The following is a 576716-nucleotide window of genomic DNA, read 5'->3' as shown; positions in this document are numbered from 1 at the left end:
CAAAGTCTCCTCTGCAGGAAATTTCTTATTTTCACTCCTATGAGTATGATGAACATTGTAAACATTTTTGCTTCATCAGCAGGAATGCTGGTATACCCATCCTCTCCTGAAATAATATGTCATAATAAAGTCAAAAAGTGACCTGATCCTGCTGATACCTCATTACTGACACTTTAAATTGATGATAGCATTATACTTGAATCTCATCGTGATAAATTAATAGGACTTCAAAACCTATTAGTGAAATAAATGAATACAAGAGAATGGATTACATACAGCAGCATTTCAGGGTCTTGTCACATAAATGAAATTTCTATGTGTTTATAATGGAGGGAACATCTCAAAATTATCTTCTGAGGAAAGAAATGTGCTATACTTTGCAAGGCTCACTGTGAAGAAAGAAGCTAATATTTAATGAGATTTGTGAAAGTGGTAGAGTGTTGAAACAATGTGAAGCATATTTATGTGTGTGCTTTTCTGGGTAAATTGTACATATGACACTTTTAAACAGTGCCCACAATAAGAATATACTCTACAGAAAGGAAAATATGACATGAAATTTGTTTTTAATCATCAGACCCAATAATAGAAAAAATTTTATAGTGGACAGATATGTCCATGCTTTTACAATTCTGCATTTGAAAAAATAAATAAGCATCCTGTCATCTGGCCCTGTTCCCAACTTAAAACAGAAAGTTTGACCATGAGATAACAAACGAGCGTGAGTCCCTTCACGCACATTCTGCACAGGGGTGTTAGCTAAGCCACTAAATCGTAAAATTGCAGGAGTCTAGGAGTATGAAACTGTGTAATGGGAAGGATTGACAAAACTGGACCTGAACTAGGCTGAAATTGGGGTGCACTTACCAACAGCAGAAGAATCAGACTCAGGTCCACACATCTTCTCATTTCTGCCACCTCTTTCTAGCCTAAATCCCTGATTAGTGTGACTGCATAACTAACAACCAAATGAGGACACAATCAAGAGTGGAAAGCAGTGCTACTAATAATTATTAGTCCTACTACTAATTAAGATGATGTAAATGAGGAAATGTTCTGAAAACACATGATCTATCATGACCCTGCTAATGAGCAGTTGACAGAGGAAGAAATGGGAAAAAGGAAATAGATTAGTTTGGTTTACAGAATAATTCATACCACATTAGAAAGATAGTTGGGACTGGAACACTGCTACACTGTAAGGAGAACAGGATTGAACACAAGATGCAATCCTATAGAAATATGTCTTCACTTGGTATGTTTGGGAACTGGAGGTTTATCACTTCGCTGGGTAATGATTTGACAGACTAATCAGGAAAAAGGAAAGGAAAAACTACATTGGTAATAGAATTTGAGTTGAGATATGGGCCTCTCAAGACAAGAAAAAAATTACAAAAACAGTTTGACCTCTACGAATGCTGACCTGAGAGCTGCTGTATGGATGACACTCTCAAAATAAGATTATGTAGCAGTCCAGGTGCTTTACTCAATGAAGCTATTTGTAATGTGACCATGACAGTAGCACTAAAGGCAAATGTAGCAAAGGTATTTCCTCATTCAAGATCATTTGGCTGGTGTGTGTGGTCATTTTGCCAAAAGCCAATGCCAGTGTTTCACTTCCAATTTCATTTCTTTCCCTGGGGGGACACATGGGCCACCTGCTGACAGGTTGATTAGCATAGATGCTTCATATCATGGAGGTATATTTATAGACAAATCTTGTTATAATGAAAATCTGTCTCCAAATACCAGTAGCTTATAACAATAATAACAGCAGCACTAATGACTTCTTTATCTCATGGTAGGGGTTAACTTCAAGCTTCTAACTTATCGTGCTAACCAAAACTCAAAGTGAAGGAACCGCTTCAATGCAATCTGTCCTGCATTACTTGAGAGAGAGAAAAAATCAGAAACTACCGAGTCATATTATAAAATAGCCCATAGTCTCTGGTCTGTGTAAAAATGATATGGACTACATTTGCTCATTAGTAATCCTAGCAATCGACTCTACACAGCTCAACAGTGTGTGTGTGTGTGTGTGTGTGTGTGTGTGTGTGTGTGTGTGTACTTGTTAGGAGGTTGAGAAAATCACATAAGCAAGGGAACTAGGGACTGACCCACTTATAAGGAAAAGAACTGATATCATTAACAATAATGCATTCTTCCACAAAATAGAAGAAAATGCTCTCTTCCATATACAAATAGGGACAAATAAACATACCAATATATTTTGAGTATATATTTACCAGCATTACCCTCAATTCTTATGCTAAGGCCAAGTATATAGGAAATTTTTAATTAAATGTCATTGTATTCAATGTAAAATAAAATATGATTAGGAGAAATATATTGCAGCAATGTAAGGATAAAAATGGATTTAAACATGAAGGATTTAATCTTACTACATCTTCTAACACTACAATATATTTTAAAGAATACTGTAAAAAACTGGAGTGTCAGAGATGGGGGAGAATAATGAAAGGAATGACATTGATCAAGATGCTTTCTACTCATAAACTGACATGTTGAATTGAAATCTCTTTGTACAACTTCTTAAGGATAATAAGAAAAAAATTAAAGATAAAATGTATGTATTAAATGCCTTAAGTCATTGTCCAGAATATGATGATACAATTTCTATCATGGATAAAATGCATATGTTTGAAGGGCAAAGAATAGAAATAGAACTGATGTATTTCACTATGAGTAAGTTTAATTTATTTTAATTCATTTTCTCTCTCCATCATCATTATGAAGGGGTTCTCTGGATATTTGGATTTCTGTGCTCAAAAAAGAGATTATTCCAAGACAAAAGAAAAATGGTAAGTCAGGGAATCTCAATCCCCATCCAAAATAAGCAGGAAACCAAGTGCTCAATCAAAGACCTAGAGGAGAGTCTACAAAATGCTTTACAAACTCTGCTGCTAAAAATGATACGTGAAAAGTTTGAAACTCTTCAGACAAGTATTCTGGAGTGTGAGGAGGAAAACCAAAGACTAATACACGAACATGATGAAGTCAACCAAAAACTAATAGAGGAATTCATGGCTTCCACAAACAGAAAGCTAAACAAACACCAACAGAAGGAAAAAGAGAGCTATGAAAGGAGAGGCACTAAGCTGAAAGATTTCAAAGACAGCAATCAGAACCAAATTAATGAAGTAAAGAAGTCCACACAGGACTTAAAAGAAATCTATAGCAGAGAAATGCAAGCCATCAAGAATGACCAATGCCAAGGAATAGAGATAAAATAGACAGCCTAGAGAGCAGAGTGGATGATGCAGAGGATTGAATATCAAGAATTGAGGATAGTCTAGACATTGTGGAGAAAGAACAAAAAAAAAATACAAAACCAATCTCAAAAGCAAGACAGATCACTTCAGGAGATCCAATATACAGTCAGGAAGCCCAACTTAAGGATAATAGGCATTAAGGAGAACCTGGAAAAGGAAGTTAATGGAAAAGGCAATTCGTTTAACAGAAGGCCAGCAGAGAACTTCCAAAATACCCAGAAGGATAGTCCCATCCAAATACAAGAAACCTTTAGAACCCCAAACCCCAGACCAGACCACAATAAGACATTGCATTGGCACATTGTAATCCACACAGGATCAGTAGAGACCAAGGAAACAATCCTTAAAACTGCCAGGGAGAAGAGAGCAATCACATATAAAGGAAAACCAAATCAGAATGATTCCAGATTTCTCAGCAGAGTCCATGAAAGCAAAGAAAGCCCGAAATGAGATAAGCCACATCCTAAAGAAAAGTAATACCAACCAAGAATACTGTATGCAGCTAAACTCTCATTCATAGCCGAAGGTCAAATAAAAAACCTTCCACAGCAAGGAAAAACTGAAACATATCTCCACTGAACCAGCATTACAGAAAATCCTCAAATATGTCCTACAGTGAAAATCCACAAGATCACAACACTGGCAGAGAAAATATCCCTAAATAGAAAACCAGCTTAGTAGAGCAATAATTGGGAAGACATGGCCCTTTGAGTTACATATACTGAAACGAACAAACACCTCTCAGTACTAACTCTCAATATGAATGGAGTTAACTCTCCAATTAAACGACAAAGACTGACAAGTTGGATCAAAAATCAAGATCCATCTTTCTGCTGCCTTCAAGAGACACATCTTTCCAACAAAAGAAAACATATTTTGGAAGAGAAAGGCTAGAATAAAATCTATGAGGCAAATGACCCCCAGAAGCAAGCTGGAATTACAATCTTCATATCAGATAAAATTGACTTCAAATTAAAATCAGTAAGAGACAAAGAAGGGTACTACATACTAATAAGGGAATCACTCCTACAGGAGGATATAACCATCCTAAACATCTACACACCACATGCTGGAACACCTAGCTTCATCTAACGAACACTACTGACTCTATAAACACACATAGATCTAAACACATTGATTGCTGAAGGCTTTAACACACCACTGTCACCTCTGGACAGATCAACATGCCAAAAACGGAGCAAAGAAACTGCAGAACTAAACCATTGCATAGACCAACTAGACATAACCAACATCTACAGAATATTCCATCTAGCAACATCACAATATACATTCTTCTCAGCAGCACATGGAGCATACTCCAAAATTGATCACATTTTAGGGCACAAAGCAAATCTATACTAATTCAGAAACATTGAAATTATTCCCTGAATTCTGTCAGAGTGCAATAGATCCTGCATTTCATGAAGATGTAACAACCCATTGCTGAACCACCAGTGAGTCATCAAAGAAATCAGAACAGATATTCAAATGTTCATGGCATTTAACCAAGATGAGCACAAAACATACCAGCTCCTTTGAGACACAGCAAAGGCAGTACTCAGAGGAAAAGTTATAGCTCTGAATGCCTACATAACAAACTGGAGAAATCTCAATCCAACAATTTAATGAAGCATATTAAGCTTCTTAAATAAGAGCAACAAGCCATACCCCAAGCCAGAAGTCTGAAGCAAGTACTTAAAGTGAAATAAGGATCAAATGACCTAGAATTAAAAAAAATAGAAAGATTCAACAAAACAAAGAGTAGGTTCTTTGAAGAAATTAACAAAACCGACAGTCCCTAGCAAATCTGATCAAATAATGAAGACAGCACACTCACAAAACAAAATAAGAGACGAGATGAAAACATCACCACAGAAAGAACCAAGAATCAGAATATAATAAGGGAATATGTTGCAAACTTATAAGCTAATACATTAGAGAATCTGGAAAAAAAAATGGACAAATTCCGACAAAATTGCATGTGCCCAGAGGTGGAGCTGTGGCTCAAAGCAGCAGAGCACTAACCCTGAGCAAAAGAGTTCAGGAACAGCACCCAGTTCAAGCCCCAGGACATAAAAAACTGGTATGCACAAACTTAACCAAGAAGATTTAAACCTGTTAACAGACTCATGTCAAGCAATGAAATAGAAACTACAATAAGAGATCTCCCATCCACAAAAGCCCAAGTCCAGATCAATTCACAGCAGAATTCCAAAAGCCCTTCAAAACAGAACACATATCAGTACTCCTCAAACTCTTCAACAAAATTGCAAGTTCACTACCAAACACATTCTATGATGCCAGTATAACCCTTATCCCAAAATCAGATGGGGACTCTTCAAAGAAAGAGAACATTAGTCCCATTTCTTTGATGAACATCAATGCAAGACTTCTCTACCAAATTCTGGCTAATCGACTTCAAATTGGATTCCTTCCAGGGCTGCAAAGCTGGTCAATTTACGTAAGTCAATTAATGTAATTCACCACATCAATAGGAGCAAGGTCAGGAATTACATGATTATTTCTTTAGATGCCCAAAAAGCATTTGACAAAATTCAGCATCCATTTATGATGAAAGCTTGGGAGAAACTAAGATTCCAGGGAACATTCCTGAATATAATAAAGGCTAAGACAAACTAGAATTATGCTTAACGGAGAAAAGTCAAAGCCATTTCCCTTAAAATCAGGAGCAAGACAAGGATCTCTGCTCTCTCCGCTCCTCTTCAACATAGTACTAGAATTCCTAGCACACATCTAGGATAATCCTAGCAGAAGATCACAATAGTAAGCAAAATGAACTCCAATTTACGGAAACAGTCATTTATCATTGTTGTTATTTTCAAATGCCATGTGGAATTTTGCCCTTTTTCTTATGTCTTTCTTCCCCCTGGTTTTACCCCGGATGTTAATGTAAACTGAATTTGGTACCCTGGGAAATAACAAAATGGAGACACAACGTATAAAAGACAAACCAATGCAACAGCAATACTTACAAAACTATATGGTGTAATCCAGCTGCACAACTCATGGCAGTGAGGGCAGCAACGAGGGGCCAGGAGGGGGAACAAATGAGGGAGGAGGTCACAAGTTGGCTAAGAAATTTATGCACTGCCTTATGCCTGAAACTGTAACCCCTCTGTCCATCACTGATACAATAAAGAAATAAATTAATTTTTAAAAGATTTGAACTACTTAAAATGTGGACAAAGCATTGTTTCAATAGAAGGTATGGCAAAGAGACAGGCTGCCAGCAGTCTTGTGTGCAGGCTGCTAAGAAGTTGGGTATACAGGCCATAGGATTTGGGGAGGAGGAAAGAGCAGATGAGAGCAGAACAAATAAGAGCTAGAGCATGATTGGTATTGTTTTATGAATGGATAAATATATGAAATATGCACATACACCATTAGCTCCCAGTTTCCTGCATATTCATTGCAGAAAAAATTAAAGTTTGAATTAGACTTAAACGCAGTTCTATTTGGATATGTTTTTAGCGTTCTCCTTTACTCTTCCGATGACTGGGTTCAGAGGTTAAGAGAATGAAGAATCCCTTCCTGTTTCAGCTTGCTTACTCTTGCTTGCATTATTTCTTTCTTTTCTAAGTTTTTGGCAATTCTGAATGGTTTTCAAGTTAATAACAGATCCATTTGTACTTCCATCATTGAATTTGATACATAGATTCTTCCAATTAAATTCCTCTGTTTCTCAAGGATAATATTTCTTGCACAGATGGATAGAGGCATGAAGGGCAGTCCTAGTCAGTCTGATGCCACACTTTTTTTTTTAGCAGAGTACCATGTACATGATAACTAGTACTGTTACTTGAGTATTGGTGAAGAAGTAAATATGAAAATGATCATTTCAACAGCAGTTTGTTAGACTACATAGTCCCTTTCGTCTTATGGTGGTCAGTACCTCTACAGATTGCCTAAGTGACTGATATAAAATAACATTTAGTGCCCACAGAGAATTCTGTTCTCAAAATCCCTGTTAAGGTTAAAACATTTTTCAAAAATACGGCGAGGAACCATAGCATGAAAATTGACTCTTTGTAATCCCTGTTAAAGGAGAAAAAAATGAAAAGACTATTTTACACCCGGGCAGTGAGTGTGACTAAAGAGCAATATGAAAAACTCTCCTGTCGATGCCAACATGGATTTCACACTCCTATGTTAGCTGCCAGTTCTGTTTTCAATTATTGGACTTCTGTTGTTAAAGAAATAGAAGGGATGCACTGTATCATGAATCCTGCAGTTTTATACATTGTTGGGAGTTGAAAAATCCAAGATGTAGTAGAAAATGTCTTTGGCATAGAAATAAGCAGGTAAGATTTGGGGGAAAAGGGATAAATTACATCATTGACTAAAAGTGAGTCAGAGCTAAGGATATAGTGGCCTAGTTTGAGACACTTGACAAACAAATAAACCACCTCCTCATCTTTTGGAATAATCCAGAATAAAAGAACAAGTCTTGTGACCTCTTCCTGGCACATTTTTTGGAAATTTATACTCTTAGTCATCATGAACACAATGTTGGTAAATGAAATGATATCTTCATATAATGTGCAAAATATGGTGAATTTCTCCTCTCTTCAGTTTCTTTCTCTCTCTATATATATATATATTTTTTAATATATGAAGCAATCCAAAATATGTAGAAAATATGACTCAATATCATCCCCCCAATGTTTTCTTTTTGGAAACAGCTAGAGTTGAGTGTTACAAATGACAGGAACACTTGGTCTTTATACTTCTATATTTCACAGAACTTGCTTACTAAATCACACACACATAAGTATCTAAAACTTGGTTTAATTTTAATCAGAATTCTATTCAATTTGTACATTACTTTGGGAGAAAAACAATCAGAACTGAAGATCAAAGAGTAGATATTAAAGCTTGTTTCTTGCAAAGTAGAGACAAAAGCAAGATGGAAGAGAAGAAATTGGAGAATGCTGTCAAAAATTCAATGCATGCCCTTAGTTGGGAGGGAGGAGCAAGATGTTTAAAAGAGGTGGCACTGATCACGATGAATTGTATTCATAAGCTGTGCTGTTGAATGACGTATCCTTTGTGAAACTACTTAAAGATAATACAAATATAAACAAATAAATAAATAGGTAAAATTTTAATGTCATTGTTGAGTTATGCTGATTAATGCAGGTAATTGGGTATAGGATCAAGCCATTGTTTTAACGAACCTAGTTGGATATTTTAAATCAAACAAACTGATATTTTCTTTTGTTGGAAAAAATAATAGTTTTGCCATTTTCTCCATTATTTGCTTATTTGGTTGAAAGTTACAACTTTTATTTCTCTAAAAGTAAATTGATTAATGCTTTAAGCTTGTAAGACTTCTGGGGATGATTCATGCTTTTATATATTTTTCCCCTGAGCCATCCATCTATCATGTCCGAAGTAAAATAGCAATTGGATGTCCATCTTAATTATTTTGGACTTTTAACAGACATTTAATGGCAAACCATTGATATGCTCTTTGCCACGAGGCAAATATTTAACCCATAGAGGCTTATATGCATATGCTTTATCCAAGCAAAAAGACTTCTTTTACAAGAACGCATACATTAAAAAACAAATGTAAGTAATTATTAAAAAAAAAAAAGAAGAAAGCATTACCTCGCTTGCAAAGCCTAAGTGAGGCTGCCTGTTTGACCCTTGGCTGCAGGGTGTGAGGAGAGTGGGGCACTGCTCACATCTGTGTTTCATTACTTGACCTACCCACAATACCTGGGAGCTCATTGCTTCTGTGTAAAAGAAAAAAGAAACTCTGTTACCTGTGTTGTCTAGCTACTATCCGCAGATCCACTTGTTTATTATGTGCTCCTCTTGTGAGATTACTTCTTTTTCATAAGCATGTCGTGTCAAAATGATGGTATGTTGTGCAACAATAGTACAATAACATCGATAAAAGTATTAACTTTTGATGACCAGTTGTATTAATACAACCTTTCAGGAAACCCTTCGAATTATGAGCTGTATTTCTCATCATTTTAACAAAAACATTTAAATTGTTTTGTTAACACATGAGAACATAAATAAGCATAATTAGTGGATACCATGACATGATCAAATACACATATTGTGTAATGTATAACGCAGGAGAAGCATACTTATCTTTAGGTCATTTATTTTTGCTTTATGATAAAAATATCAACATTTCTTTTTTTCTCTTAGCTTTTTGATGCTGGCTTTTTGCTACAGATACTGTACCCTACTTGGTAAGCATTGTGTGATTTACTTCATGAAATCTCTTTCTTTGAGCACATTTCTCCTAAACCTTTGCACTGATACCCCCAGCCCCAAATTCTTCTCTCTGTGTACTCTCCTTTATTTAACAAGAATAAAACTTCCCAACATTATTTACCTACAGTTGTTACCATGCATTTTACCAAAATATCAGAGATGTCCAAGAACAGATTATTTTTTATTTGGGCTACATGTTAGTCTACACATAAACAGGAAGTTCTACTTCATATTAAACTTTCAGCAAATCAATTAACCTTTCACAATCTAGAAAATCATTCACATGATAGAAGGATCATATATTAATACAAGTTTTTCAGTGACACAAAACAAACAGGTATAGATAAAGCTATAGAAGAGAATCAATAATTAAAACAGAGGCTGAAAGGTTCCAGAATCTTCCATTTGCAAGTTGGATGAATAGAAAAATAGATAATGTGGCTCAAAGTCGTCCAAATGTCTGAGAATTTTGGAAACCAGTGGTACAACTATCAATTGGAGACCAAGGGCTTGAAAGGCTGAAGGCTGAGGAAAGGATACTGGTTAAGTTGCAGAGACCTTACACCAGTCTGGTGAACTTATTCATTTCCAAGGGCAAAAAGAGGTGGATGCTCCAATTCTAGAAAAAAAGTGTGGATTTTCGATTTCTCTGCCACAGTGGATTGGATACCTGCTCAAAGTGGTAAGGACAGATGTAACTTAGCGTATTGATTTGGATACTAATTATTTCTGGAAACATCTTTCCAGACTTACCAATAAATAATGCTTTACTAGATGTTTGGCATCATTTATTCCAGTCAATGCCTAAAATTACATGAAAGAAGTTGTATTAAATTGTGCATATATTTGCTTTTAAAGTTCCTGTCTGAAATAAAAAAATATATAATTAATTTTCGCATCTATTTCATCTATGTAAATCTCACAAGCTCACCCATTTGAATTATACTATTTAGAGATGAGAATCTAAAATATTTGGTGGACTAAACTTATGAACATTACAGTCTTGCTATTTTTTACATTCTTCACTTTGGGCTAGAAGTTATTTATACACATTCTTAATATTATTCTTTCTGTTGCTAGAAATTTGGACATCTAAAATTGGCAAATGAGCTCCTTTCTTTAGCCAAACCCAGTTTTCATCCATTTAAAAGCATTTTGCCAACAATGCCCATGATAGAAATTGAACAGCATCAGTTTTTCAAGTCATTTGGCATATTAAATTAGCCCATAACTCTTTGTTTTAGATGTTAACTGGCAAATATTGACATGCAATAAAATATCCTTACATTTTATGTATACTTCCTCAAATCTACTCATGTGTAAATAGACACAGTCCATGTAATTAATGTTTTATAAGGAATAGGGTTGAAAGGAAGGGATAAAATATTGGAAGTGATAAATAAAATTATACAGTAGAATTTATCTTGCTTCCTCTTGGTATATGTTAACACTTCCTTAAGTGAATATTATGCATCCCTCATACAAAAGACAGTTCTCAAACCTATATGGTTTGTGAAATACTAGCTAACATGGAAATTAAAATTCTTAGCATCTTTTAACCTATAAGGCACAACAATTAAAGAATAACTCAATGAAAAAAAACTGAAGTGTTGTACTATCCTTTCATTATACTGCTCAAGGTTGGTCATCACGAGCGTCATCTTCCACTGTCATTTCTTCTCAAAATATTTGTACTGAAAGTTGTTTGAATGTCATTACTGATGTGTTGAAATAACCACGCCTGTAGTCCTACAGGAAGTCACGCTTTGATTCTCCTGTTGAATTTCCCCTCGGTCATTGGTCAAGCTGAGCGAAGGGAATACTTTATGAGCCATAATCCACCTGACTCCTCCTACTGTCTCCTCTTCTCATTGTGCAATAGCATGGCATTATCCTCTTGGAAACCAGGATGAGTCACTTCAGAGAATATAATAAAATTATCTCCATCCTTCGGATACAGATAAATAGGATAAATAGGACAAAGCACAAATTGAACACTGTAGAGTCCCAGCTTTCAACTAAATAGAACCACGTTGGGATTTGGTGGCTGGAATATTCTCTTTTTTTTATTTTTGTTCAATTTCTTATTGCCAAAGTACACAGAAAATGGAGTTAAATATGTAAGGCAGTGAGTATATTTATTATCCAACTTGCTAACTTCTCCCTCATTTATCTCCCACCTTCCTCTCTCCCCATTTCCATCTCCCCATGAGTTGTAGAGTTAGTTTGCATCATAGAGTTTTGTACGTATTGCTGCTGTATTGGTTTATCTCTTTATACTTTGTCTCTCTATTTTTGTATTCACTTTCCCTTCCCTAGTTCCAATACATAGGTATACAACATCCAGGGTACTAAAATCAGTTACACTGATATCAGGGGTAAAACCGGGGGGGGGGGGGGAAGAAAGACATAAAAAAAAGGGCAAAATTTTACATGGTATTTTGAAAATAACAACAATGATAAATGACATGTTTCCATAAGTTGAAGTTCATTTTGCTTACCATCATCTTATGTGCTCATATGTACATAGATATTGAGCTATTGTGATCTTCTGCTAGGATTATTCTAGATGTGTGCTAATTATTCCCTATGAGGGAAACCATGGAGTCCACGTTTCTTTGGGTCTGGCTTACTTCACTTAGGATGATATTTCTAAGTCTTTCCATTTCCTTACAAAGGGGACAAGGTCATTCTTTCTGATAGAGGCATAGAATTCCACTGTGTATATGTACCACATTTTCCTGATCCACTCATCTACTGAGGGACATCTGGATTGGTTCTGTAATTTAGCTATGACAAATTGTGCTGTGATGAACATAGTTGTGCTGGTGGCTTTAGTGTGGTCTTGCTTGTAATCTTTTGGGTAAATGCCCAAAAGTGGGGCTGCTGGGTCATAGGAGCGCTCTATGTTTAGCCTTCTGAGGAACCTCCATACTTATTTCCAGAGTGGTTGAACAAGTTTACATTCCCACCAACAATGGGGTAAGGTTCATTTTTGGTCACATCCCCTCCAACATTCGTTATTATTAGTTTTCCTGATAATGGACATTCTTACTGGGGTGAGGTGGAATCTCAGTGTTGTTTTGATTTGCATTTCTTTTATGGCCAGTGATTAGAGCACTTCATGTGTCTTTTGGCCATTCAATTCATTTCCTCTTCAGAGAAGTTTCTTTTTAGGTCTTTAGCCCATTTGTTGAGGTGGCAGTTGGTTCTTGAGGATTTGCTTTGGAAGAATTTAATTTTTTGACTTCTACATATATTTTACGTATAAGGCCATTGTTGGTTTTATGGCCATGCAGAAGCTCTGCAGTTTGATGCAATCCCATTTTTCCAGCCGTTCTTTTATTTGTTGTGTTGTGGGGCCTTTATAAGAAAGTTTCATCCTGTGCCAAGGAGTCCAAGTGTTTCTTCTATTCCTTCTTTGCTGTGTCCTAAAGGAGCTGGTATTTTGTGTGTTCATCTTGGTTAAATGTCACAAACGTTTGAACTTCCAATCTGATTTCTTTGATGACCCACTGGTTGTTCAGCATGATTTTCTATGGTGTCTTGTTGTGTTGAGCTCTAATTTTATACCATTGTGGTCTGAGAGAATGGAGGGAATGATTTAAATATTTCTGAATTTGTACAGCTTTGCTTTGTGCCCTAAAATGTGATCTATTTTGGAGAATGTTCCAACTTCAAATCTTCATTTTACCTTAGATGATTCTCATCCACTCCTCATTTCATTGGTTACAACTGAGTCCAAATTTTGAGCCACCACTTCAAATATTCTTTCTTCTTTCTTAATTTGATTTCCACCATGATGTGTATTTCTTTTTAGCATACAGTGGAATATATGGTCATTTTACTAGACTCTTAGTACCACAATGAATAGAATTGCTATGTCTTTTATTTAATATTGCATACAAATGTCTTGAATTTTATGTGATTTACATTTGCATTTATTAACTATTTTTAGAAGATTGAATTTTAAAAATTTACCTTCATTTTTCATAGATGTTTATATAGAGAGAGGAGTCTATGGACTTAAAGTAATTTAGAGATTTTTTAATAACATATGATCACAGTTAGAAAAGAGAATCATTAGATCACAAAATGGAAAGTGATTGAATAATCAGAAATGATATAATTCAGATGAAAGAATGCATTAACATTTGAATTTTATATTGTAGCTTGAATTATAGCAAATATCATTAGATTTAAATTTTAACAAATATTTTATATAAATCATAAAATAACTTTAGTATTATCTTTTGTTTGTGCATTTTGGAGAGGGGGGCTGGAACTTGAACTCAGGACCTGGATCCTGTCCTTGGGTTTTTTACTCAATGCTAGCACTCTCCCACTTGAACCACGACTCCACTGGAGAGATTAATTGCAGCTAAGAGTCTCACAGATTTTTCTGCCCAAGTTGGCTATATAGACATACAGACAGATAGACAGAATGGTAAATAGCTAAACTGCTTAAACTCTAAATGGCAGATATCAAGGCACTGAAAAAAAATCATAAAAAGTTATTTCAAGATGGTTGAAAAGTAGGTATAATACTTTCTTTTCCATTGATATATATTTTGAGCGTACCTATTGTTTTCAGAAGTAGAGTTACAAAAAGAGAAGAAAAATCAAATTCATATATGGTAAAGTTCAATACATCACAATAATCAAAAACATAAAAACAGATCAATGTAAGTTTCTCCCTGTACAATCTTCATTTTCCTACTAGCAAAATTTCACTTATAGTATATAAAAATCTGTGTTAATCAACACAATAAAGAGCCAAGAAACCAATAGGTGCTATGTGTTTTGGAATAGTTTACACCTCAATCCTAGCTACTCCTAATCCTAGCTAGGCTGAGATCTGAGTATTGCAGATTGTAGGCAGTCCCAGTCAGGAAAGTATGTGACTTAAGTGATTGAATCCCAACCTTGAGCAAAAAGTCTGAGGGCCAGTGCCAGGCCCTGAGTTCAAGCCCCAGTACTGACACAAAAACAAACAAACAAATAAATAAAAGAGGAGCCAAGAATCAGCTTGCACTGGAGGAGCGGGAGAGCTAATGATTGTGGATAAAGGAGATTCTGAGCCAGAGCGAGCGTTGATCAACTTGAGATCATTCAAGTGAAGTAATTATGTGAAAGTCTATCAAGTTCTATCCAAAAAATATATGTGTACTTATACGCCAACGTTTACAAAATAATAAAGGAGATATCAAATGTTGAATGGTGTGAAGAAATGTTCAATATCCAAAATAAAAAAATAACAACTCTAACTTGCTAATTGGTTGGGTCATGCTCCTCAATTTTTCTAGACAGTTTTTTAGGCAAGGAATTCTGAGCATTTGATGACCTAGATCATTGTTTTAGCTCTCATCGTAATTAAATATAATTTTATCTAATTATGTAGCATCTGCATGCCTCAGGATTTTCCTCAACAAAATAATGGCATTACATTAAATAATCTTGATAACTCTGTTCATCACAAAAAAACTCTTGTGCATGATAATCACTTAATATAATTTGAATTCTTAATGAAATAAAAATATAGAATGGAAGTATATTGTTGAATACATTAATTTAGTTGTAAACAATGTCTTCAATATTTTTCAAAAGGGAAAAAAAGTTTGTCAAGTTCTTTATCTCCTTGGTGGTGTAAGTAGCTAAGGATTTTATTTTTTAAGGTTTTTATTTTTTGTAGATGAAGTCTACTGAAGATCAAAGGAAGTCTCAAACATTGCTTAATGCCAGCAACATTTATGTAGGCTAATGTCTGTCTAAATTTCAATGTGTTTTCATTTTATAAGGTTTAAAATATTTACATAAGGCTCCTGTTTAGGGGAACAATTATCCCATTTTCATTTTTATGATTCTGAAATGCCACATTAACTGCATGCATATTGATTCAGATAATAAAATGACAATCAGTATTCAATGAATTGGATAATTTTCTTATGAACGTGACAGTCTAGTGTCTATCTCCTTTTATCTCCATGTTTTTATTTCAGCTCTCCCAGGATACCTTTCTTTCACAAACCATTAAGTTTCTCAGTGTGCAGAAGCTTTTAGATCATTTAGCTTATCATAATAAAACAGTCCACTCAGTAAGATCTCTAGAAAAGGTAGACCACTTCAGAAACAGTTTTTGTTTCTTCTTTTTATAGCAATAAGATTGTATCTATTATATCAACAACATGTGAGCAAATGTTTCAGAAATGTTTCAGAAAATTTTTCCAGGCCTCATGACTTTTAATTTTTGTTTCTATTCCCAAATAAATAGATTTATATAATGTGAATCTCCTCATTGCAGAAAACAAAACAAAATAATAAAAAAAAAATCCCCATACTGAAACCAGTACATGTCAGTAAAACTGTAAATGTCGTGGAATGGGGACTATTAAAATTTGAAGCAGTCACCCATTATGATTTTGTTCTACTTTTGAATATAGAAACCATCTTTTTAAGTATGGCAATAAGCCTGAGTAAGGTGAGGTGCTAATGACAACTCGTGAGTGATTCAGTCCCATGCTCCTTAGCATGGCTTTATGAATTTCAAAGAGTCCAGATGCATTTGTGGTAGCCATCTACTGGAAATGACTCGAAATCTCATTGTAAACACATTTAAATCGATCTCCCTCAACCATGTTTTCTTCAAATGTACTAAGATCTCAGTTTTGCTAGGCTTACTGTCTATAAGAAAGGACTCAGCTATAGTACCACTTACGCCTAGCAGACAGAAACCTAACCTCCCTAGCTCAGCACATCTAGGTTTTCGCTTCAGTTCTCCTATGAGGTGTGTGCCCGCTATCACCTGTCTTCCCACAATGCACCTCTAAAGATGTATTGTCATCTTATTTCTGCCTAGGACTGAACAGCGAATTTGTCAGTGGTAGAGATGAGAAGCTCATTATGCTGATATGTGTAATCCATGCTTCATATTTATTTACAATAGAGTTAGCATTTTGAATTTCACTCATTCCTATATCAATCTTCTTTTGGGGCAATGAGAGGAGGAGTATTGGGTATATTCAAGTATGTGGATGAGAATCTGTATATAAACATTTACACTTGTATTTTACTGAGAGAAAGTATGTAAGGTATACAATTGAATCGTGTTCTATGTATTCACAAAATTGTTCAGGCATCACCAGTATCTTACTAGAAAACATTTTTATGACCCCTTAAAAGAAATCCAATAGACTTTTCTCTCTGCCTTCACCCCTACATTCAGTCAATTATAAATCTACTAACTCTATGTTTTTATGTATTCTACACAATTCATCTATAAAGAGGATTTATGGCCTTTGAAGTTGAACTTGCTCTCATTTAGCATAATGTTTCCAAGATCCATTCAATATTAACATTACTTCCAGCACTCAGGAAGCTGAAATCGTAGGATTTCAAGTTTGAAGTCGGCCTGTGGGACAGGGCAAGATAAGAGACAAATGTCAAAGGGAAGGCAGGAAGGAAAGCAGAAAGGGAAGGAAGGAAGGAGGGGGGAGGTAGGGGGGAAGGAAGGAGGGCAGGAAAAGGAGAAGAAAGGAAAGAAGGAGGGGAGAAAGAAAAGGGGAGTGAGATGAGAGAAGAAAGAACCAGAGAGAAGGTGGAGGGGGAAGAAATGAGAGTATAAGAGGAAGAAAATAACATTTCATCTATTTTGTGGCATGACTCAGTGTATCATTTTTTATGGCTGACGAGTTCATTGTGATGTACAAACACATCTTGTAATTTATTCAAGAGATGGATATTGATTTACTTTCTTTTTATGGCTTTTATGCACAATAGCACAGTTAATATTTGCATATTCGTTTTTGCACAAAAATGCACTTTATATTATACTCAGAATAGATTTAGATGTAGAAAGCCTTATAAATGTGTGTACAATGTCTTCAGATAACTCTAAACTGTCTTTGAAACTGGACATTCGTACTGACCTTCCCTACCATCCATCTTTTTCAGTATGGTATTTTTGGTGGGTGTGAAATAGACATCTCAACAAGGATTTTCATAAGATTCTTGTAATGATCAATCTATTTAATCGTTTATTAATCGTTATTCTTAAGCAGTTGTACAAAAAAAACTTCAATTCCATAAATCAGGTTATGCCTACGGTGTGTATTGATCATTCTCTCATCATTCTCCCTTATTTCCCTCCCTCCTTTGTGTCTTCTTTTGAAGAGTGACAGCTCAAATCCTGTGCTCATTTTAATTGTGCTATTTTGTTTTAAAACTGTAATTTGTACATTTTGCATTTTAACTATACTATGTACAATTTACCAGTGTCTTCTCCAATTTTGTGTATTTTCATTTTAATAGTAGAATAGAAAATACAGTTTTCTAAAAACTTTTCAAAAAGTGTAATTTGTGTGTATTTCTTTTTTACTTGCTTGTTCTTTTATGGTATATAAACGATTAATTGAAACTACTGCTCTTTTTTTAAAATAATTATTACTTATTTATTGTCAAAGAGCTGTACAGAGGGGTTACAGTTTCATACGTTAGGCCTTAGGTACATTTCTTGTACTGTTTGTTACCTCCTCCCTCATTCCCCCCCTCCCCCGAAACTACTGCTCTTTTTATGATAGTAAACTATTGATTGAAAGAAGGTTACAAAGAGCTACATTTAAGGTTTCTAGTCTCCAATCTCTTACATAACAGTTTTGGCATTTTGAAGTTCATTTGTTGTATTGTATAAAGAAAAGATTATATTCTTATATTTTTATCATTACCAACTTGGAAGGGAACAAGAGCTTTCTTAGTCACCGATCCACTTTAAATTTAATAATTTCAACACAAATTGCTGAAGATTTTAATGTTTTTTTTTCTGAAAATCTAATGACCATGTCTTTTCCTATGAACTACAATGTCTTCCTTTCAAGTTCTTACTGACACCCTTCATGAATATTGATGCTTTACAGAATCTTCAGGAAATTATACAACCAAATTCTACATTTTCAAATGTAATGTGAGTTGAACAAACTTTTTATGAAACAGTATTGTAAAATCTGCACCTTCTCCCAGCTAGAAAACAGAAACACCTTTGAAGTCCATCTGATTCTAATCTAATGTTCTAATGGTTCATTCTTCAGAAAGAAGCAAGACTGATTATTTATAAGCTCACAAGGAATCAATCGCTCCACAGCTTGAAACATTCCAATGACTTCTTGAGAAAATTTAGCTGCTGGATGCTGGTAGCTTTCACCTGTAATCCTGTCTACCCAGGAGGCCAAGATCTGAGAAGTGTGTTTTGAAGCCAGCCTGGACAAGGAAGTCCATGAGAATCTTTTGAAGAATAATTGTTCCTTGGTCTTAAATATACCTAGTTCAATAATATGAATATGTGCAGGACCTGACTTCAAGCCCCAGGCCTGGCACACACACAAACATCACAATCACAAACACACACACATTTTACCTCCAATGGTAACTATAGTAATGTTCCAACATATTGGGGATTGACATACAGGGGCAAGAATGGGTACTGCTATTGGTATCTAGATGTCAGAAGGTACATGTAGGCTAAACAGCCCACAAATTATACCCGACAAATTCTACTGAGAACAAAAACAAAGCTAATCTACAGATTGATACATGAAGCTAAAGAGTTATTATCCATTTTCAATCTTTAAATTGTTGTACAAATGAGTTTCCATCCAACATGCTAATGTATGTGTTCAGTAGCTAGCTTAGTAGAAGAAGTATAGCTTCTCGAAGACATGTTCTCTATAAAATACACAGCCCTTGAGGGACTTAAGACGTGGAGTTCTTATGGGAATGGGTTTTGGTGTGAGGAAGGCTTCTTGCCAGTGTCATTGTAGTGTAGCTGTGTGACAAAGAGCCCAGCCACATAATTTTCCTCTTCTCCTTCTCTCAAACAAGAAAACAGGGTGTAGATTTTTGTTTAATTGCAAGAAAACATCTCCCCTGAGACATCCTTGGGCTCCAGGTGAGGGCTGAATTTGCTAGATAAGTTATCCTCAAGTCCACCCACCTTTCTTAAGCTGCTTTGTTGTGTGTTACTTTCTCTAATACAAATCCCATCAAAATAAAAAGGAAGGATTTGATTAGCAGTTAAAATGTCCATCGGGCCGAAAACTCAGTGGGTGGAAAAGCTTGAGAGGCACTTAGGATTTTTGAAACATTAGCGGACAAAGACAATGAAATCAGCAGACGTTTCTTTTAAGTATCAAGTTGTTTTTGCTCTCTGTCATAAATGCAATGACATGAGAGAAGGTTATTCCAGTATTTGTTGTGCCTAATTCTTTCATGTATGCACAAAACATATGACCCACTGTAGAGGTGATTTGGCTGGTGCACTCTCTCACATCAATTTTTTAAGTCATAAAGCTTTCCATTTTTGTTGCCAGGCATGTGGTCAGCTTCAGATCACTGACAAATTAATATTCTATCAGCACTCACTGAACAATAAGAGCAATGGCTTTGGTGGAATTCACTTATGATCGTAGTAATATTACTTTTCTGGACACAAGGATAATGAGGTTACTCCTGACATAAGGGCTTCCCTTCACTATTACTAGTTGTTTGCAAGCTTTGCTGTAAACTAGATTAGATTCGCACATCTTTCTATCATACAGACAATTGCTTCTGAGCCCTTGAAACCTCTATCAGTAATCCTTTTGTCCCCTCCCTGCATTTTGTGGATTGCCGAGATAGATTCCCTTATCCATGGAAAGTATGTATTTAGCCTTTGGGAGTTACATTTTTAATTCACAAGGCTAAAAGGAAGAGGTTTATCATTACTAACAGCCTTCTCTCTAATCTGCATACAAGACACAGAATTATCAAGACAGATGATGTCATTTTGCAAAAATTAAAGCATGAAAGCTTTTTGAATGGACAAAACACCTTAAGAAACAATACTGTTAGCAAAGACTAGAAAGGATGATAGGTACAAATAATTTTCCCACAGAATGATTTATCTTTTTATTCACTCTCTGATCTATGATTTAGTATAAAATCATATTTCCTATGAGCAGTGTATTAAGAGCTACCTACCTCAGCATAATGTCTCACCTATTTTATTTAGGAATATTTATGTAAAATAGTCTCAAGGCAATTTGGAGAATCTAAGGTATATTGGATTTTAAAAACAATAAAAATATAACAAATAATATTGAAGATTCATATAAAACTTTATATAAGATTTAATAAAACCAAGAGTAGTAAAGACTAATATAAAAGACCCAACCTTCAGCTAACATTATGATTCAGTTAAAAATCAAAGGTCATGGGAGAACTCTTCCCTAAGAGAATTCAGAATGATATGTGCAATTCTTCTAGCTGCTTTGCAAAACCATTTTATACCTAGATAGCTAGTTAAAAACCAGATAAAAGAAATTTAAAGTTCTTGAATTGTGTTTTAGTTTAATGATATATTTGTGAAAATGTAGAATTACAAAAGCACTATTTTCTCTCGGTTTGAAATCATTACTAATCATTAACAGATAATACTGACATGGCATACCAATATTTCAGCGGCTTCTACTAGCATTTGTTATTCGTGCTATGTGAACATTGACAGTTGTCTTGATTTCATTCCTGTCACTATCTGTCCAGGCTGAAAACACATCCATAATCTGAGACAACACAGGTCTCACAGAAAAGAAAGGTACTTGAAAGCCTTATTTCCAAATAATCAGCAATAACCTGGAAGTACCTCAGGTGATAGAGAACCAGCCTAGAGAGAAAAACCCAAGCAAGGGCATAGCACACAGAATTCAACGCATAACACACACACACACACACACACACACACACACACACACACAGAATCTATAGGGAGTAAAATAACTGTAAGTCATAAATCAATCTCCCTTAATATATTAATTTAATCTTTACTTGACACTCTAATCTGATAGAGGCAAGGAATTTGGACAGAGACATTAAGAGGGTCATAGGTTAATTGGTTCTTTATTCTTAACCTACTCTGGCCCATCTCGTAGATAATTAAGTTGTCCTTTTATTTATTGCATCTGCATTCTCTTGAATCCATCATCTCTTGAGCTTATGCATTTTCATTTAACCCAGCACTGTATCTTGTTTATGTCTTCCAGGCAAGGGTGATTTACTGCATTGTTCTCCTCGGGCCATCTGCTACACCTTCTCAGTAAGAACAAGAATCACTTATATTCCACACATACAATGGCTTTCTTTAACTCTATTGATGAAATGCATTTTCCGTAGCAAATATCTAATAATAAATAAGAAAGAGTAGACTTATAGTTGGGAATGGCATTTCATGCCTGTAATCTCAGAAGGTTCTCATTTGAGTCCAGGGACATCGTTGATTCTTGAGTTGTGTCTGAATCAACCTTTTAGAATCCTGGTCTCCGTTCAGTAATTTCGTTTTAAATATGTTTGTGAATCTGCTTTGACCAGGATCATCTACGCTGTAATGGTATGAAATAAAGCCAGTATTATCCTCCATCGTCAATGCTCTTTGGCCTGTGGTAAAGTGCAAGACTATTCTAAAATTGTACAAAGAGGATCTCTACTATAATTAGGTTCACATTTCAGAGCGTAGACTCTGACACGGAAAAGAAGAAAAGGGATAGGCATGGAAGAGCATCTTATTCCGGGGGAACAGATTGAAATGGCTGGCAGATTTACTTCTCTGACAAGTATTTTCAACTTGCCCACTGTTTTGAACTCAATGACCTTCACCTAGGTTTCTCACCTAGGGCAAATCACATTTCCTTAGGAGTCCATCGATTATCTAGCTCATTTCTTCATGGGCACGCTCCACGCTCAGCTCATTTCCGGCAGAGATCAAGCCACAGTCCCACGGCTCCCAAAAACAGTGGACAGCTTTTCTATCCCTATTTACCTCTTGCACAGTTACAGTGCAACCAACTACGACTTTTAATTGTCATGAAACTAGAAGAGGTATCTTATTTACTAATGCGTTTTCGTCACCTTATGTAAACAGCCCCAACTCTGTTGAATTTCTACATTATTTTCCTTTAGAAGATCGAATAACTCAGGGAATATGTAAGTGCCGGTGAGCTCTACTTAATTAAAAACATGTCCTGGGCAAAATCAATATTAAATTGTCCTCCTTGAAGCCCTGAGACACAAGGAGACTTAGCTAGGAGAGTAGCTGCCTAAGACTTATTGCACAGACTTACGTCTGCATGGTAGAACATTGTGGGTATGTATGAAATCAGTGGACAAGCAACATTTCTGTTGGTTGATTTTGTCTGTATCAGTTAGGATACTTGCATTCTGATTACGTAATAAACACAAATGCATTGCTATGCTATTGCTGCATGGAGAGGGAAGTTGACTTTCTCTTCTTTCTCTCTTTTTTTTTATTATCTTTAAGTAGTTTGCAAAGAAAGTGCCATTAACAAAGCAGTTCATCAACACAATATCTCTTGGTGAGTGTCACTCCTTTCAGTATTTTCTTCCCACCATTGACCCAGCCCTTCCCTTACTTTTCATAATTTTGTGCTAAGTGCAATGAATTCATTTTCTTAAAATATTATACACACGTATTATAGCTATTGTACAGTGATGTGCAGAGGGGTTACAGCTACATAAGTCAGGTAATGGATATATTTCTTTTTGAACAGTGTCACTATCGCCCTCATTTTCTCCCAGTTTTTTTCCCTCCAGATCCTCTCCCACCCAAGTTGTATAGTGCATTTTCCCACCGTTTCTAGTGAATACCATTGCTGAATTACTTCAGCCTTTGTCCCACCATTTCCATGCTTCTCCTCACCATCCCCAAATCAAATCAACATGCATACAAGACAAAAGATAACAGTTCATTGCAGCATTGTTTACCATAACAAAGATAGGGAATCAACACAGATGCCCCTCAGTGGATGAATGGATGAAGAAAATGTGGTGCATATACAAAATGGAATTCTATTCCTTCATTAGAAAGAATGATATTGTCGTATTCATTAGCAAATGGAAAGACTTGGAAAAAATTATATTAAATGAAGTAAGCTGGACCCAAAGAAACACAGGTTTCATGGTTTCACTCATTTGTGGTAACTAGATTGTGCCTATAAACACACCGTGTAAACACACTGGATGGTAGAAGAAGAAGAAATACACCGGGACATGATAAATTATACGAGTCTCTAGACAGTCACACAGTGAGACCAGAGGAGACCATTTTTAGTAGAGTATCACAAAAGCTCAGTAGCTATGTACATATGAGCATATAAAATGATGCTTACTGAAATGAGCTTCAAGAAATGAAAACTAGAGTTGCTTTTTGTTGTTGGTTTTTGCTGTTTGCTCGTTTATTTTCGTATTTGGTACCTTTTGTCTTGTTTGGAAGATGATTTCTTTACATTACCATAGATGCAAACAGCCAACTCATTGCACAGGGGCTGTAGCAGTAGAAAACAAGGGGAAGTTCCCACCAGAATGGCAGCCCACCTAATGGCTTCAGTGTGGTGGATAGGGTGAATGTTAGCCTGAAATGTCAACATACATGGCACGACTATGTAATTGCTAATTAAGAGAAGGATGGTGACAGACATTTCCTGTGTTTCAGATTCTGTTATAACTGACCATCTGTCATTTAGTCTTCTCAATCATGTTCTAATTTTCCTTTCACAAATTAGTCCCAACAAGTTTTGACTAACTTGCCCAAGGCCACATAGTCCACTGTGGGAATATGAATTAGGATACCCAGATGTTAGGACCCATGCCCAGATTCATTTCTTAAATTTCCCAGATGTAGAAATGTTTCTACCGTATTCAACACTAACTCAGAAGTCAACGTGAGCTATTTAGAGCATCATATCTCTTTCTACCTGAGTGGGAAAAACAAGTATTTCTGCTGGTTGCAAAATTGTTGAAAGTTTGACAATAAAGACTAACTTTATAAGCACTCAAGTAAAGTTAACCATTGACAGAAATGAGTTACAATGCAAGCGAATGAAATTTCTTTTGTGTGAATGGGTTTTCATAGACTGTAAGGAAGATGAAACAATTATTGCTTACTAGGTGCTAGCTAAAGCTGAATACTTTTCAGTAATAAGGAAAAATACCACATTTGGCAGGCAATGCTGTCAATACACTTTGTGAGACATCTGTACATAGCTTTCACTGTGTTTTGGGAAAGTGATAAAATGTATTTAAATCAATAGAAGTAAACACCAAGCTATGCTTGTGGACCTCAGAATTTCTAAGAATCCAAACATAATTGAATTCTTGTTATTGTATTTTTTCAAATGAAAGGGCCAAGTTACCAAGAGAGGTGTTTGGGTATTGAAGATAAACTTGAAGCTGTGAATTTTGTGCATGAATCATTTTAATAAGCAACCAAAAGTGTTATTGAATCGCAAATCAACAGACAGGGTAACTATTATCAGCTTCATATACGAGGACAGCTTTCACTTTGTTTTTCTTAATAATGTGCTTTTAGTGCTTTCTTGTTGCTATTAGTTTTACCCTTGCTTTCAGGTAAAATATTCTCCTTACGTTATTTCCTCATCTACTTGAAGTTTAATATGTTTCTACATTCGCAATTTACTATTGTCTTTTTTTGGACTTTTATAATCCTTAGCCAGCCCCCACCATCTCAGAGTTTCTTTAAATGATCTTGTTTATTTTAAAATGGATAGGATAACAACCATCATCTCTCCATCTACATTCTGTCCCCAATACTAAGACCATCACTATTGCTGGATGTTTTTGTAAACTTTTATGAAAGGAGTTCTTAAGATTCAAAACCTCTATTTTGATCTCTGTCTCAAGCTATAAATAAACTATGACACTCTTCTCATTTCCCTTTTCCTCCTTTTCACTTAGAAACATTTATGTTAATAATCTTTCTTTTCTACATGCAACATATCTTGACTTTTTAAAATTGTATAATATAAAGATTATTCATGTGGGGCTGGGGATATAGCCTAGTGGCAAGAGTGCCTGCCTCGGATACACGAGGCCCTAGGTTCGATTCCCCAGCACCACATATACAGAAAACGGCCAGAAGCGGCGCTGTGGCTCAAGTGGCAGAGTGCTAGCCTTGAGTGGGAAGAAGCCAGGGACAGTGCTCAGGCCCTGAGTCCAAGGCCCAGGACTGGCCAAAAAAAAAAAAAAAAAAAAAAAAGATTATTCATATATTCTATTTTTATAAATAAATAACTTCCTGGGAGCTGTCTTTCCTATACAATTATATAACATTCCATCACATTTTTTCCTTCTCATTTTTTAGTGTCTGCCCAGAGAAGAAAACGATTACTTTGACTTTTGTTCCACAGCTAAAATTTGTTATTTCATATATTCTTACTTTTTTTAGTCTTTTGTCTGTTGGAGAGCTTGAACTCAGGGCCTGGGCACCGTCCCTGAGCTTCTTTGTGCTCAAAGCTAGTGCTCTACCAATTGAGCCAGAGCTCCACTTCCAGTTTTTTAAGTGAGTAATTTGAGATAAGAGTTTTACAGCGACTTTTGTGTCCAGACCAGCTTTGAACTGCAATCTATAGATCTCAGCCTCCTGAGTAGCTAGGATTACAGGTGTGAGCCACCAGCACTTGGTTTGTTTTTACTTGTAAATGATGATTTTTTTATCTTGCGTTTTCATAAGGTGTATAAAAATTATAGTGTTTATAGCCTCCTGAGATTAACATGTTTTTACTTATAATAATCACTTTCATTATGTATGAGATTCCATCATGAGACTATACCCCATACTGTTTTATGAATATTTTGATGGATACAGTGTTTTTCTGTGTTTTGTTTTCATTTTTTTTCTCTTTGTGAATAATGATACTATGAAATTTTTTAGATAGGTCTCCTGGTAAACATGTTTATATAAGGCTTTTGCCTAGAAGAATAAGTGCTGATTTTCAAAATATGAGACAACTTTAAAAGATAATGCCAAATAATGGATCCAAAATATTTATACAAATTTACCACTCCAACCACCCATATCCAAATGTTCCCCCTCGATTCACATTCCTACTTATACTTGGAATTGCCATTTGTCTTATATTTGCAGTCATTTCTTTTCAGTATGTATCACAAAGGTAATTCTTGAGTCACAACGAAGCTTAAACTTTAACAGGTATTATCAAATAATTTTCCATAGTGTTTCTAGAAGCACTTCCAGCTGCACCATTAGTGCATTTTAACTTACCATTGCTATTTAACACACAAGAATTCTTTCTATGTAACCTACAATTTTGTTTCAAAAAGACCACCTGCATCTACATCCTAAGTCCAAAGCTGGGGGAAGATATTGTTCACTGAGTCCTTCAGGACTTCCCTGCCTTCCAGAGATTTCTCCTGACGTATCACTTAGCACTCTTCCTCTGTATCTTACCTTTCAAATCTGTTGCTATCATAGCATCTCCCATGTTCACATGTATGTCAGTAAATATTAATTTACTTTTTTGCTGCACCTTTATCGAGCTCTAGAAGACAGAATCAGAAAATTGACACATTTTATTCACCAAGTTCATTTCTCTTGAACTTTCTACTTGAACCTCTCCTGAGAGTGGGAGTCAGCATTCATGTGGCTTCATATTGTATGACATTCTGGAAGCTGTAGACCCATTTTCGTCCTTTCTGAGCAAATGCTTAACCCTCCAAAAATCCTTAAGTCATGTGTTTAAGACAGTAATTTATCAAACTTTATAAATCCATGGACATTTTTAATGAACATTAAAAGTACACACACACACACACACACACACACACACACCCCAAGAACGAGCAGCATACTCTTCATTAAAAATCATTGTATTACCTTTAAGTCACAAATGTGTGATTTTTGTTTTCTATGTTTTGAATTGCTACAAACAAGAAAAGAAATACTTGTGTTCACAAAGAGAAAAGTATACTAATGAGTAGCGTACTTCAGCTATAATGAACCAGAAGGCTAGGAACCTGTTTTGAGTAGATAATTTATAGACCTCTAGTTTGGAAAAAACAGAGCAGACCAGCAAAGCAGAAGACCTGGTTTGAGTTGAATCCAACGTTATTTTGTACTATTATAACAAGTTGCTAAAAATCCTCTAAAATTAAACTGATCTGTGAATCACTTGAAAAGATTTGCTTCAATATAAAGTGAGCTTTCTGCCGAGGAAAAATACATGAATATATAGAGAATATTTAATAAGTTTTGGTATTTGTATTAGAAAATTTACTTAGATATGGAATTTTTGGTGAGCAGGGAACAAAATTTTTTCTTCACTACAGAGGTCTCTATGTCATTTCCTGGCTGCCTCTATGTTTATTTGTATGTTTAACAGAATATGGTTCAAGGGTAAGGCACTATCTCACATTTGCACATTTTGGATTTAATTCCCAGCACCAAAAAACTCCATATAAATATTAACTTCATCTCTCAGCCTTTTCAGTGACTTATTTAACAATTTAATATATAATATATATATAATTTAATATATATGTAATTTAATATAATGATTTGACCTATCAGTTTTCCTTGGGCATTTGGTCAACTGGTTTCTAGGAATCATAGTTAATATTTCAGACACAGACATTCCTGATTTGCGTAAATTAGTATGTCTGCTTCACATATTATGTGCATTGTCACTGGAAATTCTGTCTATTGTTTCCTTCTATGACTATCAGACATCTGTAGTAAACATAAGAAAATAAGTTTGTAGTGGTGCTATCTAGATTTTTCCCTCAGCAAACTAGTTGTGTATTTATAGGAAGAATCTCTTTCAAATTATTGCAACATATACCACCATTAATTCTTTTAAGATTTCTTCATTTAAATATTTTATTATCTTTAAGTAGTTGAGCCAATGAGTTGCCATTCACCAAAGCAGTTTATGACCATGGTGCATCTTGATCATCGACACCTCTGTCAGCATTCTCACTCATGCCTCCCAACTTACTCTCCATCCACCCCTTTCCTGATTTTTCTTAATTTTGTGGTATATACAATGAATATTTGATTGTAGTCACTCCTCTTCCACCTTCATTGGTGTATTTTTCTTTCCTTGGCTCCACTCTCCCTCTTGAAAATGCACATTTCCTGGTACTTATTTTATTGGGCTTTGATTTAGTCTTTCTAAAGAATTATACTTTCTGAGTTCTTCATATACTCTATTCTTTTTCTTATTTATTGTCAAAGTGATATACAGAGAGGTTATAGTTTCATATGTTAGGCATTGGATACATTTCTTGTACTGTTTGTTACTTCCTCCCTCATTCCTCCTCCCCCTCCCCTTTTCCTTTTCCCCCATGAGTTGTTGAGCAGATTTACACCAAACAGTTTTGCAAGTATTGCTTTTGTAGCTGTTTGTCTTTTTATCCTGTGCCTCTCGATTTTGGTGTTCCTTTTCACTTTCCTGGTTCTAATACCAGTATATATAGTTTCCAATGTACTCAGATAAGATACAGTGATAGTGCAGGTACAACCACAGGAAGGGGATACAAGAGGATCATCAACAATAGAAGCTACGATTTCACATGTCATGTTGAAAGTAATTACAACAGTGATATAACACTTGCTTCCATAACATGGAGTTCATTTCACTTAGCATTATCTTATGCATTCATAGGGGCACAGCTATTAGGCTCTTGTGATGCTCTGCTGTGACTATCCTAAACCTGTGCTAATTATAGTAAATGGAAGGACTTGGAAAAAATTATACTAAGAGAAGTGAGCCAGACCCAAAGAAACATGGACTCCATATAGTCTATTATACCTCGGTTAACTCATTTGTAGCAGCTTGTATACACCCCAAGGTGTTTACTGATAAAAATTATAGCCACAAATAAGGGAAGACACACAGCATTTGTTTTTCTGTTGTCAAATAAACAATGCAATTTAATAAATGAGCTAAAGACAAAAAGATGTCTCAGAAGAATATGTAAAAATTGCTAATAGACATGAGGAAATGTTCAACATCTCTGACCATGAGGAAAATGCAAACCAAAGCAACACTGATATTCCACCTCAGCACAGTTAGAATGTCCATCAACAAGAAAACAATAACAAATGTGGATGAGGAACTCTATTACATTGCTGGTGGGAATGTAAGCTTGTTCAACAACTCTGGAAAACTGAAAACTAAATATAGAGCTACCCTATGACCCAGCAATTCCACTCTTGGGTGTTTATCCAGTATAGCACAAACAAGGCTAGATTCATTGCAGTACTATTTACCATAACCAAGATACAAAATAAGCCTTGATGCCCTTCAATGGAGGAATAGGTTACATAAGTGTGATATACACAATGGATGTTTAGTCTTCCATTAGAAAGAATGATATTATACAATTCATAAGGCAATGGAAAGACTTGAAAAAATATACTGCGTGAAATAAGATGCTTATTCTTAATTGGCATGTTGAAAACAGGCTTCTGAAAGAAATATCTAATTGAAAATAACGATATAACATACAACCCTGGGGACAAAGAAGAACCGAGGCAACTGGTTAAAAAGGGAGAATCCCTTATGAAGTCTCAGTCCCTCATGTCACCATACCCCTAAGGAAGAAAGGAGCTGTTCCATACAGGATATAGACATTTAATGCCATTAGCCTCATGAAGGCTTGTTCTACACAACATGGAAATGTAGCATCATCATTTAGGATTTATTAGTAAATTTATCTAATTCATGGATTTACTTTCGTTTTCAGTTATTATTTTAGTATATTATTGATACTATGTCCCTTGTGGTGCTATTCTGAGTATCCATAACAGAGAAGATTTTATGTGCTTCAAATTACAATAGAATAGAATGAATAGCATAGATAGGAAGAGCGTATTTCCAAAAGAAATGAAATTAAAAGTAAAATATGTGGAAAAGAACTTGAAAGAAAGTCAATATCACTGAGTGTAGCCAAATAGGGACGCTACTTAATTGTCTATTAACATATAAATACATATTGTGTAAACACACATAATGGAATGTTATTCAGTCTTTAGGAAGTGCACACAGACACACACACACACAGAGAGACACACTTATACACACACTGTAATGCTATTCAGTCTTTAGAAAGGACATTCCAGCCAATATAGATGAACCAAAAGTATTCTATCCTATATTATCTAAGAGGAGTAGGCCAGACGCATAAAGAAAAATATCATGGTATTTCATATCAATACAGATCCTTAAAATCTGAGTTCAGAAACAGAAAAGAATGGAAGATACCAATGGCTGGAGTGAGAGTGGCCCAAGACTAAGGCGACGTTGACCAAAAGGCACAAATTTAAGTTACACAGAAGAAAAAACTCCATTGTACATACTGCTGGCTACAGCTAATAATATATTATGTATCAAACTGCTAACATAGTACATAGCTGTGTTTGTGTGTGTGCATGCACGTATATCTGCATCTGTGTGTCTGTGTTTACTGAGGTGTGAGCTCAGGCCTTGAGCTCTTGCTTGGCTTTTTCGCTGAAGGCTGGTACTCTCCTCCTTGAGCCCTAGCTCCACTTCTGCCTTTCTGCTGTTTAACTGGAGATGAGCCTCGCAGGCTGAACTGCTCAGCCTGGCTTGGAAGCAGGATCCTGAACTCTCAGCCTCCAGAGTATCTAATCTTACACGTGTGAAACATCCTTGGTTGACCAAGTAGTAGATTTCCAATGTTCTCCCCAAGAAGTAATACACATGTGAGTAATGAGTAATTTATAGGTGAATTTGCTTCATATGATAATCAGACAGACAGACAGATGAATAAACAAATAACACCACATTGTACGACCTGGAGACTCACATACATATATGATATTATTTTCTGATTAAATATTAAATTGAAATAAAACTTAAAAATGATTAGACCTTTGCTTCATTCATTTAACATATGTTCAATATGGTATATCCTAGCAATTTTGCCTCAATATTACTGGGTTTAATATTTCATTAATCTAGCTTCTTTTGTTGAGTTCCTACTTTCCTAGTTTCCAGGCAGTTGATATTCATTTTAAGATAAAAAGAACACTGGGCTCGGGTGGCTTATGTCTGTAATTCTATGTATTCAGGAGATCTGAGGATTGTTATTTGAAGCCAGCCCAGGCAGGAAAGTTGATGAAATGCTTATCTCCAATTAAACATCAAAAAAAAAAAAAATGATGCAGCTCAACTGGTAGAGCACTAGCCTTGAGCAAAATAAACACAGAGACAGAGCCCAGGCTCTGAGATCAAGGCCCAGGACCATCACACACACAAAATAATAAAAATTATATTAAACAAAATAATAATTATTATAATGAATAAAACGGAGTGATAAAAATTATTTAAGAACTTCTGAGAATATATTTGCAGCAATAAAGATAAGTTTGGAGAAGTGAAAAATCTATGGGTGAAGTTGATTAGACAATACTGACCTGGAAATATAGGATAATATAAATATTCAGTATAATCAGAATGGCTTTTCATTACCAGCTGCATATCTGGCAATGATTAGGAGAGATGGACCACACGGAGAGTATTCAGAGGATTCAGTGAGTTGGTTGGAGTAATTGCTTTCTGAATAGCGACTCGGTGACAATAAGCCTAAAATAAATGGTTTCTGTAGTCTCTGTTTCTGTTATTTCTTGCTAGAAATCAGCATGTTAGAAATCAATGAAAATAGCCAATATTATTTTTAAACATGCTAATGCATAAACTTCTAAGATTATGCAACACAATAATTTTATTTTGTAGGGGATGTTTTCTCTCATTCGTGGAAGTTAGATCTGAATTTTAAGCAGATATGTAAACATACAGAGAGTCATACGCAAATGCAAGAGAGGATTCCAATGGGGTAACACGTTTGAACAACTAACTCACAGTTTAATGAAGTGCATACCAGGAAGCTAGAACTTCTGCTGTCAGGGAGACAGGTTACGGAGAGGAGTGGATATAGACAAATGGAGAGAGGAAGGTTGAGCAAATAAAGTCATAATATTCAATGTATACATGTAAAAATGGAACCAGAAAATTTGAGGGGAGAAGTAGGGTTGGGAGAAATGATAAAATAAGTGATATTCATCAAAATGCACTGTACTCAGAAACTGACATGTTGAAATAGAATCTCTTAACTATTTGAAGATAATAAAATTATAAATATTTGATCCTACCAAAATAATTTTAAATTTGTCATTTTATCATGTATCTAAATGACCTTCGCAGAAGCTACAGATATCTAATAAACTCATCAGATCTATTGCAATTTTCGCTTCAACACCTTTGATAATTGCATAATTCTTGTCAATGCCTTACTATGCATAATTCATCTATTAAACTATAAACAGCAAGCCTATTCAGTGAAAATTTTGCATATTATAAAAATAATGTTTCAAAATATATATCCCTATTCTTATTGAACCAAACATGTTATCCCAGCTTTCAAAGTGAGACATTTTGTATACTTAAGCTCAGTGAGAAGCATTTTTGACTTATGATATGTTGTTGCTGGAATAAAATATAAAAGCTGATTTGATTTCTTTTCATTCCTGTCCCAAGTACTCTTGTATTATATATCAAGTTTTCTCAAAATGTGGCTGAACCTGAAATTATTGCTCTTTCAACCTCTCCTGAGATATAAAAAAAAAACAGCTTTATGATTTGCAAGTCACTAAAACACACATATTTCTCTACAGAGTAATCAGTATACCAGAAACAGGTTTGAACCCACCAAACGCTTTTTTAAAAGGTGTTAAAGTACTGGTAAGTACAGTCTATGAGGGCACTGCACACAGCAATGAAGTGAAATAAGCCAGGCACAAAAAGACAAGGGCCACATGTTCCACTTATATACGAAGGTCAAAAGACATTGATCTTATAGAAACGGAGTGGGTAGCACTGCTTCTCAGAGCCTGGGAAGGGTGGGATAAAGGGAAGAATGAGGGGACTAAATAGTTAAACGTTCAATGGTTTGTGGATGGAGAAAATAACTTCCAATGTTGAACAGAATAAGACAAGCTTAAATACGGTCTTATCTGATAAAGACAGGTTAAGATACTAATTTAAGTCAATTGGCTTACAGATTTAATAAATAGATATATTATTGTTGATATGTTGATCAATTACTAATAAGCTGGTTAGTTTATAACACAGTTTCTGCCTTTAAAGAGCTCCTAAAACATCTGTGAGGAAAGGAGCTAAAATAAGACATGAGAATATAAGCTGAAACTGGTAACGGGTAGCTGAAAGAGATGCAGGGCACATCGTCAGGAGAGTCGGATTCTTCTTCCTGAGGACCTAGACTTACTGGTAGTGGCCAGGAGGTTGATCCAGAGAACAGTAGCAGGCACAGTAGGGAACAAAGTTGAGAACATGGCTGGAGTGTATTTTAAATTGAGCAACTGGATGAATTTAAAACAGATATATAGGAAAATGAGGCAAAAAGTAGTCATTAAGGCTTTTCCAAGTGATAATAAAGACAAGATTAAAGAAATGGAAGACAGACCAAGGGTCAAATATAAGAAAGGATTAGGAAAGGATATGTTGACTGAGTAGTAAATGTGAAATAAAAGAATAAAAATGACATATTATATGGCTAGCAATAAGATAAAATAAGAATAATTATGAATAACATAGATTCGAGATGAAACAGAAATGGACGAAACAGAGTGGGCTCGTTTTTCACTATTTATTTTGGAAAATGTAAAAACAAGATATGAAGATCATGTGAAATTTAGAAAAGGATGGAACGAGAGAGGAAGGGAGGGAGGGAGAAAGGGAAGGGGAGGGAGGGAGTTAATTTTCAACATATTTTCTTGTGAATATTGCTATTGCAATTGGCTTGTCCTTTATCCTTTGAAGGTTCCCATTCTAGGCTTTTTGGAATGATGACCATGCTAATGATGACTTCAAGGTTAACATAAACAAAGTACTGTAAGAATTACTACAGTTTCTGCCCAGATGATACTATGTAGTGGAACACAATTCTGTGATCATGAATTAGGAAATTTGATCAATTTCCTATGCCACACTTTGCCTGTATGGTGCTGGACAGAGAACACTTGGACCACAAGTTGAAGGAACCTTCTTATCTCCAGAAGTATCTTCAGGTAGGCCATAGAATGAGGTCTTCATCATTCTTCCGTGCTCTTTCTCAAGAGCATGTAATGGACATGAAAATTTCTCCTTACAAAAAAGCTGGTGACTTGATTTTAGATTGCCTAACCTCTACATAATGTGCAATGATGTTTAAGAAAGTCAGTCTGAAAAACAAGTCATTCTATGGTCATGAAAATGATATAATTTTTCAATGACATGAATATTAAAATTCATCCACTGATCATATTCTTTAAAAGCAATTGTAGACTTAATAAAATACTGTTATAGTTTTAGGGACAGGAAGACAATATTAATAAGATTTTGAAAAATATATGGGAAGAAATACAAGGAATAACTACAAACTGTCCTTGATTAACTTCCATAGAATGGGACATATTATTCAATAGATTTTAGTATAAAAATAATGAGAAAAAACTTCTCCCACTTTGTGAGCTTTCTGTTTATCTTGCAAGTTATGTCCTTTGCCCTGCAGAAGCTCTGCAGTTTGACGCAGTCCCATTTGTCCAGCCTTCCTTTGATTTGTAGCCTTTCTGGGCCTTTGTTAAGGAAGTTTCATCCTGTGCTGAGGAGCCCAAGTGTTTCTCCTACTACTTCTTGTAGTGTTTTCAGGGTGTCTGTTTTGATTTTGAGGCCTTTGATCCATATGGAATTGATTTTGGTGCAAGGTTGCCGGGCTAGATTTACCTCCCCTGGTGCGGGGATGCTAAGCTTACTCCCCTATCAGTGCTCCCCTTTCACCCTCTCCCCTGGGCACCTGACCAGCAGGCAGCCAAGGTGGAGCGAAGGGACATGGGCTAGCCTAAGGTGCACGTGGCCGAACGAGATCCCCTTTTCCTCCCTCCTTACCCACCAAGGAAGCCAGGCTTAGACGGATCTCGGAGACGCTTCGGAGAACAATCCAATTTAATCGGGAGGGGCTCACAGTAATGTAGTAATGATGACGAGGATTGAGCAGGAGCTGGCGATAGGCTGGCGAGCTTGTCCATCAAAGAGCGGCTCCCAAGGACCTCCCTCATGGGCTAACGTCACTTCCCATAGTACCACCCTCTGGGCAAAGCCCTGGAAAGGAGAGCACACGTGCTCGCTGGTGCAAGGAGGGGGATGGTCTCAAAGCTACCTCTTCTGGTTCCCGACCCAGAAGGAGATAGGTGTGGCTCACTTCCACACTGCCCCAGGGCTGGGGGAAGGAGGGCATCTCGGGAGCGCTCTCCTCGCCCTTTCCCCCTTAAGGCCAAGATGAATCCCCAACACAAGGTGATATATAAGGATCTAGTTTTAGTTTGTTGCAGGTGGTAAACCAGTTTTTCCAGCACCATTTGTTGAAGAGGCTGTCTTTCTTCCATCCTATTTTTTAGCTCCTTTATTTTTATTTTTTTGTATTTTTTCTTTTTTGGTACTGGGGATCGAATCCAGGACGTTGCAGTTGCTGGGCAAGAGCTTTGCCACTGAGCTACATCCCAGCCCTTTTTATCTCCTTTACCAAAGAATAAGTAGCCATAGGTCTGTGGGTTCATTTCTCGGTCTTCAGTTCTATTCCATTGGTCCTCGAGCCTGTTCTTGTGCTAATACCAAGCTGTTTTAATACAATAGCTTTGTAATACAGCTTGAAGTTTGGTATGGAAATTCCTCCAGCACTGTTCTTTCTACTTAGGATTGTTTTTGCTACTCAGAGTCATTTATTGTTCCAAATTAATTTCTGGATTGCTTCCTCTATTGCATTAAAGAATGGTATTGGGATATTGATGGGTTCTGCATTGAATTTGTAGATAGCCTTTGGCAGTATTGCCCTTTTCACGATGTTAATCCTCCCAATCCAGGAGCATGGGAGGTTTTTCCGTTTCCTTAGTTCTGCCTTAGTTTCCTTTGTAAGGTTTTTAAGTTCTCATCATAGAGGTCTTTCACTTCTTTGGTTAAGTTTATTCCTTAGTATTTTGTGTTTTTTGATACTATTGCAAAAGATGTTACTTTCCTGATTTCAGTCTTGCTCTTCAGGTTGTTGGAGTATAGAAAAGCCATTGATTTTTTTTACATAGGTTTTTTTGTTTGTTTGTTTTTTCCAGAGCTCAGGACCGAACTCAGGGCCTTGCATTCGCCAGCCAGGCACTCTTCTCCTGAGCTAAATTTGCAGCCCCAAGCCATTGATTTTTGAGGATTTATTTTATATCCTGCTACATTGCCAAAGTTTTGAATAAGCTCAAGTAACTTGGGAATAGAGTCTATGGGGTTCTTTAGAAGGAGGATCATGTGTTCTGGAAAGAGAGAAAGCTTAACTTCATCTTTTCCTGTTTGGATCCCTTTTATTGACCTGCCATACAACAAACAAAGGCCTCATATCTAAAATATATGTAGAACTCAGAAAACTAAGTTCCTCCAAAAAAAAAATCCTCAAAGAACCAACTTCCCCCTCAACAAATAGGCTAAAGACCTAAAAAGAGACTTCTCTGGAGAGGAAATTAGGATGGCCAAGAGACACATGAAGAAATGCTCACCATCACCGGCCATAAAAGAAATGCAAATCAAAACAACATTGAGATTCCACCTCACCCCAGTAATAATGTCCATTATCAGGAAGAATAACAATATCAAATGCGGGAGGGGATGTGGCCAAAAGGGAACCCTACTTCATTGTTGGTGGGAATGTAAACTGGTTCAACCAGTCTGGAAAGCGGTATGGAGATTCCTCACAAGGCTAAACATAGAGCTCCTCTATGATCCAGCAGCCCCACTTTTGGGCATCTACCCAAAAGACCACAAACAAGAACACACTAAAGCTACCAGCACAACAATATTCATCACAGCACAATTTGTCATAGCTAGAATTTGGAACCAACCCAGATGTCCCTCAGTAGATGAGTGGATCAGGAAAATGTGGTACATAGACACAATGGAATTCTATGCCTTTATCAGAAAGAATGACACTGCCTTATTGATAAGGCATTGGAATGATTTGGAAAAAATTATACTAAATGAAGTGAGACAGACCCAAAAAACATGAACTGTATGGTTTCCTTCATAGGGAATAATTAGTACATCTCTAGGATATTCATAGAAGAAGACAACAACGGCTCAATAGCTATGTTCATATGAACACATTAGATGATGCTAAGCAAAATGAACTCCAAGTTATGGAAATAAGTGGTATATCATTGCTGTAGTTATTTTCAACATGCCATGTGAAACCGTACCTATTTTTCCTCTGTATTCCCTTCCTGCGGTTTTACCCCTGCTATTACTGTAACTGATCTTAATACCCTGGATACTGTATATATGTGTATTGGAACTAAGGAAGGGAAAGGGAAGAGCAAAATTGAGAGACAAAGGAAAAAAGTCAAATCATTGCAATAGCGATACTTACAAAACAAATTGGTGTAAAGCAACTGTACAACTCATGGGGGGGGGAATGGGGAGGGGAGAGGCAGGGGGAAAATGAGGGAGAAGGTAACAAGTTGGATAAGAAATGTGCTTACCTAACATATGAAACTGTAACTCCTCTGTACATCACTTTGACAATAAAGAAGAAAAAAATAATACATATTTTAAAAAATTATAAAATTCTTTGTTACTATTTCCTTGTTGGTTTACTTAAGTGTACTTTTAGCCAAAGAGAAAGTAGAGATAAAGGAGATTAGCAAGAAGATAAATTGAAGAGGGGATTAGTTAGAAATCCAGTTTTCTTAAGAAGCCAATCAGAAATTTAAATTAAGGGAACATACTCAGATGAGCCACAACTATGACAAACACCTGTTTTACATGAAGGTTGTGCAAATGTTCTACATGCCCAGTAGAAAACAAACTTGGAATTTTGACCTGTGAACTTTCCCTGGGCTGGCTCCATGCCATCCAAAAACTCTTAAAATACTAAACAGAGGCACAGGGCCAGAGCTGTCAGCTGAATTTTCAGCAGGGTGCTGCATTGCAAAGCTATGCTGTTTAGTACATTAGGTGTCTTAAATGCATCTTTACTAAGACTTTTTATTTTCTGTGTGTTTACCAACACCTAAATCCATCACAAGTAAAAGAGCATCTGGAGAGATCTTCACATCAAAGAGAGCAAAAATTCAATTTTCATACTGATATGGAACATAATATTGAGTGGATATTTTAGGTATGTGTAAATGGAGTGGGATTGCAAATATTGGTCACTTTGAAGGGCACTGCACTGTATTTTGTTTTTCTTTCTCAGTGAGAGTAAGATAAACCAATGAAAATGATATTGATGGCAACTGAAGAAGAAGATGTAGGAAAATGAGAAACATTTAGAAAAATAGTCAAGAAGGTGAAGACATCATGATCAGCAGAAGTATTTACCACTTTGATGAAGTATCATTCCAGGCTATTGTAGGTCATGACATTAGGGGTTTTTTATTGTCCCGACAGCACTTATTCTACTAAGTGAACAAGAAGGGAGTGTAGATCATAGCATTGATTCAGAGATTACTTTGAATGGATAAATATGTCCAGAATATATGTATATGTGCATATACATATATACATATGTATATATAGAGGGAAAGAGAGTACTGAAAAAGGTTTTCAGGAACTTGACATGTGATTCAGATATGTTAGAAAAGGAGGAGAAATTAGGAGACTTCTGACAGGTTGCAAGAATAAGATAATGAGGTCTGGGAAGCTTTACTGGGTTAAAGTGAAGGGAATAAGGGACATAGGATATGCACACTATCTTTTAAAGTTAGTTCTGAGTTTTGGCATGGTCAGGTTTGTAACACTTCATAGATTTGACCTTACAAGGAGGCTGTGTGAACATAGACAACCATTCAAGAACGGACCACCATGCTTGGGTTCTTACAGGTGATGCTCCAAGTCAATAGGATTATGAGGAGATACAGGATTATGAAGAGGGTGATTCAGTTGCCACAGCCTGTGGTGGATAGACAGCATTTCCAGAGGATCTGCGCAGCACAAGGCACAAATAAGGAAACCTTAGCATAACTCTCAAAAGAGCAGAAGTGTGCTGTGTGTGGGTTTGCGTGTGGTAGTAAGGAGAGAATTCAGGGCTTCACACATTTGTAGACAGACATCCTCCCTCCCTATCCACACTTCTAACCCCTTGGTAGACTGGATACTTTTGAGTTAGAGCCTCACTCTGATGCCTAGGCTGCTGACGGACCATCCTGGTTGTGTTCTCCGTGTTGCTGAGGAGGACAGGGGCAGCTCCTGTGCCTGTCCTGGTGATCTTCCTGCACCATGGATAACAGACGTGTACCCAGCCATTGCTCGTGATGTACTTTCAACGATTTTTGTTTGTTTGTTTGCCTTGGCTGGACTTCAAACTTTATCTTCTTTTTTCTGCCGCTCCAATAACTAAAAGTATAGGCTTGAGCCAACTGGTCAGCTAGTAGAAGCTCTGACAGCAAGTAGGATCCTGTCTGGGAAGCACTGTAAATCTAAACTTATTTTTAGATTTCAATTATTTGTAAATGGAAAGACTTGAAAGAAAATTATGGAGACCCCCACAACTTAAAAAATTAGGCAGGTATGGTGGTTCACATCTGTAATTCCAACTAAGCAGGAGGCATAGAAGGGACGATCACAGTCTAGTTTGAGATTAGCCTGGGCAAAAAGTGAACTTTCATCTGGAGAATAATTAAAACGAAGATTAGCTTGCTAGGCAAGTGAAAGATTTGAGTTCAAAAGAATTGTTCAGGGCTGGGGATATAGCCTAGTGGCAAGAGTGCCTGCCTCGGATACACGAGGCCCTAGGTTCGATTCCCCAGCACCACATATACAGAAAACGGCCAGAAGCGGCGCTGTGGCTCAAGTGGCAGAGTGCTAGCCTTGAGCGGGAAGAAGCCAGGGACAGTGCTCAGGCCCTGAGTCCAAGGCCCAGGACTGGCCAAAAAAAAAAAAAAAAAAAAAAAGAATTGTTCAATGTAATGATCTCAATGGAAACATTACCCAAAATAGGAATAGGTAGAAGTAATATTTACATTTATTGAAATAAGTAAGTTCATATATTAACAATATGTGAAAAAAATGGAATAGTTTCTAGAATATCTGATGTATGATAATGTAATTAAATCAAATAAGTTCTTCAAATTTTTCTTATAAGACCCTCAGAAATCAATGAACCTGAGATTCCAAAGACTACCAATCTTTTTAGATACTTTCAGTGTGCCCACTACCACGAATCCTTTTCAACATTTAAATTTCATATCTTCAAACTGCAAGGCTGCTTCATGTGGCATACCAGCGATTATTTGATAAAATTTGTCGAAAGATTTTATATCACATTCTTTACAAATTGTCAAAACTCTTAATGAGTCAACAAGCAAGCATCTTAAAATAAAACGAAGCTGTGCACTTTAAATTTGTTGTGTCAATAAAATGCAACATTGCCGGGAGAGGAAAGCAAATATTCCAGATTTAAATAACTAAAGGCAGATGTACACTAATGTTAAGAGCAAAAACATTCAGGTTTCTAAGTAGAAAAACTGTGCAGGAAATCTCCCTTCCTGTAGCAAACTTTCATTTAATTCTTACTCAAGCATCATGTATAAATTAACTATTGTAAATATTGTGAAAATCACAGCCTGAATCACTTTGTGAATAAAACAAAATATTGTTCTGCGTTGGCATAGAAAATGTTAAAACAGTGCCTGCTGTCTGATGTTTACCAAGAGTTTTGTTTTAGAGAATAAACATTAAAAAATGTTTGTTTCATTGGCTGCTTATGTAAAAGCACGCACCGCATGGTTCCAAAGTATGATTTTGCCATACTTCCAACAACAACAATTTTGTTTAATGGCATTTAACGTTTGTTTTCATGGTCTCTTTGTGTCATCTCCATGGAAGAAGGGATACGAACATTGTGAAGCTTTCTAGATTTTTTTTTAATACATATTTAAAAGGTACTGATAAAAATGATTCTGATTTAGTCCAAAGAAACGTGTTATAGCATTCCAAAGGATGCAGCTTTTAGAATAGCAGTGCGAAGAACTCGTTAGGCATCCAGCAAAATCAGAAAATATTTATTCAAAAGAATCTTGGAAATCTTGGGGAAGTCTGTGGTCCCCCTGCCCTAGGTGATGACGGTTAGCTCAGGATGACCTCGTCCCCTCCAGGAAATGGCGCTCATTCCCTTAAAATCCAGATTGTTAGCTGCCTGTCTTCCAAATACCCTGTCCCCGACCACTGGCTGGGCATCTGCAAGCCTCGAGTTATTGTCCTAAACATAAAGGCTTAACTAACCCCCTTTTTCCCTTTGGATTTTGCCTTTTCTTTTCATCAGTCTCTTCTACAAATACCTTAGAAGACTGAAGCAACAATTCTGAGTGATAAACATACAGAGATAAGAGTGGAAACTAATCCCAATCAACAGCCTCTTTCTTTCCAGTGACAATGAGCTACCAAACCACAATTCGTCCTTGGCTCTAACATGGTTCAGCTCAAAGAATTCAGGAAACTATTGGCTTGATATATTTAAATTATTTTATCTATTTTTAACATTCCAAGGTAAGTCTTTCAAAGCCTTATGTGGTGAACAGATTCTACTTCTTAAGGAAATATTTGCTCCCTGTAATTTCCTTCTGTCAACTTGCTTCTTTCCACACAGACAGTTCATTTCCACTTATCTCTGAGTGCTCCTTTGTCTTTAAAGACTCCACATTTTCAAAAGTCAAAAGAGAGAAACCATATGTCACTAATTGATGAAAATGAAGATCAATTTCCTGTGAGACAATTCGCAAGCACAATGTATAGAGAACTGTTGCTCTTTTGGGTAGGGAAGTCGAGACACTAGCTTCCTGCTTTGGAGGAATATGATTCTTAGTGAGTCATGGAGTGTGGAGTGTCTGGAACTGTTTCCCTGTTCACAACTTACATCAGTCACTTTTGAGCATGCAGTGAAAGTGGGTATTAAATCGTCACAACTAAGAAAGGAAACCTTTATTTTCGTTGAAGATGTTCTTTTCAAACTAAAAGAAAACCTTGAAAGAAGCCATAGAAACAAAGTCAAATTGTTACATCAGAGTTGAGAACCAAAATATTAGATATTATCTGTAAATAGTCTAATTACATCATTCAAAAGATAGACGTTCAGAGTTTACTTTTATAAGGAACAGGCAAAATTTTACTTGATACAGCACACTTAAACATCAACAATTTCTAGAACATGGATGCTATTTGAAAGGTAGTTGCTACTGAGAGTTTCTGTTTTATTATTTAAGAAAAGTGTATGTAAACTAAGATTTTGGCTGGATGCAGCATTTATATTTGTTTCTATCCTGAGATGCTAAATTAATCATACATCTAATCTACTGTCCCTCAGTATTACTTTATACAGTATCATTAATCTTCTTTTGCTCCAGCTCATCGGTAATTTGCTTGTTAAAATCACACAGTAGTTCCAATTTTTTGGTTCCACAGAGTTTTACACTACTTCCCTTGTAGAAGAAGTGTTTGGAGAGTGAAAGTTTTCAGTGCCACATTCAAGATGAGCCAAAGAAATCGAACAATCGTTTATGCGCATCTCATTTTTCACTGTATGGTTTGAAAACGTCAAATACTTTCACCACATTTCATTGGGGTGTACATAAGTATTTCCATGCGAGCCTACAATGTGTGGCAGGATTTTCTTCAGTCACGTTGAATGCGGGCTCTACTCAGTAGTTGTCTCTGCCTGGACACAGTGTAACAGAAAACCTAAGAAGCAGAAAAGGCCTAATTACCCTTCCCCTTGTCTCCCAGAGATACTTACAAAATACCCAGGAAGCATCATAGATCCAGGTAAACATAGACATAGAAAGGAAGAGATTGTTTAACAGCTATGGCAATGAGGACTTTCTGGTCACAGAGGCAAGATGCACAAAGACACGGAGCTAAAAATGTAGCAGCCTAGAATTCCCAACCCATTTGTGCTTCATGTTTCACTTCCAGATGTAAACTTTTCCTTCCTTCCTTTTCTTTAGTTATATGTATAATATATGGAATCTTATAGTAAATGTCTGATGAGATAAGGGTGGATTCTCTGGTAAGCATAAAATGTTAGCATAAAACAAAGTTCCTCTGAGGTGATGCAAGGAAGCAAAGACGATTCTAGACCTGGGATGGTGGCAGGTATCTGCAATCTCAAGGATGTGTAGACTGGAAGGTCCTATTTTGAGATACGCATGGGAAAACAAAGGTAGTAAAACTGCACATCAAAGAAAAGGCTGGGTGTGACAGTCATACCTATGGTCGAGCTTTGTGGGAGGTGAAGTAGAAGAAGACATGAGATCAAAAGCTGGAACAAACTAGTAAGACTCCATCTAAAAGATAACTAAAGCACAAAGGGCTGGGTGATTGACTCAAGAGGGAGGGCACAAGAGCACTCGCTTAGTGCAAGTCCCAGAATTCACGCTCTAGTATGAGGGAGGAGAAAGAGGGAAGGAGAAGGAGAAAGAGGGGGAGAGGGAAAGGAAGGAGGAGAATAAAAGGGGGCCTATCGTTTACCTAGCTGGAACGTGAATGAACTCTCCAGTTGATTTTATTAGTATTGTTTCAAGGATATATCTAATATTCGTTTACATGGCATAGAAATTGAAAAGGTCTACTGAAAGCTCCTTTGAAGTATTATTGTAATAAAGCTTGAACATCTATGGAGAACTATGGAGAGGAGGGAGAATGAGCTACACATTTGGGTAAAAATAAACTGAAGTCTGAGGGCTTGGCTGGGCTTGAGGAATGTCCAACTCCTGCCCTCTCTGCTTCCTTACTAGGATGGAGTGGGAAAGATTAGAGAACTAGGCAAGACACGCAGAGAAAAATTATTTCTTTCCAAGCATGACCACATTTTGTTTTATTTTGCAAACAGATTTTTTATAATACACATGGCCCTCTCCTCTGAAAAGATTTGTGTCAAACAATCTCAGTGGTTGCAAATTAATCTTTCCAACTTAAAAGCATCAGTTTTTCTTTTCTCTTTGGAACTGAACATTTGCCCAACCGTTGTCCTGGAGAGCGGTTTGCCAACCTTAGGAAAGGCCCTAATTCCAAGGTAAGAATATGAAATGCAAGTGGTGTTGAACCGATGATGTTGTTTGGAACTCAAGCACTCACAGTCACCTGTAAATTCAAACTACTTCCTGTTCTCCCTTCAACCTTTCTTCTGTTATCTAGACAGATATTCTTTCATCACAATTCAGAATTCACTCACTCATTGTCCTTATTTCCTTCCTGATATCTGACTTCACGTATTTAAATACAGAAAATAATTTATTTACAACTTCACAGTTAAAGGCTGGGCACTGACGGCTCACAAGATGATGTGACCTGAGGATTGAAGTTTGAAGCCAAACCATGGCAGAATAGTCTATGAGACTCATATGTCCAATTACCTTAAAAAAAAATGGGAAGTAGAGCTATAGCTCAAATGACAGAGCAATGCTAACCTTGGGCAAAACCAACCAACCAACAAACAAACAAACCTCAGGGAAAACATTCAGTTCCTGAGTGCAAGCACCAAGTCCAGCACCAGAATAGAAAGATAGAAAGAAAAAAAAATCTCTCTCCTACCACAGCTATCTGACCCCAGCCATTTCCCCTGACTTTTACTATTTGAAACATCCTGTGATACTCTAGACATTCATTTTTGTATAGATTTCCATTCTTTCCCAATATCAATTTTGGCTTAATGAGTGTAAAGAGTAGAGGAATAAGTGATCAGTGCAGGTTATATGGTTTCTCCTTTCATCCTCTTCTCATTCCAGTCATCTTTCCTCGCCTGTGTCCATTCAATGACTTGCCTCTCACAAGATCCTCCCTAGCTTCTGCTTAGGAAGTAGTATCCTTTCGAATCTTACCAACTTCTGCCTTTTCAATGTGTGTGTGACACAGAGAGGCAGAGGCATCAAGGGGAACAAAAGTAGGAAGAGGGAAACACACGCAGACACACACACTCACACACACGTTCATGAGGAAATCCGGTTTAAGTGTGTTTTGCCAATGTTTTGAAACTTAACCCCACTCCCAACAGTGTTGAGTTGGAGATTTTAAGAATGAATTCCCAGAGGTTCTGCCCTCGTGTTTGGATGGATGCCGTTGCTGTATACCAGTAGTACGATCCTGACCATCTCCATAAAAATAGGTGTTTGACCCGTTGCCCTGGCCTTCTCTACCCATGCTCTCTTGCATTCCTGCCTTCCCCCTTGGGGAGATACAGCAGTCTTTCCCCAGCGATGGAACCTCTATGGATCTGAGCATTGCACTTCCCCACCTCCAGAATTATCAGAAATAAATCTCTCTGCTTTACAGATTACCTACTCTCCTGTATTTTGCTACGGTAGCACAAAGTTAACCAAGACACAAACCCATCGGGGAGATTTCCCCTAGCACTAATAGCTAAGACACAGTGAGAAAGGCGTAAGAAACAAGGAAGAATAGGCCCCTCTTTGACCGGGCCACTTGGAGTTTGGGCCATACCTAGTAGTATTACATATAATGACAAGGAGAAGTGTCCGAGTGGTTGGTTTCATAATGAAATTTGCACACTACCCTCTACTGGTGGAGCAGAATTATGATGAGTCAGTTGAGGAACAAATCTATTAATGACATTGTGTATCTTCTCACTGAAAGCCTAATTTCTTGGCAGCCCAAATTTCTGGCCCATTAAGCCTAACTGAAAGGTCCAAGAAGATGCAGATGACCAAAAATGTTCTTCCTTTCTTAGCTATAACAGCTTTTAACTAGACCAAGTAGGAAACTAGTAAACATATGATAAATATAACTTAGGTATTTCTCCTTAGTAGTACTATTTGGTGGCCTAGGAAAATATCCTTGGGGAAAAAAAATCCACATTTCATATGCCATAATTTAAAATACAGCAGTACAAGTATATTAAGCTATGACATTGAGATGTTTAGTTATGGCTTGCCTCTTTTACATGTGACACAATGCATCATTTATGTTACTAAAATAATTTTGTTCTTCTAAGAATTCCCATCTATTTCTAACAATCAGAAGATACCTTCTGCTACATTCAGGGACTTAAATATTTATGATCATTATAGAAGTTACCACTTACAAGGTGATTCTATTTACTAACGAATTGTATGGCAGTATAGTTTGTCTGTCTCTCTCTCTTTTCCTCTTATGTATATATATATATATGCGCATATATATGTGTGTGTATATATATGTGTATATGTGTATAACCATTTGCCAGTACAGTCACACTGTGTGTGTGTGAGTGTATATCCTCAATGATTCTTCCTTTCAATTTTCTGTTCAGTTATTTAAATAAAAGGTGAGTCATACTACCATTTCCTTTGCTTTCCTCTCTGACTTTCAGAATTATCCTTGGGATGCTAACTAAGATATCGTAGTGATGCCAGAAAGCAGAGGTGAACTTGGCTCCAATGTGTCCTTTCTTTCTTCTCCTAGCAGTCGACTACAGCTCTTTCTGAAATTGCAGAAACCTCTCAAGCATATAATTTGTGTCTTCCAATGAGTTTGAACTTCATGCTTGAAGTGATGCACAAATAAGTGATTCCGTTCATGCACCTGTATCTGGATTTCTTCCAGACATAATGAAATGGGTAACTACTTCAGAATTTCCCTAATAAGTATTGCAGGAAGACATCAGAAATGCACTGATTGGCATATCTGGGCAGGAAAAGGAACACTGAGCTTCCAGAAGTGCTGTGATAGGCATCTGGTTTCCGCCCTTGAGAGAGAAATTAAGATTTCCCTAGCTCCCATGGCCAAGCCCTTTGACTTCAATGATGTACAATTTTCTCATTACAAACACTATTGTACCCATAGGAATTCCTGTCAGTGTTCTAATTATTTTCTCAGTTTGAAATAAGACCTTGTCTTTAATAAGGGAGAGAGATTCTGTCATATGACTTTTCAGCATCAATTCAAGAGCACAGAGAAGGAGTGCGGGGGGGGGGGGGGACAGCCACAAGAACTCAAAAAAGGGAAATAAATGCAAATCATTCCCCACTGATTCCCACAATATAATAACTGCAGTGCAGTGAGGTATGGAAGCTTTGCTAGAGAGATCTACAAAGTAAAAATAAGCAAAACATTGCTTTAGCCCTCTCTTTTTGATAAGAATATTTCTATACTGACTTATATTAGGTTACACAATCAATCCCCACACTGTGGAGATTCTTTGGGTTTTGTTGGGGTCTATTATTTGGTTTTGTTTTGTGAGGTTTTTGGTTGTTTTTAGGTTTATGATTAGCTGTTACTTACAAGACATAGACTTTGCAATATTTGAAGACATAGCTGTGGGAAGATGCTTTGTGTTTTGTAAACTTCTGACGTTTATTGTTTATTATTTTTATTTTTTGGTGCTGAGGACCTAACTCAGGGCCTTGCACTTGCTGTTTGCCAGGCAAGCACTCTTCCACTGAGAAAAATACCACCTGCCAAGATTTTTAAGTGACAAGAACAGATTCTGAAATAGAAGGCGCTAGAAAATGTTAGAGTATTCATATAACAAGGAATTTAAAAGAGGGAGGGATTGGGTACAGCACAATGGACAAGGGCTGAACAACTGATGTACAGCCTGAAGGCCATCTCTTTCATTATACCTGAAGAAAAAGACAAACAGATGTGTAGGAATAGAGCTTAATCTGTAGATTCAATGATAGAGCCTTAGACTTGGGGGAATCTTCTATATTTTCCGTATGGTTCCCGAGAGAGTAGAAGAAAGGATAGAAGCGGATACTCCGACGTGTTTCCAGATGGCATTATCTCTTCACCAGCTTTACCTCAGTTCCTCCAGGCTGCTCGTCCATTGGCCCAGATGCATTTCATACAAGGCCTGATCCCAGAAGCTTGTAAAGAACTACTGGTCTAAAATGATATCCCAGAAGAAACTTCAGTTCCTAGTGGATTTCCTTCCATTTGTGTGTTTGGGGAAAATGTATGCTTGGATTAGGATAGAACGTGAAATAAAAGACAAGAATTCATTAGTTTCACATTAAGAGCAACTGGGCCATTTGATTGGATATTTTAAAAAAAACATTGCCACAAGATGTAAATCAGGGGAGGAGGAGGTAAAGATTCTGATTAGGGTGGTCCCCACAATTTTTAGACTTAAAATGTGAACATGCACTGAACCAGTAAACTCAAACAGTAAGATGAAGTGCTGCTGAAACATTTTTAATATACTAATAGTTAACACTTTGTAATTACAGATTTCTTACTTATTACCTCAACTCATGAGTATAGTGTAAAATTGTTCAGCAGAATCAAGCAAAGCTGAAAGGTGGAAAGGAGGGAGGGAGAGAGGAGAGAAGAATGAGCCAGCACATCATTGTATTCAAGGTACCATATGTAAAAACCGGCATAACTTAAGGGTAGTGATGAGAGGAGGAGATGAGTGAAAATAATGAAAAGAGGTGGCATTGCTGGAGATGCGTTGTACTTATAATTTGATCTATGGAACTCAAAACTCTTTGTACAACTATTTAATATTTGGAGAGAGAGAGAGAAAGGAGAATTAACCAGAGCTTAGCATGTTCCTCCTTAATTCTACAATAACTTAAGATTTCTAATGTAAGATATCTAATTTAAGATTTCTCTACTCTTATCAATTTCATAACACAGAAATTTAGGATAAATTATCTAAAAGCCTTATTTCTTTTATTTTTTTTTAAATTCACAGCTCTGGGTCTTGAATTCAGATTAACGATGATGGACTTGCTAACTTGAAGAAATATAGTAATAATTTTGAAAACTTTATTGTCAGCGTTGTGCAGGCTCCAGTGGCTTCAACATTGCTTTTACAATCTTACTGTACCATGACAGAAGTTCTGTCTTCTCTAAGGACTTTGCTGACTATGACGTGCTAAGCTCAGACCAGAACTTGAGCGCATACCCCACCTTCAACGGTGTCTTTCTCAGGCAAACTGTATACAGCAATATGTATAAAACTTTCACTAATCATGATTATTTCTGGAATGATGTCCACATTTAATTACTCTAGTTAACTATAAATTGATTGTTACTATTTGTAAATTTCTTTATAATTGCCACATTCTCAGTGTCCTGTTCCAGAATAATTCTCAGTTGGCTATTTTGGCCATTATGTATAGGGCCTCTAATGAAAATTGTTGCATCTCCAGTTCAGTGTATTTCTCTTGTAAATATTTCTCTGTTAGTCCCCTAAGGAGCCTCCCATTCATAATGGTGTACTTGCAAATTATAATGCTATATAAATTTCCTAATTATTTACTTGTTGCCTTGCAAGATTTAACAAATAAAAATATTACATGAAATATATACAAATGTTATTCATCTGAAATTCAGATTAAAGTTCAAATAAAGTGTTTATATCACACATTATGTGTTTTATCTGTCACACTTAATTACATGACCATTTCCATTAGTATCATGCATGACTTTAATCTTAAGAATCCTTTGTCTGAAGACTTGACTTATGACTCTTTTTAAGTTGCTGGGCCCATCCCTGACAGAGGTATGCCAGAGAGATCTCACGTAGAGAAACATAAGAAGAATGTTTTCTCCATTCTCCAAAGTGAGACAAGTCACACTATTCCTAAGATTTGGTTGTTTACAACAAAATATTTCCCACTACATCTATGAGGATATCCCTGTAGATTTTATCAGGTTCTGACTCATATATGTTAAGGAAATCAACCAGTTAATTCTATTACATGTCCTTTTTGGTAGAAATCATTTTCGTAATATTGACTTTTTTTTTCTATCAAACACATTTATTCATAAAGTGAGAAGCTCCTAGAGGATAGCTAGAAGAAACTGAAATATTTACAGTAGAAAAATTATGGATACTAGTTACAAGCTCAAATACAGTCATAGCTGAGTTACACCAACAGCACTTTTCCAGTATAGAAGATCACACATGTTAAAATTAACTGCATTCTCCTAACATTTCTCAATAGACATGCACAAGATGAATCAAACATTTCAGGAATCTGGTCCTCAGGATCTTAACGAATGGATTTATGCACACGTGAAAAGAATTCACACCCCCCAAAAAATTCACATCCTTTCTCTTTAAATATATATTTTAAAAAAGAACAGCAGCATTTGACTTCCAAGGAAAGTAAAACAACACAAAAACAGGCAACAAAATAGACTGCTCCTTCTATGTGCAAGGTACTGGACTCTGGTATTGAGAATCCTAGTGTCAGTCCTCACTTCAAACACTGCATCAAAAAAGCATGACAGAAAGATGAGTCACCTTCAATATGAAGGATGTGAATTGTGTACACTGACAACACTTTTGAAAGTACAACAGTATTGCAGGAGCAATACTAGTGAATGGACCTTTGTGGAAGGTCAGAAACTCATGCATGATCAGATATTTGGGTTAAACAACAACATTATTTTTTGGTTTAATCAAGGCACTTGGAAAGAACTATCTTTGACATAAATGGATTCCTGGGTGCTGTTAGCCATGGGTGATGGCATAACTAGTTGGCCACAACATTCCATATATACCAAGAACCCAAGTACTATGCCTTGATGGCAAAGTCACTTGTCACATTTAGGATTTCAAATACAGATTCGATTAAACTTGCCCCAAATCATGACTTTTTTTTTAAATAGACCATGGTTAAACAGAAAGGCTTTACTTAAGGTCTTGAGTCTCCAAAATTATATAGTTCATCTTCCCCCAGCATCATCCAATACTCTAAAAGTTGATTTGGCTTTTCTTCACAATACGTAGAACAGACCTCTTTCCTCTCTTCTGAGTTACTTCTCCAGGAGAAAAAGTTGAAAAACCAACTTCAAAACACAAAATAACCTTACATCATTTCACCAACAATTAAATGTTCAGACCTCCACTTCTACTCCAGTTTGAGTCTCAGAGCTATTTGCATAACCCTTTCACACATTCCTCATACCGTTAACACAGCTTTCCATCACCATCAACTGTCCTTCCTCAAGTTGTTCTTGCCCAATGTGAAAGCTAGTGAATTGAGAGGGAAGACAGGAAGGGTACTGGGAGAAAAAATAAAGGATTAAACAGAAATAGTTCCCAGGCTGTTACTTGATCATCTAGAACAAAATGCTCAAGTGGCTCATATTTTTCTGTTGCCAGGCCCCAAAGACTCAAAGCTAAACCTATCCATGGAAAGTAGCAAAGGCTTCCTAATATTGAGCAATACAGACCTAGAATTGCATGGGGACTACAACAGGTCAAGATCAATCAGTAGGTTGCTTAATTCATCGGTAAGAGGCCAAATTCTCTATTCTGCCCCAGCTCTGCCATTCTGGGAACAGGCGACTAGCCAGCCTCGGACTGCCAAAGACTATTGACTCCGACTCAGTCTTAGGAGGCATCTGGTTGAATGCACAGTTCTGGGGTGTCACCTGCCTCTGCACCCCATCCGGTTTCCACTGCACATGAACTCTTCGGTAATTCTGACCCTCGTTGTTGTCCCAGAAGACTTGCCCATTCGCTTGGTAAGAAATGCAGAACTCAATCTTCTCCTCCGTTGGGATGACGGAGGGTAAGTCAATGGTGAAGGAGAAGGTGTCACTATCTGAGCTGCCATACACATTCTTCATGTAGACACAGTCCACATCCCTGTAGCTTCTCCAGGAGTCAAATGTAATGCGGACCTGAACCCTCTTCTCAAAGCTCACATTTTTCACTTTGATTGTCCCACTCACTGTTCGTTCTTGCAAAGAGCAATTTTCCAGACAAACAAAGTTCTTCTGAAAATGATTCCGGAAACTTAATCAGTGGAAGGCTGGGGAAAATCTAAAATCAGGTTTTTCTCCTCATGGAGTCTTAAACCAGAGGCGATATCATTAAGGTCCAAGAGATCAAACTGAAGATCCCATGCAGGTTCTTCTGGAAGGTCAGAGAAGACGTGGACTGCAGTAAGAGAGAGGCCCTTGGAGTCAGCAAATACAACCCGCTTCTGGGCTTGGTTGTGTGAGTGTTTCCATTCTTTCTGTGATTTGGCTTCCTGTTGGAGGCTGAGACATGGTTTCAAAGGCTTCAATTTACTCACAAAATGTTTTCGTTGAAAGTCATCGTAAGGGCCCAGGAAACTCCTCAGAGGTGGCGAATGAGCCAAACAAAACCTCATGGCCATATCCACTGGCATGACTGAGCTTGTCAGAGGACGCGGGTCCAGAACCTGGATCATCCTGGTGCAGCTCATGAGGCTGGGAGGCGGCGGCGCACCGACAGAGCCGGCACCCTCGTAGCAGCAGCGTTCACTAGTAGACTCGTCATATTCACTTTTAAGAAGTCATTTCTTATTCTCTTCTTTAAGTTGAGTAGGAAAGAATAACCTGTATACATGTCTCAACAACAGGAGGAGAAAGCGACACAAGGTACCATAAATTCTAATCACTTTCACTTTTCCAAAGTAAAATGTACCTATCAGAGAAATAAAAGGACCCAGTAATTTATCTAACTATGTTTTATCATGGAGCTACACTGATAAATATTCACTATAATATAACGCATATATCATCTAATATCACAGATATTCTTGTCTACATAATTTTGTATTTGTTTATGTGTTCCCCAAGCCTGTCTGTGATGTGTAAATTCTGCCTAAAGGAGTGAATGAATAAATATATATACACATATATATATAAGAGTACTATATATCACATATAGCAGAATAATATAGAGTAACATATAATATATATTATACATACTTATACTACTATGAGTACAATATATAATAGTATATATAAACATATATACTAACATACATATACAGATACAAACATACATAGGCAGATTCTGTAACATCCATTCTGAAATTGGTGTTTTTATTACACAATTTTACCTTATTCCTACTTTTTAAATTGGTTCGTGTAAATCAATTTAAATTTCTGGCTCCTTAGTAATTTGATATGGTGAAAGTCACACGGGAGAGGGAGATCACCACGAATATCAAGGTAAAGGTGAGACCAACAAACTGAGTGTCCAGCAAGGGAGTGAACACGGAAGGACACTCTGTAAGGAGGGAAAACTATTTCATGTGGCGGCCGTCCAAAGGGGCAAGCACGATGCGGGCACAAGAATGAGGGACAAGGAGATACCAAATGGAAAGAGACAAGGAGTAGGCAAAAGGTCCAGGAATTAATGTGGTAGCAACACCTTCTAGAAATATAAAGTGATAATAAGGCAGGAGTTAGCACATGGATCAAGATCTATTATATTCATAAACTGCTTTGTTAAATAACAACTCCTTGATACAACCAATTAAAGATAATAATAAACAGAAAAGCAAGAAAAAAATTATAATTCATATACCCTGACTCATGTAAATTGTCCCAGTTACATTTCTGGACACAGTTCCAGAATATTCTACTTCTGAATACATTTCAATTTGTTTAAGAACACACTTTGTTGTTGTTGTTGTTGTTTATGTTGTTGTTGGTGGTGGTGGTGGTAGTGCTTGTGGGGCCTGAGCCAGGGCCTGAGCCAGGGCCTGGGCGCTGTCCCTGAGCTCTTTCACTCAAGGCTAGTGCGCTACCACTCTGAGCCTCAGCACCACTTCCAGTTTCCAGGGAGTTAAGTGGAGACGGAAGTCTCACGGACCTTGCTGCCCAGGCTGGCTTCAGACAGAGCTCCTCAGATCTCAGTCTCCTGAGTAGCTAGGATTTCAAGCATGAGCCACTGGCACGCGGCTTACATACACTTTAAAAATTGATTTATTTCTTTTCATTTCTCTTCACCCAGCATAAGTAGTACTTGTAAGTAAAAGTTAGAAATACATGGATTAACATGAATATTTGGATTCTCGCTACATAATATTTTTGCTTTTAGTGATTGTGACAATTTATATTGCAACAAATACTTCACATAAAACCTTTAATATGTTATTTCTGGATTTTGTCTCCATACATAAAATCTACTTGAAAAATACAGAATTGAAAAATCACCTAAGCTAAGCACTGTAAACCAAATATAAACCAATAAACTGATAAAATTTTAAAATAACATATGTTTTTATCTAGAATGGCTCATCTCTATGTTACCTTGATAAATGTTGACATTACTCAAAAGAAGAATTTACAATCCTTTATAAAAATGTTATGCAGCTCAATGAAAATGTCTGTATTACCTAGACGAAATATAATGTGCACGGACTCATTCGGCTGTTTCATAAATGTGGGCAAATCAGGTGATGTGCAAGCAGTATTTAATAAAACGAAGATAGAGATGGATGAGCTTCTGCTGGGCCTGAAATATATTTCATCTCATCAATGATGTTCTTGCTGTTTCTAATTGGACGTGAGTTTTAATTATTGGTTGCAGTTCAAAACATAAAAATCATGAAACGAGAAGAATTTTGAGGTCCTAGGAATTGGATGTTTGACATGCACATGAAACCTGGCTTCATTTGGCAACAGAAAGCCATCAACCGCACGCTGAATGCTGATGGCTCTCGGAAGGCCCCCACAGCCCTCCCTGTTATAAGAGGAAGCATCTGCTCACTTCAGCCGGCAGAAAAGCTTTGGAACTTTGCCATTGACCTATTTATAAACACTTAGGTACATTTGTAAATATATTTATACTCCTCGTAAGAATACGTTGGGTTACACAGGCCATTTGGAAGGAACATAAAGTTTAGGCCAATGGTAAAAGTAAAATTCCTTTCTAAATAGGAAACACTATGCGTTAGGAGAGTCATATGCTGAATAATATTTTTTATTTTACTATCCCCAAATTAACAGTCACAGTATTATTTGTCTTAAAAAAAAACAACTTCTTGATCAGAGTTTCAAGTCAAGATGGAAATAGCGCTTGATTGCATTGTACAAAGAAAGAAATGTTGCAAGAGTAACATAAATAATACTACTGAAGGTGTTGAAGGCAAGGAGCATGGCAGATACAGACTCAACACCTGGTACTGTCAAGTCTGTTTTGTTTTATTGTAAAGGTGATGTACAGAAGGGTTACAGTTGCATACATTTCTTTTTTTTCCTACTGAATATTTTTTTATTTTTATTATCAAACTGATGTACAGAGAGGTTACAGTTTCATACGTTAGGCATTGGATACATTTCTTGTACTGTTTGTTACCTTGTCCCCTCCCCCCTCTCTCCTCCCCCTTTCCCTCCCCCCCCCCAGGTGTTCAGTTCACTTACACCAAACAGTTTTGCAAGTATTGCTTTTGTAGTTGTTTGTCTTTTTTACCCTGTGTCTCTCAAATTTGGTATTCCCTTCCAATTTACTACTTCTAATACCAGTATACACGGTTTCCAATGTACTCAGATAAGATTACAGAGATAGTGTAGGTACAACCACAGGAATGTGATACAAGAACATCATCAATAATAGAAGCTACAGAGTTGCATACATTTCTATTTGAACAGTGTCACTCCTTCCCTCATTTTCTCCCAGTTTTTCCCTCCCAACTCCCCTCCCTCCAAGTTGTATAGTTCACTTCCAACGTAGTGTCTAGTGAGTATTGCTGCTGAATATCACTGCTTTGTCTCACCAAACTGTGCTTTCCCTTCCTTTCCCCGAACAAAAGGATGCAGAAATCAAAACCAGCAACAAAAGGAGGGGAGGGGAGGGGGGAAGAAAGAAGGAAGAAACAAAGAACCACAGAAATTACAATAAAGAAAATCCTCTGGTTTCCATTTCTTGGAGTTCATTTCCATAAGCACCATTTATATGATCATGTGCACACAGCTATTGAATCCTTGTGATCCTCTCCTAAGGATATCCTCCTTTGGTCTCTCTGTGTGAATGTTTAGACTTCTGTTTAATAAATCGTGTCCAAGTGATTTTTTGTCTTTTACTGTCCATTGGGTTTACTTTTATATTTGCAGGCATATCCTAATTATTACAAATGAGGGAAGCCCTGCAATCTATGTTTCTTTTGGGTTTGGCTTACTTGACTGAATTGTTTACCATCATTAAGGTATGGAATTAATCCAGATGCCCCTCAGTGGATAAATGGATCAAGAAAATATGGTATATGGGCAAAATGAAATTCTATGCTCATTTGTAAGGAAATAGAAAGACTTGGAAATGATTATACTAAGCAAAGTAAGCCAGACCCAAAGAAATATAGACTGCATTTTTCCTGTCAAACTTATTTAAGCCTCAAAACAACTATATGAAAATGAGCATTGATAGCCTCATTTTACATATGGGAAAAGCAAGGTTTAAAAAATTCATTGAACTTTCTGGCACTTTCTGGTGCTTTGCAGCAAAACCTAGAGCTGCTCTTTGTTTACGCCCCGCTCCCCCGCCGTAAGCCAGCATCCGTGAACATTAGACATGTGTTGATATCACAGTGAGCATGAGCAGTGCTTAAGCGTTTTTCATTTCTTTTCTCTCAGCTTACCCATGGCGTACATTTACACTAGCAATCGAAAGGATGGTTAAAGACAACGATTTCATCGGCTTTTGGAAGAATAAGCTGGCAGAGCCCATTTTTCATTCACACAATTTTTCTCTAAACTCACTTGTGACACCGGTAATAATCCCCAGATGGAAGTCATTAAAATTTAATTTTATGCATATGTGACATCTTGCTTTTCAAAATCTTTTTGACTTTACTCTTTCGACTACTGAAACTAATTGATATATATGAGAAATAACTAATTAAAATGAATGTAAAGTAGTTTTATCAAATATAAAACATGCTATAAAATGCTAATAAAACCATAAAAGTGTATAGAAAAATCTGTCAATCACAAAAATGATTTCAAGATGGGGAAGTGAATATAATTTATCCTTTGCAAGGTCCAAATAAACGACTTGTTTGGCATCCAAAGTGCCTTTTCTCTTAATATTTAATAAAGTCTCAATAATAATTGTCATTTTACCTTCATAATTCTAGCCAGAATAAAATGTGAAGAGGATCTTTCTGGTGATAAACTAGATTTTTTTTTTAAGAAAAAAGGGCTCCAAATAGCTGTCTTCCAAGACCATAGCTTGGTCATGATTAAATAAACGTACATCACTGCTAGGCTTGCCAAATCCTATGAGAATGGAAGTTTCTTTCTTATCTTTGATGAGGACTGGGAAACAGGTTGTGAGCAAGAGAAAATGCTTTACCATGAATAAATTTAGATAGTATTGAAAGTGCTAGATTGGGGTAAAGAGGAGTCGAGCTCAGGAGCGCCTAATGGGAAAGACCAGAGCATACTAGTTTAGTGTAAACATCAAAGAATTGAGAAATAACTTTTCTTGTTTCTACACATTTCCCATAAGAAAAGATTAAAAGAGTCAGTCCTCATATATTAGAATGAACACTAGATAAAGTGAGTCGAACTATAGATTGGCCTTAGCAAACTTTCTTTCTTGAATTGGTTTTCTAAATTTTTCATTCCATTTTTTACTTACTTTCTCACTCTTCAACAGATGTATTTTGAATGTGTACTTTCTGTCAAACAAATCATTTTTCTTTTACTCCATGAAAAACACCTATCCTTCCGTTGTTTCCTGCTCCTTGTCAAATCCAAGACACTGGTATTTTATGTATAATTCCTTGACTCGGGATTATAGAACAAGAGTGATGAGTTCAAAAGTACACTACCATCCAACTCTGAACTAGAAGCCTTGATCCAGCCTAAAGATCACCGTGAACAGGAGCCAGGAAGTAGTTCCAAAATATTGAACACCCACAGGAATTCTGGTATTTTAGAAGAGTATAATTTTGGAGATCTTCTTAGTGGCCCTAACACATGTATGAAGTAATGTTGCCACAATTCTTCTGGGCTAGTTGTTCTTAGGCAAGATTCCTAGCTGGAAGTTAAAAAAAAAAATGATTACAAAACATCAACTATGTTCTAGTATCAAAACAGGATAATGAACATTGCTAGAGAAGAAAAAATATTCTTGTTTATCCTTGGGATTATGATTCCTGGGCTTGCCTTTGAGAAGAGACCAAATTTTTCTAAAATTCAGACTGAAATCAGTTCTACTGAGTATATTGTTGGGTTCACTGATAGTGGGGTTCAAGGGTCAATGGAAGAGAAGTAAACATGAAAAAAATGTAAAACTATGTGGAATCTGATCAGAGAAACATGATACTCAATTATATCCAGCTTCACTGATAAAGCTAGGAAATGAGAAGAATATGGCTAAAATATAAGCATTTTATGGAAACTCTCACAGATTTTTAAAATATGGAATCAGCATCCGCAAGCTCCCAATAGGACTTCTTTTAAGAGAATTCCATTAATTCTGATAACTGCCAACAAATTTCTTCATTTAAAAAATAGGTCATTCTGTGTTGCTTTCGACAATCATTAAATTGATTTGTTTTGTTTTGGTTTCTTTTGCCAGTCCTGGGGCTTGAACTCAGGGCCTGAGCACTGTCCCTGGCTTCATTTTGCTCAAGGCTAGCACTCTACCACTTGAGCCACAGCGCCACTTCTGGCTTTTTCTAGATATGTGGTGCTGAGGAATCGAACCCATGGTTTCATGCATGCTAGGCAAGCACTCTACCTCTAAGCCGCATTCCCAGCCCCAACCAATTTGTTTTTTAGGTTCACACCAAATCTGGGATTAAAGCACAAATTGGTAAATGCTAAAACTGCATTATCAAATGTCCGGATGAATATTCTATGCATAAGCAAACATTACAAATTAAGGAGAGTCCAAAGTATTTAACGTGGCCTTCATCAAACTTACTTCTCTGGATGAAAAGCAAACAGGAATCATGAAGGAACTGAGTAGAAGAGTGAAATAATGAGTCGAAGACTTTAGCATCATCCAGTGTTTCCTGGTTTTCTTCCTTTATTTATAGTCTCTAAGTATTTGTGCACAAGAGTTGCCATTTGTCAAAGCAGTTTATAAATACACTATATCTGGATCGGTATCATCGTTTTCAACATTCTGACCCTTCCCTTCCCTACTCACCTCTTCTTTCATCTTCTTGACTTTGTAGGACATGCATTGGATTCTTGACTACATTCTCTCTCCATTTTCCTCTTCTAGTACCCATTTCCTGGTGTTGATTTTGCTGTACTCCGAGTTCTCCCTTGAATCTACCATATTTCAATTGATACATTCATATGCACATGCACACTACCCAACATAGTTACTTATACATAAGTTAAATTTACCTTCCATACGTAAGGGAAAACATGCATCCTTTGTCTCTCTGGGCCTAACTTATTTCACTTAGCACATTTTTTCTAGATCTTTCCATACTATTTTTTGTGATGCGTGAGTAAAATTCATATATATATTCATAAATATATACATATATACTCATATATATATATTCCTTATCCATTCATCCTTTGAGGGGCATGTGGGCAGATGCCCTACCTTGGCTATAGTGAATCACGATGAAATAAACATCATTGTGCTGATGGCTTTACTGTATAGTGGTTTGCAATCTTTGGGGCAAATATCTAAGAGTGGAATGTCTGGATCTATGTTAAATTTTTTAGGAATCCCCGCACTGCTTTCCAGCATGCCTGAACAAGTTTACATTCATACATAGTGTATTAGGATCTCACAAAAATTTGTTACTGTTTGTTTTCTTGATAATGGTCATTCTGACTGGGGTGAGGTGGAAACCTGATGTTATTTTAATTTGTACTTTCTTAATGGTCAAATATGTTGAACCTTTCATCATGTATCTATAAGTCATTTCACTTCTTCTGAGAAGGCTCTTTTTAGCTCATCAGCCCACTTATTAATTGGGTTGTTGGCTTTTGAGGATTTATTATTTTTAGTTCTCTGTATATTCTAGATATTAGGCCATACTGGAATAAGGCAAGAGAAAAATACAAAGAGAAAAGCAATAAAAGCAAATAAGGACAGAAGAAGTAAAACTATCCACCCCCTTTATAAAATTTTTCTTGTCAAGTTGATGTACATAGGGGTTACAGTTACATATGTAAGGCAGTGAGTGCATTTCTTATCCATCTTGTTACCTCCTCCCTCATTTTTCTGCCATCTTCCTCCCTCCCCAGCTTCCTCACCACCAACCATGCCCCCCCCCGAGGTATACAGTGGGTTACACCATATTGTCTTATAGATACTGCTGTTGCATTGGTTTGCCTTTTAACCTTTGTATCTCTATTTTAATGTTCCCCTTCCCTTCCTTTGTTCCTTACCAAAATAAAATACAGTGACAACAGGAGCTAAAACGTAGGGAAGATAAACAAAAGAAACAGGCATAATTTCACATAGTACACTGAAAATAACAACAACAATGATAAACCACTTATTTTCATAACTTGGAGTTCATTTTCCTTAATATCATCTTATGTGATCATATGCACATAGCTATTGAGTTATTGTGTTCATCTGCTAGAACTATCCTACACATTTACTAATTATTACCAGTGAGGGAAACTATCAAGTCTATGTTTCTTTGGGTCTGGCTCACTTCACTTAGTATGATTTTTTCCAAGTCTTTCTGGTTCCTTATAAATGAGGCAAAGCCATTCTTTCTGATAGAGGCAAAGAATTCATATATATATATATATATATATATATATATATATATATATCACATTTTTTTATCTATTCACCTACTGAGGGACATCTGGGTTGGTTCCATATTTTATCCATTGTAAATAATGCTGCAATTAATATGGTTGTATTGGTAGCTTTAGTATGACAAAATTACCTCTTTTTGTAGATGATATCATCCTGCACTTAGGCACCAGGTACATTCCTCTACTAAGCTAGCAATTTCAAAACTTTGGTACATTAGCAGGGTATAAAATCCACCCACAAAAATCAGTAGCTTTGTTATACACCAACAAGAAGATTGAGGCAAATCAGAAAAGAAACTACATTCTCAATAGCCTTAAAAAAATAACTCTAGGAATTAACCAACATTGTGAAGGAACTTTACATTGAAAACTTTAAAAATTAAAGAAGGAAATCAAAGAAGCCTTAAGGAAATGAAAGGACCTTCCATGATCCTAGACTGGGAGAAGTAACTTCATAATAATGGCAATGCTGGCCACAGAAATCTCCCAATTCTATGCAAAATGCATCAAAATCTCAGCATCATTCTTCAATGGTTTTAACATTGGACTACAAATGATTTCCTCTTAGTCATTTATTAGCCTCAGATCAGCAGGTAAAGAAGGAGAAAACCTAAATTAGGTTTATGAATGAACTTCATCAGGGAGCTATTAAAAATACAAGCCTTACCTTTTCATTAAGCCCCAATATGGTAAAAATCAAGGATAAAATTTGAATACAGAAGAAAATACTGAAGTGTAGAAATGAAATGTAAAAAATTCTAGTGATTACAGATCAGAAAGTAAATTTTAAACTTTGTCTAAGTTTTAGCAAATAAAAGAATAAGAATTTCGTTAAAACTTTACTTATGCTTTATATAGCTTGTAAATATTTTGTTCACTATACCAATTTTTACTATTCGTTTTGCTAGATGACCTTTCATCTGGTCTATTGGTGCAGCCATAACCATGTATCTTGTCCATAGTCAACCACCTAATCTGCTAGACATAGAACTCTAAGTGGTTTCCACAATTCAAAGAGATATACAAGCTTGCAAGCTTTGAAAATCCAAGGCTCATTTTACTCACAGCCCACAGAGGCCACCTTCAAAAGAAAATTGCTATGTGCTTCCTACTCTCTGTAGATTTCCAAACTGAGTTTAAAAAAAAAAACCAGTGAAATACACTTTATAACCTCAGCTCGATTTCAGTTTCTTTTCTCCAGAAAAGCATCCTTAAAGGAAATTTACCTTAAGCACTAAAATTCATCTTGGGTAAGATGTCTGTAAGATGTCTCAGACCTTTAAAATTAGCTAATTGGGTGGCTGAAGTTGGTAAGATATCCATTCTAGGACAACCCAGGAAGAAAACTTCACAAAATCCTTTCTCTAAAACCGAACAACAAAAACACAAGCAAACAGGAGGATTGGCCCAAGTATATTCCTTGGTACTCTATCTAAAAAATAATCATCCAAAACTAGACACCAATGGCTCACAACTGTAATCCTAGCTTTCTGTGGCTGAGACATGACAATCATTGTTTGAACCTAGTCTAGACAGGAAAGTGCATGAGACTCATATCTCCAATTAACCACCAAAGAACTGGAAGTGGAACTGTAGCTCAGTTAGCTCTTGAGCAGCAAAACCTCATGGGCAGTACTCAAATCTTGAAATACTCCTTGGGTTAGTTTTTTAAGTATTTAACCAGAAGCTAAGTGTTGAATCTCATTTCTTGTCTTCTCTCTGTGAAATACTCTTGTGTATGCTAAAATCATACTCTGTTTGATGGTTCAACCATAGCACAGACTATATGTAGCTTCTAAAACCTTACTTTGGGATATTATTTTGGAAGTAAGGGAAAGGTCTTATCATTTCAGTTTCTACAATGAGTAATGGTTATTGTCACCTATGTGGGACTGTCAATTATTGCTTAGTTCACCTATACCTCTAGACAGAAGAAAGAGGCAGAGACAGGGTACAATGCTTTCTTCACTTGAGCTAATACACTCATCTTCTCCTGCCTAGAAATCCTAGTTTCCACCCTTCAAACTTGGTCCATTCCCCGTCCCACCTTATCAGTCTTTTGAACTCAAACACATGCTTACGTCATCAACTTTCATATAACCTAGAAGATAGCTGATACTGGGATGATTTTTCATTTATAAACAGTATAAGTCCATTCCCTCAATATACTCTGAAAGAAGGCAAATTGGTTTTATAAAAACACAAGACTTGGTTCTGTTTATAGCTTGCTGTCAGCGAAGTAAGATCTTCCTCAAGATCTTTTTTTTTTTTTTTTTTGACCAGTCCTAGGCCTTGGACTCAGGGCCTGAGCACTGTCCCTGGCTTCTTCCCGCTCAAGGCTAGCACTCTGCCACTTGAGCCACAGCGCCGCTTCTGGCCGTTTTCTGTATATGTGGTGCTGGGGAATCGAACCTAGGGCCTCGGGTATACCGAGGCAGGCACTCTTGCCACTAGGCTATATCCCCAGCCCCCCTCAAGATCTTTTTGACCAAACAAGTATTCACTACCCATTTTCTTGGTATGAGATTTTGTAGAGTCAACGATTATTTACTATCAGAGGCTTACATTATAGTAATTGCAGTAAACATATTTCTGCATATCAGTGAAGTCACTACTTTTCCCATTCTGAAGAAGAAGCTAGAGGTAAAGCAGTATAATATTCAATAAATTTAAGATGCTATACACTTTAAATTGACTCATTAATTTTATACTCCAATAAATATCAAACAAAGAAAATGGGTTCACAGTTATATTATGAAACATCATTTATTATTTCACACAACCTAATTAAAAATGTGAAGAAGATGTGCTATGATCAGTGGAATAAACATGCCTTTCTCACAGATCACATTTGTAAGAAAAGTGACTTGCTCAAGGTTAGATATATAGAAAAGGCAAAACCACAGAAATCTCAAATAGAAAATTGTGTAGTATGAGACAAGTTGGAGGACTAGAGTTGGAGATCATGGGTTGTTTTCCAAAACAGATACCTAGAAAAGCTATTTATCTTCCAGAATTTACCATAGTTCTAGGTCTACCATCTGCCATAATAACTCAAAATAGTCATGTTTTATTTTTGGTGTCTCAGAGTTGACTGGCAAGTAGATGCAGATTTATATAATCAAAACACAGAAGAGATTTTCTAGGCCAATTTATTAATTTGTCATGAGAAATGTATCTGCCAAGACTTTCTAATTGAGTGAGCCTGACTAACTTACTTTTTCTCATAAGCAAGCTTTACAGGAAGACAAATTTTCAGAAAGTTACTTGTGCACTTGTCACTTGCGTGTTATGAGAAGATTTGTATCCCATCAAACTTCACATATAAATATCCAGCACTACAGAATGTGAGTATATTTAAGATAGAGCCTATAAAAGGGAGATTGAGAGTTTTAGAGTGGGTCCTTAGGCAATCTGACTAATGCCATTATGAGCAAGAAATTTGTACAGGTAGAGAAATACTAAAGATTGTTCACATTAAACAGGTAAGGAGACAGCCAAAATTCCATCACTTATAAGACCAGAAGGGGCCTCAGAAGAAACAAAGTGCACTATCACTGGCATTTTGGTCTTGAACTTCCAGCTTCCAGACTGCAAGAAAAAATATATTTGCTATTTGAGCAACCCCAGTGTGGAATGCTTTTGTTATAGCAACCCAGCAAACTAATACAGCAAAGAAAAAATGAGGTGATTAAGTGAATGAACCAAAATTGTAATTCCTACAAGCTCTCTGAGTTGGAATCCTCTATGAATGTGTGATTAGGCTGATCCTCAAAACAAAAATGGGATCTTCCTCATTGGAAAGGCGACTGATTACTTCTGGAAGAAATGATCTAAATCGAAGATGCTTTTAAAAAATAGACATAAAACATTAATGATGTTTCCAGAAGGCTAAACCATATGTTCTGCAACTGCACTCACTCCAATCTGTGAACCTTATGAAACTTCCAGTACGGGAATTTTTATTTTTAATGATCCATTATGTCCATTTCCAATATTTCTCTTACACTTTGTTTTACTTTGATGTTTCTTTTCTTATATTCAATCTAATATGAACTCCCTAAAATATAGGTATGAGTCAATACAAGTATCATAAGCTCAATGTATTCATTGTGTCTTCAGAGAGAAAAACTCCTGTTTAAAAGAATCATAAAGCTGGGTGCTGGCTATTCATGCTTATAATTCTAGCTACTCAAGAGGCTGATATCAGACTATCACAGTTCGAGGCCATCCCTGGAAAAAACTAAAAGATTCTATTTCTATTTAACCAGCAAAATAGGTGGACTGGAGGCACTGATTAAGTGGTAGAGAGGCAACAGTGAACAAACAAAAAAGCCAAATGAGAGTGAAAGGACTTGAGCTCAAGCCCTACTAGTAGAAAAAAATAAACAGAAAATCAACCAGTCAATAATAAAAATATTCTCAGAGAATGGTCTTGAAGAAGGAATAAAATTATCATTGCTGGAAATTGGAAGAAAGTTATTTTAAACTGAAGGAAAGTCATAAACATTCAGAAAGCAAAGTAGTAAACATAGTCAAATAACTGAACATAATTTTCCTGAATTCAATGTTATAAATAAATAAGAGTAGAGAAAACAAAGTTTGAGATGCAGACGTGTTTTACAGTTATTGAACTGAAAAGTCTAAATAACAAATAGATGGTTGATCCATAGAGAGACAGATCAATGATAGATAAGCAGACAAATATAAATAAATAATCAACGTCCTTTGGCAGAAAACAAAGGGAAAGAAGAAAATAGAATATTAATATGTCACTCAGAGGAATTCCAGTCTGCTTGCAATAAAAACACACAATGACCGATAAATGCGACAATTTGCATGATTCTCAAAGAAGAAGCCATTCTCAGACAATTGCCTACTGGACAATTCCTTGTAAATGGCATTCTGGGAAAGATAAGCTATAAGGAGCATAAGCCAGTGGTTCTAAGATTTAGAAAAGAAAGGAAGAGACATAAAAAACATCTGGGGGATATTCTAGATACTAAATAAAATGGCATTTCTATAAATTATCACAGTAATATACCTTTATCCATGGTTTTTCTTTCTACATTTTCACTGGTGTGAAATTATGGTCTATAGTATTAAATGAATAATTTCACAAACAATTCATCATTACCACATATTGTTATAACTTCTACTTTTATCTTTTGCCTCTAATCTCCAATTATGTCTAATGTCCAATTTATAAAATATGCCATTTAGGTATTTTGGGTTATACTCTAAGGTTTGCTAAGCTATTACTTAATAGACATTTTCCTTCCACATTTTGGTCTTACAAATTTTAATACATAACTGAAACACGAATTAGAAGGAAACGTTCATAAAAGGAAAATGGATATTGGCTGGGGATATGGCCTAGTGGCAAGAGTGCTTGACTCGTATACATTAGGCCCTAGGTTCGATTCCCCAGCACCACATATACAGAAAATGGCCAGAAGTGGCGCTGTGGCTCAAGTGGCAGAGTGCTAGCCTTGAGCAAAAAGAAGCCAGGGACAGTGCTCAGGCCCTGAGTCCAAGCCCCAGGACTGGCCAAAAAAAAAAGGAAAATGGATATTAATTTTTATAATTCTTATTCATTTACTAGTTCTGTATAGCAAGATTGGAAGAAAGAAAGAAATAAAAGACAAATCAGAAGTTAACCTTGGGACACTGGTAAGTATTTTGGTGCTAGTAGAATAAAGAATAGTGGACTCAAATAGAAGATTTCATTGAGTACATATGGAAGATAACTGCTTTAACATTCCTTCCTATCAGAAAGTGCTCCACCGAGCAGTTAGAACTATGGAGCTAAAATCTAAAAGGGCATTAGAGAGAGAGAGAGAGAGAAAGCACTCATCTAAGGTCATACCACCTGAACACTGATCAATCTCTTCTATAAAAGAGAAGTCAAGTTGACAGACATAGGTATTTGATTCCATCTTCTTAGAAATGCTGATTGTGTCTATCATCTCGAAAAAGGTCACTCAGCAGGGACCATAAATAAACAGAATGATGGAATCCCAGAGGTGAATTTTGTAGTTGAGAAGGATGCTAATGAATCCTCTCTGAAGCCCTAGCCAAACACGGGGTTCCTCTCAAGGATCTTTTAATATTCATTTGACATTAAGTATCACTTTAACACCAGAATAATTTTAAAACACTGCATGCATGCATGTTAAGTTGTATACAGATGTGAACATTTCTGCAGTGTTTGCATCACCCCTACAATGTATAAGATAGTACTAGAAGATATAATGTTGCTATTTCTGCCTGGGCGACAAGCCTGGGTTTTTATTAAATGCTAGGTGTCGGAATGGAACAAATTATCCAGGTTTTCAAGCTGCTTGCTCATTCTTGCAGTGAATAGAGGTGATAAATTGAAGTACAGAGCGAGAGAGGAAAGGATGCAGAGCGTAATGTCTTGTAGATTGGATTTTAGGCAGATGAAACTGTAGATTCTTTTACTACGATACACTATTTTTTTCTCAGAAAATATGTCCAAAACTTCACTAATGTTTCATTACTCTCTTTATAAATAATCCCAAAAAGTGTCTCAATTCTTGTAATAGGATTCTTTTCCCAAATCTTGTTCTTTTCTTTTCTATTTCCCCTTTGCTCTGCTGCATGGGCCTGGCTAGGAAGTCCCACTGAATTATCTGTCCTAACCTATGAGACTTCCAAGAATGGCTCTTTGTCAGCACCCATTCAAACACTGTTTTTTACGTTACATCTTTCTTTTTTTTTTTTGTTTTGTTTTTTGTTTTTTGGCCAGTCCTAGGCCTTGGACTCAGGGCCTGAGCACTGTCCCTGGCTTCTTTTTGCTCAAGGCTAGCACTCTGCCACTTGAGCCACAGCACCACTTCTGGCCATTTTCTGTATATGTCGTGCTGAGGAATCGAACCCAGGGCCTCATGTATATGAGGCAAGCACTCTTGCCACTAGGCCATATTCCCAGCCCCAAGTTATGTCTTTCTTATCAGTGCATTTTTTGTGGGAATCATCAGACAATTGAGGAAAGTCCTTCTCCTCGGGTTGGGAATTCTGATTAAAGACTCAGACATTGCATGTTGAAGACAACTTTGAGACAACATAAACTATAGAAAAACAGTTTTACTAATCACTTTGTGTTCCTGTTTACAGAAACACAATAAACTTTATGACACTGAGCCTCACTTAACTATAAAGGCCCCAAAATCAAAGATTAACTGAGGGGGATTTTTCTAAGTCCCATACATTAAACTATTTATAAGATGCCAGAAATCCGATGGACAGACTCCCCATGGCAATTGCTCTTTCTTTCTTCTTCCTCTCTTTTTGAAAGCAAACACCTGGATTCTGTAGACCGGTTTACTCAACCTTCCTTTTGCCATTCTTCTAACTAAGGAGTATGGAAATCAAAACAAAATGAAAGCAGAACTCAGTTTCCAGAAGCAAGAGTTCTGGAAGCAAATGAGATCTGCCAATCATAGGCATGAGCATGAAATTTGGAAAGCCAAAGTGAGGCAGTAGGCACCTTCCTGTCACTCTGTGTCTACTTCTGCTTGGAAGCACATAGAGGAAATAAACCTTTCTCTGGAGCACTTGAGGAGATTCCTTTCAGGACAGATTGCTCTGTCCTGCCTGTTAGGTAGTCAGTAGCCTTAAGTGGCTAATAAGCACAGGAAATGAGGCTAAGCCAAGTAGAGAGGGCTCTCTGTATGTGTAATACTCGCAGAGGTTTTTATATCTTATCCCTCTACATCCTTCCCACATAAGTTAATCCACTAATTGTATAGGGATTGCATTTTCTTTCTATTTCATTGCTGGTCCTGGGTCTTGAACTCAGGGCCTGGGCTTTGTCCCTGAGCCATGAGCCTCTCAGTGCACCAAGCATTCTACCACTTGAGCCACAGGGCCACTTCAGCCCTTTTCTGTTTATGTGGTTCTAAGGAATTGAACCCAGGACCTCATGGATCTAGACAAGCTCTCCGTCACTAAGCCACATTCCCAGCCCCAGATTGTGTTTTCAAATGCTCTGTTTTTGTAGAATAAAATACCCAGATTCAGTTTACCTCTTTGATCTTACATGTGGCATTTGATATTGAATGACATTTGATATTGCAGAAGTGCCTTGCATTGTGTTGCAAAGCCATGGTGAAGATCAAACCGGCGGCGCAGTTGTGCGGTCGCGCTGTCCATCTTCTTGGTCCCGAGCAGCAGTTTGTTCATGGCTGTTCTGAAGTTGTGGGAGTGGGTTTTGGAGCCTGGCTCCGTTTCCATGGCAACCTCAGAAGTAGCTCTTGTGATGTTCTGATTCTAGCAGTCGGCCCCTGTGGGACCTCCTTCCAGTCCCTTGTTGCAGGCTTTGTCCTTGGGAAATAGCCACTTCTGTGTACTGTATTTATTCTTGAAGATCTTAATGTCTTTTCTGTTGCTGGACATGAATCTTAACTGATAGAAAGAGAAACATCCAAAATAGGTGGAGCAATTTGTGCAATGAAATGCAATACAGTATTTTGGTTTTCATATATTTCACAGGGAAACAAAAACTTTCTTGTAACCACCAGCCCTCTGGCCCCGTGGGAGTGAGCCGGGTATGTGAGCCTAGTGTCCGCACTTACAACATACGTATTTTCATATTCAAAACAGAACCAGTCTTGAAACCCCACAAGTGACCTGTTTAAATACTACCTCTGAAAGTCACACTATTTTTACAAAAACAAAACTTAACGAGAAAGACAGCAGTAAAGGAAGAAGAAAATGAGATGGCCTCCATCTGCGATGGGCCATTCTTTGGTCAAATCTGTTTTCTCTGATAAAGGCCTACAAAATTCCTTGCCATTTTTTCTCCTTTTCTGCTTATCTTAAGGGCATCAAAACTGGCCTTCCTGTGTGCCTATGTTTCAGTTCTGGCAGTGGTTCACCAATCTGTCTGGTGATCATTGGGATTACTTGGTTTTCTATAGAGGTTGTTGCCGATTTCCCAGATGGGCTTCTCCGTGCAGTTCTACCCAGCAGTCAGCGATGGTATCAGAGAATAAGAAAATTACTACCCTCCCAGATGGTGTTGCAGTCATAGGAAATGTATGTGTCATAGCCAGCTGCACAAGGCTGCAGACCTGGATTAATAAGGCTCCAACATCTACTTATCACAGTAGAAAAGCACTCCAGTTGCTAAAAGTGAAATCCAGTACAGTCATCATTCGTGTGCATGCAAGCATGCTCATGCACACATACGGAAGGCATTTCTTTCTTTAAGATGAGTTCATTTTTCACTAAGTTTATGTGTGTTTAACAGTGCACAAAAAGATATTTCAAACAGTATTTGGGAGACAGAGACCAGAGATTGCTGAATAAGACAAACAGGAGTTTGATGCCACTTTACGATTCAGCTACTTACATTTGTTGGCATTGTATCAAGTTCCATAAAGTTGGGATAACGACTAATAGATTCCTTAAACACAGAAAACATCATTGAAGGCCGTCAGGCACCAGTGGGTCATGCCTGTTACCCTAGCTACAAAGGATGCTGATGACCAGAGGACCATAGTTCAAAGCCAGTCTGGGGAGAAAAATCCACTAGACTACACTTCAAAACTAACCATCAGAGATCAGGGCTGGAGGTTGACGTGAGCGATAGTGGAAACCAGCACAAGAAAGCTGAGCGAGACTGAGGCCCAGAGTTCAAGCCCATCAGATGATAGAAACAGACTTTCAGGCTTTCCCGGGATTTTCAGGCCTGAGCTCGGCCTGCATTTAGGCCAGAAAGCTCTTAGTGTAGCTTGATCAATCTAGAGATGTATGCATTTTTTGTATTAAATCTTTTATAAAAATGCAACTGCATCTGAAATAAAAGTGCAATTTGCTTTCAGTTAGGGAAAGAAGGAATGAGGAAAAGGGGAAAATGATGAAATCTAAAAATGGCATGCAGATTAAAAGGAAGGAACATCAAGTAGAAGAGCCAAGAAAGAAAGCAGCAGAGCAAGAGAAGGAAAACAGAATGGAAAATGAAAAAAAAAGGATGGGAAGATATTTGTGAAGAATTAATTTACCATGTATTGCTGATGAGTTGTGTTGCTTTTAGTTATGAATTTGTATGAACTATTAACAAGAGAAGCACTCAAGGGTTTAAGCCTACTTACTGTACCTGTGTGAATCATAGACTATTTACAAGGATGTATGAGAACATGAACTTCATTTCCACCCTGCTTTTCCATGAACTAAACAGAAGCAGTACTGTCAGGTAGAAGCACCCGAACCCGCTGTCTACTGCCTGTGACCGCAGAGCAGGCGCTGAGCTTGGGAGGAATGGGGAGCACAAGGCAGACCTTACAAACTTCAAAAATTCAAATCCAAATTCCCAATTAGCCTAATGTTCTTCGTTTTTTTTTCCCCTAAATCCCTTGGAGTCATAAGGGCTATGAAATATCTTAGATGTAACTCTGGAGACTTTGCCACTCATGTGACTGCCTTGACTGGTTTAATTCTGGGCAGCATTATAATTCCTCTTGGAAATAATTACTTCTATATCCTTCTCTGGTCTCATCCATCATACTTGCCTTTAAAGAAAGAAAAGTGTTAGAATAAATGTACCAGTGTTTTCTCCCAAAGCACTGGGCTTTGCTGGAAAAAAAAAACAACAACAAAACCCCTAATTGCCTGAATTCATAAGTTTCAAGAACATAAAACCTACCCCATTCCAATCTCATTATAGATATAAATTTCACATAAATGCCAATTTATGCCTCCATTTCTTGCCTAAAATGTCACAACCATGCTACGTGCTTTAGAGCCCGCTGATGAGTGTATCTCATGGGCAGGGAGAACGGTCTGGAAAGAGTTCCATCACTGTAGCAGCAACTACTGCATCCAGCAACGCCATTTCCCTGTTCTTAGGGAAGGTCAGACTCTCATCTGGACCTCTACAGTCCACCCCCATTTACCTGTCCTCCTCCCTTAATGTCTCTCACACGAGGTTATTCTTATCAGAGCAGAAATATGCTCCTAAGAACTTTCCTATTCCTTTTTTTTGGTTGATGGTGGGGCTTGAACTCAGGGCCTGGGCGTTCTCCCTGAGCCCTTTTGTGCTCAAGGCTAGTGCTCTACTACTTGAACCACAGCGCCACTTGCAGTTTTTGAGTGACTAACTGGAGAGCAGAGTCTCCCAGGGACTTTGCAGCCTGAGCCAACTTCAAACAGTGATGCTGGGTTCTCAGCCTCTCGAGTAGCCGTGAGGACAGAAATGAGCCACGGGCACCCAGCTTCCTTCTTCATTTTTAAAACAAAACGTAACCAACAGTCTCCTCCGACACCACAGCTCCTCTGGTACTAAGCTGATTCCATTCCTTCAAAACCTCTTGAAGCTCAAGGCTTGCCACTGTTGGGGATTATTATGGCCTGGGAAAGGCTGCCTTTCCACCAGCCTTGGGACAATGGAAGTCCCTCCCACCTTCTGTCCTCCACCCCTTGGGAGGTGAACACTGCGTGCCACCATGATGGGGTTGTCCCGCCCACAAAGGGAAGTTTCGTGAGGTCACTTGATGAACGTGACCCCTAGCCTATGACTGACCCTTTGGCCAGCCCCCTTTCTTTCCCGCCATTACTTCTATATAAGTGCCCTTCCATATTAAAGTCTTTGAGACGCTTCCAACCACCGCAGCGTGTCCCTGATGCCTTCCTTTTCGCCTCCGCCCTCGGTAACATGTGGGGGGACATGTGGGGGGACTGGGGGGAGGGGAAGCTTCAGCAACCCGTCCTCAACTTAGCGCTTGCCCATGTGAGCACGCCTTTGGCCTTCCGCTGGCGGAGGGCCAGGCTGAGTGCTCTTTCATAGAGTTTGTGGTTACCATTCTCCCCGTGGGGGGAGAAAGGGGGTGTCCAGAACCCCAACAGCCACCACACTTGTGTACCAACATCCACGCCAGACAAGCCCTGTCCCTGCCAGAAAAGTTCTTGTAGTTTGTCACCCTGGCTTCTAGCTGAATACCTGTTATAAACGAACCACACCTAACTTACCTCAATTAATTAATAATTCATTCATTGCTCATTAACTCGATTAATAAATAACACCCGGCTGTTTCCTCATCATGTTTCACCCCAGGTGTCTATTGACTCGTGCTGCACCGTTCTACCTCACCTTCACGCATCTGTGGTCCTTAAGGCCCTGCCTGGGTGCTTTCTCCTCCAGCGGTAGATTTTTCTTTGGCGATGCGATGCTTCTCCTTGTCATGGATGGAAGAAGCATCCTCAACACGGTCTACATATGAAAAGTACCTAGGCGATGGAAGGTGCTGGGGATTAAGGTCTGGACAGAGGCTGCATGTGGGAATCAACCAAATGCTGAGGGAAGCCGAGCATGACAGGAGATGCTGAGTCTTCATTTCTTTTTCTTTTGATGACGTGTGTTTCCCACTCTATTCTTAAGATTTTCTAATCATTAAGTAGGGTCACAAACCTATCAGGTATGCATCTTGGTCACTGTCACCCTAGCCGTCGTTTTCCTCCATCGTTCCAAATTCCCTGTCTCCACGCTACCTAGATCCATTTTTGCCTATGAATTTCATCTACCGTTTCCCTCTCCATTCATCTGTGTTCGCCCAACACACACACTCTGCTGGATCTCCCTGATTCTCATCAACATCTATTCCAGAATCCTGGTATTCATTTTGCTGACCTAGGAGCGAGTTCTTTGAACAAGTTATACCATCACGAATCCCTGCTGACTACATCATAGACAATATGTTTATGTATACATGCACATGACTTGATATATGTCTTCATAAATGTTTACAAAGACAGAAGCCCCGCCCGCTATCATTTTCTGAGATGGAGTCAGAATTCAGAAGCAATGATCTCTGCAAGGGAACTCTCGGACCTGTGTTTTCTGCTGCAGCATTTTCTCAGTAGCCCTCATTTCCTTTCTCTCACCCTCTATATTCCAACTATGGTCACCGTGCAATTCTTCCATAAACATTATACAGACAATGCTTGCATCCTTCTACTGCCGCTGCAACTAGTAGGATAGCCTCTCGTGTTGCTATTCATTTCTTTTTCCTTCTTCCAATAAGGTGGTTTTATACAAAGTTTAGATATGGTTATACCTATATTTTTTCCTAACAGTTGTCAGGAAGGTACTTCAGTATTGAGAACAAAATAAAACCCACTTTCCAAAATCAGCAAGTCCTTCCCCATGCTTCCTAAGTGATAGCCCCCACTGCAAGTTGAGCTCAAAATATTTCAGCTCTTTGGTTAAACAAACTTGTTCTGAGTAATGACAATTTTGTATGTTTCTCTCTCCACCACCCCTGCTTTTTTCTGCTCTAAATGCTGAATGTAAAATTAGAGATTTAGGAGTCTAAGGATATAACAATGACCTTGGACAGATAAAAAAAAATGAAATGTTCTAGACTACATATCAAATGATTGGGCTTGGGTAAAAAGGGTCACTTCTGTTGAAGCCTGAAGAACTCTTTCAATAGTGCAGATACTCACAGTTCATTATGTTGATACTACAGTTACCAGAATGATTCCATCTGCTTTTGTCTATCTGTACTGTGAGAAGTAGGGTGTTTGAGCAAGACTAGGAGAGGGACAGTCTTTGAACTAAGAAAAAACAATCTTTGGTGATTATTTTTAACTAATCATTGTTAAATTTGAGCAATTAAGCGAACTAAGCAGTGTTGTTTGTCAAGTTGAAGTTAGTAAATGTGATATAGAATATGCCAGCCAGCCATACATCATGATTTTCCATAGTTCTAGTCAGCTTTTCAGAGACAAATATTGACAAATCCGGTCATCAGCCCCATTGCTAGGCATGAAAGAGAGCTGTAGTCTTTTCTAAGCACAACTTGGTTCCCTCAGTAGCTCTCCCTCCAACCAGGATGTCTGAAAACTTCCTTCTTTGGTGCCCTCTCCTATTCCAGTAAAGCAGAGACACTCAGGACAGAATTCTGTTTCATGTATTTGTCTTCTAAAAACTTTACTCTGTTCTCTATTCCATGCCAGTCACCATCTCCTATGGTAGTGAAATAAATTTTTTCCACAATGTCAAAGAGATATTTCACTGCTTTGTTTGCATGTTGGAATTTTGTAGAAGATTTTTCAAACAACATCATTGGTGGGACAATGTCATTTGTGTGGTCACAGAGGGGTGTGATCATTTTATGCTTATTTTTGCCTTTCGTAGGGGAGGTCTGGAAGTACTGGGATTGAACTCAAGCTTGCTAGCTAAATTCTTCATTGCCTAAAGCATAGCAACAGTAAATTTTGCTTTACATTTGTTTTTCAAGTGGACTTTTATGCCTTTGCCTGGGCCAGATTCCAACCAAGATCCTCCTACCTGTGCCTCCTGAGTAGCTGGAATTGTAGTCATCCACTATACTACATCCAGATAGAATCAGAGTTTTAACAGTACCTCCAGGGAAGTGAGCATAGAGAACTATTATTCAAAAAATTATTATCCCAATAGGGAGTAGCTATATTTAATTACCCTGAGAAAAATTTACAAGACACAGTAGATGACCAGAAAGTTAATGGAAACAAACTGAAATCAAACTCTGTTGATCACAGATGAATATTGCTTATTGCATACCGAAGATGTAGTACATTTAAACAAAGTCACAAATTCGATGATAAAAAGAACTTGTAGTCTCTTCTACATAATCACATAAAATGAAAAACCAATTATAATATGAAGGCCCTCTGGGAGAGAAGAGAAAACCTAAAGTAGAATGAAAATATAAAGAACATTTTTCCAAATGTTTCAATTACTCCATTTTTGTCAGCAAAATGAACATTACCAGTGAAATGGAGAAACCTCCTCCCTAGATATTCTGGGGGGAAAAAAGCACCATGAATGCCCTGGACAGTAGGAAATTCCATGTGTTTTCCTTGTTCTTTGCCACAACAGAGATAAGGTGTATGAACTAACTAGGAAAACAGAGACAACAGTCACAGATATGGTCCACTTTTATGTTGTTCTTCAACTCATATAATTCTTGACAATCATACTCTTGAGTCTTTGTCTTCCCTAATAAATGATATTGTCCAAGTGCTCCTGGTCTTTTCTGCCTCTTCCAGGCAGCCTTCTCACTATTTGTTGTCTCTTTCCCCACTTCCACCTGTAGGATTCAGTGTCTTCTCTGTAGTTTGATTTTCTTTTGTGTGTGTGCATACCAATACAGGGGCTTGAACTCAGGGCCTCTCCTTCCGTTTATTCTTTCACTCGAGACTAGCACTTTACCACTCGAGCACACTTCTCCATTTGAAGACTGACTTTGAACCTCTTTCCTCATCTATCAGATTCCTGCATAGCTAGAATTACAGGCATGAAATTTGGCTGTGCATAATCAGCAGACTTAGGAATGCTCGATGTTTGTCCAGTGTGATACTGAAAAAACAACAGCACATCGCCATGGCTACTAAAACAGTTACATCATATATCAAATGGTAGTTGCATAGGCTGCGTGTGTTTGTGTGTAGTGTGTGTATGTGTATATGTGCTTTGCATTTTGCTTGATTTTTTTCCTTTTTTTTATAATAGTCTAATGTCTGGAAATTACAGCCGCAGTTCCATATGCACCAACATACATAAATGTACTTAAATTCTGAGTATTGTTATTAAGTAAGCTAAACTCATAACTCAGTAATACAGCAGGAGAAAAACAACAGACTAATACCACTCTACCCTCCCAAAATAGAAAAAAACAATGGAGAAAACATTAATGACACCTACAAATTAATCGGGATTCTTCCAAAGTTAAAAGCCAACTCTTTAAAGCAACTAAATAAATTTATACCTACCTATTTTTAATTTAAGCAAGACAAATAAAACAATAAGGATTGCAATAAAGGCATAGCTCAAGACAGACAATACATTTAAAAAGTTATACATTGGACTAAAAGTAGTCTTTTGTCTAATAATCTAGTAAAGAAAAAATATTTTAAATTCGTATAAATTAGAAATAAATTGAAACCTTATTCTAAGAAAGATACATGTAGTGATATTCTGGAGAAAATCCTTAAATAGAAATAACCCCAGAAATGGCAGGGGCTAGCTAATAGGGGCTTAAAAGAACTGTAATGAATGTTTTAGATTTAATTGAAAATATAGATGTGATCAAAAAATGGGGAAAAAAAACAAAAGACTTAACTGATAATTTTTTGAGGGCGTGGGATGCAGGTTCTGTGTCTTGAACTCAAGCCCTGGCTACTATCCCTGAGCTTTTTTTTTCCTTCAAGGCAAGAATTGTATCACTTGAGCTACAGCTCCATTTCTGGCTTTTTGTTGGTTAATTTGAGTGTCATGGACTTTCCTGCCAAGGCTAGCTTTAAATCACAATCCTCAGATCTCATCCTCCTGAGTAGCTAGGATTACAGTTATCAGCCACTGGCAACAGGCTTAATTGATTGTTTCTTTTAGATTGAAAAAGACAGTATTTAAAATGAAAATTTTACTGCCATAGAAATCAATCTAGCCTTTATTTCCATACACTAAAAACTAAAGACATTAGTTTTATTAGTTGACTGATACTTTCTCTGACAAAGTTGATTCCTAACACCAATTATTCTACCTTCATGGCATAGTTTCTACCAGCACACCATCACAAGATTGAATATGAATACGGAGTTCCTAGTTTGAGTGGAGGGCACCAGCACATGCCCTCCGGTGACGTGACCACAGTCTGTCCCCTGAAGGAAGGGCTCATGCTCCCCTCAAGCTCACCCATCCTTCTGTTCAAGTTGCCCAGGTGGCATTTTAGTTAAAAGAGACATTAATTGGAATCTTTTTTACCTAAGGGTCCAGTTGCTTTTAGAAAGATATTTCATCCTGTGGAGGTATTTTTTTTCCCTACTCCCAGAACAGAATCCTGGTAGTTTGTCAGAATCATCACTTGCCATTTCCCTGTTCCAGAGGATTCTATCAAATGTGAGCAGTAGCTTGTGCTGGCTGCATACAGCATAGCAAATGTATTCCACACACTAACCTTTGAACACAATGATCTGTAGAATCTAAATATTGCTTCACGGTGACCATATTAACGTTCTTTTCAGTAATCACAATGCAATCTTAAAAAAACTTTCGTTCACTTATGAAAACAACTGACTAAGAATAACTTATTTTTCTGAATGAAATAAGGTGTAGATATACAAAAATGAACTTGTGGAGTAGAAAGAGATGTGCCTATGTTCTTAGGCAAAGTCTATATCATGAACATACCAAACTGGAACAGAGTGACAGTTTTACTGAACCACATAGGGAAATTCAAAGTACACTAATTATATTTCCCTTTTTAAAAAATCATTTGCCTTGTTCTTATGTGCCATCCATAAGAAGAGAGGGAAGGGGACTATCTTTGCAAGTCCTCAGTCTTTACAAGTCCTAAAACTGAACAAGGAGGAGGAGGAGGAGTGGGAGAAAGAGGAAAAGGAAAAAGGAGGAAGAGGAGAAAGAAAGAGAGAAAGAAGGAAAGGAAGAAGGGAAGGAAGGAAAGAAGGAAGGAAGGAAGGAAGGAAGGAAGGAAGGAAGGAAGGAAGGAAGGAAGGAAGGCAGATAGGAAGGAAGGAAGGAAGGAAGGAAGGAAGGAAGGAAGGAAGGAAGGAAGGAAGGAAGGAAGGAAGGAAGGAAGGCAGATAGGAAGGAAGGAAGGAAGGAAGGAAGGAAGGAAGGAAGGAAGGAAGGAAGGAAGGAAGGAAGGAAAAGCTTCCTGCTTCCTCTTGCTATAAAGGACATTGGAGCACATTAAAAGTATCTGCATAAGATTATGGTCACTGGAAAGTCAGCCTCATAATCCAAACCTGCAAGCACAGAAAAGCAAACCCAAACAAATACAAAACAACAAATTCTTACAAGCTGCCCGTAAAGCAACCATGTGTGGACAGGGCTTTAGCTAAGACAGCAAGCACTGAGAATTTTTGTTCAAGAATTCTCTCTTAATGCATTCTATCTCATATCTTCTAAATGGCATACTAAAGCTTTAAAAGCAATTTTGTTCTAATGGGATAATGGGAGAAAAGTTATTTTGTAAGTATTCCATGAATGCATGTGAATCAGAGTAAGTCCCAATGAAACATTTGCAGAATGAAGAACACAACGTACGTGGCATTTAAAACCTTAAGGAAAAAAAGACAAGAAAATTCTCAATTTCTGAATGCAATTGCTTATTTGTATGTTGATATTTTTGAGATGCTTGCCATATGCAGAAAGACGAAATTATTACTATAACAACCCTGATATTTAGTCCTGTTATATACATCAGGAATTAGAAGTGAGCATTTGAATTTGAGATCGGTCCATTGGGATATACAGTTGGATGGTACTAATTCTGAATATGGAATTGATATGACAACGTTTTCAATAATCTTCCTCACAATGAGAACTCCATCACTAAGTCTTAACAACAATCCACATCCACTCTTACTGTACCCTGCAACGTCACCTCCTGACCCTTCTGCATTTTCAGCGAAGTCTTCTAAATGCACAGGTCTCATTGTATCATTTTCATCTTCACAGCGTATCAATCCATGTACGTTAGCATCAATAATATAATTAGCTCCAATTAGTAGATCGCATTTGTTTATTTATTTACTATTTTTGCAGTACTTGGGTTTGGACTTAGCACGTTAAGCTGTGGAGATGTCTTTTTCATCCGTGCTTAAACCCTTTCTGCCGCCGTTATTTTTCGAGAAGGGCCTTACTTTTCTTGCCCAAGCGCACTTGGACCACGATCCTCTTACTTCTTACCTCTTTTGCAGCTTGGATGACAGGAGAATGTTCCCATGGCCATTTTGCTTTTCACGGTAGTGATGTCTCACTAATTTCGTTGTGTAGGCCACCCTTGAACTGTGGCTCTCCAGATTTACAACTCCCAAATGATTAGGATTACAGGTGTAAATCACCACACCCAGTGGTTCGTAGGTCTTTTTTGCCAGCTAACGTAGATGGATTTTAGCTGCTTTTGTGTCTTAAGTTCTGATTTTTTAAAATAACTGCTGCTTCAAGAAGTACTTTCAAAAGAACTATCAATGTCAAGTAATTTTAATTCTAAACTTGCTTTATCCCTGCCCTGTAGTAAGCTGTGCTTTCTTCTTATTTTATTATTAATCATTGTAGTTGAATCAGTTCTTTTAGGGCATTTTCATTTCAAAGCATGTGTGAAGCAGCCCTGACCTAAATGGTTTTGCGATAAGGTCAACGGGTAGTGGTAACTCTTATGAGATTTTCCCCTGTGGGATTATACTAGGCTAAAAGAGTCTCCAGCTCCTCTTATAAAATATTAAAGCTTTTCAAGGAGCTTGGACATAGGTTGATAAATATCTTCCTTTTGTTCCTGAAATCTATGGGGAGGGCAGAGAGACACATTCTAACCTGCTCTAGCAGGTTGTCTTCTTTGCATTTGTACATCCTGGTAGCAGCCTTTGTGTTCTATAGGGTGAAAAAAACCTTGAACCAATGGTGGCCGGGCAATGTCATCATAGAAGCTCAGTCTTGTGGCAACAAAAGAAGCAGAGTCCTGTGCAAGCCCCTCACAAAGCTAGAGCAGTTTATTATGCATGGAATCTATCATGTTTTTCAGGTTCCAAATTTTGTCTGATACTAAAGTTTAATCACACATTTTGAGTTACTAGAAGATTTTTCTCCAGGAACTTAAACTGATATGTCCTTAAAATGTAAAGTGGTTCCCATAGGTAAGGCAAGCTCTCTCTAGGAGATATTTTCCTGTATCTCAACTCAAACTAATATATACAAGCAAAATACTACCTGTAAACATTCTTTTTACATTGAAATCACTTTGACATAAAAGCAATGACCTGCATTTGACAGGGTTTATGTTGTCCTTAAGTAGAATAAGCCTATACTACATTCTTGTTTTAATAGTCATTCAACTTAAAAAAATTTAAATAGTAATAAAAGTGTATGTTTTGAATAATTTCCCTTTACGTGATGTGTTCCAGTCCTAAACACTAAAAAAGAAAGAAAAATAGGGTTACTTCAAATGTAATTAGTTGAGGTCAATATGACTGGTGCTCTTATAAAGAGAGAAGAGTCACAGAGACATACAGATGTGGAAATATAAACATATAAAGGAAAAAGACCGTAAGACAAGAAATGCTGCTGGGTTCTGGTGGTTCAGGCACATAAACCTAATCCTAATCTTTGAGGTGTTTATCTCAGATTAACCCGCCAGAAAAACGGGAAGCAGAGCTGTGGCTTAAAGTGGTAGAACAATAGCCTTTAGCAAAAGAACTCAGGGACAGCATCCAGGCCCTGAATTCGAGCCCCCAAATCAACAACAACAAAAAAAAAGGAAAAGAAAAGAAAGAAGGAAGGAAGGAAGGAAGGAAGGAAGGAAGGAAGGAAGGAAGGAAGGAAGGAAGGAAAAAGGAAAGGAAAGGAAAGGAAAGGAAAGGAAAGGAAAGGAAAGGAAAGGAAAGGAAAGGAAAGGAAAGGGAAGGGAAGGGAAGGGAAGGGAAGGGAAGGGAAGGGAAACAAAAAGAAAAGAAAAAGAAATCAAGATTGGCATGATGCCTGTAAGCCAAGGTATGACAAAGGTTGTGAACCATGCAACTGGAACTTGAGGAAGCAAAGAAAGAATTTTTCCTGCAAATTACCCAGGGAGAATGGCCTTAATAACATTGCATTTATGGACTTTTAGCCCCTCGAACCACGAAGCAATGAATTCTGAAGCATATTACATAGTCTGTGGAACTATGTTACAGGCACTTAAACAAATTAATTAACTCATTCCATGGCCGTGTCTGGTGGCTTCTCTTCTTTTCTCTAGATTCGTATTTCAACTTGATATGATTTTTCTTTCTGCCTGAAGGATGCCCTTTAAATTTTTTCCTGGTGTTGCTCTACTGATGATGAATCTGTTCCACTTTTGTGGTCCTGGAAAATACCTTTACTTTGTTTCTTTTTTTAAAGTTATTTTTGCTAAGGGTAGAAGTTTAGATTGATAGTTTTGTTTTGTGTTGTTTTTCCGTACTTCAAGGTGCATTCAACTGCTCTCAGCTGCATTTTTGAGCTTCTGAGTTTCAAAAAGCTGGTATATTCTAGCTGGGAACCAGCGGCGCAGGCCTGTAATCCTGAGTACTCAGGAGAATGAGATCTGAGCGTTGAGGTTCAAAGCTAGCCCAGACAAGAAAGTCTATGAGATTCTTGTTTCCAATAAGCAACCAGAAAGCTCAAAGTGGGTTTGTGGCTCAAATGGTAGAGCACCAGCCTTGAGCACAAATGCTCAGGGACAGCGCTGAGGTCCTGAGTTCACATCCCAGCAACAGCACAAACGATCACAACAACACCAAACCTGGCACATACTGCTCCGTTATTATTTCCTTAAAGAATATTCTCATTGTGGATCTGAATTTATTTGATTTTATAGCTCTTCGTACCACTTGCTTTGTTTTCTGGTGCTTGGATTTTTTGAAACTGTTTTTGTGAGTTTATACTTTTCAACAAATTCATGAGAGTTTCAGACATTCAAATACATTTTCTATATACAAATACATTTTCAAATACATTTTCTATATACTATTCTTTTGAGGAATTCAATTTTGTGGGCACAAGACTTGTCTTCTCTATTTATTAAATTATTGTTTCCATTATTATGTCCTCATCTACTGATTTTTTTGTCAAATCACTTTTGCCTTCAATTTTTAATAGATGCTACATATTGTGACTTAATTTATCAAACGGTAGATATTTTTGCATTAAAAATATGATATAAAAATAAAATATTTTACCATTGAAATGAGTATATTTAAGTTATTTGGAAATTTTTAGTAGGTGTGGATATTGTTTTTAATCTTTTGTGTGAATAACTGAGTAGATCTCAACCTAGTGATAATTATTCTTCTCTACTTGGCATTGTAAATATGAAATAAAGAAAACAGGAAGTGGAGCTGTGGCTCAAAGGGGTAGAGCACTAGCTTTGAGCAAAAGGAGCTCAGGGACAGAGCCCAGGCCCTGAGTTCAAGCCTCATGACCAAAAACACACAAACCAACAAACTATAGCAGCCTTATAGAATATATTTTACAGGCATTAGATTTGCAAAACTATGAAAAGGGTAATTTAAGAAAATAAGCAATGAATTCCAAGATGATCAGATTCTATAAATAGCAGATCAAAATAATAATTGATTTGTTTGTTTGTGGTTGGACTGTGTTTTGAAGTCATGGGCTTGAGCCTGCTGATTAAGCAAGTTCTAAGTAAGAGCTTGTAAGCAAGTCAGCACCCAGGAGCAAGCACTAAATTATACCACTTGGACCACATTCCATATTCCTTTTTGCCTAGTTTCTTTTTCATATACAGTCTCTCTTTTTGCCTCGGACTGGACTAAAATCACTATTCCCTACAAAGCTGGTATAGATTTCATACATCACCATTTTCAGCTTCTATATTTAAGGTTTTGTAACGTTTTGCCCTACATTCCTAACTTTTTGAGGATCTGAGCTCAAATCTCAGTATTTTAAAAAATAAAATAAGGGCTCAAGGAAATGTGGGAAAATGGTTACAAATGTACCCACTGCCTTATGTATGAAACTGTACACCAGTTTGACAATAAATAAATAAATGTAAAAAAAAAAACCTAATAGGGATTTTCTCAGGGGTATCCTTGTAGAAAGGAAATAGGGTTGTAGCCTAGTAATACGCAGATCTCTTGGGATTTCCAGTATTATCTGGGAACATAAGGTTTTGCCAAGAAAACTGATCCATAAACTAGGCATGGCTACATGCAAATGTAATTCCAGCATTCTGCAGATAGAACCAAGAGGATTGTGAGTTTCAGAACAGACTGGGTCACAAAACAAGACCTTGCCTCAGATTAATTAATCGATTACTTAACAGGGCCATTGTGTATTTCATGCTATTATATACTACTGTGTTGTCCAGCTATTTATAATGCCTTACAATCAATTAAAAATATGGTCACATATTTGCTTAACATTGTAATGACTAAAATATTTCTTTCAAAATATGAAATAGAGAATTTGTGGTGGGGGGGCGTGTTACATGAGAGAGAGAGAGAGAGAGAGAGAGAGAGAGAGAGAGAGAGAGAGAGAGTTCCGAGGTTGAACTGCAGGCATGAGCACTATGCCTGAGCTTTTGTGCTAAAGGCTGCCGCTCTACCACTTGAGCCACAGCTTCATTTGCAGGTTTTTGAATGGTTTATTGGAGATTAGACTGTCAAGGACTGTCCTGCTTTGGCTGGCTTTGAATTTCAATGCTCAGGTCTCAGCCTCCTGAGTAGCCAGAATTACAGATGTTAGCCTCTGACTCCTGACAGTAGACAGACTTTTGACCAATGAATTATTGCATTTCACATATTCTTAAAGTACAAATACCTTCAAATAGAAGATTGGGATAATTCTAAAACTTTTATAAATGGGATTGCAACCAATCTAACAAATATGTCACCTCAGATAAGGGTTCAACATAAGATCGAGTCCCAGGATGTAAGCAGAAAACTGCCTGCTCTTTGTCATGACAAAAATGGAATCCAATAAGAATGTCTCTCCCTCCCTCCATTTTGGCTAGCTCTGCTCTATGGAGTCCCTCTGTATGTCTCATTTGTGGATAGTACTGTCTTTGTTTTGCTTTCCTATCAGTGTAGCCTGAGTGTCTCAAAGGTTTCTTTATGAATCTCATACGGTAATGTTCTACAGTCCGTAAAAATAAATAAAATATAATAGTATTTAAATTTTGATTTGGTTATATGTCATGTCATTCATTTCTAATGTTACTAGAGTTTATAAACATCTGCTGGATAAAGTATCCTCTCGGTGGGTCATGGTAGTCTGTGTCAGTTATAGTCTGGATTGATGCTTTTAATACAGATACATTTATTTTTTTTTTTACCAAAAGGGTCAGGGTTAAATCAAAATAATAAGTTGTCTTTTTGTAGAATGTAAGATGCATGATTGTATTCATCTGTGATAAGCTTATAGAAGGGAAGTTAGGAAACACAGATCTCTGGATATGTTTGGTTTTTCATGTTTACGTTATCTTTAAGTTGTTGTACAGAGGTTTCGTTTCCCACGCCGGGTTAGGGGCGCAAAACATCGCGATTGGCGTCGGCTTTGCTATCATCCTTTCCCGTCTCCCGTCCGGCCCATCGAGTTACCAGTTCCATTGTCACACCCGTGCCTTGATTGAATGCTATGATTGGATTCTCCCACCTTTCCTCTAACCATGTGTCTTCTTCTTCCATTGGACTCACCCCCACCCTGGACAGAGCATGTTTCAGGCTCATTCGTCTGGAAGAATATTGTCATTTACTGGGAAACGGATGAATGGGGTGGGGGGTGGATATGTGATATGTGCCCTGAAGTAAATGAGTCTGAGGGAGACAAAGGATGCAAGCTTCCCCTCATGCCTGGGGCTTAGACATAAGCTTCATACTTGCATAGAAACGTACAGGGCCAGATGCATAGGCACCCAGGAAGAGTGACCCGCGCGTGGTATAGGCAGGAAGGATCCCAGCAGTGCAGTCCCTTAGAACGACTAGTTGACGGTTTCACAGCAGGAATACAGAAAGCAGGAATGGTTTCCGTCCAGAGCACAGAGAAGGGAGCTTGCACAGTGAGAACACGTCGGTGACTCCGTGGGAACGCACGCGGGGTAGGAAGGGTGAGGCGGGAAAGGCTTGCAGCCGGGGGACACCCGTGGCAGGTGTCCTGACACACCCGTGGCGGGCAGGACGGGAATCACAGGGGCTTAGGATGGGCAGAGGACGGGGGAAGAGACCACAGCCGTCCACTTCACCCCGCAGCACCCTGAGTGCAAGAGGAAAACCATCAAATAAGTTGAGATCACTAAATAATCTTTTTTTTAATTTTTTTATTATAAAACTGATGTACAGAGAGGTTACAGTTTCATACATTAGGCATTGGATACATTTCTTGTTCTGTTTGTTACCTTGTCCCTCATACCCCCTCCCCCCTCCCCCTTTCCCTTCCCCCCCTGAGGTGTTCAGTTCGCTTACACCATACAGTTTTGCAAGTATTGCTTTTGTTGTTGTTTCTCTTAATTTACCCTTTGTCTCTCAATTTTGGTATTCCCTCTCAATTTCCTAATTCTAATACCAGTATACATGGTTTCCAATATACTCAGATAAGATTACAGAGATAGTGTAGGTACAACCCAAGAAGGTGATACAAGAACATCATCAACAGTATAAACTACAGATACACATGGGATGTTGAAAGTAGATACAACTGTGATATAACAATCATTTCCATAAAATGGAGTTCATTTCACTTAGCATCATCTTTTGTGATCATAAGGGCATAGCTATTGGGCTCTTGTGATCCTCTGCTGTGGCTTGCCTAATCCTGTGCTAATTATTCCCAATAAGGGAGACCATAGAGTCCATGTTTCTTTGGGTCTGGCTCACTTCACTTAGTATAATTTTTTCCAATCTTAACGGGCTGTTCGCTTTCGCTTTGTTTTCCCTTTTAGGACTGTTCCGTGCCGTGTGCTGGTGAGTCTCATCTTTAATCCGAGCTACTCGGGAGGCTGAGGCCTGAGAATCACAATTCAAAGCCAGTGGTGAGGGAAAGTCCACGAGACTCTCATCACTAAGACTCTTATCACCACCAGAAAACCCAAGTGGTGGGCTGGGGATATAGCCTAGTGGCAAGAGTGCCTGCCTCGGATACACGAGGCCCTAGGTTCGATTCCCCAGCACCACATATACAGAAAACGGCCAGAAGCCGCGCTGTGGCTCAAGTGGTAGAGTGCTAGCCTTGAGCAGGAAGAAGCCAGGGACAGTGCTCAGGCCCTGAGTCCAAGGCCCAGGACTGGCCAAAAAAAAAAAAAAAAAAAAGAAAAAAAGAAAACCCAAGTGGTGCTGTGGCTCAAGGTAGTAGAGCTCCAGCCTTGAGCACAAGAGCTCAGGGACAGCGCCCAGGCCCAGAGTTCAAGCCCCATGTCCGACAGTTTTTTTTTTGAAATGTGGATAGGAAGCTGAAGGCAGAGAAGCTTGAGAAAAGGCTATTATGTTAAACATGGAGAATATAATAGAATTATAAGACAATAATAGTATTGTTCACACCAAACTGTGCAGCAAATATAACATAAATTATAAAATGGAAAATAGGTTGTAGAACATTCAATAAATAGACTGTGGGATTCTGTGACACACATGTTAATTTTCAGGCCCTGTGGTGCACATAAATAGATCATAGAACATATGGGTGATAATTCAGAATATAGAAGATTTGTTAACCTATCCCAGATGTTGACTCCTCCACACTTAACATAAACACCCAGTTGAGCATAGAAGTACATATTATAATCTATTTTTCTCTAAATCTCTATTGCAAAGGTTCAGTCACTCACTGACGTGTCATTATTTCACTGTCTTTGGCAGCTCACACTCTCTCTGAACTCACTAAGTAAACTGAACTCAGGACTGCTTGATCCATTGTAACATTTTTCCTTTGGTAGTAGAGATTTCTTTTCCTATACTTTGGTAATGTTCTTGAACACTCTCTCATTTTTCGAATAAAGAAGAACGTTCTCATTCAATAACTTATTTAGACAGGCTAAAAAAAATCAGAGTGAGGGTATTGGAATTTAACAGCCTGAAATGTCAGATGCCCTTGATAAAAGATGAAGCTAACATCCCTTTGGTAGTTCTTTAGGAAAATGATAACCGTTTGAGATAGCAAGATTACTTAATGCATTGCTAATGTACTTAACTGATAGGAAACTGATACCATTTCTTTAATATACCTCTTCTGTCACTCAGCATCCCAGTATTAGGAAAACCTCAGCAAAGATGAAACATTTTACTCTGAGAAGCTCTTGATATCCTAACAAGTTAATTTGATGATGACTGAGTGGATCATTTTAGTGGAGCCCACTCACCGTATCATATGTCTTTAACTGGCATATGCCTTTGGATCTCTAAACTACCTGACGATCACCATGTCCTTTGCCTTCCTGGGATACAGACTGCATCAGACCCAGATTGTTCTGATGAGTTTTTAAATCCTTTTATAACCTGGCCCTACTCAGAGATAGATTTACCATGACGGTGTAAAGATAATTACTCTTGACATTCAGGGTTCCTCACTAGCACAGCTCTTTGCAAAAGCCTAAGGAAGGCCCTACAATTTTGTTTACACTTCATGGATGTGTATAAGTTTCACATTAAAAATGGAGAGAGAGAGAGAGTATATAAAATTAGAAACGAGAAACAGAGAGAGAGAGAGTAATAAGTAAATGGTGATATTTTCTGCATGGTTAGAGTCATTATCCTTCCATTCTTCTTCCCATCTCTCTTCCCACTTTGTTATTCTTACTTTTTTTCATTTCTTTATTGTCAAAGTGATGTACAGAGGGGTTACAGTTTCATACGTAAGGCAGTGAGTACATTTCCTATCCAACTTGTTACCTCCTCCCTCATTTCCTGCCTTCCCCCTCCCCTTCCCTCCCCATGAGTTGTACAGTTTAAGTATTGCTGTTGCATTGGTCCGTGTTTTTATCCTTTGTCTCTCGATTTTGGTATTCCCCTCCCTTACCCTAGTTCCAATACATGTACATACAATATCCAGGGTGCCAAAATCAGTTACAGTGACATCAGGGGTAAAACCATGGAAAGGAAAGACAAAAGAAAAAAGGCATAAGTTCACATGGTATGTTGAAAATAACAACGATAAACTACTTGTTTCCATAACTTTGAGTTCATTTCGCTTAGCATCATTTTATGTGTCCATATGAACATAGCTATTGAGCTATTATGAATTTCTGCTAAGATTATCCTAGAGATGTACTAATTGTTACCAAGAGGGAAACCCTAGAGTCCATGTTTCTTTGGCTCTGGCTCACTTCACTTGGTATGTGATTCTTACTCTTGTGTTGAAATGATTGCAGTGACGTGGAGAGTCTCACTTAAGGGTAGATGTTGGATCTGTGCTTCGCAAGGCCCATTTGTGAAGTTCAGTCAGTATCACACATAGGTAAGTTACTGCCAGCCACCTGATGTGGAAATCACTGACAGGAAACTGCTTCTGCTCACCATGCCCAGGCACCCCCAGTAGAGCAGAGCGTTCTTCCATCAGAGACCCCCATGTCAATCACAGTACAAACACAGCGGAGATGACATGAGGTTTGAAACACATAGCAGAAGTTTTAGAGAAGGATTTTACACTCCTGAAAATAAACTGATAACCAGATAACTTATTTCTAATGATCCCTTAGTCTAATTTATCAATAAGGATATATATATTTCTCTGTGTGTGTGGTAGAGATGTAGCTTTCCTTTCTATGCATATGAATACTTAAATTCTATAATCTTATCACCGATTATAATGTATGTACCAAAAGCATATAGGGGAAAATGTGTCATGGAGGTGTGCCTAGTGCTATTATATAATTGTATATGTATATGTATATGTATATGTATGTATATATGGATGGTTAAATTGATCCTGCAATATTTTTTTCAAATTTTTATTATCAAACTGATGTACAGAGAGGTTACAGTTTCATATGTTAGGCATTGGATACATTTCTTGTACTGCTTGTTACCTCGTCCCTCATTCCCCCCTCTCTCCTCCCCCTTTCCCTTTCCCCCCCTGAGGTGTTCAGTTCACTTACACCAAACAGTTTTGCAAGTATTGCTTTTGTAGTTGTTTGTCTTTTTTTACCCTGTGTCTCTCGATTTTGGTATTCCCTTTCAATTTCCTACTTCTAATACCAGTATACACGGTTTCCAATATATTCAGATAATATTACAGAGATAGTGTAGGTACAACCACAGGAAGGTGATACAAGAACATCATCAATAATAGAAGCTACAGATACACATGGGACTTTGAAAGTAGTTACAACTGTGATATAACAATTGTCTCCGTAACATGGAGTTCATTTCACTTAGCATCATCTTAAGTGTTCATAAGGGTATAGCTATTAGGCCTTGTGATCCTCTGCTGTGACTTGCCTAAACCTGTGCTAATTATTCCCAATAAGGGAGACCATAGATTCCATGTTTCTTTGGGTCTGGCTCACGTCACTTAGTATAATTTTTTCCAAGTCCTTCCATTTCCTTACAAATGGGACAATGTCATTCTTTCTGATAGAGGCATAAAATTCCATTGTGTATATGTACCACATTTTCCTGATTCATTCGTCTATGGAGGGGCATCTGGGTTGGTTCCAGATTCTCGCTATGACAAATTGTGCTGCGATGAACATTGTTGTGCTGGTGGCATTACAAAGAGACTTCTCTGATGAGGAAATGAGAATGGCCAGGAGACATATGAAAAAATGCTCTACATCACTGGCCATAAAAGAAATGCAAATCAAAACAACATTGAGATTCCATCTCACCCCAGTAAGAATGTCATATATCAAGAAAACTAACAATAACAATTGTTGGAGGGGATGTGGCCAAAAGGGAACCCTACTTCATTGTTGGTGGGAATGTAAACTGGTTCAGCCACTCTGGCAAGCAGTATGGAGATTCCTCAAAAGGCTAAATATAGAACTCCCCTATGACCCAGCAGCCCCACTTTGGGGTATCTATCCAAAAGACCACAAACAATATTCTGCAATATTTTCTGGCAAGTACATACAATGCAAGTTTACCTCATAAATGGGTTGCATAAAAAGAGTCTTTTTTTGTATATATTTCCCTTGTCGTGGTTTCTTTTTAATCATATACTTCCAGTGTTTAGATTTTACTGGCTTCTCTGTCCCAACACAAATTGCTTTGGGCTCACAAAAAAAAAAAAAAATGAGACTTATGTCGTGTGAATAGTTTCCATTACTATTTAGTAATAAGCTAATAATTGTTTTCTAATGACTTACCATGAACAAATACTTTAGAGAGCTTACTTATCCAAAACTCAAGATACTTGAGGCTTGAACTCTGCCAAGGCTTTGTTCCAAATGCTCCATTGTGCACTCGAAGGACAAAGTGAGTTTACCTGGGCCATCTTCCTTTGTAAATGTGTCCATGCAAGTTCCTGCTCAGTCCTTCTCCATAATGCAGTATTTTTGTTTTTCTCTGAGTGTCTTTGTGAGTCAGGCCATTGGGACTCCTGGAAGAGGTAGAGAATTGTCATCAAAACTAAAGAGGCCTCCTAGACTTCCAGTGAGTGTGCTCTGGCTGTCAGAGTTTATGAAAAGCTATTTCTCAGGGGGAAGTCCTTAGTTACTTCTGTTCACATGATTCCCTGGAGCTTCACAGACGAAGCCGAGCCTCCACTTCAAGCTGCCTGTCAGCGAGCCTCTGCTCTGCTCCAGAGCCTCCTCTTCTGAGGTATCGGAGATAATCATGTCATCAAGGCAGCACACTCAGTCTCTCCAGTGATTACCAAGCTCAAGTCCTACCTCATTAAGCTGTGGCCATATGGCTGAGAATTCAAATTCCCCGTTTGAAAGTGGTGAATATATGTTGCTGTCCATTCCACAAGACTGCAAATTCTGCTGGCCAGACTCCAAGACTGGGATTGAAGCAAATGTCACATCTAGATGACTAATACCGTTCCAATCCCTCTTAGCTTGTACTTCTGGGGTTGTCTTTATTGTATAGGATATAGCTAAAGCAATTTATGGAATCATTTTATCTAACTCTCTATTATCTGGTATTAACCTTTAAATACTGCCTTTGATAAGTTCCTAAATAAGGCTCTTGAAGGGGAAAGCGAGAAATCAAAACCCTCATATCTGTTTCTTTTTTTTAACTTTTGCTGGTCATTTTTAAATTTATTTTATTAATTTTATGTTTGTGTGGTACCAAGGAATCGTACCCAGGGCCTCGTGCATGCAAAGCCAGCACTCTACCACAAAGTCGCATTTCCCTGCCCTTACATCTGTTTCTTAACGAAAGCAAAAACCCCTTGTTTCTCTCCTGAAATTCTCTGTTGTTTAGATTGTTACTGGGGAAGGCTTGGTTCTAAAGGTTCCTTATCCTTTATCACAATCAATTATAAATGACTAAGATATCCTTCCTATAAACATACCCTAGTTGGACAGAAACACATCTCAAGTTGGTGGTACTCATCGAGAGGATGTAGAGAGGGCACTAACGTTCAGAAATCATAACTTCATCCCCGTCTTGTGTTTTCTTCAACTTCAAATCTAACCTTAGCAGGTTCATTTCCCTGTCATTCAGAGGAAAATCTTCCACTGCAATTACTTTATAAGAGGCACACAAATCCAGAATTCTAAGAAAAGTTTGCTTTCCAATGCCAGACCACCTAACCTAACAGTGAAGTCGGATTCCTTCCAGAGCTAACAGAAGTAGACCAAGACCTCTCGGGCAATCATCTCCAGATTTCTGTGGTTTAACCTTTAATTGAAAGAATAAACTCCTTAGGAACAGATAAACAGCCAATATTTCATAGCTCTCTAAGAAACTAAGAGGGGACTGGGGAAGCGGTTTCCACCATCCATTCCTTTACTCTTTGTGGCTTATTGTCAGTTATATGATCATCCACACGACTTTGCTAATTAAAGCTTGCAAACATTTGGGGATCAGCCAGCAGCTCATATAATGACTTCAACTCAACATCATAAAATATCAACATTGCTCTTGACAATAATTATTCTCCAGGTTTTTCTGACATTTTTCTTTTAAGCATCCTCATGCTTGATGCACTAAAAGTGTCTACTGTAATTACCATAGTTATATGCGCTGGGTCTTCATTTACTTTCGTATATTTGTAGTAACCACATTGAATTCCTTGGTAAGTGAGGTGCTAGCTTTGTCTGTTATGAAGTAGTTACATGGATCTTTCCAGTACTGGAAAGGCTGATCTTATTGCTTTTACTTTTCCTGTTATCTCTTTTATTTTTAGAAGTCTAATGATGAGGAGGAAATCAAAATTTTAATTAGTTTGCTCACTTTCTTGCCATCCCTTTATTCACTGAGCTCTCTCCTCAGATAAAGTTATATTTCCTACAAATTCCATTGAAGACTGCTCGTCAACCACTTTGGCCAAGTCCTTATTATCTTTTTCCCATCCCCTCTTTCTTTTGTCATGTTAACAGTAACTATAATAATTGTCAAACCAACTGTTATTTTTGGTTTTGAAATATAAAGCAGGTCAATGCACCAATCTAAAATAACATGGAAGCTTGTGCTGGCAAAGAGGATCTGAATGTAGAAATTTTTTGCTGTAAATCTTTAATAACTTTAAAAAAAAAAACCAATGAGTCATGAGAGACAGCTAAAGCAGAGGAGGCTTCTGGTCATGCAATGCAAATCCCCACATATGTTCTGGTTAATACATGTGCTCCCTGAGTGTTGGACAAAGAGAACAAAGCAATCTTGTCATTACAATTCCATTTTGTACTCAAAAGGGAAATTAACTTACAACTGCAACTATGTTAATGTACTACTATACATTATCTACTATAGCTATAACAGTTAATATATTTCCCTAGAGTCATGCCTCATAAAGGTATAATTACTATATTTGTTGACCACAAGCAATCCTAGAGAACCAGAGAAGAGCATTCCAGAGATGGTAACTGTCTGGTAGCAAAATGCATTGTTACTCGCCAAGAATTCTATTAGCAAGTTGACAATAGAATTGATGAAGTCACTGGCTTTCTCTCCCAGAAACATCTTTCTGACCTTGAACAAGGACAAAATGAGTAACAGTACTTCTCTTCATTTATTTCCCAAGGTATACATCTACATTTCTCTTAGATTCTTTATCAAAAAAAATTAGTGGCCCCAAATTATCGTTAAAGTTTTTCCCAAAGAGGACGAATCTCTGTTCTCTGCTATCTGCAAGCAGTGAGGGATGCCAGTTGCATTTCCATTATTCTCTTTATACTGCTGCATTTTATCTGATCATCTCCATGCTCCATTGCCAAGTATAGATTTCATCTTGTACTCATATATGTTAGCTTAATTATGCCTGAAGTTGCTGGCTTCTTCCCCTGGGGCAAGTCCCTATACTTTCAGATTTTCATTTTCTTTCTATTACTGATTCAAACATTCTCTCACTTTGCTGTCTCAAGTACAGGTATATTTTCTCTGAAATTTCATTGTTTTTGTAAATTCTTCTAAATGTCATTTGTGACTGAGACATCAATGGAGTGCCTAGAATTTGCTGTGACCTTTTCTAGGCAACTTAGATTGATAACTACATCAGTACTCCAAAACAGCTATCGTTGTGAATAGTGTAGTCACTTGCTCACTGTTACATAGTTAGCAGATGTTACAGTCTAAATTTGTATTTCACTGTGTGTTCTATCAAAGCAAAGTATTCTTCCATGATTCCAGTATGTATGGACTCCAGTTGGTTTTCTGGTTGACTCTGAATGATTAATATAACTGTGTCTTGCTTTTCTACTAAACAATATGCATATTCTTGCAAAGTATCATACATTGTTAAGTTTACTATTCCTCTACACAATGACTAGCTCCCTTTCCCACTGTAAAATTTAGCATTAATATCTGTTGAATACATAGGTGAAATGAATAAAGTATGTAATGAGTATAGGCTTCATTTCCTGCTAATTTTAACTCTGGAATGAGAATGCAGCACAGATGTATCTATGCCAATACTTGATGGCTAATGATTTGTACAAGTTGATATGTTTATTAAAGGTCAGATTATTTCATTAAAAACCAGCAGTCTTTGGATGAAGATAGAAGTTTCATTTCTGTCCTATATAAATTACCAAGCTAACAGGCCATATCTGATCCACTAACTTGTCCAGAGGCCGAAGGCACAGACCTCCGGCCTCACCACAGAGCATACAATCCTGGATGGGGGGTGTGGGTCAGGGTCCCTGCAGACATGGCTATTTCACACCTGCATGTGAAAACACATGCAAAGTTTTACTTTCCATATGCAAAATAGAAGTTGCATACATCAACTTGTTGCACCTTCTTGTCATACCATAGCAGAATGATCACAAGAAAAACTGGAAAAGGCAGCCCCAGGCCCTGTAGGTGATGATGCCATAGAATGACCGTCCTTACATGAAGACGAGGCTAAGGTTGACTATACTGTGGTCAATACGTAACTCTCAGCGGACTCAAAGAATAACATACTGTTGCATTACCGGCATTTCTACCCATTGTGAGCCGCTGTTCATATGTGTTCAATATGTGCACTTTACTCTGAGATTTTGACTACTTCTTAGATCGATGCAAATGCAATGACAGAAGCAGGAGTAAAGATATTTTACATAAACAGTACATATGCACACATGTATGTGTATGTGTATGTGTGTGTGTGTGTATGTGTGACTCCTACAGCCTAAAAGGGAATTTATTACCAAGCAAAAGTTTTAGACAGAACATTTTCATCAAAGAGGTGTCGACCAACAGGACACCAGAAGTACATGACTCATTGGACTAAGAATATAGAAAGCTGCCAGCATTCCAGGAGTGGAAGCCATGTTTACCACACTCGTTAGTGAAGTAGTAAAGGATGAACTTTGCTTATACAAAACATGTATCAATGCTGGCCTATCAGCCTGAAGACTATTCACTAAGGGACAAATCTCCCCATGACAAACCACATTGCTTAGATAGATTGACTTAATATTCAAGTCAGTCGTGAGTCTTTATTGACCTAAATCAGTCAACGTAATGTTATCCACCTAATCATAGTGATGGATTTAGAAATATGTATGTAACCTAAATTAGTCTAGTTAACATAACATGTGGAATTTTAATTTTAAAGTTGGAGGGGGGGAGAAAATGTGTCCAAGTGAAAAAGAAAAAGTTTTATAAGGAATCACTCACATATGAAAACTGTATTTTGGACATTGTTCAGTTAATAAGTTAATTAAATCATACTTGAATTTTTATTGTTTAATATAACTAATACAAGATATTCAGCTACTTGCAAAGATCATAAATCATCACTTTTGTCAATTAAGACTTTAGAACACCTGCTTTGGGATGATCACAAGAAATCAAGGGTTTAGGGTTTGTCTTAGAAACTCGGTTGAAAAGAACTTGATGACATACGCAAGTCACCTACTGTTGACCTGTGGGTCTGTGCTTGCCAACTTTTCCACCAGAGCTAGCTGCCTCTGGCAATGGCAGAAGAAAATCTTTGATGCCCTTAGGATCATCAGAGACCATGACAGTAAAAGAAAGAAAAACCTAGGGGGGAGAAAAGGAACTTGAAAAGTTCCAGAGGACCGCCAGCTCCTCAGTGAATTCTGTCCTGCAGCACACACAGAAAGGTAAGAAAAACCTACCAAGGTAACCAACTTGATAAGTGGTAGGCATCCAGCACTTCTTTTTGTTAATGACTTTCAGATTGGGTTGAAGATTTAGAGAAGCAAAGTTGCCAAGGAAAGATGCTAAGGATCAGGGAACACCACACTTCAATTCTAAGAACTGATGGTAAGTTGAGGAAGGGTTTTGTACTTTGTAGGCATGATGAAGTCTGGAAGAAAAGGTTAGACACTTCAAGAAATAAAATCCTCAAAATAAGTCGAGATGACATTGCACATTAAACTTACCTAAGTAGTGTGATTTTACTTCTGGCATATCCTCTCACAGAACCAATGTACAAAGGCAGAAACTTTCCACTTGTCCCTCAGAGGAGCACTGGCAGTGATCATTCACGAAGCTAAACACATCTTCAGTGTGTACACATTGGTTAGAAGACATGGTCCAATAAGTATGCTTCAAATGAGCCAGGCCTAGAGTCAACAATTTTAAACTCTACTCCACATGTTCTGATAATTAGCAGAGAGAGACTGGCTAAAGTCTTACATGGGAGGGCCTCGTATTTGATTGCCTTTGGCTCTATGCATGGATGAAAAGAAAGAAGTAATGAATTTAAAATATTAACTCATTCCTTTAATATTTATCCTTACTACTTAATATTTATTCCTTTAATATTTACCTAATATCTGCTCTAGTTACCCTGCTAGCCTGTGATAACACATTAGTATGTATTTGTATACGGTTCTCAAACTTTCAAAATCCCTTCTGACATGCTAAATTTACTTATAAATTTCCTATACAGTACTATTACAAGTGCACATGATGATCATGTCACTCGGAGTGAAAAGACACGATAAAGGTTGATGCTGTCCGATGCTGTATAATCAGTAAATGAATTATTAAAAATTAGGACATACGGTTCTTTATATTGTAACTTAGGATATTTGGACTGTGTGTGTAGGTAACACAGCTCCAAACAATTAAATTTTATAAAGAATAAAATAAATTTTGTAAAGAACATGATAAGTGGCAGAGAAAATAAATACCTTAATTCATCAAAACGGAGACGTTCTGAAGAAGCAAAAGATGCTTGGGAGGAAAATAATGGCATGCGGATGGACAAGCTTGCAGCACATACACACTGGCATTTTCATGCAGGAATAATATCCCAGCTCTGACTAAAGGAAAGCGCAGTCATAAATTACAGTGCCTGAACTTCAGTGAGTTTTAAAAAATACATCACCAACCAAGATTGATCCCCCAAGTCTCACAAGCACCGAGTCGAGAGACGAATGGCCCGAGACGGGAGGCCCTTGAAGGTGAAGAGCCGCGCCCGGGGACCGGTGCCCCGGGAATCGATGGGAAGACCTCTGCGGCGCTTTGCCTCCCTTCCTTTCTTTTTTTTTTAATTTCCCGGGCTGGAACAGGAGCAAACCATAAAAGCAATGATGCTTATAAATGCCAGGGGGCACAAAGAGGAAGATTATAAAGGGAAACAACTGAATTCAGGATAACATTGGGAGAGCTGGAGTCCAGAGAAACCGTTTACTAACCAACACAACCCAGGCAGATTAACGTGAAATAATAAGACTAGAAATTAAAAGTGGGATGACAAGTAAGGCACAGCAATGGTGAGCAGAATCTGCACCTTCTCCAGGTGCTACGGCATCCGTCTGCCCATGCGGGCCCTGGATTCCTGCCCACAGGGAGAGGCACCAAGCACCCGGCTTTAGTCTCTGGGGTGAAGAATGAAAGGCAGGTGTTGTTCTGCCACGTTTGCATATTCCACAAATTCTTCCCTTTTTTTTTTTTTGGGGGGGCCTGGTTTTTATTTTCTCCTTCATTTCCTTGTTCAATGCACTTCTATCTTCTTTAGTTACATAATTTTATGAGTTTATTTAATCCTCTTTCACACATTAAATAGCATTTTTGCCTTTCTACCAGTCAACCTAAGGGAAATACATCCTGCTGGGCTCAACAGCTTGGTCTCAGAGATGATGATGTGGGTATCCATTTTCTATAAATCTAGAGGATGGATTGTATAGTCTCTCCGGCCGTATCAAGCTCTGAAACTTTTGAGAATCTGACTGTCATTCTGCACACAGTATTGTGACTCTAACCTAGTCCAGCCAGACGTTCACAAGGGAGCATTAACCAAGGATGACCAATCCGTTGTATAATGGGTGGTACTCGAGTTCTCGCAGCCCTGTCAGAAACTGAGAGGAGCAGTTGGAATGGGAGGAGCATTCATGACGGCGCACTGTTTCAAGGTCTTAGTTGTGCTCACCTGCTCCGGGCTAAACATCTTGGTGGCAGGAGGGTGTGGTGCAGCCAAAGGGATCACCACAGGGCTGTCAGGAAGCAGATGAAAAGGCCCAGGACAAAGTCCACCCTCGACAGCAGTCACAGCTCCACGCCACCCCCCCAAAAGAGTGCGACCAGCCGCAGACCCTGGCTTCAGTCCTTGAGCCTGTGAAGGACATGTCATACCAGACCATCACACCTGCATCCTTACATTTATCCCGAATGTCCATGATGTAAATGCTGTATGTCCACATTGCTTAGCTCTAATGAATACTATTTTTACACTTGTACTCGATAAGTGAAATTAACATTTCAACCTGAATTAGAAATGGTAGATTTAATAGCTTCCCTAGGATTTTACTGCTTGCTATAACTCCGAAATTCCCTTACAATTTACCCTGGGACTCATTATCATCACTCTAGAGCTAATCTCAGCTCTGTGCCAAAGTCACTTCTGCTTTAAAAAAAAAAAAATCGCATGTGTCCCTTATAATGAGGACAGTGAGACCAGGAGAGGCCAGGACAGGAGCAGGAATTCCAAAGCTCGGGGACGGGGAAGGCCCTGGTTCATCTCGTGGAGCAGTGGCATCTCTGCAGATGACACACTAGGTGGAAGGAGGAAGTGGAGGAGCTTAAGTTAAGGGGTTCACAGAACAGGCCCTGCTGGAAGTCTCAGGAAAAGAGCAGTGTAGCTGAATATGCGTGGCTTCCACTTTCTCCCTTCCTTCCCACCTCAAAACCATTCCCTCCAGGGGTGCTATATGTCTAGCCAGTTCCGGACCACTCCGGTGAGCCAGAGAAAGCCAGCCATGTCCAAAAGACCACAACTCAGCTCACATTGCCAAGAGCGCACGGGACCAAACCATGGCCTTCCTTCTTCCAAGGAAACCTCCAAATATAAAGACTATGCAGAGCACTGGATTCTTAGAACCTGGACAATTAAGTAACTTCTATTTTTTTTTGGCCAGTCCTGGGCCTTGGACTCCGGGCCTGAGCACTGTCCCTGGCTTCTTCCCGCTCAAGGCTAGCACTCTGCCACTTGAGCCACAGCGCCGCTTCTGGCCGTTTTCTGTATATGTGGTGCTGGGGAATCGAACCTAGGGCCTCGTGTATCCGAGGCAGGCACTCTTGCCACTAGGCTATATCCCCAGCCCCAGTAACTTCTATTTTTAAAATATTGTATTGACCACTGAAAATCTATCTGCAGGTCATCTGCATCTATGTCAGCTAACTGTAAATCTGTGTCGAGGTCAAATTCTAACTTGTAATATAAACTCACACCTATTCCACAAACATCTCATGATGATTGTATATTCTGTGGTGTTTCGTAGAATATACCGTTTCTCAAAAATATTCGATAAGAAAAGCAAATGGAGTCACTGGAATTTGTCAAAAGATGGGCAGGAGACTTTGAACCACAGGCTGATAGACAGCTAATTTCATTTTAACCTCTTCAAAAATTTTGAAAAATAGGATTCCTATTAACAGTGATTATAATATTCTATAAGTGTGCTCAATCTCAAAACAAAATATTGGCTATTATAGCTATCAACCTGTCAAAATGAAATCAAGATATATGACATCAAGAACATATAAATAAGTAATTATTCAGAAAAAAGAATATACAAGTTACGTGTTAATAGTGGCACAATAATTGCATTGTCAGTAGTAATCTCAAAAAAGTAATAATCAAGTAAAAATAATGATTTAAAGGTATTGCTCTTGCTACCCCAGAAAGTATAGGCCTTGAAGTGAACAAAATTTCTGTGACTTCATTGTAAATATTAAGTTTGTGACCTTAGTTGTGATGATTAATTTGGGGGTCTGAAATATTGCTCAATTAATCAGTGTATGAGTAAGAATCATCTTAATGAGGAGCAGATTTTTGTTTATCGTGTTCTCTTATTTTTAAGCCTTCTATATTCATGTTTAGATGCTCAGTAAGTCAAAGAGAAATATTTAGACATACATTGTTTGTTTGGCTATAAAATGTGGACCATTAAAAAATAGGCCAAGAAAAATTAGTTTAAAGAATAAGAAAAAGAATCACAATAACTCTTTTCAGTATCAAACTTTAAATACTACCAATTATTATCACCAAGATATAGACTGCAAATTTACAATTCAAATGAAATTAGTTTGGATTAAGTGAAATCCATGTTTGTATATTTTTTTCTATGTGTCAGTCCTGAGGCTTGAATTCAGGACCTGGTTGCTTTCCCTAAAAATTTTTCTCAAGGATAGCACTCTACCATCTGGGCCACAGCTCTCCTTCTGGCTATTTTGCTGGCTAATTAGAGAAAAGAGTCTCATGGACTTCCCTGCCCAGACTGGCTTCAAATCATGATCCTCAGATGTCAGCCTTCTTAATAGGCAGGATTACAGGTGTAAGCCACTCACTTCCAGGTGGAAAATCAAGTTTTAAGACACAAAAGTCACAATGTCATCCCATGTACCTGGGAGATTGGCATTGGAAGAATCAGTTTTAGGCCAACCCAAGAAAAATCTATTTTTAGAACCCCATGTCAACCAATAAACACTTCATAGTAATGTGCACTTATCAGCCTAGCTGTACAGGAAGTATAAATAGCAGGATAGTGGACTCTCCTGCCCTGGGCAGAGAAGCAAGAGCCTATTCAAAATAAAATCAAAAAGAATGAGATGTGGCGTAAGCAGTACAGTATCTGCCTAGCAAGCGAAAGGCCTGAATTTAAAGTCTAACCTTCCCAAAAAATAACAAAAAGAAAACTAGAAAATAAAGCTTTGAACTCAATATTATAATGAAAACATACACCTTTCAAGATAAACACAAGTTCTCTAGATACTACTGATCTTACTATGTAACTTTTATGTCATTGGGATGAAGAGGCAGAGAGAAATAGTAATAGTAGATTGTGTTTTGTGTCTAATTCCTTCCTTTTCATTTACAGAAAAAAAGAAAACTTCTCCACCTGAACCTGTTTTATTCATGGTGTCATTACTCTGAATAAAGGCTGGTGTGACGCTGTGCCCAGCTTCATGTCGTAGCGGGTGGCCCGTCATTTGGGCTCTGTGTTCTAGGATTACTCCCGTTTCTGAACATCTCGAGTGATGAGTGACTTTTCCAAGTCATTCTTAGGTTATGAGCTCTTCCTGTCACTTATGCCACATACGCAAAACCGGTCAAATAACGAGATTACTCAATTCAGTGTAATAGCTAAAACTTGGGAAGTTCACTGAAACATGTGGTCTATTTATGAAATAGGGAAAGAGGATATACTCAGCTTTTTGCTTCCCTGACTTCCTCAGATTTTATGGATGAGGAGAGGGGTAAGGAAGACCAGAGAAAAATGATGGATGATGAGCTACCCCAATGCTAAGCTCACTTGAAGCCCCTTGTAATGTGTTTGCATCTCCTAACTGATCAAGTCACACACACCTTCCCAAATCCTGGATATATATATCTGCTAAGAACTTTGTTCCTCTAAGCTCTGCTCTTGTACATAAAGCAAGGCAAGCACACTCCATGGATTTCACACTGGCTCTTATGTCTCTTTCACATGGACCTTTTCCAGGACTTAGAGCTACTACTGCACACTCTGCTCTGAAAGTTCTGCATTGGCAGGTAACTCACGTTTCCCACTCTGCCATCAGCAAAACCAACCAGTCTCCCTGTCTCATCCAATTGGATTTGTGAAGCCTGAACCCTACCTCCGCTCACTCGTGTCCTGCAGAGTCCATGGGCTACACATCAAACTTTCTGAGTGGCCTCAACCTCCCTTCCTATAAAAGGTCTGAAACTCGGCATCCTTACATTTCCCCAAAGGTTTTCGCATACTTCCATTCTTTCCTCCAGTCTGGTCTGCAAGCTGTCAGTGTTCAACCAGGATGACAAAGAGGGTTTGGAAATTTTCCTTTGAAGTTATGTGGGGGTCTGTGTGTCTTATCTTAAAATGAAGCAGCAAATGCCTGGAGACAGAGCTGAAGTCCAGACCAAAGCTGCTCTGGCTTATTGTTCCTTCATGCAAGTAGCTTCTTTCCTTCTATTTCTCCTATTAGTGTGGTAATTCTCTCCGTTCAGTATACTCTGTTGCTTAGACTTTCACAGCAATGAGACATGTGCTTCAATGGGTACTAAGCAAGAGAGAGAGTCCAATACCCCGCACAGAAAACTCTGCTTCTAATATACTGGCTCCGATTTTTATTACAAATTGCATTCACATTTTTGAGTGTGTGTGTCTGTGTGTGTGTGTGTGTGTGTGTGTGTGCACACAGGCGGGCACGAGTGCTAGTACTGGGAGTTGAAATCAGGGCCTCAGAGCTGTCCCTGAGCTTTTGTGCTCAAGGACTTTCCTGCCTGGTCTGGCTTCAAACCTCGGTCTTCAGATCTCAGCCTCTTGAGTAGCGAAGATTACAGAAGTGAGCCATGAGCACTTTGGACCATGATATTTCCCACAAAAATAACATTATTTGTATACATACATGTACATACCTATGTAGCTGTAAGTATGAACACACGTATTTGTATGTATATGTAGAATGTATATATACTATAATGTATACAAATGTACATGTACATATATAGTATATACATACATACACATGGTGTGTGTTTGGGTGTGTGCTGGTGCTGAGGCTTGACCTCAGGTCCTCTTACTCCTGCTTGTCTTTTCACTCAAGGCTGGTGCTCTATCATTTGAGCCTTCTATTCCTTGTATTTGTAATTTTGACTAGTGTAAAATAGTCAAAATCATTTGGAAATATAAGCCATGCAAAAGCTACACAGTAGAAACATACTGTAGGGAAGAGACTCTAGTTGATTCCTAATACAGAATTCTTTACTTCCCTCTGGTGGTCATTGCATTGGTATAAAATTGCTAAAGGAAACAAGTGCAAAAAATATACTTAATGATCTAAATGAAAAGTTTATATCATAATCTTTCAAAAATTCTTATTGGACAGCCTGTATTAACAATCAGAGGAATTATGAGGAACAGGTAATTATATCTTTCCCCTTGATTATGAGAAACTAAATCAAACTAAATTAAATGACTGTCACAAAATATTTTTTTGCTTATAATAATAATCATCTAGGAATGTTTTGTGTGCTGGGGCTGGGAACTCAGTGCCTGGGAACTGTTACAGAGCTTCCATGCTTACAGATAGCACTTAAGCCATAGATCCACTTCTAGATTTTTAGTGGTTCATTGGAGATAAAAGTCTCGAGACTTTCCTGTGCAGGCTGGCTTCAAACCACAACTCTCAGATCTTAGCCTCCTGAGTAGCTAAGATTACAGGCAAGAGCCACAGGCACCCAGTTTAGGAATATATATATATATATATTAATTAAGGAATTGGAGACTTTCACATCGTGCTGTTGTTCTAGGACTTTCCTGATTGATTTTTGGAGGAATACTAGCACAGATCAATGTTTTTTCAGCTTGCTTTATACATCTGACCAAAGTTATATGACTGTTTTTGAGGCTCTGTAAGATAACGTTACTTTTTCATTTTCCCTCAGGTTTATCTCTAGTCCAAAATCTAAAACTACAGGGATTCTAAAGTTTTCACAATATTTTAAGGTAATTTCAGTATACAAACGAACACTTGACATCAAGTTCTTTGGAAGTCTGAGGATAAGTTAGACAAAGAGAGCTGTCTGACATCACCCTACTGAAATACCGTAAGATTCTGTTTCAGGTTGAAAATCACCTTAATGTCTTTCAAAGTTTTGCTCACATACAAGTACAATAATTCCTCCATACAGTCTCTTATGTTCTTCTCTGATTTACTTTGTGATCCGCACCAGTTTTGCCTGGAAGAATCTAGTCTATGATGAATTAATGGGAAGGTTACCATGCACACACCAACCTGTATATCTATGCTGAAATATTAGGTGTGGCTGGCTACTCAACTCTCACCATTGGAAACACAAGATGGTTTCTGTGTGATGATCATTTGCTGATGCACATTTCGCTTGTAGGATCGTTAAAGCAGCTCCACAACGCTTTTAGCCACTCGTTCTCTTAAGAATCAAGGTGACTACTGGCTCCCTTTGAACGGGAGCTGTCCTCACCGAGTTATGCATAATTCATGGTGGGCAGCAGAAGTGACATGGCATGACTTCCAAAGCTGAATTATTTTTTACAAGGTTTGGTTTCTGCTGGCTCACTAGAGCACTCGGGCTTGGCTCCATGCGTCACAAAGGAGAGCTTCCTCACACACTATTTGGAGAGAAATGCAGTACACCCAAGGAAGATGGGAGGTCCCATCAAAGCTGCCTTGAGCTCTATTTCCTTTAGACTCCAGGGCTTTTCTCTAGGTCACGATGGCCCTCACTGTGAGACATCATTAGGGAATGTGTACGAGATAACAAACTCAGCATTTATTTCAGTGTATTTTCTGAGATTTTTTTAAATCAAGAAGTATAGTTGAAAACACATTTCCCATATTAGCAATTCCTTATCAACTACAGCAACAACAAAACTCTGGCATAAAACACGGGTCAGAGACTTTTTACACATTCCAGAAGAAAACGCCAGAAATGTAAACAAAAACGGTTTAAAAGTTGGCATTCCTTCTTGTAGTTTATTTAATGCTAAATGTATCTTTATCTAGAAAAGATTAGAGACTGCAGGGATAGATTTTGCTTGATACTTTTGGACATGCATTATTAGTTTAGTCATTCGCTCTTTTATGTGTTTAGCAAATAACAAAAGCAAGCTTATTTGGAGAATTACTGTAACAGAACATCTGTTACATGTTTTTTTTTCTTAAGGTGAATGGAGAGAATTTCAAGCGAAGTATCAGAACCATTCCCTCTTCTGATAGCCCACTCTAGAACGAGGAAGTTGAAACAGAGAAGTTAATCTGAAAAAAAAATACCATGCCAATTTTTTAAATTATATTTTTATTATCATTAAGTAGTTGCACGGAGAAGTTACCTACCATCCAACAACTTCGTTTACAAGTACAGTGCAGCTTGGTTAACGTTCCCCTTTTCCTCATTCTCTCCCATGCCAGCACACCAAGCCTTCCTCTCAGCTTCTCACTTACGTAGGATAGGCATCAAATACTATGACTGCATTCTCCACTTCTTCCTCTCTTCATCCTCCTGCCATCCTCCACGTGCACAACCATGGGCAGTGCTGTACTACCCATCATGGCCAAAGTATGAAGCCAGCCCCTTATTAGAGGAATAGATTAAGAAAATGTAGACTGGGTATGCAATGGAATTTTACTCGTCCGTGAGAAAGTATGATTTGTTGGACCTGGTGGGGCGGAGGGAGGGAATGTGGAGTGAAGTTGGGCCCAGAGAGACAAAGGCTGTAGGTTCTCTCCCATAGGTGAACTAACTTATGAATGTGCAAATAAACACATATGGGATTGTGTGCAAGTACACACAAATACATTAACCAAGGCATGGTATTTGCAAGTGTTCAAATGGTGTAACTCCATAGAAAAATGAACTCACAGTCCAACAAAATGAATGCCAATTTGGCTTCGTACCTTATAAGAAGGGAATTCGGGGACATACAAACTCTTGGTGCCCTTAAGTTATGAAAAAAATATTCTGAACCAAGTTTGAGAGTTGATCCAGTGATTCCAAGTGCCAAGCATTAAGATTACATGTATTCTTCCCTTCCTTTGGAAATGCATATTATCACTCACTTCATTAAGATTATGTTCCTTCTATCTTTCTTGCACCAATGAACAAGAATAAAGTAAACACAATTATTCATCTTGAAGTAGAGTATCCACTGGTCGGTTATAATTGAAAACATCTTTCTCCTGTCTAACCAAATACTTTATTGTTTTTATCATCCAAACAACAAGCAAACCTTTCTTTAAGATATATGTTTGTTGCCATCATAAGCTTGTGTCAGGCATTAATATAAAGGCCTCTGTAACAAATCTGGCTCATAAAAATAGTACTTCTTTGGAGGTTGGTGTAAACAGCTTTACAATAGAACCACAAATTTCTTGCACACTGCTGAGAGAGCAGAGACTGACAGGTTCAACAGAGTGCCTTCACACGGAGCCAATCAATACACAAAGCCACAGGATGCAAGCATAGGTTGTGTGTGAGTGTGTGTATGTGTGTGTGTGTGTATGTGTAGAAATGCATTAGTCCAGTCCTTCACATTTCCATTTAGTGTATTGTTACATTGTTACTGGCCCACTATGAATGTAATCATGCAAATCAAACATTTCTAATATTTGAATGTTCTTAAGCAGAAGTACACAAATCAGATAAATACACAGACTAACAACTGTTTTACTTAGTGCCACCTCTATGTTGTATCAATTCTGAGTTCACTGCTTTAGATAAAGCCCAGTCAATTCTGAAAGAGCTCTGTCTTGTAGCTGAGGCCTACGGAAATGATAAGTGGTTTGCCCTTGGTCATGCCCTTGGTCATGTGTCAGTGCGGTGATTCAACGCAGGCGAGGCATTGTCCCTGGGCCTTTCAGAACTCTATGCCAGGTTCACTTACAAGATGATTTCACAGAGTAAAACTTTCCTTCCCATCAACAAAGCTGTGGCAAGAAATCTTTGAAGAGTCCTTGAAATGCTATATTTTTAATTTAAATGGTTTTACTTTAACATTGTTATTTTATTTAAATACATTTTACTTAAAAGGATTTATTTCATATTTTAATATTTCATAACTTATTTCATTTTTTATTCCATTTTTATATGAAGCCTAGCTTAATTCCTCTCTTTAAAATGTCAACAATCTGTAGAGTCTATACTAAAACCAATGATAAGCTTAATAGCCTAGATTGGGATGTTTAGTAATAATACAGATAATAGATGATGATGAAGACAGATACATAGATGTGTGTATGTATATACATACCTATTTTATATTCTTTGAAAACATTGTATGTCTGCCATCCCATGTTAAAGAAATATTCAAAATTAACATCCATCAAAAGTGTTTTGTAATGGACTATGTATGAAAAATGAAAGGACTTCTTTACATAAATGAACATCTTATGAAATAGAATCAGTAGTTCATGTTCTCCCACTTTCAAATATAAATAAAGCAGCATAGAAATTTTAAGTAACTAGATGAATAAGTGCGTGGAGAATCTTCTCAGACAAACTGCTGCATAATACGTAACTCTTACTTTGAAGAACTGACATTTTCCCCCAAATCACATGGTTACACTGTATTATACCTTGCGAAGTAACTCTGTGTATAAAGTTTAGATCGGTATCTTTCTCACCTTAATTTCCATAGTCACTAGTATTCTTAATTATTAATTGCTACTTTATGCTATTTTTCATACTCAATCACTTCCATTAATTCACTAATTTTCTTTGTATTTAGAAAATCTGCCTATCTTACTCACTTCTGATATACAAGAAAAATTCCACATCATCCCTTTAAATTTTCTCTCTCCAATTTTGTCAACTTTCTTGCCCCATTAGACTTCTCTCACTCCATTTCACAAACATGCATCCTGTCTAAATCTAGTTGACTCACTTGTCTACTTCACCAATGGAAGAGCTACTAAATATATCCCCACTCCCAGGCATATTTGTGCTTCAATAAGTATGTAGTCACTTTTCTCACTGAAAAACATGAAACCAGCAAAGTTAGTCCGAGAAGGAGACATGATGACAGAAGTAAGGCCAGAAGACACAAAGTGAGAACACAATCTCTGGCTTCTGATTTTAAAGATGGAGGACAGAGGCCAGGAGCCACCGAATCTGGGTGACTTGGAAAAACTCAGGTTCAGTGAAGTGAGCCAGACCCAGAGAAACATAGATTCCCATTGGTCATGATTAGTACAAGTCTAGGATAGTCCTAGCAGAAGATCAAAATAGCTCACTAACTGTGTCCATATGATCACATAAGGTGACGCTAAGTGAAATGAACTCCAGGATATGGGTGGTTTCGAGAACAGAGCTACAAAAAGCAGGGGTGGGGGGGGGGGAAGGATTATCCAGAATTATTTCAGAATCATATTTTAATTTATATTTGATGATTGGATGGTACACTTGGTTTGTTTTGCTCCTGTGACAAACTTCCATGTATCTAGTGGCCTGGAATAAGAAAACTTTATTCTCTTTGAGTTCTGAAGGCCAGAATTCTGGCACAAGACTCAGGGGACTAAAGTAGAAGGATCTACAGCAGGACTGCATTCCTCTCTAGAGGTTGTATGGGAGAAGCCATTATGATTACACTCGAATCACCTGAACAACCTCTCACTGAAAGAGCCCTGGTCACACCTGGACACCTTTAGGAACATGATTCTGCCACTCCCGGGTTTCCTTCTCTTTTTTTGTATTTCTTACAAAAACAGAATTCTCAAGACACAAAAGCCCAAACATCCACCAAATATCTCTGAATAAGCACCTCGCATGTGTCTAAGGAACTAGTTATGAGGTTTGTAGAAGCATAATGCAAAATATAAAGCACCTCAGGGTCCGGTAGCATGGTGGCTCTCATTTGTAATTTTAGCTACTCAGGAAAATGAAGATCAGAAGGATTGTAGCTCAAAGTCAGCCTAGGCAAAATGTTCACAAGATGGCAACTCAACCAGTAAAAAAGCTGGGCCTGTAGGAGATTTTGTCATCTCAGTTTTGCGGGGAGTATAAACGGGGGGGTTGTGGTCCAGTTTAGCCCAGTGATAAATTGAAGACCCTATGTATGGGGCTGGGAATATGGCCTAGTGGTAGACTGCTTGCCTCCTATACGTGAAGCCCTGGGTTCGATTCCCCAGCACCACATATACAGAAAATGGCCAGAAGTGGTGCTGTGGCTCAAGTGGCAGAGTGCTAGCCTTGAGCAAAAAAGAAACCAGGGACAGTGCTCAGGCCCTGAGTCCAAGCCCCAGGACTGGCAAAAAAAAAAAAAAAAAGACCCTATGTAAAGAAAACCAAAAGCAAAAAGGATTGGGAACATGGCTCCCGTGTTAGAGCACATGTTTAATAAGTACAAAGCTGAGTTCAAATCCCAGGACCAAACAAGAACCAAAAGAACAAAAGGTTTGACTGTCTCCTATCAACAACAACAACAGAAAATAAAGCATGTTGCCTTCATAGAATGAGCTCTAGAGAAATACAGTAAACAAGGCCAGTGGTGGCTCACACCTATAATTCTAGTTTCTCAAGAGGCTGCGATGGGAAGATACAGGTTCAAAGCCAGTTCAGGCAGGAAAAGCCATGAGGCGCTTATCTCCAATTAATTACCCAAAAGTGTAGAATGGAGCTGTAGCTCAAAGTAATAAAGCACTAGGCTTAAGCACAAAAGCTCAGGGACAGTGCCGAGGCCCTGAGTTCAAGTCCCAAGACTGGCATAAAAACAAACGAACAAATTAATGTTCTTTTAAATATCTTTATTTATAGTAACTTCTTTTAATTATATTTTGTCTGAAACTAGCAAGTACAGAATTTTAATAATTGTTGCTTTGAGTGATATAATTCTCCATTCTTTTATTATTTTTAAAGCTAACTTTATTGCCAAGATGTACAGAGGCGTTACACTTACATAGGTAAGGTAGTGATTACATTTCTTTTTTTCTTTTTCTTTTGCCAGTCCTGGGGCTTGGACTCAGGGCCTGAGCACTGTCCATGGCTTCTTTTTGCTCAAGGCTAGCACTCTGCCACTTGAGCCACAGCGCCACCTCTGGCCGTTTTCTATATATGTGGTGCTGGGGAATCGAACCCAGGGCTTCATGTATACGAGGCAAGCGCTCTACCACTAGGCCACATTCCCAGCCCCAATGAGTACATTTCTTGTCATACTTGTTGCCCCATCCCTCATTCTTCTCATTTTGAACTATAAATGCCTTTGTTATCTACAACAAAGTCAAATCTTAATGTTCTATCCAGTCACACCATCTCTGCCTTTTCATCAGAATTGTTTGTATCATTCTTATTTAATATTATCCATGATATGTTTATAGTTACATCTGCTACACTTGTTTCTTATGTCTTATTCACTCTGTTTATGCACCACCTTTTATTTTAGCAAATAAACATTGATATTAATATTAGAAGCTTAACGATTGTTTTTCATTTTTTAACTTATTTGTTCATTAACTTCTCTATGCCTTGCAATCGACATCTTAACTTAGAATCGACTTTAGGTTTGTACAAGATCCATTCAACTTAAATAGAGAAATATTATTCTTTTAGAGCTTGATTCTTTTCCATAGGCACCTCTATGGTGTGGTTATATGTATCATATTTAAATATGATACAAAACCAAATCGATGGGTATAATTATTGACACACGGTACTCTTTCTCAAAGAAGCAAAAAAGAGAGGCAAATATGTATACCTAGCATTTATTCATTACTTGTTGATTTAATTCCCCTTCTAAGGAACCCTATCTGGTTATTCTTATTGTCCCTGGGGATCTGAGGTAAAGCCTGCGATCAGAACTCTTGTGAAATTTTGTAGCTAGCCATTCCCTTTGTGCTATTAATAAGAAGCATAGCACATTTCTGTATGTTACAGACCAAATAATTCAATTATACAAATTGCTCTATGCCACTTATTTTTTAATCAGTGAAGAGAGGAAATAATCTCTTTAAAAACTTCTATTTCTCTAATCTTCGCAACCTACATTATTGTCTTCATAAACCTCAAACCATGAATCTATGTGACTTAGTAATGAGGACGTCATACTTTAGAAGTAATTAATGAGATAAAGACTCACAAGAATAGACACCAGAGTTCCATCCATTTTTCCTCAAAGCACAAAATTGTTACCAATTGAATTTATTAATGAGTTCATGAATCATGCCCACTAATAACAATGCTTGCAAAACAACTCCTAGGTTCTGAAATCTTAACAAATTTTAGTATGCTTAAAAGCCACATTCATAAGTTAACAATATTGTACTAGTAGATTGTAATGTCACAGAATCACTAAGAAAGATTTCCCACCCAGCCCCTTGGCTTCTTTAACAATAAACTTATTAGCATGGAAGGGATGAGCAAAAAACTAGTTAACTTATTGTACCATTCTGCTATGAACTCTGTGATCACAATCTCACAAAGATTATGACACTTTCTCCTTAGTTTTACTCTTTTTTAAAACTGAAATGTAAAAATCACATAGTTTGTCTCAAAGAACAAGGCATTTATGGAAAGGTTAAAAAGAACTTTTCTCTGAAATAAGCATAACTTTTCATTTTACAACCATGATATCAAAAGAGACTTACACCCTGACCTTGCATTAGAAAGAAGGTGGTAAGCAGTGTGATTTAAAAAAAATAAAAAGCCATTGATGGATTTAGCAGACTTGTAGGTTTGGGAGCTAGGGTCCAAAGGTAAAGATGCAAAGGCAAAAGTTTAAAAATAAAACAAAATCCCTGTCAAGTCACAATGACTCCTTCCCTCTGGCAAAACCACTGCCTCCCAGAAATAAAATGTCACCCATCTTTTCAAGTGAGACACTCTGAAGTTTCCTTGCCAAGACCCTGGGGCCAGACCCAAAGCTATCATGTTCTTAATCATTTCACCCCACCTAAGGGGTGAAATATAAGCTAAGCTTAGAAGAGTAGGAGGAGCATACACAGGCAGGCTTCAAAACGAAGATATAAAGACGAAAGAGAGAAATACACAATTGATATGCTGGAAAAAATAATAAAATGAATTCCCTTTACTCTTGACATTTTCTCATCTAAATCTGAAAGAAATCTGAGTTCGTCTAATTCAACCTTCCCGTCCTAGAAAAAAATGAATACTTTTCTAAATATAGTGTTTTAAAAATGTCCATCTATATTTCTGTGGAACAATGAACTAAGGAAAAGAAAAAATATGGACAGGAAGAGCTAAAACAGTTGAAAGAATGGAGACCAAATTTTAAGTAAAGCAAATATATTAAAAATGAAAGGCTAAGTTTAAATATATCTTACTTTTTGAATGTATCCCCATGTGTTGAAAAAAAAAGTACCATTTTTAGGTCTTAATTTTTGCTTATAAAACCATTTGTGGATTAGGAAAAAAGAAGTCATACTATTTTGGTAAGGGCTAATTGAGAGATGTAAAATATATTGCACTATGTTTATGACATGGCAATTTTGTGGAGTGTCAGAATATTTCCTGAGAGAAAGAAGGAATAATTGTCAATGTCTCTAGAAAAGTGGGCAATGGTGAATATTTATCTCTGACTTGAAAATGAAGAGGGTTGACAAAGGACTTGAACAATCTAAATGGCATGCAGCCATATTCACTACAAAGGAGATTATTCAGCTTAAATAAAGAAAAAAAGAGACTTCAAATGCATAAAGAGGTTTACACAGAGGAAAAATGAGTGGATTCTTTATTATCCAGGACAACAACCAATAGGCATTTACAAGGGAATGAAAAACATAAAGGATTTCTCAGAAGTATTTCTTCAAAGACTCACTTTCTCTACCTCCCATCATTAGTACATTCTGGGAATCTAAATATAAAACGCTTCCCATGAGCTGCTACACTCACGTAAGCAGGAGTATTATATTACCATTTACCCTTATAAAACCTACATGTCCAAATATTACCTACCCCTGCATATAACTAAAATCTGATTGCAATTACTTTTCCAGAATTCTCACTAGCATATAATAATTATAATTAAATCAGGGAGAAGTGAAGACAGAAAGGGAAAAAATTTTTAAATGTGACGTTAGTACCTGCAGGTAAGTAAATTTGTCTGCCTACAGTTGGCTCTTGAAATTATTTTCATTTAGAAAAAATCAATAAGAACTTACATCTTCAAAATCTAATCTGGCAAGGCCTACAACATCTTAGATGTTCGATAAATATTAAATGAAGTCTGGGATGAGGCAGGGTTTATTTCTTGTTTTGAATGTATATTCAAAGGCAGCATTAGCTACAAAGACTCTGGAAATATTGTGGTCCTAGCTACTCATTAAGATTTCTAATAAAAACAGATTGGTTAGAGAATAAGGAGACATTGAATACTCGGGAGATGGCTAGCATTCTCTGATGTACCCCTTGATGTGTAAACAATGGGACAGTAAGGTGCCAACTTCCTCATTAGCTCACAGGATCAAGCCTGTGTGTGTGTGTGTGTGTGTGTGTGTGTGTGTGTGTGTGTGTGTGTGCGTGTGTGTGTGTGTGTGGTGTGTACCTGTACTGGAGCTTGAATACAGGGGGCCTGGGCTTATTCACTGGAGGATGGGACTCTACCACCTGAGCCACACCTCTACTTCTGGCTTTTTGCCTGTTGTTGATTTTCCTGCATGGACTGGCTTCAAACTTCAGGCCGGCGATCTCAGCTCCCTGAGTAGCAAGAATTACAGGCGTGAGCCACCAGTGCCTTATCTTGGGTTTGTTTGGATACTTTGTTTTAACATTTTCATTTTTAAATTATTGTTATTTATATCAAGTCAAGCCTACTTTTCTCTTTTTCAAAATTATATGTTTATGTGCATTTAATATAATCTACATGACTGCAATGAATAATACTGGCTTTTGATTAACTTTTGAGAACAAAATCAGCAATCTCTCTATGCCCAGCATAGACCAGAGGCTCTACGACCAGTGGGTTCTGAAACTATGAAGTTAGAATGCCCTGCCATTTAAGCAGTTCTCTCTGATTGGCCTGAAGAAAAAATGGACTAGGGATGTAAGAAACTAGGGATAGTTGCTTGATTTGTTCATAATTACTTATGGTAATTTAATCCCACTTTTGCAAACACAACACTAAAAATCATCATTGTTGATCATGATAATGTATATGCTTGTATTCAGTTCTAAATGAATATAGAGTGATTCTTCCTGTAATGGTGGTTTGCTAACGAGCCACTAGATTCCCAAAGCTTCATTTTCAGTGTTTGCAAGAGTTATGATCTGGGATTATCTTCAAGTAGTATACTCATAGGCCTGGACACTTGACCTTGCTTCTGAATGACTGGCGCTCATGCTCATGCTATGTGAGTTGTTAAGTACTACGAAAAATCCTGTGATTTCTACATGAAAGGATTTCTGAGGGATTACACAGATTATCTTTAATAATTTAATTTAGTTATAATCTACTATCAATAATTTCTTCCTTCAATTTACCATCATTAGGAAGTATATAAGTGTAAGTTATCAATGTACTTCCAAAGGCAAGTTGAACATGCTTTAATATAGGGATATTAAAAGAAGACATATTCCTGTGAGTACTTTAAAGCAATAAGTATTCTCTTCCTTGCATGTAACATTGATCATTAAGAAGTCAACATTCTAAGTGGTCACTACTTAATAAATAAATGGCATTCAATATGGACTTTGCTGGGGGAAAAGGAAAAATTGATTCTTTTTTGTTAAACTTTTTTCTTTATTGTCAAAGTGTGGTACAGAGGGGTTACAGATTCATATGTAAGGCAGTGAATACATTTATTGTTCAACTTGTTACGTCTCCCTCTTTCCCTCTCCCCCCAAGACTTGTGCAGTTGATTTACACCAAATGGTTTTGTAAGTATTGCTTTTGGAATGGTTTGTCTTTTTTTTCCTTTTGTCTTTTGATATTCCCTTTCCCTTCCCCAGTTCTAATACCGGTATAAACAGTATCCAGGGTATTCGTATGAGATACAGTGGTAGCGGAGGTATAACCAAACAAAACTAAACAAAACAAACAAACAACCAGACAAGAAAAAAACAATAAAAATACAAAAGGTATGAGTTCACAGGGCATATTACAACAGTGGTATAACTCTTATTTCCTTAACATAGAGTTCATTTCACTTGGCATCATCTTATGTGATCATATAGGTGTAGCTATTGGGGTATTTTGATCTTTTACCATGACTAGCCTGATCATGTACTAATTATTCTCTGTGAGGGACACCATAGGGTTTATGTTCCTTTGGGTCTGGGTCACTTCACTGAATATGATTTTTTTCCAAGTCCTTCCATTTCCTTATGAATGGGGCAGTGTCATTCCTTCTGATGGAGGCATAGAATTATACTGTGTATATGTACCACATTTTCCTGATCCACTTGTCTACTGAGGGGCATCTGGATTGGTTCCATATTTTAACAATGACAAATTGTCCTGCAATGAACAGAGTTGTGCTGGTGGCTTTAGTATGGTCTTGCTTGTAGTCTTTTGGGTAGATGCCCAAAAGTGGGGCTTCTGGGTCATAGGGGAGCTCTATGTTTAGCCTTGTGGAGGTTCCTAAGAAGGCTAAGTTGATTCTCTTATACTCCAAATATGATATCCTTTAATTGCATATGAAAAATCACAGTGGAAATTTAACAACTATATCTTGCAAATGCAATTGATTTAATACTAACCTATTACACGTACTTATTTCTAGTTTTCAAAATCTTTTATATAGAAAATCTTAAATGACTACATGTACAATTTAAGAATTCAGTCATACTGCAAAATAGTAGTAGACAGATAACTATAAATTATTACCAGATTTTTTTTAACTTAGACCAGACTGGTGGTAATCCCAGCATTGAGGAGATTGAAGAAGGAGGCTTTTCATGAGTTTATGATAACAAAATAGTAACAACAAAAGGATGTGAAGTATTTTGCAAAGAAAGCAATGGACGAATACATGCAGAATGATTTAGTTCATAATTTAGTGTTTGACTGCCACCTACAGGAGCCTTCAGTCTTTTTCTCTTCTATTTCCAAATGAGCAGCAGAGCTAAATTTCCTTTAATTGGATAAAATTTGAAAAAAAAAAAAAAAGGACCTTGTTAATATATTCATCTGTTTCAACTTAAGGCTTGCTTTTAAGAATAGTTAGATGATCACTATTTAGTATTTGTGTGTGTCTTTGGTGAACTTTTATTTAGTCCCTGTAAAACTAAGGGATAATAATTTGCCTTTACATGGGAAGATACTTAGTAACTCCTTTTTGGGCTAAGGTACATTTAAAAAGATCATAATGTAATGTTTTATTCTTGCCAATGCTCAAAAGTTAATTTTAATAAAATTCCTGAATGTTTTAATGAGATACTAAATGACAGTGAATGAAGCAAATACATGGTGTACATCAATGATCTGAAGGTGAATGAGAAAACATTTTCTTAGAAATATAATAATGTTTTTGGAAACCTGAAGGTTGAAATGAGTTTTTAGTAAACCTGGTCTATTCTACAAATTACTTCTCTGACCAAATGTAGTCATCATCTTCCAATTCTAATGTAGGTAACAGCCATTTCTCTATAATTCCAGCTGTAAGGTATTTCTCTTGTCTTCTTTGCTTCCAGATAAGATTTATTAAGATAGTCATAGATTTACCCAGCTTACCAACAACATTCAGCCAAAAGCAAAAAGTAAGTTTAGCAAAAACTGTTTCAAAGTACTTATTATACATATATGCATGCAAGTAAAAATTATATTCATATCTTAATTATCATAATTTGAAAGTGGTTTTTCTTTCCTTAAAAAATGTTCCTTATCTTGGAAAATTCTCCTTCCCTAGTTATATGGTTATAGGTCTCTGCTACAAATGAAACACATATTTTTACTTTCCATGATAGTGTCAACAAAACCCTGTAAAGTTAGTATGAAATGGTTCCAGTTATGGATAATAATGGGAAAGCAATGATGCATTTTCAAAAATTCCTACTAAAAGCAATTGACATATTCATTATTCTCATCTATACATTTCATCTTTCTCCATTAGTTGAAATATAGATTTTAACTTAGCATTCCATATGCACTATGAAATAAACATCATTCAATAAATTCAAGGGCGGCTGGCCCAGACACAGATTTAGAGTGAAGTAAAAATCAGATTCAGAGGCAGCTTAAAACTTAACAGAATTTTATATAAAATTGTAAACATTAAACAAAGACCATAGAAAAATGGAGCTAATACCCAGAATGTCTGGTTTAACATGCAGTAACATACTAAAATGTACCCACTGCCTTACGTTTGAAACTGTAACCCCTTTGCACATCACTTTGACAATACATAAGTAATTATCCAGAAATAAAGGCATTTAAGTGAGCAATGACTCAGAGAAGACTCAGATAGCAACTCAGATAGCTTTCTGAGTTGGATTTCTGGTAGTGAAGCTCATGAGCCACACTGAAAAACATCACTTACCAGTACTGTCAAAAATCCCATTAAGGCTCTATGGTGTTCCTCATTGGTAATAATTAGTATACCTTTAGGATAGTAACAACAGATAATCACAACAGCACAATAGCTATGTACATATGATCACATAAGATGATGCTAAGCGAAATGAACTCCAAGTTATAGAAATAAGTGGTTTACCATTGTTGTTGTTATGTTCAACATACCATGTGAGATGATGCCTTTTCTTTTGTCTTTCTTCCCAATGGTTTTCCCTCTGTTGTCACTGTAACTGACTTTGGTACCCTGGGTATTGTATATATGGTTATTGGAGCTAGGGAAGGAAAGGGGAATATCACAATGGAGAGACAAAGGGTAAAAGGCGAACCAATGCAACAGCAATACTTACAAGACAATATGCTGTAAGCCAACTGTACAACTCAGAGGAAGGAAGGCCTATGGAATTGGGGAGAAAGGGAGGTGAGAGAAAAATGGAGGAGGTAACAAGTTGGATAAGAAATGTACTCACTGCCTTATGTATGAAATTGTGACCCCTCTGTATATCACTTTGACAAAAGATGATAGATAGGTAGATAGATAGATAGATAGATAGATAGATAGATAGATAGATAGATAGATAGAGAGATAGATAGATAGATAGATAGATAGATAGATAGATAGATAGATAGATAGATAGATGACAGATAGATAGATAGGTAGATAGATAGATAGATAGATAGATAGATAGATAGATAGATAGATAATCCCATTAAGCAAGACACATGGGCTCTCACACCAGTAATCTTAGCTACTCAGGAGATTGAGATCTGAGAATTGTAGCCCAAAGCCATCTGGACAGGAACGTCTATGAGACTTATCTCCAATTATCCAACAAAAAGCTGGAATTAGAGCTGTGGCTCAAGTGGTAGAACACTAGCTTTAAGCCAGAAAGCTCAAAGACAGTGTCCAGGACCAGAGTTCAAGCCCCAGAGGACTGGCACCCATACACTTAAACACACACACACACACACACACACACACACACACACACACACTATATACACATCCCTTTAATAACACAAAGCCTAAAGAAGTATGTTATCCTACAAGTTTCCATTTCAGTTGAAATCCAAAACAATAAACAAAAAAACCACCCCACAATGGCATATAAAAGGCAGAAGAAGACTAATCATGTGTAAAAAAGAAAATAGCCTCAAGAACATGCCCATAACTGATCAATTCTTAACAAGATGAGAAATACAAACCAGAGTCAGAGAAGAGTTTATGTGAAGGAAGATACGATGAGACTTTGAAGAACTGGATACCATCAATATCTCTTACACACAATCACCTCTTTTCCAATCTTTTCTCCCCAACCTCTGTTGAGATAGAAGAGAGATTGTATCAAAACGAAAGCTTTAGGAACGTCAAGAGCATTGTTTGGAAAATCTTGAAGCTGAAATATACAGCAGATTGGTGTGTATTAATATCTGAGGGGAGAGGACACGAGATGTTCAACACTTGGACTGACCCTTGAAGCCGAGGTCATTCGGCTCTCTTAAAATGCACTGGTGTAGTGAACGTGTAATGTGTCAAGTTGTCATGCTATAGGCCTACTGCAGAGGAGAGAGATGTAACTGACCAATGTCTCCTGTCCAGACTTCAGGAGCTAGGAGACCTTGTTTAATACAAAGTATTTGGGTCAGCTCCTTCATGACCAGCATTGAGGATCACAATGAAAACTGCCTCGCTGTGTTTACACAGGTGAAGAAAATAAGTTAAAGGGACCTGCTCAGGGGCGGTGATAGCTACACCGAGCCTTTATAAAAGCAAAGAAACAGAGAAAAGTGGAACCATCTTCTGTGGTTTGTAGTTTCACAGGTACAAGCCTAACTCATGCACTCATTCCTTCCTACATGTATACATTCGTTTATTTGCTTAACCATTTTAATAGATTACTTACTGTTTTCAACTCTCAAAGTGACATATGGTACTAAGTACATAGGTCTTGAGCTAGAATTCATTTTTGATAGGCTCTTTCTTCTTAGCTCTGATTTCTATCTGTCAAACAGCAATCCGAAGTTGGCACCTTGGGTCCGGAAGGGAGTCTGAGAAGAGTGAATGAAAATGGTAAGCTTTCCTTACCCAGGTAATGAAAAAACCCCTTTTGTGTCTTTTTCACACTCAACAGTTGCAAAATGTAGCTAACGACAGCATTGCTTTGTGTCAGAAAACTGCAATTTCCTTACCCATTATGTGAATTGAACTCTGTCCCCCTAAATTCAGGTGTCCTAGTAACACGTGACCTTATTTAAAAATAGATTTGTTACACAAGTAATTAGTTAAAATGATGTAATAGTGCAGTAAACTAGGCCCATAATCAATATGACTTGTGTCCTTGATATTTTTTAATTGTATAAGAAAATACATGAAACTATCAGGAAAATAAAACAGTACGTGAACATGACCACAGACACCATGGAAATATATCTACAAGAAAGGCAATATATCTACAAGAAAGGGAATACGAGGGGTTGCCAGCAAGAGTCTGATGGAACAGAACCCCCTCCTCGCTGCCAGAGGAAATCCATGCTGCCGATGCTACCACCTTGACCTGGGACTTCTGTCATCCAGCACTATAAGATAATAATTTTCTGCTTCCTATGATACTCAATTTGCAGTGTGCTGTTATGGCAGCCATTATCCACACCACTGTACCCAGAGATCTTCCCCATTTGCCTTAATCCATCGGGGGCTACCTGATAGGGGAGAAAGTAAGCGTGAAGCAAGATTAGAGAACTTTACATTTACCTACTTGTGGAGTTCGCTATAGATTGGATCTAGAATATTTTTATAGGCTGTTATGATAGTCCTGGCCCTCTATTGAAGCTGGAGGAAACCTAAGGAGGAAAGCCCTAGTCAAAGATTTTTAGATCTGGAAGCCAGCGACTCCTACCTGTAATTCTAGTTACTCAAGAGTTTAAGATCTGAAGATCACAGTTCAAAACCAGCCCTGACAGGAAGGTCGGTGAGACTTTTATCTCTGATAAACTATCAAAAAAACAAAACAAAACAAAACAAAACAACAAACAAAAAAAAACCCTGGAACTGGAGCTGTGAGTCAAGTGGTAGAGATCTAGCTTTGAGCAACAAAAGCTCAAGGACTGTGCTCCGGCCCTAAGTTCAAGTCCCCAGACCACCACAGAGACAGAGACAGAGACAGAGACAGAGACAGAGAGGGAGGGAGAGATTTTAAGTGACGGGGGGGACATGACCTTGAAGATGAGTCCGAGTGTGTCACTCGAGTCCCTTCCCCTTCCACTGTCCATCCTCATCCTTGCCCGTGAGTGGCATAGTTTCTTCATCCCCACTCTTCCCAGCGTGACATGCTGTCTCGCCACAGCCTCAACGCTGGGCTCACTTTGTGGCCATAACGGGAATCTAACAAGATGTAGGATGAGCCGGATGTGTTCAGTACTAACTTTATACCAAGGCTGCCTGTCGGAAGTGACCCATGTTCTTAGGCAAAAGCAAGGTCCTTTCCTAATCCGAAGTTTTCACTAGCAGAAACTCATCTCACTAGGGAAAGTGCTAAGAAACAGCCAGAGGCAAAGCATGAAGTGATAAGGTGATCACAATCACACAAGTAGTGTCATGTAGGATCCATGCATCCAGGAGACAAGCATTGTGTTCACACTGGAAAGGGATTTCATGTAGTGCAAGCGGTCCTCTCAACACACCACATTATTAGCTAGTATTTTTAAAAATTAGAATATTTCCATTTTTCTTATTCAGTATATTCCCCAGCATCTTCTTCCTGGGGATTTCTCTCTTGCCCATTTTGAATGATTCTGCTATAATTGTTTACTGGATTAATCTGTCACTGTGGGAGGTTTTTGCAAAAATAGATAAAAATTGTTCATCTCCCTATATACCATTATGTGCAATGTGACCTTTTAGTTCTGCAGATGAGAAGCAGAGCTTTTTTTTAAATTTTTTAATCTCCCCACCTATAAGCATCAACTGGCTTGGTGACGGGTTTCAACCAATAGAATGTGCTAGAAAACACTTCCAGTCCCAAGCCTAGGACTCAACATGAATTTCTCTCTTGGAATTGGGCCTTCGTGGTAGGGTTAAGCCCTGATGCAGGGTTTGTTAAAGACCATGAACCAGGAAGACAGCCATTATGCAAACTGACACCACAAGAAGTCTCTTTATGAGCAGAACAATCTCTACCAGAAACATTCAACCCCAAATTCCAATTTTCAGGCCTGTGAAATAAGTGAAATAAGCCAATAAATTCTTGATGATGTATTCCCTAATGAAGTTATCAAGTCTCCAAACTTTGCAGCCAGTTTCTATCTTATGATGTTTATAATTTTACTTTGGCCAATGTCATGATCTATGAACTTCATAGAGTGTGTCATCTTTCCGTTTAGAGGTTGTTACTGGTGAATGGAATGCGTATTCCATCTCCATTCCTTGGCCTTGTACTTAATGAACACATCGAAAAGCACAAATAACAGGCTTTCTCGGCAATAAGAATAACTCCAGAAATTATTTAGGTAGTAAAAGTAAATGGGCAATTAGTCAAGTCATTTGCAGTATTTTTATTTTCATTTGATTGCTCAAAAGACAGTCATTCCTTGTTTCCTTTAGATAAAGTACAGTGACTTCCCCATGTCATATTTGTTGGAATGGTACTTTAACTTGTAAGTAGAAGTGAATATGTTATAAATATTAGTAAATAGAACGACATACTGATAATATTACAGAACTTTTATTCTCAAAAGTGTCTGTTAATCTGTCAAGCTACATTTCCAAATTCTTTACACTTTTGACACATAATATTTACAACCATGCTAAGAGTAACTCGCAGCAGCTCCCACGACCCACTGTGCAATGAGGACAGAACCAAGTGCCAGGTGGAAATGATAATTCCTCACTGCTACGCGCGCGGCAGATGGCGGTGACTCAAGATGGGAAACGGTGGAGTAAACAACCAGGGACTCTGAAACCTCCTCTCTTGGGATCAGATTCACACTCACCAAAGCGTGATGTGATTGTTCCACCAACGAAGTTTAACCCTTGCACTCATCCCTACTGAGACTTCAATTCCTGCTTCCACAGGCAATACCGTTCCTTTCATCCAGGTGACGGCTTTGCTCCCGACTAAATCAAAAGCAGCAGCATCGTCCTCAACACCATCCCCACCAATCACCATCATTATCGCTGTCATCAGAAAGGGTCTGGAAAGTCTCGACGACATCACATTGAATATCTTCTACCTGTGCACAACACCTTTTCCTTGTCCTTTATTAATACGAGTGGACACTTCTCCAAACCTGACTCCTGTAGCTACCCCTGTGTGTCTCTAGTCTCCATGCGAATGTCCTTAAGAATGTTTTTCTTTGTCTAGATCTGCACCTTCAAATGTTTCTATATAAGAACAGAGGGGGAAAAAAAATTGATAGGTCATGGTTCCAGAGTACTACGAATCCAACTGTAACCCACAGATCAATAGCAGCTTTCTAGGGAGGCAAAGTCTCAGGTCCTGCGCCTGGCCAAAGAATCAAAACTTCCCTAGCAATGTGCATCCAGTTTCCATCTCTCCAGCAGCAAGTGCTTTCTCTCTCCCTCCCTCCCTCGCCCCCCTCTCTCTCTTCTTGCCTATTAGTATATGCTTGTGTTTTATTCTTTCCTATCCTTTCATTAAATAGAGCCTGTCTTGGTCCCATATAATTCTTTTTCTATAGCACCATGAACTTTTGTACTTTTCCTAGAACAATTTTCTTAAAATTATTACTTATGCGTATAATGCGATTTTTAATTCAGTTCTACTAAATTCAATCCACTAAGGATTCTGTCCACCTCCATGAGATGAAATTACACTGAACATGAAAGCCAACAACCACTGTGTGACTTCAGTTAGTATAATATGCAAAGTCCTTATCGGCTGGGCCACAGCAAGATTCAACCCAACCGTACGTGCTTCCTCATTGAAACATTCTTCCCGACTTCGTTCACAAGACACCTCTTCTCATTTTGTCATATCTCAAAGCTATAGTATCTCTCTTTAAACACATAATTGCTTCCAAGTGATCCTACTGGATTTACAAGTTTTGAATAATAGTTTTAAAATTGGTCAATATCAAAACATTGATTTAGTAAATTAAATGTGGGGAAAGCAGTGGCACTCACAGGAGACTGTGCTGAAAATGTAGTATACAACTTGCAGCGGAGACAGGAAGGAAAAACTGGGAGAGAGCAAAGGAAACAGTGACATTAGCCAAACAGAAGTGTACTCATTGATGGACGGACGAAACTTTAACCCCTCTGTACATCACCTTCATAATGACAAAAACAAAAGAGGAAAAAATGGTGAATACACTGTGTAACATTCATTGGAAAAAACTGAGTGTATGATATCATCATAAAAATAGAAAAAATGTGATGGCACATTTGAATTCTCTAAAGGAACATTTCTTCACATTTTAGAAGAGAAATGTGTTTCCTAAAGATCTTCCAAATTTATCCTTAGTTATCTCCTAGAAGAGTTTAGTAATATTGTGCTGGACATCAGTGGCTTATGCTTGTAATCCTAACTACTCAAATAGCTTAAATCCAGAAAATGATGATTCAAACCTAAGCCTGGGCAGAAAAAGAAACGTCCTAGAGATTCCATCTCCAACAAGTATTCAGCAAACTGGAGTCTGACTGGAGTCATCACTCACGTGGCAGAGTACCAAGTAAGCAAGAAAGCTGAGCAACTGCAAAGCCTGAGTTCAAGCCCAATTATTGCCAAAAATAAAAATAATAAATGGAATGTTTTGCATTCAATTTTAATTAATATATAAAATTCCTCATCAAAAATATAAATTATGAAAGAAAAAATAAATAAGTTATGTCTGCAGGTTTAATTTCTGGAGCAAGATGTTGCCACTTACAACCAATATATTGGTTCCTCTTGAAACATTTTCCATTGAGCTCTAAATTCATTTTAATTATATTTTCGACAGAGCTCAAGAACTTAATTAACTGGTGGAAAAGAGGAATTAATCCTTATTAAATGAAGCAAGTTTTCTGAAGTTCACGAGCGTTATGCTAAGGATTTCCAAAATGAACATTTTGTTCCTTATCTCTTCCAAGGTGGTAGTTTTGCTTCTATGAGTAAAATCTGATGTAACGTTTGGGGGAAAAGTCAAAGTATTAGGCTTTTTATAAGATACTAACAATGTGTCCATCCTTGTGACTAGGTGCATTGTTTAAATATTACCCACAATGCATTCTCTGAAAGTTTCAATAAACATAAGAAGCACATGAAAGAAATTAATGAGTCTATAAATTGTTGATGATTGACAGAAAGTGGGAACTCTGCAGGAAAATACAAAAATGTAGGTTTCCTGTTTCTAGAAATTTATCAGCAAAGTTAACAAAACTATTTCCAGAATCGGAACTATTTTTATTAAAAAAGAATGCAGACTTACCCCCGGTGTATGTGCCTCCTATTAGAAGAAATAACTTTGATCTGTCAGAATTAGTATGGAATTCCCTCATGAAATCTAGAGTTAAGATACAGAGAAAATAACAACTCCTTTAAAGATAATTTAACAAAAGATACAGAGACTCAGGAAATGCTTCCTTACTGTGAGAATGAGAAAAATCCCAGGTGCATTTCACAGATCATCGTGACTTTGACAAGTCTTTAGCATTTCAAGGCAGAGGACTAGAGCTGCAAGCCTTGCAATGAGGTTGGTTTCTGGCAGTCTCAGAACTTTATTTTCTCTTTCTACTGGTCTCTCAGCATTGCATTTATGAGGCTCTTCCTGAAGAAGCTTTAGGGGGGGGGAGGATGGGGGGGCAAAGAACACTGCAAGAATAGAAAAGAAACTTCTATTTCTTCGGTTAAAGAATTCAAGTGGTAACAAATTCATTATCACAGCTCTTAAACCTGCAGTAATATCCCAATGGGGGCCAAGCATCTCATTCCACAAGCTCCACGTGTGTGAGGATAGACACAAAACCCTGTAGTAGGATTACATAGATTTCTCCAAGGAGCCTATTTATTTCATTTTTATTTTGATTTCATTGTAAAGGTGTTGTGCAGAGGGGTTACAGCCAAGTAAGTCAGGCAATGGGTATATTTTTCTTTGAATGGTGTCAACCCACTGCTTTATTTTCTCCCACTTTTCCACTCCAGATCTCTTTCCCCTGTTCAAGTTGTATGGTCATTTCCAACATGGTGACTAACGGATATCGCTGCTGAATTGTTTCACCCTGTGTCCCACCGTTTCTCTGCTTCCCCTGCCCCTCTCCAAATCAGATAAACTTACCCACAGGACAAAAGGTACACTAAGAACATGTACTTTCCCTCATTTGTAATCATTAGAATGTGCCTATCAATCTACAATTCAACCCGAGACAGTAAAAGGCCAAAAAAAAAATTACACTTGGAGATGATAAATTACAGAACTGTAATCATTCTCACAGTGAGACCAAAGGAGGATATTCTGGAGAGGATCAGAAGGGCTCAATAGCTATGCGCACATGATCGTATAAAACGATGCTTACGGAAATGAAACCCAAGAGATGGAAACAAGAGGTTTTTTTATTGTATTGTTTGTGGGATTTTTTTCCTATTTTTTTCTACTTTTGTAGCTGTTTTTTTAATTTCAAATGAGTCTTTAAAAATAACCGGAGTTTGTTGCACTCCAGTGTTATGGGCCAGAGCAGCCCTGAAGATCGGAAGAAAGAATATCTCAAGAAAGGAGAGGGCTGGGGATATGGCCTAGTGGCAAGAGTGCCTGCCTCGGATACACGAGGCCCTAGGTTCGATTCCCCAGCACCACATATACAGAAAACGGCCAGAAGCGGCGCTGTGGCTCAAGTGGCAGAGTGCTAGCCTTGAGCGGGAAGAAGCCAGGGACAGTGCTCAGGCCCTGAGTCCAAGGCCCAGGACTGGCAAAAAAAAAGAAAGGAGAGAAACATGCCCAACAAGCAAAGGCACGTTTTAAGACAGATATGCTTGAGAAAAAGAATACGAATCAGACAGAAATTCTAGACATTCATTACAATAAAATTTAAGTTGTTCCAGAGAGAGGATATTGAGGTGGATGTTATGATATAGGATCATTTTAGAGAACATTCTTGAGGCCAGAATTAGTCTGGGAAGAAAGAAGGACACCATCTTGGAAAGAGAAAGACCCAGAACGACCAGCAGGACAAGCCACGGTGCCCTGGAGAAATCCTGACTCGCGTTTCTGTCAGCCCTGGTCTGAGTAGTGTGCCTGACAGCTCACGATAATCCGTTGAAAGCATTCCCAGAAGTGAGGACAGCAAATTTGTCCTGTATTTCAGATCTGCAAAACACATTACCATGTCCATTACTCTATACCTGAAACTCTTAGCAAGTCTTTGCCCGCCCCCCCCCACACACACAGAACACATCTCGAACATGAACAGAAAAATGGAGGCATTTTACATGGGTATGAATGCATGTTTCCTGGATTCTAAGAGTGAGAAGATTCACTGTAGTACAGAAGAGCGCTCTCTCTCTCTCTCCCCCCCACCCCATCAGTTATTCCCTCTAATGTCACCATAGGGTGATTGACACTACAACCTCCAAAACACAAGTTGCTGTCTTGAAAGGCCAACAAGGAGATGACTAGAGAGAAAGTAGAGGCGAGGTGCGATCACCGAGGATGGTTGTGGAAAGGACACATCACACTGAACTAAGAGCAATGGTGAATGTGTGTGTGAACCCTCTGCACTCATGTTCACCAGCTAGGCATTTGATGATTTTATTCTGAGCATGACCTTATTATATAAATGATATCTTTAAAAATAAATCTCCCAGTGGTATAAAAGATGGATTGAAGTGGACAGAAGGAAGGCAGAGGAACTGTTAGGATGTCAGAGCAGGATTCACAGCCTTGATGAGAAAGACGATGACAGACCAGAAGGCGTGCCGGGATGAATTAGGCAGAATGACCTTTAGTGAAGGAGTGCAAGAAAGGGAGGCGAAGTCAAAGGGAATCTAGATTTTCAAACCAACAGAGGGAAGGACGAGAGGAACACCCATTCCCAAGGAATGATCTACGTTCTGTGGCTATTTTCAGACACACAGTGATTTGAGTGAGCTATCACTTCAAATGTTAACTTGGCATCAAAGAGGATGCTGGAGAGAACGAGGCTTTCTGAGATATTTTAACACAATCATATTGAAAGAGTGCAATGTTTTAAGGGATATTTCTAGTTATTTGATTTTGCTAGTTCATACTTTTAAAAAGGATAAACGGACCCTGAAGATAGCAATATGAAATAACACTATTTTTCTGTTGCCTGTGCTCGAATTTGAAGGCTTCAGTTTGTTTTTGGCTTTTGGATTGATGACTGTGTTTAAGTAGTTGTACAAAGAGGTTTCAATTCAACTTGCTTGTTTATGAGTCCAGTGCATCTTGATCAATATTACCCCAACTATGATTCACTTCATCTCTCCAAAAACCATCCTTACCCAAAGAACCTTCCATTTGTTCACCTACCACTTGAGTCACACCTCTGGCCTTGCTTTCTTTTACTTACTTTAGAGAGAGTGTTTCATAAAGCTTCCTGCCCTAACTGGCTTTGAGCTGCAATCCTACGGATCTCAGCCTCCTGAATGGCAAGAATAACAGGTGCAAGCCACCAGCACCTTACAAGAATAACACTTTTATGAAAAGGTCTGTACCCAAGCTATTTCTAACCTTTCACTCTGTAAATTTCAACTAGCATTATTTTAATTAATTTCGTTAATCTTTACTTCACATTCATATTGGAAATAGGAAACATGGAACATTCAGAAATAATAATTTTTAAAAAGACAATGATGAGCAGGCCAGTCCTTGAGCATATGCCAAGACAGTTGTGGGAAGAAATCAGACGCTGCTCGTAGAAAATGTTCCGGGCAAAATAAAACCAAATCCACTACCTTCCCAGCCCAGCACTGCACGGAAACGGGATTCAGTACCCATCGCAGTGCAAGCCACAACCTTTCTCTTTTTTGGGGCCCAATACACATAGCCTCCTATAGACACAACTACGTGAAGCAGAAATAGAAGTCCGTTTCCATCTCCATGAAATGAAATCCTAAAATGAAGTAAGGAAATCCTGGTTCTGTGCACAGACGTCTTCCTGTCTGTATGGAGAGTGTGCTTCACTTTGCTTTATGTGTGCTAGAAAGAGGAAACCCCACAAAAGGGTAGATGCTTTTCTGGTTAGAGCAAAGTGCTCAAAGATGTAATTTTCCCAGGAAATTATTCTCAGTCTCTATAATTGTCTTAATTCTCTAATGGGTAAAAATAACCCCACCTCAAGTGGGAGGACATTTAATCACCGCTGGTAGCTTTACAATAAATGGAGTTTTATTCAGTTCAGGACAACATATACTCTCCAAAATCAGAGGTACTTTCTAAATTTTAAATGCCTTTTAGCTCATTAATTAGATTGTATTACTTTTGGAACTATTTAATATTTGTTTAGTCTTACCCACATCTTATCAATTGTCTTGGTGGCCATTCTTGCTTCTCAGATTGGCCAATAGGTATCATTTTCTTTCTTAACCACATCCTTTAAAAGGGTTTCATAGATATTCTGTTAGTAATAAACTTTACTGTGTTTTCTCTGTCTGCTACTATCTTTACTTCACTCTTGTTCTTCAAATAGTTTTGCTTTTCCTACCATTTTAGATTGACAGCTCTTTTCTCTCTATTGTAAGCCTATCATTTCCCAGTATTCTTGTTTCCTCCATAGTTCTTAAGAAAAGCATCAATCTACCTGTCATTCATTTGTGTACAAACCATCTTTCACTCTGACAACCTTTAAGACCTTTCAGTTTTATTTGGGTCTTTATTCTAATAAAGATCATGTAAACATGAAATTTAGGTTCATTTACCTACTGTAATCATGCTGCTCCCCATCTGGATTACATACACCATAATCTCCTATCAGTTGTAGATATTCATCCGTGTTCGTGTGCTTATGTGGTCGGTATTTTATATAACATTTCTCACTTTCTATAGTAGTTTTCATTTTATCGTTCTCTCAGAGAATTCAGATTATAATGTATTAGACTGCCTCTGTCATCTATTTTCCATTATACCGATAGAAAGTAAGGAATCAGATTATCAAGCACTAATTAGAAAAATTGATATCAGTTAAAGGCTGAACAGGACTAGAGATGTGGCTTAGTGATAGAATGCTTACTTAGTATATAAAAAGACATTCTCAGCACGACAATATGAATGGATGAAATAGTTGATGGATGGATAGATAGATGGGTGGATGATTAGACTGTTTTTTAAAATCAGTGCAAAATACAAGAAAGGGGGAAGAATAGGTAAAGCAAGTCTGTTACTTGAATAGGAACCGTAAGTGAGCATGTATGGGAAGGGATACTAAGGAAAGGGTTTGATTTGCATCAGATTCCAGGATGCATGTACAACATCTGAAAAGCAGTGAAAAAGAATCAGCTGGAAATTAAACAGTACACTAAGTCATGGCTAGACTGTGGAGATTCCAAGCACTTCAGTACCTCCATGTACGATGGCTACGTTGGGACTGGCTAGACCACACCTACCCCCACCTTACTCTTTCTTCTTCCATTTCCACGAACTATGTAGGCAATAATTACTGACTTTCACACACAATCTGTTATGGTCAGATGAAAACAGTGCCTAACAATGACACCCAAGTGGAAAACTCTGGAAATGTTCAAGCAAATTCTTCACTTCCTGTGAAGAGAGCAAATGGAAGTGACAGAGGTAACTTTCTACCTTCAGTTTCCATCTTAACATGAGAGAACTAGAATGAAGATGGTAATTCTACAGAGAAAAAAGAAGAGAACACCTTAATGTGTTTTAAGTTGCCGGTCCAATCACGGCACGTGTGGCTCACTCCTATAGTCCTAGTTACTCAGAAGACTGAGATCTGAGAATCTTGGTTTGAAGCCAGCCCAGGCAGAAAAGTCCGCGAGACTCTGGACCACCAGAAAGCCAGAAGTGGAGCTGTAACTCAAGTGGTAGTGCACCAATCTTGACAGCTAATTGACAATACCCAGAACCTGAGTTCATGCCCCAATCCCGACAAGTTATTAGATCCTTCCCAGATGGTACGGAGGCACCAAATATTTTAAAGAGAATAAATAGCATTTTTAGGATAATTAATTCAGTCATAGCAAAGGCATGAATGACAAAGTCTGGCTTCTTCTGTTTAGAGTAAAAAAATAAGAGTGTTTACAAGTGAATAGCCTAAAATAATGTTGCAAATACATGTTTCTATTGAAATCAATGAAATTTGTTAACTGCATACAAACGGTATACCAAACAATCATTACAGTTGGCTGTGAAACTTTCAGAACTCCTCAAAGTTTATGCTACAAGTGAAAGGATGAGCCATAGATGGGTGTTTCATAAACGTCCTGCTTCTCAGCTCTGTTTTGTTATAGATAGATAGATAGATAGATAGATAGAAAGATAGATAGATAGATAGTTAGATAGATGTGCTAATATGGAGAGATTTCAAAATAAATATATGAATCCAAAGAAGGCAGACCAAAAGAATGCACCCTGCGTGAGCCCATTTATGTGTAAAGTTCTACTCAACAGAAGCAGAGAAGAACATATCAACTATTTTGCCTGAGGCACTGGGAGAGGCCATGAAGAAACTGGACAGATAACGGGTGGAAATGGGGGCCATGGGTATGGTCGAAACCTTGACAGTAACAATGATTTCGTGAGCGCGTACGTGTCCCAATTTATCAAGGTGCATATAGAAAAGGGGCAATGTAGTGTCACTTCCTCAACATGAGTTTATATTTGTGTTAAAAATACAACCTGAGCAGTATTTTTATAATCACCTTAATTCCTTAACACATTTCCAGTAAGACCCCAGCCATCACTTAAATCAATGTTTCGCAGGAATTTCCTGCTCTTTGGGGTTTGTTCCCTGGTGCAAACATGGGAGTTGACCCAGTTCCTGCTCTATTTTTTCTTATGGCCTCTTTTACGCCCTTCCGTTCCAAGTTCATTTGATTTTTCCATGTCTCAGCAAGAAGAAAAAGGAGAATTAATAAAACTTGGTGAAAATGCAAGTCATTGGGTTAGCAGTCATGCCTAAATCGAGTTCCCTGGACTGGTCACCCAGGTGGCCATTAGAATGTCACCGTGAAGGACCCAGACCTGCAGCAAGGGATATTAATCATCCAGTTAATGTATGGCCCTGTTTTGCACGTAAGTAGTGAAGGTAGGAAAATACACAGTGTTAGGACGATTATAACAATTGTTTAGAAAAATGCATAAATAAAATAAGAAGGCTTTGGTCAAGTAAAAGAATACCTGGAATATCCTAGTCTCTCTTAATGCTTAGATGTAATTATTCTGGCAATTCTCTCTGTTATCAGGAAGGTCATTCAGAAAAGTATTATTATTATTATGTATTACTTAAATTGCCTTATTATGTAAGGCGATCTGACAGCTTTTGGAGATGTATACATGCCAGTCTTCAAGAATACATATATAACTCCTCCCTCCCTCTCTCTCCTGTCTCTCTCTTTGTCCTTCTCTCTTTCTTTTTCCCCTCCCATATACACAATCTTGCAAACCAATTAAAGAATATTTCTTATGGGCTTTAGGTTCTATAAGCCTTAAACCTACATTTAAAGAGAGATAGAGTTATCTTCTTTGTGCATATAAGGAATTGAGGCACCTAGACACTAAGCAATTTTTCCAAAGGTCACTAGCAAAACCTTCCACTGTGAGTTATTTACTAGAATTACAACAAAGAGGTCTCATCATGTCAAAAGTAAGCATGTAATCTGAGGGAACCAAAGGCCAGACTACTTAATATTAAATTTTTACTGGGAAGTTTAAGAAAGGTATTCTACTAAAACCACTAGAATCAAGTCAACAGAAGTATTATAAAAAGAAATACAGACAAAAAATCATCCAGGTACCAAAAAAAATGCATCTCGCTGGGTGCCAGTGAATCACGTCTGTAATCCCAGCTACTCAGGAGGCTGAGGTCTGAGGATAATGATCTGAAGCCAGCCCTGCCTGGAAAGTCCATGGGACTCTTATCTCCACTTAACCCCCAGACAACTGGGAGTGTTGCTGTGGCTCAAAGTGCTAGTTTGCTAACAGGGACAGTGCCCAGGCCCTGAGTTCAAGCCCAACGACTGATAAAACAAGATCTGCTAACATAAACATCAAATATGAGAAAATATAAAAGTAACACAAAAGGCTCCAAAATTCCACTCTCCATAAAAATCCCACTGGACATTTAAAAGTAAAATGAAGTCATAAAGTCATAGATGCACAAATTAGAAATTCAACCAACATATACATTCACCTTCATATCAATCATATAAGCATAATAGATATTTAACCATCAAGGTAAACACTGTTAAGCCACTAAAATGTCACCAACTACCTGTTGGTATCAGTCCCTGAGACAAAGTACCTGACATAGGCCATTTGAAGAATAAAAGCTTTGTTTTAGCTTACAGTTGCAGAGGTTCCAGGGCATAGCTGCTCAGCCCCGTGAGTGGAGGCAGAGCCGCAGGGAGGGGAGAGTTAGGTGGAGGGAGAACTTCTTTTTCTTGTGGCTTTGGGTAGCAGAGGTGAACTAGGAAGGGGCCAGGGACAAGACACTCCTAAGACCCTGGCCCAGGACCGTCCTCCCCCGGTGCATCCCCAGAGCTAAAGATTCCACCATCTCAGACAAAACTTTCAATACGCTTAATAGGTGTTCATGCCTGTAATCCTATCTATTCAGAAGGCTGAGATCAGAGGATTGTGGTTCAGAGCCAGCCCGGGCAGAAAAGTCCATTCGACTCTTATCTCCACTTAATCACCAAAAAGCTGGAAGTGGAGCTGTAGCCCAAGTGGTAGAGTTCTAGTTTTGAGTAATAAAACTCAGGCACAGCACACAAGCCCTGAGTTCAAGCTCCAGGACACACACACACACACACACACACACACACACACACACACACACTACCTTTCAATATTTTAGTTCTCTTGAAGAGACACTTCACATTCAAAAACATAACAATACACACTATCTATAAGACGTGTGCATGTGCATACGTTTTCGTACATGTTTTAGATTTTAATGACACCAGGGGCACACTAATACGCACGTCTGTATTTCTTAATTCTCCGGTGCTTTTGATAAGTCCTAGACTCGGTTTCACTTTAGAGCTATTTCGTTGCATGAGTATATCATAATAAGTGCAGGAAAATAACCACTGTTTCCAGTGGCAATTGATTAACAGGTCACTAATTTGTATTGATTTTATATTGATTTAGTAACTCACAAGGTTTCAGTCATGTTTGTTCACGTTTCTTCGGCTCTGAAACGACGCTTTTGTTTTTAGTGACAATCTACAGCATACCCAGCAGATGGCGACGTAACAACATGCCCAGAAACCACATGGAAAAACTCCATGCTGACCTGTCCAGGAAAGAGAAGAAATGTACTCACTACCTCACTCACGTAACTGGAATCCCCTGTTCATCGCGTTCACAATAATTTTTTTAAAAAAAGAAAGGAACGAGGGAAAATTAAAAACGATTTCAGAAAGCCCATTCTTTCAGGATTTATGGATAATTTCAGCCAAAGTCGCCTAAGTGTATATGCGCTTCAGGAGCTGAAACATTATCCAGTAACAGTTTTCAAAAGCTTAGGACTAGTGACGAGCCACTTCCACCTACAGTATCCCAGCTCCTCCTCCCAGTGACCCTAGGAGGTAAGGCAGGCGAAATCACCCCCTCTCCGTGCACAAAAATTAAGTTCTCGTGCTTTGCAGAGCTTTAGGTTAGACGGGCTCAAATACAGGTATTCTGGCTCCCAAATAGTGATCTCTCCTTAACTCACTGCGATGCATTACATCAGGCAAACTAGTAGCACACTCTTTATTTGCTGGTGAAGAAAACAACTTTTCTGGCATCCTTGGACCAGCCAGAATTAGACGACGCAGCTATTGAATGAGCATGATTGTATTGAGGTTGACCCTTGTCGAATGGAGTGGAGACTCCACGGCTCCCAGAAAGGCTCCAGGCCATTGTCATGTGAAGACATGACATCACCTCCTCCATCATTCCACCTGAGGAGGAACCGTCACTGCCCAGAACCCCCAAGACTCGCAGAGAGCTGGCAAGAGCCGATAGCTAAGTCAGACAACTGATGCAAGGTTAATATCAACTCAAATGGACCAGAAATCATATAGAAAGCTAAATAGAGACACCAATAACACACCAACATGAGGAAGGAATGGGAGGCACTATCCTTACATAACCACAAAACAACCCAGAATGATTGTGACACAAGCTTAAAACAGAGACTTTTCAACTGTAGCAATATCCTCCTCAATATTATCTCTAGAAATAATATATCTTGAGGCATCTTACTTGAGAATAAAAGCCATAACTAACTAATGTCAACCCTTCTATAAGAAAGGAAAAGCTATCCCTATGTAAAGGCCAGAATGCTCATCTGTGTAAGAGGAGATGAGACGGAGCTTCTTTCCTAACTAATTTTATTGAGCTTTAGAGAAAAAAAAATCTGAGATGCTTTAATAGATGAGGAAATCACTGCGTAAGTGGGTTTTTATAACCGTTCAAGAAGAATGCCATGACCTGGGATAGAAAAGGCCGAGCAATTGGGTAAAGTATAGATCTCAATGGTCATTCTCCTCACTACCCCAGGCCTTTTCCTAGATAAATCCATTTATATGTTTAGCATTTCAAATAGTAGCTAAGGCACAGAGCTAAAACGAATCAGCTCTACCACCTTCCCTCCACCCTGAAAAATACTGATACATTATGAGGCACAGATGTTTTTCTTGCTCAGAAAGTAGAGGGGTTCTTAATGCTTAATTTATGACTGACTGCAACACTGGACTTCCTTCTTTTGTCTTTGGCACAGTGTTGTTGTATTTGTGTGGGAATTATGTCTACAAATTTCAAAACTGTGCAACGGTTAAAATGCAATCTCGAAGTTTCCACAAGACGGCATTGTTCTTTAGCATTAACCTCTAAAAGAAATCTCCATTATTATGAAATGTGTTAGACTTCCAAACTTATGCTCGTATTCCATATACCCAATAACTGTGTATGCTTCAGATACTGACAGGTTATTTGGTTCATTTTTAAGTGAACAAAAATTTTATTTTACCACAAGTTCCAATTTATGCTGCTCATAGAAATGATGTTCCTGAGAAGAGTTGTTTCTGAGTATGGAACACATTGGTTAAGAAAGCCCCTTCGAGGAGAAAGCACGGGTCCTGGAATAGAATGACTTAGGTTTGAATCCCAGCTTAATAAACTTATCCCTGAATAATCTGGACACTTGCAAATGCTAACATCTAGTAAATGATCATCACTACGCAATCCTCATGCAGTTGCTCTGATGATTAACGTCAATGGTGTACATAAACACTAAGTGTAATAAGATTTTAAATAGATATGCCCTCAGGCTTAGATACATCCCTAAGTGCCAATACACAAGTAATACCCATTTCATAATTATTTTGATTTGTTCTCTGAAATAATGTTTCTGTAAGGAACTAACCTCTGTAGACCCTTTTGTTTGGATAATGAAATAACTGAAAATGTTATCTAAACTTAGAAACTTAATGAAAATCTGTATCATATTTATGTTACTTATCGAATGCCAGTTATATAACAAGCATCTGCATTACAGAAACTTAAGAAGGAATAGAAAACAGTAGAGAACAATGTCTACTTTGACAGCAACCACAATTACATCGTGATATCTAATGAGCTGATGTATGGTGGCCCAGAAGGATTTGTAAGAGGCCGTCTTTATATTAAAGCCTAAATTAAAGCCTAAATGTTGCAGAAAAGACAGCCTTGCTGTGAGTCTGACCATGTACTTCTCCTGACTCGGCTGAAAACCATTAAGGAAAGCTGGAGAGAAAAGCACTAACAGTGCAGTGAAAGAAATAAGACCACGCCATGTAGGGCAATGTGAAGATTCTGCAAGCAGCTTAGGATTTCTTGCCAGATGAGCGGTCTACGGCGGGGGGTGGAGATGAAGAATGGCTTAATTGTGATATTTCGTGTGTGTTTCAGATTGCTAAAGATAACATAAACAATAAGTGATGGATAGCTTTCCTTAATTATATTGCTTAATAATTCCCAAACCAGAGCTTGTTCATAGCCAAGGACATTCTACTTTCTGAACATGTAAGAATAAACATTTGATCTTGTGGTTTCAACAAAATTTGAGAGTTACTTATAAGGGAATCATCTCCAGAACACAACAAAAACACAGAAATTATTCCCCAATATAATACATTATTCTTTCATATATTTTTTCTCTTTTAATGTAAATTTTGTTGCAACGGAGACGTACAGGGACGTTGCAGTTACGTAAGTCGGGTAATGAGCACATTTCTTTTTCCACAGTGTTACCCCTCCCTCGTTTTCTTCCACTTTTTCTCTCCTCCCCCCTCCCCACTAAATTGTAAACTTCATTTTGAACTTATGATCTTCTGGAGAGCACTGTTGCCTTGGTTCACTCATTGTCCTTTCTTTCACCATTTTGTTGTTCCCCTTCCATTCCCCAATTCAACCCCTCGGGAACATCACCTTGAAAATTAAATTAAATTTTAAAACATCAATAAAGAAAGTTGTGAGAGACTCAAGTACAAGTCAAATACCTTCTAGGAAAAGGGTTTTGTATTTTTTAATAAGTAGATCCAAATGTATTTGTAATTACACACAAATGTAACTCAGGCAAATAAAAATACGGTTAAAATTCTTAGGTCACTGCCTAAGCCATAGGAATATTCAGTACAATTTGGGTATTACAGGAATTGTTTTAATACAGAGTTCAGAAAGAAAAGGTGATAACTACTGTAATCCAAAGACATTCTAGAAATAGCAATGAGCAAGTAGGCCAGAAATGCAAGTTGCATATGCTTGGTAATTTTCTTATAACTACAATTCATGCGCTTTTCATCGTACTCGTGCTGGAATTTTGAACTAGGATTAAAATTTTACATTTAATAATTCTAAATAGAAATGGCCTTGCCCCATTCATAAGGAAAATATTTTTTCTATGTAACTGTTATTTTATCTTTTATTGTCAGCGTGAAGTACAGAGGGGTCACAGATTCATATGTAAGGCAGTGAGTACATTTCTTGTTAACTGGAAAAAGGAATATGTTTTCTTTCCCTCCTGTCTCAAAGGCGGAACTGGTCTTGGCAGGTACATCCCGTCCCTTCCAGAAGGAGGAGCTGTTGCTCAGCGGCTTTCTATCAAGAGTCAGGCCACAAAGGGCTTCCCCTTAGATGTGAACCAGAGGAACGGTTGTCTCTGAGCCTGGGCCATTAGGAAGGGAGTGAGTTTTCACCATCACCTTTTCCTCCTTTCTTCTATTGGAAAACAAAAGGCTGCTAGGCTAAAGGGGAGACCACAAGATGGAAGAGGTCAGCTGCCCCCAGTAGAGGGCAAAAGCAAGGAGCTCACCAAACCCCCACCCCTGGGCTTGCTGCTCCCTGGTTCCTCACTTACTGCCTTTAACACTATGGGATCTCACAGACCCTGGACTTACCTAACAGACAAGAGCTCTCCACTAGTGGTCTAATGGGTAAGAAAGAAATGCACGGAGGAAAGCACAAGTAAGACACTGGGCTAGAAAGCCGTTCGGCTGAGATTCATAGAACCAGAGATGGTAAGATTCGTGGGGATCTCTGTCCCCAGGTCCAGTGCCAGGCTGGGCAGCCTGGCTGGCGTAAGGCAGAGGCTGAGCACCTGAATGTGGTCTGAGGGCCTGGAGGAGGAGATGACCCCGGAATAAATCAAAGCTGACAGCTCCAATTCTCTACTTAGAAACTTGTCAAGGACAGGAGGATGAAACGATTCAGATTCAACTCATGATCCTTCCTCCTATTATCACCTCCATAATAGCTTCTAGAACACAACCCATCAGGAAATCATTGGAAAATACACCATCAATGTTTGTCTTTGTTGGTTTTTTTTTTTTTTAATCCATTAGTCTAATGTATTGTGCCTTGGAAGGCAAAACAAGTCAGAAAGTGAAGACAACTAATTTTTTTTAATTGTGGGTTTGTAATTAGAACATTTTAAATATGTTTACAACTTTTTGTTAATAGTGAATTTACCGTTATTGCAAAAGTGACTGGCAGTTTGCTGGTGTATATTAATTACAATATTCATTTACTTTATTATCTGACTCCCAATCTTGGGGAACAGTACTGGTAGGTCAGCTTCTCAGACGAACACTAGATGGCAGCAGCTCATTAAAATAACTGAAGGCTTCCGAAAATTCCCTTGGCAGAAGCCTGTGCCCAGTAAATGGTGCAGAATTCACATGACAGACGTATAATCTCTACTTGGACTTCTTTTGTTTTTGTAATGATACTGGGGTTTGCATACTTAAATTCTTGGGCTTGATAGGCAGGTACTCTGCCTCTTGTGCACCAGCCCTATCATCTGCATTTAAATGAGAAGACAAATGGTTTCGTCCTGGCCAGCAGGGTTGCTTGGAACCCCTTCCACCGCCTGTGAATGGTTTATCTAAATTCAGCAGGTGTTGGATCTAAATGTTCTCAGGCTCACCCAGTGCTGAGTTCAGTGTTCTCTGTGTTATCTTCACAATGGAAGCTGTATGTCCAGCCAGCCCCTCCTGGGAAGTCGAGGCAGGAAGGATGGCACATTAGAGACCAGTTTAGACCACACCGTGAGCTGAAGGCCAGCCTGGGCTACGAGGGACAGGCTCCGTTATCACCTCGTTCTATTTCTCCTCAGCTGCACAGAACAATTTGAAGTTTTCTGAGAATCTAAAAATGTTGTAGTGGAATTTACTTATCACGAGAGACAGGACAAATGGATTGTGAGCCAGCTACTTAACCTGAGCTAGGCTTTCTCATTCCTAAGAGGGGATAGTCTCGACATTGAAACCGTGGTGGTGAAAACCACACGCAAAGCAATTCCGTCTGACTCAGGAGAAGTGAGATGGCAGCCGATCCTTTGTCCCCGATTCTCAGCGTGAGTCCTGCCAAGGGGCCACCCAAGAATTCATCTTAACTAGGAGAGCCTCTCCCAGCCAGCCTGTCATTCACCTGTTCAACTGCAATCTCTATTCATTCTTCAGGAAGCTCTTCTCTGAAAGAATTCCTCGAGTCCCATGAACAAATCGCATTGTCCACGTTCCTTGCTCTAGCCAAACCCTGAAGAAATTTCTTCCAAGGTTACTGTTGTATTCTTGCTTTTTCTGCACACTTCACTTTCAATAGACTTTTTTCTTTGCATGAAGTGTCATTTGGTCAGCTCTGGCTTCCCAGGGGCGTGGCACAGAGTCGGCTGCTGGCAAGAGTTAGGAGCTGTGCAGGTCTGGATGTGATGCCCTCAACCTTCACCACGTTCCCCCTGCCTGCTTCCCACCGCCGTTTCTAAGCAGATTGCGAAACCAACCCCCTCTGCTCTGCCTTGCCAGCCCCACGGGAGGAGCTGCTGTTCCAGGCCTTCGATGTGGGGCCAGAAGGAATGACCACTAGGACGATCGCCCTTCTGCCCAAAGGAAACCTTTTCCTCTATTTTCTTATTTCCCTTTGCAAACTCGCTGGGCCTATCAGGCTAAGGAGGACGGAAGCCTTGTTTCTGTGCTCCTTCAGTGCTCTTCCCAAAGACAAAGAAGACACAAAACCAGAAATACCCTTGCTAGATCTCTGATATTTTGGCTAGTTAGAATGTTTTATAATTTTTATTAAGATTTTACAGATAAATAAGAGAAGTGTCTGGTTGATGAAAAATCCTACAACTTGAATAGGGCTATTTTTTCCATTTAGAAAAAAAAATCTGATCGATGCTTATAAAATAAAGCTAATAAAAACATAGACGTTGGGCTGGGGATATGGCCTAGTGGCAAGAGTGCTCGCCTTGTATACATAAAGCCCTGGGTTCGATTCCCCAGCACCGCATATACGGAAAATGGCCAGAAGGGGCACTGTGGCTCAAGTGGCAGAGTGCTAGCCTTGAGCAAAAAGAAGCCAGGGACAGTGCTCAGGCCCTGAGTCCAAGCCCCAGGACTGGCCAGAAAAAAAAATATATATATATATATATATATATATATATATATATAATATATATATATATATATATATATATATATATGTTGGGTGGCACTTTGGATTCCAAAGAACATAAGTTGACTGTTGTATCTTGTTTGGGGTTTTGCTTTTTCAATTTTTTAAAAAAGTTGTTGTGGAAGTTTTGTGTTTTTCCTGATAAATTTAATAATTTACCTAATAAATAAATATACTTGTAATTTTCCTGTGTTTAAGCAAGATCTTTAATCATTCTTTTCAGTAGTGATTGCAATATCACTGAACTCCTCAGCCTCATTTCTGTGCTGAGTTATTAGCCCTTATTTGCTGAAATGTAGTACATTTGGCCAAAATTTAACAATGGCTTGGAATACTGGATAAGATTCATAGTAATCTTATATCTAAAAGGTTTGAAAAACAATTCATGAAGGGAATTTTTTAATGGGATGATTAAATATAATAATAAAATAAAATAGTAAAGCATAATACATTACACTCAGTATATATAAAGTACTATTATTCTACAGAAAATTTTTGACAAGATGTTTTCCTTTCTGCAGAGAAGGGAGTAGAGTAACAAAGTCCAGTCAAAAATCCAAGTATCAGCTCTGTGTAGAAAAGTTGAAAGTATGCTCATTATCCCTAATGAGTAATTGTTTAGCCCTTTAAAAATTGATTTCTAAACTCAAAAACTAGGTATCAAGTATTTGGGGAACACATCACCATTAACCCACGTATGATGAGGCTAGCACATTCTGTTACTCATTACAGTCATATGTATTTTGCATGGAGAAGATTTTATATTATACAGGACCAACTTCATCTTCAAATGTAGGCTGAAGTTCTGGAAGATTCTCTGGAACATCCAGATTTCTTCTTTGATTGAAGCAGATAAGCACCGTGTTATCTTTCCCTCTCTCCTCTTTCTTTCTGCCTCCTTCTCTCTTCTCAATAGATGTCTCTCCTTTTATGTCTCTTATGACAAGGTTACAAGTATATAATCATGTAGAAAAAGCAACCTATTCCATGGTAATTGGCTCTAATTGGTATTACTCCAAATTACACTGCTCTGTAATACACAAGGACTGTAATTTGTTAGAACTTAACTGAAAGAGACACAAAGAAATGAAGTCAATAAATGTCAGTCCCAGTTAGTTTCCTAGAATACTCCCTGCCTCAGCCATCTGGTGTTTATGTGACACTCACACATGTTATGATCATTCACTATTCTATGTAATAAAAATGGCATATGCTAAACATGCTAAAAGAAATGGAAAGGATTATTTAACAGAAAGTGTCCTTGAATAAACCTGACAAGTATCCATTTATACAGGGAGCAGTAATTACTCATTAAGAAAATCACGTGAGATTTTCACAATATAATTTTTTTACAGAGGGTCAAAAATGGAAATGGACGTGTCAAAGAGAAAATCATGGAGGTCACGTTAGAAGCAATTTGTGACAGAGGATGACTTGATGGATTCCCACAGCAAGTTAATCAAAAGCAGTTTCAAATATTTCATCAACAAGAAGTGTTTCAAATGCCTAGAAACGTAATCAAAAGGAAAAACTTAATAAAAGTGATTTTTCATTAAAAAGTAAATATCTCTAGTCAGAATCTTCATGTTCCTTCTCTTGGCCCTTCAGAGATGTAGAAGTTTCTGGAAACATGACCTTCAAGCTCATGTTTCCACAGTTGGAAGCCATGAACACTAATACTAGCTAAGGAACAAGAGTGTGCCAATGTCGTTTGTGCAATATTAGTGTTCTAGAATGATGAACTTGCCAATGATATTATCCTACTGGTATGAGTAATCTTGAACGATTAAGATCAAATCATTTCAATTTTCATACAACATGGTTCCAACTAAAAATCATTCAGATGATAATGGATAATCTGACATTGAGATATGGGAATAAATCAATTGATTATTAAACTTAATTTATAGCCATTATATAATTTACCACTCACAATTATTGAGTATCTTTCATATACAGTTCATTGAAACCTCATAATACTGAACAATTATCTGATGGTAACAGAGAACAGATTATGTTCAGATCTTGTGCCATTTAAGGAACATGTGATATCTATTACTGCTTGGCTCATTACTTCCATAATTCTTCCAATTTTTTAAAAACTGAAATTGTTTAGTGAGCAAGATGAGGCCACATTGTATAATCAAAGTTTCCAGTGCACAATAATAAAAATCAGTGATGTAATTGTATAAATATTTCTATTGCTTAGCAATGAGAAAGAGCATGCAAACCAGATAAATATCAACCAAAACACACTCCAAAAAATTATCGCAATTTTAAACCAAGTATAAATCCATGGCTTTTTTTCATCAAAGATTTATAATACCACTTCTACACATTTTTCATGATGTCATACTTTGTACTATATCCTCATTAGTCAATATTACTGGGAAATTGTTGGATTGTTACATTAGGAACTATAATTTATAACAATCAAAATATTGACACATTATATTTTTTAAATTCCATTGATAATTAGCAGTAAAATAACAAGTTTTGACATTATGCTTACCTATGATATACATGAAACAGACATAGAATTTCTTTGTCTTATTGTAAAGGTGATGTACAGAAGCAATACAGTTATGTAAATAAGGTAATGAGTACACTTATTGCTGAATACTGTTATCCCCTCCCTCACTTTCTCCTGATTTCCCTCCCCTCACTACCCTTCCCCCAAGCTTTAAAGTTCATTTCCAACATAGTGTCTAGTATCACTGTTGTATTGGTTCACTCTTTGTCTTCCATTTCTGTGGCTCCTCTTTCCTTCACAAACCAGATAAATGTTTATACAAGACAAAGTGTACCAGGCTGTGAATGGCAGAGCACTTGCCTAGCATGCATGAAGCCCTGGGTTCGATTCCTAAGCACCACATACACAGAAAAAGCCAGAAATGGCGTTGTGGCTCAAGTGGTAGAGTGTTAGCTTTGAGCAAAAAGAAGCTCAGAGACAGTGCTAGGTCCTGAGTTCAAGGCCCAGGACTGGCGCGTGCGCGTGCGCGCGCGCACACACACACACACACACACACACACACACGGAAAAAAAAAAAAAAAAGGTGCCGAAATCAGAAACAGAGAGATCACAGGGAATAAAAAAGAGGAGAAAAAAAAAGAAACAAAAGACAAAAGAAATAACTGCAAACAGACAGATAGGTATCTTGCTTATTTCCGTATCTTGGAATTCATTTTGTTTAGCATCATTTTATGTGGTCATATGCACATAGCTATTGAGCTACTGTGATCCTCTGCTAGGACTGTCCTAGACATCGTCTAGTTATTAAAGAATGAGAGAAACCATGTGGCTTATGTTTTTTGGGTCTGGCTTACTTGACTTAATATGTTTATTTCCAAGTTTTTCCATTTCCTTAGGAATGGGGCAGTGACATTCTTTCTAGAAGCATAGAATTCCACTATGTATATATACTGTGTTTTCTTGATCCATCCATCTACTAAGGGCCATCTGGGTTGATTCTATAGCTTAACTATGGTAAATAATGCTGCAGTGAACATAGTTGTGCTGGTAGCTTTAGTGTAGCCTTGTTCGTGGGCAAATGCCCAAGAGTGGGATTGCTGGATCATAGGGGAACTCTGTTTCATCTTTTGAGGAACCTCCATACTGCTTTCCAGAGTGATTGAATCAGTTTACAACATAGTAACAGAAGTTTTGCCTTTTGGCAACATTCTCACCAGCTTCTGTTATTTGCTTGCTTAATAATGGCCATTCCAACTGGGGTGAGGTGGATAGTTTTTATTTTCATTTCTTTTATGGGCATTGATGATGAACATTTCTTCATGTGTCTATTGGCCATTCCTATTTCCTCTTCAGAAAAGTCTTTTGTTGGGGCTGGGGATATAGCCTAATAGCAAGAGTGCCTGCCTCGTATACATGAGGCCCTGGGTTCGATTCCCCAGCACCACATATACAGAAAATGGCCAGAAGTGGTGCTGTGGCTTAAGTGGCAGAGTGCTAGCCTTGAGCAAAAAGAAGCCAGGGACAGTGCTCAGGCCCTGAGTCCAAGCCCAGGACTGGCCAAAAAAAAAAAAAAAAAACCAGAAAAGTCTTTTGTTTATCCCACTTTGCAATGGGGTGTTAGTTTCTTTGAGGGTTTCTTATTGGGGAATTTACGTTTTTGAGCTGTGGATATATTTTAGATATGGTGCCCTTGTCTGATGTATGGCTCTCCCGATCTGTGGGCTCTCTATTTATCTTGGTGGCTATGTCTTTTGCCCTGCAGAAGCTCTGCAGTTTAATGCAATCCCATTTACCCAGGCATTCTTTGATTTGTTGTGTTTCTGAATCTTTACTTAGGAAGGTTCCACCTGTGTCAAGGAGCCTTGGTGTTTCCCCTAACCCTTCCTGTAATATTTTCAGGGTATCTGATCTTACAATAAGGTCTTTGATCCATTTGGAATTGATTCTGGTGCAGGGTGATACATAAGGATCTAACTTCAGTTTCCCCCTCCTGTATGGCCAGTTCTGCAGCACCATTGTTGAAGAGGCTGTCTTTCTTCCATCCAGTGTTTTTGGCACCCTTATCAAAGACTAGGTGTCCCTAGCTCTGTGGGTTCATTTCTAGGTCCTCAATTCTTTTCCATTGGTTGTTAGGCCTGCTCACACACATAAGATTTCAAAACACACTTTCTGGAAAGAATTTAAGACAGCCAGGCTCCAGTGGCTCGGGCCTGGAATCTTCGCTCCTCTGGAGACTGGGTTTGAGGATGGAACTGCAAAGCCAGCCAGGGCAGACAAGTCCCCAGGAGACTCTACCTGGAAGTAGTTCTGTGGTGGCTCCAGGGGTAGAGGGCTCAGGATCAGAGACAGCCCCCAGGCCCTGAGTTCAAGCCCCACAACCAACAATAAAAAGAATTTAAGATAACAATAATTATTTTCCTGATCTCTACTTTGCTCCATTCTGTTGTCAGAGGGAAAAAGAAATCCAGGCTCTAAATTCGTCTAGTAGAGATCTGTTCTTTTTAAAAATCATATTTCCACTTATTAATTGTAGAAAGAATTTATGGATAGGTCATCTGATAGAGAGAATTTATTTACTTAAGCGACAGTTGTAGTGCTCTTTCCCTGTAACAGTTATTTTGTTGCTTGCAGATGTATTCCTGATAACTGTGGTAAATTTATTTAATGGATTTAAACCACATATTTGGGTTCCATTAATGATGGTATCTCTTTACTCCTTGCCAAAGGCGAATACAAGTTCTACTCCTTATGTATCTGCCTGCTTTTGGGTTTATTATTTCATCATTAGAGTTGAAAATAGTTATGTCTGTTTTTCCCAGTTAATTTCTGGTATGCATCAATTGGTAAGACTAACAAATAATAATCAAATATGTTACTGTAGCTAACAGCGTTCACTCCAGATCCGTCTACAAAGGCCTGCTTTCGAGCCCTCTATGTCCTGCAAGAGCAAAGAGACTTTCCTCTCACTAAGCTCGATTTCTCTCTACTTTATACTTCAGAATTTCCAGATTTTCTTTTTTGGGCACTCTAGACTTGTTGAATAACTGTCCATCTAGTATGCCTACTTAGCACAACTTTGGATTTGATATAATGTTTCTTGAATTTCATGTCTTTCTCTTGTTTTGTTAAAAGTTTTCACATAAGTTCAGAAACATCATATATGGAATGCAAATTTTCTGATTGTACACCTTTCTGAAAATGCTTTTTTTCTACTTTCAAAACCGATTCAAATTTCGGCTGGGTATAGAAATCTAGGCTGGAAATAGTTTTCCACTCGATTTTAAATGATTACTGTCACTTAATAGTTGCTATTACTGAAGAGAAAACTGATAGTGCTAATTTGTGTTCCTTTCAACTATATGTACCTCTTCACTCAGGAAACTTAATACAGCACTGTTTAACTGTTCTTTACTTTTTTTTTCAGAATTATTAATGCAGTTGTGTAGCACTTATCTGAAATGTTTGGGGTTAGAGATTTCAGATTTTGAGTTTTTAAATACTAGAATTAAAATTTTGCATTTTCATAATGAAAAATCTCAGGAAAACAAAGTCTAAATACAAAATATGTTTACATCTTCTGTATATCTAGTTGAGAAGCCTGAAGATGATTTGGAAACCCTATTTTAATGTGTGTGTTTGGGCTATTAAACATCCTATAACGTTCATTGTGGAATTTTGCAATTGTGACATCATGTAGATGTTCATAAAGGTTTGGATTTTATTTCAGATTTTCACATTAGGGATACTCAACCCATAGTTTGAAATTGTTCTAACTTAAAATTTTGTGTCCCCCTAAATTGACATGTTGTATTCGTAACTGCTCAGATGATAGTATTAGGAGGTGGGAATTTGGGGATACAGAGAACTGTTAAAAATAAACATTGCTTTTGATATCTAGTCTATGGTATTCTGTCACAGAAGACGGAAGTCAGGAGTCTCCCATCTTTCCTGTCCATAGTTTTCACCCACTGCTTTGTCCTGAAGGCCATGCACCGTCTTTGTTATATTTCCAAAACATTTCTCTTATTCTGCAAATTGTATTTTGGTTATCCAAGAGCTCCTTTTTGTTTCCTGGCTATGAATTGCCCCACAAAAAATTAACAAAAGTGCATATATAAATTAAAATGCACTTAATGTAAAATATATATGCACTTGATTATGTAATGTCTCATTTAATTATACATCAACAAAGCTGATTTTTACAGTTAAAACCATCTACTTACTATCTACACTCTTAATAATTCACTTTATCCTTAATCTGAACTATTTTTCATAGTGATATGTTTGCTTCTATCCCAATCAATCTGAAATTATTCTAGCACTCAAGAATAAACAGCCTTCAGTACAGGAATCAAATCATATAAACTTGCTCCTGATCCTAGACTAGGATTTGAACACCATGGCATAGAACAACTGTTTATTGTCTTTGAAGTTTTTTGTTGTTGTTTTGGTCTTGAGGCTCGAACTCAGGACCTCAGGGCTATCCTTGGGCTTTTCTGCTCAAAGTAGGCACTCTACCACTTGAGCCACAGCTCCCCTTTTGACTTTGTGTTGTTAAGTTGGACACAGGCGTCTCCTGGCCTTACTCCTCAGAACGTCCTGATTAGCTGGGGCTCACAGGTATGAGCCATCAGCACCTGCCTTTGCAGGTTAAAAAAAAACATGCCAAGCTTTCTCCTGCCTTGAGTCTTTCTATTCCCTCTTCCTGGAACATGTCTCTTTCCCATCTGGTCTACTACTTCTTCAGTTTATTATCCCATCTCTTCCAAGAGTCCTTACCGTACCTTACAACCCAATGAAGAAATCTCTAGATACTGAAGCTCCTTTCCTTTATAGCTCTGAAATCACTGTGTTCAATAATCTCGTTTTGTTTTCCAGCTCCTCAAAGCAGAAGAGAGCTTCTGGATTTGCAGCATTGTCTTTTTTGACCCTTCTGTAATAGTTTGTAACACGCTGTGTGTCTCTATTTCTTCCACTTCCACCCCAATATTATCCATATTAAACAATGGATTAAGTAATTATGATCATGAAAAGGGGCACAGGAATGGAGGGAGGAATGTTGAGCAAATGGAGTCATTTAATTTGAGGTACATCATGTAGAAATTCAACTACGTAAATCAAAGGTAGGGACAGGAGGTGGGTGGCGTTGGTCAAGATTCATTGCACTTTGCAACCTGATTCCTGGAATTGAAACTCCTTTGTACAACTTAATAAAAATGAATAAAAGAAAGAACAAAAAGTAAAATAAAGTAAAACAAAACCTAGATAGCACATGAGTCGTTTTGGAGCTGGAAAACATTTTTGGAGAATCTGTGCGTCACCACGTCCTTTGTGATCGCTGCTGGATTAGCCTTTCAGCTTCGGTAGTCCCTTTGGCAAAAGGAAGATTCAATATTGGCTGTAGAAGAGATGATTTGACAAAACGAGGCAATTGCTTTCTCGAATGCAAGCATGGAAAGCGTTCAGTGTTTTAAATTTTCTTTCTTATCTTCCTGTCTTCACTTATTTACTCCAAGAATATTAGGACAGGTGCTTCGTTCTGCTGGATGCTTAGCTTTTCTCCATTTTTGAACACTTGGGCTCAGCACCTCGCACTTACGTGGCTTCCTCGTTCCTAGCCGGCATTCTCACACTTGAACCCTATCTCCAGCCCTGCTTTTGGCTGGTTAACTGGAAACAGAGTGCCAGACTTTTCTGCCTAGATGTCTTCAAGCCAGAGTCGTCCAGGTGTCGGGCTGGTGAGTAGCTAGGATTACAGATGTGAGCTCAACCGTTCCAAACCCCCACGGGTCCTCGGGTCCTCGCGGTGCGGGAAACCAGTGCTTCTCCAGGAACCTCCAGGCCCCTTTGAGTCCACACTGTGGGGGGGATGCTTTGGTCTGTGACAACAGGGTGTTTGTCCCCGGGGTTTTCACAGGTTCAGCCATATGGCAGCCTGATGGCAATGTCCAGTCTCTTGGACGTCTGTGCCGCGTTCTACCCCCATTTGTGGCGCGCCTTCCCCATAGGGCACAGCTGCTACTTTCTGGGTGAGTTCCTGTCTGTCATCTTTCCAAGTTGTGTTTATTGCACAGAACGTCACAACATTCCCCGAGTGTCTTCACACTTGTTCCACAGAGTGGAACAGCACTGTCATCTCCTGGATTTCTTTCACTCATCATTCTATTAACTTCCATTTTTTTCGAATGGCATCATATGAAGTCACGTTGAAGCGTTCAGATCTTACCACATGCTCAAATAATGTCATGTTGCTATTGCAAGTTTATGTGATTCTTAGCACATGTCACACACAAAAAAAAGAGAGACATTTTACTAACATATCATGCTAGGTACTTTCTCATGATTTTACATGTGAAATCACGTTAATAGTAGAGAATATTTACAACTCTCCTCCACCAATTTGAATAATACTGGATGCTAACTGTCGTGCAATGCATGCTTACATTCCTCCCCGCTCATTAGAAATGAAGTTTTCAAAATGTTAACATCTGGGCTCTATGAGTGTACGTATACTTGTACTCTGATGAATGTTATTTCCTTGTGGGACAAAAGGATTACATAATATTCTAGGAAGGCACGTTTGGCACACACAGCCACAAATCTACAACAAAATGAAAGGAACAAATTGGTCAGCTAATTCCAAATCTGTATGTTTTAGCACGTAAGTAACAAACAAAGTAAGAATAATATGTGTGTAACCACTGAGACAAATCTAAGCCTAACTCTTAAGTGCAATCATATTCTACTCTCATTAACACATTCATATTTTGGCAGTGTGGTTCATGTATTTTGACCATACTGAAAATTCAGAGTATTCATTTATTGAAATAATGTTATGTTCCAAGTAGATTCCTCTCATTCAATGTCTTAGAGGACAATATTTTTGCAAAAGGTGTTTGTCTCATGTCTTGTGAGGATAGGAGCACTGTGTTGTTCAGTTTTTCACAGAATCAGATTTATTATGCTAATTAGCGTGTACAGATTGAACTCACCTTCCTAATATTTGGGGATTTTTATTCTCCACTCCCTCCCATCAAGTATTCATAGATAAAGCCTTCAGAATGTGTTTACATAAAACTTACTTGGAAGCCTTTGGAAAGTAAACGCATTGAATTTTGAAATGCGCTTAACCTTGATGGTTCTGAAATCCATAACACATGGCACTGTCCCTCACGGTGCTTTGGTTTTCCTCTGCTATTCCTGCTCTACCTCACTTTCCCTTCCCATGATGCAGCCAAGGCCTTAACCAGTCTCCAAAGAATATGAATGGGAGGGTTGCCTGGATACAAATTCCGTCTGTTCTTTCAGCCCTCAGGCAAAAACAAAACCAATGAAATGGGCTTGCACTTAGACCATGAGTGTGACCCACGAGTGTTCACACCCGTGTGACTGTCCCCTCCCGCCGCATAGTGCAAAGTGAACGTGGCCAACTTGTAAGTGACCTGTTTCAAAAAGCACAAGGGGGGGGGGGGAACGGGGACGGATCCATTCCTACGCCTCCTCTAGGCAGAGTCCTCTCTACCTGGAGAACTACTGAAGGCTTCGTGTGAGATCATGTTTTCCCCTTGTACTTTGTACGATTCCTCATTTGTTGATGTTTTATCAATGAGTGTTATCGTAGCCAGCACAGAAGGAAGAAGAGTTCTTAAGGCTTTTAAAAAATCTTTCTTTTCTTTTCTTTTTTCTTATTTATTGTCAAAGTGATGTACAGAGAGGTTACAGTTCCATACCTTAGGCATTGGATACATTTCTTGTACTGTTTGTTACCTCCTCCCTCATTCCCCCCTCCCCCTCCCCCTTTCCCTCTCCCCCCATGAGTTGTTCAGTTGGTTTACACCAAATGGTTTTTTAAGTATTGCTTTTGTAGTCATTTGTCTTTTTATCCTGTGTCTCTCGATTTTGTTATTCCCTTTCACTTTCCTAGTTCTAATACCAGTATATACAGTATCCAGGGTACTCAGATGAGATACAGTGATAGTTCTTCTCATCATTTTTGCAAACATTGTTTCTATGCCATCTACATGAGGGTGAAAGAATTTGGAAGACAGATTACAAAGGCAGATAGAGATAGATAGATAGATAGATAGATAGACAGATAGATAGATAGATAGATGATGTATTTGTCATAATTCTTGGTGGGATACTTTGTTATATTTCTCTAGAGAAACTTGACTAAACGACATCCAAAATAATAACCAGTTACATACATTTGTAGTTGCATAAAAATAACTTAATCATAAAACTAAAGAGTAGAAAAGGATTTGTTAATGTTTCCAGATATAAAGAAGGAATTACATACGTTTTTCCAGTAACTTAACATGAGGAAATAAATAGCTCAAAGTCCAAACAATGTAAGTTTTTAAATGTTCACACTTGTCACACAAACACTTAGATCCAGCGGTTTCAAATGGACCTTACAAACCCCCAAACAAACAAAAAAAAACATTATAAATATCCCTTGTGTTGCATCAGAAAAAAATAACTTTCTTATGCAAGAGAGAACTGAAAAACAGTTCACTGAGGATTTCGTAGAGGACTTAACTCATCGGTCTTGTGCTTTCCCCAATAAATTTATGGTTCAAAAATACACTAAAACATTAAGGAAGTTCTTTTACATAACATAAAACAGACATACACCAATTCATGAATAAACCATGAGATTCTGTCTGTGGTGGATTTCCGTAGTGACTCCTGCTTTCTTTGCTGGTAGAATGTCCTAACGAGGAAAACGTAATCTGGGCAACTGTGGCTCATTCCAATGACACTAGCTACTTGGGAAGCAGAAACTGAGAAGATCATGGTTCAAAGCCACTCCAGTCATAACAGTAGAAAGATACCTCCTGTGTCCGCAGCTGGGCAGAGTGGCGGAATCTCATCCCCAATGAGGAAACATCGAATACAGGTGGACTGGGGGCCTGTGAAGCATGAGGGCCTGGATTAAATCTCAACACCACAAAGACAATGTACGAGGAGAGTTCTGGGGAAAAAAAATCCTGGCAATGCTTCCTTAGGGAAATGATTGATTGTGCTATGGTTTGAACCCAGGGCTTTCCACCTTTGCTCAGCCTGTTCACAACTGGCACTCAAGACTCAAGCAACATCTCCAGTCTTGCACTTTGCTGGCTAACTGAGATAGGAGTTTCCTGGATTCTGCACCAGGCTGGCTTTGAACTGTGATCATCCATGTTTCCGACTCTGGTGACAGGTGGACCACAGGCACCTGATTATTTAGGAGAAATTTTTGTTGCCAATACCTCAGAAAAAAAAAGTTTCTTTATGTGGAGTCCAGGACTATCAAGCTTCACATCTTAATATCTGGGATATGAAAGGTTTCCTGCAATGCCTCTGTCTTCAGACACCTCCTTCGGAAAGTTCTGACTCGGTGGATCACAGTCAGGCGTGGTTTGGGCACGCAGCATGCACTACAGGGTTTCACTAGACCAGGCGGAAGGGTTAATGCTTTGAGAAAACCAGTCCTATTCCCTTTTCTGCCTGCTTTATGACACATGTTCCTACCTCGCTGCAGCATTTCATTCACGCCATGGAACAAAACACAAACATCCCAGTGTCCTATAAAAGCAAGCGTGTGCTGCTGACAGCTGAAAGCAGCCAGCATGCTGTGTGCCGCCCTGAGTGAGGCAGGCATCGCCTGGGTGTCCGCAGAGCCGGCCGCCCTGTGCCTGCGGCCTGGGACATCTCGCATCCTTCAGCAGGAGCTCCCTCTGAGTTGCCATGGTGATGGCGGAGATGCTGAGAGGCAAGAGGCAACCTGGGAACACCAGGGGTCTCTAGAGCCCTAGGCTGGGGACAGACATGCTGTCCTTTCTAACTAACCCCATTGGGAAAGCAAACCAGAGTGGAACCCCAGCGTTAAAGGCTAAACGCTCTCTGCTCCTTCAGTGGAAGGAACTGCAGAGTAAACAGCCAAGAGCTTGGACACGGAGAGAGGCTAATAACTATCTTCCTTTAAACATTGGAAAGTGATGGCGTTAAGTCAGCCTGGTTTTGTTTCATTGGTGGGATTCTTACATGATAAAAAATAGCCAATCGGTGTTTATTTTAACAAATAAATGATGTCAATTTTCTAAGCATCTATGCATATGATATGTACATATTTCACAGAAATCACTCCTGAAACAGACATGAATCCGTTGTGGAAGTCACTATTCTCAATGTCAACGCAGAGAGTGAGCAGATGGATCATTGTGAGGGCCCTGTGCTGGAAGAACACAGAGGAACTCGCTAGAATAAATACACGACTCTTTCATAGACTCACACCCTCTCAGACATCTGCGACAACAGAAACTACTGTTGATAAACACTCCGACTTGGAATGCCGGAGAGACATCCTGCCTGAAATGTCTTCTTCCCAAACCCTTACGAAACCCTAATGTTTAAGGATGTTACAGAGGGATAGCTTCAGAAACGCTGATGGGACGGAGGTGCTGAAAATAATGGTAGTCCCCTTAACCACATGTTCATGGCTGCTGAGAATAAAGTATCCTGAGCTCATTAGAACAATTACTACCATGCTCATACTTTTATTACTATTAACACCATCAGTGTTTCAACCTGGCTAGAGTTTAGGCCAAAGGAAACAGAGCACGCCAGCTCACAGCTGTACCCCAAATATTTAGGAGGCAGACATCGGATTACAGTTTGGGGTCAGCCTGTGCGAAATATTAACAAGACTCTAGCTCAACCACTAAGCTGGGAATGGTGGCAATTGCTTGTCATCCAACTATGTAAGATGGCAAAAAGCAGGGCCCTACTTGAAAAATACCTAAAGAATGAATGTCTATACGCCCGGTTCAGAGGTAGAGTACCTATCTCAGAAGCACCAAGTCCTAGAGTTCAAGTCTCAGTACTGGGGGGCGGGGGAGACAAAGGTATATTTTGGGGTGCCTATTTTCTAAGTTAATTTTATATTATAGACTCAGCCACTTGAAACAAAATGAGCAGTGGTAGAAAGGTTCTTTCCACATTTAATGATGAATTAGATGAGGCATGTCTTTTAACCCAAACTGAAAACCACAAACTACTTGTCCAATCATCATATTTTTTTCCTTTCTTATGATTTTGAAAGGTTTATAAATTGTTACTTTTTATTTTTGTTATGAGTATGCTAAGATCAGATATTAAGACTTTCAAGTTCTGTTTTAGATTTGCTAGTTGATGGATTCTTTTATTTATCTCACTTAATTGTGGATTGTATTTTATTCATACAGATTTTACAGTTGTAGTAAATGCTTGACTTCCAGAAATGGTTACTTTTTGAGATGTTCTGTTCATTCCAGAAGTATTGTATGCCTTCTTACAGTTATTTTTGTGGGATAGCAGTTAATACTGGAGTACAAGACGGACTACAGGTTGGGAAGAAAGAAAGGCCGCAAGGGCTGGAGTGCGTTCATCGGACGGCTTCTGTGATTTGATTCTTCAGTGTCCCCCACAGACGCATGAGTGAGAAGCTTAGTTCTGGCGTTGGCTTATTGGGAGGGTAGTAAATTTCGTAGGTGTGAGCTGGTGGTAAACCTCTGGTCATGGCGAGTGTGTCCTTGAAGGCGTGTTGGCCACTGCAGCCCCCGGGCTTCTGTTTTCCTCTTTGTCCTTCCCCAGCCCTGAGGTTAACAGGGCGCTGCTCCGCCTGGTGCTCCTGTCGTGACGGATTGTTCAGAGTCACAGGCCAGGCTGGCCATGGACTGAAGCCTTCCAAGCTGCCAGCCACAAAGAAAGGTAAAAAAAAAAAAAACCTTCTCACGTTATAACCTGACATTGCTAACATTTGCTAGAGTTACAGAAAGCTAATAGAAGCACAAAGAAGAGAGACATGACACCGTCAAACACAGTCTTTTCCTACATCCAGGACCAACTTTATTTTTAAGAAGGCAGAATATGTCAGGCCATTTTTGCTATTTGTTAGGCCCTGGCCCTGGATATCCTGAGCTGAAATGAGCACGAGAATGTCAGCACTGCTGCCAAGCCACGCACAGTGAGTTCCGGGAGAGTGGGAGAGCTTCCTGCTCTCCACGTCCACAGAACCCAGCCCCCCCTTCGGCACATAACTTGGGCACAAGACACAATTGGAGAAGCCAATTTAAATTTTCAGATACATTTTTTAAAAATTCTCTGTAAGGAAAGGAGCTTCCGAGGCTCCCTTTACACAGCTGGAGTTCTCATTTAGATGCGCCCTTGGATTCCATTCGGATTGACTAGAGGTGAGGACTGACGCTCTTTTAGCGACAGGGTTTGTGTTGAATCCAGACAACAGTGAAGGTATACTCCTAATCTGGCCTCGACTTCATCAAATCTTGTTTTTAAACTATGTTAGACAATGACTGGTCAAAAAACAATCAAAGCAATCGCTTATTAAGCATACCCTGTCACTGATGGCTCATTACAGCAATGTTAAGCACATCGTAAGTGCTGACTGTCCGCAGAACATGCTCACAAATACAGGGTAAGACAGAAGGCAACTGTACTAAAAATTCCTTTGTCTTTCTACAGGACACCTCAAATCAACACTCCCTGCTACAACGGCTGGGACCTCAAAGTAGAATCTCCTTGCACTCTTGCTTTGCCCTCAATTCATCAGCCTAAGGTCAAAAATTTCCTTTTCCCTCCCCTCTGTCCTGAAGGGCCCTGGAGCACCACAGGGCTAAGGGAATCAGGGCCCTGGAGCACCACGGTGCTAAGGGAATGGATGGCCTGCGAAGTCTCAGGAGCCTTCTTCGATTTCTATGCCCCACTTCTTTCTGAACGATAAGCAAGTCCATAAAAGTTGGGATTTACTATCAACTATGGTTTTTCAAGTATGAGAAGAAAAAGCAGAAAAATTCCTTAGAAAGAATTTATATCTAAGTCACTCCAAACCCAATATGTTTTTTACCAAGGCAACACATACATTTCAATTCATTAACCTTAATGAATTAATCAACCTTAGTTAACATATTAACTTATTAAGATTTAAAAAATTAAACGGAATGCAACCGTGATTCCTTTGCACAACTCTGACATGATTTTTAATGGAAAAAAATTGCTGGAAAACACGCTGGAATTATCTTCATGTTAAGACAGTGGTGAGCCATTTTTAATTTGCTTGTTTCTTTAACAACAAAAAATCTGTAATGATTTAGGTAGGGAATTTGATCCATGGAGGAAACATACAAAGATGATCAGGGAAAACGGAGCCAGGCACGTGGATAGGCAAAATCTAGAAAATCTGTACTGTGGGAAAACTAACAAGCAAAGGAAAACACATGCTCCAAATATTTTGCGTATTTAACAGTCAGTTGTTGACTGTAAAAGAACTCAGTCCTGGTACACTTCCAAGCTTCTCTGCTTGCCATTTCTTCAGATTTAAAAAAAAAGCGATGGATGAATGTTTTAAACTCGAATGCTATGTGTTTTCCTATCATGTGGAATCACAATCTTTTCCTTAACTCTTCAGCACCCGAATCGGAATTGACAGACAACTAAAATCACTTCGCTTCTCTAGAGCATTTCTCCGTGTTCACGTCCTTGGGCCTTTCTAGCCAGTGTCTTTTTTTTTTTTTTTTTTTTTTTTTTTTGGCCAGTCCTGGGCCTTGGACTCAGGGCCTGAGCACCGTCCCTGGCTTCTTCCCGCTCAAGGCTAGCACTCTGCCACTTGAGCCACAGCGCCGCTTCTGGCCGTTTTCTGTATATGTGGTGCTGGGGAATCGAACCTAGGGCCTCGTATATCCGAGGCAGGCACTCTTGCCACTAGGCTATATCCCCAGCCCCTCTAGCCAGTGTCTTAAGTTGCAATGTGTTTATGTTTTCATTGTCATGGGAGTTTCTTGTGGGTTTTTTTTTTGGGTTTTTTTTTTTTTTTTTACCAGTCCTGGGGCTTGGACTCAGGGCCTGAGCACTGTCCCTGGCTTCTTTTTGCTCAAGGCTAGCACTCTGCCACTTGAGCCACAGCACCACTTCTGGCCATTTTCTGTATATATGGTGCTGAGGAATTGAACCCAGGGCTTCATGCCACTAGGCCACGTTCCCAGCCCCTCTTGTGGTTTCTCACATGCTCAGTTCTTTACTTGGGAGAGCTAACTGATGCGGTTCATTTTGTGTGGACACATACGACTGTCTTTGCAGAGGGGAGAGACAGGAGCACAAGTCCATCGAGGGCATTCACCAGCAGATCTGGACCTTGTTTGTTCCCCGAGATCCGCCATCTCTTGTCCTTCACTCTGCATGGCTACACCAAAGGGCCCTTTGCTTTCCTGTTTCAGTTTATCTCGGTGGAGACCACCGGTGCTGAGGCCCAGTGTCAATCTCCTGCTTCCCTCTCCGGAGGTTGGCTTTGCACATTGCTTACATCCTGCAAGCAATGAGTTCATACCTCATGTCCCCCACATTGCACCTCTTCTCTTATTGGGTGTCTGTCACTTTGGTTTCTTTGTCTCCATCAGAGTCTCTCTAAATGACTCTAAGAATAATCTCGAAAGCCTTAGGATCCTGGTGTCATCTCCTTTAGTGTCCTGACATCTGCCTTGTACCTTTGAAAAGGGTCTTTTGCTAACCTGGCCTTTGGCTCCTCCGCTTGAGTAAGTGATGTCCTTCCCGCCACAATTCTCATGGACACGCGCACCTCTCTCCAGCTCCTCCCCGCCACCATTCACCTCGCTGGAGCAATCAGCATGGCACCGTCTTAGATAATCTGTTTGTGATGTGCACATCCGCCACGTTAATAGAATACGTATTCTACTTTGCATGCACACAGCTTGTAACACATAGGTAGCACCAAAACAATTTTTAAAACATTTCTGAAGTCGAGCCTATTGTGCAATCCTAAGTAGAAAGAGTTCCTGCTGAGAGGACCCTTCCGTCACTGGCAGAGGGAAAAGGTAGAATAATAGAATTCTCCAATGGCATTTTAAAAGCACGCATGTTCTTTTGGGAAGTGTTAATACTGTGGACTGATTTTCACCTGACTATTTTTTTAGAGCCCATCCATTTGAACCATTGTCACTGATAAATGTGCTTATTGGTGTATTAGAATAGAACAAAAAAAACTGCTGTATTTTCTGCTTTTTGTAATCCAAAGGAGTGAGCAAATCTTCTTTTCAACTCAAATGACCTAATTGCGAAAAGGAGCTAAACATTTTACTTTTAAACATTCCTTGACAATCAGAATTATGTATGAAGACACTGGAATAAACATGAGATGTTATTTTAGATTCTTTTCTTTTACAAATCCTTTAACAGATTTTAATAACTTTTTGGAGGGTGGGGTAGGAGGAAGGGAAGGCCAGGACACCTTCACCTTATGTTAGGTTCTAATTGTGCCCAGAACTAGTTGAACAACATCGGTTATTTCTTCCCCAGATCTAGGCCTTAGTCACTGCCATGTAAACAAACAAGCAAATCCATCTTCCTGGTTTACTTCACTGTCTGCAATCATTTGAAAAGAAATGATTATGACACAAAAAGGCATAAATAGTCATGTACATAGCCACGAACTCTAATGTGACGAATACATTGTTAGAAACCCTCTGTGCAGTTTTTCGACATCCATTCTCCATCTCCTTCGTGGACTTACCCTGTCATGACTCAGTGGAGTCGTTTCTTATCACTGCCATAAGTTGCTTTGTCCTTTAGCACGTATGTTTCCCAAACTCTATGTGGTAGATGCCTGAATGCTAACTACTAAACTTTGTGTGAGTCATAATGTATGGGGCATTCCTAGAAAACTTACTGACTCCTTCTCACCATAAAGTCTGTGATACTCATACGGGCATCTACATTCCTGGCTCATCTTACACGGATACTATTTACCTTTGGGTAGTTAAGCTTCTGTCAAAAGCATTTCATTTTCCATTTGACAGCTATAACATACCATGCTTCTCTTTCTGAAGCCCAAATCTAGATGATGGATACATTTATGGTAAGCAGTGAAATTTGCTAGGACAAATCTTATGTGCATCTTGAATCTGCCAAGTACTTAACAACCTGTTTGGCACTGCAGTTCAAACCATTTCTATTTCCTGACTGGAGAAGGGAGATTGTGCTGTTCTGGACCCTGACTTGCATTCGCTATTGTTGAATGGTTCAGGTTCTTCTCAGTTTAAAGTTGAGAAATGGAATGTATTTGGATTTATTTGTGTTGAACAATTTTTCATGTGTTTATTGGCCGTTTGGGTTTCTTCTGTGAACTGCCTTTTTATATCTTTTTTTTTCTGCTTTTTCTACTAGGTTCTTTTCTTTACTATTTGTAGCTTGAAATTTTTATTTGGCACACTGACTCATTTAATTTTTGCATACCAAAAAACTCCCACAGACTAGCCTGTCTTTTTACATATTATTGTTGTTGGTCACATAGACAATTTTAGCTTTAACTTAGTCAAATGTGTTAATCAGTTCCTTTAGCTTATGCACTTTGTCAAGAAATCCTTCTCCTCATCCCAAATATCTAAGTATTATCTTTCTGAAAATTCTAAATGAATAAATTTTCTTTTTCAATTTTTTACAATTATATATTATTGTTATTTATAGAGGTGATGTACAGAGAGGTTACACTTATATAGGTCAGTTCATGAGCGTATTCTTTTTTATTTAACTTTGTTGTCCAAGTGATGTACAGAGGGGGTACCGTTTCATACATAAGGTAGTGAGAACATTTCTTGTCAAATTGTTACCCCCGGCCTCATTTTTATCCCCCTTTCCCTCCACTCCACCCCCCCACAAGTTGTACAGTTCATTTCCAACATACTGTCTTGTGATTTTTCACTGGTGCATTGCTTCACCCTTTGCCCCTTGAAACAAAAGACAAAGCACCTTTCATTTTCAACCGTGTTACCCCTTCCCTCATCCTCTCCCAGTTTTTCCTCCCAACCCATCCATAGATTGTCTAGTTCTAGTGTTTAGTGAGCACCACTGCTGTACCCCAAAGAAACATAGGTGGCATGGTTCCCTTCATATGTGACAACTAGAATGCGCCTACAAATCTGCAAGTAAACACACTGGGTGTTAAAAACAAATATACTAGGACATAAATGATAAGGCCTCCAGACAGTGTCATAATGAGAGCCAAGAAGGATATTCATCGGAGCGGATCACAATGGCTCAACCGCGATGTGCGCATGATCGTGTAAGATAATGTTGTACAAAATGAACTCCAGGAAATGGAAAAAAGAGACTACATTTTCTTATTCCTTTATTTGCAAGCTTTTTGTTTGTTTCTTGTCAACACTAACTTGGTCACCTATCAGTTCCCTACATGTATGTAAATCAAATTCCTGGACTCACTCTCTGTGCACGGGCATATTGTCTGTTTCTTTGTTCCTTACTGTCTTGTTAAATAAACGTTTTAAAATTTTTAACAGCCGATAGGACGAATGTAATCACTTACATCTTCTTTTTCAGAATTATTTTGCTTTTTGAGGAGTATCTACGGTCTTTTATATGCGTTTGTTCAGATCAGCCCATGATTACAAATCAAACTCCATCAATGTTTTTACTTCTGCTCACTTTTTTGGTTAAGTTTGCCTTCAAACATTAATTATATAGTGAAGAAGACAGCTTGGAGGGAGGGATAATGGCAGTTTGGGGTGGTTACTAAGACTGAATGGACACACTCCTTTTTCTCCTTCTTCCTGTCTGTAGCAATGATCAGACTGGAGCAGTTCTCTGAAACATGTTCTACTCAGCTTCTGCTGATGAAGTTGCTCAAGCATCTTCTTACCAAACAGATTCTCTACAGCCAAAATAATGTGCCCTGCCACTATCTCAACCATGTTAAGTTGAAAACAAGGTGAAATAACTTTATATCATTCTCTGAGAAATCCTCCCTCCATAGAGCAACCTCCCTAGTTTTCCTTCTCAGCTTTCTGCTTGAGTTTGAGAGCTGAGTTTACAGCAGTAAGGACACAAGCAGAGAAAGTCAGATGACCACTTCAATTTCAAGTCCCCTTCCATGGTATATAATTATTTGGTAAGTAGCTCCCATTTGTATCTCAGTGAGACCTATGTCTACTTCTTACCGGTGAGAAAGGGTGAGTGTGATTGTATATATGCATGTATATTTACATATATGTACACATATATTCTATACCATATGTGAATGCATGTATATACATATATATGTATACATACATATATCCTATTCCACATGTGAATTAGTTATTCGCATTAACTTTGCCCAGAGTCCTCAATAGGATTGCTATTCAAAATAGTGGTAACTAGAGTCAATTTCATTATTTTAAGTGGTACTTCAAGTGCTTTTACGTCTTCAACCATTTATTATCTTCAGGCATTAAGGGAAGCTTGTGCTAGTGTGTGTGTGTTTTTAATAAATGTTTTCAAAAGTGAAAGATATGTGTGAAATTAGCTTTATAATATCTGATCCAATAATATTATTGTATTTTTAAGTGTCTAGAAAAAGACTAATTTCTTCATTAGATAAACACATAAAAACTTTTTCAATTATCTTAGCTTTATTCCATAATGCGAATTTGATCTGATTTTTTTAAAAAGACAATTTCTCAAAACTGATAACCTAGTATATAGTAAGATACAGCCCATTCCTCTGGTAATATCTAATAATTTACAAAGGAGCAAGTGAGCTTTCTCCAATCCTGGCGAGGGTGACAGCGGACGCGGTACCTCGCAGGATTCTGGAGAAGCTGATTCTCTCTTCCTCGTGTTACCGTGTCCAGATCAGACACTTGTCGTCCTATCCGGTATGGATTACAGAGTCAGAATAAATATCCAAAGCACTGATTCCTATGCAACTTGTAAAGGAACTTACAAATGTGGAGCCTAGGAGAGCTGCTTAGACATAATGTTCTAAGGGGTAGTGGCTCAAGCCTGTCATCCTAGACAGCTGGGCGGTGGCCACGACTGAGCAGAGGTAATCCTATAAACAGGGAGCTCCACCACTGTGGTCCATCCAGCACTGGCCATCGCTGGCCGGACATCACTGCCCCAGGTCCTTCCTCCTTATTGCTGGAGAGAAGCAGGCATCCCTCTACCTCCAGCCGATGAGTCAGGAGTGGTGCCAACCAATTCTAGGTGTTTCATTCACCTTGCGAAGTTGTGAAGGCTAAGCCAGGTGGGCTCAATGGAGCATCTGGAAAAACTTCAGCTCTCCTAATGTAGCCGTAATTCATGGAGGTGCTGCAGTTATAGTACAAGAATACCAGTAAAATGCAAGGAGAATGGGGAAGAGTATCTTAAAGGTGCTTGCTAGAATCTCTTAATCCTGCTGAGCTCTTCTTAGTCAGAAATGGTTGAATCAAATGAACTTAAGGCACCAGTCCTAATTATATACCCTAGAGGTTTTTTTGATGTTAATGTTTTTGTTTTTAATTTTTGTCTTATTTGTTCATTGATCTATTTGGGGGAGTGTAAAGGGAAGCACAGAAATGGAAGGACAAAGGGCAAACAAACACATCAAAGATACTCACTAGACACGGTGTTGAAAATGAACTCTACAAGTTGTGGGTGGAGACTGGAGGGAAAAACTGGGAGAGAGCAAGGGAAGGACTGGCAGTGTCCAAAAACAAGTGTACTCATGACCTGACTTACGAATCTGTGACCACTCTGTACCTCACCCTCCCACCACATTTTAAAGAAAAGGAAGAAATGTTCAGAATATGAAATTCAGAACAAACATGTATTAGCATATTTAGTTATATGGTATATGTTTAATAAGTTTAATCTGATGATTTAATAGTTCAAATAAATGATACCTTTTGTGAGGGCTTTTTTTGTTGTATTTTCAGTAACTAAAAAAAAATCCAAGTTAAAAAGCAAAATGTTTCATTCATTTATCTTGGGCTGAGCTTTCTAAACATGGCCTTCAAAAGACTTAATAAATGAAATTTAGGTTCTTTTCACAGATAATGGCTCCATTCTGCTGGTGACATTCAAACCAATACATATGTCATTTGTTCCTTTTTTTCTCTACACAGATTAGCCCCCTTTGCCTGAGGAAGCCAGAGAGCATGAAGAATGAAATGATAAATGGATGTCCAGCAAAGAAGAGAGGGGGATTTTTAAGACACAGGGAGCAGCAATTGACATGATGTAGAAAACACTAGGATGGCGTTAACTCTAAATTCAATAACTTTTCATGTGATTATCCTGTGGTTTCACCCAGAAGATTTAGAGAGGATCGCTAGACCAGCATGCTTTCTTCCAACGTTTTGACTCAGAGGGAGTCCAGCAACTCTGTACCAAACAGAAAATTTTCCAGTGGCCTCCCTCACTGACAAAAGCCAAAGACAAAATAACAGGTTTATTATACTGGACACTCTTTAGAACAAGGGTTTTGTGTGGTACTGTCATCTCTGCCTTCCTAATGCGGAGAAGATGATCTGGTTTCAGACCTCCCAAAATGATTATTTACCAGATAGAAAATGATATTCTTTCAGACGTGCTGATGACTGCAGTTTGTATTCTGGGATACTCTCCGTTATAAAATCATGTGATTTTTCTATCACACTGTATATTGCATCCTAAATTACAATGACAGCTGGTAGCTGTGCAAAAAGGTTTTCCATTTTCAACAAGAAAAAGGATTATTTTAACCCACATACAAAATAGAATAACATAATCTCATTAACATCTAACCCTTCCTTGGCCACTAATGGTAATGGGCATAATACTGCCTAACTGGAGTCAAATACAGAAAATGTTGTGGCCAGCTTAAACCTTCCTAAAGGAACAATAAGACAATGTATGCATGTAATCCATTTATAGGAAGAAAAATGACCTAGGGGCAGTAATGTTATTTTCTATTAAGGTAATCTTGAAAGTGGATGGAAACCAGTTAGACAGTAATTTAATATGAACACAACACAGAACTCACAAATGAACAAATCTATCCCCATACTGAAGAAGAGTTCATTGGTACCTTAAGCTTGATCTAAGAAAGTGATTTCCAATGTCTGGAATATTCTAATCTCATAAACACTACTTCAAAGGATATTGAGAAGCGATTTTCCAAACAAGATAAATGACATAGCTCTTTAGTCAGCACAAAAGTTCTTAGAAAGTCGTAATTTTTTTATAAAATAAAGAGATTAAGGAAACTTTAATCAAACATTGGCATGTCCTAATGATATTTAAGATTCTAGATATGCTCCAAATAGTTTTCTTTTTAATTTTTATATTATTACATAAATACTTATTGTTTTGTCACAAAACAAATAGGTTGTCCTTATCGATGTGATGCCTAAAAAACAGCTCATTCATTTATTTGTGAAATGTTTTTTGATGTTCAAAGGGTCTTCTAAGCCTATATTCTAGACAGATGACCTAATCTGGTATGTCAACTGTCTGAATCCCATTCCAGTTTTTCCATTTGTAGCTCAGCATAGGAAGAATGGACAGAAAGAGCAGCAAGCAAGGAGACTGGAGAATAAAATGCATAAGAAAACTAGTCAAATGCTTGTGAGAAGATTATTAACACTGGTCTGCAGAGATCCAAATTGACCCACAAATTGGAATCCACCCTAGGTCTCTTCATTTTAGATATTTTTCAGATACAATCTCGTGCAGCATGAAATATACATTTTAATAGTGGCTTTATAAAATGAAAGAGCTCATTAGATATCTAAGATTAACCAATCAAAAATACCTTTGTCTAGGCCAGTGGCTCCAGCCTATAACCCTAGCCACTCAGGAGGCTGAGATCTGAGAATCACAGTTCGAATCCAGCCCAGGTTAAAAAAAAATTGTTAAGACTCTTATTTACAATTAACTATTCAAAATAAAAAAGTCCGACATGGAGCTGTGGCTCAAGTGGTAGAGCGCTAGCCTTAAGCACAACAGCTCAGAGACAGTGTCCAGGCCCTGATTTTACACCCTAGCACAAAACAAAACAAATAGTTTCTACTTTCCTTAATAAAGGCATTCCATCTGCCTTAGTAACTGAACATTTTCAAGTACCTGTGTGTCATGCGTGTCTTAAGTGTCCACAAAGCCCTGTGTTTACAGGCTCGATCCCTAGTGTGTGAGGATTGGGAGGTAGTGGTCCCTGAAGACACGGGATTTAGGCAGAGGCATAAATATATTTTTGTAATACATGATTCAAGTCAGGGAGATATTGGTGTAGTCAGATATGAGACTTGTAGGGCATCTCACAATTGTACTTTTCTCTTCTAAAAAGGTTTGCTGTTTGTCTCTGCTGCTTCTGTCACTGGCATGTGCTAGAAACTTTCCACCTATATATTAATGTCTTATGTCAGTAGTGGATCACAATATAATCTGTTTAAAAACAATTTATATTACAACCGGTGCTCTACATTTAAGTTTAAACCGCATGATACCACCACTTGTGATGTAAGACTAAATGTGCACATTACTGAAAACTACAAGCCCTGTGATCCTCTCTTCCTACTAGCTGACATCTTTCTTCCAATTGCAATAAACATTTCATAATTCCGCTAAACTTCAACATAACATCTTGGTTTCTACCTTTGTTGTTGTTGTTTGTAGAGCTTGAACTCGGGGCCTGGGCAATGTCCTTGATCTTCCCCCCCACCCCTTCAAGGTCAGCCCTCTACTGCTTTGAGCTACTGCACCACTTCTAGTTTGCTCATGGATAATTGGAAATAAGAGTGCATGGACTTTCCTGCGCCAGCTGGCTTTGAACCGCGATCCTCAGATCTCAGCTGGGTAGGACTACAGGCGAGAGCCACCAGAACCTGGCTGGTTGGTGTCATTTTAGGCTATATTGGAATTGATCAAAGTGCATGTACTTAATTAAGTCTCATAGCTGTTGTGCTTAAGAAAATTTGGGAGTTAAGTAATGCGTGTGAGTTCTGAAAGTGAGAGCCAGAACTTGAACTGTGTTCTTGTTTAACTGCAAATTCCGCTTTGTTTCCTTCTCTCTGAAGCTATCTTTTGGCATTGATCCAGGTGTCGTGTGCTTCTATATTTGAAGCTTTTCCTTCTTTGTACTTTATCTTGGCAATGTTTAACATCTCTTTCCTAGGTTTGGATTGCCAACCTATTTTTCTAGATTAAATAACCCCAGTGGCTTGCTTTAGTGTGTTCGTTCTTCACTTGCTTGGAATAAATCCACTTTCCACATGCTTTCGTAATGGTACTTCGATCTAATAACTGTGCGAACAGGAGCTGGGTTGTGCCACAGAAATAAACATGGCAGAGTTTGCTCCTGGGAAAATTCACAGTAACAGACTGGGTTTAAAAATAAAGATGGGAAGAGTATAAAGTACCTAATCATTATCTAAATAAACCTTGTAATTACAGACTTCCTATAAAAGAATATAACTATATTCTAGATTTAAGAATAAGAGTTAGTCAGGAAATGAAGACAAGAGTATGCATATTCTTTTCTCTTTTTTTTTTTTTACATTTCTATAGCATTACCATAAACGTTGCTTCAAAAACCTTCCTCTCTGTCCACTTATTTGGACAGGAGCAGATGCTTTGAAAGTGACAAGAACTAAAGTGACTGGAGGCAGGAATGGGATCTCCGGGGTCTTCATAATAAGTAGAGCATATATTCTATAAATCAAAAATTATCGAATGATGCTAGCGTATACTGAGTGTGCTGTGCCAGCCCCTCAAGGTGCACTAGAGATCTAAACTCTGCTATCTGGAGATGGGATCCTTGAGAAGTAGTGAAATTCAAATGAGCTCAGCAGGGTGGACTGCAGCGCAGCATTCTGTCATTAGAGAAAGTGGACGTGTAGAAGCAGACACATGGACAGGGCAATGGATTACATGATCATGGAGCCAAGATCTGCAGCTGGACCGCAAGCCAAGGAATTTCCCAAATTGTCAGGGTCCCAGGAGGCAGGACAGGCCTAGAGGAGATCTTCACCACAATCCTTAGAAGAAATTAACCTCTGTGAATTTCTTCTTCTCGGGTTCCTCAGCCTTAAGAATGACAAGAACACAGATTTCTGCTATCAAAGCCATGCTTTGTTACAGCTGCTAAGCAGAAATGCAAAACAAATTTCTTCTGGAAAATGTAGCTCTCAGACAGATAAATGCGACCAGCGGATTTGGAATCCACACATGAGTCTGTGTACAATTTGAGGGGAAAATACCATGTGCGGATAACCATCAGGTACAGAGCTGACCCACAGAACCGAGCAGTCAGCCAAGCAGTGGCTCTAAACAGGGAGCGCTCCTCTCTTGCCAGGAGGATTTCAAGGCCGAGACGTCTGTCCATCCACACACCTTCCCACGGAAGGGCTTCTTGTTCCCTTTTGGTGGTGGGAGGTCATGGTGTTACTTTTTTTTTTTTTTTTTTTGCTAATCATTTCAGAAAAGGGGAACAAAATTCAGATAAGACAAACACGCCATGGAAAACCTTCAGAGAAGCCAAAGAGCCACATGATGGCTTTCCTATCTCCTGCTCTTCTTCACTCTGTCAACTCCAGTGAAGGACGTGGCGAATCTCCTCTCGATGCATGAATCCACCCCCAGCTGATGGCAAATGCAGAGCCTGGGTCCCCACGTGGAGAATGGATTCATTGTCTGTCAACAGCACTCTCGGATTGGACAGCGGCTCTTGGGGACTCATTCCAAGTCCCCGCCCTGTGACACTGCTGTCTGAACCCTCTGATTGCCACAGGAGACAGTGCTCCGCTTCAAGCCCACGCCAGGGGTGCACCAGGTAAAAACGCTTCTCATCTGCCTTTTATGTAGCTGCATGCAGTATCATAACTCTATGGGAGACACTTGCATGTTGAAGTGTTTCTGGAGACAGTTGTTTTATGTGTGAAATTTATTCTAGAAAGAGACTGTCTATACAATTATGTGTGTATGTATATATACATGCATATAAATGTCTGTGTACACACACACATATACGGTCGTAGTGTCACCGTCTGACATTGCTCACTTAAACATGTGTGATACTTCCTCACGAAAATGGTATTTTTGATGATTAGTCTTCGAAATGCTCTCGTCAAATAATTGCTTGGGAAGATGAGTTTTGTTTACGATTCCCATGAAAATATTTGGTTCCATTTAAAACAGATGATACAACTGGGAGTTTTCATTTGTCTCTCTCACCATTATTTATTAAATAATTCCAGTTCACATGCTGTAAGATATATTACTCACTCTGGACTAGTCTTGATGTATGTTTACAGTTATAGCAACCTAAAAAATAATTTTATATGGTATTTTCTGTCATAAACATTTTCCTTAGATAGGATAAAAATTCAGTGCGTAGGCCATCTGGCAATTAACTAACGTAATTTTTCTGACAATTAACTAATGTACTAAACAGACTCAAGCAATCTCAGAGAAATATGTTACTAAGGCTACCTAAATATATTGCTTTCTTACAATTCAGAATTAGTTAAGCAAGGTGACAAAATGATTGGTTTCCTTAGAGGATGTTTTTTAATTGAATTAATAGACAGTGTGTTTTTTCATTATAGCAACCTATAACACTAATGGATAAGCTAATGTTTTCTTCCTTAAAGTAATTGCTCAGATATCTTGATTTAAAATTACTCCAATCTACTCAGCTAGTTGTTTGCAAATGGGACAAAGGTCTTGATCACTTATATTAGGGTGATTTACAATTTCAATATAATGTAGAACACTAGGATTTTTCAGCTTAAGTAATTAAAATTTACTAGTCATCATTTGCTTTTAAAAGTTACATATATATATGAATGTGTATATATTACAGTTTATAAGAGAAGCAATGTTGCTGAAATTAAAAAATCTTATAAACTCTAAAAAAATGTATTGTTTCATTTCTGTTGACTGAGCAACTGTTTCTACATCATGTAAGAAATTATAAATAAAACACTAAAGTAACAATTTAATGATTTATATTAATCAAACTGGCTAAAGCTTCCATTTGAGTTTAAATGAAAGGATATGCTACTACAAACTACTTTCAAGAGACTAATTATTGTATTATTCAGTGGCTTCTCCTCTATTTCTATTTCCTGTAGTAAATTCTAAATGTTAAAAATAAAAATTTAATGGTTCTCATTAATCAACCTGTCTAAAACAGGGAATTATACATATGAGTTATTATTTGACTATAGCCAATACTTACAAAGGATAATGGATATGATGTTAATTTTTATGGATGATAGATGTCATGAATGATGTTGATAAAGGAATAAATGAAAGATGACATGGAAATAGATAACAACTAATAGTACCCCGAGGCTTTGTTGTAAATACAAAACCAAATACAATATTTCCACTAGATTTATTTATTCCTGGAATAGGTCTTATTAATATGTACCTAATTAATACATAAGTTTTAGTTGATCATGCATCAAAAAATTTTCAGAACAAGATGTATTTGCATTTTATTAGACAAGATCCACATTATTTGAAAAACATTTATTTTCTTTAATTATATTAAAATTTACAATTCTCTCTTAAGACAATGTAATGCCACAATTGCTGAAAAAAAAATAAACATCCTGATCTTATCACAACACAAAACATGAAGTATACAACTATCGTCTTGTACATGTCTCTCGTTTAAAAGTTTTATTTCCATTAGAATCTCACATGTTAAACTCTCACAGGCAACTGGATCACTTTTTAAAGATTCTTTTAATGTATAATTTCTCCTGCTACCCTACCTTTTCCCCTTCTGTCATTTTGCTGGGAAGAAAAAAATAAAAGAACTTTGCTTTTGTCTTCCGCAATTACCCTGTCTAGAAGCTTCTGGTTGAAGTACAACAGTGAAATCTAACATGTTCCTCTGCTTTCTGCATATTTTTTTTTCCAAATTGATATTCGGGGCTGGAGAATTGCTTAGATTCAAGTTCTGTTTGGGGCTAGAAGCTTCCAGAGATGGGTCTGTGTTCTGCCGTCAGGAGGCAATGTGTGATCGTTTCCTTTCACCTGATGTCAACAGCCTTGGGAAACTGATGTCATATATTTTCATTTGATACATCAAAACGTAGGTAACTCTGAAAAGCAGTGGGCATATTGGAATAGCACCGGGAAAGTGACAACAAATGAAACCTAAGTACTGTTTCTAGGTTAGTTCACTGGCAAAATAAAAAAAAAAAAAATCACTAAGTTAAGGCATTTTTTCCTTTTGCCTGATTTTTTTCTATAATTTGAAATTATAGCTAGGAAAAAGTAAATGTCCCAGCTTTCTTAGAGAAGGAGCACGCTCGAGTCATTCTTCTGTGCCCTTCCCTCCTCGGTCTCTTCTTGGTCCTGCTATGCTAGCTCCTCCTTGGCTCAGCCACATTGGCCGAGCTCCTGTCTCCTTTCCCAAGGTCACATCGTTCACACAATCATCCCGACAGGTGTCCCCCAATTAAAAATAATGTGGTCTTAACTGGAATGGGTTCCGGAATTTTAAAATAGGATATAGAGTCTTAGGTTATTTTTGTTCCATTTCTAGAAATCTGATAAAGATCACTTTCATGCTAAAATCGTTGTTTTGAAAAGTTCTACTTTTCTTTAGAAGTTCTTTTATTTCCATGATCCAATGAACAGAAGAATAGTCTAGATCCCAACTCTCTCAGTTGGGAACCTGGGCACAAGACAGCGTCTGTTCATGAGGATTTGAGCTTGAAAGTTAATCAGAAATCCAATTATGAGGACTCAGATAAGAGGCCAGGACCTAGCGCAAGGCGGCTTTATTGGTGGACTGACTGAGGATGATAATAGGCCTGCTTGAGACAACTGCCCTTGGAATGGTACTGTGTGGGTGGGAAGGGAGGGCATCGTTCCTGGAGAGATTGGATGAAACCACACACGGACTTTTAAATAAATGTGTATGAGAACTAAAATTCTCATATGGATGTTTGGAAGTTGTGAGTAAGCAAAAAGTAAAAACTAAATAACATTGAAAAGCATTATTTACAAAATGGTGATGGTATGCACTGAGCACACCCCAGGTAGTATAGCTGCTTCAAGCTCTCTAGAGACACAGACAGACAAAGAAAGATCCTTATCATCGGGTGCTTATATATGCACATATCATAGATGTCGTATGAAAACAAGCTGGATGCGAAGGGAGCTTACTTTGGGTATGAGAACTCAATTGGCATATAATAAAATAGGCTTACTATAAATAAAACTAACTCTTTCACCATCTCCTACTTGGAGAACATCAATGTACAGGACAATCGTTGGTATTAGGAATGGTAGTCCTCATCTACAGGGTGACTAGGACAAACTTTCATGTCACCATTTTCATCTGTTCATATCACTGCTTTATATCTATTAGGTTCGTAGTAAATTCTGATGTGGGGGAAAATAACTGCCTGAGAAGGATCCTGACAGTCATTTTCAGAAAATGCAAGAGGTCTTGGTGTCATTTTTAAGTTTCCTAGCAAGATAAGATAAAGTTAAGATTTGAGGATTCAAATGACATGAGTGAATTATATTTCTTTCATAACAATATTGATTACGGAACCTCGCTGAAAATTTTTAATTACACTAGGCCTTAATTTCTCCTAGGAATTCCTGAACTGGTTTCTTATTATTTAATGTTTCAGTCATTTAACTCTATATAATTCATGCCTAGACAGGGTTTATAAATTAAAGCCCATTAGAGAAATATGTAATCTCTTCAGTGCACTAATTCCAATAATTTCATAAAAAAGTAAGTTGGATTATATGGTATAAAGGTCCTTGTCAGAATTTTGGAATTAATTTTATGAGAAGCATACTTTTTCTACTTCTTTCTAATGACAAAGTTTAGGGTTCTTGACATACTGACATCAGTTTAGTTTCTCCAAACAAACCTGGGCAGTATCCCCAATCGTAGGCAGGTCTTGTTTGATAAGAGTGAACAAGAAAAGGATACTTCATTGGACCAGATTTTCCATTAAGCCCATATATGCTTCAAATGCATGCACTGAAAATGTGAGATTCTCTTTTTTCTTGACTATAAGTGATAACTATCGTATAAGGACTTTCACAATGCTTCTCCTTCTGAAGAACTGTCATGGCTCTTCACAGATTTTTGCACTTCGCTATTTATAATCAGCTTGTCAATTCCCACAAAATAGGAAACTGATTTTTTATTCAGGTTATTTTATATAAAAATTTGAATAGATTATTTCTGGTTACAATGGTGAATCTGTTGGTTCTTACACACATATATGCTTCCATTCATTGAGAGCGTTCTTATTGTCTCTAAAATGTTCTGGAAGGTGTGGGATGGAGTCAAGCGGAAAGGAGTAGATGAATGAAAAGGGGAAAATCCAGCCAAGAATTCAATGTATGCCTACAAAACTAAAGAATGAGGGAAGGGGTAGGGTATAGGGAAGAATGACTGAGAATATTGAAAGAAGTGACATTGATCAGGATTCATTGTGTTCATAAACTGTGTTGATACATGGCAACTCCTTCATACAACTACTTAAAGATAGTAAAAAATAAAATAAAATTTAGACAAAATCTGGGAAAATAACTTCTATAATTTCTATGGTTTATTCCTACATTTATCTTCTTACTACATCTTTTCTTCACTCCTATTTCAATAAACATAACAAAAAAAAGCTATTTTAAAACTTAGGACAGGGGCTGGGAATATGGTCTAGTGGTAAAGTAGTTGCCTCATATACATGAAGCCCTGGGTTCGATTCCTCAGCACCACATATATAGAAAAAAGCCGGAAGTGGCACTGTGGCTCAAGAGGTAGAGTGCTAGCCTTGAGCAAAAAGAAGCCAGGGACAGTGCCACCTGTTAGTGTATGTAAGCAGTAGAGTGGATCTAATCTTTACACTTTGAATAGCCCCTGCAGGGAAGGGAAGAGACTGGCTTCTCCCAGCGGTCCTCCCTGCACAAAACAGGGCAGTCCTTGAAAGGGCTGATTGAACAGCAAGCTCCAAATGCAACTTACCTACTTACACAAGTGGCATGAGTGAAAAGGTGCTGCTTTTCTCTTTTAATACATCTCTGAATTCCTTTTATTTCATATTTAACAGCTCTAATTATATATATGTGTGTGCATGTATATATGAATTTAAAATCTCAACCCCAAAACTGGAGTAACTTTTGCTATGAATGAGAAAGGCCAAAGTGTAATGCAGTTCATTTATACAAAAGGCGGGCCACCAGAAGCTGACCAAAATTACTAATTGAACCCTTGGTACTGCTTATCTTTTTCTGGGGAAAATAATTATTTTAACTTATGCAAGTCTGCATTACATAAAACACTGGCTAAATTTACTTGCCTCATGTTTCCTTACTCTATAGATGGTGCAATTTCAAACCTTGCATGTAACAATTCAAAATAAAAATAGAGCAGAATGTGTCTACAACTTTTTGCAATTTACCCAGTCTTATAGGGCTATGAAATGTATTTTGAGTGGGGATATGGACAGAATGAGCTGTTGTCTATGAATAAAATTCTCTTCATTAGATGTCTGTATACTTTATAAGTCAATAATCTATTTTATGTAGACAAATACACATATATATTTATATAAAATATATTATATATAAGCATATATTTATATATTATATAATCTATAAATAGATATATATAGTGGCACACATTTATAAATCTTAGGTACTAAAGAGGCTGAGATTTGAGGCTTGTTGGAAGCCAGCTTGGACTAATAAGTTCAAGAGACTGACCTCCAATCAACCATCAAACACACACACACACACACACACACAGATACACACACACACACACACACACACAGCTGTGTGAGAAAATAAGGCCTGGCGCTTAAGCTCCAATATGTACACTAACTAATCAAACAAATAAGAAGTTTTGACTCTAATATTACCATAAAACAGAATTCAATCAGAGTTCTGATGTTCCTCTGATCCATACACCAGTTCATCTGACACCATGGAATAACTTCCGGATCCTAAAATAAGTTCCTCCCTCAAAATTTGCATTATTGGCTTGGACAAGGATTAGGTAAGAAAGAAGGTTGAGTTTCAAGTTTTTAGCCAACAATGATTTGGGTGAATGTTATACGCCATTATGCTTTGTTCCATGAAGCCAGAGTTTTGAAGGAGTCTGGAAATGCCTAGGAAATTTTATGAAGGAAATAAAACTTCAATTTGAAGGACTCCCATATCTATTCCAACAAGCAATGCCATTCTCTTTTCTGCCTTCTTTCAAAATTCACATATTCTCATTCAAACACAAGCACTCCTGAAACTCCAACTGCTCTTCCAATGATTTCCTAACAAGTTAATTACCTCGTTTGTGGAAGTATTATGTAACTTTAAAAATATCTCTAGGAGGGCTGGGGATATGGCCTAGTGGCAAGAGTGCCTGCCTCATATACATGAGGCCCTGGGTTCGATTCCCCAGCACTACATATACAGAAAATGGCCAGAAGTGGCGCTGTGGCTGAAGTGGCAGAGTGCTAGCCTTGAGCAAAAGGAAGCCAGGGACAGTGCTCAGGCCCTGAGTCTAAGGCCCAGGACTGGCCAAAAAAAAATCTCTAAACTCCTGGGTTCCAGTGGCCCCTGCCTATAATCCCAGCTACTCCAAAAGCTGAGCTATGAGGATGGAGGTTCAAAGCTAACCTGAGCAGACAAACCAAATGGGACTCTTACTTCTAATTAATGAGCAAAAAGCCAAAGGTAGAGGAATGGCTCAAATAGTAGAGCACAAGATCTGGGCGAAAAAGCTGAAGGAGAGCACTAGTTCTTAAGTTCAATCTCCAAGTACACCCCCCCCCCACACACACACAGCCCATGGACACAGAGAGCTCTAGGAACGTATACTTGAAATGTCTGAACAGTCTGAGAGGGGACACAGAGCTACTGGGGGCGAAACTAAGACAAATCACACTGGAGGCTGAGTGTTGAAAAATCACAGGTTCACACAACCTCCAGCAACAAAAGCCTTCCTTCTTTTCTTTAACCACCTCCAAATCCACCATCCTACTAATTCCAGAAAGCAAAGCAGTAATGAAGTAGTCAATATAGAACATGCTTTGCTCTCTTTTCTGTACAGAGAAAAATGTCGTGGCTGACACAGCCACCCAGTAATTGACTAAAGTTACAATACTACTGAAAATAATTTATTATTTTATTTCTGTCTATATCAACATTTAATCTCACTTGAGATGAAATTCAAAGTCGAGCATTAATTGCAGATATATTAAAATAGTTAATTCTATGTATTATTAAACCTATCAAGTGTAACTATAAGAAGATGACTGTATATTTACAAGTAGAGGTAGCATGGATGAAATAGTAGCAATATCTTGATACTTTGTTTTTATTTAGAAATTAAAGTCCAAATGAGATGTGATCATAACTTCCTATAAAATTGATGGAAAAGGCTTTTCTTTAGGTTGAGTTAACATTTGTGAGTCCACCAAAAAATATGTGCTGTTCTATTTAAAGATCTTCTTTATGATACTATGATGTACTAAAATGGGCAATTTTTGGAACAGTGCTAAGGATACATATTTTCACAATTAGTAATCATTCTTTATTTGAGGATATGTTTATGTTTGAATATGCATCTCTAATAGTTACCAGTCTATCTTGTGCCTAGATTTCTTTAACTCAATAAGTCAAAGCTGTTCACTGTATGCTTCTTATTTTTTCCCCTTATTTGCTTATTTATTGATGGTAACTTACTTGTAGCACTTCAAGGTAAAATGTAAACGTTTACGTTTATTTGAAAATCATTGCATGTATGACTAGTATAGTTTTGAACATTTTGATGATTTTTTTCTTATTCAGAATTCCGAGTATAGACACTGAAAGATATTATTATTTCTATTTTCCTAATTATTGTTTCCATTACACAAAGATGCTATCTTCATTGATATTGGTATGATATTTAATATATTTCCATAAAAATGAACAAAGGCAGAACCCTTAGGAGAATTATCATCTGACATGGAGAACACTACTGCTTTTCACAAAAGAACATCCTTGTGATTTGAGTTGGTAAAAACATTAAAGAAATACATTTCGAAGCAACTAAATATGCCTTTGTTTTGGGAAGAGAGGCATGAAGTACCTCTTAGTTTTTTTCTTGGTGACCTTAATACTTCTGACCGTGGTAAAACAATAGTGAATATAACTTGTACATGTGGTTCTAAGTCATTCCGCTCCGATAGAGAAAAATGGCATCAGTAATGTCTCCCACATTTTCCCCACAACAAATGGTTATCGCGGAGATGTGGAGGAGGCCACTTTCCGTGGCCTCTGCCCCTGTGGTTCTCCACATCTGACCTCTCCCTATCTCAGTGCTCAAAGGTCTATGAATCTGTGACCACACGGCTGATTCCAAGTCTCCCACTTCATCTACAGATTTTAAGTGTGTACAAAAATCGCCAAAGGAGACAATGGACAAAACTAGGTCAGGAGAACGTCAGATTTCTCTCCCTTGCCCATTCAGCTAACTCTCTCCTCATTTCTTCCATCTGTCCTAAGTTGTTCAAGTCAAAATCAAGTGTGCTTTTCTTTGGATATCGTAATGTGCGTGTGTGTATACACACAATATATACACATAAATTCTTCTATATACATAAATCCTCTGTGTCCAAAATTTATCCCATATTTTTCAAATAGTTTTAACTTCATTGTTACCATCTATGTTAAAGCTAATAGAGCTTAGAATTCCAGGAAGAATTCCAAGGCCTTAATTCCAGCAACATTTTCCTAGTGATTTTTTCCTTTCAATTAATAAAAAGTCAGTGTGACTAATTCATAAGAGTCCTTTAGGTTATTCTAGATTCCTTTTTAATATCACGCTACGACTTTCTATCACACAGAAGCATTTTACCATGCTATGAGTAGAAATTACAGGTTCTAGAATCCAACCCTATTTCTCTAACATCATTTTGTATGCATCGTTATCCATTAAGTTCTAGCCACATTGACTTGGCTATTTGCCAATATTATTCTCCCTTTCAGTGGTGTGAAAGTGAATGAAATACTGGCAAAGTTTGAAAAAAAAAGCATTTAAAGTATACCATATTTGAATTTAGTAATGCCTTTGTTCAGATTGCTATTTTGAAAAATAAGCATAAGCAAATAAGCATAAACAGAGTTATATTTAGCATTAAATGCCACTTTTATTGATAGAGAGAAAAATTAAATATTCTATGCATGATGCATAGGAGTGAAACACTAGAGCATGTTGAAATAATGGCAGACAAGGTGGGGTGCTATTTTAAACTAAGGAATTATTTTAAAATGAACCTATTTATACTACAAGTCATTGTCCATGACTGTGTTTATATGGATTGACACATATGTGGTTGCCTCTTCATCTAGAGAATTTCTAAGTACAACTCTTCTCCCAAGGATTCTACTTGGTGGAACCTTGGTGATATAGATATACAATGGCTGGAAAGGAGATAAGGACTATTTTATAACTTTTAACATGAAAACACACACATAACTATATATTTACATGTATAGATATATATAAATGTACACTATATGTACATTTATTTGTATATGCATAGGTAAACATACTTACATATTTACATATAAATATATTTATATATTTATGTATTTCTATATTTACAAATATGTAGGTTTATATGTTTACATAAATAAATATATGCACATGCTCTTAGTACATATATATGTGTATATATATATATATATATACACACACATGTGTGTTACATAAAGCTGTTTCCGTCATCCATGGTCCATATATGGCAAATGGTGATTTAATAAGATCATGTCACCAATAGAATCATAGCCATCTTACTTTATGTATGTATGTTTTATAATATTCACCCATTATAACACATTTCTCTCATAATCACATATATGATTAAGTGATGAGCAAACAGACACATCCAAATTTTAAGAACATGTCTCTCAAACCTTAGGAAGTTTTCCATAATATTTCGAAATAATAATGTCCACTGATAAAGCTTTCAAAAGAGCCTAGAAATCCCTAAAGAAATACCACCATAATCCTCCTATGCAAGAATAATAGAATCTCCACGCATTTTGTGTAGTCTGTCACTTTTCTTCAAAACCTATGTTTCTAGTGCAATTTTGGAATTTTAACAGATGTAATTCTTTCATCCTCATTTAAAAAATACTTCATTATTCATCTTAATACACTTCAAACTTGGGTGGAAAAAAAAAAGTATTCAAAGTCTGTTGGAAAAGTAAAAAGCAACCCCAGATGTATATGACGGGCTTCTGAAATCTGTGAAGAAGAAAAAACTAGAACTTTCTACCTCACACTGAGCAGAAAAGATGAACAGAACAATTCACTAAAAAATGAACATATAATAACTACCATGCCAAAAAAATCCACAAAATAACTACAACTAAGCCAGTGCATATTAGGGATAAAAGTCTTTCTCTTGTTCACAGCAATTTCAACCATCTATTGTTTGGGCAGAGGAAGGGTAGGTAATGAAGAATATGGATCATGTGGTGAAAAACGTGGCAAGCACTGGCCGTGGTTTTGACTTCTCGCTGCACCAGCAACCCATAATTGTTATCAGATTCTGTTTTATGTTGAGTGGATGTGGTCCAGAGCTGGGGAAAATATCTGCTCTTCTAGACATTTGAGGGCAATCCGACTTCACCTGTCACCTACTCAGTTTAATGTCTCTGGTTAGCCGGGTGTCTCTCTCATTTCTCAGTTTTCCCTCCCCCAATCTGTACCTAGTCACTAACGAAAATAGCTTCTCTAAACTCGGAGCAAAAGAGGACCGCCGTGTCTCCTAGCTCCCATACTTTTAGTTAGCAACTATCACTTGATCCTGAATTTGAAATCTGTGTCTCCAGTTTCTGTGCAAACAACTGCTGAGATTGTCAAGGTCAATGATACCAGGATTTTTATTTGAACTTTATTATATGTTTTTTGTCATTTTATGGAATGTACTTGAATTTAATTGCTGTTTTAACCAGTAAGATGAAGGAACCAAAATATGTTATGCTGGTAGCCTATATTTTTGTAATAAAGTTAATTTACACTTGGTGATATTATACTGCATGCATGAGACAACTAGGCTTTTCTAGTGACCGTAAAGTTTTTATTTTTGCCATTTCTATCTTTCTCTAGCTCTCAAGTAGTGTGGAATAATATATTTATTTAGTTTCCATACTCAAAATTCACAATAATAACTTCCTCCTCTTTCTGCTGTCATTTCTATTTTCTGAATTCTCTAAGGTAAGCTAGTAGTCAAAGGTATCAGCTTTGCATCATTTTTTTTTCTGTTCCAGAAAGTTGAACGCCAAAGTTGTTGATTCTGTTACTCTCCATTTCTTCCTATCTTTCATCCATGTTCCCCGCTGTTACCCAAATCACTTCCCTCACACCATCAGCTGGGTTGGATGATAAATCCACACAAACGGTCTGCCCTTATTGGAAGAATTGAGATTGGAATCAAAGACTAATTTTAAAACTAAAGTGGACTTACATAACTAAGGTCAAGGTTTTGTTTTATTCTGTAGACTGCGAGAGTAATTTTGGTATGGAGAGCACATCATTATCAAGAATGGAAGAGGAAGTTATTACAATGTGTATGATTGGGCATAATAAGTGTCATGCTGTCGTAGTGTTGAAAGAATGAATCTGAGAGTGAGGTACTGATAGAAACTTAAAAGATCGACCAGGACATGATTTCAGTGGATCAACTGTCTTAAATCAAATAGCAACATTTAATCCAGGACTTCATTTTACTTCCCAAGTAAATAGAAACAATGGTGAGTCAGAATTGCAGTTAACAAAATTGCTGGACCTAAAATATTAATTACCTGTCATTTCACTTCTCAAAACCAAACTTTATTTGTGACATTCAAAACACTATCCCTTCCCTAGCTCTTTCCCAGTTTTTCCCTCTCAGCCTCGCCCACAAATTATACAGTTGATTTTCAACATATTGTCTGTTGAGTATCATTGCTGCATTTTTTCACCTTTATTCCATCATTTCTATGTTCTTCCTTGGCCTCCCAAAGACAGATAAAAGAACAAATGAGATAAAAGAAAAACAAAAACAGCAACAAAGGGGAAAAAAAACTGCTGTTCCCATTTCCTGGAGTTCATGTCAATAAATATTAATTTATATGGTCAGTACACATAGCTATTGCACCCTTGTGAGCCCCTCCTAAGAATACCCTCCTGTGGCCTCCCTCTGTATACTCACAAAACTTTATCGCCTTTAATTAAAGTTGCATCTGTGCATATACATGCACACAGGGAATACGGGCCACCCTGTGTGTGCAAACCTGAGTGTGGATCTGTATAAATTACTTCCTGGAAAGATTGTTCTGTACATGGGATACACAGATTCCTGCTAAACACTCGCTGCTTAAAATCCTATACCATCTCCTCCATGTCTATGCGATGGTACTATTAAGGCACTTGCGAGGAGACAGAGTGTGTGTGTGTGTGTGTGTGTGTGTGTGTGTGTGTGAGAGAGAGAGAGAGAGAGAGAGAGATTTCTGTCCTAGTACCTTAGAGTGACCAAAAACCACATAAAGAGCATTTCTTATCACATGACTCCTTAACACTATCCACAGGCACCGCAAACTCAATAGAACCATTTAATGATAAATCATTTTGCATCTTGGCTGTGCTCATGTCACACTCCTAGTTTTGACATGGTTTTGTGTAGTTTTACAAAACAGCATCATTGAGAGAAAGATGAGACTATGACATTTTTCTGAATTATATATTGCAACTGCATCTGAAAGGACAACAATATATAAATAAACTTTAATCAGAAGTTCTGTTGCTGCTATTATGATGCTTTGCCCCAAGGCCACAAACTTCTTTTAGTTTTAATATCTGTCAATGACACTGGGATGCACTTGAGCAGGAGTTCATTGTCTTCTCCTTGCTGAGCCCTTTTTCAGTCTGATTTACTTATTTTATTTTTTTTAGCATCCTCCACCTCTTACTCTCTTCTTTCCTGCTGTGCCTGCCGGACTTCAGAGCACTTTCTTTCCTTTATGTGAATATATTAAGCTTGCTTGCAAAATGGCTTTCTTGTATCTAGCATTGGTCTTTAATACACTGTATATTGAAAGGCTTTGGCATCACACATTGCCAGAATCCCTACCTAGAACAACTGAGTCAGAATATCGACCACTAAGACCGAAGTACACCAGTGGGCTTCGAAAATCATTCAGATAACCCTGATGACCAGCCATGATTGAGAGTCATTAACTTAAATATTTAACTACAATGGGATTCTAGAGTGATTTCATCAAAGTGAAATACCCGGCATTTCATTCCTCTGCTTTCTTTTCTGCTTTAAGGTTTCAGTTTATTTTCCCCAAAAGAACTTTCAGCACCTCAGAATGTGTACTTAGAAACAAGGTCTTTACAGAGGCAATCACGTTCAAATGAAATCCCTGGGGTAGACTCTACCTAATCGAACAAGATTGGTGAAAACCGAACAGAAACATGAAGACAGGGAGAATACAGTATGCTCTTGAAGGCATACTGATTTCTACTACCCAAAGAATATCAGTGGTTGCCAACAAACCACCAGATGTCAGATGGAGGCATAAAACAGATTCTTGTGATTAGCTGTCCGAGGGAACCAACACTGCCCATACCTTCTTACCTTTATCTCGAATTTGCAGCCTGCAAGACTACAACATGGTACATTCCTATTGTTTGAGCCACCAATTTGTGGCACTTTGTCACAATGGGTCTAGAAGCTAATATACATCCGTGACTTATAAAGTAAAACTTATACTAACCTACTAGCTACCTTATGGTTTCTTCCTAAGCGATGCCTCATTTCTCCATTCTGTATATTCCTGAACATAAAGACTTGGCTCAAGTATCATGTTGCCTTGAATTCTAAAATTCTTTTATACACACTAAGATCTTCAACTACAGGTAGAACATTTTTGTTGCTGCACTGACCACATTGTAGTGTACATATTTATTTATACTTCTGTGTTCAAAAAAGAATTAAGTCCCTTGGAGACAGTGCTAAGTCTTAGTCCTTCAATTCCTAATGTTTATAAAATACTCACTTTGATCATCCCTTTATTGAATGAAAATAATTAATTTCCTGTAGTTTCAAAAAATATTGGACCAATTAGTGGGGGTCTCTGGGAGTCATAGTTGCCCTTGAGAAGCTTCCCGCATGTCATTTGAATGATCCTGACTTTGTCCCTCAGCCATGCTATACTATATATGCTGACAACACATGAAGTTTCCCAATCAGGGGTCCTTGCATCTGTAAAGCATTACTTCTGCATTCTTGAAAGCTAGATCTTCACTCTTTGCCATTTGGAAATGTGTTTTATATTGTCAGAAGTTATTACAATAATCCAAGGAATTCAAATAAGGTCTCAGGTTTCAAGAAGAGCCCACTGAAGGGAAGAGAGTAGGGAAGAAGGAAAGGAAGGAGGGAGGGAGGGAGGGAGGGAGGGAGGGAGGGAGGGAGGGAGGGAGGAGGGAGGGGGGAGGGAGGGAGGGAGGGAGAGAGTGAACTTGAACTTTCTAGGCAGGAAGCTGAAAATTTAGACAAGGAAGATAAAGATGAAAACAGGGAAAGGTCAAGTCATGTCAAGCTTCATCAGGGAAGAGTTTTAAATTATATTCTATATAAGTAGAAGTAACTGAATAGATTTTACTAAAACCTTTGACATACACCACTGAAAGAAAGATTACATTGTATCCCCTTGATAGTGTGAATGAAAGCAAGAAACACTGTTTCAATTGTGATCCAATACTTTACATAAGATTAGAATCATTTCGATTAGATTAGTGACATGGTGGATTAAATGGAGTGGATTACATAAATGTTAGTAGAAAAAAATCCATGGTTAGCAGCCTGGTTGGACATAGAACATCAAATGAAGGAAATCAGTACTTTTTTTTTTTTTTACAAGATTTTTGCCTTGACCCAATAGATGATATGGACAATAACTTTACTTACTGAAATGGTGAAAGCTAGTATAGAAACAGATTTGTAAGGAATAGCAATGATTCTGTTTGGAAGAAATTAACTTTTTAAATGCCTATTTTGAGGCAAAAGGATTTAGTTTCCCCCTAAATGATATCATATATACATTTTACATGTACATACACGCATCTAGAGACATATTTATGGATATGTATGTGTCTCTGTGTATATATGAAAATTGAATCAAAAGAAACTTCAGGATTAAAATGGCCAAAACGTAGAGATGAGGAAGGAGGAAATTTGATGCAAAGTCTTTCTTCTCCTCCTTTTCCCTCATCACGGAAGCTGATTAATGAAAGCCAGAGCACTCCCTTGGCACTAGTAGGAAGTTCAATCTCTGCGTGACTCAGTCAAAGCTGGGGACTCCCCGCCCCCCCCCCCTCATCACATTAAAGGCGAGCTCATCTCCTGACATTTTCAAAGCCCGTCTTCACTTCCCACACAGACGAAGTAGGTTCTAACGATCTTTTATTATCCACTTGGCACATGTAAGAAGGATGTCCATCCTTACTCCGCGGTAGATATAGTTAGTGACCCTCTACTATGAATTTATGCAAGTCCTTCAAGGATTGACATAAATTATATGACCTAGTTAGAGAAGCGGGGTTTGTCCACTGTTTTTCCTTCAGCTTTACTCATCAGTCTTGGCATGTGAACTAAATTTTTCACGGGGCTCTTTCTCAGCTGCAGGATGACAACAGTAATTGGCACAGAATCAGAACATCCAGGCAATAGCCCCCACCACTGGGGGTCTTGCTTCGCTTGCTCTGCCTTGCGAACTGGCTGCGTTCCCTGGCGAGTGTGAGCTCTGCCCTGCACTGCTTTGGGCTGCCTTTGTGCTACAAAGATTTCATCAGAAGCCGATCACTGACATAGGAGTATATGGTTGGGTTCTTTTTAAAGTGGTCCTGGTCAGGTACCTTGGATCACATTTAACCAGGTATATCAGGTGATCAGTCCAAATGGGCTGTGACTGTTGTTAGGCTCTGGGGAATAATTCTGATTGTATGTCCCAACGAAGTACTGTTAGCCAGCACTGTAGAGTGCTCAGGTGAAACACTGATACTCTACGGGCTCCCTGGGTGATGTTGTCACTAAGCACTTGCCTTGGGAGCATGTCAAGGACAATATTAAAAAAACAAATGACAGTTTAAGACTCCATAAAACACTTTTGCTGGTACCGCACAAAAGAATCTGGGCTGCTGTGGCATCATCTTGATCTCTCCAGTTCCTCACATAGAGCTCTTAACATCCTGTATATATATATATATATATATATATATATATATATATATATATATATATACAGGATATATATATATATATATACATATATATAGCGAGAGGCACTGGAAGAATCTTCTGTTTTCGTAAGTAAGCACTGAGTCCTAGTTCATGACCCAGTGTTGCTTAGACATTTCTAATTTCCTGAGTTACAGGAGCACCTCTTGCTCTGATGAGGTGAGTCTTGATAAGCTGCCTACCGGGGAGCTAACCTTGTGATAAATGGCTGGGAACTTTCAGCCCTACCCTCCCACCCACAAGGAGGGAAGCAAGGCCAAAAATGAGCCATTGACTCCCTGAGTAGGCAGAAAGTTATAAGAATGCCAGTATCTTTCAGGCCTTCTAGAAACAGGCAACAAGCTAGTCTTACAAAATCTACTGAAGTTTTCTTTTCTTGTTTTTTTTTTTTTTAAAGTGGTGGCATTCAGCAGTTGGTGAATCGGGCTCTAGAATTTGCTCAGATGGCAGTCCAAGAAGCATTGCATTCCAAGTAATGCCCCTCTCTCACTGTTAAGAGGGGCCTTAGTTATCTCTCTCCCAGCTCCTAAAACCTCCAAAGCATCACAGGGGCCAGAAGTTGCCCCGGATGTGTGAAGTAAGAAACCACGGACCCTGTGGCAACCAATGGCTGGGAACTGAGCGCCTCTAAGAACAGAGGAGCTCACAGGCCCGGGACCTGGGACCCTGCAGGCCGCCATGGGGGTCAAGGAAGCTCAGCACAGCCACAAAACCTCACCCCGAATCAGCAAAGTCCTGTGCAGGGCTGAGTGTGTGACCACGGCGGTTGGTCTCCAGGCCGCGGGCTGGCGGCTTCTTCTGTCTGCAGGCCTTGCACTAAGAAGGTGTTAGAGAAAAATGACGTCTTTCTTGAACCCTTTTACTGCCCGCAGATCCTTAGAGATTGAACAATTATTAAGCACTAGGGGGAATTTCTATGTTGCAGAAACAGTATAAAATCTTACACATGATGGAGCTGTCCTGAGAGTTGTCCTTTTCACCTGTTAATCCAGCATCCTTAATAAAGAACCAGAACCAAAGGTCACCAAATTTGGCTGAACTTTAGGCAGTTGCTTTAGTGCTGGATTCTCTCCTAAAACTGGTTCCATTTCCACATTTTTTTTTGCAGCCCCTTGAGCCAGTGCCAATCTAACCATCTGGTTGCGCCAATGACAGCAATAACAAAATCTCATCCAAGGTTTTTCTCCTCAAGAAAAAGAACTATGGGAATTGCTTTGTTTCACAGATATCCAATATTAATGTTTAGGTTATAAATGTCAGAGAATACATTAGACATAACATAAAGCTTTGCTCTAACTCCTTTGGAGTTTTAAACACTGTTGATATTCACCAAACCATTCATTTCCCATCTCACAGTACTCAGTCTTAAACAAGGTGCTTGGTAAAACTTTCCCTGCCCAAGCTAGTCGGTATCAGGCTATTGACCTCCTTAGGAACCCTGGTGGCACACATAAACACCTTGAAATTTACTTAATTGAAACGTTGTGTCCTTCAGTTATCAGAAAAAAAAAACAGCACATCAAGAATAAAGTGAAATAAGAGTCAAATCCATGTTGGGTGGAGCTTTGGCAGCTGAAAATCCTCAAGCCCCATCTGTCTGCAGAACACCTGGGCTAGTTGACAAGAAGCCCAATTATTCCTTTCTTTGGAATTGAAAGGAGCTTCAAGTCAGGCAAGTCCCAGACCATTGGTGGGAATCCTCACCTCAGCCCTCTCCCTTAATTGCAATAAGCGCCAGGTCAGTGTCTTTCCCTTACTTTTAAGCCAGTTCTGACCTCTCTGAAAGTCTGACCTGTCTCATCATCCTCATCCCTGCCCCCATTCCACGGGTAATAACCTTTTTGTACCCTACCCTCTGAGTGTGCTGTGGTATCATTGATCCTGACATCCCAAACAAATTTTGAATAAGATGACCATATACATTTTCCTAAACCTCAACTAATATGTCGACAAACAGTAGGTTTATCAAAACCAGGCCTTTTGATTACTTAAACTGCTGAACAGAACTTTGCAGTCTTCACTGTCTGCTGTAATTTGGGAAGGTCGTAGATTCTCTATTCCAAAGGTATTATTGACCAAGAATAGGCATTCAGTCAAGTTTTCCTCTTCTTGTTTCTCAGAATTCACTATTTTTGCATGTATCTTGACTGTTCCTTCTACAGCATACAGAGGGAAAGCCCATATTCACAAACCTCCCTGTAACAGTCCTAGCTCTGTGGCTGTAGAGGAAGGGAAGTTACTATATTAGGCTTCGTCATGAAAGAAACCAGCATGCTTTATAAGCTAGAGGTATTTTGAGCTGGGTGTCCCAAACACCCCTGACCAGCTCTGAGACTGGGGCTTGAATAACTCAGATGTTCGGAACAGAGCCTCCTTTTCTCTTCACCTGGCATATCACTTACTTTTGCTTCAAGAGTTTTCTTACTGGATACTAATTGTTGAATGCACAGATTTGCTTCTGAGATTTTACTTTATTTGCTAAGAAATCTAGATATAAAAGCAAAATAAATTCGTATATTACGTAATCATATACTCTCTACAATAGATATTTAAATTCATGTGTATTTCCTGTTTTTAAGCAAATTATACCAAACTATGACTTTTTCATATAACATTGGGAAAAGAGGTTGTTTCCTGGCATGTGATCTGACAGGTTTGCCACAGTTAAAAAGGGTTTAGAGAAAGGATACATATTTCATTTTTTTAAGTTTATATTTAAGTATAAGCATCAAGAGTCTTTAATCCATTACAAAATTTCAGAAAGCCATCGATTATTGGTAAGGCGAACAATTCAGATAACTTTTCTGCCAGTAAATATGGGTTACATCTTGTATTATTAAAAATGAGTACTACTCAGCCACTACTGACTGACATGTGCCATTGTGGCTACTTGGATGGCTGAGATTGGGAGGATTGTGGTTCGAGGCCAGCTGAGGAAGAGAAGTTCAAAGGAACCCTTTTCAATAAATATCTGAACTCAGTGGCTCATGCCTTTCATGCAAGTTATATAAGAGGCAAGAACAGAAGGATTGTGGTACCAGGACAACCTGGGGAGAAAAGAGTGTAAAACCCTATCTTAATAGAAGGACAGGGCATGGTAGTGTGTACTTGACATCACACTTATGGCAGAAAGTAAATAAGAATGATGATGATGATGATGGTGGTGATGATAATAATAATGATAATAAATCACTATCCGTGCATGTACTCAGGAAAGAAAGCAAGATGTATTTCAAAAATAGCTAGTGTGCAAATAAGAGCTGAAGGTGTGACAGAGCAATAGATTATTTGCCTAGGAAGCATAGGCCCTGGTTTCAAACCTCATTGTAGTTTTTTTTTAAAGAGAGAAGTACATATTACTTAGCTGCATACTTCCTGGAAAGATGTATTATAAAAAAGCCTTTATACTTATTTGTTACTAAGAACAAGAATGTAGTACATGTAACTACTAAAAGAAAATCCACCAGTGAAGAGGTGAAGAGAGGAAAAAACTATAAAAAAGTCTATGCAAGAGAAAAACACTTATAGATAAAATACATTAGATAATTTTCTTTTGAAGAGTTTAATATGCTGCATAGCATTGCTTGAAAACCCTATTCTTCCTGAGCACTTAGCACTGTGATATGATACAACACAGACTATCTTTGAGTTGCTCACAATTAGCTAGAAAAAAAGCATAGCAAATTTCAGACAAATATTTGTCTCAATTAGAATTTATAGAGCTTGGAGGCTCTATAATTCTGATTAATCAGTGTTTAAAGGATTTAAGGTTGAGTGCAAAAATGCAAAATCTCAGTGAGTTAAATAGTACACCAAATCACATAATCATCTCCATTAATGAAAAATCTTTCAACAAAATTCAAGATATGTCTGTGAACTAAACAACAAAAGATATTCAGTTGCCACACTAGCTAATATCTGTAATCTCAGCTACTTGGGAGGCAGAAATTTAAAAATCTCAGTTTAGGGGCAACCCAGGATAAATGTTAGAAAGACATAATCTAAAACCAAAACAAAAACAAAAACTCAGGCATAGTATCACATGTCTGCAAGCCCAATTATGCAAAAAGAGGATCCTGGACCTTACCCAGGCCAAGGCTGGACACACCTACTCAAAACATAAATAAATAAACAAGAGGGCTTCAGGGGCATGGCTCAATGGAGGCCCTGGGTTGAAACCCCATCACAAAAATATTCAAAACTAGGTATGATGCATATGTCTGTAATCCAAGCACTTGGAGCTGGAGGCTTACATGGGAAGATCTCCAGTTCAAGTACAGCCTGGGCTACATAGAAAGACCACGTCTCAAAAAAAACAAAAAAAAAAAAAGGAAAAGAAATTCAATAAGATAAGAATTGAACCAAACGTCTTCAACATGAACAACCTATAACTAGCAAACTCAAGGTGAAACATGAAAAACTCTTCTAAGATAAAACAGCCATACTCCACATTTACCTGGAATCTATTGACTGGACAATTAGGCTTGGTCTAGCAAGTAGGAAGCCCTGAGTTCAAACCTCAGCATCACAAAACAACAACAAAAATAGAAAGGGTGGATAAATGCACAAACCTAGTGTGTGCCTGTAGTAAATATTATTTAGTCATGAAATGACTGAGGCCCTATGCAACCACATGAATTAACCTTGAAAACATGTTGCAGTAAAATAAATCCAGATGAAAAAAGGCAAACATCATATGCTTCCAGTTACAAGAAATACTTAGGACAAGTAAATTTATAATAACAGAAAGTATATCAGAGGTTACCACAGACTGAGGCAGGGGAGAGAAGAGAGAGTTATTGCTTAATGGGTTTAGGGTTTCTGTTTGAGGTGATGAAAAGTTCTGGAAACAGTGGTGGCAGTTGCACAACAAAGCTTTACTGAATGGCACTGTTAGCAAGGGTCACAGTGACAATTTTATATTACATATTATCATACCACAAAAAACCAAGGTGAAGAAGACACTTGCGTGAGCTCGTCTTTCATCATTGTGTCTGCATACCTGAAATAACACAACTTGAAAAAAGAAAAATAGTTCATTTTGGCCCACAGTTTTGGAGGTTGATCTATTATTTTGGAGGCTAGGATGGCCCAGGATTTCATGTCTGGATAACTTGATTACAGAGCAGTAGAGAAAGGGCTATGTCCCAATATCCCCTTCAAAATCACACCCTCAATGACCTAACTTCCTCCCACTTGACCCTACCCATTGAGGATTCCATCACCTCTCAAAATCACCAGATTAGCTACTAAGCTTTTCACACAGAGACCTTTGAGGAACACCTACTTACACAACCTATGGCAGTAGTCCATAGTAATCTGCCTTTTGTGTTTGTATTTATAGTGAAAAGCATCAAAATAATATAGAATCTACAGAAAAGAACTATATAGATGGTGTTTTATAGGTAACATTACCAATCAGCCTCTATACAATAATAAAGCTTTACTGGTTAAAGTATATAGAGATAATTCTGTCCTTCCTGGTGAATAATCACTTCCTAATTCCTTGAATTTCCTCCATCTGTCTCTCTCCCCAGAAGAATGTTCCAGCAAGTGTTGAATGAACTATCAAGTGAAAATTTAACTCTGACAAATGATGACTTAGTGCATTTAAGAGCATTTGCACGTGTATAAGCCACAGTGATACACAAGCGAGCTCAAGAAATGGCAAGACCCATCAAAAGGCTTGAATGTGATAGGAAGCCATAAAAGAACTTACCAGAAAAGCAAAGAAACTAAAAAACTTGTAACTAATTCAAATGACCATTTGTGTAAAAACGATAAACCAAATAAGGTTGTTACCTTTTCTCTTATTTTTAAATTGTTTAAGCTTAGCAAATGGTCTTGTTGATGCAAAAACACATTTCTAAGCAAAACTCTTATAAAGTACTTTATAGTTTTTAATGTAGTTTGTGATTTTCATTTATAGTACTAGCTTATAAGTCTTTTTATATAAAAGATTTTTCTTTTTCTTTAATTCTAAGCAGTTGCATAAAAGAATTGTCATTCAACAAAACAGTATATGAATTCAATGAATCTTGACCAATGTTTTAATTTTTATTATATCTAAATAGTTGTACAGCGGGGTTTCGATTCAACACGTCCATTTGTAAGTACAATGCACTTTGTTTTACATTAGCAGAATCACTCGAGCAGTTTCATTTGGGTGAGAACCTTTTACGTGAAAAGGGTCATTTGCTTATTTATAACATCATGTTTGGGCCACACAAAATTATCAATACAGGCAGATGGCCTCGGGCGCCCAACAAGGAGCACAGAAGCCTGCATACCTACCCCATCTTGTACCAAACGGTTCATCAGGCCGTAGAAGGTCCATGTGCCGGGCAGCTCCCATTCCTGTTAAGAGAAACAACTACAATAATGGCACGGAGAGTGGTCTGAAGAGGGAAGAAAGTAGGACTAGGAGGGCAGAGATGATGAGGAGTAAAGAGATGAAAACAATTCCAGTCAGATGTTCAAATGAAGAAAGCTAATGGTCTGGTTGGAAAATAGCCCACGGATGAGTTGGAACAAAGATGACTAAGATTTTCAGCCTGACTGACAGAAAGGGTGGAATCTGACCTTTAGTGGGGGAATTCTAAATGGAAATTTATTTCAAATTTTGATTATATAAAATGTGAATATGTTGAAAGGCCAAGGATTAAAGAATGACATAATGCAGATTTCACATAAAAACGTATTATGCAAATGGTAATCATTTTTCCACTTACTTAGGAATTACATACTAAGAGGAAATTTTATAGGAAAAACATCATCTTTATGTATAAAGAAGGTCTCAACTCCACATTAAAATTAAAATATTACAGACTCATATTATTTTCACAAATTTCTATCTCACTGAAAAAACTTATTTGTGAGACATGTGGCCAAAATGACCTTCAGATAATGTCACAATTTCTAGCACTTCAGCTTTACATAGAGAAAATGATTCCTCTGATACATTTACAATACGTTTCTTCACAAATGTCTTCTCAAAATGCCACAGTATTCTTGAAGGAATGATACTATTTCCTTAAAGTAGGATGAACAAGACGCTCTACAGTATCATCCTGATCTGAAAGGTTTCCTGCCCTCCTCTCCCCCCAGCCCCACAGCTAAACTTTTTAAGGAATAGACTGTATTCAGATTCTTTATTTCTTCTTACTTTAAAATCTTCTCTCAATGTTCTTTATCTTCATTTCTATACGTGGCATTGTTGTCGCCAATCAGTAGCCAATTACTCAACCATTTGTATGTACCCTGTTTCACAGGGATGCTTACAAAAGCCACTGAGGTATTCTTTCTTTGACGGCTATACCATTCCACATCCCTATTTTGTTTTATCTGCGGTTTTCTGTTGTTGTTTTTCTGGTCCTGGGCTTGAACTCCCGGTCTGGGCACTGTCCTGTCCGGGAGCCTTTTTGTGCTCAAGGCTCGTCGTCCTCTACCACTTGAGCCACAGCGCCACTTCCGGCTATTTTGAGTAGTTTATTGGAGGTGAGAATCACAGGGGACTTTTCTGCCCAGGCTGGCTTTGAACCAAAATCCTCAGATCTCGGCCTCCGAGTAGCTAGGTGTAGGCCACTGACGCCAGGCGCGCTCTCCTTTCGTTTGGGGTTTATTTCTTGTGGCAGCACTGGGAATTGAAGGAACGGCATTGTGTTTGCTAGGCAGGTACTGTACCGCTTGAATCATAGTCCCATCTCCTTTACCCACGGGTTACTTGTAAAGCAGGTCACATTTTATACCTGGGCCAGGTCCCTACCACTGCACGGAGCTGAGCTTTTCCCACAGCTGGGTAACAGCGCATGCCCTCAGGCCCAGCCTCAGGTGCGAAGGAGTCATGCCCACTTCTGGGCTTCCAACCGCCATTCTCCAATCTCTGTTCCCAAAATAGCTAGGATTTCAGGCTTGAGACCTAACGCCTGCCCTATGGCACTGCACACGCTTACTATCCTTCTCCTACCCTTTAAGTGTTGGCATTTCTTATCATGAGGTTAACCGGGCTCTTCTCTGTTGGCCTTCTAGAATTGCTCACCACGGACACGGATTTAATTTCCAACTGTGTGCCAGGTGTGGAAAGATTTCCCGCCTGCTTCCTTTCGATTCACTACGCTTTTCCTCGAATCATAAACTCCCAGTGCATGGAGCTTAAATATACCTTAAAACAGTCACATCCAAGCATTACATCGTCGACTGTTCCAATTACGCGTGAGCCCTTTCTAGTGTAGCAATCTTATTTATTTATGTATCTGGAGACAGGCTACCCCGGTGTAATCCAGCCTGGGATTCGGCTATCCGTCCTCTCGCCTCAGTTTCCTCAGTACTGGGGTGGCGTGACTATTTCGTTATAACGGACGGGATTTCGGATCTTAGTGAAATTATCATTCCCCCGGGCACACGAGTCGGAACCTCACCAACACTGTGCACAGACACCTTTATTAAGTCCCGAGGGTCATTTCATCACCAGGATCTGCCGCGCGGTTGGACTTCGCCCCCCGTGTGCGGGCCTCCTTCTAGTCTAGGCCAGCACTCTCACTCTCGTGTGTCCCCGTGTCGCTGACCCTTCATATCCACTCCAGCTGCGACACCGCCTTCTGTCGTCTGAAACACGCCGGGAGAGCCGGGTGGAAGGCTCCCCGCGCCTCCGACCTGCGCGGGAAGGATGGCCAGGTCTCAGGCCGGATGCTCACCACCCACCGGGCACATCGCGGCCGGCGGCCCATCAGCAGCAGCCCCGGGTGAGAAGCGACGGGGAGCTCGGTCTCCCGCGGGCTCGCGGGTCGGGTCGGGTCGGGTCGGGTCGGGCCGGGCGGGGAGGACTCTCCCGGTCAGTCGGCTCCAGATGAGGGCGGGGTGGTCCGAGGGCCGCGGCAGGGCGCGGTGGGCGTCGCGCAGGCGCGTGAGGAGGCCGGTGGCGCGCAGGCGCGCGTCCAGCCGCTCCCGGAGCAGCGGGGTCTCCAGCCGCGTGCGGCTCCGCCGGAGGAAGGCGTCGCGGGCCAGCGCCGCCCTCTGGCTCACGCAGGCCGGGCAGCGGGACGGGTCGTGCGGCCTCGACGCCGGGGCGGCCAGGCGCGCCAGGGCGGCCGCCGTGTGCTTGAGGTGGAGTCTGCTCAGGAGCGCCTCGGGGACGGGGACGGGGACGGGGACGGGGACGGGGGCGGGGCGGCGGCTCCCGGGGCCCCCGGTCCCCGCCCCGGAGGCGGCGCGGCGGCGCAGCAGGCGGACCGCGCGCGTGCAGAACGCCCGGCGGGCGCGCGGCTCTCCGTCCTCCCCCTCCTCCCCCTCCTCCCCCTCCTCCTCGGGCGCGGGGCGGGGCGTCCGCCTCGTCCCCGGCCTCCCTCCGCGACTCCGGCCGTCGAGGCGCCCCGGCCGCCCGTCCCCGCCCCCGTCCTCCTCCCCCGAGCCGGGACTCGGCTCCCCGCTCGCGAGCTCAGAGGCCGTGGGCCCGCCGGGGCCGGGGGAGCCGGGAGCCGCCCCCGCCGGGGCCCCCGAGGCCGGCTCGGGAAGCGGCGCCATGCGGCCGGCTCCGCGCCGGACGCCCCGGGCCGCGGTCACGACGGGCGGCGCGGCTCCGGAAGTCGCCGCCGAGCTCCCGCCCGCCCCGCCCGCTCTTCCGGCCACGCCTTCCGGGGACGCCGTCCGGCCGCCATGGCAACGGCGCGCGCATGCGCAGTGCCCCGGGCCTGCCCCCGCGGCGCGGGCTGGGCTTGGGAACCTTCCAGCATCCACTCACCGTGCCGCCGAGGAGGAGGCGCCCTCCGAGTGAGGGCCGGGCGCACGGAAGGACGGACGGATGAACGAAGGCATGTGTGCGTTATGTCTTTCGTCTATATGTATGTTGAAGTGGGGTTCCCTACCATGAAATGGGGTCCCCCCACAGCTACAAGATGACAAAAAGCCAACAGAGCGGCCTTGGCCGCAGCCCCGGCTCGGGAGCCGGGACTGCTGACCATGTGCGTGCGGCCTTCTAGCCTGGTCATCAGGCCAGCACCACATGGCGGAGGTGGCCGAGGAGGACCCCGCGCTTCAGTCGGCCTCACAGCGTCTGTTTGGCCCACCCTATCATGCTAGTTAGAATTGGCGCGTGGATCTGACGTCAGGGGGACACGCCCACTCTGGAGGGCGCGTGGATCTGACGTCAGGGGGACACGCCCACTCTGGAGGGCGCGTGGATCTGACATTGGGGACACGCCCACTCTGGAGGGCACATGTATCTGTCAGGTGGACACGCCCACTCTGGAGGGCGCGTGGATCTGACGTCAGGGGGACACGCCCACTCTGGAGGGCACATGGATCTGTCAGGTGGACACGCCCACTCTGGAGGGCGCGTGGATCTGGCGTCAGGGGGACACGCCCACTCTGGAGGGCACATGGATCTGTCAGGGGGACACGCCCACTCTGGAGGGCGCGTGGGTCTGACGTCAGGGGGACACGCCCACTCTGGAGGGCGCGTGGATCTGGCGTCAGGGGGACACGCCCACCCATGGCAGGCCTCCGGTTCCCTGGAAGCTCCAGGCCTCAGGGGGTCAATCCACATAACTTATCCTAGTCAGGGGCGCTTCCCTGGGGAGGGTGGGGAGGGCTGAGTGGGGTGGAGTTGGCTTCTGCTCTACTCCGAGCTGGAGTCGGCCGCAGTCCCTCCACAGTTAACGGTGGCGCTGGCCAGATCGGACCTCCCTATTACATAGATAATAAGATAAGTAATATGGGCAGTAGAATTGAGACAGAAAACATAACACATCAATTCTGGACATGGCATTTTTCTGGGTTTTAACAACTCTTCCTCCCTCCCTCCTCCTACTCCTCCTCCTCCCCCCTCCTCCTCCATCTCTTCCTTCCCCCTCCCTCCTCCTCCTCCCTTCTGCTCCCTCCTGCTCCTCCTTTCTCCCTCTCCTCCTTTCTCCTCCTCCTCCCATCTCCCTCCTCCTCCCCTTCGGCCCTCCTCCCCCCCCCCCCCAAGGGGATAAACAGTGTTGACAGCAGGCAGGTGCGTCCTCCCTTCCCGGAGTGTTTCCCCCGCAGGCACTGGGATGTGCAGAGCAGCCTTTCCAGTCCCTCAGCTGCCTGTGGAAGGTGAGACTCCAGCCTCATTTCCCTTTGCCCTGTGCTGTTGCTCCTCTGCGAGGAGGGAGAGGAGGAAGGGGAGCCGGGGCTCAAAGGCAGAGCAAGGGCCTGCAGCAAAAGGACCCTGGATGGCGCCCAGGCCCTGACTGCAAGCCGGGTTTGATTCTTTACTTGAAGATTTTTATTTAAAGAATCCGTAGTGATTGTTAGTAGTGTCAAGTAATCTGTAACAGGCAAGGCTCGAGGTTCCCTCTCAAGACTCATCTTAAAACTCTTGAATACACGCTCACACGTAAGATCTGTCAGTCTGTCGTAACTGTATTTCTCCCATCGTCTTGAACAACAAAACTGTCTTTTAGAGTACATTTATAAATATGCTACATATCTAGAGTTACCTTTCTCTCGTTTCTCTTGATTTAAAGTATATATATATAAAGTATATATATATATATATATATATATATATATCCTAGAAGCCAATAAAGTTTGTGTAGAGAATCGTACAGAGAATCATTTATTTATTTGTAAAAATAAGTAGCGAAACCCAGAAGACAGTTTAATGGTAATAACAGTGTTACCCAAGAAAGAAAGAAAAAGCAGCTCAGCAACCAACAATCATCATCAAGGAGCATTCATGAGCAAAGAATGTCGAAGTCTGACTTTAACCATAGAAAGTATTACTCTTCTTATAAATCATATCCCTTTGACTTTCAGCTCTCTCATGAAGGGAAACTTAAAGATGACTACTTAAAATTTATCTTCTTGGTATTTGTTTTCTCTCTGTGAAAGAAAGACAGTACTTACTATTGTTCTTGTGAGAAAGGTCGTTGGTGTGAGGGAGGGCAGATCAGTCCACATGAACCAATGGCGAAAGCATTGTCTGTTACTTAGAGATGGCTAATAGGACTGTTAAAAGCATAAACTTTCATATTTTTAAATTTTTATGTTTCAAGTAAGAAAAAATAGAAAAGCATAATGGGAGGGGAGAATCATTTCCTATTTAGTCTCAAAATCTTTCTGTAGAATATCGATAGATTAAAAATCACACTTCCCATGCACCATTCTAAAAACAAATCTTACCAAAATTTACACACACAAAAATACAGTATGACATTTTCAACACTGTATGGCTTTCATCAGGAAAAGTCTAATGGACAAAAAATTACTTACATCTTTCCTAGAAAGCTCAATAGCAACCTTTTTGTGTCCTAATGGTTTTGTTACAGATTGATACATCCTTAATTTAGTAATTATCTGTGAATGTGTGGGCGGTTACTGTACAATTATACAAACAACAGTGAATGCACAAAGACAATGCTGCGTGAAAGTCATGGTGTGATCTGCTGAATGTTTCCCTGCCCTTCATTTTTTGTGCAAATTTGCCCTGCCAAAAGCAAAAAAGAAAAGGTAAAAGTAAATGTGCTTGATGAAAATGAAGTTTTGAGATTGTTAAAAGACTGCGTATCTCTAATCAAGCACGCACGGGGCAGCATTGATCTGTGCATCTTGAGCACCTCCTGGTTTTCCTCAGGAGTAGAGTCTTTGAAACCACGTGTGGGTCCACTCTAAATGCACATCCGCCTCTGTGTCCTCCCCAGTTCTCTACAGTTGCCTGTTCTCTAATGAGTATCCCATGTACTCTAATAGTCTGAGGCATCTAATAGCTACTAATCGAAGTAGTATTCTAATAAGAATTATTATTAGAAAGTTTAGTTATGAAATTGGCTTCCTCGGTTATTACTGAGAATGCACACTGAAAAATCAACTAAGAACAAAGAGCAGATCATATGTTGAGTATTTGCTCTATCATTGAGCTGTACCTCTAAACCCTCTTTCTAAGTCTTGTATATCTAGTTGCTTGTTTTCTCTTAATATATGTGGCTAATACCTCTAACAAAGTATCAACTAGCAGTGGAGTTGGTAATCTAACCTTTAAAACTTGGGTGTTTCTCTTTTTTGGGGGGGGGTATTTCTCTTTATCTCATTTGTAGAACAGATGAAGTCTCATACTTTGGAAATGTTTTGAATGTAGAAAAACAAGAAACATCTGTCTGCATTATATAAAATTGCTTTATAAAATTGTATTATTGCAAAGTTCTGCCAGGTAGGTAAGAAGATGGATGGATGGATGGATGGATGGATGGATGGATACATACATACATACATACATACATACATACATACATACATACACAGGAAAGCAGAGGGCATGCTAAAAACTTCATAAATTAAGAGATATAGCTCTCAAATTAAAAGTGTTAAATAAATTATTCATCTATGTTCTTTCAATATTACAAGAGCAACATTCAGTATGGCCTGGTTTGCTTTTTTCTTTCTTTCTGTGTGTGTGTGTGTGCGCGTGTGCGTGTGCGCGCGCGCCTGTCCTGTGACTTAGCGCCTGCACACTGTCACTGAGCTTGTGTGCACAGCTAACACTCTACTGCTTGAGCCACATCTCACTTCTGGCCAGTTTTGCTGGTTAACTGGAGATGAAAGCGTCATGGAGTTTCCTGCCTGGGCTGGCCTCTCACTCAGATCCTCAGAGCTCAGCCTCCTGAGGAGCTGGGATTGCAAGTGTGAGCCCCTGGTGCCTGGCCCAGGTTTACATTAAAAATAAATAAATAAAATAAAATCCAAAACATCTTGAGTCTTCAGGGTTAAATGATTTCTTTGTGATGATTGCTTATTTTTTTCTAAATAATTTTAGACAAATTGCATTTTACATTACATTTTAAAACTTATAAAGTATAACGGTTATAACTATTACAATGTATGTAGCTGCTACAGTACGTACTAGAAACTGGAAGCTGGAATGGAGGCATTCGAAAACCCTCAATTTTAACTCAATATAACTTTTAGAAATAAGAACACTGAACATAATTTCAGTTATCTTTATTTTAGAGGAAATATCACAGAAATCAAGAAATTGTTGGGCTGTTTCTTCTGAAAGCTGTAAGGAAAAGATTCCCACCTAAGTCTTTTTCTTCCACTTGTAGTTGGCTATCTTTCTGAATACATGATCTCCTTCTTTTCAAGGCTAGGTGCAGATTCCTCTTTAAAATAATTATGTAGGACATTAGCCATGTTAGATATATTAGATGAAGACCCGACCTAATGACCTCACTGAAATTTGATTATCCCTTTAAAGACTCTGCCTCCAAATATGGTCACATTCTGAAATGCGGGAGGGTTAGGCCTGAAAGCACAAGAATTTAGACGGAGGCAGAGAATACAATCTAACCCACAAGATGTGGTTTGTACAAAAGCCAGATCGCAGGCTCATTACACAGTCTGCTTCTAGGCTAGACTCTCCGTACGGAAACCACTGGTGATCTGCTCTGTGGGAAGAATAGTCATTGTCCAAGGGGAGCATCTGCGCAGCAAGGAGCAAGGTCTGCCACGGAGGCCCATGCGGACTTCCTGGGGGCAGTTAGGGGCCCCGACCCTCGCACAGATTTAATGACCTAGGCTACAGACTTGATCAGCCCGCGCTCGGGTTTTCATAAATGATTTCAAGAAACCAAATAATTTTTATTTGAAAAGAAGTAAATTTTGCAGATATTTTGACTGATGTATTTCAGGGTTTTTGATCAGTTAAGTCGTAACCAATAATTTCTCATTGTTCCTCGGGAATATCTGGTAAATTCCAAAAGAAGTGTAGGTCCTACTTCTTTAGTTTAAGGGCTTTGCTGATATCTTTTCTTTTTCTTTTCTTTCTTGCACTCTTTCTCCCTCTCCTTAGCTTCCTACTGTCCACCTCTCCTCCTGGAACTCCTTCTCCTCCATCTCTCTCTTCTCTCTTCCTTCTTTCTTCCTCCCTCCCCCTCTCCCTCCCCCTCTCCCTCTCCCTCTCCCTCTCCTTCTCCCTCTCCCCTCCCTTCTCCCCTGGCTCCCTCTCCCTCCTCCTCTCCCCTTTTCTTCCTTTTAAGGCAGCCTCTCACTAAAACCCTTGCTGGCCTTGAACTTGCAATCCTACCACTTGGGCTTACAAGTGGTGAGATTACAGAGGAGGGCCATCACACTCGGTCTGCCCACTTGGTCTACTCTTGAAGCAAATATGCCTAATACGTTTAAGGGCAGCGATGAAATTTAGCAGCAACGTTCAATATGAATTTGATCTGTATGATCACTTTTATAACTTGGTCTTAAAAAAATATAGAATGACAACATAATAACTAGGATTTGTCATGGACCCAGTAAATATCTACCTTATTTATTTTCCTATCTGTGTAGTTCAAATTCAGAATGGTTCTGGCATCTTTACGTAGTGTACAGGTAGCTGGATCTATGAGCCTATGGTAATACTATTGAAGGCTCACTTTCAAATCTAGAAAATTAATATAAATGCTGATCTCAATATCACGGTGATCTAAGTATAATGCATTTCCCATCAGAGCACGGAAGGTACGTAAAATTAGTTTTAATTTGAGTCTTGCATTTGTACGTTTGTGAGGAAGTCTCGTATTCTACAGCTCTATGGAAGTGAATGATAGGTTTGGAATTCACCACGGTTTTCCTGAAAACTGGTATGTGGAATTATTTTTCTACTGCTCAAGACCTTGCGATGCATTTAGCTGTAATGGTTTTACTTACAGAGCAAGCTTTTACTGTAAAATGCATATTCATATGATTGCAGGTTTGAATGACACAGAAATCACACACGATTTCCTTTAAGATGACTCTCTTCTACAATTATTTTATTAAGTTGCTGCCAGCAAATCAGAAAATTGTATGCCCGTGCTTGGGAGCGCAGCTAATTCACAGGCCACCCTTGCTTTATCTCTGTGTGTTAGATAGGCATTTTCCATAAACAAACTGCATCGCTGCTGAAGAATGTCCGGCTGTTTCTTTAGAGCCTCCCATCCTTCACATGAAGGCTGTCAGCCCAGAGGCTGAGACAGAGCAAGATTATGAAGCCTGAGTGAATAGCTCCTTCTTGCCCCCGCCCGGCCTGCCGCGTGTGGCCCGACGCGGAGAGGTAAGCACTGCGATAGCTAATGGGGCACTTCCTTCACATCCGGCTCACACCGCTCTCCTTCGAAGCCCGCACCTTAGCCTGCTGACATCTCACAAGGTCCAGCTTTGTACTCGCGCACACAGGCTGCTGCTTGTTCCTTTGAGGGATACATCCCATGCGTCAGGCTTGGTAGACCCCTTTTTAACAGTGTGGTGCTAAATTATTAAACCAATTTCTGCTGTTTTGTAAATTTATTTTGCTTTGTCTGTCTCTTTTTAATTATAGAAGCCTTTTCCTCCCTCACCCCGATGGGGGGAAGATAAAACAATAACAAGAATATTTAGTTTTTAAAGCTTATTAGAAATGAAAAATTGCATGTCAAATGTACATTACGCACGTATGTATGTGTGGATATCCACACATATATGCATATATGCAAGTATATGTCTATACACACACGTGCCTATACATATATGTGTATATATATATATATATATATATATATATATGCGGTTCTAATGATGACCAAGAAGAATCTTAATCCAGTGAAGAGAATGTCATTAAATGGACAAAATTCAACTACCATACACAATCCCCAATGTTACTCGAGAGTATTACGTGTGACCCATCATGTGTTGGGTGATTAGGCCTTTCCCTCTGCTGATTAGTGTCAGATAATCTGCCCCTGCATGCGTTGATGAACTGGCCTCAGGGACGTTCCCCAGACATTCTCAGGAAGCAATATAAAACACGCACCTCCATGAATCTGAACATACACTTGCAAAGTTTAAATGTCCCTCAAAATGTTGTGAATTCTAAAAGAGATAACATTTTGATCCCACCCTCCTCAGACGTGAGTCGCATCAGCTTCTTCATGTTTAGTAACAGCTGGCAGCAGCATCTCAGGGTACCGTTGAGAATTACGTGAAACATTGCGGCTACAGTTTATCCTACAATACCTGCTGGTTGGGTAGCTGTTGTCATTATTACAATTCCATAGGAGACTTAAATAGGGACCCTGAGCACAGAGATTCTCCTAATACAATGTTTGTTTGTTTGTTTGGGGGAGGAGGAGCTGCAGAAACAGCCCCAAATGGGACGGTACACAGAAAGGTATTTTCACTCTTCATTAGGCTGGGAAGCCGCCATCAAAGCACCAGCACTCAGAGAGCCCACTGTCTGGGTCAGAGAGGGCGCTTTCGCCCTGTGGCCTCTCCTGGTAGGAAAGGCAGCGCCACGGGGCCCTAATGCCTGTGTAACAGGGCACTAATCCCAATAACAAGGCTCCCACCCTCAGGACAAATGCCCCCACCACCAGATACTATCACATGCGGGTAAGGATGTCATATAGAAATGGAGGAAAGATTTAAACACTGGCTGCTCCATTGCAAGTTATTTGTTTTTTGTTTTTTGTGTTTTTTTTTTGGCCAGTCCTGGGCCTTGGACTCAGGGCCTGAGCACTGTCCCTGGCTTCCTTTTGCTCAAGGCTAGCACTCTGCCACCTGAGCCACAGCGCCACTTCTGGCCGTTTTCTGTATATGTGGTGCTGGGGAATCAAACCCAGGGCCTCATGTATACGAGGCAAGCTCTCTTGCCACTAGGCCATATCCCCAGCCCCATTGCAAGTTATTTTATCTTTTTTTTTTTTTTTTTTGCCAGTCCTGGAGCTTGGACTCAGGGCCTGAGCACTGACCCCCTGGATTCTCTTTGCTCAAGGCTAGCATTCTGCCACCTGAGCCACAGCGCCACTTCTGGCCATTTTCTATATATGTGGTGCTGGGGAATCGAACCCAGGGCTTCGTGTATATGAGGCAAGCATGCTTGCCATTAGGCCATATTCCCAGCCCCAAGTTATTTAATCTTTAGTAAGCGTTTACCCTTCTGACTCCTAGGTTTCACATTTATCGCCAATAAAATTTTATATATTATAATCATAATTATAATCATATGTTGCCTTTGTGTCTGATGTATAATATTTCTGATAGATGCTGAATTAACCTCTTACTATATATGATTTTTAAAATATGTCTAATCAAATGTCTAAAATATGATAATGGTTCTCTTCTTTGTCCCTTAATGAATGTTTACTGTGTTGTTTAGAAATATGCTTAAAAAGCAAAATTTAATTTTGGAGGAGAACTGGTTGGAGCGGAAGTTAAAACTAAAACTATGGTCCTGCCGACCTTTGAAAGATTAGACATAGGTCTTATTTTTTCATATTTTTCAACCTGAGAATATTAAAGTATCTCACTATTTTACAGGAAAAAACTGAGGTAAGCATCTACTTAATGCTGAATGGATATCAGAACATAATGATTAATCTAAATAGGGACAAATTCCACGTGAGATTCATGGCACGCTGGTTTGTCGGTGCATTGATCATTCGGGTTTAGTTCTTGACTTTGATCTTGATTAGTCTGTCAGGTTGTACGAATCCTCTCCCCTCCTTGGTGAGCTTGACGGCCTCCTCCACATTCCACAGTGTCGCACACTGCAGTCACGTCTCGTAGGGCCCGTTGACTCACCAACATCCTGTTTTACACTCGGAACAAAAGAACATCAAAAGGATTCTCTAGATTCACTTAAGAGCACTCATTTCACATAAAAGAGTTAACATCTAAACACCGAACTTTTACAAAATAATTTGATCTTCTACTAACTGTTCCTGTTTGTAAGTATAGGAAGACACCCATGCGGTAGAAGCTGAAATGAGTAGTTTTTAAAGTAAATGAGGAGCAGCAGACACTGGGGAATTGGGCTATGTTGAAAATGGTGGTGAAGTAGTAACAGCACCTCCATCCGGAACATCTTCCTCACCATCCACAGCTGGTCAACTCAAGATGCCCACGGGCATTCTACTTCCCCAAAGGACTTGCTTCTCTTAAGCCCTTGCTCAGACCTAGGGTAGGACGCCACCCTCCCTCGTTGGGTCTGATGCATCTGTCTTCAAGGCCTTCTTGCGTTCTTCAATTCCATTCTTTCTTGTCCTCAACTCTTCAGGGGAATTTTCCACACACATCCCAAACAAAAAAAGCCCAACTCAGACTGTGACCCTGCTTCGTGTTTTCTGGTTTTGCTGCTAATCATTTTGTCTGGTCTTAAGCCGCTTCCTGGGTGAGCGCACACACACACGCGCACACACTCACACACACACACACCATCGTCCAGGCTAACACTGTTACTAAAGTTGTATGTGAAAATACTTGAGGGAAAATGAGAGAGGAAATGGTTTAAGCCCCCGGCAATTCCCTTGAGGAACAGACTGACGAGTTGACCTGGACAGCAGCTCTCCCCGCCTTCTGCCTGCTTCTCCCAGCTCAGTCCCCACCCTTCAAGTCCTAACTTACTTGGCACTTCTTCCGAGAAGCCTTTCCTTATTACACCCCTGCCTCTCATACTCTTCTCCTCCGAATATGCACATAACATTAACCACATGATAAGCAATTCACAATCGGGAAATGAGCTGTGTATTCTCTGTCATAACTGGTAGACCCGAAATCTCACGAGGGCTGGGAAGTATCCACCTTCTCCTCTATTACATTAGGTACTTTACTAACATACTGAAGTGCCAATAAAGTTTGAGAGCAAGGAATTAATCAAATGAGTTGTGAGTTGAAAGCAATGACTGGATGAAATGGATTGAAAGTCTAGCTACATCTCTACAACAGAGCAGTAGATCTGTGACAGTGCCCTCCTTCCAAGAAGCAGGCATGCGTTTTCCTAACCTTCCCACTACCATCACAGTGGGGCAGCTCCTACACGCAATGGGCCATCCAGCTGGGCTTCTTTCAGCAAAGCACAGGGCTGGTGGTGCCCAGCTTTGTCTGCGTGGGCCCCGGATCCTGGCTGTAGCTTGGCCTAAGGGTCAACATCCATTGGCATATCCCCGTGACCGTGGACAAAAGCTCCTCAAAAACCTCCTGGAAGCAGGTATTGTGGGAAGGTTCTCCCAAATGATGATGAGCGACACTCTTGGCCTGGAGCCCCGATGCCAGAACTCAAATGTTTCTGTGCAATAGAATCACTGTTAAATTTTTCAGTGGCCCGGTGCTGTACAAACCCAATTACAGTGAAATCATGAGGCACTGGATCCAGACATCATAATGTGTTTTCTCAAATTCTCCTGGTGAGTCCCCACCTCTGGCCAAGTTAGAAATTCTGCACTTGAAGTCTATGTTACTAGGGGTCCAGGACAAAACCTTGGTCCTGTCTCTGGGTCCTTTAACGGGTGTACTTCCAACTGCACTCCGTGCACCTCAATTAGACTTGAAGCACAAAACCTACCCTCAGCTCTTCCTATGCATTTCGAAGCTCGAGAGGCCTTGCTGTAGGACACGTGACAGCGCAGCATTTGACCACCCTACTCCCACCACTGTCTTTCTCGTTTGGCTGGTCTCCCCACACCCCTCGACTATCCCCCTGCTCTACGTTCTTGCCTTTCAGAACTACACTTGCCTGACAGGTCATTCTCTTGCTTTTTTAGTTAACTATATTCTAATATTCTAATACAAATTATTAAAGATTCAGAGGAAAAATGGGACTAGGAACCTATATAACCACAACGAAGATGTAATGAAAATAAACTCATTAACCACTAGGTTCTTGATTACTAAAAAAAAAAAAAAAAAAAAGAAGAAGGCAACCCCTCCCCCCCAAAAAAAACATATTACAAATACGAAAATCGAGGCCACCTGTTTGTTCCAGTCCTGTTTTGTTCTATTCTTTTTCTCCCTATCAGTGCTCATATCCTAACACTGGCATGAATATTGTGTCTCCTTCCCAAAACTGTTTTTTATTCATGAGGAACCCTATAGCAAATAAAGAACTCGATGATACCTCAGTGTGTAGACAGGAAATATGCATAACAAATCAGAAAATTACATTGGAAGATAGCAAGTAACATAGGCAAAAATGGGCCTGCAGAGTACCAGAAAAGAGTGCTATAATGTTAAATACAGAGAAGATCTCTGAAGAATTGACATTGGAAGTAAGATGCAGAGGAAGTGATAAAAATGAGCCAAGAGGATATGAAGGAAAAGTGTTTCGGACTAAGAAGGCAGCAAGTGCAAATGCCTCCGTTAACTGCCTTCCTCGCCTGGATACAGAATCCCACAGGCAGCAGGGAGGGAGACAATTTCAATAAATAATTGTAAGAATTCCTCTGAACTAGAGGATAATAGTACAGAGCTGGTGAGAACCCAAACAGGTAGAGCCTGTGGGCTATTGTAAACTTCTGGATTGTTCTCTAAAGTGAATCAATAGCAATTGGGACCTTGGAACATATGTTATAACAAGCTGTCTGTGTCTTCTCTGGCAGACTTGGGAAATGGGACGAGGGCTAAGCACAACAATAGAAGAAAAAGTCCAAGCAAGAGATAATAGTTTCTTGAGCCAGAATGGCTCAGTGGACTTCATCAGAAATGGTCATATGTTAGCTGCTGGCATGGCTCAAGTGGTAAGGTAATTGTCTAGGAAGCACAAGGCCCTAAGTTCAAAGAAGAAAAAGAAAAGAAATGGTCATATTTTGGAGATGTGAAAAATAACCACTATTTTTATTCATGTGAAGGGCTTTGGTAACCTTCACAAAAGTAGCTTTGAACTTGTAGAGATCAAAGACTGATGGAATTTTACATTAAAAAACAATCAGAAGAGAAAGAAGAGACAGTGAGTATAGCTAACCTAAAAACGTTTGCTGTACAGGGAAGACAAAGTGAAGATATTGCTGGAGAGAAATACGTATCCTCCAAGGGAAAAGACATCTGTGGGTACATTGATGAGAAATGCAATAAAAGGGGAACTTCTAAAGATAGATACAGAGCTGAGACCTGATGACTCCTGAGAGAAGGAAGAAGCAAAGCAGACGTGGAGAGACTGGCCCTTACAGAGGAAGTCAGGAAATACATCTAATGAGAAGAAAGCAGATATATGTGTAGACAAACACGGAACATACGTTGATAATGTAATAACTTTTAAAAGGTCACTTTGTGTGTTAATATTATTTTTATATGTTAGATATGGAAATAATGAGACCAATATTACATAGGCTAGTATAACGACCTTTTACTTTAGCATTCCTATTCTGTGGATAAATAAGAATGTTACATTTCTTAAAATATAATACTTTTCCATAAAAAATAATTTCTTCCAAAATACCAAGTGAAAATAGGATACATTTGACATTAAAGTTTTTATGATCTATTTGTATCAATTATACTTTGAACTCTTTCCAATGAATAGTTATGTTACAATTTTTACAAGCATAAAGGCACATGGTTACACTTTTCTTGTACTTTCAAAATATCACTAAGCAAAATATTTCAAAAGCATTTTCTCTGGTAATTTATTTTGCTTGTTTTTCTCTTGTCCCACTGTTAATATTCTCAAAATCTAATAGTTAACAAACATATTTCAGCTGGTGGTATACAATAGTTTTCTTTAATCATTGGTTTATATAAACTGCTCAACTTTGAAAACAAAAATAAATGCCCATTAATAAAATTTAAGGTTCAAGCTGGTAATTCTATCAAAAGGCTAAAATTGTTCTGAATGCTAGAATTTATAGATTTTCATTGGCTCTCTGACTTAGATGTTCGTATTAAACTATTAAAATGATAAACCCAGCTTATATAATTCACTAAAAACCTGTTAGCCAAGCACTGGCGGCTCACCCCTGTCATCCTAGCTACTCAGGAGGCTGAGCTCTGAGGAGCGAGGTTTGAAGCCAGCCTGGGGAAGGAAAGTTCATGAGGCTCTTATCTCTAATTAACACCAGAGAGCTGGAGGTGGCGCTCTGGCTCAACATGATGGAGCACAGCCTTGAGCAAAAGGAGCTCAGGCTCAGCACCCAGACTCTGAGTTCAAGTCCCATGAACAACAACAACAACAACAAAATTGTCAATAAGGTACTCTACTGGCAAATTCAGTCTTCATTTTTTACTCAATCAAATCCAATAAATGGATCAATATTCCTCCCTTACAGTTATCTTATTCTGAATTCTAATTTGTATATAGGCAAGTATCCAGACAGCTAGGTGTGCACATATGCAATGTGCATTTGCCTTGCCAGGAATTTTTCACTTAAATGAAATAAAATATTAGGACGTCCATAATTTCTTTCTGAAATGTCCCTGGAAACGGAACTCATACTTTCTTTGGCACTTTAGAAATTTCACACTTGGGAACAGTGGACCTTATCTCTAGAAATCCAAACCAACCTTAAGGATCTCAATAAGATCATGCAAAATCCAGACCTCTGGGGTAATAATATCGGTGTATTATTTTGTTGGAGGGATGACCATCTCTTAGGCCAGATTCTAGAGGTTTAAGTGTGAAGATATATCACTTGTTTCTTTAATCTTAGAACCTTCTTGGCATATAGTAAGCACTGTCAGTATTTCCTAAATGAACACAAATACGTCTATCTGTTCATATGTATTGGAATGGCCACTCAGAGAGTCCTCATTGCAAACAATAAGAAAGATAAAAGTAAAGGATAACTCATTGCAAGACTGTCTCTTTAAGCTCAGTGGTTTCTTTACGATCTTTGAAAATCCAAATGTATTACATGTCTGAATTGCTTCTGTCTATTTTGGCAGTAATATATCTGGAGTTCTTTTGGAGATTAGTTTTGTGTGACCTTCCATTCCTGAAACCACTGAGGCCTATTTAAGTCAACCTGTTTATTTCCAGATGTTTTTTCTACCACATCCTTGAACATCATTAAAAATTTTACTTTCTCTGCTATTTAACGTATAAAGCTTTTCTTTTAGGACTAGTTGTGTCACATACATGAGTTATGTGTGTTAGTTACAGGGCGATGTTTCTATGTGATTTCATTAGGATGTTTCATGGAAATTTAGAAGCACAGATGGTGGAAAAGTAGTTGTCGGGTTAAAGCACTTGAGCTTGCTTACCTCATCTAATGTTTTATGAGAGTGTTTTGAAACAATTTTCAACTCAAATGGAAGTACCTTCTGATACCATTTGCGACTCCTTATGAAGGAAGTATTTCTTTCTAAGTATGAAGTTTCTTGCAAAAAAAAATTATCTCACCTGCTGCTCAATGTCCTCTCTCCTTCTCTTGTGAATTTACCACCTCACCAAGACTGATCATTCTGCAGTGTGCATGGCCTCCTCGGTATTTTAGGAGTCCAACTTAAAATCATTTGTACTTAAGATGTTATTTCCTTCCTATGCTATTACTGCTAATTTTTGCCATCCCTAGAGTAAGAAAACAAGTGATCTTTATAAGTGGTAACTCATTTCCTGCTTTTAAACTATAGTTATAACTAAGTCTGAGGAAAGGAGAAAAGTTTAAAAATAACGTAAGTTCCTTCTGCTTTGCAAATTGGAGGAATAAAGTATTTGTTTTAAAAAGAGAAGATGTCTGCACAGATATCCAGTAATAGCCAGGCCCCGATGGTTCCCATCCGTAATCCTCGCTCCTCAGGAGACTGAGATCTGAGGAGTCGCGGTTTGAAGCCAGCGCAGGCAGGAATGCCCCTGAGACTCTTGTCAATAATTAATCACAGAAAAGGCTGGAAGGGGTGCTGTGTCTGATAATTTTCTTTCCATGAGGGGAATGTATATTTATTGTCGATTTCTTTTTTACAGAAGTGACAATATTTATGCATTACCTTGCTATGGTCATTAAGAAGAGCATTTGCTCAACGGATGATCTCGGATTACAGGTTCTACTGTGATATCAATGGCAAAGCCATTCATTTTCTCTTTTAAATGTGTAGTAAAGGTGATTTGTGATGATAGTGGCTTAGTAAGTTTTGAGTTCAAAATAAGAAAGCTTCGCTTACAGAAGTCCCTGTGAATGTCATGCCATATATATATATATATATATATTATATATATTATATATATAATGCTGAGGTGTTTTCGTTTTATTCATAAAGCCATCGGAAGTTAAAATGATTGATAATATAATCAATCTATAATTAGTATTAGCTACTAAGAATCCAAGATTGCAATACTCTGTTTTGTTGTTTACTGTTAAGTTCTAAATTGAAAATGCTTTTATTCCCTAATATATATAACTGCTTATGGCGCAATTCTCTTAGATCACCAGTGTTCTGTCACATATAATTTTACTTATCATTTCATTGAAGCCATCACATGCAATAAGACAATGGATTTTAAGAAATTACATGTCAGGGATATTTAGCATGTGATTATATTTAAGTTAAAAGCATGTTATTTATATACAACTTAATTTGAGAAGAAAGAACTCCAAAGACTTCTTCATTCAAGGATATGCACAATGTATATTTCAGGAAATGTAGAATTATTTTAACAATATACAGCATTCTAGAGACTCTTGCCAAGTTATGACAGAAACCATGATGGATGAGTGAAATATGGAAAATGGAAAGCCTAAGTCTGGGATATACTATCCCAGAGTGACTAGGGCCATTTACTAAAATGTCAGCTCTGTTGCGTGCATGGTCTGTTTTCTAATACGCTTGCTTTCATTATCCAAAGGCAGTAAGGATTGGAAGGGTACTGTGCTGGAAAACTCAGGAGAGGCAAGGGTTATGGAATTTTCTTGCATGAAGACAATGACATATGGGTGAATCATGGATAAACCACAATCTATAAGTGAGACATCTGAAAGGTGATTTCAAGTTGTACCTTAAATATAAATTTGTAGGACTTTGCAGCAAAATAGGCCTTTAAAAATTGAGTCCAATATTAAGGAAGTAATCCAATCCTTCTACGGCTTTTAATGGCGATCCAAAATATTCCATCATTTCAAAATAGCCTTTCAAGACAGACATTCATAAACATTTTACATTGCAACTGATTAAAAGAAAACAAATTCTCAAATTCCTGGTCTATGTTTAATGTTTGGGCATCAAGTTGCAAAATAACTTCAGACCATGAAGTTCCTTGAGTATTCAGAATTTATGATGGTCTGTGACTATTGCTGAAACAAAGATTAATGACCAATATGAGAAAACCATTACATCTGACAAGCTGAGCATGGTCCCTATAAATAGTGTGTGCTTTACAGGATCTTTAAAACTATTTTTGACTTTATAGTAGATAAGAATTCTAAGATATCATAAAGATTGTTTTCTTAATCCCCTTCTTTGTTCTCTTCACCCTGTCTTGAGAGCCAATGCACACATCTAATGACTGCGAACTGTTGTGCTTGGCCGAGATTCCATTGTGCCTTCAAGCAATCAAGCAACTTAAAATAGAAAAAAAAAAGGTTAATTGTTTAATGTACTTAATAAGTTTGTACTATGATATATATAATATCAGATTTTAAATGGCTTGCTATCCAAAGTAATAAAATCACTCTAAAGATTTTTAGCCTTGTAGGTAGATGGTATCAAGTAAATACGTTTTTTGGGGCAAATGTGACTTCATTTACCTTACCATAAGTTTTTCAGCACTATGGATGAATTTTACTCTCCAGATTACAATTTGATATCATATCATTATTAGTAACAATGTTTGTTGATTGCTCGCATATATCTGAGTTGTAAACTAAGCAAAGCCCACCAGTATCAACAGAGAATCCATTGATAATAGACTGTCTTAAGAGCAGAGTATAAGAAAAATAAACCTTGTCCTACAATGCATCATAATCCAATCTTGACCAATTGATATAATACTGAACACACACACACGCACACACACGCACACACACACAGTGGTGAACCCAGGAAGCAATAATACCTTAGGGAAAACATGTTTTTCTTCACGACATTCATGAAGTTGAAGCGTTCTCAGTTCTTTCTTTTATAGATCTACCTGTATTTACTGAATTATTCTGTTTTCACTTAAATATTCTGCTCTCACTTAAATGAGACATCCATAAAGTTTTGTTCCTAAGAACATTTAAAAGGCAACACATTGTCTTCTAAGAACTGACGTACCTTAATTCTAAATCTTGTGGTTTAAATTTAGCTACATAAGCATTGTAATAGTAAAATCACTATTGTCCTGGTACTGAGGATATAACATTCCATCCCCTATGGACAGAGTGTTTTACTCCATCAGAACAGGCAGTGCTACTACTGAGCCTCACATCTGTGTGACCAGCACCCCCTGAACTTGATCTGTGACTCTCATGTAGTAACTGTTCATAAAGAAGTTAACTTTCCAATTTAGGTAGCATCACTGAACAAAGAGAGTTGAATTGTGTTGTCCCAAGCGATTTTTTTCCAGAAGAAATAAGCTCATTTCAAAAATTGACAAGTATATCTTACTATTTTAATGGGAAACTTTCTAAAATGAACTGCACATTTCTATGTCAGGTTCAGCAGAATGCACTTACCAGATTTAACTTATTCTTAATGACTCCATTTCACCATCTTGAACAGAGAGAAATTATTGGGCTGGGCTGAAGTTCTGTGATTATTCTCAAGAGCATGAATCACGCACATAGCACGCAATCACTGAGTTGCTCCAGCTGCTAAGCTTTCAGGTCTTCTGTCTGTTTCTTGTAATCTCTTCCCCCACTGTCTGATTTTAGATACTCCCATCTCTGCACTTACCACCAAGGTTCATTTTCACAAAGTACTGTGTTTAATCTACTATGTAAAAATTATCCATACAGCCACATGTATTATTCAGTGTATGTACACACACACACACACACACACACACACACACACACACACACACGGTCTCAAGATTCATGTCATGCCCCATGACGAGGTCAAATCACTTTTGCTGGCCTCTGCTTTGCAAATTGTTAAGTTTGTCATGTCAATGGAAAATTTAGTAAGTGTTTTCCTATTCATTTGTGTGCATGAAAAGGAAAGAGTCTCATCATTATGGCCAAGTAGAGTTTGTCCACATGGAAATTTAGCTTGTGATTAGAAGAAGGAATGGAATTTGTGATAATAAAAGAAAAATAAGGAAAATATCACTATTTTGTTTATTTGTTTTGTTTTTGTTGCCAGTCCTGGGGCATGGACTCAGGGCCTGAGCACTGTCCCTGGCTTCTTTTTGCTCAAGGCTAGCACTCTACCACTTGAGCCACAGCGCCACTTCTGTTTTTTTTTCTATATATGTGGTGCTGAGGAATCGAGCCCAGGGCTTCATGTATATGAGGCGAGCACTTTACCACTAGGCCATACTCCTAGCCCAATATCACTATTTCATAGACACAAAAATATTTGACCACTATATTGAAATAAACTGCTTTAACAGACCACATACCTAGAGAAAGAAATTTTAAGGAATTAATTAAAAGCTTTTAGAGCACATACATAATTCTATTTCATATTACGTTTTTAACTACAAAATATGTTTCTACAGTTTAGCAGGAAGCATCTGAAATGCTAAGAACCATATCAAAAACTTAAAATATGGATAAGTTTAACAACATTTACACAAAATTTACAAGTAGAAAACTACAAAAACATTACCAGATATCTGACTAGTCTAAATACTCTTAGAGTAACCTCATTTTATTAATCAGAAGGTCCATAATGCTGTAGGATGTTTTCCTGGAAAATTACCTATACACTCAACTCAATCCTAATCAAAATCACACATTTTCTTAAAACAAAAAGATAAACCAGGCTTAACATAGTGATGCATACATTCAATCTGGGGAACGAGTTTCAGGCTAACCTGACCTACATAATGGGAGCCTGTCCTAAAAATATTGAAAGCTATTTTTTAAGTTTTAATATATATATTTATATATGTATACACATATATGTGTATATCCATATATATGTACACACACATATAGCTATATGTGTGTATAATGACCCAAAAAATAGGCAAAACATTTTTGGGAAAATGTCCAAACTGACCAACAGATACTAGAAAAAGTGTACTTGTAAACTAACCGAAGAGAGGACATAGAAATAGATCCATGCTTATAATTTAATGTCAACAAAAATGCTAAATCAGTTGAGTGAAGAAGGGCTTTTCCTTTGAATAACAACTGCCACTGGAAATTTTATATATGCATGTACGAGACCAAGTTTTGACCTTCATACACACTATACACACTAGCTTCCTTTAAAGAGTGCAGAGACCCATTAACCTAAATATAACAGTGCAAGCTATAAGACTTCTAAAAAACTAGGGGAAATGGTTGTGATATTAGATTAGGCAAACATTTACTAGTACAGAAAAATCCCAAAGAGAAGAAAGTAAAACATTAGCTAATCAGGCTTCATCAAATTAAAAGCATTTGGTTGATTAAGAAAGCCCTTGAGAAAGTGAAGGCCATGGGTTACAAGAAAATACTTGCAAAGTGTATATTGATAGAGGACTTATATCCAGATACATTAGTGTTCTTATAACTCAATAAATAAACACAACCCAAGTAAAAATAAATGGGAAGATTCAAGTGACACTTCACTAAAGACTATTCATGCATGTCAAATACAGGAAAAGATTCTCAACATTACCAGGAGTAGGAAATTAAAACCACAATTAGCACTATACATTATCTTGCCACTCACGGTGGGTAGATGTGTGTAAACATAGCTACTAGGAAGGGCAAGGGTAAGAGGATTTCAAGGTTAAATCCAGCCTGTAATTTTGGAGTTCTTTTATTCAAAAACAAAATAAAGATAAATAAGTAAGTAAGTAAAAGACTGGGGGTATGGCCTAAGTGGTAGTGTTGTAGCCTTGAAGCCCTGGCATGAGTTTGGTCTCTACTACTGAAAGCAAAAATAATTCTGATGACACCAACTGCTTTTAAGACGCCATGCAAGCAGACCTTAAGATTATTGTTGAGTATGAAAAATAGAGTCATTCTGGAATCGTTTGACAGTTTCTAATGTAACTAAATACTCACTATATGACTCTGGAATTTCATGTCTAGATATTGACCTCAAGGAAAAAAATCATGTCACACAGAGCCCAGTACCGAACTATCTGTGCTCGATGCATTTGTTATAACCCAAACAAGAAGCAGGTGGAATGTCTACCAGTCGTGAACGCTAACAAATTGTGGCACATCCGTGCAGATGTAGTATTACCCAACAATTAAAAAAAGGTTGAACTACTGCCGCACAAAGTAATTAGGATGGCTATCAAAAACATTATCCTGAATTTACAGAATATCCAAATCCAAAAGAAGACATAATAATTTTATCTATGAGAAATTTGACAAGAGTGGTAAGTACAGGTGACAGAAAAATCAATGGCCACCAGGGTCAAACTTGACGATGACCAACACAGAAGGTTCAAGGGAAAGTTCTGGTGTGATGGTGCTAGAGGAGGACTTTGTCATTGTCACAGTATTTACCTGCTGATCAAGCATCATCCCAAGTTCCAAACTTAAAATTGGTTCCTTTCATTGCATATAAATTCTAAGTTAATAAAGCAAATTGAGACATAGAAAAACCCTGTTAGGTTTTTCACACAACAGCCCATGTGTGCGATCTGTATCTCTCAAAGGAAGTTGTGAAAATCTTTTCTTTGTTGGACTAGCAGGTTGTCATTCATAAAGTATACTTGTTGTCACTGTCCTTCTTGTTTTTAATGTTATTATTAACTACTTGTACACAAAGGCTACGATTTCAATGCATCTTAATTAATGTCAGCGTTTACATCCTTCTCCTCCGATATCCCCTCCCATCCCGACCTTCATGCTCTGCCCTTCAGCTTTTGCGTCCTGTGCATTGAATTCTTCCTCCCTCTACTCCGGTGCCCCTCCATTGCCATCCCCGAAAACATGTTTCCACTTCCCGGGCTTCAGATGGATAAACAGTACATTAGTAGTTCAAAGGCGCTGCTACACTCTGGGATTCCTCTCCTAGGGTGCCATCCTTTAGTCTGTTTGTGTCTATATGCATAAAACACTGTTTATGTTATCATGCATGTTTGTAGTTGACATCCAGATTCCACATGAGAGAAAACATGCGCCATTTGTCTCTCTGAGCCAACTAGACGGGAGAGAGAGAGCTATTTCTTTCATCAGTAGTTTACTTACAGAGAGTCAGGTCACTGTAAATGCAAACTTGCAGACTGTGGCCTGAAAGCGACATTCAATCACCTCTACCACTTATTACCTGAATGACTTTGGACAAGATACAGAAAGCCATTGTCGGGGTCTCAAAGGGCCCCGTGGACAGCATCCTAGCCTGTGCTTTGATAGACAAGTGCTAGAACTCTGGGAAGGTGAGGCCTATTGAAAGGGAGTGAATCCAGATCCCCTGGAAGGGGACCTTGTGCCCGAGTCCCTTTCCGCTTTCTGTGCTTCCCAGCCCCCTTGAAATGGCCAGCCCCCTTTGCCAAGTGATCATGTCATGATACAGCGTGCCAACACAGGCCCAAATGCAGCAGGGCCTTGACCTCCGGGAAACCATGAGCCCAAATACTTCTTTCCACCTCATACACAGATCATTTCAAATACTTTGTCATAGACATACACTACAACTCATAGTGACCCTCAGTACATATTCTAGCTGCTAAATGGGGATATTTGTTTTACTCTGCCCCTGTTTTATTAGGAGGACTATTAATTAGAATAATGACAACACATAGCCATACCTACCAGTATGCTACACATGCACACCATTAAACCCAGCTCCTCATTGATCTAATGACTAGCCAACCGCAAAATGGCTACCCAGAGCAAGAATAGACATCTGATATCCCATTGATTTCAAAGTCCCTATCAAGAGGCACAGGCAAGCAATATGGCCTCCCTACATCTGAAAATCCTAATTTCTTCAGATGCCATTCTCTTTCTAAACTAAGCACCAGTATCATTATTCTGCCTGCACCAAATATAGCTACTTTCCCTCACATAAAGTCTATAAACATAGGCCTTTCTAGGTTCCTGAGCCCACTGGATTTCAGCAAACCCTCCTCCTCAGCTGGGAACATTAATAGACTCAGGTGACCCCAATAATATCTCCGCTCCTACTTTCCAGTATGTAAGAAGGTCCACAGCAACAGAGAAACCCATGAGGCTTCATGAGGATTGAAATGAGTACTCCCACAAAGCTTCATCACAGAGGCACTGAATAGTGACCATCTTATGTCATTGGTTTTTGTGACATTGAAATACAGTCAGTGCTTGCCTGTGCTTTATCCAGGGCTTGGAGCACAGTAAGCATTTGCTCATGAGCTCTTCCTCCCGTCAATGCTAGCACGCTGCTTTTTGTTGGTTTCATCGCTGCTCTGCAACGGTTCTTGGGTAAACTGTGTCTCAGGCTTATAGACTAGGTGAGCTTTTGCACTGACACCTGGACTCGAGAGACGCGAATTCAATGAGAAAAACAAAACACACAAAATGTGTGCTCGTTTTTTGTTTTACAGAGAGGAGCTGGGTAGGCTCTTGGGCTTGCGTTTCAAACGGATTTAGTGCTTGTTGTGCTCCAGAGAATGACAAAAGAACAACTGGGAGATTCCGTGTCACCCTCCATGGACACTTCATATGATGCTCTTAGAATGGTCACGTGTTGCACACACCAGGAGTTCCACACGACCACAGTTTACAGGGAGGTGTTGGAAAAGCAGAACTGTAATACAACTACAACACACGACTACAAAATAGGTTTCTTGATCTGTTAATGGAAAAAACAGCAAGGTTAACTTTCTTGAGTTCATTTTCTTGATCTAAAATTAATTCAGAACTTTTTTAGCCCAAATTTATATTCATCTATTGCAGACTATTGGGTTTTCCCTTGGGTTAATTGGCTGATAATTATTTTTAAACTCTATTGTGCTCAAAATTGAAGCTTAAAAATTCAGAAATATTCAATCTTAAGTTCAGCATTCACAGTTTTTATAGGTCCTGTTGTAATATATTGGCTTCTTTACAAGAAAGATGGTAATAATTTGGGAGTTTTTACAATTCCCAACTGAAAAATCCTCTCATCCTCAACAGTGTATGCTAATAATGTGTTTTCCAAAAATATAGTAACATTTGCAATAGATTCTTGGATGTGGTTGCTGGTTTCTGAAGTTCAGATGGCCTAGCACTATATAGTTACAAAATGTGAAAATGAAGGTGGAAGGTCCTCTAAATACATGATTTATTGCGTCATGTCATATGCTACGCAACATCCTGTTCAAGAAAAAAAGCTGCCGGGACTAGGTCATTGCACAAGGCAGGATTCATGATTCTGAAATCAAAAAGGCCTTGGAGGGCAGTAGAAGTAAAGGAAGCTGACTCCACGTCTCCTTGTCACGCAGCGTCCTGTGCAGGTGAGACTCACGCAACATCTCAAGGCCTCAGGCTCTCCATTTCTTTTTCTTTTTTTATTTATTTTTTGGCCAGTCCTGGGCCTTGAACTCAGGGCCTGAGCACTGTCCCTGGGCTTCCTTTTGCTCAAGGCTAGCACTCTGCCACTTGAGCCACAGCGCCCCTTCTGGCTGTTTTCTCTATATGTGGTGCTGGGGAATCGAACCCAGGGCTTCATGCATACGAGGCAAGCACTCTACCACTAGGCCACATCCCCGGCCCCAGGCTGTCCATTTCTAAAAGAGGAGAGGAGAGCTGGGTAGCAGAGACGCAGCCTGTAATCCTGTAATCCTAGCTACTGGCGAGGCTGAGAGCTGAGGATCAGAAAAGTCCTGGTGAGACTCTTATCTCCAATTGACCACTCAAAAACCAGACATGGTGTTACGGCTCCCGCGGTAGAGCACCAGCCTTGAGCACGAAGAGACTCAGGGACAGCGCCCAGGCCTTGAGTTCAAGCTCCACCACCGATTTAAATAAATAAATAAACAAATAAGCAAGCAAACAAATACATAAAAGGAGATGATCCATTTAAACATCAAGAAGCCTCTTCCTTTAGATTTTCATTAGTCCTTCGTAGTAGCCACTCTTAAAAAGACACATATGTTTTCCCTATAGATCTAAGCCACACTAAAACAAGTCTTTGAGTTCTTTAATTAAGCTCCATGGCTATAATCGTATACTTCTTGATATCTCTACTCTCTCATTCACGTTACCTCACGAGCTTTCATGATGGAGCCTTTATTTGTTCTCTGTGGAAGCAGACTCTCCTTCCATCCAGGAAAGATAACCAAATATACTTCTTATTTATGATTTGTGACCTCCGTCTTATTTAGCTTGACATCATTGATGTACCAGGAGGGATGATGTTTGCCATTCTTTTTCGTTATTCTCACTAGTCGCAAAACAAATTTTCATCAACACTCAACTATAAACTGCCAGAGAGCCAGAGCCACGCTTGTTCCTGTATAAGACAGACTATAGGCAGGCAATGGCGTGGTCCAAGGGCTCACCGTGTTCTTGGTTAACTGCAATGTCATTCTGCACTTTACCCAACGAGCACATGAAGACAGGTTCCACTAGGCTGTACAAGAACTGACTAGAAAAGATACCAAACTACATCAGAGAACACGGTTAGAAACATCCCTCTGTCTAAATCGCAGATGTGACAAGGAAGAAAAAAGGAAAGGAGGCAGCATTAGAATGTTATAAATTTAGCACATAAAATACTTGTAATGAAAAAGGTTTTCTAGTATCACTTTATAAAACATACGATCCTGATTCTTGGTCCTCTCCATTTAGTGCTTATTTCTTCAGCACTCCAGAACTCAACGTCTTCATCCAGAAAAGGTGAAATGATGTGACCTACGTTTCCAGAAAATGGTGAATGAATATAAATAAAAGCTACAACATGCTCTTGGGCAGTTGCAACTGATACGTTACCCTTTCCACTCTTTTTAAAGGGGAAACTGAGGCCTAAAGAAGTTTCTTTTTCTGAAATCACAGAATACCATCAAAGCGTCAAAGTATCTTCACCTTTTCAGGACATACATGTACGAGAGTTGGAATATATTTTGTTTTTCCACGATTGACATATTTTCTGCTTGCTATGGAAAACTTACTAACTGATAGGGAATACTGAGAAATGTCACCAAAACCTTTTCTACCCAAAGACAGTTACATTAGATTTATTTTCCAGCGTTTCCAGAAATTCATTTATTGCGGGCTTGTATTTTTCCTTTGCAATCATTTTATTGCTTTGAGCTTATATTAATTTTTGCTCCGATCTCATCATTATTGATGATACTTTGCATTTCAAGCAGTTGCCTAATCCAAGTCCATGTGACAGCTATTCTACAAGTTGTTTCGATTTCTTTTTAGGCAAAGGTATTTAAATTCTTTATTGTATTACAGTAAAGGGCTTTTAAAAATACTTTTATTGTCAAGGTGATGTTCAGAGGGGTTACAGTTACATACGTGAGGTAGTAAGTCTCCTGTCAAACTTCTTACCCCTTCCCTCGTTTTCCTCCCCCTTTCCTCCCCCCCCCCATTTCCCCAACAACGTTTATATACAGAAATAGCTGAATCTTATGAAATAGATCAGTCCACGGTTCCCACACATCACGTGACATCCTACGTCACCTTTGGCTCTTCTTTGTAGTCAGAGACTATGTAACCTGTCTGTGTTCCACACTCTGAAGATCCACTCAGTGCTTTACTGAGCAGGTCAGGGTCTAAGAGTCCTTTAACCACCTGTTGCACTGGTTCTTCTCTGCACATTTTATTTGTTTATTTATTTTAACAGTTTTGCTGTCTTATCTTTCTTCAATTTTTTGTTGTAATGATGACGTACAGAGGGGTTACAGTTACTTGTCAGGTATTGAGCACATTTCTTTTTGGACAATGTCACCTCCTCCCTTGTTTTCTCCCAGTTTTTTCCCCTCCCAACCCTCCTTCCCCACCCAAGTTGCATGGTTCATTTTCGAGTGAGTATCACTGCTGAATCAGTTTCTCCTTTGTCCCCACTTTCCTGTGCTTCACCTTTCCCTGTGCAAAGGGAAAACTTGCATGCAAGACAAAAGGTACGGAAATCAAAAGCGGTGACCAAAGGGGAAAAACAGGGGGAAAAAAGTCAAATAAAAACCTATTGTTTCCATTTCTTGGAGTTCGTTTTGATAAGCATCATTTTATATGATTGTATGCAGACTGCTGTTCAACTTTTTTGATCCTCTTCTAAGAATATCTGCCTTTGGTCTCACTGTGTGAATGTTTTGAGTCCTATTTAATTTATCATGTCCAAGTGTAACTTTTTGTCTTTTACTGTCCTTTGGGTTTATTTGTAGATTCTAGTTGTTACAAATGAGGAAAACCATGCAGTCTATGTTTCTTTGGATCTGGCTTGCATCGCTTAATATAAGTTTTTTCCGTCTTTCCATTTCCTTATGAATGGGATAATGTCATTCTTTCTGATGGAAGCATAGAATTCCATTGTGTATACAACCACATTTTCTTGATCCACTCTTCTACTGAGGGCATCTCTGTTGATTCTATATCTTAGCTAGGGTAAACAATAGTTCTCTGCACATTTTTACATCCATAAAAATATCAATTGAATCATTGTTACCTCCTCATAATCTCCAAATTGTTTACTTGTAGAAACCCTGTAATTCTTGTTTTAGAGTCCAGGTTTCCTGAAAGGAAAAATTGTATTTTCTTTCTTTGTTTTTATCAGCTCCTCACAATAATTTCTTGTTTGACTCATGTGAGTGGTGCCTTTCATATATTCATTTTTCGATGGCTCTGCAGATGTGTGCCTATCTCCAAATTTTTATATAGACTATGCTATCAGAAAGAGCTTTCTATGTAATTTATAAACAATTGGCACTTCATGGATTTCTTCCTTCTATTCACTTTCATGTTTTGCAGTTGGTGACACTGGAAAATGTCAGGTTAGTGTGCAGGGGAGTTTTGTACATGGTCAAGTTGAGTTGTGTTGCGATGGAAGGATGTCGGTTAACAAGGAGAGAAGCTACCGGCAGCCGCAACACGAGCTGTTTGTGGGGAGCCGAGCTGAATGGATAGCCTCACAGGTTCCTACTGGCCAACACTCACAAGTCAGTTAAGTGCTCTCGGCCTTCATGACTTGTCTTTTCAAAGAGCACATCAATAGATCCTTCCTACTAAGCCTGCTGCCCGAGGTAAGCAGTGGTGTTGTACCTCCACCATTGCCCAGTGCCCACACCGAGACAGGTTGAAACGATGTGCTCTTCCTTTGAGAGTGGAAGCACATGAATAGTTCCGAGGAGAGGGAGCAGATGGCAAGGGACACTTGGGGACAGGATAGCTGGAAACAGCTAGCAAATAGTTGGACAGTTTTTCTGTGGCGGGGGGGGGGGGGGGGGGGGAGAGGGGGGGGAAGGATGAGCACATCTGTGCAGGAACTGGGGCTTGAACTCGGGGCCGATTTGCTCTCCCTGAGCGTTTTTGCTCAAGGTTAGGGCTTTGCCCTGTGATTTGGTGCTAAGTGGAGATGAGTCTTTCTGATTTTCCTGCACTGCTGCTGTCTCACAGCAGGGTCCTTGGTCCCCAGCCACCGGAGTGCTCAGGATGACAAGCTTGCGCTTCCTGCACTCAGCTGAGAATGGCATTCTAGGATTCCCCATCTCCCCCATGGCTCCCTTTTAGCTGCTAATTTCTCCTTCCAATTCTATCCATTCAACAGGGTATTTCAGGGCTCATAGTCTTAGGCAAAGATCTTAAGGGACTGGTAAGAAAGCCTTCCAGGATTTGTGATGAATCCTTTTATAACTCTAGTTAGACCTTAATGAATTCAAAACATTGATTCACATCCTGGGGAAAGTTTTCCTCTTCTTATTCCACCGATTCAATAGGGTATTGGGGTGCTAACAGCCTTAGGCAAAGAGCTGAGAAGACGGGTGAGAAAGCCTTCTGAATTTGTAAAACCTTTTTCAACTCTAATTAGAGTTTAATGAATTCAAAGCATTGATTAGCATCCTAGAGAAAGTAACTTTAGGTAGACTTGGGCTGCTGCCTGAAGAGTGTGTGTGGGGGTGTGTGTGTGTGTGTGTGCACGTGTGTGTGAGCGTGTATGTGTGAGCGCGTGTATGTGTGCGTGTGTGAGCGCGTATGTGTGCGTGTGTGCTTATGTGCTAGTCCTGGTTTGACTGGCGGCCCTGGAGGTGTTCCTTGAGCTTTTCTGCGGAAGGCTAGCACTCTACCTCTCGAGCCTCCGCTCCACCTTATTCACTTCAGCTTTTAGGTGGTTCCTTGGAACAGCTTTCCTCCCTGGCTGACTTCAACCTGCGATGCTCAGATCTTAGCCTCCTGAGTTGCTGGGATTGTAGGATAGAGCCACCAGCACCCAGGTACCTGAGGCTTTTTTTTTTTTTTTTTGTCAGTTGTGGGCCTTGAATTCAGGACCTAGTCATTGCCCCAAAGCTCAGTGCTAACTAACACTCTCCCACTGTGAGCCACAGGTCCACTTCCAGTGTTCTGGTAGTTAACTAGAGAAAAGAGTCTTGGATTTCCTGCCTGGGCTGGCTTTGAATTGTAATCCTCAGGTCTCAGCCTGAGTATACTTGAAACTTTTAAGACTCCTTGAGCTGGAGAAGGGAGCCCCTCCAAGTACATAAGTGACTATACTAATCATATAAGTTTACATTAACTGGATGTATTTTGAAAAGTAGAAATGTGTGTAGCTCAAGTGGGAATGAGCTTGACTATCCAGCATACAATTCACTCCTCTTGGGATTGGGAAAAATGAAAGAAATACAGTGTGTTTTTATTTCTTTTTTGGAATATATGTTAACCTTTCCTACAAATATAAGCATGTACAATGTTTTGATTCATCTTGCTTAGAGATCACTGAGCTGCAAATGACTGATATTTTCATTGTACATAGATAGCATTAATATTTACTAAGAATAAAGAATAAAATTATATTCCCCATTTTATTTGATTCTTCCTCGGTAATTTATTTATTTATCTATCTATCTGTTTGTTTATTTGCCAGGCCTAGGGCTTGAACTCAGGGCCTGGGTTCTATCACTAAGCCTCTCTGTGCTCAAGGCTAGCACTTGAGCCACATCACCACTTCTGACTTTTTCTGAGTAGTTTATTAGAGATATCGACTATCATGGACTTTCCTGCCCAGGCTGGCTTTCAAACTGTGAGCCTCAGATCTCAGCCTCCTAAGTAGCTAGGACTATAGGTGTGAGCCACCAGTGCCTGGCTTCCCCAGGAATTTTACTCATTAAAAAAAAGAAGGGATAATTTATCAAAGTCCCCAATATTACTACTACTCTTTACAGAAATTGAGGTGATCATGTGAAATTTTGCTTTAAACATAACTCAGGGTGAAATGGCATATCCTACAATAGTACTGATTGGATGACTTATGGCATAGACATGTTTCTCACAGTTGCGAAGGTTAGAAAGGTTGATCTCCAAGTGTTGAACAGTTTTGCTCTTGGTAAAGACTCTTCTCCTGACTTGCAACCTGCTATCCTCTTGCTATGCCTTAACATGGTAGAAGAGAGTTCTGAATAGTTCCTCTGGTTTTGAGGACACTAGTCCAATATGAGAACCTCATTTTTCTTGCTTCAGTTATACCTAGTTATCACCAAAGACACTGTCTTTAAACAACATTTCATATTAATTAATACAACAATATATGAATACAACATATGAATTTTTGAGAGGACACAATTCATTCACCGCAAATGGCACAATAATTATATATAAAGTTATTTTAACCAAGTAAACTACATTTTGTGATTCCAACATTTCACATCTACAACTATATTTTGATTTTACTTAAAAAAATCCCAAGAGAATATGCTTTTTCTTCTTATTCAAATATGAGAACTAATGTAAAATTGGAACAATATGTCATCTGATTTACTGCATTTTAGGTCAAGTGCTGAAAGAACTATTCAGACAACCTGCCAGGTTTTGTTAGGTTACACCCAGAGCTTCACAGTTTAAGACAAATGCAGGCTGAAATTTTGACTCATGCACATGTGGTCTGGCTCAAGACTCGGCTTCACATATCTGGAAACACCCACCCACACACTTCACACACACACACACACACACACACACACACACACAGAGAGAGAGACACACACACACACAGAGCCAAGAAACAAAGAAATGCCTTCAAAGAAAGAAAGCAGAAAAGAAAAAATGAAAGGAAGAAATGAAGGAAAGAAGGCAGGCAGGGAGGGAGGAAGGGAGGGAGGGAGGGAGGGAGGGAGGGAGGGAGGGAGGGAGGGAGGGAGGGAGAAAAAGAGAGAGAAAGAAGAGGAAGGAAGGAAGGAAGGAAGGAAGGAAGGAAGGAAGGAAGGAAGGAAAGAAAGAAGGAAGGAAGGAAAATGGCAGGCAGAAAGAAAGAAGCTCAGAAAGAAAGAAGCTGATTAGCTTGTCCTACAAATGTCCTGCATCTCTTGGAGAAGTAACCTGGTATTTCCTTTGTGGTTTTCATTTCAAGGCATTTTTAAATTAAATAGTAAGTTCTTTTTGCATTATCTCATAAGTCTATTTCCTCTTTAAAAAAAAAATGGATGTGTTCATGGATGCAATAAGGAAACCAGAAGTTCAGCAGGCAAGTATCAGACAGGCCTGGAGAAATAATTTGATATGAAAGAGAAAAGTGATATACTGGTGAAGCCACTGATAATGCTGCAGGAATTTCTTTTCAGTTTTTAGCTTTCGCCTTCTATCCCTCACATTTCATCAGATTTCACTTGTGTCCTAAGATTTCCAAAAAATCATTACGGCTTCTCAATTTCTGCACATAGTGGAGCCCTCTGCTCCAAGTGCCATAGCTCGTGCTAATCTACATTCCCATTCCTTCCAGTAAACCTATGGACGTAAAAAGAGCTAATTAAACCAGTACTCAAGTGTCACCAACCGGTCATCTGTCATCCCTCTTATTACAAACTTCTGAGCTGTGTTGTTTAGAAGAGATTTATAAGTCAGATATGACCTTTAACTCATAATGTGAAAGAAAGATGTTTTTCTTTCAACTTAGTAAGCGGGAGACTAGCAAATATTTGTGCTACAAGAAAAACTAGAAATTTTGTTGTACTTATTGATTCATGATTTATTAGTCTCATCTTTTTGGCAAAGTAAGTGGATTTTTTCATATGCATTTGTTTTCTTCTACCTGACACTCTTTAGGTTGCAGGAAACAAGTTTCTGTGTTTCAAGAATGACTTAGGGGGCTGGGGATATAGCCTAGTGGCAAGAGTGCCTGCCTCGGATACACGAGGCCCTAGGTTCGATTCCCCAGCACCACATATACAGAAAACGGCCAGAAGCAGCGCTGTGGCTCAAGTGGCAGAGTGCTAGCCTTGAGCGGGAAGAAGCCAGGGACGGTGCTCAGGCCCTGAGTCCAAGGACCCAGGACTGGCCAAAAAAAAAAAAAAAAGAATGACTTAGGATCCGCTTGTATTCCTTCCCATGCAACAATGCTCTGAAATATAAGAGAATAAAGGAAATAAAGTACTGTATCTCAGTATGAGGTTAGAAGGTATTTACACAAAAGTAGACATGAGGGGATGGGATTTTAGATAACAAGAATTTGGGAACAAATCTTTAAATGAAAATGACCTTTATTTAACATGGAAAATAAAATAATGTCAAATGCCATATAAGTCGAATGTTTACAAAAATGATCAGACTAATGACAGGCACCTGAAATCCTACCTACTCAGGACTCTGAGCTCTAACGATCAAGATTCAAAGCCAGTGATGGCAGAAAAGTTCATGAGACTCTCTCTTTTTTTTTTTTAATTGTAAAGGTGATGTACAGAGGAGTTGCAGTTACATAAGTCAGGTAATGAGAACATCTACCTGTAAACAGTGTCACCTGTAACTAGTGTAAATAGTTTCCCTTGTTTCCTCCAGCTTTCTTCCCTCTTCACCCCGTCCTCCATGTGTTTTATAGTTCATTTTCAACATGGTGTCTAGGGATTATCACTGCTGAATTAGGTCACCCTTTCTCACACATTTCTGTACTTCCTCTTCCCATCTCCAAAGGGTAAATTTACAGACAGGACAAAAGGTACAAAGATAATTTAAAAAAAGAAACAGGGACCAAAGGGAAAAAACAGAAAAAAAAAAACCACCAAAAGCAAATTCAAAAAATAAACCTATTTTTCCATTTCTTGGAGTTCATTTTGATAAACATCATTTTATATGATCATCTGCACACAACTATTGAGTGTTTTGGATCCTTTCCTAAGAATATTCTCCTTTGGTCTCACTATGTGAATGTTTAGAATCCTGTTTAATTTAGCAAGTGTAATTTTTTGTCTTTGTCATCCATTGTGTTTATTGTAGATTTGCAGACACATTCTTATTAGAACAAATGAGAGAAACCATGCAACCTATGTTCCTTTTGGTCTGGCTTACTACATTTACTATTTTTTTTCCCAAGTCTTTCCATGAGACACTGTCATTCTTTCTGATGGAAGCATGGGATTCAATTGTGTATATGTACCACATTTTCTTGATCCATTCATCCACTCAGGAGCATCTGTGTTGATGCCATATCTTGGCTAGGGTAAACAATGCTGCAATGGACATGGTTGTGTTGGTGGCTTTAGTGTGGCCTGGTTTGTGGTCAAATTGATAAATGCCCAGGAGTGGGATGGCTGGGTCATAGAGAAGCATTATGTGTACTCTTTTGAAGAACCTCCATACTGTTTTCCAGGGTGGTTGAACAAGTTTACATTTCCATCAATAATGTAGTAGTGTTCTCTTTTGGCCGCATCTCTGCTAACATTTGTTATTGTTAGTTTTCTTGACAATGGCCATGCCAACTGGAGAGGGGTGGGATCTCAATGTTGTTTTGACTTGCATTTCACTAATTGCTAGAGATACTGAACATTTCTTCATGTGTCTATTGGCCATTCTTACTACTTCTTCTGAGAAATCTCTCTTTAAGTCTTTAGCCCATTTATTAATTGGGTTCTTATTTCTTTGAGAGTTTCTAAGCATATTTTAGGCATGAGAGCCTTGTCTGAAACATAACTAGTAAGGATCTTCTTCAGTTTGATGCAATCCCACTTATGCAGTCTTTCTTTGTCTCTAATTAATCACCAAAAAGCTGGAATTTGAGTGGTAGAGCACTATCTTTGAGCAAAAAAAAAAAAAAATCACTGACAGCATCCAGACTGAGTTCAATACCCAACACAAACACACTCACACACACACACACACACACACACAGAATCAGATTATAAAGTAGTTGTTACAATATTCTTTAGCATCTCTAACAACAATGTTCCTTGTACAACATAGATGCTCAAAGTCATTTGTTACTTATTTTTCTTATTTAGAATTATAGAAAATAGTTTAGATACAAAACTACTTGACTCATTTTATTACTTTTTCTCTAATCTGCTCCATTTATTTCTATAATTTACATATTCCTTGCTGTTGAGAAATAAGTATCATTATCTTCCTTAATATCCTATCCAGAAGAGAAGCCTATTTAGTCATATATTGAAACAATTATGAGCATGCATGGTGGTAACAGCACAATCTTATTTATTTAGGAACTTTAATATCATCTTACTGATTTTACCATTGCTCAGCCCAAGGAAAACAGGCTGAGACTCACCCAAGGAATTCTTGTCTCCACGTTCAATGGCCTATTGCTCAAATTGACTTGACATATTCAGTTGCTTTTGTTCTAAATTTTAAAATCAAATATCTGTGCTTTTGGTAGCTCACACCTTTTATACATGACTCAAAATATTATTTTAACTCATTAAAAAACTTGCAGCTCAGCAAGGTCCCAAATAAAAAGGCTACTGTGTTTCTATGACTCATTTGTCTACATAAAAACTTGGCAACTCTTAGATAATACTCTATTTGGCCTACTAGTAACTAATAGAGCAGAGGAAAGTCTGCTGTATTTTATTCCACAATAGGATTATTTTTATAGTGAAATTCTATCTTTCAACATAAAGATAGTAGAAACTTAATAGGACACATGTTTTACAAACTCTTTCAAACTATTTTTCTAACATTTAAAATCTTGGCAGTTTTTCCAACTTTCTGTCCAATACATTTTTTTCTCCAAATCACAAGAACAAGAGTGACTTCATGAAAATGTGATTTTCAAGTTTTAAGATTTTTATTTTTGGTACTTGATCGTTGAAGTGTTTTATTCTATCCTAGTAAGGAACTATGGCCAAGCAGTAGCAGTCAGACTATATGAATCTCACAGAAAATATACAAAATGATGATAGGGAAGATCATGAGGCCTTGTTGAAAACTACAAACCTAAATTTACAAAAGAAACAAAAGGTATACATTATGCCCAGGAATATGTAGTTTTGAATTTTTAAGATGCTAGTTACCTACCTACTAAGCAATACAAAGTGACACAAGTAGATATCAAAATAACTAAATAATTAGACTAAGAGAAAAAGGGCTGAAAAACAAGACCACACACCCATGTGATTTCATGTCCAAGCATCTGAAGAGAATAGATGCTAATATACAGTGACAGAGAGCAGTGTTGGTAGGAGCATGGGTAGAGACAGGAACAAGAGGGTAAGGTGACAGACAGACATGAAGAAAATATATTTTTTGGTGCTAATGTTATCACAGGTAGATGCCTTTGATAAACTCTAATCAAATTGTTTGTTTTAAACATGTTTAGTTTACTGTCTACTGGTTAGGGTCAATAAAACAATTAAAATAGTATAAGAACTGCCAGAAGTAATCAATGCATGGAAGTATCAAAGAGCAAACTGAGGTAAAAATAAGGAAATTGACAAGAAGATCTATAACTTAAAAAAAATGGAAAAAATGCAGTACTTGCAGATGAGACATGCAGAAGCAGCGTCGTCATTTTTCAAACCTCAAAAGGTGGAAGCTGTCTTCTTTATCCAGCTATACAGGAGGTGGAGTTCTAGAAAGAATCACACAGGGAGGTGCATCTGCAGATCCATTTCTGTTGCTAATCCTTAGGTACTATCTATTTAAAACAATAGCCTCATAGGTACGAATTTTAAATGCATGATTAAGAATAACATCACAGTCCTTGGTTAGGTAAAATACCAGTGGAAAGACATGCTACTGGTGGCCAGCTGAGGTTAGCTGAGTAAAAGTAATTGAATCAGCAAACTTCAGAACCACTGAAGTTCAATGTGTGTGTCATAATCCTTTACCTAAATTCAGTACTTACGGGCTAGCTCCCATCCCATTATTCCTCGTCAAGAAATTGCTCCAGTATTTCTCTCCCTGTTCTCTTTCTTCCAACCTCCTTCACCTCCTATGAAAAACAGTCATTTTAAAAAATGTGCATTCATCCTATATTCTTCCATTCAGTCCCAAGTGGCCACGATCCCATTTATTTACTCTTTTTCCAGTAAACTAGTAGAGGCTTCACTCTACTTGTGTCTCCATTTCCTAGAATTCTATTTTAAGATATGCTAAGCTGACTTTTGCCCATATGATTCTCTGAGCTGTTGTCGTTATCAGCAATGACTTCTCCGTTGTCAAATCCAATGGTCAATTAGCCCTTTGTCCTCCAACTGGCTCTGATTACATTCACTCTCTTGGTGATCTCATCCAGTCTTATGCTTTAAATTCTATGTAGTCATGCTTAAGTCGTCCAAAATATATTTCTTAAGCCAAGATCTGTCTTGTGAATGCACTTCATCCATCCATCCAACACTGTCCTTAGCATTGCTCATGCGCATCTCACAGACCTCCTTAGTGCAGCGCATCCTAAACTAAAATTCTGGACTGTCTCACAGAAGACTCGCTTTACTGTCAGGTTCGTTTTCAGTTTATGGTAATTCCATCCTCTTCCTAATGCTCTCGCTAAATTGGGCCACTATTCTACTCAAAATTAGGTACCCTGGGTATTGTATATATGTTTATCTGAAGTAGGAAAGGGAAGGAACATCAAAATGGTGAGATCGAGGACAAAGAGTGAACCAATGCAACAATGATACCCACAAGACAATGTGCTGTAAACTAACTATACAATGGGGGGGGGGGGGGAATTGGATAGGAGGGAAGGTGGGAGACAAATGAGGAAGGAGGTACCAAGTTTGACAAGAAATGTACTCAGTACCTTATGTATACAACTGTAACCCCTCTGGTCATCACTTTGACAATAAAATTAAACAACAAACAAAAAAAAATCACACAAGGACTCCACTTTTGCAGAATCAAAGTCGAAATGCATAGAAGGCATACCTAATACATTCCTTGTCATCAACCTGAATGTACTTTCTAGATCTCTATGCTTTTTCCATTGCCCTCACACCACTTCTCTTGATATGTCTGGAAAGAACTTCATCTGCAAAGGCTATCCTTGTCCTTACTGAACAAGCAAAGAGATTTTTCAGTTTCGAAAACTGCACGTTCTCTAGTGTCTCTAGTTACATTCATCATTCATCTTTCCCTCTCGTTGAAAATCGTTGCACTGAAAATTGATGTAAATAAAATAAATTTAGCAAACAGGAAAGCGCTTATCTATACACAACACAATGCTTTTCTCACACAAAGTCTTGGATTAGAATAACTTCCAGTGACAAAATATTAACTCAAAATCTTGTCAACTTGCTTTTTATTGCTTTGCCATAGATGTAATAACTAATAAATTATAAGCAAAGCTGTGAAAGTTTTTGGAAGATTAATTTTCATGAACAAGATATTATTTCTGCATCTATTAGAACTTTTAGAACATGCTTTTGAGGCATTATGTTTAGTAGTAATTTCAAGTTTATTACAGAATGGAAATGAAATTATTCCTTCATGAAAATGGGAAGAAAAAGACTTCGATCTCTCACAAAATCACAAATGGTGATTTGAGTTGCTGAGTAAATGATGTTCTATACTCAACTTGAAGAGGAAGAAACCATTGCTTTCCGAAGGGTAGATCTGCTTTGCCTAATCAATGGTTGTATACTAGACTCATTGATGAACTCTGTAGAAGATGTTCAGATTCAAATTTCCTAAAAATGAGTGAGGAGGAACCAGTAGAAAAACTATGATAGCCAACTAGCCAACTAACTACCTTATCATACCAAATATGTAGATCACAGTAAAGAACATTTATCTTTAATTTTAAATCCTTCCTCTACTCGTTTTTCCCCCAAACAACACAAGATGTCACCTCAATGTAACTGTTGTTTCATTGACAGATAGATCAAAATTCTAAACATTTCATTCAAAAGAAAGATTTAAATCAAATAGATATTAACCTAAAAGGTAGACATAATTCTATAGCCACACACTAGTGGCTCATGCCTGTAATCCTAGCTACTCAGGCAGCTAAGAGAATCATGGTTCAAAACCAGCTCAGGCAAGAAAGACTGTGAGACCCTTATCTCCAATTCATCAGCAGAAAGTCAGAAGTGGAGCTGTAGCTCTAGTGGTAGAACACTACTAGCCTTGAGCAAAAAAGCTCAGGGACATTGTCTAAGGCCCTAAATTCAAGCCCTAGGACTGTCACAATAATAAGTCTACCTACCAATGAACACTACCCCTGCCAAAAGATACAAAGGCTTTCCAGGGATCTGCTGCTTTAATTTTGAAAATGTCTAGTTAGAGGCTAAACGTCAACCTTACACAGGTTAAATAACTTTCACAGGGTGACACAATTTGGTTTTGAAGTCAGACTCCTGCACTGGAAACATTTCCTTAACTGCCTCTCTTCCATACTTCATTAGCTGATCTAGCCTCACCTCCTAGACAAACATCTTTAACAGGATGTTTTAGATTTACAAACAGAAAAGAAGAAGAGGACAAATAACTTAAACCCTCTCTCCGTGCCCGACACAAGGTTAAGTATTTGGGATGTTATCTCATTTTAATCTTTATACACATATTTGGTAAGGCCTGAATGAGAATATAAGATCTGAGCTTTGGTGGGAATCTGGCAACTGAAGTTGAAAAAAATAAGTAAGAACGATTAAAGATTTAAGAAGTTGGGCTTCCAGTAAGAACACATGATGTATTTGTTTAGAGAAGAGAAAGTGAAGGGAAAACTTGCCAATGTATTTTATAAATGTATGCGAACAGAAATTTGTCTTGTTTCTTTGGGCCAATGTCAACAGAAACAGAGCCAATTATCTGATGGTAGATGTGCATTGAAGTTCTTGAATGCATGAGCAACCAATTTAACAGGACTATAGACCGAGACAGGAATACGGATATACATACATTATTGTAGATGGTAGTTATATCAATTCTCATTTCATTCTGCTCCAGCATTTTCCTTGGAGAAATCAATATATGAATATAGGTGCCTATTAATTTATTTTTCCCGTCTAATTTATGAGTGATGTACAATCCTCTCTCAAGGATGAACCTCAAACTCGGGGAACTGAAGAAGCCTTTCCGTTTTCACACAGCAATTAAATTAATTCAATTAATAAATTAATGAAAAGACCTTATGGGAAGTGATACCAGAAGGAAAAGGAAAGCAGAAAACATAGAAGAACTGGAGTTGGCTACATTCCATCATTTGACAGAAAATTACCAACTAATATTTTACCTGTAAAAAGACAATGAAAATACATGCAGAAAATACATACATGCAGGCAGGAGACTCTTATCTTCAATTAAATAGCTAAAAATCCAGAAGTGGAGATGTGGTTCAAGTGGTAGAGCACCAGCCTTGAGCAAAAACAGTAAGGGACAGTGACTTGGCCCAGATTTCAGGACTCAGCATTGGCACACACACACACACACACACACACACACACACACATCAAATTACTGGGAACACTACATGGGAATAGTCTAACAACAATTCTTCTTAACCAGCACAGTTGTCACCTAAATTTTTTTATACTGTTTTGTTTCATGTTGGGGGAACTGTTGCTGTCCCATTCTGTTTCGCTTGCTATTTGTTTGTTTGGGTTTTGAAGTCAAGATCTTGCTCAGTAGCCTGGATTGGCCTTGAACCGAATGATGCTTTTGCCTCTGCCTTCCAAGTACTGGAATTTCAGTCACACACTACCATGTGTGCCTTCCCAACAGGTTTTCATTTGAATACCTTACTTATTCAAGCTCATGTGTGACAGTAATTATCCTTACAATTTGACGTGATTCTAAACTCAGGCTTGGAATTAATTTTGAGAGGTGTTAGCTAAAGAGAACCACTAGCTATGATATCATATTTTATTGAATTATCATTTATTATGTTCTCTGAACGCACGTAAACAATAATGATCAGGAAAACAAAGGATCTGCCCATTTTTCTGAAATTTAAAGCTGAGAACAATGACAATACTTACAATTTCAGAAAAGAGAACAGAGTTAGGGAAAACAAGCTTAATAGTTCTCGTACCTTTTTATATGTTATCATTTATCACATGGAAATTATAATTGTTCTTGTACAATTGTTGAAAGTTCTCTAAAAATTTGCAATTCTTACAAAGACCCCTTCCCCAACCCCCCAAAAAATTAGGTTCATCTTATCCTCGATCAGGGAGGGGAAAAAAAAGTGAACAGCAATAAAACACACTGTAAATAAAATAGAAGGGAGCATTCCTGAGCCTTCTCAGCCAAATCATATAATTAAGCTCCGAGAGGCCAGTTTCCCGCTTCCCTGGTGTAAACAATGAGGCTGCCCAGAGCCTCAGCCCCAACCTACATGCCCCAGAGCCTCGCGGCTCTCCCTTCCTTCAACTTTCCCTAAGGAAACTTCTGGGTCATAAAGGAATGAGAGTCGGGATGACTTCTTGAATTCGCTTGGGCTTCCTCTGCCTTTGCGTTTGTGACAGCTTGTTAGAAGACAAGCTAGCATCTATTATTAATTGATGTCCTAATTAAAGCCATGCTTGCAGTTTCCATTAGCTTATTCTCTAACTTCTCCACCGTTGGCTGTCTGGTTTTAATCAAAACCAAATGGGAGTCCAAGTTCCCAGCCCGGAGCAGCTAAGAGGAAGTGAGTCGGAGGAGGCACCAGAAAGCAGCAAAGATAAACAGATGAGAGTTCACAAGATGCGCGTCGGATGAGGGATGCAGACGCGGCCAGCGGCTTGGAGATGGGGTCCAGGGACTGCCGTCGGGCCAGCGCCGGGCCGGTTTGGAGGTGTCTAGGGTCAGCAGGGCTCTAATGTGATCAAGATGGAGCCTGTCTTCTGCTGCTGCAGCTCTGGGTTCGGGAAGCCGGGCGGATTCCGACCCGGAGGAAAGCGGTAGGCGCCGCGGTGGAGGCGGCTGGGACTCCGGTAAGCCGGCTGGGGGTCTGCGGAGAACTCGAGGACCGTGTCCTACCGGCTGGGTTCTGGGGGGGTCGACGCCCGCTTTTCTCAGGCACAGAATGTGAGGCCGCAGCATCTGGAATCTTAAGTTAGAGAAGAAGAAGTAGAACACCCAGCCCGCTCTCCCTGCGGAGCGCCCGCGGCGGCGCGGTCCCGGGCTCCCCCGCCGCCTGGGAGGGATGGGGGGACGGGCGCCCGCTCCCCCGGCCGCCTGGGAGGGATGGGGGACGGGCGCCCGCTCCGCTGGCCGCCTTGGAGGATGGGGGGACGGGCGCCCGCTCCGCTGGCCGCCTTGGAGGGATGGGGGGACGGGCTCCCCCGGCCGCCTTGGAGGGATGGGGGGACGGGCGCCCGCTCCGGCTGCCTTGGAGGGATGGGGGGACGGGCTCCCCCGGCCGCCTTGGAGGGATGGGGGGACGGGCGCCCGCTCCGCTGGCCGCTTTGGAGGATGGGGGGACGAGCGAGCGCCCGCGGCGGCGCTGGGAGCCGTGCGCCCGCGGTCGAGGCCCGCAGAGGCGCCGCGAGGCCCCGCGCTTCGCCCCGGTGTGTTGTCCTGAGCGAAGCCCGGGAGCGGCCGAGTGTCAGGCCGATCACCCGGGAGCCTGGAGGAGCCTGGAGGAGCCGCTCCGCTCACCGGGGCCCGGGCGAGGTCGCAGCCCCTCCGCCGGCGCCCCCCCCCCCCCCACCACCCCGGCTCTGCCTGCCGCTGCTCGGGGCAGGAAACGCTTCCCAGGCAGTCTGGGCCTGGTGGGGGAGGCCCCTCTCCTCCCCTCCCCTCTCCTCTCCTCTCCTCCCCTCCCCTCCCCTCTCCTCTCCTCTCCTCTCCTCTCCTCTCCTCTCCTCTGCAATCCTCTCCTCTGCTCCTCTCTTCTCCTCTCCTCTCCTCTCCTCTCCTCTCCTCTGCTCCTCTCCTCTGCTCCTCTCCTCTGCTCCTCTCCTCTCCTCTCCTCTGCTCCTCTCCTCTGCTCCTCTCCTCTCCTCTCCTCTCCTCTCCTCTCCTCTCCTCTCCTCTCCTCTGCTCCTCTCTTCTCCTCTCCTCTCCTCTCCTCTCCTCTGCTCCTCTCCTCTCCTCTCCTCTCCTCTCCTCTCCTCTCCTCTCCTCTCCTCTGCTCCTCTCCTCTCCTCTCCTCTGCAATCCTCTCCTCTGCTCCTCTCTTCTCCTCTCCTCTCCTCTCCTCTCCTCTCCTCTGCTCCTCTCCTCTGCTCCTCTCCTCTGCTCCTCTCCTCTCCTCTCCTCTCCTCTGCTCCTCTCCTCTCCTCTGCTCTCCTCTCCTCTCCTCTCCTCTCCTCTCCTCTGCTCCTCTCCTCTCCTCTCCTCTGCAATCCTCTCCTCTGCTCCTCAGCTCTCCTCTCCTCTCCCCTCTCCCCCTCTCCCCTCCTCTCCTCCCCCTCCTCTCCTCTCCTCTGCTCCTCTCTTCTCCTCTCCTCTCCTCTCCTCTCCTCTCCTCTCCTCTCCTCTGCTCCTCTCCTCCCCTCCCCTCTCCTCTCCTCTGCAATCCTCTCCTCTGCTCCTCTCTTCTCCTCTCCTCTCCTCTCCTCTCCTCTCCTCTCTCTCTCCTCTGCTCCTCTCCTCTCCTCTCCTCTCCTCTGCTCCTCTCCTCTCCTCTCCTCTGCTCCTCTCCTCTGCTCCTCTCCTCTCCTCTGCAATCCTCTCCTCTGCCCCTGTCCTCTCCTCTCCTCTGCTCCTCTCTCTCCTCTCCTCTCCTCTCCTCACCTCTCCTCTGCTCCTCTCCTCCCCTCCCCCTCTCCTCTCCTCTGCAATCCTCTCCTCTGCTCCTCTCTTCTCCTCTCCTCTCCTCTCCTCCTCCTCTCCTCTGCAATCCTCTCCTCTGCTCCCTCTTCTCCTCTCCTCTCCTCTCCTCCCCTCCCTCTCCTCTCCTCTGCAATCCTCTCCTCTGCTCCTCTCTCTCCTCTCCTCTCCTCTCCTCTCCTCTCCTCTCCTCTGCAATCCTCTCCTCTGCTCCTCTCCTCTCCTCTCCTCTCTGCTCCTCTTCCTCTCCTCTGCTCCTCAGCTCTCCTCTCCTCTCCCCTCTCCCCCTCTCCCCTCCTCTCCTCCCCTCTCCTCTCCTCTCCCCTCCTCTGCTCTCCTCTCCCCTCCCCTCCCCCCTCCTCTCCCCTCCCCTCCCCTTCCCTCCCCTCCTCGACTGTCCAGAGGCCCCGGGCCGGCCTTTGGCGGGGTGGGGTGCGGGGCCGGGCTGCAGATGGTGCTTGGGGTTGGCGCCCACCCCCCGACGGCCGCTGGGGGCGGCCCGGCTCTGCGTGCCCGGCGGGGAGCTGGGGGGGGGGGCGCCCAGCGCGGGCTCCAGGTGAGGCCGCCGGGCCGGCCGGGACCCCGGCGGGGACCCCGGGCTCCTCCGTCCCCCGAGGGGAGCCCCGACCTCGGGGCGGGCGAGAACAGCTCAACAGGGGGCCGTGGCTTCTGCAATGATTCAACGGGATTTCTGCCGGGCTGTGCGCTCCAGAGCGGGTGTGCGTGTGTGCGTGCGCGTGTGCGCGTGTGCGCGCGTGTGCGCGTGTGTGTGTGTGCGTGCGCGTGCGCGTGTGTGCGTGTGTGTGCGTGCGTGCGTGTGCGTGGGGTCGGGTGCGTGTGAGTGTGCGTGTGCGCACGTGTGTGTGCGTGCGTGTGTGTTCGTGCGCGCGTTGCGCGCGTGTGCGATGTCTGAGTGAAGACGCTTGGCGACGTTTGCGCAGCGCGGACCCGCGACGCCCAGCACGCGGCACGGCCTCCTGCACGAGGCGGGGCGCAGGTCGTCCTCGCTCCCAGGCGCGGCGGGCGGGGCGGGCAGCCGATGGTCACCCGCCCGTCCAAACTCGACGCCTCCCCCTGGGTGACGGCCGGGGAGCGGGGCGCGCTGCGGGGTCGCCTGGCGTCAAGCCCGGGCGTCGGGACGCGCGGCGGTGCAGCGCGGGGTGCTCCCTGGGCGCGGCCCGTGCTTGGTTCTGAATGCGCCTCTCAGGCTGACTTGTGTGGACGGATGCGATGTAGTTTCTCGGTAACAACTTCATTAAGAATGAGGAAAGCCGTGTTTGCAGTGTCAAAAACGAGATCCTGGACCCCAGGGGGAGAATTAAAAACCGGGGCGCAGAGCGATCGCCCATCCCACAGGGAGGCCTCGGAGCCAGCGCCCAGGGCCAGCACCGACTCTGGCCTGTGAAGCTGGGGTGCCATAAAACCCGTGTGTGCGACGTGAGAGAAGGAGAGGACAGGGTAGACGGCCTCTCCCGAGCCTGCCTTCAGTGACCAGGAGGGCGGCTGCGGGGGCACACGGGAGGGGGATCCGTGGGGGGGGGGGGGAGCCGCCTCAGGTCTGGCCAAAAAAAAAAAAATTGGTCTTGAAGAGAAGTTACCTGTTTTACATCTCTATATTCAGATGATATTTTAAAAAATGATCCCAATCAGTGACTTTCAGAAAAGCTTTGATAACTCCCACTGGAGCTCCTTCAAGAATCTTAGGGGTCCGTTATCGATTATGAATCTGTTATCTAAACTAAATCTCTGTCGCTGCCTGTTGCCAATTTTGTCTGCATTTGTGTCTGTAAGAAATGTGTAGATGGGCATACGAAAACTTTCTAGACCAAATGAGCCCAGATCGTTTCATCTTCATCTTCAGTTTATGCTTAATCTTCAAGGGGATCTCTCTGAATCTTCTACCAAAATCTTTCAGTTGTAGAATACAGAGCATTTTACAGTGAATCATAAAAAAGGGGTGTTGGCAGAAACATCTGTATTCTAGAGCGTCCCGTGTGCTTCTGTGTACACTGAAACACTGCTTTCTACGCCAGGGCCTTTCTCAGCAGGCTAGTATATTCCATTTTTGATAGCATAGAATTCTTTAGAATGTGTGTCATGATGCTTGGCTTTGTGTTATGTTGTGTTTAGTTCTTGCATTGTCATGGACAGCATTAAATTTCCTGCTGTTATTACCACTTAAAAGATACCCAACACGCTGTAGCTAATCACTACAGTGCCCTGATAGAATGAGGCATGAACACAGTAACGCAATGGCCTGTGTACTTGAGCTCATACTTACTAGAGTAAAGGGGGCATTTCACTTCAGGTTTTCTTGAAGACATTATAATTTTTTTAAAAGAATTCTTTCTATGTCTTTTGTTTGTTTGTTCTTGCCAGTCCTGGGGCTTGGACTCAGGGCCTGAGCACTGTCTCTGGCTTCTTTTTGCTCAAGGCTAGCACTCTGCCGCTTGAGCCATAGTGTCACTTCTTGGCCATTTTCTACAAATGTGGTGCTGGGGAATCAAACCCAGGGTTTCATACTCCCAGGCCCTGCTTTCTATGTCTTTTCAAACTTACCAGTATTGTCTATTTTGCTTCAAGTTCTTAAGGTTCTATTTAACCTTATTTATTGAGGATTAAGTCCTACTAATTCAGTCCTTGGAAGATGAATGAATATTAATTTGTAATGAGAACAACGGGTTAAAGATCTCAGAAGCAAGGATTTTATGATCAGAATCTAGAAATGTCAATGACAGTACATGGAACTGTCTCTTAAAATCTCAGTGCAAGCAAGACAGGTCTACAGATAAGCAAAAAACACACCACTTTGGTGGCTTTTATGTGATATAGAATTTACCGCTTTGATTCTGTTTCAGCATTAAACTGTTGGTTAATTGAGAGTTTTGTGACTATATAGGTGTAGATTTAAGGGAGATCAACAAAAAAATAGTAAGGTGGAACTCTTGAAATCAAATTTTAGACGGCATTGCTGATTTTTGACTCCATGGATTATAATCAATATAAATGAACTTGATTCAGATGTGAAAATATCTATAAGGAAACATACATACAGTGTTATGTATGAATTAGCTGTCTGAGATTGTTGAATGGGAAAGAAAACGACAGTTGTTTGAATGTGTGAATAGATTATGCTCATATAACATTGAAATATCAAAGGGTTTTAAAACAATTCAAACAAAACAAAGAGAAAAATAAGTGCTAGTAAGGGAAATGATATAGAAATAAATAGGAAGACCAAAGATCAATTTAGGATATTTAATTAATGTTTCTTTAAATAAATGTTACAAAAGAGAAAAGAAAGGGAAAGGAAAACAGGGTTGAAGAACGGTATTATGTGGGAGTAAGAATTTTCTTTTCCAGACATCTTGTAATAATAGAATAATAATTGTTTAAGAGGAAGAAAAGAAAGGTTTGGCCAAAGTCATCAGAGGCCAGGGTCAGAGGTTTAAACACTCTGAGAAGATGGCATTGCAGTCCACTAGGAACCAGAAACGTGAGCTTCCAGAAATGGCTTGAAATTCAAAGTTGCAGGAAGCCAGTGGGAACAGAACTCTAGGGGATTCTCTACAATCCATAGGCAGTGATGTACTGAATAACAGCCTGGGCAGAGTTGGAACATTGGCTGTGATTTCATCTGTACCACTGATGCTCCCCTTGGTTTGAATTGCTATACTTTAAAAAAAAAATTGATCTGATCACATGTATGTTGGAATAATCTGGCAGGCAAAGGATAGTTCTAGCTCCTCCTCAGCCATTGATTCTGCAGCTGAGTCAGAGTCAAGATGAGTCAAGGGAGTCCTTCTTATGGTGTCATCCACATCACCACCATCATCATCCCATTTCTATACCCACGATGTCACTTAGTATGCACTGACTATGTAGTGAATGTTTGCAAGGTGCTTTGGACTAAGAGATCTACATATAATGGTAACTCATTTGTACTATGTTACCTCGCTATGATTATTTTCACAATTCTTTTGTTAATTTCATTACAGATATGAGAAAGCTCAGACACACATAGAGTTTAGGCAAACAACTCAAGTTAGCACAAGAAAAATACCTCTTTAGCTGGTCACCGGTGTCTCATACCTATGATCCTAACTACTCCGGAGGCTGAGATCTGAGGATGGTGATTTGCAGCCAGCTTGAGTAGAAATGTAGAAATGTTCTGCCCACCATGCATTTAACACTGCATTGATTGCTTAATCATAACAATCTCTGCCCTGCATTTAACATTGAGTTGATTGCTTAATCCAGTCAACATTTCTCCTTATAAAGTTAGGGCAATGCTAGTACCTGTCTCATAGGGTCATTGTGAGTGTTATTACAAACATAGATATTATAACATACCAAATACAGTACCTGGTGCACTTGCCATGCATAAATGCAAACATCTTGACTATTGCTGTTATCATATCATCCAAAGACTCTAGTGCCCTTCTTAGAACTTGCACATATCGAAAATGCCTATAAATACAAACAAGGTCAAGTACGTAGGTAGATAGTATTACAGACATCAACCATGGAAAACAAAAGTAGACATCAAAGGCCTTGACCCCCGGTAGGACACTGAACCTGAGTTCAATGCTTCCAGTTCCTGATTCCAATGAAAGCTATGCTTACGGAGTGACTAAGAGCTGAGCTCTCTGTTGTCACATTGCCACCCAAGCACCTGTGTTGATGTCACCACGTCTCTTATTTACTTACACTTAGCGATCGCTACTGTGAGGGTGCGCTTAGAAATGATAGCAAAGCTAAAAATAACATCACCACTTAACCGGAGCCACACTGCACTATGAGGGTGATAAAGGAGTGTAACCCATCGCCCGTGTTGGACAGAAATACCCTCTGTATGATGAGGAAAACCCTATTTCTTTTTTTTTTTTTTTTGGCCGGTCCTGGGCCTTGGACTCAGGGCCTGAGCACTGTCCCTGGCTTCTTCCAGCTCAAGGCTAGCACTCTGCCACTTGAGCCACAGCGCCGCTTCTGGCCGTTTTCTGCATATGTGGTGCTGGGGAATCGAACCTAGGGCCTCGTGTATCCGAGGCAGGCACTCTTGCCACTAGGCCATATCCCCAGCCCAGGAAAACCCTATTTCAATATACTACATTGTCATCCAAAAGAGGGAAAACAACTGAAATCTGAATATGAAATTTAACTTAACCCTATTTCCTGTTGCATGAAAAATTCTCACAGAAAGAAATGAAGAAAGAGAATATATTCTGCATTGGCTATCATAATGATTATTCATTTACGGATTTATTTGAATTCTTCTAAAGTACAATGTCCCAAACAATAGGGTAGAATGCTACCATTGAGAAAATAGAAAAAGTAACAGAAAGTACAGGTGTATAGAAAGTACAGTAACAATGACTTGTGTTAATTCAGGAATCCGTTTGGAATAACATATCCCCAGAAATGCCTCCCTGATAGCAGAAAATACACTATTATGAAATGTCCACTGATTTCCTCAAATTACACACGGGGAGCTTAAGAAAACAGTAAGAGGAGCTGCAATATGGACTGCCTTGAACTTTAAAGTGGGTGGTAAGCCAAATACTGCCAGATCTGAACTCTTCCCTACAAGAAAAGTACACAGTATTCAGGAACCAAAAATAGGGCATAACTGGAATAATAGCTTGCAATTTTGCAAAACCCTTCTCTTTCCTAATGAGTAGACTTCTGGGAGCGTGAAAGGGTTAAATCCCAAATCCACCTAATTCCCAGAGTGGCTGTATTCTGGAAATAGGGACTCAGAGAAAGCTTTCTAATTCCAGTGAAACCTGTAAGGTATGTAAGATAGGTTAGCACTCAAAGAATAGTTTTAATTTGGGAATGCTTCACTTTCCTTTTGTAAACTGAAATGGATCAATTTGAATGTGTCCTTCAGAAAAAGTGACAAGCCATACTTATTCTATCTGGTTCATTGTTGTTTCGTTTGTAATTTGTTAACTGTGTGTGTTTCATGTTCCATGGATTCTTGTCAGATTGAAAACTTAGTTCTGAGGCATTTTCTGGGATTTTTTTTTTCATCGAAAACTTTCTCCCCTCAGTTTTCCCTAAATTGTTCTTGAAAACTGCAATTCTCCATGAAGCCCGTTTTTTAAGTTATAAGTAATTCTCTAGGACTTGTTGTGGCTTGCATTATCTTTCTTAGAAATGTTTTCTAGAATAGTAAGAATATGAAAATAGGAAGGAAATAACATTTATTCCATCCAGAAGAAAACCGTACCTAAGGTTCCATTATATTTGGACACTTGAAGAACCAGATAATTTACTACCGAGAATCTGAAATTTTCATTCATAGATTTTTCTCTTCAGGAATGTCTATTTAACGTATCCATGTTTCTAACACTATTTACTAGAAAGGAAGGAAGAAGGGAGGGAGAGAAATAGCGAAGAAAGGAAGAGAAATAGCAAAGGAAGGAAGGGAGGGCGGGGGAGGGAGGGAGGAGGGGAGGGAGGGACGGAGGTAAAGATGCAGGGTACGTTGATAACTCCCCCATTTGGTAGTAAACTTCTCATGATATTGGTACCTCTCAGTGGTCATGATAGGACTTAGCATTTTTGTTAATATGAATTTCTCTCATAAAATTGCTACAATCCAAGTATAATGATAGGCAATATTACTTACCTTTATAATTCTGAAGTTTAGTAGAATATCTTCCACACATTGTATATTTTAATTGCTTGCTTATTTATGATTATGATTTGACTACTGTCTGTTCTATAGTAATACACAATTTTTCAGTCACAGACTTCATTTTTTTTGCCCTTTTCTCCCAAACTGTAGAGTAACAGTAGCAAGTCACCAGTCTCTCTTTTTAAAATTGGCAGGACAAATTATAATGTTTATATTTATTTCAAAAGCAAGTACAAAATAGAATATCATCATTTGATATCTCCTCAGGGTCAGTGATTCTTTGTATTTATTTCTTTGGTCCTGGGCACTGTTCCTGAGCTTTTTTGCCCAAGAATAGTAATCTACCATTTGAATCACAGCTCCACCTTTGTGTTTTTGTTTTGTGGGGGGGGGAGAGGGGGTGATTAATTGGAGATAAGAGTCTTGTGGATATTCTGGCCCAGGTTGGCTTCAAACTGAGATCCTCAGATCTCAGTCTTCTGAGTAGCTAGGATTATAGGTGTGTGAGCGAACTGAGCCCAGCAGAAGTCAATGAACAAAAATGACTCCAATTACTGTGTTTACATGTAATGACATTTTGTGGGGGGTTTTATTAAATTTAAAACTATGTACTCTATGTCATGAAATGCTTACAGTTTTGTGTGATATTACAAAATTAACTTGAAGACTAAATTTGAAGTCACTTTGTGTCTACACATCCTATGTCCTAAAATCAAAGAAGGCAAGTTTGAATATTTCCTAAATACTCCCTAGACCATTGCATGACTAGAAATGCTCACTGTCTCTTGTGATGTTAACACATTGAAGTCTGGACACCTGCCTATTAGAAGGGAAATTTCCCCTTGAAAATTCACTTCATAAAATCAGCACCCTGGAATGGCATGTGGCTTTCCAAATCCTCCATCCAAATCCTAGCAGCTGAGCTCATCTCGAATGAAACTGCATGAAAGGGTTAGGACGTAAATGTAATAAAAATTTAAAAAAAATAAGTGACCAGCCATTTGAAGTATAATTTTAAATGATGAAGACTAGTGAGGAAGTCATAAGAGAAATTCTTTTTAGAGATTTCTTTGTCTCACAGGGTGGATTTGGAGTCAATTCCGGTGATTTAGAAAACAAAGACAGTATGCTTTCATATACTGTCAATAACCCATTGATTTCTTCATGCATGTTTAAACCATGGACCTTCAAATCACAGTTTAAATAGGAAGTATGGCAGGAAAGCTTGTGGAGATAAAATGATTTCATTTTGTTGTTGCTGTTTTCAATCAATTAGACCACAGATTGTGGAATGGGTATTCAAACTGTAATAAAAATGAGGGAATGTTTTGCTTTAAAGAATAAACACAATATGTTCATAAAAATGATTTGGAAAGTTCCAAGGAGCCAAAGTTAGAAATAATGGCCACATGTCAGTGGCTCCCGCCCGTAGTATTAGCTGCTTAGGAAGATGAGAACTGAGGACGCAAGAGAGGCCGGGCAGGACAGTCCTTGAGAGTCTCATCTCCAACTAACAACTGAAAACCCAAAAGGGACCAGTGGTAAAGTGCTGGTATTGAGAAGAACAAAAAAGCAAAAGTGTTCAAGAACAGTGTCCTGGCCCTCAATCAGAGCACAAAAGCAAAAGAAAGAAGGGGGTGGGTAGAAGGGAGATGGGGGGGAGGGGGGAGGGAAGAATGAGGAAGGGAGGAAGGGAGGGAGGGAGGGAGGGAGGGAGGGAGGAAGGAAGGAAGGAAGGAAGGAAGGAAGGAAGGAAGGAAGGAAGGAAGGAAGGAAGGAAGGAAGGAAGGAAGGAAGGAAGGAAGGAAGGAAATTCAACTTCGTGTCTATTTAATTGCAATCAGTTTGTCTTGGAACTTTTTGAACTGTCTTCCTTTGTCATGATGAAAGTACTGACCTACTTGTTAAAGTTGAGTGAAATAAGTTAATATCATTTTAAGCTCTCAAGGACACAATGGTAGATTCTTTTCCTGACGAAGTTAATAAACTTACATTTCTCCTTAGTAAAAGAAATGAAACCAGAATTCAGTCTTAACCTAAATGTAAATGTGGCCTAGGAATGACACAGTAATACTACTTGGCATTTCTTAAGTTAGCTTACTTTTTCTACATTGGATAAAAATAAAGGAAAGAAAGCATCTAAAACAGAACCGCCCTATTATACCCCAGATTTGCCCATGAAAGCAGAAATTTTCTGGCCTGCTCCGATGCGTTTTTTCCACTTTCGGAAACCTCCCACACTATAATGACTTATGCATGGAATTCAGAGACTTTATATTTTCTTTTGAGTGCACACTGAATTCCAAAGTGGAAAATGTGAACACTGGCCATTTTCAAAGATGCTCACAGACCTCTCAGTATCCACAAAGATATTTAGTCAGGCTGGGGTACTAACATTCTAGCACATTCCTTAATGTCTCCAGTCTTTATAGAGTGAGACTATTTACCTTTCAAGCACATGATTAGTCAGAATAGCCTGGCCGTTTTGGGTGAGGACTTAGCGTCCTCTCCAATAGACTGAAGTAATGGCAGTCGGGTAGCCAGTTCCTCTTTCTCACCGCTGGAATCAACTAGCCAATCCACACTGGGTTCTAGCAGCCCCACGCAGACTGAAACCTGAAGGCCCTTGGTGGTCATTTGCTTCCATTGTGCAGTGCCACTTGGCTTAGACAATTCTTGTCAGGCTTAATGTGACTTGTTCCCTTTAACGAAAGATTTGAACAATTCAAGGCTGGAGGAAATTTACCTGGAAAGCATCTACATTCTGACCTTGACCTTACCCCCCACTTGATTTTCCTCATCCACTTAAATGTTTATGGCCAAATTTGAACCCAAGTACACAAAGTGAAGTCTTTAAAAACAAATAGAGAATGAAACTTGAGTGTGTGAAGATTAGCCCTATGTCCTATCATGCTTACATCTGTTTTTGGATGCGCTTGAATTCTTGAATGAGAGGTTTAGAGTTGATGTGCACTAAAGATGTGTGTGGGTGAGGGGATGAAAGTAGACCCTCAAAACTCCACGGAGACCATGGATTTTGTTAGCCCAGGCCTCAGAAACAAGGCAGACTGTGGATACAGACTCACTCCTTAGATATAATACTTTGGAGTAATTTTGTAATGTTTCTTTTAGTCTTTAGCATACTAGCATGCTAACTAGTAGAAATAACAGGAAGTCTGAGCAGGTGTGTCTATCCTAAAGCCTTGCCAAGGGAACTGGTTAAGGCATTCTTATCCATGAATGGTATCCATGTAGCTGAGCTGGGTCATTCCTCGTTTCTTCGTCACTCCCTGGGTTAAACGCATCCTTCTCATGCGGGGTTGATATTACTTCTTTCACACACTAATATACTCACTGTGTCTGCAGCCCAAGTTTTTCATATGCAGTTTCCTCATGGCTTTCATTGCCATTTGAACCAACATCCAGGAGATTTCTTTAATGGTTTGTGTTCATAACAGTAAATCTGGAAAGGGTGTGAGCCGCAGCAACAAGTTACTTGTGATTTTTCTTCAGAATTGCCATCTAAAAATTGTCTTAATGAAGCTCTTTGGTGTTTGTATCATCTATGCCTTCATTCTTTAATGGACCCACCGAACTGCTTTAAAAATACTGCTTTCCATTTTCACCAGAAATATTGAATACAAATTTTTTTCTCTATTAGACTGCTAATTTCCTATATTAGGCTGCTCCTTTAAAATAACAGCACTATTAAAGTAGAAGCTTTCGAAAGTCTCCTCCCTCCGCCTGTATAGTACCGTTTAGATGATCTCTTTTCCAAGATGTATTTTGACCTTAGAACTGTATCCATAATTGTATATTTTGAATCTTTTTAATAGGCGGTGAAATGGCGAAGCTCACGGTGTGAGAATTCGAAGTAGCCGCTCATCGGGACCCATCTCCTCCCGCCCCACGCGGACGGCATCCCTCTGGCTGGGGTTCAACTGCCATGACATGTCTGCAGCTATCAGAAAGAGGAGCTGGGAGGAGCACGTCGGGGGGCAGCCTCCGCGTTCCGGAGATGGTGGCACCGCCTGCCGTCATGGACTCGTAGCCGACGGCGCGCGGGGAGGCATGGAGGGGGGCGCAGCTGCAGATGTGGACGGCACGGAGACGCTGGTCCCCGTCCCTGACGAGGACGCCGATCCTGAGCCGCGCCTTCCAGGTGATGAGCAAATGCTAACGACCGAAGGACCTAACGTACTAAGCCGAGAGGGCGTCCCTGCTAACGCCCGGGGAGCGGCCGGGGAGTCCGGCCCAGCGCCGGGGGAGAGGGCGGGGACAGCGCGACCGTCTACACTGCACGCGAAGGCCCGGGGCTTCGCCATCGAGGGAGCGCAAGCGAGATAAAGCCTGCCGTCGAGGATGCTCCGCACGCGAGAGCTGACCTCCCGGAGGACCAGACGCCCCGACGGGAACCCGATCTCCCCGGGGGTGGACAGGAGCGAGCCCCCCGCCGCCGAGGCCCCGCCGCGTGCTGGGCCGGGCCCGGTGCGGAGCGCGGACGGTCCCCACCGCCGGCCGACCGCGGACGCCCCCTCCCGCCGCCGCCTCCTCCGCCCTCCGGAGCGGGGCCGGCCGCCGACGGCCCGGGGAGGGCTGGCTTCCCCCGACGTCGAAGCCCCGGCCTCGCCGGCGTCGGCGGGGAGGAGGGCGGGCCGTGCCCGCGCTGCGCGAGGCCCTCCCCGGCCGCCCGGGAGCCCGCCCGGAGCCCGTCCGACTGCGCGAGAAGAAGGTAAGGCCCGAGCCCCAGGCGGCGCCCTGCCGCTAGGCCGCATCCCCAGCCCCGGCCCTGGCTCTCCTGACCCGGAGCTGAACGGCCACCAGAAAGCGCATTGGGACGGGCTTCAAGGCCTTCTCCAGAGAGAGCTCTAATTTTTAGAGGAAAATGCCGTGGTGTTTTCAATTCGCTATCCTCTGCTTGACCTGTTTTGTTTTCCCTTTAGTCTACATATTGTATCATAATAAAAGTGATCTAAGCCCGGCCTGCCATGTAAGCTGGCGCCTGCCATCCTAGCTGTTCAGGAGGTTGGGATCTGAGGATCACAGTTCAAAGCCAGCCCCAGCTCAAAGGAACAGGAGATTCTTATCTCCAGTTCACTACTGGAATATCGGAAGTGGAGTTGTGGCTCAAAGTGATTGAGCACTAATCTTGAGTGAAAGAACTCAGGGACAGTGGGCAAGCCCCCTGGGTTCAAGCCCCACAACCAACAATAACAACAAAAACAGATACTAGTCGCTTGTTAAGAGCAACCACTATAAATATCCAAAAGCAACAATACTTCCTCTCTTCAATTTACGATAGCATTACGAAGGCTACCTTGACATATTATCATTACCAGTCTGTTTCTTTCCACAGCATTTCTTTAATATTTGACAAAACAACTGGGGTTCATTTTTACGCCATTCTCCCTTTACTCATTCGGGAGTTTCAATGTCCCTGAAAAACCTTCCACATGAGAGGAGCATACATTGGGACAACACTACCTGAATTGTGATTTACCGACTGAGATCTCTACCAAAATTTTAGAATTTCTTCAAAACTTTTCAAACAATGCATCAATATATAATACTGCTACAATTCCTAGCAAAATTTCTTCTGCTAAGCAACCCAATGGCAGTTGAATTGAGGAAATCCTGCAAGAAATCAGACACTTTGTGCAATAATTAAAACATACTGTTTTGCTTCTCTGGGTATAATCTTAACCCACCATTGTAATTTTACTAAACAAAACACACTTGCACTTAGTTCTTTTTAACTGGAGTTATCCATCTACAATGAAAGAAAATTCTCCAAGTGCCTCTGTGGTGAAAATGTTAGGTTCCATAAACTGTAGATTTGCTAATTGATTGGTAATGCATCATGAGTTAGTTTAAGAGAACTCAAAGACTCAAACTCGATAGTACCGGTGTGTTCTGTGGTTCTGGAAAATGATCTTACTGGTGTCAGTTGTGCTAAAATGTTGATGCTGTGTGGTAATGGAGTGCACAGGTAGTCTTTTCAGACACGTCTAGGCATCCTATCAAATCTATTGGAGAAGTAGCAGTAGTGACATAAGAAAGTATTAATAGAGCTATGACAGAGTGCCCCGGAAATAAGGCAAATATTGTCCAACTGCTAACAAAAACTTTAAACATACCAGAAACATATGCTCACCGCTAGGGCATTTATATCAGTGCTAAGAATTCTGGGAAGAATTTACTCTCAGGCTATGTTACTATAGTAAGGTTCCATTTTGAGAGCTATAATTATATCTCATTTACAAGTTCTAAATTAAATGTTCTATTTCAAGCAGTTTATCATTCTAAAGTGTTGTGGCATTGTCTGGAAGAATATTTACTTTGACTCCAAAACCCATTTGGGATGTCTTGGAATGAACAGATTAAGTGAGAAGGTTTATATTCGTAATATACTCTAAAGTATACTTATTGGAAAATCGCTTGGAATTATAAAGTGTAGTATTTCTGCCTAATTCATTCTTGTATAAACGTGTTAAAAAACAAACCTTTAAATAGGTAGCTGGACCTTTTAAAACTTTACCAAATAATCTTAAAAAACAAACATTTAACAAACATGCAGAGTTGATAGCTCACACTGGTAACTCAAGCTACTCAAGAGACTGAAATCTGAAGAATCACAGTTTGAAATCAGTCATACAGAAAAATCCTTGAGACTCTACCTCCAAAATAATCAGCAAAAAGCCTGACCAGAGCATGGTTCAAGATGTAGAGCACTAGCCAAACAAGCAAACTGAATGAGAGTGCAAGGCTCTGAGATCAAATTCTAGTACTGGAGGGAAAAAAAAAGATACACACAAATATTGATCATTGTATTGCATGTAACTGAAAAGGAAATACCCCAAAGTTCAGTTAGTTATATGTTTAGTTATTTATTTAGTATGGAAGGCTATGCAGCCACTAAAAAGATGTAGTAAGAGAATCATGGGCATATTGAAAGATAATTATGATGTAGTATATCTGGTGGAAACACTGGCAAATTAACCTGCACAGCACATCCAAGCTTTATATGAAAACATTCACATGTATGTGTATACGTTGCTAAAACTATAAACAGGAGACTATAACAGCTCTATGACTGAGTCGTGATATGCAAAATCCTGCCTAAATAAGGGTAGCACTTTGAATGAACATAATTAAAACTGTAGAATGAAGAAATCACTACATTTATCCTATAATTTTTGTATTAAAGGAAATAGAATTATGAGTGAAAACATAATAAAGTATAAAATAATACTGGAAATATGACTAGTTGAGACATTTTCTGCATGCAGAAAACAACCCCTTGTTATTTGATGAAAGTAAAGCGAAGCTTTTAAAATAGCACTAAGAGTTGCAATCAGATATTTGATTTTTAATGTCAGAAAAACGAGTTTAACAAAGGAACGTAGGAGCCACATTTTCATGCCTACGGGGCGTATAGAAAATGGTTTGCTTACTTGTCTGTGTCTTTAAACTGTGTGGGCCATGGTAACAGCTCTTACATGAAAGCTAAAATAGGATTATAAGCTAGTATGATTTCAGCTAAGGAACACAAACCAGCTCATCCACTGATGATCATGTCGGTGAACCAAATTCTTCCTTGAATTTCTCAGTAGGGAATTCTTTTGTCAGGATATAATCAAGGATGCAAGATTTAAAGGAAAATAAAAATAAAACTAAGATAAAGCATCTAATAATCATCTCCGGGACTGCCAGAAATCGTGGGACGTACCTTTAGTATAAGCAATTGGAAAGTAGAAGCAGGAAACCGGTGAGTTCTAGGCTAGCCTGGGTTACATAGCAAGGAAACCTTGCCTCAAAACCCAGTGAACATAATTGAGCCTCAGAATGTATTGAATGTATTAAATAATGTTCAATATGCTAAATGAATGAATGATATCTAGAGAGATAGATGCCATTGAATTTTACATACATACTACCATTCCTTAAAACCCCATACATTTGAAAAGGCATTTGTTGCTGGGAATGACTTATTATTGTCTTGATGTCCAAAAATATTTCTATCAACCCAGACAGATATATATATATATGCATATACATATTATATATATATAATTTTTCAAAATCTTGTTTGGAGAGGACTGTGTCTTTAGTATAGCTTAACCTATGAGCTAATAATTCCTTTAAATGTGATTAACTATGTCATAAAATTGAGGTCACTAAAATCAAAGTAAACCAAATGAATCCCAAGAAGTCATTAATGACTGAACTCTCAGGTCATGACCGTCAGCTCCTGTCACTCTAAGCTGTATGGGAATGACGGGCGCACTCTTACGGCTTTGGCTGTGTCCTCGGCTTGAGACAGCTGCTTAAAAACAATTCTCAGAGAAGGCTTCTAAAAGCGTCCGGAGGAGGAAGACAGTCTAAGAAGTGGTCTCTTTAAACCAAAAGATATGTCAAGATGGAAAATATGTAGGGAAAGACTTGAGGTTAGGCTTCTGAAAGAGCTAGTGTGTTTGTCATTGACGGTGGTTTGCTAATTAAAGAGAGACTGAAATTCAATCTTCTGGAGGCTCTTTCTTTAAATACTCTCCAATTTTTTAAATAACCACAATAATTATAAATACAGAAATATATGTTTACACACATAAAACAAGATATAAACCATATTACAAAGCAAAATAGGCTCAAAAAGATATTGCAAAAATAATACGAACTTGGAAAAGACACTTCATTCCACATGCTTCTCCCCTTTCTTCCTCCCGTGTCCCTCCTTCTCCTCCTACCTCCCTCTCTCTTCTCCTCCCTCTTCTTCTTGAAGTGGTGTTTGAACTCATAAACTCTTGCTTCCAGGAGCCAGGCCTCCTGCCCTTTTTATTTTCATTATTTTTCAAAGAGATCTCACAGGTTTGGACAGGCCAGCCTGAACCCTAATAGCCTGAATCTTCACAATCTCACACTCCAGGTAGCTGGAATTATAGACAGGAGCTACCACAATGATCCTTGCAAAGTTATTTTGTGCCAGGTGCCGGTGGCTCACGCCTGTAATCCTAGCTACTCAGGAGGCTGAGATCAGAGGAACATGGTTCAAAGCCAGCCTGGGCAGGAAAGTCCACAATGACTCTTATCTCCAATTAACCACCAGAAAACCAGAAGTGGCGCTGTGGCTCAAGTGGTGGAGCACGGGCCTTGAGCTGAAGAGCTCGGGGTCAATGTCCAGGTCCAGAGTTCAAGCCACACAACCAACAACAACAAAAAAAATTTATTTTATATATTGAACTTACATTGACCAAATTTCTTATGGAAAAACATTCAGAAATAAAACATTACACTATACACGTCGTGCTTGAAATATCTGGAAAAGGAAATATATGAATCAACTAAGACTGACAACAGTGAAATATTTTCTTCTTATCCTATCTTTAAAACACGTTTAAAGTTGATAAAAGCTTGTCTACCCCACAATGGCAAATGATACACTCTTTCCTGTTTCCTAATTATCTACCTGCATATGAGCTTTGTACCAAGAGAAAGGTAACATTTTATATCAGGTAAAGTAGTAAATTATGCAAAACATAGAATAGACCATGCAGAAGAGTGGCTGCAATACAAAAAAAAATTAAAGCTGAGTAAGAAATAGGACACCAAATAATAGCTAGGCTGAGGCCTAAGCTGATACACAATATAATGTTGAATGAGAACAAGGACTAGGGAAAGAATTAAGAGTTGGGAATAAATCATGTATCACTTGACATAGAAGGAATGAATGGAATGCACAGTTACCTATATATAGCTCCACAGAGAAATTCAGAATAATAGTATGATTTTATACTGAGGCCACACTGGCTTTAAAGACCCAAGTTTGTGGAGCAGACTGTATTTCTTAACCTTATTTATCCTTTAAACATTACTGCCCCTAATTCAAGAATTAGAGTTGGCAACAGAAATGTATTAGTAGGTGAGCAATTGGGCATAGATGGATACCACCTTCCCGTTCCAGTTCTGCACCTGGTTTTGTGTCCCAGGTGAAGCTAATACCTTTGTCTACATAATTTATGTTTGTTGCACCATGCAAAACTGTCAAATGTCTGTAGCCCATTTAAACTAGTTTTGGCCCTAGAAACAACTAGAAAGCCAAAAATCATATTAGACAATAATTGGGAAAAGAATAGTCTACCTCATCACACACACACAATTCTCCTAAAACTAAGTAGGAATGCAAAAACATTTAATTATATGGAAAAGGGAATGGTTAGATGCAATATCTGGTGAAATCAATCTGGATAAACACTGAACTTTTTCTTTTGAGCGTGGTAGTACTGGATGTGAACTCAGGACTTGTGCTTTCTAGGCAATTGCTCTGCCACTTGAACCAGGCCACCAGCACAATTGGTGCCTGGGAGTGACAAAAATATTTTTATTTTTCCTTTTTTAAAGTTCTTATTTATTTATTTTGAGCAAAGCTGGTGAGAAGAATTTTCAATACCCCAAGTTCTATGTACTTGATACACCAGCATGAACGATAGCAAAAGTCCTTACGGTAAGAAACATGTCATTGATTAAATCCCTGTCTATCTACCTAACGCTGCTCCTGTGAGCTGGTACATAGAAGTAAGAGTCATCAGAAACAGGGGGGAAAGCATAGTAGGACAGAAGAAGGAAAAGAAGAGTGAAGAGAATGAAAAAGAAAGAGACACAGAGAAAAGGAAAGGCTAAAATACAACACCAAAAGAAGCATCTGTCGATCGCAAAGGAAAGAGATGAAAGTCTTTGACCAAAGGTAGCTTTATCGCAGGCTGGAATCAGATTCTGTTCCCACATGATGATGACGTGGCGATCGTGAGCAAAAGTGTCACACGGAGACGAGAAAGGTGAACCTGACTCCAACAAGGATAGAGCAGGTATAGATAGATAATGGTCATTGTGCATCAGGTTCTCTGATGGACGAGTAGCAGTCCCTACAGCTCCATGCGTACCAGGGTAAAAACAGAGCTAGAATGAACTCACGCTGAAGCTACCTAACTGGGAAAGGATCTCCTCGCATTTCCTCAGCCAAAATAATTGCATCATACTTTCCACACCCGTGGATGAGGGCAGCTGTTCGTCCAATCTATTGTTTAGAACCTGCAAAGAAATTCTCAGATATCTTTTCATATGAAGAATTTATTTCAAAAAGCAGCCATAGGGGCTGGGAATGGGGCTTAGTGGTAGAGTGCTTGCCTAGCATGCACGAAACCCTGGATCCGACCCCTCGGTACCACGTAAAAAGCGAAAGTCTGAAGTGGCACTGTGGACAAGTGGTAGAGTGCTAGCCTTGGAGCAAAAGAAACTCGGGAATAGTGCCCAGGCCCTGAGCTCAAGCCCCAGGACTGGCACAAAAATAAGCCATAGATGTACAGAGACAAAGTTATCAAGATGCTGAATCATCTGCCAAATACTCTATATTTTATGCAGTGTGTCTCCTCTTTGTTCTTTCTGTGAATTCCATGCTGAAACAGAGCATGACGAGTCAATCTTGGTGTGCACAATCCTTTGTAAAGAATCCTGGATCATTACAACTCTTTGTGCAGAGCAACCAATTAGTTGTGACTGACTAATGCTAGGTCAGTCTGTGAGTTGTAAGTTGTATTCAGATGCACTTCAGCCATTATATCTGAACGTTTCCCGTTAGAGTTATTTTTTTGAGGGGACGGGGAATGGTGATGCTGTAAAACAGGTCTCAGATCCAATCAGCTACTTGGGACCAAAATTGCAAATTTCCGTTAGTCATATTACCAGAATCATTCGTAAGTTTACCTTAATGCAACAGCAGCTTTACTTGGAGCAAGAACGAAGACATTCACGTTAGTTTAAACGAATGGTTATTTCACAGCCAGCATTGCCTTGACGGCTATGTGAACAGTGGAACTGATTTAGTTTCTTCCTCGTGGATTTCTGTTACTATAAACCAAGACCAATTTATTAATCCTTTAATACCAAGGAAACCGCCATTGTTTTTGGCTGCCTCCCTGGAAGAAATGCCAACATCCACAAAAGCTGGAAGCACGTGAAGAACCTGCGCGGCAGAGGCCGGCCCCTGTTATCTGGCACCAGACACCACGGTGCCAACAGGATCTAGCCATTTTCTGGCTCGTGTTCTTAGGAATAACACGCTTCTCCTTTGCTGCCAACAGGATGTCTAATGCACGGATCATTTCCTAACTGTAAAGAAAATGAGAGCGCTCTTTGAGAGATAACCTCACCAGTTTCCAAAGAAATCTAAGCGAATAGAAAACTCCATTCTCACTCTACTTTTTCAGTTCTGTTTCTCTATTGGCCTACAAATAAAAGTGGTGATTAATGAGCCGCTTCAGTTTTGAAGTTCCATTTCTCGAGCCAGAGAAACTTCAAAAGGGTCGGCTGCTTCTGCTTATGTCCATTGAACATTCCCTTCGACGTTTTAAAATGAAAGGTTGAAATAGCATCACTATTTGGTCTAGAAAATGAATAGCTTGTTCTGAGCTGGGGTTTCTTGCCGGGAGATGAAGGAAACAAGTCCACCTCCCCTTGGGGGATGCTATTGCACCAATCTGAGTCGCTCATGTCTTTGGAAGATGGGAGGAGCATCCTAAGCCGGGAACGGAGACAGAAGCTGTGATTAAGGAGAGACATACTATGAACTATAATCATCTCGATTTTCTTTAACCAAAACTTGGATTAAGGACCTGACAGAAAAAGAACATATAAATTGGAAAATTATATCCGAAAATCAGACAGATTCTCGTGGAATCTCTATTTGCAGCATATCTACGCGGCTAGCAAATAACTTGTTCAGCTGGAATGCTCTAGAACAGTGCATGGCCCCAGGGAAGCTTCCGCAATGGCTTTACTGGAGAACGGAACACAGTGATGAAGCCAATGGCCCCCGAGACCAACCCAGCCGGTTTTCAGCCCTGCTTCTCTTGCTTGCAGCTTTGTGGGTGACCTTTTTTGCACCTTACTTCATCTCTGTGTACCTCAGTTTTTCATAATTATAATGAAATTTCTCATCCTTTTATTAAGAAGAGTCATATATATAAAATGATTGTTTCCTGTAATTAAGGATTTGGGGGAATAAAAGGTTATTTGAAGCCTAAGAGATTAAAAAAAGGGAAGAAATCAAGAGACTAACTCCTTGTGTGCTGAACATGCAATTGATTCTGTTGATGATGTTTCTTTCCTACTGTTCTCGCTCCTTGGATGAGTGTATCAGTGGAATGTCTTTTTAGAGTTTTGGAAGAGGCACCAAAGGTATTTTAGTTAACAGTGACATGGACAAGAAATGGACTTTCTAGATAGCTGACAGAAGGCGGATTTTTTCATTTTTATCTTAGCCTATGGGAAGCTGTTTTCCATCGTGAGAGCGGAGTGTGGGGTCCCAGCAAGCATGAACACCTGATGGATTTGAACTCCGAATGGAAGACTTTGTGTGCAGAGAACAGCAATCAGCAGCTGCCATGCTCCTCTTCTGTTGTTAGGGATAAACACTGAATGGGAAGATTAACGCTAAAGCTCAGTATACTGGAGAAGAGCCTTCGTTTAAGCATTGTTATCTCAACTTTATTTAGATCATACGTCAAGCTATGATTTATGAATTTATTTACAAATTTCTGAAGGGGTTTCTTAAGAACGTTATGAAGTTGATGAAACCAAAGCCTTGAGCAGAAATATTAAGGATAAAATAAATACCTAAAAAATGGTAAACATGTAAATCTGGATTCAACTGTTGAATCTGGGGATTCGATATCTGCCTCTTTGGAAAATGGTCCTTTTTGAAACTTGGAATAGAGAAAGTAAGGAAACAGAAGAATGAAGTGGGCTAATTGTTCTATGCAACTATCTTTTTCCGAAGGAGCTGCAGGAACACACGAGAATCTGGCTCGTTTGAGAGCCACAGGCCAGCTCTTCCTTTCAAAGGCACAGGAAAGTGAGGGATTTGGAGTCAACATGGCCAACCAGGCCCAACATGAGAAGGTGAACTGTCCAGCTCCTGAGTTCAGAGTGACCACTTCCTATCATACGCATTTACCATTATGTAGATGGAACTTTAATTTCCCATCCATTCTTTTTTTTTTTTTTTTTGGCCAGTCCTGGGCCTTGGACTCAGGTCTGAGCACTGTCCCTGGCTTCTCTTTGCTCAAGGCTAGCACTCTGCCACCTGAGCCACAGCGCCCCTTCTGGCCGTTTTCCATGTATGTGGTGCTGGGGAATCGAACCGAGAGCTTCACGTGTAGGAGGCAAGCAGTCTTGCCACTAGGCCATGTTCTCAGCCCTCTCATCCTTTCTTGAATAGACCTTTCGTACTGTCTCTTCATTTTTATGAAAGGATAATGTGGCATTTCATGTGTTACTTCCTGGCCAAAATTTGCTCAAGAAACAAGAAACTGCTCATTGACTCAACCATTGCAGGCAGAACCTTGCAAGCTCATAGGAGCTGAAAAGGAATTTGCTGTTCATAGGTTTATGGGATATTCCAGCTGGAAGAAACCTTAAAGATCCTTGTGTTTCACTTTAAGGGGAATAATGTGTGTGTTGACAAGACCACAGAGCTGTAATTTAGAGCATTCGTGGTGGTATGTCATGTAACCGATGTAAAGTTGCTGGTCCACAGAGAAGATGCTGAGTTGCATATTATAGAAAAAGCTATAATTTAAAAGTAATCAGAATGCGTTGGCCACCATCAAAATGTAACACAAACCTAATATTAAGGGGTTTTTTTGAACGATGAAAGGAAATGTTTTATCCCTCAATTTCAGACATTTGTCCACTTCGTGTGTAGGCCACCACTCCTCTTTCTGCTCCCCTTCGCACCAAAATAAAGAGGGGAAAAAAAAAGAGAAAAGAAAACAGCCTTGAGAATTTTACCACCACTTCAGGTATGCGTTGACAACATTTAAAAAACTGGTTAGAGTTTAAAGTGGCATTTATTTTCCTCAGTGTCTCCTGATTTCTGGTTTTGTAATAAAATGTCACTGCCATTGGAGACATGACTTTTCATTCATTTAAGTTAATTATTCTTTACTTCTTCTCAGTGATCAGCATAGGTTTTCATCATAAATATTATCTCTTTCCACTTAGAAGCGACAAAGTGCTTTCTCTCAGATGTCCGCAGTGTTTGGATTGAGGCATGATAAATTTCAAACAAGCTGAAAAGTATTTCAAACAAGGTCTACACTGTGAGCAGACGTTAAGGAAGCACAAGAGAAAGGAAATGAGCCAAGGGATTTCAGGGTAATCGTTACGTGTATCTTTCTTGTGTATACGTCAATGATCACATAAAGCACTGAATTTTTATACTTAGAATTCGGTCTAGACTAGAAACAAAACACATGCTAACAAGCAGAGGACTCTATGCTGGGGAAGCAAAAATAGAAAGGAATCTATTTTTGTCATTCAATACCTTATAGTTATTGTAATCTTAAGTTTCCACTCCTGACCACTGAGACCATTTATTTTCTAACACAGAAGAAATGAACAATCATTGTTTTGCTATCTAGTCAGCTGTTGACGAATTTTCATTTTTAACTGCTACATAAACCTTTCCATTTTTCAGGAGGATCAATCAGATTTTCTCTGGAGTTGCCAGTGGACCAGTCATTATATTGAGGAAAAAAAAGGGTCATTATTAAGGGCTGCTACCCAGTATTTATGTCTCCAGCTTGCTTTCTGAAACAGACAGCTACCAAGCCTTACTCTGCACAGATTGTCACATCAAGCAAAATTTTTTGCACATAGTTATTTGAGATAGAGAACAATTAAGTGGAGCATTACAGACTCAAAGAAAGAACACTGTATGCTATCATTTATTATGAAGCTCTATTGAAGTCATTCTTATGATGAGAATGAAATCAAATAGTGTTGAAACAGCTACACTTTGGTTTCCTTTACAGTGAGAGGACGCAATAAGAAAAGTAAAATCAATCTGTAGGCTGGAGAATATGTGTAATCAGAATGTATGAGTAGAGCCCAGGTACCCCTGCTATTGAGACACTGAAAGTGGTCACAAAGACACGTTTCAAACACCAAAGAGATGTACCCAGCCCACTTAAAGTGAACGATAATCTTGTCTAGGGATGTGTCTTGTTCATCCCTATTTTAAATCCTGGGGATTTGAGAATGCTGCATACAGTATTTTCAAATAGTTGCTAACATTTCAAACGTGTATTAAGTACTTGACTCCTGATTAATTATTAGCACACCAGCAAATATTGACCCTTGCAGTTGTTCAGCAGACCACTTTGGGATTCCTGGGAGTCTTTCTTCTCCGTATTCATCCGTGTGCATGTTCTTGTCATGGTTCCTGGGGACTATTGGTGGTGGTAGGGATTGCTTGTGTTCATGCTGATAGCTTTTCACCTTCTCACTCGTAACCCTTTCATCCCAGAGTGTTCTAAAGCTTTTTGAGGCCATGAGTTATAGCGAATTGACAGTGAATTAATGTCTACGAGCCAAGAGTACACTCAGGTCTCACGCTTAGGAAGGAGTTGAAAAAAAAAAAACAATCCTTTGATTTTGAAACAATATAAACTGAAGTGCATGTGTAGCTCTAAGAGCCAAAGAAAACAGACCAGATACACACAACTTGTTTCAGAAATGCAGAATGTCTGCTAAAGGCTGGAGATGTAGCTTAGTGTTAGAGTGTACTTAGCACCCATGAAGCCCTGTGTCCAAATCCCCCAAACTAATTTTTAAAGTCTATTTAGAATGGCTGTTGACTCACACCAACCTGTAGATAGCCATACATAACTGTGGCAAGTCAAGGTTAGAGAAAGTTCATCTGAAAGACTTAAACTTCTTCTGTACAAACCTCAAGCTGACTGAACAATTGCAATAGCACTAATTCTTAGTCTCCAGTATCTCTTGCACTCTTTCCTGTGTCCCCAAATGTCTTCTTCTTGAGCTTCAGCTCCTGAAGCGCCATCTTCACGACCCTCCCCCGCACTGCAGCCACAGTATCTTCGCGTGGTGGATCTCTGTTCCTCCTCCTTCCACACGAGGGCTTGCACGGCGGCGGGTCACCCAGGGCCCGCTTCTCCCTGCGGCTTCTCTTTGGGGCTTTTCATCTCCTCACATTAGGTCACATTGAACGCTTCCAGTTACCTAAGCTCCTCCCTCTCCCTCTCCCCCATTAAGATTCCCAAACCCCTCTCCATGCCCTGGCCTAACTCAGCTGTGGTCATCCTTCAAGTTCCATCAAGAAGAACAAGTGGGGAAAAAAGGCAGAACCCTTACGAATGAATGTAGGCCTCCTTCTGAGAAATGGACCTTTAGCTTATCCACTACCACATTGAATTGAACTTCTGTTTACTTATCCACTCTCTGGTGATAGAATTGTGCCTCTCGAATAAAAAAGCAAACAACCAAACAAACACAGGAATACGTTTAAAATCCAGCACCTGCAATGTGGCCTTACTTTGAGAAAAAGTCCTGCTAGATGCAAGTAGTACTGGCCAAATTTTCTCCATGCTTTACTATGATTTAATAGATTTGGCTTTCCAGACTCATTTCTTTCCTTGATAAATTCAGCAATGTTCCTTACCTTTTCTGTGATTTAGTATTTCACACTGGAAAACATACGTTACACTGATAGCAGTCTTTCATGAGTAACTTGCTTTTAAACCTCTGGATACTTTTCAGAAACGGGTCAGTGTGGGATTCTCAGACTCATCAGAGGAAGAATAGATTTATTTCTTTTGATTGCAAAGGCTTTCAATCCAAATATATCCTTCAACATATTCCTTTCAACCTTCTTGTTACTTCTCTTGTTTAGGCCCAGAATTATAATAACAGGAAGATGTGAGATTTCCTTGACTCATAGTAGCAAATGAGAATTTGGTCTTCAAGTGTATCCATTGTTTTATTTACAATCCATGAAACTATTTATTGTTGCAGTCATATTGTAACTTACATATTCTTTCTTATTTCTATTTGGTCAATTGAACTTAAATATCCACTAATAGAAACAGTCCCTGCTGCAATGCCAGCCATCCTTCTGGATATGAGTAATTCAAATGAACAGCTTTGCTCCAAAAAGCTTCATTTTTTAGTGCAGGGTCACATCAGTAAGCAAAGGGAAGGATAGAATGTGCATCTGCTTTTACCTGAATAATCTTTTTTTCCCTACAGTAGTATGTTTCCCTGCAGTTAATTCTTCTTAAGACGTGATGGTGGGAAGGGAAAGTGAGAGAAAACAAGGGAAAGGGTAACACCGTTCAAATGTATTCATTACCTTACTTATGTAACTGCAGCCCTCTCTATATGACCTTTACAATAACTTTTTTGTAAAAGTTGATCTTGATTGGTCTTTCTGAGTTAAGACTAAGGAAAATTGCCTGAAAAGGCAATTGGTAATAAATCCTTCCTGAAAATTTTGTGGGAATATATTCTTTAAACATCTCCAGCTCAACTCGTGCCGTTGAGAGGCCACAGTAAACGTTTTGCTAACTTCCTGGATTCAGGATTGTCTCTTTTTCCAGTTTATTCTATAGAGTGTAGTCAGATATTATCTTCCTAAAAACTATCACCACTAGATTATTTCTCTTCATATAGGAAGCATGTACCTCTTGATATTTATAAGAAGTAGATTATTCATCAGCTTACTTAGTTCGCCACATGTAGTCCTGGTTAAAATGTGAAGCACCGCCATCCCTACTGTAAGAGAACCCTGTGAAACGACCTCCCTGTTCTCTGGCTGCCTGTAAGCAACGAGAGACTCCCGGGCAGCATCCGTACAGGCCTCGCTGACGCACCGGGCCTGGGACTGTTGCCGCTCATCCCGCTTGTTAAGTTCCCAAAGCTGCTTTGTCGAGCTTCCTTCCCTGAGGAAGTCCTCACAGGTGAAGTAAGTCAATTTTAAAAAATAGTTATAATTTTTTCTTCTTGTTTGAGGGTGATACAGAGAATCTGATTGGGAGGTGTGATCAGCTCATTAAAGACTGTACTTCCTTGCAAAGTCTCAATAATTCACATGAAGAATAGGAGCTACCTTGCAGATGGACGGGTGGGTGGGTGGAAAGAGAGCTGGATAATGGATAGATCGATAATAATAGAAGGATCAATTCAGAGATGAGTAAGTGAATAAATGAATGACGGATGAAAGAATTAATGGATAGGTAGACTGATGGATAGACAGGTAGATAATGGATACATAGATAAATGGATGGATGCATGGATAGATAGATGGCTAGATAGTGGACAAATAAGTATATGGGTAGATGGATGAACGGGTAATGGATGAATGACTAAACAGATGGGTAGATGGATGGTAAATGGATAAATAATGGATGGATTCCATATTCCTTTGGCCATGATTGACCACAGCAATATCTCTACTTTTAATAAAGTTAGTGATGGAAAAAAAATCCATGATGTTCTTTGTGGTACACCTGTAAAAACTGAGAAAAAGATTCACATATTCTACTTCCCTTGATTCTGGTGTTCTCATCCTTTTCTAAACTTGCACATCTGTGCAGGGATTCATCTGTAATACAATGATCATTAGTCACATAAATATATATAAATATAATCATTCATTCGGCATGTTTTAGCCATCTAACCTCTGACCATTTCTATTCGTTGTTTGTTCAACATTCAAAGATGAACAAATTGCTCTCGTCCTCCTCAAGAAGCCAAAATCACTTGGAAAAGCACTCCTTGCCCTCACCTTTAAGGTAGAGTGGCTACATCCCGGGTCATTCGGACCAATATGCGTGATACTTGCTGTCACCATTTCTTGCCTGGTCATTTCAATACCTCAAACTCTTAAGTTCCCACCTGGATAAGGTGATTTCTGGACATGATGATTTCTATGTGAGCTTTGTTAAAAGTAACTATGTCATGGCTGTGAGTACAAAAATGAAAATCTCTCTTCAAAATTTAAGCTTAGTAGCACAAGGAATGTCTGCTGGAATTATTATAATGCTTTTACTATGTTTTCAATTTTCCTAATAATCTGAAAAAACCCTCAATTTTTGAGAGATTAAACTTCAGATAACTTTATGCCTTTAAACATTATGAAACTAAAGCTATTACATGTTTCTTCCTATTCTTCAAAACCATGGGAAAGCTTATATTCACAGAGCAATAACTAGTACTATTTAGAATTGGAAAGCAATACTAAAATAATAATTCCTTATTCCCTTTCAAGTTCAAAATATGTAAAGTGCTTTTTGTTCTGAAGCAGAACAATTCACCTGTAAGCTTCTTGCTGCCTCAGGAAGAGAACTGATCACACATTAGTGAATCAAGCATGTAGGGAGTATAGAACATTGTGTATTGAAGGACATGATGGGATTCTAGGCTTATTCTGTTTGGGGGACTGAGCAGTTTCATTCATTCTAGTTACTTGTTCATCCCAATTACTTTTTCTATGGTCTCTTTCACATTATGGGGTGTGGGTAAGAGATTGGGGGTTGAACTTAGGGCCTCATCCTTGCTAGACAGGCCGTGGGCCCCATGAGATATCTCCCTAGCCGTTTTTGCTTTGTTATATTTCCAGAAAGGTCTCATACATTTCGCCCAGACCATTCTCAGATGTTCTCCTCTTACAACGCTTCCCACATAGCAGGATCACAAGAGTGAACCTCGATGCCTGACTTATTGGCAGTGATCAACTTTTTTCCTGAACTGGCCGAGAAAGTTGACCCCAAGTTTCTGTTTTCTGAGGAGCAGAGATTACAAGCATACACTACCAGGGCTTGACCACGAATTTAGCTTCTGACACCACTTAGCAAATACTTATTAATTGCCAAGATTGTGCTTGAAACCTCAAATACCTCCTAGTACATTCTTTTAAGCATTTCAGTACCAATCTTGGGTTTATATTCTTCACGCTCACCTCAGAGAAGAAACATTCCAGTCAGTCTACCCCTTCCTGAAAGAGATTTTGTGGTAATGGCTATGCCCTATTATTGTTTAAAATACTTCTTTTCATGGTTGCTACTCACAAGAGAGTCTTTTATTCACTCTCTCCATGGATTCTAGGTCTACACTAAGAATAACAGGAAATTCATTATGTATCCCTTGGGCCTTCAAAATAAGAAGGCTAAAAATTATTAAAGTATCTGTATACCTGAGAAGATATCTTTTTAAAGGATTCTTATTATTTTCAACTTTGGTATAAAACTTGTTTAAAGCAAGAAAGATTTAGAAATAGCTTCCTAGTTTGGATAGCACTGGGATTTGACCGCAGGGACTCTAGGGTTCCAGGCAGACGCTCTACCACTTGAGTCATAGCCTTAGTCCTCTTGCTTTATTTTTTGAATAGTAGATGCCCAAGCTGGTAGGGACTTCAAGCTTCCTGTTTATGTTTCCCCAGTAGGGCAGGTGACAGGCACGTACCCGACTCCCATCACGGAAAGAAAGGGACTCATCAACTTCTGCATGGGGTTGGCATTGATTCACAAGCCTTCTGATCTTCACCTACCAAGTATCCAGGATTATCGCGATGAACCAAAAGGCCTGGCTTTGATTTTTTTTTTTGTCTCAACAATTAGCTTATCATATCACTATTAAACTATGTTCTCATTCAATTATGAATGCTTACATCATGAGTTGGTATGAAATCACAGGAAAGTTAGCGGGCAAATAGAGAAAAAATGATAGAGAATTAATTTCTGTTAAAAGCCATTCATATTGCACAGCTTATCAAGAACAGAAGTTTATTTCTCTCAGTTCTGGTGACTGGGAAGGGAGGGGGCTCAAGATAGAGATAACAGCTGTTCTGGGGTTGAACCAAGGGTGTTGTGCATTCTGAGAAAGAATTCATCCACCGAGCTACATCCCCACTCCTTCCCCCCCTTTCCCAATAGCGACTCGAATGCGGGAGCTCAGCGAATACGTGTTGATTGATATTCTCTACAGTTCTGAGGAAAATAAATGTTTTATCAAAAGCAAAAATCAAGAAGAAAAAGGGAGAAGAAGAGGAGGAAAAGGAGGAAAAAGAGGGAAAAGGAAGTGGAGGAAAGGTGAGGAGGAGAAGAGGGATAAGGAGGGAAAGAGAGAAGGAGGAAGGAAGGAGGGGAAGGAGGGAGACAAGAAGCGGAAAGAGAGAGGCAGAGAGGAGGAGGAAAAGAAGAAAGGAGAAGGAAGAAATAAAACAAAATTAAGGGCTGTCTACTTAGTGCTCTACAGTAATACCCTCTTGAAAACCGTTCAGGATTATAACTCGGAGTAATCATTTAATACTTTCTGTCTTTTTTTATGATTAAGGAACCCCTGCTCCTGGAAGTAACGTTTGAATCGCCCTGATTTGGCAAACAGAGTGGTTTTGTTTAAGATACTAGCATTCCTCGCTGCTTACAGCCAAAGATGGTTTCCCCGATAAAGCCGACTCAGTAGAGCATTCGGGGAGCTGAGCTCTGTCCCGGGGGAGCCCTGGTAACCACTTCCGGGAGCACGGGCCAAGTCTCCCAGTGTGCAAAGAACTCCCCACCATGAACGGTCATTTGTGTAAGATTTAATGAATTTCCCAAGCAAGAATGCGTGCCGATTTCATACCCTTTACGTGAAAGGGAACTAAACATGAGATGCAGGCATCAATATTAATGCATGTTTCCCATCCCCCTTCCCAAAACATGGGGGATCTTTTCCTTCACTCCCCCAGGCACACTCGTGTGCTTGAGTGTACAAGTGTGTGTGTGTGTGTGCTGACATCCATGGAAGTCTAGAGCGAGAAAGCACGAGTTTCCTCAGGAAAGCCAACCGGGATTCCTGAGGTGAAGGACGCTGCTCCTAGTTGCTCAGTCCTTCCCTGGGAAAGTTAAAAATAAGTCCCACTTGTGGGGGGTGGGGTGGGGAATTAGTTGGCATTTGTTATTTGAGAAAATTGCTTTATTCCAGGAACTGCCTCATGGAGCAGAAACTTATTTACCATCTGTGTGGACTTTAAAATTTTTTCCATCTTCACTGATACATCACTGGAATAGAATCAGACTTCGGGGTGCATAGGTTTTCCACCAGCCTCAAGTTGGCAAGAGTGTTGGCTAAGAAGCTTTGGGGATTGCTGTGATTCCCAAAGTGAGAAGGACTCACGAACACCGTTCAGCCTTGAGATGATCCAGGGAAGAGGCTGCTGGGCTGATGTCCTTGTCCCTGGGCGTGGTTCAGGGAGCGGGTGGAAGAGAGCAGGAAGGACTGCCAGGAAAAACCCCAAGGTCTATGCACAGGGACATTCTTCCTCTTCTTCTCTTTCAACCTTATTTTTACAAACAAAAATGCTATAGCTCCAAGGGGCGCTGCAGTGATTTGACATACGTGTCTACTGTGAAATCAAATTAATGTTCCCACCACCTCACATAGCTACTGTACTTTGTAAGATGAAAAGAGCTCTTCTCTTGGCATGTTTCAAGGACACAAGGCACAGTGTCATAAAGCAGGTCTTAGTAGGGTAGTCATCTTGACTAATGAAAGCCTGCTCCATATTTTCTTATTCCTACCCCCCTCCGGTCCTCGATAGCCAGAATTCTACTCCCACGAGTTTGACTAATGTACGCAGCAAGAGCAGTGACATTGGGCAGCACAGTGTTGTCTTTCTGTATGTGGCTTATATCACTCCACATTATTTCTTCTGGCTTTGTTCATACTGTAGCAAAGGCCAAGACCTCCTCCTTTCCAAATGCCAAATCTATTTCTAAATGCGGAATATACGTACATAAATTCAATCTCTGTATCCATAGATGCAACTGAAGACCAAAAGTGAAGTCCAAACTAAAATGGTGCCCCACAATGAACATGCACAGGCCCTGTAACAACTGTTTACACTTTCATTGTGATGAGGTTGTAAGTAATATAGAGATGGTTAAATAGCATTAAAGGATGTGCATAGGTTATATGCAAATTCTATGTCATTGTTAAGAGGAATTTGAACATTCATAGAGTTGGTCTTGGGGCTAGTCTTCCAGAAATACCAAGGATTTATTTCCTTACTTTGGCTATATGAATAATACTGTAGATACTTCTTTGATAAACATCATTTCCTATAGGATTTATACCCAGTCTTAGACTAGCAGAAACACAGGACTGCCCGTTTTACCATTTTAAGGAATCTCCATACTGTTTTCTGTCATGATTGTACTAATTTTCCAACTATGCCAAAGGTTCTCTCTGTCCACACTCAACAATACACATTATTTCCTGTCTCTTCTTTATTTTTGTTTTTTGAACTGGAGTTTGAAATTAAAGCTGTGCACTTGCTGAGTAAGTGCTCTATCACTTGAGCTACACTAGCACCCCCCCCTTTATTTTGGGGGGTTGTGGGGTTTGAACTCGGGGCCTGGGTGCTGTCCCTGAGCTCTTCAGCTCAAGGCTAGCGCTCTGCCACTCGATCCACAGCGCCACTTCTGGTTTTCTCATGGTTACTTGGAGCTTAGAGTGTCATGGACTTTCCTGCCCTGCTGGCTGTGAACCGAGATCCTCAGATCTCAGCCTCTTGAGTTGCTAGGATGACAGGCGTGAGCCGCAAGTGCCCAGTTTACGCTAGCACCTCTTTTTGCTTTATTTGTTTTGCAGGCAGAGGTTAATCTTAAACGTCAGTCCTTTAGATTTCTGCCTCCTGAGTGGGTGGGGTTATAGGTATGAACCACCACACAAGGACTGGGGCTGTCTCCTCTTATTAGGCAGATGGGAGGCAAATATTCCAAGGCTGCCATAGTTAGCTAGCGCATTTTTGCTTAAGAATCAAATGAAATTAATAACCTGTGGGAAATAAATTACATTTTCCCCAAGTGCTTTAACTTCTGCACTCAGATAAGACAAGAATTCCTTTTTTCTTCTCCAGCTGTATCAAAGGATTATTTTATTCCAATGTTTATTAAATTCTTCCACAAGAGGAAGTAACTATGTTCAGTGAAGGTGGAGGAAATGAAGTTGAGTGGGTGGCTGAGCACAAGAGAATTTATTGTTAGGCTGTACTTCATATAAACTTCAGAGAACTCAACAGAAATACAATTGTCATATTTTGTACAAAATAAGCTGCCCCGCCCAGTGCCCCACGAGATTAAGTAAGTTATGACATTATTTGGGAGGATAGAAATCAAGTTTTCTTATTCATTTAATTATCTTAAAAACTGATGTCATTCCTTCAGGAAAGCTCAGAAGCCTTGATATTTGCCTAAACTTTCAAAAACAACAACAAACCAATGTCATATCTCTTTCTGGACATGCATTTTTAAAAACAGAATGTAAGAGATTAAATTATGTAAGTTTCATATTTCAACTATATTTTCTTTTTTATTATTACATTTAAGTAGTTGTACAATGAAGTTTCAATTCAACATATGCACGTTTTTAGCTCAACAATACTTTCAAATCATGGCTTAACGTAAATGTTTATTCTATTTTTAACATTTAAACATAGGTATCAATACAACCTTCATAATATGGATAAATGTAGAACCTATCTACAATTATCCTTTACAAATATTTATAATAATTTCTGTTCTTTGAGCACTAACTCTATGTCAGCACAATGCCTGACTCTTTATGGGCAAATCTCTCATTTAATGGTCATAATGTATACATTGGGTGCAAATTAAGAGATTGAAAAAATTTAAGGTCCTGGAAAGCAAGTAACTTACTCCAGCTCTTAGAAAGACCAACTGTTAGAGGAAATAATAAGAGCTCAGGGACTCAGAGTTCCAAAACCCATTAGTCCGACCATGGAATATAGGAACATATAGAATCGGACTTTAATGTTAGTCAGATGAGACACAGAGGAGACAACTCAACTGAACACCTGAAGTAACAGAAGTACTTTATGACTCACGGACTCTGGAGGAAAGAAGGTAGCACTCTTCCATGGCCAGCATAAGTAGGTATGCAGAATAATCGAGGCTGGTGGTGTAATTCAGCAGCAGAAGTCGACCAGTTGGTGGAGAACAAGAGACCCAGAAAGTGGGTGGCCGAGATAGCTCAGTTGGGAGAGCGTTAGACTGAAGAAGAGACCCAGAAAGCCAGGCCTTGTGGATCCAAAGGCCTTACTAGGGCACAGGGTCTCCCGAAAATATGTCCCTTGGGATGCTCTGATTGACAGGGTAGCAAATGATCATAAGCCATGTTGTGATGGAGAGGTGGCTGTTGTCTTTCAAGTTCACGTAGGGTGTGAGGTCAATGTGATGAGTCAAGTAGGTCGTGTCTGACGAATCTTAAATAGTCACAGACTCTAAAGTCAGACATTCTCATCCCTAACTCTTTATCTCAAATCACTCTTGAGGGGGTTTGTCTGGAGAAGTGTGTAGAATATTCATTACACAAATGCCCCTAACCGTTTAAAACAATCTGGACATAAGGCAAATGATCAAGAGAGCAGACAAATACACTTGGCATATTCCAAGGGTATGGCATAGAGACACACAATGAATGAGGCATTTTCTTCCACTCCTCGATTTTGTAAAAATAAGTGTGTGATACTGAAGCGGAGTTGTTGCGGTAAACAACACAGAGTAGTACTATACACCGGTGGAGTTCAAAACCAGAACTGATGAACCAGTTGAACATCTATTCATCTGAAAGGCAAGGAAAGAAGAAGTTAACATGTTTCTGAGGATGATCCCTCAGTGGTGTGGGAATGGGAGAAGAGAAGACGGTGTCGGTAGACGGAGGACAATGTAGGCATCGGTGCGCTACTTCCCGAGATGGACGGAGGACAATGTAGGCATCGGTGCGCTACTTCCCGAGATGGATGGAGAGGCACGGGGGATTGGTGCAGTGCTGCATTTCATGATTTACACAGTTGAGACATATGCTTCATGTAGCTATTGATGTACACACATTTCAACAAAGACAAATGCTTGCTGTAACAGATGTGACCGTGCTTAACCATAAAGATAGGAAAGAACTTTTATCCCTGTGCTTTACGTTGTTATTTTTGAGATTTGTTTCCCCTAATTAGGTTGTAAACTGCTCATAGGCAAGGGTTATTATTTAGAATTATAAAGCATACTTCGTAAATGTCACTCATGAATGTGGTGTAGGACAAATAAGGGAGAGGATACTGGTTTTTTTTGTTTGTAATGTACTGTTTGTATGTACATTTCACCTCATAGCAAAGCCTAAGGACTCGGGGATTTAGGATATCACTCTGTTTGATTATCCTCAGTGCCCTCCATAAAATCCAACATCAATACTATAAAGTCTCCAAAGGCTTCAACCCCTTTGCAATGTTTACTCACCTGGAGACTAGAACTCAGATCTCCTTTGACTCCGAGAAAACTTCTCCGTATTCAAATTTCCTTTTATGTTGTTTCCCTCTCGTTTTAGTTTTTATTATTTATTTAATCCATGGCGCTGCAAACAAGGAATTAGCTCAGTGGCTGTGTTCTTCTAGCTCCTCTGAGCTCTTTCATGTCCCCACAAATAGAACTGCCACTCCAGGCCCAGATGGTCCACTTTCCCTAATGGATAACTCTCCAGGGAAGGTTGATAATTCCAGTCTTTAAAGACATAGGTCCTGGGAATCCAGCAAAATGTCAGCCTCCTGTTTCCTCATCAGAGAATAATAAGCCAAAAATAATAACTGAGTGTCTATTAGAACAATGTGGCCTCCTTGTGACCATACAACAGTCAGTCCTTACGTGGAGACAATCCAACACCAAGGGCTCTGGAGCTTCTAGTCTTTATCAAGTGCACAGACCCTTTTCCACAGGTTTAACTCAAAGGTAAATACAATTATTGCCCTTTAATAAGTAAGGAAACGTTCGTAGGAATACTACTTCGTAGCTGTAAGCCCAGCACTGAGCGATTAAGTCAGGAGGATGACAAGTTCTGAGGCCAGCCTGAGGTTCAGAGCACGGTCAAGGCTAGCCTACTGAGAACTGGTAGATGAAATGAAACAGATCAAGAGAAAACATCAATAGGAAAATCACCTGGTAAATATCGACTTAGTATGAATATATTTATGCCTGGAATCGATGAAGAAGCTAATCTCTGTCCTAACTGATCATATTTTTGAAATAATTGTTTTCCCTGATGTCTGGTCACTTACAGCAGAAGTCAGAATCAACCAGGTGGCTGGAACCTGAAATGTTGAGTTCCAAGGAAAACCCAAACTCTTTCTTTTAATCATTATCTTTAATGGTGCAAAGAAGTTTCTGTCCCATGTGTCTACTTATGCATCCGTTGCGTCCGGTGCCGCCCCTTTCATCACCCTTTCTCTTCTCTCCCAAACCTACCTGCTTCCCCGAGCTACCCGCTTCCATTTCCACTGTGCACCTCGAGTAGGACGACCGGAATCCTAAAGGTCAGCTTGCGGCTCCCGTAAGGAACCCGATGCACGCTCTGTCGGCCACACTGCGTTCACATCCTCGACAGCAGTCTTCTTTAAATTCTTTGAAGACTGGCAACTAGACAAAGAACAACTTCTGGACTCTTGGTTTTCTAAAACTGCTTGTGAAGTTGTAATTAGGTACTTAAAATATTTAAGTGCAAAGTTGCCAGGTGCATGGGACCTGCGATAACAAAGGGAAAGAAGTTCCTTCTCAGTCAGTACCATTCTTAGCACTACTGTTGCCTATGCCCCCCAATGGCCAATGAGAAGGCCATAAGGTCTTGAGGGCCCCAGAAGCAGCTACAGCAGCTGAGACAGGCCTGTAAATACGCGGGTAGACAGTGAGCGCCAACACCTTACAAACTGGCTCTGACTACAGCCCTGCAAATGTCTCCTACATTCAAATGTAAAGAAGCTAGATGTCAGAAACAAATATTTTTGCAAAGAGGCAAGTAATCAAGAGAAAGGAAAATAAAACCACTTTATTCCTCTCTTGTCCAGGGTAGATTACCAACTAGACAGTGAAAGTGGGGTAGACTTCATGTTTTCCTAATGTTCTTGGCATGTGTGTCATATGTTACTACAGGTTATAGGATGAAAAACAGTGGCTGAATAATTGGTATTTTTAATAATAAAACTCTTCTTGAACACATCTGAGTTGAATCTGTAAGGACCAGGATGAAAGCAGAGCTGCTGAGCTTGAGGAGGTCTACGTGTTGTACAGTCTTATCAGCTAGCAAAAAGCTAGAACCGAACTGCAAATCCCGTGTTGTCCATCTCTCCTTGCAATGTGGCGTTCCCCTTTGCAATGCAGAGTGGTAAACGCAGGAAGGTCTTAGCGTGTATATTCCGCTCCATTACCGCCAAGGCAAAGCAAGCTGGCTGTGCGCAGGGACGCAAAGCTCCCTGGTTTTGTTGCTGCTAAACACACAGAAGCAGGGCTCGGTGATGCGCGGCGTCGCTGGCCATCGACTTAGATATAAACAAGGGAGACCTTGTGCAATGCGAGAACGAGCGCTGGTGTCAGGAAGCGTAACCAGGCTCCTGCCAGCTGGGCCATTCGCCTGTGCAGCTGCTGCCCGGCCTGGGGAGGGGGGACGATGACAGAAGGGTGGACAGGACGGTGCGGGAAATCAGCACGAAAGACAATTCGGCGATGGAGGAAAGCAAGAGCCACTACTGTGTTTATTATTAGAACGGTGCCCACTGAGGGCTGGCAGAGCCCCAGCGCCACAGCACTTGCTTAAGGAAGTCCAAGGCCTCAGTCCAACCCCCAGGGACTCCAGGGGACAATCGGGAATGATCCCTGTCCAACGATCCCATTGTATCCCCACTGGTGACACTGAGCTGATCAGCACCCAAGGAGGAAGCCTGCCCTCCTCAGAGCGGGGCAGCCAGAGGCCAACCACCGTTCATGCTGTTCCAGGGGAAGAGGGGGCAAATTCCTGCTCATTGATCCAGATGTTGAGGTGAGAAGCCTTGTGTGGACTGAGGGCGGAATTTTCACCGAGATTCGGGGAAATCGTCCAGAAGCCCCTACCTGCCTGGGGAGGGGGGAAGGTCTCACTGAATGGTGGTTTGTTGTTACCGTTATTTTTACAAATACATTCAGACCCAAAGGCCTGTGTTTCCTTCCCATAGAAGCTATGAAGTGTAAACTACTGTAATTCCTCTAAATCAAGGCAGCTGGCTTCAGGATTTACCGTGGTTTGGGTTTTGTTTTGTTTTTGTTTTTTTACAATTTTTATTTTATTGTAAAGGTGATGTGTAGAGGGGTTATGGTCACATAGGTAAAGTCATAGTACATTTCTTTCTGAACAGTGTTATCCCCTCCCTCGTGTTCACACATTTCCACCCCACCCCACTCTCCACCCCCCGAGTTGTAAAGTTTATTTCCAATATAGTGTCTGGTAAATATCACTGTTGCACTGGTTCACCCTTTGTCCCGCCGTTCCTGTGATTTCCCTTCCCTTCCCAAACCAGAGCAACTTACACACAATACAAAGGGTACAGAAATCCAAAACAGTAACAACAGGGAATAAACCAAAGGGAGGGAGGAGAGAGAGAGAGAAAAAAAGAAAGTAACAAGAAATAACTGCAAACAGTACACATACACATAAAGAAAAAACCCTCCTGCTTCCATTTCTTAGAGTTCATTTCAATAATCAGCATTTTATATAGTCATTTGCACATAGCTGTACAACTGTTGTGAACCTCTGTTAAGAATATCCAAGACTTCAAAAGACATTTCTCTGAAGAAGAAGAAAGAAGAACGGTCAATAGACACATGAAGAAATGTTCAACATTTCTGTCCATTAAAAAAAAGTAAAACAAAACAACATTGAGATTCCACCTCACCCCAGTTAGGATGTTTAGTCTTTTTAGGAGCCTCCATACTGCTTTCCAGAGTGGGTGAACACGTTTACACGTCCACCAACAGTGTTGCAGCGTTCCCTTCTGGCCACGTCCCCACCAGCTTCTATTATTGTTAGTTTTCATCATAATGCCCATTCTGTCTGGGGTGAGGTGGAATCTCGGTGGTGTTCTTACTTCTTCTGAAAAGTCTCTCTTGAAGGCTTTACCTCATTTATTATAGGGTTGTTGTTTCTTTGAGAGTTTGTTTTGGGGTGGTTTAATTTCTTGAGCTCTAAGTATAGTTTGATATAAGGCCCTATCTGATGCATAGCTAGTAAAAATCTTCTACCATTCTCTGGGATTTCTATTTATCTTGTTAGTTACATCCTATGCTACGCAGAAACTTCCGTTTGAGACAGGGCCATTTAGCCAGTATTTCTTTGATTTCTTGTGATTCTGGATCTTTACTTAGAAAGTTTTGACCTGTGCCAAGGAGTCCTAGTGCTTCCCCTAATTCTTCCTGTAACATTTTCATGGTGTCTGGCCTTAGGTTGAGGTCTTTGACCCATTTAGAACTGATTCTGATGACGGGTGATATGTAAGGATCTAGATTCAGTTTTCTGCATGCAGATAGCCAATTTTGCCAGCCATTTGAGACCAAAGGAAGTTCATATAAGCCCAATAGTAATATGCATCTGGCCATATAAAATAATATTCATTAAAGTGAACTACAGAAAATGGAAACACCAGGACTTCTTTGTTGCTGTTTTTGTTGTTGTTGTTGTTGTTGTTGTTTTCTTTTGTCATTTTTGTTCAATTATCTGTCTTTGGGAGGTAAGGGGGAGGACAGACATGTAGGGACAAAGGTGAACAAATACAGCAATGATATTCACTAAACACTACACTGAAAATTAACTATACAACTTGCGGGTGGATACTAGAGGGGAAAACTTGGAGAGCGTGCAAGAAGGGTAACATGTTTTCAAAAACAAAGACACTCTTTATGTGATTTATCCAACTCTAACCCCTCCATCCATCATTACAATAACGATACATGTTAAGGGAGTTAGGACAGCTCTCAGGGTCTTCCCAGCCCCGAACCTCTGGAGCACTTTACCTTCGGCAGGGAGCACAAGACTCAGCTTCAGAGCAAGGGAATGCAAAGGAACTTTGCCTGGATTGAAAAATGGACAGGTTCCGGAATAGGAACGCATCTGGCCAGTCTTCCTTACACAGGACACCCCAAAGCAAGACTGGGGGAGCAGAGATGGCGCGCCCAGGGCCAGCCTCCTGCTAAACAAGTTATAAAAAGGGCTACGCGCAAAGCTCTTTTTATAGAGTAGGCTCCGTGGTATTCGTGTCCCTTCGGTTTTATTGTGCTTATTCACAGGAAACAGTTTTTTCCATCACATTGCCTTTATTTTTTTTCTAAAATAAAATCAAAGGGGTCACTCTTCAGACCAGATGGGAAAAGGAAATCATCCCATCAACTCTTCAGCAATGTGGCTGAACTCGAGGGCCCGAGGGTCTGCACATAGCACACTGAGGGGAGGGAGGAAGGAGGGAGAGAGGGAGGGGGGAGGGGAAGGAGGGAGGCCTCTGACCTCCCAGCCCCGCCCCCACCCTGGCAGAAGAACACAGTGTAGGTCCAACCACAGGAGAGTGTACTGACTTCTTTCAAACGCTCAGCCATTCGCCTCAAAGGGGACTTTGGTTATAGCGCATCTGTGAGAGAGGGGAATTTACAACTTGTTTATTCACATATTCATAAAAAGAAATCAGGAAGAAATCCAGGGCTTGGAATCATTTTTTGAGAGGTCCACCCTTTAGTCACCCCCTTTAGAATCAGACGGGGGTCATCTCCCCCTGATTCCTGCTCCAGAGTAAGGGAAAAGAAAGGGGAGGCGGGCACAGAAAGAAAGTGGGGGGGAGGAAGGAATCGGAAAAACAGAACTTCATAGAGCTTAGAAATTCCCCAGAGAGAGGAAGAAAGAAAAGAGAATTTGGACAAGAAGCTACTCTTTAGAGAACTTGTAGAACTTTTGGAAACTCAAACGAATGGTGTGTTGGTTTGTTTAAAACTCACATTATAGGAAAGAATCACTAGACCTTAGATGGATACAAGAAGTAGATTGGTATTAGTGATGGAACTGAATTAAAGGCTAACAGCTTTAGCCAGTTAGAGCTAGCCGGGTTTTGTGGAATACTGTGTATCAAAGAAGGATTATTGATATTTTTCCTGTTTTCTTTTCTTTGCTTCGTTTTTTGCTTTTTGAAACAAAGTCTCACTGACTGGCCCGGGCTTGTCTCAATCATCTGATTTTCCTGCTTAACCCTCACAAATGCTGAGATTACAGCCATGGACCACCATGCCCAGTTCAAAGACTGCTCATTTACAATCTATGGAAAATTCGCTCCCAGCATAACAATAAGTGCACTGTTCAAGTAAATTGTTTACCAATAGTTAAAAGCATGCTCTTTTTGTTTTCTGGGTTTTTTGTTCTCCTAATGAAGAATAACTAGAACATGGTGGGGAGGGGACTTCAGCCCATATTTCCAAAGGTCATTCAAAGTACTTTCAACTCTTGACATAGGAAGTATCAGCCACATTTATAACATCAAAACCATGTTTGTGATTTCATATCAGATGACTTTTTCATGTATTGTGCAGTATGGTCTCTGTGTGAAGAGAACAGAGTATTCTTGGAGTTCGTTCAAATGCCCACTTCTCATTCAAAACAAGACAATCCTTTAATGGGCTCATTCTGTGTTAGAACATTTTGTTGACTCTATCTTATCAAGGTTGCAAAAAATGAAAAATTCAATTAATAGAAATAGCAGGGCAATGGAAGTTACAAGTCCTAACTTTTACTTTTTAATTTCCCCAGTTCGGCCCTGGGGAAATCACTGTGTCTTTCTGGACCTCATAGCCCTAATCTGCAATGGAAGAAGGTGAGGTTAGCTGATTGTTAAAAGTTCCATCTTGGAGATATTTGATTTTTTCAGAAATGCTCCATGGTTCTGGGAATATGGCCCAGTGGTAGAGTGCTTGCCTCGTATACATGAAGCCCTGGGTTTGATTCCTTAGCACCACATATATAGGAAAGGCCAGAAGTGTCGCCGTGGCTCAAGTGGTAGAGTGCTAGCCTTGAGCAAAAAGAAGCCAGGGACAGTGCTCAGGCCCTGAGTCCATGCCCCAGGACTGGCAAGAATCAAAAATTGCTCCATGAGGGCTGGGAATGTGGCCTAGTGGCAAGAGCGTTTACCTCGTATACATGAAGCCCTGGGTTCAATTCCCCAGCACCACATATATAGAAAACGGCCAGAAGTGGCGCTGTGGCTCAAGTGGCAGAGTGCTAGCCTTGAGTAAAAAGAAGCCAGGGACAGTGCTCAGGCCCTGAGTCCAAGGCCCAGGACTGGCCAAAAAAAAAAAAAAAAAAAAAAACCAAAACAAAAATTGCTCCATGAAGTCACACAAATAATAATAATAAGCATATTATGCTCAAATTTTAGCTAGATTCAAAAATCTTAACTCTGATAGTATTTAATTACTGGATTTCCAAATATAACTTAAACTTTTTCCGGTGTTTTTTTTTGGTTTTTATTTAGTCACGTTTCTTCTTTGAATGGCTTTGTAATAGTCCTTTTCCCACAGTTAGAAGAATGTTCTAGTGCCTTCTGTCAGCGTTAGGGGCTTGCTCTGAGGACATCTTTCTCATACGCTCTCCCAGTTACCGCAGCTATTACTTCCCTATTCAATATCATAGTCTCTGTTGGTTCTTGAAATTATTTTATACTTGAATACAATATTGTGGAGAAGATAAGAAATTAATGGTTTCAACATTATACTGTAGTAAAGAGGCAAGAAGTAAAGGTTTAGGAAACTGGTAACTTTCTTCCTACTATACAAACAAAAATGTATTACTTTGGGGGGGTAGAAGGGATGTAACTAGTACTAAAATATATCATTAAGCTCTATCATCAATGTATCATTAAACTCTAAAAAACATGTTTTATTGTGTTAATAACTTTAGTATGTCTCATATCAGTTACGTAAGCAAAGTTACTAACTTACTTTCAATCAGTAAATATATTACACTACACTCTTTTTCTCTTATGATATATTTACAAAACATTTTTCTACTTCATCTTATATCTTAACTGCTACCTTTATATCCCTTGATTTCACTTCCAAGAACTTTCTAGTCATTAATACAGTAACATAGAGTGGGGAAATGTGTCATAATGCATAGTAACATGTACTTGAAGGAAGTATACTTTAGATGATGCAACAAAGTAGACATAGGACGTAGATAGAGCTTTCTAAAAAAACTCGTTTTTATCTTTACACAAGTGAACAATACTAGATTCAGGGAAATGTCACAATGCTAAAAGGAGGACAGGCGTATTTTTTTTTAAATCTAAGTAAGACCAAATAGCCATTCACAAAAATAGAAATATATCAAGAGTGAAGATTATGTGTCAATTTTTAAGGTTCATCAAGTTTGTGTATGCACTATTATTATAAAACTGAACATTACTTTCAATGATAACAACTACTAACAAAGTAAGTGGCTCAGCCTTGGAAAGTCACTGACCCAGCTCTGCTGTCTTCGTTGCCTGCACGCAGCCCGGCGCACCGCTGGGTCTGTCTAAGGCCGTCCTGAAGCAGCAACACACTTCTCCTGGGAGCTTGGCTACCATCAGGAGACACTGTGTTTGCAGCTGACGCCAGCTTGCAAACCTGTAGGTCTACAAGGCTCACCACTAATTGGGAGATCTCCTCCTGGTCAAGCACTAAATGAAAGAGCTACAGCCCACAATTCCTGTTTTCGAAGGGAATGTGCACCAGGGAGAACATGGTTGCACATGAATTTATTGACAGGTATATCTCTCAGTGGGATGCTACACATGAAAGGAAAAATGACCTGTGTGGACAGAAATTGCAGAAAACAGCATTAAATAAATATCACTGGATGGAAAACTAAAGTTCAGGGCCTACACATAGATATCCGGAAAAGCTTTTCAAGTTTTCTTTCACCTAGGGCTTGTCTGCGTTCTTCCTGTGTGTTTGGTCGATAACACGGAAACTTTTTAATTTCCGATCAGGTCTGAGAGTCTACCTGGGACAGGCCTCAGACTGACTGTCTTCCCTGAGCCTCCAGGGATGCCGCCACTGCGGGCTCACATCACCAAAATCTAGCTGGGATTTTTCAGAGAAGGCCTCCCTAACTGTTTGCCTTGCGTTGGAGAAGGTCCCCCTAACTGTTTGCCTTGCGTTGGAGAAGGTCCCCCTAACAGCTTGCCTTGCGTTGGAGAAGGTCCCCCTAACTGCTTGCCTTGCGTTGGAGAAGGTCCCCCTAACTGCTTGCCCTCCGTTGCTTTAAACCACAGTCCTTTGGCTCTCTCCCTGCCGGAACACCTAGGATCACAGGTGGAGTCTAAGCAGCTGGTGATGTTACTGTTAAGAAGGCGTTTGCCCATCTTCAGGATGATCTCACATGGGGAGGTGGCTCACCGCAGGTTCTGAGTTCCATCACTCTCGATGCAGAAGTGAGGGGGGAAAAAGATGAGACATGTAGAGTCAAAGAATTTGAACCTGGGGCTGGGAATATGGCCTAGTGGCAAGAGAGCTTGCCTCCCATACATGAAGCCCTGGGTTCGATTCCTCAGCACCACATATATGGAAAAGGCCAGAAGTGGCCACGTTGTGGCTCAAGTGGTAGAGTGGTAGCCTTGAGCAAAAAGAAGCCAGGGACAGTGCTCAGGCCCTGAGTCCAAGCCCCAGGACTGGCCAAAAAAAAAAAAAAGAATTTGAACCTAAATTTGAGGACCGGGATCACGTCACTTTTCTTTGACCATCGGCTTTCTTTGTTTTTCCTTTTCTTTTAATATTTATTGAAAGGTGACGAATGGGGTGGTGGGTTATAGTTACATAGGTAAGGTAATGATTACATTTGCTTTTAAACCATGTTACGCCATCTTTCATTTTCCCCCGCTTACCCAGGCCTACTCCCCTCCGCTGCAAGTTGATAGTCAACAACCTACTGTTAAGTGAGTCTCATGGTTGCGTTAGTTTGTCCTTTGAGCTGCTGTTTCTGTGACTCCCTTTCCCTTCCCCTAGTCGAATAATAGTATATACAAGACACAAGATATAGGAAATTCAGAGAGATGAAAGAAAAGCAAGAATAAAAATAAATGAATAAATAAAACCATCAGCTGTCTTAACAGTGGCAAACTCCCTTCTTTACAAGCTCTGGCTTTCTGAGAGGATTTAGGTGACAGTATGCACCCTTAAAACATGTATGCAATTGCTAGGGGCCTCAAATCTTGGAGACAGTGAATTCTAAATATATCTTTTACAAAAATCAACTGGTCAATGTTACTGATTTTGGTACCCTGGGTATTGTATATATGCTTATTGGAACTAGGGAAGGGAAGGGGAACATCAAAACAGAGAAGTAAAGGATAAAAGATGAACCAATGCAACAGCAACACTAACAAAACTACAGTAAACCAACTGCAAATCTCATGGGGGGAAGGGCGATGGGGAGGGGGGAGGGGGGAGAAAAATGAGGGAGGAGGTAACAAGTTGGATAAGAAATTCACTCACTACCTTACATATGAAACTGTAACCCCTCTGTACTTCACTTTGACAATAAAGAAACATAAAAAGAAAAAAATCTGTAACTCATATATTACTCAATACTGATATCTTTGGAGAACAATTTTAGAACACATTAATACATGTTTTTCAAGTTATTTTGTTGTGTTTTCCTACTGTCATGAAATAGCAATAAAATTACTAAATTGGCATTAAAAAATCAACCAGAGAATTTCTTATAAAACATATTATCCTGGGCCTATCCCTTAGAAATTGTGGTTCCAGATCTTCAGAGAGACCCAGAAATAGACCATTTTTATTAACATCCCCACCCTGGGTGTACAGTAAAGTTTACAGAGATCACACTTTTGTAAATATTAACTTTGAGTATCTAACAAAGCCTATCATCCATCTAACTAAAAGACTTTTCACATAATCCTGAGCAGCCTTAAATGTGTAAGCTCATAGACTCTTTTTCATAGACTGTTTGACTGGCATGTCTCATATATGTAATTATTTTAATTATATAGCCTTTATATTAAAATATAGAAAATATAGTGACTATAAAACAGTCAGAAGAGATCCCTTACAAAATTGTTAGGAATCTGTGAATATAGCATTAAGAAACTCTAATTTAATATTTTAGAGTTAGAGAAAACTGCTGTATTGTTGGAGAAGAAAGAAATGTCAGTTTTAGGCACAATTCTCTCTGTGTATTTTTCTCTCTCCCATCTGCAGACTTGATTGACTTCTGAAGCCATTACCAACTATGTATCACATAGGGGGCAATTATCCCAACACTGCAATTCTACAAATATTAGGAAAATGTTCCTACTCCTCTAATTCACACACGTTAGGCAGTCCTGTTCTAACTCCTCCCTGCTCTACAATTTTACTACATTTGATCATTCGTCTTTGACTTCTCAGGAACTTGGTGGAAACAATCTTAAGAAAATAATGAACTTTGTACATGTCTTTTTACATCCTAAATATATTTTAGGAATATGATAATTTCCTTTTTTAATAGATATTTCAGCCAACAGAATCGAAACTACCCCCAACCATTTCTTGGCTTTCTCAAATTACATGCTAGTTTGCTTTACAAGTTTTTTTTCTAAATACTCATAAAACTCTGACCTTGTATAAGTTTCCCAGGAGACATGGTTCTCAGCATTTTGTTGGACAAACATTTGTTTTCTGTAACTACATGAACAAGCCAAACTGCACGTAGTCCAAAAAAAAAATCATTCTGCCTTTTTCACCACACTCATTTTTTATGTCCTAAGCAAGGAAGTCTAGTGCCCTGGTAATGAAAACATTTTAATTTTAACATTTGTCCATGAGAAGGACTTTGAGATTTGGCATGAACAGTGAAAGAACTTAGCATTCTGAAAATGTATTCACAGTAAGTTCTCATTTTCAACTGCCAATTGAATGGACACAAAGCAGACAATCATGTTCCATAAATTCAGAACATAGTTTTTGCTTAAACTGTTAAGTAAAAATCAATAACTTTCAAACCATAGTATATATTTTAGCAGTTCTTACAGTATATATATATATATATATATATATATATATATATATATATATGGCAGTTCTTTAGCAGTTCTTACGTTTGTGACTATATTCAACTGTGATAATAGTCCTACAATGGTAACTAAGTGTAGTACCACTGAGTTCTGAATTATAAGAAACTGAATAAAAAGACCAAGCAAAACTAGTGCTATTTCTATACATTCTCTTGGAGTTACTCATGAGATTCCCAATGTGATACTGTATCTGTGAGGCAGATAGACAAATTGTTCAGTGGAGTCTAAATTTGGTTGTCATAGAGCTAGAGGCATTGCCCCAATGATAGAGCACTAGCTGTGAGCAAGATTCAGCAAACATCTCCACCTGATCAAAACAAACAAACAAAATACCCTGCACTGTGTTCCCTATTAGAAACCATCTAAGAAATGTCTGCCTTTCCACACTTAGAATAAACAAAATCTGGAATATTTATGAGTGATTTGTTGCCTTACTAACCTTTCTGATAAAATGAATTTTCATTTTTCTAGATGCCGTGTATACTTTATGACATACCTCATTTTCACAAATATTACACATTTTAAAAATACTATATATTTTGATCCTACTAAATGTATTTTGGAACCCATTTTAGCGTGGGCCAGTCACTTACCTACTTCTCATGTCTTCTATAAAATATGGATTACATTGTAACAGAATTATTGTGGAGGGAAAGAGAGGTACACAAGGAGAAAGGGCAAGCTACTATTGTTTCATCAGGATGGCTCATTCCATGGACAGGCTAGTCTGGAAATTATAGTCAGTGTGGAGATAGCTGAGTAAATTCAACCAGGATAGAAGGTCTTAGCACAGAAACCTGCCAGGCCAAGAGGTGTAAAGCATTCACAGGTATGTGTTTAGACTAGCCCTGAGGCTAGAAGCTTCAGCAGATGAGATCAAAGTGGTTTGGGTTGATCCTATACATGATATTATCAGCGCTCTCAGATTTCAATTATCATTTCTTCTAGACATGGGGTACCAGGAAAATACATCTTAGATTGTTCGAGATCGCCATATAAATTCAATTCACCACTTATTTTCTTCTAAAAATTACATGATTGTTAGGTATACCTAATGTCCCAGTAAACATTTGAAAACTAAAATCATTCTGAATTAAGGCAATCAAGTCCCCAGTTTTGCCTGAGGACCTCTGAACAATTTGATCTCAGGTAGAAGCTGCTACTCTCTCTCCTCTCTCTCTTTCTCTCTCCTCTCTCCTCTAGCTTAGGATACTTTACATGAATGGATTGTCATGTATCCTCACTGTGTGATAATCCATTTACGGAACACTTCTGGGTACAGAGGTCAGTCCATTGATCAGAAAGCACCAATAGAACCAAAATTCAACTCGTTTTATAGTTCATTTTTTAAATGAGCTAGCTTAAATTTTAGTACCTACTTATAGCTCCATTTATGAAAAAAAAAAATCTACTTTTCCTTTTTTACCGGGGTTTAAACTGAACTGTGCTTCAGGCTTGTTAGATTGGCATTCGACCACTTGAGCCACCCTTCCAGCCCTTTTGCTCTTCTCATTTTAAGATAGGATCTCACTTTTTGTTCAGGCAAATCTAGACTGCAATCCTCCTTGCTGTGGCAGCTGGATTGTCAAGTGTGATTCACCACGCCCAGCCTTTTCCATTGGAACGGAGCCTCTGTAACTTTTTTTGCCTGTGCTGGCCTCAAACTGAGATCTTCCCAATCAGCCTCCTGAGTAGCTCCTATTACAGGTGTGAGGTGTTTGCTCTCAGCCCCCACTGCTTAAGCTGTCATCCAATGTTGAGTCCTTATCGCGTCATATCACAATCTGTCATTTCCAGCATGCAAAGGGGCAAACACAATTCACTCCCCGTGCGTTAGATTCCTAAGTCTTGCCTTATGTTGAATAGGATACATACAAAGTCTAGCGCACAGTAGACAAAAGTGTGAAAAGTATATTTCTTAGGCATAATAGATCAACATGTGAAAACGGCCCATCTTGGATTAATGACAACGGATATTAACCCCATCTCCTCTAGGAAAGAGCCAGGTATTTCTGGGTAGCCGATGCGGGGTATATCTCCCCGTGAGTTCCAAAATGATTCTTTGTTCTTTCTGTTACAAGGGCAGAGGTCAGCTCTGCTTCTCTCTTCTAACAACATCATTGGAGCAAAGCCAGGAGCCCATAGCCACACGTCCAAAGACTATGATTTACCCCAACCCAAAGGCATACTTATCTTTCTACATAAAAAGAGTCTTTGTCAAGTCCGCTGCACTCTGATTCTAGGTATTTCACAGTGATCACATGCTGGGATGATTTCTCTCTTAATTATTGTATAAGGTTAACCTCTGGAATGGCTGTGGCTTGTGAAGTACAACCTGCCCATTAAATTGACTTCTTTAGTCATTCATGAAATGTCTGCGAACAGGCATCAGTTGACTGAGTTTCTTGAGATCTCTGAATAGGATGCTGAATGTGGCTCATGGGAAGTGAACGCAGTTACGGCAGAACCTCCTGTAGTTAAAAGGACATGACCCAAAAGGGGGGTGGGGGGAGTGATGTTTCCTTTATTTCCAAACCTGCTACTGTTTATTTGTTTATTTGTGGTGTATGAGAAACTGCATTACCTGCAGTACACACGTTCCTGTGTTGCGTTGGGAGACCTGGTACCGGGATTGAATGCTGCTCCTGGGGCGGTCCATTCGCTTTTGAAATTCCGGGCTGGTGCTCTACCACCTGAGCCACCACTCCACTGCTGGCTCTGTGTTGGTTAATATGAAATAAGACTCTGATTTGTCCGCCCTGGTTGACTTCCAAGCTTGAATCTCAGCTATCAGCCTCGTTTGTAGCCAGGAAGGCAGGTGTGAGGCACGGCCCCCGGGCACGGGGCTGAAGATGTTTCTAAGGTAGATTGTTTTGAAGTCCAAAGAGAAGCTTAAACATGGAGTAGTATCACAGAACCAAAGGGAGATTCGACTTCAGAATGATGCTACAGACAGGACTTCTGAAAGAAACGTTAGGGAATAGGAGGCAGAAGCTGCTCTGGGCGTCCTTGCTGGGGAGTCCACTTCTAGGGTTTCATGGTTCATAGCCGTTCTCCCTGCGAGTGGAAGGGGACACTCCCAGTGACCCTCAGGGCTTAGCCCTGCGGGGGCAGCAGCCGCCTGGAGCCGGCCTTCCTTTCCAGCCACCATCGCAAGGCCGCTCACCTCCATCCGTCAACGAGAAGAGAAATGCTTGCTTGCCACGGTGCAGGGCGCTTCAGAAGTTGTCCTTTGCACACCTGGACTCTTCCAGGATCTGTACTGTTAGAACAAACATTGGAAGACACATTCCATACGACGAATTCTAAAACTCGATTCAAATATATGCGTGCCTCTGGAGCAAGATAGTTCCATGTTTGAGATCAGTTTGCCCAGAGGGTGAGGAAAACCAACTTAGTTGGCCAAGAAACAAAGAGATAATAAAAATAAAACCCAAACAAAAGTAACCATAGCTTCCACTTTAGCATGGAAACAAATACTAGACAATGTTTCTGGTATTACCTTTACCTTTACAACTGACCTATTCTCTGCATAATCAAAACTGACAAATCTTGGGGGAGAACTTTGGTTGTTATTTTCATCTCCTAAATAATTGAAGATATAATATCCAGTGTCTAATATCATGTTTTCTTTCTATTGTTTGTTTGCTTTTGTCCTCCCTGGGGCTGGGCGCTCTCCCTGACCTTCTTTGGGCTCCAGGCTAGTGCTCTACTACTTGAGCCACAGCACCGCTTTCAGCTTTCCCTGAGTAGTTTATGGGCGATAAAATTCTCGCAAAATTTCCTGCCATGCTGGCTTCAAACTGCAATTCTTAGATCTCAGCCTCCTGAACAGCTGGAATTACAGGTTCAAGCCACCAGCACCCAGATAGCCTTTGGATTTTCTAAAAGAGTTTTGAGCTATAAGTAAGAGAAAGGGCAATAGAATCAGAGAATCACATCAAAAATCCTGTTTCTGTCACTTAATACCTGGCCATTAACATTAGAGTTCTTGAAAATGGGTGAATAAATTTTTGTAACAGTCACATAATCATTTTAACCAGATCTTTATGCCAAATAGATCTTATTCAATGTCACACAAAGAGTAAATACCATAAATCATACACCTTAATAAGAAAATAATCAAATAAGATTGTACACACCTGTAATCCTAGCTACTCAGGAAACAAGGCAGGAGGATAGAGAGTTTGAAGCCAAGCTAAGCAAAAATAGCCATAAGACCAAGCCCCTGTCCCCAAAACATGATAGGATTCCATCCATAGAACTGAGCAAGGGAAGGAGATGGGGGAGGAGGGGGAGTCAGGAATGAAGGAGGGAAAGGCCTGGAGAAAGGGAATGAGGTAGAGAGGGAAATACAAGGATCTTATGACATTGATATCAAATGCACAAAATAGTGTAGGGGGGAAAAACATGCATTTTACCAATATCAGGAAGGAATAATTCCAAGTTGAGCATTTTAAATGTATAGAAAATGAGCTGTTTTCTTCTAAAGATCAGCTTTGGGGAAATAACCACCCTCTGTAGTTAATTCAGGGACAACTATGGTTTGTTTAATGTAATGAAACTTCAGAAAAGTGGTTTAAGATCACAAGACACATTTAAACTGAATTCTAGATTTTTTTTTCCTTTTTCCTTCTTTTTTCTTAAATATACACAATGCCAAGTGTTTCCAACTCCAGTGTGAGATGATTTAAAACTTAGTCATGATTAAATAACCTACTTAGACTCATGGTCTCCAATATTTTTTTTTCCTATTGAGAGAGATTTGTGGATATGAGGAACCAAAATAAGAAATGAATGGTGTTTTTGTAAGCCTCACAATTTGAAAAGACAAAGAAAGTAAAAGAATCAACTCGTTTAAATTCCCAAAGCAGTACAGGATGTATGAGAGTAAATTTTGTTATAACATTGCCATATTATATTATATATCACGTCTGAGTGACACCTCACAGGAAAATGAGCAAGACGGAAATTTGATTGATCTTCAGGACAAATACTATTTTCTGTCATTGTGTTTATGCTCTTTTCTCCCCAATTGTAGAGCATTGTCTCATATTATTGTTGTGAGGGAACTCAGTCATGAGAAACCCCATGTAGAGAGTTGGAATCCGCAGTCTTTGTTGGAAAGCCAGTGACTACAGGTAGACTTTGTCTACCTGTCTACCTGTAGTCCTGCAGCCCTGTGAATGCACTTAACACCGTTAGGAAACTGAGCCCTGAGAGCAGGAGAGGAAAGAAAGAGTGAACAGGAACAATACCAATGAACCAGAGCAACTGCAGTGGAGAGCTGTGGGGTTCTAGCTACGGTGACCAGAGGAGAGCCAGGCAACGTGGGATGGCGTCACGGTGCCCGGGCTGGACTGGGCCTACCCAGTGTCGGGGCCAGGGGGCAGGGTCACAGACAACTCCAGAGTCTCCCAAGCCCAAGGCGCAGGACTGACAGGTCCAGCCACCTGCCCTCTAGGAATTCAGGCACGCCCATCACCTGGGAGGAGGGACTGCCCCTTCCTCCACCACGAAGACAAGATGGCGTCGGTTACGCCCAATTCCCCATCCACCACAGGCCGAGAGGGCTCTGGTGAGACCCAGCCTCCCCATTTCATCCTTGTTTATTCTGTCCCGAAGCAACCTTTCACTGAACACTGTAAGGCTTATTTACCATTGCCGTTCTTCAATTCTTAAGTTTTAGACAGCATCCCCAATTCTTTTGTTTTGATCAATTCTTAGGACGTGCAGCGGATAGGACATGAATTTTCTTTCCACAGCTCTTCAGGCAGTGCTCATGTTTATGATATTAGGTCAGTAGATCAACCAGTACCTCAGTGCGCAACTATAGGACCACCACCTAAAGACTGCAAGCAACCCTCGCAGTCTCCTGTGAGATGAAGTCTGGTGAATTCGAGTCTGAGACATGCATTACTCTGCCTTCTCTGTAGACAGGCTTACCTAAGTAAGTCCAGCTACTTGGGGAACTTTCAGGTGCTGAGCATGCAAATTCCTTGGATTTCTATGCAACCACTAACCCAGAAAAGAAACTGTCTGGGTTATTTTTGTGTCATTCTCCTCTATTTGACAGCGGTTGCATCTCGAGTAGAAAGATATCACTCAACCAAGAGGCTTCTGGGTCAAGTCTGCAGACACTGGAATATCACAGATGCTAATTCTTCCCCCGCTCATCACTGCGGCTTGTGTGGAATTAGCCAGGTACTCTGCACAGTCTTCCTGTTCTGGTGACACTTTGAGTCGCTGCTGGTTTCTTACTGTGTGTCTGTGTTTGTATCGTGGATCTGAGGGTGGAAGGAACTCAAGCTGATGTTCTTGTCTTTGGTTTGCAAGCCTTAGGAAGTTCTCACCTATAACTAGGTCCGGGTTTTACTTGTTGATGTTCCCCTTATTTTTGTTAGTGTTTTCAGTTTTCTATTCCCTCTGTATTTGCTTTCTTGTCCTTCCTCCAAAAATAATTCTGCCTCCTGTTCTGCTTCTGGCTAAAATGTGATGAATGCAGCAAACTGTGGCAGACGGCCCACTGAGTTTTAGACAGAAATGGAAATAGTACTGAGAGTTTGCAGTAAGATCAAACCACAGAGTGAGCTGTCTCCTCTTTCCCTCTATTTCTCTTTCCCTCTCTCCCTTTGTCTTTTCTTTCTCCTCTGTGCTATCCTTCTCCTGATTCATTCCTTCTTCATCCTTCAGACATGGAGTTCAAAGTAGTTATTGTTCTTCCTGTCTTTGTTCCTTCCTTCCTTCTACAGGTTACGGTATTACTTTGATAGTGTTTTTCATGTAAAATCTCATTCCTGGCATCGCTGCCTTACTGGGCTATTATCATGAATGGCTACTTTGAAATATTCCTAACTTACGTGGAAAAGGAACTGGATGTTTTATCTCAGAAAAAAGAACAGTATTTCTTTCACCAAAGTTCTGAATGCATGAAAGCAGTATTCTCTGCCTGACACAAGTAGTTGTGATTACAGATGTGAGCCACCATGTCCAGTACATAATTTATCTTTTTTTTTGTCAGTGGTTAGACTTGAACTCTGAGCCATGTGCTCTTGAGTGAGGTATCTCATGGACAAGTCCATTCCAGAGGGATCCCTAATAATGAATGGAACTAATGGCAGTTTAAAACCAAACATAAAACAGGTTAATATCAGGCTATAAAAATACTTTTGAATGCACAGCCTTCAAAGAAGCCCTTTAGATAGGGAAGCATACTCAGTTACCATTGTTTATTAAAATCTTCTGGGAAACTTTACAAACTACAGGGAAACAGCCCACAAAGAGATTTTAATCTAAGTCACTGGCATGAGGTGTGAGCATAAGATATTTTGTGTGTTTAAAACTTTCTAGATCTCTCTAACAAGCAACCGAAACTGGAAATCACTGGCTCAGAGAAAAGCATTGAAGTTCAAGTTGCTAGATAACTAATTGTGTGTGAGTATACAAGCAGATCATAATCACTGGATTATATGGGATTAACTCTTCCTGGGTCCTTCATAAAAAAATTTTTTAATCAGTTACCTGGACAGGTTAAAAATTCTATCAGGCACACTTTTTTTTTTTTTTTTTTTTGGCCAGTCCTGGGGCTTGGACTCAGGGCCGAGCACCAACCCTGGCTGCTTTTTGCTCAAGGCTAGCACTCTGCCACTTGAGCCACAGCGCCCCTTCTGGCTTTTTTCTGTGTATGAGGTGCTGAGGAACCGAACCCAGGGCTTCATGCGTGCTAAGCGAGCTCTCTACCACTAAGCCACATTCGCTCCGCTTTGGAGCTGTGCCAGTACCAAAAGGCTGTTAAAGGCCTCAGCCAGCCTGCTAGTACTGTTATTTGAATCGGCTTGTGCTACACTGATAACCTGACGGTGTGTGGTGTCCGGAAATTTCATGGATTGGAGTTTACAGCACATCATCGGCACGCAGCCCATCGGCTGACCGCATCCCGAGGCTCGGATCACGCGGCGGACCCCAGGAGCTAGTTACCAGAGCAGGGAAACAGGATTGTTTGCTCTGCATATGCATTCCGATGGATCTTCTTCTAAGCCTCAAGCATAGCCATCCCATGAGATCATGTGCTGATGTGACGTGTTGAAAGAAACAAGCACAGAGCCCTCTGAGAGAGGGGACTTCATTACTTAATGTAAAAATGATTCACGCGGCTTAAATCACTTCTAAGATAGTGCTCTGTGTTTTAACTGTACAAGCAATGCTGAGAGGATATATTTTGACTGTGAAAAAGGCCCAGTCAATTCAATACTCACTAGCAAGTTCTGGAAATGTAAGAAATCAGCATGGACCCCCCCCCCACCACCCAAAAAAAAAGGCCAGCAGCAGGTCTAGAGTTTTTGCTTTGTTCTTCTTTTTCCATATCCCCTTCACATGGTTTTACCCCCTGATAGCACTCTAAGTGATTTTAATACCTGGGTATTGTATATATGTGTATTAGAATTAGGAAAGGGAAAGGGAGCATCAAAATCGAGAGAAACAGGGTAAAAAAGACAAACCGATGCAACAGAAATACTTACAGAACTTCACTGTGTAAACCAACTGTACAACTCACGGGGGGAGAGGGAGAGTGAAGGGGGAGGGGGAATGAGGGAGGAGGTACGTCCCTCTGTACGGCCATTTGACAATAAAATAAATTTTAAAAAAAGAAAAGAAAACCAGACAGTGCCACCTTTATCTCCACATCCTGTTAGCACTTCACCTTGATGGAAATTGCACCTGTTAAGGTCTCAACTTAAAACCTTGTAAAATGGTAGAAAGGCACAGATAAAGAGCAATAGGACAGTACGGTCCAGGAACGATGTCAATGTCAAGGAAAAGCAAGTTCAATGGGCCATCAGATTTAGGGAAATACTTTGAGAGATAACTGGAAATCAGTATTCACCATGTTTGACCATGGTGAAAGCAATGTATTGGAAGGAAAAATATTTTTGGAAGCAGTTTTCTATTTTCTATCCCTAAAAGAAAAGTAAAAGTGAATTCCAGAAGAGAGACTATATTGCTATGAACTAGACAGGATGTCATACCTAATCTTTTCAAGATGGTCAATTTAAAAATACCCAAGTTGCTCTAGCTAGGGTTGCAGCTCATGGAAGAGCTCTGGCCTTGCTACGTACAAGGCCCTCCTCCGTTCACTGCCCAGTAATTGCAAACAACAAAAAATTAAATTTAAAAGAACAAGAAAAACTGAAACAAAAACTTGTATGTCTTTAAATTAAATTCTAGTCACTTCTATGTTTTTGTATAGAAAACTCTCCGTATTTTTAATCATAAGATTTAGGTCTCTGAACTCTAATTGTACCCCCTAAATGTATAAAGATGTAGAAGAAGTTCCTTTTTTAAAACTGATAAGCATCCAGTAACCAAACACACACACACACACACACACACGCATGCACACACACACACACACACACGCACACACATTATTAATGAATCAATCTAGCATAAAGCATTTTTATATAGTGCTAGTTCTTCAAAGATAAATGCTATAGAACAAAGCACTAGGAAATTACAATTTCTTTCTCTGCCCAGGAGTTTTTTGCATTGTTGAGCTGTGGTGTGTTAAAATATAGGTAAATCTTTTAGTTGCTCTTTAGGAATAAACCTAAATTTCCAAGACAATGGATTTTCATATATACATGTATGTGTATGTTTGTGTATATATATGTATGTAGGTATGTAAACGTGCTATATGAGAGAATCTGGAAAAGTAAAAATAAGTGATGACTGGAACAGATTCTATCCTTTTATGCACTAACACAGAGACTTTCAGGCTTAAGTCTTGATAGGTAGCTGAATGGTGAATGGTGAAAGTTTAGATTTGATGTTATCATCAAGAAAAGTATGAAGACTCCTGGACTAACACAATAGGACAAAGCAAACAGAAGCAACTGTCTGTCTGTGCATTTATTTCTGTGGAACTCAAAAAGGAATCTTTAGATGACCGATAGAATGAAGCATTCTGCCCCCTGTTCTCCGTTCATTATTTGGAGATGGTGGTACTTTTCTTTAATCTCTGTAGTGATAATTAATCATCAAGTAAACGGCACTGAAGCTTTAGAATTCGTTTTCCATCATTGTCTTCTCTCCTTCAAATTCGATATCCTTATGACAACATATCTGTCTTCATGTCCTACGGCTGTTGTACCCAGGTTTCACTCAGTGAGTGGCTTCCAACCACAGAATCTGGTCTCTGACAGTTCTGGAGAGGAAGAACAGCCTCAGGGCACCCAAGGGCCTTGCTCACTGCCCAGGCTCTAGGGAAAAGCTCCCTGCCTCCGCCGCAGATCTACAGTGCCCTGTGGCCTCTCAGGTTGCCATTCCGGCCTGTGTTCCGGCATCACCTGCCCTTCCCCGCTGCGTGTTTCTGTCCAGATTCCCCTCTGCCCTCCGCTGGATTACTCCAGCCCCAGGCCTCCGGGCCGTTAGCCCAAGCTCCCTGCATGTGCCAGGACCTTCCTGACAGCAAGGCCAAATTCACAGCTACACCGGAGCGGATGTTTTTAGGGGAGCAAAATTCACCCAGCGCGGCCTGTCCAGAGCAGGGCCCCCCTTTCCCCTGGGCCCCGAGAGCCGAAGAGGGTGGGCTCTGTCGCAGCCCTTCCTGGACAAGACATGGTGGCCGCTGGGCTCGCCCTGTGCCTTCGTCCTTCTCCTTGGAGTCCCACGCTGCCCCTGTCCCCGGCAGTTCAGAGGGACCCCAGGGCGAGCCAGCGCCCCCGGGTCTGTGGACAGCAGGTGTGTCACGGTGGCCTGTCACCTGACCCCCACACGGCCTGCCCTGGGCACCCCAGAGACCAGTCACGGCCCTGCGAGCGGCCGCTGGGCTCCGTTCTGCATCGGGGGCCTCCTGCCTGCTCCTGACCCTGCGGGGCCATTCAGGGGCCACCACCACGGGGGACAGAGCCCTGACCGTGCCGAGGGCCGGGAGACAGGACGGGGCCACCACCACGGGGGCAGAGACCTGACCGTGCCGAGGGCCGGGAGACAGGACGGGGCCACCACCACGGGGGACAGAGCCCTGACCGTGATGAGGGCCGGGAGACAGGACGGGGCCACCACCACGGGGGACAGAGACCTGACCGTGATGAGGGCTGGGGAGACAGGACGGGGCCACCACCACGGGGGACAGAGACCTGACCGTGCCGAGGGCCGGGAGACAGAGGACGGGGCCACCACCACGGGGGACAGAGCCCTGACCGTGCCGAGGGCCGGGAGACAGGACGGGGCCACCACCACGGGGACAGAGACCTGACCGTGCCGAGGGCCGGGAGACAGGACGGGGCCACCACCACGGGGACAGAGACCTGACCGTGCCGAGGGCCGGGAGACAGGACGGGGCCACCACCACGGGGGACAGAGCCCTGACCGTGCCGAGGGCCGGGAGACAGGACGGGGCCACCACCACGGGGACAGAGCCCTGACCGTGCCGAGGGCCGGGAGACAGGACGGGGCCACCTTGCTGGGGGGACAGAGCCCTGACCGTGCCGAGGGCCGGGAGACAGGACGGGGCCACCTTGCTGGGGGCGTGCTGGCCAGCAGGCCGTCAGTCCAGGTCTGCTCCCCGTGGGAACGTCACCTCCCTGCCCTGTCGTCTCCTGAGCCATCGCCAGCGGCCTGGAGGACCCGGCCAGCCTGGGACAGCACAGCGCAAGGACCGAGCTGTCCTCCGCCCCGGGCCGGGCGCGGGGCGGCTGTCACCACACCCACGCTGCACCCGCCGGGGACGTGGCCAGCGTCCCCCAGCAGCCGCCTCCGACGGCGAGGTGGAAGGCCGTGTTTAGCATGAGATCAGGACGGCGTTCACTCCCCCATCCCCCGGGCACGGCAGTGTGTTGACGCGCACACCCCCAACTTGAAGATCCTAGTGTAAGTGCAAGGAGTGCAGGACCCACGGCTGGCGGGAGCCGGTGGGCACGGGTGGCACGCCTGTCACCTTAGCTAGTCACAGTACCGGAATCTGGGAACTGTGCCCCAAAGCCACCCCCGGGGGAAAATTCGTGAGACCTATCTCCAATTAACCACCACACACACACACACACACACACACACTCAGAAGGAGAGCTGTGGCTCACATGGTAGACAGCCAACCTTGAGCAGTAACAGCTCAGGGACAGCACCCGGGACCTGAGTTCAAGTCCCGGGTCCAGAACAAGAAAAAAAAAAAACAGTTGAATTATAGTCCTTTGCAATTTCAAAATCTCCTTGTGTGTCTCGTGAGTTCCCTTAATTTCCCCACGTTTTCTCATTTGCTGTCCTCCCACCCGTAGTACCTACAAGAGAAAGCTCATTTTGTTTCTTCTTAACCCAGCCTTTGTCCTACACCTCTGTAGAGCTAACTGCATAGGAAAGTTCCTCTATGGAAAGATGACAGCCACCATTTCCAAACAGGGCTCTCTCACAGTGTCCTCCCGGACCATGGCTACCAAACCTTTCTGGGCATCAGAACACCCCATACATTTTCAGCAGCAAAGAGCAAAATCACCAGGGATCAAGTAATCACTTCCAATTCTGGCCCCCACTCCACAAATGTGCAATCTTTTCCTACACTGTTTTCTATCTTAATGAAATCCTCTTTCCTTCAGTGGGTGTGACCTTGGGTGTCCTTCCGTCCACAGCGCTTTCCTGCTCAGTGGCTCCCATCATTGGTCCCAAGTTTCCAAGCTCTCAGTAACTCCTCCCTCTACGCAAGTTTGTGAGATTTGGCCCCTTCATCTTTAAGGAGGGATACAAGGAGAGGCTGAGAGGGGAGGGGGAAAGGAAGGAGAAAGAAGAGGAAGGGGCAGAGAGGAGGAAAACCCACAGTGTTCTCAGACATATTTTGTTCCTCCTCGACTGAACTTCCAGAATGAACACCCAGTCTAATATCAGAGTCTTCGTTTTCTCACCTCTTGTTCACAGATCAGGTGACTCTAACTTCATCTCTACTGGAACTACTGGTAAAAATGCCGGACTCCTCTCTTCATTGCCCAAATTAAAAAAGAGTTGGGTCTTCAGCTCGCTTGCCTTTGCACTGAGACCTTTCACCCTCTTTATCGCCAGTATCACTAGAAGTGAGATTTTTCCTACCCTGAAAAGCAAAATTCGACTTTAAATTTTGTCCCAACCTTTGTCTTCCTAAGTGAAAATAGTTTTAAGTATTTCTTAATAATGTTTCCTAGAACATGAATTACATGACTTTATAGGTAGGTATGAGTTGTAATTTCTGTAACAGTAAAATCAGAATTACAGAGTTTATGTTGAGATGCATTAGAATACATCAGATCATTTAATAATTGTGATTCATTGTATTGTAGTTGTTAATTATTCATTCTTCTTGGGTGTTAGTTTTGTTCCAATACTAGGGTACAATTCCAACGTTTACTACGTTTTTTTAGGTTATCTTCCATCAGCATTTGCTTATGGTCAAGGAAATAGTGATTGCATGTAACAAAGGTCATTAACTATCACACACTTCTGAGGTTATATAAGTATTTGCGTGGAAAATATATTCATTTTGATCAAATGGAGTAGTCTGTGCAAATTGTGTGATTATCGATCTCAAGTTTGGTTTACTCCACCACTTTCAAATGTTGACTAAAGAATGCTTTCTCTTAGGTGGAGGTGTTGTTGTGTTGTATTCAACAAGGAAATGTGATAAGAGCAGAACACCACTGGCTTAACTATGGCTAAATACCAGCGCTGTGATAAAATGTTTAGTCACAAATTTCTAAGCTCAAATAAAAAAAAAAGTTCCTTTCTTTAGGCTTATCTTCTTTACTAACTTCTGTGGGAAACCATTACTCCATTTCAAATTATTTGTTTATCAGCTCTAGTAGGGGTTAGGAGACCATCAAGTCCCATGACTTCCTTTTCTTCTCTCTTCTCCCTCTGTTTTCCACCTGCAATTCCCTCCCCATGAGCTTTGGGTATGGATACATTGTGCCATCCATTCTGAACAGTCAAGCTCCATCCCCATGAGTGCAGTCATCCAAGATTCTTTTCCTCTTACATGCTCACGGTGTGGCTACAACTGCATCACACAGACCCTAGAGGGGTGAATGCTTCGCTGTGGGAAGGAGTCGGGAAAGCCTAGGAATCGTGCAGGAAAACACACAGAGTGACAAGGAGGTCGTCGAAAGCCACATTGAGATGAGCTTTAATAAGCACAGCAAGAATTGTAAGGAATCCTAGAAAGGCAAATGCATATAACTTTTAAAAAGAAGGAGAAAATATTTAAAGAGTTGTGCAATGAAACGATCAACCCCAAATCTTTGTTATGAGATAATTCATGCATGGGGAGGAAGAAGTGGAAGGAGAGCAGATGTGAGAGGTTAGAAAACTGTGTCTAAATCTGTGCTCCCCCGACATGCTCATTGTCCTATCTGTTCACAGACAAGGATGCTATAAATGGAATGAATAATTCTGTCATCCTCAGGAAGCAGACAGCATGGAATGAGAAAATGTAGCAAAGAGAATAAGAACGGCTTCCTTTCAAACACAGCGAGTCCGAGAAATGTGATCTGAGATATAAAAAGAATGTTTTATTAAGTAAAGATGTAAATATTCAGCTAGCTATAAAAGATAATGTCATACAATTATCACCTCAACATAGCTGCTACCATCCCCTTCCTGGGGTTGTGCCCGCAATATCACTGTATCTCATCTGAGTACCCTGGATACTGTATATACTGGTATTAGAACTGGGGAAGGGAAAGGGAATATCAATATCGAGAGACAAAGGATAAAAAGACAACTGACTCCAAAAGCAATACTGGCAAAACCATTTGGTGTCAACCAACTGAACAACTCATGGGGGGAGAGTAAAAGGGGGAGGGGGAGGAGGGGAATGAGGGAGGAGGTAACAAACAGTACAAGAAATGTACCCAAGGCCTTACATATGAAACTGTAACCTCTCTGTACATCACTTTGGCAATAAGTAAGTAATTAATAAAAAAAAATCAGTGCATTCATATATCAGTATGTAATGTAACTTCTGCTACGAGAATACAAGGAAGAAAGACAATGACTTGTTGAGCTGCTACTGCTAGTCAACTTTGGTAGATGATGTTTATACCCATGATGCATTTTATTTCTCTGTAGGAAAAAATGGACTTACTTAGCATCAGTTCGTTAGAATATCATGTATATACAGATTCTTGGTTTGTGTATAATTAGATCTGTCCAGGCCAAAAATTAGATGAGAAAGAAAATAAAAAGAAGGAAGGAGGGAGGGAGGGAGAGCAGGAGGGAAGGAGGGAGGGAGGGAGGGAAGGCGGGAGAGAGAGATGAGAGGAATAAGGTTGAGCTTTCTCTTTGGAGGAAGGATACATTGGTTTTATTTCCTATGCATTTTAAGGTGCAGTCAGTTTGATCATGCTAATATGATATACTGTTATGACAGGACACAACACTTTAATTATTTCAGCAAAAGGCAGCAGTCTCATGTGCCAGGCATGCAAGATACAACAATAAAAGAAGTCTGTGGTTGTGGGTCAATTGTGGAGCATCTAAACACAGTGAACGATACAGACACAATCCCCCAAGTTACAAGCAGACAAGCCAAGCCCTCTGCCTCCCAGGGATTTCTTGAAATGAAACTGGTTGAGAAATGGAACTATTCTGCCACCATGAATGAATCTGAAAATGTCCACTTCAATGTCAGTGGTAGCGTTCCCTCTGCTGTTGGTTCGTCTTCCACCTTTCCCCTTCTGTCGGAATACAACTGCTTAGTCCTGTACACTTTGGGGGTTCTAAATGGCGTTCCCCCTGCCCTCCGCACAGCTCCGTCGGTGTTTCTAACCAGTCTTCTGGGGCTGGCTGGGTCCTGGCAATGTGTCAAGACCAGCATGTGGCTTGACTCTGTAGAGGGTTTCTCTTTTCCTTCCTGTGCTCAAGAGGAGCCTGGGAGTTTGTGGGAAAGCGCCTGAACCAGAGCATCTGTGGGCTGTGGGGCTGGCGGGCCTCCCTGACAGATGGCGGCCCTTCCTCCACTGCACGCTGTGTTTCAGGAACACTGGAAGAGCAGCAGATCCCGAAGACTTAGAGGACTCTTAAAACGTGTTCCCAGAAACACGGGATGCAGAAAACAATCCCAGAATCCTCAGCACCTATCCCCTGTGAGCAATCGTTCTACGTTTTCATATTTATGGCCACTTATAGCCCATATGCGCGAGCTCATTGTGTTACGAAGCGCACAGGTTCTGGTAAACGTATACTTTAAATAGATTAGTTTTAATAACTAGTGTATTACCGCAAGCATTTGAAATATCTACATGAAAAATCTTTAACCATTACTGATAGTCTTTTCTTTCCAGGTAGGACAATGAATGGTTTTGTTGCAATTTTTAAAATTCATGACGACAGTCTGCCAAGACAATACTGCTATGCTTTTATTTTCAGTAATGTAAGGAAATATCCTTTTACAATTCTATTAAATGGAGTAAAGTCATTTCTTATGATTATTTTATTTGCTTTCTATTTTTATAGCTGTAGTAAAGTTCGCATTTGGGTTATATTTTGCTGAACACATAACAGAATCTTAAAAATAATGAGGTCATAATTCTAATTGTCCTCTTGGATGAGTTTTCTAAATCTGCAAAGGATCAACACTTTCAGTCCACAAGGAGGCATTTACTATAAAAATATCCAGTTCTTTCTTTAACTTCCTTTCAGTAGAAGAACATGTACTTCAAATTATTTTCTTAGTAATAGTGACAGGTTCTGCTGAAAGATCTATTTGTTCTCATATGTTTGACCTTTCAGTCATCAGCCAACATCTGTGGCCTAATAAAATTTTATCAAATTAAATAATGGCACTCACCAAAGCGAAAGCTGTTTGGAATTGCCATTTCTGATTCAGTAATCACAGAAGGTTTGGGAAATGCCTAGCAATTTTAATTTAGGTTCATTCTCTCTTCAATACTAGGACAAGGACAGTGAATTGAAACTATCAAGCTAGCACAGGCCTTTGCTCATTGGTTGTTGAAACCTAATTCTGCCAATCACTTCAGTGGTGCATTTAATTCATCTCGAAACAAATAGAATGTCCTGCATTATGGGCCCCATGCAGAGGTGTAATGCGTGAGACAGTAAGGACAGAAGGGAGAGTAGACATTTTTACTGCTCCCCCTTCAACATACTTTTACAAAATGCATACAGGTTCCTTAGAAAAGAAGTGCAAAGAAGAGAAGTATTGTAACAGAAAGGAACCGTTGGTAGGTAATGAGGAAAACAGTAGCGAGGCATGCCATGTTCATATGTGCGGCTGGACAGACCTCTCCGGTCAGCTTACGTCAGCAATTCTTCACGCAGGTCACATAGGCAGATGGTATTCAACGTAGGATGGAGACTTTTTTTCACCAATAAACACATCATAAGTTGGAAAGGCCTTAAACTGAAAGTGCTGTAAGTTAAAAATACATTTAATCTACCTGTTAGGGGTTGGACAAGTTTGTGAATGAAGCTGGTCCCCGGGTGTCCTCATTATTTAGGGAGCAGGGGAAGTTGGGAAGGTGGGGCCCGGCTGGAGGAAGGTGGTGACCGCGAGCGTGTCCTTGGGAGCTGCATCTTGTCCGGGTGCACTCTGGTTCCTGACCACTATCATGGGCGCTCTCCTCCCCTACACCCTGCCCTGACGGATCGAAACCTCTGAAACAGTGAGGCAAAGCAAGTCTTTCCTCCCTGAAGTTGTTCTATCAAATATTGTTTCACAGGAATAAGTGACGTCACCAACACACCAGCTAACCCGCCAAACTTCCTACCATAACCACACAGTATACCATGGAGTCGCTGCTGTTTGCATGTCTGTGAGCACTGCCGCTCAGCTCGAGACTTACCATTCAACACCCGTACAGTGAAGTTGAACCTGGGAATACAGTTCCTAGTGAACATATATATATATTTTTTTTCACACCATTATAAAGTTGAAAAACCATCATAAGTTTGGGGACTGAATCTGTATCTCTCACTGTGTTTTGGTAGTTTACCATGGAGCCATCACAAGAGATTTACACTATCGGTATATCTTGTACTATTAGATCCCCACCGCACCCCCCAGGATGATATGTAGGCTTTCCAATCTTAGTTTTCCAGGCGCAAGTTTAAGTGATGCATTCTCTAGAAAGCTGTGCCATCTGAGCCGTATTATGCTGTCCTTCGTTCCTCTGTTTGTTTTCTGGCTTGTTGGTTTGGTTTTGTCTTAATAGCATTGTAGCATTCCATGTGGTCTTGGTTGGTTGTTGCATATCAGTCTATTGGTTCTAATAAAAACTTTCTTTAAAAGAAGAAAGGATTTGTTTTGTCTCTTCCACACAGCATAGTGTTACTGATATACACGTAATTGCTCCACAAAGAAGGATAAAACGTAAACCACATCTCCCCCTGAAATCTTGCCCAAAGAAAACGAGATGAGCCAAACTTTTCCAAGATTAAAAAGCGCCTATTAAAAAGGAAACATCTAGCCAAGCACCGTGGCTCATGCCTGTAATCCTAACTACTCAGGAGGCTGAGATCTGAGGATCAAGGTTCAAAGCCAGCCCAGGCAAGAAAGTCTGTGAGACTCTTAACTCTAATTAACCACCAGAAAACCAGAAGTGTCTCTGTGGCTCAAGTGGTAGAGTGCTAGACTTGAGTTGAAGAGCTCAGGGACAGCACTTAGGCCCCGAGTTCAAGCCCCACAACTGACAAAAATAAAAATAAAAAGAAGGGACCATCTACTTGTCAACTACTATATATACTAAATACATACACATGGCTTCCTAGGGTGTAATATAAACTCTCTGTTACATTCCTCCTCAGTCAAAACATAGGAAACCAACTTTGCCTTGATATGACTAATCTGAAACCATTTTTTATTTTGAATAAAGAAAGGCTACACAATGTCTCAAGTCTTTTACCATTCGAAATTCCTACTTTGTGGTACACTCTCATTTCACCATGAAAAAAAAGCATTTTGTCATTTAAAAAATACTTAATCTACCACAGGATTCGGAGAAGAGCTATATTGTATAGTTTTAAATTGTATCTCTTGACAATATATAAAGTTATCTTTAGGTGTTGGTTCTACCCCTATTAAACATTATATTTATACACATCACATTGTAATATATAGAAACTTAAATCTCAAGACTCACGCTATTTAGTATTCTTAAGTTCTCTCACTCATATGATTGATGGCCAAAAAAAAAAAAAATACTGTTTCTTGTAGGAAATAGGTACAAGAAAATTTCTCAGGAAACTCCTACGTTAGTTAATTTAAATGGCCAAAAACATGTAAATTAAAAGCCATAGAGGGGCTGGGGATATAGCCTAGTGGCAAGAGTGCCTGCCTCGGATACACGAGGCCCTAGGTTCGATTCCCCAGCACCACATATACAGAAAACGGCCAGAAGCGGCGCTGTGGCTCAAGTGGCGGAGTGCTAGCCTTGAGCGGGAAGAAGCCAGGGACAGTGCTCAGGCCCTAAGTCCAAGGCCCAGGACTGGCCAAAAAAAAAAAAAAAAAAAAAAGCCATAGAAACATGTGGTTTCTTTTCATGGGCACATAGTTTATATGGATAGCAAGCAAGATACAGATCTAGGCAAAGAAAAGTTTCTCTCCTGTGTACTAGAGAAATTCCCCAGGCAAAAAATTCTAGCCAACAGTCATTACTATGTTGGGAAAGAAAAAAGTATTGTTTAGTTTCCTTATGTACAAGAGAAAGGCAAACGAACAGATCCAATGATCTCAGGGAATTGGAGGCTGGATAACCTTAATATTTTGGAAGTAAAAAGGCTGTTTTTTAAATGTCCTTTTCCCTCAAAAATATTATACCACAAAGACGCTTTTTAGTTTTTACTATGTTCTGCAAGGACACAAGCAACAGTGAACCATGCTATTGCCAACATAGTTTCTCATCCACGCATCTGTAAAGTCCTCTTAAGTTAAAAAACAAAAGATGTATTTCTGTAAAAACTCTTATTTTAGAGATTGCATGATAATATATACTCATTCAAGGCTGGAACTTGGACGTATACTCATTTTTAGTCACTCAGAAGTATTTGTGATTCCCACTTTGTGAGCTGACATTGCCGGTGCTTCTGAGGTGGGAGAAGCTTGCATCCATATGGACTTTAAAAGCTGGCCAGCAGGTGATAGATGCAGGCAAAGACGTTTTACTCCCCACACAGCTCTATTGGCTAGTTTGTTTTTATTAGTAATCATCAAAAGGAGATGGCTGAAAGAAGCAATTACATTAAAGGTAAGTGACGTGTATCTTAGAATTCAATTGCCATTGATTTGGGGAAGCTGCAAACTATGTTGTTTTCATGATTAGTAAGTTAAACAAATGGAGAAGAGAAGAGAATGCAGCAAAGAATTCAATATATCCCACAAAATTAAGAAAGTGAGGTAAGAGGCAGGTTGGGAGAGATGGGTGGGAATGTTGAAAGGGTTGACACTGCTCAAGATGCATTGTAGGAACTGCTTGGTTAGATAGAAACTCCCTTGTTCAACGACTCTAAAGAGAGTAAAATGTGTTATAAAGATTCTTTTAACAAGGAATTACCACCATAATATTAAAACATTTAATTTTTAAATCAGAAATATAATTAGTTATCAGTTCATCCTAGAAAGATCTAGCCAGTTTTCTTCGGTAGTCTGTAAGTTTTCAGAAAATATCTGAGTTCAGACTAATGTCAAGAAATGTGTGTATCTAAGCAGGATGCGGCAATCTTTGTACCCTGTGGAGATTAGCAATTCCTATGGTCTGAAATCAATGGTGTTAGGTTACATTTGCCATTCCATTTGTAAAACTGAACTACTTTGTAGGTCAAACATGATCAGATATTGTCAGTTTCTTATGATTCCAAAAACCGTAACTTGTTAGCTTCCTGCTTCCTTCTTTCTTTCTATTGTGAAAATACTGGGCGGTCTTTGGAGGATTATATACTTCAAAGATATTCCAGGATTAATGGAAGGATCCCAGAAGATTAAGATCACGAGAGGCTGGGCAAGATCACGGGGCCAAGCAGGGGTCCAAGCACTAGAATAACAGCAAGTGGTACTGTCTGGTGAGAAGACTCTATCTTCAGTTGGATGACTAGCTGAAGAGCTCATCAAGCCATTTCTTACTGCTCACAAATAAGAAATTCATTTGAGGGATACGCTAACCTTAAGGCAGAGCCTAACTTGTGACACAGTTTTTTTCCAGAGAATTTTTGGAGAAAATATGCAAGAAAGTCGGTATCATTTTATAAGACAGACAAACATACTACTTCCTTACAAAACTCTTTTGTGTATCCATGTATAATATCTATGTATCTATCTATAATTATTACCTGCTATGCAGAGATTAAAATATGAAAAAGTTTTTTTCGGCTCTTGTCAAGTTTTTTAAAGGATGGATATCCAGCCAGATAACTTCTTATACTTCTGTATACGACAGATAGATAGATAGATAGATAGATAGATAGATAGATAGATAGATAGATAGACAGACAGACAGACAGACAGACAGACAGACAGACAGACAGATAGATAGATAGATAGATAGATAGATAGATAGATAGATAGATAGATAGATAGATAGATAGATAGATGGTTTTTGCTTTGGGCATCTATGTCTCTGTGTTTTGTATGTGTTTACTACATAAAGGGTTCTGTGGCATCTAACATTGTCCTTCACCTTCCTCCTCTTCATAAATCCTACTGGGGCACATTCTTTAAGAGTCTTTAGTCCCTGGTTCAGTGGAGCAGATTATGTCCTGCACAAGAACACAAAACTAAAGCAATGAGTTGGGGTTGGTGGGCAATCAATCACTTGTGTTTTAGTCATTAAATACTGAACCCCATTATAGGGGTACATTCACCCAAAAAGACTTTTTTCAACCTACATTGAAACTCTATATATGTCATCCATTGCTGGGTCTGCGTAAATGAACCCGCTCCAGTACCAGAGCCACTATCTAACAGTTGAAGGACTGCTAGCATTAAAACTTGAGTAAACAGATTCCTATTAATAATTGCTTAGGTTATGTCCTGTTCTTCCGCCATTAAAAAAAAAACCCACTTCACAGAATAGTACTAGTTGGACTATTTTTGCATATTCATAAGTAATTTCTGAAGATGGATGTCTGGAATTAGAATTGTCATGTTAACCAAGTTGTACTTTAATTTTAACAGATACTCCCAATCAGGCTCTAAAGAGAAAGTAACTTACATGTTTAATATTGGTAACTTTCCATGTGCTCAGGTGTTTATTTTTTCCATTCTTGACAATCTGGTAGACAAAATCATCGTAATTCTCTTTTTTTAGTTAATTGGTGTGCTTTTGATTACTAATGAGGTTTGAGGACTTAAAATTCTTAGAAATTCTTTTATGAATAGTTTCTTTGTATTCTCTGACCATTTTTATTAGGTAATATCATTTTATAATTTCTTTATTTTTCTGTTATTTAGGCTCTGTGCATGAGTCTAAGCTTGTCTTTTTATCTTCTCATATATTATGGTCTTTTTAATCTGATTGCGTGAGTGAAAGGATATGGGATCTACTATATAGTCCATCTAAAATGCCTTGTTGTTGTCGCCAATAGTAGAACTTGAACTCAGACCCCGTGTTCTCACTGAACTGCTTGCTGCTTGGCAGGTTCTCTGCCACTTGGACCACAACTCAAAGTGAGCAAGCCCAGCAAGTGTAAGGACCTGAGTTCAAACCCCAGAATATTACAATAATATCAGCAATAATAACAACTAATGATATTATAGTAATAATGTTGGTGTCATATTAATAATAATGCCAGTAAAAGTAATCATTATTATTATGTTGGAATCTTCTTCTCTAGAAAAATCCTATCTCTTCCCTTTGCTACCATCTTCTTTTACACCATTTGGTGACATTTTTCTGTTTTCTCATAATTTTTTATGTCTCGTAGTTTGGGGTTTCCATTTTTTTGTTCAGTTGCTTTTTTAGATATCCTCTTTTTTTCACCTAGATATTCTTATAGTCTTTGTTGCTACTCTGGTTTGGAGTGAAGGTCTGTTTTATTTTTTATATAACCAGTAGGAATACACCAAAGTGTTTTTGTGTTTGCATTTCCTAAGCCAATTGATCCACTTTGGTGTAATCCACTGTGAGATTGTCCTACAGGATGGTCAATCTCTTCCTTTGCAACACAACCATCTCCATGTTGCTGCTGCATTGGCCGGGTCCTCGGGGCAATGGTACCTAAATTGCACAATGGTGAGTAGACTCACTTTTCCTTCGTTTTATGCACGTTTTGTGCACTTTATCCCTAATGGCTATTCTCTATACCTGGCATCTTATCAGGTTGAGAATACTGCCTTCCAAGTCTTTATTAGCTTCAAGAATATTTTTAAGTTTATTTTCTCTCCTTTTCATCAATAGCAGGTGATTTTAAAGGGCCTTAAAATGTCATAAATCCGCTGCTTGACACTTATTAGTTGTGTTTTTCCTTTCATCTGTTAGTATGGAGGTTAATGGATTTCTGGGTGAGAATCGAATTCCTGTTGTCTTAATTTTGTCAGAAACTGTCGAAAGAGTTTCTGTGTCATCTGTGACAACACTCCTCAGCCCCAGCCATGCCATGGATACAGCCAAGATCTTTAAAGATCAGAATGGCTTCTCCTTACCTACACTCATGTAGTCAGAAGTTTATCGAGGGAGGCTTAACATGGGGGTGTTTCGAAGCTATTCACGTACACCAGCAATTTGTAACTGCTTGTGTGTGATTCCAAGATTCCCACAGTGGAATCCCCAAGCAGCAGGAGCGATACCAGCATGACCTGCAACGTTATTAAAATGACAAATGTTTCTTCTCATCACAGATCTACTGACTTAGCAGCTCTCAGATGATCTGGTGCACAGCACCTTTTGAAAATCTCTAGTACAGTTACACCAAGGATCAGAAGAAGGGGAGAAAGAAGGAAAGGACAAATAATTACACAGATCATTGTGTTAATTATGATGTTTTCAATATACAGATTAATAACAATAAGATGATCCCTCCGAATAGGGGTCTGCCTATTCTTTTGTGGCCACATGGATTCATTCCATTTCTCCAAGTGCCTGTAGATTATGTGGGAAATATATCCTTTGGATCACCTGTAGATTTGAAGGAAATGCCTTGCTAGCCTAAAAGCGAACATGGTGACTAAATAACAAGAAGTAAAGGAGACATGAAAATTCAAAGTTTGTCTTCTTGGGGGAAAAACATCTTAACTTTCTACAGCAACTTCCTCCTTAGGAAAGAAATGAGAGACTTACAGTGGACAATTTATACTTTTAAAAATGTGAATGTTCTTCCTTCCTATCAAAAAACTCACCAACTTCTCTCTCTCATGAGAAAATATACAAAAGCAACTAACTCGTTCATGGAAGATTTAGTACAAAACATTCATAACATAAGTGATGTTAATATTCTAAAAATGTCACGAGAGCAGCTTTAGGCGTTTTGATTTTTAATTTTGCTCCTCAAGAGAAATCAGAATGGCACCTCTTTTCATCCATGATTATAACACAAGACAAAAAGCTGAAAGGAAAGAAAAAGCAGAGATTTTCATTCACAGAGTTGTAAAACTAACAGGCCAATGAGGAATATTCATTTCAGGAAGCGACCCTGCAGAATCCCTGCCCGTCACAGCAGTGTGCGCTGAGAAGCCAAGAGTTTCCAACCCTTCCCAGACAGGGTGGAGTGTGGTAAAGCCTCAGCTGAGGAGCACTGTCATGTGAATTAACACAGAGTTGCCAGATAAAACACAGCGCCTAGCAACGCGGAGTTCCCAAGAAACAACAAAAAATGTTTTCATATTCCTACGTTCATGGCAAGAGGTGTGACTACTTACACTAATAGATCATTTTAAATAAAACTGACCACCCTGGGATTTCATCTTCTAAAGCATTCTACTTGGAAAAGAAACCGGAAGAAGTTCTCACTCTTACTGCACAGGATGTTTGATAGTTTTAGAGTTACAGTAATATGTGTTAGGTGTATGCCAGGTTGCCCCCATAGGGTATATTGAGTGTATACATATATTATATATAACTCTATAATATTATATAAATGGACAAAACAGTGGTTGAGCTCTGAATCGTTGACATTTGAGGAGCACAGGGAAAAATCAGGAAGAGTGATGGCAGTGACACTAGAAAAGTAGACAGAAGTTAGGTGGTGTAGGATCGTGCTCTCTCCCCCTGTCATACTGGGGCTTGAACTCGGGTGTTGTACTTGTCCGGTGTGTTTACCTCTTTGGTCCTCTGCCACCTGAGCATCCCTTGAGCCCAGCTTTTCCTTAGTTATCTCACAGATGGAATCTTTTTTTTGCAAGTATTGCTTTTTGCAAGTATTGCTTTTGCAAGTATTGCAAGTATTGCTTTTGTAGTTGTTTGTCTTTTTTTTACCCTGTGTCTCTCGATTTTGGTATTCCCTTTCAATTTCCTACTTCTAATACCAGTATACACGGTTTCCAATATACTCAGATAAGATTACAGAGATAGTGGAGGTACAACCACAGGAAGGTGATACAAGAACATCATCAATAATAGAAGCTACAGGGGCTGGGGATATAGCCTAGTGGCAAGAGTGCCTGCCTCGGATACACGAGGCCCTAGGTTCGATTCCCCAGCACCACATATACAGAAAACGGCCAGAAGCGGCGCTGTGGCTCAAGTGGCAGAGTGCTAGCCTTGAGCGGGAAGAAGCCAGGGACAGTGCTCAGGCCCTGAGTCCAAGGCCCAGGACTGGCAAAAAAAAAATAAATAAATAAATAATAGAAGCTACAGATACAGATGGGACGTTGAAAGTAGTTACAACTGTGATATAACAATTGTCTCCATAACATGGAGTTGATTTCACTTAGCATCATCTTATGTGTTCATAAGGGTATAGCTATTGGGCTCTTGTGATCCTCTGTTGTGACTTGCCTAAACCTGTGCTAATTATTCCCAATAAGGGAGACCATAGAGTCCATGTTTCTTTGGGTCTGGCTCACTTCACTTAGTATAATTTTTTCCAAGTCCTTCCATTTCCTTACAAATGGGGCAATGTCATTCTTTCTCATAGAGGCATAAAATTCCATTGTGTATATGTACCACATTTTCCTGATCCATTCGTCTACTGAGGGGCATCTGGGTTGGTTCCGGATTCTAGCTATGACAAATTGTGCTGCGATGAACATTGTTGTGCTGGTGGCATTACTGTGATTTTGTTTGTGGTCTTTTGGGTAGATACCCAAAAGTGGGGCTGCTGGGTCATAGGGGAGTTCTATATTTAGCCTTCTGAGGAATCTCCATACTGCTTGCCAGAGTGGCTGAACCAGTTTACATTCCCACCAACAATGAAGTAGGGTTCCCTTTTGGCCACATCCCCTCCAACAACTGTGATTGTTAGTTTTCTTGATATAGGACATTCTTAGTGGGGTGAGATGGAATCTTAATGTTGTTTTGATTTGCATTTCTTTTATGGCCAGTGATGTAGAGCACTTTTTCATATGTCTCTTGGCCATTCTCAATTCCTCATCAGAGAAGTCTCTTTGTAAGTCTTTAGCCCACTTGATGAGGGGGCTATTGGTTCTTTGCAGTTTTGTTTTGGAGGAAGGTAATTTTTTTAGTTCTGCATATATTTTAGATATGAGGCCTTTGTCCGTTGAATGGCCGGTAAAGATCTTCTCCCAGTCTGTGGGCTTTCTGTTTATCTTGCAAGCTATGTCCTTTGCCGTGCAGAAGCTCTGCAGTTTGATGCAGTCCCATTTGTCCAACCTTTCTTTGATTTGTATCCTTTCTGGGTCTTTGTTAAGGAAGTTCTGTCCTGCGCCAAGGAGCCCAAGTGTTTCTCTTATTCCTTCCTTTAGTGTTTTCAGGGTGTCTGTTTTGATTTCGAGGTCTTTACTCCATTTGGAATTGATTTTGGTGCAGGGTGATATATAAGGATCTAGTTTTAGTTTGTTGCATGTGTTGAGCCAGTTTTGCCAGCACCATTTGTTAAAGAGGCTATCTTTCTTCCAGACTATAGTTTTAACTCCTTTATCAAAGATGAAGTAGGCGTAGCTCTGTGGGTTCATTTCTGGGTCTTCAATTCTGTTCCATTGGTCTTCAGGTCTCACAGACGGAATCTTGTGGGCATTTCTGCCTCCACTGCCTTCAAACGTCAATCCTCCAGATCTCAGCCTCTTGAGTGGTTAGGATTTCACACGAAACTCTGGTGCCAAGATCATAAAGGACTTTATCCCCGCGCACACACCCTTATGTGATATCCTTTCATGCAATAAGTAACTCATGTCTTTCTCTGATGTCCCTGGACAGATCTTCAATATTCTTGAAAATGGTTAATGAGATTAGAATGTAAAATGACATGTCTCACATGTTCAATCCCAGGAAAAAGATCCTGTCTCCTTTAAAACCTGAGCAAAAGCAAAGAGTTACTGAGAGGTGTTTGTAAGAGAGAGAGCGAGCGAGAGAGAGAGAGAGAGAGAGAGAAAGAGAAGATGATGTTGACTTTACATTCTCTAATGTATTTAGTGATCCTGAATGTCAGTCTCGAACTCTAAGCTTTTAAAAAGGAAGGCTGATTTCAGAATGCTTGCAAAAATGATTTAGGCAAAAATCATTTCTGAGGCCAGCAATCGGAGCTTTAAAGTGTACGGAGGCAGTTTGTCCTGGATATCTCTGGGGCTGAGGGCCTGGCTCACTCTTCCCTTCACTATTCCCTCTACGTCTCCCTGCCCCTCCAGAGCACCTGGAAGGATTGGCCAGCCATCTAAATGTCCTTTGAAATGGTTTCGGGGCTGTGCAGGCAGCTTAACAGAAGCTTCAACTAAGCACTGCTCCAGTCAAAGCCTAACTGGTGTTTAAAAATCAAGCGAATGAAAACTCAGTGTTCATCACATGTCTTATAAATGAAGGTAGATTACTAAGTAAAGTGCAATGGCTACTACCCGTAATATTATTCCATGATAACTGGTTATAATTACATCTTAGTTAGAAGATTCTTTGCAGCAATGTTATTGATCTTCTCCATCATCTAATATTATGGTATCAGCACAGGTATTATTAAAGATAAATATAAGAATGCATATAAATATTGTTAAATACAAATATTATTAAGGATTTAGGGGCAATTAAATGTATCTGGCAAATAGGTGATAGTTGCTGGTTTATTTTAGTTCCTCTCAGTATACTGAAGTTTCCCACTGAAAAAGAGCAGACTAAAAATTACGGCTTTCGTATTCAACTTGCCTGGAAATTCTGACATGGAATTACAACATTATCTTCAGCTTCTGACTGTCAATTCAGATGAAAATCTTCCCTGCTTTCTAAAGAAAAAAAAAGTAAAGATTTAATAACCGTGTCGTTCTTTAAACAGGGTATTATTTTAAGAAAGTCTAGGGAGAGGAATTTATTGTCAAATGAAATGTATAACATTAATATGAGATTTCAGACTAGTCCAGCTGGCTGTAGATCAAATGATTGAGGGTGAAACTGAGCCAAGGCCTTTGCTAAAAGGTCCCTTTCTTTCAAGGGTGAGTAAAGAGTATTACCCGCCCAGAATAGCCAGGAAGATGCATTTGGAATTAAAGGCAGTGTTGGGGCCAGAACGTTGAATTAAGGTTCAGGAAGTCTTGGTTCTATTCCTGGCCTAGACTTGAATTTATTATGGCTATCTATGCAGTGCCACAGCTCAGGGACAAGTGGAGCATTCAAGCAATACTGTACGTGCCCGCCCCAAATCCACCGTTTGAAAGCATGTAGTCTTTTCCTGGAGGTTTTGTTCTCTTCCCCATGCTTGCCATTAGAAGAACAAAGCCAGTCTGAGACTAGAAGAGGCATCTTCTCAGTGGACTTCATAATTCTCCAGCCTGAAAAATAACTATGAAATTACATATATATCCCTCGCTTTATGTGTTTGCTAAAAGCAGCCTTTGGAAAAGGAATCACCCTGATGAAAGGAAAGAAGAGCTGCGAAGTCTTAACCAGTTCCGGAGCTTCTTAGTAAATATGGGGCTGGACACCACAGGCTCAGTCCTATAATCGTAGATACTCAGGAGGCTGAGATCTGCTTCTGAAATTAGAGGCTATGAGACTCTTATCTCCAGTGTACCACCAAAAAGCTAGAAGTAGAGCTATAGCTCAAGCCAGAAAGCTAAGGGCCGGCACCCAGGTTCTAAGTTCAAGCCCATGATTGGCACAGACAGACAGACAGACAGACAGAAAACAGGGGCCCAGCAAGCCCTATTTATTATTTATCACTCCGCCCAAATACCGGCATAATCAGACTCTTCATTGCCAAGATTAACTAGCTCTTCAGAGAAAATAAAAACCATCTCTCCTATTTACAAATACTTCAGCCATATTAAGTTTTGGACAACAAATCGAATTCAATAGAAGCGTGTGTCCCTATCTGCGTCGTCTCTGGTGACTTTGCACACCCTAGAACTCTCTTCCACAGCAGCTACGCACATTATCTGCACATTGGCAACGGCTGGTTGCAGTCTCAAGGCCAGAGAACATTTCCATTCTTTCACTTGTCAGGCCCATACACGCTACTCGTGGAAAGGACACACGCATCCCAACGCTGACTGAAGGTCAGCTCACTGCCAACGGAATGCTTTTCTCTCACTCGAAGCACAGATTGTGGCTCCCCCATTCACAGTAATAACCCATATGTTCTTCTAACCTGACACCAGATTCTTAGGCAGCACTGCAAAGGGCACACAGAGCAAGAGAGGGCCTGCCGACTCTGCCCTGCCCAGAGAACACATATGCTCATGTATTTCAGTCTGAATAACAACCACCACTTGAGCCACTGGCAGAATTAGGTCCTATGCAGAGAAAACAGAACTAGTAAGGATTTGAAAGCATGCCACAGGACAGATGATGGAAGGAACTGGCACCATAGGCAAGTGTGTGCTTCGCATGGACACAGTCCTGGGTTTGTTTCTCATTATGAAAAAGAGACTGAGAAACTTCCACCAAAAAGAGAGAAAGAAAGAGAGAGAGAAAAAAATCTAAATAATCATAGCATAGTTGTTCAAATATTTAAAGTTCAGTTTTGTGGGACACATCCTACTTATTTTCTCTAGGCCTGAAAGTTATAGCTGACAAACTAGAGGAATTGGACTTTATAACTTTCAAAAAAATTACAGCTATATAATATGGAATAGGTTTTTTGTTTGTTTGTTTGTTGGTGGGAGAAATAGAAGCTGGTGTACATAGCACATAGTATAACTATACAAATGTACTTTGACTGACTTAGATAAGCATTTAAACAACTGGCTTTCTTACGGCTAATTCTCATTGACCATGGTGGTTCTTGAAATATAGTTCTCTTAGCCAAATGCTGATGGCTTACACACAGCTTTCCAGGAGGCTGAGATCTTATGATCTCGATTTGAAGCCATCCTGGGCAGACAACCTGGAGACATCCTTTTCTCCAATTAACCAGCAAAAAGCTGGACGTGGAGATGTAGTTCAAGGAGTAGAGCACCAGCTTCAAGCAAAAAACAAACAAAAATTCCTCTGTTGACAGAAGAGAAACAAGATTATAAGTGTTGAGCAAGATTGTAAGAGTTGAAGAAAGAAAGAATGATGGTCCCTGTGGGTTTTTTCATTGGAAATGCTAATTACAAGAGGAAAAGAAAAAAAGCAGAGTGCTGGAAAATAACCAGGGCAGGGAGTAAAGGAGCCGGGCAGGCTCTGGTCTAGGACTTGCCAATGGAGGAATGGCTTGGTTAAAAAGGAAAAAGGAAAGAAAAACCTTAGTGGAGTTGAGTTTCCTCAGCTGCAGGCTCAGAGCACTGCACTGGGTAACCACACCACCGCTTCTATCTATATTCCCAAATCCAAGAGAGAAACTGAGTAACTGAAAGAAATCTTTCTGTTGAAGCAAATAATGTATGACTATACAAATGCTTAGTAAGGACCATTACAGAAATAAATGATGAACAACTCAAGGAAAACTGATAAAGGAGCTATGCTAGGGAACAAAAAGAATCCTGCTGAAGCAAGCACACCGAATTTAAATCCATAGGGCACTCACCTGAGCCTGCAACAAAGGCAAATGCTAAGAAAAACTGAATGTACTAGATAAATCACATGCCTTATTTCAGTTTTCCTATATTGACTAAGCCATAATGGCAACTAATAGTTCAATGAACAGTGTCTGTATTCAAGTCAGACTGTAAGCACGAAGCTGCGTCTTACTCTTCTCCTTTGCCCAAATGCACCAGCCTACACGACTCTTAAGAGCCAGCTGTGAACCTCTGCACTCTGCGCTACCTTGTTGGTGGCTAGAAGTCATCCAAGCAAGTGTTACACCATAAAACAAGCAAAGGCAACAAATCAGAACTCTAATTTAATTTAGAAACCCGCTTACTAAACATTTACCAACCTACTCCTCCTGTCTACTCATGCTCTAAGAAATATGTTCACTAAACAGTGCTCTCCGCTTTTCCACTCCAATCTCAAAACATATAGGTCTTTTCTACAAATTTGGTTTTCTTTTTTTTTTCAGAATAGCTATCTGGTACATCTAGCTCAGACTTAGCAAAAAAATACTAGAATTAGAATAATAATCCTAGAATAAAGAGTGTATGGTTGTTATTCTAGATACTAATTAGGTTTAAGGTTCAAAAATTCTTGGTAATAGGTATTTAGAAATCTAGAAGTTTCACAAATACAAATAAATCACTTCTTTTCTTGCAGTCTGCAATGACTGCCATTGTACAAAGAGGAGGATTCTGATTCATATGTATACATAGATGCACTGTACACAGAGATAGACATGTTAAATTAAAAACACTTGCACGACTATTTGAAGATAATAATACAATCTAATAAACACATGATCAAAGAATTAGACTCTTATTATACTAAAGATAACCTTACCAAATGCCAAACAGAATGCAACTATGTAAAGAATAAAAATACAAAAATGTATTCTTTTTTTATTTTAAAAACAGTAAACTTTCCCTCTTAAGAATGGCCTTCAATAGGAGTACAAACTTGTCCAACCACTCTGGAAAGCAGTATGAGGCTCATAAGAAGACTAAATATAGACCTCCCATAAGATCCAGCAACCCCATTTTTGAGCATTTACCCAAGTGACCACAAACAAGGCCAAACTAAAGCTACCACCACAACCATATTTATTGCAGCATTATTTACCATAACCAAGCTAGGGAACCAACCCAGCTGCCCCTCCGCAGATGAATGGAAGAAGATGTGGTCCATATACACAGTGGAGTTCTATGCTTCCATCAGAAAGAATGACAGCGCTCCATCATAAGGAAATGGAAAGACCTGGAAAAATTATATCAAGTGAAGTAAGCCAGACCCAAAGAAAGAGGGTTGCATGATATCCCTCATTTGTAAGAACTAGAATATGTCTATGATATTCTTTTTTTTATTAATTTATTTTTTATTGTCAAGCTAACGTACAGAGCATTTACAGTTTCATACGTTAGGCATTGGATGCATTTCTTGTACTGTTTGTTACCTCCTCCCTTTCCCTTTCCCCCCATGAGTTGTTCAGTAGATTTACACTAAAAAGTTTTGCAAGTATTGCTTTTGTAATCGTTTGTCTTTTTTTACCCTGTGTCTCTCAATTTTGGTATTCCCTTACAGTTTCCTGGTTCTAATACCTGTGTACACAGTTTCCAATATACTCAGATAAGATACAGAGATAGTGAAGGTACGAACACAGGAAGGTGATACAAGAACATCATCAATAATAGAAGCTACAGATACACATGGGACGTTGAAAGTAGTCACATCTGTGATATAACAATCGTTTCCATAACATGGAGTTCATTTCACTTAGCATCATCTTATGTGATCATAAGGGTATAGCTATTGGGCTCTTGTGATCCTCTGCTGTGACTAGCCTAAACCTATGCTAATTAGTCCCTATGAGGGAGACGATAGAGTCCATGTTTCTTTGGGTCTGGCTCACTTCACTTAAAAAGTGTCTATGATATTCTTAACAGGGGATCTTAATAACCCAATTACTTACTGCATAGGGCTATATATAATGAAGCATATCAACATTAACTCCAATATGTGGAAACAAGAGGTTCTAATTTTGTCCTGTATATACTTTTGCTGCTGCTGCTGTTGTTGATTGTTTCTCTTAGTTTTCTGTAACTTGTGTCTTGCATATAAGATTATTTGATATGTGGAAGGGAAAGGAAATCACAGAAACAGCAGGATGAAGTTTGAACCAATCCAACATTGATACTCAACACTATTGTGGGATATGAACCTTACAATTTGGGGGGGGGGAGGGGAATATGGGAAGAAGTAGGAGATAATGAGGGAAGGGGTAAGGGATAACAATGATTAAAAACAAATATATTCATTACCTTACTTATGTAACTGTAACCCTCCCTGCCCAACACCTTTTCAATAAAATTTAAAACTATAAAGAAAAAAAAAAGACTGAGCTTCAAGTCAGAAGCCTTTTTATACAAGTGTTTGCTCCCTCTGCCAGCTCCCCACAATTCCCTTCCTTCCCTTGCCAAATCCACTCACTGAAGTCCATTGGCCAAGTCCACTTCCACCTCAGTCACTGTGTCACCATCTCTCAGTCCAATTAGAATATCGCACATCCAGCTCACCTCCATCCTACCCTTCTTCTCACTCATTCTCTTTATCCTTTCCTCTTCTTCTTCTCTCTCCCGATTGCCCTATATTTTTTGTTGTTATGAGACTTGAACTCAGGTCCTTGAGCTTCTTTTGCTCAAGGCTAGAGCACGTTTAGCCACAGCTCCACTTTTGGTTTTCTGGTGGTTAATTGGAGATAAGAGTCTCACACGGTTGCCTACCTGGGCTGGCTTGCAACCATGATCCTCAGATCTCAGCCTCCTGAGTAGGTAGGATTACAGGCATGAGCCACCGGGGCCCAGATTCCTATGGCCCTATCCTTCCCCCTGTCATCTCCCCATCCTGTCCTCTCTTTGTTATGGTTTGCCTCTTGTTTCTGCTGGAAGCTCTTTCCTGACCCTTGACTCTTGCAGGATACCTTATTTCCTGTTTTCCCTTTTCTCACTGTTCTCATTGGAAGCTATCTTATTCATGAACTTGTTAACGTTCGAGGTCCATCTTGTGGTTGATATCGTTGACTGGATTACTCAGTGAAACAGAAGGTATCCGTATGGATATTTAGTCCCTTTAATCATGCTTGTACCACACAGGCTCACAGAAGCAAATAAGGAAGGAAAGGTGTGAGGGAAAAAAAGTTAGCTCATTCAGCTTGGATGGAGGACGTTTTGTGACTGAAATACTGGCTTCGTGACTACATGATGATGTTTCTCTAAAAGTACTATTTCATGGGCTACAGTGAAACTAAATCTCCACTGTGAAAATCATCCTGGGCAAAGCCTGCAAATACCACTGCTGCGTTCGGACAGGAGCCACTTGCTGGAGCTCAACCATGGGTGTTCCAAAGGCTGGAACTATAAAATACTAAAGCACACTTTGAAAATGAAGGCATTGATCTTTGCCCAAAATGTCAGATTTCTGAGGGTTTTATGAAAGGAAGCAAAGAAGGAAGGGAGGGAGGGAGGCAAGGAGGGAGGAAAGAAGGAAGGGAGGAAGGAAAGAAGGAAGGAAGGGAAGGAGGGAGGGAGGGAGGGAGGGAGGGAGGGAGGGAGGGAGGGAGGGAGGGAGGGAGGAAGGGAAGGAAGGAAGGAAAGGAAGGAAGGAAGGAAGGAAGGAAGGAAGGAAGAAAGAAGGAAGGAAGGAAGGAAGGAAGGAAGGAAGGAAGGAAGGAAGGAAGGAAGGAAGGAGGGGAAAAGAAAGAAGAGAAAGAGGCTTCCTTCTATAAAAGAATTCCATAGAGCAAGACCATATATGCGTGGTTTGGTTTGATCCTTTTGGAAGATCAATGAAATAATTTCGTCCTCAGCCAATGGATTTGGAGATATTTTTATATCACAGTCTCAGCATTCAGGTACCTCACAGACAAATTGTTTCTGAGACTATTTCTGATACATCCAGAATCTCTGTGGGACATACTTCCCTAACCAGCATTAACTTAGTAGCTGAAAACATATCAAGTTATATTTTTTCTGAATAACTACTTATTTATTGTCAAAGTGATGTACAGAGGGGTTACAGTTCCATACATAAGGCAGTGGGTACATTTCTTGTAAAATTGTGGGAACTCTGCTATTGACTTGGTTGCGATTATTCATGAAAATGTACTGTGGGTACAGGGTATAACTTGATTCTATGTGGGACAGGTAGAGAAACATAATCTTATCCCTGAGGACATTATAAATGAAAAATGAGAGACAAGGTCAGAAATGGATTTGGAGAGGCAAAGACCATCATCTTGCCAAATCGCTCTTTGTTTTCAAAGAGAAGGAAATTCCATGGGCAAATATATTGGAAGTGAAATTAAGGAGCCTTACTTAATTTGTCCATTTGGGGAGCATTGACAAGAGAATTACAGGGAATAATCTTAATTATCTCTAGGAATTTATTTTCAGGTTTTAAGATGGATTTTTACTATAAGTAACACTCCTTTAAGAATACGCTGGTGGCTCATACCCGTAATCCTAGCTATTCAGGAGGCTGAGATATGAGGATTTCAGTTCAAAGTCAGCCCAGGCAAGAAAATCGGTGAGATAATCAATAAATCACCAAAAAGTCAGAAACGGTACTGTAGCTCAAAATGGCAGATCACTAGCCTTGAGCACAAAAGTTCAGGGACAGTGCCCGGGCCATGAGTTCAGACAGGACTGGCACGAAGAAAAAAAAAGGAAGGAAAGAAAAAGAATAATGTAACGTTGTGATATTGAGGAATATACTGTATGGAATGGTCCAGATTTGTTTGTTTGTAAATATCATGGAGACAGACTTCTGAGCACAGCGTTACTTTTTGAAAACAAAAGTTCATGACTGTCAGGGATTCATTATTTAGTTCAGACAACAGTGACAATGAGATGTCGTAATAATTGCGTGGTATTCTGAAGGAAGGACATATCAGAAAAATTGTATTTACTGTAGGTTAGTCTGTCTTCGTGGAAAGAGGAGAAACTTTCCATTTGAATTGAGCTATTAAACCAAGTACAAATTCAGCTATAGAAATAATTTATCTCATATTAACTTAAGCAAACGATTCTTTCACCAATATAGTCTGATAAGCCAGTTATTTGATATTTGAAGGAAAATGTCTCCAATATTATCTGTCTGCTCTGTTTGAGGTATAAAGAGCCTTGGATACTTAGATTAGGCCACAAGGTTGTCCTAGTCCTTTTCCTCAGGAGCGCCTCTTCGTGGGGACTGGAGAAATTAAAATAAACGAAAACAAATGCCAAAAAACGAGATGAAAGTCTGACTCGGGCATTTATCACTCTCAGCCTAAGACTGAGGCCCCAAACTGCAACCACTGCATAAATGTATCTTTAAGATTCCATTAGACATGCCTTTTTCCCCCTGAGGACGGCAACTTGGGTCCTTTGAAAGCTGAGTACACTCCAGTGCATACTCCCAGAGAGATGGGAGGCTGGCCGTCTGAGTCACCCACCATGTTTCACCTCAGATCAACTGACTCTGATCCCGTTGCAGCTCTCAATCCGTTCTGCCACCCAAACACTCTACATGTGTTTCCCGTGGTCCTTCATTCTTTCCTCCATCAAATATTCCACTCGTGCTGATCCCTTGCACAACACAGGACATGTTAAAACTTGCCACCATGAATTTGATTTGAACAACAGAAGAGTAAGAGCCGTGTTCAAATAACCCCAACTGATCACTGAGAAACTTCATCTGTCCTCCTATAAGCCCGTGTATTCTCAACAATCTATGTTTAAGGAGCACAGAGTGTTGAGGATAAGTAAGTCTCATCACTTTTATAAATATAATTGTTGCATATGCTTTTCAAAAGAAAAGTGTATGGGAGAAAAAATAAGCTTTGAGAGAAATATGGACAGTGGTATAACTTAGAACAGCTTAAATATATACTCATCAAGGAAAAGAACCCACAGCCCAGACCAACACTGGGTTCATTCTCCCCATAGTGTTGATGTTAATTCAGAAATACTCCAATACAAATGTTTTCTTAGGCACATCCTTAAATGTCTGACCACAGACAACTATTAGTGTCTTGTAAATAAATGAATTTTTAATGGGAAAAATTAATACATAGAATCCCCCAGAAAAACTCACTAGAAAGTATGTTATCAGCGCTCATTGTTAGGATTTTTCCTTCTGAAATACTTAATATTTATGTAAAATGCTTTGTTGGCACTGACCAGTACCTTTCCAAAGAAGAGCTTGTTGATGATACAAAGTAGGACTTCCCTTCCTGCCTAAATAGAAGACTGCTTGTGGTGTATTATCCTTGTCATATTGTCGAACAGGAAACTTTTTATTCTTCCTAACAAATGGTCTTTCAAATTGAGTAACAACGTGTTCTGTTCCTCAGGAAATAAGACACGATCGAGATAAGGCCAGGCTGGACTCCATGGTGCTGCTCATTATGAAACTGGACCAACTTGACCAGGACATTGAAAATGCCCTGAGCGCCAGCTCGACTCCCTCCGGCACCCCCACGAACCTGCGGCGCCTGGCTCCTGTGAGTGCCCCTGCTTTCCTCCCACAGTGCTGTCCCTTCCCCTCGTGCGATCCCTCTCACGAGCCACGCACCCATGCCGCCGGCTCTGGTCACAGGCGAGAGTCCCACGCTGATCATCCAGTCCACACGAGTAGGAAAAGATGCTTCTGGTCTGATCTATCTGCTCTGTTTAATGGAGCGCACCTTGGAGAGTCAATGCACAAAGTTACCCTAGTTCTTCGATACAAGTAAAGTTAATAACTTTGTGATAACTAGTGATTACTCTGGTATCTGATACAATATACTTGAGTGATACAAAAGAAGATATTCACCGGAAATAAGAAGGTTATCTTGGGAAATTAGGCTTTCTATAGTTAAGATTTGTTGTGGATGTTTCCTTAATTGTCAATGGTTTTCAATGAGATGATATGAACTCCATTAGCAAATGCTACATATATCTTCTTTAATAAGTTATTTACACATATATACATTATGCCTAGTTATTTCTAGGACATTCATTTGTATCCTATACATTCATATTACATGAAGAAAATGCTTAATGAGCATTTTCTACATGGATGGATATGCGAATGGATGGATGGATGATGGTTGAACTAACACAGAATTCTACAACAAATAATTTAAACAAGATTAACTTGAGAATATACTAAAATACACTTGTAAAATATAATGAAGAGATCAGTGGGGAGAATTATACTTTATTGTGCATTAATTTTATACAAACAATGCTCATCTAAGATTCTGATACTCAAAGTAAAATATGGAACATATCAATTCCAAGACCAACTGTATATTTTACAGGTTTAATTGTCACTGCATATTAAACAGCTTGGTTTATTAGGATCTGACAAACATAATGATAGAGTAACTCGAACACATTGACTAAACAAAGTTGTGTGTAGCTGAGAGCAAAGAGAGAGAAAGATTACATATTTAAATAGATTAATTTGCATATAAAACTTGAACACCCACTTAAATGTCACTATTCTGTGTCTAGTTCTTTAGTCAGTATTTATTGTTCGGGCATTGGTTTTCAAGTAAATAGATAAGAATAAGAGCTTACTTGAATATGTTAGGGGTACTATTCTAAATGCTTGGCATACGTTTGACTGTATTTCACTGTTTATAATGAGTAAAAAGGAGTAAAAGAATAGAGAAGTTAATAATTACATGTACCAGAGCTAATATAAAGATAACCCCAGAAAGTTTTTCTGTTTTGTTTTGGGTTGTTTTTTTTTTTTTGCCAGTCCTGGGCTTGAACTCAGGGCCTGAGCACTGTCCCTGGCTTCTTTTTGCTCAAGGCTAGCGCTCTGCCACTTGAGCCACAGCGCCACTTCTGGCTTTTTCAGTTTATGTGGTGCTGAGGAATCGAACCCAGGGCTTCATGCATACTAGGCAAGCACTCTACCACTAGGCCACATGCACCCCTTTGTCCCCCCAAAAACTTTAGGCATACTATATTTTCTTCCAAGTTGCTACTTTTCTGAGAGGCTCTAACTAGCTGGCCACTTAGAGAGGAAATCACCTTGGATCCTATTCTTTTCCACTTGAGCATATACACATGCTGTGGTGTCTCTACCATGTACCTATTCAATAAATAAATCCTTCCTCGCTGAAGACTTGTGCATTCATGTGCAAGAGCAAAAGAAGCGGATAATAAGAGAGTCTGTGGCTGTTTTCCATTGAGAAAATTAAAAACAAAGCTTGCTCTGTCTCAATTACAAGGAATACTTCACTTGCTCCTTTCTGGCCCAAACTTTCATTCCCTCTCCACTTAATTGCTGACCACGATTCCACCATTTATGTACCGTTGCCTTCTATCTGACAGACGGCTTGGTAGCTTCACTGTCTTTAACTGTAGCACTGCACAATACTGGGTGTAGACATGTCCTCACTGACTTTTACTACTTCCTCCACTGGTGGTTCCTCTCCTGTTTTTACTTCTTTACCTCCTCAGAAATTACATCCTATGTACGTATGAGATTTCTCTTCCTACAGTTACCCCCTAAATCTTATATGTAGATTCTAACTCAATTCTCCCTTCTGGCTATTTTCCTTGGGAAACATCAGGGCTTCCCTAGCTTCTTCTGAAGGGAATCACTCAAGCTGTCCATTCTTTTGTGCTTCAATTGAGCTGAATAAGCAGTGCTATCACAAGGGATTTTCTGCAATAAGATATGGAAACGACTGTTATATCACTGTTGTAATTACTTTCAACATGCCATTGAAACTGTAGCTTCTATTGTTGATTATCTTCTTGTATCCCCTTCCTGTGATTGTCCCTGCACTATCACTGTATCTCATCTGAGTACTCTGGATACTGTATATACTGGTATTAGAACTAGGGAAGGGAAAGGGAATATTGAAATCGAGAGGCAAAGGATTAAAAAGACAAACGACTCCAAAAGCAATACTTGCAAAACCATTTGGTGTAAACCAACTGAACCACTCATTATGGGGGGTGTTGGGAGAGGGAAAAGGAGAGAGGGAAACGAGGGAGGAGGTAACAAGTTGAACAAGAAATGTACTCACTGCCTTATGTATGAAACTGTAACCCCTCTGTACTTCACTTTGACAATAGATAAGTAATTATTCAGAAAAAAAAAGCCATCTAATGGAACCTAACAGAATGCCAGAGGCCTCCGCCACGCACTTAGAGATCCTTTTCTGGGTGCATTTTTTAAGGGGCTTGGGTCATTGGGCATATGCGATTAGTTTCTCAGCAGGTATTTGTGATCTCCATTGTATGTGAAATGAAAGTGGAATCATATAGGAACCTGAACGGTGGAAGAATAAGAAGCCGAGCCCCGGGTGACATTGTCAAAAAAAAAAATGCACTCTTTACCTGACTTATGTAACTGTAACCCCTCTGTACATCACCTTTATAATAACAATAAATTATTTTAAAAAGAAAAAAGAAAGAATGTCGCTGAAATCTGTATGTTCCCATTGCCTGACACAGTTGGGGAACCAAGTACCAAATGATAGAGCTTTCTGGGAAAAAAATAAAATAAATTGCAAAAAGCAAAGGAGGGTACCAGGGGAAGTACTAGGTATCGGAATAAGGTAATTCAGATATTATTTAGTACTTACTTCGGACATGGGGCAGTGGACAGGTAAACAGGGAATGGGTCTAGATCTAGGCAGAGCTCAGGTGTTACTTCTTACAATGAACAGAGGAAAGAAGAAGAAATGACATTTGTACTAAGCTACACGTGGGTAGCCCTATTCAGTTACTTATTTCGTTGTGGTTTTCGCCCTCTACAAAACAGTGTGCTGGTTATGTTGTGAGGTCAAGCTTTGAAGTCAGAAAGACCTGTCTGTTGTTTGTTTTTAATTGGGAGGGGTGTTTGGGGGCTTTTGGTTTGGGGGGTTGTTTTGGGTTTTTCCACTGATCCTGGAGCTTGAACTCAAAGCCTGGGTGCTGTCCTTGAGCTTCTTTTGTTCAAGGATAGTGCTCTACCACTTGAGCCACAACTCTACTTCTGGCTTTTCTGGTAGATAATTGGAGATAAGAGTCTCACCGCCTCTCCTGCTCCGGGTAGCTTTGAGCTGCGATTCTCAGATCTCAGCCTCCTGGGCCACCAGAGCCCAGCAGAGGTAGATGCGTGAGCTAGAAATACTCCCGTGACCGTGTTTATATGTAATAACGTTCCATTTATTTTTTTTCAATTGAAAACTATGTACTATATGCCATGAAACACTTACACTAAGGTGTGGTGTTATAAATTATACTGGAAGATTGAATTTGTAGCCACTTTGTGTCTACACATGCAGCAAGACCTGTGTTTTCATACCAGTTCTGTCATGTATTGACTTCAGCGTGACTGTGGAATGAGACTTGCCTGAAGTCTTGGATTTATTACTTTATGAGTGATGAGAGTTATTATTTTTCACACAGAGTTGGTGAACATTGAGGAAAACAAAGCTGCCAAGTAAAAAGCAAAAACAATAAATAACATAACAAACGATGGATGTTTTTGGCAGGAGCGGGATTTGAACTTAAAACCTTGCCCTTGCTAACAAAGCAACTTGAACCCCACTACAACTTGAATCCCACTCCCTGTCCTTTATTGATGTTATTATTTTTCACATGGGTTTTTGCTTTCCCAGGGTCAACCTATTTACACAACCAACTTGTGTAAACAATGTGTAAGTAGAAGGACTATAATCCTCTTATTAGCTTGGGTTGGCCACAAACCATGATCCTCCCAATTTTAGTCTCTTGAAAAGCTAGGATTACAAATGTGAATATGCCTGGTTCAGATATTTTTTCTTAATTAATTGTTTTACCTCAGAGCCATTACATAATTAGCAAAATGCAGGGTTACTCTGTTAACTACCTAATCAAAACAAACAGGAAAGGAAAATTAAGATAAAAGATTCCTTATATTAAAAGTCAAACATGAGTAGCTTATAAATTAACTTCTACTTGCCATAATTACTTGCTACCATGCATCTGATATTCATAAATTACCCATTCATTACCATTTTCAATTTAATGCCATTTAGTTTGAAATGTAAATGAATCATGTGTTACTTATAGAACAAATATCTTTTGTCTTTTTATGAGAAAAGGAAGACTTGAGAGCTCTTATGTGAAATCATTCCAAGCAGCAGAAAATCATATTTAGTTTTGTACTTAATACACACACATTGTATATGTCTTTTATGCCATTCCAATACTAAAGATGATTTATAATTTCATAGCAAAAACATAACATTGTAAAGTCTTTCAAAAGAAAGATGTTAATATTTTGCAGTGTATTTGTTATTTCATAAAACATTATTACATAACCATATTCTATATGGAAAACACTATTTTAAGACCTGGAAATATGTCAGTGATAAAAGACAAATGAAGTCCATGAACCTCTGGTACAAACTTCTAATAGAAAGAGAAATAAGGATTATGAAATGAGAGGAATAAGTACATGGGTAGTAGGCTAGGTAGATCAATAGATAGACTGATGGATGGAAGTTATAAATAAGTATACAGTAGATACAATAATAGGACTTTAATATCGAGAATGACATGCTGTAGATATTGAAAGTGGGATATTGGTTTCAGTCAAGGAAATTGCACAGTTTTGCTTTAGAAACGAGGCTGATGTTTAGTACAACTGAAAAACAGGCAGTAGGATCGGAAATAAGAGAAACCTAAAGCATGTTTGGAAAGCTGAAGTACTTGACCATGTAGACCATGGTCAAGCGTAAATAGTCAAAATGTAATGCAGAGAAACATTCACCTCAGTATTGTTTCAAGGTAATATGCCTAGAATTGTGTGTTAGAAGTTAGGTTTAATTCCCAGCACCACCAAAAAAAAAAAAGAGGGTGCCATTGACTCACGCTTCTAATCGTAGCTACCCAGGAGGCTGAGATCTGGGGATCACAGCTCAAAGCCAGCCAGGGACTCTGATCTTCAAATCACTATGAAGAAAGCCAGACATAGAACTGTGGCTCCAGCGGGAGAGTGCTAGCCTTGAGCAAACAATCTTCAGGTCAGCACCAAGGCCCTGAGTTCAAGTCCCAGGACAGGCCAATAAGAAGCAAAGGTGATGTGTCCTTTACTCTTACATCTCTCCTCCATGTAGTCAGGGTCCCTGTAATTCAAAGAGAGCATTTCTTCAATCCATGCACCATCTTTGCAGAGATTATAGGAACTGCACACACTCTTGTCACTTAGGGGTTACTAAGACAATGTGATATTATAACCAATCAACCGGGCATCCGTAGCCCATATTTGTAATCCTAGCTACTCAGAAGGTTGTGATCTGAGGATCACAGTTCAAAGCCAGCCCAGACAGAAAAGTCCATCAAAAGCCAGAAATGGAGCTGTGGCTGAAGTGATAGAGTTCTAGCCTTGAGTGAAAACAGTGAACTCCAGCGCCCAGAGCCCCAGTACCCACCATGTGCATGCACACACACACACACACACACACCATATTTATATCTCACACACATATATAATGATGACTAACATTGAGTAGAAATTACTGTATGCCAACCACATGTACTTTGCATACTATTTGCTTAATATTCATAAAATTCCATTCATGCATATTATTATTACCCTCGTTTTCAAATAAGGGAATGGAGTCACATGTGATCCACCAGAACTCTTGTCTCAGATGGTTGTAGAGTTTATTACACAGAAAGACACTTGAGTTGGATGAGTCAAGGCCACTGTGGTATGTGTGATCACGGAGAGTTCTAGTGGAATGAGAGAAGAGGGAAGTAAGGAGACGTAAAGACGTTCTCTCTATTTGAGGTGCCCGACGCCTGTGAGGAAGTCTGAGAGATCCTTCGTTGCATGTGCGGGGTTAAGCCAGTTACTCCAGGTCACATAATGAAAAAGGATGGCTATCAGCTTCTACTTTCCGACTCTTAGTGCAGTGCCCTCGCTAGCTCCCACCACTGACATTTGTTATTCACATTCACGTGTTCAATGATGAAAGTAATGTATCACGTCTGCCTCAAGTAAGATCCTCAGAAGCAAGTAATTGTGACTAGGAAATAGGCACGGCTATGAACAACAAGTTGACACCAGCCCCTCTCCGGTGTGTCAGTGTGTGTTGACAGAGGAGGCCGCTTCCAGGTGCGGAGGGCAGGGAAGCGGGCTTGCAGGAGGTGATCACAGCTCCTTCCTTCACACCAATGCCTTCACTGTTCACAGGATCTGGAATCAGGATCTGAGAGCGGAGCAGATACTATTTCAGTCAACCAGACCCACGGAAACTTGCCTCCTAATACTGGATCGACTGATACATCACCTGCCACAACAGTGTCCAGTTCTGGAACGAAACCCAAGGCAACGGTAAGTTGCAAACGATAATGGACAGATTCAATGTGTGTGTGTGCTGGAGAAGACCAGGAAAGAGCTGATATCCCAACATGCAATGTGGAAGAGGTACTCTTGGAGTCTTAGCTCTTGGCTTGATGACATTGACTTACACACAGTCCTTCAACACACATGTTGTTTGACGTTTTCTAATGGATTTTGTAAAACCAGGTCATGAATCTAGATGGATGCAAAATAAGGCCTTTAAATTTTGTTACTGAATACTCACAGCTTTGAAAAATACAACTAGAAGAATACAAATCTGAAGATGCCTTTTCTATTACTAACCTGACCATCTTGTTTATTAGTTGAGAAAGGTTTCTAAACTTCCATGATGAAGAGATGATAGAATATAAATAGATGAAGAATTTTAATCCACTGTCATTATTTATATCTACAGTATTTTTATGATAAACATCCTTTGAGCATTTGTTACATGAATGTCTTACACTAAACAAAAAGATTTGGAGAGAAAAAATAACCTAGTCTCTGTCTTTTACTAGCTTGCACTATATTAACGGGAAGGGTACATGTAAACTGGAATTGATAGATGGATAGATAGATAGATGATAGATAGATAGATAGATAGACAGACAGATAGATATTTAATATGTAGAAGATAGATGATAGATCGATAGATAGATAAATAGATAGATATAGATAGACAGACAGATAGTTAATAGGTAGAGGATAAATGATAGATAGATAGATAATAGGTAGAAGATAGATGATAGAGAGAGATAAATGATACATTACGTAAATCTTTGAGGTATTAAATGGCATAGAAATGTACAATGCTCAATGAAATGTTTGTTAGAGAGTAAGTACTGAATAAGTGTAAGCTATTATCACTATTACGATGACCTCTTATAGATATTACAATGCTACCAAAATAAATAAAAAGGAGAGTTATCATGTGGAATAATTTAGCAGGGTGAATTGTGGAAAAAAAGACATTTTCTTTTAACCAAAAAGTGAACTGCAACAGGAAAGTAGTATTTTGACTCTAAAAGGTAACATTTATGGAGGAAGTAATTACTACTTCAAATATCTAAAGTCCAAGCAGTTCCAAAAAACCTTTCCTAGTTTAGTGCAAATCACAGTATCTTATTATTTTTTTTAAGTCCCTGTTAGCTTAACACAGAGAAACAGGTTTGGATTGCTGGTTTGCCTGCTTTTAAAATAAAAGAGTTCTAAAATAGGACTCAAAAGAGAACAGTCTCAATTTAAAACGCAGTGGATCATGGTGACCAAAACAAGAATGAAAACGCATCATTGAAATAATAAATATGACAGATGCTGATATTTACATAGGATTTATTATTTATATCAAGAGCATTTTTGATAACGTCTTTCGAACCCTCGTCTAGTATAAAGTAGACAGAAAAGACTTGAGGAGGAATGAGAGAGATCTCGCCTCTGCTTTGAACCGGCTTACCCTGCAGCAGACGAGGCCACATCTAAACAGTGGAGGAACGCTGTCTGTACTACGGGGGCAATGACTTCTCTTTCTCTGTAATGGTTTTGAACTCAAGGTCTTACACTAGGTAGATAAACATGCTCTGTCACTTTTTTCAGATAGGGGCTCCCACTTCTTGGGGTCATCCTTGAGCCATGGTCTTCCTCCATCCACTTTCCGTGCAGCTTGGATTACAGACATGCACCATTACACAGTCCTCCTCCCCTAAGTTTTATCTTCAATATTTCAAGAGTCACTGGAACATTGACTTTTTAACACTACTGAGGACAAATGAGAAAGTTCCTTTCCTTAAGATCGTTTTGCTTGAATTCTCTTTTGAAAGCACCTGCTAGTTTCCTACAGAGTTCTTTTTAACGTTGGTAGTAACCTCATGTCCATCTTTTCTTTAGAATAATTACCAATGCGTCCAGAAATTTTTCCTTTGGAATATGAAATGTGTGAACAGCTTGTAATTCATTATGATATATGCATCTGTGTGTAAACTTCCCAGAGTCTTTCATTTCTCTCATGTTTATAAACATTTAGTTATGCATTAATGTTATATATGTATAACTATTTTTATAAAGTTTGCGATAAGAAGAACAAAGTTATATTTTCCCAGAACTTTAACCAATTGGAGTAATCCAAGGTTTCCTTGTTCAAATAATTCTCTTTTTTGCCACATCACTTGATCAAATTATTCAGCCATCCATCATAATTAACATACCTTTTAATTACTGAAGATATGAATTACTTTTCATGGCATCTTATCTCTGACAAGGGATGTGAATAGTATTTAGTTGTGCAGGTGTAACGAACAATCTGTTACCAGAGTCCAGCTTCATAATCACACCACAGCTTATTAGTAAGCAAGTAAGAAGAATGTTTCTGCAATTTAAATGGATCCCAAATGCAGTATTCCACTTAATACAACCAAGAACAGCCTCACAAACTTGACTGATGCCAAAGTTAGAGCTAGACATCACGGCATACAACTCTGTCCAGCAACTAGGCTACACTTAAAAATTCTCAGGTAGCCTAGTGCCCAAAAGGGACACTCCACTGCCAAAGGCAGGAGATTTTGAGAAATGTTCTGAAAGAAAATGTGCCATGCATAGGAGAAGTTTTAAAAACAGAAAAATATAGTAACCTACGGAGCTCTACTGTTGTACAGTGCACCTAATTTTCAGTTTTAATATTAAGTAGAATCATGACATTCTAAGACCGCTCATTTAACACTTGTTTCTCTGTGTTGAGCTAGCAATGGCATTAAAATAATAGCATGACACTATGATTAAAATAATAGCATGACACTATGATTTTCAAGAAACATTTAATAATAGTGACTAGCTACCACAAAATGCTTATGCAAGGTTTTTAGATGTTTAAGTGTCTATTTACCACTAGAACTTCTTTTATATTTGCTACTAGAAAGAGATCAATGAATAATCTTCAAATTTCTTACTGTGGACATCAGGTATTGGGATGTTCAAGCTTTGTTCTTTTGCTCAGAATTGTTTTGACTACTCTGGGTCATTTTGAAATTCTATATGGACCTTTTATGATTTTTTTATATTTCCATGAAGAATGTAATTGTTCATTTGATGGGTATTCCTTTGAATCTGTAGATTGCTTTAGATATGACTGCCATTTTAACAATAAATCTTTCAGCCTATAAGCATGTTATGTCTTTCTGTTTTTCTGTGTGTGACCTCTATAATTTCTTCAATTGTTTCATAACTTTCACTTCTTCAATGACATTTATTCCAGAATATTTTGCTTCTATGTGTTTCTATAACTATAGCAAATGGGGTTTCTTTCTCCAGCCATTTTTTTACTGACACATAAAAAAATGCCACTTTGTATGTTGATTCATTCTGCAACATTACTAAATACATTTACCATATTTTTGCTGATACTTTAGAATTTTCTACACAGAAGATCATGCTATCTGAAAAGAAGGATAATTTGACTTTCCTTGTTTTGAACTGGGTGTCCTTTATTTCTCTCTCGACTAGTTGCTCTGGCTAAGATATCTAATACCAGTTGAATAAAAGTGTAAAAGTATCTTAGAGGAAATTCTTTCTACTCTTTCAGCTGAATCAGAGATTTTATTCTTGTTTTTCTTAAGTATAGTTTTAAGGGCCCATAGTCATCTAGTACATTCTACATTTATGAAGAAAGAGACCCATCCTCAGATAACAAGGTAAAGGACATATTTTACTTGTAATGTAGGTAACTAGAGGAACAAGCAATCTACTATTTTACTGCCCACAAGACCTAAAGATATCATCATAAAAGGATGAATTTTTAATTTAGTGGAATCTGCGGCTCTGCTCTACCCCCAGAAACTCCTTTGTTTAATTGGTAATACAGAGAATCCTAATAAGAGTAGTGAAAACTGTAATAACTTGAGCAATTTGGAGCAGCTTTGAGTATGTCCTCAACAACCTAAAAAGACCTTGGAACGCATTGCCATGCATATTAGGATGCATTACCTGCTGCAATTCATAACCTTTTTATCGGAGACATCAATACTTGGCCTTCAATATTTGTAATTGCTCCAGGATGAAAGGTTAGATTCAGAATATACCAACCCAAGGCAACACAATAGGTTCAACTTCACAGATTGAATGTGCTGGTAGGTGTTTGATTGTTATTACTGAAATAGAGCCAACACACATAGAAGAGGAGGGACCATCAACTCAGGAAGTGGCAAGAACCAGGGGCAAACAGATGACACCAGACAGTAGTGCTGATTCCTTTCAACAGCCGTTCAAAACAAATCCAAAGATTCCAGAATGATCCCTTAAAATGTACACCGTTCTAGGCTGGGAATGTGGCTTAGTGGTAGATGTTTGCCTACCATGCATGAAGCCCTGAGTTCAATTCCTCAGCACCACATACACAAAAAAAGCTGGAAGTGGCGCTGTGGCTCAAGTGGTAGAGTGCTAGCCTTGAGAAAAAAGAAGCTTGAGGACAGTGCTCAGGCCCTGAGTCCAAGGCCCAGGACTGGCAAGAAAGAAAAAAAAAAGAAAAGAAAAGAAATGTATCCAGTTCTGTGATTCCAAGATCATTTCTGGGTGATCTGAAAAAATAAATAAATATTACAGTGCCATCAACAATCTAATTGTTTAGCTGATTTTACTGACAATTTCAAAAATCCTCTAATGCTTCTAAGCTATTGTTACTGTTATTATAATCCAGATCTCCCTTGCTTATGTTGAGGTCAATAGATGAGTCCCTTACATATAATCTCTTCATTCCCCTTCAGGCTCTGTCAAGCCTGAAGGAACTTTTCTGCTTTGGAAGGCCTCTGTCAATAATATTTCCTTAAAAGTGCTAAGTACTTCCAGGGGCAGAAAATTAAAGGCTAATGATTGCATAATAATTTTGACAATCCCATATTTTTAATGAATTTTATTTTTAATGAATTTTATTTAATGAATTTTATTAAGTCATTTTAAAGAAATGTCTTAAACTGCACACGCCTATAATCCCAACACTTGGGAGACTGAAACCAGAAGATGAATTTGAAACCAGCCTGGTTATACCAGCCTTAGTTATACCTTGCTTTAAAAACGAAATAGGTAAATAAGTAAAAACAGTACCTTATTTCCTTTTGTTGTTGTTTTCTTTTTTGTTGGTCCTGAGCCTCTTTGTGTTCAAGGCTAGCTCTCTACCACTTTGTGCCACAGCACCACTTCTGGTTTTCTGGCAGTTAATTGGAGAAAAGAGTCTCACAGACTTCCCTGCCTGGGATGGGCGGGGGAGGGGAGAGGGAGGCATTGAATGCAATCCTCAGATCTCAGCCCCCTGAGTAGCTAGGATTACAGGCGTGAGCCACCAGCCCCTGACCTTATTTCCTTTTTTAATTTAAAAAGTAATCTTGCCCAAGATGCATGTTTTTTAAATAACAGATTTATATTTTGGCTCTTTTGCTCGAAAGAATCACACATTGCCATTCCTCTTTCTATGCATCCGTGTGGGCATATTCATTTTGTGTGTATACAATATACATTCCTTGGTGTTATCAAGGGGCTATAAAACTGTTTCTAACCTAAAGTTCATGACTGGATATAGAAGGATCCTTGAACTTTTGCCTTTTAACAATTACACATTTCCAGGAAAGCTGTCCATCGCTTTGTGGGATTCTACCAACATCTCTAAAGAAGCCTACCCTTGAGTTTTTCTGAGTCAGTCACTTACCCAATAAATATGTATCAACATTGCACACCTATCATCTTCGCTACAAATAACAACACCATTCAGATACACGGACAGAGATGGCATCACTTGGGCCTTTTTGTGAATGAAGCTCCCCACTATTCTGCCCCCGCCCTCAGTGCGGCTGTATACTCCCCGCAGATGGGGAAACCAGTTGCATACATTCGCCTTCATTCTCTTTTCCCAGCATACACCTAAAAACAACAGTGACCCAAACCCCAAAAGAACAGCAGCCGGGGACTCCTAGGGATACTGTCCATGGAAACCTGGTTTAGTATTGAATGTATCACGTAAAACACACTTTAAATTCAGTCATAATTATAACTTTTTGATCAGGTTTTTACAAAATGTATCTTGTATTCATGTCTATCCGATACATATTGTAATGCAAGTCGTTATCTCTTATGGTGTCCACGATTTAAAATCAAATAGAGATTGTGCCAAACCCTCGTGTAATCAAGCTGTGGATATTCTACCGTCAGTAGAATCAGCCAATACCTTTCAAAACTAGGGAAGAAATTGTTTTGCAAGCCAGAGGAACACAAGCTGGGCAGAAAGCTGGGTGTAGTGTGAGAGCCGGAGGGCGGGGGGCGGGGGGGGGGGTGGAGAGGAGATGGGGGGCTTACAGAGCCTGAAGCTGGGCTAGCAGTGCAGGGCAGGGGTCCTTTCTAGCGCCTAATACTTGGTACTATCACTGCCACCACTGAGTGAATCTGAAATCCTTCTACATTTTTATTTTACAAAATAGTTATTCTAAAATGAAAAAAAAAACAACCAAACCAAATAGAGGCTTTACTTTCCAAATATCAAATACAAATACCTCTTTTTACTGGAGCCTGGAAGGGAAAATAATAGCAATATTAAAAATTCACTAGAACAGGAAATTTTATAATGTCACATATTATAATATTTGAAAAGAAAATAGGCAGTTATGAATAAGTAGAAAACGACACAGGATTTTTTTTAAAAGCAGATTAGTTAATGTCATCTGAAACATCAAAAAAGTTGAGTAGGACAGTTGATAATGAAACACCTGTAATCCTAGCTGAGATCTCAGTTTGAAGCCAGCCTGGGCAGAAAAGTCCCCGTGAAAGTGAGACTCTTATCCCAAGTAAACACTGCAAGTGGAGCTGAAGATCAACGTTGTAGAGCACTAGCCCTGAGCAAGAGAGCTCAGGGACAGCAGCCAGGCCCTGAGTTCAAGCCCCACAACCAACAAAAACAAAAACAAAAAATCCTTTCAATTTAATGCTTTTCAATGTGACAATTTTGGATTAATATAGCTGCAAAGTAACACTCAGGTAGGTAGATACTTAAAGAAATATTTGCCTTTGTGTTCAGTAAGATCTCCATAGTGTATGAAGAGGAAAAGTAAGGTAAATTTTAAAACTTTTTAAAAGGAAAACAGAGGCAACAAGTTGGATAAGAAATGTACTCACTGCCTTACATATGAAACTGTAACCCCTCTTTCCTTCACTCTGACAATAAAGAAATTAAAATTAATTAATTAATTAATTTAAAAAGGAAAACCGAGGAGTTGAGAATATGGCATAGTGGTAAAGTGCTTGCCTTGTATACATGAAGCCCTGGGTTCGATTCCTCAGCACCACATATATAGAAAAGGCCAGAAGTGGTACAGTGGCTCAAGTGGTAGAGTGCTAGCCTTGAGTAGAAAGAAGCCAGGGACAGTGCTCAGGCCCTGAGTCCAAGGCCCAGGACTGGCAAAAAACAAAAACAAAAAAAATGAAATTCACTCAATGGTTATTAAAATAAGGTTTTTTTTAATCCTTTATTAAAGCATTAAAGGTTCCATTCATGTATTTTAGATTTTGACTTGCATTTCTCTTATGGCCAGTGATGTAGAACACTTCTTCATGTGTCTCTTGGCCATTCTCATGTCCTCTTCAGAGATGTCTTTTTTTAGGACTTTAAATCTATTTGTTAAAGGGACAGTTGGTTCTTTGAGGTTTTATTTTGGGGGACTTTAATTTTTTCAGTTCTGCCTATATTTTAGAAATGAGGCCTTTGTCTGTTGTATGGTCAGTAAAGATCTTTTCCCAATCTGTGGGCTTTCTGTTTATCTTGCGAGCTATGTCCTTTGCCCTGCAGAAGCTCTGCAGTTTGATGCAGTCCCATTTGTCCAACCTTTCTTTGATTTGTTGTGCTTATGGGCCTTTATTAAGAAAGTTTTGTCCTGTGCAGTAATAAATATGCAATTTATTGATTTTGGCTTTGAAAAATAGAAACGTTTCAATATCACTTTGATATTGAAAAAAAATGACAAATTGCCCCTGGTTTTCTGGGGTTTTAGGTATTAACATCAGTTGTGATCCACGTACACGTTTGGTTGTGAAAGTGGTTTGGTTGGCTAGTTGATCTCTAGAGGGGCATCCTCGACTGCGACGTGGGCACTTTCAATTCAGGAACTTCACTGTGTTAAGGAGAATTAACTTATGCCCCTCACACTGATTCTTGGTTCTATGCTGAAGTAGTCGGAGCGTGGCAGGAGAGCGAGCCTTGCTTCCTTTTCTGTGCTTATTGTACAGTGGCCTTGTTAACTCGGTGCCTGGAGCAGGAATCCTAAGAAAAGACGACAAGATCGAAACTCATACAAATGATGGAATACCTTGAACAGTCCATTAAGACAAGAAACAACATTCAAAAAGTGCGTCGACCACCTAAGATTTGGTTGTATGAATCAGTCCTTATATGTTATCCTTATGAGGAAAAAAACTAGCTTTTTCCATGTGCCAATGTGACTCCTCACATCCAGTTCATAGCTTCATCCAAGAGAAATAACGACTTCCAGTTATTTCTGTGCAGTATGAAATGGCCAAGCCAATAACATGCCACATTACAGCAACTGAGAATGTAATTCATAGCACTGAGCTGTCATAATAACCAGGAGAAGCCATTTGCACAATCTTCTCTTTCCTCATTTCAAATCTAGTTCTCCCAAAGCCCTAATTATATATGCAATAGGCTTCCTTGCTTTTCTCTACTTTCCCGCTAACAGATGGGTCATTAATTCTACCCTTGGTTCTGGATGGGTCTGGACTCACTCCTTGAAGTCAGTGAAAGCAAGTTGAAATGTTCAACCAAGGATTCCGTGTGGACAGTCAGAAGCAGTTGACACAGAAGCCCTTCTTCACTATAGCTTGGAGCTGGGTCTACCACATACTAAAACTTGAGGTTGAAAAAAGTATGAATCTCAAACAACCACTTGGGTATTTAGAAAAATCACACATTTGTATTTGGAACCATCATCTCTCTAAAATATGCCGTGCTTGGTAGGTCGTGTATATTTGCTGTGCTCCTTCCTTCTGATCAGCAGCTCATGCTCTGGAGATGGCAGCTGCTAGCGCTACTCCTCAGTGCCTCTCTCCTTTGCCTACTGAGACCAAGTGCCGGGAGCCAGGTGGGTCAGTGGCCGTTCAAAAAATTCTGTTGATGTTCATGAAATCAACACTTCATTATTTCTTGTGTTCTGCGGATTGTTTTATGTCGTTTTATGTCATTTTTGTCTCAGTGCTTCACCAGGAAGGACTATTTCTTTTCATATAAATATAGTAATTTACAGAATAGGCATTTAAGGAATACTATGAAGAAGCAATCATAACCAAACAAATCAACACTATTCACTCTATACACCCAGAAGCGCCTTCTTCTGCCGGGCTTGGCCAGACTTGTTTTATCCCTTGCATATATTGTACAACATAGAGCACAGATTTTATTTAAACCCAGATTTAGGAATTACAAGAGAGAGAAAGCATTGAAGAATTTTTGTTTGAACCCAGACAGCCTCTTGATTTCCAAGGTTGCCCACCCACAGCGCCTTCCTCCACGGCTGGGCCACTGCACGCCTTCTCAAGGCTTCCTCGTCGCTGAGTCTCCAGTCTTGGGGGACAGAGAGTAAAAACATCAGGCTCCAGATATAGAGGAGCTGGACTCAGCCTTGGTCTGGGGCGTCGCTGGCGGCGATGGTCTGGAGGAAATGCCAATCCAATACTTCAAAAGATTGGATGGTAAACCGTGTGATGCATCTGAACTCTGTGTCTCTTCTGTAGAATAAAGTGGGAAATTTAAAGAACTTTTAGTTGGTGAATATTTAGACCTTCGAACTAGCAAAACTTGAACTTGAAAAGTACCTCCCCAGCTAGGGCCAGTGGTTGTTGCCTGTAATCCTAACTACTCATTAGGCTGTGCTCAAAGGATCTTGGTTCAAAGCCAGCTGAGTCTGATAAATCCAAATGACTCTTACTCTGAATTAACCAGCAAAGGGCTGGAAGTGGAGGAGTAGTTCAGGAGTTAGGGCACTAGTCTTGAGCAACAAAGTCAAACAAGAGTGTGAGGTCTTGAGTTTAAGTCCCAGTACACACACACACACACACACACACACACACACACACACACACACACACAATTTCCCAAGAAAATATTAGCCAAGTATTCCATGTGACATATTGGGGATACATCAAAAATGAGCAGTCTTCTACTTATTAAGCATCTGAAGCTTTCCTTTCTGCATTAGACCCAAATTGATATGCATAGATAGATAGATAGATAGATAGATAGATAATAGAGAAAATAGTAGAGGGGAAGTCTGTGTAGATTTTGGTCTGGTGTTCTAATATTTCTCACATAGTGCTATAGAGTAAAATTGCATGTTTATTGAAAGGTAATTTTGTTACTATTAATGCCAAGCTTTTCTTATGCTTATAAGGTAATCAAACATATCTTAATTTAAGGTCATGAATATTATCTGCCATTTATAAGTCTGTTACACTTATCTATTTTTTTTACTAAAGCCTATATTTTTAATTAAACAAAGACATTTTCATTTTTAATGTAACTGAACTCTGATACTATTAGTAATGTGTGACTCCAACCAGGTTTTCCCAATACCATAAAGAAGTTTTGTGAATGTGTGAGTTACTATGCTAGATATTGGAATAGAACTTAAGGGAGGGAGGGAGGAAAGGAGGGAGAGAGAGAGAGAGAGAGAGGAGAATATATATATATACATATACATATATATATACATATATACATATATATGTATAAAACAGTATTAGGATCTCTGGAATCAGACTCCAAGACTAAGAATGGACCAGGATGGTAAAAGTGGTGGACAGAAGATGGCAATAAGACTTTGAATCATGCCCCAAGAGAAGCATGAACAGATGCAAGAAAGGCAGAACTGACAGCAGGCTAGAGTGAAGTAGAACTCTAAGGATTGTTCCAAATTGAACCTTGCCAATAATTGGCCTTTGCCCATAGAAAGTTATGTAACCAAAATCAGTTACAGTGACATCAGGGGTAAAACCACGGGAAAGAAAGACAAAATAAAAAGGACATAATTTTACATGGTAGGTTGAAAATAACAGCAACAATGATAAACCACTGGATTCTATAACTTGGATTTCATTTCACTTATTATCATCTTATATGATCATATGTACATAGCTATTGAGCTATCATGATCTTCTGCTAGTATTATCTTAGACGTGTACTAATTATTTCCAATGACAGAAACCATAGAGTCCATGTTTCTTTGGGTCTGGCTCACTTCACTTAGTATGATTCATTCCAAGTCCTTCCATTTCCTTACGAATGGAGCGATGTTATTCTTTCTGATAGAGGCATAGAATTCCATTGTGTTTATGTACCACATTTTCTTGATCTACTGAGAGGCATCTGGGTTGGAACCTGGACATTGTATGTATGCATATTGGAACTAGGGAAGGGATGGCAAATATCAAAATTGAGAGACAAAGGATAAAAGGACAAACCAATGCAACAGCAATACTTACAAAACTATATGGTGTAAACCAACAGCGCAACTCATGGGGGGGCGGGGAGGAAATGGGGATGGGGGAGGGGAAACGAGGGAGGAGGTAACATGTTGGATAAGATATACATGCACTGCCTTATGTATGAAACTGTAACCCCTCTGTACAGCACTTTGATAATAAAGAAATAAAAAAGGAAGTTATGCAACTTTGACGAAGCAGTTGCTTGTGTTCAAGGACATGTCCCAACACGACAAGTAGCCGCGACCATTGGCAGCCGCTATTCCCAGCAGAGGGAAATCAGCTCACTGGCCCTGAGGTTGGAATCTAGGGGCGAACGCAGCAGTTTCTGGGGCCTTTACTCCCATTGGCTAGCTAGCTGTATATACTGATACAAGTAGCAGGTAGCCAAATGTGTGGTTGTGAATTTGGTATCCAGTGAATACCAAAGTAGGGTTCTTCTCTATAGTCTTAAATGATGACAAAGAATTTCCCAGGTAAAGAGAGAGAAATGTCTGGTACAAATATGTAAGAACACAAAACAGTCTTTTCACAGAATTCTGGTAATTTGAGTAAAATATGGTGCACATAACTCCAACTGGCCAAAAGTATGGCTACACTAACCTTTAGGTCAAGTCTGTGGAGAACCTTCAATGCTCTGACAAAACCAAAAATCTGCTTTCAGGGAAAGGTGAGGATGTCTTTTAAATAAGAAAGTAGAACGACATCCTTTCCTGTCAGTTATGGAACCTGGTTTCCTTGTTTGCTCTACGAAGTGCTAGTGAGCTTTCCTTGCATGCTGGGGCACTTTCTTGGGCGCTGAGCTAGGGAAGGGGTGGATTGACCAGAGAGCGGCCTGGGATCGAGGAGCTTCTCAGCACTTCCTGGGGTGCAGAAGGGTGTATTTCAGGAAAAAGCATTTGTAAGGAGGCTTACATGTTCAGATCAGACAGCAGGGAAGAAAATAAGGTCCGGCTGGCTCTTCCACCAGGCTCTTCTACCAGAGGAGCCACGTGCTTAGAGGCGCTGTATAAATAGTAGGGGCCCCAAGGATAACCATGTACTCATATGCACCACACTGAGGTGGAAAGACATTGTTCTTACAACTTTTTAAGCAGTAGAGTACAGAATGCAATTTTTTTTCTTACAAAATACCTGAAAGGACTTTAGATGTCCTCAAACCAGAAAACAATTACTATGTAGCTGATGGCATTTTAAAGCAGGAAACACAAATTTCAAATTGTTCCAGTATTTTCCATGACTGTCAACACCAAGTATAGAGGACTGTACTCGGCTCTTTTGTTTTGGTTCTTGTTTTTCTTTCAGGATGCTGCCATCTTCTGGTGAAATTTTATCACTGTATACACCCAAGAAAAAGTCACCAGTCGGAGGCAAATTAACATTATACAATGGCCCATTTAAAGCAAGCAAAGGGAGGAAAGAGAGGAAAGGAAGAAGAGAAAGAAATTGTCCTGATTGTTAAAGTTTTCGCTCTGTTTCTGTTAGCTATGAGTCCATAAAAGTCATCACTCCTTCCTAACTCCCTGAACCTATCAGTGCACCTGCCTGCCCCAATTCTTGCCTCTTCTCACCCCTGCTATAGCACGGTGCTGCAACCACATATACTTCATTTCCCTTATTCCAAGGCTGCAGGTGAAGAGTGGGTCGTGGGCCAGGAGAGGAAGGTGTGGCTAGCCGTTCACAAGGCCGGAGGCCAGCCATGTTCTCAAGAAGGAAGCTCGGCAGTAGTGAACCTTGCTCTACCCCCTTACTCTTTCTCCCATCATGAAAAGAAAACAAGTAAACGATGGCACGTTTTATGTTTTCTTGAATTAAGTATTTTACTAAGCCAGTTCTGTTTTGGTTTTTTTTGCCAGTCCTGGGCCTTGGACTCAGGGCCTGAGCACTGTCCCTGGTTTCTTTTTGCTCAAGGCTAGCACTCTGCCACTTGAGCCACAGCGCTGCTTCTGGCCATTTTCTGTATATGTGGTGCTGGGGAATCGAACCCAGGGCTTCATGTATACGAGGCAAGCACTCCAGCCTCTAGGCCGTATTCCCAGCCCCCTAAGCCAGTTTTAAAATACTTCTTTTTGATTAAATAGTTAAAAATTTTTCAAGGGACTCAGAAATTCAGTGAGTGTGCAGAGGTCAACAGGACACTGCCCGCACAGTGAGCCCTCAACCCACGAGAAGAACATTTATACCTTATTAATGCAGTAGACACACTCTTTGAAAGCAACACATAAAATGATTTTGACCAATTGTAGTTTCAACAACACATTTATTTGCATGCTGCTTAACTCCTATGACAAAATTGTTCTTCGTGCTGAATCACATTTCTGGAATTTTCTTTACTACGGAATAATAGGATGAGACAATAAGTCATTGAAAAGGGGACCAGACCAAGACAATTGGGTTAACTGAGAGAATATCACCAAGTGAGAAAGAACATCTTGTCCTGCATGTCATAAACAAGATAAAGAGTGATTTAGAGAGTCAAGTTCTCAGCAAGATGGAAGTATTCCACCTAAGGGGAAACTGAAAGATGAAGGAGTCTTTTGATCATCAGACAAACACCACAACACATGATTATATTCCAAATGACACTAATGAATGAGGTCTTTATCTAGGAAGGCAAGGATTATGAAAAATGATTAATAATTCTGTCACCCGTCCTATCATCCATCCTAATAACTGTCATTTCACTGTGGGCCACAGCTGTCTTTGCAGCTTTCTGTCGCTTTGCCCTGCGCACACCAGTAGTGACTGCCTGAGAAGGGGCTGAATGGGACTTCAGCCATCACAACTCTTTAGACTATTCCAAAGAATATAAATTATCATTTGCAGATACCATTTCTAGAAACTTTTGTCTCTCTGACTCCTCAATAGCCATAAGTCTCTTGCACTTTGAATAAAACAGCTAAAGAGAGTTCGCATGACTATTGCCTTTAAAATGGCGTGTCCTGTGTATAGCTTAGCTCTCCTTTCTATCAATGGGGTATTTCTTTCCACTGGAGAAGATGAAGAAATACTTCAGCACTTAGTCAACATGTGACAGAAAGTTCATGAACTATGCTTTACAGTTTTAGTCCTTCACGTGGCAGCAAGTAAGCCCTAGTGTTCCACCAGGACGGAACACAAACATGTTACGGGGAGGGGGTTCTGCCCCGCCCTGGCACCCTGAAGAAATGATGTCCCCACGTCACTGCAGAGGAATGTGTTTGGACATTTTCTTGGAATGCTGATGAACTGACCACCAACCCTCAAACAATACTGCTGCTTGTGTACAAAATGGTTGTAAACAGGCTTCTCGTGAAAACGATGGTTTATATGGATTGCCGTTTTCTCTATGTTTAATCTCTACTAGCAATTATTAAAGGAAGCACGACTTGAGGTAGCTCTGAGGCTGTAAATCTCCAACAAAGATCAATTCTCTTTATTCAGTCTCACTTTTGCCAGGCAGTTAGCCTTGCTTCTCATTAGCAAAGCCATTTACATACACACATTTTTTTTAAAAGACGTAGCAGGGGCTGGGGTATGGCCTAGTGGCAAGAGTGCCTGCCTCCTATACATGAGGCCCTGGGTTCGATTCCCCAGCACCACATATACAGAAAATGGCCAGAAGTGGTGCTGTGGCTCAAGTGGCAGAGTGCTAGCCTTGAGCAAAAAGAAACCAGGGACAGTGCTCAGCCCCTGAGTCCAAGACCCAAGACTGGCCAAAAAAAAAAAAGAAGTAGCAAATGATAACAGGGTATGGTTCTTTCACACAGATTAACGCAGCAGATCAAAGGAATAATCTCTTAATCTGTTTTAGTGAATTTGGAATTCTACCTATATCAGTCTCTGATCAAAGCATTTTCAAGAGATCTGACTCTTAGAATGTAGCATTACGATGAAGCAGCTTTTGTTTGGTTCATTTATGGTATACTTGCTCGGTCACGATGCTGTCTCTAAGTACCAAATGTTGCCTTTGTGACGTTTGTTGTTGCTTTGGTTTGCTTTCATTTGGGTTTTTCCGGTGGTATTAGAATTTGAACCAAGGGCCTTGGTTGGCTTGACTAGCTGGCGCTCTACTGCTTGAGCCACACCTCCACCCATGCTCTTTTGCTGGCTATTTGGAGACATTCTTACTGGTCCTCCAGACGTCAGTCTCCTGACTATCTATAGTTACAAGTGTGAGCCAATAGCAACAACCTGGTTGCTTTCTGGTTATTTGCATTTCAGTTACTCATTGAATAGTTACTTAATAAGAATCCACTGTGAGCAAAATGCTTAGAAGACATCAGAGGCGCAACAGGCTTCCTCTGTGGGACACAGGGAATCGGAGATCGATGAAGGAATAGCTGTTTTCAGAAAACTTTGTGGGGAAGGGTGGAGAGGGGCAAATAATTGTACTCTTGAATGAAAGGGAAGGTGCTATACAGATGCAAGGGCTTCAGATTCAAAGCCTGGTTAGCGTTCGATCCCGTGTGGCTCCTATTCAGAGAGAGAGAGAGAGAGAGAGAGAGAGAGAGAGAGAGAGGACAATATGTAGACTTGGAGAAAATCTCCTAAATGGGGACAGAATATATGGACTGCTCTAGAGAAAACTGCTTTGGAATCTACTACAGAACAATGACACTTGACCCGAGGGAGTAAGAGTAATACAGAGAAGGTGTACATGGATTCAAGACACACTGAGAAATGAAAAGCAATTTATTGACATAAGAATTAGCAGAGAAAGAACTGAGATCAATGAATACAGAACAGCTAGAAGGTGATGGTTCCAGGATGAGAATAACTTGCACCTTCATTTTCCCTTATTCTGAAATAAATCCCCACGTTTCACCCAAGGCTTCCCTCAAAACGCAACACGACATTCCTATGGTGTATCAGGCCAGCCGCAGAAGCAGAGCACACAACGCATATCAGCGATCCACGCGGAGGACAATCCCCAGGCCGGTGAGGAAAGGGAGCGTCGGCGGCGACGGTGGCCCGGAGGCTGGCAATCTCTGGTCCTCGCGTAATCAAACTACACTTAGGATACCAGGAGTTTGGGGGTAGTCACAAGGACAGCGGTCAACGCTTCTGGACTGGACTCAAGGTGGCAAGGATCTGGGTCTTTCTCTAGGAATATCTAAGGGTATAGGGAAGAATTGAACAGGTGCGTAAAGGAGCAATGACATGAATTTTTTGTCCAACGGAACAAAGCTGACAGTGGCAACAGTAATAATAACAATACGTTTGTTATTTTAGAACCCATTGTTCTCAAGTATTTTGAACAGAAAGCAAAATAAGTGAAGTTCACAGGGGGTTTAACAATAACATGTTCTAGGAAGAATGGGTACAGGATAGACTTGCAGAAAGAAAGGCAAAAGAAGTTGGAGAGTGAATGTTCGAGGGAGATGATACAGTGAGCTGTGTACTCACCTGCCAAAGCACATAGCAGACATGTTGGGGAAGGCTGCAAGAGAGTCACGGAGCTCCGGCGAAATGATAAGGAGGAGGAGCGCCCACACCACCCAAGGCGTTCCCTTCCGTGGCTTCTGAGCGAGACAAGGAGCCAAGACAGGGTTGTAAGTAGACCTACCACCTGATCTCACTTGACTTCCAATGGGCCCCGACTGGGCTGCTGCAGGGAGGAGTCTATAAGCCCAAGGAGTGGGGAGGAGGGTGAGCGGGAGACCAGTATGGAAGGCGGAGAAGATGGGAGTTGGACCGAGGTTAGCAGCAGCAACGACAAAATGTTCAGAATGTAGGAATACTTTAAATAAGTGAAAACAAATTCTAATGGGGAAAATGTGGTGTATAAGCAAAAGGCAAGCAGGTGGTCGGAAGGAGGGGGAGGGAGGGAGAGAAGGAGGGAGGGAGGGAGGGAGGGAGGGAAGGAAGGAAGGAAGGAAGGAAGGAAGGAAGGAAGGAAGGAAGGAAGGAAGGAAGGAAGGAAGGAAGGAAGGAAGGTAGGAAGGAACTTGAATACCCTGAAAGTCATGAAAGCATTGCCTCAGAAAGCAAAAAAAAAAAAGATTCTGAAGAGACATAAATAAGAACTAAAATGTTCCCCTTTGTTTTAAACAAAAACAACCAAAAGAAGCCGTTGATGACTGTGACATGAAAATTGTCATCTTTGTGTACTTACTGATTACCGAGCCAAAGTACTGAGTAGGATACTACACCATGAAGGAACCGGTTCGTGAGCGGAGTTAAAGCAAGGAGGCCGTGTGGGGTGCGTGGGCCTTCCCCCGTCGCCCTGTGCCCGGGCGGCGCTCACCACCCTGCCCAGGCCCGGCGTGGGCTTGGATGGCGAGCGAGGAGGCCTTGCCCCCCCAGCCCCGTCCTCCACGCAGGGCCGCAGGACGGGTGAGAGGGAAGACCGCTGCTGACGCATCGGAAGACACGTCGGCTCACCGTGCACACCCGCATCAGCCCGCCCCTGCCAGCCCCTGCCAGCCGCCGGGATGTGACGAGCTGGCACCCGGCCACCAGGCTTCACACCTGCGGGACTGACGGAGGCTGACGCGCGCACAAGGAGGTACGGACCGCAGGGCCAGCGTTCCCTGCTCAGACCTGAACGCTTTGTAATACTATGTCCCCTACAAGACAGAACTCGCCTTCTAGCTTCTTCACCGGGGTGATAGCCCACAGTCCCGGGTTCACAGGCTTCATGATGTCCCAGAACCCAATAAGAACTTTTCCTCATCATAGGCCTAGAGGAACCCCAAAGTTAACACTTCAGTCAGCCCGAGATCCCCTTCCCACCAAGGAGACAGCGCCAAGAAGAAAGAGACGCCAGGCGGTGGAATGGAAGACACACCCTGCCCGAGAAGGAGGGCTTCCACGGCTCTCCACCATGGGGGACATTAATCTCTGCTCTTTTTAAATTAATTATTTATTTATTGTCAGAGTGATATGCAGAGGGGTTACAGTTTCATACATAAGGCAGTGAGTACATTTCCTCCCTCATCCCCTCCCACTCGCCTTCCACCTTCCCCGTTTTCCTCTCCCCCCCCATGAGTTGCGCAGTTGGTTTACACCATATAGTTTTGTAAGTTTTGCTGTTGCATTGGTTTGTCTTCTATCCTTTGTCTCTCCGTTTTGATATTCCCCTTCCCTTTCCTAGTCCCAATACACGTATAAACAATATCCAGGGTACCAAAATCAGCTACAGTGACATCATGGGTAAAACCACGGGGAAGAAAGACAAAAGAAAAAGGCATAATTTCACATGGTATGTTGAAAATAACAACAACAATGATAAATCACTTGTTTCCGAAACTTGGAGTTCATTTCACTTAGCGTCATCTTATGTGTTCATATGGACACAGCTACTGAGCTATTGTGATCTTCGGCTAGGACTGTCCTAGACATGTACTAATTATTCCAGATGAGGGAAACCATAGAGTCCATGTTTCTTTGGGTCTGGCTCACTTCACTTACAATGATTTTTCTCAAGTCCTTTCATTTCCTGACGTTGGTATCAAAGTCTTATCTTTTTGAAAACTCCTGATTATCTCTTTCAAAAAAAGAGGTCAGTTTCTTTTCCACTTTGAATGATCTATTGCTAGGATGTATTCAGACAAGGCATACCCTTCAAATAGGCTCAAGATTTGGACCTGGCTGTGTTAACACCGAATGGCTTCCATACTAGGAACCATTTCCAACTTCAGATTAGTGGATACTGTTCCAAAGCCCATAGTTTTGATTCTGCCCAGAATTAGGAGAGAATGTGAGCTTCTTTCTTGTAAAAATCCTCTCCAAACTGTTAAACTTCCCGAGGCTCTTGCCCTAATCATATCATCACTTCATCATTCCCACTTGTAAATCTAACTTGAATAGTCTCTTTCTGTGGGTCTTCCCAGATCTCTATTATTTCTTTTTCTTTTTAAAAGTTACATTTAAGTAGCTGCACGAAGGAGTTGCCGTTTAGCAAAGCTGTCGATGAGCGCAGTGGATTTTGATCAATGCCACCCCCTCCAACATTCTCACCCAACTCCTGCTCTTACTCTTCTTAGTTTTGTAGGATATACATTGAATTCTCAACGGCACTCTCGCCTTCTTCTCCTCTTCTTAAAACCTCCTAGCCTGCCTTCTTTGTCTTGGTGCGACAAGATAACCCAAGGCTGTTAGGTGTATCATCATGTTGTCTGGAAAGGGTGAAGAAAAACACAAAAAAAATCAAAGTCAACTTCATTTCCCCTGCAGCCTACATGAACTAAAAATCACAATGTGCCTAGCTTGAGGACCTCGAGAGATAAAGGAACGTGTGCTAGACTGCACAGAACGCACACAATCCTAACAAACTAACGTATAACTGCTTGGGTTTGGTTTGGTCTTATTTTGCTTTGGTTGTTGGCTGTCATGAAGAAATAATGCTGTGCCTTAAACAGTTCATTAGAAGATCCTTGGTAGACAGAAGCTGGTTGTCCGTTCACCCGTCCCTCTCCTGAACACCGCGATGGCAAGCTGATAGGTAGACACTCCTAAAATGGGATCCGAAGGCAATGCAAGCCCCTTCAGCACCGTGTGGGATCGCACCGGTGAGTGCCTGCGCCATGTTTCCTAGCAGGCTCACCGAGGCGCATCCGACATCCTAACTCACAACCACGGCAGGCCGTCTGCCCCGTGTGGGCCTGATCAGACCCAGCCTGGCTCGCCTACACAGGGGACCAAGCCACAACACTGGAGGCCCACAGTAAGAAGAGTGGGAGGAAGGCAGGTAGAAGGAGAAGCACAGAATCAAACGTATCAAAATAATAATAATTTCATTCTGACTCGATTCTACTTTTTAGTAGTAAATGATGCAACCATCTAAACTCGGGGGGCGGGGGGGAGGGAGACGAGAGAAAGAAGAGGAAGCCAGGTTGGAGGCTAGAGGATTGCACAAATAGCCGTGGGCGTGAGAGAGAAGGGACTCCCCCAGGGAAGGAGGAAGGAAGGACCCGGTGCATCGCACCAATGACTGTGACAGCGGCAGGTGCGAGCTGAGGGCGTGGAAAAGGCCCCACCCAGAGGGTGGCTCAGGAGAAAGCTCCTGGGTGCAGTCTCCCAACGGCCCATGGCCCAGAGAAAGAACAGAGTGGAAAGACCCGCCCTGTAGCTGGGCCTGGGCTTCCAGTCTGGACAGGGTCTTGAGAGAGTACCCCAAAAAAGCAGGAGGAGAAATGGTTGCCTCCTCCCTAGATGAAAGACCTCATGCTTTCTCCCAATGCCTGTCTTCTCGTGTGAGCTTGCGTGGAGGGGTACCCCATGGACTCCCCCTCAAGGGCTCGGCTGCCCTCTGAGGTGACTTCCTGTAGGCCTCGCATCTCCCCGCAGCCGGGCTGCCCCTCGGGAGCTTAGCAGCAGCCCCTCCCGGCAGCCCACGGAAGCAGACGACAGGCCCTGCGGGCCGCGTGGGCTCCCTCGGCGCCCAGACGGGCCATGGATGCAGGAGAGGCCCGCAGAGGTGCGGGGCACGGGGGAAAGGGAGACCTGCAGAGTAGCCAAACACTGAGCTGCTCCCACCCGGGCAGTACGGAACCCAGCCGTCCCCAGTTCCCTTTCCATTTCCGGGGTGCCTCCTGGACTGCTAGGTCTACAGCCAGTCTTTTTTTTTTTTTTTTTTTTTTTTTGCCAGTCCTGGGCCTTGGACTCAGGGCCTGAGCACTGTCCCTGGCTTCTTTTTGCTCAAGGCTAGCACTCTGCCACTTGAGCCACAGCACCACTTCTGACCGTTTTCTGTATATGTGGTGCTGGGGAATCGAACCCAGGGCCTCATGTATACGAAGCAAACGCTCTTGCCACTAGGCCATATCCACAGCCCCTACAGCCACTCTTGAAGAGCGAGTTGGAGAACTTGCACAGGTGTGTGCTGTCCGGATCTAGAATGCGACGGCTCCTGTGGCGAGCTGGGGTGCAGGCGTGCATCTGGTTGGGCCGCGTGCACCTTCCTGAAGGACGGCGCTGCCTGCCCCACCTTGTGCTTTAGAGTCGTCTTCTGCAAGCTTCCCTGGCCTGTCCCCCTTGTCTGTGCAGGAGAGGAGAGTGTCTGTCCAGACAGGCCTGCTGGGAGTGACTTCACGGAAATGAGCGCGCCGAGTGGCTTCTGGCCTCCCACATGGGGACTCCTCGTATTTATTTATGTTGAAGAGGAGGGCCAGGAGGTGGACATTTCCATTAACAGTCAAGGGATTTTTTTTTTTAATGCAAACGCTCCTCCTGGGTGAGACATGCCTGGCATTCCGCTCTCGCCACCTCAGGCGGTTATGTGCTGCTAAGGATTGGGGGGGAGGCTGGGGGGGAATGACACATGTCTGGAAACCGTGACGCCAGCCTCACCGCACACAATGGCAGTGTTGTATGCGGTCAACTGAGGTAAAGCAGACTCCAGGACCCCACCCCCACCCCCACCCCGAGAACATAGGTGTCCTTTTATGCACCTGGCATTTGTCCATCCGGTGGATTCCGATGTTCGTACCTCTGAGCACCTGTCCTAGGACGCAGTCACAGAATCCTTCCACTTCCCAGCAGATTCTAGAATATTCTAGAATATATAAGATAGATGGGTAGAGATGTATATAGAAGATAGTATTCTAGACTGTCATCTTATCTTGAAGTCACCTGAGGTCAGTAATTCCCCCTCACAGGGGGCAACTAGAGACAACGGACCAGCTCCTCGTACACAATTTTAAGAAGACGGAGGCCACGAGGGCATTTGGCTGACTGCAATCCACAGCCTGGTACACTTGTATTCCAAAGGGCAAGTGTGAGCCATCTGACTCAATGTTATTTCTCTCAAAAATTTTATCAGCAAAGGAAATCTACAGGGTACTCTCTTGACCTCTGTAAAGAGAAGTAATAGGATAGAGGTTGTGAAATAGAAATTTAAAAGAAAATTGAATCATTAAGGATAGAGAGTAATGGAATACAGATTGGATCGAATATAAATTAAATATCAGAATGGGAAGACATTTGTCCCAATTGAAGAAAGTCTTTGGGCATGGATTTCCTATGTAGTTCCAACGATGCCATGAGTTTAATCCTTGGCAAAATAGAAAGGTTCAGAGACAGGAGAAATATTTTCACTTGACCAACTTATAATTACTTCTTGTTGTTTTAATGATTTACCAGGTAAACAAACAGAAATATGAAACCATTTCGCTTAAAATACAAAGGTGTTTTAATTAGGGGAAAGTGATGATTTGGACTGACACCTGAACGTTTGCAAAGTAGCCTCTTCTATGCAATCATTAAACATTGCCGTGTACAAATAGAGAGTCTGGTTTGCGTGCGGTGGTTTGCACGTCAGTAGCTAGGGCTACCAAACCGAAGGAATATAGGAGTAGCATTTTCCGAAGGCATGGACACTTAAAAATAATGTTTGCCTGTGCTAGGAGCTAACAAGGTAAACGAGCCTGAAAAAGACGCTGGGGTCCTCTGAGAATCCGGCCCACAAATCACCTCACCTTTCCTCGCTTCCCTCCTCATTTCCCTTCCCTCCTCCTGTCTGGGCTCTGGCACTGTCTCGTGCAAGGTATGGATTGGAAGATCCTGAGGAAAGAGGAAGGAATGGAAGTGTAAATGTGATCAACACACACACTAGCACGCCAACGCCCACACACGCACACGCTTCCCACCAGCCTCCAGTCATAAGTCACAAAGAAAGCATTGTAGGCATTCCTTTCATTTTTCAAAGGGATTTCAGAGCACGGAAAAGAGTTAAAGGAGTGTGTACCTTTGTACCTGGTTTCCTTTAGCCAAGTAAAGCAAACGCCACCCAAGCATACAGCTTTGTTCTTGATCAAGTGATCATGGTGGTGCCAAATAGAAAGAGATCCAAATGCAATCCAATTTTGCAATCACCAAATACTGAGAGACGTTTGAACATGGTTGGCAAAGTCGGATTTTACTGGTTCTGCTGCAATGCTGTAGAAAAAAATAAATTGTACATAGTTTTGCATGGTGCTGGAGTGTTTTGTTTTGTGCTTTTCACGGTAAACTTTTGTTTCTTTGTTTGCCAGTCCTGGGGCTTGGACTCAGGGCCTGAGCACTGTCCCTGGCCTCTTTTTGCTCAAGGCTAGCACTCTGCCATTTGAGCCACAGCGCCACTTCTGGCCTTTTCTGTGTTTGTGGTGCTGAGGAATCGAAGCAAGGGCTTCATGCCTGCTAGGCAGGCACTCTACCACTAAGCCCAGCCCTGTGCCTTTCATTTCATAGAGAAGACACGAAAATACTTTCACCAAGGACTGCAGATTCTATATCACAGGAAAAATGTTTTGCATTCATTCATTCATTCTTCACTTCTGCCATGACTTTGGTGATAGGAACAATAGCTTTTAAACTAAAATTAAAATACAGTTTTCACTTCTGTCACCAGTTTGATAATATTGGGCTATCGGATTATGTGAATTTCAGTGTTGTTAATCTCCAATGTAAAACAACTATACATATAGTTCTTGTTGTTGCCATGAAGTTTAGGAGAAAGAGTAAAATTTAAATGCTTAGCATTCTTTTTACTAGATGATATTCCAAGTCCCTACATTGGTTGATGGTTTGAGTAGACAATGAAAAACCAAATAGAAAGCAGGGGCTGCCCCTAGGAAGCAAAGAACCAAGCTACAAAGAAGTCCAAAGTGAAATACTGCACTCCAGGTTCATTCGCTGGGCTGTCATTTGGAGATCTCAGCAGATCAAGACTTTGCCATTGTGCATGTGATTACCGTTTAGGTTTACGGGTGAAGTGAAGGCTGGGAACCCAGCCTTGCCTCGTGCAGACCTGCCATGCAGCAGCATTGAACAGAGGCTCCACAGCCTGTGGATACGAACACAGCAGGGGGATATCGCGGAGAAGTAGATACAAGGCAGGAAGCCCTCTGATAGGACAATCTAGAAAGGCCTCTCTTAGATCCTGGAATGCTTAAGACATGAGAAGAAGCCAGCTTTGCAGATGAAAAGAGCCAGGAAAAGAGAATTCTAGACAGGAAATGGCCAGGGCAAAGGCCCTGAGACAGGAAAGACACTGGAATGCTTATGGAACAGTAGGCAGCCAGTCAGTATGGCCCACCCAGGGTGAGACCCCGCTGGCTTCCACAGCTCCAGAGGCAGAGGTTACAGTAAGAGCTGCATCCTAAAGGTAACCGCGCTCTTTGCACCTCCTTCCACACCTATCTGTGGATGGCTTGCTTTATGCAGCAGTAGTGCCATCCCTTTAAGATGACAGAAAGCATGGGTTGTGAAAACAGAAGTAGAAGACGTGTGAACTAACAGCTACAGAAAAGGCTAACCCAGATCCGAGTGTATTCCTAATCCCTAGCCGGCCCTGGAAGTCATCGCACTACTAAGCATGCGGCTCGGCCCTTGGCAAAGCGGTCAGCAGCAACAGTGCCAGGACCCAGGCTCGCGGCTCGCGGCTGCGCTTGGTGGGTGTCAGGGACATCTTTCCACGTCAGACCTTACCATGCCCTTACACAGGGACATCTTTCCACGTCAGACCTTACCATGCCCTTACACCGGGACATCTTTCCACGTCAGACCTTACCATGCCCTTACACAGGGACATTTTTCCACGTCAGACCTTACCATGCCCTTACACAGGGACATCTTTCCACGTCAGACCTTACCATGCCCTTACACAGGGGCTCTTTCTCCGGTGTCACTGGCTAACTTCCAGAGAGTCCTAGAAGCCTCCCAGCTCCGCTTCCGCATCCCATAAAGGATCATCACGGTTACTGCCTTCTCTGCACGCTTTCTCCCAGCTTCCCAGGCTCTGCCTTGGCTGAGCATTTGCACACGCATCTCTCAGCCTGGCCAGCTGATGCACGCTGTGCAATCGTTTCCTCCTGCAGAGCAGCACGTGAGAAGGGGGTGCTGTCTCCTCACAAGTATGGTGGAGGACGTCTACTGGGTTCAGCCGCTCTGTCTCCGAGGTTAGATGGATTCCTTCGGCTTCAGGAAATTCTCTGCTCCTTCCCTTTTCCTGCCTTGACCATGGCAGAAATCTAGCCCGGCTAGGTCGATCATTCAAACGATTAGCTGTCCCAACACCTAAGCACCCCGTGCCAAGATTTAATGAGAGGAGATCGCTGGTATATGCGCTCCATGAAAGGATTCGGGCAAGAGCATCTTTGCGTCTTTGTCTTGTACACCAAGTTTGATTCTACACTCACCTACTCTACCAGAGGCAACATTCCACTTCGGTAAAGAAAATTTGGCCCAAGGGTCCCTAAATATCTTTTCTCACCCTATCCTCCAAATATACAAAATAATAATACATAAGATGTCTTTCCGAACAAATGCTAATGCTTTAAAATGATACCTGAAATAAAATTATATTGAGAACATGTGCTATAATGTCAAAAAGACGAAAAGGAAAAAAAAAAAAACATGATGTTACTGTAAAATGATTACCAGAGAAATAAGGAAAAAAATCATTGGCATTACATTTATGTTTGAGTTTGGGGATTATAGATTTTTCTTATTATTTATTTTCCTCATGATTTTCTTTTCCTTACACTTTTATTAGTATCAATTTGTTGTACAAGGGGGTTTTATTTTGACATGTCATCTATGTACCAGGTCCACCGGCCAGGCTCACCCCGTCCTATGCAAACCAAATTGTAACAAGCTTCCTTGTTTCAAATGGAAATGTGTACATGTTTACCCAGATAGCTAGCATCTATACATGGCAGGAAACACGTGGCCTTTGATGTGACCTTTGTCCTTCTGAATCTGATTTAGTTCACTCAACCTGATGATCTCTAGTTCCATCCATTTCCTCACAAGTGACATAATGTAATCCCTCTTATGGACGAGCAACACTGAACTGTGTATGTAACATACCATGTTTTCTTGACCCATGCATTAGTTGTAGGCTGTCTGTGCTATACCCATACGTTGGCTATTGTGAAAAAGTGTGGCAATAGATATGTGTGTGCAAGTGCCTATTGTCTCCTGGCTTAAATTTGGATATATACCCAATCATCACTGGATAGTCACCCAAAGTTTGCTAGATCATAGTCAATCTCTTAAGGAAATTCCATTTTTATTTCCACAGTGATAACACACTAGTGTAAACTCTCACCAACAGTGTATATTGGTTCTCTTGTCTCTGTTTGTGGAACAATGCAGAGCAGTGCATAATAAATGTTGTAATATATCGAGGAAAAAATATAATTCTCTTTTCCCTGAATCCTCATCAGCACTTGTTGTTTTGTTCTTGGTAAGGTAAAATGATTTGTGTTTGCATTTAATTTATCATCACGGATATTGATCTTTATGTATCTACTCACCATTTATATTTCTTATTTTGAGAATTGTCTCTTTGGTTACATTTGTCCATTTCTAATTTGGGTTGTTGATTCTATGGGAGTTTGGCATTTTTTGAGTTCCTGGTATATACCATTAGTTCCTTGTCAGATGATAGCTGTAGAAATTATCTCCCGTTCTGTAGGTGGTCTCTTCAGTCAGGTGACTATTTCCTTTTCTATGTAGAAGCTTTTTTGGTTAATGAAATCCCATTTATCAACCTTTGCTCTTATTTGCTGGATTTATAGTCAGGAAGCTACGGCTCATGCAATCTATTCTAGTGCTTTCCCTGTTCTTTGTAGTACTTTCAGCATTTCAGGTCTTATATTACATTTTTTGGTCCATTTGGAATTGATTTGGGTATAGGTTGAGGGATAGAGACTGAGTTTCAGTCTCTTTCATATAGATAACTGATGTACTCTGCACCATTTGTTGAAGAGGCTGTCTTTTTTCTAATGCATAGTTTTTGTTTCTTTGTCAAAAATCACAGGTTATAGATGTGTGGGTTTATGCCTGGGTCCTCATCTGTGTTTCATTGGTCTGAATTTCTGCCTTTGTGCCAGTACCAAGCTGTGTTTGTCACAATAGCTCTGTAGTTTACTTTGAAATCTAATATTGCAATTCATCCAGCTTTGATTTTTTTTTGCTCAAGATTGATTCTGCTCTTCAGATTGTTATGTACTTTCATATGAATAGTAGGATTGATTTTTCCTATTTCCATGAAGAAAGCCCTTGGAATCTTGATGGAAATTGCATTGAATCTATAGATTTCATTTAGTAGTATAGCCATTTTCACAATATTAATTCTTCCCCGTCAGGGAGAGTGGAAGATCTTTACATCTTCTAATGTCATCTTCAATTTCCTTCTTCGGGGTTTTATAGTTCTCAGTGTAGAGATCTTTAACTCATTTGGCTAACTTTATTTCTAGGTATTTTTGAAGCTGTATTGTGAATGAAATTGTTCTCCTGATTTCTTTCCCGGTTTGTTCATTGATGGTGCACAGAAAAGCTACCAATTTTGTACGCTGATTTTATATCCTGCTGTGTTGCCAAAAGTGCTTATTAAATCTAGAAATTTAGGGCTAAATTTTTTAGGGTCCTTTAGGTATAGGATCAATCATCTGCAAATAGGAATTATGTGACTTCTTTCCCTATTTGTATCCCTTTCATTTCTTTCTCTTATTACTCCAGCTTGGAATTCCAGTGTTCTACTGAGTAGGAGTAGATTGGACAACCGTGTATCATTCCTGACCTTCTAGAAAGTGATTTTAATTTTTCCTCATTTACTGTGATGTTTTCTATAGGTTTGTCACCTGTAGCCTTTGTTACATTTAAGTACGTTCCTTGTATTCCTACTTTCTTCAGATCTTTTGTCGTTAAAAAAAAGTGTCATAAAAGACTTTTGTCATGAAAGACTTTTCGGTATCAAATGAGATATTAATATAATTCTTGTCTGTAATTCAGTATGTGTCTACATTATTTAATTCATATATGTTGACTCAACCTCATATATATATATATATAGAATGAAACTAACTTTACAATGGTATACAATCATTTAGATGCATTTGTTGAATTAGCTTGCAAGTATTTTACTGTGAATTTTTTTATGTTCATCAAAGAGATTGGTCTATAATTCTCTTTTGTTGTTGTTGTGATATTTACTAGTTTTGAAATGAGTGTAAGGCTAGCTTCATAGAATGAACTCGATAGTGTTCCTTCTCTATTTTACGGAACATTTTGAGATTCATTAGTGTTAGTTATTATTCAAAGTTTGAAGAATACAGCATGAATCAATGAGATCATAGGAGCCAATTACTGCTTCAATCTCAATGATTTTTAGAGAGTTATTTAAGTGGTTTGTATCTTCTTGGTTCAATTTTGACAGGAGAATCAAGTACATCTAGAAATGTATCTATTTCTTTTAAACTTTTCATGTTATTTGAATGTCAGTTTTTAAAGTATTTTTTTCTTGATCTTCTGGGTTGTACTGATATTTGTTCTGATATCCCCAATTTCATCTCTAATTTTATTTCTATGGATATTTTTAAATTTAATTTTATTGTCAAGGTGATGTACAGCGGGGTTCCAGTTACATACGTAAGGTAGTGAGTACATTTCTTGTCAAACTTGTTACCGCCTCCTTCCTTTGCAGTCCTCTTTTTAGTCAGATTGTCTAAGAGTTTTATGATCTTATTTATCTTTTCAAAGAACTGACATTTTTATTGGTTCTTTGAATAGACTTTTTTCTAGTTATTAATGTTTTGTTGGTTTGTTTCTAGCCTTTGTTTTATTGATTAAGAGCATGGAGTGAATCATTATAAAATATATCTGAGTTTTCTTTCTTTATATAAACACCCATAGTTATCTATTTTCCTCTTAACTGTCACTGCTATATCCTAGCGGTGTTGGAAGGTTGTATTCTTATGTCCATTGCATTCTAGGAACTTTAAGATTTTCCTCTTCATTTCTTGTGGGCAGTGAACAATGTATTGTTCAGTCTTCATTAGTTTGAATATATTTTGTGTCTTTGGTGCTGTTGAGTTCTCATTTTACTCCATTATTGAATATTCCTTCAGTTTTTTGCATTAGCTAAGACGTGACTTATTTCCTAAAATATGATTTAGTTTATAGAAAGTTTTATGATATTTTAAGAAAAATATTTATTGTGTAGCCATTGGAAGAGGTGTAGATGTCTGTTAAGTGCATTTGCTTTTTAGTATCATTTGCTTCTGAAGTTTCTTTGTTGATTGTGTTTTGGTCTGGATGGCCTATAGATGAAAATAGGGTAATGAACTCACAGACTATCATTATGTTGGATCTATCTGCACTGATATTTTCTTCACAGATGTTAGTAGTTGCTGTTGTCTCTTGATGAATTGTTGCCTTTATTAAAAGGCACTGACTTCTGTCTCTCCTGATTCATTTTTATTTGAAGCCTACTTTATAAAATAAATAATTTTCAAGGCATGTCTACTTATGTAATTAGAACACTACTCTATATAAAAGAAAATAAGCCACACTAGTCAACAAAAATCACAGAAAAAAATATTATCCTACTGATTCTCAATGATATCCTTGGACACATTAGAATTTACTGGAAATGTAACATTGCTAGTTCTCAAGACAAACCCTCATCAATACAACCAAGAATGGAAAGCAAGGCTTCAGCATTTTTTTAAATGCTCAAATGATTTTTATGTGCAATCAGGGTTGAGAACTATTGGTACACTATTTAGATCACTATTTCACATGAATCTACCTACAATTAAAATCTCTTGGAAGACTCTAATCAGATCAACACATGGTCCCTAACTCCAGGGACTGGGATTATTAGTTTGGAGTGAATCTTGGCACTAGTGTGTTTTAAATTGTTTCTAAGTGATTCTGATCTATGCACAGTCTATTGAGTATTTAATCTGTGCCAGGTTCTGTGCACAGTATATTATGTGCATTATCTCATTAGTTTTCTAAACAACCCAGGAAGGTGGGTACTATTATGACAAAATAAGAAATTAGGATTTGGGAATAGATTGTTCATGGCAACCCAACTTGTCTAAAATGGACTGTCTCCTGTAGACTTATTTGGAGACAGTTTTCTCCTAGTTTTAAGGGAATTTTTCCTTTTTTTTCATTTCTTTATTGTTAAAATGATGTACAGAGGGGTTACAGTTTCATAATAAGGCAGTGAGTATATTTCTAGTCCAACTTGTTACCTCCTCCCTCATTTTTCCCCCACCTCCCCCCTCCCTACTTCCCCTCCCCCCTCCCATGAGTTGTGCAGTTGGTTTATACCATATAGTGTTGTAAGTATTGCTGTTGCATTGGTTTGTCTTTTTATCCTTTGTCTCTCGATTTTGGTATTCCCTTTCCCTTCCAATGCACATATATACAATATCCAGGTACTAAAATCAGTTACAGTGATATCAGGGGTAAAACCACGGGAAGGAAATATGGAGAAAAAAAGAAAAAGAGAAAGGGCACGGTTTCCCATGGCATGTTGAAAATAACTAGAATAGTGATATACCACTTGTTTCCATAACTTGAAGTTCATTTCACTTAACATCATCTTATGTGTTCATATGGGCAGAGCTATTGAGCTATTGTGATCTTCTGCTAGAACTATCGTAGACGTATACTAATTATTCCCTGTGAGGGACACCATAGAGTCCATGTTTCTTTGGGTCCGTCTTACTTCACCTAGTACAATTTTTTCTAAGTCCTTCCATTTCCTTACAAATGGGGCAATGCCATTCTTTTTGACAGAGACATAGAATTCCATTGTGTCTATGTACCATATTTTCCCGATCCACTCATCTACTGAGGGGCATCTTGGTTGGTTCCATATTTTAGTGATGACAAATTGTGCTCTGATGAACATAGATAGTTGTACTGGTGGCTTTGGTGTGGTCTTGCTTGTAATCTTGTTGGCAGATGCCCAAAAGTAGGGCTGCTGGGTCATAGGAGAGCTCTGTGTTTAGGGAATGTTTTCTAAATACTCTAAAAGACTTTAAATACTCTCTTAAAATATTGATATAGTATCTCTTTATAAATCCATCAATTAGCAATTGTCCTATTCCTGCTAAAGTCCATCTAATATGTATACATCTGAACTATTCCATTTCTTTTTATTCATTCTAAATAATATTAGAGCTTAAATAATTTACAGCTTGTTCAATGTCACCATGGTGTCTTGTTGCTTAATTTTAGGATTCTGTCCACCTTGTCTCCTGGAATTAGACCATAGCTTTTATTTCATCTCATCTTATTTTATTTTATTTACATCATGTTTTCATAATTACTGGTTAAGCATATGTTGAGCAGCCCTGACTGAATTTTGCAGAGGTCTTTGGAAATTTGAGAGAACTCACAGAAACAGCTCTAGGGTTGCTGTTGCGGACATCTTTCAACATCAGTGGATTTGCTGAGGTTCCTCGCTGATCTTTCATTTAGAGGGAGCTGTTGCGCTCAGTGCTAACTTCACCTAATATTCAGCAGTCAGGATTCACACGGACCTCACGCCCAGAGGCAAGGGTGTATTTTCAACAGAGCTAGGTCCTTTTTATTTATAGTTTGAATTCAAAGACTTTGAAGTAAGAATCATTTCCCCACATTTGTGTAGCATTGCTTGAGCGTACCATTACCCAATAATGCCAAATTGAGGGGTTAAAGACACTAAACATGCCAGTTCAATCACCAAGAATTCCAAATCAGCTTGGGAGGCAGGTTTAGTGAGAGAGCAAGGAGAAAACAAAGAACAAATACTTGCAAAAAAGCAATTTGTAACTACTTTGCATAATAAAACAGGAATTACCTTTCAAATAACTTTCCAAATAGATACCTTCCAGCAGGCCTTCACAAAATTACATTGCAATATGTGGCTAATTTTAAAATTTTGCAGTGAGTGTCTACATAAAGAAAGACAATGAAACACAACAATCATCTTAGTGGATGGGAGGGAGTAAGGAAAATCATTCTTCCCACCACTTCTTTGTCATTTCTTTCTCTTGGTTTAGGTCCTCTCTTAGCAGGAAGGATATGTTGTACTTTTTAGGGTAACCATGTAACCCTAGTGCTTTTTGATGACATTATGTGGAAAAAGAAATTAACAGATAAAGTGGAAATATATTTTAACATATATTTTTGTAAATAGCTCATATTCCATTGCTTTCATCTACTCTGGGACAGAAGAAAACATAGAAGGCAATTTATTGCTAGTTACCTGGTTAAATAAGCAAGCAAGAAAGAAAAGACTTAACCAAAATAATCAAGTACTGCTTGGGTTAAGTGAACATGAAATACTGTGCCTTCCTCCCATTCTCCCACGCAGGCTTCAGAACATAAATCTGTACCCTCTGTATTTGCACTAATTTGGAGGTATTAAAAATGGCTAGTTTGAAATCAAAGTCAGACTTGACCTATCAGAGTTCTCCAGTTGTTTATTTACAAATGAAAACATTTACCTAAATGTAGTTTCATACATGTATGGAATGGGAAAAGAAGACTTATTTTGACAGCATTAGGTTAATTTAATTAGTTTGTTCAAAAAAAATTTGGGGTGAATAGGAGAACATTTGCAATTAAAAAAATGTTGCAGCCAGATGAGCCTTTCAAACTTGCTTGACTGTTTTTAGAAAGATCATCTCTTTTAAGATAATAGCTAATTTTAGGGGCTGGGGATATAGCCTAGTGGCAAGAGTGCCTGCCTCGGATACACGAGGCCCTAGGTTCGATTCCCCAGCACCACATATACAGAAAACGGCCAGAAGCGGCGCTGTGGCTCAAGTGGCAGAGTGCTAGCCTTGAGCGGGAAGAAGCCAGGGACAGTGCTCAGGCCCTGAGTCCAAGGCCCAGGACTGGCCAAAAAAAAAAAAGATAATAGCTAATTTTAAAAAATTTTTGTCATTCATTTAAAATCTAAGGTAGAATGGTTTATAGAATATATTGAGCATCCTTAAAAAATATGAATCCAAATGAATGTTATTTTCATCATCATGTAGCATTCTTCTAGATGTTTCTAAATTTCAGATAACAGAGGAATTAGTAAATGCCTAATACGTTATTAATCTTGAGTGTTTAGATAGGATTGATAGCAGTAGGTAGTTTTCACCACTGCAACCTTTTCACAAGAGGTGGACATACCTATTATAAATATACCTCAACTATCACAATTACTGAGAAATTTAATTCTGAAAATGACTAGAATTGGGAAGCGAACCATGCGTGGAGAACGAAACCATTCATTCTCTTGTAACTTTATTCAGGATTTCACAATTCTTGCTAAACCCTGAGCAACGTGCCAAAAGCAATAAAACAGCAGAAACGCAGCAAGAATGTGCCGAGTTCAGAGAACAATTGCCCCAAGCTTACCTTCATGACCTTTAATCTGCTTGGGTCATCAGAGATTTCTCCACGGAGCTCCCAGGACGTGACAGGACTCAGGGCTCACTAGCTCTTGTGCAAGCCTGTGTCATAACAATAGAAGTCAAGCTCAACTTTTGTGTAAATTGACCAGATAACAAACAAACTCGTTTCTCTGGCGTGGTGCATTTCATGCGAGTAGAGGTCAGATCATGAATTTGGTTGGAATCACCAGCCCATAATGGACACGGATGGAGCTTTTCTGATACCTTAATGAATGCTTTCCCTGACAAGATCTTCAAACGCTCTAAAAACCACAGTCAAAAGTGGGATGGGAATAGAAAGAGCACTCATTAGGACGTCAAGAGACATTCAGGTTCCTGTTACTGATGAACCATTTCTTAGCTTCAGAAATGAAGTTTGAAAAAACTCATTGATTAAGGCCTATCATGGGAGTCAACATCAGATAGTATCAAGAGTCCAGTTACTGACTTCAAGCAACTCTGAAATTAATAAAGTAACACAGCTCACTAAAGGATCTGAAAGTGTTATACAAGCATTTGGAAAACTTCTCGGAGGAAAGGAAAAGTTGATCCTATTTGGCAACATGCAGGCCGAAAAGCTTACAGAGGCTCCGGTCGGCACCTTAGGAATCACTGGCATGGCATCTGGAAGGGTGAAAATGTGCCAATGGGAAGGAAAGACAATTTGCTTAATTTCCTTAACACTGAGGCAAATTGTGCAAGGCTTTGAGTATCTTGCTAAGGAATTTGACCAAGTCGGGTGCTTTGGGACTGAATTTCTTCATTTTTTTAACCAAAGAAGTTGGACTAGACAATTTCTGAGTTCATGACTGGGTCTAAAAGTCTAAATACGATTACATTAAAAGTTCAAGGGGAAATGTTTGTATGAAATCTGGCCAGATGATATCAATTCCCATACGGCCAAGACTAGTGGGTATTCTTCCAACTGCAGAAAATTACTTCCTTTGTATTAGCATGAAAGTACCTAAATGACCATTTTAGAATAAAATCCTTAAAACTGATCAATACCACCTTGGTGCCAAAGTGACTGAATTTCAAATGTGGGAGTTCTTAAGATCATGTAAACTCATAGGATGGGCCCCTGATCTGGCTGGATTTAGGTCTGTAGGAAGAGGTATCAGAGTCCACTGACCTGCCTCTGAGCCTATCCTCTTGGTAACACCTGTGAGGACACAGAGAAAGCCACCGAAAAGGCTCTCAAGGGAACTGGGCTTTACAAGATCTTTACCTTAGACTCCCCAGATTCCAGAACGGTGAGCGATCAATTCCTATTATTTAAGGACCTCAGACCAAGCTGATAAACACAAGCAATAAGTAAATGATTATTTGGTGAGAGGTTGAACATTTAAGTCTAGCAAGTTCAAGTATCAAAGTCTATTAAAAATGAAACTATAACCAGATACTGGTGGTTCACAACTATAATCCTAGCTACTCAGGAGGCTAGACTCCCAGGATCAGGGTTCAAAGCCAGCCCAGGCAGGAAAGTTCATGAGACTCTGATCTCCAATTAATCACCAGAAAAATCAGAAGTGGCTGCGGCTCAAAGTGGTAGAGCGCTAGCCTTGAGTGAAAGAGCTCAGGGACAGCGCCCAGGCCCAGAGTTCAAGGCCCACAAGTGGAAAAAAAATAAAATAAAATTATAACCTTCAAAATATTTATGTTATGAGTTCTTTTTTTGTGGCTTTGGAGATCTAGAAAAATAGTACAATAATGTAATAAGTATAAATACAACTCTGCCAGTGATTTGTTATTTCATCTGATATGAGAACATCTGTTGATCTAAAGCGTTTTACTCACCACACACCTGAACTTTGCCAATGAGTTAAGCATTAATGTCATTCAAAAGAAACAAAATAAAACACAAAATGGACTATGACCTTATTGTATAAAAGAATTTCAAACTAAATAAGCTCAACTCTGTTTTTAACTCCTAAGAGGGGTCTGTGTATACTTATTCAAAATAAATTCTCTCTCTCTCTCTTTCTCTCTCTCTCTCTCTCTCTCTCTCTCTCTCTCTCATCCCCTCCCCCCTCCCGGGGCTTGGACTCAGGGCCTGAGCACTATCCTTGGCTTCTTTTTGCTCAAGGCTAGCTCTCTACCTTTTGAGCCACAGCGCCACTTCTGGCTTTTTCTATTTATATGGTGCTGAGGACTCGAACCCAGGGCTTTGTGCATGGTAGGCAAGCACTCTACCACTAAGCCACATTCCCAGCCCCAACATAAACAAATGATGATGATTATTTCATCACCCAGTCAGTGTGCCTCTTTTCAGTTCCTGTATGTTGGTATGTACTGTGCTAGACTCAGGAAATAGACAAAGGCAAGGAAGGAAGGCTCCTTCTCTACTTTCAGTAACATCCAAGTCAAGCCTGCAAGACAACCCAACTATCAAAAGGTTCCGGTGATAAACCACGTTAAAGGCAGCGATAGCAATAGTCTGATGTGGGTCCTAGGACACGAAACTGGGGTGAAGAACGGCTTCCTAGAAAATGTTCTGCTCCAGCAACATTAAAAGGAAGTTGGCGTGTGGAAGGCAGGAGTAACTTTGTCAGATGAAGCAATGATAATCAATAGGAATTAGCCAAGCAAAGACATAAGGAATGAGTTTCCGGCAGTGTAAATAAACACCGTGTTGAAAGCGCCCAGCTGGCTGCAGAAGAGGAGAGCAGTCCAGCGGGCGTGCGGGCTGACAGGTGGAGAAGCTGGGTGGGCAGCCAGCAGGAGGAAGCCCCTAGCCTGCGTCACCCTCAGCCCCCTTGGATGGATCCTGGACTCTGAGCCTCCGACCGCCCGTGCGGAACACCAGGAGGAGGCAGGAGGCCCTGCAGGAAGGTCTCCACCTAAGGAAGCACACGAATTGACACGCGCTCGCTCCTCTGGCTCAGGAGAAAATCCAAGTGCTTAGAGAAAACAAAGGATGTCAAGTGAGCCCATTTGCCGTTCCCGTGACACGCACCTGGAGAGGAGCAGCTTGGAGAAGGAGAGCTTGGTGCAGAGGGGCTGCTGCAACCCTGGCCTTGGCACCTTGGCTGGAGGGGACTGCCAAGAGAGCCCAGGGACTGTGGCCTGGCTGAGGAAGGGGGTCCCAGCCCCCCTCCAGCTGCAGGCCCTGGGCTGGCCCTCCTCCTCACATGGGCTCACCCTGAAGCTCCTGCCGCCCTTCCTGGGGCTGCTCCCCCGGGGAAGGCAGAGCCAGGAAGGAGCGGCAAGGTCAACTGAGACACCCACCTTGATGGAGGCCATCCCTGCAACGTCTGCACCGCCTTTCAACCCATCCCTCCCCTTCTTTTCCTTAACTTTGTGATATACACATATATATGATATATATATAATGTGATATGCATTACTGAGTGAGAATTTTTAATACTAGGCCTAGTCGCTTAAAACAAGCGCCTTCCAATATTGAGGTCGACGTAGGATCTTGAAACCAACCATAGCAGCGACAGTAAGAAAGCCAGGCGCTGGCAATCAGCAAAAGTACAGAGGGTCCCCTCCTCCGCCAGCCTCCTGAGTGCCGAGTCCTGCTCTCCCCAGAACCTTCCAGTCCTTTCCCTGCTCAATCCCTCGCTAGCTTGCACGCCGGCGGCCGCGAAGCCAGGTACAGATGAATTTTTTAAATGGCTACTTTCCATGTAGAACTGGTTGTTGTGTATTTTCATTTTGCTAAAAAAGAGTTCTTGGATAAATCAGGGTGCCGATGGCTCATGATGATAATCCTAGCTGCTCAGCAGGCTGAGAGCTGAGGACAACAATTCGAAGCCAACCCAGGCAGAGAAGTCCAGAAAGCTTTTATCTTCAGTTAACCAGCATAAAGCCAGCAGGGAAAGTGTAGCTCAAGTTGGTAGAGTGCTCGCCCTGAGCAAAAGGGCGGAGTGATAGCATGACACCCGAAATTTAAGCCCCAGTACTGGGACACGCGTGCGTGCGCACACACACACACACACACACACACACACACACACACACACTGGACAAACATCACACTCTGTGTGTAAAACATCACAAAAACTAAGTATAATACATTTATTGATTACTTTCCACGTGCCAAAGACAACACAGATAGGTTAGGAACATTAAGAAATGACCATAAGGGCTGGGGATATAGCCTAGTGGCAAGAGTGCCTGCCTCGGATACACGAGGCCCTAGGTTCGATTCCCCAGCACCACATATACAGAAAACAGCCAGAAGCGGCGCTGTGGCTCAAGTGGCAGAGTGCTAGCCTTGAGCAAAAAGGAAGCCAGGGACAGTGCTCAGGCCCTGAGTCCAAGGCCCAGGACTGGCCAAAAAAAAAATCAAAAAAAAAAAAAAAGAAATGACCATAAGATAATGACAGAGAAGTGTTCATCTTCCTCTAAAGTTCCCTGCATTCTCCTTTTTCCCCCTACAAGTCATATCTGGCATATGTGAATGAGTAGATTTATTCTACTCATGAAAATAAATTGAATTTAAAAGAAGGAAAGTACAATCAAATCACTCTAATGTAAACTATTACAGCCAGTTTTGTTTGACTTTCTCTTGAGAACTGTGGGAGAATATAAACATCTAGGCATTTCTTATTTTTCCATGTCAGGAAACTTTTTCTGTCAAGAATCAAAAAACAACTTCTGCAGAGATTGTAGGACATGGGATCTCTGTTCCAACTATCCGATCCAGCAATTGTAGCGGATGGTATTTAAACATGGAACTGTATTTGGGGAAAGCTTGCATGTTTTCAACTGAACTTCATATAATTTTTGTTTTCATTAGATATTCTTCTTTTCCAAAAATCCTCCTAAAATATGTAAACGTGTGTGTGTGTGTGTGTGTGTGTGTGTGTGTGTGTGTGTATTTCAGTGGGTTGTCCCAATACTGGGGAAGGTGGATTTAGTTTGTCAACATAGTTGCAATGCTTTTCTATAACTATTATCAGAAAAATTAATATTTACTGACAACATCCCATATCATCAGTGGATGATGGATTTGGTACTCAATCCAGAGTCCATGTCTTAGTTTTTACCATCAATTTCTTAAATTCTTTGTGCTTCCATTTGATTACATATTGAAATGGTAGCAGCAGCAGCAGTAGTTGTAGTAGTAGCATCAGTAATAGTAATATCTTCTCCACTAGTGAATTATGGTGACAAACGAATGAATATAGACGAAACACTTTGAATTGGGCTAGGATATAGCAAATACTGCCCATGGGTCTACTAAATAAATGGCCTCATTACGTCAAAGACATTTGAAACCTCTCCTGTACAAAGACTTTAGAAGCCATATTAGTCTGGGTTTTGTTGCTATGACAATACCCGAGAGTAGGTGAATTATAAAAACAGAAGTTTGTTCAGACTTGTAGTTCTGGAGACTGGGAAGTCTAAGAATACGGTGCTGATGTCTGTTTGGCTTCTGGTGACAACCTCTTGCTTTCATTACAGCTCATTGTAAAAGGTGGAAAGGAGTGATAGAGTTTGTGTCTTTGAGCCTTGATTTCCTGGAGAGGTAGTGGGGCCTTTCAGAGGTGGTGCAGTCGTTAGGAGAGGACAATGCCTCTCTCGCAGAACCGAGAGAGCTGCGCTGGCCACTGGATTAGCGATGAAGAACGACAAAATCATTAAAGCCACAGCCTTCCAAGTTCACCAGTCTAACATGGACAGATCTCATTTAGAAAACCTTTCTGGTGTTTTTTAACAGTTACACTTCACTCTACCTAAGCCAACCAATCTTAGAAAGGACATACACTTGTAAACACTTGTTTACATGTGAAAAAATGCAATCGAGTGCAAGTAATGATAAAGGACAAAAGATAAAACTACAGGTACTGTGAGGAAGACTAAGAATTTTAGTTGATGGAGTTAGAAAATCTATCATGTGGGTGCAATTCTAAGGGGAGGCCTGAAGTCCAGGTCTGAAATGTGAAGGAAAGGTACTAGTGCATAGGATTTTTATCTTCTAAGCATCTCTCCCAGAACAGATCCAGCCTCGGGCTATTATTACCAAATACCTAATTTTAGTTTCCGGTCACAAAGTGAAGGATGTAATTGTCACTATGCCTACAGCCAAGGCCCGCAACACAGAAAGGTCCAGATGAGGCAATTAGAGCTGGTCACCCTAAGACCACATCCGCCCTGAAGTTCAAATTTTCCGAAGTACCAAGTACGTTCTGCTTTCCTCTTCATCACTCTTAGCCCCAGACACCTGCTCCTCCCCTATCATCTGCTTCGTATTGCTTAATCTAATCTTTCATAAATTGCCTAAGTGTTGTTCATATTTCTTCCACCTTCCTCACCTCATCAAACACAGTCACTCGCAAATCCAGATGGGTTTACCCCCATTTTTCTGTTTCAGTATTTAGGGAAACTGGGCTTTGAACTCGGGGCGCCTCATACTTACTAGGCAGGCACTCTATCCTGAGCTATGTGTAGAGTCCTGTGTTTTGTTTGTAGGATCAGAATACATGCCCATGGTTGAATGCAGAAAGTAATATGACAGTGCATATGCCAAAATCAGCAGGGTTCCTTCTAGTCCATCCCTTCCCGCTCCTGACTTTGCCCAAGGCAGTCATTTCAAACATTTGACTGCTGCTATTGCTACTCACTTCTGTACTTCTAAACAGCAAGCTTGCTTAATATTTCTTGATTTTTTTCCACCTTTGGTTATTAAGCTATAAAGATATAGTTCTCCTCTCTCTCTCTCACACACATACACACACACACACACACACACACACACACACAGAGTACTATTATCATTAATTACCTTCCTTTACTTGAAACAACCCTTTGCTACCTCCTCTATGGAGAAAAGGGGAAGTATTTTTCTGCATTCCTTTTCACTAATTCATGTCCAAACTTAGCTAGGATTGTGAAAATGTTCAGTACATGGATGCATTCAATCTGATAACCTACCATATTTGTTTTAGCCTTAAATTTGTTTTTCTTGAAGACATATTCACAGAGGATTATTTTGTAGGCATTGAAGCAGGTGATATCTGGCTGTGAAAATTCAAGGAATGTTCAAAGCCTCGCATGATCTTGTTTCTCTTGCTGAAGCTCATCTGTCCTGGGCTCTGCCCACCAGTGTGAGGGTCCAGAGCCATGGAATTAATCTCTCCAGGAAGTAAACACCCTCTGAGGACAGGCCACTGGCTGCCCAGCCTGGGCTTGGGGGTCTGGGAATGTAACTAGTACCAGTGAAATCATCCCCATGTTTCATTCCCATCATCCACGGTAACGGTGTCGCTGCTTCCTGCACACACTCAGATTGTCCTTGCTCATGGACCTGCTTTCCTCTTCCTACGAAGGCTGAGAGTTCAGCTCTCTACAGCCTGTGACGTAGCTAGCAATGCACGGGACAGGTCCATCCACCATTAATAAAGCGTTCTATCCACTGCTTCACCACATAGCATTTATTACCATTACATATAATGTTTTAGAGAAAGTTGTGTGATGAGTGAATGTACTTATCTCGTCATGTTCAACCAGAAGTACCTAAGTACTTTTTTTTCTATCTAAAACTATGTCTCTCATTCATTATTGTCCACATTCTCACAATGGTCTTCGAAGTCTTCATCTTCTTTAAGGACTCTTTCAACAGCCTCCTAAGTGGTTTCCTGTCCAGTCTACCATCCCAAAGTCTACTTCCAACACATTTTCAAGGTCACCCATTCATAATGCACATCTCAATGTCACATTTACTGGAAGCCTATTCGTGCCCACTATCCCAAAGAATAATGTTCAACTTCCTAGATGATAAGAAGACCAGAACACCAAAGGGGAAATGTGGGCAGTGCAGAGTATAGATGACTTTTGGTTTTACACCCCGGCCACAGAGTGAACTTCCAGCCTCAGCATTGTGGAAACACGTATTCCCTGTCTTCATGTGGACGTCTGCTCTCTCCACACGCCTTCCTTGCCTTTTCCCCTCTGTCCAGACTCATCTACCCAGTAGTCGGCAATTAAGGGCTTCCCAATAAAGCATTGTTTTCCTGCTTTCCTCTTCCTGGAGGGCTGGACAGGTCTATTTTGTATTTTTATACTAAGCACTATGTACATGCACAGGTTCCATACTAGAATGAGCTTCTAAGTTTTCTCATCTTTCCTGAATATATTATGTCCTATATCTTCTGAAACTATCCATGGACAATACTTTAGCCACTTCTTTTATTTTTTGTTTTTTTCCTTTTCTCTCCACATTCTGGTACCTGAGTCTAAGTTCTAGCCTTCAAATTAATTTAACTAAGAACCAAATCCACACAGAAAGAGTAGTCTAGTATGGACTACATACAGAGGAGAGATTAAATTCCCAGACGGACCTAGTCCTCATGCCTGCCAAGGGCTCATGCCAAGTGTGTGTGTGTGTGTGTGTGTGTGTGTGTGTGTGTGTGTGTGTGTGTCCAACCTTCAGTTCTACATATCGAAACACTTGTTCAAGGCCAAGCTCCAGAGGTGACTGGCTTACAGCTCTTTGTGCCTGATTTTCCTTAGAAACATAGGCACAGCTTTCCTTATCACCACTCTCATGGAAACATGGTTTTTGTTTTCTCATTAAGCAAGAAAGACAAATGGACCTCAGAGATTTTTTTAATATGTATAGAAAACACTAAAAGTGGTGTATTTTGGTTTTTCATATGTCTTCATGTGTTTTCAACCCTAGCAGAGATAATCATCTTGCGAGAAATATCTTCTTCAGTGGGAAAAGGTAAACACCAGAACTGATCCAGGGGCATAAAACACACAAACAATAATAAAAAAAAAAATCCATGAAAGGAGTGCCAAGTGGCAAATTGCTTTGAGTGGCAACACTAAAGACTAGCCCGGCCTCTCATCGCCCCTCCTGACCATATGTAGCCATGGCCTACATGATAAGAAGACCAGAAAGCTTCCTTACTTAAGAGCGACAGTGCCCAAATGGCAATGTGTTCTTACTGTACCTGTGACTCATGTTATAAAGAACTTGGAAAACTTTAGGGATGTTTGAAAGAGAGTTAGTAAACCAGTTGGCATTCCAGCGGTCATTTGTCTTGTTGTCGATGAGAAAATGATGCCATACACTCATGAGTAGACTTGAAAATGAACTTGTAGGTCACAGATTCAACCAACCCCCGGGATTTGGTGCCTCTCATTGAAAAAATCTTAATCCAGGATTCTGAGCAACTCCTCCAAACCTGCAGACTCGAAATGTGACTCAAAATGGTAGTTGAGTTGAGACAAACCTCTTCTAATACTCTTATGAATCCCTACACATAATGAAATGTAGCCAACTTTTAGAGCTAAATTCTCCAAAAGTAGCACCATAAAACGACAAAGTGCTGAGTTCAAGATACCAATTCTAACACCCAAACTGTTTGAAAAAAATAAAACGATACTATTCCTGAAGCACTTTTGTCATATCTGAGCTTTTTGTACAGGAAAGCCTTTTCCTGTACTGACACATATCCAGCTTACATTGCACGAACCAGAAACTTCTCTGTACAAAAACTCCAAACAATAAATCTGTGTGGTGCTATCGTATTTTCATGAATAACACCTTCATCGCCATCATTAAAGGTTTGCACTGTCCTTTTTTATTGTGTCCTTCACTTTTAATTTATTTTTTAATTTAACTTTATTGTCAAGGTGATGGACAGAGGGGCTACAGTTACATACCTAAGATAGTGAGTACATTTCCTGTCCAACTTGCTACCCCTTCCCTCATTTTTGCACTGTCTTTTTAAGCTAACATTAAAACCTGTTATTGGTACCCTAAATCATCACTGAGTTCAAAGATTTTGAATGAAAGCTTTACTCCATGACAAGTATGAAGGCTCAAGCCTGTGTTCCTACTTACATAGGAGGCGGAGACTGGGGAGGGTCAGAGTTTCGAGTTAGTTTGGGCAAAAAGAAATTCACAAGACTCTGTCACAGGCAACAACTAGGCAGTAGCCTGCGCTAGTTACGGAAGATGTGGGAGACGCACAGTGTTTGACACAATAGCATAAGCCTCTTATCCCCAGTGATACGGGGAAACATGGAGGACGGCAGCCCAGACAAGCCTGGACATAAAGCAAAACACTATCTCCAAAATAACTCGTGCAGGGGCTGGGAACATGGCCTAGTGGCAAGTGCTTGACTCATATACATGAAGCCCTGGGTTCAATTCCCCAGCACCACATAAATAGAAAAAGCCAGAAGTGGCACTGTGGCTCAAGTGGTAGACTGCTAGCCTTGAGCAAAAGGAAGCCAGGGACAGTGCTCAGGCCCTGAGTCCAAGGTCCAGGACTGGCAAAAAATAATAATAATAACTTGTGCAAATAGGGAGTGTTGGAGGCATGGCTCAAGTGGTAGAGTGCGTGTCTAGCGTGTGCAGAGCGCTGAGTTTGATCCCTAGTACCAAGAAAACAAACAAACAAACTTACTTCATCCAGCAGCTCAACCACCTATGTGAATTGTCTCTCCCAAGATGTCTCTCAAGTTGCATTTCCAGCCCTAACTGAGCTGTCTCCTGGACTCTCTCCTTTACAATCGCTCCAAGTCTTTGATTCTCGCTTTTTTACCTCCTTTGCAATGATAACTTTCTATTGCACTCTAAGAAAACTCTTAGTATTACAGTAACTCCCAGCCATTTTAATGACAATCAGTGCATGGCAGTTGGATATTGTCAGGGAAGGGAAAAAAAACGTGCTTACCAGTTAGATTCGTTAGGGATCTCCCTCTCCTCTTAAGTTCTATCCCAAATTTTCCACTAGCTACATATATCAACCTGGGCAAATGTGTTTCTTTGAAGCATATCATTATCCTCATGCTCAAAATAAGTAGGGAGAGGAGACTCTAAAATTCCTTTCCTGCTTCACTTTCAAGTTACCTGATATTCTGCCTTCTCAGCCTAGTAGAATATGTTTAATTATTTCTCACTATCCATTCATTATCCACTTTGGTGAAATCATTAAAAAAGTAGAAGTTGAGTTAACTTGAAGTGTGTGCACATCATCAGTGTCTTTCTTCCACCCCACATAAACCACATCTAATTGCAATGTGAAACTCATTGCTGTGGTTATCATGGTCTTTTGGTCTGGGCCACAGGAAAAAAAGAAAATCTACCTGAATTATTGTCCCCACATATTTCTCTTCTAACAGGCTAATCTATTTTGTTATTATCACTTGGTGTTGATGAAAAATAAAAAAGTACAATGACTAGCCTTACATCATGAATTGTTTTTTTAGTAACCATTTCTACCAGTTTTTCTACCAGCTTTTAACTGTAACTCTTCAGTTAGCATGGCTTTGTGAAACCCTAAGAGGACACATTACTCCATCCTCTGAATGCTACTTTTTTCCCTTAACTTCCTCTCTAGATTGAAGCACTTTAAAGGTAGAACCTAAAGTTAATTAATCTTTGTGTTTTCGTGAGAACAAAACACATTTTTATATAAGTACTGAGCTCATATTGAATGAAAGAGCAGTGATAAAATTAATTATTTGTAGGGTATTAGTATAAGTTCAGAAAATAGCAGACCAAAAGAAATCCTAAAATATTAACTTTCTGTTTTCTGTAAGAAAATGGGCATAATCAGAATACATGATAGCTTACTACTGAAGCAACTAAACATTTTAAATTTGAACCCCTAAGTACCTCAAAAGTATATGACATGTTGAGTTAGATTCACCTAGTATATACTTACCTTGGGCCCAATGTTCAAAAAAAGTATCTCTGTGAAAAATCAGGACAATGCATCCATATAATGAATCAAAAATACTAAAGCTGTGTTGATTGTAAAAGTAACTTCTACTCAGACACCATTTAGAATAGGAAAAGAATGCAAGGCTTGAGTCACATATGACTTACATTTGTTTCTTCATTTACTAACAGCTTGTGTGTGTGTGTGTGTGTGTGTGTGTGTGTGTGTGTGTGTGTGTGTGTAATGGGCCTTGAACTCAGAACTTTGAGCTCTCCCTTAGGTTTTTCATTCTAAGCTAGTGCTCTAACACTTGAGCCATCCCTCCACTTCTGGCTTTTTTTTAATTTATGTTTATTGTCAAGGTGATATACAGAGGGGTTACGGTTACACACATGAGGTAGTGAGTATATTTCTTGTCATACTTGTTACGGCTTCCTTCATTTTCCCCCACCTTCCCTGTTCCCAGCCACTCCTCCAAATCATTTCCAACATATTGTCTCCTATCACTGTTGCACTGTTGCACCTTTATTCTTTATCACCATTTTGATATTCCCTTCCCTTCCCTCGTTCAGAGAAGCGCATGTACAATACCCAGGGTACTGAAATCAAACACAGTGACAACAGGGGCTAAGACATAGAAAAGAAAAGCAAAAATGAAATGGACTATGCGAGATCTTCAGAGCTCGGTTTTCTGAGTAGCTAGGATTGCGGGTATGAGCCACCGGCGCCTGGCTTCACAGCTTGACTCTTGTAGACTACTTATATAACCTTTCACCCTCTCATTTTTCACTCAAAAATAAGAATAACAATATAATATCTGCTTTGTAGATAAGTTAACACGCCAACTAAGATTATGTATCTCAACTACCTAACCTTACGTATCATTAATGGAAGACCCATTGAATTTCTTCCCCATCTTTAACTTTGATCTAAGCATATTTTATCTTCACATGCACAGAGAAGGCATTAATGTGGTTTTCCCCATTCAGTAGCTACAACTGGTTGGGAACACCAAATTGCACAATCCAAGGAGTTTAGGCAATGTGTCAGTATAGGCCATGGCATTCCTGTTTTAGGCAACGAACGTTGGCTTTCTACTTAGAATCGCTATTTGGTATACGTACATGGTGCCAACAGCACGAATTAACTGACAGGATGTGGAGGAGTGGAATGCCCAGGCTCTAAAGGGGACCAAATCAGGAAGAAGTCACGCGCCCAGCCCTCTTTACAGCGTCCAAACACCTCACAGGTAAGCCTGTGCACCCACAATACGCAGCCAGCGAGCGTGCTTGCTTTCCAGTGGATGAAGGGTGAAGACAAGATTAGGAGGAAAATTAAATCGGCTCCAAGCAGTCCAAGGAAAACAAAAAGAAGGTTGCTTGGTTTCCCATAGTCATAGTATAAACAGTCCTGAAACCCAGCAACTGCAGCTGACTGGTCTCGCCGCTGATTCATGCTGCGCTGCAGTTCTCTACGGAAACAGAACCAATAGCAAATAAGCCACAGAGAGCCACAGAGAGGAAGAGAAAGATTTTCTTTAAAAAAAATAAAAATAAAACTCATGCAATTGTTGAAGTGGCAAATCTGAAATCTAAAAGGCAAATAGGCTAGAATGTAGGTAAGAGTTGAGAAGAAGGTATACAAAAAAATCCGCATAATATGCTGTCCTATGTCTGTGGCTCATTACATTATCATTTCAGTGCATTCATCCCTTTGTATAGTTAATTCCAACTTTGAAAACTATTATTTTTATTGCTGAATTTAAATTACCTTGTTTTATTTATTGATTAGCATGAAAGAGGGTTTCACTGTACAAGAGAGGTTTGATTGTGACATCCTCACACATGTCGATAATGTAGACCAAACCAGGCGCTGGTGGCTCACACTGTTAATCCTAGCTGTCCACGAGGCTGAGTTCTGAGGATTGTGGTTCAAAACCAGTCTGGACAGGAAGTTTTGTTCTATTTTATGTTGGCCATGGGGCTGCAACTCGGGGCCTGGATGCTGTCCCTGAGCTCTTTTGCTCAAAGCTAGCACAGTACCACTTTAAGCCACAGTGTCACTTCATTTTTCTGGTGGTTAATTGGAGATAAGAGTCTCATGGACTTTCCTGCCCAGGCTGGCTTTGAACTACAGTTCTCAGATTTTATCCTCCTAAGTAGCTAGGATTATTACAGGCATGAGCCACCAGTGTTCTTAATGGGCAGGAAGCATTTCAGACACTTTTATCTCCGATAAACTCCCCCAAAATAAAAAAATAAAAAAAACAGAGGTGGATCTGTGGCTCACGTGGTAGAGTGCTAGCTTTAAACACAAAAGCTCAGGGATAACTCCAATGCCCCGAGTTCAAACTGAGGACCACACACCCATAAAAATGTGTATAGACCATTGTAACCCACTTGATTCATTCCTCTCCCACTTCTTAAGACAATTTCAACATGTTTCATTGTTCTATTTTTATACATGCAAAGACAATGTGGTTCATAGTCATCCTCATTCAACCTCTTTGTTAACCCACCCTCCCGCTAATACCCATCTCTCCATGTAAACCTGTCCTTTTCTGTCTCCTGTCTTGCCTCCTCTCCTTCTCCTCTTCTTTCTCCTCTTCCCCCTTCCCCTCATTATGCTTTTAATTTTTATAAATTTTATTGACATTAAGAGTTGTACAGTTACAAGCAGGTATATTTATGGATTTTCATTGGAAATAACTGTCCAAATAATTCATTGTCCCAGTAAATTAAGTCACACTGTGGTGTGACTACTTGCAGTATCGTCTGATTTTCTGAGTATTTCACAATACATTTTTTCTGAACTTCAAGAGGTTGCATAAAGCGATTACAGTTAAGTCCATCAAAGTATCCGGTGCTTCTTCATCTGCTCTTCTGTGCACCATCTCTTTTTCTTGTAACCTCACTCTATAGCAACCATGTTTTTATTCATTAAACATCTGTTTGGCAAGCAAGAGAACGGTTCAGGCTAACTCCGTTAATAACACTTATAGAAATTTCCTGGTCCTGTTACCAAAAAGACATATTGTTTATGAAGCACTTTCGGTATAAAAATTCAAACAAACAAACGTCCACTACTTGAATTGCCCAGTCAATCTACAAACATTTGGGGGCTGGGGATATGGCCTAGTGGCAAGAGAGCCTGCCTCATATACATGAGGCCCTGGGTTCGATTCCCCAGCACCACATATACAGAAAACGGCCAGAAGTGGCGCTGTGGCTCAAGTGGCAGAGTGCTAGCCTTGAGCAAAAGGAAGCCAGGGACAGTGCTCAGGCCCTGAGTCCAAGGCCCAGGACTGGCCCCCCCCCCCAAAAAAAAAAAATCTACAAACATTTTGTCAGAAAAAAAAACAAAACTGGAATACCTGAAGGTAAAAGTATAGATGTTCCTACTGGTGTCAACGGCTGGCTTTCACATTATTATTATTCCCCCCTATTTCAAGAATTGTAATAAACACTGAAAGTGGAGATTTCCCATGTCCTGAGAGAATGACGGGAGCATTCAGAACGCTCGGCTAGTGTCTAGGGCGCATGCACTGGATTAGTCAAGGTCAGAAGTCCGGGCTACTCCCCGTATCTGCACAAAAATGAGGTAGTAGTGAGGACTAATTCCCACTAACTACTGATTTGCCTTATTGGCATGCAAATGTACTTATTTTGTAGTGTGCAATAAGACTGAGTACAGGTGGGACAATTTCTTTTATAGCGAAGGCTGCATTGCGACTTTTTATTCTTTTCTAACAAAAATCAATCCGCAAGCTCTGCCCTTGACTTCAGGATCTGAGTTTAGATGAAGTGCCAACTATTAACAATTATTTCTAGGTAAAGTACGTTTTGTGCAAAACTATATACTAATTTTTGGCATTTCTAATGCAGATCATCTCACTTTTATTTTGCCTTAGCCAGTAATAAGATAAACTTATCATCTCAGTGTCCAAGTAATTAAACATAAAATCAAAAGATATGACAAATCTAACTTTTCGCCTGGGCTCTACTTCATCAGGTCACCTATGAAGGTTGTGCTGGCCCAATTTTGAGGAAAAGTCAAAATTAAGCTCCTTAGGTTATATTGTGTGTCTAGTAATATTGAACTGTCTAGAGAGCTGCTCTAACATGTGGTAGGGGAACAATACTGGTTGAAGGGAAGAATGAATGAACTTCTCATTGGCCAAAAACCATCTCCAATTAGTATTAGGGGAAAACATTTATCTTCATAGAATCTATATTCTTAGCAGTGGAAATAACAAATGTAAACTGTCAATGGCTCATGTCTGTAATCCTAGCTACTCAAGAGACTAAGACTGGCCAAATTAAGGTTCAAAGCCACCTCAGGCAGAAAAGTCCAAAAACACTTTCTATTCAGTGAACCAGACAAAAAGGCAGGCTGGAAGTGTGTCTCAAGTGGCAAAACATCAAACAAGCAAACCTAGTTAATGTAAGGCTCTGAGATCAAGCCCCAGTATTGATAAAGAAAATAAACAAAGAAAAGAATGAAGCTAACTTCTCTACAGAACTCACACTTAATCCAATAATGAAGTTAACATATCATGTTTTCTTTTGTTGCACTGAATCTATTTTTGTTGAATGTCAGCAATGTTCTACTGCTAATCTTGTTTTTCCAGAGCTGATAGGAAAGGCATTCTGTAGGTTCAATTACAAATGTTCATATTATAATAAGTACACTATCTTGGAAATTCAGATTCCTTAATTTTGTCTCATTCTCTCAGATTTTTCCATCTATTTACAATTTTTAATGCTAACATGATTATGAAGCCAATAAAAATAATTACAACATCCAAATCTTCTAGAATATGTTGTCACTCTGCCTTATGACCTATGAAATTTCATATCTATGAATCCCTCAATTGTAAATTAGGTAATTCATTACTCTGAAATAAAACAGATAGTAATTTAATTTGAAAATGAACTAATTAAATCAGAAATTACTTAAACTCGGAAACCATATTGCCAATACCTAATACATATTTATGTAAATAACACCCACATTCTATCCCCTTGCATGTAGATTGAGTTTAACAATTTGCACAATCTAGATTTTAGTCTAGCAAAGCTACAAAGAAATACAATTCTTTTGTAACAGTTTTAGATCAAAGGTCTTGCTAAGTAAGTATTTAATATAGCTTCATTCAATTTCTATCTCTGTATCAGGAAAGAAGAGCCATTTTTCCATTTGCCTGTGGCCAGAGACAAATTATTTTTTTTTTACCTTGTACCCTTTGTCCCTATTAACTATTAGTAAATCACTTGCTTCTATTCAGTAATTTGTATATCTTAACTATATTCAGAAAATGATAACTTCAACAATTATCTCAATGTCTTGGTTTTGTCTTCCTGAGGTATCCCTAATGTTTCACAACATCATCAGTTGATATTTGGGTGATGTACTCCCTGGTATTTAAAAAGAAAATTCTTTTGATGCCAGTCCAAGGTCTTGAACTCTGGGCTGGAGTGCTATCCTTAAGCTATATTTTTTTGCTAGTACTACTTGAGCCACAGCTCTACTTCCAGATTTTCAATTGGACATAAAAATCTCTCCAATTTTCCTGCCCCAGGCTGGCTTTGAACTTTGATCCTTGGATCTCAGCCTCTTGAGTGGCTAGCATTATAAGCATGAGCCAGAGGCCCCTCACTGAAAATTTTTTATAATAGTCATCAAAACCTTGAAAGTACTGCTGTTATTTGTCATGGACAGCTAAAGAAGATGAGGTTGTAGCCGAGAGCACGAGGCTTGTAAGTAACAGAGCTGAGATTGAAGTCAGCCTTCGCATTGTCCGGCTCTTTTTCTACCACACGACACATGTCACTCTAAAACACGTGGGATGGTTGTGAGGGCCAATGTCACTGCTTGGCCTTGACTACTTTATGTCCATAATACGTTAGTGGCTCTAAATGTAAAGGTAGGGCATGCGCTAATCTTGTGCATGGGAAGAATTTGTATAATTTTCAAGTTTAGAAAATCTTCTGGCCCAGGACAGCGACTCGAGCTTGTAATCTTCCGTGCTTGGGAGGCGGGGACCAAGAGATCACAATTTGCAGCCAGCATAAAACTTCACAGGACTCCACGTCTGCCCATGGTAGGGCACGGGGCCAGGTGTATTATCCCAGATACTGGGGGAGCAAATGGCTGGGGGGACGGGACCCCTCTAGCCTCCTCAGTGATACGGGGAACACAGCCAGGAGCATCCCAGGCCAGCTTGGACTAAAACAACTGAGGCAGAAAAGGGGAAAGGAGTGTGGAGAACGTGGGAAAGCACTTGCAGCGCTTACTACCGGGATTGCTGCTCTGCCATTTAATACAGAAAAACGCTGTCATTTCCATCATTGTAAAGACCTGCCTTCAGTCTAAACACTGACCTCTACCACCTCCTAGCCAAACCACTTCACTTTAGGAGCGAGAGATACATTAGAAAAATTAACTCTATTAAAGGTTAAGCATCTAACCCATGAATGGCAGCTACAATTAGGACTTGGCAGCTTCACTTGTGTGTCTAACACGGTCCTCGTGAGAAAAGCAAGCCTGGGTTTCCTTTCCCTGCATTCGTGTTTCCAGCCACTACTTCAAGTCCATCCAGCTGAAACAGCCCTTGACTCTTCTTTCTTCCAGTGACCCTTCCAATCCATGGAGCACTGAGTTCTGTTCACATGTGAAGTATGACCTGACAGCTTGCCTTTTTCCTTGTCCCTGGCCAGCTTGGTGCTGGTCTAGCACAAACTGGCCTGGGCTGACAGCTGTTCTCGGGTATTCCAGATGACCCCCTGCCCCTCCTCCCTTCCTGCCCCTCCTCCCTCCCTGCCCGCGCTCTACCTTCTGTGCACAGTAGTCTCTTAGGCAATAAGGTAGCCTGCCCGCTTCAAGCCTCCCCGCTGCTTCCCATCCCAGGCAGCACTAAGTTCTTCCCAAGGTTTCCACAACATGCGTGTGCTGCGTTCACACACACACACACACACACACACACACACACACACCGCCGTCCTCTTCCTGTCCCCTTCACTCTGCAGTGTCTCCAGTCTTGTCCCTGGACCAGGGAAATAGCTGATTCCTTTTGTTATCCCCAGAGCTCCGGGTTTGCTGCTCCCAGTGCGTCTCACCCGAGTGCAATGTCATCCCCCTCTGACGCCGTGCACGTTGCACGCGCTGCCCTCCCTTAGCTCCCTGCCAAGGCCTTCTCCCACTCTCTCCAAGCCCTCGGACACACCCCAAATCTAACCATCCCCCCTTCTCCCACCCCTCACCCCCCCAAATCTAACCATCCCCCCTTCTCCCACCACCCCTCTCCAAACCGTGCCACGCTGATCAGCAGCTGACACGACAGTAACCGCTCTGTCTCCCTCTGGTGAACTCTCCTCCTGGAAACTGAACGTCGGGACTCGAGGGGCTTCAGGAGATCTGTGCCTCTCTGTTTGCTCAGGGCTCGAATCGTGCTTCTCACACCAGGAAAACCCTTGGAAATCCTCTGTGTCTCCTAACTCTGACTTTGCCTTGCAAGCTTCCTGCTCTGAGACGTGGTCACACGAACACATTGGGAGAACAATTGAGGCGCAACCCGACCGAAGGAGGAGGAATCGCTCTGAGCCTTTTAGGAGTTCTCGTTTCCCTTAAGCTCTTGTGAATTTCATTTTGGATATTCTAAATAAAGGCTCGTGTGAACACTTCTAGAGCAAGTGCAACCGTCATGTTCCACGACAGCTCAGAATCCCGCCTTGAGTCGTCTTTGTGATGTTCATTATACATCCCAAGGGAAAACAACAATGGCAGAAAAAGGATGCTGAGAAAGAATTTACTCAATGCGTGTGGTAATGAGGACACAGGAGACATACTTTTTAAAGATGTATAAGAAGGAATGATATGTGCTCTATGAGAAAAGAGTAACAGGAAAAGCCCATTAGACCTTTCTCTCCAGCTCAGCACCAAAAGAGCTGCAAGCGGAAGAGCACTAGCCCTGAGCAAAAGAGCTCAGGTAAAGTACCCAGGCCCCGAGTTCAAGCCCCAGTATCAGCACAAAAACCGAAACTTCTAGGCAAGATATTTCAGCATCCCAGAATCACTGTTACACATTCATTTCAGCAGAAAGTCAGAAAGATACAGCAAACATTATGTTTAAATTTATTTTTCCAAGCATTACCTTAAAATAATTCGCAAAACCAAGAAGTTAGCCTATAGAATGTGTTGAGTGTTTCTAGCAACTTCCAGGAAGCTCATCCTCCAGCTCCAGGTGTATTGTTTGAAACTAGTGGGTAGGAAGCGAAGTTCAGCTCTGATGATTTAGGGCAGGAGGCATCTGTCACGAGGACGAGGCCTCTAAGGAAAGCCTGATCAGACAGACGCTGGTGTCCCTGGAGGACCAGCCATTCCGCAGACGGAGAGGGTCATACCACAGAAAACCCAAGGCGGCCATTCTTGTTTACCGAAGAACAAAAGTTTAAACTTAAGTTTAGAGTTTTGTCTTACGTATAAAGCATCGATCCATATAATTTCTCACTTGATCAATGAGCAAAACTATTTACTAAGAAGCGAGACTAACTTATGCCAGAAAACTCGGGGCCCAGGGAACACAGCTCAAGCAAGAAGTAAATGAATGAACAAAGTTTTCTCCTGCCAGCTCAGATAGTCTGGGTGCTGAGGTTTGTTTGTTTTGTTTTGTTTTTTTCTAGTCCTGGGATTTTTGCCTCTTTGTGCTCAAGGCTAGCACTCTGCCACTTGAGCCACAGCGCCACTTCTGGCTTGTTCTGAGTAGTTTATCGGAGATGAGAGTCTCACAGGCTTTCCTTCCTGGGCTGGCTTTGAACTGTGATCCTCAGATCTCAGCCTCCTGTGTGGCCAGGATTATAGGCCTGAGCAACCAGCACCCAGCCTTGATGCTGATTTTGAACTTTTTTGATATATTCTTTGCTTGATCTTTTATTTATTCCTTTGTTTTAAAGTTTGTTTTCATAAAAGTGATGTACACAGTGTTTACGGTTCCATAGTCAGGTGCCCTGTCTTTTTATGCCTATTCCTATGCTTTTTAAACCTAACTTCAAGCATGTAAGCATTTCTTTAGAAGGAGAAAAACCTACCTGTAGTCAAACTTGGGTCCAGGCTCATGACACGCGTCCTGTGAGGAAAGGCATTTTGATTGTTGTGTTTCCCCTGGTGCTACAGGAGTCTGGTGTTAGGTAAGCAAGCAAGACAGCAATGAAAAGTTGTCGGAAAGACAGATATGTAGAATCTGCATAATCATGGCATACCCTCCCTCTGAACTTTTTCTGTCTCACACATAATCCATAGCCTCCAACCTGATGTAGACCACTAAGAGCCACAGCACAGAAATGACCCACGGTAGCAATTAAAACATGAGCACTGTTTAAAACCTGTTGGCCCATGTCTATAATTAACAAACAATATAGTTAGTTATGAACATTTAATTAATATTTAGTATAATTAATATTTGCTCACAGCTGGTAAAATACATTGTCTTAAAAGGGACACAGATTTAATGAATCCATCACTTCTTTCAGTGAGGTAGACTTCTGTGTTTAGTGAAAATTTCATGATCTTGAATTCAGTATTTGATCATCCGCCAAAAATATGGACACACAGTTGGGGCAAGTTCTCTTCCATCAAGTTTCTTTTAGTACAGATGAGGCACACAACCAGAATTAAGCAATAAGAAAAATATCTGTCATATCGTAAAGACATTGGGCAACAAATCTACGTCCCCAATTTTGACAACAAATAATGCCTAGTCATTAAATGTATATTTCACATTTGTTTCAAATTTAATTTTATTGTCGAGGTGATGTACAGAGGGGTTACAGTTACATATGTAAGGTAATGAGAACACTGTTATCCCTTCTCTTGTTTTTCTCCCACTTGCCCTCCCCCCATACCCCCCTCAAGTTGTAAAGTTCATTTCCAACATGGTGTCTTGTGAGTGTCACTGTTGCACTGGTTCACCCATTGTCCTTGGTCTCACCATTTTGTTGTTCCCTGTCCCGTCCCCAATTCAGATAAATGTATATACAAGACATCGAGTACCAAAATCAAAAACAGTGACAACAGGGGATAAACCAAAGTGGGGGGCAAGAACCAAAAAGAAATAACTTCACACAGTACATTAAATACAACAACAAAGAAAATCCTCTTGTTTCCATTGGAGTTCATTTCGCTTCCCGTCATCTTATATGGTCATATGTACATAATTATAGAGCTATTGTGATTCTCTGCTATGACTATCCTAGACATATTCTAATTATTACCAATGAGGGAAACCATGGAGCCTATGTTTCTTTGGGTCGGACTTACTCACTTCCCATTTCCTTACTGATAGGGTGATGTCATTCCTTCTGATGGAAGCATAGAATTCCATTGCATTTATACGCCACATTTTCTTGATCCTTTCATCTACTGTAGGGCATCTGGGTTGGTTCTATACCTTAGCTATGGTAAGTAAGGCTGCAGTGAACACGGTTGTGTTGGTAGCTATGGCCTTGTTTGTTGTCATTTGGGTAGATGGCCAGAAGTGATATTGTCATAGGGGAGCTTGAGGTTTGGTCTTGAGGACCCTCCACACTGTTTTCCAGAGAGGCTGAACAAATTTATCCTCCCACCAGCAGTGTAGTAGCATTCATTCCCTTTCGCCCACATCCCCACCGACCTCTGCTGTGATTAGATTTCTGGATAATGGTATATTTATCAGTCAATAAACATTACTTTCCACGTGACCGATAGTATGTTCCATGGAGAAGAGAAAATGCATACAAGGCTTCTGCCCTTAAGGATCTTGGAGTCTAGTTTGGGGAAATAAAATATAAACTTGTAATTATGTAATATACAAAAATATATTAGTAATAGAGCAGATAAATCTACACACGTATTGGAAGTATTTCTAATCATAGACCAGATCAGAAATCAACATGTGAACTCAGGGCCTGGGCACTGTCCCTGGGTGTTTTTTACTCAAGGCTAGTAAAATAAAAAAATAAAAAAAATAAAAAAAATAAAAAAAAAAGAAATCAACATGTAACCCCAAAACAAAGCCATCCCAAAATATGGATAGAAAAATGATCACTTCTAGAAGTCCTTTCTTCTAGGTCCTTTGAGCCATAGTCTAGAATATATTTTTATTGTTATGGTAAAGGTGATATACAGAGGGGTTACACTTATGTAAGTCAGGTAATGAATGCATTTCTTTTTGAACAGCATCACCTCTCTCCTGTTCTCTCCCAATTTTTCCCTCCCAACTCCTCTCCTCCACAAATTGTACAGTTCATTTTCAACATAAAGTATAGTGAGTAACACACCGTGCTTCCCTTTACCCTTCCCAAGTGAGCCATTTATTTATTTCTATTTTTTTGCCAGTTCTTGAACTCAGGGCCTGAGCACTGTCCCTGGCTTCTTTTTGCTCAAGGCTAGCACTCTGCCACTTGAGCCACAGCGCCACTTCTGGCTTTTTCTGTGTATGTGGTGCTGAGGAATCAAACCCAGGGCTTCAAGCATGCTAGACAAGCACTCTGCCACTAAGCCACATTCCCAGCCCTGAGCCACAGTTTTATGGGAAAAAAAGAACTATATATGACCAGAACCAGAACTTATGATACATAGATTGAATGGTGATAGGTTGAACCTGCCTAGGGAAGACTAGGATTCCATAGCCACACAGGCCTGCACTAACAATGGATGTATCCTAACAACTTCCGAGCAAAGGCCAGCTTCAAGCAGCTCTTCTATTCATCCCAGCAGTCTGTACCAAGAGTATTACTTCCTGTAGCTGTATGTCTTGAAATAATGAAATTAGGAAACTTCTGTGATCATAGTAACTGTCACAAATCCAGACCACTGTATTTGTTTGAATAATCACTCTAGAGAGAGAACACGAGGAGAAAATGTTTGGTTTATCTCCCCTAATCAAGAGGCAGGAACTTGTTCCTTCCAATTTTTCCAGAGCTGAGCTTTCTTTCCTGTGATATTGGTTGATAGAATGACTTAGATGGTTCCGTTTCTGCATCAAAGATGACAGGAATATTCACTGCCTCCCTCCTCCTCACTCTTCAACTTGCTCTCATCTGGTTTCCCTTCCTCACCATCTTTCTTCTTCTATTCTTGCTGGATTTTTCAGCCACTTCCATGAATGCAAGACCAAATGAGCACATCTTCTTTCTCATCTCTCACCACTGAGTCTGTTGACCACCCAGCTCATATTAAAAGTGTCTCCTCTTTGCTCATCTAGGGCTCTTTTCCTTCTGTGGTGTCAAGGTTCTCTACCACTTTCCCCTTGATCCGTCCCTTACATTCCAGCATGCAGGCTCAAGACCACACATTCGCATGTCACATTCTCAGACTACAAGGTATGGCTTTCAGGGTTCAGGTTCAGGTTCACCAAATGTGTGTTTCAGCCTAGACCTTGATCCCTAGCTCTATGCTCCTGTCTGAAACATTCACAGTTGTCTGGAGTTGAACTCATGCAATTCAAAATTCATTTCCTCTGTCTATGGTTTCCTCTACTCCATGGATGGTACTTCCTAAGTGGGGAAATGAGGGTCTTCTCTGACAGCTGCCCCTTCTCTGCTCCCATAGTCAGCTTATTGCCAAGAGCTTATAGTTGAGTCTCTATCTCCCACACGATGTAGGTAGCACTACTTCTGTCCATCTCGATCTCCACCACCTTGGCCTAGGCAAGTCCTTTCTCCTTCCTGGCCTCTTAGCTGAACTCTATGTAACGATCTTCCATCCATATTTCACCTAGTTAATTTTTAGGTGTTAGACTAAATCAACTTGCTAGTAAAGCTAAGTGAGGTCATCCTTGTTGAACTTTTCCTTTTAGCACCTTCCGCAATATTGGTTAGTTATTTGATGGATCCTTTAATATCGTCTTTATCACTGTGCTGTTGCGTTCCATGGCAGAGATGATATCAATCCTTATTCACAATTACTGCCCCTGGTGTCTAGTACAGTGTGTACGCTTTACATAAGTGGGTGTATGCTGAAACAAGCATGGTGTTACTCATGCTTGAAACATTAGGGGGCCCAAAACACCAGTAAAATGCAATTGCGTGTCTTTGTAAGCAGAGCAGTTTTGAAAGTCAGGCTTGACAGTGCTCTTTGGTCAGATCCCACTTGCCAGCAGCACTCTTCAATGCCTGGTCCCCATTACCGACGCTCGCAAGCCGGGTGATCACAAACCCACGTGCACAGCCGCGCGCCATCGCGCTGCACTAAACCAGCTCGGCGGCTTCTTGCTTAGTACAGTCACACCACCACCCGCTGAGAAACTGCAGAAAACAGAAATGCTCAAGCTCCAGGGAAGACCAACTGGACCACGGAACCCCAAAATCCTGGGAGGCGAGTGACTGTGATGCATAGGAATGGCAACACCTAAGGGCCTCCCTTCTACTTTTTGTGTGATTGGAGATATTTTGTCACCTAAGATCTGATAATCCCAGTGGAGAAGAGATGCTGGAACCCAGTGTTGTTGTGGTGGTTGTTTTCAAGTTAACCAGTTGGCTCTAGTTGGGGTAAGGAAAGTGTAGGGGGTTATGAATTGTGGCCACATGTAGCAGCAGCCGTGTCGTGTGCAGGGGAGATGGTCTAAGGCGCCTCCCTCCTCGCTGGTCCTGGAGACTTCACATAGTACCACACACTACAGACACGGGAATCCCTTTGCTACTAAGTGACTAGAGTGTGGGTAGGGATATAAAATGGGCAAAGGGGGGCCCCCCATTCCTGTATGGGATGAAGCAAGACGTTGTGAGAGTTCATGCTACTCAGTGCAGCACACAACTGTCTAAAACTTACAAACTCTTTCTTTCTGGGATTTTTCCCATTGAATGCTTTCAATCGGAAGTTGACTGTGAGCAATTGAAACTTTAGGAAGCAAAACCAGAGGTAAGGGGAACTTCTCTACTCTTTGGAAAGCCTTTGGATGTTCTGGGCCACGTCACTAACTCTTGAGTAGAAGTCAGCTGCTATGTCGCGATCTGCACTAAAACGTTGCAAGCCACTGCTGCCAAATGTTTCTCAGTTTCTCAGCCTGAACCCTTATTACAACTTGTATGTGGAAGTGGTTTCCTTCTCTCAGATCCTCTCTTTCATATTTTTACCTTCCTCATTTCTGTGCAATCTTGTCTTCAGTACATATCAAATAATTGGCTAATAGAGCCATGTTCTTACTTTAATTTGTAATAAACATAAGGCACTACATATTTTAAAGGGATACGTCAGGAAAACACTCCTTTCTCTTAGTATCCACGCGTCCTGAAAAATGTTTAGTCCCAATTTTCACCCACAGCAGTGTCAAAAGTTCTTTTTCCCTAAACTCTTAAGTCTCCCCAGCATTTTCCAGAGACTTTGAGCAGCTGTTTGTCTTCATATGAGGGACTAATTGTTTACTAAGAACCCTTCCCTGATAGCCTGCATCATTTATGTCTCCACCTTATGATCAAGCTTCAGAACCACCCACTCCTCAGCCCCCTTTTATGTGGTAAATAGCTTTGGGGGCCTCTGAGATTTTTATGCGTGCACAGAAGTATTGCCCCCAAACATGTTTAAGTGTTTAAGAACTGTTGTGGTGGTATTTCACAATTTACTATGATTGTGGGAAGCAAGAGAAAAACACCAATGCCTTACATTATCCCTTCTTGCCCTACATGCAGTTATCCAACAGCCTCCCCACAACCTGGCTCTGGTTTGAAAACCAAAAGCTCATGACCCTCATTTCTGCCTCCATCCCAGATTCCCAGAGCTCTGAACGAACCACATCCACAAGAAACCCAGCACTGAGCAACACGTGAAATCCATCCTTTCTCATTCCCTTTCTCCTCAGCTGTTTCAGAGAGTAACTGCCACCAGTCAAAGAACTCTAGAAAGAAATTTGTCTCTGGGAATCCACATTTTGAGTATTTTTGTTATGTCACTGTATCCTATATAGTTAATGTACGTACCTGTGTAATTTCAAGAAATTCAAACTATTCCTTAGCTATGTGTTTAAACAAGTCAACCCACCATTTAAGTTATCTGACAGTAAACAATGGGGCATAAGCATAGTATTGTCAAAGGCTACTTAATGTTACAACATTCACCCGAAAAATAAAAACATGCTATACCCACAAACAAAACACCTCTCATTGTTTTAAATTCTGAATTTTTAGGTTTAGTGAAGACTATACATTTGTATATTGTACAAGGAATATCATCTAAACCCATTAAAATAGTAATTGCCTTCCACTTTCCATTTCATGAGCAAAAATATTCAGTTTATTACTATTTAGTCTCTTAGTTAAGGGATTGCTTAAATAGTCACGTCAAAAAGAAAAGGAAAATCAAACTATGGTACCGGTCCATTTGCTCATAGTTTTCAGATAGGGTCCTGCACTTTTCCTGGGTCTGTCTTCCTCAGTCATCCTACCTCATCCACCAGAGTAGCTGCCATTACTCTTGAAGAATGTTAAGGAACATTTCCACTGTCTAATCATCAGCGATCAGAGCCACGAAAAGTCTTGAACTTGTCTCTAGAGCTATTTCTGAGAATATCCTTGTTAGGAAATAGCCACAGCAACAATATATTTTCAAAAAGAAAAAAGGACTAGATTTCACTCTACAGTAAGATCTTTTTTTTTCCAGCCTAGTGGTCACAATCTGCCTTTACCACCCTGGGGTCATCCGCCTCCCTTCACTGCGCTCAATGGCATCTTCTGGAGGTTTTACACTCACTATCAACAACTAGTGAAATGCCTATCAAAATGATATAGAAGACCTTTAGGTGGACTATGAGAATGAAATAATAAAAGTAAATACCCAAGAACAATATTCACTCTGTTCTATTGCTTGCTCTCTCTATGTTATTGCACATGTTATCCATAAACATGGCTGTGTAAGCTCACATCAGTATTTGCTGACAAATCTGTTTCTTAAGGGTAGGAAGCAAGTCTTACTGTGGTGTACATAGTTTCTGTTTTCATCTAACAGGAAAATGTAGCTCAATAATTGTGAGTGAATGATGGCTACCAACCCAAGCACAAGGCTTCACTGTCAGGAATAATCAAAGAGAATTATAGCAATAAAGAATGAACAGAACCCGGCACTGGTGGCTCTCGCCTGTAATCCTACATACTTGAGAGGCTGAGATCTGAGGATCACAGTTCAAAGCCAGCCCAGGCAGGAAAAACATCCATGAAACTCTTATCTCTAATGAACCACCAGAAAAGCAGAAGTGGCGCTGTGGCTCAAATGGTAGAGCGCTAGCTAGCCTTGAGCTGAAGAGCTCAGGGACAGTGCCCAGGCCTCAGAGTCCAAGCCCCAACACTGGAAAGGAAGGAAGGAAAGAGGGAGGGAGGGAGGGAAGGAGGGGAAAGAAAGGATGAACAACAGTTCTTTGGGGTTTTTTCCTTCTTGATCTACCACAAAAAAAAAAAATGGTTATTTAACTTCAGCAAAAAATTGTGGTTAGGGATAAATTAATCATTTGAGTCTGAAACTACCACTTCAAAAGCTTTAAACCATCTAACATGCTAGGGAATCAGATAAGTTTTAGTTTGGTCATAGCTCTGTAGATGTATATGAAAGATACTATTAAGAAAATTGTGAAAAAAAAGGGCTGGGGATATGGCCTAGTGGCAAGAGCACTTGCCTTGTATACTTGAAGCCCTGGGTTCGATTCCCCAGCACCACATATACAGAAGTGGCGCTGTGACTCAAGTGGTAGAGTAGCTAGCCTTAAGCAAAAAGAAGCCAGGGACAGTGCTCAGGCCCTGAGTCCAAGGCCCAGGACTGGCAAAAAAAAAAAAAAAAAAGAAAAAAAGAAAATTGTGAAAAAAATAAATTAAAAAATAATAAATAAAAAAAAGAAAATTGTGATCTAAAGTATTTAACCCTATTGGGATTTCTACACTTGATGTGAAGTCCCTTAATTCTTAGCATCAATCCTGAATTCATGCTGAGTGCAGTAGCTCAAGCCAGAAATTGTAGCTACTTAGGAGGTAGAGGTTGGGGAACCGTGGTTCAAGGCCAGACTAGGCCTAAAATTTCGTGAGACTCTTAACTAATCGCTGTCATTTTCAGCAACTCAGGGAAGTGTAAGTAGGATCGCAGCCCAGGGTCGCCTGCACATAAAGGGAAACGCTACCTTGGAAATAACGAGTGTAAGACAGGGAGCTGGCCGGCAGTCCAGCTCGGATGGTGGATTATCTGCCCTGCATGCCCAAGGCTCTGCATTCAAAACCCAGTAAAGTGCATCTAATTATGTACTCAAATATTAGATCTATATGAAAAGGTTATAACTAAAACTCAAGGCAGTAATTGTAGCCAACAAAACAAAGCTTGCTAGGGATACAAATAGGTTAAAATACTCTAGATTTTGCTCTCAGCGTACTTGCATAGTACGTGGAGCAGAAGGGTTTCAAACACAGATCTAAAGCAAGTGAAAAGATCATTTGTTAGTAATATGGAAATGGATATGCTTCAAAGCTAAATGGATCAAGGGTATTAAACAAATGTTAGGAGTTAAAATAACAGACAATATTTTAAGTGGTTTGATACATACATTCAAGAATTCAATAAAAAACCATTTTGATTTCCTTCTTTATAAAAAAATAAATTTTTATTGCAGTTCTTGAAACAAGAGTACATGTTCAATGCAATAACTCATTTGAGGAGCAAGTTTTTCTGGCCTACCTCTAAGTCTGTAACTTCCTAGTTCTCAAAACTCATAGAGTACAGAATTCATGAAAAAGCATCACTTATTAATGGAATTTTGACTCAAATACTAAAGACATATTTATAGGAATTAAAAATAGACTTAATAGTAAGGGCTGTACTTTTACTGAACTCCAATAAAAGATACTCAAAATGGGTCACCTCTCTCACTTGGACTGTGTGAAGCTGATATGAATCATTTCCAGGAGAGGTTATAAATAACTAATTTTGAAGTATAGGTGTTTGTTATTTTTAAAAAATGATAGAAATTTAAGCTGAGGTCATGGCTTATGTGGTAGTGTCCTTGGTGGTATCACATGGTAGACTTAGCCCAAGTCATGTTAAGTGAGCTAAGCCAAGCTCCGAGATACAAGCACCCCATGTTTTCTGTCATATGCAAAAGCTAGACCGAAAATACATGGGGACATGATAAATGATACAGGACACTAGGCGTTCATACACAATGAGACCAAAGGAACGCTCTTAGGAGAGGAGCACAAAGGTGCAGGGCCTATGTGCAGATGCTCAAACAAGACAATACTTATTGAAATGAACTCCAGCAATGGAAACAAAAGGTTTTTAACTGGTCGCTGTTTTTATTTTCCTTTCTTGTGGTCTTCTTTGTTCCTTTATCTATCTTTGGGTGGATAAGGAGAGACGCAGAAATGCAGGGACAACAGGTGAACAAATGCAGCAGTGGTGCTCACTAGACACCTTTATAATAACACAATTTAAATATTAAAAAAAAAACTCAGCAAAGAAAAAAGAGAAAAAGATGGGGGAGAGGTGTCACACGGTAAGAACCCACATATATGTTTACCTCCTGGTATCATGTCCTCCAGATTCAACCAGCAAGAAGCAGGTCACTAGATGTGCTCCCTAAAACTTGTATCGGCAGAACTTTGAGCCACAATAAACCACTTTTCTTCATAAAATAAGCTGGCGCAGATATTTTGTTACAGGAACAAAAAGTAGGTGCATAAAGATACAAATAGGCCCTTGGGAATCCCTGTGACGGTTACAGTTGCACTTGTTAGTGCCCGGGTAAGATGCGAACCTCATTTGTCTGAACTTCTTTGGAGACGGACCTTGTGTAAAGCTAAGCTGCAGAGCATTTAGAATGGCTTTTGAAGGGGCATAACATTTTCTAACATAAACATAAAATGGAAATGCCTTCTTTTGTTCTTGTAACTGTATTCTTGGTCGTATCTGATTTATAGTCAGCCAAGACACATTTTGGGGGAACAAAAGAATGTGTCCAAGACTTAACTTTGTGTTTTATTGCTCCTATAAAAGTTATGTTTTAGGAACCTCAAGAACAGTAAGTATTTAATGCCTCCTTTGAGCTCTCATTCCATCCAGTTGTGTTACATTTTGAAGTGGAAAACAATACCACTATCTTTGGTCCCTTGCTTTTATTTTTATTTTTATTTTTATTTTCATCCATACTACAGAGAAGGTCAAAAGAGGCTGTGTACGGTAGAAATTAAGGGATAAGTCATTAAAAATACGGGTTCAAGGATGGGTGCAAAGGGCTCCTGCCTGTAACCTTACCTACTCAGTAAGCAGAGATCTGAGGATCCTGACGCGAAGCTAGCCCAGGCAGAAAGTCCAAGAAACTCCTAGGTCCAACTAACCAGCCCAAAGCCAGAAGTGGTAGAACGTCAACTTGAGCAACAGCTAAGGGATGTTGGTGAATTCAAGCCCCAGAACCAACACATTACACACACACTCATACACACACACACACACACACACACACACACAGGTTTAAACTTTGAGATGGGTAATAATGAGATCTCAATCAAGTAAATAACCTTGTCTCTAGGTAACGCCGTTTCCTCGTCTGTAGATAGAGTCATAGGATTACCAGAGGGTAGTAGCAGGTTAGAGGAAACGGGCCAGCGGTGCCTCATAGAATTCTATGACTTTTCCTCCCTGGCGGGAGCAAGCATCGCATGTGGCCTCTTGATGAGCGTTGCATCTCCTCTTTGTCATCTAAAGCTTCTTACACTCATTTGCCCCGTTTCTGCAGAATGGTAACCCCTCTGAACACTGTAACTCGACTTTTTCTTGCCCACAACTTATTCCTCTAGCATTCCTTTCTCCATTTATTTTCCTTCCACTGTCAAATTCTGCCTACAGTTGTAAATGAAGATCCTGATTCCAAAGTCTTTAAAACAACAACAACAACAAAACAAAACAAAACAAAAAAAACCCTTTGCTCTAGTGGCTCATGTCTGTAATCAGCCAGGAAGCTGAAATCTGAGCATCATGTTTTGAAGCCAGCCTAGGCAGAAACTCTTGGGCATGAGACTCTTATTCCCAATTAGACATTAAAAAGCCAGAAGGAAAGCTGAAGCCCAAGGGGTAGAACAGTAGCTTTGAAGACAAAAGCTCAGGAACAGCACTGAGGCCCTGAGTTGAAGCTGTAGAACTGGCACACAATATATATATATATATATATATATATATATATATATATATATATATATATATATATATATATATATACATATATATGTATATATATATATTTTTTTTTATACCTTCATCCTCCCTTATCTGAAGGGACCATGTTCCAAGACCTCTCATTGGCATCCTCAAATCATGGAAATTATATGTAAATATGTTCCGCATATATTTTTATGATAGCATAATAACTTAATTGGGAAAGAAGACATAGAAAGGAAAGGAAAACAACGAATAGTAGAATGGAGTACTTTCATAAATATATAATACATTCTTAGGATAAACCTGAACAATCTCACCTAGATTTCTTTTTCGTAAGTTGAGAACATTGACCTTTTCAGTCAGAAAAGGCATGAATGGCACAAACCAATTGCTAGAAGCACTATCTGCACCTTGGAAGCTCTATTACATCGCACAAGGGTTGCTTTTAGAGGCAAGTGTTGTGACCCAGCAGGGGTTGATGATAATCGAGACGGCTAGCTTGTGATTAACAGGCAGGGAGCAGACGGATACACTGGGCAAAGGACCCACTCACCTCGCAGGGGAGATGAGCTTGCGTGGTGAAGGCTGGCACAGGATTTCAGCAGACCACCCACAACGGCCCACAGCCTAACCTCATGAATTCCTTACTGCTGGAATTTCCCATTTGAATTTTTATACTATGCTCAACTTTGGGTAACTGAAACCTTAGGAGGTAAAATCACCTGTAATAAGGAAATTGGTAGACTCTCCATCTCTGTAGCTCACCCCAGGCCCTTTGATCAGGCCCTCTCCGTCTCTTCTCACCCTGCCTGCATGTACCCAGAGGAACACCGAAGTGCATGCCCCGGGGATCCCGGTCACACAAGCGTGGAACGTGGTCCTCTCATCTTAGCTCTTCCTGCTTTGATTCTAGTCCACTTTCTTCCCTCTCATTTCCTATAGTCTACCCAGATTTTTATAAATATTTGTTGAAAATACGTTGTGTAAAATGTTTGCTTAGTGATGAAGTCAAGATCTTATTTAATGCGAAAGTCATAGGTAAAGTCCATTTAACCCTACCCTGCCTGTACAATCTTTACTTTATGCTTAGTGTGCAAATAGTGCTCCATCTGGACACTACTTTTGTACTTCCAGAGTAACAATCCTCCTGTCTTTGCTTATCAGCAATGTGGCTGGTTGTTATTTTTATCTCACCTTCCTTATTTTTTGACTACATGTCACAGAAGGCTCAGAATACCTTGATCCATTTTACCATGGAATTTTCCTTTTTTTCCTTTCTTTATTGTCAAAGTGAAGTACTGAAGGGTTACAGTTTCATACCTAAGGTCTGGTACTAAGATTTGCATTCAGGATACAGGAGTAGTTCTCAAGACTTTTCTACTCATTATTGGGTGGAAATTGAGCTGGATTTCATCACCTTGTGGGCTGAGAAGATAAATCCTAGAATATATATCATATTACCAAAAGCAATTAAGTAGAATGCCCCAACATCAATTTCATCTCTAAAGTACCCATCATTTTCCCTTATATGTTGGAGATCATCAATATTTTAGTGATTAATAATATGTACATATTATATAACACATAATATGTATAGTCTATAATTTGTAAATATATTATTATGTAATATATAATATAGCATTTTATATTATATTGTTATGTAATATTATATTGATTACATTAATACATATTAACATCATATAGTAATTGTTAATGTTAGTGTGTTTAATTAATGTTATGTATTAATGTATTTAATTAATATTAATGTAGTAACATATGTATTAATGTATTATATGTTAATTACACATTATATAAAATTACGTTATATTATACATATTAGAAATGGAAACAAAGGGAGCAATCTATTTAGGCATCTGTGTTCAAAGAAGAGAGCATTGTAAGTGATCTCAATGTTAGTAACCATCTATAATTTTAAAAACATCAATTGTTTTCTCATTATTTGATTAGTATTCTCACTTCAGTAAGTTCTCCTGGGGTTTTTGTTTTTTTTCAGTTCCTGTTAATCTTCTATTACCTTGAATTTCTTTTTGAGATTCCAGACACTTCCAGTAGATTCTGTCTATTCTCAGGCCTGAAATGACAAGTTCCATTAGAGCAGAAAACATGAGAAAACCTTTACATTCCAGCAGAGCAGAATCTATATTGTGACTGGTTGCGATGTCATGAACGTTACTGTTTCTAAGTACATAAGAAACACATTTCAATTCCAATTTGTTAGTGACTACCACCCCCGTAAATGTCTATAACAAAAACATTCCTGGATCCCAGCCAAGAACTCACGTACATGAAGCAATATTTGATAAGAATAAATTCCAATTCACTGAACAAAGTTAGAGTTTGTCATAAGCATATATGTGTATATCATTTAAGTAGTTTTAATCTGTATTCTTTTTTCCATTTTGATATGTTAATATGTATTCAGAGAAGCCCTAATAGACTACTAGCCTAATATCCCTACCAGGTTTGTAAGTTGTACATTATGAAACTATGAGAATAGTAGTCTATTTTTGATGAGACAATAAACATACAGGTACTGAATTATTAAAATAGCTTTAAGTTTCTTAAAGATAATTGGTGGTAATTAATGTAACGAAGATGGGTATGAGTGAAATGCTTTAGCTCTTGGCCTTTTAGGAGCATAAATAAAATTACAGAAAACAAATATGGTTATATATATATGGCATTGTGAATGCTGAAACAAAGTTAATTTTTAAAGGGAAAGCAATAAAGTATGCTCTTGTTAATTCTTCTTTGAATTAAAACATTTTTTTTAAGATAAGTAGAGGAGCCAAGTGCAAGTAGCTCTGGCCTGTATTCCTAGCTCCTCAGAAGATTGAGATCTGAGGGCTGTGCTTCAAAGCCAGTTCAGCCAGGAAAGTTGTTGAGATCTACAGTTAACCACCACCCCGCCGCACCACCATCACCACCACCAACAACAACAAAACGGAAGTGAAGTTGTGCCTTCAAGAACAGTATCCAATACCAAAGAGGAAGGAGGAGGAGGAAGAGGAGAAGAGGGGGGAGGGGAAGGAGGAGGAGGGAGGAGAAGAGGAGGAGAAAGAGAAGGAAGGAAGGAAGGAATGGAGGGAGGGAGGGAGGGAGGGAGGGAGGGAGGAGGGAAGTCAATCCTTTCCTAGAACTTAGAAGTCAAATCTTGGTCATAGCTGTATGTTCTCTTAAGAGATTGATCTTCAAATGACCTTCTTGGGAGTAGCAATCTACTTTGCTAATTCCAAAGAACTAAAAAGTAAATCTTTTCATATAAATGAGGAAAATAGAATATTAATAAAAAATAATATAGAGTCAAACGTCGTCTTTTTTTAACCTGCAGTCATGGAGAATAAACTGGACACATTAGAATGTTTCAATTGTCATTTTTACTAAAGTGGATTCTGATCTTACACCTCCTACTTATGTTACTATTTATGTTAGAAGCTTTTGTGTGGTTGCTGTAAATTCCTCAAAGGTGTCAGGTCAAGTTCCTCCTGAAAGTGCAGAAAGCCTCCTCGCAGCAGATCAAAGGAATCAACACATGTCTATAACATCTCACAAGTCATGTCAAAGTCAGCATTTCCCCAGCATATTTCATTTCCCAAACACAGACCTTCACACAGTCTCGGCCCCCACGCACAGCTTTTAAGAGATCTTATTAAGAGAACGCAAATTGTTTCCTCCTCTTGTACTAAAGATTTTTCTTTATGATGAATCGTTAAAACTGCATGAAAAACGCCTTAACAGATAAACTTAGAGAAAAATCCATTAAAGAGCTATTAGATGGTGGACAGACTGGGCGTGCTTGGAAGAGGTAGGAAAGGTTGCTTTATATCATTTGATTATCACAGAGAAGAATAACAAGAGTCTATGAATGATTTTCTTTCTCCTCTCATTTGGAAGTTATTAGTAGACTTCCCTTTGTTCCATTGAGAAATGAGAGAAGAAAATATGAAGTTACAGCGAACCCATATGGCCAACAGGAAAGTCCTAGTTAATTGCTTTATTGCCAGAAATGTTAAATCACTTCCTGAGGATTCAGTTCAAATGAAACATATGGCAGCTATTAGCCAAAGCTCCTAACAAATTCAAAAATATGCTTTCTGTGGGAGTTTTCTCATAAGCAATGAGACTTACTATTTAAACTATCCCTGTAAATATGCAGTTAGTGTGCTAGTTCCAAATATTAGAGGAACACCTTGATTTGATGTAGACAGAGGACTTGCATGGGAAATTTCTTTCTAATGGAAAACTACTCCATTTCCACTTGAGTAGTCCGGATTATCTACTTCCCACTTCTTTCTCCTGATGTTACATACACAAGAAATGGTCATGCAAATCCAGGCCATGGAACTGCCCTTTGTCCTTTCAGGAATCTGTGGGAACTAGATTGTGAATTTCACAAAATAACTTTCCTAAGGGTTTTGTACGTAAGATAATGTGAGGGCCAGTCCTTAAGAATCCACAAATGTCTCTCTAATTAACTGAAAATTATATGCCAGCATTTTCTAATTGCTTTAGTACTATTCGTTCCTGGGAAATTTGACACATTTAATCAATTTATTCATAAATCATTTTCTAAAGAAATAATTTACCTTCTACGAAAATCACCTGCAAGCTAGCCAGCTACTTGTTCTATGTTGTCTTCACTTCATTTTTTTTTTCATTTCACTGTTTTGAAAGTATGAGGAACAACAGATTGAAAGTGGGTCTTCTCTAGGGTAGGAATGATCTGTGTTGTCTTACTTGAAAAGAATCATTAAAAACTCTGAGCACAATAAACTTTGACTATCTTTTCACCATACATAGTGTATTATGGCCACTGAGGTTACTGAATGGAAGTGAAATTCCCTAGTTCAAAAAATTGCACAGAACACAGAGACGTCGTAAAGCAATTGGAGTCGACCACGTGTAACATTGGTATTGGGTATATGAAGGCTAAAACATGTTGCTTCATAACCCAACTCACGGATCACATTTTTTATCAAATATTATAAATGCCAGAGTACCCATTTTATAATCATATATAATATGTTAAAGGCCTATTTTCATTAATAGTCAACTTGTAATTTGGGACATGATGTTGAATTTGTCTTAAATACACTAGCAAAAGAAGTCAGAGATGACTTACGTAATTTCTAACTGTCTGAAACAAGTATCTGCGCGCCGATATTTTGTGATCTGAGTAAATGTCTTATCATGGAATCCCTTCAAACTGGTTTCCCCCTTCATTTCAGAGTGCTCTGATTAAGTGTAACCTCAGAAGCCAACACACTAGTGCGTATATCTTGGCTCCCATTACTGGCTGTGTGACAATGTAAAAATTACAATAATTTCCAGGAGTTCAAAAGGTTGTTCTGAGTTTGGATGAATTTAGGCAGGTGAAAGTTTAAAACTATGCCTTATACTTACGAAGTACAAAGCACTGAGCGAAAACTGAAGAACTTCCTATGTGAACAATCTTGAATTGCCTATCATCCATCTTAACAATTTTGTCGATCAATGAAAGTGATTCTGTCTTTTCTTTTCTTTTTTTCTTTTTATCTTTTTGGTGCCAGTCCCGGGTCTTGAACTCAGGACCTGAGTGCTGTGCTTGGGTTTTCTTGTTCAAGGCTACCAATCTACCACTTGAGCCACAGCTCCACTTCTGACGTTTTTGTGTGTGGTTAATTGGAGATAAGAGTCTCAAGGACTTTCCTGCCCAGGCTGGCTTTGAACTGCCATCCTCAGATCTCAGCTTCCCGAAGTAGCTAGGATGACAGGCAGGAGCCATCTGCACCTGGCCTGAAAGTGATTAACTATTTTGTTATATGTTTGCTTTTTCACAACCCTTAACGGAAAACTTTTGATCAAAGATAAATTTGAGAGATAGACTTAACATGCAGTATAGATTTAATTCCACTTTATAATACTCTTCAAAAGAGATTCATAGGGAGTAACAAATATCCCCAAAACTATAAAATAGCTTTCTTGTAGGAGGAATTATAGCCTTCCCATTATGTTGAATAGAGAAGGTGTAGATGGTGAAAGTAAAGTCAGACATAACAATTGAGAAAATGTTCAGGAAAATGCCGGAAGTCTGAAAATGCCAACTGTTTGCTGCCTTGCTCTTTAAACCTGATCTTCCTCACTGTCATTTAATAAAGTGACATGGCTACGATGTCCAGAGTTGACGCTTACATCCAGAGAGCAATGCTAAACAGCTAAAGGATTGAGATTAGGTAAAAATCTTTCCATTTATATCAGTTATTTTAGAAAAAATCCCTCCTGTATATATAATTCATTGAGACACCATTACCTCATTTGAAATATTGAATTAATCTCTTAACTCCCTAAATTCTAAAGGGAATCATCTTAGCAGTAATCATCTCATGAACGTATAAGCACCTGAATAGTCCATATTTCTGGGAATTAAAATAGATACTATTTTCCTATACATTTAATCTACAGTGGAGGTGTGCTTAGAGTTCTCTCAGAGTTTCTCTCTTTCTCAAACACACACACACACACACACACACACACACACACATATGTTCAAAACATCGCTTATTTCTCTCTCAAACATATGCACACATACATACTCATATACACATATATACAATCACTAAGTCACCCATTTAGGCATGCTTCTTTTCTTCTCTTGCCCTAACTCTGTAGACTTTGTTCCTATAGCTGAGGGAATACATCACTTTCACATCTATGTATGCACATGCAGATAGATAGATAGATAGATGATAGATAGGTAGATAGATAGATAGATAGATAGATAGATAGATAGATAGATAGATAGACAGATAGAGGAAGAGAGGGAGGGAGGGAGATAGATAGATAGATAGATAGATAGATAGATAGATAGATAGATAGATAGATAGATAGGGAGGGAGGGAGATACAGAGAGAGATAGATGGAAGGGAGATAGATAGATGATAGAGATAGATGATGGAGTGAGGGAGGGAGATAGATAAATAGATAGATAGATAGATAGATAGATAGATAGATAGATAGATAGATAGATGAAATAGATATATAGCTATATGTCTGTACCTATGAGTAGAATTTTGTATAAATCCTAAAATTATACAAATGTTCCACTACAAGTTAATGTCTCTACAGGTATCTGCAGTTCATATATGAATAATTGAAGCAAAAACCAGAAAGTCAACTTCCATAATTTGTGTTTGGATATCTTTAGAGAATAACGCTAGGCACTTATGCATTGAAGTTTTTTGAAATATCTCATTCTCAAGCCTTTTTCGAAACTAGTGATGGTAATAAACATTAGTGACAAAGTGCCACGAGTGTAACTTTTAACACTTTATATTAGTAATTTAACCCACTTACTTAGTCAGTGCCCCTAGAGGTAAATAGTAAGGGCAGCTATCTTTCCCATGAAAACGGCACCTGCTGTATAGAAGCGACTACACTCCTTCTGTCCGCAGCCCTGTGGTTCTCCTCCCTTTAGACGGGAGAAATCCGGTGCTTGAGATCTAAGTACACACAGAAGACAAGCAGTAGGCCAGAGCTGCTCAGGAACGGACCAGATCATTTATTTTTTCAGCCTCTCAACTTAGGAGAAAGAAATTGAGCTACAGATTGTGCACTTGAATTCAGAGTGTTTGTAATCGCACTGCCAATGTCTTTTAGACAATAGGGGTGGATGTTAGGTGAGTCTATCGTCCATACTTACAAAATGCTGCGTAACTATTACAGCCGGATGAAATGTCTTCATGCCACAATGCTAATCTTATTATGAAGATCAACTTCACTTTTCTTATCAAGATCTACTTCCTTTCCCCCACAAGAACACAATGATGTTATTCAATGTTTCTTTCTAATAAAACCACAACTTTCTTTTTTCTTTTTTTTTTCAGGCTGTTCCAAGTTTTCCAGATAAGGAAAAGGCTGGTAAGTTGATGTTTTGGTGATGTTTTCTCTCTTACCTATTTAGTACGAATTTCAGTGTAAGGTACACACTTCATTAATATATACAAATGTGTACATCTCTTCTATGTCTGTGAAAATGTTATTGCTGGATTCCTGAAAATAAATCTGTCGCACTTGAAAGTTTTGAAAACAATATCAGGTTTCATTAGACAACATTGTGTTGTATAGAATCAGATTCACTGCATCCATAACTCATTTGGGGTTTTCTTTTGTTTTGTTGTGTTGATCGTGGGGCTTGAACTCTGGTCCTGGATGCTGTCCTTGGGCTCTTCAGCTTAAGGCTGGTGCTCTACCACTTGAGCCACAACACCGCTTCCAGTTTTCTAGTGGTAATGGGAAATAAGAGTCTCATGGACTTTCCTACCCGAGCTGGCTTTAAACCACTATCCTCAGATCTCAGCGTCCTAGTAGCTAGGATGACAGGCATGAGCCACCAGTGCCCAGCCACAGTTCATCTCTTAAGGCAGAAAATTCAATGTTGGTCGGTAGGATGAGGAGCAGCCTTTGGAAATTGGTTGTGAAGAGTTATCAAGAGTTTTCTAATTTCTAAATAACTAAGTGATCATTAAAATCGATGTCCTTGACATTGACATCTGTTACAACACTATGAAAAATAATCATGAAGCAACATGAATAACTGTCCTGAGGGGAAAAATTCTAGAATGTTTTCATGCTCTATTCTGTGACTGAACTATTGAAGAGCATTGTGAGAAAATGGGCAAGGACGGATGAGAAACGAGCGAGCCTGAAAGACCATGAGCCTCCTTGGTGGAGTCGTGTACTTTTTAAGACTCTCTTTTGATCTCTGTCAATATTGTCTTGTGTGTTCTGAAAATGAAACAAAACAAAAAATGAAAACCATATTGAATATACACTGCCAAGCCCTCTCCTTGGTTCACAGATGTTTGTGGTGCTCATGAGCAGTAGTGAAAGGGGAAAGGGTCACCCATAAAAAGAGAGCGTTGCTTCGCGTACCTCTACTCTAAAACCTTTGTTTGTCTGGTAGCATTTCATGCTAAAGATATTCATGATTTATTTATTTACTTACACAGCCAAATAGATTTCATACAAAGTTTTTTATTCGTATGAAATACTAAACTTTTCTCTCATGGTTAATCTGTGTGATTTACTCCTTCTAACAATACTGACAAGTCTCCAGAATAAGAGGAAAATATTGAACTGGGCTCATGGGTGAACATAGAAGGAGACTTGTTGTTCTTAGCAATGCACCAGCATTAAATGGATTAACTACAGAGACGAAGCCAATTTAAATTCCAATTATAAAATACCAATATCTCTTCATAAATCGTTGCTTTGACTGTCCAATTGAAAAAGGAAGAAATCAATGGTTCAGTGGTCATGTGCATAGCAAAGAGAAACTTAGGTCCTGCTTTATCTTAAGTTGTGACATTCTCTGTGGTTGCCCAGATTAGCTGAAATTTAAACAAAGTATGTAAGAGTGAAAAGTTTTCGTTTTATCCCAGAATGTCAGCAAATTCTTTCATCCCCTAAGGAGAACATTTGGATGTAAACCGCGGGCTGCCTGGGGGAGTGAAGAAGGCCCTTGTTTAGGGAGTGAGAGGCAAAAGGCTGTCTTTCTTCTACTTATATAGCTCCCGATGAATAGGAAGAAACACTTCATTTTGGAGTTTAATAATGCTTTGAAAATATGATTACAACAAAAGACTGATTAAGCCATGAGTATGGGGAGAAATAGCTCTTATAATCCTGGAAACTTCCCTTTCCCATAACACCAAGAAGGAGTGTGAGAACACCTTCACCTTTTCGTTGGCAACGTGTTCTGGCCATGTTGATGCTGACGAGGCGCAAATCAAAGAGTTGGTGGTTTCAGTGGTAGTGCACACCTGTAATCCCAGGAGGCAAAACTCCAGGGCAGGAAGACCAGGTTTGCAGCCACTCTGGGCGTTCGAGGGAGACTCTTGCAAACCAAACAAATAAAGTAGATAGATGGAATTCATGCAGGGCCTGGGTCACTTGTGTGAAGAGTTGTGAACATTGTCTAAAGGTGATACGGTATCTTCCCAGCCCCGGGCACAGGGGTGCCAGCTAAGACTCTTCATTACCCACATGGGACTTGACTGGAAAGTAATCTAGCTTCTCTTGTATATCAAAATATTAGGATCTTCAGCATGTACTCCAGAAAGAATTTTGCTTTAAAGTTCTAGACAAGCTGTATACTTACGAATACATTAAAAATTGTAATAGAAATAAAAGGGAAATTTTATTGTAAAAGTGAGTGTATCTTGCCTGTCAAATCAACTGCAATGCTTGAATATTTCCTAACAGCATTATTTGACAATTGTAAAGAGAATATGAGTCATCTCTAAGGTTGCGAGGACTATAACAGTGTAAACAATTTTATTTTGTATTTCCAGGCCTTATAATGCTGCATTTAAAGCCTTAACAATGTTGTGTGCTAGGCCTGAGTGTAGATGTCTGCAAGTGGGGTGTGTGGTCTCCTCCTGAGCAGAGGAGCGGCGGGGAGGCAGAGACCCCACTCAGGTCTCACCGCGGAACTGAGCTCTGGAGGAGGCTGGAGCTTCACACACACCCCCACCCCCAGGCCTGTCACGGGTGTTCTTTCTGCCTACACACATGTAACCTATTGTTCCTTAATAAGAAAGTCTATTTTTAATCGGCTTGACCTCTCCCCCAAGCCAACTGGAACCAGCTCTAGGCGGCTTTTTGGAAGCTCTAAATAAAAAGGTAAAACCCGTGGGGGTCCCTGGGGCCATGTGGCCTGCACTGCAGTGTGTGCTTGGCCTCGCGGGACTTGAGCAGCCCCTTCTGCTCTCACCCTGCTGCTGGGCTGACACACAGCCCGTGTGCCAGCTCTGCCCACCTCCCGCCTCCTGAGGACCCGACGCTCCCAGGACACGCAGGTGGACACGGCCCGGATGGAGCCGTGCCCCACACACTTACACCAGCAGCAGCACGTTCCAGACAGCGCTCCGGGGTCTCTGAAGGAAATATCATGATAAAGCCTGGTCATTGCCCCGATCGGAACTCCCACTCCAGAAAAATCCCCCTAAAGCAGCCACGGAGAGTCTCTTCTCTCCTCTCCTCTGCTTAGTTTTCATTGTGTTCACCTACCTTACTGAAAAGATTCCTCGAAAAAATAATCCAGGGGCTGGGAAGATGGCCTAGTGGCAAGAGTGCTTGACTCGTATACATGAAGCCCTCGGTTCGATTCCCCAGCACCACATATACAGAAAATGGCCAGAAGTGGCGCTGTGGCTCAAGTGGCAGAGTGCTAGCCTTGAGCAAAAAGAAGCCAGGGACAGTGCTCAGGCCCTGAGTCCAAGGCCCAGGACTGGCCAAAAAAAAAAAAAAAAAGAAGAAAAAAGAAAAAATAATCCAAATGTGCTTCGTGTTTAGGAAACTTTCATAATGTGCATTCTTAGAATCTGAAATAAGTCCAATCGATGTATTTTTTAAGTGATTGGATCAAGTCATACAAGCACCAAATATATAATTATATAATACATATAAAGTATATAATATTTTCATAAAATATTTATTACTCACTGGAGTCTGTATGCCTTTGGAGACATACAGAGAGAGAGAGAGATTCATTTATGTTTTATTCTATAGAGTATCTGATTCCTGTAGGGAAAAAAAGGGGGAGGGAGGAAGGGAGGAAGGAGAGAGGGAGGGAGGGGGGAGAGAGGGAGGGCAGGAAGGAAGGTGGGAAGGAAAGCGGAAGGGAAGTCAGGAAGGCGGAAAGATGGGAGTAAAAGGAAAGGAGGGAGGAAAAAAGGAAGAAAGGATCAGAAGGACGGGAGGGAGGGAGGGAGGGAGGGAGGGAGGGAGGGAGGGAGGGAGGGAGGGAGGGAGGGAGGGAGGGAGGGAGGGAAAAAGGATGGAACGATCAGAAGGAAGGAAGGAAGGAAGGAAGGAAGGAAGGAAGGAAGGAAGGAAGGAAGGAAGGAAGGATCAGAAGGAAGGAAGGAAGGAAGGAAGGAAGGAAGGAAGGAAGGAAGGAAGGAAGGAAGGAAGGAAGGAAGGAAGGGAGGGAGGAAGGGAGGGAGGAAGGGAGGGAGGAAGGAAGGATTTATAGGCTTTCCTCCAGAACATCCACTCCGTCTGTGTAGTCTTGAGTAAGCTGTATGACTCTCCCATTCCTCTTCTTTAAGTGTAAGTCATCTGCCACCATTTTTGAAAGGTACTGAGGAGCCCCCACGATGGTAGCTACGACTTGCAATAGTTCTTTGCACTGGGAGCCACTGTGTCCACAGGTGACACAGAAGCTCGCGGTGTCCCTCCTGTCCTGTGTGCTCAGAGATCCTTCAATGCTTCCTGGGGCCCCAGGTAACAAGCAGGGCAGCTCTGGGTGCGAGCAGGAGATCCGAAGGAGACAGCTGAGGCAAGGTTGGCTGTCACCGTGAAGCTGGCATTCCCCCTCCTCTCCTCGAGACTGAAACTCTCTCGTGGGAGCGGGGCACATCCCAGCGCCCGAAGGATTCAGCCTTGAGGAAGGCAAGCTCTGCCTCTCATTCCGCCCTGGCCCCTCAGCTCCCCCGCCCGCCCCTGGGGGACAGGGTCTGGCCTGCACAGCCCGCCCGGCACACAGGGCCCTGCCCACACGGTCTCCTCCCTCCCACCCCCTCCATCCCTGGCTGAGGGCTCGGGGTGGGTGGCCCTTCCTTCCAGGGAAGCTTGCCAGTCCTGACAGCCGTCACACACAGGCTTGCATGAAACCCTGTTCGTTAACGCCCCTCCGTCCACACAAGGTGGCATGTCTGCTCCCCCCGACACAGTCAGTGCCCAGGATTTTCTTTTCTTTCTATTCCTTTATTCGTGGGCTCATTGGTGCGTCCAATTATTTACCCCCCACATCTAAACAGAGATCCTTTTCTATTTCTGAGTCTTTCTACTTCTGCCTAGATCTGGGGCGTGCATTTGTCTTCTAAAAATACACAGACGACAGGTAGAGCCGGAGACACCGTTACAGAGAAAGCTAGCTGGTTCAGGAACATAACGATGAAGATTGCGCTTTACTTCCTCCTAGATAAAAAATACTCCTATTGAATCTCATGATGCCATGGTGATTTAAGATTCATTTCTGCTCTAATAGAAGCCAGTTACTTAAAAAAACTAGCACTACATTTTCAGTCACTGAAATGACTGTGAATATATTTGAAAAGTAGTGATATAGAGTAATATGAAATCTGTTATTCAAAATGAAGTCTGAGTATCTTGCAAATTTTGTCCGTTTACATTAGGTAGAAATGACTGGCATTTTTTGTCTTCTTGGTTTTAAAAATTCTGTGTCCACTGCTAATATCACCTCTTCAGTGAGTTCTTTCCAGGCACAATTGGTCTCTGAGGAAAAAAATCCCTCTGTTTTCAGGTACAGTTTTGTTATCTTTCATAGATGTGCGGACCATTGCTTGGAGAGAAATATTACTTTTGTGTGTTCCGCAACAAAAATAGCTACTACCATGTTATGAATGTTCTGTAAATGTGTTTTAATCGAAGCTTTATAACCACAAAGATGCTTTGATTTCAATATTAATGATTTAGAGATTTCAGTATTAATTATTTAGCTTTTTTATTTAACCCTGCATCCTCCTCTCTCCATTATCCCTAGTAAACTTCACAACTTCCAACTGTTTCAGCCATGTAATAATTAACAGTGCTATCTGGAGACCAATTCCAAATACACATGTAAAGGGTCCCATTTTTTAATGGCTTAGGCTCTGACTTTGGTTGCATTCCTTGGGCATTTTTCTTAGCATGTTTGTTCTCCTGCCTTGGGGTTAGTTAGCTATAAAATGTTAAAAAAAAAAATCAAGATACTGAATAAGTCTAGCCTGAAACATACCTTTCAGAGGCATAGAAAAGAGTCCTAGTTTCTCCAGACTTTGTGACTAGCAAAAGACAGAAAATGCAAATCAAACACTGCTCTGTGATAAATGTGTAAGGAAGAATCCAGGTCATCATTTCATTCCATACTCCTTGTAAGCACACTAAATAACAAAGCCCGACTTGCTCTTCTTGGTATTAATTTTCTTGACTGCCTTTGATCGCTGAGAAGATAAATGGCTATAAACTAAAATGGAAAGACTATTCCTCTTCGTTTTTTTCTTATCCTCACTGCTCAGCCTCAGAGACTTATCTGTGTGATCTATATTACTCCAAACCATGGGCCAATACATACAGATCAAAAAAGATTTGATGGGAAAAGATAGGACTATCTGATTCGTTGTCTCATAAATAGATGAATAGTTTAATGTTTGGCAAATAAATGAACACTTTTAGGGCTGGAGGAGCGTCTTGGTGACAGAATGCCTGCCTTGCTTGCATGAGGTCCTAAATTCACACCTCAGTACTGTCAGAGGAGGAGAGAAAAATATGTAAGTAAACTAATAGCTTTTAAATAAATGTGAAACTAGGAAATGCTTTCCTCTATTTGGGTGATGCTCTCTAATCAAATGTTAAGTCTTCTCACTGAGTTTTAAGTGAGGGTCATATAACTAAAACATCCTCTACCCATTTTCTAGAGTTCCACAGGATCTGAGAATTGTCATTATCCAGCTAGGCTGGGCCACGGCTGACATTGCATATTCTTTATTCCCTTTTACTCTCAGAAAATTATTTTTATTATTTTTATACTATTGGCTTATAAATACACACTTGTTTCATTTTGTTTTCAAAGTATTTGGCCTCTATTTGCCTATGTTTTTTTATGAGTCAGGAATGTAAGGTATGCCCACACATAATTTCGGCATTCTCTGAAACCTAGTGTAAACCAATCCATGAAAAGTTGGCTGTGGTTGATTTGGCTGTTAAGAGGAAAGACATTAACTTTCAGGTATCAGAGATCCATGAGAAAACATAAGCAAGTTCCTTAAGGGCCCAAAACCTTGTATTGGGATAGTTTAAAATAATTTCCTAAATATCTGTTCATTTTTATCTTTTTTTTGGCCAGTCCTGGGCCTTGGACTCAGGGCCTGAGCACTGTCCCTGGCTTCTTTGTGCTCAAGGCTAGCACTCTGCCACTTGAGCCACAGCGCCGCTTCTGGCCGTTTTCTGTATATGTGGTGCTGGGGAATCGAACCTAGGGCCTCGTGTATCCGAGGCAGGCACTCTTGCCACTAGGCTATATCCCCAGCCCCATTTTTATCTTTAATGAAGTAAGTACTCTTCTTCCAGAACCAATAAAACATATTTCCTTTGTATCTCAATTATATTTTAAGCAACATTGGTACATGAAACTTTCTCATAACAAGTTTCAACTCAAATGTCACATCCTGCCCTTGGAGTTTTCTTCCCAGGTCTCTTCTGGACATGACAATAGTACCTCACTGGCCTTTTTCTTACAGTGTTCAGTGTTTCCTCTGATGAACTGTAATGATCCTCCTTACCAGACCATAATTTCCTTCCAATTAACCTCGTGAAGCCCGCCAGTGCGTTGTGGAAGAATAGGGTGCCCAGAGCCCTTCCTGAACCAAAACTTGAGTAGGCTGTTGGGAGGCTGGAGAACTGTAGAAAGTGGAGTCTGGAGAAAACACAGGAGGGGGCGTGTCTTTGGAGGCTGTACCTTGTCTTGGTCCCTTTTGGTCTCCCCTTTTTTAGATTCTGGGGTGCCGTGAGTTGTGAAATCTCTGTCCCATCCACCCACCACCATCCCCTGCCTCTCCACAGGCCCCAAATAACCCTGTGAGAAAATTTCCAACACTAGGAGCCAAAATAAGTACTTCCTCCTTTTAGATTGTTTCTCTTAGGTTGTTTGTCCCAGTGATTTAAATGACAATTAACATTAACATGCATAAGAAAGCCTGGTACCTTCCTTGCTGTTGCATGGGGAAAATTCACCATATTATTTACCATATTTCAAGGGGAGAGTGGAGCATGGACTAAAGAAACTTTTTCCCTAAGTACTCTAATCAGGTGGAAACGATTTCATAGAATTCCTTAAGCAAATGGGGCTCCAACTGTCCTCACTTGTCCACCATAACGGAGTATTGTTCTTGTCGTTTAAAATAAAAAAAAGAAAAAGAAAAAAAAGCTCAGCTCAGGCCTGAAATCTTAGCGCCCCAGGAAGCTGAGATCCGAGGTTCCAAGGCTGATGAATCAAGCTGTCTGCAACCTCGCCCTTCCTCTCGTCCTCCTCTAACAAGCACCTTTCCCTGTACCCATTCTTCCTGCATTTATTTGTTATTTGCACAACTTGACCGCTCGTTCTTGAATAAACTCTTTCTCCCATCCCCCAAACGCTTCCCTGTGACACACTTTCATTATTCTGTGTTACCAAGCACTCATACTAACTTCAAAAAATGAAACATGATAGTGCATTTCCATTCTTAATCCGACAAAGACCCTCGTTGCCTTTAAGTGGTTGGGTTGGTTTTCTGTTTTGTTTTTTTTCTATTTCATATTTTTTTACCTCCCAACAGCCTTGTCAAAGTTTTTTGGGTAAAAAAAATCACCTCACAGCATGTTGTGCACCTAAAAGGAACTTACGAATGAATGGGCTTTGTTTAGATAGCAATTTGAAGTTTAGAACACAGAGTGGGAAGCACAGTTATCCTGGTAAAGGCAACGCATACAAGGGAGCAACAGGAGCGCTGACCTGTGGTTTGCAGGAAGAGAGCAAAGAACCATCAGCGCACGCGGTTTACGGCGATGCCACCGTTCTGCGTGGTCCCGCAATGGTAGTCGGCGTGGACTCCCAAAGTGCTTCTTTCACCCAGGGATGTGCATTTAAAGTTTCTCCATGCCCTTCTTACAGCTTGGCAGATCATTTCTCCTCAGGACATTCCTTCCCATTATATGAATACATTAGTCTCTTCGTATGTTCTAAGATGGCCTGTGGGTGCCTCAAGCCACAGTCTCGCAGAGAGCTACCGCATTCTCTTGGACACAGAGGGTAGCGAGTAACAGTGGGGAGGTGTCTCCAGCCTGGAAACCCGGACAAAGGATGATTCCCATTCCAGGCAAGACGAGATTCCATCGTCCACTCATAATGGCACACAACTTAAGATCAATTGCTTATTTCTGGACCACTGTATTTACTATTTCCAGACCAGACAGATCTAAAACCATGGAAAGCAAATCCCCGGTGAGGGGGCAACTCCTCTGCCATGAAGTGAGAGGGATTTAGTTAACACTCATTCAATGTAGGGTTGTTTTTTGTTTTTGTTTTTGTTTTTCAAAAAACTTCAGATATAGGGCTGGGGATATGGCCTAGTGGCAAGAGCACTTGCCTCATATACTCAAAGCCCTGGGTTCGATTCCCCAGCACCACATATACAGAAAACGGCCAGAAGTGGCGCTGTGGCTCAGGTGGCAGAGTGCTAGCCTTGAGTGAAAAGAAGCCAGGGACAGTGCTCAGGCCCTGAGTCCAAGGCCCAGGACTGGCAAAAAAAAAAAAAAAAAGACTTCAGATATAATAAAATCTCTTACAAACTTCACTACTGTTTTGTTACCTCCTACCCTTGTTTGTGGAGTTACTTTCTTCTTTCAGCCATTTATTTGGTTACACTTCCTACCTTTGGCATTTTTTTTATTTCAAAAGGAAATTCTTACTACTAAATATGTTCCTAAAAGCTACTACGTTCTCCCTATATGAATCCTATAAAACACTCACTGTACTACAAAGTACATGAATCTCTCGACTTTGCCATGTCTTTTTACCTCACCTCCTAGTATACTAATAAAAGTATAGCAAAAAATTAGTTTTTGAAGAAGGAATTTACATATACACATGTGATTATGATCACATGTTTTTATAATTTTTCAAAAAATTAATACATCTGGGACCTCTGGTGGCTGCCTTTCAGCTACCACCAAAGCAGCAATGATGGAGACCCACACATAAGCTACACAAAGACCATTCAGGTGGCTTCACAAAGGAAGAAAGACAGTCCTTAGTTTGTAACTTTAGTAAAGCTGCTCTAGCACAATAACAAAACTTTTATCACTTTGTGATATTTGTAAACAGCAATTCTAGGGCCCTTCAAGAAACAGTCACCTCCCTGTGACTCGTGACCCGGACTCTAAGTTGGAACTCATCCATGTGCAGCTAATCACAGGCCCTGCTCCCAGATGGTCTCTGACAACTGAGAATAAACAGGGCCTGGAGGCCCTGGTCCTCACACGCTGAGAGCGAGCGTCCTTGCCTTGCTGTGGTTCAGACAAGAGAGCAGTGGGCCGCAGACATTCAGGAAGTCTATCCGAAAGGAGATGCGCCTACACCCATGCAAATACCTTCAGGCATCCCAAACACATTCCCAAGGGGAACGGACTCCAGCCTTCCACAAACAGGTCACAGATACACAGACATCTTCCTGAAGGAAACAACATCGACGGTGTCAGCAAAGAAGCCTTAGTTCTAGCACAGACGGTAGTTAGCAAGAAGCTCAACTTGTATTGTTTTTTTTTCCCTGATAGAACCTGGGCAAGCCAGGCCAGTAGCATTGCCCCATTGAAAGAACTCCACAGCTGGAAATTCTTTCCTTCTCCTGTAGTAGGTCTGCAGCCTCTTGCTCTTTCCCTACCATTTTCCATGACTTTAGCTTATCTCCATTTTGCTTTGTTTTGCAAAATATTTAACCTTATGGTGTTGGGGTTCTGGACACCCCCTTTCTCCCCCCACGGGGAGAATGGTAACCACAAACTCTATGAAAGAGCACCCAGCCTGGCCCTCCGCCAGCGGAAGGCCAAAGGCGTGCTCACATGGGCAAACGCTAAGTAGAGGACGGGTTGCTGAAGCTTCCCCTCCCCCCAGGCCCCCCACATGTTACCGAGGGCGGAGGCGAAAAGGAAGGCATCAGGGACACGCTGCGGTGGTGGAATGCGTCTCAAAGACTTTAATATGGAAGGGCACTTATATAGAAGTAATGGCGGGAAGGAAAGGGGGCTGGCCAAAGGGTCAGTCATAGGCTAGGGGTCACGCTCATCAAGTGACATCACGAAACTTCCCTTTGTGGGCGGGACAACCCCATCATGGTGGCGAGGTCAGAAGGTGGGAGGGACTTCTATTGTCCCAAGGCTGGTGGAAGGGCAGTCTTTCCCAGGCCATAATAATCCCCAACATTATGGTTCTAAGTTTTGTTTGGTTTCTTATTTTATTTGACTTGTTCTATAGACAAAGGGATGAATACAAGGGATTACCTCATAAAATCTCGTGATCCCTCCCCATTTAATATCTCTGTAATTGCTATAATGGCAGGGTGTATCGCTGATCAACTCTATGGAATTGTATTTTAGAAATACTTTAGGCAGACAGTGTTTTGGCTTTTATTTTAATAATTTGATATTGGTTTTCATCTTCTAATTCAACAGTTTGTTTTCTTACCATTAAGTAGTACTATAAAGGGGTTCAATTCAATACAAAAGTTTGTGAGTGCAATACATCTTGATCAGTGTCGCCTCTTTTGTCATTTTTATTTTCTTGCTGCAAATACTAGTAAGCATAATGGAGCACATGGTTATGTATTGATATCATAGTCCTTATTAATACCCTACAGAGAATCATGAAGAAAAGTGCTTACTATCCAATCGTGATCTCTCTGAGTCTCAACCCCCACAATGCTTAGGTAAGTTATATGGCATTGGAATTTAGGCTTCGTTTCCTCTTGGTCTTTACCCTTTCTCTTGGGAACATACTCCACTGAATATACATCTACACCAATGAAAGGATCTGTCCCAGCCATTCCAGGGGACGGAGGACCATGTGGAGACAGTCACGCACCGGAGAAGCAGGTTCATAAGAAGTTGATTAGTGGGTCCGTATCTCCCTGGGGAGAGGGAGCAACATGGCGTCTGCACCTTATCCAGGTGGCAGCTTCTCTGGGGCTCCAGGGGAAGTAAGTAGGTCTGAATGGTGAGGGGGAGGGGCCCATTAGCTCTAGGGCAGGGAGTTTAGGTCTGGGTGGATCTGGGGAGGAGCTGAGGACCGCAGGTGGGGGAAATGCTAAGATACCGTTTCCAACCATAGCCTCAGAGCCAGCCTGCACCTCGTTTCCAGCTGCCTGCTACAACTAGATTGCAGAAATTTCCTCCTTCCCACATCCTGGGCCCACTGCCTCAGTATCTTTATCACAATCATCAGTTTTCCCTGACATTTCCTTTGGGGGCCACCTGCAGATTTCCATAGTTCCATTCTCTGTGAATCCTTTCGGGACCTCCAGCAGTGAGAAATCAGCACTTTTCCTTGAACTCCCAAGCACTCTATCTTAATTTTACTACCACCATTTGGGCTGACTTTCTCTATCACCCCAATCTGACTTACGTTTGGATGTCTTATACATAATAATTTTCCGGTTGAGAGACGAATGACAACTTTCACCGAGAATAAAGGAATGCCTTCAATGCAATGTCGGTTGAGATGTCTTGAATTTTGTAGACTGTTTTAACATTCAGAGTCCTGGAAGCACCCTGCCCCCTCTCTTCTACATCCTCCTCCCTTCCTTAGAAACTGGAGGGCCAGAGACAAAGGGAGAGAGCACTGGGAACCGAGCACCGCTAGGTGCAGCCTCTTCCTGCCTCCCTGGCCGGGATGTCTGGGGATTTCCTTTTTCTAGATATTGAGAGCATGCCCTTTGCGAGAGGGACAGAGCCTGCTGAGCAAGATAAGAGTTAAGTGCTAGGCAGTCACATTCTTGAGATACTCTAGACTTCAGCTAAGGGAAAGGTCACCTCGCCGGAGTTGTCCGGAGACGATAAGAAAAGGGTGAACGAGAAAGGAAGCCTTGGAAACTGGAAAGGAGGATCCGAGGCCTCTCCTGGCCAGGGAAGGGTTGGCAAAACCAGGACACAGGCCGTGCTGGAGGCTCAGTGATGCAATCGCGCCGCCCGCCAGCAGAGGCCCAGGGCTTGAGCTTGGGAGGAGAGATGACAGGGGAAAATGGGACGGTTCCAAGCTGCAACAGGCCTCGGAGAACCAGTACAGTGTTGACTCAGAATGATACATCTTATTAAATTAGTCAGTGTTATTTCCCCAGCTGCAAAGATCTAAACATCCCTATCCTTAACTCTTTATTTCGTAGTTTTTTTTAAAAAAGACAGAAAAAGTACTTTTTAAATGATATGCTACAATACCAGAAATCACTTTTGTGAGTAGTATAATCACTATTGATGTGGTTATGTGTGTGTGTGTCAGTTCTGGGGCTTGAACTCGGGGCCTTAGCTTTTTCCGCTAGCCACGGTTCCACCTCTGACCTTTTGCTGGTTAATTGGCCATGAGAGTCTCCTGGATTTGATCCTCAGATCTCGGCCTCCTGAGCAGCGAGGATTATCGGTGCAAGCTGCAGGTGCCTGACTTTCAACAGGTTTAAAAAAATGAGTTATGCGTTTGCTTTTGGTGCTTTGTTTCAAAAGTTACACGTTACCTCTTTATAACAATAAATAAGAAACGACAACCTTAAGATAAAGAAAACAGGAATTGAGAAAACCAAAGAAAACAGCAGCTTCTAAACATGTCCAATATGCAACTAATTTCTGAACAAATAGTACACCTAAGAAATGCTAACCATTTCCTAAAAAAAGAAAAATAGCTGCACAGAAAAGAAGTTTAAATAATCCTATTTTATGCAGAAATGACAACGTTCTCTGTTTCCATAAATCCTATAATTCTGTAAATTCTGTAAGTCCTCTGCTTTTCTTTGAATAGTTTGGTCTTCCTTTAGAGTAGTCTTCCACTTTCCAATTAGAACAGTGGTTGTACTCACCAGTGTTGCTTTTCCACTAAAATAAAAAATACCCAACAAACCCCGCAAGTGACATTTGTTTAATTCTGAGTGTGGTAGTCAGCTTTTCTGTCGCCATAACAAAAGCCCTGAGATGGTCAACTTCGATAAGGTGAAGAGTGTTGTTCTGGAGGTTCTGGCCCAGGCCCAGTTGGTTCTGTTGCTCTGGGTGTGTGGCAAGGACACAATCGCTTCCGTGCAAAGCCACGGAGCTCAAGAGGAGGCAGGGCTTCACAACCCCTCTCAGGAGCACACCCCAAATGACCACACTCACCTCCAAAAGGTTCCACCACCTCCGGGGGTGACACCTGGGGCCCATGCTTTTAACGCATGGCGGTTGAAGGACACTGACTCCGCATGCAAACGACAGGGTGGAGGCTGGTGAAAATCTTGGGGTTACGGAGGCCTCCCTCTGCAAATTCTCCTTGCGGTAACTATTGACTATCTACCTAGGAGAGAATTCCTTCTGCGTAGTTTCAGTCCTCCAGGCAGTTTTGTGATGCTGTGGTAGGCACTGCCATTCACTCACTTTAGGTCCAGTTATAAGAAGTGGATCACGGATAGGGTCCAACTCAATGGGGCTTTAATACATTTCTTTCCATGTCAAAACCTCAGATCCTGGCATGAGCGTTGATTCCTAACACACTTTCCACTTTCTATTACTAGTGGTGTTATTCCACACGCACCTGCCAGCGCCTTGAGCAGTCCTAAAGTTTGCAAGTGGATTCAGAGAAAGCTTAAGTTGCATAAGCAAATGACAGTGGCCCTAAGACCACAATGGATTGATTCTACATGGGCTTGGAAAACAACATGTCCCTATTACTAAATCAGGAAGGAGGGGACCTAGAAACACCATAAACTGAAGATGACTTGTAGCTAGAAGAAAAATCAGCAGTGCCGTACCAAAGCAGGATGATTGTTTTAAATGGAAAATGTTAGACGCCTGATTCTTTTGTTTAATGTATAAATGGGCAGCTCTGCTCTCCAGAGATGTGGAGAAGTTTGCACAGCTTTCCCGGCCAATGGCTGAAACTAGCTTCCTTCCGCAAAAGGAAGGAACTGCAGAGCTGTCCAGACAGTGTCCAGATTCTCGTGTCTTGCGTAACTCCCAGTGGGTCTTGACAAACCAACAGACTCCACAGCTTGTCACTTTCTCCATCAGCCAAGCCTAGACGACACTAATCATCACCAACTGTCCTCATCTCCCCCTGACGCAGAGGACTGGGTTCTTTCAAATCTGTGGACACACTGCTTGAGGAATTATCAGATAAACAGTAGATTGCAAAAAGTACCTTTCTCTGGGTAGCATTTTTGATGACCTGTGTAGTCACATGATATGTATCTGGAATGCATGAAACACCCTCACAATAAACTTTCAATGGCTTTTCAGAAATAAGGAGTCAAGTTTCCAGTCTTCATTTGGAATATGCTCAAAATCAATAATGAATTCCTATCCTGCTTAAAAACAGTGCTCTAGCTAGGTGTGTTGATTGATAACTATAATTCCAACACTTGGGAGGCTGAGATAGGAGGATTATGAGTTTGAGGCCACCCTGGGCAACATAAACGACCCTGACTCAAACTCACAACAAACAAACAAACAAAAAAAGACCAATAACACAACACATTTATCTATAACCTCAACCCCCACATAAGGGTCTATCATTAAAAGTTATGTTTATGTTGGTAGTCTTTACGTAAAACTCTCTTGGGTTAGAATCATTCTACCCAACATTAAACGTTATGTTTATGTTGATACATTGTCTATACATAAAAATCTCTTAGGTCAGAATCACTCTACCCAACAGGACCTAGACTAAGTAAGCGTTTTCCTACTCTTGAGATGAACTGTGAGTACTGTCCCGAGAGGAATGAAAAAGAGGGCTTTTCTGGAGCATTTGGGGATGAGGCCTGAGCTCTGTTTGACTCCGCGTTGAACTTGGCCTTGATTTCTCTTGGTTCATTGCCCTTTAGTTTTCCCATAATTGGGATCACTGAAAACCCATCTGGACAGTCAGGCCTCTTGTACTTTGGGTAAGATTGATTATTTTATTTGGCTACGATTAAGAAGCTTGGGGCCACAGCTTAGTGACAACTGGGCCTAGATGTCACTAAGGAGTCATTAGCAATGTTCATTTAGGGCCAATCAAGCTAACTGGGAAGCTAATGAGGTTGAGAGGTAAAACAGCACTTGGTGAAAATCCTGGATCTGCCACCCGCTCACTGGCCGCTCACTGGCCTTTTTCAGATTTCTTCTCTGGAAGCTTTGGACTCTTCCTCTCCAAAGAAGGGATGCCAGCACCTCCAGGGGACCGAGCTTTGGGTTTTCACACCCTCCAGAGAAGGAAGTGCTATTTCCCCTGTGTGTGTGCGTTGGGGGGGGGGGCGGGGGAGCACTCCCTCTCCCATTCACTTTGCACAGTTCAGCCGTCACTGCTGACTTTCACGGTGGGAAGGGATGCGTGTCCGTGGAGGCGAGCTGAGTGCCAAGGGTGGATTAGGAATGCAGGCTAGCGGTTGCTCGGCTCCTCTGACATGATGGGCACGCACCTGCCCTGAAACCTGCCACGCTACAAGTTATCCGTGGCCAGAGTTGGTGGAGCTTCATCCTCAAGCTCTCCACGCTCCGCGACGCGTGACTTCGGGACACCATTGTCCTCTAGGTGGTACGCGCCGTCCCTCCGCAGGGGGTCTTTCTCAGTGTGGCCCAACCATGAGTCTCCAATGCTTGAGGTCCCCGTCCACCCGAGAGCATACCACGCCTACAAACCCACATGTGAACACAGAGAGATTTGGGGTGTTGGGTGTTTACGATAGAACCAGGTTATTAGGCACTCTATTTCATGAGGTTTTCTGTGGCTTTCCCACGCTTGGCACAGGCTCAGCCCTTCACTGTATCCTGTGATTTGGGTGACATTTTCCAGTGGGGAATTTCACAGAGATCTGTGTTATTCAGTGGCTCCTGTTGTCTGCGCTCTAGGCCCGTGCCCGGCCCTACGATAAGGGGAAAGAAGCACATCCTTAACTGAGGAGAGCCCGTGTTCTAGATGCGATTTGAGTTTGTCCCTCGAGGCTTCTGTACCGCAGACTTCACCCACAGTGTCCCAGCCGGACCTTTAAGGGGTGAGGCATAGTGAGGAGTCATAGATATCTGAGGAGATGGTTCTTGGAAGGGTGAAGGGAGTGCTCTCGGAACCCTGAGTTTGTTCTCAGTGAGTTTCTTACCGGGATGACCTTGATTCCAATCACTCCCTGGTGTCTGGTCTTCTTTCTGGACGTGGGCCACCTACCTTAGGCCCTCAGCCGATCTCCACCAAGGAAGCCACCCCGTCTTGGATTTTTCAGCTTCCCAAATAGTAGTTAGATAAACGTCTTTATAAGGATCCTGCCCTTGAATATGTCATGATTGTGATACAAAACAGACTAGTACGGCATACTTTATCAGCTTTAACAATTTGAGAATAACACAAGTTAGAACATATGGACTACTAAAAAGCAAGGTTACTGGTGTGTTACAAGTCATGAACACAGTCTCACGATCTTCATAATCTTTCTGCATAATGAGGTTTTCAAAGCTATGGGAAAGCGAATTCATGTTGTAGAAATTAAAAGACTCAGGAGATCGTGTGGGTAGAAAATGACCTCATGAATAAAATATATTTAAAGTAATAATTAGCATTTACATGGTTCCTCGCTATTTACAAAGTGCTTTTGCAGGGTTATCTCATCTTGCAAGGTTATAAACTGGCCCTTTGATGCTATCTCGTGCCAATATTAAGCAGTGAAGCTTCAGCCAAACCTTGAAAGTTATGAGCTGGGATTTGGGAGGCAGTGAGAAAAGGAAGGATTAATCATGACTCAAAGACAGAAAATCTGCCAAGCTCATTGGCACAGAAATAGATTTATCTGGTATTTAGAAACTCAGGAACATATCTTGTAAAAAGCAATTGGCCCATATTTTTATTTTCAAAAATGTTCCAAGAGTGTTCATTATTTCTGAAAATTTGGGGGGAAGGAGTTGAGTTCTTGATATACCAATAATAATGAGGAGGACGCGGAGGAGGAAGATGAACATTTGCTTACTTGAAATGTGACAAGTCCTCAAACCAGGGCGTAGTTAAAAGTTATGTGGAGGAGAACCTAGAATGATTTGAATCAACCGCTAGATGTATTCAGTCAACCCGGACAGATCTGCAAAGAGCTGATTAGTATTATGTTTAATACTCAGGCGTCTTGTTTCATTTTAAAAGAGAATCCACTGTGATCTGCGGGGGGGAGGGGCGGGGGTTGCTTATCACAGCCTCATCTTTCCCCATGCACTAACTAAACCTTGCGCTTCCAACGGGGGCCAGGAGCTCACCGCAGGAGCCCACCAGGAGCCCACCCCACGATCTCACCCCAGGAGCCCACCCCAGGAGCCCACCCCACGATCTCACCCCACGTTCTCACCCCAGGAGCCCACCCCACGATCTCACCCCCAGGAGCCCACCCCCACGATCTCACCCCAGGAGCCCACCCCACGATCTCACCCCAGGAGCCCCCCCCCACGATCTCACCCCAGGAGGCCCACCCCACGATCTCACCCCAGGAGCCACACCCCATTGATCTCACCCCAGGAGCCCACCCCAGGAGCTCACACCCAGGAGCCCACCCCACGATCTCACCCCAGGAGCTCACCACACAGGAGCCCACCCCAGGAGCCCACCCCAGGAGCCCACCCCACGATCTCACCCCAGGAGCCCACCCCACGATCTCACCCCAGGAGCCCACCCCACGATCTCACCCCAGGAGCCCACCCCACGATCTCACCCCAGGAGCCCACCCCAGGAGCTCACCCCAGGAGCCCACCCACGATCTCACCCCAGGAGCTCACCACAGGAGCTCACCCCAGGAGCCCACCCCACGATCTCACCCCTGAGGCCCACCCCAGGAGCTCACCCCAGGAGCCCACCCCACGATCTCACCCCAGGAGCTCACCACAGGAGCCCACCCCAGGAGCCCACCCCAGGAGCCCACCCCACGATCTCACCCAGGAGCTCACCGCAGGAGCCCACCCCAGGAGCTCACCCCAGGAGCCCACCCCAGGAGCCCACCCCAGGAGCCCACCCCACGATCTCACCCCAGGAGCCCACCCCACGATCTCACCCCAGGAGCCCACCCCACGATCTCACCCCAGGAGCTCACCCCACGATCTCACCCCAGGAGCCCACCCCACGATCTCACCCCAGGAACCCACCCCACGATCCCACCCCAGGAGCCCACCCCAGGAGCTCACCCCAGGAGCCCACCCCACGATCTCACCCCAGGAACCCACCCCAGGAGCTCACCCCAGCTGTCACCCTGGCTCCTCGGGAGATGGGGATGTGAGTTTGAAACCATCCTGGACAGAAACATCCGTAAAACCCTCATTCCGGCTAAGCAGCAAAAACCCCCAAGTGCAGCTGCGGCTCAAATGGTGGAGCACCAACCTTGAAGACACGATGAGGATGAGGATGATGACGACGATGATGATGATGATGATGACGATGATGATGATGATGATGATGATGATGATGATAGTTAGGGAGCCGAGAGACGGTGTCCCCTGGCCCCGAACTCCACCTCTGCAATCGGTACCAAAAAATGAATTATGGTAAAGCCGAGCTCTTCCGCAAGCAATGCGAAAGCAGGGGCTGCGGGGCTGGGCAGTGGCCGTGCGGGGCTGCGGGGGCTGCGGGGCGGAGCGGTGGCCGTGCGGGGCTGCGGGGCTGCGGGGCGGGGCGGTGGCCGTGCGGGGGCTGCGGGGCTGCGGGGCTGCGGGGCGGGGCGGTGGCCGCGCGGGGCTGCGGGGCTGCGGGGCTGCGGGGCCCTCGGCCACTGCAGAGGCGGCATTGGCGCGCGCCTGGCGCCGGTCCAGGTGGCCGCCCGCCCGGGGCCCCGCCCGCCCGCAGCCCCGCAGCCCCGCAGCCCCGCCCCGGGCGCTCCCCGGGGCCGCCCCGCGCCGCCCCGCGCCGCCCCGCACCGCCCCGCCGCGCCGCGATGCCGGCGTCCTGAGGGCGCGCGCCGCGTCCCGGCTCCCGGGGCCCCGCGCCCCGCCCCGCGCCGCCCCGCACGGCCCCCGCGGCTGCCCGGGGGACCCCGAGGCCCGCGGGATGGCGCGCGCCCCTCTGCGGAGGTCCCTCAGCGACCACATCCGAGACTCCACCGCCCGCGCCCTGGACGCCTTCTGGAGGAACGCGCGCGACCGGCGCCTGGCAGGTGGGGCGCGCCGGGGGGGGGGGCGGGCACGGGGGGGGGCGCCGGGGGGGAGCGCACTGGGGGGGCGGGCACTGGGGGGCGGGCATGGGGGGCGCCCGGGGGGCACTGGGGGGCGGGCACGGGGGGGACGGGCACGGGGCGGCCGGGGGGGGGCGGGCACGGGGGGCGCCGGGGGGCGGGCACGGGGGGGCGGGCACGGGGGGCGCCGGGGGGCGGGCACGGGGGGGCGCCCCGCTCTCCACGCCACCCCCGCGGTGGTCGGCGGCGCGCGGACGCGGGAGGAGCCTGTTTTAACCTGGACGAGCCGAGCGCGGTCCCTCGGGCGCCGGCGGCCCCGCGGCGAGGACGCGGCCCAGGAGCCTGCGCGCGGCCCCGGGGGGCGGGGGGGGGGGCGGGAGCCTGCGGGCGCAGCGCGGGCGGGACTCGGTCCGGGGGGCCGCCCGCTGCCCGCAGCCCTGAGTCCCGAGCGGGGTCGGGGGCCAGAGGCGACCTGGGCGATGGGGGAACCACGCGTGCAGGGCTGCGGCTCGGACAGGCAGGGCGCGGGGGGACAGGGCGCCCCGAGGGCAGACCCGGCCTGGGACCCCACCACCAGGCCCCCCGCCTGCCCAGGGCGCGGGGGACAGGGCGCCCCGAGGGCAGACCCGGCCTGGGACCCCACCGCCAGGACCCCCGCGTGCCCAGGGTGCGGGTGACAGGCGGGGGACAGGGCGCCCCGAGGGCAGACCCGGCCTGGGACCCCACCACCAGGCCCCCCGCCTGCCCAGGGTGCGGGGGACAGGGCGCCCCCGAGGGCAGACCCGGCCTGGGACCCCACCACCAGGCCCCCCGCCTGCCCAGGGTGCGGGGGACAGGGCGCCCCCGAGGGCAGACCCGGCCTGGGACCCCCCCGCCCCCCGCGCACCGCCAGGCCCCCCGCGTGCCCAGCGCGGGGAGGGGGGTGATGGATGGTTGAGCCCCTTGGAGGTGGTCCCCCCCCCCCCAGGCTCCGCCAGGCGTTCGAGGCCCGGCTCCTGATGGAAGCCGTGGTCCTCAGGCCGCTCTCCGGGGCAGGACTTGGAGACGGAGCTCACGGGGTGTGCTGGCGCTGAACACTAGGGAGGGGGCACCCGAGCTGCCCACCTGGCGGGGACCCTGCGCCCCTGAAAACTACACAGAACCCTGCAGGGCGAGGAGCGAGCCGTCCAGCAAACCCTGAGGCCGGGGAAGGAGGGCGCCCCCTCTAACTATGGCTTTGGAGTAAAAATTAATGCACTCGCGAGGGTAACGAGGGAGATGATGCCATGGCCGTGTACAGTGCACTAGGAGAAGCTGAAGTGAGAGCGTGCAGAGTTCTAGAACATACGCCCAGTTGGAGCTGGACAACCTTGATAAACAACCAGAAGCTTCTTCCATCATGTGTTTAAACCTCCCCGCGGGTCTTGGCTCACAGCGCCCGGGGCTTGCTGTGCTTGCTGGACTTGAACCCTAGGCCGTGGCTCTAAAGCCTTGGGACAAGCCTCCAGCCTGGGCCACCGCTGATCGCTTCTGGAGATAGAATCTCATGGATGTTTCTACGGAGGCTGACTTTGGACCTCCATCCTCTGAAGTAGCTAACATGACAGGTGTGACATGATCATTCCCAGCATTTCATTCATTTTTTTTTTAAGAAGCAAGAGATTCTTTCTTTATTGTCTTAGTTGATACATCCATTACCACACAGGGAAAGATTTTATTAGTGGTGACACAAAGTCTTGTTACGGTTTCATGTTATTTGCAAGTGAGAGCAACTGAAGCATCCCTTCCCCCCGTAATTCCTCTTTAACTTCTATAACATTTTGATAGCTGCTGACCCATGAGAACGAGGGTATTAAGGCTTAAAAGTTTCTGAGTCCTCTTATTTAATATTGTCTGTCTCTTTCTCTCTCTCTCTCTCTATATATATATATGCTATGTTTGGAATCAGGTAGTATATTCAGAATAAGGTATTTGCAGCAGCAAATACCAAGTCATTAAGGAAAAACACTTTAATGAAAATCACTGCTTATGATGGATTTTTAAAAATTGGTTGGGGCACTAGTGATACATTCCTGTAATCCTACCTACTCAGAAGGCTGAGATCTGAGGATCATGGCTGAAAGCCATCTAGAGTGGAAAGTCCATGAGACTCTTATCTCCACTTAACCAGGAAAGAACCCAAAGAGAACAGGCTGAGGGTCAGTGCCTAGGCCCTGAGTTTAAGCCCCATCCCATGAGGTGGCCAGACCATTGTTACCTGTCATTCCACACACACACACACACACACACACACACACACGCACACACACAAGCATGTCCACAAAGCTGTCAGTAAATGGTAGCTTAGCCATTCCAGCTGTTCAGAGAGAGAGAGAGAGAGTTCTTACAGTTGCCCACATTTTCCAAGAGGCCATCAACCCCATTGGAGATTTCCTTCGTGTGGAATCTGGGAAGTTTGCTTGAAATGGCAGGTCTTTGGTGGACTGGGAATGTAGCTGAAATTATAGCAAACAGCAGGCCTTGTTCAATCCCCAACGCTACAAAAAAAAAAAAAAAAATCCTTTGGCTCCATGGGCAGATTACTGCGGCCAGGACCCTGCTGCGTCCTCTGGAGCCCTGGGCTCATGGCTCCCGCTCAGTTCACGTTTGTAAAACGGAGATTGATCTGGTGAATGTCCAAACCTCAAGAGCACATCCTCCCCCCCATCCCCTCCAGCTCCTCTGCACTCAGCCCTCTCGCTGGGCAAACACGAACAGCTGCTCAGGATCCACGAGTCACTTCTGTGAAGGGCTCACCGTCCCACTTTGACTTGCCTTGCAAACCGGAAGGCAAGAGACAGTCCAGACCCTCTCTTCACCCCAAAACGAGTAACGGGACAGGTAAAAAGGGGTTAGAAGACTCTGGAGGAAGATACTTCTGGGATGATTTTCATGATTTTCATCAAAATCTCACCAGAGATTTTAGTTTATTCTACCTGGAAAAAAAAAAAGCTTCACCATGGAACAAAAAGTTTGAAATTCCTTTCTTAAGTTCCTCCTCCTCCTCCTCCTCCTCCTCCTCCTCCTCCTCCTCCTCCTCCTATTCCTTCTCCTCTTCCTTCTCCTTCCTCTTTTATCCCCGTCTCTCTTTCACAGTTTAATAATTCTTTATTCTTCTGCCCTAAAGATGTACAGACGCCATCATTTACCTTGCCCTCCCACATATAAAACAGAAATTCTGTCTGTACTTTTTTAAGATGCACAGTCTTAAATAAACAAAATACACACAATTGTCACTAGGAAAAGACCGTCAAATTGTGAGAAACGACAGAAAAACAGACTGTCTTTCGGGGAGAGGATTGTACTGAGGTTTGAACTTACATTTAGCCTTACATAATTATGCATTATATACCCTATATACCTACCTATCCCATAAGTTATAGCAGCCTTATATTTGCTTGCATACGGCTATTTTATAGTAGCCTTATATTTGCTAGACAGGTGCTTTACCACTTGAGCCATGCCCCCAGGCCTTTTTGAGTTATTTTTTTCAAATAGAGTCATGCCTGTGTCTAGCCAGCTTGGACTATGATTCTTCTATTTATGCTTCCCACATAGCTGGGATGATGTGCCAGGTTTCTATTGGTGGAGATTAGGTCTCCTGAACATGTGTTTCTTGGAGCAAGCAGTGCTAGGATAGATACTCCTGATCTCAGGCTCCCAAATAGCCAGGATTACAGCGGAGATCCTTTGTGTTCATCTGTCTTCGTTGTCAGTCTACTTTCTCTGCCAGTCACAATCCCCAGAGGTTTCTCGTATCCGTGTCCTTTCCTGACCAGCTTCCAGAGGCGGCACGGCACCAAGGGCTGAGAGTTGGACCACAGAGGATAACCCAGGCTGATGAGGAGGACAGGCAACCCACCTGGAGGAATGGGTGTTTCTCTCGCATCTGTGTCAGGTCTTCTTAGGCAAAGTCTAAGAACATCTTGCTTCTGTTGCCTGCCTTCCTCCCATTTGGTACAGACATCTGGGCATCAGGAGAAAAGATGCTTCTTAATTCTTTCAAAGAGATCATCTTAGACGTGTGTGTGTGTGTGTGTGTGTGTGTGTGTGTGTGTGTGTGTGATTGATCTCTTAATATTCTGCCTGTGGATTCTTCTCAGGATAACGCTTTTCAATGTGTAAATAAAACATACAGAGTTATAAAGAAAGCCAATTATGATCAAACATAGCTACCAAAATCTTCAAACTGCAAGGTATGAATGGGTTTCATAATAAAATAATGCACTTAAGATATAGGCAATTAAGTAGAGTGAAGGAGATTCTTACAGCTGCCAGCATTCATTTGCCTGGTCTCTGCGTGGAACTTATCTTTGATTTATTTCCATGCCACCAGCCATTGGGAACTGGAACTACTGGGGAGGAATGCCCACACACGGGTGATCACTGGGGAGCCTTCAGCTTCGCTGTTGGACAGACGAACGACTGCAATGTGAAATCGCCCAGTGATTGACCAGTGAGTTCTTGTGAACTTCGGTGGCTAGAAAAATGGCAATTGTGTGATGCAGAGTAGACTGGATAATGTCCATAACTACAGGGTAGGGTGAATGTAAATGTTATTTTAGAATATCTACAACAGCTGCAGTGCAATCTAGAAAGAGTCTAGCTTCCAGTCCAAGGACAGCTAAGACTTTCACAGCAGGTGCGACACTTCTCCAATGTTCAACATGGTTAAAAAAAATGCTAATATTCAGTTGGAGTTTCGGGAAGTTCATTTTTTTTCATCCACATTTATAACTGATCTCCCTTCCCAGTCTATCTGCACACTGTAGATTTGAAGATCTTGTTCAGTACGGATGGTGCCTTTTAAATCCTTCAAATGATGCATTTCTCTTGGGTTGAAATGCTGGGCTTTCCTCTCTGAATCTCACTGGGATTCCTTGAAATGTATTTGGCAACGGTCCACAGGTAAGTTAGGACTGAGGCACCGACAAGACAGAGCTAAGGGGAAAATAAAAGAAATTCGAAAGACGAGAAACAGAGAACGAGGCTGAAAGTGAGATAAATTGAGACTACACACATCTAGTAGCCTTTTCTGATTAGCCAGAAGAATAACTAAATTGAAGAGACAAACTTAATATTCATTCCTAATGTCTAATATTATGAGAAATGCATGCAATATAAAACATGCCAATGGGATAAAGAATGGATTTCGCCGACTAGGAGCAGGTAACATACAAGGGAGCCATTCGAACACCCCAGCCTGTATGAGACACGTGATCCATGGCATAGGATTACTCCACAGAGTCACACTGAAGGGGAAAACCCGAAGCACGTACCAGGAAAATAAGAGACGTAGGCAAACCTCAATTCAGGTGAGAGCCAACAGACAGAAAGGAAATTCGTCAACCATACACCCCAGGGTGAATAGCTCGTGGGTGTTTTGTATGCTCGCTATCTCCTGTCTTTTGGAAAATTAGAGCTTTACTGTTCGGTTGAGCAGACCTCTACTTCCCTAGTCAAGTGAGTATTTGAGGAGCTTTGCAGGACCCTGGGTCTCAGCTCAGTGGGGCATCCAGGAGCCTGGCCCGCTTCCAAGGAAGGGCAACCACAAACATTGACTCTTGTGCACGGCTTTGTGTTCATTTGGTTCTCGGTGAAAAGCAAGTAAGGACATATGCAATGCCTTTAAACCCAGGGTGAGGTACGCCTCAAACTATGCGGGCTTTCTCCAGTAAACAAAGACGCCTCTCATCTAGACTGCGAGAGAGAGGGCCACTGGGTACGCGGCGTGGGCCACGGTGCCGAGAGCGTGCGTCCACTGGGCTACACGGGGCCCCTGCCGTCAGCAAAGGCGCACGCTGAATGTCAAGGCCCATGGTGCAAGGGAACTCGTGATAGAGTGGCTGAGACTGGGGCCTGTGACCCCAGAATGCCTGCGGTTTGATCCTGGTTTGAGCACTGTCAATCTCGTCCTCACCCACAGAACAAGAATGATCACAAGGACTACACCCGACGTGTTTCTCAGCATGCTGGGGAGGGCCGAGGAGGGAGGGCTTTGTCAGGAATGTGCCTAGTCAACCTGGCATGGGAAAGCTGCCTCGGTTCTGGGAAGTCGCTCTGCTGAGGACTCAGTGTAACTCTGTGAACATGTCTTAATTCTCTACATTGTTTTGGCTCGGAATACAGCGCCATGTTATGCTCTCTTGCTCTTTATGTAAAACAATAAATCTGTATTTCTCCAAATGTAGATGTCAGAAAAAAATAGAATCTAACTATGTAGCTCAAGCTGTACGTCAAGCACACCATCTAGTTCTCCATCCTTTCCTCCTTGCTTCCTGAGAACATTTATTAGCATGTCGGCACTACAGTAGCTCATCTAGTAAGCTTTAAAAGGGAATGAAAGGAAGAGAAGAGAGGGGAAGAGGAGAGAGGAGAAGGAAAGGGGAAAGGGAGAGGATGGGAAGGGCGGGGGCGGGGGGGAGAGAATAAAAGGTAAACTTTCCATGGCAAATTAACTTAGTTCTGTACTTCTGGGGAGAAACGAGTATGTGAAGGAAATTATTTTTGCACAGGTCTTTACAAACCCCAAAGGGAAATGATCAGAATAACTGTTTCTAAACTCTGAGGAGGGAATCAGTTCTTGCAGATGAGTTTGTCACGCTAGACATGTAATCTCTGAACATCTTCCCCAGCGAGTTGAAACCTGCATTGAAAATTGCTGTATGGATGAAGCCAAACATGGAGAAGAGCAGGCCCGGGGTTGCAGGCACGTGGCAGAGCCTGGTGTGGGGGGAAGTATGGGGAATGGCAAGGCTGCCGCTGGAGGGGTGTTTCCCACGCCTCCCTTTCTGGAGCAAACCTTTGCTCACTGGCTTCATCGAGGGCGGCTTGCACGGGCGCTCTCCGTTTTGCCAACGATATTTGGCACTCTTATGTGTCCCACGTCAAAGTCAGTTTTACAGGAGAGACATATTTATTGATTTGTCACAGGTCTGCCTAAGAGGCGGAAGCTGTACCACATAACAGATGTGATTGTAAAGGACGTTCTTCGGGGAGTTGCTTATTCCTAAAGGAATGATTCGGGCATAGATTGAAGCTCAGCTTGAACGTGTGGCGGTGCTTCAGCTAGGTACTTGAAAAAATAACCTGTCGTTCTCAGAAGGTGTGCTGTCTGCAGGCTATGCGGAGGTAGACTGTGTGTAATGAAGATCTTTCTGGTTTCTTCCCCTGTGACTTACCAGCAGCCATTGATAGTTTTCCAGCGCTTGCTTGGAATTATTGATGAAAACAACATGGAGAAGAAAAAGGTCTCCATACCTCTTTTTCCTTAAGAAGTTGTACAAAGGGCTATCAATCCAAGTCAGTTTGTAAGTACAAGGCAACGAGGACCAAGTCAGGCCTTCCTTCATTCCTAACCCTCGAGTGAGTGTGATTCCACGTACACACGCGTATGTACGTTGAATACAGTGACTGCCTTTGCACGCCCTTCCCCCCTCCATTCACCTGCCTCTTCATATCTCAACCATCACACTCGGGATGGCCACGTGATGGTTACTCTTCTGAGGTTCAGCCAGTCACTAGGCTAATGCTGTCCTGTAGTCTGAGCTCTGCTGGTAGGTGGCTGCCCTTACCGCGTGCGTTCTTCGCGGAGGCCTGCTAAAGGCCAGGGCCTGCGCTGAGGCTCTAAAATTTGTTTTCCATTTAATGTTCAAGGTCACCCTGAGGAGTGGGTACTAATGTGATTAGTCCACTTAAATGAGTTGTTTCCGTTGTTGCTGTTGTTGTTATGCGTGTGATACTTTAAAAATCCATTAGGAAGTTCAGCAGACAAAGCTCAGAAGCTTCCAAATCTGACGAACATCTTAAGTTAGTCCATATTTACTGAGCACCTATGATATGCTAGCCATTAAGCTAGACACGAATGCAGTCCTTTGCCCTTCTGCCCCAGGACACCAGCCTGGCTCACGGGAGCGTTCTCTGCCTGAGTTAGAACTCAGTGTGGTTTGGGCACCGAGAAGGCTCTGGAACGCATCACCATCACCAATAGGATCTTAACCCAGCAAGCCTTATGGTGGGAGAAGGCACACTTTAATAAGGGGCGTTGCCAGAAAGGTCCACGGATTGCTTTTTCCTTGGGCGGGGGGGGGGGTGGCGCTAGACCTGGGGCTGGAACTCAGGGCCTGGACACCAGCCCTGAGCTATTTGGCTTGAGCCACAGCTCTGCTTCCTTCCTTCCTTCCTTCCTTCCTTCCTTCCTTCCTTCCTTCCTTCCTTCCTTCCTTCCTTCTTCCCTCCTTCCCTCCCTCCCTCCTTTCTTTTTCTTCCTTTTTATTTTGGTAGTTACTCGGACCGAAGAGTCTCATGAGCTTTCCTGTCTGAGCTAGCTTCAAACCACCCTCCGACCTCGGCCGCCTGAGCAGCTAAGTGGATGGGGGTGTGAGCCCCTCACCCGGCTAGCTTTTTAAAAACCGTATTCAGTGTGTTTATTACACTTACTGCCTGAGCTTCATACTGCAAACTACTGACCGTAAAGAGCGGAGCCATGAGAGGAAGGGTCCAAAACGGGTATAAAGGTAGAGAAACGCCATTTAAACTGACCCACAGATGATCCTTCATGCACGACGTAACACACAGACATTCATAAGTAAGGAAAAAGGTCTGAGTGCTCCAGGAACCTGAGGGGAATTCTCTCTGCAACAGGAGAGCGTGTGGCTGGAACGCCCGGCAGTTCCCCTCTTCGTAAGACCAAAGCTTGTGATTTCCAAAGAGCTGCGGGAACCATATCTGTAATCATCCTTTTTTTTTTTTTTTAAGACAAGATGCTTTCAGCGTTTGGGTGAACTAACTCACTCAAGTAGGTCACTATCCAAAATAGGATGCTCTTGGCTGATTTAGAAATCAGAGTAGACTAAAATTAGGAGCTATGATTTAAATATTGCAATTTACAAGATATTTTTTTTCTCTCAGCTCTTGACATACGCGGGTTTCCAAGCTAAAATGGATTGTCATACGTCATTTGAGCTTGCAGGAATGTCCTACAGAGCCAAACTGGAAATCAGAACTCCTTTTTATTTCTGATAATAACTTTAAGAAAGATATTTTTATTTCACGTAGTGCATTCTAGAGATACTCGTTCCTTCTGGTGTCTTAGTGTTAGTGGAGAAGCTGAAAAATGGAAAGGAAAAGATACAGAAGTTTCAAGGTTGAGAATTCCACCTTCAATAATGTATGTAGAAAAAAGCATAGACACTGGCTCCTAACCTGCTCAGGACACAGTTCATGCTGTACTGTAGGCACTTACTCCCTATTTTTTTTCCTGTCATGCCACACACCTGCTAAAGACACGCTGCCTTTCAGCAAATGAAACTCTCACTGTGTCCCTCAAGTGGAGCACATTTACCTTTTGCCTTGTTTTGCTTTGGGGGGAGGTCCGTTCACAGAATGAAGGGCAGGGAAGCATTCGGCAGATCAGACAATCCATGCACACCTGACAGTAAGGGGAGGGCTTCTAATCCGGGGGGCCGCGGCCAGGCCTGCAGGCTAGAATCTTTGGGTCTAAACTTGCTCTTCCTTTATTACTATTATTGTTATTATTATTATTTTACTGCACCAGCTCAAAAGTGTATGTGGCAAGTCCACAAATAAGGCGTGTTTGTGTGTATATCTATATGTGTTTGTATGTGTGTGTAAATAAGTCAGGTTTGTGTATTATGTAGTGTGTGTGTGAGAGAAAGAGAGAGAGATGACTTGAGGATGGTAGCCAAAAAGTAGAGGAGAACGTCTTCATGATTTGCCGAGACAGCACCTCTGACTCCTCATTATTGTGTAGTAAAAATATCTTCGTGTTGAGCTCAGCGTAGTTACCGAGGGATGTCAGTGTTGATCCTGTAGAGTGGGGATCTCTGATCCAATGATCATTCCAGCCGAGTGGAACACTCAGAGAAGCAACAAAGCTAATAACTGCTCCGCAAGGAAAATCGCCAGCACGCGATGAAAAGTAGCTGCATAGCATTGCTTGGCGCTGCCCTCGCTGACGATCCCTGAAGAGCCTATCACCAAACAATCATTCGCTCGGTGGTCCCCCGTTTCTTCCGAGGGCTTATTATTCACCCAAGCACACCTAGGCAATCGCACACACCATTCTGAGCACACACGCATGCACACGCGCACACACGGCCCTCGGGAATCACATGGATTAAAGGATTCTCGTGTCGTCGAAGATGAAAGGTCCTGATTTATGGGATGCTGGTGCAAAAGTCACCTGGTGTTGACAACCTGTGCGGGGGAGGGGCTGGGGGGGCAGCGGGGAGGGCAGGGGGATCGCGTATTTTATGATGTCTAGACTTTGTTTTATCTTGTAAATTTTTGGTGACATATTTAGCCTTTTGTAGACAACTCTCAAATGACTGACTCAGCAGCCAGTGTGGTTCAGTTTATCACCATCCTTCATCTTTAATCTGGTCTTGAATAGCAGGATGTTGTAGGTCCAGATTGAAGTGTGACCTTTGAATGTTTTCCATTCATGCTTGATTACTATATCCTAGAGGTCTAGACAGTGTTATTGGTTTCTTACCAACATAAACATCTGGCAAAAGAGGGGAGGGGGTGACTAAACTAGATGAGTAAGAGAATTCCTGATCTACCCTTATAATACACACTTTTTAAATAAAACTTTTAAAAATGAAGTTCACCTCCGGTCTAAACATATACCATGAGTATATTATCATGCATTGCTTTTCAGCTCTGATAAGGCTGACTTTAGACTTAATTTTTCCCTCATGAAAACAAGTCTGCACATGTAATTTCAGACGGCAACAGACACATCTTTCCTTTGTGCTATTACAAGAAGCTAGAATTTCATTTAGTGAATTCCAGCCAAATGAAATTAGCACGTGCGTGTTGCCTCGTGTGTAGCTCATGCTGGACAAATGAGATGACAAACCAGTGAGGGGAGGGGAGGAAGAGGGGGAGACCCTTCTCACAGGGAGGTGGGGGGTCGTCAGCAAACTGTCTAGGTTAGCGCCAAGCTTCCTAAGATTTTATTTCGCATGTGTTCATTTTAATATTCTAACACATGTATTGATTTGGAACGAGGTAGAAGGCTTCTTTAAGAGTCCAAACTCCCCAATAGTATTGTCGTACTGCCGAATCTAAGGGAGAAAAGTGAAACACTTCCCTTAGGGTGGAGGCAGAGATTGTATCCAAACAAATCCCACTCAAAATGCAGGGCACCAGGCAGAGGATGAGTGAGAAGAAGACACCAAAAAGTGCATCCTTTACTCGCATCTTTATCTGGAAAATACACATACATCAACTTCATAAATAACACTAGGCATTTCGCATTGAGGACGTGTATGAAATGAACATTCAGTACCCCTTTCTAATTTGTGACCAACAATTGGTCCATTCGTGTTGGTTCTCTTTTTTCCCTTGTGTGGTTTTTTTTTCCCCCCTAATGAAACAAAGCTAAAGTTTCCCTTCAGTCTTTCCATGGTTGTTTGTATAAACTGATGACCGAGAGCTCAAGACTGTGTTTGGAGCAAGTTTCCCTGGCACTACACAGTTGTTGCACAGCTCCTTTGCAACCACTTAAGCCAACAGCGGCAATCCCAGATTGGCCAGCCTGTACGTATCTCGAGGCCTCGGTGGTATATCAAAGTCAGGGATTCATAGGCTGGAAAAATGGAGGAAGGTAAACGTTTAACTGTTGATGAAAAAGAGGAACTAAACAAATGAGCACAGGTCGTCTGGGAAGGGCCTGGACAGAAGAGGTGCAGGCCAGCCACCGCCTGCTCTCCTGGAGGCTGACACGTGGGTCAGAACGGAGCCACCGGCCTTCTCGACCCCCGCCACACCGCTCCCGTTGATGAGAGGCTGGCTTACAGAAAGCGCTGAGCAGGACTCTCCCTGGGCTGCAGGAGGAGTTTACCAGGGAGCCCCGGTGGTCCTCCATCCTCATTAATCCCCTCCACCTACCCACCCAGACCCCCGCCTCCAGCTTCCCCCGCCACTGCCAGCTACCTACCGTCCATGTCACCAGGGTGCACTTCACATGAGAGATCGAGTTTAACAAGCTCCTTCGGTGTAGCTTGTCCCCGAGTGTGAATGCTTTCTTTAAGATAGGTTAACGAATTACTTAAGTACCATTATTTCATCCCTCTCCGGTCTCAAAATACAGCGTGTGTTATTTTTTAATCACAATAACTGACATCATGTCTCTGTGATTAAATGGGGCTTAGGAAAATGGCATGTGACAACTTTTATTACTTAAAGGGAGAGGGGAAAAAAAAGAAAGCTGTACAAATGGAGAGTTCTCAGGGTCAAAAGCCAAGTGCTTTTAATGACTTTTGAAGAGTGTGCCGTCTCGGTCTGCTTTGAAGACTGAAGGGCTGGCTAATTGCTTTTGTAAAATGGGGTTGCCATTGCTCTAGCGAATGGCCCGTGCCCTGGTGCCTGGGGACACCGCACCCCGGTGTCTCCTGAGGCCTCGCTTGTTTTCATAACATAATTCAACAGGGTTTGGGTAACATTTCAAATTAGCTTTGCTACCTCAGTATCTGCTCTCCAAATAGACGGTTACTCGTGGACTCCTGCGAGGTTGTTTTTACGAAACCTTTTAGCCATATAGAATATTTGAAGCTCTCCGGCGCTAACTTAAGTAATCAGATATTTCAGTGAGCTGGTCTCCTGCGAAACCTCCTCCTAGGTGGTGTTTCCCGGCCTCCCCCCCCCCCCCCAAACCCCTCTGAAATGCTTCTGTCTTGAACCTGCCCTTTAGTCCCTTTCCAAGCAATTTTATTCCATCACATATTGAAATAGATCCCCAAACATGATTAATTGCTTATTTTCAGGTTTAAAAGTTGCAACTGATGTCACGCCGCTAATGTTTACGTACAACTCCTTTTTGCTCAAAATTATATCGTTTGAGGTCTTGACACGTTGAAGCATAATTTGTTCGTTTTTTATTTTGATTGTAGATGCGTGCCATAATTTACTTATTCTCCGGTTGGGAAGCCCTTAGACTGTGTCTGACTGCATGTTGGTATACGCACTTGCTATTGTAAAGATTATTGCTTGTATCTTCATCCTCGCACGTGTAGCCGTTTCTAGGTATTAATTGATCAAAGGATGGAATTCCATAGTTTAGGCTATATAAATCTTCACCATCTATTACGTAGTTCCCAGTGGCAGTTTAAAAATATCCATTATGGAAAAAGAATTCCTTCTTTTTTTTTTAATTGGAAAGCTTTATTTATCATCTTTTTTCTAAACCAAACAGTTGTACAAAGGGATTGCTAGTTAACATAATCATTCTGTGCCCAGCACTGCTTGCTCAGTCATTTCTTCCATTCCTCTCTCCTCCCCATCTGCCCCTCCCCTACACTCATTCCCATCCCCGGACCGTGTGCATCAAGTGTTCTGACCGTGCTTCTTCTCCCACTCGGGAAAGGAAAATGGGCAAGTACAAAAATACTTGAAAGCAAAACAAGTAGATGAAGTAGATGCAGTGGAAATGTGACTAGGTATGTGGTTAAAGGAGATAATAAATCTAAAGCGCATTCAAGCCTGTTCCGGGCATGTACTTGGACATAAATTGTAAATGAAGTCGTGGCTGAGGATAGAACATGAAAGAAGAGTCTATTTCGAATTTAGAAGCAGTAAAAAATAATGTGATTCCGAGATAACAGCCCCACAGTAACTTACATTAAGATATAATTAGAAGAAAACTTGAAGCGCCTCTTGCCGCTCGCCGGCTTCCGTGGAGACCCAGGGCTCCACAGATCAATTGTGCAAACCTGCCACGGGGCCAACTGTGTTGACCGGCATTGAAAAGTCACTGTTTCCCCCATGGCTGGTGACGTACACCGGAATTCCCAGCTCTCCAGAGGTGAGGTCAAGGCTAACCTGCATTGCATAGTGAGCGTGAGACCCAGAGAGATGCTAGTTCAAAAACAGACACACAGAAGAAGGACAGAAAGAAAAGGTTAAATAACTTTTTCAAATATTAAATTTTCATTGTCTGGAAGACTTCATTTAAAAAATGAACAGACTGTATTTTTTCATTCTATCCTATTACATGAACAACTAGCTATACTTTATCTTTTTCAAAGATTTTAAAGATACTTTGGGCTGTACATATTTATGGGATACAAGGGAGGCATTTCCGTAGTTTTATACTTGCATACGAATATGCCTCGACCCTATCCAGCAACCCTGTTTTCCACTCCCCACATCCAAGCCCTTCCCAGTCCCTTACGATGTCCATCCCATCCATAAAATGTATAGGATGGCTTAAGCAATGGACAGAAACGTACAAAGCAACTCACACGGGTATCGCCAAATGAAGAAATGCATGTATCAATGTTGTACATTAAGAGAGACTCTTGTCCTAGTATAGAATCACATGGCTTGTGTCTGTGATCCTAGCAACTGAGGACCCGAGGACTGCGGTTCAAAGCCAGCTCTCATGGGTAAACCCATGAGATTTTCATTTCCAATTAGCCACCAAAAAAAAGCCAGAAGTGGAGCTACGGCTCAAGAGGTGGAGAGCTAGCTTTGAGCAAAAGCAACTCTGGCACAGCCCTTGGGGTCTGAGTTCAAGCCCCCATTCTAGAACCATCGAGGAGAATAAAAGTTATCGGGAAGGGGAAACAAGATATTAAAAATATTTAGAGCATATTTGAATCTGTTAGCTTTCCCATATGCATCACAAATATTGTGTTCCCTTTTTTTTCTAGGTTATATTCCTTTTATCTTTGTTTTCATGGTTGTGTTTTTATTTTTTCCAAGATTGGAACTTGAATTCAGTGTCTGCCACTCTCCCTCATGGACTGTCTCTGGCTGTAGCACGACCTGAGTTACGGGTCAAACTTCTTAAAGAGTTGCTTATGTGTTTTTTGTCATATACGTACATAAATTCATAGAGAAAGATTTATATTCCTTTTTCTGTGATGATCATTCCAAAAGTTCAAGCTACCATATATACAAGCATAATAGTTATAGTTTTATCCATCCAGCCTTGGTGGTTTCCTTCTTCCTTTCCTTCCTTCCTTCCTGCTTGCCTGCCTGCCTTCCTTCCTTCCTTCCTTCCTTCCTTCCTTCCTTCCTTCCTTCCTTCCTTCTTTCCTTCCTTCCTTCTGTCCATCTTTTCCCCCTTTGTTCCTCTCTAGTTCCATCCTCCCCTTCAGACTCCATGTCTGTATGTCACGCAATCTACTCGTGCCTTTCTGGGAAACGCTGGCCATCTTGAGACATTTCAGCGGTGCCGTCCTTGTCTAGAGCCTGCTCCTTCTGGGTAGGTCGCTTCATTTCCACTGACTCCTCATCACCAGGTGAGCCACCGCATCCTGCCAACTCTGCCCTCTCTGCTCTGCGCCTGCCGCCTCCCCTCCCCTCCCCTCCCCTGGCAGGGAGTCCACCGCGTTCTCTCCTGGACTGTCAGGGGCTTCCCACGGGTCTCTGACCCAGCCCGCGCCACGTCAATCCGCCTTCATGCCATCGCAGTCTTCACTTTGCCGTTGCATTTGCTGGGAACCCTTCAAGCTCATACGGTGTTTAGGCATGTCACATCTGAACGTCTCTCCCCGCTGTCACGGCTCCGCGTCACCATTAGGACACTCTGCATTCGCACGCTGTCTCCGTACAGTTCCACTGGAACTGTCCCCCCCCCCCAGTTGGATCTTAGTCCCCAGCAGGGTAGCACGATCCTTTAATCCCTGTCATCTCTCCCTTCTAGTTCTTTTGATTTTGTCTTTTAGAATTAGGTCAACTTTTATGAATGCCCATCTTAGGTCTTGTAGCACTAATTTTCCTTTAAAGACCTATAATAATTAATTACACGTTTATTTTTATTTTTGTTTTTGCCACTGTTTGATATGTTAGTCTTCTCCACCCAATTAGATAAGAATCTACTTGAACAGAATTAAAAAATAGCATCTCTTGTGCTTGTATACAGTTCTGCTGTGCAACCACCTAGCGCAGGAGAACTTTTGTTTTCAGGCTCATAACACACGCCAGTTCAAATAGGGCCACATTCCCATCACATTCTCCTAGGAGGAAAAGTCTCTATGCAGCTTCAATACATGAGTGTGGAAGACAAAGGACACCTGATGGGTTGGGAGAAATTGTGAAATTTCCTGGTCAATGCTTTTGTAAGTCATAAAAAACAGTGAACTATATTCCACCGCTAGGTGTGAATTTTCCTGAAGCTAATGGACTTTCTGAGCTCTTTCATTTGCAAATTGAAACCCCTCTACCATCCTAAGGAAATCGTAGCCTGCTGTCCACATGTTTTTAATAAAGTTAAGATATTCTAACTGCATTCAAATCAGATAATTATGGACCGCTATGATTTACAACACCCAGTAGTCTGTGAACACTTTGTATTAATAATTTTTTTGCCATGGATGGTATTGAGACGGCCTTTGTTGGTTGTGATTTTTCAAGCAAGCTAGCACTAGAATGACTGGGCGTTTTATAATTGCAACCTTTGGGCTTTCTATATTTGTGCACATATGGGTTTTTCTGTTTGCTTATTTGCAAAATGAAATGAGGACTGGTAGCGCTTTGTACAGACAGGAAATGAAATAGCATGGAAAGATTAGAAATTCATGTTCACTATATTCCTACAGTATGCAAAAGTCATTTATCTCTGGATAAACGACTGGGTTGGCAGATATGTACCTAGAACTCAGTGAGTTAAGATGGATATCATTTTTCCCCATTTATAAATGAGAAAGGTAACTAGTCAAAAGTTACATAACAATAAAGAGTTTAAATTTGGATAGACCTCAGCTCCAATTCCAACATCCCTGATGGCCCTGATAGCCGATAGGGCTAAAGTGAAAAATCAGGAACTAAACGGATGATTTAGAAATCAACCAACAAGTAAATTCCCTCCCATTTTACTACTTCTCCTTACCATATTTTTGTTTCAGTGGTAAAGTCTTACTGCTTTCCCATCCCCCTCTGGTTTCTACGTGATCTGTTCTTTTAAGAGATGCAGAGTGGGCTTAGGGTTCCTCTGTGAAGCTGATAATTTATAATTTGTCAGTCCCTAAGGAACAATGTGAAGGAGGGAAGTTGGAAAGACCTGAGGATTTCTGAGCATGACGCTGGGACTGTTTATCTCCGGGCGCTGGAATGTTTTGCTTCTGGGGAGTCCCCCTTGCTCTGCTGACTTGCGGGTGACTCGAGTCGAGAGAGAAGCCTCTCTAAACAGTGTGAGTGAACTGAAACGCTGTGCTTAAGGGACTGTGGCTCCTCCCACTTAGCCTAGGAGAAGCCTGCTGTTACTAGGAACATCTTCCATTTCATGCTGACTCTTGATTATTCCTTTTTTAAAGTTCCTTAGACGGTTGTATAGCTATAAAACAGCCTTTTCATTGTTTTGGCAATATGCATATCAAGCTTGCCACTCCCTAAGACACAGAGGGAATGGGAGGAGGAGAGAGAGGAGGGGAGGGAGAGAGGGCAGAGAGAAGGCAAGGCAAGGAGGAAAAGGGAGAAAGAAAAGGAGCCAGAGAGAGAAGGGGGGAGAAAGAGAGAGAGGGAGAGAGAGAGAGAGAGAGCGGTTAAATTCCCATATACATAAGCTAGGACAGCTGATTAGCATTAGTGCATTACCTTCAGCATCCATTCCCACAGTTTCTATTGTTGTTTCCTTTGCTATTTCTTTTCTATAGCTGCTATTAACAAAGTTGACATCATTTCCTGAATTATCCTGTGTGTGTGTGCCTCTGTGTGTGTCTGTGTGTGTCTCTCTGTGCCTCTGTGCGTGTCTATATGTGTGTCTCTGTGTGTCTGTGTGTGTGTATGTGTGTGTCTTTGTGTGTGTATGTTACTAGGGTTTGAACTCAGGACCTCATGCTCACCCCGCTTGCTTACTCTGCTGGAGTTCTACTACTTGAGCCACATCTCCAGTGCAACTTTCTGCTTGCTGTTTTGGAGCTAGAGTCTCCTAGGCTTTTCTGCCCAGGCTGGCTTCAGATTGAGACTTGTGCATATCCAGCCTGCTGAGTAGCTAGGATTATAGGCATGAGTCACTGATGCCCAAGGTGAGTTCTCATTTTTATATAATCAAAATGCCCCATTAAGTATTTTAACGCTGACTATAGCAGACATTTCATTACTCCGAAATAACGAAAGCATACATTCTGATGTTAGCTGAAACATATAAAATAGATACCCTCCAGAATCATCCCTCCCAGTAGCTCTGGTGTATGTGCTTGCTCAGTGGACATGTCCAACCTCCTAACTTTTAAGGTAAGTGTATGTGATTCTTAGAACTGGATAACAAGCTACAAGTTTCTAATAAAGTATTTTGTCTGTGACACAAAACATGACCACTGTAGACAATTCTTTTATGATAGTCAGATTGCAGTGAATGCTATCAAAGATTAGGGTAGAACTAAAACCTCATCATATCTTCCACTCCGCCTCAGACAAGAACCCAGATTACACATAATGAGGAGAGTCAGAGCCTTCCCATTGTAGTTAAACAATGTGCTTTACTCTGCACACGTATCAGTATGTTTCCAGTAGTCACGATGTACCGTCAGTCAGCTGTAAGCATCTTCAAGTAGCCTGCCTTCACCTCTTGACTAACCTATTTTTTTAATCAGTAAGGAGCCATTTTTCTTGCAGAAATTTTGTCTTAAGTAAGACCTTCTTGAGCACTTAGGAAATTCTAAAATGTGAATTAAACAGTAATAAGTGCAAGTGGTAATTCCTAAGCCTATGTTGGGTCTTTGGGTTGGTTAAGGAGCCATATATTTATGTCATCCATTGAGCTGGAAATCATGAGTCAAGAGGTCTAGCGTATTCTCCACTTTGGAACCAAACAAGCTCGGTGAGAAAGTTAGTAACTTAAAAATTCTTCACATTCTTCAGAAACCTGAGGAGTCAAGGTTAAATTATCTCCGAAAATCCTTCAAACCCAAATACCTACCAGCCTAATTATTTGCTGAATTCTGTGTTGTGTTGTGACAAATGATGTAGGACATAGACCCATAATCCAAGAGAGGTAGTGAGTGACCGTTAGTACTTCCTGTATCTTCGGCTCTCTGCCAAGCGCCCCAGAGATGATCATAGGTGACAACTATATTGTGCACTATAACAAGTAAGTTACCCCTACAGTGTCTGGGAACTGGTCATTTACTCCCTCGTTTACTCATTCATTCCTATATCCAACAGGTCTTTAGTGAGTACTTACCAGCTCACTTCACATGAGAGGGAAAGGTGAACAGAACTCTGTCCTTGCCTAATAGAGTTAAGAATGTCGCTTATTAAGTTCCTCTTCTAGAGCGGTTTCTGCCACAGGCTTTTCATACGTTTATTTCTAATTCCCACAAATGCATTGAAGTGTGGGTCCTCTTATCTCGTTTTAATGTTTAACACGACTAATATTTGGATACCTATTAGATAACTTGTACAAGCTCATATACTAAGTAATGTCAGAATCTGAGTCTGGACCATCTGTCTTGCAGAGGCTGCACACTTAGCCAACACTGAGTACTACTGTCTAAATGTCTAAATGATTAAGTGATCTCTAAATATTTTGTTAAAAGGAAAATGCTGGTCGTATTGCATCCCAGTCCATGAAATCACCAAAAGGAATCCAATACCTTATTTAGAACCTCCATCTCTGAATAATCATAAATCTATAGCCCTTCCCCTAATCCCAGAGATCCTTTTCCCTGCCATTTTTCTTCTGTTTTTAATCCCTTCAGTAGCTTCTTTCAGTTTCTGACAGATGGGGTCAGAAATGGATTAGGAGATAGCTCGTGGAATTCTGTTCCCAAAGACAGGTCAGTAACATAGGCTTATTAATCCCATGACTAAAAAGGGGTGGAAGGTATTAATTACACCCTTAGTCAATACAATGATAAAAGGTAAAAAAGAAATACAAGACATGCACTATGCCTTCATCCCTGGGTAATACATTTTAAGACCCCCCCCCAGTGGAAGCCTGGAACCGGGAATAGTTCCACCCCAACATAGAAAGCATGGTAAGTGATACCGCAACAGCTGATCTGATAAGATGGCTGTTGAGAGGCCGAATGACTAATGGAGCGCAGGGGGGGTGTGGTGCAAATGCCGAACCAAAGGACAATGGGATCCCAGGAGAGAGAGGACGAGACAGGATAAGACTTCATGGCCAAAGGGACACACCATTTAAAATAGATGAAGGTTTTATTTCTGGAATTTTTCATGTGATTTTTTTTTTTTAGCCACCGTGGGCCACAGGTAACTGAAAACACAAGGAAGCAAAATCATAGATAAGAGGACAACTAGGATTTACAAGACGTTATTTCCCATCTTCTTCATCCCAATCAGCCTTTTGTTTCTGTTCTTTAACTGTCTAGAAAAATATGAGGGAGTATACATAAAACACAGCAATCTGATTAAGCTTTTTCCCGTGGGCTCACATCTAGTAAGGACATCTGTTCTTCAACTGGATAGGACAAGTTTCTTGTCCTGTGCTCACATTAAGACCTAGGACCAGTTACCTCTCAGTTTCACATTCACAGTGTCCCCTCTTGCTATTCTCCTAAAGTGATAGCTAGTTAGCTAGTTACAATTTGGGGAGTAAGAGGCTTTGGAAGAGAGATTTGCAAGTAGGCAACCACAGCAAGCCAAAGAAATGAACGTATCTGTGAGGGCAGGCTGCTCTCCTGAATGTTTGGCCGACTACCTAAGCTGCTGCGTTTTCAAAGTCGGAGAAAAGGACTTTGCAAGTGAAAGACCACATTCACCGAAATGTGACAGTGGTTCCTGTAGCTAACATCTGAACTACTGTGATGAAGGCCAGATGTTATAACTTAGCAGTGTTTTCCTTAACTGCCTTTGTTGTTGTTTTCCTCCCCAGACTCTAACTTATACATGAAGGTTATTAGAGATGGGTGGGAAATGAAATTAGCATAATGCCTCTGACCTAGCGTAACCTACTGCTTGTTTTCCTTCAGGACGAGCTCAGGCCATCCTGGGAGGTTCCATCTGTAGGAAGCAGGCTCCAAGGCCTGCTCAGATAAGGCCATTTCCCTCTCGTTACTATTCTCAGCTAGAACAAGTCTTCTCAGGCTTGATATGAAATCATCAGGAAACAGGAAAAGGAATATGATTAATAATAAATGTTCTACAGCTTTCTTGGTTTTTTGTTTTAATTTGAATGTGTATATAATGTGTATTTATATAGACATATACACATATCTAAGCACCATAAATACACATTTTTCTAGGAGAGAAAAACCATCACACATCTAAGAACAAACAGGTTGGAGCAGATCCAGGTCTCCGTGAGTTCCCAAGGACAGCTTGAAAGGTTGGGCATCTGTGCCAAGAAGTTAAGAAAAGTCCAAGAACAATGTCTTCCCTCAAAATCCATTTTGAGTCTATGTCCATTGATTTTTCTAAAGTGTTTGCATAGCTACTTTTATTTTTGGCTGATTTCCTTTTTTTAGAACCTCTTTTTCTTCCAATTTTAGGGTACGAACTCAGGGCATCAGGAGCTCATTTGGCTTACTTGCTTAGTAGCATACTACCACATGAGTCACCCCGTCCATCTGGCATTTTGCCAGTTAATAGGAGATAACGTCTTTCATATTTTTCTGGTTTCCATGAGGATCTGTAATCCTCTGGATCTCAGCCTCCTCAGTAGCTAGGATTACAGGCAATAACCATTGGTGTAAATTAGTCTAGATGCAACTTGTTAAAAGTAAGGAGAATACAGATCAGGACACCCTTGTTCCATCCCTTCTTGTACCATTACTATTTGGTCAAAAGGCATAAAAGAACCAAATATGGTGACACAGTTCTTTGTAGCATCGCATAAATTATTTATTCACATTTCTGTGTGCCAAACCACCGAATATTTGTAAGCAAGCAAAGGGAAAACCACTGTATAGCCTTCTGTCTCCAGAATATAGCTTCCTAATTATTTCAACACTTTCTTGCTAGAAAGGTGTCGAGAGCTCTATACAGTCCTTTATAGATACTCCCTAAATCATTAATCATCCTCTTTAGTAAATAAGATACATGTGCACTAAGCAAGGTAGGACAGAGGTGGATTCCTTCCTCCATCCTTCCTCCGTTATTCTAAGCAATGTGACGATATCATCACACTCAGTGATTCCAATGTATTTTTCTTCGCCTAGTTATCACCTGAACCACACAGATGGTTCATATTAAGTTTACAATTACCTATAAGCAAGAGATATTTTAATATGAACAAAAATCTTTGGCTATGCTTTTCTACACCCAAGTTTCTGTTTAAGTTTTCAGTCTAAATATAGAATTGACCTTTGTCCTAGTTTAACCTAATCTTTTTCATTTTAAATACTCTTCTTGTTACCCACCTTGGCAGCCAATTGAGATAGTTCTGGGTCCTTGTCTCTTCATACATTAGATCTTTGTGATGCCTATAGATTTTTATAAGCTTGCTATTTGGGACTTTTAATTAAAAATGTTACATTGAAAGATGGGTGTCTGTGACCTACAAATAACTAACATATATCACTTTTCAAAGACTACATCTGTAAGCCAAGCAAAGTAGCATAGGTCTTTAAGTTCAGCACTTAGGAGCCAGTAAGACTGCAAGTTCAAGAACACCCTAGGGATATCGCTCAGTGGTAGAGTGCTTGCCTAGCATGCATAAGACCCTAAGTTCAACAACAGCACTGCATATTTATAATATTTAAAACTATGTTTCCCAAATCTTACCTATAGAAAGGTGTCAGCTAAGGATGAAATAGTTAGCAGCAAGTGAGAAAAAAAACAAGATCAATTATTAGAGTAAATTATAAATTTCCTGAAATTCTAACCCCTGAAGTAATTGAGTGAGGAACTGTAAGACCTATCAGATAACTGGTGTTAAAATAGATCATAGGAATATGGGTTCCATCCAATAAGATCAGTGACCTTGCAGGACGAGAAGGAGTTATCAGGAGAATATGCACAGCAAAGGCTACATGAGGAGATGGTAAAGAGGTAGCTGGCCCTCCGCGGGCCAGGAAATGAGATACCTTACCAGAAATCAACTGTTACCTTGATCAGAGGCTAGACTTCCAGCTCGAACACTACGAGGAAATAAATTTTGCTTGGCTGTGCCACTCAGCCTGTGATATTCTGTGATAGCCGCAGAGCAATGCACTGTAGCAATGCACTGAAATTTTATGATGAATTTTACATTTCTTGAACGTAAAGCCCACTTCTTTTATTTTATTCCTGTTGCTCTTTCTTATTAATACGTCCCCACTCTTAGGCAATTATGTTGATAATAGATTTACATCAACGATGAGAACCCAGCAGCCATGACACCATTCCATGCTCTGAAGAGTCCCATTGCTGGACTAGAGTGAGGAGGCCACAGCAGCACGGGTCTCAGGCCAGTCAAAGGGGAGAGGCCTCCGTCTGGCCGGGGAGGAGCCTGACTGGCAAATGTATTTCGGAGAGAGTGGATGGCATGCAGAAAGTCAAGGAATGGCTGTGGGCTTGGAGGAAGTGGCCGCGTTAGTGCAGGATTGTCATGAGAAGGTAATTGCCTGACAAGGACAAGCAATTTTAAATAGGGATGGTCTTGGATGGGGGAGAATTAGTTGGAGTGTGTTTAGGGGTTTGGCTTACTGTTGTTTTCATTATTTTGGTGTGGGTTGTCCTTTAATCCAGATGCAGGAGGCTTTAGCTTATGTTTAAGCTGAGCAAAAGACTAAGAAGTAGATGTCAGGTGGAGTCTTGTCAGGAAACAAACCCTCCTGGAGACATAGAAACCCAATAGAGGAAGCTGCGGTGGAATGGGGGAAGGGAGTTGTCAAGGGAGGCTCGGGAGCTGAGTGTACTCGCCAGCTTTCTCTAACTATAACACACAACTGACACCGAGCTACTTAAGAAGTAGAAAAGGTTAGGATGACTCAACAGCTTTGAAGGTTTCAGTCCCTGGCTGGTTGGTCCCTCAGGTTGAATGCATGTTACAGAGAAGAGTTAACAATCTGGAAGCATCTGGGAAGCAAAGGGGAGGAAAGAGGAGTGTGGGTCCCAATCTCCTCTTTAAGGACATGCCTCCACTTACCTAAATTCTTTCCTCTAATCCTCACTTCTTTAATGTTCCAATACTTCACCGATAGTGTCACGGGCTGGCAACCAAGCTGTTAATATGTGGGCCTTTGGCAAATGCGTGTTACAGCCGAGCAGTGGAGACGACACTGAAACACTCAGTGCGGTGGAGAAGGTATTAAAAGTGAGTTAGAGATGGAGGTGACGGGGGCCGGCTTAAAGGAATCACAGAGGCATGGGGAGGTTGAAGTCCAAAGATGAGGGAGAGAACGCCACTGGACAGGGCCTTTGTGTCGGTCATGGCTTCTACCTGCAAAGCTGTAGGATTTCCTCCCGCAGCAAGTGAGTCATTATGTAGGGTCACAAAAGAAAAGGTGGAATGCAGTTTGGAGTCCATGTGCATGTTTTCCAAGTGGAATTCAGTGAGAAATGAGGACTTCAGGAAATCCAGGGTAAAGACAGGCTCAAATGGCCCCAGCTGTGGTGGGCGAGAGAGAGAGGAAAAATGGAGATGACCACGAGCTGAAGACTTCTCAAGACTAAAAAGATTCAGAAAGCTGGTTCTGCAGTTATGGGGTTGGGGGGACGGGAGGGGAGGGAGGGGCTGGGCTAGATGGGGGGAGGGAGGTGCTTTATAAGGACGCCCTCCTCTTCCTCTTGTTTGGAGTGTGTGAACCTAGGGCTAATGTTTTCAGTAAAGTGAGATGAAACTGGAGGTTCTGTTGGTGCCACGTTGGTGGGCTCAGATTGCAAAGTTGTGGGAGAGTCGGAATCAAGGGAGTCGCTCCAGACTCAGGGAACTTCCCTACTCGCAGGCAACTTAATGGGATAGGAGAGCAAGCGAAGGCGGCAGCAGAAAGTGGTGCGGGTAGATCCAGGTATCCGCTACCCGTTCGGGGTGCTGGGGAGTGCGTGAGGAGGTCGAGGCACAGAGAGTGGGAGCAAGCGAGCGCTGGACAGTGCGTAAGATGTGCTTCCCTGGGCCTCCTGCACACCTGTCCGTGCGGATGCCCACGGATGACTGCTTCCCAGGAGCCATGGCGCCCAGGGGTTTGCATTTTCCTTTGCGACTAAAGATTATGGGGAGCGGATGTAAAACTGCAGCTACTTATTTGGTGTCTTTTACTGGATCCACAGTACACAACATTCCATTGAAACAAAAGCGGGCCAGAAACGGCTTGTATTTGAGCTTTAGGAGGTCCTAGGTAAGCACGATGAGACTGGCTATCATCGTAATAAAATATAAGGTGATCTGGTTAGAAATTATTCTAAAGCCAATATGAAACCAAAATCTACACTAATTATCCTTGAAGATAAGGCAGGTCTGTTCTTTGTACTTGTTTGCTTCTACTCTTAACAAAACAGGCATTGGTACTCTGTCAGGTACCGTGTCAGTTCAGGACAGTGCGGTCATTGGAAGCACGGCTCTTCAAGATCCACTGCTGTTCTTGTTCTATCACTTAAAATATGGGCAAGCATGGACAGAGCACCTCGCCTCTCGGGGCTCTAATATTCTCATCTGTGAAACGAAGATGCTCTGAATGTATCTCTCCATACATTTGCTGTGAGCATGAAATGAATCACTATGAACAAAGCATTTGGAAAGCTCATGTGGGAAATGCGAAATCGTATTCGAAATGAGTGGAACTGCCAATCCTGTTTGGTGGTGTTGGGTTGTCTGTGGTTGAAACGGTGTGGCAAGCTAGGCCAGCTTTGGATCTTGTCATTTTGACCTAGTCATAACCGTGCCAGATTGCACAAGCAGACAGTAATGTTTGGCATTGCCTGACATTTTCACTGTTCATGGCACAACTAGAACTGACTTTTACTTGGCACCCACCATTTTTTTAAAATTCCGCCCCTCCTTCCAACAACATATTTGCTTTTTATCACTAATATTTTTAGTGGCCATGCATTAAATACATAGAATGGCCTAGTGGCAAGAATGCTTGCCTCGTATACATGAAGCCCAGGGTTCGATTCCCAAGTACCACATATATAGAAAACAGCCAGAAATGGCACTGTGACTCAAGTGGCAGAGTGCTAGCCTTGAGCAAAAAGAAGCCAGGGACAGTGTTCAGGCCCTGAGTCCAAGGCCCAGGACTGGCAAAAAAAAGAAAAAGCAACCTTTCCTTCTGGGCAGTAAGTAGGTGATGCTCCTTGTATCTAGACGGTATGCTTGTTAACAGAGGAGTCTGTTTTGGCCTGTAGTTAAGAGACACTCAGTCTGAGTTTCATTCATTACAAGTTTTGCAATCCAAGGTCACTTCTAGGTGGAGTTCTGCCCTGACAACAGAACAGGAATGAACAATATTTATGATCTAAATAATAGGGTGCATTGACCTTAGGATACTGCTCTATTCACTCAACAAATATTGTAAATATCTCAGGCGCTGCGCTACTTCCTGCAGACACAGCCCTACTCTCTAGACAATCGCCCAGTATTTAAGTAAGACCTCAGATGAGTGTGATAAAGTAAGACCTTGGAATGCAAGTGGATATTGGGTAATGGAATTTGGCCACGAAAAATAAATACATAAATAAGTAAATAAATAAGCGTGTACCTCTGTGTGTGCCTTTATTATGAGGATGGGTAGAAATCAGGCTGTCATGATTTTCTGTCTGGGAATTCTTTGTCCAACAAGATTTCTGGGTGTGAAAGAGGAAGACTGTGTGGGAAGAGGACATTCTGGTGTGGAGAGACTTGTATGACCAAGACAGTAAGATCCAGGAGAAGAGGTACTTAGCTTGGAGTTTTTTGACTCAGTCAGAGATGGAAAGTAAAGAACTGATGTTCAAGTAGCCGGGGGAAAGTCCAGCGTGGTGTGTGCAGTGGGTAAAACGGAAGACGAAGAGTAATAGAAGAAGGTGAGACGCTTCGAATGCCAGGCCAGCAGGCAGGGCCCTACGCTGTAGGCCAGGGAGCACCATCAGGAATCAGCCCACCAAGCGTAAGGAGGGCCTGAGTGAACACACAGCACAGCTAAGCTAACCCGTAAAAAAGGACTAGAGAAGGGTTCCGAAAATAAAAGAAAGAATACTTGGGGGGGCACAGGAGGTGTGTGGGTTGTAAGAAAGGGAGAAGGCAGGTTATGAACTTGGTTCCTGCCTTGGGCTGTGAGAGCAGTGATTGTTTCTGAGCTTCAGAAGGGAAGCGGAGTCCACGACAGGAAGGATGAGCAGTGGCCATTGTGTCTAAACTCGAGAGGGGCGGGAGAAGACACCCAGCTGAGGTGTCAACAAATAAGTCAATGAGATCCTGTGAAGGAAAAAAATGAAGGAAGGAAAGGAAGGAAGGAAAGAAGGAAGGAAGGAAGGAAGGAAGGAAGGAAGGAAGGAAGGAAGGAAGGAAGGAAGGAAAGGGGGGTGGAGAGGGAAGGATGGAGGGAGGAAGAAAGAGAAAGAAAATCCAAGTAAAACAGACCAGTAGTTTTTGGAGGGGGGTGTAAAGATGCAGACATTGCTAGTAGCTTCAAGTCATTCTATGTAGTGACTCCTTTTCTTAATAATAAAGAATACAAACTTATCTGTTAGGGGAAAGTAAAGTTTAAGTATTGTGAACAGTTTTTAGGATAATGCGCAAAAAGGAAGAAGAAGGAGGAAGAGGAGAAAGGAGGAGGAGGAGGAAGAAGAAACAGCATCCAAATATAGATCAGGAAGATAAGCGCTATTAGTAGTGCTATTAGTAGTGGGCAAGTCTTCATCATTGTTATCGGGATTGACACACACTCTATCCATACCCTAATATTCTAAGCACGGATCTCATTTAGGAAACGCTGCTGAACCCTTGTCTAGGGATGTGCTCTCTCTAACATCTGGAGCCTTCACTCAGGAGTTCAGGTCTCTCCTATTCACCCATGCATGAAATCATCACTAAACTGCAAACGCACTGGCCATCTCCAGATTGAAATCTTCCCAAATAGAAACACCTACAAAACAGGAGTGGAAAGAGATATTTACTCATTTTTTTCTTTTTTCTTTTTCTCTTTCTCTTCCTTCCTTCCTTCCTCTATTTCTTTCTTCCATTCCGTTTCCTTCCTTCCTTCCTTCTCCTTCCTTTTCTCTTGATGCTTCGCATTCATTCCTGTAAAACATCTCAACCATCTGTCAATGTGTCGGGAGCAGTTTCCAATGGACGAGAGACCCTGGGCTCCCACAACATGGCTTGATTTGGATCTGAGTCATAAGGAATTCAGAATTTTGATGTTGTAGGAAAGATGTCTTTCCAAAAGGCACAGCCAAAGGAACAGAATGTGTTTGAGGGCACAGTAGACAAGATGACCAGTCCTCCGCAGGAGCCTAAGTTTGCCTTACTCAGTAGGTATGAAGGGTAATTACCACACACAGTTTTCAACTTGTAAAAGTTAGACTCTTGGTTAAAAGATGTGAGTCCCACTGGGTTAGCTAATCCCCACGCCACCTTTGAATGGCTTCAACTGACTTCTCCAAGCAAACCCCTGTCAGAGGCCCTAACGGTGAGCCAAATGGGCAGATCAGAGCTTTCCCCCTGTTCACGAAGCATGGTAAATGACCAAAAGGCAAACTGCTAAAAGAGAGCATGCGAGGTACCCGGAATCTGGCTCTTCCACCCTGGAGAATTGGCCCCTGAAAGGTCGTGGGTGTGCTAACAGCCCAGCAGGATCCCCCCTGAGAAACGCCCCACCAACTGGGGGGTCACCTTAGAAGTGAGATTTGCTCTGGCCTCTGTCTCCACTGGAAACACAGATAGCTTGCCTTCAGCATTAGGTTGTCATTTCGCGGGGTGGGGGCGGGGGCTAGGGCGAAGGAGAGTAAAAGGCTCCTTCCTCTCGTGTTCTCTGCCGCAGTCAGAGAATCTTTCCAAAACATTCGTTCTGAAGATGCCTTCATTTCTATGATCTATCACTACGTTCGACCTAGGAGAGTAAATACATTTTTTAAAAGGATGGTGAGATAGAAAACCAAAAAGGAGGAAAAGGAAATCAGAAGGAAAAAATGAACCTCAAATTAGGTTAAAAATATTAGCCCAGGAAAACTTGGCTGGGTACTTGTAGGAGATTGCCTCTTGCTGGTTCACAGTAAAAGTGCTTACAGTTTGTGTTTGCCTAATAATAGCATTCTAAGCAGTCTTGTCTTAACTTTTTATTGAAAGTCCTCCAGCCTTGAGATAATTTCTAAACACCTCCTTTTGTTTGGCTGAAGGAAAGTTCAAAGTGTGGCTCTAGGGAGATTATAAATCCACCATTCGTCTTCCCAAAGCCCCGAATGACGGACAGCATTTTCAAGTAGACCATGGGTCCGTGCAAGTAGAGTCTGTGTTTGTAGAGCCTTCAAGACAGAAACACTTTGCTGCTTGTCTGCTTTTCTTGCCAACTGTCTCCTGCTCTTTCTTCAGATACCTTCCTCTTCTCAGACAGCCCCTTCTCAACCTCCTGAATCGGATTAGAACAGAGAGCCTAATACTATTCAAACACTGTTCATAGCTCAGTACTTGACATTCTGAACCACATTTACCGGCAGACAGTGTCAATAGCTTGGCATTGCTGGTTACACATAGCACCAGAAAAACTTCAGACTTTAGGCACTTAAGCATTTTTACCTGTCGGAGCCAAGATATTTTCAAGTAAAGAGGAATATCCCTGCATTTCCACTGAAAGAGACATTGACTATGAACTTTGCCATTTGAATATATATCTATATACCCATATACTTTATGTATAGTATACATCTACTATATATATATATATAACTGATTATTATATCCTTTCTATCACAGTTAAAAAGACGTGTGTGTGTGTGTGTGTGTGTGTGTGTGTGTGTGTGTCCATGTTGGGGCTAAACTCAGGGCCTAGATGCCATCCTCTAACTTCTTTTGCTCAAGGCTAGCACTTTACCACTTGAGCCACAGCTCTACTTCTACTTCTGACTGGTTATTGCAGGTAAGTGTCTCATGGACTTTTCTGCCCAGGCTGGTTTTCAACCACGATCCTCAGATGTCAGCCTCCTAGGAGCTAGGATTACAAGTCTAGCCATTGGCTCCTTCCTAGAAAGATCTAGTTGCTAGCATGTGACTGTCCCATTTTGCCAGCAAAGGCCATCTTGACACTGTTGCGACTGGCAGCCCTTTCACCTTTGAATGTGGCTCAAGCCTCATCTTGGGAATGTTCTGGGACGTGGAGGATGCCGTCATGGGAAAAGAGCAGGTCTCTCCTGGTAAACTGCTCGAGAGCCACTTGATCTCTTCACATCTCCTTAGGGTGAAACCTCCATGGTAGGCTGAACTTCCTCCTTTGCAAGTTTCCATAAAGGGCTAAGAAGAAAGGTCTTTGTCGTCGCGTTCCCACGTGTCCGCGCGCGCTTGAAGGGTGAGATGATTTATGTGTGGAGTGCACCTCGGGCTGCGGAGGCCTCTTCGCAGGCAGCGGCTGAAGGGCGTGCTCGTGTTTATCACTGGCACCAGGACAAGCATTACAGAAATGCGCGCTCCTTGGCTCCCCTCCGAGACTCTGCTTTCTCTCTCCGCTGACTTCAAGTCACCTTGTCAGTCGTGCTGTTGTCTGTGGAATGCACTTCTCTCCTGGTTCGAATTCTGCAGGGGTCCATACTTTCACACTCTTCTGGCGCGCTGCCTTCGGAAGACCTCACCTCTGCGGATTGCCCTTTTCAAGTTGGAGAACGTGGCGCACGGCCTACGATGGCTTATCGGGGTTGCTTTCCCCTCTTGAAGTCTCTGCCCGTGTGTGCGTGTGCAGTGTCTACGCGTGAGCTGGGTCATTGTTTCCCTGGTTGCTTAGAGCGTGGCAGCGTGTTGGCCTGGATCCTAGATTCCATCTCTTGACTGCCACACATGGAAGCAGGTTCCTCCGCGGCCACGCAGATGCGCCGGGCGCCCGGGCCACTCCTTCGGCAGTTCTGCGCCTCTGGCCCTGAGGCGGCGACGGGGTGACAGCCCCTCGTCTGGGCTCGCCCCACCTGCTCCACCCGAGATGACACACCTTCAGGCCCCCGTGGGAGTGACCCAGAGAGTTTCTTGACTCCCCACACGCAGCCTATACCTTTCTATGACCCCCGTGGCTTCACCTACCCAGCTTCCCTCCTGGAATGCTCACCCCACTCTTCTCCGATGATCTAACTATTTTGCAATCTTTGGTTTAATCTTTATTCTTGGAAGCGTTGCCTGCTGTTTACCGCCAGGAAGTACTCGAATTGTTTCTTTGCAGTGAGCACTAGATAACACTTATTTCTAGCTATTCCTGGGAGGTTAGAGGAGAGGAACCCCAGAGAACAAACTCCAAGTCCTTTTACCCAGCCTGCTTTTTTTTTTTTTTAAGATCTAATTATTTATTTGTTATTCTTAAAGGTTCTTGTTTTTGACTGGAGAGAAGTAAAAGAGTTCAAGGAGGACAGCCTTCCTCTCTGGCAATCTGTTCATGGCGTTTATCTTTGGCTTCCCTCATTCTCTTAGCCAAAAGCTTAGTGCATCTACCGCAGCTCCGACCTCATTTTGATTAGTACATTGTTTCTTCAGAACAAAACAATGGCAGTTGTGTGCAGAACACATGGAGTAACAAAATGCCGAATCTTGGGTACTTGGGTCATGGAATTTTTTGCCTTCTTTGTGTAAGGATTTCCTAGCAATGTATCAGCAGACATTACCTTTATTGGAGAGATTTAAAACTTTGTGGACTCTAATCGCTCTTTTCAGTCCCAAACAGCAAGGCAGAGTAGTAAGAGTCTGGTAGTAGGTTCCTTTCCTTTATTTCACAATAACTAAGTTGAGGGTACTCAGATCGGTTTCCCCAATGCAACCCCAAAGAGATTTTCTCTTTCTCTCACAACTTCCCCTTCGTCTGGAACAGGAATGTCCCTTATTCAGTAACAAGTGAACTCAGCCACGGAGCAAGACACTGCATTATGGGAAAACATGGTTTGGTGTTCCCACCGCTAATCCAGACGGCATAGTCTTCACTCAGCACGTCAATGGCAACTCGTGTGGTCGTAGACATCTCATAGAAAGTATACTACCTTGATGAGTTTCCGAAACCCAGTGGCTGGGGCAGATATCAGCTTCATTGTCATGCCTCTGCTCACCTGGAAGCACTGTAATAATGAGTCTAATCTACTTTACATCTGAAGCAAGAGGCAAACCCAGGGAGCGTGCATTCAGAACCTGATTCCCAGATCCTGTAACACTGCCTACTTGTTTCAGCTTTCCAGTTAAAATATATCTCTTGAAGCCAGGGACCTGTCTTCATTTCACCTCCACCCCCTACACACACACACACACACACACACACACACACACACACACACACCATCTGGCACAATATAATTCACACAGTAGGCCTAACAAATGCTTGTTCAGATTCTGATTGTGCCAGAGTTTGTTCACACTTCTCCTACAAAAAAAAACCCTTCAAAGTACGTGTCCGTCTTCTGAGAGGAAGGGTTGTTACCCGCTGGAGACCCACCCCAAGGGCTCACTCTGAAACTCAAGGCTGTGGTTGGGTAGGATCTGCCTCCTCAAGGACTCCCGGCCAAGAGAAAGTGTGGAAGCGGAAATGCAGTCTGTCCTCTGATCTTCAGGTCTTGGAGGAAAGCTGAGACAACCTGAGAAAGGGAAAGCTTTCCTCATTGGTTAAATGGGCTCATGGGCCAGGGGCCTCTGAGAGAGGGCACCTATTTTTGGAGGGAGAGAGAGAACCAGAGAGACAGACAGACAGCTAGATAGATAGATATGAAGATCCCATGTGGGTTAGCAGAAGCTCAAATATCACAATTCACAGTCAAATGTACGTTTGATCAGAAGAACTGGTCAATATTACTTTGTAGAGCCGAGAGATTTTAGTTCTCTATTATCACAGAGCCTATATAACGTTTAATTATTTTATATTTTCTTTAAAATAATAAAACACTTATCTATCACTATAAATATGCATGTGGACACATACATAGGTATATGCACACGCACACACATACTCACACCCTAGGAACTTGATTTTTAGTAAAAGTGAGGACAAATGTAAGCTGAAATGTTCAAATGTATACATCTACCGATATTGACTCGCTTACTCCTAAGGATGTAAGAAGGATGTTTCTGTCTGTTCTTTCTTTTTCCCATCAATATAGAAGCACTACTTTAAAATGACCAGGAAGAAATCATTTGTAACATAAGACGGGATCATTTATAACACAGGAAGTCATGTAAGACTGTATGCTCCACTAGAAGAAAAAGGTCCTAATTAGGACCTGGGTAGGTAAGGTCCTACCCAGGTCCTAATTAGGTAATTAGCCTGGGTAAGGGGAAAGCTTTATGTGTGCCTGGCATGATCAGTCTCCCCAAAAACATTGTGGATGGGTTTTCCACCCACAGCTGGTCTTTAGAAAAGAGAAGGAAACAGCTGACAGGACTTCCATAAGAGCGTAAATTTAATACAGTATAAACTTAGAATTGAAAAGGTCTTGAAGCTATCAGAGCCACCAAACTCTTTGTTTTGCAGAGAAAAAAATGCAATTTGGAAATATTCAGTAATTTGTAGCTCGTTTCTTCATTTTTATTTTATTTATTTATTTGTCAACTGTGGAGCTCAAACTCAGGGCCTGGGCACTGGCCCTGAGCTTTTGTGCTCAAGGCAGAGCTCTACCACTTGAGCCACAGTACCACTTCCCATTTTCTCATGGTTATTTGGAGATAAGAGTGTCATAGACTTTCTTGCTTAGTCTGGCTTTGAACCACGATACTCAGATCTTCGCCTCCTGCGTTGCTAGGATTACAGGTGCCAGCCACCAGCAACTGGCCATAGTTCATTTCTTATTTTACAGAAGCCAGTTGCTTTCAGACCATCCATGTCTCCTCTCATTCCAGATTGCTTGATGCCAGAAACACCTTGCTACAGCTTTGTCCATCTAATACCTAGCAATTCACACAGGCAAATGGCAAATCTAGCCTTCTAAATGGATATACTCCATAATACTGACCTCGTGTCTTTATTTCAGACGAGATCAGGCGCATTCAGGGTGGTATGTCCGTAGACTCGTGTCTTTATTTAAATACTCATAATAAAAGTTATCATCATTAACCCTCTCCCTTTTATCCTATATAGCCTTCATTTGTATTTTCAGACCAAAGCAAGAACAGTAAGTTTGCCAATCTCAGAGTAATATCAGGAATATTGACAGAGTTCCATAGTCAAGTTCCCATATTAAACCACAAAGATTTAATATACACAAATGCATTCCTTCCTTTACATGAGTGTGTAAGAAAGTTCAGGTTACAACTTACAAAGAGAATCTCATCTCCTACTTGTTAAAGAAAACTGCCATTGATGTCAATCAAATCAAATACGATTATTTTTTAAAAAATTAAACTATTAAATCCAATCCTGGAAATCAAATGAGAATCTGTAATAGTAAGGATTTGGAGAAAATGAGTGAGATTCAAACAAATTCTATCCAAAGAGAGATTTATACATTTTTTTGGTCTAACAATATTTTTATACTGCCCCAAAATGTAGATTTTTGCCTTCAATATTCTTTTAATTCTTGAATAAGTTAATAAATTATTGTTCTAGCTTTAGCTATTTCCCATTCATAGATCCCCTTTAGACTTGTCATCAATAAATTATTTAGAAATTCAAAAATGGATTCCCTCCTAACTTTGGAAATTGGTTAGTATCTTGACTGTAGCTTAAAATTACCTTCTGTCTTTCCCTGCTTCTTCCTGCTTCTTATTTGTGTAATAAGCAGCAACGATTCTGTCCTTCAAACTGTCTCCTTTGGAAAACTGATGTCAGCTATTTATAATTCTTCCCTTCCATTGTGCTTTAATGGTTACATTACAGTTCACAACAGCTGAATATGTATATGGTAGTTTGTCCAAACTCTTAGTGTGGCCGGTGGGGGAAGGAAGACCAGCGAGCTCCTTTTCTTAGAAGGATTCCAGGAAGACTAAGTTATCTTTCACCTAAAAGAAAAAATAAATTTCTACTTATCCTATGGATTAATAATAATAAAAAAAACAGTGGATGAATTAGTGCCCCATTTTAGTTTAAGAATATCTTTCCTTCCATGTCTCATCTGTTTCCAGTGCACACACACAAAAAAAATTGACAAAAATTAGCCCAGAATAGCTATTTTGACACAGAGAATTAGAATGTCACACACTGCCAGGCCCTGGTGGCTCACACCCGTAATCCTAGCTACTCAGGAGGAAGATCTGAGGGTCGTGGTTTGAAGCCAGCCCAGGCAGGAAAGTACATAAAACTCTTACGTCCAGATAGCCACCTAAAAGCTGGAAGTGGAGCTATGGCTCAAAGCAGTAGAGTGCTAGCCTTGAGAAAAGCTCAGTACAGCACCCAGGCCCTGAGTTCAAGCTCCAGGACCTAAAAAAAAACAACACCAGACACTGAAAAAAAAATTATCCTATGAAGATAAAGAAAAATAAGCATTAAAGATACTGAATGTATGAATTTCCTTCAACCTTAAACCTTAAAAATGACATAATGATTATCTCCACATCTCACTTGTATCTCCCAGCTTTAATTAAACACTAGTTTTGCTTTTAATCTCATCTTGCAAACCTAAATAAAAGTCAGCACTGTTCTTGGCCTGTCAAATGTGCTCTGTAGTCAAAAAAGATACTAGGTAGCTCATTTTCACCTGTAAAATTAAAATAAAAGATAATTATACCTATTCCTTTAACAGCCTCCCTCCCAGCTTTTTATTATTTATATAGACATACTTATAAAATGCAAGCAAATCCAAACATGATTTCATTATTAAATAGCTAGGTGAGGCTATCATAATAAAAGCTATCAAAAGATAACAACTATAATAACTAAATTGACTGTTGATAAACAAAATGAAATAAGAGCAAGATTTAACAGACTCAGGTCTACAGATCCCATAAGTCAGTCTTAACTATCCATATGGTTACTAAGGATCTCAAAATATTTTGTGGTTTGGCTTCTTTTCTTTCTTTCTGTGTGTGTTGGGGGTGAGGGGGGAATATTGAAGAATGAACCCAGGAGCTTGCACTTGCTAAGCAAGCACACTTTGCCATTTGAGCTACATCACCCATTCTTGGATTATGCTAAAATAATAGGATTTGTACTTCACTTTGACAATAAAGAAGAAAAAATAAATAAAATAATATGATTTATAAATCAGTTGTATTCATTTTGGTTGGTTTTTTTTTTAATAGTACATCTCTTTCTTCTTTACCAGGATCCTCTGAGAAAACGATCCCTACAAAAATTCAATTTTTCAATAGTGTGGCTCTTGTCTGACTTAATGTAGCTTCCAAATTTAACCATGTAATCCTCAAATGTTCATTGGACAAATATAACTTCCACATTTATTTTGCTTTTATTTTATTTCAGGTAGGCATATTTAGAGAGAAAAAAATGAAGCAAAAGCATTCTTAGCAAATGTTTCCCGTGCTAAATAAGCTTCTTCACTCCAAGGTTGTAATGCTAATAAGTAATCCCTTATTTTTAAGATTTTCTGCAGATTTGGTACAGAAAGGACATTTTTTTTCATAGGCTATGTGCTTTGTCTTAATTACACAGCCAAAAGAAAAGTTTCAGTTAAGGCTGAGTTCAGAATGCTAATAAGAATTCGACTCTAATGTTCATGTAAACAGGAAGTAGGCTTTAAATAAATCCATACTAAATTACCTTGCTACTTACTAAATATTTTATTGAAATCTTCATCTGACTTCAACTAGTGGCTCAAAGTCAGGATCTAATTCAGACATATTTGCATGCTGTTATCAACATTTTTAAGTACTAATACATTGTCTGAAAAAAAAATAACTACGTTTTCTACATTTGCCTTGCACATACCCTATTATTTCAAAACGTAATTGCCCCTGTTGAAAGACCAGATCCTTGAAGAAGTGTGTCATGGGACTGGGGCCTGGCTTCCAGGACAGAACACTTGCCTGGCGAGTGAGAGGCCGGGAGGTCAAACCCCAGGACCACACGAGCCAAGCCTGTGGTATGAAGGCAAGCGAGGGAAGATTTGCAGATTCACTCCAGCGCCTCAACCATCGGTTTAGCTTTGCAGTGCGAGCTTCACCCTGGCCACGAGACAGCACCAGTGCGGCAGTCTCCATCAGAGAGGGGTAGGAGATGGTTATTTGGGGTGGGCAAGGGAGGGAGCGTAGGTGGAGTGGAGGTTTTGTATTGAGGACCAGTGATGGATATTTATTTCCTGAATTTTAATGAATTGTCCCGACTTCTGATGAAAGAAAGAGAAAGAGGAATGGAGGGAATGAGGGAGAGAGGAAAGAGGAAGGAAAGAAGAAAGGAAGGAAGGAAAGAAGGGATGGAGGGAGGAGGAGGAAGAAGGAAGGAAGGGAGGGAAGGAGGGAGGAGGGAAGGAGGGAGGGAAGGAGGGAGGGAAGAGTGAATATAAAAACAAAGAATGCCTGTCGTTAAATGAGAGCAGTGATGTCCCAGGTTATGAGATATGCATCTACAGACGTAAACTATTTATTTAGAGTCATCAAAAGTGTGAATGAATACAAGAATTGTTATGCTTCATTTTGTCCCGTATGTACTTCTTACAAAAATAGGGTATCATACTAAAGAAAAGCAAACAGAAGATCTTTATTTTCTTTGTTAATTTTTTTTTGTTCAGAAGGTGGCTTAGTGCCCCGCAGGATGGGAGGAGAGGAGACATGGAGCTGTTTCTAAGAATTCAGTCTGTTGCAATATGATAGGTGACACACGTAACCGCTCGTGTTTGGATTGAGAATTCCAGAAATGATGAAGTAAACATGAGTCTCTCCAAGCTGTCAAGTCACCATGAAGGTCACTTGAAATGAGCGTGGGGACGAGAGAAGCATCCCTGCAGCGAAGACTCTCACCAGGACTGCCTATCTAGATCATGGGTTAGAATGGCAGGGATTACGATGGGCTGCCTGTTTTCAAGCTTTTCCTTACATCACCCCACACGTCAGCATCTTCCCTGAAGACTCTTCCTGACTCTTTATGGATGGCCCATTTCCACTCATGATGCTGTTTAGCTACTGACCCCCCCCCCCACACACACACACTGCCTCTGCTGCAGACACAGAACAAGCATCTCCTTAGCTCAGAGGCCAGCTGCCAACCTACTGACCAAAGAATAGAAAACCCAGGATTGGCTACTGATAGAATCCCAGGAGAATAATGTGGACCCAGTTGGGTATGCCGGTCAAGTATGCAGGGATTCTTGTGCTGCTTGTATTTTCTGGAGGAATCAACAGTTAGGCACAACAGTCAAAAAAAAATACTCAAAATGTAACTAAGCATATCTACATATAGGAACTGATTGCCCAGGGCTTATACTTTTTTAGAGAACTTGCATGGTAAAGATAAAAAATGTCTTATCAATAACTGAAGAGAACAACGTAGAAATAGGGAGGAGGAATAAGAGGGACAGAGAGAGGTGAAGGGTTTGACTGGGTATAATAAGACTTTTACTTTTTTCTTTTTGAGATGAGCGTCTCACTTTGTTACCTAAATTCATCTTGAACTTCTTGACTCTATCTTTAGCCTCCTGAGTGCTAAGATTAGAGGCATGTGCCACCCCAATAAATCTGCCTTTTCTTTTTTTTTAAAGTTTCTGGGGATTGACCCCAGGATCCTTTTCATTCTAGAAGGTAACTCTACCACTAAGCTGGACTCCCAACTCCCAATAATCTAGCCCACTGAGTTCAGTGAAGTCTGCTGTATTTCTGTCTCCCCATCTGTTACATCAGAGGGCTCGACAGATAGCTTTTACAGGACTTCCTTACTCCAACACTCTCTTACTTCAAGGGTACATGGGTATGACCAATTATGGGCACGTAAAAGTGAAATAAATTTCACAGATACTTTTTGAAGCTGCCTTTCAGTAGTTTCACAAAGGGCTTATATGTCCATTGTGTTCATGTTAGTCATGTGTCAAAGGTAACTTGATTCCCATTGTCGTCTACATTTTCCAAATCACCTACAAGGTAGTTGTATTCTTCTTAAATAGCAATCGCGTTTGTCTGATTCAAAATAGATAGGTGTCGGGACTCAGAGTCATGTCATCAGCCAGACAAGACCGTGGGACAGCATGAAGGTGAAATACTTGGCTCAAATACATACGAATCATCCGTGATAGATTTAGGATCTTGACCAAATTCATTCGACTCCAAGACACTGTTTTCAGTGGCATCTGCAGAGCACTCCACCTAAAATGGCCAACATCTCCATCCGCTAGCAACAACTTCTCAACTCATTTATTTTTCCCATATTCCCATGAGGAAGTTAAAAGGCGCTGAGACCTAGCAGTAAAAGTAAGGATTTCGGGAGCTTTAAGGCCAGGCGCGTACGCATGAAGCGTGCCATTCCCACACCAGAAGGGGGCCACTTTCCTGGGGGGCGGGGGGTGCCCCGGAACCCCTCAGCCCTCTTTTCTCTCCTGCCAGCCAGCCCTGCATGCTTGTGAGGCCGTGACCTCAAGCGAAGGGACAAATGTCCACAATGCTATGAGAACGTGTTTCCCCTCATAATGGAACTCCTGGAAGTCCATATCTGGACTAAGGCCCCTTTTCTACCAAGCCCATTTAGACCACTCACTTCTCTCTTGTCCCCCCAGGCCTCACACCTAAAAGCGGTATCACCAGTCCTAGAGCCATTGACACCTGATCTCACTTGATCTTCTCGTTGACTTTTTTGAATTTACCAGGATCGTGACAATAAATATGGATGGAGTAAAAATGCAATAAGCTTTCCAAAAACTTGGTTTTCTCGGGGATTTGGCGAGGACTCCCAGGGTGTTTTTTGACTCCTGGATGTCCCCTTCTCTCCTCACTCTGTTCACACCAGCAGAAGCCGAACACAGAGTTCTCGAAGATAGCCAATGATTGCGATTTACTGGCTAATGGTGTAGGAAATGCTTTATTGGCTGGTCTTAGTGAAACATCAAAGTCCTGTCTTATAAAGGAGTGCCATTTCCCGCCTGTTTGGTGTGCATGAAATCAGTGAACCTAGTAAAGTAGAGAAGGCTCATTAGGAAAAGCAACAAGTTCCTGGAGTCCTTCATGAGCAGGGAGCCGCCATCACAGCAGAGATCAAAGCCGTCCGCGGTGGTGTCTGTACATCTGTTTTCTTTTTACTCAACGTGTTATTTGCTTAGTTGTTGGACAACATCAAAGCTTTTGGCCATTAGGTTCTTTGGTCCACATGGGGCCAAATTCATTTTCCTAATCCATCTGTTCTAAGACGTAAACATTTCTGATAGCTGCAGGTCACCAGTCTGAGCGAAATGAACTCTCAAATTTAACATTCGTTTTTAAAGAATCAGGTTCGCTTGATCAGTCCTAAGTGGAAAGCTTCCTGGATTGTGATAACTTCGCCCATTTTCCTTGAGGAAATGTCATGTGAAACTGACAATCCTTGAATGAGAGGAATTCAGTTCTCTTTCTTCTTCTTTCTCCACATCCACCTCTTCCTTCTCTTCCCTTATCACTGACTAATATACCACCCTATGCCCTCGTTTTCAGTGTCATCACAGCGGTGTTCAATCCACACCTGACCCATCAGCAACACTTTCCATATCCCCTTCAGACACACTCCAATGTGGTCCTAGGCAGCCACAAATCTACTATAGGTTACCACATACTACACTTATCTATGTATCAGCTTATGGACACTTGTGTTGTTTCTACTTGGAGTCTTTTATGAGTATGAATGCCATGAGCATTCATGTACAAGTAGTGGTAGGAAATATTTTTCCATGTTCTTGAATCTGTACTTAGGAATGAAATTCCTGGGTCCTGGGGTAAGTCTGTGTTCCAAGGGACTGCCAAAAAAGTAATTCAGATCTCATGTTCTGGTAATACAGAATATTGTGGTATAAATCACCATGAAAAATCGGGATTGCTACATCTTTGTGACTACGGAAGATGTCATGATCTCTCCCAGAATACCTGGAAAGAAACGCTCACTGGGCACCGGTGGCTCACATCTGTAATCCCACTACTCAGGAATCAGAGATCTAGGGATGGCAAACCCAGCCTGGGAAGGAAAGTCTGTGAGACTGTTAGCTCCAAATAACCACCAAGAAGCTAGAAGAGAAGTTGTGGCTGAGGCGGTAGAGAGAAAACAAACAGAGACGGCACTGGGAGCCCTCTTTCCCCTAGAAAGTAAAAGTGCACCCTTGCAGTTCAGTGTCTGAGCCTGACCCCACGGCCAACTTTAGAAAAGGATTAATGCTAAGTCAACTTCGTCCAGCCGCCGGTCGCCGTTAGTGTCGACGACACAGGGGGTCTGATCCATGTAGCGCACCGTGTAGCTGCTTTTGTCATTCGTTCTCATATATGTCTCCCCCTGAAATGCTGCTGTGCACGTTCTTTCTTCAGGAAGTGTGAGGGTTAGCAAGGCAGGCGGCCGATGAAGGAAAGCCCCATGGGCTCTGTACTCAGGCAGGAGAGGAGAGTCTAGTCCTGAACTGCTGGCTGGGATGACTGCTGGCTGGAGAGGAGGGCTGACCCCCCCTCCACCCACGGGGCCACAGGGCAGGGGCAGGGAGGGGTGGCTGGGGGAGGGGGGGTGGCTGCCTCCAGGTGTGCCAGTTACCTAGGCAACGCAGGTACTGGGTGCAGACTTTAGACAGGTGGGGGCATCTGCGTGGAGCCCGGGGGGGGGGGGGGGACTTACATTCCAGCCTTTTACTAATCATGAAAAAGCTGGAGACTCTGTCTGGCTGCCTCCTGCTGGCAAGGGCGTCCACACCGGGGGTACACGGTGGAGCTGTGGCCTCTCCGGGAGAAGGCGAGCAGCCGCGGTCCCTTGGTGGTTGACGCCAGTTCTTGAATGAATCTGGGAAGAAGTCTCACGAGGCAGGGGCTGGGCAATAAAATAAAAAGTACATTGAGAGCACACAAAAGGCAAAAGGAAGGGTTCAGGACAGAAAATTAAAGATCGGATGGCTAGGCTAGTTCTTACACCTGTCTCCTGCGTTCCAGGCGGGCCGGAGTTGGTGGGAAATGTCCCTGGCTACTTCGGACATCTGGCAGCTAGGTAGGGGAGAGCGAGCTACAGCAAGGAAGGCTGCACTGGGAGTGTAAATCCTGTCCCGTTAGAAGCTACACAGGTACACAGTATGGACGTCAGATGAGCAAGCTACCGTCTCTTGATCCCCTGGCTCTGATTAATTTGGAAAGGGCGAGTGTGAACTGTAAGGCCCACCCCGGAAAGGACTCCAGGCAATGTCCCTGCCTGGCTACAGTCTCCACCCCGTGTCTGGGTTACCTAGGTAACTTGCACAACTGGAGGCAGCCTCCTCCCTTACCTTCCGGCCCTACTCTAGATGAGGCCGGCCGGGAGGTGGGTGAGACCTTCACTCCAGGCCGGATCTCTCGGCCACAGGCCAGCAGTTCGGGAAGAAACTTTTCTCTCCTGCCTGAAAACCACTTGGTGTTCTCCTTCTTTGGCTACCGACTTTAATAAGCCTTACAGAAAGTCGTGAAATGAATACAGAATATTCAAACTGTAAACGCAAAGCTATATTAGTAAGCAGTGTCACTTTTGAATGGGTTGATCCGTTTATGGAAAAGAAAATATCTAACGGTAAGAGGAAAAAGAAAAATGGATTCTTGGAACTGTTCCACTCCGTGTGGGAGACACCTACACCGGGAGACGGGAGCAAGAGACATGTTTGCCCTCCGTGGTGGTTGGTGCCAGAAGGTGTTTCGCATTTTTTTTTCTTGAACTCTGACAAGTCTCCTGACTTAACTGGAAAATCTCCAAGCATAAATGCGGTGATCACATAGGCTGAAGAGCCCAAACACTGAAGGCTTTTGAAGGAATTTGGGGGCTACTTCAGCAATCCAAGGGAAACTCGCTCTCAATCAAGAGCCACTTTTAGAAAGAAGTATAGTTCTTCCTCAGAAGGCAGAACCCCCACCTTTACTGAAGACTGCACTAAGGCACAGGAGGAACAGACATTTCCACTTTATGCAGTAGGCTTGCATCCGTTGCCATGAAGTGGCCCTTCAAGAATTCTTCAAGCTGGCCTTCATTTCCTGGAGTAGATAGGAAAACTCATTGAAAACCTAGAAAATTACAAGTGGCTTCAGCCCCTAATCCAAGAACCGATCTCCTTTATTCAGTACCAATAAAATTCATGAACAAGCTTCCAACTTTCTGCAACCTTTCTTTTCTTTATTACCATCTATTCTTTATTAGCATATGTTAATTGTACAGTGGGGTTCGATGGCAGTATAATCCCTATGTGCGTATGATGTGTTGTGATCAGTGTTGCTCCTGTGACCCTTACGTGTTCCTCAGTTAACTTACTTGATGCCAAGGACGGTTGTTGGACTTGAGAGTGGGAGCTACAGAGAATCTGTAGACTTTCACTCCTGTAGCTGTTGCCCAAATCTAGCCCTTACTGTGTGTGTTCCTCTTAAAAAGGGAAATGGATGTTTAGGAGGAAGTTGTTCCGTGAGGAAGGAAGAGGGCAGTACAGGAAAAACCAATCAGAACCTTCTCAAAATAGAATGCACCCTGTGACCCCCTCCCCGCCCCCAGCTCAAAGCCAGTGGGCAGGGAGACACGTGTCCAACCCTGTCTCAGCGTGTCCTTGCTCATCAACAGCGATGGCTATTCTTCTGAATTCATATCCTGGGCATTTGTGGCTGTCAGATGCTGCTCGACTTTCAAGACCTTCATAAACAAAAGAGTGTGTACCATTTGTTCTCGTGCTGCAAAGAATTTAATCTCCTCACATCCAAAAAGCAAAACAAAACAAACACACACACACACAATAATAATAAAGTTTCATGACCATGCATTTAATTTTATTTTCTAACCAAGAAGACTACAATCTATGTACATGCAACCAACCCACCAAAAAACAGACTCTGCTCTAGTTTAAGTGGCTGAACAACCAGAGTCTTCACTAATTTTTCTAAAAGTTTGTTTGTTTTTGTTTTTAAAATACATTACACTTGAATTTGTGGGTCATCCTTCCTCAGGGATTGTGCTAACTTTTCTGTATTGTTCCAATTTTAATGTATGCGCTTGCCAAAGTGAACACTTTTTATAGAAGTTTGCCTTGAAGAGCAAATAATTTTGATTTGATTTACCTTATTCCCCCTGAAGAATTTCAGCACCCTAAAAAAGGCATATGAACAATTATTCATCTATTTACTTGTACACAAATAATTTCTTGTAGGCAAAAGATCCCAAACATTTTTAAATTGTTCTTCTTTGTTGTATACTTTATTCATTTCATGATTTTATTTTACACCCTCAGAAGCTGTAATAATTCCAAAACTTACAAAATTTGATCCTGGTGATTTAAGGTAAAATAGCTGTTTCCACAAAGAAACATCTTTTTACACATATTCTAAGTCTATTTTCGTTTTTATTAGGGTTGGTTTCAGACATTCTTTGCATTTTTAGGAAGTCTTCTGACTCCTTTCTGTTGTAATGTGTAAGGCAAAACGCTCCACCTTTTACTGAGACGTGTTAACCACTGAAAAATTCAAAACAGTATAAAAGTAGGAATAGTGGAATTTAGGTTTAATAAAGACCTTAAAGCTAAAATAAATTCTTCTAATTATAATATTTTACTTTCACTTATGTATTGCTAACAGACCAATAAAAAGTGGACTGCACTTTATTTATTGGACGTTGGCATTCCAATGGTCTTAGCCGACCAAGTAATTCTTTTTAAAAACTTTCTGTGCAGAAAAGAAAATGTGTGCAAAATTATTCTTCTATAGCAATTTGTTTATAGTTTGTTTTGGAACACCAACTTAAACCCAAATTGGTTTTATGGTGGTCTCTTTTGACATATTTAAGGAATGTCACTGGTGGTCAGTTGTTCCAGTGTTTGGGATCCTTGTTCCATTTCAAAATAATAGCATAGCAATGATCCAAAATAAACATCATAAAAAGCAAGGCTTCTTAGGTAAATAGATTATTGTGCTATTTAAAGAGAGTGATACTGTTCTTTTAAAAGAGCATAGCTGGATTGCATACAGAGATACTGCACAAGATATTTGGCACCAACTGAGGAAATTGGGTAGCGGACAAAGGGAATTCTAACAGGATGACCCTTTGGGCTATGAGTTTACTTCTGAGACTCCTACTGAGTGCTGGGCGCCATACAGTACCCGCTGTTTATCTATGGCTTGCCTATCTACCTACATATTTCACACTGTCCTTTAACGAATGTACAATTATCGCTCCATTTTTGCAAAGGAAGAATTTGAAACACGAACACTTGATCACAGATGCTCCTACAGAGATGGTTGAGGATTTTAAGCAGATGTGGTTGTAAATCCTGAGTTTCTCTTCTCATAATGAAGCAAGAAGAGTTGAAACATGGAAGAGCAATGAAGTCTGAGGACAAAGGCAACAGAAGGCATAGAGAAGCGGTGTCCAGAAGCAAGTGCCCTGAAATCATGACCAAGTGCTTAAAGTAGAGAGACATAGCTGAAAGTTTACCGAAGACAGTCTGGAATTTCTGATGGGCTTGCTCTCCAAGAAAATTCCAGAACTACAAAGTCCTGGAAACAGTATCTCATGCCTATAATTCTAGCTACTCAGTAGGCAGAGATGAGAAATCCCGTGTTTCTAGGCTAGCCTAAGCGTTAGAATTAGCCAGACCTCCCCCCACATCTCAACAGAAAAAAAAGGGGGGGCATGGTAGTTCTCATCTGGTGATCCTAGCACAGCAGAAAGTGTAAATAGGAGGGTCACCATCTAGTCAAGCCTGGGTAAAAACCAAGACCTGATCTCTAAAATAAAAGAAGCAAGAAGGGCTGCTGGCATGGCTCAAGAGGTAGAACACCAGCCCAGCAAGTACAGGGCTCTGAGTTCAAACCCTACTAGTGGCAGAAGAAAGAAGAAAATAAAGCTTACCTACTCGAAATAAGATTAGTATATTCACCCATATACTGATTTGACAGTTTCCCTGCCTCAAATAAGTCTAGCATACTAGCTTAAAAAATAATCTAAATTAACCATGCTTTTAGATGTATTTTTTTCTGCCATAACTAGACGAGATTTAAGACGTGTACTTTTTTTTATTATGTATGACGAGAGTAGATGACTATGAGATTTCAAAAAGGTATGTATTTTTGAGAATGGCCCTAAATTTCCGGCTGTCATCTATTCGTTTAATTCTGTCATTTATTCTGCTACACAGTACCATGAACACCAAGGGTTACCAAAGAAACACTCGTTGATGAAAACCGTAGAAAGGCCTCCTAGGAAATCAGACGGGTGACTTTCTCTGCTTTAGAAGAATAGCCAACCTTAACCAGCCCCGTGCGGTGCCAGCCCTGACCTAAGGCCACCCCGGGCCTTGGAAGCAGTGTTTCACAGGTGGTGAACGGAGCCGCTGCGTGCGGCGGCGACCTGGCCTCCTCCCCAGCTCCACGTCCGCGCGCGGAGGGCGGCCAGGAGCCGTCGGTGGGTCGGTGGCGTTGAGATTGGGGGTGAGCAGCACAGCAACACTGGCTGAGTTTCCATCAGACATGTGTGGGAAAAGATGGTCTAAGAGCTGAAGGAAAACCCACCAAGGGTACAGGGGCCCCGAACTGAAAACTCGGAAGATGGTCCCTGTTAACCTTGCTCGGCGCCTGTGGCCTCCCCTCGGCAGGAGCGGCCACGTGAGGCGTACGACACAGTCGGCCAGCACCCCCTCACCCGGGGCTGGCTTTCATCACTCAGCCCGCGGCCTGTCTTGCTGACAGTCGCCCCAGCGGCTGCCTGGCTGTCAGCTGAGCCTCCCTCGGAAAGTACAGTCCCCTTCTCACCCAGACTGCCAGGTCCGCCTGAGCACCCCCATTGTGCACGCCGTGGGGCTCAGCCCCGACCTCAGCCCCCCTCAGAAAGTACAGTCCCCTTCTCACCCAGACTGCCAGGTCCTCGTGAGCACCCCCATTGTGCACGCCGTGGGGCTCAGCCCCGACCTCAGCCCCCCTCAGAAAGTACAGTCCCCTTCTCACCCAGACTGCCAGGTCCTCGTGAGCACCCCCATTGTGCACGCCATGGGTCTCAGCTCAGACCTCAGCGCTGCAGTAAACCAAAGGTAAATTATACTGCTTTAGTTCCTAAAAGAAGGGTGGATTGGATTCACTTTGGACACAGAGAAATACAAGAGGCTGTATGTGCCCTCGTTTCTCTTCCCCACGGAGACTCGGTTTATTTTTCAAGTGGTAGGAAAATGGATGAGCTGTGAGCGATCCCAAATAGTATTTTTCTGAAAGCCCTAAAAAAATGAGATAGCGGTGTCCAAAGGGCACGCTGTTCCTTCTCCCGTCATCCGCATTCTCTTTCGGTTTGGGAGCCTGCGCCCCGCGAGCGTGCTGTAAACGTGCTTGCAGGGCTCAACTCTGTCGAATCCGTGCGGACATTCCTCCGGGATCCCACCCAACCCCATTGGCTACCGAAGTCACTGCTTAGATTTCCATCTCCGTGCAAATCACTCTGTCTTTTGTTGCAAATTCAAATTCCATTTTCCCTGGGCAGAAAGAAAAGCCAGCCTTCTTCAATAAGCAAGGCCTCCCTCCCTCCCCTAAAACGCTCAGCCATTCACACGCTTACATTGTGACAGAACACGCTTCGCACACAACTCGCCATCTTAGCCATGTTTGAACGCACAGTTCAGAGGCATCTGGCGTGTGTTCGCGATGTTGTACAACCATCGCCCTTATCTATTCCAGAACATGTCCATCATCCCCAAAAGAAACTCGCATGTCCGTTAAGGAGTTCTCCCTATTCCTCGCCTTTATCTGGGCCCTGTGAGCCCTAATCCGCTTTCTGTCTCTATGGATTTACCTCTTGTGCATATTTCCTACAAATGGAATTATTCAGCATGCGGCCTTTGTCTGTAACTCCTTTTGCTTTGCATAATCTTAAATCATCCGTGTTGTAGCTTGTATTAGTACTCAGTTCCCTTTTACCACTGAGTCGTTTGGACATAGTGCACTTCATCTATCCATCCCTCCATCCAGGGGCATTTGCAGTGTTTCCGCCTGACAGCCATAGCTCGAGTGCTGCTGTGAACAATTGTATGCACGTTTTTGTTTGAATATCCTCTTAACATTCTTTTGGATATGCATAACTAGAATTGTTGGGTTATAGGGTAATTGCATGCTGAATTTATTAAACTGCCAGATCATTTTAGTTTTAGTGTGTGTGTGTGTGTGTGTGTGTGTGTGTGTGTGTGTGTGTTTTCTATTTGTGGCTTTTTTGGCAGTGTTGGGAATTCATCCCAGGACCTTGTACTTGCTAAGCAAGCCTTAACCCTGCCAAACTGAGTTAAGAAGCTTCATGATTTTTACATTACCACTACATATAAGCTATATACCCTTATCAATATGTGTGCCTTTCCTTTATTATCATTATACTATTGTTATATCATTATTGTCCTCATTGAAAATATCCTAGTAGGTGTGAAATCGTTTGTCACTGAATGTTCTTGGTTGTTTTGTTTTGCTTCATGCCTGTACTGGGGCTTGAACTCAGGGCTTGAGCACTCATTGGCTTTCTTGCTCATAGCTGGACCTCTGTTACTTGTTCTGTGCCTCCAGCCCTATGTTTTCCTGATTAATTAGAAACAAGAAAAGTCCTGCAGAGCTTTCTGACGGGGCTGGCTTTGAACTGTGGTCCTCAGATCTCCGCTTCATGCGTGGCTAGCGTTGCAGGCATGATGAGGCGTTTAAAAAGTGATCCAGTAGTTCTACTCTATACGACGAATGTAGAGAAGGCAGAATGGAGGCTACGAAGGGCAGGGACTGGAGGCTGTTTAGTTCCCTACTGTAACTCTATCCTTAGAACATAGTAACACCCAGTAATTAGTCCTTGAGCGAATGAACAAACCAGGAGGCCTAGGAGGTATGTGCACTCTTCTAAGACAGTTGCATGACTGAACAAATACTCTGTCCACTTAGTGGTGCTGGGTGTGACCGTGTCTGACTCTTATCGGCGTCATCTCCCTGAGACCCATCTGTTGCCACTCATTCCTTACCACCAGCACTCGAATCACTTGTCTGCCCCCCCTGCTTTGTACTTACCCTGGAACCCAGCAGGGATAAATCAGTAACGCTGCAAGTGCATGAAGATAAGCACATGAAGGATCCAATTTCCTACCCCCTCGGAAGTGGCAATTGGTTTGTCTTCTTACACCTTTCCCCAAGAGGAGTCTTTCCATGTTCCTGAAGAAAAACACACCTCCTGGGAAGGGGTGTGCCTGGCCAGACCATGGCATCCAGTCTCCAGCAGTCCCCGTAAGAACAAGGGCTCCTCAGTGACACTTGACAATGTGCCAGTTACCCAGATGATAAGAGAAGCCGGAGGCACCGTAATCACCCCGCTGCAGACAGTTTTCCACAGCGCAGAGATGTGAGGTCCGCCCCAGCAAGGCGCATGGGAGCTCTACTTTGGATGCCTGCCAACAGGATTCTGGAAATTAAAAGAGCGACTTTCCTAGAACCATTAAAACAATGCAAGAGCAGCCTCTAACGAGCTCGTGTACGGAGGCCCTCCATAGCCCTAAGAGCCTCGTTTGTATACTTTCCATTCTCTCTACATTCTGAGGACTTCCCAGCCAGTCTCCCTACTTTTGTTTTTTTTAACTTTTTACTAATGTATCTCCTTTTTCATTTGTTTTTATTGTAAAGGTGATGTGCAGAGGGGTTGTGGTTACTGGAGTCGGGTATTGAGTCTGTTTCTCCTTGAACAGTGTCACCTCTTCCCTTCCCACCCAGTTCTTTCCCTCCCGACCCACCCCCCCCCCAACACAAGCTGTGAAGTTCATTTTCATCTCTTGTCTGGTGAGCATCACTGCTGCATTAGTTCAACCTTTGTCCCACCATTCTGTGCTTCTCCTTCCCCTCCCCAAATCAGATAAACTGACATACATACAAGACAAAAGGTACAGAAATCAAAAACAGCAACGAAAGAGAGGAAACAGAACGGGGGGGGGAAAAACCCACAAAACGTAAACTACGAAAACCTCTTGTTCCTCTGTTGCTCCTCACTGTATGTGTTTGCGAGTTGCTTTCGGTGATCCTTGTTATTCCTTTAGAGTAGAAAAGGTGCCATAAGATACTTTTATTCAGAAAACAGCATCTCATCAAAATTAACACAAAATAACACATTGAGAAATGCACTAAGTGATCAAAGTTTTGTTGAATATTGTCTTAAAATGTGATTGCACAATTCGAGTCTGGGAAAGTTAAATCTCGTCGAAGGTGAAGTTTCTTCAGGGAGCCGGTGGCTCATAGCGGTATTCTAGCTACTCGGGAGGCTGAGATTTGAGGATTGCAGTTGGAAGCCAGCATAGACAGGAAAGTCTGTGAGACTTTTATCTCCAGTTAACCACAAAAAGCCAGAAGCAGGGCTGTGGCTCAAGTGGCAGAGTGAAAAACTGGTGCACACACACTAGTGTGTGTGTGTATGTACTAACATATTACCTGAACTAGGGTATATTCAGGGTAGCATTCTAATGGTGTGTGTGTGTATGTACTAACATATTACCTGAACTAGGGTATATTCAGGGTAGCATTCTAATGGTGTGACCCCTTTGAATAACCTGCATCCTAACAAAATGAATACCAGGAAGCTGGAACTTGAGGTGCCATGGCAGGGGGAACCCCAAAGGAAGGGGACGTAGATGAAAGAAGAGGAAGGGTCCGAGAACACGGTTATCATTTTCTGTGTGTGTGTGTGTATGCATGAGTGTGCATGTGTGCAAGGTGTGTGTGTGTGCGTGTGAAAATGGAACTAGGAAAATGGAGGAAATGCTTTGGCCAATTAAAGATAAGAAAAATGTTCAAAAGTGTCAAAGGTGAGATTTTGTCATTAAGGAATGCGCGTTGTGTGTTGAGTATTGTACATAGGCATATTCATTCATACTGAGTATCATACATGTTTTCTAAGAATCTGAAAACAATCATGAATTTAGAGACACAAGCTTCTTCAGTTCCTCTGGATAACATAGAAGGCTGGTTACGTCGCTCCCTCTGCAGGTTTCTAGAATTCAGGTGTACTCTAGGTGTGAGTGAAGTTCGCCCAGGAGACTGTGTATCCGCACGCCAATTTAGTCTTTGACCTTGTCTCTGAGTGAGACTAAATAGAAAAGCAATAAATTAATTTTCATGTTCTACTCCCACATTAAACATTGCTTCTTGAGACTTGAAGAGTCAAAAAGAAACCATAACATTTTGGATTCTTTGTACTAGCAGGAAAGACACACACACACACACACACACACACACGTGAAAAAATTTACAGTGCCCTTGAGTAAAGTCAACTTTGATATATCAAGTGAAAAATGAGTGAAGACTAAAACTACAAACAAACATTTAGTCAAATGGAAAACATCTCTGGACTTCTGCTTTTCAGACCTGACAGCCTCCCAAGCTGTTATAGAGTGATATTGAAAATGCTTCACATATCACAGAGATAACACAAGGATTAAAGGCATGGTTGAAGTTCTCAGAACTATTCTAAGAAAGCCACTCGAAAAATAACGCAGACACTGGCAATAATACCGTGCAGTCCATAGTACACAGGAAACCATTCTTCACGCATTTCCTATCATTAACCTTCTCAAAATCATTCTCATCCATTTCATGATCCTTCTCCAGCTGATCGCTCTAATCTGTGGCAAAGTGAATGTCGAGAGCAGTACCACAATCCCATACACCAGGACAAGAAGAAAATGTGATGTTAGGGGATGAACAAGCGTGAGTTTCCTTATCCTTTCCTGTTGAGTATTATGGTAGGCACAAAAAAGCTGCAGCTGACCACAGTGCAAACAGCAGGCCCGTCCTCCTGGAATCTACAAGGTAGCAGAAACAGCAGCAATTACTGGGATGGGAGGGAAATTAGGGTGCTGCTGAACTGAGTTTATGACTTCAGTTAGTCTCGGGGAGTATCAGAGGAGCAAAGATACAGAAAGAGGCGGAGGCAGTGCTGGATATGGGGGGACCACCTTGGCCATTTCTCCCTCTTTAATGCTGTGTATATTGTTGTTTCATGGGAATGGAGGTCTGTGTTACATTAGCCGAGTGCTCTTTGGAGTGTTTACCGATTTACACTACAGCTTTCTTTAGTTGGAACTAGTGGTCATCCTTTGTCTTCGGGAATTGCGCCAGCTGTTTGAATTTGCGCCAGCTGTTTGTCTGAAGGACTGTCTTATCTGTGGTGGGCGTGGTTACCATTTCCTTCACCTCCTTGCTAACTGGCTTTTAGTTTGGTGGCAGTCAAACCTGTGACTTCTGTAATGTTGTTGTAAGTGCTGACATTTAAATTACATAGGATTGGATAATTTATCTGCTAGGACTTGATAAAAAATTTGGACAACAATTCAGTTTCTCAACTTGGGCCATTTCTTTAGTTTTCACTTCAATTCCAGTATATTTTGTATTTGGAGCATTTTAATTCCAGTGTATTTGTATTCCTGTTTAATTATAGGGAAAGAAAAACGTAACAAACTGGATCTTTACCCTCCCAAATCATGGCATCTTCCTGACTAATAATTATATTTAATAATTCTATTATACCCAACAGACCTAAGAAGCATGATTAGTATTTGCTAGCAACTAGTATCATGGCTCCCAAGGAGTTATAGAATCAAACCAATACTCTTCTTAAGGGTTTTCTGCAGCGCTCTTCTTCCCTTTCTCTTCCTCTTCCATTTTTTTGTTGGTAGTTACAAGTCTGGAAGAATTAGAAAACTCTATTCATTTGAAATTTGCTTTTCTATTCCTACAAACGAAATGACCCAAAACAAATAGATCATTTAAACCCAAAAAGATGTATAAAAAACTACAAGAAAGACAAATGCTTTGGATGGTTTTTCATTCTGAAAATACTAGTGGCACAAAAAATAAAAAATTTTGAGGTATCTCAGAATATGTCTTTATCACTTACATGAAGTAGAAAACCAATGTGGTTCTATTGAACCAAACAAGTAAACACCATTGTCCTTACAATATCACAATTGCAGTTTCCTTCTTTGAAAAATCAGAGAAAGTTTTCCAAAACTGATTTAACATAGTAAATGAATTTACCAAAGGGGGAAAAAGAGTTTTGGAATATAGATATATATTTCTTAGATAAGAAAGATTAAACCCTGTTATTTCTATTTGCTTTATTTCCTAATTTTATAATTTATTAGTAGGCTCAGTGTACTTTGATTTATTTCTTCTTCTGAAGTTTTGCCTCCAATAAATATGGGAATCCTTGTTTTGGTAGTTCAGTGTTCTAACCTTTGGCCTTCCCCTTTGATGATTCTTTTTAAATCTTCCTAAAGCAATATTTTAAAAATACTCAAATTTCTTACCTCAAAAGAACATAAGGGAACTACTAGAATATTCTGAGGGTTTTTTTTTTGTTGTTGTTGTTAAGTATTTTGAAAAGGAAGTGAAGGCAAGAAAACAGCATGCAGTATTGACAGGTAAAAAACAAATCTACGATTGCTCCCCCTGCCCCCCCGGCTTCTGTAGCTGTGACTGTCCATACAAGCAGAAGGAAAAAATCATGCTTCTCCTCCCAATGCCCCAAATCAACCAGGATCCCAGCATCCAAAACCCACAGTTGATTTGACTTTAGAACCTAGACTTGTCATTCTCATAGTTCACATTTAAAAATTATGTTGTATTTTTGTATTTATGGTCAATGTCATACTCTGTCATTTAAGGAATATCATCAGTATCATTTAAGATTACAGAACATAGTAAAAAGTATATAAGACAGTAGAAATTAAAACCACATGGAATCTCAAAAATCTTGAGGTGATTCCTTGTAGGTATGTCTGCCATGTATCAAGAAAGATGATATCGATATATACAGAAGCATTTGCATATATTTATATATCAAATATCTATTATCTGGAGAGACAGTTGCCCTCACCTTACCCCAGAGATTTTTTTCAAGAAAGTTATTGTTTATTTGGAACGTACTAGCTTCAGAAAAATAAAGTTATGAAAGCTATCCATGACCCTTAATATTCTTTTTATTTTCTTAATTTTTGACAAATGACATTTGTGTACTACAATTAATACAGACATCATAAAGAGCAAATTTGGACAATTTTTAAATTTTTCTTTCTTCATAGTAAGTAGCTTTTTCTAACCTCCTTCCCTATTTTAAGGAAATCCTTAGAAAGTCATCTTCTTTGCATTCATTAGCCATGCTAAGAGTGTAGGGAAATCTACACTCCACTCTCAATTACCATTTTAATTTTAGCCCTAACTTACTACGCCAAAGCCATAACTCATGATTGATTTGAAAACTGGGCACTGAAGAAAAATAATCAAAATTTGACAATTTAACAGAAGAGGAACCTTTGATCTAAAAGCTACACTGAAGAAAATTTCACTGGACTTGGTAGCAAACACCTACCTACCTATAAGCACTTGGGAGGCTGAGGCAAAGGATTGTGAGCAACAGGCCAGAATGGTGACATGATGAGTTCCAGGCTAGACTGGACAAAGTGGATGCTACCTCAGGAAACAACAACAGCAACAACAACTGGAATGTAGTTCATATTGAACAAATCAGGGCTGGGGATATAGCCTAGTGGCAAGAGTGCCTGCCTCGGATACACGAGGCCCTAGGTTCGATTCCCCAGCACCACATATACAGAAAACGGCCAGAAGCGGCGCTGTGGCTCAAGTGGCAGAGTGCTAGCCTTGAGCGGGAAGAAGCCAGGGACAGTGCTCAGGCCCTGAGTCCAAGGCCCAGGACTGGCAAAAAAAAAAAAAAAAAAAAAAACATATTGAACAAATCACTTGCCTAAAATGTGCACGGTCCTGAAGTTGATTCCCTAGCGCCGAATCCCTGAGCACCAAAGTGAGAAAAGGTTTGAGAGGAAGGGAGGAGAATATACTATTTCTTTTATAAAATTTAATAGTTCATACTGAAGATGCAGCCAGGCACTGGTGGTCACGGCTGTAATCCTAACTACTCAGGAGGCTGGGCTCTGGGGATCATGGTTCAAAGCCAGCCTGGGCAGGAAAATCGTTAGACTCTTAACTCCAATTAACCACGGTGGCTCTAAGTGTTAGAGACCTAGCCTTGAGGAAAAAGAGCTCAGGGACAGCGCCCAGGCCCCAAGTGCAAGCCCTACAACAGACACACACACACACACACACACACACACACACATACACACAAAAGGAAAGAAAAGGTGACTGGTAAATCTTCCAGTGTCCTTGCGTAAAATAGGGACAAGGAGCCACTGAGCTGTGCTTCTAAATTCAGTCATGCTCTAATAATAATAGATAATAGAGCATAATAAGCTTCGTGAAATTCAAGCTCATCTGTCTGTTAAGTAATTAGTAATAAATTTCTTGAATTCTATATGCAAATGTATGTGTAGACTCATTAAAAAAAAACTTGTCTTTATTTCAAAGATTTTGATAGTTTAAAGCAACAACAAACCAGCCACCTGGAGATCATAGATTTTAGGAAGGTGACGTCGCTGTCAGAGACATCTTTCTCCTATCCGTTGATTTCACAGGCATAAAAGTGAGGGGGATTCTGTATGAACATACTGGTGAAAGGAAGCAAGTAGCAGACCAGCATCTCAACTGATAATTCCTCTGATAAAGCTTCAAATTCAAATCCAATTCAATTCAAATTCAGAGTTCAAATTCAACTGATAAAGCTACTCAAAAGTCATCACTTACATAGATCTCACAGTGGTACACAGTATGTGGATTGAACTGAGAATCAACATTCATATTAATATTAACATAAATAGTTGAAAAGTAAAATTTGATTCTTCTTTAGGCAAGAAACAAAATATAAATAGAACTTGATCACGGTTTGTTTTGGTTTTTTCCCAATGAAGCATCTTGTAGTCACTAAAGTGCCAGAACCCACTTTACAGAATTCCTGCCTTAGAGTAAGTACTGGATACTCATCAAAGTGCAAAGGATATATATTAGCCTGTACTGCAGACCGTAGTTTGCTATCTAAAATGAAATCATTCAATGCAGCCTGGGTTTGTTTCCTCCCTAGTATGAACATCAAAACATGTCCCCTGGTCTATAACAGTTTCATTTTAACCTGTGGCCATGGCAAGGCAGGCTAGTTTGAGGCCTCTAATCAAGAAGGTGTTATGAAGCAAGCCAATTACTGTCATAGTTGCCGTTAATGGTGCAAAACCCAAGACCCCATCCTGCAGTAACTGATTGCATAGCCTTCTCTCCACTTAGTCATATGCAAAGGCAATGAAGGAATCTGACCACAAGCATTCTCATAAATTTTTAAATACAGTTCCCTGGCTAAGTTAATAAATGAATAGAATGGTTCAGAGTTTCCAGCCAGAGTGTCACAAGTAATTGGTAAGATTGGTTAAAAAAGTTTTTTTTAAAAACTAGCAACTATTTAAAAAGGGGTTACATTTTCAGATCATTAAAGGGAAGTGCTTTATTTGCCAATGATTTATTTTATTTGTAAAGTATCCTACCCCTAATGAAATGAAATCGCCATGACTTTAGCTCAGTAAAATGTTTTATTACTTCTAAGAGCTGTGTAAGTGGGTGTCTGTGCGTGTTTGGAATGTGTAAGAGTTGAAATTACTCTGAAATAGCTTTTATTTATTTGTTTCTATGTAAAAAGTTTCTTTTTAGAAATATGGAATTTGAGCTTTACCCCATCAATACTTGTCAACAGAAAGCTAGTGCTAACTTCAAAGTGTATTGGACCTTAACCTTGATCTTCCCTTAACCTTACCTTGATCTGCAGATAGCTGAAAGAGAGTGGACTTGGGAAACACTTACACTCTGTCCGAATATTATCCATCTGTGAGCTTAGTCAGACCAGTCGGTAAGAGTTTTCCAGGCAAAGAAGACTTCCAAATCATTTTTAGTTTTTCAACAATATTTTCCTTAATCATCTTTTTCCCCCTGCACATTTTGTGTGTATATGTGTGCCAGTACTGGGGCTTGAACTTGGGGTCTGGGTGCTGTCCCTGAGCTGTTTCCGCTCTAGGTTAGAGTCCTACCACTTGAGCCACAGCTCCACTTCTAGCTTTTTTGGCGGTTGTTAAAGTGAAGAGTCCCATGGATTTTTCTATCTGAGCTCTTTCTGAGACATAATTCTCAGACCTCAGTCTCCTGGATAGCTAGGATTTGCAGGCATGAGCCACCAGCACTGTCCCTCCAGCAAAGTTATTGTCATAGTAGACATATCACAATGGCTTCAGTGACCCAAAACACATCCGTGACACAAGAAGTTACTAATGCAACACCTATGTGCACGACTTGTACTGGTATCTCCCATTACAAACAATCAACAACTCCTGCAGTGAGATGTAAAACTAATATGAAACGTCAAAGCTGCTTCCTTATTGTGTTCTTTCCTAAGCATTTCATTTTTCCCCTCAAAAGGTTTATTTTGTGTGAGTTCTACTGCAAAGCTATTTTAAAAGGAATTTCCTCTTTTATCTATAAGGCTAGTCATTTGCCTTAAAAAGCTGTATTTACAACTAAAAGAAAGGCAAGCTATTCTTAGAAGGAAATTGGCAAGAAGAAAGGACGGGAAACCAGTCCATCGATCAAACTACTTTTGTCCAAACAGCATATTCATTCTATAAACAGGACCAGACAGAACCTTCAAAGGTGTGGGGTTTGTGTGTTTTTTTCCAATTCTTCCTATCCGTAGCGTATTCAATCTCTGTGCTACTCCCTTTCACATTGCCATGACAGAGAACGTGAGAGAAACAGTTGCAAGGAGGAAAGATTTACTGGGGGTCGTGTTTTTAGATTTCAGTCTATCCTGTCAGGGAGGTTATGGCAAAGTGTCAGAACGGCACACATCGTGGTTTCCAGGAAGCAAATAGAGAAAAACTGACACAGGGGCTGGTAGGGAACGAGGTACGTTCACCAAGCATCACTGAAACGGCTCCCTCCAGCGAGGCCCCACTTCCTAAGGCTTCTAGAACCTTCCATGATAGTGTCACAGCTGGAGATCAAGCTTCTTCTACATGAGCCTTGAGGAAGGACACTTCATATCCAAATTGTAACAGACTTCATTTCATTTTTGGTAATAGACCACGGTCAGAAATACCAACACTCATTAGAATCCCCAAACCAGTGGCAAGAATCTAAACACTTCTAATTTTTAATTTCCTATTCAACATGTAGGCTGCATGGTTCACCTGTTTGTTTGTTTGTTTTTGAAAGAAATCAGCCCAATAAAATTTTAAGAAGAATTAAGTATGATGATTATTGATACTTGGTGCTAACTCTCCTCTGATGTTCTACCATTCAAAATGAAAATCATTGAAAATCACTGAGTAATTGAACAGTATGGAAATGAACATGATCTTCTACAAAGCCAACTCTGAGAAAGGGAAAACAGAAGTACAGTGGCCCAAGCTGAATGATCAGCAGAAAGGGCTTCCTACCGAAGCCTGGTTTTCCTACCCATTGGTTTTCATGACATGTTGGCTGAAACTAAAACTTCAAGCTCACCTTGGAATGAGAAGAGGTGAAATGTGCTGTAAAGGGAAAGAAAGCTTCCCTTCTGAGAGTAAAGCCATGCTGTGGGAAGCAAAGTGAACGTCCCATGAACAAATGAGGAAACTAGGAGAGAAATGTTGAAGAAGTCCAGGGAAAAGCAAAGAAGTTACCTATGACATACGTACAGGTGAAAAATAATAAAAGGCCATTTTAGCTAGCTTGGTGTAAGTGAACAGGAATACATATTTTACAAACAGAAATCAAGATATGTTATACATACTCAATTTAGATTGTCTGTAGTCAAAAATTTGGAGTCTTCAGAAGTCTCAGCTGCACATTAGTTTCTCTGCTTAATTAGCAAGCTCCAGTATATTTAAACAACTAGAACAGTGACTATTGATCTTTATTCTGAGACATTAGGAATTAGGACCTTTCTTTACTTGGTATTTTCTCCACTGTCCCTAAATATTGCCTCTCTTGATTTATTTTCTTAAGAAAGGAAGTCATTATTATCATAAGACATAAGATGATTATGAAGTACTTGTTTTTATACATTCATTTTATTTTTTATGACAGCATTGGACTTGGATTGGGGGCTGTACCTTTTCTTTTGCTCAAGGAAAGCACTCTGCCACTTGAGCCACACCCCTCTTCTCGCTTTCCGTGGTTCACTGCAGATGAGAGTCTCAGGAGTTTTTCTGCTCAAACTCATTTCAGGCAGCCGTCTTCAGATCTCACCTTCCCCAGGTGCCAGGATTACAGGCATGAGTCCCTGGAGCCCAGCTTTAGGCTTCCTTTTATCTTGTTGTATATGTATTTTATAACCAAATGGTCTTTACAATGAAGTTGATAAATATTTTGTTATTTTACTTTTGTCATTATTTTATGTTACTTTGTTATTTTTATTATGACTGGAAAAACATAGTTCACCTAGAAGCTTGACACAACATATTTTATAATTTTATTTTTCATCTCGGCTATTTTGAAACAGAATGCCTACTTTGAACACTACAAAAATTACAAGTCTGAGTGGTTCCCAAAACTTTGGCTGCAGTCCCAAACAAATCAGAAACAGGTTGTTAGAATTTTTTTTTCCGTTTTTCTTTTTTCTCAACTGCCAGTCTGCCGTATTATTTGAAGAGTAGGCAAGGGTGGTGGGGAGGGGATCCAAAAATAAAGTGCTCTGTTTCCCCAAAACTACCCACATGTAACCCAGTGGATTCAATCCTCTGAATCTACTCCATCCCTCATTTGTGCTTTATAATTGCAGTAGAGGCTGTAAATGGAGATCTAGGGACAAACCTCAGTTCCTTGTTATACATCCATCAAGACTGAAACCAATCATAGACAGTTTTCATGTCCAAAGCTCCACTTAGGAGAGAAAACACCAGTGCTTATGTCTACGCTCATTATAAGTGTGAGTTTCTAAGCCAAAACACCTGGTTATGAATCTTGGTTGTGTTACTCTTAGCTGAATAACTTGAAGGAAGTTATTTAGCCATTTGGCCTCTCACTTTCCTCATCTGTAAAAATGTGAATAGCAATAGTATGTATCATACTGGGTTGTTATGGATATGAAATAAGGTAACACAACTGAACTCTTAGGACACTGCTTGATACGAGGGCTTGAACTCAGAACCCTCAGTTCTCACTTTGCTTTTTGACTCAAGTCTCTCACTCTACCACTGGAGCCACACCACCACTTTCGGCCTTTTACCTGATCATTGGACACAAGCATCTCACAGACTTTTCTATGCCTTCACAGCGTGATCATCAGATCTCAGACTTACCAGATGTGAACCAGCAGCACCCTACATGTTCTCTCAAAAAAAATCTTACTAACATTGGTTTAAAAGCAGTGGTCATTTTAAAATATCTAGTGAAATCGAGCATCATAACTTGCTAACAGAAAGTTCCATTGTGGAGTAGAAAGAGTATGACTTGGAGACTAGAAATTCATTTCAAACTCACCAATAAAATGCTCTAAAACTTATTAACTCTGGCTCTAATTGCTCCATAAACACTTACAAATAATTTGTTGCTCTCACTGTCTTACGTTGAAGATAATAAGAACTGTTTAGAACCATAAAAATAGTTTAGAAGTATTTTAACATAAAATAATAATGCATTTGAACATGAATAGGATATATTTAATCAAAGGATATGCATAATACATCAGAGAGGCAGAGAAGGACTAAATGCAGGCCAGGAGAGTAGAAAGGAGAGTTCTAGAAGAAAGTGATATGCAGAGCTGTTCTAAGGAATGAGGAGGATTTGCAAGGCAGTATACTCAGAATTTTACGAAAATGCATGCGTGGAGATCACTGAGTAAAGTCCATTATTAGCTTTAAATCACATGGAGATCACTGAGTAAAGTCCATTATTAGCTTGGAATCACTAGTAGGGTCAATGTAGACCGCACTTGGTGATGAAAATGTCCTATCAAGAAGTTATATGTTATCTACTATAGGTTGGTGAGCAAATTAAGGTAGTTTATAAAGTATGATTTATGTTATTTACATCATAACCATGGTATCTTATTGTCTTATCACACAGAGAGTAATGAACACCATTTTCTCTTTTTTTCTTTATTGTCAAAGTAAAGTACAGAGGGGTTACAGTTTCATGCATTAGGCAGTGAGTACATTTTTATCCAACTTGTTACCTCCTCCCTCATTTTCCCCCGCCTCCCCCCTCCCCACTTCCCTCCCCAACCCCATGAGTTGTACAGTTGGTTTATACCATATAGTTTTGTAAGTATTGCTGTTGCATTGGTTTGTCTTTTTATCCTTTGTCTCTTGATTTTGGTATTCCCTTTCCCTTCCCTAGTTCCAATACACGTATATAAAATATCCAGGGTACTAAAATCAGTTACAGTGATATCAGGGGTAAAACCATGGGAAGGAAATACGGGGGCGGGGGGAGAGAAAAAGGACACAGTTTCACATGGCATGTTGAAAATAAGTACAATAGACCCCTTGTTTCCATAACTTGACATTCATTTCACTTAGCATCATCTTATGTGTTCATAAGGGTATAGCTATTGCTCTTGTGATCCTCTGCTGTGACTACCCTAAACCTGTGCTAATTATTCCCTATGAGGAAAACCATAGAGTCCATGTTTCTTTGGGTCTGGCTCACTTCACTTAGTATAATTTTTTCCAAGTCCTTCCATTTCCTTACGAATGGGGCGATGTCATTCTTTCTGATTGAGGCATAAAATTCCATTGTGTATATGGACCACATTTTCCTGATCCACTCATCTACTGAGGGGCATCTGGGTTGGTTCCATATTTTAGCAATGACAAATTGTGCTGTGATGAACATAGTTGTGCTGGTGGCGTTGGTGTGGTCTTGTTTGTAATCTTTTGGGTAGATGCCCAAAAGTGGGGCTGCTGGGTCATAGGGGAGCTCTATGTTTAGCCTTCTGAGGAATCTCCATACCACTTTCCAGAGTGGCTGAACCAGTTTACATTCCCACCAATAATGAAGTAGGGTTCCCTTTTGGCCACATCCCCTCCAGCATTTGTTATTGTTAGTTTTCCTGATAATGGGCTTTCTTACTGGGGTGAGGTGGAATCTCAGTGTTGTTTTGATTTGCATTTCTTTATGGCCAGTGATGGTGAGCACTTCTTCCTGTGTCTTGGCCATTCTCATTTCCTCTTCAGAGCAGTCTTTTTCTGGGTCTTTAGCCCACTTGTTGAAGGGGCAGTTGTGGACACCATCTTCTATTTTAAAGAATAGCCAGTCTTACCAGGCACAGGTGGCTCATGTCTGTAATTCTAGCTACTCAGGAAGCTAAGAGCTGGCGATCACCACTGGAAGTCAGCCTGGCAGGAAAGTCCATGAGATACTTATCTTCAATAAACCACCTAGCAACGGGAAGTAGAGCTGTTGCCCAAAGTAGTAGAATGCTAGCCTTGAGCAAAATAGTTCAGGGACAGTGCCCAGGCCCTGAATTCAGGCCCCACTATCAAACCAAAAAGCTAAAAAAATAAACAAGAATAGGTAACCTAGAAATCTCCAAACCAAGGCAGAATCCAGGAAGAAGAACAAAACAAAACATAAATTCACTATCATTAAAATAGGCTTTGAGGCATTGCTGGTGAAGATCTTTTCCCATTTGGTTGGCTGTCTTTCTAGTGTAGTAGCTATGTCTTTAGCTGTGCAGAAACTTTTTATTTTAACGTAGTCCTATTTGTCAAGTCTCTCTCCAGTCTGTTGTGCCCCTGGAACTGTGCTCAGGAAGTTCCTGCCTGTGCCTATAAGTTCTAGTATCTCTCCTACTCTGTCCTATCAGAGTTCCGGGTCAGATGTTGAGGTCTTTAATCCATTTTGAGTTGATGTTAGTGTATGGTGACAGGTTGGAAAAAAAACAACAAAACAGACTTTGAGTTTGTTTCACTTGAACGTATTGAATAGCAGAAGCACCTGGAAAGACGACACATCAGCTGACTTCCTTTGGGACTACTGTGGTGGGCTGACTGTCACCACGGAGGACGTCGGGGGCTTTTGATAAAATGGAAGATGACACCTCAAAACCCAGCCCACCGTCTCCACTTCAGCTTTTACATAGTACCAGTTCAAAGAAGTTGGCAGAGTTATGAGATGGACAATTACTCGTGTCACGGTGGAGAATGGACATCTTTTGCTTTGTCCTGTTGGCCAACACATATTTTAGCTGGTCACATAACTTAAAAATTATTTTTCCAGACTGGACTCTTGATTATGTCTCTTCTAAGACTGATCTTTGCTCACGGAAGATTTCAACTGTAACGTAATCCTTTTACTTGAAATGAGATAAATACTTGGCTCTTAGATGAATCATACCTCTAAATAAGTTGAAACTAATATTTCTTTGTCATTAGTGCTCCTCACTTCTCCAGGGTGTCTTCTGACTCTCCTTGAAGTCAAAACAGACTATTTTGCCATTTATCGCGTGCAGATCATTACAGCTTTCACCATAGTTTTTACTCAAAATACTACTTTTATGATTTATCCCCCCAAAGCTCATATCCTGAATTTTTTAGCCACAAATATTTATTTAATCAGCAATAATTCTTACTTTATCTTAAAAAAAATAAAGACCTAACTAGATACCAATTAGGGAATAAAATTAGCATCACCGATTGCTATAGAGATATTGAGATAGCTATTGAGAAATATGTCGATATCACTTTACCAAAATGTAATAAGTAAGCTGAACATTTACAGCGCAAGATGTGGAAGCCTCCTAAAATGTTGACGATAGTTCAGAGATGGTTTAGGCTACGCAGCTGAAGAGCCAGCTTGGGGGCTATTCACAGCACCAGACAGGAACTATAAGACGGGCAAAAATGCGCATTCTGTCACCCACTACGAAGATGTCCCGCCGGGTGCCGGTGGCTAAGCCTTGCGACTGTCATCGCTTTGGAGGCTAAGGGTGGGAGGGGGGCGGGGGAGGCCAACCCAGGCAGAAAAGCTCTTGAGATGCGGGGTGCAGTGGTGTCAACCCGTCATCCCTGCTCCGTAAGAGGCCCAGATTCGGAAGGTTGCTGTCCCGGGCCGGCCCAGGACAAAGAAACAAAAACTCACAAGACCCCATTTCCACAGGGGAAAGCTACACTCGAGCACGTGCCTGTGACCCGAGATGAGGAGGAGCCTAAGTAGACTGCGGCTCAGACACGCATCTGGGCAGGAAGCAAGATCCCATCCTAAATAGTCCGTGGAAAACATCTGGAGGCTCAGAAGTATCCTCACAGCCTAGTGACGGGGAGACCCGGGTTCAAATCCCCGAACCACTCAAGCCAAAAGGCAACTGCGTGCATATCATTAGCCAGGAATCTCTCCTCCCGTGACATTCATTAAGGCAACGGGCCGTCAGCTGTGTACCAAGGTGGCGTAGTTATTGTTTTGTTTGTTTGTTGCTGGTCCTGGAGCTTGAATTCCGGGTCTGAGCACAATCTCTGAGCTCCTCTTTGCTCAAGGTTGGTGCTCTACCATTTCGGCCATGGCTCAACTCTGGCTTTTTCTGTGATTCATTAGGGGTAAGAGTCTCATGGGCTTTCCCGCCTGGGCTGGTTTCAAACCTCCATCCTCAGATCTCAGCCTCCCGAGAAGCTAGGATTTACCAGTGTGAGCCACGGGCATCTGGCTAGTGGCGTATATTTTATAAAGCTGGATTCACTTACTAAAAAGGAGCTGTCCTTCATTCCTACATTGTTTCTTAATATCTTTTACTTTGTTACATGATCATAACAATAAGTGGAAGTTAAAATGTCTGTACTGCGCCAAATTAAAAGAAGACAGGCACGCGTTCTTTCAATGATGTCGACTATTTTGAAATTATCTTTGTAATCTAGGCGAAAGGCAATAACACTGTCCTGCCACAATGTCCTTGTTATTTGAAAGTGAGACATGAACTCTAAAGGACTGTGCTAGAAAATAACCTCCTGAGTTAGTCTGAATTATGTTGCCATTTGGTTTCTACCTGTTGGTTCTATTCCACATGTTGGAATCACACATTAAAAAAAAAAAAAAAGATTCCGTTCTCTTTCTTCATAGTATTTGACACCACAAAGAAACTATGGAATTTTCTTGGAACTTTTTTTTTTTATGACTAGGCATCCTTGGTTCCATTCATTACATTTCACATAAAATAGATCTAAGCAACGAAGAGCTATACTCCCAGCCTGATCATTCACCATTGATAAGAAGCGTGTATTTTTATCTGTAGAGGCTTCGTCATGTCATGGCAGTAAGAACACATTGGACTGCCCTCTCTAATGGCTGACAAAACCCATTAGTCAATCTGGACAGACAGTGCAGGGTATCTGTGAAAGATTAAAGCTTTGCTCAAAATGGATGATAGGCATGACCTTAGAACGCAAAGCATGGGACGTTCCAACTACTGTTTTCTAATGTGATAGGATAGGATCATATTGGCTTTGGCCACATAAATGAGAATCAGTCCTACCAAAGGCTATTATTTGAATGCAAGTTGATTTTCCCAGATTTGCTTTTATATCCCTCACAAAATAGGTACTTCCATATCACAACGCTCTTTCTAACGAAGGAGTTAAATATTAGTTTTCTTATTTTTTTTTTTTAAGAATCCCAGGATAGAGACCTTGTGGTGCTCCAGTATCGCCGTTCTCTGCCTGCGTTAGCCTCCCAAATCAGGTGTGTGGACTCAGAGCCCAAACAGCCTTTGCAGACAGTGTTAGGAGCGAGTCCAGTTCCAAAGCACACCGCTGGCCGGGGCCTGCTTTTCCTCCAGGACAGCCCGATGCCATCGGGAGAAGCATCCCTCACAACAGTGCTGAGTAGGATGCTCGTTTAATGGTCCAAAGAGATCCGTACAACACGTGCACAGAGAGGGGGACGGTTCAGATCTCCCCACTCGACCTAAGTTCTCGTTTCTCTTTGGCTAACAGATGCAGATTTTTATGAGCTAAGATTACTTTTATTCAGAGACCAAATGCTGGCCCCTTCACTTGTAAATATAATTTGTATTATGCTTAGTATACATTTAAGCCTGCGTTTTTACATGTTGATAGCCAGTAGTTTAATAAACCTTCCTCTGAAGCATATATGTAGATTTTAGGGATACCTGGTATTACCTCCAAATGACCCAAACAGATGCTCACTTTATCCAACGATTTATCTCAAACAACTTGTTGGTTGAAGTCCAAAGACGACTAGGAGAGATTTCTCTTCCCTCCAGGATGACTATAGCAATGACAGTGTGCCCACCGTCTCTGCCGCGATCCCACAGGAGGTACATACGAGTTAAGCGAGCAAAGAGGACAAATCACCCTCTTAACCTTGAGAGTACTCACTTCCTTTAGTCCTGGCCAGAGGGTTTTTTGGAAGATACTATTGTGAACTTCCATTGTTGGTGTAAGCAGTAGAAAAACAGAAGACAGCAGCCAGGACTGGTCACCCTAACAGAAACAAGGATGAGTCCTTCTGACCCTTAGAATCACTAGGAAGTGGGGGGAGTAAGTAGGGATTTCAGCCGAACTGATGGATTACCTGTGCTACTGCAGAGATAACACTAAAAACACTAAACTATTCGGAGTTATGGTAGGTTCCCCACCTTTTGACTTGGGAAATAACATATGTAAAAGACAAGAAAAAAAAATTCTAGGCACCAATGGCTCCTCGGGAGGCTGAAACGTGAGGATCACATCCCAGCCAGCTGGGGCAGGAAGGCCTAAGCGACTCTTCTCTCCAGTTAACCCCCAGAAGATGGTTCAAGTGGGAAAGTGCTAGCCTTAAGCAAGAAAGCTAAGAAATATTGCCCACATCCTGAGATCAAGCCCAGTCCAGGCACAAAACCAAAACTTTAATGAGTCTCCACTTCCAAAAAAAGAACAGTCAAGAACATTTTCTAACATCTCCATTAAATCTAAGATGTTATCCCTGACGATCCCTTTGAAAAGGACTCGAGCGAATGAGAGATGCTCTTCTGAGAAGTCAAAGTCATGTGACAGGAACGTAACGTAAGAGCTGTCACAAAGAAACTGCCGTTCGCTGGTGGGATGCATGCCGGCTGGTAAGGTCCTTGCTCTGCGCAGGCCACCTCTCCACTGTGACCTGAGTTGGATTGAAACAGATGGACAGAGGGGAAATGGCCGACATGAAAGAACAAAGTTCTTCAACAGGGAATGATTTATCAGGAAGCTAACTGTAGTAGTTTGCTCCATGTACCACAATAAAATAGCACAGAAACTTATTTTGTTAAGCTTCTAGAGATTAAAAAGTCCAAAACTAAGGTGCCACAGGTCCCCGCTAGATCCAGAAGAAACCTGTTCTCTCCTGGGCTTGCAAACTGCCCTCTCCCCAGTGCTTTGTTCTCATGTGCTGTCGATCTGGATGTGTGGCCGATGTGTGTCTCTCTAGGAAGAGGTCAGTCTCTACCCCAGTCGTCATATTTTAACTCATCCCCTCCTTTAAGTTAGGACTTCAACACATGAGTTTGGTGAGAAAAGAAGCACAACTCTAATGAAACTTCTAATTCAGCGGCCCCCAACTTAGAGGGACTCCTGTGAGTGTTAAGAGAAGAAACAAGGTTCTAATTAAGAAACACTTCTGTATAAGCATGCCCAGGAATTGCTTAAGACCTTAAAAAAAAAAAAGACATGAATCTTCAAATCTGTAGCCGTTCCTCGACATGCCTTTTCTTATTCCAAATCAGTGTTCACTTTCAGATCTAAGATTGTGCCCATAATACAAAATTGCATGACATCACATCTAACAACCTCGTTCCACTCTAATATACAAGAACACTAAAACCAGTCTCCTGAAAGCGCAGAAATTCATCCTCCATGACCCACAGTTTTACGCTCCATGTTGATAGCTGCTCAATATCAGCAGCAGTTTGAAAACATTAAGGTGAGAGTCCTCAAGAAAGTCACTGTGCACCTTTCAAAGTGAAGTGATCAAAAACAACTCCAGTGTCTCGCTCTGACCATCCTGGGACGCGAGCCGGCCCTTCGTCTAGCACTTCCACATCGTGTACACCGCCTGCCCCTTCGTGAAGCCACTGGATCAAGCGATTACATCGCTTACCTTAGTAAGCCACATTTTACTTAATAATGGCCCCAAAGTGTTCAGTGTAATGAGACTGATAGTTGTATCACAGTTGAACATTACAGTCAATCCATATTGTTGTTAATTACTATTGTTAATCTCTTACTCCCTAAATTATAAGTTAAATTTGGTCCTAGGTATGTATGTGTAGACACAATATGTGCTTGATCTAATCCATTAGCTCAGCCACCCAGAGCCCTACTACCTTCCAGATACTCAGAACTACTGGAAAGTATTCTAATTTAAATAAAAAACAAAAACAGAAGGTAATATGAATCAATCGTTGAAAACAAACAGGACCATAGGCCTTTTGCTGCTAAATCCTCTTGTTTTACCTGTGAAAACACTGAGGTGCAGAGAAGAAGACGGCAGCACCAGTGAGTAGTTATCAATGCACAGGGGTAGAGACCCGCCCCCCCCCCCCTCAGCCCTGCTCCAACCAGTAAGCAGGGACCCATGAGTGACACCTCAGAGACAAACCAAACCTTGCGCCGTCTCACAGGGCAGCCATGGCCTGGGCCTGCCGAGGACCTGAAATGCAGTTAGGAGGTGAAGGGCGGGACACATCTCGTTGGTGCCAGACGGCGGTGTCTCCTGCCTCTTATCCTCCTGCTCCCTGAATCAGGGGCGTCGAAGTTCCAAAGCAGCCTGCAGGAAGATCTGAGACTCCATGTCAGTAGAAGCTGGGCTGGTGATGGGTGGTAGAAACGCCTTACAGTAGGTAGCTTTCAGCCCAAGTGTCTACCTAGGTAGGAAGTGAGACCCTGTACCCAATGCTGGGAAGAAAGGGAAAGAGAGAGGGTGGGAGCTGAAGGTGTAACTCAGCCACACAACATCTAACAAGGGTCGGGCCCTGAGCCCAAACCTCCATACTGAAACAAAAATGATTGATCTCCATATATCTTGCTTAAATGATATTTGGGATAGTAGCATCTTTGCTATTGAAAAGTATTGTTGATCGGACTTTCTTTCTTCCTATATTTCTTGTGACTATTAAAAATGTAAAAGATGAAGGTGGTTTTATTGGATGAAGCTGTTCCAACTCCTCTAACATATCTCTCCTGGGCCAAGGGCTGCCTCCTACCTGCAGATATTCATCTTCTTGGAGCATCATAGATGTTCAAAGGATGGGAATCCCATCTTTTGTCTGCATGCTAATTACATTCCTTATTTGAGTCTTCATACTTCATGACTGTTGTACTTACAGGTAAGGGCCTGAAAATCCTCCCTGGAAAACCTTCAGTTAAGTGGGGAAATACGTTTGTTTGTTTGTTTGTTTGTTTGTTTGTTTGTTTGTTTGGGAGGAGGCTATGTTTGGTTGGAATTCAACTGGTACAGCCACAATGAGAAGGTTTTTTTTGGATTTAAAGCAAATAACAAACAAAATGAATCTGTCTTTAACCTTAATGGGAAGAAGTTATTTTAGCCTCTGTTGTTGGATGACCGTTATAAAAAGCTTTCCTAGAAAGAACTGAAGCCACTTACACTTATTTTGTGATGGAAAACTGTTTTCATGTATTGACGTGACCTTGGTGAATTGAAATCTAATGTATATTAAGGATCTCTTATTGTTTGACAAAAAGCTTAGTATAGAGAAGCCATTTGTACGTTTTTAGAAAACCACTTCTTAAAGCATATATTTCGTCAAAATATAGGATACAACATATAACATGAACACTTTTATAATCACAGTCCATTTTAAGAAACAAAATGTCACCACACTCCGTTCTCAGAGATAACTACTCGTCTGCATTTTGTGTTTATTCATTTCTTTCAGATTAGTTAGGATTTTACTATGAAAAGGCCGTTTAAAAAGCTGATTTAGCCATTTAAAACTGACTTTGTTACATGGCCCTGCTTAAAATAATTATCCTGAAATCTGTATAGTGACCTAACCTCCCAAAGCAACCATTGTGTTTTTATAAGTACTTTTCCATTAGGGAAGGAGGGAGAAAAGAGGCAAGAGGAAAAAAAATTAACTTATACACTGTCTTTTATATAAGAAAATGATACCATATAGAAAAACAACTGTTCAGGCTGGAGCTAGAGGGTGAAGGCTAAGAAAAGAAAATCAGTGAGGAGCCACTGGAAATTGCATCCAAAAGTCTGTCACATAATAAATTCCCTGCACACGTTAGCAGCTCCCTGGAAGCGGCAGCAACGTTGAAGGCTTCAAACAGTCCCAGCTGCTTTTCATTCCGTTCCTCTGACAGTAAAAATCCAGAATCTCCCATGCCCTCCATCTCTAGATGCTTCCAAGTCCCCTCTACATTTTGATGGAATGCAGAATGTAGTGTTTCTTTTGTTTGTAATTTTCTTTTTATCTCTTCTGTGGTACCTCCCTCGTCCTCTGTGATATTCCTCTCATCTTGGAATATACTCAGAGAACCATGGGATGTGCTCTCCTTCAGTAGCTCCTGTCGGCAATTGTTAGGGACCTACTTCACCAGATACAGTACTGAAATCTGAATGCAGAGGATGAATAGGACAGGACTCTCACGCCCAAGGGGCGGGGGTAGGGGGTAGGGGGTGAGGGCCATGCTGTCAGCTAGTGAGAAAAGCAGAAGGCTAAAATGATCTTCCATTCATCGATTATTCGCCGGGCGCTGGTGGCTCAGGCCTGTAATCCTGGCTACTCAGGAGGTTGAGATCTGAGGATCACGGTTCAAAGTCAGCCTCTGACAGGAAAGCCCACGAGACTTTTATCTCCAATTAGCCACCAGCAAACTGGAAGCGGAGCTGTGGCTCAAGCGTTAGAGCCCTATCCTGGAGCAAAAGAGCTCAGGCCCTGAGTTCAAGCCCCACAACCCAACCAAAACAAAAACAAAAACAAAAAACAACTATTCATTGAGTACCTATCACGAACCCAATATTCATACACTTCAGGGACACATTAATGACCAACAGACCAAATATCTGATGTTGTGGAGTTGACATTCTACTGGAAAGAGGATAACAATGCAGAAAAGAAGTGGATACTATTTTTTGCGTGACTGTGTTGGAAACAGTCAGCACTACAAGAAGAGAAGTGGGAACAGGGGACAGAGTTGGTTGAATCAAAGGGTAATGGAGTGGCATTTGCAGAGGGAGCCTCTCTGGGAAGCTAACAGCCAAGTAAAGTGTGACAGTCAGCCAGCAGCCGTGCAGCTGTGGAAGGTGCGAGCCCTCTCAGGAGAGGACACAATAAGAACAGCCTCAAGCAAGAGCCAGCTCCAGTCTCCATTCCATGGTTCCTTGCTAATAAACAAACACCAAGGAGGCCAATATGGAGAGAGCTCGGCCAACAAGGGCCCAACAGAGAGCAAGGGAAGAGTCCCAGGAGAAAAGGCCAGAGAGAACATGAAAGAAGACATGGTTGGGTACTGCTAAGACTTCAGACTTTACTCTTAAGAAAACAGAAAGCAGGGGTGATCGTATGCAACGTTTAATCAGATCACTCCGATTGCCAAATCAATAGTAGACTGGAGGGAAAAGAAGAAAAGTAAGAGGGCCGGGAAGTAACTTCATGGGCGAGCTCTTGCTTCGCAAGGGCCAGGGCCTGAGTTTGATCCTCTGTGTCTATCCCCCACCCATTCCTGTCACAAACTCAAGAATGGAAGCAAGGAAATCAGGAATGTTTTGCAGTAATGGAGGATGATATCGTCATGGACTAGGATGGGATTCGTGGAGGGAGTGAGAAACGGTTTCATTACAGATCCATTCTGAAGGCAGGACAGACAACAGCATGTGCGGACAAAGAGCGTGTGGCGCCCGAGAATCCGAGCAAAACAGAAATCAAGAATGGTTAGCCTTTTGTGTAGAGCGAGGTTGAAGGCAGTGTCAGGAAGAAAGATAAAGAAAACTGGAGACACAGGTTTTGAGAGGTAGATCAGGAGTTTATTATTGGCACAACAATTAAGATACAGTTGGATTAACTGGTCTAGAATTCTGGGGAGACGTTTAGGCTAGAAATATAAATATGGGAGTCATTAGCATATAGGTGGTAATGAAAGGGATGAGGTCATCAAAGTTAGCATTTAATTAGAGAAGAAGTAAAAGGTCTCTGAGCCCACAGGCATTCTGACATTAAAAGTCTGGAGGATGGAATCCAGGAGGAAAAGCGTCTGGATCAGAAATCCAGTCTGGGGGAGGGGAAAGTCATTTTCAAAGAGGTATGGAGGCGATTCACTTTGTCAAGAAGGCAAAGACTAGAGAGCTATCCATTGGATTTTGTCACAAGAGGCAACCTACTTCTAAATGAGAGCCCTCTGGATGAGACACAGAAGCTAAAGCCTACTTGAAATCAGTTCAAGACAGCAGGGATGGAGGGGAATTGAGCACAGGGAGTGCTGGGTCGAGAACTCTGAGGGCTTTCCTTGCAAAAAGGACACAAATAGATGAATTGAAATGGCAGAAGGAGGGAGTGGATTCAAGACAGAGTTTTCATCTCAAGCAGTACAACTTAGTAGAAATAGAAAATTGGGTGACACAAAGCTGGAGAGAATAGCTGGGCTCTAACAATTCAAGTTGAAGTTGCGGTGGGATTTAGTCTTGGTTTATACCTCAGCAAGTTATTAAATGAGATTAAGAACAACATGGCAAATACACCCAGGAGCAAGAACAGAGAAGAAAACTATTACGGAGATTCCCTCTCTCTGCACCAGTCATCACAAAATACACACACACACACACACACACACACACACACACACACACACGCTATATATATATATGTATATGATTTTAATTGTTCAAATTATTTATACCACTACAAAAAGTCCAGATGCAGAGATTAAGCAAATTTTTGGCTGCAGTGCGATCATACTGGTAAGAATTTGAAAATAATTTTTCAACAGAAGAAGGAGGTAGCATTACCTACCAGGGGCCAAATGATTACATTGATTTAGTGACAAGTCCTACAACATTAAGAAACTTTTAAATCCAACTTGATACATCTCAGGGACAGTTACTACCAAAATTTTGTCCTTTTCCCTTTGTCACACAAGGGTCCCCAAAAGGACTTAGAGGTTCAGAAGTAAATGTAGATATAAATATAGATTAGATATAGGTAAAGATAAAAGTAACTGTTGTTGAGCATCTCCATGGTGTCTGACTACCTGGCCCCATGACATTTCTTTACGAAGGAGATTTCTTTTTTAATCATTTAAAGTGAAGTCCCATGGCTATAAATAATGAGCCTTTGTGGAAATTCCTGGGGCTCACTACTATAGAACACATGCTATGGCTACAAAACAGCAAGCCTTGAAAGGCAAAAGTAACTTCAATTTGGATCCTGAAAGCCACATAAAACTTTTACAGCCCGGTCCTGCTAGAGAAGAAGTTAAAAGGTTGTTCTACATTAGTACACATTTGTAAGAGTAAACCATTTATTTGGTTAGTTAATTGTTAGTAGTCATTGAAGAGTTTTCTAATTTAGTTTATTTATGTTTCCTCTGTAAAATTAAGCAACATTATTTTCTTTTAGTAAAGACTTGTATCTGATAATTGTCATTAAAGAATTCTGCAGGGACATGTAAAAAGGATGGTTTCTTTTGGTTCTAGAATAAGTAAGCAGGTTTTTAGCAAGGGCTTTATTTAAGAATAAATATTGGTTCAATGGATGAACGGAGGATAGACAGATGAGAGGATGGATGAATGGATGGATGGATGGTGGACCTATGCTTAATAAATTTTCATACAGAGATTCCTCAATGTCATTTGAAGGATGAGTAACAAACTTCAAAAAAAGTGCCCAAATTTAAGTGCATTCTGCAAAAAGGAAAAAAGAAAAGAAAAGAAAAAGGGGAAACTGTTCAGGCTAGTTAGCTATGGTTAACTCAAAATACTTCATTTCTTATCTGTTCTAAAGTATTCAAGTCTGAATTCTTGCTAGACGAAAACACAACTTTTCAGGCTAGATCAGACACTCACAAAAACAGTTTAGGAGCATTTCTACAGGAAAAAAAAAACGAACATGTGTTTTGAGCCTTGTATCGACAAATGTGTCTTTAAAGTCAGCCACCAGGCTAGATTCAAAGGATTTGATGTTCTTAAGTATATTATAACTTGTTGACATGATTGTAGATATGAAACCACAGATACATGGAAATTCACTGTATTATGTTTCACTGTCCCTAGGTATGTTTCAATCTCTGCCCATCAAATTTTTTTTAACTATTTTATTTCAGATACTCATTAATATTCCTGGGCAGAATAGAAACCCTTCCTTTTTATTTTTAAAAAATGTTTAATTTATTTTTATTTTACCAATAGTATCTGTGGATACACAGATCTACAAAGTCCCCTCCCCCCAAGAAAAAAACTCAGGTCATGCAAAAATTCAGAAAGCTGACTGAAATCTATAATCTTCTACTTAATTGTACCCTGCCGATCCACTTCTAGATTTTGATATGCACATTAGGAGCAGCTGAGATGGATACACTTATTTTTGCAAATCCTTGTGACTCTGTAATCCTTCTGAAACTATAAAAATTGAATATATATTTTAAAATTAAGCAAATGAGAGCACAGAAAGATAATTGCTGTCAAAGATAAAGCCCTTGAAACATCACTCTGAAAAGTTTCAGGTTTACAAAGTGTACTTTGTGATTTAATATTTTGTACAAACATGTGTCTCTATCCTTATAAATTAACAAAAGTTCTAAAAATGCAGTCCTGCATGTAGTCAATTGAATAGCTTTCTTCTGTGTGTGTGTGTGTGTGTGTGTGTGTGTGTGTGTGTGTGGAGGTGTGGGTGTGCCAGTCCTGGGGCTTGAACCCAGGGCCTGGGCACTGGTCCTGAGCTTTTATGTTCAAGGCTAACATTCTACCACTTGAGTCACATCTTCACTTTAAGCTTTTTGTTACTTAATTGGAGATCAGAGTCTCACAGACTTTCTTGTCCAGGCTGGCTTTGAACCTGGATCCTCAGTGCTCAGCCTCCTGAGTATTATAGGTACGAACCATCAGTATTCAACTAGTAGCTTTATTCTTCATCCAGTAGGAAGAAAGAAGTAGAAGAGGGAGGGAGGGAGGAGGGAGGGAGGGAGGGAGGGAGGGAGGGAGGGAGGGAGGGAGGGAGGGAAGCATAGAAGCACAGGAAGTTAGAAGGCCCAACTTATGTGAAAGGAGAGCTGAAATTCCCGCATGATCTCCCCCTTGATCTCAGAGGAATCCGGAGGGAGTCCAGAAGAGATTCACCCCCATCTGTTTGCAAAAAGCCAAACTTCTGATGAGGATATTTCAAAAGAGGACTCAAATGTTCATTATTGTCAAAGTATTTGAAACAATTCCTTCAAGTACTTTTGAAAAAAAATTCATTTTTTTAAAGAACTATGCTCATGCGCACTGAGTTCCTGACTTCAAACCGTCGTGACTGTGACGGGAAATGATGGCAGCGTTGCTACCGTGAGCCAGAAGACAGAAACCCGTTCTATGCAGTCCAGTGACTGTATTGTTACCGAGTGAGGATCACAAATGAGAAAAGCAGCCAAGTTGGAGAAAGCAGCAGAAACATAATGGCGATGAGAAATTCAGGAGGAGAGTCATCTGGGGTTTGACAAAAAGGATCTCAGAGGCTCTGGAAGATTTGGGGAGGCCATTCCTGTGTTCCTTTCCGCGTGGGATTTGAAAACTCCTGTGACCACAGTCATGCCACTGAGAGCAGAGCGTCTGCCTCTGGAAAGTCACGAGAATTGTTATCAGCAGGGCCACTTCCCGGGGCGCCACTGACGAGCCTTGTGAGCCCAGAAGTCTTTCCGAGTAAGCTCAGTCTGCCTTGCATCATTTGTAAACGGGAATTGGAATAGCTAATATTTGTTGGGGGTTACTAGTCTGAATTCCTCATGTGTGGTGCCCTCCCTGAATTTAACACTCCTCCACACTGGAAGCAACCCCATCTGCAGGGGTTGTGCTACTTGCTTGCACCGGAAATGCATGAGTGACAGGGCTGAATGAAATACAGCGTGGAGCCCACACTCCAGCTCTCTGTGTACTGAAGTGGCCGGCAATTTCCTTGGCTGGGTTTTTAATATTTAGAACTTGCCATGGCCGCGGCGTTGGTTCTGAGGGGGAGGCACGCGCTCCCCGTCATGGACTCTGTGTGAGGCTGGGAGTCTGCTACGGACATCAGCATCTTCACAGAGCTAGCACTGAACCCTTAATGTAAATAATTACCACTTAACTCCCCAGACTCCATAAATTGGTTATAAAAATAGCTGCTCCCAAATGATGCCTATAAAAATGCATTATTTTCGAAAGAATGGCGCCATGTAGCTGAAGCACAATTATTGTTCTTCGGGGGCTCTTGTTATTAGAATCAACTTCTTTATTAGTACAGTGACTGATCTGAGACTTAGCTCCAAGTTCCAAAAGCACCCTGAGCTCAGCTCTGCCATGATCCTAGACCTGCTTGCCCCAAAGAGAAGAGTTTTTACACTGTGGAAGTAAGGGTTTCCTTGGGGTTCACTTGACCCCAAACTCTTCCCCAATTCTCTGTGACAGGTCCTTACCTGGAGCACTCCTGCAAAAGCGTGGACCCCCACAAAACACTTGAACTCCCGCAGAGTTTCTAGCTGTGCCCTCTACAAAGCCTTGCTTGATTGCCCCACACCAAAGCTTATACAGAAACCTGCTTTCTCCTGGATATAAGCTACTTTCCCACGGAAGTAAGGGATCTCCGGTAGCGCAGGAAACTCTCTTGGTCCCTACTAACTTGACATCTATCACACATTTTTAAAAATCTTGGGAAAAGCAAGTAAGAGTCCATGTAGCTCAGTTTTGTCAACCTGGCGTAAATTGTACCATTCCTAAACGTTTCACTCAGCCCATTTTATTATGGGAAATGGTCATTTGCCAGTGGCTTCTCATTTCTGTCTTGTTCAGATCCCTCACTGTCACTAAAAGAGAAGGAAGGGCCCCTCTTTCCATAGAAGGATTTTCAATTCTTTGCTATTCTTAGTAGTGTATATTCTCCTCCTGCTTCAACAGCGTCTGAACTGCCTTCCCACGGCATGTTCTAATAACCAGTAAATAGAAGTGAAATTAATATCCTCAATAAACATGAAATTAGTTGTGTTCATTAGATCGCAGATTACAAAGCATTAGGGATCCTTAGCCAGGAAATGGTCTCCTGTGAATTTTAAGCCTTTTGAGGAGTGTGTGACGGGCTAAAACCCCCAGGCACACAGCCCTTGCCTGACTGATAGGAACCGCTCCGTCCCTTTCATCCTATAGCATACCACTACTCGAGCATCCAATGTCTGGAAAAATCACGTTAGCTCACTTCTTCCGTAACAGATGGAAATATATACTCAAGGAAGTCTGAAATCAATACTGCATGCCTATTTATATCTTACTCTCAACTCACAAGACTTCTATTAATTTCTAATTACCATGAAAAAATCATTTCATAAATTTTCTTCTCAGTGACTGTGACAGCATTTTTGGTTTTGTTTTTGTTTTCTAGTCCTGGGGCTTGAACTCAGGGCCTGGGCACTGTCCCTGAGCCTCTTTGTGCTCAAGATTAGCACTGTACCACATACCACTTGAGCCACAGCGCCACTTTCCAGCCTTTTCTGAGTAGTTTTTATTGGAGATAAGAGTCTCAGGGACTTTCCTGCCCAGGCTGGCTTTGAACCACAATCCTCAGATCTCAGCCTCCTGAGTAGCTAGGATCAGACCTGAGCCACGGGTGCCCAGCCAGGACTGCGTACTGAAGGAGACGTTGTGTGTTGAGTTTCTCTCATCAGTCTCTTTAGTGTAGACATGGGAGTACGCGTCTATAATCCCAGCACTCGGACGTGGACACGGGAGAATCTAGAGTTCCAGTCAGCCTGAGATCCTGTTTCAAACAAACAAAAAAACTCTTTAAAGAACTTTTGGGACCTTCAAATATGAAGGACCTTTATAGAACAACGACGAAAAATTATAATTACTACACTAAATATACTTGAAATCATTTATGAAAATCATGTTTCATTAATCATCTAATTTTAGAGTTTATGGGACCTACAAGGAAATGTGTTCCCCTGTGTTCTTAGTCCTTTGGGGAATCTAATGAGAGAAAATAACACACTGGGGAAAAAACAAAACCTCCCAATGCAGGCCGTCTCTCTCAAATGAGGCTCCATAAACTAAGATTTGGCCAAAGTCACAGGAAAGACTATAAGATCCAAGTGTGAACTGAACGCCTTGCATTTCTACTCTAAACCAGGCAGTACTCCAAGATCTTTTATGCAGATTTGTTATGAAACCCTACAATGTAGTGATTGTTTCCCCACTTTAAGAAGGTACTCAACTCAAAGGGATTAAGTAATTTTCCCCAATTCCCATTGGTAGTACAACCTCAGAACTATGATTAAATCCCTGCATTTTCCAACTTGAAGCAAAAAGAATTGCATTCAACTGCCTCTTCTTGGTCGTTAGCCATTAAAATATAAACAGCCTAAAATAGTTATCTCACTGGACATGATCGGTTTCTCCGTGAGAAGTAAATGCACTAGTGAGAACTGAAGCATGGGGTGTACTGGACGGGTTCTGACCTTGAGCTACACTGCAGTAAAGCCCCCAGGTTTCCAAGCACCGCGCCAGGCTGCCTTTGGATCCATAAGCCGGGGAAGATAGCAATCACTGCCTCTGCACTATTTCTAGATGGACAATACACTTCACAGAAAATTCTGAACCCCATTTCCTATACCCCTGACCTCCTCTACACTGCAAAGAGGGGTATGTGTTGGCTCTAACACTATCGATAATAAACTAGACTCTTCCGTCCAATGGGAATGGCCACGGGTCACCATCCGGAAGAACACAGGTCTCATCAATGAGTTCATTTCCTGACTGCTGCGGGGGCTTTGGGGGCTGTCTAGGGAAAGCAGATAGAACCAGGAGAAGGTCGCCTAAGTGACTTTCTGACCAAAAAATAAATAATGCCCATAGATAATTGGTTTGGTGTGGACTTCACTTTGAATTTTAAATCCAATGTGAAGTGGCCAGTTGTTTATCTCTCTTTATTCCAAGAGGAAGATCAAAAGGAGGCTTATCTGGACTGCAAACAGTTTCTTTCCATCCCCAAACAAAAGACAAAAGGTACTGCAGTCTTTTCCTTTTCTTGGAATTCATGTTCTTTCCACTCCCTTTCCTGATTGGCAGTAATATCCTGAACCATTAACCTATGTATTTTTAAGCACATTTAAAAATCGATTTCGGGAACTTGATTCATTTCACAAAGGAAAAATAGATATAGCATGGAGTTGCTGTCAAGGATAGAAGAGGTTTCCTGCGCCTGCTTGACTTTCCTTTTGGCCACCTGATGTTTTGTTCAACTGAAGGGCATCCAGGACAGGAGCTAGATGCAAGCCTATAGCTCCACACGGAAAACATTTCATCTAAAATATCACTAGGCCTTTCTATAATTTAAATTTGAAAAACTCATCCAGTGTTTCAGTTCTTAATCTAAAGACTACCTGTGTTGCTTTGCTTATTCAGCCAAAGCCTTACAGATAGATAGATAGATAGATAGATAGATAGATAGATAGATAGATAGATAGATGGATAGATAGATGGATGGATGGATGGATGGATGGATGGATGGATGGATGGATAGATAGATGGATGGATGGATGGATGGATGGATGGATGGATAGAGATAGATAGAGAGAGAGAGAGAGAGAGATAGATAGATAGATAGATAGATAGATAGATAGATAGAGAGATAGAGAGATAGATAGATAGATCTTAGGTGTATTTTCATAAGATGTATGAAAATAGAACAACCTTATGACTTGAGGTAGAGTTGGGAAAAATGGGGGAGGAAAATGGAAGGGGTGATCACTTATTAACTGTGTACTTATTAACTGGCTTGTTGAATTGGAGCCCCTTTGTATAACCACTTAAATATTTAAAAGGTGTAAGGTCCATCAGAAAGGAAACCCTCCACATGGTTCAGGCAGAAAGGAGTTTATTGGGGGGAAAGCAAACTGCCAGCCCACACAAGATAGAGGCATGAGGGGACAGAGGAGAAGGAAGAAGGGAAAAGAGAGAAAAGAGCAAGATAGAGTAAGAGAGAAAAGGAAAGAAAGCGGGGACTGTGTTGAGCTGGATTGTATAGGGAAAGACGGGAGGTATGGCCAGGTGGATTGGATGTGAGCTCAGAGAAGGAGGAGCTAACTGTGTCCAGGCGTGTCAGTTACCTAGGTAACTCAGGTGCTGGGCGCAGACTTAAACAGGTGGGGGGCATCGGCAAGGAGCCCCCCTGGGGCTGGACCTTACAAAAAGAAAGAGAAAAAATAAATATTAGAGAACAAGTAGACCAGGACATATTACTAGAGATATTGGTGCAGTGGTTTGGAGATTCCTAATACTTTCAAAAGCTTAAATCTCCCTTGTAACACAAAAATGAAGACAGAGTAGATTTATTACTTAAAAAGAAAAAGGAAAATCCAAATCTTTTAGTATACTGAGTAAATATATCATCATAGAAGATTAAATTGTCCTGTTGAGCTGCTCTAGCAGTGTTTGGCTTTTGTTTTAAATCATGGTTTAGGGAAATGATAAATACGTTATATTTTCCAGTTGAAGTAAATTTTAGCTAAAATATTCTATGCAGCTGATGCCAATTTCGGAACACATTCATGGGTCAAGTGAATACTATTGTGTGACTCCTCTAGAAGCTCATGGCAATCATTATTAGAAATTCATTTTTATAGCTGTCCTGGTAGCTTATATCCACAGCAAATACAAAGCTGTGCTGGTCTTGGGATTTATACCCAAATTTCTAGGAACTTCAATCAATCCACTAATAGCCACAAATAGCAGCTTAGCTACCCAGTAAATAAAATACCTCTTTCCCCCCACTGAAAAGCTGTCTACTTTTAATCCATAATCTCAGGCAAACAAAAGTAAAGGCTTCAATTAAATCCATGAGATGCTATGGTGCAGGCCAAGCTTATAATTCTATATATTCAGAGTCACTTACTAAATAACCTTCAAAACCCTAATCTAAAGGTTAAATTCTCTTGAGGCCTTCAGGAAATGTCTTGAGCAATTAGACTTAAGAGTGTAGGAAATGTTAAGACAAAAGGAGGATTTGTCAGAGTCACCTTTGGTTGGCTTTTGTGCCTTTTACCTCCTTAGCCAACTTTCTGACCATTTTCTGGATAATCCTCTCGCTGAATGTTTACCCGAGAACACACATAGAGTTCTTCCACTAGGAAAGAGCTTTGGTTCATTTCCTCTCATCCTGCAGGTCAGCTCTCTTGGAGCCTTTCTCCTTTTCATCCAGAATTCAATCTGTTTTCTGAGTTGTATTGTCTGCTGAAAGGAGATGAACTGCACACAATTTCTTCTAGTCTTCTTTCTTTGTTTTCATCAAACTGAAGTGAGTTCCCAATTCCAGGAGCCCTGCCCTCTCTTTTGCCAGCTAGACAAATGATTTCTCCTAGCTCCTTGCCAGTGGCTCTAGACTTACCCTTCGGGCCCAACAGGGTCCCATCTTCTGCAGACTTTCTCTCTACAACTGGATACGAGACCGAGTGCCTTAGAAGGATTTTAAATATCCATGTACATAATCAAAGGTGTCCTTGAGAAACACTACTCAGAAGTTTAAATAAATTGGCTTATCCAATCCATTTGAGTATGATGACTTAAAGAGCAAAGCAGTTGAACTCCTGGGCACTCGTTGGTCATTCACAGCCTTGAAAAGTAGAGAAGGCCTGGATGAGAGCAATGCCAGAGGCGATGGGAGAAATGCAGATGGAATGAGCTGGTTTAATAACTCCTCATCAACTGAGGAAAGGCCGCATGGAAAGGAGTAAGAGGTCAAAAACAGATGCTGCAATCCTGAGTCTATGAATTTCGATGGTTCCATGACCAAAAGGAGATACGGGAACAAAAGAGCACTCAAGGCCATTTATACAGCAAGACGCTGAGATGAAACCCTTTTCCAGTGCTGCTTTTAAGGGTTTAGCCTTGCATTATTAGTGACCTAGCATGGGACTGTACCACTAGAGGGAGGAATGACGGTGGAGTTGAACTCCTTGCTAGGTTTGCCTTTCTGGACTCATCTAGCCCTCCAAGGGACATGACCTAGAGAGCAGCTATATAAGTGTGTGCTCAAGAAAAGTGGATCCATTCAGGCTACTCCTAGCAATCCCACAAGACTGAGTGAAAACAGAATATTTGCCACTTGTATGTGGTCAGCCCATTTCGCCAGAGTTGGGGAATACAGGAAGGTGTAGAGGCTACTGTTTTCATTGGAACTTCAACTACTTTAGAGATCCACTTTAGTAAGTGTTGGTAAAGCAGAAGTTGTTTAAAGGTCCAAGGGTCTTGGCCAAATCTCTCTTTCCAAAAGAGCCATAGCAAACAGAAACCTTGGCCATATATTCCGCCCTCCTCCCTGACAGGGTTGTGTTGGAGATTTCAGCAGGACACACAATAAGGACCACTAGTGGGTTGTTGAAACTCAGGACTGAAGCACTTTGGGACAAGGTCAATTACTTCTGCAAATACAGAAATGTTGCTTCTCGGCCCATGTGCCATGCATCTACCAGTTCCTCTTCCAACGTGCCATTCAGCAAAGCACGCCAAGTTTTTTGCCTGCTAATTTTTGCCTTACTAATTTATTCTGTTTGTCTTTCTTTTAGCTAATTCTGTCATAAATCTAACACTTTGAATCCTAGTGGGACTATGCTATAGTGTAGATCTGCAATTAGTTGCTACATCTAGCAACTAGCTATCCTGACATGTAGAGAAATTTGAATTCTAAATCAAATGTGAGTTTTTAAAATCTAAATATGTTCCAAACTAAATGTGTTACTAAAAAAATAAAACAAAAAACAATATTTACTTGCTGTGTATTTCAGGTTTAAATTTTGCTAGGCATCTTGCATTGTATCTGGCAATGTGAGTATAGAAAGAAACAACCCAAAACCAATCACAGACCCATCTGACTACATTCTCCAGTCTCCCTGCTCCAGAGGGCACTCTGACTAACCATCTATCTGTGACTGTGTTCTTTCACCTCTACACTACAGAAAAACCCACCAGAAATTGAAAATCTCCAGACTCACTGTCTGTGTCAACTCAGATTACATTCTGTCACTATCTCAACTGTGTCAAACTACTATAGTTTCAGGCTATTCCACCGAATTATCCAAGCAGAAAAACCAACTTCAGTCTTAGGAGTTTCTGGATAGATTCGCTAGATTATATGCAAAAGCTCTCCAAGGGGAATTAAAGGATAATTACAGAAATACAAAAGGTCTGTCTCCTGATGGAAAAGTCGGAGTATCTCGGCTGGTATCGGCTGGTTATGTCTTATTACCTCTGTAGAGATGAACTTTCTCAATCAATTATATGCTAGGAAGCCACAGGGAGATTTCAGGCACATTGGTCTACAGCAGCCCAAATGCCTTGAGTGAATGCAATATAATCTCTCTATTTTGAACCATAAGCGTCAGATCTCACTGGCTTCTGGTCCTCAGACGGCCTCCTGAGTGTTAGCCACATTGATACAGAAACAGTAAGCATGAGTCCTCCTCTGCTTTCTGCTACCCCCGCGACGGTGTGCAGAACTACTCCTATGCTCTTCTCACCCTGCACCAAGCCTCGGAGGCGGAGCCCACCAGATGGGTACTAGGCCATCCAGATGAATCAACCCCTCTTCCTCCTCCTTCTCAGTGTCTGGCGGCCCTGGCACAAGAGACATCCCACCAACCTCCAGAACCATTTCTTGGGCCTAGAAACTTTCTGGAAGGTCTTATAGACAGTATCAAATAGTAAGTTGATTATATTCCTTTCTCCCAGGTTTGATCAGCTAAACATGCAGTTCAGCAGTCTAGCACTAAATGTCTGCAACACATAACTCTATGGGCTAAAGTTCTTGACACATTGCGATGTTAAGCTCAGTTAAAAAGTGTGATTATGTTGTAGGAGAAGGAAGGCTAGCTCACTAGCCTGTGAAACTACGAGCACTACGCTGCTATGTGACATACAGACGCAGCAATCCGTACGGTACCACAAAACAGGTATAAACCTCAATACATTGTTGAGATCAATTCGTATCTTATTCATCCTAAAGTCTCTACCTATATTGAAGTAACAGTGTGTGCATTTCAATGAGATATTTTACCTCTCTATCTATAAACGAGTCCTGCTGTGTGGGCCTTTTACAAGCAACACAAGGCTTTGAAGATAGGCTCCAGTCTGCAGGGTAACAGCCCTGGACTGCTCTGCATTTTCCGTCACACCTGGAGGGGATCCCCACCAGTCAGAGGCTCCCTAAGGGATGTGGTTATTTCCACAAGTGGCAGGGTACGTCACCAGTCCCTCTCACGGCACAAGAGTGTCGATTCGGATCCGAGTGAAGGGCTACTCAACGACAGTATGCCTAAAATCGGTATATCGCAATTCGGGCATGAGCTGGGCAGAAAGAGAGACTCCATCCTGAAGTCCCCATTGAGAAACGGCGTGAGGTGGGGTTCGGCGGCAGCTCCACCGCCTAGCAACCCTGAAGCCCAGAGTTTAAGACCCCAACACAGCCCAAAACAAACAAGCAAACGGTAACAGCGGAATCAGGGGCTGGGCCTTACCTCTGGAAAGCCGCCAGGCTACGACGTTTAATCAGTGGTTTCATCGAGATGTCTGTTCTGCTCCATGTACACAAAGGCAGCATCTTTTGAGTGAGGGATGAGATTAGTTTGGATTATGATAAATAAAGAATAACCTCTTAGCTGGGCACCTGTGGCTCATGTCTGTAATCCTAGCTACTCACAAAGCTGAGATCTGAGGATCGCAGTTCAAAGCCAGCCTGGGCAGGGAAGGCTGTGAGACCCTTATCTTGAATTGACCACCAAAAAATTGTAAGTGGCGCTGTGGCACAAGTGGTAGAGAGCTAGCCTTGAGCTGAAGAGCTTGGAGACAGCGCCCAGGCCCAGAGTTCAAGCACCAGGACCAATTACAAAAGAAAAAAAAAAAAAAAAAAGAGCCTCTTCGTATTTTTGTTTGCTTTGGTTTGGGGAGAGGGGCCCTGGGGACTGGAACTCAGGTCCTGGTTGCTGTCTCTTAGCTTTTTCACTCAAGGCTAGTGCTCTGCACTTGAGCCACAGGTCCACTGCCAGCTTTTTGTTTTTTGTTGGTTTTTTTTTTTGCCAGTCCTGGGCCTTGGACTCAGGACCTTAGCACTGTCCCTGGCTTCTTTTTGCTCAAGGCTAGCACTTTACCTCTTGAGCCACAGCGCCACTTCTGGCCATTGTCTATATATGTGGTGCTGGGGAATCGAACCCAGGGCTTCGTGTATACGAGGCAAGCACTCTTGCCACTAGGCCATGTTCCCGGCCCCGCACTTCCAGCTTTTTGATGGTTCATTGGTGATAAGAGTCTCATGAACTTTCCTGCCCAAGCTGGCTTTGAACCTCCATCCGAGATCTCAGCCTTCTGAGTAGCTAAGATTATAGGTGTGAGCCACCAGCAACTGGTTTCAGCATAGCTTCAATAGCCTTCCATCTCCCCATGCTAGCTTCCCAAATCCATCGTGATCACCCCCCCATCACACAGCAACTTCATACACGCGCGCGCACACACACACACACAACATTGTAGCGCGTTGATCTTCAATGCCTGCCCTTCTTTCTCCCCTCGGTCCCCAGTAGAAACCCCCTCTTCTGACAGACAGTGAGTGTGCATTCAGCTGTCTATGGTTCCAAAGCCAATACCAAGTCAGGCAGAATGGAGACAGGGCTTCCCAGAGCCTCAGCAGCCCGGAGCCCCCCGTGGAGAGGAGAGGACGCTCGGCGAGGCGGCTGGTCGAGTCGGGACAGGCGCTGGAGGACTTTCTGAGTCAGAGTCCACGCGTCGTCGTCCTGCTTTGTGACTCAAGCCGGCGCTGCAGGGCGGTGGTGTCCCACCTTCCCGGGAGGGGGGGTCGGTTCCCCCTCCTCCCTCCCATCCTCCCTTTCACCGTTTGCTCTTCAGATTGCCCCGGCGATCGGGGAGACCGTCCCAGGGCCCCCGAGGCACCCAGGGACGCGCCCGGGGTTCCGCTTGTCGGGGAGGAGGGTGAACATGTGTGGTTTCTGCCCCGCGGGCCCCGCGCCAGCACCCCCGGGAAAATGATTAAATGATGGGCACGGCGTGCGGGGAGGAAAGCCCCTGTCTGGGCTTCTAATTGAGGCAGTACACCCACAGGTTGCACAATAAGTAAACAGAAGAGGGGGTGTTGAGTGAAGCAGTGCCTCCAGCGAGGGAGAGAGTTCTTGGCTTCATGTTGGGGCACAGAGCACAGAGCACTCAGTGCTCCCCCCCCCCCCAGCAGAGAGCCCGGCAGCCAGAATGTGTGAGCGCTGGCCATCCCTCAGTGACGGCCAGCACCCTGGCGTCGCCCAGGTGACCCCGGCCCCGTCCTGGGGGCGGCCTAGCCCCGCAGCCTAACAAGGACATGGCAGGAGATGCCCGGGGTCTTCACGGGGCGGGCTTACCTGGGAGACTGTGTCATCTGACGAGAACTGGGAGCCCAGAACTTCAGACACGGGAGACATGAAGACGCTCCGCCCCGGCCTCTTCCGGCTGCCTGGGCTCCTCCCGTAGTCCCGGCGTTTGATGTAGAGGCCCGGGAGGGAGGTCAGCCCCATGCGGTGGATAACGGGACACGCTCCACCTTGGAATCCTTCACTGGAATGCTCATCTGAAGCCAAAAACTCCTATCTCTGCCTGCTCCGCTAATACAGAAATGTCCGTGCTGGATTCTCCAGCTGTTTGCGTGGCTCGAGCTGTGGTTGCCGGTGTGGTACTTCTCAACACAGGAGTCGGGCCCTGGTGCCTGACCTGACACCTGACACCTGGGTCACTCCTGGCCTCCGAGTTCCGTTGGGTCCTCTGGGCATCCTAAGCTATTGTACACGTTCCCAGCATGAAGCTAAATCTCTGTCCTCTGATAAAGACTATCAAAGAGAAATGAGAGAAAGACACAGAAATTGTGTGTGTGTGTGTGTGTGTGTGTGTGTGTACGCACGCGCACATGTGTTTTCCTTGTAAAAAACAGCCATAATGGCTGGCTGCCAGCGGCTCGTGCCTGTAATCCTACTCAAGAGGCTCGGATCTGAGGATTGAGGTTCAACGTCAGCCCAGGAAGGAAAGACTTACTTTCAGTTAGCTAGCAAAAAGCCAGAAGTGGAGCTATAGCGCAAGTGTCCCTTGAGCAAAAATGCTAAGGGACGAGGCCCAGCCCTTGAGTTCAAGTCCCAGTACCAGAACAAAACGAAGAAGAATTATAATAAAGATTATTGAGGAAAAAAAAAACATTTCTGAAGCTATATTCCCCAAATTTCATTATGGGAAAGTGGCCAACCTTTACAAACAACCCCAGTCCCAAAATACTATTCGACTTGAGGAAGGAGCACTAGAAATTACGGGACCTATTTCTCCTCTTATCTCTCTCAGAGTCTAACAGCCTTTCCATGACCACTTTCACTGAGAATAAAGAAGTGGGCAGAGTTACAGTTGAATACCTTATATTCCCCTTCAGTGTATAAATTAGTTCTGCACAAATGTTTCTTAAATTAAATTGAAAACAGGTCACTCCCAAGTAGAAGGAATGCATTGTGACAAACTGCTTCTTTGGTTTATTACATTCCTTTCCATAGAAATAGGCACAAGTTTAACTAAACGTGGCTCCCCAAAATACTGTATTTAACAAAAACTAGACTCCCAATTAACCACACTGCATATTATGGGGTGTGGATGGGGCCCCTAGAGACTTACTGTGGTTACAACTATAAAGGACTTTCTTTCTGACATTAAGATAAACCAAAAAAAAAAAAAGTGACCTTTTGGCATGTGCATATGTATATTAAAAAAAAAGATATCATGAGTTTCTTTCAGTGAAATATTTGAAGGCTTTAGAATGTTAAACAAGGCCCAGCTGGATCGTCTGCACAGTTCCAAACTCTGAGCTGTTCCCATGCTATCTAGTTTCAAAGAATTCTACTTCTGTAAACTCGTGAGTGCACTAGCCGCATGGCTATGAACGTTGTTTTTAACCTTTTACTTCATTTTCTTTAAAAAGCATTATATGTGATTTTTTTAATGGGGGGGGCGGGCAATAGAAACTGGTTTGGTTGAAAAGGAACATAATTGTGATTGCAAACAATAAAAATTATGGAAGTTAAATATCTATTTGGGGTATGAAAATTATGCCAGTGATCTCTAAGAATATGCTTTCAGATCAAATCCAAATATAAATCCTATTCTCGAGCCCAGGATAGGGTAATGGAGACTTTCCCAGTTACCAGTGCCCAGGCTCTATGCCCACTGTTTGGTGAGAGACAGCCACTTTGACCCTTCTGTGTTCAGCTTCTTAGTTAGCCATGATTTGCAACCCAGTAAACAGTCACATGATTAATACCGATGCTTTGTTATTCTCTAACATACCAAATTAGATTTTTGTGATTGTTGTTGCTTTTTGTTTTTGTGCCAATCCTGGAGCTTGAATTCACGGCCTGGGCACTATACCTTGAGCCACAAGCTCCTTTCCTGACTTTTGATGTTTAGTTGGAGATAGAGTCTCATGGAGGCTGGGAATATGGCCTAGTGACAAGAGTGCTCACCTCATATACATGAAGCCCGGGGTTCGATTCCTCAGCACCACAAATATAGAACAATCCAGAAGAGGTGCCGTGGCTCAAATGGTAGAGTGCTAGCCCTGAGCAAAAAAGAAGCCAGGGACAGGGCTCAGTCTAAGCCCCAGGACTGACACAAAAGAAAGGGAGGGAGGGAGGGAAGGAGGGAGGAAAAAGAAAAGAAATTAAAGAGTCTCATAGTCTCATGGACTTTCCCGCCCCAGCTGGCCTTGAACCACAATCCTCAGAGTAGGTAGGGTTTGGGGTGTGAATTAGTTTTAATCACTGCCCTGCCTTTATTTTCTCTCTCTTTTTAAATTGTATTAGTTTTCATATTCACGATGTTTCCTTCAGAGCGATTGACAGGTCATCCCTTGCAAAAACACGAGTGCTTTTATTTATTTGTTTGTTTGTTTGTTTTGCTGTCCTGGGCCTTAGACTCAGGGCCTGGGCACTGTCCCTGGCTTCTTTTTGCTCAAGGCTAGCACCCTGCCAATTGAGCCACAGCGCCGCTTCCGGCTTTTTCTGTGTAGTTGATGGGAGATAAAGGCGGGCTTCAAACGGCCATCCTCAGATCTCAGCCTCCTGAGTAGCTAGGATGACAGGCCTGAGCCACCAGCGTCTGGCTGCAAATGTGCTTCTTGATGGTGGATATTCTTCTCCTAGACTCTCCTCATTTCAAACTCCCTCTCAACCTACTTCTTCAGGTTGCATTTGAGATTTTTCCCCCCATTTTACTATGGAAGATTCTTAAAAATTTTAATATCTTAGAGGCTTCAGACTTGATCCTTAATACCAAAAAGGGGGGAAGATAGTCTCATTGAGTAACTGATTTTCTTTGTAAATTGTGGTACTAAGAAGTAAGCACCCAGGGCCAGGAGTTTGGCCTACTGGTAGAGTGCTTGCCTAGCATGCATGAAGCCCTGGGTTCAATTCCTCAGCACCACATACACAGAAAAAGCCAGAAGTGGCACTGTGGCTCAAGTGGTAGAGTGCTAGTCTTGAACAAAAAAAAAAAAAAGAAGAAGAAAAAGAAGTAAGTCCCAAACTCAGGTGATGTAGGTCATTAAGCTTACAGGGTCAATGTGACACACAAGTTCCACTGAGACCCTGGTGAATCCGTCTCCAGGGTCTGAGTGAAGAGAATCCGCAAAATTGTTTATACTTCCTGTCTAAGAATCATGGGTTCCAGTCTCTGTAGTTAATCCTAGTGTTAGAGCTGTGTCATCATACCTGCAAGAGAGAGAGACAGACAGACAGACAGACAGACAGAGACAGACAGAGACAGACAGACAGACAGAGAGTTCTTTTACAAAGGCAGTACAAAGCACCTCTCCTTTCCGTCGGGAACGTGTCTTCTCACTTGCATTCTGTGGGAGCCCCCCCCCCCCTTTAAAGGGAAGAGCACCCGGAATGGCTGCCCAGCCCTGACTCCCTCCGCCGCCCTCTCGAGCTGGATCCGATCCCAGGACACTTGAACTTCCTATAACCTCTAGTGCGAGAGTTTATGAATGTGGAAGCCCACCCTTTCCTTCTCCTAACCGACAACTCTGCGTACGCCCTGGAAGGGCGGGAAGGGAACCGCGCGGAGACCCAGCCCACCCAGGACGCCGGTCGAGAGCTTCCCAGGGTTCATCCAGGCTGTGGGGACTTTCCTCCTGGTGGCCCCTGCCCCCGGGGAGCACTGGCAGGCCGAGGGAGCGCCGACCTGTGACCAGCGCACCCGGAACGCGCCAGCCTGGTCACCTTGCAGGCACTTGACCCTGCGGGACAGATCCGGAGGGAAGCGGCCTTCCGTATCCTCGGCGGCCTTGGCGTGCCTTTGCCATGGCTGCAAGGGTTGGACAGAGTTGTAGAACACAACTTGCAGTGAAGAGAGAGTAGTCAGCCACCATCCTCGTAGTAGTATTCATCAAAGCTCATTTCCGATACAACAGGAGTGTCACTTAGAGTCTTTCATCCTTCCTTCTTTTCTTTCTTTCTGTGTGTGCATGCGTGTGTGTGCGTGTGTGCACATGTGTGCGTGTGTGTGTATGCTAGTACTGGGGCTTGAATCAGGGCCTCATAGTCTCCCTCAGCTTTTTCTCCCAAGGTTAGTGCTCTACCACTTTGAGCCACACCTCCAACTCCATCAAACTCTCACCCTCAGATCCAGGCTCCTGAGTAGCGGTCGGAGCCACCAGTGCCTGACATTTTTAAATGTATTACTTCTTATTTTATGCTTTCGGCAGTACTAAGGTTTGATTTCAGAGTCTTGTGCTTCCTAGACAGACCGTTTACCACTTGAGCCACGCAGACAGCCCTACAGATGATTAACTGTGAATGTTCTAGCCACATCTTCGCTGGGTAGCTTCATGGATTCTCCTTGCTGTTAAGCAAATGAATAAGAAAACACTTTCCTCAAGTCAAAAAAAGGAAGAGTGCAACATTCAGAATAAAACTATAGAGTGCATCGCTTTAAAAGACATCTAAAACCTCAGAGCTCAGAATTTAAAGGTGAAATAGGAATTGTCTATTCAAAAATATTTCAGTTTTATAAAACAAAAATCTACTTAGATTTCATTAATCTCCATCTCCAAACTATTAAAGATCTTTATTATGTGTGCATCAATAAGTAGCACTTATTTTATTTGGCAGGACTATAGTAACCCCCATGAGATCTGCTCTTTGGGGCTAGGTGTGAATGCATTTATTCAGAATACACAGACAAACACAAATCACTTCCTTTTTCTTTTAAAATATTCTTAACCCATGGTAAAGGCAGATAGTACAATTTTAAAAGTATAGTATAGTATGAAATAAAATGTGAGTATTTCCCAAGCCTTCCTTGATATGGACTATTGGTCTATTTATTAGTATTTCATTTAGATGGACAGTTTTTTTTCCAGTCTTCTTTCTTCACACAGCTGTCCTCAGATTTGAATCCATGTTTTAGAAAGACTTATATTCTCCTGCCTCTCACTCATTGTTCCCAGATACCTCATCGTCAGACGATTGCAGTGCCCATCTTTCCAGTTACTAGGGCCCATCCCTGCTGCTTCATTTTTACATGCCTCTTAACCAGGATTCCCAACTAAAAACCTTGACTACAATCAGACACTGTTACACTTCTTGAAAACAATTGAGGCTCAATACTACTTATAAAGGTTCATGTTAAGGCTATTCTTTTCGCCAGTGAAAAAGTCCTTTGTTGCAGTACTGTTCCGGACATGAATGTTTGTAGAAAAGCATCTGAAGAAATCACACCCTTCAATGAGACCTCTTGCTGGAAGCCTTTAGCTGAACGTTTGTGTCACCCACATGAAGCTGTTGCTAAAAAGCATAGGTCCTTTAAAGTTCAGGGGGAACTTGTATTTATAAAGATCTAAGACAGAGTTAAAGACAAAGTATAGCCAGAGGCCTGGCTTCCTGAGGAGGAAGGAGTCCCCCCTAATCTGTCATGCTTCTGTCTCAGGGGATATTAAAGCCATCCCAGGCCCCTGTTTACAGCCATGGGGCTCACAATATCTGTCTGTGCCCGGGAGTCACATGATCAGGGTCGCTCCTCGCCCTCCCCTGGCCCCTTGTTAACGCTAATGGAGTGGGTAATTGAGAGTACTGGAGTCAAAGGCAAAAAAGAGACAATGAAACCCTTCTTATTCGTTACCATCTTCCCAATCAGTGCCTAATGTGATTAAGAGCAAAAAAAAATCTTTAAAGAAATAAGTGAACTGGCGGGCCAGCCACTTGTTTCTTCCCTGTCGGTTGTGTTTGGCTTTTTCCTCCTTCGTGGCATTGTATGAATTCTAAATGAAAGCACTCCACCAACTTTTGCTAACAGATGACGGTGTATGGCAAACGAGGTGGAAGTGGCTGGCTGCTGGCGTGCGCGTCTGCGGTGGCAGCTATTTGAGCGGTGGAAGCAGGGGAGAGCGTGTGAAGCCAGGATGTCAGGGCCAGCCGGGGCACTGCAGCACGGCCTTGCCTCTTAAACACCTTTAATAGGTGGAGGTAACATCAAAGGTAATTTCACTTCGTGAGAATTCTTAACCGTCTTTCTTTTTTGGGGGGCGGGGGGGGCAGTCCTGGGGCCTAATCTCAGAGCCTTGAGCTTCTTTTAGATCCGAAGGCTACTGCTCTACCACTTGACCTCAGCCCACACCCAGCAGTTTTTGGTAGTTTAGCGGAAACAAGAGTGTCACAGACTCTCCCACCCCGCTGGCTTCGAACCGCCACCCTCTGACCCCAAGCTCCTAAGGGGCTAGCTTTACGGGCATGAGCCGCGGCACCCAGCCGCATTTCTGTTAAGCTACCCAAGAGAGCTGTCCATTTTCCCCCCACTCCATCCCTTTCCTACCTATAGTATTCCACGCTACTGAAGGCAGTCAGGTGGTGCTGGTTTTATGGCCAATACCGAGCCCTTCACAGTCAAATGATTAACTTAATATGGGCCCAGAGTTGAGAGATCTTGAGAGATGGCTTGGGAAGAGATTGTATTCTCCATTCTCTCGATTCAAAGTAATACACTTAGTCAAACAAGGCTTCCAAAATCAAGTGTCGAACGACTTCAGGGACTATTAGCGTATGAAGCCTCTGGTCACATCCAAACCATGGCAGCTGAAGCGTGTTCGCACCTCAGTCCTTCCTATGAGCCCGCAGATGCTCTTCCAACTGGCAGTGAGGCGGACACGGGATTCTTCTGCCTTTCCAAAGATGAAGGAAAGGCCATCGACTATCAAAGAGAGCTCAAGAACTAGCTACGTGGTCTGTGGCCGTCTAGAAGTGAAGATGCAGATGCACCTGTGTGGAGGGGAAGAACCCTATCCGGCCGTCCAGACTGAGATGGGGGGGCAGATAAGGAGAATACAAATCATTTGTCATTTTTTTCTAGAGAGTGAGTGGCGCACTGCCTCGGTAAAGGGCTGGGGAGCAAGAAAAGAAGTTGAATCTTATCATTTGCCCCAGGAAAGAAGACTGCTTCAGAGCAAGTCCTGGAGATAGGAAGTGAAGAGCTCACTAATGTCCAGAATATCAGTGAGGCTGAAGAATTCTCTGTGAAGAAGTTTTGTGAAGAATCTTAGAGAAATCAAAGGAAAAGAGTAGAATTCATATACAGCCGGAGGAAGAAGCTAAGAACAAGAGCTTCATTCTGGGGTGGAGCCTGAACTAGAAAGTACAAAGAAGGAGCTTGGGACATTGAGAAGTTGCATCAGATTAACAGGACTGGGATTGGGTCTGTGTGGTGGGGCCCAAGGTATTTCTAATTAGTATCCTACAACCCGTCGCCCTACCACTGGCCAAGTAGGTACTCGCTGTCAAGTAGATGTGGAGAAGAACGAATGGAAACCTTTAGGCTGTGTCTACTTCAAAAAACAGGATAAGCTTTCAAACACTACTAAAGAAATATAGTGGCTATGAAAGAATTTTCTTACATTTTAAGATTTAAGATTGGGAATAAAAGCTCCCGATGTAGAGTAATGTAGGTCCCTAGGGTGTTAGTACAGAGAAGCACTAAATTGATTTTGAAAAGAGGAAACACACACACACACACACACACACACACACTAATTTAAGGAAGCTGGCAGTGGCTCCGTTGGAGTTTCTTTTGGTTGTTGTTTTTCAGTATTTTTGCTGGAGATGTATTTAGGTCAGAGTTTTGGGTTAGATTCCTCACTTGCCCAGGAGACCAGCAGTATTGTTTAGAAACTCACTTCTGAGAAAATAAAAAAAGGAAGAAAGAAAATCTAAATGATACAACAGATCTGCTCAGCTGCTGTGACAGCCTGCCAAGGAGAAAGGAGCCTTCGTCTAAGGTACGGTTAGGATGCAGCTGTGCACACCACCAGACCAAGCAAAGAAAGAAAAATTCATAAACGCAAGCCGATTAATTTTCAACACTCTAGAAGATGCTAACAGAAGCTTTTGTCTTTATCTTGCCCCAATTTAGAGTGCCCAGCCTAGAAAGATTTCAATGCATTCATCACATTCCTTCATTCCTTCTAAGTCGCATGCAGATTTGAAAGCATTATTTAGAAGCAGGGAAATACCCAGGGTCAGTCAAGTTGAAGCAACCAGGACTGTCCTGCAGCGCTGAGACCGAGGGCCCTGGCTTCCGTTTCCCTCTCGTTCTCTGTACTGAAAGATCATTATAAACCTTTCCATAACCATAACTTAAATTTCATCCTCCCAATAGGAAACATTTCTACTATGTCATGAGAAATAGGTAGGTAGGTAGGTAGGTAGGTAGGTAGGTAGATAGATAGATAGATAGATAGATAGATAGATAGATAGATAGATAGATAGATAGAATTTCATATTGGAATTGGATGACTTAATTATGGAGATTGAAAAGTTCCATAATATGCCATTTGCAATCTGGAGAACAAGGAAAGCTGGTTGATAGTCTAACTCAGCTCAAGTTCATAGGCCTCAAAAGGAGGAGAGCTGGCCAGAAATACGGCCTAGCAGTAGAGTGCTTGCCTTGCAGGCATGAAGCCCTGCGTTCGATTCCTCAGCACCACATACGCAGAAAAAGCCAGAAGTGGCGCTATGGCTCAAGTGGCAGAGTGCTAGCCTTGAGCAAAAAGAAGCCAGGGACAGTGCTCAGGCCCTGAGTCCAAGGCCCAGGACTGGCAAACAAAAAAAAGAGGAGAGCTAATTCTCAGCCCAAGGCTGGAGGCCGGAGGAGCAGGCCTCGGCACCTCCTGGTCCAGACCCAGAATCCCAGAATCCCAGAATCCCCTGGCAAGAGAAGCCGAAGTCCTCATGTAGGTGCCAAGGCAGGAAAGGAGGAATATTCCTACCCCCCCCCCACCCTGAGAGAAGGCAAGCTTGCCTTTCCCCCCAGTGTTGCTCTCCCTGGATCCTTCAATGACTGCGAGGTGTCCAGTCATACTGAGTGAGGTTTAGAAATTCTCTGTTGCCTTAAATGATGTTTATGTAGTGGCTTATGGCCCCTCTCTTTTTAATTAAAGCTTTTTATTCCTGTTATGTAACTATCCTCATTTTCTTTCCCTTCGTGTGGCGCCCGCGTATCTTCTTTGTACCTTCTACTTTCAACCCTTCCATAAGACAATATTTTTGATGGAGCTCCAGTAAACAGTATGTAGGAAGACTTTTATTGTTATTTTTGTTAGAGGGTAGTAGTACATCTGAAGACCTCGGTTATGAAATGTAGCGGGCTTCTTAATTTTATTTATATTTTTACTTATTTTATTTTATGTCCTTCCACATTTTTTTTGCCTTATTCTTTACCTTTGTTATGTTTGTTCTGTTAACTATGAACATCATGGCAGTGATCAGGATGGAAATATTTATTGAATACCAGAATAGGCAAAAGAACTAAATCCCCCAATGTCAGCCTTTCACAAATCGTGAGTCTTCTTCCCAGATCTTTGTGTGTGTGTGAGTGCATGTGTGTGTGTCTGCATGGGTACACTCGTGTGCAGGCGCACTGCTAATTGGGACTGAACTCAGAGCTTGAGCACTTTCGCTTAGCTTTTGCAATCAAGGTTAGCACCCTGCCACGTGAGCCAAGCCCACTCCCAGCCTCTTGGTGGCTAATTAGAGGTAAGATTCTCATGGACCTTCCTGCCTGGCTTTGACCTCGTTTCTCAGAGCCCAGCCTCTCCAGTAGCTAGGATTTTCGACATGAGACACCCGGAGCCGGCCGGGTCTGTTTTTAGACATGTATAATTGGTTGCCTTGCAGTTTCCCCTAAATACAGCTTAATTCAACTGAGTCAGCAAGAGATGATTGAGTGAGTTAGTTACACGCGAAGAGCCCCTTGCTGGACTGTTGCAGCTCAGCTCTCTTGCTGACTGTTAAAGTAAGTTAATAACCTGGAGCGGTGTGGGGGTTTCCAGAAAGGACGGGGGGGGGGGGCTGGGGATATGGCCTAGTGGCAAGAGCGCTTGCCTCGTATACTTGAAGCCCTGGGTTCAATTCCCCAGCACCACATATACAGAAAATGGCCAGAAGTGGCACTGTGGCTCAAGTGGTAGAGTGCTAGCCTTGAGCAAAGAGAAGCCAGGGACAGTGCTCAGGCTCTGAGTTCAAGGCCCAGGACTGGCAAAAAATAATGATAATAATAATAATAGAAAGGACAGGGTAGTGGCCCAGCATGTTGTAATCAGCAGCCAGAAGAGGGGACTTTTGAAATTATTTTTCATTATTTTTTCAAGCAATTTCCCAGACTTACCTTTCAGCATCCTTGCTTTTTCAACATATAGAACAACACATGATGGCTCAAAGAAATATAAACCATATCCATACTGAAACAAACTCAGGACCGATCTTCATGTAACGTTGGAAATTTTACTTGGCAATTTTATTGTGCAGAGGCGCCTGACTGATAGCAGAACATTGATGTTCCAAGTCAGGGCTCAGGGGTAACTAGGAAAAGTTCAAAATAGCTTTTGTCTACAACGTGAAAGGCTGAAAATAGGCATTTTTAACCTTGTACTGAGTTCTTGAAAGACATATGGATCTTCCCAGGTTCATTTGTTAGGAGGTATAGGTCACACTTGCGGAAACTTGGCAAGCCAAAGAAATGTACTCTGTATCTGACTTATCACCGTAACCCCACTGTATATCACCTTTACAATAACAATTTTAAAAATGAAAGCAGAGGAGGAAAAAAGCAAGCAGAGAACCTAGCAAGACATTGTATGCCATTTCTAAGGAAAAATGGTAAGCGTCTTTACATAAAACATGTAGAACAAGAAATCTAATAGAACAAGGTGGTCTGGGATTTAAAGCACAGTTGTTCAGCACACCAGCAGGAAAAGACTTTGGCAATTTTTTGGCCTGCATAATTTAATAAAAATAACTGTTAGATTAAAAAGTGAAGAATACATATGACAGAAAATTAAAACCCTAACTGGAATGAAAAAGTACCTAGTTGCTAACCATTAATTTGTCTTCCTATTGAGAAAGATACCAAACAAGTAATCAACCATCAAACACTTTTTATCTAAATAATAAAATAATACTAATAAAAGAAACAATTCATCTGGGTCTTTAACTTAGCTCCTGCAGCAGATTCCTATAGATGTCTCACTGTACACAGGGGATCTTTTGATAGAATCATGTTTGATTACACAGTGAAATTTATCATTAAAAATAAAGCAAGAAGGGTCTCTGTGGCTCACACATGCACACCTGTAATCCTAGCTACTCAGGTGGCTGAGACCTGAGGAGGGAAGTTCAAAGCCAGCCAGGTAAGTAAAGTCCATGAAACTCTGATCTTTAATTAACTAACAAATAGCTGGCAGAGGTGTGGCTCAAATACTAGAGCACCAGCCTTGAGGCAAAAAGCTAAGAGATTAAACAGGATTCTAGATACCCACTTACAGGGAGACCAAAAGAGAATAGTCTTAGGAGAGAATCACAAGGATACAATGCCGAAGCGCCTCTTCTCTCTGTCTTTGTCTCTCTGTCTCTCTCTCTGTCTCTCTCTCTGTCTGTCTCTCTCTCTCTCTCTCTCTCCACATACACAAAAGGACTCTAAAACCTTGTTTGTTAATTGATGTGTCTCTTAGCCTTTCTGGATTCAAAACCATATGAATACTACTAAAGAAAATTTCTAGTTAATAGTGAAAAAGAATAAGTAAAATATCATTGTCCATCATCCACCTACTACTCAAAAAGAACTATGAAAACGGAGGCTAATAGCAGAAGTGACAAAGAATCAAAACATATACTTAGATGCTTAATTCAGTGAGCGAAGCACATTAATTGGCTTCATGGACTCAAAAATGATTTTTTTTTACATTCTACTTGTTTGGTCTTCAGATAGTCAGAAGCCGCATGAAAATTCATTGGCAAAAATCAAGTGAAAGTTAGGGGTGCGGTAGGATAAATGACTGGGTGCCTGCACTCCTGGGTATTGGGTCTTGTCTTCTCTGTATTTTTAGTAAGGCCTGTGCTAATCCCCTGCCTAAGCCTTTAGAAAAACTAGATTCCTAAGAAAATTCTACTGTAAAAATGATAAATATAGCTGGGCACTGGTGGCTCACGCCTGTAATCCTAGCTACTCAGGAGGCCGAGATCTGAGGATCATGGTTCAAAGCCAGCCTGGGCAAGAAAGTCCATGAGACTCTAATCCCCAATTAACCACCAGAAAACCAGAAGTGGCACTGTTGCTCAAGGGCAGAACTCCAGCTTTGAGCTGAAGAGCTCAGGGACAGCGCCCAGGCCCAGAGTTCAAACCTCATGCCTGGGGGGAAAAAATATATATATATGTACTGCAATGGGGAATTCCCTGCGCTCAACCCTTCCACGCTCCCTGTCTTACGCTCTGCCCAAGAGCTTTGCTTTGTAAGCCCAGTCTTCGTGTTTGTTTTGCTCCACCCAGTGTGAGTCCTTTTCTTGGGCTTAATCAATATTTGTTTAAATGATGAAAGCACTTCGCTCCTATGTGGAGTTTAAGGTAGTATCTAAAAAGAAAACATCTATCAGATATTTATCATATTTATGCAGTAGCCGACTCTACTCAAAACACCAGTAGGATTTTGAATTTGAGTTCTTGAAAAGCGTAATAATAAAAGATCAAACCGAACAAGACAGTTACTCCAGGTAAGATTAGGAGGGGCTGGATTTATTCCACGGCTTCCATGTTTGCTCCTCTTTCTCTACATCCTCTGCCCTTGCGTTTGGAAAAGCTTCCAGAAAGCTTCCAGAAAGGCCGAACAGTTGTTCTGGTAAAGAAACGGGAAGAAGGGACTGGGGGTTACTGAATCTTCAAAGTAAATGAATGCTTTAAAGAGACTCATTCAGTTACAAACAGAATTATATTCCTTAATTGAAAACTGTTTAACATTATTTTCTGGCCTTTTTTCTGTGTCATATTTCCTTTGAGTATTACAAATCAAAATTATTTTCCCTAGTAATTTCACAATGTTCCATTGAACATAAATTATATTACAACATTTTCCAAGCACAGAGGACTCTTTTGGTTCCCAGGAGAGTCAAAGAAGTTTCCAGAGCCATTGCCTGGCTCCTGTCACTGGGGTAGAGGTTTGAACTCACTGCCCCAAGTTGAAATTACTTGGAATGTGGTTAGAATTTTTAAATTGGTTTCCAGCATCTAAAACTTGGGAACTTTGTTACAAAATATACAACTAGAACTGATCTTGTAGCCTAATGGTAGAGAGTTTGCCAGGTGTGTGAAAGGCCAGCGTGTTGATCCCCAATACCACCTTCACCCCCAACTAAAAAAAAAGGAGAAGGGAAGAAAGGGAAGAGAGCAGAAGGAGTAGAAAGGTAAGGGGTTAAAAAAAATGTCAAACCCAACACACTGAGGTTGTGTTCACAAGCATTGTGGCTGACAGCTACACTCTTAGAGAGGTTCCTTATTTGTTTTAACGCATTATGGTATGGGGAGGGGGGGAGCACAAGAGGATGGGAAAAGGGGCTGGGAATATGACCTAGTGGTAAAGTGCTCGTCCCATATACATGAAGCCCTGGGTTCGATTCCTCAGCACCACATACATTGAAAAAGCCGGAAGTGGTGCTATGGCTCAAGTGGCAGAGTGCTAGCCTTGAGCAAAAAGAAGCTCAAGGACAGTGCCCAGGCCCTGAGTCCAAGCCCCAGGACTGGCCAAAAAAAAAAAAAAAAGAGGATGGGAAAAGGCAAGAAGGTGTGTTATAACAATAATAATACTATCTAATTCCCATGGTTAATAGAATATGAACCCAAAGAGCAGTGAACAGGTAGTCCTCTCGGCCACTCGTCCTTCCTGTATCTTGGTTTAGGAATCAGCTGTGGGATTTTTTTATTCTTTGGCAATACCAATGGTTCACGTGGAAGAAAAAAAAAAAAAACAATTTAGAGAGGGCCAAGATGCCTCTGTGAGTAACTTCCGGACAGCTGACACCCAGCTGAGGAGAAGAACCGGACAGTCCTGTGTCAAGTCGTTTTGATTAGTGTTGTTTTCAGTCTGCCACTGAGAACAAATAATGGGTGAAACTAACCCAAAAGCAAACATCATGTAGGATGGATCCTTTTTCTTGTGTATTGAGAGCTTTCAGAGGAATCTGATTGCTGGAGGGAAAATGAGATCCAATGCAATAGTAATGTGTCAGAGTTTTAATATCAAGATCACAGTTAAAGTGGATGGGGTGAACAACGCAGTGTACAGGCAGATGCTTATGACAGACAGATGAAAGCCAAGGTGATGAAAGGAAGCTTGAGTGGATTCTGGGGACCCTCTTCCATCCAGCTGATGTCGCTCTTTAGCCACATGCTTAGTGATTTTCCCATTCCTTTCTTCCTCCACGTTGTAAAGGCTTCTTCAAGAAAATTAAAGTCAAGTTCTTGCTTTATATATTGTGTGTGTGTGTGTGTGTGTGTGTGTACACACTGGGGTTGGAACTCAGAGCCTTGTTCTTGCTAGACGAGTACTCTAGCTCGTGAGCCACAGCTCTAGTCTCTTTAGCTGAGATCTTCCTCCCTCCACCTGCTGAGTAGCTGAGATTCTAGTCATGCACCACCACCGCTGGCCCTCCTCCCGGGTCTTTGTTAAGTGGGAGTCTCATGCTCTTCTTTGATGTGCCCATTTAATGAGACAATCGGGTCTTCTTAGGTGCGGCAGCCCGCTCAACCCACTCAACCACTGATGGGAAATATTTGGGGGAAATCTGTTTGTATCTGTGCTGGAATATGTAGACTTGTGTGACTGTTCCCTACAGTGTCCAGGGCAATGCCTCCTCACCTCGCATTTGTACTGGATTCCATGCTATAACTGATCTAGAGGATGTGCCGAAGTCATAGGCACATATGCCACTTTGTGTGAGACACTTGGGCATGTTGGTGTGGGAGGAAGTTGGGAAGGGGTCCTGGAACCGGTAACAGCCAACTGTATTGAGCTCTTACCATGTCCTCAGTGCTCACGTGCAGTATTATTATCCAAGCCTCATCAAAACCCCAAGAGCGTAACACATTAGACATCTTTTTTTTTTTTCTTTTTACATATACTGGGGCTTGAATTCAGGCCTGCGCCCTGTCCTGTAGCTTTTTTATTCAAGGCTAGTGCTCTACAACTGACTAGGCTATGTTTCTAATCTAAGTCGCAGATCCACTTCTGATTTTTTTGGGGGGGTGGTTAATTGGAGATAAGAGTCTCCCAAAAAGAAAAGGATTCTGTGATTGTTGAAGTGAATTGTTATAAATGCAAAGAAAAGATAAAGTATTGAAGCATATTTTCTAAAAAGGGAGCGAGCGAGAGAGAGAGAGAGAGAGTGTGTCACAAACTGCCGGAGCTGGCTTTGAACCAAGATTGTTGGATCTCAGTCTCCTGCACATCTAGGAGTGTAGACCTCCTTTGTGGAAGATAAAGAAGCAGACGTTTTCAGATCTAAATGACCTGTTCATCACAAAACTAGTAAGTGTCCCGCTCCCTAACCCCTATTTTCAACTATTACATGAGGCGAGAATTGAACACGTGAACATCAGAGTCTGGTCTTAGTCACAGGCTCTGTCAGTAGACCAAAGAATAGAAGAAGACACCTGTGAAAGCCGAATGCCAGCCAGGGTATCCCCAAGAGGAAAGTGACATTAGGAGCAAGCCCTACAGCACGAACCTCCCCAGAGCCGTCATGAGATGAGGGGAGCCAGAACCAGCAGCAGCAGTGAACTACAAGAAGGGCTGAGGCCTGGAGTCCAGCACACTGCCTTCGGCCAGGATGAACACTGTGAGGTCGGGGTGTCTCGGAGATGAAGATTCCAGAATACTTCATTCAGGGACAGGCACCCCTAAATGTCCTGGTAGAAACAGAAGCCATCACAAACTTCCCCCGAGAGATCGGTGTGCCTGGGGAGAGACGCTCAGAAGAAGAGATGTGCTTTCTTTTGGGGGCCGAGTTTGAACTCGGAGCCTCCAGTCCCTTCTTGCACCGCCCTCAGACTGCGGGCTGCCTGGGGCAGAGGCCGGACGTGCCTTTGGTTACCCGCATGCCCTCCGCCGTGGCTGTGGAAGGGCGCGCGTGCCCTCCACGGCCAGATCCTGGTGTGGGGACGTTAGGAGGCCAGGGCTCCAGGCTCTCGCTGTGCTGTATTCACAGGCCTGGGGTGGAGGAGGCCGGGGTTCGGGTCCCGCTATGGATGGGTGTTCAAAGTCCGCCCGCTTCTTCCCCGCACCCGGTTGATAAGCCTCCCCCACCGGTCCTTGTGGGTGGGAAGCTTCCCCATGGGACGCGCCCTCCGGGGCCAAAGTCCTCCCGAGTGGGTGCCTGTGTCTCCACCACGGAAACACGCGCCCCGACACGCCCCACGCGCTCCTGCACGCCCCGACACGACCCTGCACGCCCCACGCGCCCCGACACGCCCCACGCGCTCCTGCACGCCCCGACACGACCCTGCACGCCCCACGCGCCCGACACGCCCCACGCGCTCCTGCACGCCCCGACACGACCCTGCACGCCCCACGCGCCCCTGCAGGCCACACGCGCCCCGACACACCCCACGCGCTCCTGCACGCCCCGACACGACCCTGCACGCCCCACGCGCCCCGACACGCCCCACGCGCTCCTGCAGGCCCCACGCGCTCCTGCACGCCCCGACACGACCCTGCACGCCCCACGCGCCCCGACGCGCCCCACGCGCCCCGACACACCCCACGCGCTCCTGCACGCCCCGACACGACCCTGCACGCCCCACGCGCCCCGACGCGCCCCACGCTCCCCTGAAGGCCCCACGCGCTCCTGCACGCCCCGACACGACCCTGCACGCCCCACGCGCCCCTGCAGGCCACACGCGCCCCGACACACCCCACGCGCTCCTGCACGCCCCGACATGCCCCTGCACGCCCCACGCGCCGCCCCCCTCGCCCGGGCGGAAGTGCGCGTGGCCTTCGGGCTGAGGCCTTCTTGTTGAAGACGAGGCCGGGTGCGATCGCGGAGACCAGGCCGGCGCCCAGGGACACAGCTCCGGCTCCGCACACGGGCCTGGCGCGGCGGGAGAACGGCCCCGCCCCTCCCCACCCATGGGGGCCCGGCCCCTCCTCCCCACCCCCACCCCTCCCTCCCCACCCATGGGGGCCCGGCCCCACCTCCTCACCCCCCTCCCCACCCCACCCCTCCCATGGGGGCCGGCCCCTCCTCCCCACCCCCACCTCCCCACCCCCACCCCTCCCTCCCCACCCTTGGGGGCCCGGCCCCTCCGCACCCCCCTTCCCTCCCCACCCATGGGGGCCCGGCCCCCTCCTCACCACCCCCCACCCCTCCCTCCCCACCCATGGGGCCCGTCCCCACCTCCTCACCCCCCTCCCCACCCCACCCCACCCATGGGGCCCGGCCCCTCCTCCCCACCCCCACCCCTCCCTCCCCACCCATGGGGCCCGTCCCCACCTCCTCACCCCCCTCCCCACCCCACCCCACCCATGGGGGCCCGGCCCCTCCTCCCCACCCCCACCCCTCCCTCCCCACCCATGGGGCCCGTCCCCACCTCCTCACCCCCCTCCCCACCCCACCCCACCCATGGGGCCCGGCCCCTCCTCCCCACCCCCACCCCTCCCTCCCCACCCATGGGGGCCGGCCCCTCCTCCCCACCCCCCACCCCTCCCTCCCCACCCATGGGGCCCGTCCCCACCTCCTCACCCCCACCCCTCCCTCCCCACCCATGGGGGCCCGGCCCCTCCTCCCCACCCCCACCCCTCCCTCCCCACCCTTGGGGGCCCGGCCCCCTCCTCACCACCCCCACCCCTCCCCACCCCATCCATCGCGGACCAGGCCCCCTCCTCTTCCCCACCCCTCCCTCCCTCAGCCCGCGCTTCTGCGGAGCCCTCTGGAATACAGGGCAGAAGCACCGGGGCAAAACGTGCTCCGGGTCACCGGCGACAGGGGGCGTGCGCGGCGTCTCGGCACCGGGCCAAGGCCCCCCCACCGAGTAAACTCCGGCGTCCCGCCCGGGCCCCGAGGCCAGCGGCAGGCGACGGGCGGGCGCGGCCGCCGCAGACGCTCGGCCCCGGGAAGCATTCCAGTCTGGGGCGGAGGCGGCGCGGGGGCGGGGCTGGAGACGGCGGGGGCGGGGCTGGAGACGGCGGGGGCGGGGCTGGAGACGGCGGTGGGCGAGGCGGGAGGGGCGTGGCGGCGAGGAGTGGGCGGGTCGTGCGGTGGTGGGCGGGGCCCGGCGGGGGGCGGGGCGGCGAGGAGTGGAGCGCCGGGGTGGGCGGGGCCCGGCGGGGGGCGGGGCGGCGAGGAGTGGAGCGCTGGGGTGGGCGGGGCCCGGCGGGGGGCGGGGCGGCGAGGAGTGGAGCGCTGGGTGGGCGGGGCCCGGCGGTGGGCGGGGCCCGCGGGAGGGCGCGGCCGGGGCAGGGGCGGCTCCGCCCCGCGCGGCCCCACCCCTCGGGGCGGGCCCCGCGGGGCGCGCGGCTCGCAGTGCGCTCGGGCTGCGGGTGGGCGCGCGCTCTTCTGCCCTCGCCGGCCATGGCCGGGCTGCCCCGGAGCTCCCCGCCCGGCTCCCGGAGCGCTCGCCCGGGCCGCTCGCCGTGAGCCGCCGCCGCGTTCTTCCCGGACCTGCGGCGCGGGGCGGCCCCCCGGGATGCGCTGAGGACCGCGAGGGCGCGTGGGTGTCCCGGGCGCGGCCGCCGTGGGGCCCGGGTCTGCCGCGACTCCCCGCGGGGCTCCCGCCGCCGCGCCCTCCCGCACTGGATGTGCCGCGGCGAGCCGGACACCACCATGATCCTCACCCGTAAGCGCGCCGCCGGGGCCGGGGGCGCGGGGACGGGCGGACGCGGGCCGAGGAGGGGGCCCCGGGTGGGGAGAGGGAGCTCGGGGTTCGGGGTCGTCCGGCGGGGACCCCGAGCCGGGAGGGCGCCGCCGGCCGCCGGCCTGGGCCCCGGGGCGCCGCGTGGCCCCCGCCCCGCTCCCCCCCCCGGGGCCCGGCGCTCGCCGCCCTCCACCCTGCGCGTGGCGGCTCCGCGTGGACCCCGCGAGCGCTCACTGCGGGCCGGCCGGGCGGGCGGGCGCGGGAGCGGGTCCCCCGGACCGCGGGTGATCCGGAGCCCGGCGCCCCCCGAGTCCCGCCCGGGGGAGTCCGGAGCGATCGCGGGGAGCCGGGTGGGGGGGAGGGCAGCAGCCCGGGCGCCGCCGCCCCTCGCCATCCACCCATCCAGGTGCGGGCGCGGGGCCCCGAGCGCCGCCGCCCTGGGGAAGGCCGAGCGCCGCGGCTCCAGTGACCGAGCTTGGTGCTTGCTTGCTTGCTTGCTTGGTTTTTTCCTCCATAGTCCTGCGTGCAACCGGGAGGGAGGAAACCCTGCGCTCCCCCCTCCCGCAGAGCGCCGGGCCCGGGGTGTCACCGCCGCCGGCCGCGGGGGCTGCCGGGCGCGACCCCCGGTGCGGGGACCCCAGCCCGGCCCCCCGATGCAGGGACCCCCGTGGGCAGATGGGCGTCCAACAGCGGTTCCCACCCCACCCCCAGAGAGCGCCGGCGGCAGGCGCGGGGCGCGGGGCGCCGGCTGCGCTGGGAACGGAACCCCCTCTCCAGCAGGGCCGCACGGAGCGCGCCCTCGGGGGCGGCGGGGAGGGGGGTGCAGAACCCGGCTGTGCTTCCATTGAAGCTGCCTGCACGGCACCGGGTACTAAAGGACCCAGGCGCAGAGGAAGACCCCCTCCCCCCCGCCTCCCCACCACGCCGGGGCAAAGCACCACTGTTGACTTGAGCCTGGGTCCCCCACCTGTCTGTCAATCGCGTGGGGAGCACGACTCGCTTGCGAAGAAAGGACGGGTGGATTCCACCGGCAGCTTCCGATTGATTACTGAAGCGCTGGGGTTTTAATGCACTTAGAGGATCTCGCTGTTACTCTGGAGCCAAGGCAGTGCGCCTCCCAATCCCAAAGCCTGTCTGTCTGTGTGGTTCTGGGTTGTAGTTCAAAGAACAAAGACCCAGCAAAGCTTAACAGTATTTCAAATTAAAAGAGATGTTTGGGTGCTTCTGAAAATACACCTGATCTTGACGTGTTGATGTGTTATGATTGTAGAAGCTATTGCTGTGAAACAATATACCCGTATAGGCACACGTATTTTGTGCAGGTCCTGGAGCTTGAACTGAGGGCCTAGGCACTGTCACTGAGATTGTTTGCTTAGGGTTAGCACTTTACCACTTGAGCCACAGCTCCACTTTCGGCTTTTGGGTGGTTAATTGGAGAGAAGGGTGGCATGAACTTTTCTGCCTCCGTCGTTTCAAGCTGTGATCCTCAGACCTCAGCCTCCTCCATAGCTAAGCTTACAAGCGTGAGCCACCCGTGCCCAGCTAGGTATTTTCTTTAAATAAGTCACTATAGAAATACAAAAAAATAAGCACTTAGGTTTCCCAGGGTGCCTCCATGGTGATTTTTAAGCCGTGATGCAATGTTTAGATATGAGTGGTATTTTTATGACTTAGATGGGTAAATACTAAGTTTGAAAATACTCAGGGAAGGGTTCCGAAGAATGGGACATCCAAAGTACAGTGAGTGAAGTGACCAGAACTTCTTTGAAGAGGGCCTTGCTCTAGACAGGATGGTCCTGTACTGTAAACACAAGTTTCTCATGCCTAACTCTCCTTCCTAGCAACAGGAAGACGGAAATGAGGCCATACCAAAAAAAAAAAATCCTGAAAGCCTCCAGACAATGCTTGATCCACCCTACTATTCACCCTGTCCAGTCAGAAGACCCGCAAAAGTAAAAATAGCTTCAGATGTTTCCTTTTCCTCCCTGGATATTACCAAATCAGTAAAAACTTAACTCGGTGCTTAGGAACACCAGAGCAAACCCTGACCCCAGGGTGTGACCGGCATTCAGACCCACGTGTACCAAACCTATTCCTGAGATGATAAAGTAGGGCCCGGGAAGAAAGATGATTTTCATTTTTAATATTTGCATCCTGGTGATTAAAAGTGACGTGAGTTGGGAACCAGGCGTCAAGAGAAATGCTTTCATCTTTAAGCTCCCTTGCACCTCTTAGATCTCTCAGAAGGCCATTTTTTTTAAATCGGGGTCTGCTTCTCAAACTCCTAGTTTGGAGGCTTTAAGGCAAAGGGGAAAATCTGTGCAGTAGTGGAGGCATTACAAGAGTTTCTTTTCGGTGGGGGTCAAGGTCAAGTTGAAAAGCCTGCCTACTCTGTCCTAAGGAGTAGAGCCCCACATTCCTCTTCTCCTGGTTCTCATCTCTGTCTGACTCTCAAGTCATGGAGGACTGCACACTTGAGCATTATTCCTCTTCGAAGCAAAACAGAACTGAAGGGTATAAGAGGTGTTTTGTAGGAACTGATCACGGCTGAGAATAAGCACTTCCGGGGTGTTTTCTCCAATTACAGCACTCCTCCTTTGACCTTGAGGGGCACATTCACAAATCCCAGTGCAGCCCTGAGTCCTCAGATACACACACATCAGTGAAAAGGTTGTGTAAGTTACACACCGGAGGGGGTGAACAGCAGTAATAAAATAGGACAGTATGGCTCTATGTAATTAAAGTTAAATCTTACAAATTTTCACTGTCTGGAATTTTCCGTTTAAAATGTTCGGATCTCACTTGAGATCACACAGCTAAAACTGGAGATGAGGGTTCTCTTGTAGAGAGATTCCGTTCCTGTGGGAGGGGTGTGGCTTCAGTGATAAGGGCTGGCCCCGACAGCCCTTTCCCTGCAGTGGGCCCCAAGTTACTGTGAAGGGTTATCTTGATCAGTGATAAGGGGTAGGAAATCTCCTGGGGACCTTTAATTGGGGATGCTTCCTTACCATCTCAATTAGTGGCACACAGGAAGAGAGCTCTGCAGATTTAGCCAGTATCGCTTTATAGCAACCCTCCCCCCGATAGTCAGACTTTTCTAGAATGATCAATACTGAGCCTTGTGTTTACTCTGCAGGTGTAGAGGGTAGGATCATAGATTGCCATAAGGTGACGTTTGAGAATGAATGACCTGGGCAGTGGTTTTGGCCTTCTTATAGCTCAGGTCTGGTGAATGGAGACGTTACTTCTGTCCTTATCCTTGGGGGAAGGCATTCAAAGTCTAGTCTTTGTTGTTTGCACTGGGAAACACTTGGTCTTCGGTGAAGGCATTTTTAAAATTACGGTTCTCTCAGAAGGCTCTGAAAATGTTGTGCGTGGTTCTTTGAAAAACGCCCGGCTCTTGGGAAATGAAGTCCTTGGGCGCCCCAGGGAAACAAACGTGTGCTCAAGGTGTAACTTTCTCTCGGTCGCTTGTGGGGCAGCCTCTCCTCTGCTACTAGATTTCATTTCCTAGAGGACCGCGTGCCCTTTGCCCCTTCCTCCTGACTCTCGTAGGTGGTCTCTTCCTGCCCGCCCTCCCCCCTCCGGGAGGAGAATCAAAGCTGGTCATTGAAGTCTGCGGTCTGCGGGGCTGGATCCTCACATGCCTTTGACGCCTCCCGGCCACATTTTGTTCTGTCGCCTGCCCGCCCCACCTTCGAGTGTCCTGCGGAGGACTTGAGGTCCCTTCCTGACTCTTGTCACCGAGGCGCCTTCCTTCTCCCGCCGGAGTCTCCGAAGGATGTCCTAGGGACAAGAGTTTTCCCCACCCTGAGGCTGCAGCACTTCCCTGGCTCTCAGCACGTAGGAAGCCACCCTGGGCACTGGGTCAGCTGGGAGCCAAAGCAGGTAGAACGTGCTGAAACCCCCACACCACCCTGTACCTCCCCAACTGGGAGAAGCAGTGCCCGCCCAGCTCCTTTTTAAGCTACGAGGTTGAGGAGAGGGATTTTCATAAAATGCTCATGCATTTGCAAAAAGCCATTGTGTGGGAAATTCCAGAGCTTTGCAAAGGAAGCTTGGAAAGCAGGGCCTCTTCGCTGTGGGCCGCTTGAGTGCTGGAGGTCTAGTCCAAGGTCACGTGCGAGCCCAGTGGAGCCCCAGACCACGTCCCGCCCAGGCCTGCTCCAACGGGAGGATCGCCACAGCAGGAGGCCCTTTCGCAGGGAAGTGTTTGTGGGGAATGAAACAGATGCTCAGTTTCAGCCATTGGGTTTTGGGTGCTTGGGAGCTTTGGGTACTGCAAGCAGTTTTAAAGAAAATGATTCCTTCGTTCATTTAGATGACAGGAAGTCATATTTTTTTTTTTGAAACACTTCTTAGGCACAAAGCTGATTGTGTTGGGCTGGGGATGTAGCTCACCGGTAGAGTTCATTCATAGGTTTGATCCCCAGCACACCTAAAACAAAGTAATGGACACACCAAGTTGATTAATATTCCTGCTAGGCAGAAGGGGAGGGTCGATGGCTTACACATTTATGCAGAATTTGACGTATGTTTATTTCCACCAGTCTCTACTACAACAATATTTTACTTATTTACTTACGTTGTTTCCTTCTGTCAGAAGGAATACACTGTGGTTGAACGGGACGTTGCTATCCTTTGTATTTTGAATCCGAGGTTTTCAGGACGCCACAGTTTGGGTAAGATCTTCACTTTTCCTGGGCTGTGGCCCGGAAGGACTGCGGGGGACAGCCAAGGCGCAGGGAGCCAGGCTGAGGAGAGGAGGACTGCTAAAATAGTGGGGAAGGAAGACTGACGCGCGCGTGTGCCAGCCTCGTGTGAGGGAGAGGTTTCCTCTAGGCTTGTGGTTTGCCTTTGACAAATTATAGAAGGAAATGGATTGTATAATCTTAAAACATCGGCTGTATTTTACCAAAGAAAGGAAGTTCAGAAAAATAAGGGCCCTTAAAAATATGCCGCTTTGATCATCATTTCTTTTCTTGGATCATAATCCATGCGGTTGTTGTCTATAAAACACTAGCCTTGTGCTGGGCGCTGGTAGCTCTGCTGAGGCTGAGATCTGAGGACCGCGGTTCAAAGCTAGCCCAGGCAGAGAAGCCCCGTGAGAAACTAGCCTGGCAGGGCATGTTGATTAACAACTCCAAAGCCGCAAGTGGAGTCCAAGTGCCAAAAAGTTCTTCAAGCTCCACAACCCACCAAAAAACAAAAACACAAAAAACCAGCATTGTAAGTGATTCTGAACAATTTTTTTTCTTAGTGGGTAATTTGGAGTATATAAGTATTTGATACAGAATTCTAGCTCTGTGTGTGTGTGTGTGTGTGTGTGTGTGTGTGTGTGTGTACCAAAGGTTCGTCCTAGCTCAGACTGAAATGAAATAGGAGGTGATGATATAGTACCCATTCTCTCCATAGATTACTCCGGCTTCATTTTGACAGGTTGAGAAAGCAGGCCCTAGTTGGTGATTCGCAGGGAGATGTTTTCTGTTCTTAGAAACTGATGGCTCAGCCCGGAGTCCAAGTGCCTGGCAGAGCTGCCACTCAGGGGCTTATATTCCCGTGTTGCTGAGTGGAGAAGAACACGCACTACGCGGCACTGTTTGCCTTTTCACAGTTTATATGTTGAAAGCGGTACTTTGCAAACCCTTGTACTGAATGATCCCCAGAGGGAATTACCATTGATTTAATTTCTTCATTGCTAAAGTGTCACTTCAAGTGCTTAAACCTTGATACAGCTTTGCCAAGTGTTTCTCCCAGTGTGTCTTTGCTCCTTTCACGGCAGAACCATTTATTAAGTTGTCATCACTTCATAAGGTAAAAAAAAAAAAAAGAAAAAAGAAAAGGGTCCTCCCCCTCCCCTTTGTTGTTTCTAGGAAAGTTCTTTACTAGAAAGCAGCCTGTCTGTCTCTAGTCTTCAAGCAGGAGGGGAGGCAGGAGGGGAATCTACCAAGTTTGTTTTTCACTAGCACTGAGAAGCGAGCCTGGTGGTGATTTAAACGTGAGGGCCTCTGAACTGGTGGCTGGGGCTGGAGTCGGAACGGGCGCTGGAGCGTCCTGGAACCTTGGTGGTGGAGTATGTGGCTGACACACACTCCAGACCCCCTTCCTCACCTCCCCGGGCCTTGCTGCCGGGGACCCGGCCAGCTGGTAGTGAAAACAAATCCACAGACGCCAGAGGTCACCAAGCAAAGGAAAAACATCGGGGTCCTATGCACAGAAATGTTTTTCTGTGAACATTTACATTTAGCAGGAGGGCTGTTAGCGAATATACTTTGGTTTTGTGTTCTCTATCATAGCACAAACACAGCCTTCATGAAGTGATGACGTTGGTCCATTAAAAAGCAAATGGTGGGACTGGGAATGTGGCTAAGTGGCAAGAGTGCTTGCCTCGCATGCATGAAGCCCTGGGTTCGATTCCCCAGCACCACATATATAGAAAACGGCCAGAAGTGGCGCTGTGGCTCAAGTGGTAGAGTGCCAGCCTTGAGCAAAAAGAAGCCAGGGACAGTGCTCAGGCCCTGAGTCCAAGGCCCAGGACTGGCAAAAGAAAAAAAAAAGCAAATGGTAAGTCTTCCTAATAATTCTGATAAGTTTGTAACATTGAGAGACAATTCTAAAGCAGTAATGCTGCAGTATTATCAAGGAAGAAGAATGTGTCGGTGTAATTGACGCGAAATATAGAACACTAACTGAAGAACTAGAACCTGTTCTAGAGGATGTCCTATTATTGAAAGGCACAAATAGGATAAAGGAAATAAGAGTCAGAAACAAAGGGAACAGGAAAATGTAAGGCTACACCACTTACTGTTTGGTCAGACACTTGGGTTTTACATAAACACACCTGTATTTACTTGAACATGTACTTATCTGTTCACATACAATTATGTGTGTACCAGAGTAAAGTGCAAAATGTATTTGTTTTTCTGTTTTTGGTTGGTCCTGGGTCTTGAACTCTGGGCCTGGGCGCTGACCCTGAGCTCTAAAGATCAAGGCCAACACTCTACTACTTTGAGCCACAGCACCACCTCTGGTTTTCTGGTAGTTAATTGGAGATAAGAGTCTCACAGACTTCCCTGCCCAGGCTGCCTTTGAACTGCGATCCTTAGATCTCAGCCTCCAGGGTAGCTAGGATTACATACAGGCTTGGGACACCGGTGCCCAGCTGAAAAATGTATTTCTTTTTGTATGTCCTGGTTGGAAATAATTAAGATGATTTTACCAGAATGAAAATCAGATCTGTTTTTTTTGTTGTTGTTGTTGTTGTTTTGTAATAATTGAGTTAGCTATTCTGCACAAAGCAGTATAGGTAATGGGGATGGATCAGAGAATAAACTAGAGCATCCTGCCCGTTGAGAGTGCCCAGTGAGGACACGTGGAGAATTAATGATAAGCGTTGTGGGGGAAGAAGGGAGGTGGTGGAAGGGGCCGGTCTGGGCTAGCCGGAGATCGTTTAGGTCGTCAGGAGCAGGGACGCAGCAGCTCTTGCTGGGGACACAGTAACCCTTGTTAAGACTTTGGCTTTCCCCGGTGAAGCGGGCTCCTTGGTGCTGCCTGGACCGGCACGCTTGGTACCTAACAGACACATGGGCCTTGGAATAGCCAACAGGAAAGGAATTCAGCCCTGAGGACCGAGGATTGGACCGGGCTGTGAGTTACCTTTCCACTTGACTTCCTCTTAGGACGGGAACTCGGGTCTTTGATTGTGGCTGAGGGCAGCTGGCAGTGCTCCTAGTTCAATCACTGACTAGTGAGTGAAGGCCAATGGGCTTGCATGGATTCGTGGCCAGGTCGGGGCATACCTCGTGATGGGGTTTGGCCAGCTCTCGTGAGATCTCACGGCCCCCCCCCCCCCCAAAAATGTGACTGAGTTGTTGACCCCGCTCTCCCAGAAGCTTTGGGCCTTTTTAATCTTTAGAATATATGCTGAAGATTGGGGGGGGGTAGGATTTTTTTTTTTTTTGGCACCTGATCATAGGAATGCTGCTAGATGCTGTGAGAATCTTTTCTGTGATTAGATAACATTGGCGTTTAATAAATACTAAACATGCATTCAGCGGTCTGATTTAGCTCCGGTAGGAATTCATTTTACCTAGTTAACTCCTGATAACCAGTCTTTAGCAGGTAGTTGTGTGTTTAACATTTACTTTCATAAATGCCAAGAGAAAGGGGTTCTCCCGGCTTATGAAGCCCCCAGCAATGCCTTCCCCGTCCGGGCTTTCGAGCTCCGGGAGCCTCTGGCCTTCCTGGCAGTGTGATTTGCTTACCCAGGCGGTCTGCCCCACGCAGCGCCCCCACAGGGGAAGACGAGCTGTTCTTAGAGCCGTGGGGTCCCCCTGCAGGACTGCCCCTTAGCTGGGCGAGCGGCGGTGCGTGTAGGTGGAGGAATCCGCTAGGAGCTTGCGTTTGGATGGGAAAGCCCCACCTGCTGCCTTGCCTCCAGCTTAGGCCGCACCCCGTAGCAGGAGAAGCACCCACGTTTCCACGAGCCTTTCCCATCACGCCAAGGGGTAGGGAACGTGCTCGAATGTCTGCGCTGTCACTGTAACTCTGCGTAGTACATTCACAAAGCGGACGCAGCGTGCGTTTGCATCTGTGCTGACTTGCCCGGGGTGTCGGGGCGAAGGGGTGAAGCTGGGAGACCCCGTGGGACTCCTCAGCAGACGGGAGGCAGGAGCACTGTTCCACGCAGACCCGGCACGGTGCTCCTGGGTTCAGGGGATTTCTGCCCACTGAAAGGGAGGAGTGGAAGACAGGGACGTCTCATGGTGTCAGGAAATGTGCCCCATGGCCCAATGGTTTCCAGCCGCGCGCAGAGTCTCCTGGCCCTTAAGAATCTAACCGCGCAGCACTGCTCTGTGAAATGACCGAGGACTAAAGCTGCTTCCAATCAAAATTTCCTGTTTCCTCCTTAACACGGTTGTCTGTTGCTTGCTTAGCAGAAGCCCAGGTATAAAAGACTCATTGTGTTCCCATTGTCGTTTTCTTTTCAGTTGGCGTTTTGGCCAAGTGGGGAATAGTTGTTTAAAAAAAAAATCCTCCCCTTAGTTTTCACACCACCACTCACATGGTCCCAAGGAAAAAAAAATCGTACCCCCACAACCAGAAGTCCCCAGAACCAGCTAGGGGGAGACGGTAAGGTGACTGAGTGTTAAACCAACAGTTTTCTTTAGTAGTTTAAATTCCCTTTCATGCTAAAGGAATGAGCCTGCCTTACAGGAAGAAAGTTGGCAGTTCTAGAAGTCTCCACTTGCTTTCCCACTACGGCATCTGCCTGTAGAAAGTTCATTTTTGTTTTGTTTTCAGGGTTTTCTTTTGCTAGTCGGGAGGCTCCCAGATAACTCTGCCTCTCCAGGCGCAGCTCCGCTTCTGGCTTTTAGATGGTTAATTGGGGTTTCGAGGCTCACAGGGCCAGGCACTGTCATCCTAGCTACTCAGGAAGCTGAGATCGGAGGCTCGCGGTTCAAAGCCAGCCCAGGCAGAAAAGCCCCTGAGACTCTGATCTCCAATTAACCATTAGAAAACCGGAAGTGGCACTGTGGCTCAGAGTGGTAGAGCGCTAGCCATGAGCTGAAGAGCTCAGGGACAGCACCCAGGCCCAGAGTTGACGTCCTACGACTAACCACAAACAACAACAAAAAAGTCTCACAGATTTCTCCTACTGAGGCTAGCTTTGAACCTGGAGCCTCAGATCTCAGCCTCTTGAGTAGCGAGGATTACAGGCGTGAACCACAGACCTGGCTCGTAACATCATTTTATCTTGGGGATGGCGTAAGTTCTACTCCTTTCCTATTCAGCCCCTGAAGTAAATGAACTGCCTGACAGTCAGTGTTCAGCTCCAACTTTGCACATGATCAGAAGATACAGTGATGGAAGCATTGGGGTTGACCTTGATCTTGAAGGAATAGGAGGGTATTTGAGGCAAGGGAAAAGGGGAAGGGCCAGAGATTAGCACCAAGTTTACTTTGACCCAACTGAGAAAGAATTGGAAACTGAGAAATTAGCTAAGATGCCACGTGGAGAGCTTGGAAAACTACTCCGCGCTGTCTAGCCTGATGTTGTAGCAGCACGTGGGGTGCAGATGGCATCTGACCTGTGACCCCGGGATTCTGGTGAACCCAGGTTTTAGGTAGGTTCTCTGCAAAGAGAAGGGACTGGAATCTTAGTTTGGGAACGAGAGCGGAATGGCTTGAGGTGGGGAGTGAAACTTCAAACACGTTCCTCACCTGACTTGGCTGTAGACCCAGGTTCACTTCATATTACAAATGATACACATGTTGTGTTTTTAAAAAAGTATTTATATTTGATAGTACCTTCTTGTATTAATTGGAACAAGTAGGGGGGGATCTATAACTGTTCCATTTGAAAGGGAGAAAAAACAAGAACACTGTGACACCTTTTCTTCTTTTAATTTTTTCCCCCCCAGTTTTCTAGTTGAGACTTTTTTTTGCCTGTACTACAGATGGAACTCAGGGCCTTACTTTCTTGCTTGACTTTTCCCCCAAGGCTGGTGCTCTGCCTCTCGAGCCACTCCTCCTCTTCTGGCTTTTTGCTGGTTAATTGGCATCAGATTTGTCTCCCCGGGCTGGTTTTGAACCTTGATTTCAGCTTCCCGAATAGCTAGGATTGCAGGCGTGAGCCACCAGAGCCCGGCTCTAACTCAGGGTTCTACCTAAGCACCCAGTTCCAGTTCCATTCTCGTACAGTGAGTGGACATTGATCTTGTGAAACAGTTGTAACAGCCTTTTCTGTTTCCCACGCTTTTAAGTCCGAAAAAGGTTCTCATTTTAGGATGAAGGAAAGGAAGGGTAAAATTACTGTAACTCTGCGGTGCTTAAAAATAGATTGCTTTGGGGCTACTGTTCCTGTTTTGAATTGAATTATCTACTAAAGAAAAAAGTTTTGCCTGTTCACCTCGTTTTCTGGCCAAGTGGTTGTAACAGATTGTAACAGAATGCTGGGTCTAGATTCACTTTGGGGTAGCTGTGTGTGTTGAGTTTACCTACTGGTAGAAATCAAGTATCATAATTAACTGGTGAATTGATGTCTAATTAAGGCTTTTATATGAGCACTGATCTGGTATCATGTTTCAATATAGTAAAAAAAAAATAGGGATATTAAGAAATTCTGGGGCCTTGCCACATAAAATATTAAAATAGCAAACACGTTTATATCTTTTTGTAGACCATCTTGTCCACTGTCTAATAATCTGTTCAATGACATTAACTGTTAAGGTTAGGCCAGAATTGAGTTAGCTAAGATATATTTTTAAAAAAAAAACAACATACACCCCTCCCCCCTTTTTTTCTGCTTTCTCAGGGACACTGAGAGAAAAAGTAATTTTTTACTTTAAAAAATGAAATGTTGGACTTTTCTGGTTTTATTTTTTCCACAGTATAATTTCCTAGAAAGTATTTTTTATAACTTTATTGAAAACTTACATGTATAAATACGTCAGTACATGAAATACAAAAGTTCAGCTTAGGCTGAGTACTTGCGTTAAGTGTCTGGAATCCTAACTACTTGGGAGGCTGAGGGAGAGAGAGGGAGGATTATAGTTCCAGGCCAGCCCGGGCATAAAAGGTTTTCAAGACCCCTTGAGTAGCACCAACAGCTCAAGGTGGTGGCAACTGACTGCCATCTAGCTCTGTGGGAATTGTAAACGGGCAGATTGAAGTCTGTAGATACGTGCCCAAGCAGGAATTGAGACCCTATTTAATAAATAACCAGTGGCTCAGTAATAGTGCACCCACCTAACAAGTGTAAGGTCCTAAGTTCAAACCCCCAGTTCCACACACACACAAAAAGTTGAGTTTAGGTAGTCACATGGAACTCTTCTGCATATTGTTTTAGATGATGCAAACAGCGAAGTCTCTTCTAATCCGTGTTCCTCTCATTCTTCACAATTCAGTCCTGAATCTTGTCTTTAATAATGCTGCTTCCATCGCTGTACTGGAAAGACTCCTGAAAGTAAGCTTTGCCCTGCGGATTATTCTCACCCTAGGGCCGTAATTGTTCTAGTTTGGGTATTAACCAGCGTGGAAAGTCAGGTGGCTGTGTTTCTCCTTGGTGTACTCAATACTCAGATACTCCTATTTTCTTGAATTTGAGTTTTCTTAATTACCTTTCTTAAAAGGCCAAGGAACTCATAAAAAAAAAAACCAACCCCTCGTAAACAGAATGCTCGGGGGCCATCAAGCTACTAGGCAAAAATAAGATACGTGTACTTCTCTCCGTGAGCACGGGCCTCCTCTGCGGCCCAGCAGACAGGGGCTTAATGAAGACTGGAATCAGGGATGAATTAAGCAGCGCTGAGACCCGCCACAAGGAAGTGAATCAGTAGCCTTACGTAACTCAGCCTTCTCCATGGCACGAGGAGAGTGGGAAGGGGAGTTGAGAGGAATATTCCTCGTGCAAACAGAGAAACTTAATTAATGTACCCTGGCCCTCCTGTGTGAGTCCGTGTTAACGGCATTGTCAGTACGTGCTTGGGTGAGCTTCAACACTGTGTGTGGGTTGCTTGGCCTCTCTGTTGATCAATGCTGTCTACAGGATGTTGAACCGCGGGGAAGCAGGAGGGGAAGCAGGAGCTTGATTGGCGGGTCTCTGGGCCTCTCTCCTCCTGGACTAATACCCGTCCACCTAAAGCCACTTTGCAGTCACACCTGGTCCAGCCCTGGGTGTCACAGGATTTATAACGGTGTCCCAGTAGGGCCTCCTCGAGGTTGAGGATACGTAGTTGGTGGGTTTTTGTGGAAGTGAGAAGGGCCAGAGCAGCCAGCCAGGCAGCCAGGCTTACGCTTGGTTAGTGAGCCCCTTCTTCAACTTTGTCGTTCTGCCTCGTTGGTTGCTGCTGTTGTTGTTGCTGCTTTGCCAGTCCCCAAGCTTGAGCTCGTGCTGTTTCTGAGTCACTTCTGCTCCAGGCTATCCCTCCACCACGAGCCACAGATCCACTTCTGGCTTTTTTTTTTTTTTTGGTAACTGTATTGGAGATAAGAGTCTCACAGACTTTTCTGCCTGGTCTGGCTTGGAACTGTGATCCTCAGATCTCAGCCTTCGGAGTAGCGAGGATTACTGCTCTGGTTTCATAATCACCTGTAACGCAAGCACTACAGAAGTAGCGATTTAATTTATTCTCCGGGTCCCATTTTTGTGGGGGGCTTTTCCCCCATTTTCTCTTTTCTTTCCACAGTGCTGGGGATTAGACTCAGAGCCTTGAACATGTGAAGCAAGGGCTCTATCCTCGAGCTACACACACAGCCCTGTGTTTTCTCTGAAGGGCAGACAGATAATTATAGAGTTATAGGAAAAGGTATATACAGATCGAACGTGTTTGAGTTACATGGGATTTTGTGTTTGTTTGCATAGCCAAACAGACTTGCTCGTCTACTAAAATCAGTTTATCAAGGAAACGGCAGCATGTGGAGAGTCACTTGCCTGGCTGACCGTTTTGTCTTTCTTCTATTCTGTTGTAGAAATCGAGGCCAAGGAAGCTTGCGACTGGCTGCGGGCAACGGGTTTTCCCCAGTATGCACAGCTTTATGAAGGTAAGGGAGGAAGGCCATCTTTATGTAAGTCCACATAATCATTACTTTTGGTAATACAGTCATTGGTCTATGAGTTGTTTTCAGAGCTTCTGTTCTTTAAATATTTCATTTTCAAACATGATGTGGTAGTGAGTCCTGAAGACCCGCTGGCCATTCTGAAGGAAAGCTAGATCCGGAACCAGCGGGCTTCCTGTGATTCAAAGCCAGCCCAGGCAGGAAAGGGCCTGAAATCCCACGGTGGCAAGTGGAGCACCAGCCTCAAGTGAAAAAGCTAAGGGGTAGCACCTAGGCCCTGAGTTCAAGCCCCAGTACCAGCACACACACACGCGCACACACACACACACACGCACACACACACACGCTATTGGCAGTCATACTGATTGGTGGACATTCAGTTGTTTTTGTAACCTGTGCTGTTTGGAAGAGTTTTGTACTTGTCTTGGGCAGTACGTGTGTGGTACTTTATCTTTCATGTATACATGGGAATCAATTACTAGAGAGTTGAAAGAAATATGCCTTCAGTTGGTTATGCGAATTGTTCTAGGGTGTACATCGAGATTTTTTTACTCCCAATAAAGATGTGTCCATATGCACTTAATGCGTGATATAGTCAGACTTTAATCTTTGCCATTGAAATATGGTATCGGGTGATGCACGGCTTTTTGCTTCCATTATCTTAGTCACTGATGGTAATTCATGACTGTGTCTCACTTAGCCGTCTTGTTTGCTCTTTCGGTCCATGTCTCACAACCATTGCCCTAAGCTGATCATGGTTTTAAAATGACTTCTAAGAGCCTCTTAATCTACATTCGGATGCTTTATTGGTCATGACTTGCAGATTGCTCTCCCGGATATTTGTTGCTTGTAAGTCAGTGTTCAGGCCTTTAATTAAGAGAAGTAAAACTTAAAAATAGAATTCGCATCTGGGTTGAGTGTACTCTGTCTGTAGGGCCCTTTGGTCTTCTCATTAGTGGCCTGGGTATGTGGAGGGGTGGGGTCCGCTGGCAACTGGGGTGCTGGGACTAGAGAAGGAAGAACATCCCGTCTACCTCCTGCTCCGAGCCCTTCCGGGGGCCCTGGGTTCCCAGCGTGCACTGGGCACACGCTCCGGGAACAAGCTGTTGGTGGTTGACGTGGGCGATTCGCTGTGTTCTGTGTGAAGTCATCTAAAAGTGGTCGCAGAGCTGAACCAGCAAATGCCATTTCACCAACAAAACTAGGTGAAGAGCGATTTTTTTAATCTTCCTCCTGGGAACAAAGACTAATATTTTTTGCCATGAAAATACAGAGTCTGAATCTAGCGTTAGAGTCTTAAATATCTTACTGTTCTACCAATTCACAGAATAACTCCGAATTACACTGTGTTCTTTTAAAGAAGATGCCTGTAGAATACCTAGTAGTGTTGCTTACCTTTCCTTGTGAGGGAATTGTTGACCTCTTAAAAGCTTTGACAGGGCTGGGAACATGGCCTAGTGGCAAGAGAGTTTGCCTTGTATACATGAAGCCCTGGGTTCGATTCCCCAGCACCACATATATACAAAATGGCCAGAAGTGGCGCTGTGGCTCAAGTGGCAGAGTTGCTAGCATTGAGCAAAAAGAAGCCAGGGACAGTGCTCAGGCCCCAAGTCCAAGGAAGGCCCAGGACTGGCCAAAAAAAAAAAAAAAAAAAGCTTTGACAGTGGGAGAGAAAAGGCAATCAATTAAATTTCCAATTCACAGCTCTCCTGGAATAGGAAGAGATAATTGTATTTGCATTAACACGAAGGTTGTTGTCTTTGTGTTCTGTTTAAAAATTAAATTTCCTTCCCTGGCCTCGTTTTTGGTGCTCATTTGCTGTGGAGTGGCACCTTTTGTGACAGCTCTGTTTGGACAAGCTGGGTTCTCATCTCTTATCTGGTTTCTTTCAGGCCCTAAAATGCAGAAAGCAGAAAACATTTTCCCCCATGACAGCGCAGGGCTCTTTTGTCTTTGGAGTGCTTTGAAGCAGCAGCTCACCTGTTAGGAGTGCAGGGCATTGTTCAAGGCTGTCATTTCCTCCCCCTTCCTGCCATTGGGGCTCCCAGAGCCCAGCCACACACCAACCCACACATTCCTCCGCTTCCTCTGGAGCTTTAATTCGCTTCCTGCCTTTAAACCCAAGCTGGAAGTTGGGTTCGGGGAAAACGTCTCCACAGCAATAAGCTTTCATCTTTTAGAAACCAGTGTACAGGGAGGGAGGGGGGGGAAATCTGTGCAAATAAGAGAAATTACTGATGTAATTCTTGGCATTTCTCACATGGAGTCACTGCCACCTTCTTTAAAAAAATAGGACTGTAGCTAATTTGGGTCAGAAAAACAAATTAAGCACAACTCTTGGTATACTAAGTTATAAATTGCTAAAAGAACACAGTTGCTTTGTCACATATACCTAACAAATGTGTGAGCCTTTCGGTTTGTGTTTATACATTTAGTGTTACTCTAAGTGTCAAAAACACGGTCTTTAATATCAGTTCTGTTATGTAATACATTCACATGTCAATTAGTGACTAGTGAATGTTTGTCTTCTTTCCATTTTTTACTTTACATTTCACGGTACATTCACCATGAGCCTCTTTTTTGATGTCCACAGTAAGAGATACTAGTCATTTCCTTGAGAGACTTCAGTTAAGAAAGACAATATGTTCATGAAAGAAAACCTTGTGATGCTGAACTTTGTATGTTTCTTCATCTATCTTTGGACTGATGCTACTCCATCGGTCCACCTTTGTTACAGTTCACAAAACAACCCCGTTATTCCAACTTTTGCCTTCAGAAAAAATAAAAAAGAATAGATTACCACTAATAATTCATTTTGATTGCTTTCAGCAGTATTTCAACTACTGTCGCTAGAAAGCAAATGAATAGGGATTTCATACTTTCTGCAAATCATGTTCCCTCTGCTCAGTGAAGAACTAGATCAACGCTAGTTACCTTTGTATCCCAAATCACAGTTCGCCAGCCTGCTGCCTGCTGCGGTCCCATTAGCTACTGAATGGCGTTGTTTAAGTCACGGTGGCCCGCTGTACTGATGTTTCTTGGTCCTTCTTTGACTTTCTCTGACTTTTCTTTGATCTTCTGAGTTCTCTGATACTGTACATACTTGCCTTCAACTGGGAGGGTCTGTTATTTACCCTGATAGCTGAACTGTCTTTATCCAGTGGGATTTCAGCTCTATTGTACGTTCCCACAATGGTGCTGTTGGTCTTTCTCCTCCCAGTTCATCTTGGAGTTCTTTTATCTGTGAGGAATCTTTTTTTGTTTTTTTGCTTTGGGTTAATTGCAGAGATTTTTATTTCAAGACCTGAAACCCAAGGAGAAAATTTTTTAAATGACATTTCAACATGCATTTACTTACTAAGCCAATTTTAATGCAAACAACTTTAAAATATAATTATATGTTTAGTTATTTTTAATTGATACGCGATAATCGCCTGTGCACAATTTCCCATTCCAGTACCGGTTTATTATATGTGGTGACCAGAACAGGGCAATTGGTCTATCTCAAAATCATCTCTGCTATCTGTTTTGAAAGACTTCAGTCATTCTGACCATCAGTAATATAGTGTGCTAGACATTAGATATTCTCCCTCCTACCAAGAGCAGTCCTGTGCCTATTTCGCTTCTCAGGCTGTGGGTGTCACTATTCCATGTCTCTGTGGAATCTTTTTAAGACAGATTAGAAAAGGAAATTCTTCCTTTGAGTTGACTATTTCCTGCCTTTCTATTTCCCTCCTTTCTGTCTTTTTTTTTTTTTAACAATAATTGTACGTCTGGCCCTTTGTTTTAAGCAGAATTACATGAGTTCCTTAAGAAACCATATTGATCTAGGGAAGGGAAAGAAAAATGAGGGTGTAAGATATCACAAAAAATGTATTCACTGCCATATTATGTAACTGTGCCCCCTTTGCACACCTTGTCAATAAAATTTAATTTAAAGAAACCATATTGAAGGGCTAATTTTGCTTGAAAATAGCATATCTTGAATTCTCTTTAGCTCTTGATGTCATGCATGATGGGTTTGTCCCCCTACCAGTCGTGGTCATTGGTCTTTCCTTGGCTTAGTGGTACTTGTTTCCATCGTTTCTTCCCTTGTTACTGGGGAACAAAAATATACATTTAAGAATAAAAGACCACATTTTAAAAGGAAGCTCCTTGGTCCATTTATTTTGGCTTAAATTGTAATCTGTAGCAGGTATTTATTACAGGCAGAACACAGTTTGGAAGCATTTTGGGAAGAAGCAACATTGCGTGTTTCTGTGCCACTTTGCGAGCTCTTTTAGAGGTGGAATCATCTTGAGAAGCTGCTTTGTTCTCCAAAAGAATGTAATACAGAATGAGGGTCTGTCCTGCGTGCAAGGACACTACCTTGTCTTGAGAGTTCTTTTCCCCTTTGCTGTACTGAGCTGAACTTCCCTAGGTGCTCAATATGTCTTTTCCATTTTTTCTTTAACAGATCTCCTGTTTCCCATTGATATTACCTTGGTCAAAAGAGAGCATGACTTTCTGGACAGAGATGCCATTGAGGCTTTATGCAGGTAAATGGACATGTGCTGCGTGTTTTCGTTTTCTCTTAAGGACATGGTACGCATCACTAAGGGGTGTGTGTGTGTGTGTGTGTGTGTGTGTGTGTGTGTGTGTGCATGTGCCTGCCATTACTGGAGCTTGAACTGATCAGGGACCTGGTGTTGTCTTTGTGCATTTTTTTGCTCAAGGCTAGCAATCTACCATCTGAGACACAGCTCCATTTCAAGCTTTCGGCTGCTTAGTTAAAGATAAGAATCTAATGAACTTTCCTATCTGGGCTAGCAAGCAGGGATCATCAGATCCCAACCTTCTGAGATGCTAGGATTGTAGGCAATGAGCTACTGGAACTGGGCCAGATTTCATCTTTGATTAGGAAGTGGTATGCTGATGTACTTTGCTCTAAATTATCAGACTTTTCATTGAAACTAGCCCAGAATGCTTTTGTGTAATACTGCCATTAAAATAGTACCCACACTGACTTGAGACATATTCAGTACCATTCCAGATTTGACACCATAACCATATGACTAGAAACAGGTAAGGTTTCTATAGTATGGAAACTGGGAATAGTGTTTCTAAAGATCTAATATAATTAAGGATACAATCCTAAGCAGGTAACCCAAACAGAGTAAAAGCTGCTGTTGAAAGAACAACACATTGGGAGGAGGGTATTGTTGATGTTGTGGGGAGTCAGGACCCTTCTCTGAATCCTAGGAAAGTTCCTCAGAACCTGGAGCTTCCTAAGGCTACTTTGTAAGGGTAGGATTAAGTAGGCTATAAAATAACTCAGCACAACCTTTAACATACAGGAGACAGATAGTGAAGGAGTGCTGATGTGAACTGCAAATAAAACTGTCAGAAATCTTTGTCTGCATGCTGGTGTCTCTTCCAGCTTAGTAGTTGTGGGTTTAATGAAGTGGAAGCAATAAAACCTGAGACCAGACCAGCAATGATGAGACCCTGATAATCCTTTTAAACCCTGCGTGATATTTTTACTCATCTTGTTATTCAGCCTTTATAATTTTTCTCCAAGAGGGTGGGGGAATAAATTAGCCATACACCAAGGTTATATAGATGGGAAATAACATTAACTTCTCTTTAATTTTAGTATTTATTTTAATTTAAAAATAAAACATCGTTAAGGTGCAATGATATCCAGTATTTTGTTGTCCTTTGTAGGCAGAGAATCGAATAGAAACTCTGAGAGCACTTTTTTTTTGGGGGGGCCTTGCTTCTGTGATACAGTTTTATTAAAAGCAGCTAAGTCAAGCAGTGGCTTTAGAAAAAGCATGGGTTGTTCCTTTTGAATGGTGTGTACGGAAAAGAATAGAATGCATGGTTTTTACCATGGAAAACAATACATTGTTAACCACAGAAACTGTCCACTTTTTAGTTCAGTTAAATAACTAATTAGAAGTATCCAGGAGATGAACATGTTTTTCTGAAAGAAACTTAGAGTCCTACACAGGAGTGAATAATACCATCACGGATAAAAAAAAAGATCGCCAGTGCATCTGGAATAGGAACTTCTGCAGACATTTTTCAGATGTTTTCATGCTTAACCCTGGGGCAAACTTCATTTATTTTCAATTCATCGCTGGTGATCGTGTATGCGAATGAGGTCACTCATAGAGACGCATCTTAGAAACTATCTAAGCATTGCGTCAGTTCATCTGTTTCACACATTGTAAGCCACGTAGGGGAGTAGGTCTTCATGGCAGTGTCAACAGCTTAGGAATTTCTGGGTCAGAAAAATAGCACTTCAGCAGAGCCGTGAAATTCTTGGCTTCGTTAATACCAGCTTGGAGTCTAGTTTTCCTTTTATTGAAGGAAAGAGCCTCTCTTGCACTTTGTGATTTACACTCTTGAGTACCCTGGAGAAGTGACCACCCATTCAGGAGGATTAATCTGTGCTTTGAGATCCTGTGGACAAAGCAAAACATGAAAAGCAACTCAGCCTACGCCCTCTTGGGCCTGGCCGTGTATTTCGGTCGGGCTCGGTTTCATCTTGCATAAAGCACACCCCAGGTTCTCCTCGGGGAGGAAATGATGCGCTGTTGGATGGGTGTCAAGTGCTCTAAAAAAACCCAATCGTCAGACCCAGAAAGGCTTGGAATTGGATTTTCTTTTTTGAAAAGAAACTTTTCAAAACGTACATTAATGGTAGTCAACGTTTTTATAATGGCAAGCCTGTGGTCCTTTCTGCACGTGTTCACAAAAGGAGACCTCAGAAGCGGCTGGGATGTAGCTCAGTGGCAAACCACTGGCCTAGAAGTGCAACGTCCTGGGCTCGATCCCTGGCACCAGAAGAGAAAAGGAGGGGGAAAGAAAAGGGACTGCTTAAGAACGATAACTGCTTTGATAGGCAGCTGAGAGACAAAGCAGATCTCAGAAGAAAAAAAAGGGAACCACAGACAGAGGATTTCTAGTTCATTCCTAGGAGGTATGTTACGCATTTCTCCAAGTCCGTAACCTAGGTTCACCAATAATGTGATCGTTACCTCATTTGCTAGTCCTGCTTATTCCAAATACCGTCTCTTGGGTAGAGGATCTAGCTCAGTGTTGTATATTACCTTGCATACATAAGGCCCTGAGCTCAGTCCCCAGCACCACAAAGAAAGAATAAATAAATAAATCCCAACCTTCTCTTTGTGCAATTCCAAGGAGAACGAATAGCAATGCTGTAGTGTAGTTTGAAATTTTGCCTTGTGAGTTTTGAAGTTCTTTCTCTACCAACAGACATTTTACTGACATACATCTTTTTGCATTAAAATATTTCAAACAGTTGATTTTAAACATACATATGCTACTTCAGTCAAAGAATCTCAACTTATAGATTTACTAAATCTCAAATGACTTTTCTTACCAACATCATTCCTTCTCCCTTATCCTGGGCCATATTTTATGCACAGGTGTTACTAGGAGTAACCTAGCACTCTGCTTTATTAAAAATACTGATATTCCACCTGTAATACCCAAGACTCAGAATGCCGAGATCTGAGGATCTCCATTTGAAGCCAGCCCAAGCAGGAAAGTTTATGAGATAAGATTAATTAGAGATCCTGATCTCTAATTAATCACTAAAGAAGCCAGAAGTGGTGCTGAGGCTCAAATGCTAGCCTTGAGCAAAAAAAAAAGCTCACGGACAGTACATAGGCCCTGAGTCCAAGCCCCAGGACTGGCACCAAAACAACAACTACAACAACGACTAAAAACAAAAATCAACACCAACAAAGCCCACTCGTATTCTTAAAACATTTGCAGCTCACACAACTCCTTTGAGTCAAAAGCTGGAAGGACTTGGCGTCAAATAACATTTTTCTACTCAGGGCAGCAGCAGTGGACTTTTATTTTACATAAAACAAAAGCTTATTTTTGCTTTTTAGAGAACCAATGATACTGTCTAAAACACAGAGTGTGATCATGATCAAGAATCACAATTACTGCGTATGCACGTTGTTTGAAAATAGCCCTTGAACAGAGCAGAAATGGTAGCGTGTTTAAAGGGAAGCAAGTAATTTTGTTCCTTTACTTATTTATGGTACTGGGCTTTGAACTCAACGTGGCCCTGACTAGGCAAAGCACTCGACCACTTAAGCCACACTCCCAACCCCTGGCAGAGTATTTTGGGGGATATTTTTCAGATAAGAGTGTTGTGGGATTTTTTTTTTGGGGGGGGAGGGCGGGCTGGCCCCTAACCACAGTCCTCCTCGCTCTACCACCCCAGAACATTCTAAGGGATGATAAGCATGTAGCTCTATGCCTAGCTCAAGGCATTTCTTGAAGCATTTACAGTCATTCCCAGAGCATACCTTGAGAATTGGAATGAGTTGGGTTTTTTTTTTCAGGTTTTACTTGAAAAGTTTTCTTTCTTTCTTCTACTTTTTTTCTGTTTTTAGTTCGAATACAACAAGGCCCAGAGCAAAGCTCTTGGACTCCATGTTGGTAGCCCATCCCAGGTTCCCTCCTTCAGAACAGGGTATCCGACACCCAGGAGATAAGGCCCGCACATTCCTGTGGAGACGAGCCCCGGAAGGAGGGCTCTTGGCTCTTTGATGTTTCTGGACAGATGGCTGAGATACCAGTGCTTCGACAGCTCGCGAAAACAGTCCTGCTTAGGATATCTGCTGCCCCCATATATATAGCTTGTTATTATTTGTTTTAGAAATTAATGTAGACACATAGTGATTTGAGTAGAGCCACCATATTTGAATATGGTGTTCGTGGGCTAGATGTATGATCACTCCAAGCCCCCCTTTCCTCTCCTACGAAGGGAAAATGAATCCTAACATCTACATCATAGGGTTGTGGGGATGGAGAGATGGTGCACGTGAAATTCTTAGCATTGTGCCCCATTTGTCTAGCTAGAAGTTTTAATGGAAGCCAGGTCCTGGTGGCTCACCCTGTAATCCTAGCTCCTCAGGAGGCTGAGATCTAAGGATCAAGGTTAAAGACAGGAGAGTCCGTGAGTGAAACTCTTACTTCCAGTTAACCACGGGTGTGTGTGTGGGGGGGGGGGGGGGGTTGGAACTGAAGCAGAGCTGTGGCTCAAGTGGTAGAGCATTATCCTTGAGCAAAAGAAGCTCAGAGATAGTGCCCAAGCCCTGAGTTTTCAAGCCTTAGGGCAAGCACGCACACACACACAAAAGTTTCAGTTGACATAATAATTGCTCCTATTCCTGGGGTACAATTTGATGTTTCAACCCATGTGTGTAGCCTTTAATGAACGAAGGCCAGTATTCAGTATGTCTGCCACCTGGGGCGTTTATTATATATTTATTTTTTGTTTTTTTTTTTATCGTGCCAGCCCTGTGCCTTGAGCTCAGGGTCTGGTGCTATGTCTGGGCTTTTTTGCTCAAGGCTAGTATTCCACCCTTCACTCACTGCACCACTTACAGCTGTTTGGTAGCTGATTGGAGTAAGAGTCTCATAATCTCATGGACTTTCTTACTTGGCCGGCTTTGAACCTCCATCCATCCTCATCTCTCAGCCCCCTCAATAGCTAGGGTTAGCAGTGTGAGCCACCGGTGACCTGGCTTAGTATTTCTTTTACTGAGAATATTTAAAATGCTTCCATTTTAAAGTGCATCATAAATGAATATTTTCTACCCTACTCAGTCTGCTATAGACTGCTTGGGCTTACCCTTCACCTGAGTTTGTGCCCAGTAACTAAGCTCTGTGGTCCCTCTTTCCGTCATCCGTTCTTAGCTCTGGTAACTGCCAAGTCCGTGTCTTTCCTAGATAGAACTACTACTTAACGTCTCTGCTGCCTCTCTGTAAGAAAAGCAGGTCCCATCAATAGGCCTTCTCGGAAGGTCCCAGAGAGACAAAAACCACAGAGAAAGCCCAGAAGATAACTTTGGGCTTCAGGATTGAAAGCTTGTTGGCCTGGTGTTACTGACATGAAAGATAAAGTTGAGCTTTATAAAACAAGCCTCCTGGGTCTTTGTTGTTATGGTTACTGTTGTTTTTAACTCAAATCTAGAATTTGTGAAATAAACCCTTTCCAACCCCTTAGGCCTCCATGCCTAGTAAATTCGGTTATAAACACCACTCAGCCATTAAAGCTCAAATAGAGTCAAATAGGTATTTGGTTACAGGTTTGATTAATGAAACCCAGACCTGAGACTAACTGTAACCATTCTGGATTCTTTAAATCTTGAAAATATTGGAGCCCTGAAACTCTGGCGCTGTAAGCCATTGAAGTCATTGATTGATGTCCCTTCGAGAGGGACCTTTCACTGCCCTGAAGTTCTTAGTCTGCAGGCTTGTTCTTGGTTATTTGTTTTCTTTCCCTCCCCAGCCACAGAGAGATTTTTTCTGAACATAGACATTCTGCGTTATCTCTGTTTATTCTCTAAACAGGCACCCACAGAATCTAAGAAATCAAAGGCCAGCTTATCGGGCCGGCAGAAATACTTTCTATCCTGCTGCATCCAAGTTTTCTGTCAGACAAGTTGCAAGGACAGGATCAGGAAGATAGAGCCTGAAGAGGAGAATACGTGATCAGTTTGAGTTTGAGTGAATTAAATCCATAGCCCATGAAAACATAACAATTGTAATTTTAAGAAAAAAAAAACTAGAAAATGGGTGAGGAGATTTGAGGCAGTAAACAGACACATTAAAAGTCGATTGTCATTGACCAAGATGCATTGTACTCATAAACTGATATTAAAACCCCTTTGAATTGAAAATTGGTTGCGTTGAAGCCCCTTCATACAGCTACTTAAGGATAATGAGATTTATTGGACAGCAAGCACTGGTAGCCGTGCCGGGAGTCCTAACCACTCCGGAATCTGAGGATTGTAGCTCAAAGCCAGCTCGAAAGGTCCTGAAACTTCTGATCGCTAATTAATTAGCCAGCAAGAAGCTGGAAGTGAAGCTATAACTCAAGTGAAAAAGCGAAGGGATAGCACTCGGGCCCCGAGTTCAACATCAGTTACACACACACACACACACACACACACACACACAGAGTTCATTGGAGGAAAGTCCAGTGGTAATTATCATAAAGATGTTAGAAAGTTCTGGAGACCACTGGGCTGTCTATCCTCCTTGAGCCAGTTAGCCTGGCACATTTAGAAAGTCTTTTTGTAAGCCTTTTTTATTATTTCCTCATGATTTTTTAAGTATCATTTCAATAAAGTCAAATTACTTCCCCAGATTTTGTTTGCTTATTGTTTTGTGGTGCCGGAGATCAAACTCAGGGCCTCGCTCCGCTAGCCCAGCGCCTACCACTGCATTCCAGCCCAGCCTTCGTCCTCTGATTTGAGGTGGACATGGCCTTTGGGTAATAGGAAAACGAAAGTTCAGTGTCACACAGTCACAACTCTTGTCCCACAGAGCAGTCACTCTAGTTTACTGTAACTCAACAAGCTCTTGATTCTTGAGATTATGCTGTACGGATTTTTTTTTTAAATAGTCATCTTTTGCAATTGCTGTCAGCATAACAAACACAATTCTCTCTTGAGCAGGAAGACATATAAAGGATTGGATATCATCTGGACACTGTGGCTCAGACCTGTAATCCGAGCTGCTTAGAAGGTGGACTTCTGGAGGGATCACAGTTTCAGGCTAGCCTTGATACTAAAGTTTGCAACACTCCATTTCAACCAGTGGCTGGGTGCAGCGGTGCATGCACCTGTCATCCTAGCTAGAACGCACAAAACATGTCTGTGATCCCCAAGAATACTGGGAAACAAAAGTAGGGGGACCACAGTGGAAGACTACCACCCGGAAAGTAACCAACAGATAGAGGAGCTGAGGTGTGCCAGAGGGCCTGCCTAACAAGGGTGAGGGCCTGAGTTCAATCCCCAGCACTACCCAGAAAAAGAATTTAGAAGGTAACGTATTGAGTGCCAAAGGGAACTCAGTCTTCCTCTCTGCAGAGAAAAATTAAACTTTAAATGACTGCCTGAAATCATTCTAAGGCAGGTAACAGTTATCAGAGATAACTAAGGCTTGTTTAATAGGAGAAAGAATATACTGTTTATATTGCCAACATTTTTCCTTGGTTCCTTACTGTTCTTATCTCTGTAGAAGGAGACCAGCAGGCCCTTCTTTCTTGGCAAAGAATAGATCCTCCGTGGGTCAGTCTGGGGAGGATGGAAGCCTTCCTTTTCTCACTGAGCTGCTTACTCCATGGAGAATTTGGGGCACCCTACCAATGCCACTGCAGCATGAGATAATAAAAACTCAAATTTAAATGAAAAGCTAAGCAATAGAAAAAATATATTTTTTAATGATTTCCTCTGTGTGTGTGTGTGCGCTCATGTGCACACCAGTCTTGGGGCTTGAACTCGGGGCCTCTACGCTTTTGTGCTTCAAGGCTACCACTCTACCATTTAAGCCACAGCTCCACTTCCAGCTTTTGGGGTGTTCCGTTGTGAACGAGAGTCCTGCCTGGGCTGGTTTCAAATGGCAGTCCTCCAATCTCAGCCTCCTGAGTAGCTAGGGATACAGGTATGAGCTGCTACTATCTGGCGTAGGATTATTCAAAGGATTTTTTTTTCTAACCAACTGTACTTGAGAGTGAGTTTAAAGAAACGCATGTAATTTGTAAGTAATATTGAACCCTCCCTTCAAGGCCTTCTTTCTGTGTTGATGTTACCTCTTTGCTTTATAGGCGCCTGAATACTTTAAACAAATGTGCCGTGATGAAGCTAGAAATTAGCCCTCATCGGAAGAGAGTGAGTATATATGACTTGTATAATTAGGATGGAGGGTCATGGGGGACAAGCGCATCCAAAAACCAAGAAGCAGATTTCACTTTTCAGACTCATTTTCTCACTCCAGACACACCTCTGCTTCGTGTTAAAATCCATTCGGGTTTGCCAAATTACTGTGTGGCTTAATATAATTAATCCAGTCGTTGCAGCCTGCCAGACGACTATGTTATCTACCGTTTCTGACCAAAAGAAATCATCTATTACCATTTTTCCTAATGATCTCAATGCGGAGTGTAAAATAAAGGGATGACTTCATAAATCCCCGTGTGGGGTGCACTGAGGTCCCCGGCCTTACGGGGAAAAGGGAGCTAGCACGCGTTGGCTTCTCTTCTGTTTTCCCGGATATAACGGTAATGCCATTTCAAAGCCGTGACGATCAGAGTGGACAAGGCTGGCTTGAAGGAAATTGAAGCATCCTGAGGGATTGGGGGGAGGAAAAGGACAGGGCAGGACTGCCCCCCCCCAGGGCAGCAGGAGGGCACATATCTGACTGCCCTTCTATGAGATCTAGGAGACCACCGGGGTGGGTGTATGGAGTCTCGGGCGTGAGGGTCACGCGTTAGGATAAGCCAATGTGATTGGTCAAAGAACATAGTTGTGACTGCCCAGAGTGCAGATCTTAATTACACTAGAGTCCTGAGCCTGCCCAGCGTTGCCTTCACTTGGGGGAATTAAGGACTGATCAGTGTGTCACTTATTCACTTCCCTGTGACACGGGTGAGGGTATTTCCCACGCGAGTGACAGCTGCCTGTCGTGGCGCACAGTGTCTGTAGGTACTTTGGCTGGAAGGCTGGATTTCTGGAGTTGGTGAGACACCCCTGGGCCCTGCCCGTAGGTCAGACGTGGCCAGTCGTGGTGGTGCTTGGTCCTTGGCGTTTACAAATGCGCCATGCAAAGCCTCACCCCTTGCCCGAGCCGGTGTGGGGTGCGTCTGCCGGGCACAGTCCTGGGGAGCCCTCGGCGCCCTGGGGGGAAGGGACGAGAGAAGGGGGGAACCGCCTTGCTGACCCACGCCTGCTTGCTTGGTTGAAGGATCCAGCGGGGGATTTGGGGGATTTTTGATGACTGGGTGGAGAGCTGCCTTTTCCGTTTGCTCAGTTGCAGCGGAGGGATATAAACGCATTCTACCCATCAGCCCAGGCCAGGGCTGGAGGCGGCCCGAGGGCCCCCGCGCTGATCCCGGTGCCCAACCCTTGGCACGCGTGCGGGGGCCGTCCCCCACCCCACCCCACCCCCGTCCGGGGCTTCTTCCCAGCCCTGGAGCGCGGCCTCCAGGCCCTGACAGGGGTGCCGGCCGAGCCCTGCCCCGTGCGCCCTGTGAATCCATGAGAGGGAGGGACATGGAGGGGGCAGCGGACACCGGAGGTGCCTCGTCCCGCTGGGTGCCACGTGCCCGGAGCCGGATGCCCGGTGCCGGATGCCGGGTACTGTGCGCCACGTGCCCGGTGCCGCGTGCCGGATGCCGGGAGCCGTGCGCCGCGAGCCGGCCCGGGCGCCGTGTGACCCGCCCGCCCCCCTGTGCCCCCGCAGAGCGAGGACTCGGACGAGGACGAGCCGTGCGCCATCAGCGGCCGGTGGACGTTCCAGCGGGACAGCCAGCGCTGGTCCCGGCTGGAGGAGCTGGATGTCTTCGCCCCCGGGCCGGCGTCCCCGGGCGGCGGGGAGGGACCGTGCGCCCCGGGCACCCTGGGCGGCCCGCGCGGCGCGGGGCCCCAGCCCGGGGACGCCGGCCCGGCCCGCGGCCTCCCGGCCCCCGCCGAGCCCCCGGGCGCCCCGGGCCGCGGCGACAAGAGCACCAAGTCGCGGGCGCGGAGCCTGCTGAAGCGCATGGAGAGCCTGCGGCTGCGGGGCGGCGGCCCCAAGGCGCGCGCGCGGCCCGGGCCGCTCATCGGCGCGCCGGTGCTGCAGGAGGGCGCGGCGGCGGCGCGGCTGCGGCGGCCGGCGGGGGCCGGGGCGGGGGCCGGGGCCGGGGAGGCGCCCCGCGCGGCCCCCGCGCCCCCCGCGCGCCGGCGCCGCGGCTCCGGCTCGGCCTCCGCGCACAGCAGCAGCGGCAGCGGCAGCAGCAGCCCCTCCGAGGCCGGCGGCGCGCCCTCCCCGCCGGCCCGCGCGCGCGGCGCCCTCCACAAGCGCGGCGGCCTCTACCTGGAGGGCTTCGACCCCCTGGCGCCGCCCGGGCCCCCCGACGCCGCCCTCTTCCTCGTCCCCCGCGACCACAAGCCCGGCACCTTCCCCGCGCCCTGGCGCCCGGCGGCCCCGCCCGGCCCCGCCGCAGCTCCGCGGGCTCCGCCGGCAGCCGCCGCAGCGTCTACGACAACGTGCCGGGCCCGGGGCTCCTGGGCAGCGCCTGGGACCTGGCCGACCCCGAGGGCGAGGACGCCCTCCCCGCCTTCCCCGAGCTCGACGACATCCTCTGCCACGTGAAGGGCGTGCAGCAGATCGTCAACCAGTGGTCGGAGAAGTTCTCCGACGAGGGCGACTCGGACTCCGCCCTGGACTCCGTCTCCCCCTGCCCGTCCTCCCCGAAGCAGAGGCACCTGGACGGGGACCCCGACCAGACGACGCCCAGCGACCTGGACAGCACGGGCAACTCCCTCAACGAGCCCGAGGAGCCCGCCGACATCCCCGAAAGGAGGGACTCCGGCGTGGGGGCCTCCCTGACCCGGTGTAACAGGTACCCGCCCCGCAGCCGCTCCCCCAGGTGGGTGGGCAGGGGAGGTCGGGAAGGACTGGCTCCCCCCGCCGGGGGGGATGAAGCCCGGCGTTCATCCACAGCCCTGCGGACTCCCGCCCGGTCACACGGGAGATCGCCCCATCGGCAAGAGGGAGCACTGGGTCGTGAGACACGGACACTGGGTGGAGGAAGATGGGAAAAGCTAGGACGGAGAGTCAGGGAGCTGCATGGCATGTCTGCACCTGTGAGCCGGCCTAATGCCACTGCCCTGTGTGCCTCCCAAGGGTTAAAAGGGCTTGTGGCCCGCCATGACCCTCCTTATCCACACTTTCTGTATCTGAAGATCTAACCAAATATTCCGGAGAAAAGTCTGCATGCACTATAGAGGCAGACAGATGTTTATTTCCTCGTCTTTATGCCCTAGATCCTACAGCAGAGCAGTGAATTATTCAACATTTACATCGTGTTAGGGATTCTAAATCGCGCAGAGGTAGTCGAATGTGAGATGGGCATGGTTGGCGTGCAGGTACGCTGCCATCTTCTCCAAGGGACTTGTGCCTCCTTGGGTGTCCGCCCAAGACCTGCCCTTGAATCAGCCCCACCCCCAACCTCCATGCAAAACTAGAAGCCACTCTTCATTTTTCTGTGGTGGGACGGGGAGAGGCAAGATTCAGATGGAACCTGAGTCCTCTTGGTTCCTAAGACGTCAGCAGAGAGCTCCCGGCCGGTTGTCCGCATTTGCTTTCTAAGAAACCTTCGCCCTGTTCTCCTCCAGGCGCAGACTGCGGTGGCACAGTTTCCAGAGCTCTCACCGGCCGAGCCTGAACTCCGTATCCCTGCAGATCAACTGCCAGTCTGTGGCCCAGATGAACCTACTGCAGAAATACTCACTTCTGAAGCTGACGGCCCTGCTGGAGAAGTACACGCCTTCCAACAAGCACGGCTTCAGCTGGTAGGCATCGAAACTGCTCCAAAGACAGGGTCCCCTCCCGGAGGCCATCCCTGCCCAGAGCACACGGTGGCTCTGTCCTTTATTATGCCATCCGTCTGCAGTCTCGTGCGGTCTCTGTATTCTTGAGGCCACATTGGATAGGACTCAACGTGGGGGGGGGGGGGCAGGGGGGTCCTGTCAGCAGGGTAGGTTGATTGAGTGTTAAGCTTTTGGAATGACAGCATTTTCAGTCACGGGGGAGGAAAGGATCCATCATTCATACCACAGTGAAGTCATCTTTGTAGTCATTTTGTGGTATCAGGTCATAATTATAGAAAGAAGGAAGAAAAATAAGAAGAATGCCATGGGTTTGTCTTTGAAGTTCTTGGTACATAACCCGGCCATATTTATACATGGTTTCAGAAATGTTTTTGTCGTTGTTGTTTGCTGGCGCTGGAGATTGAACCCGGGGGCTGTGGACTTCCGGAGCGCACGCTGTACCACCCAGTTCCATCCTTGGCCCAGTGGAGCATTTTTGACATGAACATTTATGGCCTCATTCAAAAATCCTCTTATATACTAAAAAGTTCATATTATTATGTTCCCCTAGCAAAGATGCTCAAAGACTGAATACTAAATTGAAGCAATTAGGAAATATTACAGACCAATAGTTAAGTAAAGGTGAAAATGATTTGGATGCATTTGTCCTAATCCCTTTTCAAAAAAAAAAAAAGATTCAGCATTGACAAGTGCGATGTAGACTGTTGACTAGATGAGTCATAAGGGCGAAAGGTGTAAGAGACCAGAGACTGTCTCTGGATGGACACCCCTGTGTGTTTTGCGGTGTCACCTCGGTGTCCCTCAGTCTTCTCACTCATTGGCTGCCCTGTCGTGAAGGCTGCAGAGGCAGCCCTGTTCACTAGAGCAACGCCAGCAGGGCGCGGTAGCTGGTCCAGCTGGTGGCCCGGCCCCCGCCAGCTCAGCTCCTTACCGGGTGTATACACCTCATCAAAGCACCTCTGGAGCAAAGGCGGCGATTGTGGGAGTTCAAGTACAGAAGTTGTTTGTGCTGAATGACAGAAATAAGTACTGACTGGTTTAGCTCCAGATGCTTCAAATTCTCGTTGAAGAGCGTCACGTGTTCTTCCCACATTCCGCAAGCCGGGCTCTTCCCCCCCCCCCCCCGACAAAGTGAGTATTATGCACACTTCCAGCCATAATACCGTGTGCTTAGCTATATGGAAATACACGTTTGGCGGTACTCTGCGGCTCTAGCGTTCCTCGAGCTCTGAGCAGGAATATGGTGCGGGCGGGGGTAAGTGCTCGCTCACTCACAAGCCGGTCAGCCCGCTTCCGTGCTTGAGAGTAACATTTTCCCTGCCGGCTATTTAAAACCGAATAGTTGAGATTCTTTTTTCCAAGGTGTCTACCCCTTTCCCACCAAAGCCTCAAGAATCTGCAGAGTCCATGGTATTTCTTGAGCTCTGGTCAGCTTTTCCAGTGAGTCAAAGCCCATGTCAAAGCCTGGCTTTGTGGGGGCCGCTCCGTGGGGAGGGGCTCTGCCTCCGCGCCTTTCCTGTTTGCCTCGCCCGCTCTCGGTCTCGCTCCAGGGCTCATTTGTGGAGCTCAGATGTCCGTTTGACAGCCTTCGGGGCACAGCGCGGCTTCCTGCCGTTGGATGCACTGCTGGGGGAAGGGGGCTGCCTTCGGGGCTCACAAAACCCCTATTGTTCCCTTTTCCATCTTTTCTCAGAAACCTTAAGACGTGATATTCTCTGGGGTCATCAGCAGGAGGATTTATTTTGACTTCAAGTTGAGCGCTGTTAAGCTCTGGGGTTGATTCTCATTCTAGGAGGCCGATAGTGCGTGTTTTCTGATTTCTTACACAGGGTTAAGCAGGTCTTTTAAGCTTGGTTTCGATCTCATCTCATCTCGGTCCTCTCAGAACAAAATGGGATCTTGTTTTTCAAGATTGTGCCAGCAGAGCTTAGGGTATTCCATGTTTCCTGCTTCTGTCTTGTGCCATCTCATTAATGATATCCATCAACTCCCTTAGCCAAAGGAACCTAGCGCTCAGTAGTAGCAGGAGAAGGTTGGGTATCAGCTTAGGCCGTGTGACCTGTCCTTGGTTTCAGCCCGGGGCTCTTCTGCTCATGACTGGTGCTCTTCCACGTGGGCCGCACCTCCAGTATGATTTCCTCTCTGGTTAATTGGAGATAGACTCTCCAGGTCTTTTCTGCCTGGGCAGCTTCAAGCCTGAATCCTCCAAAGACAGACAGCCTTCTGAATCCTTAGGATGGTGGCCTGGGCCACCAGCCAGACAGCCAGCCCCGGCTCTCAGACGAGGCAGCTCAGCCCCGGCCTGCAGAACAGTCAGTAGACGTGAGCGTGGACACGGATGCCAGGCGTGCTCAGCACAGGGCTGCTGCAGTGAGGCACTGAAGCCATCGGCGAGGTGCTAGCCACGAGAGTGGCCTGGCCCGGCGTGAGAAGTGTAGACAGCTGATCACACCCCACGAGAGGAGAAGTGTAGACAGCTGATCACACCCCACGAGAGGAGAAGTGTAGACAGACCGCTGATCACACCCCACGAGAGGAGAAGTGTAGCCACACCGCTGATCACACCCCACGAGAGGAGAAGTGTAGACCGCTGATCACACCCCATGAGAGGAGAAGTGTAGACTGCTGATCACACCCCATGAGAGGAGAAGTGTAGACAGACAGCTGATCACACCCCACGAGAGGAGAAGTGTAGACAGCTGATCACACCCCATGAGAGGAGAAGTGTAGACTGCTGATCACACCCCATGAGAGGAGAAGTGTAGACAGACTGCTGATCACACCCCACGAGAGGAGAAGTGTAGACAGACCGCTGATCACACCCCACGAGAGGAGAAGTGTAGACAGACCGCTGATCACACCCCATGTGAAGAGAAGTGTAGACACACCGCTGATCACACCCCACGAGAGGAGAAGTGTAGACACACCGCTGATCACACCCCGCGAGAGGAGAAGTGTAGACACACAGCTGATCACACCCCGCGAGAGGAGAAGTGTAGACACACAGCTGATCACACCCCGCGAGAGGAGAAGTGTAGACAGAGCGCTGATCACCCCCCGCCGTGTCTTTTTGAACAGGGCCGTGCCCAAGTTTATGAAGCGGATCAAAGTCCCCGACTACAAGGACCGGAGCGTGTTCGGGGTCCCCCTGACGGTGAACGTGCAGCGCTCGGGCCAGCCCCTGCCCCAGAGCATCCAGAAGGCCATGCGCTACCTCCGCAACCACTGCCTGGACCAGGTAAGGGCCGGTGCCCTTCCCCCCCCTCCCCCCGGCGCCACGGCAAGCCCCTCCAGGCGCCCCGTCTTCCGACCTTGTGGTGAGGACGCCGGCGTCTGCCCTGACACCCCATATTCCCCCTCCACAAGGTCGGGCTCTTCAGGAAGTCGGGCGTCAAGTCCCGGATCCAGGCCCTGCGGCAGATGAACGAAGGTGCTGCGGACGGTGTCACCTACGAGGGCCAGTCCGCTTACGACGTGGCCGACATGCTCAAGCAGTACTTCCGAGACCTTCCCGAGCCCCTCATGACCAACAAACTCTCGGAGACCTTTCTGCAGATCTACCAGTGTGAGTGCTTTGCACCCTCCTAGGAGGGCTAGCGGGCCAGAAGCACGGGTCCCCCGAAGCGCGTGGCTTGCCCTCCACGTCAGTCGCCACACAAGGCGACCTTCACGGTGACCTTGCGGACACGGGTCATCCGTCCCCTCCTGCCTCTCCGTCGATGGGCTTTAGTGAATCATTGGAATAATTCAGAAATGACGCTGCCTGATCGGTCCAAGTTCTGGGGGAGCTGAGCATTTTTGCGGTCTGCTCCATCTCCCTTTAGTTGTTTCTAGTGCATTGTTATCTAACATGCCTAGTTTCAAACCAAAACGAGTTCCAAAGTCTCTCTCTCTCTCTCTCTCTCTCTCTCCTCCACCTCCCCTTTGGTCTACAGAAACTTCATTTGCTTCACATCTCTAGCAGAGTTGTTATGCTTAAGATTTCACAGGTGTCTGTGTGTTTCATCTCACTGTACGATGAATAAATGATCTTTTTCCTTCTGTGCTTCATCGAAGTCCCTGCCAGAAATACTTGAGAAAAACAATACCCATGCCCTTCTCACCGTTAAGCAAAGCTTAAAGCAAACAGCTGTTGAGATTAATGATCAAGATCAGGATTATAGCTTTTACAGCCCGGTGTTTTTCTTGGCTCGCAGTGGTATCACAGCCACGTGATTTAAAAGCAGCCCCTCTCGGTGACGACGCTGTCTTTGGAACTGGCACACGGGGCTCTGCTTGATGAGAAATGGAGCTGCTCTGGATTGTTTCATTTTTTTTGCTTCATCCTTTCCTATTTTATGAAAACACGGATCACATTTTCCCCACCGAGGCATTTGCTATGTGTCGTAACCATGGAGCTGTTTGGTCCGTGTGTCTTGCGGCGCTGTGTGGGAGCGACTTGCTTTTTCCACCAAATGCTTTTTTAAGAGGTTGGCTCCTACTAAAGGAGACCTGAAGTTGGGGGTTGGGCTCCACCTTTTCTAGGTGTAGGTTATTTGGTGGGTTTGCCTTTTTATATATGTTCATATTTATAACGATTTCTCTTTCGGTATACTTCCTGAAACTCGAGAAATGACTCGTTTGACCCGCCTGGTTTGAACTGGCTGGGTCTTCTAACAGCTTTTCCAGTTTCAGGAATGAAGAAATCAGCATCCTTGGAGATGCTGAAGCACTTGTAGCCAGGATTTAAGAGGTTCTGTTTCTACCGCCGCACACCTATCTCGGGCTTTTTACTGGAACTATAAACAGAGCTAGTTTCCGCCAGTGAGGTGGCAGATGGGCAGTTGTGTAGGTGCTTCGGGGACAGGTCTGTTCTGTGAGCCGGGAGGACGCAGCCCTGAACTCGCGGTGGGTTTGGGCGTGGCGTGCCGCGGTGTTAGAAAGGTTGACCGCGTCCACGCGACAGGACATCCTCGAGGGTAGGGAGCCGGCGGCCGCGGGCGTGTGTCCCCCGTCCCCCCGCGGTCGGCGTCGTGCGGGCTGCTGGCGTTGGCTTTGGGACGGGTTCCTGCCCCGCGCGTGGCGCTCGCTGAGCTGAGGCGGGAATGCTTGTGCCCCGCAGACGTGCCCAAAGACCAGCGCCTGCAGGCGCTCAAGGCTGCCATCATGCTCCTGCCGGACGAGAACAGGGAGGTGCTCCAGACGCTGCTCTACTTCCTGAGCGACGTCACGGCCGCCGTGAAGGAGAACCAGATGACGCCCACCAACCTGGCCGTGTGCTTGGCGCCTTCCCTGTTCCACCTCAACACCCTGAAGAGGGAGAACTCTTCCCCCAGGTAGGGGCGGGACAGGGCGAGTGCACCAAGGCCCTTCTCACCGCCGCCGCCGCCGCCGCTTTGCTTTTTTATTTTTTGCCAGTCCTGGGCCTTGAACTCAGGGCCTGAGCACTGTCCCTGGCTTCTTGTGCTCAAGGCTAGCACTCTGCCACTTGAGCCACAGCGCCACTTCTGGCCTTTTCTGTTTACGTGGTGCTGAGGAATCGAACCCAGGGCTTCGTGCATGCTAGGCAAGCACTCTACCGCTAGGCCACATTCCCAGCCCCCCCCCCCCCCCCCCCGCTTTTCTCAAGTACAACCTCCTAGACAGCCTGGACCGGCCAGGTTTCGAGAGCGAGCACGTGGGCTCCATACGCGGCCACCGCCAAACTCCCAGCCTGTGCCCAAAAGGGAAATAGCCAGGGCTCAAAAAGTGAACACTGGCCTCTGCCAGGGCTTACACCTGTAGTCCTAGTTACTCGGGAGGCCATGACCTGAGGACCCACCACTGGATCAAAGCCAGCCCAGGCAGGAGAGTCCCCGTGAAACTTTGACCTCTGATGAGCCACCAAAAAGCTGGAAGTAGACCTCAAGCAGTAGCAGCGTGCGGGCGTGTGAGCACGCACGCACACACACACACACACACACACACACACCTCATTGGTGTGGCCATGGAGAAAGCCAGGGAATTCGAAAACTAGTGAACATTACAATTTGCTAGACCCTCTCTATCCAACACAAGACACTGCTTTTTCTGTTAACCATCTCATTTTATAACGTAACTACTCATCTCACGTCCACTGATCATGTCATTTCACAACCATCATAGAAGGTAGACTTCTTTCATTCACGTGAGGAAAGCGAAGGTTAGGAGGTGGTTAGTTAGTTCAGGGACTTATCTCTGCCTGACAGGAAGAAATAGGAGAGCCAAGTTGGCACTTCTGTGAATAAGCAATATGAAAGTCTTTTGGAGGGTGCAAGGCAGCCGTGACTAACTAGACTTAACCTTTAATCGTAAGTCCATCCAGTGAATGGTTTTTCTTCATCACTAAAGGATCCTGAAAAGCATTTCTCGCCAGGTGCCAGCGTTTCATGCCTCGCTAGCTACTCAGGAGGCTGAGGTCTGAGTGTCACGGTTCAAAGCCCAGACGGGAAAGTCTGTGAGACTCTCATCTCCAGTGAACCACCAGAAAACTGGAAGTGGCGCTGGGGCTCAAAGAGGTAGAGCGCTAGCCTTGAGCGAAAGAGCTCAGGGACAGAGCCCAGGCTCTGAGCTTAGGCCCTGCGACCACCACCAACCACAAAAAGTATCTCTCCACTAGAAACGAGGGATCTCGCCGTGCTAGTTGAAATCAACTTTTTTTCTGAAAGCCAGGCAGTGCTTAAATATCCTGAACCAGCAAAAGTTTGCTGGAGCATTCCAACTTTCACGAGAGAGAGAAATGGAGGAGAAGGGTAAAAAAATGACCTAAGTCTAGGACAGCACCGAGGAAACCATAGATTTATCCCACGCCTGTGGGAACGGACTGTGCAGCCATTACGGATAGTAACTCCACTGTGCCCGCGCCCAGAGCCCCTCGGCAGCGGCCTCGTTCTCCGCCCCGGGCAGAGTCTCTCGAAGCTGCCCGAAGGCGGAAACCAGACCTCTTAAACAGCTCGAAATGGCTTGCGTTGGAAATCTCTCTCTCGTGATTTTGATGCATTGTTGATCAAAACTCTGAGAAACGCTGGCCCGCTCCTTCACAAAAGTAGGCTCCGGCGACATCCCTTTTGTCTGCTTGGCCTGGGCTTGAAGAGCACATCGGTTGAGAATGGGCGAATGCGTGACTCGACGCCCGCTTCCGCACACGCCTTGGTGTGGGCCGTCCCGCGTGTTCCACTCACCCTCCCCTCCTCCTCGCCTCTCCCCCCTAGGGTGATGCAGAGGAAGCAGAGCTTGGGGAAGCCGGATCAGAAAGATCTGAATGAGAACCTGGCGGCCACTCAGGGGCTGGCCCACATGATCGCGGAGTGCAAGAAGCTCTTCCAGGTAAGGCGTCGGGACGCTCAGCCGCCGCGCCGAGGGCCCCGTGCGTGGGCCCCCCCCCACGCCTCGCTCCCGCGGAGGGTCTCAGCTATTTGCACAACTTTCCTTTCACTTGAAAATAAAAAAAAATTACTCTGTTTACCTTAAAAAAAAAAAAAAAACAGTCTGGGGATATGGCCTAGTGGCAAGAGTGCTCACCTCCCATACATGAAGCCCTGGGTTCGAGTCCCCAGCACCACATATATAGAAAACGGCCAGAGGTGGCGCTGTGGCTCAAGTGGCAGAGTGCTAGCCTTGAGCAAAAAATAAGCCAGGGACAGTGCTCAGGCCCTGAGTCCAAGGCCCAGGACTGGAAGAAAAAAAAAAAACAAAACAGAGAATATAAATGGAGACAAGCTGCAGACTTGGTGCTTGTTATTCTTATCTTTTCCACAGCTAGAGATTTACAGATTCCTAGAGAAATGATGTGTGTGTGTGTGTGTCTTTCTGTATGCACTCATCCATTAATGATATTTAATGAGCCCCTAAGTTAAACCTCTTTAATTGGGAAGTAAAAACAACTAATTACAGCATTCTGTATGTTAGAACCCTGCCTTGATCAGTGTTCGTCCTCGTGGAGTCCTTACCTTTCTACTCCAGCTATGCAGAGAGTACTTGGTGCAGGAATAACCGCTCTAGATGCCTTTGTGACGGCGGCCTGCCTACACGCCCGTGCTGTGGCCAGTCTCCATCTGTCCTGCTCGTCACCGCCCGAGCTGCCTGGGGGACCAAGGCCATTGCCTCCATCCCCCACTTTGGTTTCTTTGTTTTGTTTTTGTTACCAGTCCTGGGCCTTGGACTCAGGGCCTGAGCACTGTCCCTGGCTTCTTCTTGCTCAAGGCTAGCACTCTGCCACTTGAGCCACAGCGCCACTTCTGGCTTTTTTCTATATATGTGGTGCTGAGGAATCGAACCCAGGGCTCCATGTATACAAGGCAAGCGCTCTACCACTAGGCCACGTTCCCAGCCCTGGATCCCCCGCTTTTGCCGCTGGCCTCTGTGGATGAGCGCTCGAGGATTCACCGCCTTTCTGTCTTGCACGGTCTTCCCAGGTTCCCGAGGAAATGAACCGATGTCGCAACTCCTACACCGAGCAGGAGCTGAAGCCCCTTACGCTGGAGGCGTTAGGACAGCTGAGTGATGAGTCGGCGGACTACAAGCACTTCATCCAGGACTGTGTCGATGGCCTGTTTAAGGAGGTCAAGGAGAAGTTTAAAGGCTGGGTCAGCTACCCCACCTCGGAGCAGGCCGAGCTCTCCTATAAGAAGGTATGTCTCGGTTGCCTTTTGGTGGTCAGGATTTGCAGTCATCAGAGATGAGACTTCCCAGCTGTAATCTCCAGGGCTATCCATGGCCCAGCCGATGTGAAGGGCAGAGTACAGACCCGTCACAGGCTGACTGGTACTTAGCAACACTTGAGAAGAGTTCAGTCAGTTTTAAGGAAATGTCTCCGTGTTAGGACAGGCTTAGCTTTTTCTGTTATTGCATGAAAATCCCTTTGTGTTCCCAGTCTGCCCTGACTCCCCCTCGTTTGGGGCACCCTTTGTGACTCAGCATGGTAGGTCCATGGAGACGTTTGTTGAACATCTCTAGCGGCTTAAAAGTAAAGCATAGCCAGCACCAGTGGCTCACACCTGTAATCCTAACTACTCAGAAGGCTGAGACTTGGGGATCAGGCTTGAAGCCAGTTTGGGCACCTAAGCCCAAGAGACCTACGCCCAACTAACCAGCAAAAAGCCAACAGTCAAGGTGTGAATTTAGTGGTATAGTGCTTTCCTTAAGCAAAAAAGGCCAAGCAAGAGCTCCAAGCCCTGAGTTCAAGCCTCAGTACTATCATAAAAATAAGTAGAGAAATAATAGTCCTGCGGCGAGGACAGATTTGGGGTCCCAGTTAAATAACGTACTTTATCACAGTTAACATCAATCCAGGTCCTGGTCTGGACCCGGATCTTGTTTGCTGATACTGTTTGCTTTCTGGTGACTCTTTAATTTACCCAGGGCTAGCGGCCTACCACTGGCCTAGGTGAATTAGCCTGTGAACCTGAGGCCTTGTCTTCCCGAGTTCCCAGCTTGCCTTCCGCGTCAGAAGGCGTGCGTGCTAGGCGTGCGCACTGAGGAAGCGTGTCCCCGTTCTCAGGTGAGCGAGGGCCCCCCTCTCCGGCTTTGGAGGTCGACCATTGAAGTCCCCGCCACCCCTGAGGAAGTCTTGACGCGGCTGCTGAAAGAGCAGCACCTCTGGGATGTGGACCTGCTGGACTCCAAAGTGATTGAAATCCTGGACAGCCAGACGGAAATCTACCAGTACGTCCAAAACAGCATGGCGCCCCACCCTGCCCGGGACTATGTGCTTCTGAGGTGAGCCCTCCGCCTCTGTCTGTGGAACAGGCAGTCAGCTGTCGGACGCGAGGCTCGATGGCGCTGGGCCGCTCAGGACGGGCGTGGGGCTTGGAGTTAAACTCGGGTGTCCAGAGCAGCGCCGACGCCTCCTCCCGCCTCCAGCGTCTCTATTGATCCCAGCGGGGTATCTGACCGAGAATGGTGGGAACTCCCGGAAGGGACACGTCCCCGTGCTGCGTGGCCTGGCGGATTTCTGTCCCCCGTGGGATCCTTTGCGTTAGGGATGGACAGTGGGCGGGCGAGCCGGGACCGGCGTGGGAGTCGCGAGCGAGGTGTGGCTGGGCGCCGCGGGCTTGGAGCCCCTCAGCCCGCTGGGGACTGAAGGCCTTCCAGCATCTAAGGAGACGTCCCGGTCCTCTGCAGTGCTTCTCCGGATGTGCACGTTCTAGAACCTTCCTGAAACGCGAAAGGGGTGTGTGGCGGCGTTTCCGCGTGGCTCTCTCCCCTGGGGCGCCGTGAAGTGGCCCTGCGGAGTCTCCGCCGAGCGCACGTGGGCCGTGGGCCGACTGAGCCCGCCCCCCGCACCCCTGCCCCCCCTGCCCCCCCCCCCCCGTCCTCCACGGGGAAGGCTCTCAGCCAGTCCGTGCTCTGCCTTGTCGTTCCAGAACCTGGAGGAGTAATTTACCGAAGGGCGCCTGCGCCCTCTTCCTCACGTCCGTGGATCACGACCGGGCGCCCGTGGTGGGGGTGCGGGTCAACGTGCTCCTCTCCCGGTATTTGATTGAACCCTGCGGGCCAGGAAAATCCAAACTCACCTACCTGTGCAGAGCCGACTTGAGGTACGTCCCGCCTCTGGCTGGACCCCCTGGGCGGAGGCGGGGAGGCGGGGAGGAGGCGGCTGCTTCCCTCCCGGGGCGGGCCCGAGTCCGCGGCCGCCTCGCGGGTGCAGCCCCTGGGGCTTAGGACACACGCTAGGGAAGCCATGCCCACCCCAGGGTTCTCCCAGCGAATCGAATGCCCCAGGGAACGGCGTACTCTGTATCTGAACCAACAACGGGAAGAGTCTCATTTCATACTCTGAGGGCTTTGCATCCTGGGACTGGGACCTGGACTGGGTGGTGCTGGGTTAGGGCTTCATCCTATGCCACCCATGTGTGTGTGTTGATCCATAGCAGAAAATGATGAGAAAGCAGCAATACAGATTTTAGAAAATGAACTTCTACACCGTCTTTCTAAATATTCATGTTAACTCGACTCCCTGTGGAACCTTTATGTGTCCAGTTCTTCGTTTGCCCGTGTGACCTGCTTCTGTGACAGAGGACAGTCCTAAAGCTTCCTCTGAGCAGGTTCAATGAGTGTCTGGCTTAACACACTGCTCCTTGGGAGGCCTCTGGTGCCAGAGGTGTCATGCACGAGCCACGGGCTCGCCAGACGATAAAGAAGAGTAGTCTTTTACTTACCATGCTTTGCTTATTACAAAATACAAGTGCGTGGAAGGCCCTGGCTTGGATCCCAGCAGTACAAGAACAGAAAGAGGAAGGAGGGAGGGAGAAGCGTATTCTGGCGTGTCTCTACCTAACGTCTCTCCTGTCTGCCGCAGGGGTCGCATGCCGGAGTGGTACACCAAATCCTTTGGCCATTTGTGTGCAGCCGAAGTGGTGAAGATTCGGGACTCCTTCAGTAATCCAAACACCGACGCCAAGGACGGCAAATCCAGGTGATGGCCGAAGCAAAACAACAGTGCCACCCCCCCGTGTGACGGCGGCTGGAAGCTTGCCAGTCCTTGCCAGAGCTCACCTGTGGTGATCCTGAAGCAGAGCAACCTGGGGTGTTCAGACGTGAACTGTAGCGCTTTGATACATTTTTTTAAAGCTGCTTACCGTTTGTTTAAGGTCTGTGTTATAGACCGTGACTGGAATAGAGGACTGTGCAAAAAAGAAAAAGTGCTTGTGTTCTTATCCACATTGCTTCTGAGAAGCAGAACTCTAAGTAGATTATGGACGGTGATGAGGGATCGGTTCTCGGTGGTGCCGCTGTCCGCGCCCCGTCGTGGACCGGTGCTGCGGTGCGTGGCGGAGCTGCCGACCCCGCCGTCGGCGTTGGCACTCCCGCAGGTGTGTCCCCGAGAGGGGCAAGGACAGGCTTGCACAGAGCACAGTGGGCGTGTGTCTGTCGCTGGTTGAGTGGCGTAGATGGAAATGCTGGAAGGCAGTGTCTGGCACACTGAAATGGCTGCAAGAGAGACACTGATACACCAGGACTGGTTCCACCTGGAATCGCTGACTACCCCGCCCCCCCCCCCCATAACTAGGAAGGTGACCAACCCCCTGTCCATTTCCAGAATATTGTAGATTGACCCTGGCACTCATTTTAATGCAACTTGGACTTAGGCCTAATTGCAAAAAGTGATGTCGTTTTAACTGGTAAGATTAGCTCAGGAATAAGTATGCCAGTTCCCTTATGCGCTCCAAAGCGGCGTTTCGTTTGTGTTTTTGTGTTTTTGAGTTATGGGTCGGGCTTTGGTTTTGTCTCAGTACTGGAGCTTGAAGTCAGGGTTGAGCGCGGTTCCTTCGCCTTTCCCCACGCGGTCGGCACTCCACCCCCCAGCCACACACCTCCACTGGCAGCTTTTTGATGGTTGATTGCAGATAACAGTCTCGCAGGAATCTCCCGCCTGGATCGGCTTCGAAGTGCGGTCCTCAGACCTCAGCTTCCTGAGTAGCGAGGGTGACGGGGCGAGCCGCTTTGCTTTAAGTGAGATACAAATACTGGACCTCTCCGCATTTAACCCTGGATCAAGCACCAGTCTTTTTTACCTGATACAGTTCGTTGCATCGTCAACATAACAGAAACATAGGAACATAAGAAAACCGTACGTCCCTAAGAAATCCCTGTAATCTTAACTGAGACACAAAATGCCTGTTTGTTTTGTTTTGTTTTGTTTGGGTAGGAGGGAATTGATTGGTAAAGGCGTTCCAAAGCAGAACATATTTATGAATGGGGTTTGGCTTTATCACCAAATAGATTTTCTGTGGGGTTTATTTTTCTTTTACCCAGTTTTTCTTTTCCCTCAGAATGCCCTTAAAATGTGTTTTAGTGGCATTGAGAGCAGTGCTCATAGTGGAGGGGAGGGGACTGCGTGAAAGGAAGGCCGCAGTTGTCTGGGAAGGGTAGTCTTTATACAGGTTTTACTGTAATGGCAAAGAGAGACAGTATTAGTAAATTTATTTTATATGGATCAAAAGTGAATAATGTATGAATGAGAGAAGGATTTTTATTTTGTTACAATGTTAAGTTACCACTGTCAGTGTTATTTCAAAGGTTCTTTGAAGAATTGGGGGAACAGGGATCAGATGAGAGATTTAACGTGTTTAGTATTTTGACTATCAGCAGTGTTGCTTGTGAAGCTATTCCTGCCATGTATATTCAAGTTTGACAGTTTCCACATTTGTAAGATTGTGTGTTGTATATACCATTCTATGAAGATATGTGTATACATGTCTGTCCAGTGTGCTTTCAGACGTAGATAGAGCATGAGAAAGATTATTATTTAAAACATACTTGTATTTATACCTCAGATATTCTTTTGGGTTTTGTACCTCAAGTCTCCCTTTCCCCCGTTGTAAATACACTTTACATGAATACAGTCTAAGTGAAAATAAATAAATGAAAGGAAGAGGTTTATAATTTGCTCTATATCTGTACAGAATATTACCCAGTAAGTGCACTAAAGTGAGGGGAAGGTCTCCCTGCTTTCCTTTGTGTATTGCATCTTTCTCCTAGTCTCAGGATCACAGATTGTAAAGAATCCCAAAGCCAGCGCCCTGTGGGAGCAGGCCGGAGGTTTCCCGGCTGAAGGAAACCGTGGCTTGTGAATCGCGGGCCGGCCGAGCTGCGCCCGAGCTCCCGGCAAACAGGCAGCCCGGCGAGCGAGGGCTCAGGAGGCCCGCAGACCGCAGGCAGCCCGGCGAGGGCTCAGGAGGCCCGCAGACCGCAGGCAGCCCGGCGAGGGCGCAGGCAGCCCGGCGAGGGCTCAGGAGGCCCGCGGACCGCAGGCAGCCCGGCGAGCGAGGGCTCCGGAGGCCCGCAGACCGCAGGCAGCCCGGCGAGGGCTCAGGAGGCCCGCGGACCGCAGGCAGCGCGCCCAGAAAGCCGCCGGGCCCCACAGCAGCAAGGGCAGGCTTGCGGGCGCAGCCGGGCCCCCCTCCGCTCCACACGGGGTCTCCCCGCGTGCGTTCCGCTGCCCTCCTGAAGAGATTTCTTCTATCGCCAAGGAAAAGCGCTCAAGGGGTGTCCGCCCCGTCCGGAGCGACCGCCCGCGTGTACCCCGCGACCTCTGCGTGGCGGGGAAGCTCTGTGGGGGCAGGCGCGGCCCCCGCTCGCCTCTGCCCTCCTCTGCACGCCTCTGCCCTCCTCTGCACAGCTGCCCGGGTTTTGTACTTGTACACACCTAATAAACTCGTTCTCTGCTGGAGCACGGTGACTGGCTTCCCTCCCGTTTGTGCTAGAGGACGAGAGTCGTGGCCGCCCTCCGTCTTAATCGTGGCCGCCCTCCGTCTTAATCGTGGCTGCCCTCCGTCTTAATCGTGGCCGCCCTCTGTCGTCTTAATCGTGGCCGCCCTCCGTCTTAATCGTGGCCGCCCTCCGTCTTAATCGTGGCCGCCCTCCGTCTTAATCCACCCCTCGCGCTGGCGAATCGGGACCCGGTGGGAGATTGCAGAGCGCTGAAATGGAAAGATGCCGCAGAGTTGCTCAAGAGTGTTTTCTGGTGGTTCTTTTTCTTCTTCCCTTCCCTCCCCTGGTCTCCCCCTCCCCTCTCCCCTCTCCCCCCGTCTCTCCCCTCCTCCCCCACCCCCTCCCGCCCAGTTCTGGGGCTGGAATGATGGAGGTTCCCCTAAGCTACATCCCTGCTCCCTTTTATCTCCCACGAGATGAGATTTAAAAGTTGAGTTAGGGAGACTTGGTTTCGCCCCCATTCAATCTGGGAGGCGGCAGGAAGGGACGCCCCGGCCCCGTTCCCTTGTCACGTTTAAGAAGGCACCGCAAAGGCTTTTCTCAATCTGTGTTTGTCTCTGCCTCCACACCTGGCTTCAGATCAAAACGTCTCTGGTCAGAATGTCCCACACGGTGCTGCCTGACGTTACCACTAGGTTGCACACGTGGCCCGGCTGCGGGTGGGGGAGCCCCCCCCCCCCCGCACCCATTGTAGCCTTAGCTTGCTTCGTGCTTGCTCATTTAGTCAGCGATTCAGCCCCGGCTCTGCCTCCCGAGCGCCCAGCCCGCGCCATACAGGACAGCGCCCCACGGGACAGCACCCCACGGGACAGCGCCCCACGGGACAGCGCCCCATGGGACAGCACCCCACGGGACAGCGCCCCACGGGACAGCGCCCCACGGGACAGCAGGGACAGCGCCCCACGGGACAGCGCCCCACGGGACAGCAGGGACAGCGCCCCCCGGGACAGCAGGGACAGCGCCCTCCGGGACAGCAGGGACAGCGCCCCACGGGACAGCGCCCCACGGGACAGCACCCCACGGGACAACAGGGACAGCACCCCACGGGACAGCACCCCACGGGACAGCACCCCACGGGACAACAGGGACAGCGCCCCACGGGACAGCGCCCCACGGGACAGCAGGGACAGCGCCCCACGGGACAGCGCCCCACGGGACAGCAGGGACAGCGCCCCACGGGACAGCAGGGACAGCGCCCCCCGGGACAGCGCCCCACAGGACAGCAGGGACAGCGCCCCACGGGACAGCAGGGACAGCGCCCCACGTGACAGCGCCCCACCAGAAAGCAGTTTCTCAAGACTTTTTTTTTTTTTCAGAACTATGGAGACAAGTGAAGTTCTGGAGACGTAAAATCTAGGGGAAAACGGAAGGAGCTGATAGAAATTTGGTGCCTCCTGACGTCATGAGGGGAAACGTAGAGTGTGTGGATGTTTCCATGACACACGTGTCCACACCACCTTTTGTGCACTTAAGCCTCACAGGCACCCCGTGATAGTGACAAGCCCCCCCTGGTCAGGAAGATCTAGAACTGTCATTCCGGCTCAGATACAGATAGTTGGCTGAACTTTTCCTAAGTGGGAGGCAAAGTTCTCAGAAAGAGCCAATCCGAATTGAAAAGAAGTAGGAAAAGGGCCTGTAGCAAGTTGTAGTCGACGTCCCAGTATCGAGATGACTAAAAGGGAATCAGACAGGACAAGAGGAACGAGCAAAAGTTTTGTTTCGGGCTGCTGGTGAAGCCAGCAAATGAAATAAATAATTTGAAATAGATCAAGATTCCATTTATCCTTGTGAAACAGAGGGCATGATTTTGCCCCTTTGCAAGCAAAGAATGATTAGACGCGTCATCTGATTACGATTCACTGTTACTACGAAGAATAAGAATAGTAATATTATGTAAGACGATGGTCTTATTCACTACTCTTGTGTCTTGGGTACGGAGGCACATTAATTACAGGCTGCTTAGCCTACAGCCTAGTCCACGGTTCTGCTGCTTTGATGTTCTCTGTGATACTCTCTCTTCACTTCCCACCACAAGCAATACCATGAACTGCTATTGTTCTTTGTAAAGGTGTTTGGGAGAGCCAGGGCTCTATGTCAAGAGGAAGTAGAATGGCGCCCAAATGCTTTACCTCATCCCCCTGCTGAAGCATCCATCCGTGATTATCAAACAGAAATCCTAAAGAGTGAGATCATAGCACGCGTGTCGTGGTGGTGTTCCATCAGGATGGAATTTGCCCAAGGAATGCAAATCACTGAAGACCCGGAAGAGCCCCGCGGCATGAGAAGCTGGGGTGGGGCTGGGCAGTCACAGGAAGTGCAGGCCAGCTCTCAGGGGATGAGCGGTCCTTTGCAGGCAGGGAATTTGCAGAATCAGGTTAGCAGCTGTGGCGGAGGGAAATTGCCCGTGGTGTGTATACGGTTCCCACGAGAGCAGCCAGCTGGCCTGTCTGCACCCAAAGCTGTGTGGACATCCTCTACCCAAACGTCTCCCAAGACATTTTTCATCGCGCCTGATTTTTTGGAAAGAGATATTTTAGGACTAGAAGTGTTCTTGCTTAAAGCAGTATTTCACTTCCTTCTTCCCTATTCCAATAGAAAAAAAAATCTCAAAAGGGAAAAGATTTACTCTTCTTACCACCCTGAGAAAGGCTTTATCCAGTGACTCATTCCTGTAAAAAAAAAAAAAATTATGTGATTCTTAAGAAGATTTTTTAGGAAAAAAAAAAATCTTTTTTTTGGTCAGTGGTGGAGCTTAAACTCTGGGCCTGGGCGCTGTCCCTGAGCTTTTCCTCAAGGCTAGTGCTCTACCACTTGAACCGCAGCACCACTACCCATTTTCTGGTGGTTAATTGGAGATATAGTCTCCTGGACTTTCCTGCCTGGGCTGGCTTTGAAGTGCCATCCTCAGTTCTCAGCCTCCTGAGCAGCTTGCATTACAGGCGTGAGCCACCGGCACCTGCCCCAAAAGGTTTGTTTTCAGGTTACAAATACTTGATGTGTTTGTTGTTTTGTTTTTTGTTTGGCTGTTTGTTTTGCTGCCCTATGAACAGAGCTCGGAGCCTCGTGTAGATACAGTAGGCATGGGCTTCAATACCGTGACAGCCCTGGTTATAGGAATGTTTAAAGTATGAATGTTTTTGACCTAAGTCTGAATGAACTTATCAAAGGTTCCAATCAGACCAGGTGTCTATTTTAATCTGCCTGACAGTGGAATAAATGTTTTATATTCAGTTAAAAATCTCATTTCCAGGGCTGGGGAGATGGCCTAGTGGCAAGAGTGCCTGTCTCATATACATGAGGCCCTGGGTTCGATTCCCCAGAACCACATATACAGAAAATGGCCAGAAGTGGCGCTGTGGCTCAAGTGGCAGACTGCTAGCCTTGAGCAAAAAAGAAGCCAGGGACAGTGCTCAGGCCCTGAGTCCAAGCCCCAGGACTGGCCAAAAAAAAAAAAAAATCTCATTTCCTATCCATTTAAACATATCCAGGACTATATGACTATTTACACGAACAAACTAAAGTAGGGTGTTTGCCAGGAACAATTCCAGTGGCGTAATTCCTTGGAACAACTAACTTAAAATGACTGCCATGAAGCTGGAACATGTTGTTGGGGGGGGTGAGATCAAGGGGAGGGAGGGCAGACAGACAAGTGGGGAGAGGAGGGTGGGCTAATACAATGATAATACGCAATGCACATCTGTAAAAATGGGCGGGTTGGGGAGAAATGGGGAGAATGATGAAGAATACAACTCTAAGATATACGTACCAACTGGCACATTGAATTGAAACTCCTTTGTACAACCACGTGAAGATGTATAGATATATTTCTATTAATGGCTATAGATGGCTTTTGAAGTTCTTTTTAGCCCTTTTTTAATTTTTCTCAGGCACTGTCCCTGAGCTTTTGTGCTTACCACTTTGAGCCCAGCTCCACTTCCCGTCTTCTGGTGGTTAATCAGGAGGCTGAGATCTGAAGCATCACAATTCAAGGTCAGTTGGAAGAAAAGTCAGTAAGATTCCATCTCCAAAAACAACCAGCAAAAAACTGGGTTGGAGGGGCTGGGGATATAGCCTAGTGGCAAGGGTGCTTGCCTCGTATACATGAAGCCCTGGGTTCGATTCCCCAGCACCACATATACAGAAAATGGCCAGAAGCGGCACTGTGGTTCAAATGGCAGAGTGCTAGCCTTGAGCGGGAAGAAGCCAGGGACAGTGCTCAGGCCCTGAGTCCAAGGCCCAGGACTGGCAAAAAAAAAATGAACCTTTTCTCTTTAGAAGATGATTGTCTTGCGTATTCTGTCATAGTCATGGAAAACTAACATGGCAGGATTCCTCCTCCTCCTCCTCCCCCTCCCCCTCCCCCTCCCCCTCCCCTTCCCCCTCCTCCTCCTCCTTGAGCTGCTACTGGAGCTTAAATTCGGGGTGCGGGGGGGGGGGGCCTCCTGCTCTCACTGGCTTTTTCACAGGCTGCCGCGCTCCCCCTGGAACCTGGCATCACTTCCTCACGCCAGGCCGGGTTTGTGAACAGATGTCGGTGCTCACAAGTCAGCAGTAATAATCACAAATAAGACAAAGATAAATCTTCGCGTTTCCTAGCCTTTATCCTACAAAGGACTCGTCATTACACCCCTTACTCCTTAAAGCCATCCATTGTGCTTCACCTCTTTCAAAGGCGTGTCACGCTACAATATAGAGCAGTGAGAAGAGCCAGATTGTTATTTTCAGGACTTCCACAGATGTTTTTAAGTTGGAAGCCTCTGAAGAGGAAGTGTGAGATAACTTCCATTGGTACAAGATTTAAGTGTTCGCAATGGAAAACAACTTTCTGGACCGCGGCTCAGACTTGTAATCCAAGCCTCTGGAAGATCGAAGTTCAAAGCCAGACCAGGGAGAAAAATTTGCTAGACTCCATCTCCAACGCAATCGGCAAAGCATGGCTTTAAAACTTAAGGCTCCGCATGGTCTACAGCCTAGGAAGCTCACGTCCCCGGCACAGTGATTCACAGGCAAGGACTTGGGGGATTTAACACCCGCCCCCACCTCCAGAAGCCAGTTTTTTTTAACTTTCTAGGCTAGCAGATAGGGTGCTCTCCCCCCACCCCAAGTAACAAAGATAAACCTAGCTTTTGTTGTTGCAGAGTTTCAAAATGTAAATATTCGGATGGATCCCTAACAGCATTCCAAGGATACAGGAAATTCAAAGTTCACACGCTCTGTAAAGATTACTAAGGCAAGAAGAAGAAAAAAAAATAGCCCTCTCCAGGACCATGGGAAATGCTGAAATATTTCAAAGAGCTGGAGAATTTTACTCTAGGATCCCACAAGCCCACAATGCTTAAAATGGAATATGTTTTTCTGAACTAAAAGGAAAAGGAAAAATATGTCATATTTCCAGAGACAAACAAACCAGGCTCACAAGCAAGGCAGGCCGGATGAGAGTAGAATTCCTCGCTTGTTTGCTTGTTTGTTGCTGTTGTTATTGTTGTTTGGGATTTTTGTTTGGTTGTTGACAGTTTCATGTCACAACACTCAATGACAGCGCGGTCTGGGCATCTCAAGTCCTCTCTCCCTAGCAGGAAACTTCCCACGGTACGACACACAAACCGTCAGTTTGAAGGAAAGGCTTCAATGCATAGGTTCTTCCTGGTACTTGGTTGTGTTTCCTAAGTCCAGGGCCCACTTCAATATCAGAAATGGAAAATTTGTGAACAACATCAATGTCACGAACTTAACCCACAATTTAGTATAAGAAAGTCTGTTAGCTCCATTCATTTGATTTTCCTCACTTTCTATTTTTCACTGATCCTAAATCCATTTAATCTGAAGAAAAGACCAAATGAGATTTAAAAAAAACAAAAACAAAAACAAAAGCAGGACACAGAAAAAAAAAAAAAACATGTCTTCACATAAAACAAAACTATCATTTGGGCAAGAAAAGAAGCAAAGTGAGAAAGAGGCTAACAGATCCGTTTCTGGTTTCTAATCACCAAAATATACTCAATAAGCCATGAATCCAGGTTCTAGGTCTATGGTTGGAGACACCCCAAAGAACCTCCAGTGTCTCCTGAAATGCGATTTCTTTCTTGTTCCTTTGGTGGTGGTTGTTGTGGTTTCCCTTTGGGCTTTATCCTTTGACTTGCACTTCTTGTTTGTTTGAGTCTGGTCCTGATCTGTCTCTCTCTGGAGCCCAGGATTTCCCTGCCCCCCTCACCCTGAGGCTAGGGGTACCACAGCTGCCCTGGCTTTGGCTTATTTTGAGTTTCTGTCTTCCTGCTTGGCCTCTTCCCTTTCTGTTTCTTATCCTTCTTATCCACTTGGGCTCTTCTGGCTCTTCCCCCTGGGCCTTCACACCAGTTCCCTCCACAGGAGTAGTAAAGGGGCGGGGAGGAGGGGAGATAATGGCCACATTAACAGTGAGACGGGAAAGGCGAGAGCTGCGGTGTGACAGGAGTTGTGAGAGCTCAGGGAATTCCCCCTAAATTGGCAGGCGTGCAGGCTGGATGGGGATCCAGTGGGAAAGGAGGGGGCGCAGCCCCAGAGCCCCCACCTTCCTTGGGGGCCGCAAGGAAAGACAGGCCACAGGGTAAGAGTATTGAATCGCCTGGAACTGTCAAGACAACCAAGCCCAAGCTGCTAGTTCTCCCGGAGTGGAAGCAGTCCCAGAGAGACAGGGACTGATCCAAGGTTTTAAATAACAGCAAGGAACTGACTAGAAGCTGGTTTAGATGAGAACAGGGCTATGAATTGTTCTTCTCGAATAAATCAATGAGAGCTTCCATCTCTCCAGGTCCTCTGGGTTTACCTCCATCATGGAGCCCTGGTTTAATTTCATTCAGCCCCCTGATTCTCCCAAGGCTGAAAACTCTGTTCAGTGCCAGTCTGTGCTGTCCGTGGCTCCCACCTTCCCCGCCGTAGGCCCCTAAAGCTGAGCACATCAGGAGGGAGTGTGAATAATTATTCATTGAACTTGCTCATGGGCTCCATACTGGTGGGTACCACAGGCTGCCTATTCAACCAAACACGGATCAAAAATCTGTCACATTCCCTAAACAGTACAGTGTAATACCTATTTACAGAGTACTGATACGGTATTAAGCATTATAACTAATCTAAAGATGATTTAAACTCTCCAGGAAGGTATGCATAGGTCACAGGCAAATTCTACATGTTTTACCCAAAAGACTTCAACAACTGTGGATTCTGATAGCTAAAGAAGGTCCTAGAATCAACCTCAGAGACATCAGGGAAGATTGTGTTCACTGGATTGGACGAACAATTAGTCATTGAAACAGGTAGCGCTCTAAGACCCCCATGTGTCCACGCATCATCTTACTTGGTTGGAGATGTCATTGTTCTATTGTACCGTTGAGAATCGCTGGGTGATCCTGGGTGGCGCTGACCCCTCTGAGGTAAAGCGCATGAAGTCTTAGGAGAAAGAAATGACAACTCGGCACAGGGTTAGCCATTCACAGGCACTCTTGTTTTGTTATTTAGGTCCTCTGTTTTTAATTGAGATAATAAGAGCTACTTATGTTTGCTGTGTGATCTCAGGGAAACCACTACTAAACTTCAGTTTGCATGTATATCCGTAAAAATAATCGGAATCGGAATACACAGTAAGCACTATGTATTATGACATCTGTATGTGCTTACTTTTTCCTTGTTTAAATCTGTGCCTGGGACAAACTGTACCCCCATAAAATATAAATATTAATCAAGTTGGGCGGCTAGACTTTCACGAGCAAGGTGAAGAGCATCTAGCTGCTTCTTTTCCTGATAAAGCATCTGCAATTGAGCAACCTGGGCCCTAGATTTCCATTTAGCAATTCACCGAATACACATTAGTTGACTGTCTACCATATGTCAATAAACGGCTCCATAATGAGCTGAAAAGATAGGATGGAAGAAAGACAGCCTCGTCAACAAATGGTGCTGGCAAAACTGGTGCAACACCTGTCACAAACTAAACCTAGGTCCTTGCATATCACCCTGCCCCAGAATCGATTCCTAATGGATCAAAGACCTGGAAGTGAAGTCAGACACCCCGACAACACTCCAAGAAGGAGTAGGAGAAACACGGCTCCCTGTAGCCCCTCTGCCCATCCCTGCGACAATAAAGAAGCAGAAGGAAAAGGCTCCAAAGTGAAAGCCATCGTC

General features: G+C 41.9%; 1 protein-coding gene, 4 long non-coding RNA genes, 2 other non-coding genes and 1 pseudogene across 7 annotated transcripts; 3 read left to right on the top strand and 5 right to left on the bottom strand.

Moving 5' to 3' along the window:
* Nucleotides 1-51067: 51067 nt before the first annotated feature.
* LOC125339357 lies at nt 51068-52644 on the bottom strand (annotated as a pseudogene).
* Nucleotides 52645-233845: 181201 nt separating this feature from the next.
* Nucleotides 233846-567942, top strand: Dlc1 (DLC1 Rho GTPase activating protein). Its single transcript, XM_048330552.1, has 20 exons — nt 233846-234094; nt 246360-246861; nt 247118-247255; nt 318713-318862; nt 325540-325680; nt 399016-399049; nt 537844-537915; nt 542387-542468; nt 550583-550646; nt 552217-552609; nt 552729-553357; nt 554133-554309; nt 557427-557586; nt 557715-557913; nt 559450-559663; nt 561557-561671; nt 562760-562975; nt 563845-564062; nt 564710-564883; nt 565645-567942. Exons 2-20 carry the CDS (start codon nt 246475-246477, stop codon nt 565763-565765), a joined length of 3684 nt encoding a protein of 1227 aa, XP_048186509.1. The 5' UTR covers nt 233846-234094; nt 246360-246474; the 3' UTR covers nt 565766-567942.
* On the bottom strand, nt 320287-320394 carry LOC125339762. The gene has a single exon (XR_007208612.1). It is a non-coding gene; the product is annotated as a small nucleolar RNA SNORA67 (small nucleolar RNA).
* Nucleotides 343846-361980, bottom strand: LOC125339481. Its single transcript, XR_007208544.1, has 3 exons — nt 361807-361980; nt 355436-355439; nt 343846-343856 (listed from the first exon to the last, which is right to left on the bottom strand). It is a non-coding gene; the product is annotated as an uncharacterized LOC125339481 (long non-coding RNA).
* Nucleotides 440500-443582, bottom strand: LOC125339479. Its single transcript, XR_007208542.1, has 3 exons — nt 443531-443582; nt 440918-440919; nt 440500-440680 (listed from the first exon to the last, which is right to left on the bottom strand). It is a non-coding gene; the product is annotated as an uncharacterized LOC125339479 (long non-coding RNA).
* Nucleotides 463007-463110, bottom strand: LOC125339757. The gene has a single exon (XR_007208608.1). It is a non-coding gene; the product is annotated as a U6 spliceosomal RNA (small nuclear RNA).
* Nucleotides 477163-507682, top strand: LOC125339480. The gene is made up of 3 exons (XR_007208543.1): nt 477163-477827; nt 486476-486479; nt 507639-507682. It is a non-coding gene; the product is annotated as an uncharacterized LOC125339480 (long non-coding RNA).
* Nucleotides 539996-540702, top strand: LOC125339478. Its single transcript, XR_007208541.1, has 2 exons — nt 539996-540449; nt 540586-540702. It is a non-coding gene; the product is annotated as an uncharacterized LOC125339478 (long non-coding RNA).
* Nucleotides 567943-576716: the final 8774 nt, after the last annotated feature.

This window comes from Perognathus longimembris, chromosome 21 (assembly GCF_023159225.1).
Source record: "Perognathus longimembris pacificus isolate PPM17 chromosome 21, ASM2315922v1, whole genome shotgun sequence".
Taxonomy (NCBI): domain Eukaryota; kingdom Metazoa; phylum Chordata; class Mammalia; order Rodentia; family Heteromyidae; genus Perognathus; species Perognathus longimembris.
Note: the sequence above shows the minus strand (reverse complement) of the source record. Positions and strands in the feature narration are given on the sequence as shown.

What these genes read in the sequence shown, in the direction of transcription:
- Dlc1 (XM_048330552.1), top strand. Translation starts at nt 246,475, where the DNA reads ATGTCTGCAGCTATCAGAAAGAGGAGCTGGGAGGAGCACGTCGGGGGG. An exon ending in TTAGCCCTCATCGGAAGAGA is followed by an intron (nt 550,647 to 552,216) that starts GTGAGTATATAT and finishes GTGCCCCCGCAG; the next exon opens with AGCGAGGACTCGGACGAGGA. An exon ending in AGTGCAAGAAGCTCTTCCAG is followed by an intron (nt 561,672 to 562,759) that starts GTAAGGCGTCGG and finishes CGGTCTTCCCAG; the next exon opens with GTTCCCGAGGAAATGAACCG.